At 47.0% G+C, this 576,716-nt stretch overlaps 7 protein-coding genes, 1 long non-coding RNA gene, 3 other non-coding genes and 11 pseudogenes across 20 annotated transcripts; 13 read left to right on the forward strand and 9 right to left on the reverse strand.

The window, feature by feature from the left end:
• Nucleotides 1-26,539: 26,539 nt before the first annotated feature.
• LINGO1 (leucine rich repeat and Ig domain containing 1) lies at nucleotides 26,540-247,272 on the reverse strand. 5 transcript variants are annotated; one of them, XM_087824098.1, is made up of 5 exons: nucleotides 247,243-247,270; nucleotides 233,489-233,600; nucleotides 223,453-223,568; nucleotides 108,713-108,893; nucleotides 26,540-29,258 (listed from the first exon to the last, which is right to left on the reverse strand). In XM_087824098.1, the coding sequence occupies exons 4-5, from the start codon at nucleotides 108,713-108,715 to the stop codon at nucleotides 27,402-27,404; spliced, it is 1,860 nt and encodes a 619-aa protein (XP_087680224.1). In that variant the 5' UTR covers nucleotides 108,716-108,893; nucleotides 223,453-223,568; nucleotides 233,489-233,600; nucleotides 247,243-247,270; the 3' UTR covers nucleotides 26,540-27,401. The 5 variants fall into 5 exon arrangements, with proteins under 5 accessions (XP_087680224.1, XP_087680230.1, XP_016069686.2 ...); XM_087824104.1 differs by lacking the exon at nucleotides 233,489-233,600 and having other exon boundaries at nucleotides 247,243-247,272; XM_016214200.2 differs by lacking the exons at nucleotides 233,489-233,600; nucleotides 247,243-247,270 and having other exon boundaries at nucleotides 223,453-223,598.
• LOC107538055 (ubiquitin recognition factor in ER-associated degradation protein 1 pseudogene) lies at nucleotides 114,232-115,342 on the forward strand (annotated as a pseudogene).
• On the forward strand, nucleotides 231,630-232,399 carry LOC107535211 (nmrA-like family domain-containing protein 1 pseudogene; annotated as a pseudogene).
• Nucleotides 247,273-271,789: 24,517 nt separating the features above from the next.
• Nucleotides 271,790-272,757, reverse strand: LOC107535218 (uncharacterized). Its single transcript, XR_001603009.2, has 2 exons — nucleotides 272,490-272,757; nucleotides 271,790-272,185 (listed from the first exon to the last, which is right to left on the reverse strand). It is a non-coding gene; the product is annotated as an uncharacterized LOC107535218 (long non-coding RNA).
• Nucleotides 272,758-286,110: 13,353 nt separating this feature from the next.
• Nucleotides 286,111-286,762, forward strand: LOC107535210 (growth factor receptor-bound protein 2 pseudogene; annotated as a pseudogene).
• A 3,908-nt stretch (nucleotides 286,763-290,670) lies between these two features.
• Nucleotides 290,671-291,279, forward strand: LOC107535209 (mitotic spindle assembly checkpoint protein MAD2A pseudogene; annotated as a pseudogene).
• A 17,632-nt stretch (nucleotides 291,280-308,911) lies between these two features.
• On the reverse strand, nucleotides 308,912-312,262 carry CIMAP1C (ciliary microtubule associated protein 1C). Its single transcript, XM_016210576.2, has 4 exons — nucleotides 312,142-312,262; nucleotides 311,222-311,332; nucleotides 310,032-310,145; nucleotides 308,912-309,483 (listed from the first exon to the last, which is right to left on the reverse strand). The coding sequence occupies exons 1-4, from the start codon at nucleotides 312,260-312,262 to the stop codon at nucleotides 309,002-309,004; spliced, it is 828 nt and encodes a 275-aa protein (XP_016066062.2). The 3' UTR covers nucleotides 308,912-309,001.
• Nucleotides 312,263-323,164: 10,902 nt separating this feature from the next.
• Nucleotides 323,165-361,292, forward strand: CSPG4 (chondroitin sulfate proteoglycan 4). Of its 2 annotated transcripts, XM_016210567.2 has the most exons (10): nucleotides 323,165-323,320; nucleotides 342,287-342,450; nucleotides 346,669-350,196; nucleotides 351,333-351,812; nucleotides 352,149-352,325; nucleotides 353,864-354,062; nucleotides 354,142-354,276; nucleotides 354,389-354,555; nucleotides 358,111-358,294; nucleotides 358,591-361,291. In XM_016210567.2, the coding sequence occupies exons 1-10, from the start codon at nucleotides 323,233-323,235 to the stop codon at nucleotides 360,405-360,407; spliced, it is 6,939 nt and encodes a 2,312-aa protein (XP_016066053.2). In that variant the 5' UTR covers nucleotides 323,165-323,232; the 3' UTR covers nucleotides 360,408-361,291. The 2 variants fall into 2 exon arrangements, with proteins under 2 accessions (XP_016066053.2, XP_016066054.2); XM_016210568.2 differs by lacking the exon at nucleotides 323,165-323,320 and having other exon boundaries at nucleotides 342,356-342,580; nucleotides 358,591-361,292.
• SNX33 (sorting nexin 33) lies at nucleotides 346,195-389,652 on the reverse strand. Of its 3 annotated transcripts, none has more exons than XM_087824133.1 (3): nucleotides 387,071-389,432; nucleotides 351,957-352,056; nucleotides 346,195-346,355 (listed from the first exon to the last, which is right to left on the reverse strand). In XM_087824133.1, the coding sequence occupies exons 1-2, from the start codon at nucleotides 388,536-388,538 to the stop codon at nucleotides 352,004-352,006; spliced, it is 1,521 nt and encodes a 506-aa protein (XP_087680259.1). In that variant the 5' UTR covers nucleotides 388,539-389,432; the 3' UTR covers nucleotides 346,195-346,355; nucleotides 351,957-352,003. The 3 variants fall into 3 exon arrangements, with proteins under 3 accessions (XP_087680259.1, XP_016066056.1, XP_087680252.1); XM_016210570.2 differs by lacking the exons at nucleotides 346,195-346,355; nucleotides 351,957-352,056 and adding exons at nucleotides 377,787-381,379; nucleotides 389,444-389,652 and having other exon boundaries at nucleotides 387,071-388,902; XM_087824126.1 differs by lacking the exons at nucleotides 346,195-346,355; nucleotides 351,957-352,056 and adding an exon at nucleotides 377,787-381,379 and having other exon boundaries at nucleotides 387,071-389,431.
• Nucleotides 369,909-374,296, reverse strand: LOC107535200 (proton-coupled zinc antiporter SLC30A5 pseudogene; annotated as a pseudogene).
• Nucleotides 389,653-397,861: 8,209 nt separating the features above from the next.
• IMP3 (IMP U3 small nucleolar ribonucleoprotein 3) lies at nucleotides 397,862-398,956 on the forward strand. Its single transcript, XM_016210577.2, has one exon. The coding sequence runs from the start codon at nucleotides 397,908-397,910 to the stop codon at nucleotides 398,460-398,462; it is 555 nt and encodes a 184-aa protein (XP_016066063.1). The 5' UTR covers nucleotides 397,862-397,907; the 3' UTR covers nucleotides 398,463-398,956.
• A 9,948-nt stretch (nucleotides 398,957-408,904) lies between these two features.
• Nucleotides 408,905-408,988, reverse strand: LOC148094268 (U6 spliceosomal RNA; annotated as a pseudogene).
• Nucleotides 408,989-411,934: 2,946 nt separating this feature from the next.
• On the reverse strand, nucleotides 411,935-412,627 carry LOC107535198 (gamma-aminobutyric acid receptor-associated protein-like 2 pseudogene; annotated as a pseudogene).
• A 6,911-nt stretch (nucleotides 412,628-419,538) lies between these two features.
• Nucleotides 419,539-449,912, forward strand: SNUPN (snurportin 1). Of its 3 annotated transcripts, none has more exons than XM_016210573.2 (9): nucleotides 419,539-419,632; nucleotides 422,139-422,301; nucleotides 425,236-425,380; nucleotides 427,904-428,008; nucleotides 428,248-428,344; nucleotides 430,419-430,516; nucleotides 445,911-445,988; nucleotides 447,448-447,528; nucleotides 449,442-449,911. In XM_016210573.2, the coding sequence occupies exons 2-9, from the start codon at nucleotides 422,144-422,146 to the stop codon at nucleotides 449,766-449,768; spliced, it is 1,089 nt and encodes a 362-aa protein (XP_016066059.1). In that variant the 5' UTR covers nucleotides 419,539-419,632; nucleotides 422,139-422,143; the 3' UTR covers nucleotides 449,769-449,911. The 3 variants fall into 3 exon arrangements, with proteins under 3 accessions (XP_016066059.1, XP_016066060.1, XP_016066058.1); XM_016210574.2 differs by lacking the exon at nucleotides 419,539-419,632 and adding an exon at nucleotides 419,814-419,931; XM_016210572.2 differs by lacking the exon at nucleotides 419,539-419,632 and having other exon boundaries at nucleotides 421,722-422,301; nucleotides 449,442-449,912.
• Nucleotides 430,655-430,758, reverse strand: LOC148094269 (U6 spliceosomal RNA). The gene has a single exon (XR_015716315.1). It is a non-coding gene; the product is annotated as a U6 spliceosomal RNA (small nuclear RNA).
• Nucleotides 432,671-432,773, forward strand: LOC148094270 (U6 spliceosomal RNA). Its single transcript, XR_015713698.1, has one exon. It is a non-coding gene; the product is annotated as a U6 spliceosomal RNA (small nuclear RNA).
• On the forward strand, nucleotides 437,804-437,903 carry LOC148094271 (U6 spliceosomal RNA; annotated as a pseudogene).
• A 371-nt stretch (nucleotides 449,913-450,283) lies between the features above and the next one.
• On the reverse strand, nucleotides 450,284-452,875 carry LOC107535195 (axin interactor, dorsalization-associated protein pseudogene; annotated as a pseudogene).
• A 2,609-nt stretch (nucleotides 452,876-455,484) lies between these two features.
• LOC148094272 (actin-related protein 2/3 complex subunit 3-like) lies at nucleotides 455,485-456,414 on the forward strand (annotated as a pseudogene).
• An 11,485-nt stretch (nucleotides 456,415-467,899) lies between these two features.
• Nucleotides 467,900-574,611, forward strand: PTPN9 (protein tyrosine phosphatase non-receptor type 9). The gene is made up of 13 exons (XM_016210569.2): nucleotides 467,900-468,464; nucleotides 511,928-512,071; nucleotides 515,348-515,437; nucleotides 516,121-516,245; nucleotides 520,937-521,042; nucleotides 539,801-539,911; nucleotides 542,333-542,661; nucleotides 558,386-558,479; nucleotides 561,742-561,808; nucleotides 569,111-569,189; nucleotides 570,510-570,660; nucleotides 571,059-571,266; nucleotides 572,267-574,611. The coding sequence occupies exons 1-13, from the start codon at nucleotides 468,402-468,404 to the stop codon at nucleotides 572,479-572,481; spliced, it is 1,782 nt and encodes a 593-aa protein (XP_016066055.1). The 5' UTR covers nucleotides 467,900-468,401; the 3' UTR covers nucleotides 572,482-574,611.
• LOC107535199 (ATP synthase F(0) complex subunit g, mitochondrial pseudogene) lies at nucleotides 482,109-483,056 on the forward strand (annotated as a pseudogene).
• LOC148094273 (U2 spliceosomal RNA) lies at nucleotides 500,310-500,497 on the forward strand. Its single transcript, XR_015716420.1, has one exon. It is a non-coding gene; the product is annotated as a U2 spliceosomal RNA (small nuclear RNA).
• Nucleotides 574,612-576,716: the final 2,105 nt, after the last annotated feature.

A 576,716-nucleotide genomic window follows, 5' to 3' on the forward strand; every position in this document is an offset into this window, starting at 1 on the left:
GCACTACCCGGCACCTCCCCAGATACTGATACTGATTCTGATTCTGATACTGATACTGATACTGATACTGATACTGATACTGATACTGATACGCTAAGGCCCTATGGCTCTGAGCAACGCCTCCACTGACCAACCCTGCTCTCTTGACCCTCCCCCTATTCTGTTCTGGTGAGGGGAGGTAAACCAAGGGGTAAGGGCTGGGAGATGGGGTGCCATGCAGGGTAGAGCTGAATCAGGAAGCAGGTGTTGAATCTTCCCACTGCCCCTTTGCTACAGAGGGACAATAGATTTTGCCACCTCTTCTAAGGTGAGGATCCTGAGAGTGGGGGAGAAAGTTTTGGTATGAGGCTTGCAGGACTTGAGGGGGGAGGCTAAGAAATACTTTAATAATCATGATGGTCACCACCACCTCCACCCCCTACCCCCACAGCCAGCCTCCTGTCACATTTTCTTAGCCTTTTCTCTTTTTTTAAAAAAAAAAAAAAATATATATATATATATATATATATATATATATGTCTTTATTGATTTTTTTTTTAGAGAGAGAGGAAGGGAGAGGAAGAGAAAGATAGAAACATCAACACTGATAGGCTGCCTCCCTCATGCCCCTTACTGAGGATGGAGCTTGCAACCTGGGCATGTGCCCTGACCTCCAGGCTGGGCTCTTAGCCTTCTTTTTCATCTCAATTCACTCTTTCTCTAATAGTGGATCACCCTTAAATGTTGGCACAAACTAGAAGGGAGGTAGGCACAGAGGGGAGTGCCCTATAGGGATGTATCTAGGAAAAAGGTTTGTTTTGGCCCCAGTGCAGTTGTCTTGTGGTCCAATCAAGAAAGGTGGGCCTGCCCAGAACAACTGTGGTCCAGGCTAGGCCAGTTTAAGCTGGACTGGTCATTTTGAGCAGGGTCATTGTCACAGCTGGGCTTCTATTCTAGCCATTCTCCAGCTCATGTACTTGTACTTCGTCCCTGTGGCAAAGATTAGGATTCAGAATGAGCATGCTGAGCACCTCCTACGCCCCAAGCAAGATGATATCACCCTTTTTGAAACATTATTCCAGGGTTCGAAAGCTGTTCTGGCATCTCCAATGGAGTTTTGACTAGAGAAGATCAACGTGGTCAGGCCAGACCACTGCTGCCTGCCTACCCTTGCTGTCTTAGTTGTTTTCCCTGGGCCCAGGCCCCTCCCTCATGGTCAGAGTCCCAATGTGGTGTGCAGGCTCTGCTCCTGGATTCCTGACTGGTGTCACCCAGGATGTCCACATCCAGGAAGGACCAGAAGGACAGAGGACATCCAGGGTGTACATCTGCCTCTACTTGGCACTTAGGCCACTCAGTCTCCTGCCCAGGTTGATCCCTTTTGGCTCCTATCCAGCTGTGTGAGTTCCCCCTACATCTCTTGCCCTTCTGATGTCCTGCCATCTCTCCCAGTAAGCTAAGTGGGAGATGGGAGTCCCACTCTGGTCTGGCTGGTTGAGAAAGGTGACCTTGAGGCCAAGGAGGGTGGGGCAGTCTAGGCTGGTGAGGGGTTAATAGCTGGCAGACCCAGGAGCCTCCACTCTGCCGGCTCCTCAGAAAGCCTGGCCTCAATACCACTGGAAATTCTTAAGCCGAGATTTCAATTTAATTGCATATTGATTAAATAAAACAAAGGCATGGGGGCTCCAAGGAGCAGGTTCTGGGAACACCTGATGAAATTTCAATCCTGCTTTTTTTCCTGCCTCACACTCTCATAGAGGCTAGGATCTCTCCCTACTGCCTGAAAGAGAAGGGCAGCAGACAGCCTTTAAACACACAGTGCTTGACTCAGTTCCCTGCTACATGTGCCAGCATTCCTCCCATTTACCCACCACTCTAAAACTCTGGTCAGGTACAGAGAAGTCCCATGACCTTTTCAAGGTCACACCCAAAGTCAGAGGCAGATTTGTCACTTGAACATGGATCTCCTGATCTGGCATCTCCCTGCATAGGGTACTACTTTATGGAAGGCCCTGGGTGGAATGGAAACCTACTCTGCTTTGTCTGCCAGGCTCACTACAACTTCACATTGAGAAGTGCCCAAAGATAATACTATTCAACAAGTGGCCAGCTTCAGACCACACCACAGTACCTCCTCATTAGCTCCACAAATGACACACCCAAAGGAGGTACTCAAGAGGTAACAGAGCCCCACTACAGTGAATCTCACTCCATGAGGTTTGCATCTACACAACAGCTTGTCTGCTGTAGTAACAGCCAGTCCTCACAGTCAGGCAGCCTGAGCTTCAATCCCACCCACTGATGTGCCAACAGCAGTCAAGGATCAACTACAAAGGGAGGGCACACACAACCCACACAAGGGACACCTCTAGAGTACACAGCTCAGGGGACTAAGGAGTCTGCACCACTGGACTCCACAGGACACCAACTATATAAAGCCACTCTGCTAAAACTGTGAAATGTAGCACATCTACTTAATACATAGAAACAAACAAACACAGGAAGGCAGCCAAAATGAGGATACAAAGAAGCATGTCTCAAATGAAAGAACAGGACAAAACTCCAGAAAAAGAACTAAAAAACAGAGGCAAGCAATTTATCAGATACAGAATTCAAAACACTGTATCTGGTTATAAGGATATTCAATGAACAGTAAAAATCTCCAGAAAAGAAATAAAGAAAATGGAGACAACCAAGCTACCAGATACATAGTTCAAAACAATGGTTATAAGGATGCTCAAGAAACTTGGTGAGAACTCAACAGCATAAAAAAAGACATAGAAACCATAAAAAGGGCTAGTCGGAAATGAAGAATACAATATCTGAAATGAAGAATACACTGGAAGGAATAAAAAAATTAAATGAAGCAGAGGATTAAATCACTGATTTGGAAGACAAGTTAGCAGAAAACACCCAATCAGAGCAGCAAAAAGAAAATAATTTTTAAAAATGAGAATAGTTTAAAGGACCTCTGGAATATCAAGCATATCAACACCCACATCATAGGGTTACCAGAAAGAGAAGAGAGAGAGTAAGGAATTGAGAACCTATTTGAAGAAATGAGGAAGGGATTCCAAGATGGCTGCAGAGTAGGTGGAAGCTACACTCACCTGCTCCAGGCCCCTAACCAGATTTACAGCTAAATTAGAAAGCAATCAACCTGAATAACCAACTGAAGGCTAGCTGAAGTGAAATATTATATCAAGGATTTACAGAAGAAGCCACATAAAGACTGGTAAGAAGGGCAGAGGCACAGAAAGGGCTAGCCCCTGAACCCAGGTGTGGTGGCTAAAAAGTTGGAGGGATATCATGGTTGCAAAGCTCCCTTTCCCAAGAAGCATGAGGCCTCAGCCCCGTTCAGGGATCCCCATCCCAGAACAACAGAGGCAGGAAGAAGAGCCTGCATAGCATCTGGTGGATTTGGTCTGTCTGGATGAGCCAGACACCACCTTCCCAGGGACCAGCACTCTTATTGTTACAGCACCAGCCTGGGGAGTGCACTGCTGGTTAGAACATTCTGTCATACTTGGGTCCTGTGGAGGGGGTCTGCTGGCTACACCCAGCAGTGACTTTGGGACCCCTCTTTTTCTAGAGAGGTTCTTGATGAATACTCAGTGACTAAACTGTGTGGCTTTGGAAAAAGGGCTGGTCTCCCTCACCTCAAGCACACAGCTGGCACCCATCCTCCTACCACTGAACTACTTGGCAGGCCCCCATCTTGCTTAGTTCAACCAGCAGAGGGACTCAAGTGCTGCACAGAGCTGGGACTCTTCAAACATGTCTCCCAAGGAAGCTTTTGTTCAGGAGCAAGGTGGGCAGGTGCTGGGGTGTATGGTTACATCACAGGGGAAAGGGTACTTTTATCTCCCCTGCCAGCTCAGCCTGCGCTCCCCCAGGAAAGGATAGGAGTGCCTGTTCCTCTCCTATGGGCTTGCAAGCACCACCCGCAATGGGAGACTTTGGATCAGCCCATCCAAGTCCTGGATACCCTTCCGTCCTGGGCTCAGTTCCACAGGGAGAATGAAAAACAGCCCAGAGCTGGGACATTCAAAGTGTGAGTCCCTTGGAGGCTATTGTCTGGGACAGGGATGAAGTGCTTAGCTCCCTCCTGTGAGTTGGGCCAGCATCACCTCCAATGGGAGACTTTGATTTGTCCCCATGAGCACTGGGCTTCTGAACTTGCTCCTCAGAGGGGATGGCTGGCTCACCCAACTGAAACTGCAGCACACCCCTCCTGGGGGAACTAGAGTTAGAGAATATAGCAGAGACTGAGGGGTTTGGCTCTTAAAGTAGGGGCCACTTTCTTCTCATTGAGCACCTGACTGAGTGACCACCAAGTAGGGGACCCACTAGCCCTATCCTCCCAACCCCAGTTGCCCTGCCTTACTGAGCTCACAACCTGTGGAATACTCTGTGGTTTGTGGCCAGCCTGGGCCCATTCTACAGTCTTTCTTTGAAAGACTCTGGAGAAAGACCAGGCAACCTCAGGGGAGGCAGAGTAGCTGGTCCACCTGAAGGCAGACCACAGGGAGCCTCCGTCCTTTTACAGATCTGCCCTCAGCTCTAAGCTGGAAGAAACCAACCCTTATTGACCCTTCCCACACACATGCAGGCCCAGTAGACACAGCCACAAACAGTGAACAGTGTGGTAGGTACAGACAGGTAGCCCAAGGCAGATTACACTTAACTTCTGACATCGACTTATACCTAGACCTTGCCCAAGTGGACCCAGAACCAACACAACCAGTGGTGGGCTTCAGACCACACTAGAGCTCGACCCAACTAGACACACAGGCAGCACACCCAAAGGGGGATTCCTGCAGGCACCAGACCCTGCTGGGAACAACTCTGCCTCAGTGACAGCCCCAGCACAGTGTCTCATACACAATGATCAAGTTTTACCCTTATAGTCAACCAGCCTGAAGGGATAACTTCACCCATGAAAGGGCCAGCAGCATTGAAGACTCAGCTACAATAGGAGGGTGCACATAACCCACAAGAAACATTTCTGGAGCATGGAGCTTAGGTGATCTGGAATATTGAGCCATTGAGCCCAACAAGACACCTTCATCATAAAGCAATCACAACGACTTCGGGAGTCATAGCAGATCTACCTAATACACAGATAAAATGAAGAGACAAAGAAATATGCCCCAAATGAAAGAATAAGAGAAATCCCCAGAAAAACAATTCAATAAAATGGAAGCTACCAAAATACCAGATGCAGAGTTTAAAACAATGGTTATAAGGATGCTCGAGGACCTTAGGGGAAGAATGAATGATCTCAGTGAGAACTTAAATAAAGAGATATTAAGCATTAAAAAGGACATAGAAACCATAAAAAATAACCAGTCAAAAGTGAAGAATACAGTATCTGAAATGATGAATACACTAGAAGGAATCAACAGCAGGTTAGATGAAGCAGAGGACTGAATCAGTAATTAGAGAATAAAATAACAATAAACACCCAAGCAGAGTATCAAAAAGAAAATTTAAAAAAATAAGGACAGTCTAAGGGACCTCTGGGATAACATCAAGCATAGAAACATCCACATTATAGAGATACCAGAAGGAGAAGACAGTGAGCAAAGGTTAGAGAACCTCTTTGAAGAAATAATGGCTCAAAAATTTCCTAACCTGGTGAATGAAAAAGTTACACAAGTTCAGGAAGAACAGAGAATTCCAAACAAGATGAATCCAAAGAGACCCACACCAAGACACATCATAATTAAAATGCCAAAGATTGACAATGAAGAGAAAATCTTAAAATCGGCAACAGAAAAGCAATTAGTTACCTACAAAAAAACTCCCATAAGGCTGTCAGCTGACATCTCTACAGAAAAACTTCAGGCCAGAAGGGATTGGCATAAAATAGTTAAAGTGATGAAAGTGATGAAAAGCAAAGACCTACAACCAAGACTATTCTGTCTAGCAAGGCTATCATTTAAAATAGAAGACAAAATAAAGAGCTTCCCAGACCAAAAAAAAAGAAAGAAAGAAAAAAGCTGAAGGAGTTCATTACCACCAAATCAACATAGCAAGAAATGTTAAAGAAAGAAAAAAGAAATCAAGAGAGAAGGAAATATAAATATAAAGAATAAAATGGTAATAAATAAATACCTATCAATAATAACCTAAAATATAAATGGATTAAATATTCCAATCAAAAGACATAGGGTAGCTGAACGGAGAAGAAAACGAGACCCGTGTGTGTGTGTGTGTGTGTGTGTGTGTGTGTGTGTGTGTGTGTGTATATATATACTATCTATAAGAGACTCACCTCAAAACAGAAGATACACACAGAATGAAAATAAAGGGATGAAAAAATGTATTTCAAGCAAATGGAAATTGTAAAAAAGCTGCCAATAGCAATACTTATATCAGACAACTTAGACTTCAAAACAAAGGCCATAAAAGAGATAAAGATGGTCACTACATAATACTAAAGGAATTGATCCTACAAGAATATATAACCCTTGTAAACATATGTGTACCCAATACAGAAGCACCTAAATATATAAAGAAAATATTGGTGGACATTAAGGGAGAGATCGACAGCAATACAGTTGTAGTAAGGGATTTTAACACCCCACTGACATCAAGGATAACTCTTCCAGACAGAAAATCCACAAGGCAACAGAAAATTTAACACACTAGATCGTTTGGATTTAATTGATATTTACATCCCATTTCATCCCATATCAGCAGAATATACATTCTTCTCAAGTGTACATGGAACATTCTCAAAGACAGAGCACATATTAGGACACAAAAGAAGTCTTAATAAATTCAAAAAGAGTGAAATCATATCAAGCATCATCTCTGACCAAAATAGTATGAAACTAGAAATCAACTATAATAAAAAACTGAAAAACATTCAAACACCCGGAGGCCAAACAACATGTTACTAAACAATGAATGAGTTACCAAAGAGATTAAGGAAGAAATAAAAAATTACCATGAGCCCGGCCAGCATAGCTCAGCAGTTGAGCATCGACCCATGATCCAGGAGACCGTGGTTCGATTCCTGGATTATGGGCTTGATCCCCAGCAAGGGGCATGCAGGAGGTAGTCGATCAATGATTCCCTCATCATTGATGTTTCTATTTCTTTCTCTCCCTCTTTCTCTCTCTCTCTAAAATCAATTAAAAAAAAATTTTTTTAATTACCATGAGACAAATGAAAATGAGAACACAACCACCCAAAATCTATGAAACACAGCAAAAACAGTCCTAAGAGGGAAATTCATAGCAATACAGGTCTATGTCAAGAAACAAGAAATATCTCAAATAAACAACCTAACCTTATATCTGAAGGAACTAGAAAATAACAACCAACAAAGCCCAAAATTAGTAGAAGGGAAAAAATTAATAAAGATCATAGCAGAAATAAACAAAAGAGACTATAAAAATTACAAAGAATCAATAAAATCAAGAGAAAGTTCTTTGCAAAGATAAACAAGACTGATAAAGCTTTAACTAGACTCATCAAAAAAAAAAGAGTGAACAAACCAAAATAAATAAAATCAGATATGAAAGGGAAGAAGTAACAACTATACCATAGAAATATAAAGGATTATAAGAAAATACTAAAAACAATTATATTACAACAAATTAGATGATCTGGAAGAAATGGATAAATTCCTAAAAAACACAATCTTCTAAGACTGAGTCAAGAAGAAATAGAAAATTTGAACAGGCTGATTACAACTAACAAAATCAAAGCAGTAATAAAAAAAAAATTCAGCATACAGAAGTGCTGGACCAGATGGCTTCACAGGTGAACTTTACCAAACATTCAAAGAAGGATTAACACCTGCCTTTCTCAAACTATTTCAAAAATTTCAAGAGAAGGGAAGACTCTCAAGCTCATTTCACAAGGTCAGCATTATCCTGATTCCAAAACCAGATAAAGACACTACAAAGAAAGGAAATTATAAGCCAATATCCCTGATGGACATAGATGCAAAAATCTTCAACAAAAATTAGCGAACCAAGTTCAGCATTACATTAAAAAGGTCAGACATCATGATTAAGTGGGATTTAGTCCTGCAAATCAATTAACGTGATACACCACATAAACAAATAAAGGATAAAAATCATATGATTATTAACAGATGCAGGAAAAAAGCATTTGACAATATCTAACATTCATTTATGATAAAAACTCTCAGTAAAGTAATAGAAGGAACATATTTCAACATAATAAAGGCCATATATGACAAACCCATCAGTCAACATCATACTCAATAGGGAAAAGCTAAAAGCATTTTCCTTAAGATCAGGAACAAGATAGGGATGTCTACTTTCACCACTCTTATTCAACATAGTACTGGAAGTCCTAGCCACAGCAGTCAGATAAGAAGAAGAAATAAAAGGCATCCAAATTGAAAAGGAAGCAGTAAAACTACCATTATTTGTAGATGACGTGATACTATATAGAGAAAACCCTAAGGATTCCACCAAAAAACTACTAGAACTGGTCAATGAATTCAGTAAAATAGCAGGATATAAAAAAAAGTTCAGAAATTGGTGGTTGTACTTTTATACATCAATAATGAACTAACAGAAGGAGAAACTAAGAAAACAAACCAATTTACCATTGCATAAAACACACACACACCAAAAACAACAACAAACAACCACGGGAATAAATCTTGCCAAGAAGGTAAAAGACCTATATTTGAAAAATTGTAAGACACTGAAGAAAGAAATTTAAAAAGATACAAATAAATGGAGGCATATATTGTGCTCATAGATATGAAGGATTAACATTGTTAAAAATGTTCATACTACGCAAAGCAATCTATAGATTCAGTGAAATTCTTATCAAAATACAAATGGTGTTTTTCACAGAACTAGAACAAATAATCCTAAAATTTATATGGAACCACAAAAGACCCCAAATAGCCACAGCAATTTTTAGAAAGAAGAACAAAGTTGAAGGTATCATGCTACCTGATATCAAGCTATACTACAAGGCTATTGTAATCAAAACATCATGGTACTAGCATGAAAACAGACACAGGTCAATGGAACAGAATAGAAAGCCCAGAAATAAACCCACGCTTATATGGTCAATTAATATATGACAAAGGAAGGAAGAACATACAATGAGGTAAAGACAGTCTATTCAATAAATTGTGTTAGGAAAATTGGACAGATACATGCAAAAAAATGAAACTAGACCACCTTCTTACACCATACATAAGAATAAACTCAAAATAAATTAAAGACTTAAATATAAGACTCAAAACCATAAAACTCCTAGAAGAAAACATAGGCAGTAAAACCTCGGACATTTTTCTTAGAAATGTTTTTTTCTAACATATTTTCTCAGGCAAGAGAAACGAAAGAAAAGATAAACAAATGTGACTACATCAAACTAAAAAAGGTTTGCACAGCAAGTGAAATCATCAACAAAAGAAAAAGACAACCTACTGAATGGAAGAAAATATTCACCAAAGACACATTTGATAAGGGGTTAATATTCAAAATGTATAAAGAATCCACGTAACTCAAAACCAAAACCCTCCCAAACAATCCAATTAAAAAGTGGGCAGAGGATCTACTTCAAAGAGGACATACAGATGGCCAATAGACATATGAAAAGATGCTCAATTTTACTAATCATCAGAGAAATGCAAATTAAAACCACATGAGATATCACCTCACACCTGTCAGAATGGCTATCACCAATAATTACAAATTGTTGGTGATGTGGAGAAAAGGGAATCCTCATGCACTGTTGGTGAGAATGAATGGTACAGCCACTATGGAAAACAGTACGGAAGTTCCTAAAAAAATTAAAAATGGAACTGCCTTATGACCTAGCAATTCCATTTCTGAGTATATATTTGAAGAAACCCAAAACACTAATTTGAAAGAATACAGGGGTGGACAAAAGTAGGTTCACAGTTGTTTGTAATGAAAAAGAAATGCAGGTTATGATTATTAAAATAGCTTTATTAACTCTAAAGAATGTCACAATAGCACTGTGCTATTGTAATAATCATAACCTGCATGTCTTTTTCCAGATGAACAGTTATAAACCTACTTTTGCCCATTCCTGTATATGTACTCCTATGTTCATTGCAGCATTATTTACAATAGCCAGGATACGGAAGCAACCCAAGTGCCCATCAATAGGTGATTGGATAAAATATATTACTTGGCCATAAAAAAGAATGAAATCTTACCATTTGCGACAGCATGGATGGACCTAGAGGGGATTATGCTAAGTGAAATAAGTCAGAGAAAGACAAGTACTATGTGATTTCACTTATATGTGGGATATAAAATACAAAATAGCCCTGCCGGAGGTGGCTCAGCGGTTGAGCATTGACCTAGGATCCAGGAAATCGAGGTTCGATTCCCGGTCAGGGCACGTGCCAGGGGTTGCAGGCTTGATCCACAGTAGGGGGCGTGCAGGAGGCAGCAGATCAATGACTCTCTCATCATTAATGTTTCTATTTCTCTCTCTCCCTCTCCCTTTCTCTCTGAAATCAATAAAGATATAAAATTTTAAAAAATAAAATAAAAAAATAAAAAAAATACAAAATAAATCAACAAAAAATAGAAACAAACTCATAGATACAGAAAACAGACTGATGGTTGCCAGAAGGGAGGGTTTGAGGATGGGTGGGTGAAATAGATGAAGGGATTAAGAAGTATAAATTGGTTGTTACAGAATAGTCACGGGGATGTAAAGTACAGCATATGGAACAGAGTCAATAATATTGTACTAACTACGTACAATGTCAGATGGATACTAGACTTATCGGGGGATCACTTTGTAAGCCATATGAATGTCTAACCACTATTCTATACACCTGAAACTAATATAATATTAAATGTCAACTGTAATTTTAAAAAAATTTAAGGAAAAAAATATCACTGAGGGTGCAAAGTCAGGAAGGAACGTAGAGTGAAATCAAAGACCCTGCTAGGAGAAACAGGCTGTTTGGACAGGCAGTGAACTCCCCATTACGGTAGTGAGTAAGTACCAGCTGAACTGCCATCTGCCAAGGGGCATCCGCTGCCCTGGGTAAGAGTTGCACATGATGACCTTCCTCAGTTCTTGTGCACTGATAAGCAGACTGCCTCCTGGGACTCCTAACCAACATCCCCTATACCCCCTCCCTGCTTTATTTTCCTCCGCAGCACTATCACCTTAAAATATTTAGCATATTTTACTTACTTACCTTGTTTATCGTCTGTTTCTCCCACCAGACCTGTGCTGTTCAATATGGTGGCCACTAGTCACATGTGGCTGTTTGGCCACTTTAAATGTTGCTAGCCTGAATTGAGATCTGCTGTAAATATAAAATACCCATCAGATTTTGAAAACTTACTATGAAAAAAGGAAAGTAAAATAGCTCATTAATTTAAAAATGTTGCTTATAGCCCTGGCCATAGCTCAGTTGGTTGGAGAGCCCTCCTATACACCAAAAGATTGCGGGTTCAATCCCCTGTTGGGGTAAGGGAGGCAACCGATCAATGTTTCTCTCTCTCACTTCCTCTCTCTCTAAAAATCAATAAAACATATCCTCAGGTTAGGATTTTAAAATACATTTATTGATTATATGTTGAGGTGATTATTTTATGGCTATATTGGCTTAAATAAACTATATTATTAAAATTAATTTCACCCATTTCAATTTACTTTCTAAATGTAACTACTAAAATTTTTAAATTACTCCTGTGACTCACATTAAATTTCTATTGGACAGTGATGCTCTACACCTAGTATTGGCAAATTGTGGCCAGCAGCCTGTTTTTGTGCAGCTCATGAACTAAGAATTAAGTTCTTAAGGGGTTGTAACAAAATAAAGACAAATAGGCAACAGAGGTTGTGTGTGGCCCACAAAGCATAAAATATTAACTTCTAGCCCTTTACAAAAAATGTTTACACTGTACTATAAGACTGACAAAGGAAGGAACTTTTGTCAGTTTTGTTCTTCACTTTGTCCCCAATGCCTACAACAGTAGGAGCACTGCCAGGCATACAGTAGGTATTCAATAGATATTCGAAAAATGAATGAATGAATGAACGAACGAACGAATGAACGAATGAATGGTGTTGCCAAATCTTACATGACTGACTGCCTTTTGTTTCTACCCTGGATGCTGTCCCTCAGCTGGCCTGGCTGCTACCAAGAGCAGAAATGTATCTTTTCCTATGTACCTCACTGCACAACTAAACATGGGGCCCATGGGTTGGGGATGGGGACAGGAATGACACAGTATGCTGCCTCCTCCTACCTTTTCAGAGGTCAAAGCCACCATTGTCCATTTCTGCTGCCAAAAGCCTTGGATGCAAGGAAGGTAGGCAGAATTCACCCACCTTGGTGGGCTTGTTCATGTGGGAGGCGGTATGTTTTCAGGAAAGTACAGACTGAAATCCAACCCAAATTCTAGCAAGGAAACATTTCATCTTCCTGGGCCTCAGTTTTCCCCTCTGAAGGGTAGCTTAGGGTAAGGGCTGCTGTAGCATAGGAGCAGTGGTGGAGGAGAGTGCCTGGCACACAGAGGGCCTTTAATAAAGGGCAGCTTTAATTGATTATCTTCGTTTAGGAGACAATCCTCTCACTAGGTACCAGAGAGCAGAGTGGTCCAGATAGCCTCTGCTTGTTTCATGTGTCCAAGGTCTCTGGCCTGAAGAGACCCCAGTGCAGCACATCTTAGAGCTAGGGAAATGGGGGATCACTGAGTACCAGTGTGAGAGCCATACTCCAGCCTGAGACCTCCTTCCCCTTTCTCTGCCCGTCTACCTGACCACCTTTGTCCTGGCTCAAAGTTCTTGGGATGTAGCAGCAAGAGACTGGCAGCTTTCAAGCCCTCCCTCCCTCTTTCGTTCCCTCATTTACTTGTTATTTGTTACATGAGTTGTACGTAAGGAGGAAAAATCTATAAAAATTAAGTGATTCTGAAGGTGCTGATCAGAGACTGCAGAGTGGTTGGGGAAGGGGCTGGAGGAAGCATGTGTCCTTGCTGCTTGCTGAAGTCCACTGGAGGAAGCACCTGGAACTACTCCCTGACTGCCTGGTCTGGAAACCCACCTGGGGGAAGCATCTGCTGTGTGCCAAGCCCTGGGAGAGACAGACACACCTTAAATAGACAACTACACTGCTGTTGAAGGTGGGACACTGTATCCCTGACCCAGACCTCTGTTTCTTCTTGACTTGCTGAAAAACAGCACTCCTGGGCAATTTCTCATGGGGAAAGTGAGGTTTCTTTTAAATTTATCCAAAACATAACCTCCCTTATGGTTGATTCCCTTATGGATCATTCCCTTAGGTGGCCCCAGAAAAAGAGACCACCTCACCCAGCCTGGGGAGGGGGATGGATAGGGAAGCCCTTGGACACATGAAACAAGTAGAAGCTTTCTAGACCTCTCCCTTCTCTGGTACACAGCCTAGGGAGGGGGATGGATAGGGAAGCCTTCCCGGAGGTGGTAACTGGTACTGGGTTTTGAAGGCTGCTCAGGAGTTTAGCAGTCTGGAGCAGGACTAGGGAGAAAGCAGAGTTGGGTTTCTAGTCAGAAGGAATAGCACGTGCAAGGCTGGAGACAATCTGGTGCTTTGTGTGTAAGGGAATAGCGCGTTCTGCTGTGTGTGAGTACATGAATCTGTGGGGGGGATACATGAATCTGTGTGTGTGTGAGTACTTGAATCTGTGTGTGTGAGTACATGAATCTGTGTGTGTGTCAGTACTTGAATCTGTGTGTATGTGTGTGTACATGAATCTTTGTGTGTGTGTGTGAGTATATGAATCTGTGTGTGTGTGCATGAGTACCTGAATCTCTGTGTGTGTGTGTGTGTGTGTGTGAGTACATGAATCGGTGTGTGTGTGTGAGTACGTGAATCTGTGTGTATGTGTGTGTGTGTTGGTGGGGGGGTGCTGTGGAACTAGAGAGGTGCCAGGTCAGGTGGCCTTAAATACTGGCCTCAGGAGCTTGGGCATTTGGTCAAGCCATCTAAGAGGGGGCGCATTTTACAGGTGAGTCCCTGAGGCTCAGAGGTGTCAAGGCCTTGCCCAAGTTCCCCAGACAGAGGGCTAGGCCTGAGGGCAGGTGGCAACATCTGCCTGACTCTAATAACAGCATTAGTGACTTTAATTCATTTTACTCCATTAACAAGTCTTTATTGAGCAGAAACAGGTATGTGAGCTGCCATGTGGGGACTCCAGAGCCCTGCCTCCAGAGAAGATGGCCATTTGAGTCTCCCTGGACAACCTCCTGCCCCCGTCACACCTTTGGGCTGCAGTGCCTGCCAGATGTCCTTCCCAGCTAGCAAAGCCTTCATTCACAGAATAGATAGCAGACAAGGAGATGGGCGATCACTGCAGTCAGTTGTTACCTAACCTCAGCCCAGTTCCTCTTGGGGTCCAACCTAGGCTTTGGGGATGCAGTGGGGTTGTGTGTGGCAATACCAGCCCAGCTGATTCAAGTTTTTCTTCCCACCTGGAGGAAAGGTGCAGATGTAGCAACAGCAGCAGCTGGAGAAAGAAGAAAGTCAGCCTGGTAACCAGAAGGGGGTCCCCCTTTAACTCTGAGTATGGGCCGGTGTGGGGTAAGGTGGGGCATTGGTGGGCTGCCCATAAGAGGCATAGGAACACAGGCTGACAGGGAGGGTCCTAGAGCACAGGAAGACCCTAGCCTGGAAGTGCTGCCTCAACTCAACCTGTGATAGGAATTATCATGCATATGCATGAACCTTATGACTATGCATATCCAAAAGAAGCCCAAATGCTCCAAGGGTCTGGGCTTGGGACAAGGCAGGGATCTCTGGCCCTGCCATCTCTGTGGTCCTAGGGCCCTAGCTTATGTGGATGACAGCTGTCAAAGCAGCCAGAGCCAGAACCCGAGTTCTTGACTTGTTTCTGCTTCTGTCCCCCACTGACACTGAGCTCATCACTGCCCTGCCTTAGACCTCAGCTTTCCCATGTGCACAATGGGCACAAGTTTGTGCTTGAATGTCTCTAGAGTTATGCTGAAGGTCAAAGCCAGGCAACAGCCATCACTTGGATTGGAGCTCCCTGAGTTGATCCAAATTCTTAATGTAGGTTCCCAAGAAACAATGCTGAATATTAACTCCACTTCACAAATGTTCTATTCCACACTTTACAACTGTGGCCCAGAAAGGTAGAAAGGCCTGACTAAGGTTCCACTAGTGGATACTAAGCCCTGTGGCTGGTCTTTGCCCTGGTTGACTTTAGGATCCTGAAGAGAGTTGTTTTTCCCCAACAGAGGCATCCATGCTGTTCCCTGTCACTTCACCAGGGCTTTTTGAGCCATTTGTTTTTGCCTGTAGTCAGGAAGCCTGAGAGTATAAAACAGACAAGAAGCATTGGCAGAGTGTGGAAACTGTCAGCAGAGCAGCTGCCTGTGAAATTAACATGATATCGAAATGTCAATGTTTATTTACTGGAAATATCTGGACAGAATGCAAAGGAGTTCTACAGCTGCTGCCTCAGCAGCGGGGCGGGGGGGACAGGGGACGCGACGGGGTTAGGGTGAAGGCACTCTGCCTGTTCCTTCTTATCAGCTACTAGGCCCTGCTAACAGAATCAGCCAATCCCCTGGTTAAGATTCCCACTTTCCCTTCTTGACTGGCTGAGGAACAAGCCCTTATGGAGAACATGCAGCTTCAGTTGAGTTTATCCAAAAGTAATCTCCTTCCTGTCCCTGAGTTCCAATGATGGTGTCCAGAATCTGGTAAACAATGGTGGGTCCTCGAGCCCCAGCTGATTAGGCCAGGTTGAGGTCACCTGATTAAAACTTGGCCAATCAGTGTGTCTCACGGGAATTTGAAATCAGGGCACAGAGATTAGGGTTGGTGCAGAGAACTGAGATTCATGGTTATGCTGGCCTGGGCAGGGGCTGCCACCTTGGGGTGGTCAAGCTCAGCTAAGTGCATATTGATAGGTGAGGGAGAACCTTGGTTGGCAGAGGTGAGAAGGAGAATGAAACAGATATGCAGAGGAGAGCAAAGATGAGAGACATTCTAGCTCCTGGTAGAGACAGACATTGACAGATAGTTTTCAGTTTGGGACAGGAAAGCCTGGCAGTTCATTTTGCAATTGTGTTTCTTCAAATTTCTCTGTAACCTTACATTCAAAGGATACTTTTTTGGAAAAAGGCAGAAATTCACTGACACTGGCCTAAGACAGAAACTGACCCTAAGGCTGAGGTAATAAGAAAAGACCCTCAGATAAAGTATGGAATTAGTGTCCCATGGTATATGGAGCCAAAGTTGCTCACTATGCTGTGCTCTTAGTTGTTGGGACCCAGACCTGAGGCTCACTGAGAGCCAGGCTCAGGAACCAGAAAAAAAAGCAGAATCAGGAACACTTCCCATAGCTCACCTATGCCCTTCCCTGCATCCTCTGCAAACTAGAAACATGGCTCCTGGGAACTCCCAGGTTGACTTTTCAAGCCCCAACTGCAGAGAAAAACTGATGTTGATATTCTCTGGTTTCATGTTCAGACATACTAGGAAGGGTACTGATTAGCTGCCCTTGGGCAGGTGCCAATTTCTTGTTCACTCACAGCAGCAAGGATATGTGGGTATGGATTGGCCTAACTTGGGTCAGGTGCCCTCCCCTAGAATGGACTGTCTAGGGTGGTGGGTTCCATAAGAAGACAGCATCCCTAGTCATACCACATGGTTGGGGGTGGGCAACACCTCACACAAAGCAAACAGAGCAACTGATGTCTACTCTGTTCTTTAAGCACAAAGATCAGGGGTGTCAGAACTGTTCCTATTGCCTACTTCTCTCCAAAGGGACCACTTGGCCTTTACTAATAACAGTTGTGCAGTGCTGGGCTGAAAGCTTATTTCTACTTTTCCCTTTGTTACATGGAAGTGTCCATTGCACTTGGGCTGATTTCCCCCATGATTGTATGTTAGGTGCATGGATAGTGGGTAAAATTATCATTTATCCCAATGTCCCCAGCTTTCTCAGTGATAAGAGTCAGCAGAGCTCTGCCCCAGACACTCAGATTCAGTATGGCTGCACCAAGCCTGGGAGTCACTATTCTGACCTTATCTTATCTTGGAGTTGGCTAGGAAATCACCCCCATGGAGGGTGAATGCTTCACCTGGCCTGAAATGAGACTAATCTAGAGGGATGAATGACACCTGCAGCATGGACTCAGTCACCAGGAAGCCAGGTATCTTGGCTGCATATTTGAATCACCTCGGGGACTCTTGAAAATCCCATTACCCAGGCAGCACCCCACACTGTTGAAATCAAGTGGAGAGCTTTGGTTACTCTCCTCACCCTCACTGTTGTTATATAGGCTACAGAGTGCTTTGTGGGTCACAGAGCCCGCTCTACCTATCCCATGTAATTTCTCAAAATGCCTGGTCCTCACCTCTGATCACAATTTTAAATGTGTATGATTTGAGCGATTGGCTGCTTAGAGTCTGTCTCCCCCACCAGATTCTAAGCTCTGAGAGGGCAGGAACTTTGCTACTCTTGTTCCTTGTAATTCCCTGGTGCCTGGCCCAGTGCCTACTGAGGGTGAATGAATATGTGGGCAGGAGGGAGCCAGGAAGGGAGGGAGTGTTCCAGAGCAAGAACTATTATTCCATTTTATAGATTGGGAAAGTGAAACTCAGGGACAGGAAACTGATTGGCCAGTACCAAAGAGTAATAGCTGACCTGGGCTAGGCTCTGAACCAGAAGACAAAGCAGAAGTAAGATTTCAGAATGGCTGCAGGCATAAGTGACTGGAGAAATGTAAACCTACAAACTGAGTGTGGATGAGAATAGCAAGAAGACCCTGAGCAAAGTCCCTTGCTGTGGTTGAGACCCTGCTGTCTGGCAGTGAACAACCCCCTCTTCTAGCAGGAGCAGGTGAAATGAATGGTGGTGGCTGTCTCCAAGGCTGAGAACCATAGGCTCCACCCAGAGTTGGCAGTAGGTGGGCCATGAGCCAGAGAATGAGAAAGGCCTGCAGAACCTCACTGCAGGGCCCGTTAGAAATCAGGCCCTGCTTGCTTTTAATGTTCCTAAAGAAAGAGACAGATAAGCTTGTCCATTCAATAGAATAAGACAATTATAATTGGTTGTCACCATGGGCTCTTAATTTCTGATGGGACAAGTCTACTTCTTGGACAGGGTATCTGGTATTGGAACGGGTTTAGCTGTGTGTCAGGGACAAACCCTCTGTTGCTGACTACCTGTGTGTCACCTGGTCCAGGGCCCCATGATTGTTCTGAATGAAGACTGGGGGCTGGAAACTGTGTGAGGAAAGTGGTGTTATATACATATAATGGAGAGGCCATAATAATAATAATAGTAGAAGCAAACATTTATTCGTTACTTGCTTCATACCAGACACTGTTCCAAATCTTTGCAGGCATGATCTAATTTAATCTTCGCATATTACATGGGCAAGTTACCCAAAATCATACAGCTGGTACATAGCAGAGACAGGATTTAGACCCCAGTCATCTAGTTCCAGATCCCATGCTCTTAAACCCCTACACTTGGCCCCTTTGACCAGTCTCACCTGTTGGCATGTTTTGTCTTTCAATGTGATTCAAATACTAAAGGTATGGTCTTGCATAGTAGCCCCATTCTTGGCAGTCCCTAAACCAAGGGATTGATTCAGAATTGGGGGGTGGGGAGAGGGGCAGTGGTGATGAGGAAAAGACTATTTGGAGAAGTGACATATATCATGAGCTGAAGGTTGCCAGAAGAAAAGAAGTGAGCATGTGTGTGTGTGTGTGAGTGTGAATGGTAGGGAAAGAGGAGAGTAGGGGGCGTTCAAAGCAGAGGGAAGAACATGTGGGGAAGTCTGGAGGGAAAGGATCTTCCATTTAAGGAAAAGAAAGGAGGTCAATGCAAGCTCTTCAGAATCCTCTGGAGAAAGGGGACCAGGTTGATTATAGAGGGAACCTTTGAGTCAGGTTTCTTCACATACCTGTCAGGTAGGTCACACAGGCATCTTTGGTTGAGGTGTTCACCTGTTGTCTCTGGGTCACACTTACCACTCCTGCCCTGAGCCTAGCTCTGCCTTCTGACCCTGTAAGGACTAAGGAAGGGCCCAGGGGGACACAAGTGTGGGAGGCGGGAAGGTCTTCTTGGCCACTCCCCTCTTCCGCCCCTCCCTGCCAGTAGCTTGATTGATCACTGGGTCACCTAGGAGACATCACTGGGAAGCCTGCTCTCATTGGCCAGTGTGGGCAGGAGCAAGGCTGTTGTCAGTGTGTGCACTCGAGCGCTGGGCTCATGTGTGTGTGTGCCCAGGGTGAGTGAGCACTGCGCACAGGGCTGGCCTGGTCATGCTGTAAACCCAGGAAGGAGGCCACAGGATGGGAGGGGTCATGAACCTCTGGGAGGACCCACATGGCAGGAGCTTGGTTGTGAGTGGATGTATCCTTAACTCTGTGTGCTGTGGAGGGTGGGATGGCATGGGGGGCTGTTCTGGGCTCTGTGTTTTAGTGTGTATGCATGGGTGAGAGCGTGGTGTACCAATATGAACAGCTGGGTGTACGCTGATAGAGTTTGCTTGCATGGGTGCATGAAAAGGCTGTGTATTGACACATGAATTGTTGCATGTTTGTGGGAGAATGTGTAAGGCTGTACAAATGTGAGCTCTTCCATGTGCACATGTGTGCCCACTGGAGTAGGTGTGCATGTGTAAGCAGAGAGGTGTACATATTCAGCCTTTGCCTCCTCTGCTCCCACACCTCAAACCTTTCCTCCTTAGAGTCTGAGATGTGTCCCTCTCATGCTCAGGCGCTCACCATAGCTCTGCATTGGCTGGATAGTGCTCTACAGAACACCTGCTTTAGCTTCCCCAGCTCCCCACATGTACAATAGCCCTCCCTCCCACAGGAACACTGAGAGCCAACAGGGAGGGAATTCTGTCCCTGACACAGGGGAGATTTCAAGGACAGGGATTCAAAGTAGATTTTCCTCATCCTAAGCCAGGGGAACTGGAGCTGAGGGCCTAAGGACCCTTGAAAAACCTTTGATCTCTTCTCTCTACGTGAATGGTAACCTTCCTTTAGCTTCCAACTGCCTGTGGGACACTGGGCTCCACAGCTATGGGATTATTCCCTTATGGACATCCCCACCCCATGCTCCCCTTCCTACAATGTGTTTGGAAAACTCTTTTTCATGGGGGAGAGCTGGAGGCCAGCTGGAAGGCCCAGCTGGGACCTGGGAACCTGGCCTCTATAGCTCTTTGCCACACCACAGAACAATTCTCCCATTCACCCAGACTTCGAGCAGCCCCTTCTGCCTCTGGGCAACTACAGGGGCCTATCAACCTTGCAGTATCCCTGTCCCTTCCAGCTACCCTGCAGGAGAAAGGGAACAACTGTTCTCTTGGCTCCTGGCCATCCAGGTGCTAGCCCACAGTCAGGCAGTCCTGCTCTGCGCCTCTGGCTGTAGGGCCTTCCACCAGTCCTCTTTCCCTGCCAGTGCCCCCCTTCCCCCGGACCCACCACAAGGCAGTGGTTCGTGTCCCACTCTTCATGGGCTACCTTGCCTAGCTGAGCTCTTTGAGCCAATGTGATCCTACCCCAGCTGTACAGAGAGGAAACATGAAGCAGAGGGGCAGGGATTCATGCCAAGTGGTAAAAGACTGGCAGGCTCCCCAAGGAAGACAGAAGAAGACGTCAGAAAGGGGAACTCCAGGATGTGTGTGTGGGGAGGGGGCTGCTCTGCTGGCTGGGTCTCTGGGGGCTTTGGCTGTCCTGGCTCCAGATTGAGCAGCACCTGCGAAAGGTGGAGGTAGATAGGCAAAAGGTGGTCTGGTGAGGCCAGGGCTGAGGGAAGACAGATAGGCCTCTGTTCCAGGTGACAGCACAGTCAGTACCAAGCACGGTGAGGGCATTTATAGGCCCAAGTAAAAGGCAGGCAGTAAATCTCATCTGCTGGAGAGGCCATAACTCTGCTTCACTTCAGCAACAGTGTGGGGGCAGGGAAGTGAGACAGAAGACACCAATGAAGTCTGGGTGAACCCTGAAGCCGAATGGGAATGGAGAGACTCAGTTGGTACAAACTTCTCTCAAGCCCTTGGGAAGAGTCAGCCTGGAAATGTTCAGGGACTGGTGCAAGGTCACACAATGAAGTGTCCCCACCTCCTGGGGCTGGGCACTGAACAGAGGCCAGCAGAGACAGATACTTGGAAAGCTTCACTCCACCCAGGCTCTGGATATTGCTGAGGGGCTTCCATAACCCCTTCCCACCCATGTCTGCTCCCTGTGCCCTTGGAGTGTCCTGAAAGAGGCTCTGGGGCTCGCAGCCAGTGGAGAGGACAAGGCTTTACTGTGCCTGTGTCTCTTCTTTTTATGATGCCATATTTTTTAAGAAGCTACGTAAATGTCTGCTAGTCAGAGAGCAAAGTTAGGGCCTCCAGTGGGTCCCTCCTCTGGGGTTTGAAAAGTTTTCTGGACACCACAGCGGTTACCTCCCTGTCACCACCCCACAGTTTAGCTGAGGCAGAGCTGGGGTTACCACTGACTCACTCATTTTGTGACCTTGGACCTGCCACTTCCTCTCTCTGAATCTGTTTCCTCATCTGCAAAGTGGGAGCATAAATTGAGCATTCTGTGCTTTCCAAGGTGTTGCAACTCTGCTGTGCAACCTTGCACAATGGCTTAGCTTCTCTGAGATTTGTGTTCTTCATCATCAAAACAGAGACAGTCATGCTGTGAACACTGGGAACTGTGAAGGGTGGGTCAAGGAGGGTGCCCACCAGTCCTTTTGTTTGCTTTCTCTTTCCCCAGCTTGCTCCTCCTCCACTTCTGAACAACCTGCTGTTCCATCACCAGGATTTAAGTCAGTGTCTCAGCCCAGAGAGGAAGTGGGGGTTTGGGGGTGGAGCTGGTAGGAAGTACCAGGAGAGCCAGGCCCTGGTCTCTGTTGGAGTTATATCCAGGGCATAAGCTGGCATGAGGGCTGGGGTGTGAAGGAACTGGGAGAGGAGTGGGGTTGAGGCTGAGACCTTGAGGCATCCCTCAGTCTCCACAGCCCCCTAAAGCCCCAGCCTAGCCTTCCCAGACACCAGCAGTCACCTGGCATGATGACAGGGCCTGGGCTGAGGGTACAGGGTGAGCCATAATAGGTTTATGGGGAAGCTGTACATCTCGTTACTGGCTGAGCAGTCATCTCCCTCAGGCAATCAGAGTCAGGGTCACATTCTGTGGCTACTTTTCTCAGATTCCTGCCCAGTAGTCCCCAGTTGCCCAGCAGATACCAGGGCCAGACTGCCAGGTCCTCAGAACAGGCAGCTGGGCCTTGTGTATCGCACTCCAATCCCAGGGTCCCACAGGGATGCCAGATAGATTGGGAACTAGGAGCAGGGAGCTGACTGGCAGAAGCTTTGATCATGACCCCAACCCACCCTGACCCAAGTGTTCACTCACCCCTGCCACAGCACACTCTCCACCACCAGCTCATTCCATTCCACAAAGGAAGGAGGTCACAGGAGGTAATGAGACTGTGTCCACTTTACAGACGGGAAGCCTGAATCTGGAGTGGCTTAGAGTGAGGGGACAAATCTGGTGCTCTTTCTGCCATGAAATACTGGTGTTCTGAGTGTGAATTCAGACTTCATCACTACCTGGTGGTGAACCCAAGGCAGTTACTTCTTCCTGAATCTCGGTGTTCTCACCCAAAAGGGAGCATGAGAACCTCCTTGTAGTAGGATTCAGTAAGAGAACATAGGTAAAGTGTCTGGCCTCATGCCTGGCTCAGCCCTTGAAAGGCAATAGCTATTATTATTTTTGCTATATTACCCCTGGTGCCCCCCCCCCCCACACACACACACACAGAACTCCTGTTTCTGCTCGAAAGGACACTGTACCAGGGGCAGCAAACTTGGTTTCAAGTCCTGGCTCTTTACTTGGTAGCTGTAGATCCATCCTTAAGCCAGCCACTGTCACTTTCAAGTCCCCTACTCCTGAGTAAACTATGGAGGCCTATGCACCAGTGAGTGGTTCTGAAAGGACCAGGCAACATAGGAGTCCCTGTGGAGGGTGGTTGCAATGGCCCTTACATCCTGCAAGCCCTTTGCCCATGTAACTTCGTAGCTCCTCTCCCTAGGAGCTGGTCTGTCCCCCTCTTGAATCTAGATGGGTGACTATGACTTGCCTTGACCAATTGAATGCAGTGAATATGAAGCTAAGGGACTTCCTGGCCTAGGCTTAAGACCTGGCACTTACATTTTGCTATCTTGGAGTGCAGAGCCACCATAAAGAAGTCCAGCTATCCTGCTGGGGAGACCATGTGGACAATAGAAAAGCCAGCTGGCCTCCAGCCCTTCTAGCCTCCCCAGCTGAGGTGACAGACGTGACCAGAAGACCTGGATCTTTCAGCCCCAGTCAAATCTCCTTAATTAACACCATGCAGAGCAGAGATTAGCTGTCTTTACCAAGCCCTGCCCAGATGGTAAAACTGAGAATAAATAAATGATTGCTGTTGTTTTAAACCATTAAATTTGGGGTGGTTGCCATGCAGCAACAGATAACTATAATAGTCCTTTTGTCCTTTCTGCCCCATTTTCGCCCAAACTTGGCTTGGATAATGTCACGTTCCTTGGCCTCAGCTGATTGGACAAGGGAATGAGCACCTGTCTTTGAGATAACCGATATCCATTGGCTGACAGGTGGCCAGATTTTTTTTTCCCCTCTGGAGAATAGGAATAAAGAGATCAGAGATTTTAGCAAGCCCAACAGTGAAGAAGGCTGGAGCTGGGCTTTTGGAATGGGAGCCGGGGGTGACTTTCAGCCAGGCTGTCATGTCATCAAAGGACACCAATTGGGGATAGAAGCAGGAAAAGTGATAGATCATGGAAGCAAGTTCTGTGGGGGCCCCAATAAATCACTTAACTCTAGCTGGTCTTTGCTGCCCTGTTCCTTGTACCCCGTGAGCCCTGACTTCAGACTCTAAAAGGCTCAAGGTCCCCTAAACTCCTAATACCAACAAGAGGTCTACACTGCTCCTCTCACCCTTTCTCCCTTACTCTCCAAGACCTCCATCCCTCCAAACACACACAGAGCCACAGGGCATGGCCATCTCTCTGTCCTGGGCAGGAGTAATGGCCTAGTCAGCTCCCATCTTTCCCTCAGCCCCAAGGCTTTTAGTGGCAAAATAGGGGGCACGACCTGGTTTGGTTCCTACCTCACCCCATTCCAGCTCTTTGGGATCACCCACTGTGTTCCCCATACAGTCCCTTACCCTGCCAGTTCCTGAAATTAACCACCACTCCCTTGCTTGTCCAGAATAATGGCATGCTGATAGCAGTGGTCACTACTGCACAGCAAACAGGTGCCACACCCAAGGTAGGATTTGAACCAAGTTCTGTCTAACTCCCTATTCACTATGCTGTGTGACGCTAGGCAGGTTATTCCCTTTCTCTGAGTCTCAGAGTCTCCTTTTGAGGAGATAAACCAAGGATTATGCTGGTACTTGCTACTGCCTCTAATACTCACCCTGTTGGATGACATCCTTAGCCAGGTCCACTTGCTTGTCCAGGGTAGGATCCCAGCCTTATCATCTTTTCTCTTAAAGGCATGCTGTCTCATGGAAGAACGGGCCTGGAGGCTGCCTCTGGTCTTGATCTCCTGGAAAGCAGGCTAAACTGTCAGGATTTGGTATCTTGCCTTTCCTCCAGTAACATAGACCCAGGCTGAAAGGCAAGCAGAGCAGGAGCTCCCTAAAGATCTTGAAGTTTGCAGGACATGCTGACTCCACAACCCTACTGGGTCTGAGGCAGACTGAGGCCACTGGGACTGTGTGGAATGTGGGTGGCCCAGGAAGGCTTTGCCCTCCCTTCCCAATCACCTCTGGGTTCAGACTCCCAGCTGTGTGTGTGCCAGGGCAGGGGCAGGCGTGGGATGGTTTCTGCTCCTCCTTTCCCCTTCAGAGGCTGTCAGGCCATGGAGAAAGTAACCTCTCCAGCCTGACTTTCCAGGCTATTCCCCCTTATCTATCTGGCAGGGCTTTTAGCATGTGAGTTCATTACCCTCTGCTATGGACGAAGGTCCCACAGCTAGGAAAGGTCAGTACTGAAACCCAGGCCACCTAGCTCCCAGCTTGGGCTCTGCCCAATCCCCAGGCTCTCTTGCTTCAGCCAACCCAGCACTCTGACCCTAGACACTCATGTCCCCCCAAACCGACTCTCTCCCCTATCTGAAAACCTCACAATTCTTAGTCCCAGATTATCCTCAGGGGTCCAATTCCCTCAGGAGGCAGGAATAATTTGGTGCCACAAATCACCTGCTCTTACCAGAACCCTGTGAAGTCACACAGACCCAGGCATCCCAGAGGGCTAAGGAACAAACCACGGCTGCCTCTTGATGACCAGTGTGTCCAGGGCTGGCAATGGAAAGACTATGCTCTGGTCTCTCCAGAGGTGGACAGGTCTGTTGGGTTCTTGAGCTTTGCATTCCACTGGCCTCTTTACATACAGACCACCCCCCATGCCCAAGGAATCCTCTCCCAGTCCCTGTGCTTCCGAAAGTGGTCTCCTGCCAGGTGGGGTTCACCAGGCTTGGCTCTGAGAAGCCTCAAGCCAGGCTTAGAAGTCTGCATCTCTGGGAGTCTGGAATTCCAGGCTCTGGTCCTGCCACTTAGTAGCTGTTTAACTGTATACACTATTAGCCTCTCTGATCCTTAGTCTTCACATCTGTACCAGGATTGGACACAACAGCAATCATCAGCACCACTTTGGTCGAAGGCTTCCTGAATGCAAGGCACCCCACCAACCAACAAATGTGCCTGGGCTCCCTCGTTTAACCTCCTAACTATCCAAAGTAGCAAGACCACCTTTATATGTTACAGATGGGAAGACTGAGGTCCAAGAGGGTAAATAACAACCCCAAACAGCTAGTAAGTGTTAGAACAGAAAGTCAGGCAGGGCTTTTAGCATGACCTCAAACTTCAAAGATGTATAATCATGTGACAAGGTGATCTGTCTGGCTCTTTGCACGTCTATCATCCAGAGCATCCCTTTTCAGAGCTGAGTTTGGAGTGTCTAGGTTTGGTGTGAGCGGGCAGGGCCACATCTGACCTTCCTGGTCAGCTCATGTGCTGGTGGATCCCAATCCAGAATACTTCACAGCCCAGGATAGGGCCCTGCGGAAGATGGAGCAAAGCTGGGATGGTGACTTGGGTCTGAGCAATCCAAAAGTGAGCCCCAGAACTGCCTTCCCCAGCCCTCAAAACTGGGCACTCTACATGGGAAGTGACATACAGCAGGCACTCGATAAATGCTTGTGCCAAGAGCTGATGTTCCCAATCCCTGGATAGGTCTAAACCAAAGCTACAGGGGTATTCTGCCTGGGAGGATCCCAGAACAGAGGTGGCTGAAGCCATGATGCTCATGGGCCTTGGGACATCCCTGTGGGTCTAAAGCCTAGTTCATCTAGCTGATGTTTTTGGCCACTGCCCTGGCAGGCGCTTCTGGAAGTCCCTGAGCATGAGCAGGCCCTCTCCCCGCTCAACCCCAACCTAACCCCACGGAGATCCCTTCAGGAAGCCCACCCCCCACCATGAGATAATAATGACTAGAATGAGAACAGTCACCCACGTGTGTGCACAGCACTTTACAGGTTACAAAATGTTTCACATACAGCTCATCAATTCCTCACAACAGCCCTGTGAGGTAGGCAGGACAGGGAGCAACTCTTCCATCTGTACAGACGTGGAGACTGAGGCCCAGAGAGGGTCAGTGACCTGTTTGTGGCCCCATGGCAAGTCAGTGGCACAGCTGGGACCAGAAGTTAGGCCTCGTCCCTGCCTCCAGTCCCTGGCTCTCTCAGCTGACTATGCTGTCCTCCAGGAGGACAACCCCTGTCCACAGTATCAGCCACACCCAACCAGGCCCCTGACCCTTGGCAGCTCAGCACAGGCCCGCCCTCATGGGGCGGCCCTGTCCCCTCCACCTGCTCCCAGCAAACAGCCAGCCCTCTGCCTGCTCCTTTAGGCTGACGAGGCAGGGTGGGCAGGTGGGGCTGGAACCTCTTTTCCTGTTTTCCTGAGTGATCCCTCCCCACAGGGGAAGAGAAGAGAAAGGAGGAAGAGGGGAAAAACAAGAAACTGAGTTGGAAGAAGGCCCTGGAGCAATCAGGACGTCAAAAGTCTGCATTCCGACTAGCTATAGGAAATAGTTTTTTTCTCTTTTTATTATTTCAAGTTTTCATAAAAATCCATAATTATTGAAACCCAAGTTACAGAAGTTCGTAACTTTTTAAACTGAATTATTGACTGCTGTGTGTCTGTCTGTCAGCTTCCAACTCCAGTCTGTCTGTATGTGCCCCTGTGCAGCGGATTCCCCAGACTTCTGAGGTCCTGGTAGAGAGAGGGGAGGTGGTGAGGGCCAGTGGGGCAGCCAGACACAGGAGTAGGGGCAGAGAGGGGTGGCAAAGGACCTGGGAGGGAGCCTGCCCATGCTCATATCATCTTCATGTTGAACTTCCGGGGCGCATCGGTGGAGCTGATGCCTGTGTCTGACTTGCGCGGCACGTACTCAATCTCTATGTTATGCTTTGTGTTGCCCTTACCCCGGCTCCAGAGGAACAGAAGCACCAGGCAGAAAAGTACAACACCCAGGAAGGAGATGAAGCCCATGGTGGTGGCAATAATGAGGGTCTTGATGTCGAAGGGGAAAGGCACAGTGGCTCGGGTGCTGTTGGCCTCCCCCTCACCTGGCTGGTTGGAGATGAAGGCGAAGGTCTTGTTGGGGTGATGGGGCCAGTCAGGTGAGTAGCTGCGCACATGCAGGTGGGCGGGCATGGAGTCATTGCCACCTGCATTGGCTGCAATGCACAGGTACGTGCCGTTGTCCTGTACCTGGGCGTAGCGCACCTCCAGTGTGCCATCAGGGAAGACTGTGAGCCGCCCATTGCTCTTGGCAGAGACCAGGTGCTTGCGGGGTGATAGCCAGAGGATGGCGGGTGGCGGGTCACCATCCGCCCGGCACACAAACTGGACCGTGTGGCCCTCATCCACAAACACCTGTTGGGCCTTGCGGTCCCGGATGCGGGCACGGCGGCAAGTGAAGTAGTTGGGCAGGAGCACGTCGGGGAAGTCCTTGAACTCCTTGCCCTGGACAAACTCAGGTGTGGCACACGTGGGTTGCTGCCGGTTGAAGTTGAGCCGCCAGCGGCGCCGGAATACCCATAGGAGACGGCAGTCGCAGGCCAGTGGGTTGGAGTCCAGGATGAGCGTCTCCAGGTTGCCCACTGAGTGGAAGGCGGACTCCTCCAGTGTGGTCAGCTGGTTGCTAGAGACGTTGAGCACACGCAGGTAGTTGAGGCCACGAAAGGCATAGGGCTCCACCACAGCCAGCTGCCCACCCACCAGCTGGATCTCCTGCAGTCGTAGCAGCTCATGCAACATGGAACCCTCGATGGTGCTGATGGGGTTGTAGGAGAGATTGAGGAAGCGTAGATAGACCAGGTGGCGCACAGCCAGGTAGGGCACAGCAGTCAGATTGCAGTGCGTGATGGATAGGGATGTCAGATTGAGACCATAGAGGCAGTTGGGTGTCATGGTGTCCAAGTACGGCCAGTGGGAGATCTCCAAGACCTTGAGCCTGTACAACCTCTTGAAGGAATAGTCCCGGATGGCATTGATGTTGAGGTGCCGGAGCCTCAGGACGATGAGACCATGCAGGTGGGACAGTGCCTCCGTGGGGATGGAAGTCAGATTGCATTTCTCCAGTGTCAGCTGCTCCAGGCTGTTGAGGCCGCTGAAGGCTCGGTGGGAGATGTAGACGAGGTCGTTGTCGCCCACTTCCAGCGACTTTAGGTTGTACAGGTCCTGGAACATGTAGTCCAGCAGGATGACAATCTTATTCTCGCTGATGTCCAGCTTGGTTAGGTTGCTGAGGCCAGTGAAGACGCCCAGGGGGATGAGCTTCAGACGGTTGCTGCGGAGCCCCAGCGTTCGGAGGTTGAAGAGGTTATTGAAGGTGCCAGGCTCCACAGTGCTCACAATGTTCTCATTGAGCTCCAGCTCCTCCAGGTGCGGGAAACTGGCAAACTCATCCTGGTTGAGCGTTTTGATGCGGTTCTTGCCCAGGTCCAGCAGGCGGGTCTCAGTGGGGATGCCTTCGGGCACAGCCACAAAGCGCTTGCGGTGGCAGAGCACCGCACGGTCCTGTGCAGAGCACTCGCAGCGGGGTGGGCAGCCTGTGGCTGAGCCTGACAGCACCGACCCCAGCACCAGCAGGAGGATGGGCTGCCAGCAGGTCAGGAGGGGGCTGGGCATGCTCCTCTCACCCCCTGTCAGCATCCTCTTGCTTACCTAGAGCCAGGAACAAGCACAGGACAGAGGGGGTGGTTAGAGGTAACATGTGGCCGGACCCCACCCTCAGCCCTCTGGGTGCCCCCTGCCCTCCTGCCCCATCAGAATGTCCTTGATACAGGCCTGGCCGGTTTTCTCAGTGGTTAGTGTGGCAGCCTACACACCAAGGGGTCACAGGTTTGATTCCCAGCCCTGGTGGGAGCACATGCGGAAGGAGCCAATCGATGTGTCTCTCTCACATTGATGTTTCTCTCTCCCTCCCACTCCCTTCCTTTCACTCTAAAATGAATGGAAAGAATATCCTCAGAAAAAAAGAAAAAGAAAAGGAATGTCCCTGACACAGACAGAAAGGTGAGGGGCCAGAGTGGTATATGACACCTGCCTGGGACTCCACAGTGAGGTGCAGATGCCCAGCAGGAGGGTGGGGGGGTCATGCCACCCTATGCTGCTTCCTCCTTGCTGCTTACTCTGCCCAGAATCCTCCTGAAGGACCCTTCCCAGCATCTCTAGGGTCGAGGGGGTTCATGGGAAGGAAAAGGCCACCTCAGAGCAGCCTGGTATTGGCCCCCCCAGATTACACCCACCTCCTTTATGTTTTATAGGCAGTGTGACTCTAGGTGTGCACCATGCAGCCCCTGCCCCCTGCATCCTGAGCCACTGCTTCCCCTGGTGCTCATTAGGCATAAAGTTAGACCTGCTGAGTTATCCTTGGGGCTCTCAGAGGGGCAAAAGGGGCTCAAGGCTGAGGCCTCTGGGAACAGTCTGCAGAGGAACATATCTGGTCCCTAGCTTGCAGGCAAGGGCTTCTGAGGCTACTGGGGACCCACCTCACAGCCTGTAGCCTCAGCTACCCTAGGTGCAGACACCATGGCCCCCTTCTCATAGAAATGCAGCTGAGCCAACAGCCTGAGTCCGTGCAATCAGCAAACCCAGTGGTACCTGTCAGTGTTCACAAACCTGCTCCCCAGTGGGGTTTCTAGATCAGTGGAGGGCACTTCCACCCAGAAAACCAGGACCCTCATGCCTCCCAGTAATGTCTCTCCAACTTTCCCATTCTTCTGGGTCCCCACAGTAACCCACTCGGGCTCCTAAGTGCAGAACACAAGGACTGAGTTTTCCTGGCTTTGGCTCAAGCAGTTCTGTCCTCCTGGAATATCATTCCCCTGCCTGTTTGAAACCTCACCTTCTCGGCCTAATTTCACATCCACTGCCCTGAGAAGCTTTTTCTGATCCCAAGTAGGAAGTATGCTCCCCTCTAAAGACTCCCATAGCCTTCATTGCTCTGCCTCTTGGGATTCCAATCACCTTCATCCTAGTGTCAAGTTTTGTGCAGCTGCTAGTCTGAGGGAGGCAGTCAGATCCCCAAAGCCCAGGATGGCATGGGCAGCCTGGAGGGGCCGGTCCACACTGCAGCTCTGACGATGTGAGGCTTGTCATATCTGGGCCCTGAGGAACATGCAGAAGTTAGGTGATGGTGACACAGGCGATAGTGCCAGGGCCTAGCTTGAGCACCGGCTACAGGTGGAGTGAGCAAGGGGTGTGTGAAGCTAGCCCTCCGTTACTGTTTCCCAGTCTGTGTTCAGAGGCCGTTTGCTCACATTTGTACCCAGAAGGTCTCCCCATTTCCTCCTTCCCTCCTCTGTTCCACAACATGAAAAATTGGCCCAGCAAGGTAAGGAGGGGACTGGGAGGGCTAGTCTGGACTTCTCCAAACTCCAGGGGGTAGACAAGATGGCTTCTGGGAGCCAAGCTGCAGCCCTCCCACTGCTGGTGGGGTAAAGATCCATCCCACCCCAACCTGGCACCCTGGGGCTCTGCTGCCTGTCCACATACCCCACATCATGGCCCTGACGGGTACTCACAACAGGAACGGGAAGCCCAGTCTGGGAAGGCCCACCTCCCTGCCCCAGCTCAGGCCCTTCTCCCACCCCTTCCAGCTTCTCCCGACACCTGTGCACAGTCTCCACTTTGAAGGCCACAGTTCTTGTCATCCACACTTCAACCCTTAAGGCAAGTGGGGCTTGGTAAGGGCGAGGCGGGGGTTGTCCAAAGATACCCAGCCCGTAAAGAGGGATGTCAGATCAGAACTCTGGTCTGTAAGGCTCCAATGGAGCCACATACTTTCCAATGCTCCAGTTGTCTCCCAGGACTGACAGGTGCTCCCTGGTTGTAGATCAACTAAATGACTGATTAACCAGAAAGGGCTCTAGCTGTCACTGGCATGTTATAGAATTGCAAGGTTTTGTTATCCCCAAGGGCTTTGTCCACCCTCTTCCCTTCAGCCCCTCTCATACTCTCTCTAGATTCTTCTGTGGTTTGTCCTTTCCCACCCACAGTCACACGCACTCCAATGACCCAGCAGAAAAGCAAACATCCTGGCAGGCGATCAATAAGTAATTGGGCAGGCAGCTGAGGCCAGCACTGATGTGAGGCTGGGGACCTAGAGAGGTAAAGAGGACTTTTAGCACCCAGCCAGGGGCTGGGTTGGTGGGCAAGATGGGGGCTGTTGTAGAGGGGGCTGAAGAATAAGAGAGGGTTAGCAAGGGCACAGGCCACCTGAGATGTTGGTAAGCCCCTCACACAGGCAGGAATCTCGTATTTGAAGCCTTTACCACCTTGCCTCAACTTATCCATCACCTCCTTTCCCAACACTCTGTCCAATGATGTCACCCAGGAATTCCGGCCTTGTTCTCACATTTCTGCCTTGAAGCCATCTTTGTTTGGAGAACTCTCCCAGCCTCCTGCCCAGCAGCCTTTGTGATCTTCCACCCCAAAGGCCATCTCCTCCATGAAGCATCCTTGACCTACCCAGTCAGAAATCATTTCTTGCCAACACCTTACATTTATTAGTAGTGATATTATGTAACTGATGTATAGCACACATTATTCTAAAAATTACTTGAGCCAATCAAAAGAAAAGTTAGGCAATGAAATGATAAAAAGATAGAACTAAAAAAGGCATGTCAGTCAGGAAAGAATGTCACAAAATCCTGAATAATTACTAAAGGTGAGAGCTCTCTGGTGATGTGAGCAAAGAAAGAAACTATGCTCCAAAGCCTTAGCACTTGGCCCTTCACCTGTTCCATGTGTTTAATTCTGGGTCCAAGAGTCATGGGTCATCTCAGCTGCTAGAGGTTGAGGTGCCTATGGGCCAATGTAGTGGCACATACAGACTCCAGTTGAACGGAAGTGTGTATACCTGAGTTTTACAGGGGTTGAAGTTCCTTTGATGAGGCTGACTCTGAAGCAGGCAGCTGAGTAATGAGAGACCTGGGGAATCCAAATATGTTGATAGAAAAGCTGGTCAGGATTGCCATGTGACTGCCACCCTCGGGCCTGGCAGTTAGACCCACAGAGCAACAGGCCATGCTCCACAGGACCAGGACAGCTCCAGAAGGGCAAATTCCCTGAACTGCCTCACCCCTCACCTTTTACATGTGGCTGTCTTGAAAGGTGGGGAAACTGAGGCCTGGAGAGGCTAAGGTACTTGCCAGAGCTGACAGAGCAGGAGCACAGCATACCCATGAGGTCCCTGTCACCTAAGGATGCTGGCAGGGTCATGTCTGAGGGGCCACCAAAACTGGCACCATTAATCCTCCTGCAGGTTACTCCTGCAATTCCCAAGGTGAAGTGTTTTATGCATTTTAATCAGTGTTTTATTTTGGATCCTTGTCCCCTGAAGGGCTTCCCACAGGGCAAGAGTTTAAAGATTGGACCAATAAATACAAAGGAAATAAACACTGAAGGCATGCAGGTAGGCAGGCAGAGGAGCCATGCTAGGACACAATGCTCAGACCCCACAGCAGCCTGAGTCCTCCCAGTCCCACAGCACCAGGGCTGCCTATCACCCCCAATAGACTTGTGCTGCCCCCATCGCACCCCCACTCATGTCCCAGGGAAGATATGGCTTGGCTCAGCTGTTCCCCACACCAGCCACTCCACTGTGTGGCCAGGGGCATTGTCTGTCCTCCCTGACATATTTCCCCCGCTGTGCACTGAGAGGCTGGATTCCAGGGTCCCAGAGAAAGCCCACAATAGCAACTGTACTTTCTTCAGCTGGAAAGTCAACATCCTTAAATATGGCTGGGGGATTAAGATGAGCAGGGGCTCAGGCCAACTGCAGTTCAACTGGGGCTTGAAGGATCTGTTTGAGGGCACTCACATTGTGGCTATCTCCTCTAGGGTTCAGGGTGGGAAAGGGCAACTGGTGGAGACAAAAGGGGCACGGGATCACCTGTGGGTGGGCTTGGACCTCATTTGGCAGCATCTAGAGGCCCAGCCCTCACAAGCCAGTCAGACACCTGCTCTTATAAAATGGACTAACATCTGCAGAGCACATGCTACAGGTCAGGTTTGGGGCTTTATACACTGTCTCAGAAATACTCACACCAGCATTCAAAAGAAGTATTTCTTATCCATTTTACAGATGAGAATAAATGATGCTTCCAAAAGGGAATTCATTTGCTTTAGGTCTAGGCCACAAAGTTAGTGAGGCAGTACAACTCTGCTCTTTCTGGCCCGGTTGCCTGCCCCAAGAGCTGCCTGGTGTAAAGTGGGGATTCTTTCTGACACACAAGCCAGACCAGGTGGGCAGGCATGTCAGGGGGGCATAGGGGCTGAAGAAAGGCACTAGTCCTTAGGTAGCTGCAAGTAAACACCCTGGCTCCCTCAAACCTGACAAAAGCCTTTCCCCAACTATCCAAAAGTGGTATGCTGAACACAGAATTTTTTCAGTGTTTTCCCACCATACCCTTCTCCCATGCCTGGGGCATTGTCTATGCTAGAATCTCACCTAATTTGGGGTCAGCTGCAGCGTGGGGTAGAAGGTTTAGTTATTTTAGGTTTCCAGTATAAATATTTCATGATGTTCCCACTCAGTGTCACTCAGGAACCATAGGGATCCCCAGCACACACAGACATGAAAGGTGCTATTGCCATCACTGGGGCCTTGGGGATGCCAGGACCTCTGGATGTTCAGCGTGGAAAATAAGGCAGGTATGCAAGATATCATCTTGACCCAAAACCCTAAGTTCCTATGACTGGGTCTGCAAGAGGAAGGAGTGACAATTGATGAGAAGGATGGCAGACCTGGCAAGGGAGGCTGAAGGCTCCTAAAAGACAGCCTAGGGCCCTGTCCAGCTCTGCCACCAAGAAATGACCAGGATGCAGGAGAGGGGGAAGGTGACAGAAAGAGAAAGACACACAGTAGGCAAACAGGAGAGAAAGGGAGAGGAAGAGAGAGGCAGAGAAAGCAGAGGAGAAAGATGGGTAGCTGGGGCTGGGGGCGGGTGGCAGGAGTGGGGGAAAGACAGAGTGAGAGCTTGTCCTGCCAACTCAACTACCATTTTCTGAGCTCCTGCTCATATTGCCTATAGAAAGCCCTGGCCTATTGACACACCCCGTCCTCACTATCACCCCAAAAAGCAGGTTTGATTACTCAGAAGGGTGAAGGGACTCAGCTGGGTCACCAAAGAATGGAGGCAGAGTCCTAGTGACTTGCTCTGTCCCCAACTCCCTGCCTGTCTGAAGTCCCTTCTTTGCCTCCAGCTCCAGAGCACAAAGCAGCTGGATCCATTTCATGAAATGATGAAGTGTGTTAGTAGAAAGTGTACCCGCTCACAGGCAGCCGTGGCCATGGGGCCAGGAATGGGGTGGAGGAAGGGTGGGGCGAAGCCTGTTTTAAAAAAAACCTCAATGGGCCTTTCTCCCACTGTAGTGGTCACACCTGTGCCTGGAGATCTCCCACCTGGCCTTCAGAGTCCAGCTCACAGGTCTCTTCCCCCACACAGCTCTTCTCAAGCCCCCAGGAAGATGTCCCCTCTGCGGAGCACTGCTGGCGTGTTTACCTCTCTCCCTTCTTCCTTTGTTTGGAGCTTCAGCAGCCTCCTACTCCCACTGTGTTCCCCAGGGCAGGGCTAGGGCTTACACAGCTCAGCACCCCTAGGCCATCTTAATAACCCATCAAACTGCTGAGACAGCTTCCAGAGCAGCCCTGGCCCTAGCTGAGGCTCTTTACAGAGGCTTCATGGAGGAGGTGTCATGTGAGCTCACACTGAACTACAAACACATTTCCAAAGGCCAAGTAAGGGGTAACAATAGGGTATTTCTACAGAGGAACAGTGAGAACAAAGGTGTGTGAAGTGGACTGACTGACCTGGTCCTATGACAGCAGCCAGAGACTCCTTGATCTCTCCCACCCCAAATCCTGAGAGGGCCAGAACATTCCATACTGGCTTTCTAGGGCTAATCCCTGCTGAGGTATGAATGGCTAATAATGGTCTAAGGTGTGAGCTGCTCAGTCCTGGGGAGGGGATGTGTGCACAGGGGACCATGAGAGAGGTCAGCTTCCAGGTTAGACTCCAGCAAAAGAACAGTCAGGCTGGCAGCGTCACTTGTCTTCTGGTCTGCCTGCCTCAGCCATCCCTCTTTCTCTTCCTTCCTTTTCTTCCTCCTCCAGCTATCCCCCACAAGGAGACCACCCACCTGGGAGAGAATTGAGGTCATGTATAATTCCTTTTCTTTTTTTAAGTTTATCTTTATTGTTGAAAGTATTACAGATACCCCTTTTTTCCCCATTGATCCCTTCCACCCGCCCACCCCCCCTCACCACACTATTGTCTGTGTCCCTGGGTAATGTGTATATGTATATAAATTCTTTGATTAATCTCTCCCCACCCAATCCCCCACCCCTGCCTTCCCACTGAGATTCATCAGTCTATTCCATACTTCTGTCTCTGGATCTACTTTGTTACCCAGTCTATTTTGTTTACTAGATTCCACATGAGTGAGACCATATAAAACTGAATAAGGAAGAATCAGAAAACCTGAATAGGCTAATAACAACTGATGAAATCAAAGTAGCAATAAAAATACTACCAGCAAAAAGCCCTGGTCAGGATGACCTCATAGGAGAGCTTTCTAATTCTTTAAGTTGTGGGGTTAGATAGTTTACTAAAATTTTTTTTTTGCTTTTTGAGGTAGGCTTGTAGTGCTATAAACTTCCCTCTTAAGACTGCTTTCGCTGTGTCCCACAGATTTGGGGTTGTTGTGTGTTCACTTTCATTTGTTTCCAAGAAGTTTTTTATTTCTTTCTTGTTCTTATTGGTAAACCATCCATTGTTTAATAACATGTTACTCAGTCTCCATGTGTTTGAATGTTTTTGAGTGTTTTTACTGTAGTTGATTTTTAATTTCATGCCATTATGATCTCAGATGCTTGATCATCTTCTTGAACTTGTAGAGACTTGTTTTACATTTAAGGTTATTATTGATAGATACTTATCTATTGCCATTTTAATTCTTTATCCCTATGTTTCTCTCTCTCTATTTCTGCTTCTAATTACAGCAGTTCCTTTAACATTTCCTGCAATGCTGGTTTGGTGGTGATAAATTCCTTTACCTTTTTTTTGCCTGGGTCACTTTTTATTTCACCGTCTATTTTGAATGAAAGCCTTGTTGGAGAGAGTAGTCTTGGTTTCAGATTCTTGTTTTGCGTTACCTTGAATACTTCATGCCGTTCCCTTCTGGCCTGTAGAGTTTCTGATGAGAAGTCAGCTGACAGCCTTATGGGAGCTCCTTTGTAGGTAACAGATTGCTTTTCTCTTGCTGCCTTTAAGATTCTTTGTCTTGAATTTTTGGCATTTTAATTATGATGTGTCTGGGTGTGGGCCTCTTCGGATTCTTCTTGCTTGGGACTCTCTGTGCCTCTTGGACTTGTGTGACTTTTTCCTTGACCAGGTTGGGGAAGTTTTCTGCCATTATTTCTTCAAACAAATTCTCTATCCCTTACTTTTTCTCTTTTCCTTTTGGAATTCCTATAATATGAATATTGTTATGTTTCATGTTGTCCCATAGCTCCCTTAAACTGTCCTCCTGTTTAATTGTCTTTTCTTTTTGGATCTGATTTTTTCTACCTGTTTTCTAATTTGCTGATTCGATCCTCAGCTTTCTCTAATCTGCTGTTTATCACTTGCAATGTATTCTTTATTTCTGCTATGTTATTCTTCATTTCCTTTATAGTTTCTCTATCTTTTTTCATGCTGTTGAACATCCTTACAATCAGTATCCTGAACTCTATATCTGATAGATTGCTTATCTCCATTTCATTTAACTCTTTTTCTGGAGGCTTCTCTTGTTTTTGCATTTGGGGCTTGTTTTTTTGTCTCCCCATTTTGGCTGCCTGTTCAGGTTTGTTTCTATGTATTAGGTAGATCTGCTAGGACTCTCAGTCTTTTTGGAGGGTCTCTGGTACACGCCAATGTCAGATGCAATTTGTGACTGGCCCTGAGTACCCTGTTTGGAACTATCAACAACCCTCAGCTTGAGGTCTCCTCTGCTGGGGCTGGGTGAAGTTGGACAGGACCAAGATGCACACCAAAGTCTGCTTTTCCAAGGCCTGGTCTCCAGAAGCAGATCAGGCAAAGATTCAAAGCACTCTGAAGTCTGCATCTGCCTATAGGCTGATTAACCTGCTTCTCTTAATGAGTCCCACACTGTAGAAACACCACAGGGTGGGGCTGCTGATTGTCATCAGTCTCTTAAGGAGCCTCAGGCTGTAGAAACTTCACCCGGTATAGCGAGAGGTTTTCCAGCAGGGTGGGGCAATTGCTTCCCACCCCACCCCCCAAGGTAAAAGCAGCATAACGTCTGCTTGAGAAAGATGTCCTCTGCAGTATGGGGTAATGACTCAGCACAGGAATCCAGAGGGGTACCCTCTGAGCTCTATCTCCAGAGCCCACAAACTAGATTCTCCTCACACAGCTCTAGTCCACTCTGCCCTCCCTCTGCTAGAGCTCAAGGTGTGTAGTTGCACACTAAACTTTGTGCATTGGCTCTTTAAGAGGGTGCCTGCATTTCCAGCCATCTCTCCTTGGCTGATAGAAACCCAGCTGTTTTTCACGGCCAGATGTTATGTGGGCACCTTTTTCAGTTCTGGTGCTCTTGGCTGGGAAGCCCAGCCTGGGGTTTAGACCCCAGAGTCCTCAGTGGGAATCCTCCACAGCTGAGATATCCATCTAGACCTTCAGTGGCTGCTGTGGGAGCCCAGCCAGCCCTCTCGCATCTCCACACTTCCTACCAGTCTCTCTGCGGTCTCTGCTTTTCCTCCTTGGTTATGAGGATGCTCTCCAGCTTGTCTTCAGTTGCAGTTGATTATTCAGAATGGTTTTTCTATATTTTAGTTGTAATTCCAGTTTGGTCCCAGGAGAGTGTCAGTGTATTTTCCACTTAGTCTGCCGCCATCTTTAATCCCAATTCCTTATTTCTTTTTTCTCTTGGTTCTGGCAGAGTTGGTCCCCCCAGGGTGTGTGTGTGAGTGTGGCTAGTGTGTGTATGCCTGCTGCCCCTCCTCCCGATATTCCCTATCCTCCCTGGCCCAGAGTAACCAGCTCCATCTCTTAGGTGCACTTGGAAAGTCAATCCTTTCCCAAAGGTGCTCATCCGGTCTCTTAGCTCGGGCTGGGCTGGAGGGTGCTGACTGAGCCACCAGGCTCCCCTGGCTGCTACAGCTGCTCCTGTGTGGCCCTGGGCATCACCTGGTCCCCTGTACTTAAGAAATACCCCTGCCTGCCACATGGATCATCCCACCAGAGCACAGCCCATCTTAGGAGGTACCAGCCTTCCAGCCAGGCCATTTGTGAGATAAATTATGAATTTTATTTGTCAAAGTATTAGTGTTTAAAGGCTTCTATATATAGGCTCTGCCCTCGAGGAATGGCTGGCTTGGTGAGAAGCAGGAATGTGGCAAGGCCTAGAAGAGGTCACTTCTGGGTGAGCAAAGGGTTCTAGGCTTATAAGTCCCAGGCCTTGGCTACAGCCAGCGCACCCCTGCCCTGCTATGTAACCTTGAATGAGTCCTGGACCATTCTGGGCCTTGCCTGCCGCTTCCCAAGGTGGTTCTGAGGTGACAGACCAGCCAGGAAGCTGGGAGCCAGCCTGGGGAAGATAGGAGGGGCCACTGGTTCTAGGAGGGCTTCCTTGCTGTCTGTGGGACACACCTGAGTGAATGGCACCCCTACTTGGATTGGAGATGTCCCAGAATTGAAGAGGGATATAAAAGTGCCCATGTGGTGACTTACAAGGGCTCAAGGAAAACCCAGGTCCTGCATCCCCATATTTCCCTTCCCATCTCTCTCCAGGTCTGAGATCTCAATCCAGGCTCTAAGGGGCAGAAAGTGCCCTTGCAGCCTCCGGCCCCACCCCCTGCGTAGGTCAGTGACCCCTTGCTTGGGAGGTGCCTGGTAGAAACCCCTACCCCAGCTCCAATCATCCACTGATCCCCTCACATGTTCCTGGGGCCTTCTGGAACCCCCTCCCAGCTGGCCCAGCCCTCAGGGCTCCTTCACCTGGAAACAACTCTGGCTTTGGAGTCCTGGAACTGCCAATCCCACCTGGAAGGGCCATAAGGCCTTGAACTTGGGAGAGGGGAGAGGTCATAGCCTCAGAGACCCAGCACAAGGAAGAGGAAGCTGAGGGAGGGGTCTGAAGGGATAGTGAAATTAGCATGAGATTTGAAGGCCAGAGACTGAATAAATACAGTGAAGATGATGACTGGAAAGCCCTGGTGTGCCAGACATAATTCTAAGTACTTTACATATAAAATTCACTTAATCCTATCACAACGCATTGAGATAGGTCCTGTTATTACCCCCCACTTTGCAGATGGTAAAAAACAGAAGCACAAAGCAGTTCTGTAACTTGCTTAAGGTCGCAGATGTAGCATGATACAAACTCAAACATGAACATGTTTATAATCCTATTAGGTTGGTACATTATCCCCATTTTTACAGATTAGAGAACTGAGGCACAGAATACAATTTGTCCCGAATTACACAGTGATAAGTGGCAGAGCTGGGATTAGGCCTGAGGCAGTTTGACCCAAGGTTTCCCTGACCACTCTTGCATACTGCCTCTCCCAGATTCAGGTTCAAGGGCCTGCTGTACTGCATAATCATGAGCAAATGCTTTTATATCTTGGGCCCTAAACTACTCATTCAGAAGAGGAAGTGGCAGAGTTCCCACTGCCTTCACAGGCTGGCAGCAGAGTTCAAGGAGAGGGGAGGAAAGATACTTTTATATGGAGCACATACACTCAGTGCTTTGTAGAGTGACCCCACCAACCCTCACCACATACCCTGTCAGGGAGGTACCATTAATCCCATTTTACTGATGAGAAAACTGAGGTTCCGAGCTGTTAGCTCACCTGCCCAAGGTCACTGGGCTTGTCTGACTCAGAGGTATAACTCTAGAGACCATCATCACACAGGTGAGGAAATGGAGCACCACAAGCATCAGGGACCTGTCCAAGGTCCCACAGCATCTCAGGGCTGGGGCCTAGGAAGAACCTCTGCCTCCTGACTACAGCTACCTTCTCTCCCCAATGTCATGGGTTATTTCTGCCTCAAAAAGGGAAAAAGATTTAAAAACAATCCCCCAATACATCACAGACCAAGACCCAGTGACTTATTTATAGCACGGACAGGCTAACTATAAATAAAATCTCTTGCCCTTCTCCTGGCACTGACTGTTCAAAGCCCTCTCTGTTCAACTGAATCTTGGCCAACCCCTTGCCTAAGTCCATTTTTCCAACCTGGTATACTGAACTCAGTACCAAGAGGCAATTAACCCCTCTGGGCAGATACATATAGGTGCTGTGTTCTGCTCAGATACAATCAGTGTCATCACCCAGCTATCTGTTTCTGAGAAGCCCAGATTTGGGGGAGGGCAACAGCACATCTGCAGATCTCTAAGGAGTGTCCCAAGGCAGAGGATGTAAAGAGTCCAGTGCAGGCCCAAAGAGCAGAGCCAAGACCCATGGGCAAAGTCACAGGGGAGGCCCATTCTGTTTGGTGTGAGGAATCAAATGGAAGATCAGATGGCTCAAGGTGGAAGATCTGCCTTGGTAAACAGTGACTGAGCAGCCTGTCATAAGAGGTATACAAGCAGAGACCATGGATCAAGGACACTGCAGGAAGACTGTTCTGCCGGGATCTATACTTCAGCACCCCTCTTAGCTCTGAGATACCCTCATCTTGCATCAAAGTAAAGGGATTTGAGATGGTCAGCCCCTCAAGTGCACTTGCAGCCCCTGTGCTGGGCCAGGCAGGGGAAGGCTGCTGGCCAGGTTTCCTGGAGCGACCAGCAGGTTCTCTGCAGGCGGAAGCAGAGGAGGTGGCAGAGAGATTAATTCCTTGAAATGGGAAAAAATAGAAAAACACACATACTGTACAAGCTAATAACATGTAATAAGAGGTTGGAGACGAGGAACAATGCCCTGGTAATGTCACCCTGGCAGCAATCAATTTGGGTGTCACATGAAATAGGCATAATTATTCTACCAACCCTACCACCCCTCTCTAACCAGATCCCGGGGCCCCTGTCCAGGCAGGGAAAGGCACCAGGCTGGCAGAGGAAGCCACTCCAAATTACCTTGCCAGCACTGGGCTTCTCAGCCCCTGAGAGTTGGCAGGGGACTTGAGGGCCTCATGGAAAGCCTTGAAAATGCCCAGGAGCCAGCTTGCTCAACCACCCCTCAGTCACTCAATGTTAAGAGCAATCAAGGAGGACTCCCCAAGGAAGTGGGGATGAAGGAAGAAGAAAATATATGTTTGTCCCATCCTATTCGTTCCCCAAGTCACCAAATTCTTATTGAGCACTCACCAATGTGAAGCCCTATGCTGTGCCTGGGTGTAGAGGCCTGGTTTTCAGGGCCCTTTGCATTATTGAAATAATGAAGCACAGGCTCCCTCTACCTCCCAAGCTAGGACCACCCCTGCCCATCCTGGGGTAAACACAGAATCACGGGGTTCCTTTTACTCTAAATGCACAGGGACTCAGGCTCTCCTTGCCCCTCCACCATTCCCACTTCACCAGGGAATCCTCCCTGACTGTTCTTGCCCATCCTCCAGAGCAAGGGTTGTACAGATAACATGCCCACAACAGGGAAAACTGAGGTGCAAAGGGGACAATCACGTAGTGAACACGTGTTATACACTGGCTACTGCCCATCTCAACCCCATAGACCAGAAACCTTGAATTCCAGAAACGCAAATCAAGGCCATAGTGTTTACTGTTTTACACTCATCCAATCAGTAACAATGGAGACACCTGAGCATAGGAGTACTGGTGAGGGTGCAGAGCAACAGGACATCACCTCCTGCTGGGGATGCATAAAGGGTCCAATCAATTTTGGCATGTTTTCTAATAAAGGTAACTGCAAATGTGCCCCCCAGCCCAGCAATTCTGCTCCTAGCTCTGTGGCCCAGAGATGCTATTCCTTAGGAGACAGGACAGGCAGGTTCACAGCAGCACTGTTTGTAAGAGCAAAAAAGGAAAACAACCCAAATGCCCATCAACAGAAAATACACTGTCTTGTGTCCAAATGACAGACCACTGTGCATCAGTGGAAATGAATGAACATCTACTACTATTTGCAACAATAGAGATGAAGCTTAAGAATATGATGTTGAAGAAAAAAGCAAATTCCAGAGGACTGTGTATAGTTTCATGTGCTTTTTACAAAGTTCAAAAATAACTAAAACTGAACAATTTCTATGTATCAAAAGATATGATTTTAAAAAGGCAAGGAAATGCTAAATAGATAATGTAGGGTAGTGGTTGCTTCAGAGAAAGAGGCCAATAGATGAGGTGAGAAGAAGCACATGGGAAGACGTACCTTGTTACTGAAGTGCTAGCATTCAGATTGGAGAGTAGGGTCACAGTGTTCATTGCACTGTTATTACTAATACCACATACACTGGTTAATTAGCAGGCCACACCCAGAACAGTGCACAAGAGCCCCAGAGCAGAGGCTATTCTAGCCTGAGCATGGCCCATGCTTGTTAGCAGGGACTTAAAGCAAGGTATTCCACCCCTGTGGCTTTGTTTTCTAGCTATACAATCAAATCTCTGTACCACTTGCAAGGCTAAGACTGAGAGCACCTCACTGATAGAAACTGTGAGTAGCCAGTACTTCTTGAGAGCTTGCTGTGTACCAGGTATTGTTCTAAATGTCTCGCATATATTAACATACTTAATCCTCATGATGATCCTAGAGGTAAACACTGCTAATATCCTCACTTTATCAATAAGGAAATTGAAGTCTAGAGAGATGAAGTAACTTGCCCAAAGTCACAGAGCCAGGCAGTATGGAGATGAGATTTAAACTTGGGCATCTGGCTCCAGGGTCGACCCTCAGCAACTTCACTATAAAGTAACCTGGAAAGAACTGAACACACATGAGGAGGAGACTGTTGTCAGCACAGCTCTACCAGGCCCATAGCACCTGAGGATACTCATTCACTCATTAATTCAACACAGAAACAAAGGTCAGCATCAAGAATGCCTCGATTGCATTTGGAAATGAACTTGCCCTCCCACACACTTTCTCCAAGGAACTGTCTCTGATTCTGGAATACTTTGCTTTTTGTGTCTCTGCAATGTCTGCTACAACCTCAGGACCCACCCAGTCTCTCTTCCTGACTGTCTCTGTCCCCAGGAACAAATCTCATCCTTCTCTAGTGTCTTTGTGAGAGCACCCTGCCTTGGTTCATCTCAATCCCTGCCTGGCGCATCCTTGATGTTACCCAGCTCTGTCCATCTATACAGGCTGAGGACACTATGTCCCCTCCACGTAGTCTCTGCCAGCAGCCAACAGCTGTTCCTTGGTGCCTCCCAGTGTCCTCCTTATTTCAGAGGCCAGGCAGGAGAGCTCAAGGGACAGGCACAGGATTGCCCAGGAAATCCACAGGAGCCATGGGAGGGCCTAACCTGGAATCAAGCAGGCAGCTCACCCAGGATGTGTAGAATAAATGCATGCATGAATGGGCTAGTATGATACTAGGTGCAATCTAATGTGGTTCTATGCTGTGGGTGCCTGAAGGAGGATCGGTGACTTGGAGCAGCTGGGGAGGTTTCCTAGAGGAGAGGCCAGGAGAAAGAAAGGAAAGGAGAGAGCCTCTGGGTATGGATGCTGGATCAAGCCAGGTGATGGGGGGATATGCAGAGGGACTTACTGGTGGGAACAGAACAGAGAGACATAGAGAGGTGGAGGACCTTGGGGCTGGAAGGCCACCATCCTTCCACAGATGTGCCACATACAGGACAGAGACCAAGAGACCTTGGCCAGGAAACCGGCTCTGACTGAAACCACCATCTCCTCCTGAATCCCCTTCCACACCCTTCCCTAGCCCCACATGACCCACTTCCTCACTCTCCATCTGACACTGCCTGATGCCTTCACAGGACCTCTGCACAAATCTCCACACAACTTCACTTCTCAACAGCTTTTAACTGTCATCTTCCAGCCATTTGCTTGGGTAGGCGCCTGGAAAGCAGCACCATCACTGGTACCAGGGATCCTATCTGATTTTATGGCGAACACCCACCTTCATGAGAGGGTGTGTGTGTCCCTCTGGAATTCTAGGTTTTAGAAAACAGTATCTAGGTTTTAGAAAAATGAGTATTCAGAGGCAGGGGATGGAGGAGCTGAGCATTGATCAAAGAGGACTAGTACAAGGGGTAGAGTGGTCTCTCTAACCTCCCTCCAGCCACACAGGGACCCGCAGCCCACAAGCCATGCATGATACCTGGGCCCCTCAGATTCAGGACGGGCTCTAACTCTAGGCCCTAGGTGCACTGCAGCCTTGACCAAGCCCACCTCATACTTAAATAGGCAGAGGGTGGGGGAGGGGGGGCCAAGACAAGAAGAACACAACAGAGGGCTGCCCTGGCATTTGCTAAAACTCCCTCCAGGAGGGGCAGCTGGGTGCTGCCTGAAGTTTCTATCTGGATTCCAAGGAGTTTTTGGCCTATCCCTTCTGCCACCTTTTTCTCTCTCCTGCCTCAGGCCATGGGGAGAAAGCAGGAAAGCTAAGCAAGCTGCCCCAGCAGACCAGGTGCTGGCATCTTCCCAGAGGTGTGAGGACTCTGAGAGCCATCTGGCCCACAAAGGAACAAAGGGCAGCTAACCCTTTCTTCCCTCACCAGCACTTCGCACTGGATGAGGGGAAGCCCCAGGCTCATAGCTCCCTGGGCATGGGAGGCACCAGTGCTGGAGCCGTTAGCATAATAACCAGTAGGGCTGAGGGCTGAGCCCTGAGCCCTGAGCCCAGAGCCCAGAGCCCAAAGCCCAGGGGCCATGCTGGGCTGCATGCCCTCTGGCAATCCAAGCCAAGCAGAGAACTGAGGGAGGGCTGGGTTGGCAGGGAAACGGCTTGTCCCCCATTTCAGGGCCTCCTGCCTTCCCAGCGCACCAGGGCAGAGCTGTTTCTATCCTCCAAGATATTCCTTCTTCCCCACCCCCACCCCAGGAGCTCTGAGAACAAAGAGGAGATGCTGCTGGCTGGATGGGGACGGGTTTAGGGACCCAGAGCAAGAACTGGGAAGGACTGCCCACTGAGCCTGGCCCCGCCCTTCCTCAAAATGGGAGCCACCTAGGTACATCTCCTGGGGTCCCTTGGCCACCCTTGGGGGCAGGGGAGGAAAAAGAGTTGGAGACTCCCTTCTTACCTCCTCCTTCTCACCTGGTTCCCACATCCACCCACTCTGCCTCAGAATAAAAAGTGGGGCAGGAGGAGGTGAGAAACCAGGGCTAAACGCAGACAAAAGGGAGGACCCTAATGGGTTCTTGGGTTCTCCACAGACCCAACTCCCTCTCCTCCACTCCCCCTACCCACCATTTCCCCTTTCCTGCTCACCACTGGGGTTGCCTCCAGTGAGGGGAGGGAGCTGGCCCCTAGGTTGAAGCTAGTGGAGAAAACTGGTCCCTGATTTGCATCCACCAGCCTGGGATTGCTTGGTGCTGGCTCTGGTGCCTGGGGGCATCTGGGGTCTATGGAGAAAGGCAGCCACCCAGCCCTCTGAGCAGGGATGTACCCTTTAGGGTGAAAGGTGCTCAGAATGAGAAGGGGGAAGGAGGATGAGCAGGACTGGGACGCTGGTGAGGATCCCTCCCCAGCTCCGGGGTCCCAGCCAGCCAACTTGGAATTTGTTGGGGTGGAGGAATGGGGAAGGAAGAATCTTCATTTCTGAGGCTTGAAGAGGGTCAGATCTGTGACTCCCAAAGGGGGGGTTCTGGGTAGCACTGGGGTGCTCCGCAGCCCCCGGGGCGCCCAGGGCGGCCCGCAGGGGGCATTTGCCGCGAGGCTGCCAGCATGGAGCATCCCGCATGGGGCTGGGCTGTGGCCGCCGGGCTCACCTGCAGCTGGCACGCTATCCGTCCGCTCAGTTCGGTCACCAATGGCATGTCTCCCAGGTCGGACCACAGCCCCTGCCCAGCCCCCTCCTCTGTCTCCTCCTCCTCGGCCCATACCTCTGCAGGTCCGTTCGTGCGCCTTCGCGGAGCTGCCCGTCGGTCTCTCCGCCCCACCCGGGCAGGAGCCCCGCCGGAGCCAAAGACAGGGCCGGGCCGGCCCCGTAGTGGGTAGGCAGGAGGCCGCAGACCCGGCCGGCGGAGGGGCGGGCAAGCTCAGGATGTGCTATACCGATTCTACGAACCTGGTTTTGCGTCCGGAGCCGGCCTGGCGCCACCGTTGCCACTGCCGCTGGGGCCGGGGTCGAGGCTGGGAGCGCTCCGTCGCAGGGCCAGAGCCAGGGCTGAGGCCCCCGGGCAGCGGCCGCGCATGCTGCTCGGAGCCCTGCGTCAGGAGAGGCACCAGAGCGGCGCGGGTGGGGACTCCGCACGCTCCCGGGCCGGGACCCGCCGCCGCCGCCGCCAGCCCGCTCCGGCTCCCGCGCCGGCTCCCGTCCCGGATCCGCGCTCTGCCGCGGCGCGGGGAGGGAACGCGAGGAGCGAGCTTGCGAGGGAGGGGGCTGCCGAGGGAGGGAGGCAGCGAGCGAGCGGCAGGAGCCGGGAGGGGGAGGAGAAGGCGCGGCCGCACAACCAAGGAAGGGGGAGGTGAGGTGGGGGGCTCGTCTCCTTTGCCGAAGGGGGCGGGGAAGGGACAGCGCCCCAACCACCGCTCTGCACCCATGGAACGGCGAAACTGGCGAGGGGCGCGCCCGTCTCGCGCGGGAACTGGCGCCCAGGTGTCCAGCCCTGCACATGGCGAGTCCCTTCGAGTCCGGGCTCCGAGCGAATCACTGGCCAACACGACCCTCTTGTGTGTGCACACCCTCTTCGGTGGCCATAGGCGTGTGCATGTGAACCTGAGTGTGCTCACACGTGTTAACTAGGATCACTGCACACTGCCGCGTGAACGGACATTCGCTCCCGGGTTCCAGCTAGCCAAGTAGACAAAGCTCCCCCACCTGGTCAAGGTGGTTTGGATGACAGGGTGGGAAGGGTCAGCCCCAGAGCCCTCTGTCCTGAGCCTTTGCCTCCTTCTCAGAAATGTCTGCGAAACGCTGGAAGCCCCACAGGCTGGCGGCCTAGGTGGTCAGGCAGGTAGACCAGGAAGCTCCGTGGGAGGGCGAAGAATGCGCATCGGCTCAGTGGCTTTACCCCAAACCAGGTCTTGGTCGTCCGTGCCCCCCCCTCCGCCATTTGCAAAACCGGGTCCCAGCCCAGCCTGGCTTCCTGTCCAGCAGAGGGCAGCAGCCCCCTCCGTCCGACTCTGGCCACGGATACTGCATCCAGCAACCAGCAGAGGACAGCGTAGAGCCTCGGTCTGGGCTTGGTGGCCCCTTTTCTTGCACCCCAAAGGTCCAGGGGCTACTGGCTGGGGCCACATACTCAGATGGGACCAAGGAATGGGACCTCTCCTCAGACATACAGATCCTCCTTGACCAGTAGATACAGAGAATCGGCTGGTGGGGGTGTTTTGGCAAAGCATGCAGAGTGGGCTAAGACCCTTGGGACCTTACCTCCTTCCACTGTACACTGCCTTGCATCTCCTTGAAGCCAGAAGCACTTTAACACTAAGCTAGTTTGATTAGGATAACCACTAACGCTGGCACTCGTCCCTTCTCCACAGCTGAGAGTGCATTCCTTTAGCACACTAGTGCTCCTGACACCTTGGGCCCACAGGAGTAGGGGTTCTGGCAGGCAGAAAAGAAGCTGAGGCTGGGGGGAGCAGATTGGCCCAAGGCCTCTGTCTCAAGACAGACCCTGGGATTCTGCTCCCAGTGTCTCCCTGTCACCCCTTCCCAAGAAGCATGCCTGACATTCATTGCAGATAACCTGGCTGGCAGGATGAAGCCACCAGTCTCCCCCCAGCCCCAGCACAATCTTGCTTCTCCACTGGTTCAGCCTCACACACGCAGCCCAAAAGGTGTGCTGCACAGACCTTTTGTTTCAGATAAACAGATTCTGGGTACCTCTCAGTCTCACTGCCACACCACAGGTAGGGCCAGCCCTGCTTGGAGAACCATCTCCTGTCTTCTATGTCTGTGTCCATCCTCATCCTAAGCTGGCTGGAGCCCCCCTCCTAGCAGAAGCCAATGCTGTGCCCTCTACATTCACCCTCCATCAATCCTGGGAGGAGACGCTGTTCTTGTGACACAGACAAGGAATCCCAAACTCAGATCACTTGACTTGCCAGTGTTCACACAGCTGGTAATACGCCTGGAAAGGGAATTTGAATCTCCTTCCAGAGCTGAGAAAACCCTTAGGGGGCAGGCTTGGCAGGGGGACTTAGAGGTGGGAGGGGAAGAGAAGTGGCACTTGAGTCCTCCTCCCTTCAAGAGCCCAGCAACGGCGCCTCCCTGGTCCCTCAACTATGTGCTGCCTGAACCCCAAACCAGGCTCCTGGCTCGCCCGCCCTGGCTATTTGTGAGTTACCCGCCTTCCACGCCGCCGCCTCCCACCAGCGGGCAGGAATAGACCCGCTCTAGCTCCACAGTGAAGGCGTGAGCACAGCAGACTCGCCGGGGTGGGGGTGGGGCCGGGGGCGGGGGTTATTTCTGGTGTAGCGTCTGACGCAGGCACAGCTCGGCCTTGGACTATCTCCGCCCCCGACTCACCTGTTCCCTGCCTCAGTAATCTAGGCAGAGAAATGTGGGAGTGACCAATGCCCCCACCCAGCCCCCGATGCAAGCTGAAGAAGTTGGCGTCCCGGGTGAGGGTCTTCTGGGGCCCAAAATGATCCTTTCAGGGGTGATATCAGAGCTGTGTCTGGGAGGAACGGCCCTGCAGCCTTAGTTCTACATTCCTAGTTTCTCCAAAAGAAATGACCTATCCCAGCATCCCCCATCTTAAGTGAAATAATGGGAAGGGGAAGGCTTTGGGGGAAGAACTTGGAGAAAAGGCCTTTTTGAGGGTCCAGCCTCCTGGTAAGAGTGCAGGCTCCTGGCCTTGTCATCAGAGATGCCGTAAAAGGGAGGCCTGTTACTGTGCCCTCACCCAGTGAGAGCCTCTGTATGAGCTGCGGAACAGGTATCTCTCCACTCCTGTCCTGAGGGTGGTCCCCAACCTCTCAGGGGGCCCAGGGCCATGGGGACACATGGGAGTGGCCCAGTCGAGGTCTTAACTGACATTAACCAAGGAAGGATACTCATGAGCTGCAATTGAAGAATGTTTACCCACACTCCCGGCCTTTGTCCTTACTGGTCCACCTGTTTGGCATGCCCTCTCAGTGTCCCCACCAGTGCTTCAAGACCAAAACTAAGACTGTTCTCTTCTATTTCTGTCTCTTCTCTCCAGACTGAAATGGCCTTAGAGACAAGGCTCCAGCCTCCTCCCTCTCTGTCCTTAGACTAGGAGCTCCCAATGATAGGCCTGAGACAACATATTATATGGGTGGGCATAAAGCAGATCCTGGCTTTGGGGTGCAAACTCAGCAACTCCCAATCAAGAGCTGATGGCTGGGAGAAAGAGCCAGCCCACTGCAGTCTGAATGCTCACAGTAGAGCAGAGAAGCTAGAATGGGTTTGCCAGGGAACTCTGGAGGAGGGAATAGGGCCCTCTAACATTTACTCCACCCCTGTGGTAAACTAGGCTCTGAACTATACCTTATATACTTTTTGTCACTTCAAGATTGGTACTGCTATCCCCATTGTACAGATGAAAAAACTGAGGCTCTGAGAGGATTGCTGACTTGCTCAGGTTCACTCTCTGTGCAAGAGGAGATCTGGGTTTTGAAGCTCTGTGTGCCTCACAGCCCAAGCCCTGCACTCCCCTACTCTGGGGGAGCTGAGGATGCAGGTGAGGCCGGGTCCACTGAGAGCACAGGAGGGAATGAGTGGCACACACAGGCCTGACTGTATGCCTGTTCTTTGCTGGCCTTGCCTGCTTGCATCCCAGCAGCTTGTGGGATTTTTAAATAATTATTATTTCTGAAGGCACTTGAAATTAATGACAGCTCTAAAATGGCTGGGGCAGTGGAGTCACTGCAGAGACTTCTAATTAGCAAGAAAAATGAAGACCAGGAGTCCAGGAGATGGGTGGGGACTGGGCAAGCAGCACTGGGCATGGAGCAAGATTGGGGGAATGGGTTGGATCCTGCATCAGGCTGGAAGTGCCCATGTCCCACTCTATGTCATAAATTTGATTCTGAGCTCTCTTATTAACTTGCTGTGTGACCTTGAGAGGGTCATTGCCTATGCTCAAAGTTTCCCCAGCCATGCAATGAGGTGTTGGCTTGGGAGTCTCTAATCACAGGTCTCTGTGGCCCTGCTTAGACACTGGGGAGAGTGGGATGAGGCCTCAAGTGGAGGCTCCTTGAATGACCCTGAGTGGCTTCTGGAGTTTCAGACCTAGGGACTCATGGTCATTCCTGGGCTCCTGGCTGTTTTTCTTGCTAATTAGAGGTCTCAGCAATGACTTCACTGCCCCAGCCATTTAAAAAAAAAAAGTTTTTGTTGATTTCAGAGAGAGGAAGGGAGAGGGAGAGATAGAAACATCAATGGTGAGTCATTGATTGGCTGGCTCCTGCACACCCCCTAAAATAATTATTGTTTCTGAAGGCACTTGAAATTAATGACAGCTCTAAAATCTGGGCATGTACCCTGACTGGGAATCACACGGTGACCTCCTGGTTCATAGGTCAAAGCTCAATCACTGAGCTATGCTGATAGGGCTGCCCCAGCCATTTTAGAGAGGTGTCCAAGGACACAAAGGCCAGCTCAGAGCAGGAGACTGAGGTGCTCAGAACAGGCTCCTGGAAGCCACAGCAGAAGTCCTGTACTCACCCACAGCTCTTGCAGCCCTCCATGCTAGGGTGTCTGAGGCCACTGGTATAATGAAGTCTCAGAGACTCAGGCTAGAGTCAAGTGGATCAGGAAATGGCAGAAAATCCATAGGCCAGAGCCCCGTGCTGGTGCAGCTATGGAGGGGGCAAGGGATGGGGGACACCTGAGGGGGTGGCAGGAAAGTCCCCTCTAGGAGGTGGGTCTGGAGCTGTGGCTAGGGTTAGGGCCATCCTGCCCCTTCTTAACCCCCTCCCCAAGAGACAAAAGGGACTCAGAAATACCAGGGTCCCACCATGCACATTACAGAGGGTCGGGCCAAGGAACCTAAAAGGGAGAAGGTCTTATTCAAGGTCACTCATCTAGGTACACCTCAGTTCCTTGTCCTCCACATCCTGCATGGGGCACAGGGAGGACCACTGGGGTTCAGCTAAAGGGGACATCTTTGCACAGTGGCTGGTCCAACTGGATGTGGCAATGTGCTGGTCGACATGAACGGACATCCATATAGGTATAGGCTGAGGCCAAGACTCCAAGGGCAGGGTGTGGAAAGCCCACCCTTACTTCCTTGGGGCACCCTCTTTCCTGGCAGTTTCCACTACTGGCATGTCTTGACATGGACAGCTTTCTCAGACCCTAGACCCACTATCTCACATCCTTTCCCTTCCTCCTCTTCAAAATCAGGGTTCTATGTGGCCCTCTTTTTCCTGAAGCCTGCTCTAAGCACCTCAGTCTCCTGCTCTGAGCTGGCCTTTGTGTCCTTGGGCACTCTCAGAGCCTCAGTTTCCTCCTCTGTAAGACGAGAATATTAGTAGAACCCATTTCACAGGGTTGGCGTGAGCATCTCATGACTTAATATATATCCAGTACTTGATGCTGGGCCTGGCACACAGTAAGTTCTGGAAAAATGCAGGTATTTTCATGGTTGTTATACTTATTGTTATGGTTGCTGTCTGCCCCTGAGCCTGCAGGCCCTCCTCATAAAGGCCCCGCAGCATTCCCACTAGGAGAGGCCTCGACCAAGTTCTTCATCCTTTGAGAATCAGGAAAACCCTGAAGGCAGGGACTGATCTTGTGTTGCCTCCTGTTTCCACAGACAGCTCAGAGCCCTGATTCCAGAGGGTATGATGTGTACAAATTAAAGTCGACTGAAATCCATTAATCAGAAAAGATCAATGGATTTCCCTGTGGAAGGGGCCAGGACATGGGGTCCAGGGGTACTCGTGAATCTTCAAGTCCCACTTCCCCTCATCTCAGGGCCTTGGTCACCCACGTCTCCATTGGAAATATCCCAGCCATCAGTGACATTCACTTATCTAGAAGCAATGTAGGCAGCAGCCCCCACTACTTGGAATTGCACTAAGAACCAGGGGAGGTCAAAAGGCTCTGGGAGCCCCAAGGCAGAATCCCTGTTAAGAGACAAGGTGCCAGGGTTGGCCCCTGCTCAGCCTGTCCACACAGCCCTACTGAGCCTGGTTGCTGCATCCATAGTAGCTGAGAAGCAGGAAATTTGTCTGGGACCAGTCAGTGAAGGGGCTTGTTAGCCCTGCCCACCCTGAAGTCCCTCTGGGAAATACCTGAAATTCCTGACCTTGCAGTTAGCTCTCCTTAGAACACAGGGAAGTGTGCATTCCATTACATACACACCACCCAAATAATTAAATTGAGAGCAAAACAAAAAAGCAAACACAAAGGACAGTTTTTGTGAAGGGACTCCTCCCTAGCTCTTTGAGAATCTGGGCTCCAGGCTTGGCAGAGCAACTTCTCCTAAGAGCCTGGGCTCAGCTGTCCCCATGGATCATGTCAGGGGAACTTGAGCTAATGTTTGCAAACAGGCAGCACGATTAGCAAATCCATTTATTAAGTGCTCATCCTGAGTTCTGTTGTGCAGGAGACTTGTTCATTAACTTAAGTCAGAACCTATTATTCACTTAAGTCAAAGGCAGTGTGGCAGCTCAGAAGGTGTCCAGCCTCAGGGCCAAGCAGTCTTGAGTTCCAGTCCTGGCTCTCTCTCTAACCTGTGTGACCCTAGGCAAGTCACTTCACCTCTCTGAGCCTCTGCTGCCCTGTGATAGGCAGCCTCTAAGATGGCCCTGGATAGTCCCTGCCTTCTTGTATTCACCCCTTCCACCCCCCTGCATGCAATCACCAACCCTTCCTTGAGTGTGGGTTGGACCAATTGACTCATTTATGGCACAAGTGATACGATGCCACTTCTGAGATCAGGTTACAAAAAGACTGTGGCTTCCATCTTGGGTGCCCTCTCTCTGTTACTTGCTTGTTCACTATGACAGAGGCCAGCTGCCATGTTCATAGCTGCTCTGTTAAGAAGCCTGCATGCAAAGGAACTGATGTCTCTAACTAACACCTCACAAGGAACTGAGACTTTCCAATAGCCACATGAGAAGCTTGGATGCAGACCCTCCCCAAGTCCAGCCTTGAAATTGCAACCTGGTGAGAGACCTTGAGCCAGAGGCACCCAGCTAAGCCTCACCTGGGTTCCTGACCTACAGAAACTGTAAGATAATAAATATTTGTTCTTTTAAGCCCCTGAGTTTTGGGGTGATTTGTTATGAAGAAATCAATAACTAATACCTGCTCCATCTGTAAAATGGGCATAAAAACTCCTTTCTTCCAATAGGACTGGGGCATCAAGACAATGCAGGCCAACTACCTGCTTCCAACCAGGGTGAGAAATGACACAGCAACTGGGTACTTATCCAGTAAAGTTGAAGATATACATACTATGACCCAACAACTCCCTCCTAGGTATACAACCAGGAGAGATACGTCTATGGAAGACAAGTACAGGAACACTCACAGGGACAGTGTTTGTCATAGTGAGGAACTGGAAGCCATGAACAGAGTGTGGCACAAACACACAGTGGAATACTATGCAGCACTGAAAACAGATATGCTGGAGCTACCTGCATCAGTGTGGGTGACCCCACAAACACAATATTGATGAAAAAAACCAAGACATGTATAAGATGGTACCAATTACATAGGTTTAAAAACAAACCCTAGACTGTGTATGGATACCTACATATGTAGAAAAAGTATAAAAACATGCATGACAATGACCAGCATTAGTATTACCTCTGGGGATAGACGAAGGGGAGGTAGTAGAGTTGGGCCTATTCCAAACCCTACGCTCTGAAGTGCTCACCATGAACAGGCATAGTAGTTCTTACTCATTTAATCCTTTCAGCAACTGCATGGGGTCCATTCAATTATTATATTTTCTTACAGAGGAAGAAATAGAAGCACAGGTCTACAGGGAGATATTCCTGGGCTTTCAAGCCCAGTGGGAGGCCAGGGCTTGATTCCTCAATTTGCCACTAACTCAGGGAGGCCACATTACCTCCCTGGCCTCGGTATACTCTTCTGTAGAACAGGAGAGACTTGCCCCCTCCCCCCTTCATAGGTGTGGATCCAGATGCTGGGAAAGTCTGTATAAATCAATCTGAAATATTTGCAGAGGCCCCCCATGAGCCAAGCCTGGAGCAAGCTACATAGTAGGGGAGACTAAAAACAAAAAGGTATGGACAAGAGAAGGCATGAACTAAAAGGTTATTCAATTCAACACAATTCAGTTCAATTTTACCTTGATTCAGTTCACAGACAATGGTTAAGGTAAAGGAATATTGCTGGAGCACCCACAACATACTGGACCCTGTATTAGGTGCTTTTATAAATTATCTCAAATAAGCCTCAACCACAACCCAGTAAAGTAGGAACTGTTATTATCCCCTTATAACCAATGAGGAAAAAGGATCAGGGAGGGTGAGCAACTTCCCCAGGTCACACAGCAGAGCTGAGATTGTTAGTATTTTTCCCTCCCTCTATCTTGACCTGCCCTCTGTTTTGTGTTGGGGGCACAGATGGAGGGTCCAGGCCTTGCTGCACTCTGGGGACGCCAGCCCAGAGCAAGAGGGTCTGGAGTAGTTGGGAGGAAAGGGAGATGTGTGTGGCTACAGCAGTCAGGAACGGTTTCCTGGAGGAGGGGGTGGGGACTGGGGCTTCAGTGGGCTCGCTAGTGATGAGGCAGGTGGAGGCATTCCTCCATCCCCGTTTACCCATTCATTCACTCAGTGAACACTACAGTTTTCTCTGTGCCCTTGATAGCCATGGTCTAGCGTGAAGGTTCAATGCAGCATGATCCAGGCTGAGGTGAGAAAAGCATTGAGGGTCATGCACACATAGGGCAGGCACTGGGGAGTCATGATAGATAACCAGGATGTGGAAAAAGGTGACAATGGCTGAGCTGAAGTCCAAACAGTGAGTAGGAGTCAACCAGCTGTATGGTCGGGCATGGTGCTCTGAGCAGAGAAAACAGCAGGTGCAAAGGCCTGTCCCAGGGTTGGTGGGGAGAGGCAACTGGCCCGAGGGTGGTTCCAGCTCAGCTGACTGGGGTGGGGCCGAGGCTGCCAGCATCTTTCTCCCTGGTAGAATGTCTGCGTGCTGTGTTCTCTAGCAAGCTAGGTCCCCAGGCCAGCGCAGCCCTATTAGGCAGGCTGGGATATCTCCAAAGGGATTAAGAGCAGGGGAATTTGAAACATAATAGTGCATGTAATTATGTACAAAAACGAAGGAGAGCTCCTTAATAACTGATGGTGGGAGAAAGTAAATGTCAGCAGAGGCGCCCAGCTGCATCACCCTTCTGTCTGGCTGGGACCCAGGGCAGCTGCCTGTTCACTAATATGACTATAAATTATAGGAGTTATAAAGAAGAAAGGTGTGATGTCACAACCCATACACAACTTACTAGCCCATGACTAACGAAGGAGCAGTCAGCACCTGGTATTGCATGGGCTCACCCACACCCTCCATGATTGCAGAGGGAGATGGATGAGGGGTGGGTGTGGAGAGAGGCTGAGCTCTGGCTGCCCCACTCCCTGCCCACTCTCCTGACCCACTGTGGAGTCAGGGAGTGGTGGGAGAGAGAGGAGGTCCACAGACATAAAGAGCAAACCAGGCTGTGAGCTCATCACTATGATGTGCAAACACTGTGATGCTGGACAGACCTGCTGCAGAGGACACTAGGGGGGCCTGAAGAACTCTGAGGTCCTGTCCAGTTTGACGTGCTGAGGCAGGCTGGGGTGCTGGAAAGAACTGGACACTGCAGCCAGATACACAGGAGGCACATCCCAGGGAAGCCTCTTGCTGGCCATGTGACCTTGGGCATGCCACTCACCCTCTCTCAGTTGCTTTCCATTCATACTACCTGGGGCTAGTCATGCCTGCTGGAAGGAGTGTGGAGAGGGCCCAAGGAGCACATGGAGGTGATATTCCTGGTGTACAGACGGGCACTCCCTCTCCTTCTTTCATCTACCCCAATCTCACAGGGCTCCAAAGTAGATCAGGCCTAATGAGACTTCCCTCTGCCAAGCCCTGTTTATGCTCCATTAAGGCCTGAGTACAGGACATTAGTAGGAAGGGAAGAACAGCTGAGGAAGGGAAGGTCTCCACCTGCCAGTGCTTGGCCCAGCCCAGGCTCCAACATACACATAGTGCCCCCACCCCCAGGGAGCAGAGAAGAAAGATGAAGGCAGGGCTCTAGGGCCAGAGCTGCCAACACAGAGAGGCTTATGGGGAGTGGGGAGAGGTAGGAATGATGGCTGGGAATGCTGGCATTTTGGCTCCTTGACAGTGAAGAGCTTGAATCCCACGGTCTCTAAAACTGGGGGTCTGTAGTCTCTCAGATGGAGCCTGATTTGGGCATTTGGGTGCCCCTGCTGTGCTCAGCTCTGGCAAGGACCCTCACCTCAACCTGGCCCTGGAAAAGCAATCGGATCACCCTCCATAACCCTCCAAAGGGCACACAGGGAGCAGGGCTGGGCCCATCACTTGGGCTTTGGGTAGCAGACAGGCTCCTCTCCCCTGTCCTAAAATACCCTCAGGAGAGCATTAGGTTCTGTCAGTGGTTTCCTTCTCCCAGAAGAAAGAAGAGCATCCTGAAAGTTCTTACCAGCTACACTTTGGTCTGGGGCTCTCCTCCGGGGTTTTTCTCTGCACCCCTTTATCTTATCTGTGCAGCCTTGGTCTGTCCCACTATGGCCTGTTTTGCAGATGCACAGAGAGGCACTGCAGTTGCCCAAGGCCACATAGCAAGTCAGAGCTGAGGCCTGTAGCCTACGCCTCCTACCTTTCCCCATACCAGCTGAACTCAGCCCCAGGAGGAGGTGGGGGAGATTATAACATTAGGATTGATGCTCAGCATCATGTTGTGACAGCCAGTGTAGTGTGGTGTTCTCAGGAGTTCTCTTGCTGCATGAGAACTCCCAGCCATTGGCACATGCCTATCTGGCATCTGCCCAGTGGGTGAGGGGCAGCTGGCAGCAGGTGCTGCAGTGACATCCAGGTAGCCTGATCAGAGAGGGATGGTGGCATCTTCAAGGGACAGCTCTTGGGACTGGGTGCTCATTTTGAGCCCTAAGGCCATCTTTGCCCAGGATCACATAGGTCATATGTAGGGGAGCTGAAAGGTGTCTGTTTGGTTTCAAAGTCTGCACCAAACTGAATGGGGGAGCAGAAGGTGCAGTGGTATGGCCCCTGGCTGCTACAGAGAACTGGGAGGGGTGCTCACTTTTGGGGGTGGGCTGGTCAGGTCAGGACACAGCCCCCAATGGCTCTCACAAATCAGCATCAGCCCCTCCCTGTCCCCTCAATGGTCTCTCTCTCTCTCCCCCTCTCTCCCTCTCCCTCTCCCTCTCCCTCTCCCTCTCCCTCTCCCTCTCCCCTCCATCTCTCTGGCTGACTTTCCTTCTCTCAAAGGGTCAGGGGAGAGAGAGGTGGACCTGACCAGGTCCCCTGAATGGTGCTGGTGGCTAAGAAAGAATAGGGTGCAGGAAGGCTACCTGGGTTGAACCAGGTAGAAGAGCAGGGCCCTGGGGGTAGGACTGGGGGTTGTGGCAACCCTCAAAGGTAAGGAAGGCCCTCTTTCCCCCTTCACTAAGTCAGGTCTTGATAAGGACTACTGGGAACATCAGCAATAGTCAGGATGCACCAAGGGAAGAGAGGCTGGTGAGGCGTATGGAAAGTGGCACACAGGGAAGGAAGGCCAGGAGCTTCTGCAGGGCCTCTTCTGGCTATGTGGTCCTAGATCCCCTTTCCTGCCATTCTTGGGTGTGCCACCCCAAGCATGGCAGTCAGGAAGGAGGAGGTACAGAAGATAACCCACCCAAAGCTCCATGGTTTAGTGTTTACATTCAGAGAGGAGCCACGACTCTGGCCCAGAGACAGCAAGCCAAGAGGAAATCTCAGGTAGGGATACAGGAAACCAGGGCATCCTTCCTGAGAGTCTGGTGCCACCCCCAGGCAGGATGCTTGGGCTTTTTGCCCTCCTACCTCATCTCCCTCTACTGTGGGACTGGATAGAGGGACGATATAGCTGCAAACAGGAAAATGGGTGGGTGTGATGAGTGGGAGAACCTTCTGGAATATGGACCCCTCTGGGCAGAGCACTTGGGCAAGTCCCTTCCCTACTCTAAAAGGTCATGAGGATTAAGTGACATAATCCATTCAGGAGACTGGGTCAAGGGCCCAGCACATGGTCAGCCCTCAAGACAGTGACCTCTGTGGAAGAGTCTAGTTAGTACAGCAGTGTCTGTTTTGTGTATGTATCCAGTTTGTTGTGTTAGTGTTTTTTAAAATATAATTGTGTTGTATGGCATATGTGTGGCATGCGTATTACTGTTAAACACGAGGTGTCATCTCTGTTGTGTGTGTCAGAGTTAAGCTTCCTGAGCAGGATTTTTCTGCATCTCCCCCATTCTCCAAGGCTTCTCACCACAGTCAGAAAACCGAAGGCCCCATTTAGGACTTCCTGGCTGTACTGGACAAGAGCAGCATCTGTGGTATGTATCTGGGCAGTGCCATTCCTCTCTGCCCCTTCTCTGCCCACATTCTTCTGGAAGCCTAGCCCCATAACTGGCTGACCAGAACCTGGAGGGCAGTTAGGTGAGGAGGTGCCCTCATTCCAGGGGCCCCAAGGGCAGACCTAAGCATCTACCTGCTCCTTCTGGGCCCCCCACCTGCTTGAGGCATTTCTGTTACTTGGGAAATGAGGCTGGTGTTGGTGGAAGTGTGAGTGACACCAGGAGGGTAAGAGAGAACCAGCACATGAACCTGAGATGAGAGGAAATAAGCCCCAGAACCGGGCTGAGCCGGGGCAGGCTGAGCCCTAGCTGACTTCCCAGTGGCCACTCCTAAAGCTGATGAATATAGCGCTGGGCTGGCTCCCTCAATCCCTCCAGCAACATGTGCAGTAGGGGCTGCTGTGCCCATTTCACAGGTGAAAAAACTAAAGCTCAGAAAGGGGAGGTGACTTGTCCTGGTAAAGCTAGGACCAGCAGCCAGGTCTGGCTCTGGTTACAGTCACAGGGGTTTAGGGTTGGATAGAGGATTCCTCTCCATTGGATAAATGATATGGCTCAGGCTGGCAACCCAGTGTGGAGAGATTTGGAAGGTGCCGGACAATGGGAAGGCCCCACACTCTCGAACCAAAACATGGACACATACACTCCAGTGTTCACATCACCTGCTGGGGCATGAAAACAAGCCATAACACCTACACTACCATGATGGCTCATCAGGCAAGTAGGGAGAGGGCCTGGTGTGCCCTCCAGAAATTTCCTAGTGACTCACAAACTCATGGACCCCTCTGCACATGCAGACACTACACACACACACACACACACACACACCCCGGGACTGGCTTATCCAGGAGCCTTCATCCTTCCCCAAAGAGAGCAGGGTCAAGACCACCCAGTCACTCCCCAAATCAGAGAGCAGAGGGGGGTCTGGGAGGAGGCAGCCCTGGCCAGCCATCTTGCAAAGATTTCATACACCACAGCTCAGGAAGCAGAGGTCAGGAGGACCCCTAGGGCACACAGTGGGGTGGGGAGAATAAGGGGAAATGGAAGGCTGACCTTGAGGCCCACTTATCACCATTTCTCCCTAGAACAGCCCAAGTAGCAGGCTGAGGGGTAGATGTCATCACCACTCCTCCCAGTGCCCAGCTTTCTCTCCACCTTGGAACTTGGCAGCGCCAGTCTCACATTAGTTAACAAGCTGGGGGAGGGGGGTTCCTGCACATCTCATGGCTAAGATAAATGCCAGCGACATCTAAAGTGTGAGAAGCGTCATGAACAAACGCAGGCAGGTTGGTCTGTAACACAAGCAGCCCTTAGTTACAGGCCTGCACTCACTTTGTACTCACACACATCTTACTGGTCCCACTAAAGAGCTGACTCCAGACTCACTTTAGAAAGGCTGGCAGCCTTTCCTTAAGTCAGCAGTTAGTTCTGAACTGAAGAATATAGAAGCAGTTAAACACCTTACCGATAATTCTTCCTTTGTGGTGGACATTAGCCAGCTTTGCTCAGGCGTGGAAAAGGAGACAGCCCAGGAGCATAAGATCCCAGATGGTCCTCAGACACTTACACTGCCCAGGGGTGCCAGGAGGCCCCAGAAGAGCCTCAGCCTAGGTGGCCGTCCAGGGCGCGTCCCGCGAATGGCAGGTGTATGAGCAGGCCCGCTTCCCTGCCTACAGGCTGGAACAGCACTGCCTATGCTGCCTGCTGCATGTGCGGGCCAGCGACACGAGAAGGGTGGTAAAGGGTCTTCTGCAGCCCGGCCGGGCGCGGCTCAGCGGTTGAGCGTCGACCTAGGATCCAGGCGATCGGGGTTCGATTCCCGGTCAGGGCACATGCCCGGGTTGCGGGCTCGATCCCCAGTCTGGGGCGTGCAGGAGGCAGCCGATCAATGACTCTCTCATCATTGATGTTTCTGTCTCTCTCTCTCTCCCTCTCCTTTCCTCTCTCTGGAATCAATAAAGACATATTAAAAGAAAAAGAAAAAAGGGTCTTCTGCATAAGCCAGGTGTGGGTGTGATGGGGGCAGACACAGCTACAGCTTCCAGTCAGCACAGGGGCTGATTGTTCCTGCTTGTGCTGGAGCTGCATGTCAGGGGAGTGTGCCCCCACCCAAACACAGCTCCCACCCCCACTCCACCACACGGCAGCCTGCAGGAAGACCTGGGTATGCACTGCCCACCATGGGCACACATGCTGGCACTCTATGGTCTGTCCCCAGAAGGAGTTCTGCTTCCCAGCTCCCTGCTGTCATGGCAACTGAGAGAGCTGACTGGGGTGGGGGAGAAACGGGGGGGAGACCAGGCTGTGGCTCACAATTCATCTGAAGAGCCAAGTTTTTCTTCCTTCCTCTTTGTGCCCCAAATATAGGTCACAAATCTATGAGCAGGAGCAGCATGGCAGGAACCTGGGGTTTCTCCACTTCCAAGAGAGCTGAAGTAGATGCTAGCCAGTCCTCCCTCCTGGGAGCAGCAGTGGCAAAGCATAAAGCCACATTCGGGGAGAAGTGGTAGGGCCAGGCCCTGGCCCAGACATATCTCCCCAGGCTGAGCCTGGGTGATATTCTCCCATCTCCATTCTCATGGCCTGAAATGACAGCATGAAAGATTTCCTCCACTGGGCCTCTGAGGCACCTCTGTCCCCATAAGTGACTGGGCTGGGATTAGCTGACAGCCAGGGACGGTATGCTCCTCTAAACTGGGCCCAGAAGAAGGCAGGCCCTGCCACAGATCCTGGGAAAAAATTAAAATGTCTAACTCTTGCTGAGCATTTACTCTGAGCCAGGCACCAGGACTTTCTATAATCTAGGCCGAAAACTTGTTTCATACTCAAGAACTCCTATGATGAAGGTTCTGTTAGTATCCCTATTTTACAGGTGACAAAACAGGGACAGAGAAGCACAGCACCTTACCCAAGGTCATAAAGAAGTAAGTGACAAAGCTGGGACCAGCCTCCAGGGTACACTCTAGCTGAAGAGTGCAGAGGCACGAGGAGGGCTCCAGGCTAGGTGGCTATATGGTCTGGGACTTAGAACTCGCTGCTCTATTTGACAGGCACTGATTCTGAAGCAGGGAGGGCAGCTTCCCTAGTGGCCTCCCTAGTAGGAATCTAGAGATGGTGGGTGGACTGCTGAGAACCTGAGGCCCCCAGAGGATCTCAAACTTGACCCTGCGATGGCCCCTGAGATGTCCTGCCCCTGACAGAAGGCACTAGGAAGCCAGATCTGACATGACTCTGGCCCATCTGCCAGGGCACAGGCCAGGGGGAGAAGCAGGCCCAGATCAAAAGAGGGTCTGACACCAGGTAGTGATCAGAGCAGGAAGAAGAGAGATGAACCCCAGAGGTTGGGAGGGAATCCCAGGCATCTCCCTGGAAGAGGCAATCTTGTAGGAATGGTAGGATCCTACCATACAGAGAGGGGGACAGACATTCTAGGAGGAAGGAACAGCAGGTGCAAAGGTGCAGAGGCTGGACAGAGTGGGGTCTATACAAGGCCCATGGAGTGGCCACAACTGCCCATCGTGGGGACAGAGTCAGAATATGGTCAGAGGCCAAGCAGGAGCCTGGAAATTCCTCTTCAAGGTCTCCCTCCCCAACTGAAATGCTACCATTTCTAAAAGGCCAAGGGCCAGGGGGCCTCCCTGATATTGAGCAGGAAGATTCACAGATACAACAGCAACTTTAACAATCACAGATGGCGCTGCCTTTAAACCTGGGTTCAAGTGGACATGCAGTGGCTGGCAACTCAGAGAAGGTGCTGGTCAAGGGCAGCCTTGCTGAATGCTATACCAGGAAGCTGGAAAGGCCCTGACAAAACCTTGGCCCACTCTCTGCTGCTCTGCCCCATGCCTGTCTGTCTCTCTCTCTTCCTTGTCTGGTTTGCTCTTCCCTTCCTCCCCTCTCTTCCTTCTTTCCTTGTGTCTTTATATCATTGTTCCTTTATTTTATTTTCAGCCCTCAGCACTTTTCCTGAAAGAGAACAGCTGGGCTGCTGGAGTCACAGAGGAATATTTTTTGACTACTTTGCAGATTCCCCACCTCGATGAAACCTGACACCACTTTTGCTAACAGATGGACAGTGAGATATTTATTTCCCTGCCTCCTTTTTTCCTCGCTGTCTCTGGGGTATCTAGGAAGACAGGGCAGTGGGATGGCAGCTGGGGGAGAGGGTGGGAAGGGGAGAACTTCAGTTCCCTCAGTAGCATCATAACCCCATTTTACAGAAGAGGAAACTGAGCCCCAAGATCACCCAGATACAATTATAGTTACAATATTAACATTAACCATACCGCTAGCATTTAAGGAACACTTGGCTGCATGCTAGCCACTGGGCCAGACACTTCAAACACAATGAACCTACAAGCAGATGCATTATTTTAGAGGGAAAAACTGAGGCTCAAAGAAGGGAAGTCACTAGCCCAAGGCCACATAGCTGATCACATAGAGCTGCAATGTCCATGCAACCATGCACACGACCACTCTAGCAGCAGCCCACCTCCCCACCTTCAGCTCTGTAAAGTGGGAGAACCAAGATTTGAACCCACATTTGTCTACATTCTCATTATCAGGCTGTTGGCTGCAGTTCTAACATAGGCCTGAACCTGACCTCAACCTAACTCCAAGGCCAATGGCTATACAGAGACCCTGCTAAGAAAGGAAAAGACTGGGCAGGCCAAGCCCTGGATAGGAACAAATGAAGTGGGGTCAAGGCCCTCCCCAGGACCATGCTGAGTCACCCATGCCCCCTTCCTAAGGACCACTCCTTGCTCACCCCTTTCTCCAGAGCTGGAGACTTCAGGCAGGCCCCGTCTGGGACCCCCTTCTGCTCCCTGATGTCAGAGGACTCAAGGCGGGAACAATAGGAACCCAAGCCTAGGCCTCAAACCTGCTGTTACACATGCCAGTGGCCCCAGAAATCCTGCACACACACACTCCCTGTGAGGCTGGGAGGCTCTCAGCTCTGCATGTGTTATTGCAGATCTTCATCTGTGTGCCCCCAAGTCCAAACTTCAATAAGTGCCTCTAAGATACATCCAAAGAATGAGCTTCAAACCTGCGAGCTGAGGGCGGTCAGCTGGATGGGATGGGGTTGCACTACAGGACAGCCCTTGTAATATCTGCAAACCCAGAGTCCTCCTTGGCTGACATTGTAAAAATGTGTTTTAATAGCAGCACACAAGTTCAGGTCAGTGGGACGTTCCAAGCTAATTTGTAGCCTGTGTAAATGTTCATAAATTCAAAGTAAACATGGTGGGTGGTGATGCCTGTGCTGTGTTTGGTGAGACAGAGGACTTTATAAAAAATATGTCTGGTTGATGGAAATGCAAGTGTGTGGTCAGTGGCAATGCACGTGTTTACTATAAATGTAGGGTTTGAGGCAAATACTCATAGGAATCTGTAATATGGAGCTGACCATCAGAAATGGAAGAAACCACAATGGAGAAGGAATAAGGCCAGTTCTACTCAAGCACAGGGAGGGCAAAGGCCAAGGGGCACATGGGGGAAGGAGAGAAGGACTGTGAATGGACAGAGTATAGAAAGCAGCTGGGAGTAGGGAATTGTGGCTGCTGGTTCAGGGCAGAGAAGCTGGTCAGCTGGGGTCCAGAGGTAGCTGGGGAAGGCTCTAGCTAGAGGAAAGAAACCAAGGGACTCCTGAGGAGAATTAGATTTGGACATCCAGTGTGGCCAGCTGGACCTTCTACCCAGCTGGACTCCCACAGGCTGCCCCTCTGAGTCAGCAGTTCCCAACACTGCTATGATTGGGCGAGTAATGCGCTGCCAGGGGGAAAATGGGGAGGAGGAAAGACTGGGGATCCTATCATCTCAAGGGGTCAACCGTGGAAAAATAGAACTAAAGTCATGAAGCCTTTGTTCCAGCCCCAGACACCAGGAGACACAGGTCAATGCACCTAAAATCCCAAGCTTGTCTTACGTGAAAAACGGAAGGGTTGGCAATACCACCATGTGGTTCCCACATGAGATTGGACATCAAAAGGCTTTGCAAACTGCAAAGTATGGTGCAATGGGGGGGGGGGGGAGGAGGAGGACTGGTCCCTGCGGCTTTGCTGTCTATTGACAAGCACCAAGGAGGCCAATCTGATGTTCCTGTGGTGTGTAAGCAAGTGCACAGCATGTGCATGCATGTGCATGTATGTTTTTAAGACTCAAGGCTCTCAGCGACTCTGCCATAGAGGTTTGTATTGAGAGAGAAGAGGAGGAAGTTAAATTTCAGGATAATCTTAAAGTGAAAAAAATTATTACATGTCAAAAGGAGTGGAGAGGCTTAAATGGCTCCCAGGTGGGACACAGAATAAAACAGTCTTTGCTGTTATTTTTCAATTGTCTCCATGCAGAGAAAACAGGCAGAGGGTCACCATAGCAACCCTGGGCATCCAGCAGAGGGCAGACTAGACCCCAAAGTTTTGTCTGGGCTGAGAAGGGTGAGTCACCCAGCAGACTCCAGAGGCCAGGGCTGGGCCCAGTCTAGTACCCTTGTCCTGGGCATCCAGTGCCTCCTATTCTGGGAGCCACCACAATGGGAGGAGGACAGACTGGAGTTTCTTAGTGGTGGGGCCAAGACAAGTTGGGATTGGGAGCTACATCTGAAGATGGAGAAGTCTCAAGACAGGGATAGGGTGAGGGTGGGGGGGGCAGGGGCAAAGGGCTGTCTGAGGCAGCAAGGGAGTCCTGCAGGGTGGTCACAGAATGAGGAGGCCATGCATGGCTAACACAGGATTGGGAGAGGGGGTAAGCAGTGGGAGGATATGGGTGCTGGAGTAAACAGGGCATGGTATGGAAGCTGGTGGCTCTCCTCAGCCAATCCTGAGCTTGTGCTAATGGGGGGCAAGCAGGTGTTTTAGAGGCTGAGTCAAAGGCAGGGGTCAAGCAGGAGAGGCATGTGGAGAAGGAAAAACCTAACTGGAAAAAGGAGTCACGGCAGATTCATGCATCTGGGTACATACAGAGAGGCCACTTTTGATGGAAAATTAAATTGGGGGGAAGAGAGAGTCCTCCATTTGTGAGAGGGGAGTTGGGAGCTCACTGCCTCCTTCACTGCATGTCCCTAGTGCCTGATGTTCGGGAAATATTTTTTGAGTAAATGAAAGAGGCCTGAATAAATGAAGCTCTAAGAAGGCAGCTGATAATTTGTAGGCTGTACTGAAAGAGCTAAGTTGCTGAAGAAACCAACATGACCTAAAATTGCTAATGAGAAAGTCGCTCTCTTTTCACAGAGGAATCTTAGCATCCTGTGGCCCAGGGCACACCCAGAGCTTCTGGAAACCCAAACATGGAAAAAGTGGTAAACCTAAACCTGGTAAAATTATATATATATATATAGTTTTTTAATTGGATTTATCGGGGCGACATTGGTTAATAAAATTATATAGGTTCGGGTGTACAATCCTATAATACGGTCATCTATATATTTCTGTTTACCACCTCAAGTCAAGTCTCTTTCCATCACCATTTATCCCCCCTTTACCCTCTTCTACCTCCTCCACCTGCCCCCCTCCCCCTCTGGTCATTACCATGCTGTTGTCTGTGTCTATGAGTGTCTTTTTTTTTTTCTTAATCCTTTTACCTTTTTGGCCCAGCCCTACAACCTCCCTCCCTTCTGGCAGCTATCAATTTGTTCTCTGAGTCTGTTTATATTTTGTTATTTTATTTTGTTTGTTAGATTCCACATATGAGTGAAATTATATGGTACTTGTCTTTCTCTAACTGGCTTATTTTACTCAGCATAATGTTCTCCAGGTCCATCCATGCTGTTGCAAAGGTAAGATTTCCTTCTTTTTTTACAGCCAAGTAGTATTCCATTGTGTAAATGTACCACAGCTTTTTTACCCACTCATCTACTTGGGCTGCTTCTAAATCTTGGCTATTGTAAATAACACTGCAATGAACATAGTGGTGCATATATTCTTCTGAATTTGTATTTCGGGTTTCTTTGGATATACTCCCAGAAGTAGAATCGCTGGGTCTTAAGGCAGTTCCATTTTTGATTTTTGGAGGTAACTCCATGCTGCTTTCTACAGTGGCTGCACCAATCTGCATTCCCACCAACAGTGCACAAGGGTGGAGAAAAGGGAACCTTATTCACTGTCTTGGTGGGAATAGTTCCTTCTTAAGGCCAATGACAAAAGCTCAAATTTGTATCAAGTAGTGACTGATAACCATCCATTTTTACCTAGAAAGTACCACACTGTTCCTAGGTGTTTAGGCTTTAAGTCATGGTCTGATTTCATAAGCAATTGAGCGAGCCTCACAGTTTCAAGTGCTGGAAGTCACATCCAAACAGCTTCACGTAGCAAACTGGTACTTTTACCATAGTCTTATTTCAAGGGAGAGAGGCTCTGCAGTAATTTGGGGCTTGGGAGATTGGGGTCTCTGGGGTTGACCAGGCCCTCCAACACTCTGGGCTCAGTAAGGGTGGCCTTGGAAGACCTTTCAAACATGAGAAGTCAAGGAAAGCCACAGAACGAAAACCTAGAATTCATTTCCCAATTATGTCAGAACCCTGCCCCATCTATGCACCAGGGAAATGTCCCTGATGAAGGTCCCTGTGACTCCCAAAAAGTGGGTACAAATACACCATGGAATCAAACAGTGTAAGCACATGTCATAAACCCACCAGCTTTGGGCAAATCTTTTGCCTTCTCTGTGAATCAGGGAATCAATGGGACAGAGTACCACTCACAGGGCCATTGTGAAGATTGATGACAAATCCAAAGTGATCCATTAATGGTAAAGAGTCAAAAAGAGTTACTACTATTCTTATTGCTATTATCAATTAACTGGGTATAAGGGGGTCCCTTACCACAGTCCTAGGGGACTCAGAGCCTCCCTGGGCCTTGCAGCAGCAGCCTTTCTCTGCATTATACAATTTTGGCTGACACATCTTCTGTATTCCTGAAAACCTCCAACATCTCTTACCTGTGGCTGCAGCTGGGGAGGGGGAGAGAGGGAGAGGGAGGGAGAGATTTGCTAGAACATGAAAATCATGCTTCCCCCTGTCAATACATACATCCTCCAGGTGACATTTGTCACTCACTTCACTCCAGAGGCACGCTGCCTCCAAGCCATTGCTCCTGCTGTTCTCAACCTGGAAACCGCTCCCGTTCCTTGCCCAGCTAAGTGGTTTAGGGTCCAGCTCTAATTCCTCCTTCACCAGGAAGTCCTCCTGGATTTCTCTAGTCCAGTGGTGGTCAAAGGATCAGGAAGGACAGGGCAGGAAATTAGGCTCAGTCTGTCTGGTTTGTTCCATGGCTGATAATCAAAGAGCCTCCTTGAAGAGAGTGCCTCTGTCACACCACTGGGTCTTTTCTGGTACCTGTCTCTTCCTCTGACTGTGAGCTATTTTGGGGGAGGGCAGAGTCTGATCAGCCTAGTGAGTGCACTGAGGGACAGGGAAATGCTGGTTGGTAAAGAAGCTCTCAGAACCCTGATGTCAGAAACGAGGATGAGAACCTAGGCCAATCCCTTAATTGGGGGAGACTGAGGGCAAAAGAGGGAAAGAGACTTGTTCAAGGTGACACAGCCTTTTGTATCTGTGAACTCAAGCTTAAGTTGCTTTCCCTGCCCACTGTCCCATCCCCCGACAGGACTTGGAACTCATCTTGGACTCTAGGGCAGACCTGTGGCCTACAGCCAGGGAGCACTGCATCTTCCTGAGGGATGGGGGAAGATGCTAAGAGGAGGGTCCCCGGCCTGGTGGGCCACCCACACTCACCTAGGCCTTCTTGGTGTCCAGTGGAACATTTGTGGAACAGAACTGAATTTCCTGGTTGATTGCAGGAGATGAAATTTGATCTGGGTCTTATGAAACCCTTAATAAAGTGAAGGTACTACTATTGGTCTCTGCTCCTTTTTTTTCATTTGTTAAAAGAGGCACTGGGTTGGAGGGTGCTCATCTGGGAGTGAGGATGTCTGTCTGTTTTTTCTGGCTCTGCTGCCACCATGCTGTGTGCCCCTGGGGAAGATACAACCTCTATCTGTCCCAGAAGCAAAGGCCTTAATCTTCAAGGTGAGGATTGTCTCACCAAGGTGATGACCCATTGGGGGAGATAGCCAGAAAGGAAAGGGGGACTGGATCTCCTAGGAGCTGGGAGTGAAGGGGATGAGAGCTAAGATTTACTGGGTATCTTCTGTGTGCCAGGGCCCCCATTCCCTTTAGCACATGGTAAGCTTGTGGGCAGGTGCCTGCTAAGATCCCAATGTTTGGTTTGCTAAGATCCCAGTTTTCTTCCTTTCAGGCACATGGTGAGGAAATGCACTTCCCTTTCCCCTTTGAAGTTGGGCATGGCCATGTGACTTGCTTTGGCCAATGAACTATTAGTGAAAGTTACCTGTGTCACTTACATGAGGGAGCTTTATTATGGCTACATATATTGAGATGGTGGCGGCTCCTTCAGCCTGGGGTTCTGAGTGACAATAAGGAACAGACCCTCATTTTTTACCTCTCCCTTTGCATCAAGGCCAGACAAATGCACCTAAGCAGTTTTAAATCTCTGAGACGTTTAAGGTAGTTTGTTATTGCAGCAAAACCTATCTAGTCTGACTGATACAGGGCCACTCCATTCCCTGTTTTCTGAGGAAATGGAGGCTCAGAGAGGTTCAGGCTGAAACCAGAGTGAATAATTAGCAAAGTTCAAAGTCTCACACAACCTGATTCCTAAGCTGGGGTCCTGTGTCTCTGGGCTGGCTGGGTATGGGCCATTGCAGCCAGTGGGGATTAGAGCCTGGTGCTCAGCATCTATTTCTCCCTGTTCTCCACTCTTTGCTGAGCACAGAGTCTCTGCAACACCCCCCCCCCACACACACACACACACACACAATGGCTCACTGAAGAGGCTGGACTGAGGCCTTCAGTCTGTGGGAGCTGGAGGAAGTCAGAGAGAGGCCTTAGAGGGGTTATGAAACAAGGTTCCAGAGCTAGGCAGACCCATGTTCTAGTCCTGCCTCTGTTCCTCTAGCAGGGCAAGTTACTCTTTTTCTCTGAGCCTGTCTTCTCAGGTGTAAGTGGGAATGATACTACTTCCCTAGTTATTGTAAGAGTGAAGCAAGATATGAAGATCTTGACACATAGGACTTGACACATGGCCTCCATTATCATTGGAGGCGACAACCAGAGTGAAATAGCCCCACTCTCCACCCCTGCCTCCCTACCTGCTCACTGGGAATAGAGTCAGCCTTCCCTCCTCTGTTTTCTCTAGACACATGCTAAAGGAAGCTTGCTCCACTGTTTGCCGGACTCTCCTCAGCCCCAAAGGAGGGAAGGACAGTCTAAAACCCCGTTTACAGTCAGGAAATGGCACTCCAGAGAGCAGGGCTTTCCCAGGATCACATGTCAGGAAGTGCTGGTAGAATTGGTGTCACAGTGCAAGTCTCCTTGCTTAGTAGCCCTATTTTCCAAGGATCTGGAGGAGATTTCCCAAGAAGAACAGGCAAAGCTTCTGGGATGAGTGAAATTCAATGGAGATGGCAGTTCTGCCTTAGAGCTGCCCACATGGCCTTGGCCTGCCTAAAGCCTGAATGGGCCAGGATTAATTCTGCCCCCAGACCCAAGCTCACTAGTTGCCACCACTGCCTTCTTCCTGCCATCCTACTCTCTTTCCTTGTCAGGATAGCTCCTCCCTACAATGCTGCTTACCCAGAACATGGCTGTGCTGGGTTCCTCCACACCTTTGCTCAGGTGGACACTCCAGGCTCAGGACCACATAAACTCATCCCTATGTCCCCAGCTAATGCTGGGGACCATGTCCTGAACATCACACCAGTGGTAGCTCTAGCCCCTCCACAGTGTGCATAACAGGAAACCTGCAAGGGAGGTGCTGTCAATCCCACTTACAGAAGAGGAAACTGGGATTCAAGGAGGTTCATTTGCCAGAGGTACCAAAGATGAAGCTGGATTCACACCAGGCCTATCCACCCTAAAGCCTGTATTCTCAGCATATTCACCCCCCACTCCCTCTCCAAATGGATGGGTGAAAATAGTCCTTCCATTTCAGTTCCCCCACATCCTCCCAAGCTCACCTCCCACCTCCCACCCCTGTGCTGTTCCCTCTTCTCCCTCAACACAGCCTTCCACATCTGCTCCGGCTATGGGTTGGTCTGCTGCCAGGCTACTAAAGGACTCTGTGATACACTCAGATAAGAATGGACATGTGCCCCTGACTGAGGCCCTAGGACTCAGGGCCTGAGTCTTCTGCTTTCTCTGCCCCAATGTCTCTCCTCAGGGTGGACACTAAAGGAAGGAACTAAAGAGTTGACCTGAAAACTCAGGCAGGGCACAGGGTTGTGTATTTTAAGAAAAGGTTTACCCAAGTTCTGGACAAGGGTGAGAGGGGACATCAGGCCCTGCTTTGACCCTGCTCTAAGCTCTGGGGCACACAGACCCCTGATCAACAGAGAGCTACCACTGCTACTGCGGCTCCCTGTCTTTCTCTCCTTCCTTGTGTTTTTCCACCCCCTTCCCCTGTCCTTTTCCTTCCCTAAAAAACACAGAGAAATGGGACTTAGAAGTCTACACCACCTGTGAAGTATGGTTCAGCCTCCCCAAAAGAGGAAATGCCAGCATTCCAGTTCTCATGGCAACCCCAGCCCCCCTACCACCGCCCATCACAGACACCCTGCACCCATATGGTGAGATTCCCATGGCACTGACTCGGCTGTGCCCTGGGGTCCTAGGCCCAGGCTGCAACAGGTGATGTTGGTTTATTTGGCTTCCCCAGCCAAGAGCTCACCCTCCTGAGCAAATGAGACCACCTCCTGCAGGGATTTTTTGGAGGGGGCAGCTGTCCTAAGTCCTACCCAGGGTGCAGGGAGGTGGGGGTGATATCTAGGAGTTGCCTCAGCACTGAGTAGGAGACTTTCTGTGGTGAGCAGTGATCTGGTACAGTTTTTGAACTGTTTTCAACTCCTGAAGGCAGAACAGAGTGAGCTGGTCAAATCAGGAAGGGGGCTCCTTCTGCCTGCTCCTTCCCTCTGCCTTTGCCCCCCCCCCCCCCCCCCCCCGCCAAAGCATGACCTGAATGTTGGGAGTTCTGTTAAGTGTGGAGGGATGCAGGCAACAGAATAGACCTGGGGTTGGTTCCTTTGCCCCTGGCAGCAGAGCACCAACTATCTGCCCCACTCCATCCCAAACCACAGCACTGGTACCCGGCAGCCCTGGTCTCTGAGCTGTGGAATGAGGAAGCAAGGCTTGGGCCCTTGTCACAGCTGAGCCGCCCCAGGGCACTGCCCCTTCATGTCCCTAACTGCTCCCCATGCCCAGGGCAGCTCATACCAGACTGCTGTGTGGACTCCTGGTTTTCCAGACCAGTTGGCATTGCCAAGACTAATGAAATGGAAGCTAGTGCCAAGCAGACCTGGGAACAGCAGGTCTGGTAGGTGATAAGCAAATCTCCTAAGGCCTGGCACCCACTCTGCTTCCTCTCCCAGGGCCCTGCAGGACTGACAAGCACAGCAGGGCAGTGGAGAAACATCTAGGTACCTGGTCTTGCCTGGCTCCTCCTCACCCCACCTGAGCCTGGAGCAGCTGTCCCGGACCTCAGCCAGCCCTGGATCACCTTCAAAGAACTACCCAGGTAGGCTAGGTACAGTGGGAGCTGAGTATGGAGGGGTGGGGAGTGTAACCCAAGCTGCAAACCTGATGGGAATGAAGGTTGGGACCCACTTAGTCTGGCTTCATGAATGTGGATCTCTCAGACACACTGGGGTCGTTCCCCCTGGATACTCTGAACCCCAAACTTTCCTATTTAATCCCTCCTGTATTCTCCCCATTTCTAGTCCCTCTTCGCAGACATTTCTATAAGCGTTAGAGTCAGGGAACTCCTAAGGGGTGGGCCTTAGGAGCACATGGATGAGGCCCAAAGAGGGTCAGTAACTGCACAAGGTCACATAGCAAGTCTAGGGTCAAGTTAAGCCCAGAAACAGGCGACTTGCCTCCCTGCCCAGGGTCCTCTTACAGTCTTGAGCTGCTTCCCCTGATTCTTTCTCCTCTCAGCTGACTAGAAGGAAGGATGGATGGAAAGTAGGATGGGTGGATGGATGGATGGATGGATGGATGGATGGATGGATGGATGGATGGAGGGATGTGGGGTGGGAGGTGGGGAGCAAGGATTCAGGAAGAGATAGGCTTTGAGGTTCCTCCCAAGAGTCTTGAGGGAGGGGGAGGAGGCCCAGAGAAACTGGAACTGTTACAAAGTTGCAAGTTAAAACGTTCTTCACACTCCCGCCTCCTTTACTGTTCTGACGCATCAAGATGTGACAAAAATGTGTCAGATTTTTTAAAAACCACACACATACACAAATGCCAGTCCCCATCTCTACCGCCCGCCCAAGCTTGGGCCATCTGTTTCTCAGGCGTGGGAGAGGAGTGGGGCTTGGCAGTTGGTGCCATCATTCTGAATACCCCCAACTCTGGGTCTGGCCCAATAATGGCTGTGATATGATAGTGGGGTGTCTAGGAAGGTGAGGGCTATGACATTGCTCTCCCCTAGCCATGCTTCCCCCTCCTTGTTGCCAGGCCACCTCACTAAGCTGGGGTCCCTCCTCTCCAACTTGCTGCATTTGGGGATACTGGGGCTGGGAGAGCCTTCCCTGGACACCCAGAGCCCACCTCATGGTATAGATGGGCAACTGAAGCCAGAGAGGAGAGGCTTGCACAGGTCTGAGTCCCTGCCCCTCATTCACTCATTCAACAAACACTGACTGAGCATGTTCTGGTGCCAACACTGCCTCTGGGCATGCAGGATTCAGAGCTGAACAGGCAGTACAGGCCCTGCTGTCTGGCAGCTGGAGGCTGGTAGTGGAGACAGCCAATCAACAGGAAAAAACACGGACAAACTGGTCTTCTAATAGTGTGGTGAAGACAAGAAAACAGGCAGGCCTCGCTATAGGGGCTGGGGGGAAATTAGGTTGACCAATCACCCTGATGTGTCTGGGATTATCCTGATTTGAGCACTCAAATGTCTGCACCCTGGAAATTACCTGGACTTCAATTTGGGTACATTTTGGCTGAGTCCCAAACATGAAGATTTAATGCGCAGGTCTGGGACCCTGAGAGAGGGGTGGCCTGTGAGGGGAGGTGGGAGGCACATCACATAGGGTCTGGTGGGCCCTGAACGGGAGTAGGAGTTTTATTTGGCCACAGAGTCAAATTTTATTGTGGTCAGAGCAAATTAGGAAGTGCAAATGTTACAGCCTGTAGAGAATTTAGAAAATTCATCAAGGTTGGAGGCCTAGAGTAGGGCAGTGGCTCGGGTGCTTGGAGAAGGTGGAAAGGACTAGATCTTGCCAGGCCTCCAAAGCTTCCCAGGGAGTGGGGACTTTAGCCCAAGGGCATCAAGGAGACACTGCCGGGAATAAGCAGGGGCTTAGTGTAGTCAGATGGGTAAGCAAGAAACCCTAAGGCCCCCAGCTTGTCATGCCTCCATGTGGGGTCCCTTCTTGCCATTCCCAGAATGCCATCCACCACTGTCCTCACCCCCAAATGTGAGTAACTCTGGTCATCCCACAGGGCCCAGCATAAATGCCACCTCCTCTGAGAAGTCTTCCCTGACTTGCTAAGAAAGGCAGGTAATCATGCCCTACCCTGGGCTCCTCCACCCTGAGGACCCCCAAGCATGTGTCTCATAGGAGCCCTCATCACAGTGGGCACCCTGCCAGTTCCCATACTTTGTCACACCGTATCCTCAAGGCCCTCTGATTAGATCCACTTCCCAGGTGTGGAGACAGAGGCTCAGAGAGGGAAGTGGTTTGCTTGAGACCACACAGCAGTTGGTGGTTGAGGTCAGTTCAGAACCATGTTACTTCTGAGTTAGAGTCACTGGGGCTCTGCTAGGGGGTGGGGGAAGAAATAGGGAGTGGCCAATACCTTCCCAGGAGGGATGGGTGAGAGGTCATTACCAGGGTAGGCTGGATGAAATGGGCTGTGGGGTGTGGTGACTGGCTCTATGGGAAAAGCTGGCCACGGTTAGGAGATTTATAAAAGAATTCTCCTAGATCAATTACTCAGTTACCAGGCAGCCAGACCTTGAAAGCTGGCAGGTTAGGAGAGGCTGGGGTGGGTTTGTGGGACCACCTAGGAGCAGCTGCTCAGCCTCCTCCAACAGGGAGTGCCTGGGGCAACCAGGAGACTGCCTAGGGGAGAGAGAATGGGGTGGGATCTGAAATGCCACCATTATCTCATATTTGTGTGCTTAAAGTGGTGAGAGTCCCTGTCAGAAAGCAATAAGCCCTTCCTCACCCCTCACTCAGGAGTTCATTAGGCCATCCTTCTAAACAGGAGGGCTCGGCACAGTAATTTTCCTCCTCTCTGAGCCTCCTGGTTTCATCTCCACTCACCCTATAAGGTTCATCTGAGACTCACATTAAATCAAACTCACAGACAAGGGTCTGGAGTATGTCCAGCCTGTAGTAGAGTCAGGGGTATGCCAGAGGGCCAGGCAGCTGCTCAGCCACAGGAGACTTGGACAGATTCAGAGACCATGGAAGATGCTGGCTTTGACTCCTTAGGGGGCCTGTGTAATAACCCTCTGCACCAACAGACTTTCTAAGGGGTGCTCTGAGATCCTGGGGGGAGGCTGCCTAGCCTGGAACAGTACGCTCTCAGGCATCTCATGGGAGAGCTAACTGTGAGCCCCCAGGGAAAAGCAGAGCTTCCCTTGCCCTCTCCAAGCAAATGCCTGACATGGTTTGCTGTGCAAACAATTTGAACTCTGTCCCAAGTGGGAGCTGGGATGGAGGGAGAGGTTTGCCTCCTGCTCCCTCACTCTCCTCCTGCTCCTCAACATTCTTCTCTTATCTTCCTACCAATTAGAAACTCATTTGGGGTAGTGTATTAATTAAATAACTTAATATATGTACAGTGTTAATAGTGCCTGACACACAGTAAAAACTGAGGTAGTAATTATTATTGTTATTATTATTAATATTATTGCTATAATGCCCCTCTGTTCAAATCCAAATACCATAGTCAGGATAAATTGCTACCAATCACTCATACCTTACTATGAATTAGTTAAAAAAAACCACCCTGCTTTTCTGGTCATCCTGATCTGAGGTCAGCTTCTCTTGAGATGAAGATAAATTTGGAGCTTGTTGTGTGGGGTGTGATAAGCAAGACCTGGGCTTCTGAGCATTGAATTTCAGGGTGATACCCAGGTCTTCCTAGCCTGGGTGGAGAAGGTGGAGAGGGAGGGGTGAAAAGCCTTCAAGGGCTTGAGAGTCTGCCCTAGTTCTCAACCGCAGGGAGGAAGGAAATGACCTGAGCTGTCCCTGAGCCTGAATGCCCACTCACCGCCATGCTGAGCACTGCAGGGAGAGACTACAGAGATAGGGACGGGGGGGGGGGGGGGTCGTAATGGGCAAAGAGTGGAAAATGAAGCCCTTCAGATGGCAATGCTGGGCAAAGGTGGGCTGTAGTTGGGGGCCTTTGGACTGATAAGATCCCACAAGAATGGTGGGAAAGTTAAAGCATGTGGGTCAGTGGTCAGACTTGCAGAAGAAATTCTTGGCTAGCACAGGGAACAAACAAGGAAGTCTGAAGTCCTAAAGATAAGCATCAGCCTCTCTCAGAGGCGTTAGTCCCAGCTCTGCCTTGCTGAGAGTGTTGAGTTGTGGGGAGACCACCCTCACCAGGAGCAGGTATGTGTCCCCTATGGGCAGGCACTGTCCTGCCCTATCCATATGCCTTGGAAAAGCCTCCCTTTGGGACTCGGTTTGCACATCTATGAAATGGGGATAAAAGTGTCTACCTTGCCAGGCCATATGAGATTCCAAATGAGACATAGTCTATTCCCCCCTGAGCCACATCTCTGAGGGCAGGGCTAAAACAGGACCTTCTCTGGCCTAGGGACTTAGACACTGTTTGCTGGGTGAACAGTTGGTCACATTCTCACACCACCTAGGTCCCTCACTACTTGGCCCACTGACTTCCCCACCCTCTGCTCCCTTTTTCATCCTGCCCTTCCCAGAGGAGGCTGTGCAAGCTGGGACACGGTGGCCCTCACCACACAGCACAGGCCTCTGTTTCACTGGGCTTTGGTTTCCTGTCTGCACAATGGCTATGCTGGCCCAGAGGATCTTGCAGATCATCAAGGGCAAGTGGCTCTTGGCGGGGAGAGGTCATCTCAGATTCTTCCCCAATCTTTTTTTTTAAATCCTCACCTAAGGGCATTTTCTTTTTTTTTTGGGGGGGGGGTACAGAAAGAGAGAGAGAAACATCAATATGAGAAACATTGACCAGTTGCCTCCTGCACAGACCCCAACAGAGGCTGGAGATTGAACCCACAACCCAGCTGGAAATAGAACCCAGTGCCCTGACTGGAAATAGAACCTGTGACCTTTCAGCGTGTGGGATAATGCTCAAACTAACTGAGCCACACTCACCAGGGCTGCCCCAATCTTCATGGTCCATTCCTGCCCTGGACACTGCCCAGTGTACCGGGCTCAGCTCTCCTTCCAGCCAGGGATCCTGCATGGCCCTCTGAAAGGAGGTCAGAGAAGGTTGGAGGGGAGGGAGAGTGGAGCAAGAGCTACTTCTAGCACAATAACTAATAACTAGCTGACAGACTGAATTATATCTTTTCTAGTTCCTTGACTATTGATCACGGAGAATGTGTAAGTGTGAGTGTGCATGTGCTCCTAGCCTTTGGAGTCTGTGTGCTGAGTCAGTCAGGTTAGCAGAGGGATGGCATGCGGGCAGCTCTGCTCCTCCCAGCAGGAGCTCCAGCTGCCCCAGTTCCTGCCCAAGGGGCCTAAGTATGGGGTTGCAGCTTCCTGGCTGAGGCTGGAGCAAGTGGGGGAAGGATGTACCAGGTTGGTCAGAATGGAGGGTGGATGGGGCTGGCTCGCGACCTTGAGAAAAAGGAGGCAGGAAACTCCTTTCCACAGGTTGTCAAGGAGGAAGTGGGTTGTCCAGGAGTCACAAGAACCCCAGTCTGAGAAGGGAGACTCAGCCCAGCTCTGCGGCCAATCTGAAGAGACCATGACCCTGCCTCACCTCCACCCCCTCTTCAAGGCCTTCCCTGACCCTCCTTCATCCCTCTCACAGCCAGGCCTCAAGATCGAGGACCAGCTCTCCTCACCAATGTTTCCCTGAATGCCCAGCCACGGAGTTTCCGCTCCATAAATGGCTGCTCCTCCAGCCACCCTCTCCATGGCCTAAAAAAATATCCCTTTAACCTCTTCTAAGTAGCACAGGTATGTCAAACACATACACACAAGTGACACCAATATTTCAAAAGCCAACCCCACATAGGACACACACACTCTATGCTTGAAAAAGACAGGCATCCCAGCGGGCTCTGGGGATAGAGCACAGATCAGCCTAGATAAGACTGAAATCCCAGTAGGCAGGCAACCAGTGCCTCCCCACACTTGGCAGAAAGGAACTGGCCTCTGGGGAAAGCTGGGGATGCCTGGGGTCACCCCACTCTACCTGATAGCCCTTTTGACAATCTGTCTCACCTCCATGTGTACCAAGTCCTGAGGCTAAGGCTGCCCCTCTGGCATCAGGGAGTCCTTCCTTATACCTAGCTTAAAGTAAATCAGTTTTCTATCTTTTCACTCAATAGACATTCTTAGGCAGACACTGAGGACCCTGGGTCATGCCCTGGTGGAAGGAAGGAGAGATTTCCTGGGTGACCTGAGAACTATGTGCTGAGGGCACTAAAAGAAGTGGCTTTGGTGTCACCCTGGGTGGAGGTAGGAGGAGGCTTCCAGTGTCTCTGAGTGACTTAAATCATGGTAATTCCCCAGTTTTCCCAGCTAAATAGGAAACCTTATCACTTCCCTGTCACCCAATCCAGTGAATGTCTCCCTAAGGGGAGGCTCCCGCCGTGGACTTGGGTCCTGTCTGAACATGGGGTTAACTTAGTTGAGTCCCTACTGCCAGCTCCACCCTGAAATGGCAGTAATATCTTGAGCTTCTTCTCTGCCCACCTTATCTCAAAACCCCTTCCCACTCCTGAGGCCTCCTATCCAGCCCCCAGCCCCTGCCATATTGCCTAAAATTCCACCACGAGGGGTCCATCCTATGTGTCTGCATTCTCTGCATGGGGTTGCTATTACATGGCCCCAGCTCCCCAAAAAACTCCTTCCCTCATCTCCAAAGCCCAGGGGATAAAGCTGGAGGATTCAGCGGGAGATGAGGGAACTTCTGCCACCTCCCATGCAATCAGCAGAGTATGGCAAAAATGACCTGTGGTTCCAGGGGCCTGGTCTGAAGTTTGCTGGACAGAGAGGCCCAGGGAGGGACCAGGTCGCACTGCAGGGCACCTCCAGCAGACTGAAGCTGGCCTTGGCCTTCAGACCACAGCCCAAGTTTGCAACACTGAGCATCTGGTAGGGAAGGTGGGGAGATGCCATGGAGCCCTCCCTGGGTGACTGCCCCTGATTTCTCTCCCTCTCTATCAGCCACACAGGAACTGTGTGTGTGTGTGTGTGTGTGTGTGTGTGTGTGTGTGTCCAGCCCTGGCAAGGAGGAGGCTTGCTGAAAGCTTTGGGAAATGAGAGAAATCCTCTCCAATTCCTTGCTGCTGTCACTAATAGCTGAAATATATTCTTGACAACAGGGTGAACCCTCTGGCTTGACCTTGCTGCCAGGATCTAAAGCCCCAGGCCCTGAGTGTTCAGGGCTAAGCCCAGATCCCACTCTTTGCCTTCCTGAGCTCTCCTTTCTGGGTAGCTTCCCACAGGTCCCCCTGCTGCTTCTCTGGGAGACAGTGAGCTCCCGATCATAGGGGTTGTACAAACAGCAGAGGGAGGGTATCTACCTGTCAGGATCCCATGGCAGGCACTTAGGGATGGGTGGGGAGGGAGTGAGCACAAAAAAGAGCTGGATGGCACTTCTTGGCCCAAGCTGCCCGCTTGATGTCTACCTCCATCCACAGTGCCTGTCCTCAGGAGGCCAGAGCTCAGGACTCAGAGGAAGGCCTTGTGAGGGGCAAGGCATAGATGCGCTCAGGCTGGGCAGAGGCAAATTTGGGAGTTTTCTGGCTCTGGTAGGAGAAAAAGGTTGTGTCCTGTGGGGCTGCCAGCATAACCAGCACATATATGAATGCATAATTGTACTCCCAGGTACATGTTCTTTCAGACACATGGAGAAACAGCTGGACACATATGACACACGCACAGAAACCTGTAAGTATGGGAGCTCTGATGGCTGGGGGCATGACACAGGTGGATGCAGCTTCAGTCACAGGTGCCCTCCAGGCTAGCGCAGCCCAGAGCATCTAGTTCCTAAGCCCAAAGAGCCTTCCGGCATAGTCAGGGTATCTTTGCCCTCACACACTGCTTCACAGCTGGCTCAGTCCCTGTGCTGGAGATCAACCCCCTGCCCCACAGACACTGACCTGCCCACACCTCACCCTACACTGGGAAGGAAAGAAGTGTGAGCCTTCCTGCCACATGCCTTGGACTGTGGCCATTTGTAGAAGCCTGGACTTTAGGGATTGTCCTCATAGACCCCTCCAGTGGTTCTCAGTATCTGCAGAAGGTGGGGCACCTATCCTCTTAAAAACTCCCACAGCTACCCTGCCCCTGTCTCTGAAACTGAGCCCACCCACCTGGGTATTTCATAATTGAGCTCTGCCTCTTCCTGACTCTGACCTGCCCTCTCAGACTCAGAGCCTTTGAACAGGCTGTTCCCTTTGCCTGTGGTGCCCTTCCTCTCTGTCAGCCTAAAAATGCCTCCTTCTCCTTAATGAACAATTCACATTTCCTCCTCTGTGCCACCTTCCTCCCCCACCCGCCCACACACATGTGATGCTTTGGTACTGCCACTGGGCCTGTTTTATTCTGCACTGCTCAGATCTGGTTATGCTGTTGTCCAGATAAGGCTGTGGGCTCTCTCAGGGCATGGCTGATCAGCTCAGCATGTTTAAGACCCTCCACAGGGCCTGGCACTGAGCACACAGCATCCATCAGGTGTTTGTTGAATGGACGAACAAATAAATGAATGAATGAATGAATAAGTGATGTGAATGTGTGGACATCCTTGCCAAATCCCAGCACAAGTGAAGACTCAAGTTTCGAAGGTCTCCTTGGAGGGGCAGCTCTGCAGGCAAGGCTGTGTCTCTCTGTCTCAGGGAGCCCTGCAGGCAGATGCTGCTCCCTCATTCAGCAAACACCACCAGAGAGGCATAGAGTGGGTGAGACTCCTGTCAGCAGAGGGTGGGCAGTGCTCTGGTGATAACAGGAATACACTGAGAACCACAGCAGGGGACCACCTGCGGGATGCAGAGCTCAGACAGTGTGTGGCTGCCCCCACTCCCTCAGTTCCTGATTATGAGCACCTGCTATGGGGCCAGCCCTGGGCTGGGGCTAGGGGACCCAGAAAAACATGGCCCCTACCTGCCCTGGGAGCTCACAGAAGAGAGAAGTAGGTGCAAAAAATGACTTGATGGACTACAGCTAGAGACAGATGAGGGTGGCAGCTCAGCAGAGTTACATGCCCTGGTTCACATGGCCACCACTTAGCAGCCTTGTGACCTTGGGCAGCCAAATTAATTTTCTTGCATCTCAGTTTTCCTCATCTATAAAATGAGTATAAGTGTATTTACCCCGTAGTGTTGCTGAGTATCAAATGCTTGTAAGGTCCTTTTATCAGAAACTGGCACAGAAAAATGACTCAAGAAACAAGAGCTGCCACTATTGTTTGTTTTATCAGTAGTTTGGAGCAGCCCTCAACCAGGCATGCAGCAACAGACAGGCTGGCAACAAGGGCTGGGTAACTCAGCCCCTCCAGATGATGGTTGACTTGGCTTCCTCTGCTCAGGGAACCAAAGGAGCTAGACATTTGGGCAGAGGAACACCAAGGTAAGCAATACGGTTGCAATGGGGATGGGGAAATACAAACCCAAGAACTCCCTTGGAGGGGAGGGAAGGGGGAAGCCTGAAGCAGATGGTAAGGATGTTCCCAGGGGTCTGGGAGTGCTTGTCTTAGCCCTTCTGTTTGAACCAGTACATGGATGAGGGGACATGTGCAGTGACCTGTGGAGGCCAGCAGCAGCAGAGGTGTTCAGATCTGAATGTGGCAGAGCTCGGGGTGGAGGCATTCTTCCAGCTGGAGAAGAAGGGCAGGGGGCTAAGGAGCTTCTCTCCTACCTCTGGCTACCTGATGGTAGGGCCTCAGGCTGATGCCTGTAGGCTTTCCCAGGGGTATGGAGGCCGCTCTTTAATCCAAGCTATTGTGGAAGAACAAGGAGGAGCAAGGGCCCGTAGGGTAAAGGAGGCCACCTGGGAAGTGAAGTCTCTTGGAATATATGGGATAAGGAGCACTCAGTGGGCTGTGCTCAGGGAAAGCAAGTGCCTGGTGCAGGAGTGGAGGCTGTGGACCTTCTGCTCAGCCCCCACCCCGGCATCTCCTTCTCCCTACCTAAAGTCACCCCCCATCAGCCTTGTCAGTGTGACATTAATGGTCTGACATTAATAAGCCAGAGCTCCTCCATTTGACTGCCATATCAAGCCTCAGCTGTGGAAGAACTGCTCATTAGAGCCACAGTAAGGAAATATCAGTGATGGACATCAATATTATTGCCTCCTGTAAATTCTCTGACTGTTGATTTGGCGACATCTCTCCAGAACAATGAATAGTGACTACATGGGAGAAACACTCCATTTGGAGAAGGGAGCACCTCCAGCAGGATTCATTCTTGAAACCGCGGCTTGTTCCCTCTGAGCAGGGTCTCCTCCTCCCAGTGTCCAGGGTGGGGCTGAGCGCAAGGTGTCCATGCTCCAGGAGGGGGAGCTGGTGATCTTGTGGAAAGCCCTGGCTCACTAAGTGACTTCAAGCTTGTCTCTGCCTCTCTAGACTTCAGTTTCCTCAATTGCCAAATGTGTACAATAATTCCAGCCTTGCCTACCTTGCACAATGTGGAGGAGTGGGTGAAGTACAAAAGCAAGCTTTAGGAGAGTGATCTCAGTGCAAATATAGGGGCTTTGTGGGCTAGAGGAGACAGGTGGGGCAGCTGAGGGGCTAGGTGGCACTAACAAAGGGACTCACATGTCCCAGCTCAATCAACTCTCAGAAGCAAATACCCTCCCCACCCTCCTGGCCCCCACCAAGCACTCAGAACTTGGTGGGACTCAAACAAACACTAAAGTCAGACAGAAGAAAGGCAAAGCTTGACTCAAATGTGCAGCTGCCATCTGGTATCCCTGGGACTTGGGATTCAAGGCCTTCAACCCACATCCAAAATCCTGCATGCTGTGCTAGTCACAGGTGGAACTCACACACAGGGTGGCCCTTTAGCCACTGAGAGGGTCTCATAGGCAACACCCCAGAATCAGAGAAACAGAGCACAGTGGAGAAGCACAGTGAGAAACAGCCCAGACAGCTGTGTGAGCTGCTGGGAATATCACAGTCACAGTAACATAGAACACACATAGTGAGATCACACACACAGCCAAGTCCATAAATGAATGTGTACAGGCTGGAAACAGGCCAGCACACATGCATGCACAAACACAGCACCTGAGGACAAAAGCCAAGCATGGACCATGGAAACCTCTCCTTGTTGAGAAGGAACTAAAGCCCATGTGGCCTCCCAGGCACATGTGGCCTCTGAAGCCATAACTAAGCCAAGTAGCACCAATGAGGAGGCTAGAAAGTGGAGCCCTGGGGGGCTTGAATATTTCACAGGAGATTTTTCTTCACAGAAAATCCCTTCTTCTCCTGTGTGCATGTCAGGGTTTAATTACCCATTAGATTGTGGAGCAGAAAGCAGGAGGCTGTGTGCAGCTCCTGGTCTGGGTCCTCCTTCTGCCTCTGCCACGGGCCTGGTCCAACCTAGTGGGGCCCGTCTACCTCTCACCTGCCCCTGAGAGAGGGAAAATCAGATGCCATTTTGGGACACAGAGTGTCCTGGCTCAGGGTCACTTCTGCCTTAGATCCTCGGACTGTCCCCAGCTGAGGAAGGGCCAAAGTCACCCACCCTTTTGTCCACTCACCTCGGGTTCTCTCTGCAGGGGCTTAAAACCACTGGCTATCTCACTCCCTCATATTCCCTCTCTCCAAACCATCAAGCTGTTTACAGTTCTCTGAGGAAAAAACAAAGGAGACCAAGATAGAGAGAAGGCAAGCACCAGAGGAAGGGACAGAGGCCATCTCGGCTGGTCCCTGGAGCCCCATCCCCTCATAGGGCTTGCCCACCAGAGTGGAGAAAGGGGAGGGGGTTCATACCTCCCTGTTTTGCCTCCCACCAGGAGCACTCTCCCTCATTCCTTTTGCCCTAGAAAATGTCCATTGGGCATAAGCTAAGCTCAGATGGTATCTCCTTCAATAAGCCCTCCAGAACAACCTCCCTAGGTCAGGAGCCTTCCCTGGCTCTGACAGCCCTTTATGCTTCCCTCCATCACTGGTCCACAATCAAGGGCTGAAAACTTAGATGCCTATAGGGGCAAGAGAGGAAATGACAGTGAGTGAATGGGGGCAACTTGAGAAGGGGAGAACATATGCCCTAAAGTGTTAACACCAAGTCACTTTATGGCCTAGTGATCCCACTCCTGGGATAAACCACAAAGACCACTACACAAATGTTTATAGTGGTATTATTCATAATTGCCACAAAATATAAAGTCCACATGTTCATGAATGAACGGATAAACAAAACGTGGCATATCAATAAAATGGAATATTATTAGGCCATAACAAAGAATGAAATACTGATCCATGGTATAACATGGATAAATACCAAACATATTATGCTAAAGTAAAGAAGCCAGACACAAAGGCCACATATTGTATGATTCAATTTACATAAACTGTCCAGAAAGGTAAATCCATAGAGAAAGGAAGATTAGTGATTGCCAGGGGCTAGGAGATGGAGAAAGAGGAGTGACTGCTAATAAGAATAGGGTTTCCTTTAAAAGTGATCTAGTATTCTGGAATTAGTGATGATGGTTGTACAATCTTGTGAATACACTAAAGAAGACTGAATTGTACACTTTAAAACGGTGAGTTTTATAGTATGTGAATTATATCTCAATTTATAAAAACACAAATTGTTTTAAATGAAACAAAACACACTCACAAGCCACATTCCTGGTCGGAGTCACCAGTTTTCAATGTCTAGCTCATACATACATCTACCTCCAAGAATGTAGAGTCAGCCCTACCTGAGGGCCCTCCATGGTCCCCAGAGTTGGCACCCCAAGGTCACATACCTGAACCATAGCAGTGACCACCACAGCATATTACCCCAGGCCACATTTCCTGCTTTGCAAAACCTCCCTCAGAAGGCTCTGGTCCAGAGTCACAGCCGTATCTCAAGCAAGGCCACTGAGGCCCAGGTTCAAGGTCGCATGTCCAAGGGTCACCTGGCAAGCTAGAGGCAGAGCTGAGACGAGCTCGGAGTCCAGCCTCTGCTGGACAAAGGCAGGTGGACACAAAAGTGCAGGCACCTCTGCTGCTGCTTCCTGCCTCAAGGTCCTTCAGATCCCCTGGCAGCCCTCAGAATCAAGTCCACCTGATGGATCTGACCTCAGTCCCCTTGGGGCTCTGAAGGCAGCTCACCCACAGCAGCACGGCCCATGCCCCTCACTCCTTATTCAGCACAACCCCAGGGAATCACAGTGGCTTCCCACAATCCCCAGACATGGCTAGCACCAAAAAAACATCCAGTTTCTCAGGCCCAGAACACTTGAATGGATGCTCTGGGTTGGCCGAGGCAGAAGCTGATCAGGGAGCCTCAGGTACAGAAAAGACTTTTAGGTAGAGTGACCAACCATCCTGGAACTGAGAGCTGCTGAAACTGGGACAGTTCTGGGCAAGATGGGACAGTTGGCCACTATGCCTGGGAGGACCCCATCCCCTTCCTCTGCCCTACTGGGTGAGCCATAGGGTGGGGGGGGGGTCTCCTGAGAGGCCTTCTGTCTCTTCCTTTGTCTCCACCTTCCTCCGTCCCAGAACCTTTCATCAGCAGAAAGGAATCCTTTCTTTCAGCTTCTCCTTCAGGTCCCTCAAGGAAAGCAGGTTTCTGGAACCAGACCCTTGAGTCCCTGTGTGTGTTGAGATTCCCTGGGAGCCATCAGACAGAAGAAGCAGATGGCATGGTAAGGCCCTTTACTTCTTCAGCCATGGCCTCCCTGGCTGTCAGCTTCCAAAGGGCAGGGAACTAGTTTCTATTTGGTTATCAGCTGTGCCTCTGGTCTAGAAGGCTAGGTGCCCAGTAAGTATTTGCTGAATAAGTGACTGAGTCCATTTTCCACTATGATAGTCTGAACTGAAGAAAAAAAAGAATTTGGAAACTACTAGGAATAAATTCTAAAGTCTTCAGCTGGCCATGGAGGTCTCCTCCATATGACCCTTCACACCTCCCAGCCTATCTCCAACACTGACAGGCCTCACCCCCAGCACCTCCAGAGACCCAGGCCTTTGCTCATGTAGGTCCCCTTCCTGGAGCACTCTCAGATTGATCCTGTGCACCAGCTCAGCTCCTCCCCTCCCAGAATTTTCACTTGGTCACTACCTGCCCCTTCCCTCACGCTCCCTTCCCAGCTGAGCCCTGGCAGTGCATTTGGGAGGATGTGCTGGTGAGAATGAGGGAAGAGCTGAAGGGTGTGCTTGATTGCAGGTCACTCAGAACCTGGGCCAGCACTGAGCTGAAGGGGTGTCTGGGTGTCTCAGGGTCTGACTGCCAGCAGCTGGGTGCAAGGCCAGGGTTGGCTGATGGGAGGGGAGGGGAAGAGAGAGGTGGGGGGAGAAGGAAAGGAGGATAGGGAAGAGGAGGGGAAAGATAGGGAGAAAGGGGAGATGAAGGAGAGGCTGCTTTTAGCCCCAGGGTCCCAGGAAGGCTAAGTCGGAGTCCAACACAGTGATGAAGCGATTGGACAGTCGGTTACCTTTTTAGACACATGATATCCCCCAAATATACAAAGTAGTCCCCCTGTACAGACTGAAGGAGGAAGGCCCTCTTGGAGAAAAATGTCAGCTTTGGACAAGCAGTCACATCTCCTTTCTACTGCCTTGTCCTTATGAACCAATGGGGTAGGAAGTAGCCTGGTACTATCTTGGCCTCTTGCTATGTCTTCCTTCAGCCTAAGAAGTTCAACCACCCATTTAGGTGACTTCTAGGGTCAGGCCCTCCTGATCCTGGTTACAGAATGGGCCCTGACCCTTGTCCTACAGCAAGCCCAGATCCTATTCAAACATTGAACCTTGAACCTGGCCACACATTGAGCCCTGACCCTACTCACACAGTAAGCCCTGACCTGCTTGCACACTGAACCCATGCCCCTGCTCACACACTGAGCCCTGACCCTGTTCACATGCTGAGCCCTGGCCCTGCTCACACGCTGAGCCCTGGACCTGACAGAGTATACCAGCCCTCTAAGAACTAAAGGAGGTTCTAGGGACAACTTAGTCTCTGCTCCTACTAATCCTCAGAGCTGGTGACAGATCCAGTCTGTGGGTGTCAGAGATAGGTTCCAGCACTGAGTGACTGCTGACAGCTGTCCCAAGGTGGCTCATGGGTGACTGATTTCTGATCTTCTCAAGACCAAGACTAGGAATGTGATAAGCCTCCTCATACCAGGCCCCAGCAGTGTCTATGAGCCCAGCCATTGGTTTCTGCAGAGAAGCTGCTGCCCCTCACCCCTCCCAATACACACACACACACACACACACACACACACACAAACACACAAACAGAACCAGTTCCACCTACCTCACTTTCTTAAGTGTCCCAAAAATGCAGTGAATTGCTGGAAACCTGCTCTTCCCCTTCATATCACGCTGGTCCCCATTCAGTGTCCTCAGCTGGCTGTCAACTAAGCCCTACAGAGATGTTAACTGATAATTAAGATGTTAGCTATAAACTTAAAAGTATGATTCCCTACCACTAGGAGCATTTTGGTTTTAACAGGTTGCTTTTAGAAATGGGATAACCTTCAAGGCCCAGTCAAATGGCAGAGTAGGGTTTGGGGGTATTTTGTCCTGGAGCCCTTCTGGCCTTCCTGGAACCCCCCTCCCCCTTTCCCTCCCCCTTCACCTGGGGTCAACAGAATGCAGGTTCTGGAGCCCAGAGAGCTGCCTTCCAGTCTCAGCTCCACCTACCTCTCTAAACCTCAGTTCTTTTGTCTGCAAATGGGTATATAGAATACCGACCTTGCAGAATTGTAACAAAGCCCTCCATACTCGGAGAGCTCCCAAAGTCCCTAACCTCTTCCCTGTCCCTCATTGAAGGTAACTATGTCAGCTTTCCCACCTCCTCACACTCTACCCTCAATCAATCACCAAGTCTGTCCATTCTCTCCACTTCTGAAATCTCTCCCAAGGCAAAGATCAATGGAATCAATCGCCAAGGCCTGGACAGATAAGGGACTATGGGGACGCTGAGTAGGTGATGGAAATGAAGCTTCAGAGAAGCAGGGGAAAAATGGCTTACTCAATAAACAGGGTCAAAACAGCTGGTCATTTGGGGTAAAAACACTTAGATCCCTGCCTCAAACCACACACATAAAAACATTCTGGATGAACAGAGATTCAAAGATTATTAAATATCATAAACAACTAGAAAACAATGTAAGACAACATTTTCAGAACTTTGCAGTGGAAAAGAGTGACAGACCTGACCACAGGACAATTTTAAACTTTAAAGGGGCTAAAAAACACACACACAAAAAAACGCCATAAACTTAAATGTAAAAAAACACATCAACAACCATAAAACTATGAAAAAATATTTGCAACATATGACAGACAAAGGGTTAAATCCCTTACCCTCTTATAAATCAATTTTCTCTTGCAAGTCAATAAGATGCACTTCACATACATACCACTCCCCATCACTGAAACCAAGGTAGCCTATGATTTCCTCAGGGCTAATGCATGATCAATGCTCAGTCTACATCTTAACTTGACCTCACACTTGAAACACATCCTGCCATTGGCTTCCAGGACACCACACTTGTTTGGTTCTCCTCTACCTCACTGGTTGCTCCTACTCAGTCACCTTTTCGATTCCTCCTCAGCTCCCCAACTTATACCTGAAGGAGGCCCCAGGCCTGAATCTTTGATCCTTCTTTTCTTTTCTCTCTATTCTTACTACTTTGATGCTCATCCAATCTCACAGTTTTAAATACTATCTTTATATTAATGACCCCAAATTTATATCTCTAGCCCAGACCTATCCCCTAGAGTCCAGCCTTATTTATTCAACTGTCAACTCTACATTTGTCTGTGGATGCCTACTGGCAGGTCAACCTTACAGTCCACAGCCAGGGCGGTCACACAGGGGCCTCACAGTCAGGAGGGCCTCAGGCTTGGTATAATGCACTACTGTCACCACTTGGAAATTCTTTTTTTTAAATCCTTACCCAAGGACATGTTTTTATTGATTTTTAGAGACAGAGGGAGAGGGAGAGGGAGAGGGAGAGGGAGAGGGAGAGGGAGAGGGAGAGGGAGAGGGAGAGGGAGAGGGAGAGGGAGAGGGAGAGGGAGAGGGAGAGGGAGAGGGAGAGGGAGAGGGAGAGGGAGAGGGAGAGGGAGAGGGAGAGGGAGAGGGAGAGGGAGAGGGAGAGGGAGAGGGAGAGGGAGAGGGAGAGGGAGAGGGAGAGAAGGCGAGAAAAAGATCGATGTGAGAGAGAAACACCAATTGGCTGCCTCCTGTACCCACCCTGACTGGGGATCAAACCAGCACCCTTTTGGTGTGTGGGATGATGCTCCAACCAACCAAGCCACCCGGCCAGAGCACCACTTGGAAATTGTTAATAATTTTTTTAAATGGAGGGCCACCCATTGTCATTTTGCTCTGGGCCCCACACATTCTGTAGCCAGCCCTGTCCGCAGTGCAGTTTCCCCACTCCAAACATACTACTTCCTATTCTCTGCTCTGTCTCTGTTGTTGGCAACCCCATCCTTCTAGCTATTTGGGCCAAAACCACTGGAATCATTGTTATGGACTGAATGTTTGTTTCCCCAAAATTTGTATGTTAAAGTCCTCACTGTAATATAATGGTATTTGGAGGTGAGGACTTTGAGAAGTAATTAGGGTTAGAAGAGATCATGATGTGGGGTCCTTGTGATGGGATGAGTATCCTTTAAGAAGGAGAGATACCAGAGCTCTCTTTCTACCTGCACACAAAGAAGAGATCTTGTGAGAACAAGCAAGCCAAACAGAGGGTCCTCGCCAAAAATTGAATCTACCAGCACCTTGATCTTGGACTTCCCAGTGTCCAGAAGTGTGAGAAATAAAAGTGTGTTGTTTAAGCCAATCACAGTCTATGGTATTTGGTTATGGCAGCCCAAGATAACTAAGACATTTAGTTCCCTCTCTCTCACACTTACCACCTCATGCAATTTGTCAGCTAATCCTATTAGCTCTACCGTGAACATGCACCTAGAATCTATCCACTTCTCCCTCCCTCCATTAAGACCCCCTAGTCCAAGCCCCCACCATCCCTTCCCTGGATCATTGCAACTGCCTACTGATTGATCTCCCTTTTTCCACTCTGGCCCCCTTCACAGCAGCCAGAATGACGTGGCTAAAATGAAATTCAGATCATGTCATGTCACTAATCAGAAACTTCCATGGCTCCCTGTTTCATCCTAAGGAAAAGCCAAGTCCTTAGGTGACCCACAAGGCCCTGCATACCTGACTCTTGATTCCTCCCTGGCTGTACCTACCATTCTCTCCTCACTCACCCTGTTTTAGCCTTCTCACTGAGCCCTGAACAGACCAGGCCTGCTCCTGACTCAGGGTCTCAGATATCCACATAACTCATTCTTTCACTTCCCACAGGTCTTTATTTCCTGAAGGGCCCAGAACACAAGTGCACTCATATATACGAACTGCCACCTCCTAGTAAGGCCTGGCTGACAACCATATCCAAGTTGCCTAACACTTCTAATCTCTCCCCTGCTTTATTTTTTTCTCCTCAGTACTTAACTAACACTCATACACACACTATATTTCACTTATCTGTTTTTCCTTGGCTGTCTCTCCTCCACTACACTATAAGTTCCATGGAGCAGGTATTTTTTGTCAGTTTTGTTCACTGTTAGGTCCCTAACCAAAAGTAGTGCCCAACATATAATAGGTGCTCAATAAATGCTTACTGAATGAATAGACAGATGAATAGAAAAATAAGCTGAGGACATGACATGAACTGGCAAAATTCACAAATGAAGAAAGTAAATGGCCAGTAAGCACACGCAAATATGTTCAAGCTCATTAGTAGTCAAAGGAATGGAAAATAAAATCAGTTTACCTATCAGATTGGCAGGGATTTCAGTGACTGATAATGCCCATGGTTGGTGAGGGTAAGGGGAAGAGGTCTCTTGTGCATGGTAAATTGGCACAGCCTTCTGGAGGCTGATCTGGCCACACAGATTAAATCTTGTAATGTGCATGCTCTCTGACCCAGGCAGTCCACTACCAGAAACATTCCTGAAGGGCCCAGAACAGAAGTGCACTCATATATACGAACTGGGAGATTCCCTGAGTGAGTTTTCTAAATAGCCAAACACCAGAAACCATCTAAACAGCAATCAACAGGATTAATAATTGATACATATTTTAAAGGCCATCCAATCAATGGGCGTAAAAAGATAGTGAAGAACTCTGGAATGAGCCACACAATATTAGAAAGTAAAAAAATCAAGTGACAGAGCAGTATAACTAGCATGAGACCATGCTTTTCCTTTTTAAATATGTTTATAAGTGCATAGAAAAAAGTCTGGAAGGGTATCTATCAAACTAGTTAGCAATGTTAGCCCTGGGAAGGAAGAGATTATGAGAAGAGCTGGAGCTGCATGCTTGAAATATTCCCGGCTTGTTAGGTAAGTAGAGAATAACATATAGAGAAAATGTTACCTTAACAGTCAGAAACGTAACTCAGCTTACCGAGAAAACACTTCACATGTCTCTCCAATGTTGAGGATGCAGAAGCAGGACACTAAGCCTTCCATTATCCAACCCTGCCTGGTCCCTGTTACCTCCATTGCTACCTCCATACCCCTAATCACTCTGGGTTCTAATCTCATGAAACAATTTTCTATACCTGAGTCCTTTCACAGCTCCAAGCCTGTCTCACAACTCTGTTCACAGGTACAAACTCCCAGCTGACCCTGTTCCATAACCTCCTCAGCCTGGACTCTGCTGATAGAGCCAGACAGGGGAAGATAGGACTCTGAGAGCACTCTCAACAGCCAGGACTACTGCCCCAGCCTCTAGCAGAAATGGCTTGTGGGACCTGGGAGATCAGGAAATGGCCACTCATTGCGGCCTGAGCAACCTTGGCCACCCCTGGCTGCAGGATACCTGTCATAGGCACTGGAGGCCACTGATCTGAGGGGGCCAAGGTGGGCCCAGCAGGGAGGACTGACCAAAGGAGGAGAGGACTGGGGCATCAACCCCCACTAGAGTTGCAAGATTTAGCAAATAAAATTGTATGTCCCTGTGCAGTATTTGGGGTATACTTGTACTAAAAAAATGATTTGTTATCTGTCTGAATTTCCAATTTAACTGGAGATTCTGTATTTTTTCTCACAAACCTAGCCCACAGCCCATCCCAGCCCTTGGGGCACTTGGCCCTAAGCAAAAAGCATTATCTGAGGTGTCCAGGAGCAGCAGAGAAACACCAAGTGGAAAGGTGAGCTGGGCCGTGCCTGGCATTGGAAGGAGAACCTCTGCCCTGGGGGGGTGTCCCCCAGAGAGTAGGACCTTCCATAGTCAAAGAGCCATCACTTATGGAAACATCCACACAAGGTGAGTACAGTGACTCTGGCAGAAAAAAGCCAGAGTGATCGCAAGGGGAACCCCACAGATACAACACCTCCCAGCCAAAGTACTTAGCAGGTATGTGTATAAAAGTCCTGAACAAATTGCAGAGAGTGAACATGTGAGAGCAAACAGACGCTAGAGGAATTATGTGTCCTAGGGCTGGCCTCTCAGGGCCTTGGGAGGTAGCCTGGTGAGGACAGATAGCTGCTAAGGTGGCCCACTTTCTCAGAGGTCCAGGAGCTCCTCTCCAGGAGACTCTACTGTGTCCCACACACTATTGCCCCTGGCAAGGGCTCATTCCATTCTCACTCCCAGGGCTCTCCCACCTGGCACAGAGGCATGAGGCAGGTGAGCCCACCCTGCTCTCCCCCTACCTGAGTCAGATGCTGCCAGAAGGCAAACACACCAGCCTCTGGGGGCCCAGGGAGCAGCAGCCTGTCCATTGTGGTCCAAGCATGCACTGTGGGGAAGGAGCAGGAAGATTAGTGTGGGCAAAAATGGGGCTTCTACTATTCCAGGTGGGCTCACCTCAGCACGGGTTCCCCAAGACAGATCCCAGTTTCCCAGCCCAGCGGGGCTCCACATTGCCTCCCATCTTGGAGATGGGCCTCGTGGAGCTATCCTCCCTGCCCTCCCCAAGCCCCTTGAGTGAGCTCTCTGGCCAGGCATTCAAGGCCCTGTCCAAGATCCCACTTCTTCCCATATTGCACTGTCTTCCATAGGTCAAGCCCATTCTGTAAGTTGTGTTCACAATGTGTACACACATGCATATACACACATACACACATGCACACACATATACACATACACATATACACACATATACAATGCCTAAACACATGCATATATACATACTGACACATGCATGCACACATGCACACACATATACATACATATATACACACATAACACACACACACACAAATGAGCAGCTCCATCCCATTCTCTCTGAGATTCCCACTGCTTCCCACCAAGTCTGTCCCCTGTAAGCTTCACTTATATGTCCTCATCTCCAGCACCCCTCAACCCAGGATGTCTGGCTTATGCCCCACCACCAGCAGCAATAGTCTCAGCAAGGTCCCGAAGGACCCCACTACCCTGTGCGAGTCCTCCTGCCCCAGCCTCTCCTTGGGATATTGCACCCCTCCATCACTCCTACACATGGTCACAAGCTGCCATTTTCTGTCCTGCCCTGCTCCCTCCTCCCTAGGGCATCACACCCACATCAGTGTTTCCTTTATATATGCCCAGAGGAGAGTAAAAGCCCCTGAGCTGTCTCCCACCCTCTCCTCCTAACCCACCCAGCTCTAGCCACATGGGCCACCTTGCTGCTCGCTCTCTGCCTGATATACCCTCCTCTGGATCCTCATAGGCCTGGCTCCTTCTCCTCACCAAGGTTCAGCTCAAGGCACCTCCTCAGAAAGCCTTCTCTGACTACTATACTGTGTGTAGGAGCCCCTCCTTAGCTGTGCCACACACCCTGACTGACTGATTCATTTGGTTTTCCCTGTCTCAACAATCCCACAGTGAGTTTTTTACCCAGTCAGATTAATTGAGCATAATTTACCTACAGTAAAAATTTACCCTTTTTTGTGCAGTTCTATTAGTTTTGATAGCTGCATACAGCCATGTAACCACTATCATGATCAAGATATAGAACAATTCTATCACCATAAAAAATCTCCATGTGCTGTCCCTTTGCAGCCAACTCCCCACACCCCTAGCCCCTAACAACCACTCATCTGTTTTCTTCGCTATAGTTTTGCCTTTTCCAGAATGTGATATAAATGGAATCATCTATACGTGGCTTTTTGATATGGCTTTGTTTACTTAGCATATTATGCATTTGAGATTTACTTGTGTTGTTTACGTATCAGAATTTCATTCTTCTTTTTATTGTTGAGTGGTATTCAGTTGTTTATCCGTTCACTAGCTGAAGAACACTTGGGCTGTTTGCTGTTCGGGGAGGTTATGAATAAAGCCACCATAAATATTCACATACAGGTTTTTGTCTGAACATAAGTTATTTCTCTAGGGTACCTAAGTAGGATTGCTGGGTTACATAGTATGCATCTTTGTAACTTTATAAGAAACTGCCAAACTGTTTTCCAAAATGACCCTACCATTTTGCGTTCCCACCAGCAACATATGAGAGGTCCATTTGCTCTGTATCCTCACCAGCACTTGATATTGTCAATTCTGTAAAAGTCAATGTAATAGCTATGAAGTGGTATCCATTGTGGTATTAATTTGCATTTCCCTACTGACTAATGGATGAATGATTTTTCATGAGCCTGATTTATTGTTTTAGTAGCATCACTATCTGAAATTGTCATCTTAATTGAATTATTTATCTGTTTATTTTCCATCCCCCCCATCATAAGCGAGAGCAGGGACCTTGAGATCTAAAACATTATCTGGATGGTGATGACAATGATGATGATGATGATGACAATGACGATGATAGTGGTAGTTGTGACAGCTAACATTCATAGAGCCCTTATCATGTGCCCAGCACTGTTCTGAGTGCTTTATAAATATTAACTCAATCTTCACAACTACCCTAAGAGACAGATGTTAATCCCCATTTTAAAGAGGAGAAAACCAAGGCAGAAAGAAGTAACTTGACTCAAGGTCACATAACTAATAAGGGGCCAAGCCAAGCTTCAATCCCACTGTTCTGGAGTCAGACTCTGCAGTTGTAATCAGTACATGACATGGTCCATAGCAACCACATTTGCTGAGGAATAAAAACATGGAAGAAAGCCAACAATTTACAGCTCTTTATCTCCTGGAGAAGGTGCTCTCTTGTGCTTGAGGCTATCATATTCAGCATGCCACAGGCTGAATGTTTGTGTCCCCCCAAATTCATAGGTTGAAACCTAATCACCAATGTAGTAGTACTTGGAGATGGACTTTGGGAAGGTGATTAGGACATGAGGCTGGAGACCTCAAGAATGGGATAGGTGACCTTATAAAAGAGACCCCAGAGAGATTACTTTGCCCTTGCACCCTGTGAGGATATCATGAAAAGACAGCCATCTACAAACCAGAAAGTAGGCCCTCACTAGACACCAAACCTTCCGGAACCTTGATCTTGGGCTTCCAGCCTCCAGAATTGTAAGAAACAAACCTCTGTTGTTTATAAGCCACCCAGTCTTTGGGATTTTGTTATAGCACCAGAATGGAATAAAGACACAGTGGCTTCTGGATGTCTCCTCTGGATTTTCTCCCTTCAAAACTGAATTCATTCTCCCTCTCAATCCAGCTTCTCCTGAAAAATTCAATTATAAGATGGTGTTGAAATTTAAAGAGATCAATGGGATAAGAGGGGAGGGGTTTAGTCAAACTTCGAGCCCAGTGAGTGGAGGGTCTGGGTCTTCCATGGGCCTTGCTTGTTTATAGGCACTTCCTCAGAGCTTTTCCCACCATACCCTCCCAGGCACTCTGGGCCTCTCTGGCCTCAGGCACCCCAGGTGGAGACAATGAACAAGAAGTCATAGCCTTGGCTCTTCTGAAACCGTTGCTTGAGTTTCATCCCCCATATCAAGGAGAATTTTATTACTCATTGAATATCTGGGCACATTTCCTCCACACCCTCCTTACTTAGCACAATGTCCCCCACATTTCCTCAGCCCCCTTACAGTTAGTTGAGGCCATATGGTCAATGAGCTGTGAACAAAAATGATGTGTGTCATTGCTTGGCCAAAGCATTTAAGGGCCAGTGTGTGATTCTACCATTTCCTCTTCTTTGCAACAGTGACTGAAGGAGGCCACATGTTCCAGATGGGGCGGCTACAGGATGATGAAGCGTCTGTCAATCCCCTGACCAGAGTCAGCCACGCTCCGCACTTCCCACATTGGATATGTAATGTGAATTCATGTGCTAAAGGAAGAAAGAAGGGGGTCTTTGTTTCTTTAAATCACTGAGTTCAAAGAGATCTCAGCGTAGCACAAACTTACTACCCTACTACACACATACTTGCCATTTGGGAGCATATGACCTTGCTATAACATGTCAGATGACTTTCTGTGTACAAGAACTAAGCTCCATTTGGGAGCTCCTAAATAACTAGGATTCAAGAGGTGATGGAATAATCTCAATCCCCAAGATGAAGAATTCACTATTTTCAAGGAAAAGGGAAGGTTCCAGGCCCTGCAGCAGGATCCACTAGCAACACAATCCCAACCTGGAGAAGGGAGGTTTTAGCTGAGGCAAGTGGAAGCATCTCCATGACAGTTGGGCCTTGACCCACATTCAAGAGCTTGAACTTGACTTTAGAACCAAGGCTGGGGTGTCTTCAGAACTTTATCCCTAAACCAGGTCTGGGGCCAGTTCTCAGGAAGGCCCTGAGATCCCCCAATTCATCAGACCTGGGTGGATACCTGGTGGGGTAGGGCAGGAAAACTGACAGAGCTTTGGAGCCACAAATGACCACAAGCTGCAAGCTTAATTATGGGTTTATATTGTGAACTTATTGACACTTTACTGTGGCAATTATCACCTTGAATGTTGTGTGCTCCTGTGGGACAATACAGGAAACAGGGAGAAGAGGCAGCCCCTCAAGATAAGAACGAGTGCTGGCAGGCAGGCAACTTATAGGGAAAGCTTTCACGTCTATTAACGCCCCTGCCACTTCTCCCTTTATCCATGAAGTAAAATTCGGCTGCCCTGGAATACATTCCTCCCCCTAAATCCAAAATGGGTGCAGTGCAGCTTCTTTGAGGCCATTAGAAAGGCTCTTCTACTGTGAGGGCAAACCAGAGGAGTTCCTTGTATATGAGCATGGGATGCTGATGTCAATACTTCTACGTTTTGAGCGTTGGCCAGGGTAGCTGGAAACTGTGGCACTGCAAGGCACCCTGTAGGCGTACTGGGTATGCTGGGGGAGGGAACTTGGGTTGAAAGCAGGGGTGGAGGTTGTTTAAATTAAAGAAGACCCTAAGACAAAGGCTAGCTTGGTGGGACATGCAGACCTGGGGACCAGGGCTTCCAAAAGAGCAGTCATAAAGAATCCTCTCTCAGAGGCTTTGGGGTAGGTTGCCTACAATTCCCTGGGAAGGACTGAAGCAAGTTCTGCTATCCTTTTGGTTAAAAATAAAAGGGTGTGGCTCAGTAGTTGAGCGTTGGCTCTGAACCTGGAGATCATGGTTCAATTCCTGGTCAAAGCACATGCTTGGGTTGAAGGCTCGACACCCAGAGAGGGCTTGTGCAGGAGGCAGCCAATTGATGATTCTCTCTCATCATTGATGTTTCTCTCTCTCTCTCTCCTTCTCCCTTCCTCTCTCTGAAATCAATAAAAGAAAAATGTATTTAAAAAATAAATAAATAAATAAATAAATAAATAAATAAATAAATGGGTGTGATTGATACAGTGCAACTGTAAATAAAATACTACAAAGAAACTGGCAAAAACTGCTCCATTTTTTGCCACAAGAATTTATTTACTTGGGAGTTTAATGATGAGAATTCCATATGGTGAGTTTAGTGATTTCAGTGAGATTTATTTGGCATAAGAGAAAATGTAAACTGGGTGCAGACCTGAAGCTTTAACCCAGTTTGGACACCTTGCACCCACCTTCATGACCAGAGGATTTGCTTAGATGTGCCTTCCACTTTTATTTTCTATGGGAAAGTTTCCAGCCAATGATGCAGAGAATTACCCGTCCTGGGGTTAGGGATCTAGTGCTGGCTTATGGCTAAAGTACACTTGAGCATCCCCACTCAGGGAGGAAGGGGTTTTAGATTTGAACATTATGGTCTGGTTCTCAGAGGCCTGAGCAATGTCAGGATGAACATGCCAGCTCGTGGAAAATTCTGACTAGAAATGCTGGGGGGGGAGGTGTGCGGGGGGGGGGGGGGGGGAGAGTAGAGATTCCTGAGAGCAAGGTGGATCATTTCCCCTGAATGGATTTTGCTGACTGATTGGGCTTTAATTCACTGTCTGTTGTGGGTTTGGGGGCTGAAAACATACGACATAGGTCCAAATGCAAATGTTGAAATAAGTTACTACAGGGACTTGAGAAAGAGTTGGCATAGGAGTGAGGTGACAAGTGGAGAGAGAATGGGGGGGGACAGGAAAGGCAAAGAGACACAGATAGGTGGCGGCGTCATCATCACAATCACCATAGACACTTGGACCTCACTGGGTAAGCACTTCACATGCACTAACACAATGAATTCCCACCAAAGTCCTATGAGGTGGGTACTGTTATTGTCTCCATTTTCAAGATGAACAAACTGAGGCACTGGGTGGTGGAAAACTTGCCTTGTAAGGAATGGGCTGCATTTCAAACCCGGGCAGTCTGGCTCCAGCACTCATTCTAAGAGTCCCTGATAAAACTGGGTTGGTCAGGTTAGAAATGAATGAAGGGCTCCTCAGTGCCATTGGTGGGAATTCTGTCTGTAGGTGGTCAGATCCAACTTGGTGAAAAAAGTGCTTTCTGTCATTTAATAGTTCTGTGACTTTGAGCAAGTTACTTCACCTGAGTCTGGTTCCTTACCTGTAAAACATACTTCATGTGATAGTAGAGATTGTAGTGTGTACATGCATTAGTTCAGTACTTGGTAGAGAACAGAAACTCCACAAAAAGTAGACCTTCACCCATCACGGAGCCAGAGAATAGACATGCCAATCTCCAGAACTTCTAAGCATGTACATGTCTGCATGCATATGCCCATGTGTACACATATCCCTGACAAAGCACTCATGTGCAACTCCATGCATTTCCCTCCCTAGTCCTGCACCCAACTCAGGGTGGTGATGGCATCAGCTCCGCTGTCCCCATCCAAACACCCAGGCATCACTTCAGAGTCCTTTCTCTTTCCTTCTCTTACCCTCACATCCCATCACCATGGACAGCCAATTCCTAACTATTTCTCAAACTCACCTCCCAAATTCTCCCCCAAGCCACCCCAGAACAAAGCTCTCAGCTGCCTCCTGTCCTCTGGCTTGCAGTCACCCCCTCCCCTCACCCTCCACACAGTGGGAATCAGATGACCTTTTCCAGTTGCAAATCTGACCTCATTCCTTTTCTGCTTAAAATCCTTCCAGGAAGCCTGGGAGATCGAGATGTGAAATTCAGAAGCCCCGAGGAAAAGACTGACAGATTTCACTGAATAAAAACCTAAAGCTTCTATATGGCCAAAGATTCCATAAACATAGTTAAAAAGACATGGCAGACTAGGGAAAATACTTCCAACATACATAACAGACAGAAGTTTTAAAATTCCTAATACACTAAAAGCTCCTTTATAACAATAAGAAAAAGGCAAAAATAAAAGAAAAATAGGATATGAACAGTCGATTCACAAAAGAGGAAATACTAGTGGCCAGTAGCTGCATGAAAAAATGCTCAGCCTCGCTGGGGAAAAGGAAAGTGAGGGATGAAACCACAGTGAGATGCTTTCCTGGACAGTCAAAAATTAAAAAGTGTTTAGGAGACAACAAGATGGCAGCAAAGAGAACTGTGGTACCCGCCGCCTCCCACAGCCACATCAAAATTACAACTTAAATATAGAAAAACCATCATTCAGAACCACCTGATATCTAGCTGGACAGAAGTTCTACAACTAGGGAATTAAAGAAGAAACACAGCAAGACTGGTAGGAGGGGCAGAGACACAGGGCAGATTGGTGCCAGAATCTTGGAACGAGCTGGTCCCACACCCAGAAGCCGCGGTTTAAAATCGGGAGGAATATCTTGGCTGTGGAGGTTCCCCAGAGGAGCGAGGGGTCCCAGCATCACATCAGGACCCCCAGCCCAGGGTTCCAGGGCCGGGAAGAGAAGTCCCCACAACCTCGAGCTGTAAAAACCAGCAGGGTTTGTGCCTGAGTGAAATAGAGGTTACTGGAGTCCCAGGCAGTTCCTCTTAAGGGGCCAGTGCACGGACTTACTCAGACTCACTCCCTCTAGCTCCAGCACTGGGCAGCAGCTTGAAAGGAACCTGGGACATTCATGGAGGATCTAACTTGCCTAGAATCAGCTTCCTCCCAGATAGAATAGCTCGCAGAGGCTATTGCTCCTTTGATGAGGCCTCCCACTACAGAGCCAGCAGGCAGGCACCATATCTGAATCTCCATCAACACCTTTCACCCACCCTGGCGATTCCTAGAGACCCTGCCCCTCCCGACTGGCAGGCTCATCCAAGCCATTTCCAGTGGCTTTTCTATGCAAGCGGCTCTCTTGTCTCAGGCTTAGGGCTTTCCTAAATTTTCTCAAACAAGCAGCACATGGCCTCAGCTTGCCCCTATATCTCTCAATAAGTGTCCCCAGGCCTGACACTAGTGGCAGCCTGCATTTGGTTCATAGATTGGCCTCTCCTGGACACCTCCAAGCCCAACACAAGTAGAAGCCATCTACAGATTGCTGTGTAGCTCATGCTGGGTGGCCCTGGGCAAGGCACTGGCAGAGGCTGACTTTGCACCTCCCGGGAGGCCCCAGAAACAGTGCACCTGGTGATCAGCTTTGACCAAGTCGGTTTACAACCCTACCATATCCATGAGTGACACACTTAAGGGGCGGACTTGATGAACAGCAAAGCCCCACTGAAGTAAATCCTGATCCATAAGTGTGTCTCCAGCACTGCAACTCTTTGGCTGTAGTTGCAGCTGGTCCTCAGAGCCCACTGGCCTGGGGGTCAATTCCTTCCAGTGATGCCAACAGCAACCAAGGCTCAGCTATAACAGGACAGTGCACACAGCCCACACAGGGGAGCACCTAGAAGGCCCAGCTCAGGTGACTGGGGAGGCTGAGCCACTGGACCCTACAGGACATCTACTACACAAAGTCACTACAAATCCCAGGAGATATAGCAGTTCTACCCAATACATAGAAACAAACACCAGGAAACAGCCAAAATGTGGAGGCAAAGAAACATGTCACAAAGGAAAGAACAGAAGAAATTTTCAGAAAAAGAACTAAATGAAATGGAAGCAAGAAAACTACTAGGTACAGAGTTCAAAACAATGATTATAAGGATGCTCAAAAAACTTAATGAGAAGTTTTAGGATTTTAGTGAGAATTTTAAGGAAATTAGGGAGATCATTAACTACATAAAAAAAGGACCAGTCAGAAATGAAGCATACACTAACTGAAATGAAGAATAATTTACAGGGAATAAACAGTAGAGTAGAGGACGCCAAGAATCAAATCAGCAATTTGGAACATGAGGAAGCAAAAAACACCCAATCTAAACAGCAAAAAGAAAAAACAACCCAAAAATATGAAGATAGTGTAAGGAGTCTCTGGGACAACTTCAAGCATATACCAACATTCGCATCATATGGATGCCAGAAGGAGAAGAGAGAGAGAAAGAAATTGAAAACCTATTTGGAAAAATAATTACAGAAAACTTCCCCTACCTTTGGAAAGAAATAGACTTATAAATCCAGGAAGCACAGACAGTCCCAAACAAGGTGAACTCAAACAGAGCCACACCAAGACACATCATAATTAAAATGCCAAAGGTTAAAGATAAAAAGAAAATCTTAAAAGCAGCAAGAGAAAACAGTTAGTTACCTGCAAGGGAGCACTCATACGACTGTCAGCTGATTTCTCAAAAGAAACCTTGCAGGTCAGAAGGGAGTGGCAAGAAATATCCAAAGTGATGAAAAGCAAGGACCTACAACCAAGATTACTCTATCCAGCAAAGCTATCATTTAGAACTGAAGGTCAGATAAAGAGCTTCACAGATAAGAAAAAGCTAAAGAAGTTCATCACCACTAAACCAGTATTACATGAAATGTTGAAGGGTCTTCTTTAAGAAGAAGCTAATGAAAAAAATAAAATGACAAAACAAAATAGACCCAGAGACATTGAAGCATGTAACAGACTGCCATATTTCAGAGGGAAGAGGGAAGGGGGGTGGAGGGTGGGAGAAGATTAATCAAAGAACTTATATGCATATATGCATAACCTATGGACACAGACAATAATGGGGTGAAGGCCTGGGGAGGGGGCGGGAGTAGGGTGGAGGGGGCCAAGGGGGGGGGGGAATGGGACACCTGTAATACTTTGAATAATAAAGAAAAAAATTTTTTTTAAGTATGATAATGTTCACTGAAGGGTGGGAGCCTCAAATAGCCCAGCCTTTTGGAAGAGCAATGTGGCAGTACCTACCAAAATTTAATAAGCAAACCCTCGCCCTGGCAATCCCACATCTAGAAATCTCTCCCATAGGAAGAGATATCAGCAAGACAAACATACAAGGCCATTTACTGAAGCATTATTTGCAAAAGTGAAAAATAGAAGACAACCTAAATATCCATCAACCCAGGACTAGTTACATAAATTACACTACATCTAAACAATGGAATATTAGGCAACAATTTTTAAAAAGTACAGTAGATCTATATGCCATGACACTGGCAGATGCCCACAAATACAATGCCAAGTGAAAAATGGAAGTTGTGGGACAATGTGCATAATATAATTCCATTTCTTTTTTTAAATAAAATACAATAAATATGCTTCTAAAGGCAAAGACAAAGTTCTGGAAGGAGGTACACCTGACTAACAACAGTGGGACCTTGGCAGAACGAGATTTAAGGGCAAAGAGAGAACTTTTTTACTTAATAAGACACATTTCTATATATATAGTTTCAATATTTTCTCATGAGCAAATATTGCTTTTATAGCAAAAAAATAAAAAAAGAAAGAAATACCCCATCCTATGGCCCCTTGCAGGCCACAGAACCAAGTCCAAACTCCTCAGTGTGGCACCCAAGGTCCCTCAGGACCGAGCTCTGTGTGCCACCAGCCTGTGGTCACCCCTCATTCCATTCTTACCCTAAGTCTACACATGTCCAGCTCCCTTGCCTGTCCCCCAAACTGCCCCTGGGCCTTTGTCTACGTGGTCCCCTCTTCCCAGATGTCCTTTCCTATCTTCTGTGCCTTGTATTTCAAGTTGTTGCTGATGTGTCCTCACCTTCTAAAAAGTCTCCATGAACATCTCCCACACACTGCCTTCACACTCCCTCCTGCAGCAATGATAACAGCCAACATTCAGAGAGCACACCATGTGTATGTGTATTGACTTATTCAATCCTCATAGCAACCCTAGGAAGGTTTGTTATCACCTCATTTAACAGATGAGTAAACTGAGGCACAGAGAGGTTACATGACTTGGTCAAAGTCACATAGTCAGTAATCTGCAGAGCCGGTAAGTGAAGTCAGGCAGAGTGCCCATGAAGCCCTCCATCAGTGCTCAGCACACCGGGCTGGATTGCCCTGACACCTGTACTTGCCAAGCTTCAAGACCTGTCTGTAAGTTCAAAGGGGTTTGCCTTGTTTCTGCCCCTAGAACCTGAGCAGGTGGGGAGCATGCACAGGGTGCTCTGCTGGGACCAGAAGCCAGCCCTCACCTCTATCTAGCAAGGATTTAAAGTAAGAGGCTGGTCTCCTCAGAGGACTGTGGTGGAGGAAAGGGTAGGGCCAGCTGACCCAGGACTGCTGAGGAAAAGGATGGGTTTGTGGGGGTGCAGCCCTTCCAAAGGCAAGGACCCTAAGAGATCTTCTGCATACCTACTGTGTGCTAGGCCCTAGGGTTAACTGGCCAGGAAGTCAGGGGCCAGGAGATGACTCTGCCCCCCAGGCAGCTGCAAAGTCAAAGGGAGGACAGGAGCCTAAGAGAGGGGACAGGCAAAGAGCTGTAGGATGGTGCTCAGGAGGCATGGCTCCCAATCGGAGGGCAGATAGGGTCTCCATGAAGGAACTGGCATTTGACTATTGGTGGGAATGCAAATTGGTGCCACTACTATGGAAAACAGTATGAAGGTTCCTCAAAAAAATTAAAAATGGAATTGCCTTATGACCCAGAGATTCCACTTCTGGCAATATATTCAAAAAAAACCTAAAACACTAATTTGAAAGAATATATGCACCCCTGTGTTCACTGTAGCATTATTTACAATAGCCAAGATATGGAAGCAACCCAAGTGCCACTCAATAGATGAGTGGATAAAAAAGCTGTGGTACATATATACAATGGAATAACTACTCAGCCGTAAAAAAAAAAAGGAAATCTTATCTTTTGTGACAGCATGGATGGACCTAGAGGGTCTTATGCTAAGTGAAATAAGGAAGACATAGAAAGATTTCACTTACATGTGAAAAAAGAATAAAATATCTAAAGAATGAAATAAACCAACAAAATAGAAACAGACTCATAGATACAGAGAACAGGCTGACAGTTGTCAGAGGCGAAGGGCACTGGGGTCTGGGTGAAACAGGTAAAGGGATTAAGAAGTACAAATTGATAGTAAAAGAATGATCACAGAGATATAGATTACAGCATAGGGAATATAGTCGATAATATCGTAATAACTATGTGTGGGGCGAGGTGGGTACTTGAAACATTTTGTGAAGTACATGATTTTCTAACCACTATGCTATACATCTGAAACTAATAGAATAATATTAAATGTGAACTGTAATTGAAAAATTTTTAAGAAATGGAAGTGACATTTGGGCCAGCCTAGAAAGATGAGGAGGATGCTGGCAGATGGAGTTGGGAAAGGGAGCTCCAGAGAGCTGGAACAGCTTGAGCAAAGGCCTGGAAGTGGAATGTGTGGGGAGTGTTGGGGAGGAGTCACTGGTTTTGGCTGGAGCACAAGGCAAGTAGGGAAGCAGCAGTGGACTGGGGGAGGTTGCTGGAAGCCCTTGGAGGGGGAACTGCTCGCAGGCAAGGAGGAGGCAATCCGGACAATCTCAGCTTGTCAGGCAGCCCCTCTTAGCAATTAGCTATGTGACTGTGGCCTAGTTCCTGACCTTGGTTCCCTCAATTGCAGAAAATAATGTGCCTTCTCAGACTTTTGAGAAGACTGAATGAGACAGTGGTTTGCAGCCCCTGGAACCCAGGGATGGGGGATGGACACATCTGGGGGCACACCTGAGGAGACAGGGGTGGCTCCCTGAAAAACATGCTCCACCAGGTTGCTACAGGCGAGTAGCGTCAGGCAAGTCCCTCACATCTCCATTTCCTCTTCTATGAAATGGAGAAAAAAACACCTTTCTTATAAGGTAATATTTTCAGCCCAGTGCTGGCATACCATCAAACCACATAGGTGAGTCTTTAGGTTGACCAGGAGCTGAGGGTGACTTGGGGGAGTCACGGCCAGTACTTGGGGGGAAAATCATTTACCCTAGACCCCCACCCCTCCATGGGTGCCATCCACCTCATCTGTCACCTCATTGAGACCCAGAGACCCACTCTCAACCTCCTCATTGGACTGCCTCCAGCACCTCCCCTCCCACCTGGTGCCAGAGGAAGGCCCTAAATGCAAGCCCACAGTCTCTCAGCCCTCTGGGTCTCCTGCACCTCAACTCTGATCACTAGGCTGACATTCCCTATTTGCTTATCACCTCCCCCACCAGCCCTGTGGGCAGCGACAATGTCTGATTCATCTCACCCATTCCAGAGTTTGGGGGCCTGGCACAGGAGTCCTGACCACACGCAGTAGAGCTGGCAGTGGGAATGGAAAAAGAGGGCCATCCACCCCTCCTACCCAGACACCTGTTTCTCTGTTGACATATCCGTGACAATGCTAGACTCAGGGTGGAACTGAGATTAGGCCTCAGTGAAGGAAGTTTTCTGCTCCCCTTTTCCCCAAAGCTCAGGAATCTCTCCAGTCTTACCCATTGCTTTGAAAACAATATATCCTGCCTCTGGGGTATCAGGGCCTGTCTTTGGGGTCACCACTATACTCACCCTGACAAGGCCTATCCTGTGTTCCACTCCAGATAACTATGCTGGGAGCCTCACATTCACTTTGCCCCAATCACAGCAGAGGTGGCTCAGGTGGGAAGTGCATTCCTGCATTCCTAACTGGCCTTCAGAATCACAGGAAGGGGTCAGCCTTGTGGCATGGATGCATTCCCAAGACAAGGAGAAGTAGTTTGTGGGTTACCTCAGGTTTTTCTATTATCTACTCCATTGCCTCCACTCCATTAGCCCAGCTAATCTAGTATCAATGGAAGTAAACCCAGGTCTAGCTGAGCATGCAGGTGAAGGTGTCAGCTGGCATATGGCAATGAGATGTGCCACCCAATTGCCTCCTCCTGTCACAGTGCCTGAAATCCTTTCTTAGTGCTCTTTGCTTTAAGCCACCCTTACCTGACCCTGCTCTGAAACCTCCATCCTGGGTCTAGCTCAGGCCTGGCACTCACAGGGCTCAGAAATGGGAGCCGAATCAGAGATTGGCCTGAGTGGGCATCAGATCTGGGCTTAATTCTGAGAATGGCAGTGCCAGGGCAAAAGGCTGTACCACGCCTCAGCCTCCACCCACCCAGACAAGCTCCCCACTGTCTCTGCCTGCTACTCTCAAGCACAGAGTTAAGGTAATGCTGGCAAGACACATGATTCTTATTTTAATTAATTAAAGAAAAATCTAATTACTGCATTAAACTTCTCATTACTCCACTTGAATATCCATTAAGAAAATTTAATTATCAGAGGACTGGGTTTCCCAGCCTCTTCTATTAGCTCCTGATAAGATGGGGAGGGGAGGGGAGAGAAAAGCAGGTAGCAAGCAGAACAATGCCATTCACTACCTGTGGAGGACAGGGTGGCCACTGTCTTGGGGCCACCATGATCAGGCTTTGGTGTCTCCCTGGGGAAAGATTTGACCCTGGGCTTGGGGGAGAGCCCCCAGCTCAGCTGCCCCTAGGAAGGGGAAGGCCTAGCATTTGGCTATAGTTGGTACTGAATGCTTCATTTACAACCACTCTTGGTTATTTATACCTACCTTTTTCTAAAAGAGTTTGATGTTGCTGAGAACAGCACAAGCCAAAAAGTAAGAGAAGAAAATGGAACAAGAAAAAAAATGAGCGAGCAGACGATAAAGCCAGAGGCAAGATTATTGAGCAACTGCATGTCAGAGCATCCTCAGTACTTATCAGAAATTGGCCACAAGCCAGCTGAGTTTCCTAGCCGCCAAGGCAAAGAAAGCAGTTCACTTTGGCACTGATGCAATAACCAATAGAGTATTCACGAGAAAATGAGCACTGAGCTTTGGTCTTTCCATCTGTAAAAAGGGTGGAGCTAAAGGATAGACTAAAGGAGATAATCACTGGCTGAAGCAGTCAGCAGAAGCTTCCTGGAGGAGAATCCTAAACTGGGCATTGAAATAGAGCATGAGGCGGACTCTATCTATAACGATTATTTATTTGCCTCCCCCAGTTGGAGGCATCTCCTCCCTGCCAGTAGGACCATAAACTTCCTTTAGGAAACACCTTCCCCTCATTCCTGGTCATACAGTTGGGGGAGGATGGCCCCCAGTCCATAGTGTTTCCAAGCCCTGTGGACCCAGTTAAAGGATTAAGATGATCCAAATCTTTCCAGTAGGGCACAAGAGATCAACTCCAGGTTTAAATCTGGGGTTTGGGTTGAGACAAAATCAGGAAAGCAGATTTTGTCTCTGCCCCAACCCCCAGATTTAAACCTGGAAACAAGTTGCCTCAGAAATTGCTGGCAGACATCTTGTGCCATATCTTGTTAAATGTCACTAGGAGCAGAGCCATCACCAAGGAAGAAGAGCAGAGGAATACAGAGACCAGATGCTGGTCGCATTGTCTGAGCCACTGGATCAAACCCCGCCTGAAGTCCTGCCTCTGGACACTGGTTACATGAGCTGACTATTTTATTGAAATAGTTTTTTTATTATTTGCAACCAAGGGGATCCTGACAGACAGTGTTCATAAAGATATCCTTCTTGTTCCAGGGACCAAGAAGGCTCAGGTATCCCAAGGAACCAGGGAGTGGGCAGAATACAGATGCCACCTACCATGACTGCTACTGTGCCCTACTGAGTCCTGAAGCTTGAGGAGTCCCCTTGACCCAGGCTGGGATGAGAAGGAAGCTTGGGAGGTGGTCCAGGGGCTGAACAGGGCCAGAGTGCTGGAATACTGGTGGGAGGCTGTGTGGCCCCACAGGCTCAGGGAAGACAGAACATGACCTTTGGATCCCTAGAAAACAGAAGCAAGAGTGAACAGTATGATTCATTTGGAGGAAAGAGGGGCGTTTGGGCACGGGGTAGGGCAGATGGTGGCCACACCTTGACAAAGGAGAGACCATAGTCAGTCAAGTTTGTCTTCATTTCCTCACACCTCACATCTTATTTTCCTATTTACTGCCCCTTCCCCCAGGCCCCTCCCCCTCCCCCTCTCCAGGCTGCAGAAGAGCATTGGCAAACGTCTGCCCTCTAAAGAGAAGAGAAGGTTGGGGGCAGGTACAGCTGGAATCCATGTGCTATTGCCAGAGTGTGTGTGTTTGGTGGCGGGGAAGGGGTGGAAAAGCTTCACCCTCAAGTGCTATAGACTCATTTCTCACAGTTCCTCTCTCAGTGAGTGCGCAGAACTAGGCCAAGGGCCTGAGGCAGCCAGAGTGGGGCAAGGTGAGTGAGGCAGCCATCTTCTTTGATCTCTAGTCTAGACTTCTAAAAGAATCCTAGAGAGGATAATGTTTAACCCAAGGAAACAGATAGTGGTGTTTCAGGCATGAGCAGAGAGCCATGTAGCACCTCCAAGGACCTTCCCATCTGAGGAAACAGGAGACCACCTACTCTGCCTTCAGGCCATCTTCCTTGGGCACCATCCCTGGGTGGTGGCCACCCCTAGCAGGGCCCAACCTCTTCCCCAGTTTCTCTCTGAGGCCAAGCTGGAAACTTTGCAGAGAGAAACAGTGTGTAGCTTTTTTAGACTCAGGATACTTCCAGAGTCCTGGCATTTGAAAAGTCACTTAGCCTCTTTAGGTCCTTAGAGTCCTCTGAGCTAAGGGCTGTTCACCTTTTTCTTGGCCATATGAAGTATGATGACAGATCACGAATCACAACACAGTAAGGCTGACTGGCTTTCCAGAAATGTCTCTAGACAGGCCCAGTCAAATAGAGCGTTCTGCAATGATGGAATGTTCTATGCCTGTGCTGCTCAATGTGGTAGCCACTAGCTACAACTGGATATTAAAATGTGGATAGCGCCCAGCTGGGTGTGGCTCAGCAGTTGAGCTTCGACCTAGGATCCAGGCGATTGGGGTTCAATTCCTGGTCAGGGCACATGCCCGGGTTTGCAGGCTCGGTCCCCAGTCAGGGGCGTGCAGGAGGCGGCCGATCAATGACTCTCTCATCATTGATGTTTCTATCTATCTCTCTCCCCCTCCTTTCCTCTCTCTGAAATCAATAAAGATATATTTAAAAACTAAATAAAATGTAGATAGCGTGACCAAAAAAATTATTTTATTTTATTAATTTACTTTTAAATCAAAATAGCCACATGTGACTAGTGGCTACCATAATGGATAGCACAGCTCTGGAACAACTCTTGCCCAGTCCCTGGCCACAATATGTGGAGAAAACAGATCTAGAGAGGGGAAGGAATTTGCCCAAGGTCACGTAGCAAGTACGTGGTAAAGACGAACCTAGAACCTAGTTATTCTACCTCCTAGCCCCAACTCTCCACAGCACCAACTCTGTACTTCCCATAGTGGCCTCATGTTCTCCCATCATGCACAGCACTGTCACACCAAAGCCCTCCTCCTCCCATCATGCTCAGCACTGTCACACTAGATGCCCTGCTCTTCCCATCATGCTCAGCACTGTCACACTAGATGCCCTGCTCTTCTCATCATGCACAGCACTACCATGCCAGATGCTCTACTTTTCCCATCATGCTTAGCACTGTCACGCTGAGGGTCTTGCTGCCCCTCTACCCGTGCTGCTGCTTCTGTGACAGTGTATCCGACTACCTCTGAAGGGACCTCCTTCTCCCAGCCACTGCTGCTGGCCTTTCCCTTATCCACCCAGCAAAGCACCCTCAATGAATGCCCCTGAGGTTGCCTACAGAAATCATCCATTTGAGGGGAAGTGCTCCTGAGGCACAGAGCTGTTCACTGCAGGGTTAGTTATAATAGCAAGATGCTGGAAGCTGTCTAAACATTCCACAATAGAGATGACAAAGTGCATCATGACAGTTCTGCTTGATGGCATGTTACACAGCCATTAAAAATGATAAAGGTGGAGATAGGTAAGCAACATGTAGCAATGTTTACCTAACAATATTGAGGGAGAAAACTGAGAAAACAGATGAGGGTGGGGGCTGCGTTGCCATGGTGTACAGGGCTCCATGCTCATTGAGCCCACTCACATCCGTTACCACTGGATGCACTGCAGTATCATGGGGTTCAGATTATATAATCATTCTACAGATGGAGGAGCTGAGGCTCAGGGAAGCCACATACCTACCCCTGGTTACATGGGTAGTAAGGACAGAGCTGGGGCTTGAAATCTTGCTTGCTAACTCTAAGGACAGATCTCACAGCAGCCTCTTTGTACCAGAATGAGGGCATTATGGATGCCCTGTCCTTTCTACCCATTTACTCATCTTATTTAACAAATACATACTAAGTGTCAGGTACCTTTCTAAGTGCTTTATGTTATCTCATAATCTACACAACAGAAAGAGGGTGCAATTATTAGATCCTTATTTTTTTGGTAACTTGCCTGAGGTCCAGGGCCACTTGTACTTCCCACATGTTGTGCAAGGTTCTAGAGTCGTTCTCACAGGAAAAGATCAAGGGTTAGGGAGGGAACAGTTGTTGCCTTGGGGTGGTGGAAACACAGATGTGTGTGTTTCCCCTTTTTAATTTCATGGAAATTCTTTTTGTAGCAATTGAAAGAAAAAAGTTCAAAAAATAAAATAAATGTACTGAAGATTTTTTTAAAAACCAAGCACACACAAAAATAAAAACATTAAATTAAAGCTACAGATGCATCCAACAGGCCACTTACTGCAATGGTAATCTACCTCCCAGCAGCAAATCACATGTCTCCAGGCTTTTCTATCAATTTCCTGCCCCCCTCCCCCACTACCCCCTGCCTGGGTGAGGTCCTCATCTCAGAGGACAGGGTGGGGTAGTCCTGTGTGGAGGTGGACTTCAATAAACAGCTCCTGCCTCCTTCAGCACAACGCAATAAGACAGTTGTCTGTGTACTCCTCCCACCGGCAAGGGCTAACCGCAAGAGGCCATGGCATCCAGGCCTCTGCCTCCAGTCCAGGCTGTTCCATTCCACAGGTGGAACAAATGAGGCCCAAAAAGATAAAAGGCCTCACCAGAGGTCACACTGCCATTGAATAAGGAAAAGTGTGTGTACACATGCATGTGTGTGTACACATGCATATGTGTGCATATGACCACATGTGTGTGTCTCCCATGCATCCAGTGCTTCAGGCCCGGGCACCCCAAGCCTATCATTAAAAGGACAGGTGATTCCCAGCTTACACACACACACACACAGACACACACAGACACTGCATTATTAACTGCTACTATATCCACAATTGTATGATGCTGTATTTCTCCTTTACATGTTTCTGTGTTATTTTTCATTGTCATCAAATACTTATTGAGCAATATATGCTAGGTGTATTACGGGTAATGAAGATTCAGTGGAGTACAAGACAGACAAATGTGGTGTTCTCATGGGGAGAGAGATACAGATAATAAGCAAATGAATAACAAAGATAATTCCAGACAGTGATAAGTACAATTAAAGCTGTAAAAAAGAAGGGACTCTTACCCTCAGCGACAGCATGGATGGACATGGAGATTATTATGCTAAGCAAAATAAGCCAGTCAGAGCAAGCCAAATACCATATGATCTCACTTATATGTGGAATCTAATGAACAAAATAACTGATAATCAAAATAGAACCAGAGGCATGGATACAAGGAACAGACTGACAGATGTCAGAGAGGAGCGGGATGGGGGGGACTGAATAAAGGGAGGTGAAGGAATGCATAGCCCATAGACAGACAATAGTGTGGTGAGGGCCAAGGGAGGGGGGTTGGGGGCTGGGTGGAGGTGGACAAATGGGGTACATCTGCAATAGTGCCAACAATAAAAAATTTAAATAAATTTTAAAAATCAATTCTTACAAGAAAAAAAAATCATTAAACCTTGTAATGTGACACACTGAGTACTTAGGCAGGGCTAGGGGGTTACTCCAGCTGGGGGATCAGAGAAGGCCTTTCTGTAGAGGTCACATTTGAAATGATACCTATACGGTAAGAAATTTCATCATGCCTAGAGTGGAAGAAGTGGGTAAAGAGCAGAGGTAGGAAAGAGCTGGTGTTTCTGAGGTGGGCAGAGATGGGGGCAACTGTGGCAAATGAAGCTGCAGAGAGAGGTTGGGCCCTGAGGGCAAAGGGCTTTGGATTTCATCCCAAGTGCAATGAAAAGACACTAGAGGGTTTTAACATGGACCTGCTATGATTTCTTCATTGTGAAGTTCCTTGGGGCTGCTGAGTAGAGCCTGGATTGAAAGGGAGCTGGGGACCAGTGGGTTGGCTATTGCAGTTGCTCAAGGACAAGGAGATGAGGCTTGGCCAGGGTGAGGGAGGGACTAGCCAGATTCAGCATGTAAGTTGTAGCAGAAGTAACAGCAGTTGGCTGATGTGCTGGATGTGAGGGTGGGGTAAGTTAAAGACATTGAGGGTGACTCCTAGATTTTCTACCGCAGATATGCACTGCTTTTACACCAGACCCCCCAAATCAAACACAACTACTAAATATTATATAACTACTAAAATATCACAGCAGATGAGCTACCCATGAAGACTGTCACTCCCCCCTCAAAGTCTCTCATCCCCTGGGGGGCATCTTTCTTCCCCCAAGCCCATGCTCTGTTCCCTGCCCCAGTGTGTGGTTTTAGGGAGGAGCAAAGATTGAGCACCAAACTCTAGCTGGCAGGAAACAAGATTGTCCAAAAGACAGAGCAGGGCTGGACAGGAAGGCAGCAGAAGGGCTGGCACAGAGCATGGCCCAGCATATGCTGGCTGAACCTGTGAGAAATTATAGGAGGAAGCATGGGGGCTGGGGTGAGGGGTAGCATCTGGGAAAAGCATGAGATTGAGGATAAGACCATCCAAGGTTTGAGTCCTGGCTCTGTCCCTTGCTAGCTCTGGGACCCTGGGTAAGTTATTTCACCTCCCAAAGCTCAGTCCCCTCATCTGCAGAGTGGTAACCACAATCCTCCCACACAAAGTTGTGATGAAGATCCAGTGAGATTATATATGTGAAGAACTGGCATTTACAAATATTGGCATCCTTCCCCTTTTGTTTTAAAAAGAGGAAGTCAATTTGGGCTTAGACTAGTGAGTTTCATGTCCATTCTACATAGAATACCAGGAAAGACAATAGGGAGTTTGAGGAGTTCATGCCAGATAACCACACCTCCCCTCTTGGCTGCTCAAAAAGGATGACATGTCATTCCCTAGACCTAATGGCATCTGTGAGGCAGAGGTGCCATCATGTTCTCTTTCAACATGTTTGACAGCCCGATTCCCTGGGTCTTCCAGAAATGCTTCTCCATGTAGTAGAGCTGCATCTCCATGTCCATGCTCATGGGGCCTAATGGCAGGTCAGATGTGAAGAAAGGCAGGAAGGTAATTATGCCACCCTCAGCCCTCAATCAACTCAGCCAACTCAACAGTACCCCATGCTGTTTAAACTAACCAAGAACTCAGACAGCAAGACGCACTGCGGTGTACTAGAATTTGTGACTAAAGAAGGTATCTATTACCTTCCACACTGGATGATACAGGATTTGCTGATGAAAGAGGGGGCCTGGTTCAGGTGGAGAGTATCAATCTTCAAGTGGCCATGAACTCCAAATTTCAGCCTCAGAGCCCTGACTTCCTGGACATAACCAACCCCAAAGCAGTATTAGAAAATGCATTGAGAAACTTTGCCTGTCTGACTACTGGGGAAAGGCAAACTACAACAAGAAGATCTATGAACTGTGAATGATGAGACCAAGCCTGACAAGGCCATGTCCATCATCAAGTGTGACATGAATGTAGACTCTGATGCTCCAGTGGGCTACAAAGAACCCTAAAGACAAGTTCAGCATGAGGAGTCAACTGAAGGTGAAACTGACTACAGCAGCTATGCTAGAGAGCTGGGCTTCTGTGCCTTCTCTGGCTATGGGAATAGACTGGAAGGGAAGAAGAAAGGTGTAGCTTCCAACCCCTCCCCCAATCAAGCCTGGAGACATTAAAAGAAGAATTTCCAATTATGAATTTAAACTTAGTAAGATCACTTTCCTTTTTTTTTATTATTTTTTAATCCTCACCCAAGGATATGCTTTTTATAGAGAGAGGAAGAGAGAGAGAGAGATTGAGAAAGAGAGACAGAGAGAGGAACACTGATATGAAAGAAACATCAATTGGTTGCTTTCTGTACGTACCACACAACCCAACCAGGGATCAAACTTGCAAACTAGGTATGTGCCCTGACTGGGAATCAAACCTGCAACCTTTTGGTGTGTGGGACAATGCTCCAACCGAGCCACCTGGCCAGGGCAGACTTGTTGCTTTTTCTGGAGGACAGTTGTTGCATAAAAAAGGAAGAAAGCCATAAGTTGGGACTGTTTGCTGATTGGAAAATAATCAATTGCAAAAAAAGAAAAAAGGATGACCATGCACTCATGACATCCTATGGATGAGACAGAAAACTGGGCTGGATTGCTCAGTGGTTAGCTAAATAACCATGTCCAGAGTGGGTCAGACCGGCTCCCTGGGTGGGTTCTCACTGTCAGTGGCAGGGCTGAGCCAATGCCAGTGATAATCAACTTTTTTAGCAAAGACTAGGGTGGAACCTTGAAGGTAGGTCCGGCCTGGCGAGGGGTCAATTAAGGAGGCAGACTCTGCTGTACAAAGCCCTCTACTTGCTCTAGGAATGGGCCAAAGTGGACAAGAGAGAGTAAAACATGGGTGAAAGTAGTTCCCAGAGCCAGCTGCACAAAGTGGCAAGGGAGCCTGGTGGCCAGGAGACCCTGGGGCTGGGTGAGCCACTTCAGCTCTGGAGGTGGTACAACCACCTCCAGACAGCCATGCCCAGTCATTAGTGTATCTGTCCAAAAGGTCTTTGATAAAATGAGTCTGCTCACAGGGGCCTTGTCAGGAAGAGGTAGGCCTGGAACTCATGTCCCCTGGGGAGTTCAGATCCTTGGCAAAGACACTTGGCATTTATGGGCCCAGAAAGCAGAGTCAGGCCCAGTGAGAAAAGACTTTAGGAAAACAAATCTTTTTTTTAGCATTAGGAGTAGTGAGCTCATTGTCCCTGGGAGTATTCAAGCAGAGGTGTGGGGACCATGTTTGCAATGTATATTGGGTGGTGTCTGCATTAAATACAAAGGGAAATTGCTTTCAGCTGTGAGTTTCTTCAATTTTGTCAACATGTGAATTAGAGCTAGATTTCGTGGATCAAAGTGGGTGTTACAAAGAGTGAAGGGAAAGCAAGGTAATGCTCAGGATGATAGTTACTATTATTACACTATGATAGATCACAGGACATTCCCATCTATTCTCTAACTAGATCTTCTGCCCAACCCATGAGGCAGATAGGGCAGGATAATTAACTCCATTTAGCAGATGAAGAAACTGAGGACCAGCGAGGGAATGGGATCAGCCCAAGGTCCCACAGCTCATCAGCCCCAGATTCTCTCTATATTCCCACACCTAGGGACCTTCCCCTCCTGTATTCCCAATGGTCATCCTGCTATTCCCTGCCCTGGAAGGAGCAGGAATCTCCCCCACTCCAACCTAGGCTTCCATCCAGCTTCCAAGACTCCCCATCCCTCCCATCCATAAAGGTTAGAGGCTCTTTGCCCATCCTTCAGAAACCTGGGAGTAGAGTCCTAGCCTGGAAGTCTCCTCCTCTCAGGTTACAAAGGCACTGCTTCTCTACCCACTCTCCTTTTTTCCCTGGTAGTCTTGCCTCAGCCCTTTAAAAGCTGGTTCCTTCAAGCCAGACCTAGAACCAGACACTAAGCTTTATCCAGGGAATGAACTCAAGGAGAAGGGTCCCTCCCACTTAGCCTCATTCTTTCCCTCACACCTACACAGGCAGCTTGTGACCAGGGGGATCCAGAGCCCACCTTGCCAAGCACCCCTCCTGACCTCCCTTCCCTTTCCAGGCCAGAGGAGCAGAGAGAAGGCAGGAGAGGTTGGAGCATTAGATGGTAGGGTCTCCCCAGGGGACACTGGGTTCACCAAGGCAGGGCAAGCTGCCACTCCCAGCACCATTCTTCACCACATTAGACACTGAACCCACAGGATGCAGCATCTTATTTTACAGGTGAGGGAATGAAGTCTCAGAGAGATTAAGGAACTTGCCCAAATTCAAAATATTAAACAGAAACAGCTTATAAGTCCTGGAGTCAGGATTTGAACCCAGGATTGGCTGATTCCAAATACCCATTGTTTTCCCATGTTCCCTGCTGTCTGCCCAGAAGTACAAAGCAGTTCAAATAGGCAGCCTGGTGAGCAGATGAAAGGAGGGCAAAGAAGGGGAGCAGAGAAAGGGTTGAGAAGGCAAGACAAAGATAAGACAGAGAGCAGCAGAAACAGATGAACTGACAAGTGTACCCTCCAGGGGCCAGGAGGAAGCAGCTCCAGAAGCTGCTCTCTTGATCAATGAAAGGTCATCAAAGTGCTACCTCTGCTGCCATCTGTCCAGCCTCTATCTGCCCATGCCTGGTTAGAAGGTCTAGCCGCCCAGATTGCTCACCAGGTGCAGCAAACCGCCCAGCCATGTGGCTGAGAGAGTGTTTGGGGCCAGCCAGGTGTTCAATGCCTGCTGGCAGCGAGCACAATGGGCCTGTTCCCGGGGTTTAAGCAACAGCCTCTCAACTGAATATTTAAGAAGACTTTTTTTTTTTTTTTTTAAGAAAGAGAGAGAAAGGAGGGAGGAGGAACCCACAAATGAAGGGTTGAGAAGGAGAGAGGGGGAAATCTACTCCATCTTTGCAGGCATGGTTACAGGCAGGGAGGGCACAGGCAAGGCACTGGCAGGGAGCATTTAATTTGGAAGTTCAGGCCATGAAAACTAAACACCTGAAGCTGGAGTACATTACTGCCCTGAATGATCTGTCGGCTTCTATTAGACTAAATCTCTCTGTATAATGGGGAATTATCCTCTGAAAAGGCAAACTGCCGGCCTTTCCAAGGAAGGGGCGAAGGACAGGAACCTCTCATAGTGAGGGCTCTCCCACAGGGGGAGGAAACAACAGGAGAGCCTAAGGAGGGGACAGGATCAACTCAGAAAGCCACCCCTCATCTTCCCACACCCTCTCCCTGAAAGCCAGTTAGAAGCTTTTTGATGCTTGGTTTGTGGCAGATGCCAGCCTCCAGCCCTCTTCCCCAGAGTCTTCCTCACTCCCTCCACCTAGGAGCCTATGGAGAGGCCAGACCTGAGGTGGAGGCCTGACAATGCCTCTGTGACAGTGGGTGAGCATGGGTGAGTCCCTGAGCCTCTTTGAACCTCCATTTCCCTGTCTGTTAGATGGAGCTGATAACACCCACCCGAGTGCTGTTCTGTGGGAGGGAATGAAGCTGGTCCAGAGGCCAGCAGAGTGGGCACTCTGGACAATTTTGCTTGTGCTGCTCTCCCTTCTGATAAGGACTTCATCCTCTTTGTCCCCTCCTCCTCGTCCTCACTGTCCCCCATGGGACACCACCATCTCCGCCAGGAATCTCTCCCTGACTACCACCCATGGGTATCTCCTACAGCAGAACCCCACCTTCCCGGCTCTCCCAGTCTCTGGTGGCTGTGTGCAGGTAGGTACTTCAGGCTTAGAGGTTCCCTCTGAACAGGGCAGCATTTCCTTCTTTCCATCCTCCCTAAGCCTCTCCCACACTCAGGACTGATACACAGAGATGCCCAGAGCTGCAGGCTTGGAGGCAGGGGCTGGTGGAAACCAGGAGCAGGTATGAGCTTGGTTCACTGAAGGGTAACACTCATGGGAAGTTGGTCAGCACCAGTGAAGCTGGACCAGAAAGCTAGAAATCTCAGAACAGAGAGCAGGTGGTACCCAGAACATCTGCAGGACTGCCAGGGCACAGGGCAGGGCTGAGGTCAAGTCAAGTCAGAGTGTAGAGGTGGACTCAGTGCTGGGTTCCTGGCTCAGTGCTGAGGCACTGGAGGTGTTCAGGCCAGGCTAGGACAAGAGGGGCAGGGTGGACCTGTTGGGAGGGGGGCCATGGGCCAAAACGCTGTAGCGGGGGGAGGGGGGGGACTGACCGGGAATGGCTAGGTGGGGAGGTTCTGCAGACCCTAGTCTCTGCCTCTCAGACTCCTGTGACACCCTCGGCCTATAGTAAAGCCCTGGGACAGCTCAGGATCCCCCACTGCAGGTGCAGCCACTGATACTGCAGGCATGAGGCTGGGCCAGGGAGTCTGTGCTGGGGACAATTCCAGGACAGTGCCTACAGTCCAGCAGGACACTCAGAAAGGAAGGCCACCCAGGGCAGGTGGAGGCATGCTGTGCTGCCCACTCCTCAATGTCAGTCCAAAGGTCTAGCCCAGAGTCTCCACAGCCTGGGAGAGGGGGGTAGATTGTTTTTTGATTGACTCACTCAGTCATTCAGTAAATGCTCTGTATCGCTTTTTGTGAACTAAAGGAACAAAAATGCCCAAGATTCTGCATCAGGGTGTTCACAGTCTAGTTACTAGTAGGACAAGGGGTGGGGGGGAGGCACAGAGGGAGATAAGAGATCACCACTCAGGGACTGTGTGAGGGAAGCCCAAGGAGCTGTGAGAATAGGGTGGGGGCATCCAATACAAAGTTTGGGGTCAAGGAGGGCTTCCAGGGAAGGGATCTTTGAGAGAGTCTCAAACGAAAAGGGAGTTGGGTTTGAAAGCACTGGAGAGGGGGCAGGAGGTCTCAAGGCCCAGGGACATGAAAAATGGGCTGAAGAGGAGGGCCTGTATGCTGGGCTGAGGTGTCTGTTCTTATCAGCCATGGGAGGCTGAAGGGTTTTAAATGGGACAGGGTCCCATTCATTCTGGCTGCCACCAGTGGAGAATGGGTACACAGGAAAAGACCTAAGATGGTGAACCAAGTGAGGACTGAGGCAGTGGCCAGCAGAGAGCTGATGGGGCCTGAGGTGGGTAAAGGGATGGTGAGGAGGGGCAGATGCAAGAGGTATTTAGGAGGCAGAATCTGCAGTGAGGGCAGTGATTATAACACCGATAGCAGCAATATACAGCTGAGCACTAAGGATGCTCATGGCTGAACAGCACTGTCAAACTTTGCAAAGCCCTTTAAAATCCATTTTGAGCCCGGCCGGCATGGCTCAGTGATTGAGCGTTGATCGATGAACCAGGAGGTCACAGTTCAATCCTGGTCAGGGTACATGCACGGGTTGTGGGCTCGATCCCTAGTGGGGGACCGTGCAGGAGGCAGCCAATCGATGACTCTCTCTCATCATTGATGTTTCTATCTCTCCCTCTCCCTCTCTCTGAAATCACTAAAAACATATTTTAAAATCCACTTTGATCTGCATAATGCTCAGGTGTGGTGAGCAGACCAAGAATTTGCTGAATGCCCACTATATTCCAGGCATTGTTCTGGCCCACTCAACAGAAAGGGAAACTGAGACCCAAAAAGTTTCACAGCCACTTGGGGCTATACCCGGTGGGAGTCCAGGGCTGCTGTCAATCAGTCTCTATTAGTGAGAGGTGGAGTGGGGCCTCTGCTGTAGTCTAAAAGACTGCAGGGATGACCAGAAATGGCCACTGGCTTGGGAGACCCAGATATTCTCCAGAAAAGGGGAGCGGTGGGTGCAGAAGCCAAATAAGAGCTGTGGAAAGGGAATGCCTGAGACTAGGGCTGGGTCATAGTGGGGACAGGGGTGATATGACTGGAGTGAAAGCACCTCTTCCCCCCAAGACAGATGGAAAGCCAGAGAGGAAGTGTGAGGTGGAGGGAGGCAAGTTGATGGTGAAGGGTTGGGTATCCTCTGTGGGCAGACAGAACCATCAGGCCCATCTGAGGAAAGGGGGAGGCATGCAGCAGGCTCAGAGCGTGACAGAAGTCAGTGTGGGCACAGTAGGAGGACCCAGAGCTAGGCTGGGGCCCCTAAGGTGGCTGGAGGAACAGGAGAATAGCAGGGCTGAGCTAGGGGAGAGGCAGAGGGCAGGGACACCCAGCAGAGAGGAGCAGGCCCCATGACCTAGCAGGTGCCCCATGCAGTGGCCTGAGGCTGCCCTTCATACTCTCACTGCTACTGACAAGAGCCTCCTGGGCCAGCTCTCCTCCACTGGCTCCCCTACAGTTCCCTGTCTGAAAGGCAAGCCTCAAGGCCATTGGCCCATACCCACCATTCACCAGCAGGCTCCTCACTTCCCTGGACTCTACTCTTCCCATCAGTAAACTGGGGAGGCCCCCATCTTTCAGGAGGTCAGGTTGGGAAAGCATTACCAGTGCTTGACACACAGTAGGTGCACACAGATGACTGTCCCTGCCCCTCCCTGGTGGCAGAGCCTCTTGGGAGTCCCCAGTGCCTCGCACACACTTTTGCTCAATTTACTTTTACTGACCTAAGTTTAAATGCTAACCAGCTAGTAGCAATGTGAGGCAGTTAGAATTCTGCCCACTGGACCCAGTGGGGAAGGGGCTATAAGAAAGGAGGACAAAGCAGACACCCCAGGGAGCAGGCATGAGAACGAAAAAGAGGCCAAGGTCATCAGGGCAGGTGGCAGAGGCCCTGCTCCCAGCACACACATTAGCACTCCTCAATAATTTAGCAGACCAGCAGGGAAGCCAGTGGAGGGGAATGAGGGCTGGGGGTGGGGTGCACCCACATGGAGGGTCCCTGGGCAGAGAGGCCTCCCTAGGTCCCCAAAGAGCACTCACAGTCATGTGAGCTGCCTCTCCAACCCACACCCATCCCACCTCAGAATTCACCCCACTATATGCCAGGCCCTGACTAAGCTACAGCATTGGAGAGACACTGAAATAAGTCAAAAAGAAGGAACAGCCACTCTGGGAGAAGAGGCAGAGCCTGGGTAGCTTCATGGAGGTGGTGGCTTTTCAACTCCTCACCTTGCTGTACTGTAAAACAGATCTGTACTCCTCCTCCTCCTCCTTTTTCTCTTTCTTTTATGACTATTACCATTAACAATAATATCTAAAGCATTTGGGGCACTTGCTCTGTGGTAGGCTCTGTGGGAGCTCTTTGTGCCAAGATAGACAAGGCTGAGGCTGAGCCTTCCTGCTCCTCTAGACTCTCTTCTGCTAGACTGGCTAGGGCAGGTTTGACTGGGGTCTGTGCCTTGGGCCAGCTGCAGGCAGGGTGGTAGGGGAGGTGGGTGTGGCCAATGGCCAAGGTCTGCAAGTTGCTCAGTGTTTTAGCATCACTCCAAGTGGCCACTCTTGAGCCTCGGTGAGTGGAACAAACATGGGGTTGGATAAGGGAATCTTCCAGAGCCAGATCAGAGGCAGCAACGTCAGAGGTTACACAGTGGCTGTAGTGGCAGCTCTGTTTAGCCCTCCTAGTGTTTAAAACACTGATGTTGAGTGTGGCTATAGCTGAAGTTTCCCCCTTTCTGTCTTTCAGAGGGCCACCTTCACCCACACGCAAGGCTCACTCACTGGCCCTTGACCCTGCTCACACTGAGCCCTGACTAGTCACACACTGAGCCCCAAACCTACTCACACACTGAGTCCTGTTTCTGGAGCACTTGCCCTGGTCACATAAGGAACTCTGATCCCTGTTACACATGCTTGACCCTGGTGACACACTGAGCCATGACCCAGTCCACCAGCCACTGTAGCCAGTCTCCACCAGAGACAGTGTTGTAGTTGGCTCTAAGAAGAGCTCCCACCTCTTTGTAGAATAGCTGCTGGGCTCATTTTCCATCACATGAACTGGCTTGTCCCTGGCAGCGAAGGTGTGGGAGTCTGTGAACTCAGCGTGTGGCCCCCAGCCCCTCGCTCCTCCTACTCATACCCTCTCTGCACCTTCATGCTATGCCACTGCTTCTGCCTGAAAATGCCCATATACATTCCAGCCCTGGTTCCATCACTCTGGCCACGTTTCTAGGTCCTCTGACCATAACTCTACAACCCAAGCCCTTGTGTGTTTTTCCCTTCTGACCTTGGAAGGTGGAGATTCTGGACTGCCTGAGGGAAAGGGCTTCAGGCCTCACTCATTCACTGAGCTCATTGTTTCAGGTCAGGACACTGAGGTCACTAGGGGTGAATGGCAGCCCCAGAACTCACATCCTGGTCCTGTGCTTTTTCTACCCAGACCTCTAACTGCCAGAAGGTTTCCTCCTCTCAGTGCCCCACCCAGTCAGCAGTGGATGGGGGGTCAGACAAGCCCCAAGGTTCCTCCCACATCCAGGAAGGCAGCAGAAGGTGGCAGAGTCTCAGGAAGCCATACTGCCCTGGCTCCTCTGCCCTCAAAAAGTCCCAAATCGTGGTTAATTTTAGATCTCTTCTCAGGGTGAACAATTGAAGAACTTTTCTAGATCTTCCCTGGCATAATGGGGCCACACAGAGCTGAGCTGCCCCACCCTCCCCAGTGTAGCTGAGGCCTCATGGCCAAGGCCAATGGAGATGATACTGAGAGGTACTCTGCAACTGAATGAAGACGTTGCCCTGGGAGAAGGCCTGTCGCTCATGATTCATCCTTTCAGGTAAAGCCCTGATCTTCTCAAACACAAGACTAGACAAATGTAGGGTTCACCTTTAGAGGTGATGGTTCTGTGTTCATATCCTGGCTCTGAGTACTACCAGTGTGGTCTTTCAGATTCTTAATCTGTACAATGGGGATAATAACATGTCAGTCATCTAACTGTGACCATTAAGGTTCTGACATCCTTGCCATCTCCCCTGGGATGACCTGAAAACACCTTACAGGGCCCTAGTCTTCCCCCAAGCCTTCTCCTCTCCTCTAGTACTCTGCCTCTGTGAAGGTCTCCACCACTGGCCCAGCTGTGCAGGACAAAAACCTGGGAGCCCTGTTATTCTTCCTCCACTCTGTTCCCCATCCAACTCAGCACTGTATTCCCAGTTCCTGGAACATAGTAGGTGCTCAATAAATAGGAATCCTCCCTGAAGTTGACCACTTAGGAGCAAAACAAAGAATCTACCCTCCCTGCTTCCCCAGCCAGTCCCAGAAGCCATATCTGGAGTTTCAGAAGAGGCCTTGCTGGGCACAGACAGCCAAATAAGCACAGCTGTGCTTGCCTGGCCAGTGCCCATGCCTGCAGCACCCCTTCTGATGCTCCAGAAAAGAGAGAAGAAAACTCCTAGCTTACCCCTCTGACTGTGCCCAACTCAGTCCTGGGCTCTGGCAGGTCAGGCTTTTGTTGGGTATACCCCCTGCAGTGGGCCACAGTCAGGACAATTTGACCTCAGGAGTGGGGAGTGGCTGGGAAGGGTTAGGTCTCATACACAGGGTTCATGGATTCGAATCTTGGAACTGAACCACTATGACTTCTCCTAGAAGTGCTACAGGGAGCCAGATGGCATCCATCCCCTGGCATTTATGGTCCTCAGCATCTACCAGCTTGACTGCTCCCCGCTGAACTTTCTCCCATATGGGTCTCTCCCAGAAACCCAGATTCTCATGTTCCTGACAGCAGGCTACAGACATCCAATCACACCTTTACATCTCTGCCAAAGCTGTTTCCTCTGTTCCTCAACACCTCTATCCAAATTTCACCCTGATCTAGTTCCACCTCTTATGCGAAGCATTCCCAGTCAATGGAGCTCTTATAGAAGCAGGACTCTGTTCCCATCACAGTTTCCTCAGATGAAGGCGAGTACCTCTGGAACAAAGGATGGAGACCTGGTGATTGGAGTGCTGGTGGCAAACCATGGCCATGTGTGTAGTGAGAGCCTAGGACCTCCAACTTTTTATCCAGCCTGTGGCTATCCCCTGCCAGGCCAGGGGGGCAGACTTCATGGAGGAGGAGGAGACACCTTGTACCCTCAGATGAGCCTCAGTCTTCGAGGCATACAAGGTCCCTGCCTCTAGGAGTCATGGTCTGATGAAGGAGATCTAGCCATGAGGTCCAATCCTTCTATCATTCAATCACTGAACAAATCTGCACCAGGCACTGTTTGCACAATGCGGGCACCAGGGTGACAGCCCAGCACAGTTTCCTGTGTGATTCCTGGGAGAGATGACCCAGGAGGGAGGAGAATTCTGTGATGCCAGTCCAGGGGCTGGGGAACACACAGTAGGGGCACCTGAACCAAACAAGGAGGGCTCAAGGATGTTGGAGACAGACATCCCAAAGAGTGTTGCACTGAGATACAGTGTGCTGACAAAGGCCAGAGGAGGCTATGGTGGCAGGGACGGTCTGGGAGGAACCTCAGTTGCCCTGTCTACTCTGGGGCTTCCTCAGACACTCCCAACTTCTGTCACCAGGCCTGTGGGAGAGGGAACTGGTCTATCCCCATAGCTGTCTTATTACTGTCTCAGCAGCCCCATCTCCTGAGGGAGCCACTTTGCCATGCTCTGAGGATGTCACTGACATTTCCACATGCCATCATCCCCTAATCGTGGCCTACCTAACTAGCCAGTAGGGAAAAAAGGCGTGCTGGGAGCCCATCAGAACACTGAAAACTAAAAAGGTCAGGGTGGCAAAAAATGTAGCATAGGGGGGTATTTCCAGTAAGGGATACCCTGATGGTCTCTCTCCCCCTCCCACCACAGCTCCCCCATATGTTGGTGACCTCAGGGGAGGGCAAGACTTGAGGAGTGGCCCCAGCAGTGCCCATGGCTGGGACAGGGACCAAAAAAAGGGAAGCAGTGATCCCTGTTACTACCTCACACATACACATACACATACACATACACATACACATACACATACACATACACATACACATACACATACACATACACATACACATACACATACACATACACACACACAACCCCTTGGGCTCTGGATGTGGGGAGGGGAGCCACACCCACTCAGGGTCACTAAGGGATACTGGGGAACCATTCTTCACATCACCCAAGTGGCCATTTGGTCCAGCACTATGCAGAGAGAGGAGAGAAAGAAGCCCCCAGGGGCAGCCACTCCAAGGGAAAGGGAAGAAGTACTCACTTCCCAGTATACACCCAAGGCCAGGCATCCGACACTTGTGGCCACAGCCCATGCTCACCATGACCCTTGAAGCAGAAACAATCCTGACCATTCTGCAGGTGAGAAAGCTTAGCTCAGAAAGATCACATGACCTGCCCAAGGTTGCAAAGCCAGGAAAAGGGGAGCTTAAGATCAGGTCAGGCCTGGAGCAGCCCAGGTTTTTGCCACATACAAAGGAAACATTCTGAAAGGTTGGAGAGAAACCTTGATCCCAGGAAGCTGGGCTGGGGTCCCTTCTCAGGAGGCTGCTGAGGAGGAGGACAGGGCAAGTGACTGAAGGCAGAAGCTGGACCTATTGACCTCCAGGGTCCCACAAGCTATGATTTTTCTGGGACCACTGGGCAAGCTCCACCAGCCTCCAGGAGGACAAGCTTGGGCTGGACAGTCCCTGAGAATGGTTGGGGGAGGCTCTGGCCATCAGAGCCCAGTGCTTGGCTGCTCTCCTCTGTGGAGGGTCTGACCTCCTGGGTCTACCAACAGAGACAAGAGTGCCCAGATCCCAGAAGGAAAGGGGCCAGAGATAATTAAATGGGGGAAAGGAGGAGCTCAGCCATACTGGGCAAACCAGCCAAGGTGAACCCTGTCCCGTCGTCTTTAGAGTGCTAGGCACCAGCTCATCCAGAACCTCCTTCTTGTGCAAGATAATTACAGTTCTTCCTGTGTAATGAGATGGTTTTTAAAAGCCATTCAAAAGAAATTTCCTATAATGAGTTGAAGGGGTTTATAGTGTTCTACATTAAGATGGCTGGTAATCGGTGGGACCTAGGTTGAGTACTGGAGTGAAGTAATGGGAGTTCCATGTCTAAAGGGAAGAAGAGCAGGAGGACGGACACCAAACCCTGGGAGGTAGAAAAATTTCTGCAAAACTAGCAGGCATCCCTGAAAAGGACATGAGGGCAAGAGGACGCTGGAACCCTTTGGGGCATCAGAGGCTGACAGAGATGGCGCTGGCCGGGAGGACCCATGGGGACAAAGACACAGGGTGGAAGTCTGGTCTCAGGAGGAGGAAAATGAATGTACCGAGTTGAACTGTGTCCCCCAAATTCATGTCCACCTGGAACCTCAGAATGTGACTTTATTTGGAAACAGGGTGATTAGTACTTGCAGATGTAATTAGTTAGCCTAAGGTCATACTGGATTAGGGTGAGTTTTAATCCAATGACTGGTGTCTTTATAAGAAAAGGGAAATGTGGACAAACATGGAAGAACGCCCTGTGACAATGAAGGTAGAGATTGGAGTGACGCATACAAGGTAAGGAGTGCAAAAGAATCACCAGAACCACCAGAAGTGGGAAGATAAAAAGTTCCTCCCTCAGAACTTCAGAGAGAGCACAGCCCTACCAATACCTAGATTTCAGGCTTCCAGCCTCTAGAACTGTGATAAAACAAATTGCTGTTGTTTTATTCTGCCAGGTTTGTGGTAATTTGTTATGGAAACCTAAGAAATTAATACAATGACCATTCAAACAACTGCAACTATTCAGCAATAAAAAACAGCAGTCTCTACAATTGGTGAGCACTCCACCTACGGAGGTATGCATGCAAAGCCAGGAGTGTCCCCTTCCCCCCAGGACTCTCAACAGCTGCCAATACAGGTTCACACTTAAGTCTTCCACCTGACCTCGCTATATGCAGTCCAGAGAGCTGGAGAGGACAGGCTTGTCATTCAGCACAAGTCAGTGCCAGTGGCAGGCCTGGAATCCTGGAATCCCAACCACTAGTCTGGGGCTCTTTCAGGCTCACTCTCGTGAGTCTTACCGCTGTGTCTTCCCTGTCTCTAGACTCAACTGCAGTTCAATGTCCTGAAAGGCAAAAAAAAACCCCAACAGTCCACAGACCCAGCTATTCCAGGCTGAAAGTGACATCATTGCCTAAAGGCTTCCCAACTCTAACCTAAAGCTTCCAAGCAGCAACGATGGCCTCTGTTATTTGTGTCCTGGTGCAGTCACCAGCCTCTCAGACAGCATTCAGCTAAGAGAGATAAATGCTACTGTGTGCAGAGTGCTTAGCACAGTGGGAAGTGGGGGGGAAAAACAGGAGATGGCAGGCCCCTTATCTTGGGGACCCAGAGTCCATGCAATGAGATGCCAGACCAAGTGTGACCTCTGGTTGGGGATTCTGGGCCCTCTCCTGGGGCCCCCTCAAGAGCAGCTTGACCTGGAAGGAAAGGAAGGGATGAGAGAGTGTGGATGAGGGAGAGAGGAAGTTCCTCCGCCTCCTCCAGCTCCTTCCAGGCATCTGGGCCTGGGAGGCTGTCCCTCATCCCCACCTGAGCCTGGCACTCAACTCTACCCATCTGCCCCACGAACTGGAGAACTGTTCAGAGGCCCCAGTCGGGCAGCCTGACCCTAAACACTGATTAATTGGTACCATGAAACCCAGGCATGAGAGAGGAGCAGACTTTGAAGTCACCTGGTGTGACTTGCCCGGCTGCCCAGCCTGTAGAGTCGCTGTTCCTTCTAATTAGGTGCCACTTTGAACACAGAAGCATCGGATTAATGAGGTTTACAGCACTCAGTTTCATGGCCTGGGAGGCTGCCTGTTCTCTGATCTCAGCTTGATGCCAAAACCTTGTTCTCTAAATCAAATGTTTTCCCAAAATTCTGCCTTCTGATGCACCTTGGGTTTTTGCTGGGCATCTCTGCCAGGGAGCTAAAGCCTTCACCATCATTCTGGTGCTGACTCCTGTTTCACTGAAGAAGACAGGGCTGTGACACCTCACACAGCCCACCTGGGAGGGAGCAAGGGGTGGCTGGGGTAGCTCCATTTTGCAGAGCTGACTTACTCAAGGTCACAGGTGAACTGGTCAATCACACCCTGTGGCCAATACCCTACCCCCAAAACAGCTTGCAGGCCCCTTTGCCTCAGCAATTGGCAGCTTTAGCACACTGGGGGACAGGGAATCCACTGGCCAATTTCCCATTGTTGGTGTCTGTTCACAAGCCTTAGGGGTATCTGGTTCACCTCTCAAAGAGAAGACTGAAACATCTCAGGAACTAGCCTGCACACCTGGCCTTCCCACCTCTGTTGGTCTAGTGGACACCCCAATAACCCCTCTCTGGGACTTCGCTCACATGGCTCTGCACCCTTCTCCCGGAATGGCCCTCTACCCTCCCTTCAATAAACACATCACCCTTCAAAACAAATCTCCAACCTTGTTCCTCCTTCGCCACCACAGTTACCGGACCTTCTTTTCCTCCTTTGAGATCTTCCAGCCCCAAATCCCTGTTGCCTTCAGCAGTTGTTCCTTGACCTATATTCCACTGTTTAATGTTACCACCTTTGCACATCATTTTGTCCTGTCTCCTATGAGACTGTGGTATAGGGATAGGAACAGTGTCTGTGTGACCTATGTGTCAGTCTAGTAAAGACTGTCTGATAGATTCTGGCCTCCCTCAGCACTCTGGGAGGCACAGGGAGAGCATCTCTTCCTCGTCACTTCCCCTTGCCCACATATGACTCACGGCTCCCTCTGCACATCAGCCCTTGTCATCCTCTAGGTGACTTCACCATGCTAGGGATGACCAGCACTGGGGCTCTCCATTCCCTGACCTTCAGACTCCAGTGACCTGTGGTTCCCATTCCCCCCGGCCTCTATCCCAGGCCCCCCGGCCTGGCTCTCATCTCTACCACAGTTCCAGGTCAGGCCCCCCAGCCCAGTCCAGCCCTCTGGTGCCACACCTCAGCCCTCTTGCCACAATTCTTTCACCTAAATGAAGACTTCACACCTTTCTCTCTCCATTACTTCTCCCTTTTCCTAGCTTGGGCTCCACAGCCCATCAGTGTAATTAACCCCTCAAATGCCTTGACTCCCCCTCTCCATTGGCAATACTTTCATGAAACCCCAACATAGATGAACCCAACCAGCACCCTCTTGATACCCAACTGGGAAGTCAAATATTGTTGGAGAAAATGAGCCTGCCAGGGCAGCTGTGTCCTCCGTGAGCTTAAGGCATGAGCAGTCCCAGTTCATGTCACCAGCCAGCTCACTTTCCTGATCTCCCAAGATGACAATGTCTCCCCTTATCTGCTCTCCTCATACCTCCCATTTCCGAGTCATCACTCTCAACTAAGACCTCCATCCATTCTCAATGAGGAATGTCAACCTCCGCATCTGCCCCCTGCATATTCTAGAAGCCCACTTGCTCTGCCCATGTCCCCGCTTCCTCCCTAAGAAGGGGTCACGCTGCATGTCAAAGGTTAGGTGTGACTCTTGGACTCTGAACCCATCTCCCCTGGTCCAGGAGTTGGCTCCCACCACTATGCTGACTTTCAGCATCACCCCTCTTGCCCTCTCTACTGGATCCCTTAGCCTTCCCACCAACAAACAATCATGTCCTGGCATCTCCTGTCCTTTAAAAATCTTCTCCCTTAATTATGCTGCATTAAAAAATGTTCAATCTCAGAAGGTTGTACACTGTATGATTCCACTTATATAACACTCACTAAATAACAAAACTAGAGATATAGGACAAAGGGGTGGTAGCTGGAGGGAGGGCCAATGTGGGAGGGGTACATGGTAGCACAGGGAACCTCATGGTGATGGAACAGTTCTGTGCCTTGTTTGTGGTGGTGGTTACATAAAACTACATATGTGACACAATTAATTACACAGAACTGCACAAGCACATGCACACACGCACACACGCACACATACATACACATGAGTGCATGTATAACTGGGAAATCTGAATAAGGTCTGTGGATTATATCTATGTGGATTGTGACCTGGTCTGATCTTGTCCTAAAGTTACATAAGACATTCCCACTGAGGACAGCTGGGTAGGGGTCCAGGACATGCCTATACATCCCTCAGAAATTTCCTGTGACTCTCCCCCTCCGGCCACCACTTCATTTCTCTTCTCCTCTACACAGAATTCCCAGGAAGAGTGAATGATACCCTTTCTCTATTTCCTCTCCTCAGCCCATTTTAAACTGGATTCTGTCCACCCCTTCACAACACTTTCTCTCATCCCAGCCCCCATGACCTCCATGTTGTCAAATGCAATGGACATCTCCCCACCCCCTCACAGCAGTGACTATGGTAACTTGGCCCTTCCTTTTGGAACCCTCTCTCTGCTTCTGAGATGCCACACCATCCTGGCTTTCCTCGCTCTCCTTGAATGTGCCCTGTTAGCCTCCTGTGCTGGCTTTTCTCCCCCATCAGCTCTCCATGTTGGTGAGCCCAGGGTCCAGGCCTTGGTCCTCTCTCTCCTCTATCCATACCTCTTCCTGGGCAATCTGCATGATGTCTACAAACACCACCTACAGCTTCTGGCTCCTGCGTCTCCATCTCTTGCTCAGTCCCCTCCCTGAGCTCCAGGCTTGTAAACCCAACTTATAATGGACCTCTCTGCTCCAGGAGGCAGTCAAGAACAAACTCCTGTCTGATCCCCATCCTCAGCCTCCATGGTCTTCCATCTCAAGTCAGGAAATGAGCAGTCCTCCTTGCTTACTTCGTGTCCCACACCCACCTCCAGTTTCAGCCTCCATGGCAGGTCTGCAGTCATCTGCCTCTCTCCATACTCATGGTTACCATTCTGGCCCAAGCCTCCATCACTTCTGCCTTATCTCCAGCACCATCCAGAGAGATCTTTAAAAAGCACAAAGTAGACCAGACACCCTCCTATTTAACCCATCAGTAGCTGGTCACTGCCACCTGAGAAACATCTCAGCTCCCCTACCACAGCCCCAGAATTTCATGCAAATCTCCTCACATAGGGCTTCCTACCCTGTTACACAGCCTCCTCCTCCCCACACAGGGCCCTCCCACAGGTGCTTCCTCACCTGAAAGAGGCCTGGGCTTCATCTCATAGGCGTCCCCATTCCTCCCCATCACTACATCATTAGCAATTTCAAATTCTTTGTTAGCCTTTATTTTGTCAGTGTCTGTCTTACCCACCAGTCAGCACCTGGTGCGTAGCAGGCGCTCAATAATGCTTGCTGAGTGAATGGGCGAGCCCCCCCTTATCTCCTCGCCCAGCAGTGTGTTCTCTGCCACCTGACAAGGCTGGCTCACCTGTGCACGAGGGAGGGTGCACATGTTTATAAGCCCACACACTGCACTTTCCCCCAAACAGTAACTGATACCCAGATGACTTAGACAACATAATAGTTTTCCTCCATCTTGCTGGGAGCTGCTTCCAACGGTAAAAGTTTGCTGTTTTATGGCCCCAAGAAGACATCAACCATAATGTGGTCAAATTATAACCTAGGAGAGTCATCTGTTTAAATACCCCGCCCTGGCCGGGTTGCTCAGTTGATTGGAGTGTGGTCCCATACACCAAAAGATTGCAGGTTCGATCCCTGGTCAGGGAGAGTATGGGAGGCAACCAATGTTTCTCTCTCTCTCTCAAAATCAATGCACATATTTCTCTAAAAATCAATACACATATCCTTGGATGAGAATTAATAAATAAATAAATACTCTGGAAGCCAAATACTTGGGGCAGAGTACTATTACAGATTATCTTGGGTGCCAGTGAATGACCTGGCTGACAGGACCCTGCACTTCAGGGCTAGGCACTAGAGTTTGGCCCAGCCTGTTCTATAGGGTGACCGTGGTCACATGTGGGAAATAGTATGCTACACCTTGTGTCCAGCACACTGCAGGTGCTCAGTGTGAGGTACTTTCCATTCCTTTCATACATCAGTGGGGCACTAAGAAGAAATAGTGTAGCTTACTCAGTGTGGGCCCAGCAGGAAGCCGGTGGACCCACATGGACAGGGTGTATCTAAGGGGGTATGGAGTAGATGAGGGGGGAGTTATGGAAACCAGATTTGGGCTTACTCTGAATATCACTGTTAGAATGAGTGGAATCATACAAAAATGTCATGAACTGTCCTGAAAGGTAATCAGCTCCATCACCAGAGTTGTCCGGGCAGAGTAGGGCATTGTGGGGAAGGGGTTGAACTGGCTGCCCTTCTCCAGCTTTGCAGTGCTTGGACTTGAGCCATGAGTGGAATAGAGCTTCAGTGTGAAACACACACAAGTTCAAATCCCACCTCTGCTATTGACAGCTTGGGTGACACTGAGCAAGTCACATATGTGTTCAGATGCAGATTCCACATCTCCACAGAGAGATAACATATACAAGATGTCTGCATGCAGTAGGTGCCTACTAAACATTACCCTCTCTGCTTCCTTCTGAATCAATGTAAACACTTCCATCTGGGCCTTGGCACACTCCAAATATCCTTTCTGTCCTTCCCCAGTAGGTTCCCAGGTCCACCCTCCTCTCTATCTGACGCCACCTCCTCCAGGAAGCTACCCCTGGCTGCTCTAATGGACACTAGGCTCCTCCTCACTTGAAAGTTATGGAACACACCAGGTGCATCTCTGGTATCTCATGGTCAAGTGAGTTCGGGCAGGAGATCATGCTGTGCATGACTGTGTGTGTCTTATAATAATGACAGCAAACATTCACACTGCATTTACATGTACCAGGCAACTTATAGGCAACTAACTCATCTAGTCTGTACAACAAAGTTAGGAGGGAGGCACTATTCTCATCTCTATTTTACAGGTGGGAAACTGAGGCTCAAAGAGGTTAAGTGACTTATCCAAGGTCACACGCAGTAAACGGCAAAGCCAGATTTGCCACTCACCGAAGCAAGTGGTCCCAGAGTCTGTGCTCCTAACCTCAACCTGCACCACTCAGCCTCTCAATGCAGATGTGGTTCGCCACTGTGGGCCCTTTCACAGTCCTACAGAGGGTCAGGAGCCATCCTAAGTTAACAGTAGTGGTGCTTCATGACCCTGGAGGCTAAGACACATGCAGAAATACACACACACACACATGCACACACACACAGGCATTAGTTAACACATGCAGACTTATGCATACAAAGGAAAGAAGAGATATTGAGCTATCACCACCAGTCCCATGGCCTGTAAGTCTCTCATCTCTCCCCTCCCCAAGCCACCATGGGCAGGGAGGAAGTGGGAAAACTCAAGCACTGCCCACTTCTGCTGTCAAGTCCATGCCAGATGTAAAAATCAAATCCAGGTCTGCCCATGTGGTAAGACCCCTTTGCATAGGTGGTGATGTGGAGGTTCAGAGAAGATTGGACATTCTCCTTCAGTCACATAGAAAGGCAGGGCAGAACTAGGCCAGCACCCAGGAGTAGGAAGTTCCCAGCAAATGTTTTCTCACACTATCCCAGGGTCCCCTCCACAACCCCCAATTCTAGACATCTCCTCTATTCCTACTTGCTTTGAGCAGGACATAAATAAATAGAGATGAAGAGAAAAAAAGAAGGAAAAAAGGGAAACAAAGGCATGGAGGAGAAGAACCCAGGAGAAGAGAGAAGCAACAGGAAAAGTCTGAGCAGAGAGCAGCAGGGCCCTGGCTCAGCTACCAGCTCACCGGGCCCCCTCACTGACACCCTGCGCCAGAGGAATGCAGCAAGGCAAGGGTTAACTCTCTGCTATGGAGCAGAAAACGAGGTTCCAGTTATTAGTTGATTTATTGCTCTGTCCTCAATCTGTGCTCAGGTCCTGGAAGGAAATGTTCCACTCGAAAGCATTAAGTGTCTTCAAAGAGCATAGGCATTAAAAATTGAAGTCATAAAACAGACACGTAAATATAGTGGAAGTGAGAGGAGGCAGCCCCCTCAGCAGGCTGAGGTGGGGGTGGCAGGCCCAGGTCCCAGCTGGCCTATCTAGGAGCAAACTGTGTCTACTGAAGTGAGGGGGTGTTCCTGCCCAGAAGTGGTGCCCAGTATCACTCACAGTGCCTGAAACCCCTCCATTAGCACTCCATGTCTTAGCAGTGGGAATTGCCCTGTCTTTGAAAACTCTATTCCCTCTTGGCAGAGGGTCATAAGCTCAGCCCAAGAGCCTGTCAGATAATGGGGGAGAGGGGTAGGAGGGGAGGGAGATGGGGGGCTTAGCTGACTTCTACCTTAGCAGCTGTGTTGGTGGGGAGACGAAGGGGCAGGCCTGGGATCAGGCCAGGGCAGCTCCTTCTGGGCAGGCCCAGACTGCTGCTTCACAGAGGAGGAAGTCCCAGTAGACAGGCCCCTCGTCCAAGGCCCTCCTCAGCATTGCTCAGACCCCACTGTACATCTGGAATTTGGTTCTGCCACATGAGGATGGGCTCGCCCCCAGCTGGGCCGCAGAGGGGAGTGGACAACGATGTCCCTGCCCTGTCCTTGACACATCTGGGCAGTGGAGTCACAGGGAAGGTTATACAGCTCATGCTCTCTCCATACAAGGGCTGAGAGCCCAGTGTGCTGGGAGTAGGATCTGAGGCCTGCTTCTTAAAGGATACTGGCTGGCATCTAGAGAGACAGTGCCATCCCTCCCAAAAGACGGCCGGCTCCCAGCATGGGCCAGAGCTCACATTTCTGACTTGTCACCATCGGCCTAGAGAGCTACCCTGTTCCAGGGCCTAAGGAAGGGCCTTGCCAGCTCCCTCAGCAGCACACACAGACCTACATGGGAAGACACACATGTGAACATGCAGGGGTAGAAGTACTGGGGTGCAGCATCCCAGACACACGTGTTAAACAGCCACATGTACATACACCCATGCCCATGATGTGTATACATAGGAGCACTCCACATATACATGTACACATGTGCAACCACATGTATGCATATACCTATGTATGCATGTACATGTGTCAACATTTGTACACATGTACAGGCACATCCCACATGAGCACACGTCTACACATGTATATGTACACCTGGTAACATATGAGTGTATACATTGTCACACACACACATGTGTGAGTGCCCAGGCACATGTGCACAAGCAAGCCTCTGGACTCCAAAATCAGGCCCCAAAGATGGAGGCCAGAAGTTAGTGTGCAGGGTTCTCACAAGAGGTCCAGGGGTCTAGAGAGCCTCTAGCATTTTTCTTCTTCTGGCAATGGGAACCCCTCAGACTTAGTCCAGTCCCTTGGCCATGGCCACCCTTATAACCCCCTTGAGTCGTGGGGCCTGGGCTCTGTCCCTTCCCCAGACCATGGCTTCAGGCTATATGACCTTGGACAAGCCCCTGACCCTCTTGCTCCACATACTCTGTGGACTATTGGGGCCTCCCAGATTGCAACAGCCTCTTTTACAACCAGGCAGCGTATTAAAAAAAAACTCCTCAGCTTATTTCTTTTTTGGGCAGCAAGAGAGGCCAGGACTGGGCTGCAATTAGAGGGGATAGGGAAGATAGACAAGGCTCCAGACTGTGTTTGGCAGGTGGGATGTGGGTTGGCATGAGCAGAATTGGAGCCAAAGCTCTCAGTACATGGGAGTATAGCCAGAGGGGAGCAGTGACAATGACCAGGGGAGAGGGTGTATGGCAGATTGCTGTGGTCTCAAAGAGGAGGTAGCAGTCAGCTCTCCATGCTAGGGTCTCACTGCTGTGCCATCTCCTGTAACCCTGTCCTCACAGCCTCCTTGAGAGAGTCAGCCCCCAGCTTTGATCCCCTTGGGCTGTGACCATGACTGGGCTGAGCAGCTCCTAGGACTGGGATGGCAGAATGTGAATGGAGTGAGGAAGCCCACAAAGTGTCCCTCCAGCACCTGGGACACTTGTACTTGAGGCCTCTGTGACCTCATCTACACTCAATCCTCTCAGGAGAAAAGCATGGTGATCAGCTGAGATATTTCCCCCTTTTGGGGGACCTAAACACCCATCTCCATACAAGACCACCCCCTCAACCCTCACAGGCCTTAGCTGACCACAGAGTCACAGGGTGCAAGAACGCCATCAGTTCTTTCTGAGATGAAGGCTTGACACCTCCAGGTGAGGCTGTACTGGAGATGGGGAAGGGAGGGGGTTTGGTGAGAGCAGCTGCCGTTCTGCCCACCCAGGGCTCCTGGCAGGTGGAGGGTCCTGGGCTTCTGATTTTTCAAAATACATCAGAAAGCCTGATTTTGATGGGAAACACCCAATATTTCCAAAATCTGTGGGCTGAGATTTTTACCACATTCTGTGGTTAGAATATACACACTCTCACACACATACATGATCCACACACTCAGGCTGAAACACATACACATTCATGTTCACACATTCACAGGCACACATAAATGCACAAATACACTCATATCACACATAAACACACTCACAAACACATAATCAGCCAATAAACACTCTTATACACACATGTACTTACACGTACTTGCCCACATACTCACTCTCACCCGTACAGACACATACCCTCTCTCTCACACACACACACACAATCACACACAAACACCTCCATGGGGCAGATTCTACCTCTGAGCCACTGTTCGGGATCTCTGACCCAGACAGAGACGAGGAATCGAGGCTGAGACCACGAGGCTGTGTCAGTAACAAAGGGCATCAGGTGTGGAGGAGCCAGGCCCAGACTCATATTCCTGCCATCAAGGCCCCACTCTCACTCCTCCCAGCTCAGTTTCCCTGGGAGTGGGAGACAGGAATCACCCCTTCCTCCCCTTCCTACCTGCCTTCCCCTACCCAGTCCCTCCCTCACTCCATCTCTCATCCAGGCATATCAACAACCACCTCCACTTTATTAAGCCCCCCACTTTTTACCCCCTAGCAATGCCCTCCTTCCCACTGTCCCCACCTAGCCCACCAAGGCCAGGGTGGGGAGTCCTCCAGCTTGCTTCATTCTAGAACCACTCTGGTCCAGGCACCTCTTTCTCCCACATGCAATTTTCTTAATTGGGAGCTCATTAATTATCCCCATGTTTTCCAGGGGAAGTAAACAGCAATTAGAAAAAGAAGTGGTATTTTTATTCTCCAGAAGACTCAGCAGCACTGCAGCGCCCCATTCCATCCCCACTGTGACGGCCTGTCCAGTCATCTGCCAGGCCCACTCACCTGTCCCCTCTCCCTGTGTCCATCCCCACGTGTGTAAGCAAACTGCCTGCCACCAGGCCAACCGACAGCAGGTCGCCTCTTGAAATCTGCATGAAGAGCCATAAATTGCTGAGAAGAGGCTTCCTTACCCATGCAACAGAAGGTTAGAGTGTTTAAAGAGAGCAATGAAACTGTTTTTATTAATCAGAACTGCTATAAAGAAAGCATTTTAATTAACATAATTATCTCGATTGAGAAAAGCAGTCCTTACCCCATAGATACTTTTCAGGCTAAAGATGCAAGCTGTCATCATCAATCATAATTAAGCAAAGCAAGCCTTTTTTTCTTTCTCACTCCTTCCCCTCTCAGGGCACCAGGATCCTCCCTGAGTTAGATCTCAGAGTGTGACAAGGTAGATGGGGTATGCTCATGCTCTCACACCCGAGATGCTTCTTGAGTTGCACTTCAGAGAAGGAACGACCATGCCTGGCTTCCCTGCCTCCTAAAGAAGGAAGGGCACCCATCTCACAAAGACACCCCCCTCATCCCCTTAGCCCTCCACCTCTCACAGGATAATGAGTCCCAGAGTGCTGTCCCTCCTGGACACCTGCGAGACTTTCCTGGGTCAGCAGACCCAGGGGGAATAATGATGGCAGACAGCTAGCCAGTTTGCACCTGGATCAGCACCCTGGTTCAGCACACCAGCCATTTCCACCAGGATGCTCACATTCACCCCTAACTACCACCCCACTCCACTCCTGACTCAACTTCAGACCATCCTCCCACGTAACAGCCAGAAGTCTATCCATACCACAAATCTAAGTGTATGACCCTCCCCATCCCAGCTTAAAGCCCTCATGGCCTGCATGGAGGCCTGGCCCAGCCCACTTCACCTCCCACTACACCTCCCTAAGCATGCTCCACTCCAGCCACACCGGGTTTTCTTTATGTTCTGAGCTCTGTCACAGAGCAGTTGTACATGCCATTCCCTCTGTCTGCTGTCCCATCCCTCCAGCTACCACCTCCCACCCTCTCAGCCCATCCATTTATCCTGCAGCACTCAGCTCAGGTGTCACCTCCTCAGGGAAGCCCTCCTCAAACTCCCTGACCTAGCTGATCCCCTCTCAGGAAATGGATAGCCACCAGGGCGGTATGTACACAGGAGCCTTTTACGGCATGGCTGCCTTCTTTATGGAGCTTCAGTCTCTTCTAATCAACTGTAAGCTCCATGAAGCAGCCAGAGATTTCATTTTTGTTGGTTTGTTTCATCATTAGACTGTAATTTTTGTTTGTTCACCGATGTATCCCCAGTGCCCATCACAGTGTTTGGCTGGAGGTAAGTACTTAAGAAATATTTGTGGAAGGAAAGAAGGAAGAGAGAAAAGAGGGAGGCCCAGCCCTGCACCCTCCAGGAGACTGCCATAGCTCGTGTGTGCTGGGGCCTTCCAAGGAGGAAGTGAGGGAACATCCAACAAGCACTGAAATACTCCACTCCCCTAGTCCCATCTGGGCATCATGACTCTCCCCACTAAGGCCCAGAAATAAGCAGGAGATGCCTAAGGGTCCAGTGAACCAGCGCAGACTCTGGGACTGCCCAGGTCCTAACTATGTCTGCCTTAAGGTGGAGTGAGGAGGGAGAAGAGAAATATAGGAGTGCCCCCTGTGGGTACAGTGTCCCCTTGGACTGCGGGGGACAGGTCTCTGGATGTGTGACCTTGGGCCTTTCATTCTCCTTCTGGGCCTCAGTGTCTCCACCTGTGAAACGGGCAGCCTGGAGCAGATAACTACATGCTCCACTCCACTCCACCCTGAAATCTAACCCCCCCCCCCCCAAAGCTTCAGGCATGCCTTCTCCTTCCCCTGCAGGGCTTGAGATGCTGACCTGCTCACCAAGTACCTGCTTCTCTCAAGATCACCCAGGGAGGGTGAAGCTGGGCACTCACTGCTCCCCTCACCAGGGCTTTTAGGATGATTCATGTGCATAGGTGACACTGTAGGCATATTTCACCCCAACAGGCTTCAGTTTCCTCCCTGAGAAGGTGCTTATTTTTTAGTACATCTTAACTAGGAGCCGCAAAGTGTCTTGTCAGCGCTTTTTAAATGGCTTGTTAATGCCCGGTAAAACTCAGAGCTGGCCAGAGGAGACAGCTCATTCCTGGGCCCAGTGCAGCCTGTCTCTAATCACACACTTGTGTTGAGCCTCTGGCTGTACCCCAGAAACTTCCCAATAAAAGATGTCCAGAGCCCTGCTGAGGCCACAAGACTTGGCAACCCTTAGGGAGTGGCAAAGGAAAGAGGAAAGTGGCAGAGGTTCAAATCCCTTCTCGGCCACTTATTAGCTGTGTGACCTCAGGCCAGTGACTAAACTCTGGGCTTCCAATTTCCTCATCTATAAAATGGCAATGCTAACTCCCACCTGAGGTCTATTTTTTTTTTTTAAAATATATTTTTTTATTCATTTCAGAGAGAGGAAAGGAGAGGGAGAGAGATAGAAACATCAATGATGAGAGAGTCATTGATCGGCTGCAGCCCACAACCCGGGCATGTGCCATGACCGGGAATCGAACCCCGATCTCTTGGATCCTAGGTCGACGCTCAACCGCTGAGCCACGCCCGGCTAGGCCTGAGGTCTATTTTGAAGAGTGAATCAGGTAATAAATACCAAGTGCCAAGTAACATTTGACTTTTAAGGTGTGGTAATGGCATCATGGTTATTTTTTTTAAAGGGTTCTTACCTTTTAGACAAACATTTATGGATAAAAGTATACAGTGTCAAAATACCATTAGTGTGGGGTGTGGGTGGGTATGGAGGAAACAAGTCTGGTCATGAGTTGATGTTCACTGATGGAAATGTAGGCTTCAATAAACTAGTCTCCCCACTCTGGTGTAGGTTGACATTTTCATACTGAACCATCACACAGGCACCCACTGGGTGCTTACTAAATCCAGGGGCACACACCCCCAGCCTCAGAAGGCTTGGACCCCTCAGATCCCTTGCATGGCCAGGTTCAGAGACAGGTGGCAGCAAGACACCAAAAAGCACCAGGAAGGAGCATTTGGTGAGGAGGCCCTGAGAGGTTCCTGTAGTCCACAGAAGGGGAGGCAGGCAGTTGAGGGGTTCCTGTAACCCAGAGACTTGGGAGTCCAGAGAATTCAGGTGACCTCTGTTCCAGGTCCACCATTCTAGCTGTGTGACTCAGGGACCATGGCTTTCCCTCTCTGCTCTCCAGGAACCCAGTGTTAAAGTGGGGATGGCAATAGCCCATTCCACTCCACCTTCCCGTATAGTGGAAGCCTGGCCTGAAGTAGGTGCTCACTCACCCTTAGATTGGACCTGCCTTCCTCAGCAAAGTTTTTACCTCCTGAAGGCTGTGGTGGGCAGGCTGCCCTCATACTGGGTACCAGGATTCAGACCTGTTCTCAGGAAGCTCCCAGGGGAAAATTCGTTTTTTAAACAACACTGTACTGAGCAAAGCCTCAGGAAATGGGGCTTAGAGGACCCTGGCCTCAGGGACTCACTGCCAGGACAAAGATGAAGATAATAATAACAACAGTGATAGGGACTGACTTACTGAGTGTTTTTGAAGTGCCTGGCCCCATGTCACCAGCTTTACCTGCACCTCATCTTCCACCCTCATCACCACCTACCAGGTAATGGTTTCATTTATCCTGTGTAGCTGAGGAAACTAAGGCTCAGAAGGAAGATACTGCAGCAAGTGAGTGCAGCGCCAAGCCCTAAACCCACCTGAGTCCAAGGCCCAGTGTGGCAGGGAGGCTCTGAGCATACAGAGGGGCAATGCCAGAAGTCCAGGAGCCTACGGGCCCACTGAGGCAGGCCCTCTCCAGGCTTCAGTTTCCTCACCTGTGAAATGGGGGCAGGAAGATGCCAGCCCCATGAAAAGGGCACCAGGGGAAGGTGGTACAAGTGGGGGAGGAGGCAACATCCAGAAGATTCCAAAAGGAGTGGAGGCGGCTGTGAGGTAAGTCAGGGTACAGAGGCGGGAGGCGAGAAAACGAGACAGATCATTCGGGCTGAGGCTCAGGCACTGGGATATTTTCCCAGGCTATATTTTTAGATGGACTACTTTCTTTCCCCTCTCCCGCCCCAGTAGGAGGAAGAACACAGAAATAGCTGGGTGTGTCTGTCTGAGTCACTATATATAGTGGGCACAAACCCCTCACCTGGGCTCCTCCCCTTCACTGCCCCTGGAGCCCGAGCTGAGAGAGGCAGGGCTCTTCCTCTTGCCCAATTGCCACAGTGTCTGCTCAGCTCCAGCAGCTTCCCCTAGGCACCCCCTCACTCCAGCACACATATGTGTGCACATAGAGCCAGACACATGTTGCTGATGACTACCTGCCCTGACCCAAGTTTCAGGGGTGTTTGAGGGGTCCTAGAGCAACCAATAAGCCCTGCCCAGAATGGTAATAATAACAGCATGACTGACTCCCCAGAGAGGGACTCAGACCCATCATCTTGTTTAACCCTCAAAATTCCCCCACAAGAAGGAAATAACAGTTATTTTACAGATGGAGAAACTGAGGCCCAGGGAGGGGAAACGCCTTCTTGAGTAACAAAGAAACCTAGTGGCAGAGGCTGTTAACCCCCTGGCTTCACAGGCAGCCCCATCGGAGGTGAAGCCTGCATCTGCCAGACCTGGAAAAGATAGGATATCTGAGACACCTGTATTGAACAAGCAGCTCAAAAATTTCCTGAACATGAGCCAATGGACTCAAGAGAGAGAGGTATATGAGCTGGCTCCAGCTCAGCACTGCCAGGGGTTGGGGGGGTGGCAGAAGCTGCCCAGTCCTCCTACTATGCCCATCCCCTGGCCACTGACCTTCAGTTTTCCAGGTATAAAATTCCAGGTGGTGGTGGGTTTTAGCCAAGGAATTCCATTAGCTGACCACCCAAGGTGAGAACTGCCTCTCACTGGCAAATGTGGACTCTGCATCATCATCTAAGTCACTAGAAGAAAACTGGGGCAGGATATGGCCAGAGGCTTAGGGGTGCCTCACTGGTGACCTTCCTCCCACAGACCGATGACCAGTCTTGACTCTTTGGTCCTGCCTGAGACCTGTTCAGTAGACTAACACTAGACACACATGTCTACTCCATCAAAGAGCTCCTCGCCCCACCCAGAAGCCCTGGAGACAGGTGGGGCAGAAGCCTGCAACCCTGAAGTTGGTTCACAAGACCCAAGTGGGAATGCAGGCCCTGCCCTGGGGGCAGCAGCACCCAAAGGGAGAAAAAGGACTTGGCACCAGGGCAACAGCCATCCCCCAGGAGGAAAGGATGTGGGTCCTACTCTCAGTGGACCTGGATATATAGACATTGCCCAAGAACGAATAAGCTTGCAGTTGCTATAGCCTATGTTCAGTTTCTGAATATCCACATGCAAATGAATGAAGCTGGACCCTTATCTTACACCACACAAAAAAGTTAAAGACCCGAAACTATAAAACTCCTCAAAGAAAATGGGGAAAACTTCATGACAATGGATTTGGCAGTGGTTTCTTGGATATGACACCAAAAGCAGAGGCAACAAAAGCAAAAATCTATGAATGGTAATATATCAAACTGAAACATTAACAGAGTGAAAAGGCAGCTTATGGAATGGTAGAAAATATTTGCAAACCATATATCTGATAAGGGACTAATATCCAGAATATATAAAGAATTCCTACAACTCAATACCAAAAAACAAATAATCTAGTCAAAAAAATGAGCAAAGGACTTGAATAGACATTTCTCCAAAGAAGACATACAGATGGGGCAAAAAGAGGGGACCCTTCAAACTAAGCTTCAGGTAGGATCCCAGGTCAAGCCATATCTCCTTCAGACTGGGCTCCCACTCCAACCAACTGCCAGCTGCCTCCTCACCTCCCTGTCCAGCCCCAGTGCAGGCATTTCAGGCAGCTGCCTCTCCCAAAACCTGGCAATGTGATTAATACTCAGCCTACCAGGAGCCCATTTTTCACAGCCATACCATGTGTCCACGAGCCCAGGGCAGATGGGCTGCACCAGGGTCTGTTTGAGTCCCAGGCCGCAGAACGTGCCCTGTTCCTGCTGAGGGCTGGGCCCCAAGTGATGACCACACCTGGGACAGAGGTCTCATCACCTCACTCCTGCCCCTCCTCCAGCATCTAAGGCAGCTGGAGTCAGATGGAACTAATGGGAAGCCCACCTCGTCCACCTCCTCCCAGATGTATGACCTTGGACAGGCCTCCTCCTCTTTGAGCCCCTATTTCTTCATCTATAATATAGGTGTCACACTACTCCCTCACGAGCCAAAGAGACAGCATATGCCTAATGCTTGCAAAGTGATGGAGATATAATAGGTGGGCCCCTTTTCTTTCTATTGAATCCAGACTGCCTGGCTTCAAATCTCGACTTGGCTACTTATGGACTGTGTTACTTTGGGCAAGTTACTTGACGTCTCTGCTTCAACGTTTTCTTCTGTAGGAACTACCTCATAGGCTGTGGTGAGGATTAAAAAAAGATTTGTAAAATGCCTGAAATAGTACCTGGCATGCAGTAGACACTATGGAAGCATCAGCCGAGTTTGCTGTTGGTATGTTGTTGGTGTCCTACTTCACGTGGCTGTTCTGAGGTTTGGACCTGGCAAGGTTCTAAGGGAGACCCATCCCCTGCTATTGCTGAATGTCCATTCTCTTTTATCCTCCTTACCTGCAAGGCTTTACAGAGCCCCCACATCCCCAAGAGTTCAGGAGGCACTGGGAGAGGTAGGTCACTCTATACTGCCCCGAGTAGCTCAGGAACCAGTGGGGAGGGGTGGGGAGGGCTAAGGTTGGTACCTGCAGAGTTAGGTCATGAGAAGGGGTGCAGGGGAGTCCCAAGGACTGAGCTAGGCTCTGGGTTGAGAGCTGGAAGGCCAGGCACAGGGAGCTGGAGCCAGGGCTCAGGCAGTGAGAAAACATTGAGAGTTCTTGAGGAGAGAAGCAGACTGGGCAGAGCTGACCTCAGACCCTGCCCTGCAGGCGTGCAGGCCCAGACGGACAAGAGAAACCAGAGCTGGGGGTGGGGACACAAACATCAGGGGTTGTGGCCCAGAGCCCACCCCACACATGCTAGCCAAACAGTCCTTGCCCTGTGCCCCAGCATCACCCTGTGCAGAGAGGGTCTTCCTTCCTGAAGTTGGCCAGCCTCCCTTACCCAGATCTGACCTCCATTCCCCAAATCCTGAGCTTCTGTGGGGTGCAGGAATTGGACAGATACAGCCCCCACTTTAGCCAGTCAAGATCTTGAGGAGGGAGAACCACACATCTCCTCCTGTTTCCTGAGGCTAGACAGGCCTGGGTTCAAGCTTGGCTCCTCAACTTCCCAGCCATGCAGCTCTGAGCAAGTTACTCAGCCCTGCTGAGCTCAGCTTCCTCTTGTACACCCACATGGCATAGTAAGAAAGAAGTGGGTGATGGCTTTAAAATACCTGGCACACAGTAGGTACTCAAATTTCCCCCAGGCCTCAGTTTCCTCACCTGTAAAATGAAAGGGCTGAGAGATGGTATATGAGGAGCCTTTTGAACCAGACTCTACCTCTGGGGGGTGGTCCTAGAAGGATCAGCCCAGCTCTGGTACCCACTTCACTACTCACCAATCTCTGCCTCCCTGAGCCCAGGTGCCAAATGAAAACAATGGGATGACACTGAACCATCTGCAGGGTTCCCATCCAGCTCTAACCAAGGACTCCAGGTATCTGTCCCCACTACCAGGCTACAGTGTGAATCCAGTGAACCCACTGTCCTGACTGGCAAGGGGTGGGTGGGGCAGGAGAGCAGGAGTTGCTCTGATCCAACCTGACAAGAGTGGAAGCCTTCATATCCTATTCCCCTAAGACCCCTGCTCCTGGGGAACCACTCCTTGGGGCCCTCATGCTGTTCTGCTCCTGAGGACTGTGTGAATCTCATAACTGATGTTTCCCTCTTCATTCTGACCACCAGGAAGAACAGGCGCAAATATTGAGCCCAACATCAAGTCCTGTGTTGGTCAAGGCCCTGAGCTTTTTCTTCCATTGCATCCTATTTCCCAGCCCTGAACTAAGTCTATCTCAGTATTACACGTATGCTTGAAGCCCTCATGAATACTTGATGGAATATGGTGGGTATAAATAGTTAACATTTAAAATGGAACAAAAATAAAGCCAAAAAATAAAATCCCCACACATGGCTCCTCCCCAGGTAATGAAAAACTCAGGGTCTGGGGTCTGGAGAAGGGGAGTAGGGGCAGGCAGGGGGCAGGTTGAAAAAGGCTCCAGTCCTGTCCACTTGACTCTGGCCTCTACTTATACTCAGGAGCTGGAAGGGTCCTGCTCTCATTCTAGAACATTCCACAGTCCTGCTAATAACAACCCTAGCAACTGTGTCTGGAATTTATTGAGTACCTACTATGTGCCAGGCATCACTCTTGGTGCAGTACATGAGCATTCCAGTTACTCCTCTAACAGCACTGCGAGTAGGTTCTACTGTCCTTCTTCCTTTTCCAGGTGAGAAAACAGACACAGAGAGTTAAGTAATATGTCTAAGGTCATACAGCTGATAAGTACTAGAACTGGGATTCACACCAGGCTGTCTGATGCCAGTGCGAAGGTTCTTAACAACTATTCATACTGCCTCAGGTGGAGGAGAGGACATGAAGGTGGGAGGCTCAACATGACATCCCAGTCATGAGACGCAGTCATGAGACTAGAGCCCAGTCCCTACACCCACCCACCTGTGCAGGGGCTAATCCTGCCTCTCTGTTATTTGATGTCTGGACTGACCCAGGCTCTCCCCAACCCTCCAGCTGCATGAGCAGGCATCAGGCCTGCAGGGTAGAGCAAGGTACATTTATTCCCCAAGTAGCAATGGGGGAATGAGCAGGCAAAGGAAGTCAGCAAACATTCTGAGGTAACAGGGTGCAGGATAAAAGCCAGGCTTTGGCACCAGGATGGCCTGAGCCCCTTCTGAGCCTTGGCTTCCACATCCATAACATAGGACAGTAAGAAATTGCCTGGCCCAACAGAAGGGCTTAGGCAGGATCCTGACTCCTCAGCCCCTGAGGGGCTCTCCAGGGATTGCCCACTGAGCAAATCAGAGCTGGACCCATCAGCCCTCCACACCACCAGGGTCAGAATCCTGCCCTTCAACTGCCTAACGGTGTGGCCTTGGGCAGGTCACCACACCCCTCTGGCCTCAATTTCCTCAGCAGCAGAATGGGAATAATAGAAGAACTGTCACTTACCCATGCTTGGCATACAATGTCTTAGCCACTAATTATTTTTATTATCCTGGGGCACTTTCCAGCCCTGGGGACTCCTCTTTCCTGGCAGGCAGGCTGGAGGAAGGGCTAGGCAGAGTCATGAGAGGCATGTGCAGAAGAACAGGCTCCAACGTGGGAGCTACCCTCAGGTGCCAGGACTATAGGAGGTGGTAAAGAGCTGTTCCACCATCCTAGTTGCCCAGAGGGCTTTCTGCTGAAGTGGGGAGGGGGCATCAGCACATAGTCACACATGGACATGCACACACATCCTGGACCATGCATGACTAATGCCTCAAACAGCTAGAGCCCAGAGCTAGAGCCCTACCGGTTCCTGGTGCCCTCCACTGTCACCATCCTCCAGCAGGCTAGAGGACATGTGCATTCAATCCCAGCTCTGCCTCTTCTGTGACGGGTCAACTCACCTTCTCTTATATTGGCCTCCATTTTTAATGTGGAAACAGGGCTAGTTAACACCCCTCTCCTATATGAGGAACAAATGATGTTACCTATATGAAGAACACATGCTGGGCCCCTGGCATGTGACACATGCCAGTTCCTTCTCCTGCCCTCTCTCCTCCCTTCCCCTCACCTCTGCCTGTCAGGCCTTTAGACCCAGACCCAGCATTACCACTGCTGCCTCCCTGCGCCTCATTAAAGCAACCACCCTGTTTGCTCCCAACTCAGAGATTTCACCTCTGTGCCCACCTCCACCCTGGTAGCTGAGAGCACCAGTCACCAAGACAAAGACAAGCTCTTTCCAGTCTGAGGCCCCACAGTGCCCCTGGCAGCCCTCCATAACTGACCCCCTGAGGAAGGCAGCAAAAAGGAAGCTGGAGCTGTCTCCCTCACTACAACTATAGGCTAGAGTACAGAGATTCAAATAGCCCTGGCTTTGGCCTGCCCTGCTCTGCTACCCACCCCATCCATGAGAGTACCCAGCAACCAACCCTGGCAACCCTCGACAGGTCTCTCTGGCCAGGGCACATTTAAAGGTTTCTTGTGTATCATCTCATCTAATCTCTGCATCCCCATGATGAAGTCCCAGCTTGGGTAAGCATCTCAGACCCCAGGGAAAGTCAGTGAACTCTGGCAGTGATGATAGAAAGGGGGTGTATGGCAAACCCACCAACCCAGGCAAGCCTTTCTCCGGCCTCCTTGGTTGTGCTGGGTGATGCCCTCAGATGAGTGTCAACCCCTTGGTGCCCACATATGGCTTCACCTAAGGCAGAAGGCTGATATGACCCAGGCATGCCCAACTGCACACAGAGCCCTGGTGCAACCTGAGGCTCCTCGTTCTGCCCTCCATGATGGTGTTGCTATAACAGGGTCTCCTAGATTTGCATAGTGCCTCCCCACAAGTTCCCTAACCCCCAACACACAAGGCTCTGATCCAGCACAGGTTTCTTCTATTCCAAAGATGGCAGCTTTGTCCCATGAGTCATAAGTAATCAACATCATCAGGTGCTGTATGCAAGTGTGCTGGGTGACATCCTTTCAGGCTGCTACAGCCAGCCTCGTGGATTTGAACCTGCCCCTTCCCAGTTCTGCCAGGGAACAGCATCCCTGCTGCTAAATCCTACATCTTTCGGCTCCCTGAGTTGCCTGCCCATCCTCTGGACTGTTTCCAAGACTTCCCGGAGTGCAGCAGACACCCCACACTTCTTAGCCCCACAGAGTCTGGGACAGCACCTGGAGCTTTTCCTTGCTGAACCAAATGGGTCTGGGGCACATTCAGTCAACCAAGGGATGGTAGTAAGCTAGGAAGGGCAGCTGAGGACAGTTACTGTGGATTAGCTTCTACAAGGGAACAAACTCTGAGCAGAGGGGCTGTCAGTATGCAGCAGGAAGAGAGGGAAATGGGTCATGTCAAGAAGGATCAATGTGTCCCAGAGAAAGAACCTAGCAGTGGCTTCATTTCACAGCCCTGTGGCCTGGTCCAGACCGGTATTCCCACTGACTTGATGCAGCCTCCAGCTCCCACTCCACATACAATGGCTTCTTGGAGGACAGAACCCAGGTCCTGGGTGCCTCACCAGGGGCCAAGGGAATGGCCTCCAACTGTGTCCCTCTCCATGGGTGGCCCCAAACTGAGAAGCAATGTGCAGGGTAGTGGGGAGTGATTTGTAGACTGTGGGGCCTGGAGAGGGGACCTGGGCTGAATCCTACCTCAGCCACCAGGGTCTGTCCCCACCTCTAGGAAGGAAACAAACTGCTCTCTTTCATGGGCTGTTGTTAAAATTAATGAGCTAATTAAACTGTGAAAAAGGTTTCCTGTGCACTTAAAAGAGATGACCAACCACATCCAATTAATAATTATTAACAATCTTCCTCTAGGCAGTCTACCTGGATTGAGTCTACTGGGCACAGTTTCTCCTAGCTAGAATGGCAGGAAGGCTGTGATGGCCTGTGCAAAAACGTCTGAGCTGCTGAGGGCTGCTCCTCTCTGTTCCTGAGAATCTGGCATACACTTCGTAGTAACCAGTCCTAACCCACGCCTGGCCCAGGGCTTTGCACATGTAGAACTCAGTCCATGCAGCAAAATAACTGATGTGCAGTTTAACATTCATTGAGCACCAACTGTGTGCCAGGGTCTATACTAGGCCTTCTCCATACAACACAACATCCAGAAGGATGCCCTCTGAGGAGTCCCTTTTACAAAGAAGGAGATGCAGGCAAGTGGGTCATGCAGACAGGGGTGAAGCAAGAACTCCAGCTCCATCTCAGTTACTTCCTGCTTTGCAGTTTGAGGGTGGAGGAGGGTAGCCCCACCCTCACCCCTCCCACCAGCTGCTGCTATGGAAGGCCTAGGGGAAACTAGCCACCTTCTGATGTCACACCCCTATGCTCGCTCAGCAGGCTGACTCAGCAGACACACTTGGGCCCCCTGACACCAAGTTAAAGCTGAAGCCCTCCCAGAAATCATCCACTCAGCAAATCTGCCTTAGAACTGAAGTCTGAGGAGACTCAGGAAGCTGGGGGATGGAAAAGTGTCCGCTCCCAAGACCTGCTGGGGTTTATCCCTGCAGGCCCTCATTGAACCATGTTCCCAGGCACAGGAATCATGTCTCCCAAATTCTTAGTCATCACAGTGCACAACCAGGACCCTTTGGCCAAAGCCTGACCACCCAAAGCACCTGCAGCTTCAACCATGTACTGGCCTACCTCCACAGGCAGGGCCACCTTACCTAAGTGACCCACAGCCATTCCCCCTCCTTAATGAGAGACCTCCAGGATGCCCAAGCCTCATTCCTGGCCGGTGCTTGAGCCAGGTACCTCCAGGACCCCAACAGCCAGAGGCCCCAAGCACCCTGAACCTATCACAGCAAAAAGCTACCCTCCTTCTTTGCTCCTGAAAGCTGTCCCCAAACCTTACCCCCTTCTTTGCCCTGCAACACAACAGAGCCTCTCCTCCCCTATACACACAGGTCCTTGGCTGAGGGAGAGCAAAGGTGGGCTCCAGGAGATGGAAGAGGCAAACGGAGCAGCAGAGAGAGCACCGAGCAGAGGAAAACAGCACATAGATTCCCAGTCCCTACTTCATCCATTAATCCAGACAGTGAGAAAGTGGTAGAGTGACAGATGGGGCCTGCAGACTCCTGGCCCACAGGACCTGTCCTGCAATCAACCTCACCCAAGCCTCTACCTACCTATAGCCCTGGGACAGATAGAGCAAGAGGAAACCTGGGCCCTATCCTCTGCAAGCTCCTGGGCAGCCCAAGAATGCCAGACTCACTCCACAGTGTCAAGAATGCACTTTCTGTAAAACTGGGCAAGGGCCACACAGGAGGGACAGTTACCTGGTAGTCTCCCTGCCACAAGCTCACAGCTCCATGTGGCCCCTGAAGGGATACACACCGGAGAGGGCAGTAGCCCCACCTATCCACACCTTCAGGCTCTCCAGCCTGGGACATACAGCAATGAACCTCGGATCCTCCCTTCCAGGGTCAGATGTGGTGGCCCTCTCCTTCACTTCTGACTGGGACCTTGACCTGAATCATCTCAGCTTTGTCAAGCACTCTCCCCATAATCCTGAACCTGCCCTTCCCCTCACTGCACCTTGATTTCCCATTAGTACCTGTGGAATATCAGAGTCAATGAGGGCTTGTGAAAACACAGCTTGCCAGGCCCACACCCAGAGTTTCTGATTCAGCAGGACCAGGTTGGGGCCTGAGAACCTAATTTCCAACAAGCTCCCAAGTGGTGCTGATGCTGCCATTTGAAGGCCACACTTTGAAAACTGCTGGCCTAGATGTGTCCAGCCTGAAAAGTGCATAGCCTACACCCTCAAGAAATTCATACGCTGGCCCTGGCCAGGTAGCTCAGTTGGTTATAGAGCAAGGTCCTGATAAGCCAAGGTTGTGGGTTTGATTCCCTAGTCAGGGCATATACAAGAATCAACCAATGAATGCATAAATAAGCGAAACAACAAGTCAATGTTTCTCTCTTTCTCTCTCTCTCTCTCTCTCTCTCAAATCAATTTTTAAAAAAGGAGTCCATAGGCTAACTGAGGAGACCACACACACACACACACACACACACACACACACAGACAAGCACATTTGACTCAAAGCTGCCACAGTACAAAATGTGGCTTCTAACCACTAAGGAGATCTGACAGAAGTGGGTTTGGACTGGTGCAATCATGGAAGGCTTCCTGGAAGAAATGAGGACATAAATTACCATTTTATATATTAAACTCATTATTATACAAGTAAAACATGAAAGCTTTCTCTAAGAGCTGCAAATACAGATATGTTTAATGTAGCATAAACAGTCACTCCCTACATCTCCAGAGGTCCTCACTGCCTGTTTGGTGTGAAACTTTCACTGTGCATTTGCACACACATGCAGAGAAGTGCACATATGTGTACATATAAACACACATAGGGTTATACACGAGGGAGCATAGCCTCTGTGCTTGTACATAACTGCGTTCCTCACTTAGCAAGAGATTTTGGAGACCTTTCCCTGTCTGTACATAAAGATAACAATAATCGCTGCTTGTAGTCACTGAGCACCTACTATGTGCCAGATACTAGGTTGAATGCTTTATGTATTACTCCAATTAATTTGCACAAGTTCCTATTGTTCACTTAATTTTGTAGATGAGAAAACTGAAGTGCAGAGTAGTGGTCAGTAACATGTCCAAGAATACCCAGCCAGGGAGTGGTTGGGCCACTGGTGTGACAGTGTCTGTGTGCTCAGCAGAGTGCCACCCTGAGGAACTCCATGCAAGCTGCAGCCTGACCCTACTTAACCAGACCCTTGAGGATGGTGCTTAGGGGTTTCCAATTTTTATTTCAAACACTGCTGGGAATAAAGACCCTGCCTCTTTGCGCACATGTACAAGTGTTTCTGAAGGGTAGTTGATACTACCAAATTGTTCTCCAATAGTATCTGTGCCAATGCCTGGCTGCTCATTTCCCCAAGGAACACCTACTTAAGAAAAACTCCCATTTACTGAGCATGTACTATGTGCCAGATCCAAAAACATCTCCATTTTGCAGATGTGGAACTAAGGCTCAGCGAGGTTAAACTACTTGCCCAAGTTCACACAGCTACTAAAATACATATCAATATGCCTCAATATTGGGGGAGGGGAGAGGGAGATTCCTCCATCCCACAAGCCCTTCTTCCATGTTTCTGCTCCCTTTTACAAAAAAACTCAAGAGACTAAGCATCTCAGTCTCCCTACCCTCACCTTCCATTCTCCCACACTCTCTCTCCAGTTGGGCTTCCATTCCCACCAGCCCACTATACTGCTTTTATCAAGGTTCCCAGAAACCACAGTTTTGTCAAAATCAGTGGTCATTCTCTGACTTTCCCTTTATCTCTGGATTACTAGTATTCAGCCTCTCCTAGTTTTCCTCCCATGCCTTCCTCCACTTTTACTCCACCTCTTCCTCAGGGCTCCCCAGAATCTCTTTTCTCTCCCATCTGCACAGTCCTTGGCTTGGTCTCCCAGCTGCATGTGTCCAGGAGGCCTATCTTTCATCTCCACTAGCTCATCTAACAGACCCGTCCAAAATAGAACTCTTCATTTTTATACCCAAAATTATATCTCCCTTGGCCTTGACTCCTCTCTTTCACAACCCACACCTAAGCAAGCCATCAGCAAAATCTGACGGTTCTCCCCACAAACCCCCAACCAACCACCCAGCACCTGCCTGCTCCCCCACAAGGCTTCTCGCTCCCTCCTTCATCAGTGCTGGCCTGGATTACTATAGCAGCAGCCTACTGCCTCACAGGCTCCCTGCTCCCACCTGGCCCCAAACTACCACAACAGCCAGCCAGTGGTACAGTCAGATCCTGTAACTACCCTGCCATAAGCAAGGGGTTCCCATGTATAGAAAATTAAGTCCAGACTCTTCAAGCCTGCTCACTGCTCAGAAATCACCTTGTACCGCATGCTGGCCAGTCTCAGGGTCTCTGTCCTTGCTGCTCCTTCTGCTCCCAATGCTCTTCCCCAACTTTCCTACCATTCTGTTCAAATGGGACCTCCTTCATCTGCCCTGGTCACCCTAGGTGAAAAGCCCCCATGCACCACAATCTCCTCCATTTTTCACAGTATTTACCCCCCCCGACATTATCTTCTTATTTATTTTTGTCTTCCTCTCCTATGTGTCTCCTCATCTTAACAGAAACTGTAGAAGATAGGGAGGAACGATATCCACCTTGTTGACTCCATGTCCACCCCTATACCATACGCAGTGCTCAGCACATAGGAAATGCTCAGTAAATATTTGTTGAATGAGTGAATGCATGCATGAATAAATGTGCGAATGCGTGAATGAATGAACAAACGAACGAACGAACGAACAGGCAGAGCCATTTCTCTCTGGCTCCAAAGTGCTCCTGTTCCCTGCACAAACTATTTCCCATATGAAGAAGTGGGAGGTAGCCAGAGGCACACACAGCAGGGCAGGACCCTCTGAGCAAAGGCAGGGAGGTGGGCATAAGGCTGAGACAAGGCCAGCTGGAGCACAGGCTGCACCTTGAAGTACAGTGGGGCACAAGGCTTCCCAGGATGCCAGGCCCAGCAGCCCCGCCTCGGGGGGTTTGGAGCTCTCACACCTGCCAACCTATTATAATCAGGAGAGGGCTTGCGGGGCAGCCAGCAACTGAGCATAACTGGAAGGGGACCAGGATGCCTGCCAGCAGCTGACGCTGCTGCCAGACAGCCAAGTAATCATGTTAGCCACGGAAATTGGTCAGGGAGTTTTTTCCTTCACCTCCCATTTTCTTTCTTTCCCTCCCCACATGGAGCTGCAAGACTCAGAAGATTGATCTTTGCCTGAAATGGAGGAGATAACTCGATATGATGAACTCCACTGTCCCTCTCGCTATTTGGAGCTTTTAAAAAATTTAAAAGGGCTGGGGACAAAAGAGCTTGTCCTCAGGGCTCTCTGAGGCTGCTCCTCCTCCCCTGGAAGCCTTGCCCTGCTCACACACCTCTCCCAACTCTCCATTTGCCTCCTTCTCCCTTCTTTTTCCCTTGGGATGCTCTGATAGAACAAAGGTTAAAAATACCCCCTTTCTCTTGCAGGTTTTAAAAATAATTCCACTGAGGACAGGGCTGGATCCGCAACAGCCCTGCCTCCCATGGCCCCTGTGGCTGCCCCCACTCCCCAGAGTCACCAGCCAGCCTGGGGGTGACAAGCTGGCTCAGTCCAACTGTTCAAAGCATTTCTGAAGGGAGCAACGGAGGCAGCCCACCCTCTAAGGCACTGCCAGAGATGGCTTTTGTTCCAGCAAAAGGCTCTTTAAAGAGCAGCCTAATGACACACAAAGGGAGCACAGCTCTAACTGAGACCCAGGCTTTGCCCTCACCTCACTGGAAGTCCATGCCTCCCAATTCCTCCCCCTCCCCCATCCTGGCAGACCCTCCAGCCTGGTACTCATGGACTTTGTGCCCTCACATGCACACCATCAACATTATTAAGCAGCTACTCTGTACAAGGAACTGGGCTGGGAGATGAAGGGGACAACCAAACCCTTCTGATTCCTACCTCAGTGGCCTTAAAACCTGGTTAGCATCAATGATCACACGGGGGGGGGGGGGGGGGGGAGGCACACTGAGATGATGGTCAGGGTGCCCTGAGAGCATAGACAGTGGTTAAGGAGTGTCCTTGGAACAGAGATCAGAGGACAAGGAGAAGGTAACAGGGAATAAGGTATGGGTAGAAGTCTCCAGGTATTATGGGAAGGTCTACTCTCAGGATCATGCCACCCAATTGGGGGCTCTCCTCAGTGTTTTCTGCCTGCCAAGGGAGGCCAGACCTCATGGTTCCTTACCTGGCATTCAAGGCCCTTCCTAGCCTGGTCTCTGTCCCCAAAGAACCCCTCATCCCCAGCCTCTCCTACAAGGTGCAACACAAATCTCTCTTAATGGCCCTGGGGCAGGGGGTGCTGCTCCCTCTGGGCTCCCATATCACTGCGCTCCTCCCCACCACACAATGGACCACTCGGACTACCGCTGGGTATTACAGGTCCCTTGCCCACACAGGTCATGCTGAGCGATCTCTGTATAGCTGAAGCCCCATACAGAGCCAGGAGTGTGTGCAAAGAAGGAAGCAACTGGGGACACCATCAGAAGGTTTAGACTCAGTTCTGTGAGGACTGAGGCATCAGGGCGGGCTTCCTGAAGAGGTGGATCAGGACTCTGAATAAATAAGGATTTGGAGAAAGTGGGGGAGGGGGCCAGAGCAGCAGAGAGAGAGGCCCAGAAAAGGCCTGAGGAGGTCAGCACCCAAAGACTGAGGCCTGCCTAGGCTGATCTCTGACCTGCAGCCCCCAGGAAGTCCAGTGGGAGAGGGGTAAACTGAGGATCACAGAGAGCAGCTGCTTCCACTAGGCTATGCAGCCAGACAACAGTGACAGGAAGGATATGGTCCAAAAGTGGCAGCAGCCTCCCTCATGCCCTTAAGCAGTCATTATCCATCAGAACCCTCCCATGCCCCCAAGAAAAGCTCATGGACCAGGAATCAGGCAGCTACCATACCATGTGACCAGTGGAGAGGTCGGAGCCTGGAGCAAAAGCACAAACCTGGGCTAGGAGGCCAGAGACACCTGAAGTGGTTTTCCAAAAAGGAGAGGTTGTTGGGCCAGGAATCACATTCAGGCAGGGCAAGTTCCAGGCAAGGCCCAGAAGTGTCTCCCCAGATTTGCTTCTGTGGCCCCCAGGGCTTCTGACCTGGCTGGGCTCCTGGGAACATAAGTCAGCTCACTCAAGCCTGAGCTTTGAAAGAACCAACCCCTTCCCCACCCACTGTATTGTCCTGAGAGGTTGTGCTGGGAAACTTCTGGAACCTGCCCTAACCAGTCTCAGGTTTTCAGTCCTCCACTTTTGGGTCCTGGGGACCTATCCCAGCCCAGCCCCTTGGGTTGAAGACACAGCAGAGGCTAAGGGCTCTTGCCTAGGAAGGCCTTCCTGGAGTCCTCAGCCTAGACCCCAGCAGCCCCCATCCCAGACATGGGGCATGGCCACCAAGGTGGCCCTACAGACTATACTATGGCCAGCTGCTCTCTCCAGGTTCCACCACTGCCATTAAGAAACAGAAAGACCCAGCCTAACTTTGTGATTCTGCAGTCAAGTGGTTTCCAGCCTCAGCTTCCCTGCTGTGGCCCCTGGGGCTGCGGGTTGTGTAACGTCCGGGACAGTTCGAGGTATAGGAGGCTCAGCGTAACCAGCCCTGCCCCACTGCTGTGGGCCTAAGCCCTAGTCCCCATACAAACCAGGGACCCAGCCCGGCCGGGCGTGGCTCAGCGGTTGAGCATCGACCTAGGATCCAGGCAATCGGGGTTCGATTCCCGGTCAGGGCACATACCCGGGTTGTGGGCTGCAGCCGATCAATGACCCTCTCATCATTGATGTTTCTACCTCTCTCTCTCTCCCTCTCCTTTCCTCTCTCTGAAATCAATAAAGATATATTTTAAAACAAAAAACAAAAAAAAAACCAGGGACCCAGAATGTCCCAACACAAGGCTCCCCAAGACCTCTGCTGAACAAGAGAGAAGTGGGGGAAGAAATCGACGCTCAGAGGAGGGGAGAGAGTCTGCTAGGGTAGAGGGGCAGAAGGGAGCTTGGGCTACACCCAGTGGGTAGAGCTTTGAATGTGAGGCAGATGGAAATGCTGGGTAGCCCTCTCTGTGCCCAGGAGCTCATGGGCAGATCCAAGCACAGGAGTGGGGCCTTCAGTCAGTTACTGGCAAAATAAGGGGCTGGGCAGAGGAGCTGCTCCACGGGAACTAACTGACCCTTCTACTAAGCCCCCCAAGCCCAGCTTAGACCATGCTAGAGAAACTGCCATGGGCATGGGTGGAGCCTCTGAGGGTGAGAAGATACCTCCACCCCTCACCCCAAACAAACCACACCAGCGGAGTCAGAACGGCCCCACCCTGTCAATGCACTTCCTCCCCAGGCCTCTGGGGGCAGTCAAGGCATACAGAGCCTAGCTGAGCCACCACCTGGGGGAGGGGGGGGATGCAGCTCACCTATCATCCTAGTAGCTCCCTGAGAGGGGATCAGCATCCCCCTTTACAGAGAGGAAACCAAGACTTGGAAGAAGCCACAGAGAGCATTGCTCCTGGCCTAACAGTGATAAAGCTGGATGATCTGCAAAATCATAAATTTTATTTAGCCCATCAGAGAGCTGAACTCATGAGGCACCAATCAGGAGAACAAAATTCCAAATTCCAACGCTGCTTGGAGGTAAGTGGACACACAGTTGGTTTACCTGTGGCAGACTGGAGGAAAGGGCAAGGCCAAACTGCAGGTGAGCAGAGAGTAGCTGTGGGTATAAGAAATCTGGGGCTGAGTGTAGTCCCAGACACAGGGTTCTGCCCTCCTCAACAGCTCATTTCCACAGGACCCCAGGATGTTCACAAGAAAGCATGAGGCCGTGGTACACAAACACCCTGCCTACTGCCTAAGGGGGTAGAGAGATGAGCAGTTGGCTGAAAGGGCAAAGAAGGATGGGGGCAAGCTCTCCAGCCTCCTTGCTGCCTTGGCCCTCCTAACTAACCTCCGTCCTCCCATCCCCCCTGCCAGCCTCCCCTGTTGGGGGGGTTCTTGCTGGGGGATTTGTGCAACCCCCTTCTCTCTTGGCTCCTTCCCTCCATCAGTCACATCTACCTTTAGCACACCTTCACACAGGGCCCACAGGATAGTGCAAGTGGGCCTGTGGGGAGCCCAGGGGCAGAGGTGGGGGAGAGCACCAGGGCCCCACAACCTCCTCAGTGAAAGACAACTGAGGGGCTGAGAGGGCAAAGATTCCTGGGGGTAAGGCTTCCTGGCCTCAGGCCTGTGCCCATGCCCTTCCTATGGAACTCTAGTCTAAATAGGGTTGGTGGGGTTGGTCCTGTTCTCTCTGAAAACAGAATCAACTCTGGGCACAGAGTGAGGGTGATTCTCCTTTCTCTCTCCTCTAAGACCTTTATGTTATAGCATAGTAAAAGCTAGGAAAATTCCAGGACAAGTGGAATAGGGAAACTAAGACAGTTAAACAGCAGTTTGCAGCCACCTAGTAAATTCTATCTTCCCTAAACCAAGGACACTTAAGAGTAAAAGGCTTGCATTTCTCTTCCCCAACCTGAGGGTAAATAGCTTAAATCACTCTACTCATGGAGAAATATAATTAGAGCCATTGGCCAACCACACCCAAGGACAGACAACTTAAGAACAAATCTCATTTTTGGTACTTCAGCATAAAGCTCATGAATATTCTACTAATCTGCCCCTAATATCTCCCCTAAATGCCTAGACTTTAAAACCCCTGAAAATGAATGTCCAGATGTGCTCTCTCCCACCCAGGGGAGCACCCCAGCACCATCTCCTTCCTCCTTCCCTCTGAAGAGACCCCAAGAGACTTGCACCAAGGGAGCAATGGGCAGTGGCAGCTCATCCCAGGCTTACCCCCTGAGCCTGTCTCCAAGGTCCCCGAACCTGTCTCCAAGGCCCCTTTTTCCTCCTTTTCTTTGACTTCCCAGTGAACCAAAGCAGCCTAGCCTAGGTTCTCCTGCTGCTGCTTCTATTCCCTTCCTTGTTTCACTGTCCTAAGTATATTTTTGTTGCAGTCAATAAATTCTTGCTTTCTTTTCTACACTTTGTCTCTTGATTGAAATCTTTACCTCAAGAAGATAAGAACCAAGGTCTCCTCATCGTCTTCCCATCTCGTCTCCCCAGTAACATATATTTGGTGCCATAAAGGCTCCTTTACTTTCCCTTCTTGTCCAGGATCAGAGGGCGAGGCAATAATTCTAGCTGGAAAGGGGATGACTGCCTGCAAGCGGAAAACTAAAATAACTATGAGCACCTGGCACCGAAGATACAAGGCACATCTTCCCTCCAGTCTGTGCAAACAGAGACTCTCAGGTGACTGAGGATCATTGTGGAGATGTCAGAGGTTTCCCTTGTGAAGTGCAAGAGCCTCACAGGGACTCCAGAATACAACTGTAAATAAACTTTGACTCATCTAGGGGGGTGCATATAAGGTTTGGCTGCCCAACACTCGGGGTCCTCATGGTTGTCTTAGACAGCCAGTCAGAGAAACCAAGACATGTAAAGGGAGCGAGGATGACCATGAGGCTTCACTGCCTCTGGGAGTCTCCTCCACAAGTAGCACACTCTGACCCACCACATTGATCCCCAAGAATTCTGCTCCCAGTCATGACTCCCCTGCACCTTCATTCTTGGCACAAAATCCTAGCATCCATGCATTGTTACACCTCACCTGCCCAACTGGATAGCTTGACCTACTTACCTCTTTGCTACTATTGTATCCAGGGACATTGTTGCATTTGTCCCTGGGTTCAAAACTGTACAGGAACTCAATTAGACAGGAATTGTTTTCTAGGACAGAAAACAGAACCTCCTCTCCTTACCTGTGCCTTTCTACATTGTAGGGACCATCACTGGCCTAACTCTTTAAATTGGCACCTGATACCCTATACTGGAGATGGTTTATGCCCAACTCTTTGCAGGAAAGAACTGAGGATTTAATACTAAAGCTCTCCATCTGGCTTTTTAGATCCTCCTAGTGGAGCCCACTAAAGAACATCCAGTAGATACAGGCTACCTGGGAAATTGGAACCTTTTACTCCACCTTTACTAGATTACTAATTTCTGACCTCATAATTTTAAAATCCTTTTCTCAATATTCGGAACAAGCTGACTATAGAAGGAGTAGGAGAGATGCCTAATTTGTAACTATCAGGCATATTTTGGAATAACCCCAGGGTCCTTATTACCTACTTTTCTACTCAGCCCTGGAGGCCTTCCACACCTATTTAGGCATTTATGTTGTATGGAACCCCAAAGGGTCTGGGCAGATAATATTCATGGGCCAACTCTAAAATGGGAAATCTATCTGTCTTCTTCCAGCCAGACCTACTGGGTAAATCTTTTTGTCTATCACCTACAAAATCTCTCAGGGTTTAACAGAGTCAAGCCTCTACAGCACTTAGAGGGTAGTACCCTGGTAGAATTTCTACAGTATCATGGATTATAGCAGGCATAGCATTCCCACAATCTGGACAGTGTAAGAACTCTCAGAGCAGGGGTCAACCTTGTCCAAGTGGATCCTAGAGGGGTTCAGCAGAAATAGCATAGACATCATCAAAGGAACAAGAGACACAGACCACAAGATATTATGCAGAAGTCCAAGATACAAGACACCTAGGAGGTAAAGGGCACCCTAAATTTACCTGAAACCACTAATCCTTCCATTTACAGACTACCACCTTATTTACATTAAGAACCTTTTAGCAAAACTCTCTATCTATAAAACCCCTTTACCCTGTTATATCCTTTGGACTCACTAGCTGTATTTTCCTTTCCTGCTCCTTTGCCCTGGTCAAGCAGACTTGCTTGCTCCCAGATTCCTACGCATATCTCACCCTAACCAAGTCTGCGGAGACACCCATCACCCGGTAAGGTTTCACTTCCCATCCTCTGAGATTATAGTCAGATTACATGGTTTCATCCCTGCTAGACCCCTGAGATGTCAGATTCCAACCCTTGAGTGCTGGGACCCCAGGCTCCAGAACTGACACTGGGATGCTGAGCTCTCTAATTCCTAACCTCCAGATGGAGGAATCAACCTTTTATGCCAGATGGGAGTTCCTGGCCTGTATCTTGGCTAACTGGGCACAATTTGACCCCAGACCTTAAAAAACAAAAGACTTATTTTCTATTGTAATTTGGCCTGGCCACAATATAAGCTCTTCAATGGGGAGTCATGGCCTCAAAACGGGAGAATTAATCACAATACCATCCTTCAATTGGATCTTTCTGCAAGCAACAGGGAAAATGGTCAGAAATTCCTTATGTCCATTTTCCTATTACGAGAACAGGAGGATCTCCTCCAGAAATGTAAATTGACTACCTTGGCAAATTGACTACCTTGGCTGCATTATAGCCAAACAAAACCCTATCTCATAACACTGCCTAAAGGCCAACAAAATCCGCGCCCCCTCCCCATACACACACCTACTGGTTTCTGAGAGCAAGGCAACAGAATTGCTAAATACGGTGTGCTAGGAAACCATAAAGGAGTCTGTTTCTATTGTAGAAAGCCAGGTCACCTTAAAAAGAATTGTAAACAGAAATGGGATTTAAAGAAACCAGAACAAGCACAGAATTGCTCTAAGGGTGTTTCCCCTCCTCAACAGTTTGAGAGAAGTTAAAATTATTATAAGAAGGGAAGCGACTAAGGCCTTTGTAGATACTGGGGCTACTTTATTTGTTCCTAACTACACCCAACTTAAGTTGCCTCCTCCTTCAGAGTAAAGCTTCTGTACAAGTGGCAGAAATGTTTAATCAATATCTGACTTTAAATCAGAGCCCGTTCTCTTCCAACTAGGAAAGGTTATGGAACAATACTATCTTGCAGCTAGGACAGAGGTTCCATATATCCAAGTCTTTATGGCTCTCAGAGGCTACCCTAAGCTATCTGCTGTCTATAAACTAGAAAATGTATCCAAATGGAAAGAAACATTCTAAAAATGACTAAGTGAATTTGTAAGTCTGTTACCAACATTTGGGTGGCAAGCCAATTGCTGAGGTATTAGAAAACTGTCCTTGTTTCACAAATGAAGTCTTCATAAGGCCAGAGGAGTGGCTCCAGAAAGAATTCAAAGCCCACTAAATCCTTTTACCTTCGCCAAAACCTCCCCTGTTCGGCTAAAAATGCTTATAGGTAACTGGCTTTATTAAACCAAGGTCCTTCTAGGAGAAGCTTGCATTTCTTTCCTTGTACCTTTGAGATACAAATACCTGGTGTTCTTAAAAAAAACTCTTATCTGGGCGATCTTTTAAAATGCAAGTTTCTGTAAGGTAATCCTTATTAAAAGAAAAAAAAAAACCTTAGCCATTTGAGTAGATCAATTAACTCATTTCAACTGTTAAACACTGATTCCTAGACAAGTCTTAAGTTCACCTGCTTTTGGCTTTTTCTGCAAAAAGTCTGTATAGTGAATTTGGAGCTGATGAATGTCTTGTGCTTTTTGGAGGCTGTTTCTTGAAAGTGAGAGTGTGTTTAAAATGTGTTCGTGAATTAAAGGACAGAGGGAGAAACAAGATGACAGCGTAGGTAGCAGCTGTACCTGTCTCCTCCCACAACCACATCAAAACTACAACTAAAATACAGAATCACCATCACTCAGAGCTTCCTGAAATCTGGCTGAACAGAAGCCCTACAACCAAGGAACTGAAGAAGCACCGAGACCGGTAGGAGGGGCGGAGACGCGGGTGGATCGGGGCTAAATCCTGGAGACACAGCCACGGGCCTATGCCTGGTGCCACGGTTTAAAGCCGGGAGGGAATCTCGGCGGCGGGGGTTTCCTGGAGGAGTGAGGGGTCCCAGACCCACAGTAGGCCCCCAGCCCAGGGCTCCAGGGCCAGGAAGAGAAGTCCCCACAACTCCAGGCTGTGAAACCAGTGGGGACTGTCTCTGAAGGTCACTGAGGCTGCGGGAGCCCCAGCAGCTCCTCTTAAAGGGCCTGAGTATGACTCACTCAGACACGATCTCTCTGAGCCCAGCGCCGGGCAGCAGCTTGAAAGGAACCTGGGACACTTGGGGAGGAACTAACTTGCCTGAAATCAGGGTATGAGGTGGAGGGGCAGCTTCCTCCCAGGCAGAAGGGCTGGCAGAGGCCCTTGCTCCTTTGGTGAGCCTTCCCCGCACACGGCCAGCAGGCAGGAGCCATATTTGAATCACCAGCACCTGACTTACACCTTTGGCCCCGCCATGTGATTCCCGAAGGCCCTGCCCCTCCCTATCTGCAGGCTCATCCAGGCCTTTTCCAGTGGCTTTTCTATGCAAGTGGCCTCTCGAGCCTCATACTTAGGACTTTCCTAAAATCTCTCAAACAAGCAACAGCGGGCCCCGTAGGGCTTGATAAGTGGCCCCAGGCCTGGCACTAGAGGCAGTCTGCACTGGGTCATAGCTTGGCCTCTCCTGGACACCTCCAAGCCCAGCACAAGTAGCAGCCAACAACGGTTTGCTGTGTAGCTCATGCTGGGTGGCCCTGGGCAAGGCACTGGCAGAGGCTGACTTTGCACCTCCCGGGAGGCCCCAGAGACAGTGCACCTGGTGCTCAGACTTGACCACGCTGGATTACAACCTTAACACATCCACGAGTGACACACTCAAGGGGCGCAGTTGGTGAACACCAAAGCTCCACTGAGGTAAATCTTGCTCCATAGGGGTGTCTCCAGCACAGCAGCTCCTTGGCTGTAGCTGCAGCTGGTCCTCACAGGTGATTGGCCGGGGGGTGAATTCCTCCCAGTGATGCCAAGAGCAACCAAGGCTCAACTACAACAGGACAGTGGACACAGTTCACACAGGGGAGCACCTAGAAGGCCCAGCTCAGGTGACTGGGGAGGCTGAGCCACTGGTCCCTACAGGACACCTACTACACAAAGCCACTCTATAAATTCCAGGAGACATAGCAGCTCTACCTAATACATAGAAATAAACACCTGGAAGCAGCCAAAATGTGGAGGCAAAGAAAGATGTCACAAAGGAAAGAATAGAAGAAATCACTAGAAGAGGAACTAAATGAAAGAGATCCAAGCAAGCTAACAGATACAGACTTCAGAATTTTGTTTATAAGGATGTTTAGGCAGACTATTAGGGAAATAACTGAGAAAATCGATAATATAATAAAGTACCAATTTGAAATGAAGGCTACAGGAACTGAAATGAAGAATAATTTACAGGGAATCAACAGCAGAGTAGAGGACACTGAGAATCAAATCAGCAATTTGGAACATGAGGAAACAAAAAACACCCAACCAGAAGAGCAAAAAGAAAAAAGAATCCAGAAATATGAAGACAGTGTAAGGAGCCTCTGGGACAACTTCAAAAGGCCCAACATTCGTATTATTGGGATGCCAGAAGGGGAAGAAAGAGACCAAGAAATTGAAAACCTATTTGAAAAAAATAATCACAGAAAACTTCCCCTACCTGGGGAAAGAAATACACTTACAAGTCCAGGAAGCACAGAGGGTCCCAAACAAGAGGAACCCAAAGAGGCCCACAGCAATACACATCATAATTAAAATGCCAAAGGTTAAAGACAAAGAGAGAATCTTAAAAGTAGCAAGAGAAAAGCAGTTAGTTACCTACAAGGGAGCACTCATACGACTGTCAGCTGATTTCTCAACAGAAATGTTGCAGGCCAGAAGGGAGTGTCAAGAAATATTCAAAGTGATGAAAAACATGGAACTATAACCAAGATTGCTCTACCCAGCAAAGCTAGCATTTAGAATTGAAGGTCAGATAAAAAGCTTCACAGATAAGAAAAAGCTAAAGGAGTTCTTCACCACCAGACGAGCACTACAGGAAAAGTTGAAGGGTCTTCTTTAAGAAGAAGCTAATGAACAAAAGAATCTGATGAACTAAATAGATCCAGAGACATTCACTCATGCAACAGATGATCATATCTCAGAGGAAAGAAGGAAGGGTGGTGAAGGGTGGGAAGAGATTAACCAAAGAAGTTATATGCATATATGCATAACCCATGGACACAGTCAATAATGGGGTGAAGGCCTGGGGAGGGGGTGGGAGCGAAGTAGAGGAGGTCAATTGGGGGGAAAAATGGGAGACCTGTAATACTCTCAACAATAAAGATAAATTTAAAAAACTAAAATAAAGCCCAGCCAGGCCTGGCTCAGCGGTTGAGTGTCGACTGGGATCCAGTCAATCCGGGTTCGATTCCCAGTCAGGGCACATGCCCAGGTTGTGGGCTCGATCAATGATTCTCTCATCATTGATGTTTCTGTCTCTCTCTCCCCCTCTTCTTTCCTCTCTCTGAAATCAATAAAGATATATTTTTAAAAATTAAAATTAAAATAAAATAATAAATAATAAAATAAAATATAAAATAAAATAACAAAATAAAATAAAATATAAAATAAAATAAAATAAATAAAATAAAATAATAAAATAATAAAATAAAATAAAATAAATAAAATAAAATAAAATAAAATAAAATAAAATAAAATAAAATAAAATAAAATAAAATAAAATAAAATAAAATAAAATAAAATAAAAAAGTGTTTGTGAATGTCAATCTAAGGAATGCCGGTTACTTACTTTTTGGTTAAGCTTGTTTTTATTTCCCTAAAGCAATTTAGTAAATTATATCCTCATAAACAATATTGAGGCATTTATATTTTTCTCCCTACCTAATCCCTCCAGAATTTGCCAACTCTCAATGAGTGAATATTTTCATTACAATATATTTGTTTTCATAAATCCAATAAGAACCTGTTCTCTACACATAAAAATCAGGTTCCAATTGTGGTTTTATTAACCAAGTCTATGACTGGAATGCCATAATCAAGAGAGACATGCCAAAAAGCCTTCTCAAAACTAATTGAAGACAATCAAAAGCCACTTGCAAAAAATAGCCTGGTACCTTGCTTGGTCAGTGGTTCATGGCAGTCTTTCCAGCTAAGGGACGAAGGCTGCTTTCCTGAAAGATGGCAAGGAAAGAAACTCAAGACATTTTGGGGACCTCAAGAATTTGAGGAATTCACCCAAGTCTATAGTTATTGCAGGCAGAGCCAAATAGCAACTGTGTGGCTCAGCTTCTTTGCCCTGAGAGGCTAATTAAAGCTCAATCATGAGATTCCAGCAAAGCAGATTTTGAAAAGCCTATATGATCAATTGCTATTCCTGTTGTATTCATGCAAATAATTAGGCCAAACTGAAACTAAACCTAATAAAGTAAATAAATTGGTCTTAATGTGGCCCTTTGATAAAAATGAGGGTGATTTTAGGGGGAAAATTGTGTTTCAATATATTCCATATACACAATTGTAAATGTCAGTCTATTTCAGTTCATTATCTTCAAAGTCTTATTTTTCACCCATGAGCTAAACTACATCCTGAATTTTTCTAGTTTTCTTACATATTTGACTATAGCCCTCCAAACCAATGTTTCATTTTTCTGTCAATGTTTGATTTGAATTTTTAAGAACTGGAACTTTTTCCTTTTATCAGACCATTTGTCATAATTCTTGTCATTCTAGCTTTTGCCTCAATAATACTGAGATTTGTAACACAGTTTGTCTCCACCAGGTTACAAGCCCTACTTATACTCAGAAAATACCACCCTTAGACACCATAACAACCTTTTTTTGTGCCCAGGTCTCATCGTCCCTCTGACAGAGCACAAGGATCTCTTGGCTCTGAAGGAAAATGTCACCCCTTTCAGCAGAAAGAAGCTACAGAAGAGACCCTGTGCCTCTTCTCTCTGAAAGAATTCAGAGCCAAAATCCTTCTAGGGGAATGTTATATAAGTAGTTAGGAAGACATGAGCAGAGCAAAAACAATGAACCAGGTACAGCAATTCAGCAGGGTAGAAAGCCCCAGATGCCTAGCAAGGGGCAAAACTGAAAAAACAAGAACTTCAACCCCCAGGGTAACCTATTCTCCCCTAGCATATCACTGGTCATGCTGTTGGGACCTCCTAACTTTTCATATAGCTAGTAGTCATCTGGTTTAGACCCCCTGAGCATTTCCTGCCTAAAGATAATATGTAGGCCTCAGTTATATTTCAGCTCCAGGCACAGAAAAGCAGCAAAACTAGACAAGTGATGCCATGCTGCCTCAGGACCAGCTACATTGACGAATGACCCCCTGTCCTGGCACTGACCAATCAGTGGAGACCATGACCCTGAAAGAGCACACGTGGAAAACTGATGAATATTCTATTGAGACACTCCCCTGAGACCTCCCCTAAGATTTCCACCTGCAAGAAAGAGATAAATACCCTCAGGACAAAGGACCTAGTGCTCACACTCTCTCCCCAACCCTAAAGGAGCATGCCAGCACCATCTTCATCCCTCCAAGAAGACCCCAAGAGACATGCAACCAGGTAAGCAATGGGCAGTGTCAGCTAGTCCCAGGCTTACCCCCTGAGCCTGTCTCCAAGGTCCCCAAACCTGTCTCCAAGCCTCCCTTTTCTCTGACTTCCCAGTGAACCAAAGCAGCCCAGCCTAGGTTCTCCTGCTGCTGCTTCTAATCTCTTCCTTGTTTCATTGTCCTAAGTATATTTTTGCTGTGGTCAATAAATTCTTGCTTTCTTTTCTACACTTTGTCTCTTGATTGAAATCTTTCCCTCAAGAAGACAAGAACCAAGTCTCCCCATCTCCCTGGTAACATTTAGACAGTCACATTATAGTTCAATATAAAAACAGATATAAAGGCATTAATTTCAGGAGTCATTCTCATCTTACTGAGCAAGTGGGGAGGACGGAGGAATGAAGGGAGGCTGAAGATTTGCTGTAATTCGGGGTGGGGGATAGAGCAGAACAAAATCCCCCACACTGAGGCCTGCTCCTGGGGAGAGGAGCATGGAAATAGGGGGCTGGGAGGTGAAAGGGGCTCATGCAGGGAGTGCAGGAAATCCCTGGGAGCAGCTGGGTGGCCCCCCAGTGAGATAATCAACAAGTATCTCTTGAGCACCTCTGTAAGCCAGGCCCTGGCTTTCCTCCATGAGTGAGCGGGACAAAGTTCTGCCCACAGAAAGGATAGGAAAAGAACACATGGTGAGCAGAACCTGATCCGGCACCTCCTCAGGGGGCTTCCATTTTGGTTGGGCATCAAGTTCCTCTGTCCGACACTGGAAATCCCCGAACAGAGTTAAGAACAGAGTTTTGGAATTAAACAGGCATTGGCCTAGATCCTGAACCTTCATCACAAGTTGTGTATCCACAGGCAAGTCTCTTAGTATCTCTGAGCCTTAGTCAGAGTAACAATAGCAGCTGACTTTTATGAAACAATGACTATGTATTCAGCATTGATCTAGAACTTTACATGTATAAACTCATTTAATCAATACAATAATACTATGAGGAAGATACTATCTGTATCCTTTTCTTGGAGACAGAGAGGGTTAGTGCACTGCACAAGATCATGCAGCTTGTAAATGGTGCAGCCAGGATTCACAACAGGGCAGCCCGGCTCCGCAGCCTGAGCCCTTAACTGCTACGTTGTGGTCAAGAAGCACAGACGGACCACTACAATCTAGAATCACTACCACCCTACCTGTCTCTGCTCACTGAATTCCTACTCTCTCTCTGGAGGCCACGTCAGATGCTCTCTCTGCAGTGAAACCTGAAGATCCCTCTAAGGATTAAGGCTCAGAAAGACGAAGTGGCTTGTTCAAGGTCACTCGGCTGACTGGGGAAAGAACTTGCCATACACTACAGCCTGTAACAGGGATGGATATGGGGGTAATATAGGCATGGAGGTCAATGTGGGGGTCACCTTATGGTTCCTGAACCACCTAAGAAGGATGTAGAGCATCTAAGCCTGAAAGAACAGGAGAGTATAAGAAGTAGGGACAGGATCTGTCACTTGGTTGACAAGCACTGCTTGTATGCCCTCCATAAGAAATGTGGGTGTGAGTGAGGCGCCTCCTCCACTTTGTTCCATGGTCTCACATCCTCCCCATAACCTCAATGCTGAAAGCACCTACTCTTCTCAACATACGTCTAATTCCTGCCCAGCTAATTTTTCAGGTCCAAACCAGTACTGCCACCTCCTCCAAGAAGTCAGCCCCGTTTGCCCCAGCACTCCTTAGAGCACTCTGAAACTGCAGTCTGGCTGAGACCTGACTGAGGACTAGAAGGCAGAACTGCCCTATGCCACATGGATAAAGGACAGTCAGGTGCATGAATACGGCTAGAGGGAGGGGAGCCCTGCCTGGAGAATAACAAGGCACCCCATCCTGTAGGAGACTCAGGCAAGAGCCTGGCACAACTGCTGGAAGCAAAGCTAATATGAGGGATGACGCCATTAGGAAGAAATAAATTCCGAGGCTCAAGGGCCAGGTAAACTGGGGGTGGGGTGGGATGGGTTGGTGGATCCATCTTAGAGATACTTAATAAATGTGCCAACTGCAGCGGTGACAACACATACATCTGCCTCCCATCTCTCTCCAGCTCCTTGTGCTCTGGGACCACCACAGCCCCCCCCCCTCAGGCTCAGCCCCTTCCCCAAACTTTCTTAGGATCAGGGAAGGAGGGTACAGAGAGGTCAAGAAATTAGCTGTTCTAGACCAAAATTTCCATTGTACAGGTGGGAAAACTGAGGTCCAGAAAGAGCAGGGACTTACCCAAGATCATACAGGGAGCCAACTGGAAATCCTGGACTTAGAGCCGGGGCCTCCAGCCTCAGCCCACGTGGCTCTCCCTCAGGTGGAACACTCTCCAGAGACCTTTCCAAATCCTCCCTGCCTTCAAGCTCTGCTGAGTCCTCAAGAAGAGTTGCTGACCACCCTCATCCCCAGGCCAGGATTGCTCTTCCAAAGCACCAATCCCAGATCCTTCTGTCCCTCTGTACCCCTCTTTACTCCTGACAACATGGCCACGCCATGGCAGGTACCCCAAGCTCAGGGGCACTTCTGGTAGGACAAAGTGGATGAGGGGACATGACAAGTCAGAGTGGGAACACAGACAGGTCCTGGGGTCTGCGTTAATAACTAGGTAAGACCCATCCCTGGGCACTCCTCCCAAAAACCGGACCCCGATGTCCCCTCCCTCTGGTTAATTGCTCCCTCTGTGTGCCTGTTAATTACTCTCTGCCCAGGGACCCCTAACTTCCTAGAAGAGTGGTCAGGCTGGTCCTGCCTGCACCAGAGCTCTGGCCAATTCCCAGGCCCAGCTTTTTACCAAGCTGATGAGTGAGGAAGCTCAAAACAAATCCCTCAAATTGATGAGATGCTGACCTCCCATGAACAGAGCAGAGGGAGCCTTGGGGGAGGTGGGTGGGAGAAGGGCCAGAGAACAGGGCTGCACACAACACAGGAACCAGGCAAGCCCCCACCCCAGCATCTCCTCACAGCTGCCACTATGCCTGAAATGTCACCATTAGAGGGAAACATTGATCATTTGGGGTTCAGAGGTATTAAAGTCTCCTAATAAAGTGAAAATATCCCAGAGAGAAATCTACCCTCAGTCATTATCCACCTCCATACATCAGCAGAGAAAGTGGGAGGAGGGAGGAGGAAAGTGGGTGGGGGGAGGAGGAAAGTGGGTAACACTGAGCACCTACTATGTGCCAGATTTTGGTAGTGACACTGAGGCTCAGAGGCCAAGTGGCTGGCCAGAGATCACTCAGCCAATGGGAGGCAGAGGCAGGATTTGAACCAAGGTGCAGCTGTGCCCAGAGCCAAGCTCTCTCCTTCCACATATCCAGACAGGGGCTGCAGCTGCCTCCTTGAGCCTTGCTCTGACAGGATGAGTGGCTGGCCACCACCATCAGCCCTGCAGGGTCTCAGGGCAAAGCTTTCCTGGGCCTCAGGCATATGAAAACCAGGACTCAGGAACCCTCCTCAGACTAGATACCCTAGCTTTCCTAATGAGGCAGGCCTTTGCACACAATCCTACCCTCTGGACACACACCCCCACCCCCATCGTTATGGAGTAAGATGACCCAAATTCTAATCATGTCCCCTAACCTTTCTGAGCCTCATCTGTCAAATGGCAAAAGTAACACCACTTTGCAACATCACTGCAGAAGTGAAGAGAGAAGGTCTGGAAGAAATCCAGCAGAGCCCAGCTCAGGGGCATCTGCCTCTGGATGCAGCCATCCACCGTGACTTCCTGCAGAGTCAAAGCCCTAAGGTGGCTGCCACCAAGGAGAGCTCAGGCACAGGGAGCAGAATCAGGAGAGCACAGGAGAAGCAATGGATGAAGAAAGACTGAGTCCCTGCTCCAGTACACAGTCATGTCCCCTTCGTGGTCCTGGCGGGAGGTCTGGGCGCAGCATCAACTGCCTGACCACTCCAGGACTACTCTAAGGCCCCTGCATTCAGCCTGACCACAGGAAGCACTGCCAGGAAACAAGCACAATGCCACCTCCCTCGGCAGGGCCCCAGTGAGCACCCCTCCACAGCCAGAGCTCCTCATTGCTCACACTCAGTCTCCCACACTCTCGTCTGAAAGCCCAGATGAGAAAGCAGAGGCGCTGCTGGCTTGCCCAGAGTCTCCACAGCAGAGCAGAGTCTGGAACAGGGGTCTCTAACTCCTGAACTTCCTCCTGCAAAGCTACCATTTACAATGCACCTATGCCAGAAAGGGTCTGGGGTCCCTACTTAGGAATATCTCTTCTTCACCCCTCCCATAGTTGCTCTGTAGGACTCCTCAGTGCTGCCCAGAGAGGCTGTTCCAGCACTTCTGGGGTCCTGGTACAAGACTACCGTCAACCCACCTCGTACCCCCAAGTCCCCAGCCATTATCAAGGGGTCAACTGAAAAAAGGGGCAGGACCCCAGTCACTTAATTGCCATTGAGTTAATCAATCACCTTCTCTCTGAGGGCTATCTGGGAGCATCTAGAAGTAGCCAGCTTGGGGGCAGTTGGGGAGGAACATGCATTTAATAAGCACCAGCTATGGACAGGCTCACTCTCTATAATTTAATCCTCCCCAAAACCCTGGGGAGGGTTATATTATGCCTACTTAACAGATGGAGAGAGTGAACCTCTCTGAGGTTAAGGCACTGGCTTAACTTGGATTTGAAACTGGATGTGCCTGATTCAGGCTGAGCTGTCTCCAAGCACTGAGTAACCACCAGCAGATGAACTGCCCTGTAGACAGAGCTGGGGCCATTCTCAGATCCCCTTGAGACAGCCTTGCCAATAGCACCTTCCTTGCTGCCCTTAGGATCAACAGCTGGCTTAGGCCAACCCCAGGATGGGAGGTGCTTTTCACTTCCTATGGGGCTGTCTCCATCTCCTCTCTCCACTCTCACTAGCAAGTGAGTGAAAAGAACAGAATTACAGTTTGGCTACACAAGACACAGAATTAGCAGGATTAAATATAAATAGCTATTAAAAGTGCCTTATAATTAAATTCATTTTCCAGTTATTTGTTTTACACACACACCCGCCCACATGTGTGCACACACGCGCTCCCATCCTCAGCTCCACACAGAGTGGGTGTCAGGGCCCCAGCTGCTAACCCGCCTCCTCCCAGCTGCCACCTCTTCTTCAGAGTTCCAGTGCCTGCCCCTCTCTCACCTCTCCCCTGACTCACTGGCCCTGCTTCCAGTTCATCCACGCATCCCTTCCCAGAAGAACAGAATCTGCTGCTGCTGCTGCTATTCCCACGTGCTGAGCCAGCTACAAGCCAGGCACTTGACACCATCACCTCCTTTATTCCACCCAGAGAACATTTTTAAACAATAAGTATTTTTTGAGTGTCAGGTACTTAACATACATGGTCTCATTTAATCCATTAAACAAGCATTAGTTGAACACCTACTATATGCCAGGGCTGGGTAAGTGCTAGCAATACATCAGCCAACGTGCCTCGAGCCTCTCTCCTTCTGGAGCCCACTCCAGAGAAGAAAGCTCGAAGCCAGAGTTTGGGGCAGGTGACAGGAAAGACGCAGATGCCACCTGTCAGGCCAGGAGGAGATCAGGTGGGACAGGGATGCGTGGAGAGGGCATATGGGGGAGATTCTTCAAATTGTGAGCTCCTCAAGGGTGCAAACACATCCCACCACCTCTCTGTGTGCAGGGGAAGAGGCAGGTGCAGAGTGGCAAGTCATTCATGATGGTCAGCCTACACTGGCTTGAGCTGGTGTGAGCCAGGCTCTGCCACTTCTCATGCTATGCCCACGAGACATCCCTTCTCCCCTCAGGCCTCAACTTCCTTCTCTGTAAAATGGAACACCTAACCCTGTCTACATACAGCACAGGAGTGAATACATGTACAGTGCTTTGAAATGTGCCTACAAATAGTAAGTATTCAATAAGGGTCAGCTGTCTTATGATTACCATTAATACTACAACTACTGCTACTGCGATTATCCACCTCACCTGTGGAGTCAGAGTTATGGCTATGAGAGAAGTTAGAAGAAGCCTCAGAGGAATAGGAAGGATTATAAGACCTGTAATAATAGAGTGTAGGGGGTGCCTGCGAGGAGCACAGTGAGAGTCTATGAGGAGGGGGCCACATAGCGAAGGAATGTCTCCAGCTGATCCTTGGAGGGCTTCCTGAAAGGGGGCAATGCTTTGGGCCTCTCCACCCCAGCTCCCTCTCTGCTCACTTGGCCTATCTTCAGCCCCTTCCCATGGGGCCCTGGGAAGACCCTAGCCCCAGACCCTGAGCTATAAGGGAGCAGGGCTCAAAAGCCCTAGCCTTTGACTCCAGCCATTCAACTGGACCTACTGCCTCCTGAACCCTGGGAGAGGTGGAACAAAAAAACTACATCTTTCTAAGGGGTCAGATGGCCATTAGGCAAGGCACATGTACCCAAGATGAACAAGGTCTGAGACAATACCAAGGTAAGAGCATGGCCCCAACTGGTGAATCTCGAAGCCACCAACCTTTCCTAAGTCCTTTTTGGGCATCAAGACTCTACTCCATTATGTCACTCAAGCTGAACAGCCACCCTCTCACATGCCAGATGTGACCATGCCCCATTCTTCATAGGGATGAAACCCAGAGAGGTCAGAAGCAACTTGCTCAAGGTCACAAAACCTGCTAGCGGCAGAACTGAAGACAGAACCCAAATCTGTCTTATCTAAGGCCTTTCCTTGCTCCATGCTTTTCCTGAACCATGAAGGCCCTTCTGCAGGGCACGGGGCCAAGAAGATGGTCCCTGGAAAGCTTCCTCTGAAGGCCGTGACTGACTGCTCAGCCCCTCTCATCCTCCCACTGCTGCCTTCAAGGTGGGCTGCCTACCTCACTGGCTCCCCGCAGAGCTCCCACACTCAGCCAGCCCCCGGAGCCCATCAGGAAAGTTTTTTGTCCTCAAAGTAGGCAGCTAATTAGCAGGTACTTCATCCTTTCCTCAACAAGGACATTACTTCATTATCTGAAGCCAAAAACAGCCGCACGGTGTTCAGCAAACCAGTTCAGGCAGCTGCCAAAAGCAGCACAATTCTGTGGGCAGCAAGAGGCCTGTTCTAACCCAGAGCTTTAGGGCTCTGCCCCGTCTTTCTGACAAAGGCAGGGGGAGAGAAAGGAGCCATGTTGGATGGCACAAAAGACCCAGAGACAACCTATGCTTATTATCACTTTCAGATGAAATCAGCTAACCCCAGGCAAAGAAAGGAGGGCAGGAGAGGCAGGGAGTGGGATCCCGGTAGCAGACCAAGCTACAGCACTGGAGAGCTGAATGGAAATCCTGCCCTGTCCACGGTAACAGTCAGCCTTCCTTTGTAACCTCCCCAGAGACCAGACCCTCAGCAGGAGTACTGCCTACCTTCCCAGACTCATCAGCTACCCTAAGCTTATTGGATGGGCTCATGCCAGCCTCATCTTCAGTGACCATGCTGTTTCCCCACCTTGCTGCTTCTCCAGGCTTCGTGCCACTTCTTTCAAGGAGCCTTCCTGATTGTTCCATACTACAGGGACCTGCTCTGCCTCATTTCTCTGGAGCACTTCTCATAGGCCCCACAAAATCAAGCATATGGTTCTGTTGTGACTGCCATGCCAGGCAGAACAGGTATCTGGCTCCTCCATCAATGAGCTTAATATAGAGACAGACACATAGTAGGTGCTTGAAAAATGTTGACTGAGCATTAGAAAGTCCTTCTAAAGCCTCTGTGTGTTGCAATGGAGAACACACTAGCCTGGGGAGACCTGGGTTGTAGTCAGCTATAAAGCTAAGCTTGTGTGTGCTCTTGGATAAATAATTGGCATTGTCTTGGCCATTTGACAAGACAGGGCTTGAGTAAGAATGACCTCTGAGGCTGTGTTCAGCTGGGAGGAGACAGTGGCTCAAAGCTGAGCTAGGCGCTGTTCATGGTGCTGAACCTAGGAGTGACTTTCTGGGGCTGGTGGGCACAAAAAATGAACAAAGCAGTGGAGACATAGGACTGGAGGCTGAGGCAGAGAAGGAAGGTACAGCTGAGAGAGGCAATTTATTTGAATTTCTTGTTCTGAGTACTGCTGGGGACTGTTGCTGTGGGACCCGTGTGCTCAGACTGGTGGAGAAGGTTCAGCCTCAGTCACTGGGGAACCAAGAGTCTGGCCAAGAACCAAGAGCCACACTGAGAACACAGTCTAATGGAGGTGGGGGCTGGAAGCACAGACACACCAAGCATGCACACACAAGTACACACAATGCAATGTTTGTGTAAACAATGCATACCTGAGCCTCACAGGCATAGAGTCTCCCTGCCCAGATTGCCTCCCAGACTGCCACACTTGGTCCTCCCCACACCTGAGGAGGCACAGGAACCCTTTATGGACCCATTTAAAGGAAGAGGAAAATAAGACTGAGTTCCTGGATCCTTCTCATTTCCAGAGTGTGAGAAGCTACTGCCTAATCACATCCTTCTTCAAACTGTGCCAGGTGCCTGTCTTCATGAGATGAAACAAAGAAGGCATTTGCTGTGGAAGTACAGGCAACAAGCCCAGAGCCAGGAGAAAAAGTAGGAGCAGGGAGGGATGGGGGGAAGGAGGAAGGCAAAGAGAGATGAAAGAGAGGCCAGAGAAAAGGAGGAAGGGAGGGAAGGAAGATAGGTTCCACTGCTATTGAGAAGCAGATCTTGGCAGGGCTCTGTGCTGGCCCAGCCACCATTTACTTCTGAATAATTTCTCCAGCAGAAACTCTGTAATTATGGGTAATAATAACCACTCTGATTTGCATGTATTGAGCACCTCTCAGCCTGAGATCTCCAAGTGCTGTGCCAACATTAATTAATTCATTAGGCATGCCCACCTCTTTAGAACAGCGCTGCACAATGTTCTGCCCAGCACAGCACAGCTGGTTCCAGGGTGCTTGAAGGGTGGCAGTCCCTGCATGGGCACCTGTTGGGTGTCCTGGGGGAAAGTCTCTGGGGAGAAAGAGGCTACAGAGGGGTCCCTTTGGACCCAGACCCTGCATCAGGCAACCCCCCTCAGAGGTCAGGGCTGCCCTCTCAGTCCCTCTATTAGAGGGCCAGGTCAGGGGCAGTCAGGTGCACAGAGACAGCCTAGCCCCAACTCTGCCCTCAGTCACTGGGGATCTTAGGAAACTCTCAAACTTCCATGAAACAGTTTCTTTACCTGTAAAAAGGTGCCTGTGGTCTCCAGCTCCCAACGTGGCTGTGAAGCTCAAGGCAGGCAGTATGGGTGAGAAGCATTCAGATCTGGCCAGGGCTGTGCACACGTAGGGTGTAGCTTCTCCCTCTGCCAGCCAAGACTGTAGGAAAGGAGACCAGATGGCCACAAACAAACACAAATGCTCCCTCTGGGCCAGGACCCTCCTAGGACCTTACTTGGCCACTCAATCCCCTTCAAGAACATGGAGACACCCCTCCTCCCAAGGGCTTTTAGTCTGGCCCTATTCCCCGCACCAAGTCAGATCCCATGCTGGCTTTGGTGCCAGAGGCCCAAGGAATCTAAATGGGAAGGAGGAGGTTTTCTAAAGACCTGGCTCAGAATTATGGTCAAGAGGGATCAACAGGCTCTAGCTCCAAAGCAAAGCACTCTTCAAACTCACAGAGATTGGCCAAATCTGAGGTCCTCTCCTCTAGGCACTCATAGTATAGATGGGGAAACTGAAGCACAGAAGTAAGGAGAGGAATACAGGCTTTGAGGCCCAACCTGGAATCAAATCGTAGTACCACATTTATTTGTGCTGTCACCTTGAGCAAGTCACTACTTCCCTGAGCCTCCATTTCCTTATCTGGAAGGTGAAATAGTAAAACCCTTGGAAAATGTGAAACAGTAATATGCTTGGTTAACAGTGCTGCCTACACTGTAGGTGCTCAACAAATGGAGCTGTTCTCATTAACTATGCTATAGTTAGACTTTCCATTTAACACCTTCCCCAAGGACACACAGAAAACTCCATAACTGGACCCCTGGTTTCATGTCATAAATATTCACCAAGCATCTACTATGTGCCAGGCATCTGCTGCCTACTTCTCTAGCTCTTCTTTGTAAGTACCCTGTGCCCAACTTGCTGGCTTCCTCCCTATCTCCTCCACCACATTCCTGCCTCTTTCCTGATGCCAAACATTTTTGCCCTTGATGTTTCCTCCACCTAGACTGCCCTCCTTCCTCGCCTATGCAAAGCTAAATTCCCTTTCAATCTGCCAAAGCCTGCCAGCCCTGTCTCCTCCAGGAAGCCTTCTCTGATTGTCCCAAAGTGGTATATGGTTTAACACTACTGTTGCCAAGTTCCTCATCCTGTCTAATGGGTGAGACTGGGGCCTTTTCCAGGGCTAGGAGCAGGTCTCGTCCGCATCCTGTTTCCACAGTGTGGCCGAGTAAAGGCTTGCAGGAGGGTTCTGAACCAGTCTGGGCCAGGGTTGGGAAGGCAAAGACTCAACTACAAGGGGCATACAAGTCCATGTACATGAAGAAGGGACGGGGCAAGCCCCAGGCAGACACTGTCCAACTGAGCTGACTTTCTTCCCTGAAGGGTCCTGATCTCTGTGTAGAGATCTTGTGTGGTGACAGTGTTTTACAGTCACGGAGTCCACGGTCTCATGGAATCCATGAGGAACAACACGGGGCCGAAAGGGCTCAGAAACTTTGACACCCACACTTGCAAAGACAGTCACACACATATACGGCACTAACACAATGACACAGTCATGTGCATTTTCACAAACATAATCACATGAAATACATAGTGACACACACTCGTAGTTACACAATGACAACCACGCATCCATAAACAGACACACATGCCATGAAGGGAAGGCTAAACCGAGGTGGTGGCCAGGGTCAGCACCCTGGTTGGGACTATTTCCCTTCATCGGGGTGCCTAACTGTCCAGCTTTCTTGTATACCTTCTACACATTTTCTCCATATTCTTAAGAACACTTATGTCAGCACACTAACTTGAAAGACAGCTGCAAAAGTGCTACTTTAAAGGAATGACCCTGTACTCTCCTATTCCAACCTATACGTCCAACTTGGCACTAGATACCTCCATGTTTGTGCAGCACACCCAGCACTCCACTGCTCACACATATTCATCATGCACATACACCCAGCCCTCAGGGACACCTTGGAGAACACCTGTGGGGAATGGGCCCCACTTCTGCTGTGCCTGCCTCCCCATCCATACCAGAGCCCCTACAGTCTAGGGCAGCGGGTTAGGAACCCAAGCCTGAGGCGGAGTCCTACCATCCTTGGGCAAGGTTTAATGCTCAGGGCTCTGCTGCCTTCCTCCTCGGCCAAGCCACCCCCCTCTCTTCCTCCTCCACAAATGTCCCTGTCTCAGGGTCACCTCTTCCAGGAGGTCTCCCTGATTCCCAGGAATCATCTTGGTTTGATGTTTGAGACTATGTCTTTGACACAAGTCATCTTGGGCAGTCCTTCTAGCGGTGCTAACTGGTCTGACAGGATAGGAGGTTTGAACCCCCAGAACAAGAATGGTTATGAAACAGCCTTGTGAGACAATGGGACTCCTTCCCAGGCTTAGATTCTAGCTCCACTCTCCCAAGCTGGGAAGAGGGTTGAATAATGCATGGGGGTTGACTCCAGGGGAGAGGGGTCCAGTCAGCCAGACCAAAACTGAGGTGGGGGTAGGAATACCACAAAAGTGAAGGGTCCGCCCAATGGGCCTTATGGGAGTCACTTTCCATCTTTGTGTCTGTTTCCTCATCAGTCAATGGGGATACTGTGAAGACCAAATAAAGATGCTTTTGATCAAATAATGCCATGTAAGTATTAGGGTCTCATGGTGTTTTCCTGCAGGGTGTCCTCAGTGAGGTCTTCCATTCCTCTAAGAACAAAGGGTCTTCAGGGGACCCTGAGCTGCAGAGATGTCAAGTCCCCAGAGGAGAGAACAGAGGGTGTAGAGACAGTAAAGAGAGGCAGCGAGGAGCAGGAGGCTACCCTTAGGGACAGATAGAAGGGTGAAGAGGAGAAGGACAGCTATAGGCCTCCCATGAGCAAGGACTGGCTGGAATTGCCCAGAACCTGCAGCTCAGCCCTCACCCTGGCTCAGGCCCCCACAGGGCCCTTGGTAAGAAGCCCAACCTTCAGCTTGTTAGCCAAGACCTGCTTATTAATCACTGTGGGTCACCTCTCCCTGCCCTGGCTATCAAGCCATAATAATATATGAAGAACCTTCATTTATTTACCAACTTCTCACTCAGGAAAAAGTACACAATGCTGTAAGGATGGATTTATCCTGACACCCAGCTTTGCTCAAAGTGAGGCTAATTTAAATATTCAAGTCAACAGTTTGCTCCTCCCGACTCCCAATTTTTTTATTTATTTTTAATGGTGGGAAGGTGAAGCATGGGAGGGAAGTTGAAAACGTACATGCCTGCAGGATGTCAGGGGCAGAGGCAACGAAGAGGAAAAGGGATCCAGGCTGGGGTTCCTTCTGGCCTCCCCCTTACCATTCATCCTGGCCCCGGCTCTAAAATAAAACCAGTGCAACAGGTGGGTGGAGAAAAGCAAGCACTGGACCAGAGAGCAGAATCCTGCTTCACAGCTACCTGCACACCTGCGAAGCCCTTCCTGTCCAGTCTCCATTCCCTGGTCTGTAGAGCAGAGGCTTAAGCAAACTAGACACTGCTCAGGTCCTGCCAGCTCCCAGAACTGGATTCTTTTTTCCTCTTCTGGGTATATCCTCACCCCTGTGGTCCATCCATCTGATCTGGGGAAACTGGGGAGAAGCAGGGCTGGGCCCTGCTGCAGAGAGTCTTCAAGAATGGCCAAGACAGCCACCTTTGAGGGAGAGACAGCTATACCTGGGGGAGGTCAGAGCAGACTAGACAGTCAGGGTGTGCTTCACAAAGGAGGCAAGGCTGAAATTCAGGCCAGGGGAGCAGCCAAGCTTAGAGCTCTGTAAGAGCATAGCCTCTGGGGCTAGATGCCAGGACTCAAATCCCTGCTTTCCCACTTGCTCTGTAGCCTTGGCAGGTTGCTTACCCACTCTGCACCTCAGTTTCCTCATCTGAAAAATGGTGATGAGAGTACCTACCCATAGGGTTCTTGGGAGGATCAGATGGGACCGCTGACCATGAAAAAGCCCCTAGCACTGCACTTGGCACAGAAAAAGTGCCCAGGCAATGGCAGTGTGACTGTCATCAGGAATGCCAGGAGGAGAGGGAAGGAGTACTTGGGTGAGGCCAGTCTGATCCAAAGCTCCCGACTGCTCATCGCCATTTCAGCCTAGGCCTGTCTGAAGTGTCCCAAGGTGGGTTATGCTGTGCTCAGCTCATAGAAAACCCACAAGGCTCTGACCGTGGCAGCAAGATTTCTCTTTGCTGTAGGCTGAAACCAAACCACCACACCCTCCATGAGTAAGAAATAAAATCAGGGCCTTCTCTGAGGCACTGAAAAGTATATGACAGCAGGGCAGAAAAGTAGCAGGCACCCCTGGGTGGGCATGTGACCTGTGTAAGCAAAATGTCCCCACACATGCACACATCATGTTTCCCACAGCTCCCCTCCCTTCATGGGCCCGCTTCTGAGCTGAAGTTACAAGCCCCTGGATGCTCCCAGTACCCTTGCGTTCAGAAGTAGGGTGGTGTGAAGGTGAAGTACAGGCTGGAAGGGCCCTGCCCAGATCGAAGACTGGAGGGCAACTGCGAGGATGGAAAGGGTCTTGAAAGGCTTGCTAATCCCCACCCTGGCAGAGCCAACTCAGTCCAGGCGGACCTGGGCAGCAGCTATGACCAAGTTGCTCTCAGATCTGAAAAAAAGGAGACACCAACTTCAGCTCACATGGTGGTTGTGAAAATTGAGTGAGGCCATATATGGAAACACTAAGCCCAGTGCCTGACACATAGTAAATGCTCAACAAGCATCCCTCGGTACCTCTCCCCTAATTTCAGAGGCACTGGGAAGCTGAGAACAGCTTTCATCTCACACCCAGTTAGAACAGAAGACCCCACTAACCAATGATGGTTGAAGCAGTGACTGAGACAAAAGGTGCCAACTTATGAGGGGGCACCTGCATCTCTGTAAATCTTGCTCTAATTGAGTGTCCTATTAAAATGTCTTGATTGGTAATGTAGCCATTTTACTAAAAAGTTCCTGTGTTATTTTTTAAAGTCATAACTGAACAAATTCTCTCCCCGGCCACACCGTTAGGAAGGCTGGCATCAGAGTCACACTCCGTAACCAGGATGCCACCTGGTGCCAGCTAATACCCATCCCCAATGAGGCCTGGAGTGCAGCCACATCCCAGAAAGGGACTGCCAAGTCTCAGAGGCCCCCTCTCTCCCCAAGCGAGCCTGGGTGACAATTCTAAGGAGGCAGTTATTTTTCCTCCTCAAATGGGAGCGTGGAGGTGACTCACACCTGTTTCACTGTGACTCATTTGCTTCCCTGTAGCAGCCTGTTTCCGTGCTGTCACTCAAGCACACTGAAGACTCCTTTCCCATGGGGGTGGAGGGCACCGCTAGGGCAGAGGAGGGGAACAGTGAATAGCCCAGGTTGGATACGGAGAAGGTCAAAGAGGCAAGTGAGCCAGCCACAAGAGGGTGTCCCAGGCCCACTTTGTGACCCCAACCCCCACTGGGCCTCAGGCCTATCTGTAACCGGGGTTGCAAACTGGGCAACAGAATGTTTTGTTTGGCCTGCTCAGTGGTTTTTAAAAGATAAGAATTGGCCCAGCAGGGCATGGCTCAGCGGTTGAGCGTCGCAACCTAGGATCCAGGCGATCTGGGTTCGATTCCCGGTCAGGGCACATGCCCGGGTTGTGGGCTGCAGCTGATCAATGACTCTCTCATCATTGATGTTTCTATCTCTCTCTCCCTCTCCTTTCCTCTCTCTGAGATCAATAAAGATTTTTTTTTTTAATAAATAAATAAATAAATAAAAGATAAGAATTGGTTGCCAACATATGTGAATCACACAGAAATCTGGATTTCTGCTTTCTCTTTGAAAAATGGGATCCAGTCACACAAGGTCGGCATTTCCAAGTGATGATAATCAGCTGGAGCTGACAGTGGCCCTCCAGGTCCCCAGAGTCCCCACCCAGTCTGCTTCACTCATTCCTACTCCAAGCCTGGTCCCTGGGGCATTTGAGTTGGAGACCCAAGGGCTTTCAGTGCTGAGGTTCCAAATTTCTCAGTCTGTCTCTAGCTCCTTATGCCCTGCCTGGAGCACAGGAAAAAATGGGGGTAACAGGATTCACAGCTAGACCCATTCTGGGAATGCAATCCAGGACCATACAAAACACAGAATTTATTGTAAAAGGTTGTATTTTGCTGCTGTTATTAACATATACCTATTTTTAGTTCACACCACACTATTAAACCAAACATTTGCTCCAGTATATGGGGTGGGACAGTGCTGGGAACCTACCACCCAACTGTGAGGGACCAGGCCACAGCAGCCTAGTCCAAACACAACACCACACACGATTAAAGATTGTCCTATCATTCTTGCCAATAGCGCAGGAACTGGGACAGACGTTCTCTGTTATCATATGTGGGGATGTAATAACCAGTTTAAAAGGTTGAGTTGTAATTGTGCAAATAGACACAATGAGCAAAAGCTTTTTCCACTATGATTGTGCTCTTTGCAGTTAAGATATCTAGACTCTAAAAATGCCATTTATGTAGCCCAGGCCAGGTATAGGACAGTCCAGGTAAATAATCTCCCACCACAACTAAGTGCTGGAAGGAGAGATTTTGGCTGAAGGAAGGGCACGAAGGGCTGGGGGAGCCTGGGCAATTTCCTGGCCCCAGAGGCATGAAGCCAAGCCCCCTCACTAGCTACCTGTAGCCCCTATGCCCAAGAATTCCCTCCAGGGGGGTGGTACCAAAGGAGATGACATAAAGGAGCTCACTGAGTCCCTGCCACATGCTCAATCCCTAAAGTTCCATCCCTGGCACATGGCCTCTTTAAGCCTCAGGTTTCCCATCTATAAGTGGATGTGAGTGATATAGTGAGACCTGGCTATGCATTGTTCAGGGAGCAGGCCCCTGCTTCCATTTCCCTTATTCCCCCAAGAAAAGGCCCATGGGCTACCTGAGACCTGGTCCTAGGCTGTGCTGTGCTACTAACTGCTGGCTATGTGACCCTAGACCTTGACCCTCCTTGGTCTCAAATCCCCCATCTGTAAAATGGGGCTTTACACTCTGTTGGGTCTTTTGAGTCCTAGAACTTGATGATCCAGCCTTGAAGTCACCTGGACAGGCTTGGCTATGCCAGAACATCCAGAGGCTTCCTGGTACTGGGGGTAGAAGACCTCAAGGAGAGGGCTAAGGTGGCACTGGGTGGCCCTTGCTGGCTGGGTGAAGGCAGAGCAGGCTGAAGGGTATGTAGAGGGCAGTGACATGAAGACAGTAGATGTAGGCTAGTCTTTAGGACCTTGGCTTGTTGGTCAGGACTGGATGGAATGTAGGGCCATGGCGCACACCAGCCAAGCACATCTTATGCCCAAGACCCAAGTGCAAGGGCAAGATACATTCTCATAGCTCCAGAGAAGCAGGCCTTGGGCAAGCCTTCTCCAGGAAGCCTACCCTGAACACCTTCTTCTCTGAGTTAGGACCCCACTCACCACAGGCCCACATCAATTCCTGACCAGGCCCTCAGGATACAGATGGAGTGAGTGAGACCCTGATAGGAGCAGATACCTGCTCAAGGTTTCCCTGCATGGAGCCTCCCAACCCCCTATGCTTCATAACCAGGAGGTCTGCATTGGAGACTGGGAAAACAGGACTAGAGTGGGAGAGCCACATGAGGGAAGCTACACATGAGAGAAGCTACACAATGGACAAGGCTCCAACCACCAGGTCTTTGCCAAGCAGGTCCCCCCACTCAAACTTGGGTCTCTTCCCTGTCTCATGAATACCTTTCTACTTCTGGCACTCAGTCCATAGGCCCCCCTCTTCTAAAAAGCCTTCCCTGACCCACCGCTCAAGAGATGCACCAATTCCTCAACTGGACCACTGATCCTGCCAAGCAGCCCTGGACACCTCTACCTCTGCCCCAGGGGCCTTCACTATATCATCTACTTACAAAGCTACCTCCTCACAGGGCTGGGAGCTCCCTGAGAGATGCACCTGGGTCTCACTGTTCTCTGTTACCTTAATACCAGCTTCAACACCTTGCCTGGCACATATTAGGTACTTAACAGGTGTCTATGGAACAAATGGAGGACCAAAGGTGATGGGGCATGGAAGAACACCCAGAAAGGGAGGTGCCCACCCATCCCCACCTGCCAGGCAGGCAGCCTCACTCCATCCTGCCTTGGCCTGGTTGGCAAAAGCTGCAGGATTAAGCACAAGTTATAATTAAGACAGGATGTTGGAAGAGACACATAATCTCCGTTTCTATGGGATACGTAGGCACAACAGTAATTAACGTCTCACTAACATTCACCTAATTAAGCAGTTTATAAAAGTGTATGGATTTGCATGCAGTCACGCCAGCCTTGGTCAGGTGGCAAATTAACCCCTCAGGCCCAGCCAGGCCAGGAGGTGGGAGGGTTGGGTGAGGTGTGGGGAAGAGGAGAGGCAGGCGACACAGGTCAGCAGAGGCTGGAAGAGGGATGGTCCTTAACGTGCCCAACTTTAGCATCTCCCGCACCCCCACTTCCCTACCCACTCTCCAGGCAGAGAGTGGACAGTTCACTCTTCCCACTCACTGGGTCAAGTCAGGATTTCTCAACTAAGACCTTTTACAAGAAAATAAAGGTGAAAGGTCCCAGCCCCACCCCACCCCCAGGCTTTTTCTGCCCCTCATTGAACCAACCCTGAGGGTCTACCTGTGCAGCCTACACCTAGGCCATGCACCTGGGTGCTTAGCCCACCCCCTCCCCCATGGTAGGAAACAGGCCTTCCACCTAAGAAAACCTTTTCAGCTTCAGGTACATTTTACCTGCATCATCTCACTCACCCTCCTAGTTCCCTAAGGGCAGGATTAGCAAGCATCATTCCCATTCTGTCCTGGAGGATAGAGAGGCTCAGGGAGGTCTAAACCCTGCTCAAGATCATTGAGCTGGTAAGCAGCAGAATCCCTGCTCTGTGACCCCCAAGCTCCCCCCCACTTCCCCAAGCAGCAAACTTTTAGAGGCACAAACACTCCATTGCCAGCAACGACACCACGAGTGGCCCCACCATGGGAAAAAGTGGCTTGATCCTTCTCACCTCCCCTGGACACTAATTAACCACCTCCCTGGAGACTTCTCAACTCACAGGCCAGTGGCCAAGGAGGGAGCTGAGCTGGAATCAGTCACCTGTGGTGACAGGTCCACATCAAGAGACCTCCATTCCCCAAAGGAGAATAAAGAAAGGGGCCTTTTCAATGGCATACAGCATTTTCCCCTAAAGTACTCTGAAACCTTGAGCACTGTCTGCATTTCAGTTCTTCATTAATTGCCTTACTCCCTTATTGATCCCTGCTCCCACTGCAGGCATGCCCACCATTTGTGCACCTGGATGGCTGTCAACTCGCTGCCCATTCCAAGGGCAAATAAGGACAACTTTTCTAAGTGAAGAGATCATTCCCAACAAACTATAAAAAGCACCAGTCATAAAAGAGAAAAATTTGACTTTGTTACAATTTAAAATCATCAATTTGTTACAATTTAAAATAAAGCCATCACAAAGGGAAAACAGAAGCCATAGACAGATCAGAAGAATATACCTGCAGTATATGTAGCTGACAAAAAAATTGTTTCCAGGCTATGTAAAGAATTCTGCAAATCAATAATAAAAAACTCATCCACATTTTGTAAAAAGCAAAGAATAAGAACAGGCAACTGGCGGATGAGGAGTCCTGAAGAGCCACAAACACATGATAAGACTTGCCTCAGTGCAGCAGAGTTCTTGGATACGCCAAGTAAAACTATGAGATACAATTCTGTGCCCATTAAGACAGCAGACATGTAAAAAGTCATCATGCCAGTGTTGGTGGTGGAAGTAGAACTTGCTGGTGGAAGTAGAACTTGCCACAAGCATTTAGAGAAACAATTTGGCCTGTAAAGCTGAAGATACACATACCCTACTACCACCATTCCAAGCCAAGAGACCCTCTCCCCACCTATACACACAGAGGATAGATAAGGCTGGCAGCACCCTTGTTTGTAAGAGTGAAAGGCGAAACACTGCAAGTGTCCACCAGCAGGAGAATGGATCAACACAGATGGACAGATTAACCTCAGCACTCACCTTCACTCTTTTCTATAAATCCACAAAGTCAAAGAATGGAAGAAAAGGAAACAGCAATATTATTTTGGAAGTTGGAAAGCAGACAGGTGAGTCGTAATTGATTTGGCAGAGCTAAGAAAGCAGAGTCCCAAGTCCAGTTTCTATTGCGTGGAAGAACCCACCAAATGCTCAGTACCTGATGGCAACAGGTATCCCTGGACATGGGAATAAAGGGCTTGTTGAAATGCTGTGTAAGAAGCAGATAGACCCCAAGGAGCTTCCATCTTCAGCTATGCCCAAAGAAGACTGGAGTTTTGTGGGATTTCCTCTGGGGAGGATCAAGCAGATCGGTAGACACCAGACCTGATGGAGAGTGAGGACTATACTGAAAATGGAAGAAGCAGGAGAAAGTTTATATGTTGGATTTGAGGTCTTGACCCAGCCTTCCTCTCCTGCTCAGCTCCAGAAGGCTCTGCCATCAGGGCTCCCCAGTGAACCAGCGCAGGCAGACCACCAACAGGAAAGTTGAGGAGTTGAAGAAAGAGAGGATGGGGCACCAAGTAATGGAAGGGGGCCATCCTTGAGAGCCTCTGGACAGCAGGCCTTTAAAGAAACAGAACTGGGACAATCTCCCAGGACCAAACTGGAATTACAACTAAAATATAGAAAAGCCATCCTAAATAATCAACTGCAACTTAAGACTAGCTGGAGAGCATCCTCATATCCAAGGACGAAAAGTGGAGACTGCATAGAGACTGGTAGGAGGTGCCGAGGCTCAACAGGGCTGGCTGGGCTCCCAGAGGCAGCAGCTGAAGGTCCAGAGAGATATCTCAGATGTGGGGGGTTCCCACTGAGAACTCTGGGGCCTAAATACAAGCTGGGCTTCCCAGCCACGAGCATCAGAACTGAGAAAGGTGCTCACATAAGATCTGGCTGTGAAAAACACTGGGGTTTCTGTCTGCCAGGGAGAGATGGCTGGAAATGCAAGCACCCTCTTAAAAGGCCAACACACAAAGATTCATGTGCAGCCACCCACTTTGGGTTCTGACAGAGGGAGGGCAGAGTGGACTAGAGCTGTGTGAGGAGAATTTAGGATTGTGGGCACTGGAGACAGTGCTCAGAGGGCACTCATCTGGATTCCTGTGCTGAGTCATTCTCCCACATGGCAGAGGACATCTTTCTAAGGCAGACATTTATCTTCTAAGCAGCTTTTCCAGGGAGGGGGGGATTGCCCCACCCTATTAGAAAACCTCTCACCCTACACCATGGAGTTCCTATAGCCTGAGGCTCATTAGGAGAATCAAATTAATCAGCCTGCAGGAAGAGGAGGACCTCAAGTGCTTTTAAGTCTTTGCCTGATCTGCTTCTGGACCAGGGCCTTGGAAAAGCAGACTGTGTGTGCATCTTGGTTCTGTCCAAATGCACCTGGACCCAGGAGAGGGAACTTCAAGCCCTAGGTTGCAGATAGCTCCAAACAGGGTACTCAAGGCCAGTCACAAACAACATCTGATATTGGCCAGCACCAGAGACCCTCCAAAAAGGCTGAAAAGCCAAGCAATCTACCTAATACAGAGAAACAAACCCAAACAGGCAGCCAAAATGGGGAAACAAAAAACAAGACGCAAATGAAAGAACAAGAGAAGTCTCCAGAAAAGAAGCTAAATGAAATATAGATAATCAATCTATCAGATATAGAATTCAGAATACTGATTGTAAGGATGCTTAACAGCATGAAAAAGACATGGAAACTATGAAAGATGACAGCAAAAATAAAGAATACAAAGGAAGGAATAAACAGATTAGAGGAAGCTGAGGATCGGATCAGTGAACTACAAGACAGAGTAAAAAAAAAAAAAATCACTCAATCAGAGATCCAAAAAGAAAAAACAATTAAAGGACAGGACAGCCCAGCCGGGCGTGGCTCAGCAGCTGAGCATTGACCTAGGATCCAGGTGATCGAGGTTCAATTCCTAGTCAGGGCACATGCCCGGGTTGCAGGCTAGGCAGCCGATCAATGACTCTCTCATCATTGATGTTTCTCTCTCTCTCTCTCCCTCTCCTTTCCTCTCTTTGAAATCAATAAAGATATGTTTAAAAAACAAAACCAAAAAAAAAAAAAACAGGACAGTCTAAGGGAGCTGTGGGACAACAAGAAACGTAACAATATTCACATCATAGGAATGACAGAAGGGAAAGAGAAAAAGAAATGGATAGAGAATTTGTTTGAAGAAATAATGGCAGAAAAACTTCCCTAACCTGGTCAAGGAAAAAGTCACACATGTTCAAGAGGCATAGAGAGGCCCAAGCAAGAAGAATCCAAAGAGGCCCACACCCAGACACATCATAAATAAAGTGCCAAAAATTCAAGACAAAGAGAGAATCTTAAAGGCAGCAGGAGAAAAGCAATCTGTTACCTACAAAGGAGCTCCCATAAGGCTCTCGGATGACTTCTCATCAGAAACTCTACAGGCTAGAAGGCTATCATTCAAAATAGATAGTGAAATAAAGAGCTTCCCAGACAAAAAATAAAGGCTAACGGAACTGATCACCACCAAACCATCATTGCAGGTAATGTTAAAGTCACTCCTGTAAGTAGAAGTAGAAATATATATACAGAGAAACATAGGCATAAAAATTAAAATGGCAAAACGTAAGTATCTATCAATAATAATCTAAAATGTAGATGGATTAAATATTCCAATAAAAAGACACAGGGTGGCTGAATGAATAAGAAAATATGACCCAAATATATGCTGTCTACAAGAGACCCACCTCAAAACAAAAGACTCACATAGGATGAGAGTGAAGGGATGGAAAAAAATTTTCCATGCAAAAGGAAATGAAAAAAAAACCTGCAGTAGCAACTCATATCTGACAAAATAGACTTCCAAATGAAAGCCATAATAAAAGACAAGAAAGGTCACTACATAATACTAAAGGGATTGACCCAACACAAAGATATAACCCTGATAAACATATGTGCACCCAATATAGGAGCACCTAAATTTATAAAAAAACTTCTGCAGGACTTTAAGGGAGAGATCGACAGCAATACAGTCATAGTAGGGGACATAAACACCCCACTAACTTCAATGGATGGGTCTTCCAGACAAAGAATCAACAAGGAAACAGTGACCCTAAGTGACACACTAGATCAGATGGATTTATTTGACATTTACAGAACATTCCACACCAAAGATACAGAATATACATTCTTCTCAAGTGCCCATGAAACATTCTCAAAGACAGACCACATGTTGGGCCACAAAACAAGTCTCTACAAGTTCAAGAAGACTGAAATCATATCAAGTATCTTCTCAGACCACAATGGCATGAAATTAGGAATCAACTACAATAAAAACACTAAAAAACATTAAAACACATGGAGGCTAAATAGTATGTTATCAAACAATGAATGGGTTACCAAAGAGATCAAGAGAGAAAGAAAAATCTTCTGGGAAACAAATGTAAATGAACTCACAACAACCCCAAATTTATGGGACACAATGAAAGCAGTCCTGAAAGGGAAATTCATAGCACTACAGGCCTACCTTAAAAAACAGGAAAAACTTCTAATAAACTCTCTAACCCTATAACTCAAAGAATTAGGAAGAGAACAAGAAGAAAAGCCCACGAGTAAGTACAAGGAAGGGAATAGTAAAGATCAGAGTGGAAATATATGACATGGATACTAAAAATACAATAAAAAAGATCAATGAAACCAAGAGCTGGTTCTTTGAAAAGATAAACAAGATTGATGAACCTTTAGCCAGACTCATCAAGAAACAAAGAGAGAGACCCAAATAAAATGAGAAATGAAAGAGGTGAAGTAACAACTGACGCAACAGAAATACGAATTGTAAGAAAATACTATGAACAAATGTATGCCACCAAGCTGGACAACCTGGATGAAACGGACAAATTCCTACAAAACTACAACCTTCCAAAACTCAATCAGGAAGAGTGAGAAAACCTGAATAGGCCGATAACTACTGATGACGCTGAAGCAGTAGTCAAAAAAATTTCAGCACACAAAAGCCCTGGTCTGGACTGTTTCACAGGGGAGTTTTACAAAACATTCAAAAAAGAACTAACACCTATCCTCCTCAAACTATTCCAAAAAATCCAACAGGAAGGAACACTTCTAAGCTCTTTTTATAAGGCCAACATTATCCTAATTCCAAAACCAGATAAAGACACTACAAAGAAAGAGAATTACAGGCCAATATCTCTGATGAACATAGATGATAAAATCCTCAACAAAATATTAAATCCAACAATACTTTAAAAATATCATACACCGTGACCAAGTGGGATTTATTCCAAGGATGCAAGGCTGGTACAATATTCCCAAATCAATAAACGTGATACATCACACAAACAAACTGAAAAACAAAAATCACATGACCATATCAATAGTCACAGAAAAAGGATTCCACAAAATTCAACACCCATTTTTTATAAAAACTCTCAGCAGAGTGGAAATAGAGGGATCATACCTCAACATAATAAAGGCCACATGACAAACCTACAGCCAACATCATACTCAGTGGGCAAAAACTAAAACCATTTCCTCTAAGAACAGGAGCAAGACAAGGGTATCTACTTTCATCACTCTTATTCAACATAGTACTAGAAGTCCTCACCACAGCAATCAGACAGGAAGAAAACATAAAAGGCATCCAAATTTGAGAGGATATAAAACTGTCATTATTTGCAGATGACATGATATTGTACATAGAAAACCCAAAAGACTCCATCAAAGTACTACTAGATTTAATCAATGAATTTGGCAGGGTAGCAGGATACAAAATTACCACCCAGAAATCAACGGCATTTTTATACGCCAATAATGAACTCTCAGAAAGAGGAACTAAGAAAACAATCCCATTTACCACTGTGACAAAACAATTAAGATACTTAGGAATAAACTTAACCAAGGAGGTAAAAGACCTATAATCTGAAAACTATAGGACAGTGAAAAAAGAAATAGAGGAAGATATAAACAAGTGGAAGAATATGCTGTGTTCATGGATTGGAAGAATTAACAGCATTAAAATGTCCATACTACCCAAAGCAATCTATAACTTCAATGCAATTCCTATTAAAATACCAAGAGCATATTTCACAGATCTAGTACAAACACTTCAAAAATTTATATGGAACCAAAAAAGACCCTGAATAGTCATGGCAATCTTGAGAAAGAAGAACAAAGTTGAAAGGATCACAATACCAGATATCGAGTTATACTACAAAGCCACTGTAATCAAAACAGCCTGGTACTAGCAGAAGAACAGACATATACATCAGTGGAACAGAACAGGGAACCCAGAAATTGACCCATGCCATGATGCTCAATTAATATTTGACAAACGAGGTAAGAACATACAATGGAGTAAAGACAGTCTCTTCAATAAATGGTGCTAGGAAAACTGAACAGGTACATGCAAAAAAAATGAAACTAGACCACCAACTTACACCATACACAAGAATAAACTCAAAATGGATGCAAGACTTAAATGTAAGACATGAAACCATAAAAATCCTAGAAGAAAACGTAGGCAGCAAAATCTCAGACATCTCGTAGCAATATGTTTTCCGATACATCTCCTAGGGCAAGAAAAACAAAAGAGTAAATAAACAAATGGTACTACATCAAAATAAAAAGCTTCTGCACAGCAAAAGAAACCATCAACAAAACAAAAAGGGAGCTCACTGTATGCGAGAACATATTTTCCAATGACACATCTGATAAGGGGTTAATATCCAAAATATATAAAGAACTCATACAACTTAACAAAAGGAAGACAAGCAATACAATTTAAAAATGGGCAAAGGACCTAAACAGACACTTCTCCAAAGAGGACATACGGATGGCCAAGAGACATGTGAAAAAATGCTCAAAGTCACCAATCATCAGAGAGATGCAAATTAAAACCACAACGATATTGATTCACACCTGTCAGTACGGCTACCACCAACAAATCAACAAATGACAAGTGCTGGCAAGGATGTATTGAAAAGGGAACCCTAGTACACTGCTGGTGGGAATGCAGACTGGTGCAGCCACTGTGGAAAATAGTCTGGAGATTCCTCAAAAAATTAAAAATAGAACTGCCATTTGACCCACTGATCCCACTCCTAGGAATATATCTTAAGAATCCTGAAACACCAATCACTAAGAACTTATGCACCCCTATGTTCATAGCAGCACAGTTTACAATAGCTAAGATCTGGAAACAGCCCAAGTGCCCATCAGTAGATGAGTGGATTAAAAAGCTGTGGGACATTTACACCATGGAATACTATGCAGCTATAAAAAATATCTCTTACCCTTTGGGACAGCATGGGTGGAACTGGAGAGTATTATGCTAAGTGAAATAAGCATCAGAGAAAGATAAATACCACATGATCTCACTCATATGTGGAATATAATGAGCAAAATAAACTGATGATCAAAATAGATCCAGAGATATAGAAGGATAGATCAGACTGAGGAATCTCAGAGGGAAGGCAAGGGAGGGGAAGTGGGTGGGGAGAAATTAATCAAAGAATTTATATGTTTATATGCATAACCTATGGACACAGACATTGGTATGGGGAAGCTTGGGGGTGGGGTGGATGCGGGGTGGAGGGGATCAATGGGGGGAAAAAGAAGACATCTGTAATACTTTCCACAATAAAGATAAATTTAAAAAAGAAAGAAAGAAACCAAAATGAGCAGGTTGGAAAGCTCAGGGAGAGAGTTCTTCCAGAAGACTGAAGAGAAGCTCTTCCAGTTGATAGATATGTCCAGAGAAGATTCATCCAACTAGGCGAGGGTTAGGAACTGAATTAGTGATAGGTATTTAAAAAAAACAGCTAACCCCCATCCCCAACCCCACACCTGAAAAAGACAATTAGTAACTCCAGAGAAAACAGAGCTGTCAAGAAAGGAAAAGTAGTCAGAGTATTCTACCTGGCTCAGCTGGGAGGCTCAGCTAAGGAAAAATGTGGTGAGTGGGGTGAAAGAAGGGGATGGTGGTCCAAATGGAGCTAAATCCTCAGCTTCTATAGTAAAAGTCACTAGGTAATACCTGAAACTGAAAAATCAAGGAGTAACCGTATAAGCCAGTTACTGTATTAGAAGTAGGAAAGTAAACACAGAAACAATCCACAAAAAAGAGTATGCTCCAAAGGAGTGGCAAAAGGCCCAGGTAAGGACAGAAGACTAGGGTTTGTGACAAAGCAACACCAGTGCCTGCCCACGCCATCCCATCCCCACCCCACTGTGGCCATTTCTAGCCCTAAATACCCTCCTCCCCTGCCGTAACCTGTAAATGTTCATTGTCCCATGCACCCTTACCCACCAGCACCCCAGCCTCCTGACCAGCTCCCACCTCCACTCCTGCTAGGTTTCCACACCTGGGCCCCTTCCCCTCCCTCCAAGGGACAGAAGCAGCTCCTCTGGGCAGGCAGGGAGGCACTCAGCTTCCTCTTCCTCTTCCTCTGCTCCCTGGTCGGGGGCTTCCCAGGGATGGGGGTCTGCCCAAGCCAGCAGCCTACTGAGTTTTTTTTGCTTTCATTTAACAAATAGTTATTGAGTCCCTCCTCTGTCCTGGGCACTGGGGACAGGGCTGTGAACAAGGCAGCTGCATATTAAGCAAATAAAGCAACAAATACAAATTGTGGGAAGAGCCCTGAGGAAAGGGAACCAGGTCTGTGGAAGCAGAGCTCTGATTTCTTCACAGGGACACTAAGGGGTGAGTGGGCTGGGACACTGACAGTGACACAAGTGTCTGAATGTCTGGGCTGGGAGAGGGAGGAGAGGACCAGGTGGTGGGGAGCAGGAACATAAAGGTCTCTCCCCCCAGCTCTGTCCTGCCTCACCTTCTTTGTTCCCCACCTATCACATCTGGGGCCAGGCTTGTCAGGGGACAGCAGGAGAGAGAAATTCACAGTTCAACCTTTAATGGACACTGATGCCCACCTTGCCAGGGTGATCTACACTCTCTCAATTCATTCCTCACTCAGATCGGATGAGGTTCTGCAGCCATGGGAGGAAGGGTGGGGCAACAGGGTATAAGTGCAGGGTCCCTCTGCCAGGGATTTATTTCTCTCTGCTTGCTGTAGTCCTGTCACTGCAGGTGTCTTCCTGCCCTGTCCTTCCTCCATAAACCCTGCTTTCATTCAGGCCTCCCTTCTCCAGAGCCTTCCATTGTTCCCACTGTTTTCGGGGACAATTTATGGGCCTTAGCATGTAGTCCTGGCTGCAGCGAGACCCAGACCAGGCTCAGGGTCTCAGAGCTGAATCAGAAGCCGATGACCACTTAGCACTATTCTGACTGGAAGAGAGGAAGCTGTCCATGGCAGGGAGGAGCCCAGAGAGGAAAGCCCCCATCAGCTGCCACTAAATCAGCAAAGACGTCCAGGGGGACCATGCGGAAGCCCAGTCTTGGGGTGAGTAGAAATCTGCCAAGCGCTCATGGACAGGAGAAAACCCCACTTGGCCCATTCCTACCTCCAGGCCTTTGCTCTTGCTGGGCCTCCTGCCTAGAGGGTTCTTCTTTCTCCTACCCAGGTAACCCATTTCAAGTCCTCCTGAGGCTGCTCTTTCAAGGATCCTTCCATGACCTCTCAGTCACCCATGATTTGGGCCTCTCTCTTTCCTCCCCTAGCACAAAGCAGGTGCTCTAGGAGATTTGTTTGTTGGCGAGGGGGCAAAGAGGCAAATTCCCATGGAAAGAATCTCTCACACACACTGCTATACCCCAGGTTGGGCTGGGCAATGTCAAAGCCAACTAGATCCCAGGATGGAGGCCAGGGGGTTGCCATAGAGAGAGAATGAGGGAAGAAAGCCAGCTCCTCGGTCACCCACCCACTCCTGGTAGATGATGATGCATACCCGACAGTGCTAGACAATTCTCATCCACTCCCCTTGTGCCCTACCCCCAATCCACACCATGAGCAAAAACTATCCCTGAGAAGAAGGGGCACGGAGGCCTGAAATAGCTACCATCACCCAACACCTCCTACGTGCCAGGCACCTCACATGCGACCTGCCTTTCCTTAGCTACTTACTGTGTTAAATGTGTTATGCATATGCTTGTTAAATTCTGAGGCCCTGATCTGCCCCATTTTCCAGATGGAGAAACTGAGGCCCAGAGAGATTTAGTGATTTTCTTGCAGTCACACTGTGGTAGATGGTGGGGCTAGGATGTAGGTCAAGTAGGCCAGGCTGGGAAGCTGGGTTCTTCCCAGAGGCCACCTGAGATGGGTGTTCCCAGGATGGGAGGAACATACAACTTGGGGCCTGAGTCCCAAGAAACAAATAACCTATGGTGCTTTCAACTGGAGTAGGAGACCCCATGGGGCCTCTTCCCAGGCTCACCCCCAGAGAGGCAGGCCCAAAACCAATGTTTTCCCTCCAGGGAGAGAACCTACTAAGTGCTGCCATTTATAGACAGGAAAAGCGAGGCTCTGAGAGGCAAAGGGACTCACCCACACACTAGGAAGGGTAGATTCCAACACCAGACCCAGGGGCCCTTTTCCAAGAACAATTCATCCTTCTCAACTCAGCAGAGTTAGCAGGCCCTTCCTTAGCCCTGGACCAGCCAGAGTGGGGCTTAGCCATTCAGGGCCAGGGACACAGGAGGCTGGAACTCCCAGCATGGCCTGGCAAGCTGCCTTCCAGGGCCAAATAGAGTGCCCAGACACCTGTCACTTTCCACCCCTGCCTGGGCAAGTCAGGGGCTGGGCCCCAAAGGGGTGAGCGGGTCCCCATCTTCAGGCCCTCAAAAGATGACTTCGACCTTCTCTGGGCTCGTCACACAGAAAACTGAACCCCACTCCACCCCAGACACATCTCTTCACCCACAGGCACCCAGTATGATGAGACAGGGCCAGAGAAAGGATGAGGCCAAACAGAGGAGAGATGAGAGCATCACAGCCCTGGGGGGAAGAGCAATCTCCCTCTAGAGTGGGGGCTGGGTCAAGGGCTCAGGGGTTCCTTCCAACCTCCGTGACATTAGAGAACCTGGACCTCCAAAAGTCTATGATTCTAAAATCCCACAATTCTGGGAATTTTGCACCTGCAACCATTTTGGGGAACCAACTCCATGTGCAACATCACCCAGCATGGGATTCACACCCTCCACCACCCCAGCAGGACCTGCCCAAGGTCTCAGTGATGCGAAATAGGCTGGGGTCTGATGCCGGTGCACGAACTCAAGTTACTGTGTCCTGAGCCCACAGCCCTCATGTCCTCACATTTCACACTGCCCCAGGCTGGAGGTATGTAATAGATGCCACTGATCTAGAAAACCAAAGGTCTGAGAGCCATGATTTTTCAGTCCTAGGATTCTCCACAGAGTTTTCAGAGGGTAGGGAGGAAGCCCCTACTCTGGTCCTGCCCTCCCAGACCTCTCCAAGCTCTGCAAACAAGAGCTCCAAGTGTTCATGGAGATCCCTGAGGAGGGACAGATAGGGCTTGGTCTCAGGGTCCCAGAAGCTAGGCCAGAAGACTGGGGTGTGGCCAAGAGAGGAAAGGGGCTGGCAGGGACCCCAGAAGCCACTGCCAGCCATCTGCTTGCAAGGGAACAGGGTGCTATTGGGGCCATTCCACAGATGTAATGAAAATTCTGGGCTCGGCTCAGCATCCTGGGGACATTGCACCTGCTCCCATCTCAGCCCTGGCCCCGAAAAGCTGTGGGGGATTGGGCAGGCCACCTGCCCTCTGTGGCCTTGAGTTTCTCTCTGTTCCATGAATTGAATCATCCTCCTCCAGCCAGGCTCCAAGTCTGATGTTAGAATCCTCAGAGTAGCCACCCTCCAAGTCAGAGGCCACTAGAAAAGTAGGACACCTACCACCCCTGTGGACCCCACCTCCAAGCCTGAAACAAACACCACTTAAATAGCATCCCACATGCAGAAAGAGAAACCCTGCAGCCCTCCTCCTGGGTCAGTGTGACTACAGATGCTCTGGGACCAGGGCTGGTCAGTGGCTAGGAAACTCTGCCGGGCTTCTCTAACCTGCTGTGCCTGGGAGTGACCTGAGTAAACAGTCCCACTCTGGCTTGACTCTGGTACCCTGTGGGTCAGGCAGTGAAATAGAGTAGTGAGAGCATGGAGTCTGGTGTCAGGAGTTCAGGTTCAAATGTCTCTCACCAACCCCTAAAATTCCAGAGCAGTTTGGGACAAGCCTTTTAACTCTCTTGACCTCATTTCTTCATCCATAAATGGAGGCCATATGTACTCCCCTAAAAGGCGAAATGGTGGGGCTGAGGGAAGGTCTCTATCCAGGCCTCCCTGAGCAGTCCATCTGCCCCTAGATGCTCCCCACTTGACACTTCAATTTCCACTTTCAATGCCCAAAATCCAGAGACCAGGAGGGAAAATCTGTAGTTTAAAGTAAAGTGAGATTTGCTTCTCATTAAAATGAAGTTTGTCATCTATCATAAATTGTCCTCCTCAGCTGCAGAAAAGGGTCCATTAACACATTTTCTTCCTTCTCCAAATGAGGCAAGAGTGAGCAGGTCTGAAAATCCTTGTGGACAGAAAAAGAGCCTAAAAAGTATCTCAAACTCCAGCTGCCCCCAGAAGCCAAAAAATCACTGTAATGATGTTTCTAAGAGCAGACTGGGAAGAGTGCCTTAGCCTGGCTCCTTGCAGTGCTAATCAGCAGGATCCAGCCTTGGTTCTGGGGGCTGGAGGCGAGACAGTGGGCTTCAGTCTCTCCCTCCTACCATCCCCCAGTCTACCACCTCTGAACATTTGCTTTCAGAGCCTCAGTGTCTGCACTTGCGCTCTCCCTCAAAGCCTCAGCCTCTAATCTGAGCCATGGAGCTACCTGTGTGACTGCTGAGGACACTGGAGACCTGGATGCTCTGTCCCTGGGAGGACAGGCTAGTGGGAAAGGGGGAAGCCTGGAGTTCTAAGCACTTTCAATTCTGATATTATAACAATGACCAACATTTAATGAGCTCCTACTATGTACAGGGCTTGACTGAACTGACTCTATCTTGACACAGAGCCCCACAAGGTCATTCCTCTCTGTGTTCCTTACAGATGAGGAGGCTAATCACAGTAATGTTAAGTGACAGATAGTAGGTAAGATCTGAACAGAGATAGGCCAAACCGAGCCCCATCCCCACCAACACAGCACCCTGGAAGCCCACGTGGCCCAGCCAGACTCCAGCCCCAGATCTGCGCAGGAAGAAACAGGTGACTGTCTAGCCTTCAGCACTTTTCAGCACAGTGGCCCAATGAGATGGGAGCTATTACTGTACAATGATACCCGAGATAAAGGCTCTCACCTGGGGTCACACAGCTGGGAAGAGGTGGGGTTTTAAAAATATGGGCTCTTGGCCCCACTTCACAGCCCTGGAAACTCACTTGGGCCCAGCCAGCCTCAAAAAGGAGCCGCCTGGAGTAGAGCTCTCCTCCAAAGCCCTCGTCCTGGGAACCTACCCAAGAGCAGCTACCCTTCCCTGAACTCAGAGGTCTCCATCTGTCCTGCAAACTCAGGGGTCTCTGCCTAACCCACCCCCTTTAAAATCCTGAGAGCACCCCTCAGGCTCCTGCCAGCCCTCACAAACAATACCCATCCTTAATCCCACACTTTCATGCTACAAAGGGGTCATGAGTTCTGGGAGGGCTCCCAACCCTCCTGAGCTCTGACCACCAGAACAACAGTGGGGAGCCTCACCCTACCTGCCACCTTCCTAAGCTGCTCCGAAGGTGGGAGGCTCACGCTCTGATCCCTGCCTGGCCAGACCCTCTGGGGGCTGCAGGCCAGCCTAAGTTCTCTCTGGGGAGAATGGGTAAGGGAGTTGGAGGCTACAAAGTATCAGTTTAGGGGGGTAGCGAGAGTGTACAGGGAGGAGGTCTCACTTTCCCATAAAGTTTTCTTGGCTCCTCAAGTGAGCAGGGAAGTGTGGGCCTTTACTCACGTGCAATGCTGATCTGGCACTGACCGTGCCTGACAGGACTTTATCCCCTTCCCGATGCCCACTGTCCCCAGACCAGCCCTCCAGCCCCTTGCTCACCTCACTCAGGGCCCATTGCCCCTCAAGTACCTTCTAGTTTAGATTCCACCTCAGAATCAAGGAACAGCCCCCATCCAATTCCACCCACATACCCCTGGACACCACAGGTTGCGAGGCATCCTTCCCTGCTCCAACCCCCAACATTCAATGCACACACGTCCACACACTTGCTCACATATGCAATCTGGCCATTCTGCATGTGTGAGCATGGCATAAGTGCCTATCACACACACAGTTCCCCTGCCCACCTGGTTCAGGCAAGTGACAACGACAGCAGCAGGCCAATAGGTCACAGGGCTGACTGCCACTCACAGCAGATGAAAAGAAGCTTCCTGACCCCAAGCTGAGCCCTGATCCTGGTCACAGGGATCATCAATGGGTATTCCCAGATTTCTAGCCTCCCCCTTTACTTGAGTCCAATTGTCTGCAGAGGAAAGCGGTCAAGAGGAGCTGGAGTTGCCACCCGGCATCAGGCCCTAAGGTTCTGTCACAGAAGCTCCCTACCTACAACCACCGTGTTCCTTACTTCCACCTCAGAGAGGCCAAGGGCTCCAGCTAGAGTCACACAGCAAGTCAGGCCAAGCTGGCACTAGAACCCAGGTCTCTCATCTCCTGGGCCTGAGGCTCAGGGGCAGTGAGTGTTGTGAGAGGAACAAAGCCACACAGCTCATGTCATGGTCCGCCTTAGCTCCTAGAACTCAAGCCTAGAAGGACAGGCCCCAAACCCACCCCTCTCTCCATCAGGAATTCCCTCTCCAGTCTCCTTGGCCACCAAGCCCCTACTTGCATACTTCTGATGACAGCAAGCTCACCACCAAAGCAGCCTCTCCATCTGAGCTCTAATTGGGATCTCCCTTCCTTGACTTGGTTCTGTCCCAGGGTAATTAGTACCCATTGTAAACCAGGGCTTGGGGCAAGGGAGGATCTGGCCCCTCAGAGATTTCTGGACAGCAAGTACAGCCCCCGAGCCTGCCATTTTCCTGGTTGTAGATTCCAGTCCCTTCTTGCCTTCCACTTCCCATTAGTGTCCCTGTGGACCTAGGTAGGGGCACAAGCTGGGGGCCCAAACTGTCTGGATGGCTTAAGGATAGTTCCTCATGCTCTCTGAAATGAGACAATTTAAGTAAAGCCCTTGCCCCAGAGGCTCATGTGGGCTCATCATACTCAGCCCTGGATAGGACCCTGCACACTAGGCATAACTGAGCCTCCCCAGTCATCTCCTCCTTCACACGAGACTCTGTTCCTTGTGATATAGCCTCCACAGCCTGAGCCAAGGCTCTGCAGCACTCTGCCCTATGTCTGTGCCTCTCTAGCCTGGAACAACATTGTGCGAGTAGGCTTCAACTCTGAAAATATCTCCTTACCAGCTTGTTCTGTCTTTGAAGTTGTCTCTGGGCCAGAGGCCAGAGGGCCTCCCCAAAACCCTGGCCAGCAGGCACCCCACTGTCCCCCAACATGTCCTGTTCTAAGCCCTCATCACTCCATCAGCATCCCAGCCATTCCCTCATTAGCATAGCCAGCTGTCCCAAGACCCAGGCTTGGTGAGTTACAGCCCATCCATCCCTCCCATGTCCTCACTACCGCCACCATGGGCCCATATTACAATGTACACATCTGTCAGCCTGTGGTGGCCACCATCACTGCGGTCCCAGGCAGACACACTCATTCATGACAGATACACTCATTTATGACATTATCAAAAAGTCTAGTTTCTCCCCCCTTTCCTTTCCCTCCCCATACTTCCCTTTATGAGAACAGAGATTTGGGCTGTAAATATCACTTCTTCCCTGTAGATTCCAACAGGCCTGAATAAATTGCTGCTGCTGAAGCCAACGAAACCACAGACACAAAGCCACAGTGTGTTAATGGTGCCTTAAGAGTGCACTCTGGCTGCCCTGATCACCCTCCCTGGCATTCCCAGAGCCACTGGAGAGTCCCCAGCCCAACCCTCGCCCACGCACCCACTGCTGCCCTTCAGACCCTAAGATAGAATCTGCCTACAGTAGAGGTGGCTGCCCAGGGCTTTGACAGGAAGAACAGGGAGCTGACCCTCGCTGAGCCCCCAACTTGGGGGGCCCAACATAACAGGCTCTTTACATATCAGATATCAAATCCTCCCTACAGCCTGCAGGCGTCTGGTGTTAAAAGGAGAAAACCCAGCCTCTAAGATGGCACAGCTCATCTGTTGGGGAGCTGGGATTCAAACCAATAACCATGGACTGCAAAGTTCCTTCCACCACATCCTGGCCCCCAATGGCCTGAGGGTTAAGATGTGTTCTGATGTGTTCTAAGCATTTTATATGTAATAATTTAAACTCTGTGATGACTCCATGAGGACAGCACTACTACTACTAATATACCCACTTTACAGACAAGACACTGAGGCATAGCCAGGGCCACACAGCTTGAAAATGGAAAAGCCAGGATCAAAGCCAGGCAGGCTAGCGCAGAGCCCAGCTCTTAAGGGCTCTGCTCAAAGCAACCTTCTAGCCTGGTCAGACGAGATGTTCCCACTGCCTTGGAAGACTCAGCCCATGCATAGATGGCCTTTATCACTGAGCTAACTAGAGGCAAAAAGCCCAGGCGCTGGGCCTGACTCATTGCAGGTGTTCACCCCAGCCTTCCCCGACTGGCAGGCTTAATCATAGGGGGATTATAAGGAGCAAACAGTCAAGACTGAGTCAACTATCAAGTACCAGGCAAGTGGATATGGGGCATCGTTATTACTGGTATTGCTATCATCATAGTGGAGGTTTGATCCCATCATTGGGAGCATTCTGACCTCATACCCCATGGCCCCATGACATTGAAGGTGCTTCACTCACTCTCTTACCAGGCCTGTTACAATTGTATTAGTTTTCTGTGGCTACCGCAACAAATTATCACAAACTTGGTGACTTAAAACAACAGAAATTTATTCTCTCACTGTTCTGGGGGCCAGAACTCTGAAATTGGTTTCACTAGGCCAAAATCAAGGTACTAGAAGAGCTGGTTCCCTTTGGAGGCTCTAAGGGACAATGTCTCCCTTGCCTCTTCCAGCTTCTGGTGACTGCCGGCATTCCTTGGCTTGTGGCCCCATCACTCTCATTTCTGCCTCTCTGGTCTCATCACCTTCTCTTCTCTGTAGTTAAATCTCCCTTTGCCCCCCCCTTACAACAACACTAGTGATGGCATTTGGGGCCTACGCAGACCATCCAGAATAATCACCCCAAGATCCTTGACTTCATCATATCTGCAAAGATATATTCCATGAAAGGTAACTTTCACAGGTTTCAGGGATTAGAACATGGACATCTTTGGGAGCCATTACTAACCCTGACACAGTCACCAACTACCCCCTCCTGGACAACACAGGCACATCAAACTTCACTTGTTCACAGCTGAGTGCCTCATTTTACCTCAAGCCTAACCCTGGTGGCTTCCCTATTTCAGGTGGTGGAACCCCCATCAGCCCAATTGCCAAAAACACTGTGGGATCAACTCTGACCTCCTCTCTTTCTCCCACTCTCACAGCAGACCCACCATCATCATGCCTTGTTGGTTTAATCTTCATAATCTATCTAGAATCTTATCACTTCTTGCCACCAGGTATGTCTCCTCATCTAGCCAGTGAACACCTACTTATCCTGAAAAGCCCTCTTCAGCATGGCCTTCCCCAACTCCTTAGGCTGAATTGGTCCCTCCCTTCTTTGAATGCGAATGGCACTCTGGGTTTCCCTGCCACAGTGCTTAACACTTGGATGGTCCTTGTCGGTGGCTGTTATCCTGTTCAAGCCATCACCCTCTCTCCTAGATTATGGCAACAGCCTCCTCCCTAGACTTCCAGTTTCTGCTCCTGCCTCCCAGTCTCCTCAATACCACAGCCAGTGGGACCCTTAAAACCCAAGTCATATATGTCACTCTGTCAAAACCCTGCAGTGACTCCCGTCTCACTCAAAGCAAAAGCCAAAGTCTTTACAATGGTCTGCAAGTTCTGGCCTCATTTACTCTCTGACATCAATTTCCACCACCACCCCACATCTCCTCCTGCCCTCTGGCCTCCCTGTTCTTCACACAGGCAAGGCATGCTCCCACCTGAGGGCCCTCTCCCCAGGTATCCACATGGCTTCCTCACCTCCTCCAGGTCTTTACCTAAAAGTTACCTTCTCACCCGGCCGGGCATGGCTCAGCAGTTGAGCATCAACCTAGGATCCAGGCAATTGGGGTTCGATTCCCAGTCAGGGCACATGCCTGGTTTGCGGGCTCAATCCTCGGTTAGGGGTGTGCAGGAGGCAGCTGATCCATGATTCTTTCATCATTGATGTTTCTATTTCTCTCTCTCTCTCTCTCCTTTCCTCTCTCTGAAATCAATAAAGATATATTTTAAAAATTTAAAAAAAAAGTTACCTTCTCAGTAAGACACCCCTACCCAACATTTCCTTTCCCACTTCCTTGATATTTTTCCCCTTGATATTATCACTACACAGTACATATTTTGCTAATGCATCTCATTTAAGTCTGTCTCCTCTACCAGAATGTAAGCTCCATAATGACAGCCTCCCAGGTACAAAAACTGTGCCTGGACTAGTAGGTGCTCAATAAATACTCATCCATCCTATTCACTCTACAGATAATTATGGAGCCAGGCATTGAGGAAGTACCTGAACCCAGCGGTAAACCAGACACAGCCCCTGACAAGGACCATCCAGGGTATTAAGTACTGCGGCAGGGAAGCCCAGAGTGCCACTGGCATTCAAAGAAGGGAGGGACCAACTCAGCCCAAAGAGTTGGGGAAGGCCATGCTGAGGAGGACTTTGCAGGGTAAGTAAGAGTTCAATGGCTGGGTGAGGAGACAACTTCATACTTGGCAGAAGAAACAATAAGTACAAAAACAGGAAACAAAATAGTAAGACATGTTCTTGGGACAATGGAGGGGGCAGGAGGTGAGAATGAATAGGTTGAGCAGGGGCTAAGGTTCAAAGGGCCTTAGAGAGCATACCAAGGGGGTTGGACTTTTCCCCATGGGCAATGGTGGGCCACTGGAGAGGATGTGACAGGTGTATGTGTCTGGAGGCTCCCCCACCTCAGACACCAACAAGCAGACTAGACCTGGGGAGAGGTTAGGGTATGTGGCCCACCTACCACATGCCGAGAAAAGGACTTGGAAATTCCCTCAAATTGTGGCCTCAGCCAGGAAGCAGTTCAAGCCAGGGTGTCATTTTAGAGCCCCCAGTATACCCAGGACTGCGCTGGGAGGAGACTTGGGGAAAATTAAAGCCAATGGTTTTAGCCAGGGGACAGGAGCGTAGTATGGCACTATGGACCAAACTGGGTCTCCCAAAGTCCATGTATTGAAGCCCTATCCTCCAATATGACTGTATTTTAAGGAAATAATTAAGATTAGATGAAGTCATAGGGGTGAAGTCCTAATCTGATACGATTAGTGCTCTTTTAAAAAGAGACACCAGAAATCTCTGTCATATGAGCACACAGCAAGAAGGTGGCCATCTGCAAGCCAGGAAGAGAGTTGTCACCAGAACCCAACCATGCTGGCACCCTGATCTCAGACTTCCAGCCTCTAGAACTGCTGTTGATTAAGCCAACCAGTCTATGGGTTTTTGTTATGGCAGCCAAGTGAACTAAGAAAATGACAAGTCAAGGAGAGCTTCCTGGAGGAGAAAAGATGTTGGGCAGTCCTAAGGCTGAAGACAGGCCAGATCTTGGCTGGCTGGACCTGTAACCACACAGTCGGCCCCAGCCAAGGTCTACCCTTAATGCAGTCTACAAAGCCTCAGCAGTTTCTTTGGGGTTTGTCTCCTCTGTGAGGAGCAGAGAGGCAGTTGCAGGGTTGATGGTTAGATCTTCCACAAAGTACAACAGACCCCTCGGACAGGGGAAAAGGTTAGAATTTTATGGCTCCTTAGCACCAGATTCCAGCTTCCCTCTTCTGCCTTCACTAAAGGTAACAACCTGCCGGCCAGGCGTGGCTCAGAGGTTGAGCATTGACCTAGGATCCAGGAGATCGGGGTTCGATTCCCAGTCAGGGCACATGCCCGGGTTGCGGGCTGCAGCTGATCAGTGACTCTCTCATCATTAATGTTTCTATCTCTCTCTCTCCCTCTCCTTTCCTCTCTCTGAAGTCAATAAAGATATGTTAAGAAAAAAAAAAAAAAGGTAACAGCCTGGCCCGAGCCAGCCAGAGTCAATGTGCAAAGGCCTCCCCCCAACCCAAGATACCACCCCTAAGAGGGCTGCCTGCAAGTGGAAACCTGGGCTCTGAGTGACAGAAATGATCAGAATATGAAGAGAGAGAAAAGGTCTATAAATAAATATACATTTTAATGACATGTTTAATTAAAGTGAATTTAAATTAATTTGCTTTAAGAAAATTAGACATGCCCTAGAGGATTTAGAAGAAAGGCCATAGTCCCTGAGTCCAAAGGCTCCACAGAAAAGCCTATGGTGAGGTAAGGGAGGTACCCCATTCCCTGTACACAGTGTCCTCAAAAGGAGGTGGTTCACACTTACACAGTACTCTGTGTACTACAAGGTGCATTCACATGGGATGGTGGGCATGGTCGGCCCTACTTTGCCAGGGGTATACTAAAGCCCAGAAGGGGCAGTGACTTGCCTGAGGTCACAGAGCATGTCTGTGGCAGCCTCCATGGGAAGCCATAGGTCCATTCTGTCAATCCTGGGCATTTAATTCATGCTCAGCACACCAAAAGCCCCTTACCCTCTGTACCCCTAGTCTGAGTTGCTGCCTCCCAGATCCCTCCCCTTTCTCTGTGACAATCTGGCTCCTCTGAGACCAAGCACAGGAAAGGCAGAGGGAAGCAGCCTGGGGTTTGGGGACAGGAGGCAGAAAGGGAAAGGACCCGAAATCAACAAACTTTCCAGAATTTCAAGCAGTTTTTGGAGGAGCAGGTTTAGCTGTAGCAATTTGCTCCAGGGGAAAATCATGTTCCTATGCTCTATTATACAGAACAGAAGGAACATGTGGTGGGTTGAATACTTATTAATTTATTTCTCTGTTAATGGGCTTGAGGCCAAGGATGGGGGGGCAGCACACATATACCAGGTGTCAGCAGGAGATGGTACCTGAGCTCTCCAAGTTTTTCTGCCACCACCTTATCAAGTGCCACTCAAGTTCTTGCTCCCTGCTCCAGATGCTAAAGGTCAGAGAGAGACTGTATGCAGTTTGGGGATGGAAGTGAGGCCCTAGTTTCCTCACATGAAAAATGAACTTAGCAATGAGATGAGCCAACACGTTAGGGTAAAGCCTTTGACCTTGGAGGCAGTGTGACCAGATGTGAGAAGACGTCTTGAAAATATCTACAGATACATAGGAGGTCCAGAATGAATGGTTCCTTGACACCTCACACTGAGCAAGTCTAAACAAGGATTGTCACACTTCTACCTGGCCCAGATTCCCATTTCAGACAACAGTGCCACCATGTATCTTGTAGCTCAAGCCAAAATGACCTTCCTGACCTGGACTCTCAGCCTTCCCACTCCAAAGCCAATCTCCAGCATCTCTCCATCATTCATTTCTCACCATCCCACAGCCACCCCAGCCATGACCTCTCTCCTCCAGGCCCTGCACCCCCTCCCACCAGGCTCCCTACTTCCCCTACCACCAACTCTAATCCAATTCTCTCCCCTTGATGGCCTCCCCAAGAAAGACAAAGCCAAGGAAGACTGCATATTTGGGTGTCCCTCTACTGAGGAGACCATGGAATTCTGTGAGGTCATCACCTCTAAAAACCACAGCCCTGGAAAAAGTTTATTTGAGGAAGGGAGAAGATGACTGCAGAACAGGCAGACCTTTCCTGCACCTCCTCCAAGGGCCAACTGGAAATAAAACTAAATTGGAGAACATTCACCCAGTATTACCAACTGAGGTCCAGCTGAGGAGGAGACATATCAAGGAAGGACAGAAAACACCTGGAGACTGGTAGAAAAGGAGAGGTTGCAAGAAGGTCTGACCCAACTTCCACGGGCCCACAGGCCCAAAGTGAAGAGAGATCTCTCAGCTACAGGAGGGCTATTCTCCTGAGAAGACCGATGCCCGGAACCCAGGCTGCGCTCCACAGTCCAGAGCGCCAGAGCAGAGCCCAAAAAAGTGGCCCATGTAACATCCTGCAGTGAAAGGCAATAGGGGTACTGACCACTGGGAAGACTGGAGCCAGTCAGAGGTAAGGCCTCAGTTTTTTTGTTTTGTTTTCATATATCTTTATTGATTTCAGAGAGAAGAGAGAGAGAGAGGGAGAGAAACATCAATGATGAGAGAGTCATCGTTGATTTGCTGCCCCCTGCATGTGAGCCTGCAACCCGGGTATGTGCCTTGACCAGGAACTGAACAGCGATCTCCTGGAACCTAGGTCAATGCTCAACTGCTGAGCCACGCCCAGCTGGGCAAGCCTCAGTTGTGGGTGTTTTTTTGTTGTTTTTTTAAATCCAGAGCACAGGATTTTTTTTTAAATATATCTTTATTGATTTCAGAGAGAGGAAAGGAGAGGGAGAGAGAGAGATAGAAACATCAATGATGAGAGAGTCACTGATCAGCTGCAGCCCGCAACCCGGGCATGTGCCCTGACCGGGAATCGAACCCTGATCACCTAAATCCTAGCTCTACGCTTAACCGCTGAGCCATGCCCGGCCGGGCCAGAGCACAGGATTTTTGTTTGCAGCTACTCACCCGAGGCTTTGATGGAGGGCAGTGCAGACTCGAGGTGCCTAAGGAGAAGCTGGGGTGGGAAGCATTGGGGAGAGATGTGGAATAGCAGCAGCTGGGAGTCTTGCATTCGGTTGTACCCCCACAAACCGAAATAGCCATTTTTCCTGAGAGTCTCTATCCCCTCCCAGAAGCCACAGCTCAGGAAAAGGAAAAACCCGCCCTAGGTGATACAACTCACCCCAGCCTCAGGAGCCCTGCCTGCCACACCCTGCATCTCAACCTTTGCAGAGGAGACAAAGCCTAAGGGTTGGAACAGTCACAGGGAGCATGTCAGTGACTGGCTTGGGGGTGAGGCTGTACATCCCATTATCCTGGGAAGCTGACTGGTGCTTCCCCCCCTCAAAGGAGAGCTGATAGAAACTCCTGGTATCCAGCTGATCCCACTGGACAGCATACGAGAATCTGTGCCCAGCCGAGAGCAGGGAAATATTCTGAGATACTCTCAGAGGAGTAGCTCTGGGACCCGGAAACACACCCATAACTTTCCCTGAAATCTGAACAGCACCTCCCCCTCACAGGAAACTCAGAGGTCTATACTCGGGGTTCAGCCTAAAGCCCTTCCAGACACAGACTTTTGAGTGATTAATATTGACAGCTGACTGGCAGGAGAAGGGGCAGGGGAGGCAGAACCCAGGAAGCCTGGGGAAGTTTGCTCACCTCTCCCTGGGCCCCCTGCTACTAACAAACCTGCCTTTGAGTGCAGCTTGGCCTCTCCTGCGCACAGCCAAGTCCTGTGGAGATAGACACAAACTGGATCGCTTAAAGCTTCAAACAGGTTGCTGAGAACCAAAGGAGAACAGTTTCTGACAGCAGTTAGCACATATGTACCTCCAGGGAAGCCCAGAATTGACAGACAAAACAGTCAACCGCAGTCATCAGAAAAGCAGGATCCAAAGGGAGCTCCCAGGAGGCACTAAACTGCTGAGATGAATGCCACTTCACGCCCTCCACCCCTTTTTTTTCTTTACCTTCTTTAAATTTCTTTATTGACTTATTATTTTAGTCTCTATTTTTCCTTTCATGTATGTACTTTATCTCTTCCCTTTGCTTACTCTATTTTTTTCCCTTTTCTTCTTTCACCTGTTTCCTCATTTCCTTTTCTTATTTTGGGTCTCTTTGCTTTTGCCTCTATTTTCCTTTTAAATTGTTTTCTTCCTCTTTTCTTTTATACTGTTTTCCTTCCCCTATTTTTTTATCCTTATTTTCTTTCTTTTTTTTTTTTTTTTTTTAATATACCTTCATTGATTTCAAAGAGAAGAAAGGAGAGGGAGAGAGAGAAAGAGAAACATCAATAATGGGCGTCATTGATCAGCTGCCTCCTACAGGCCCCTGACTGGGGATCAAGCCAGCAACCCGGGCATGTGCCCTGACCGGGAATCGAACCCCAATTGCCTGGATCCTAGATCGATGCTCAACCGCTGAGCCATGCCTGGCCAGGCTATCCTTATTTTCTTTATTTCATCTCTGCCCTGTCATATTCCTTTTTCTTCCCCTTTTTTTCTCCTCATATTTTTTTCTCTTTCTTTTTTCCATCATTCTTATTCTCTTGTTTCTTTCCTAATTCTCTCTTTTTTGTGGTTGCTTTTGTTGTTGCTGTAGGGGTCTTGTATATGTTTTTGTTTTGTTTCATTTTGTTGTATTTTGTTCTATTATGTCAGCACCTGCACAACAGCTCACACGACGTGGTCGGAGGTGAGCCTCACAGTCAGCCAGCCTGAGAGACACCATCCACAAATGGGACAACAAAATTCAAGAATCAATTAAAACAGGAGAGCCCAAATAACTCCCACAAGGGACATTCCTAAATCACGCAGCTCAGGAGAGCTAAGAGACTGTATCAGTGGGTCCCAAAAAACACTTACTACATAAGGGTACCCCACAAAGGCTGGGAATCTTATCAGTTTGATCTAATACATAGAAACAAATACAAAGGAATGGTGAAAATGGGAAGACAAATAAACAACCCCCAAATGAAAGAAAAGGAGGAATCACCAGAAAAGAAAGTAAATGAAATGGACTCAAGCATTTGTCAGATAAATCATGCAAAGTAATGGTTATAACGGTGCTCAAACAACTTAGTGAGAACTACAAGTAACTTAATGAGAACTATATGCAACTTAATGAGAACTACACCAGCATGAAAAAAAAGGTAGAAACCATGAATAAGAATCAATCAGAAATGAAGAATGAAATAGCTGAAATGAAGAACACCCTGAAAGCAATCAACAGTAGACTAGAAGAAGCAGAAGGTTGAATCAGCATATTAGAAGACAAGGTAGGATAAAACACCCATTCAGAACAGAAATTGGAAAAAATAATTTAAAGCAGGAGGAGAGTTTAAGGGAGCTTTGGGACAACATGAAACATAACAACATCCACATGATATGGGTAACAGAAGGAGAAGAATCTGAGCAAGGAATATTAAACCTGTTTGAAGAAATGATGACAGAAGACTTCCCTGACCTGGTGAAGAAGAAAGTCACACAAGTCCAAGTAACACAGAGAGTCCCAATCAAGATGAACCTAAAAAGACCCACACTAAGATACATCCTAATTAAAATGGCAAAAGTTAAAGACAAAGAAAGAATCTTAAAGGCTGCAAGAGAGAACAGAAAGTTACTTATAAGGGAGCTTCCATTAGACTGTCAGCTGATTTATCAATAGAAACACTTCAGGCCAGAAGGGAGTGACATGAAGTACAAAGTAATGAAAAGCAAGGGACTGAATCCAAGACTACACTATCCAGCAAGACTATCATTCAAAATGGAAGGTGAAATAAAGAGCTTCACAGACAAAAAAGGCTAAAGGAGTTGACTACCACCAAACCAGCCTTGGAAGAAATGCTAAATGTACTGTTGTAAGAAGAAATATATACACAGAGAAGAACACATGCATAAAGAATAAAAATGGTAACAAATAAGTACCTATCGATAATAACCTTAAATATAAATGGCTTAAATACTCCAATCAAAAGACATAGGGTAGCTGAATGGATAAGAAAACATGACCCAAATATATGCTGTCTACAAGAGACCCACCTCAGAACAAAAGACTCACACAGGATGAAAGTGAAAGGATGGAAATAATTTTCCATGCAACTGCTAATGAAAAAAAAACTAGGGTAGTAATACTCATATCTGACAAAACAGACTTCAAAACAAAGGCCATAACAAGAGACAATGAAGGCCACTTCACATTACTAAAGGGATCCATACAACAAGAGGATATAACCCTGGTAAACATATATACACCCAATATAGGAGCACCAAAATATATAAAAATACTTCTGGAGGACTTTAAAGTAGAGATTGACAGCAGTACATTCAGAGTAGGGGATCTCAACACACCACTGATATCACTGGATAGATCTTCTAAACAAAAAATCAACAAGGAAATAGCAACCCTAAATGACACACTAGATCAAATGGATTTCATTGACACTTAAGAACATTCCACCCCAAAGCTGCAGAATATATATTCTTCTCAAGTGCACATGAAACATTCTGAAAGATAGACTACATGTTAGGATACAAACTAAGTTTCTACACATTCAAGAAGACTGAAATCATATCAGGCATCTTCCCAGATCACAATGGCTTGAAACTAGAAATCAGCTACAATAAAAATGCTAAAAAACATCCAAACACATGAAGGCTAAATAACTTGTTATTGAACAATGAATGGGTTACCAATGAGATCAAGGAAAAAATTTAAAACTTCCTGGAAACAAATGAAAATGAACACACAACAACCCAAAATCTATGATACACAGCAAAGGTAGTCCTGAGAGGGAAGTTCATAGCACTACAGGCCTACCTCAAAAAACAAGAAAAATTTGCCCTAGACAGTTTTGCTCAGTGGTTAGAGTGTTGGCCCGCAGACTTGAAGGGTCTCAGGTTCAATTCCAGTCAAGGGCATGTACCTCAGTTGCAGGCTCAATTCTTGGCCCAGGTCAGGGCACAAGCAGGAGACAACTAATCTATGTGTCTCTCTCACATTTCCCTCTCTCTCTCTCCCTCCCTCCCTCCTCCTCTCTGAAAACGCAATGGAAAAAATATCCTCAGGTGAGGATTAAAAAAAAACTTCTAATAAACTACCTAACCCTACAACTTAAAGAATTAGAAAGAGAACAACAAGAAAGGACAGGAGTAAGTAGAATGAAAGAAATAATAAAAATCAGAGTGGAAATATATGACACAGAGACTAAAAATACAATAAAAAAGACCAATGAAACCAAGAGCTGGTTCTTTGAAAAGATAAACAAGATTGATAAACCTTTAGCCAGACTCATCAAGAAACAAAGAGAGAGGACCCAAATAAACAAAATTAGAAACGAAAGAGAAAGTAACAACTGACCCAACAGAAATATGAAGGATTGTAAGAAAATACTATGAAGAACTATATGCCAATAAGCTGGACAACCTGAACAAAGCATTTCCCCTAAGAACAGGAACAAGACAGGGTTATCCACTTTCACCACTCTTATTCAAAATAGTACTGGAATTCCTAGCCACAGCCATCAAACAAGAAGAAAAAATAGAAGGCATCCAAATTGGAAAGGAGGATGTAAAACTGTCAATTATTTGCAGATGCCATGATATTGTACATAAAAAACCTTAAAGAATCCACCAAAAAATTTCTAGATTTAATCAATGAATTCGGTAAGGTAGTAGGATACAAAATTACCACCCAGAAATCGACTGCATTTTTACACACCAATAATGAACTCTCAGAAGGAGAAACTAAGAGAACAATTCCATTTACCATTGTAACAAAAAACTAAGATACTTAGGAATAAACTTAACCAAGGAGGTAAAAGACCTGTACTTGGAAAAACTACAGATGACTGAAAAAAGAGATAGAGATATGAAGTAATGGCACAAGAACAGGCATATAGATCAATGGAACAGAACAGAGAACCGAGAAATCGACTCAAGCCATTACGCTCAATTAATATTTAATAAAGGAGGCAAGAGCATACAATGGAGTAAAGACAGTCTCTTCAATAAATGGTGTTGGGATAATTGAATAGGTACATGAAAAAAAAGTGAAACTAGACCACCAACTTACACCATACACAAGAATAAACTCAAAATGGATAAAAGATTTAAATGTAAGTCATGAAAAAATAAAAATCCTTGAAGAAAACATAGGCAGCAAAATATCAGACATCTCATGTAGCAGAAGTTTCACGGATATGCCTAGAGCAAGAAAAACAAAGGAAAAAAATTTTTAAATGGTACTACATAAAAAGCTTCTACACAGCAAAAGGAGACAGCATCAACATAAAAGGGAATCCACTGTATGGGAGAACATATTTGCCAATAATACATCTGGGTTAATTTCCAAAATATATAAAGTACTCATACAACTCAACAAAAGGAAGACAAACAATCCAATCAAAAAATGGGCAGAGGACCTAAATAGACACTTCTCCACAGAGGACATACAGGTGGCCTAGAGACATATGAAAAAAATACTCAAAGTCACTAATCATCAGAGAGACATAAATTAAAACAACAATGAGGTACCACCTCACACCTGCCAGAATGGCTACCATCAGTAAATGAACAAACAAGTGCTGGCGAGAATGTAGAGAATAAGGAACCCTAGTACACTGCTGGTGGGAATACAACCACTATACAAAAGAGTGTTGAGTTTCCTCAAAAAATTAAAAATGGAACTGCCATTTAACCTAGTCATTCCACTTCTAGAAATATATTCTAAGAAGCTTGAAGCACCAATCAGAAAGAAAATATGTACCAATCAGAAAGAAAATACGCACCCCTATGTTCATAGCAGCATTATTTACAATAACTAAGATCTGGACACAGTCCAAGTGCCCATCAGTAGATGAGTGGATCAAAAACCTGTGGTACATTTACACAATGGAATACTATGCAGCTGTAAAAAAGGATCTCTTGCCCTTTGAGACAACATGGAGGGACCTGGAGAGTATTGTGCTAAGTGAAATAAGCCAGTAAGAGAGAGACAAATATCACATGATCTCACTTATATGTGGAATCTAATAAACAAAAGGAACTGACAAACAAAATAGATCCAGAGGGAAGGAGGGGGGAGAAACTAACCAAAGAACTTATATGCATATATGCATAACCCATGGTCACAGACAATAGAGCAGTGAAAGCCTGGGGAGGGGGAGGAGTGGGGAAGAGGGAGTCAATGGAAGGAAAAAGGGAAACATCTGTAATACTTTCAATGATAAAGATAAAATTTAAAAAATAAATAAAAACCACAGCCTTGGGGAATAATGTGGGGCCCCCATAAAGGCAAGAAGCTTCAAGTTCAGGTTTGGAATATGACCCACAGAGAGTGAATGATTAGCCTCTCTGAGCCTAATTTTTAACTTCTTAGGTTGAGACTAAGTGCTGCCCCCATTTGGGGCTGCTGTGCAAGCCAAGTTATAGCAAGTTTGAGTCAGGGCCTCAAACGGTGGGTATTGCGTGAGCATGAGCCTCCCAGCCCTCCCAATCCACCACAGATCCTTCCTACTTCTCTGTCTCTTGGCCCTTGAGAAGCTAGACCGCCTGGATCCTTAATCCAGGCTTAGAGACTACTCTCAGGTTGACCCCCAACTCCAGCCAAAGCCTCCACACAGGCCCTTCTTGCCAGTTTGGAGAGCTGCCACCAGTCTCCTCCCAGGCCTTGCATCAGGCCTTCATACCTCCTACCCAAGGCCCCAGGGCCTGGGGAGTCCTGTCCATGGACCCTACACTAAACCCCCACCCCTCCTCACAGGCCCCATATCAGGCTCTGTGCTGGGATCCAGGCTACATGTTTGCTGTCCCCTGTCCTGCTGTTAGGGGAGGGAGGGAGAAATAGAATAGTGGGAACTATATTTCTACAGTTATAAGAAATATTAATCATGCTCTGTTAACCATGATTGTTTTGTTCTGATTAAAGAAAGCACATTCTGACCTCGCTGGGAGTTGTATGCCCCAGAACCTAGGAGTTAACATCGAAATCTGGTCTATTCTCCTTATGGGAGAACTGCCTATCGGAGAACTGCCTATCATCGTGGAAAGATTAACAACCTTGTTGCCAAAACAATGGAGTCCCAGAGGCACTGGCCATTAGCAACCCCCAGCCCACATTGCCTGTAATCTGTAACCATTTTTCCCATTCTTATTGCTTTTGCTACTTCCCCATGTAACCTTTGTACTACTACCCAATGTAAGCAGCTGGTTTATGCGGAGGCAGAGCAGATTTTTGTGGATGACCTGCTGCTTTCCCATACTTCCAGCAATATTGGAAAAGAAAAATGCTCATATGCAATTCAACCCTGTCCCTGCTTAATTAGATCAAGTAGTGACTGGCAGCCAGGACCCATTCATTGTCCCATTTCACTATGTCAGGAGACCGCTGTCTGCTCCCAACTCTTAGTCCCCCACCCCCACCAGGGCTCCAAGGCTGGGACCTCACTGGGCTCTGACTGCACCTGCTCTCCCACACCCAACTCACCCACTGCCTATTCTCAGGAGCTCACACCCTACGCTGTGCTTGATCCTTCTGCCTGGTCTTTGCTCACACGATTCCCAACCAGGCTTGCCCTCTCCACACTCCAACCTGCCCTACCCTCTTCCTGATCTTCCTGAACACTAAAGTCCAGCCTCCTCCAGAAAGCCCTCCCTAACATCACCAGCCCTTATATCCTTCCTTTTCTGGGGCTCACAACATTTCTCATTGGCCCCTCTAACTTCAGGTTGCTACCCAGAGGCAGGGACCATATCACCTACTCATTTTGTGGCCACCAAGCCCAGGCAAAGTCCACTGGGTATTCAGGAAGGATGGGCTCATTAAATGATTCAGGGGAATGAGCATAGAGGTCTCCCACTGACTGAGTACACACCACTGGAGTGCACACCTCCGTGAGATAGGTATCACTATGATCATTGTGCAAGATGGGAATAAAGAAGTTGTAAAGACAGGAAAAGGGCTCTGTTTTTCCTTGCTGTGGCCTTCCACAATTTATGAGAAGCATCTGGAAATTAAACCCCAAGATTGCTAGCTTCTCTGTTCAAATTGTGGACAAGATAAGCTACATTTTTGCATCCCCTTCCTACCTGCTGTTTTCACAACTCAGGGATAATTCATACCAAGGAGTCTTTAATTAGTAGAAAGTTCCCTTCCCTGCTCCCCTTCAAACAAGCCTCCTTTGAACTCTTCATCACTTTTGCTCTAAAAGCATGTTTTACAGGCTTGGGAAAAATACTGATAAGACACCTCCCTGGGCCATCTGCCCAACTGTTTCCAGGAAAGCAAACAAACTGTAACTTTTCAAGAGATCCCCTGGTATCTGCTCAGCTTCACCCCAAAATCCCCCTCCCATCCTTGTTACTTAGCAAAAGCCACAGCTTAAAAGGGGAAGCTGCCCTTTGTTTCTTGCCGTTGTATTGATTAGCAATGCACCGGCCCTTTCCAATCTTGGAAAGTAAAATAAACTTCGTCTCTGTATCTCTTCTTTTAGTTGTGAATTCTTTGGCAGCCTGCATCACCAGCCAAATCCTAACAGTGGTTAAGAGAAGTGAAGTACTTGCCCAGTGGCAGTGCTAGGATGTGAGCCATCCCTACCAAATCCACAGTCCTCATGCATGAGCCACCAGCCCTGCAGTCCACACACTATTCCATGTGACCACCTCAGCTCCACTGCTGTCTGTACCCCACAGAAGTAAACTGAGGTCCCGAGAGATAAGGTCAGTTGCCACAGACAGTAAGTGGCAAGACTGGAACTTAAATACCAAGTCTCTCAGCTCCCGGCCTGGTCAGTACACATGTTCAGGACACCTGCCTCACAGGGTCTGCAGGACCCACCTTGCCCTCCCCGGTGGCCCACCCTCCACCTGCACAGCAGAGCCACTGATAGGGGAAAACTCGGTCTAAAATGGCCAACAGTTCCCCTCCGGGGATTCCCCTATTGCCATCCTGCTAAGTTCCCACGCGCGCCAAACCAGAAAGGGCTTTTCCCCACCCTAAGCAAGGTCTAGCTGCCACATAGGCAGAAGCAAGTACAGTATATAACTCCTTCCCCGATTGTGCTCTGGGCTCAGACTTTGGACTTGGACTCCTCTGGGCCCGCCAGTGTAAAATAAACCTCCTGAACCCCAAGCCTCTGAGTACCGCGTGCTCTTTCCGTAAGGTGAACATCTCAGGTTCCTCAACACCACAGCCTGGAATGTGGCAAGGTCTCCTCAAATGACCTTGGCAATTCCTCAGGGCAGACCCTGTGGGGCCTAGGGTAAAGGCTGGACTGCACACTGAGTGGAAGGCATTGGTCAATGTCCCCTCCTGCTCCTCTCTGCTAGGTTAACAGGAAGGCTTCGGGGGACATGACATGGGAAGAGACATACCTTTTAGCAAAAACCCTCTGTGTTCAGGGATCACTTCACTGAGCCTCTCTCTGCCCCTCATCTGTAAGTAGGGTTCAGGTAATAACTACCTCCACATTCTAGGCACTCAGCTACACTAGGCTGGTTTACCCCAGCAAGATCTGAGGATATACCTCTCTTGGGACACGCAGCCCCAAGCAGAAAAGACCTGGTCTCCCAGGAAAATAGCTTGGCAGCACTGAGTGGGGATACCAGGCTAAAATGCAAATGGACACCCCACCAAACATCAACAGTATCACACCCAGGATGTCACCTGGACAGCTGGGTCAGAGCAGCAGCCATGGCATGGGTACCAGGGAGCCTAAGGTTTCAGAAGCCAAGAGGACACTACTCCACATCCAAACTGGCTGCTCCTGAGCCCAAAGTCCAGGCCACATCTATCATACGGACTGTCATCAGCCTCCTCCCAACTCTGTCCAGGCCTGAATGGAAATGCAGAGGGTGGGCTGTGGAAGACAATGGGTTCCTGGTGAAGGGCACCTGTGTATGCAATTCAGGCTGGGGCCAAAAGAAACTAAGGGCTGTGGGGAGTGGGGGTGAGAACACTCACCTCTCTTTGCCCTCCCCATGACAGTGTCCACCTCCTCACCCTCACTGCTGTGCAGAAAGGAGCTGCAGCTTTGCCCCATCCCACCACACAGCTGTAGTTCTCAAGGCCCTGGGGACATCTTCAGCGCCCCACCCCCTTTGACTGCAGCTCAGGCTCCAATCCCCAGCTCAAGCCCTGTTATTATTCACAAGAGCCTCTTGAATAGAAAAGGCCTCTAAGGCATCTCACAAATAAGAATCCTTTAATTGGGAAGTTGTCAACTTCTCAAAGAGATATTTTAATTTTGCCTCCTCACCATCTCCTCTCCCCCCAAACCTGCCAACTAAACACAAAGGTTAACAAAGCAAAACACCTGGCAACTAGGCACCCCTTCCCCAGGGGGCAGAGGCATGAGTGGCAGGTACCCCGCCCCACCCCACCTGCACAGACCCCCAAACTCCTACCCATGACTGTGAGAAGGCCTCTAACCTCTCCCTTTGGGTCGCCTGTTCCATATCTCCCTTACCAGCCCATACCCAAAGTGCCCTAGGAGCAAAGGCTGGCAGATGGCTAAAAGGTTAATAGGATGGCAGGGCACCCAGACAGGGTAGGGACTGTACAGCCTACTTAACACTATGCACAGCTTCACACTCTGCCCTCTTTCATACCGTCCTATAGCTGATAACTTAGAATTATATTTATTTGTTCGGGGCAGAGATGTTGATCATACTCTGTTAACTGTGATTATGAAAGGGGGAGGGCATCTAATAGGAATAGGACCATAGTTGTTTAATGACTATTTACCTTACTAACTATAGATAAGAAGTTTTCCTACAGTTCCCAGGAAACTGGAAGATGTGCTACAAGAAGAAAACCAGTGCTGTAAAGATGAGACACCTTGGGGCCTGGATGGGTCCATTGCTCAGAAAAGAAAATGCATCTCAAGAACAGACAAAGTACAGGATGCGCTTTGATTTGATTGCTGTTCCTGGAGCCTGACCCCCTCTGGGAGTTTACCTCAGGAATGCTGACTATCCTCAGGTCTCAGGAACTGGCAGAACTGGGTTTTAACACCACTGAAAATTAACTACCTTGTTACTGGACTTCAAGATCCTGGAAGGAGACACAAGGACCACAGATCCTGCAGCCACCCCCCCCCCCACCCCCCCACTTCTCTCTTGCATGCAGCCCTATATAAGCAGCCAGGTAATAAGGGAAGGACAGGTAATAAGGGAAGCAGATTTTATGTGGGCAAATCCCACTGCTCTCCCATTTTCCGGCAAAAATGGAATAAATGCTCATATTTGATTCAACCTTGTCTCTGCTTAATTGGCTGAAGTAGTGACAGGCAGCCCAGACCCATTGTGTCCAGTTTCAAATTAAGCATTTACTATGTACCCAACACTGCTATAAGCCTTTTACATGCACCAACCTACTTAATTCACACAAGGTAGATGCTATTTTTATTCACAATTTACTGATGAAGAGACTGAGGTCCAGTGAGCTTAAGGAAATGGCCTAAATTCACATCACTAGCAAGAGGCAGAGCTAGGACTGAATCCACGTAGTCTGGCCCTAGAACAGGCATAACCTTGAGTGCTGCCTTCATCTTCCTGTCCCACCCATGGCCTATACATGTCTTGCGGGGCAGGGCCATGAGTATCTCATCTCTGTGTCCCTGGGAATAGCACAGGGCCCAGCAGACAGCCACACTGAATAAATGTGTGCAGGCTGAATATATGAAAATAAACAAAAGCAAAACCTTCCTATTCATTCTCTCACAGGCAGGCAGGATGCTCCCAAATTCACAGTTAGGTAGACTGAGGTCCAGGATTGAAAGCAATTGCCCCAGGTCACCCAGCTGAGGGTACAGAGCCCCGGAAATTCCTCCTCCCAGACTGATCATCCATACCTGCCTTCCACTAGTGTACAAGAATGAGACTGTTCCTGGGCCTGGACTAACATCCTGGCTGAAACAGACCTCCGAGAGCCCTAGTCATGGCCCTGACATAGTAATCTCCTCTAGATCCCTGACAAGTTAGGCAGCCTCACCTTCCCCCTTGCACACCTTGAGACATGAGATGCTCCCCACCACCAGTGCACAGCTGTGGAAATCCCAAGTCTAGCTATGAGGAGTTGAATTGCGTGCCCCCCTACCCAAAATTTATATGTTGAAGTTCTAACCCCTGTTGCCTCAGAATGTGAGCTTATCTGGAAATTGGGCCATTGCAGATATGATTAGTTAATTAGGATGATGTCATATTGGTGTAGGGTGGGCCCTTAATCCAATATGGCTTGTCTTTATAGAAGAGGAAATTTGGACACAGACTAGCACACAGGGAGAACATCTTGGGGGGCACAGAGGAAGATGGCCATCTACAAGCTCAAGAGAGAAACCTGGCACAGATCCTCTTTCACAGCCTTCAGAAGGAACCAGAGGACACCTTGATCTCAGATTTCAAGCCTCTAGAACTATAAGACAATAGGTTTCTGTTTAAGCCATCCAGTTTATAATACTTTGTTACATCAGACCTAGCAAACTAATACACCTGCAGACTTAGGTTTCAGCGCTAACTCAGGCCTTCAGTGGTCATGTGACACTGGACAAGCCCCTGCTCCTCTCTAAACCTTGACTTGTTCCCATCATCCCACTGCTTGGCACACAGTAGATGCTCAATAAATGCTTGCTGGAAGAATGAATAGGACAACAGCATCCACCTTTCACATGGCTGTGATAAGGATGAAGTGAGACAATGGATGAGATATGCTCTGACAAGGCCACAGCCCTCAACACACATGGTGATGGCTGGATTGACACACAGAGGGCTGGCTGATGTGGCCACAGCCACACCCTTAGCATAGAGAGTTGCTCCAGGCAGGCAGAGGTGGAAGGAGGCAAATCCTCCATCCGTCAAGCCACAGACATTGCCTGAGTTCTCACCACCTGCCAGCCCCCAACCCCCCACTGGTCCCTGGGAGTAAGAAAGGAGAGTTCCCAAGTGCCAAGTATGGTCTCTGTCCCATGTGGAGCCTAGACCTCCATGGAGGTGGCAGGCAGGCAGGTTCAGCTCAGTCAGCACAAGTCATGCATGGCTTTATCCAAATCAGAGCTACCTCCAGGGTCTGGGCTACCCTGGAGAGTGTGAGGTCCCCATCCCTTCAGGTGTGCAAGTACAGCTGTACTCTCCAAGTGTGAGTCTGGGTTGGCCCAGCAGATGATCAGAACTGTGGAGCTTGTGAATCATCCAGATTTCTGGGTTCCCACAGTGACTCTGAATCAGAAGATCCTGATGGACCCAGGCAGTATTTATAATGATACACCATTGGAAACGATCAAAATATACAACAGAGAATTGGTTAAACATGCTGTGGCTCACACAGGCTGAAACATTACACTGCCATTTAAAAATCACATTACAGAAGAGTATTTAATGATGGGAAAATGATCTTGCTATAGTATTAAGTGCAAAAGGCAGGTTAGAAAACAGTAAGTACAGTTTGATCCCAATTATGTTATAAAAATATATTTTGTAAAAGAATGACGGGAAAGCACCCAAGCACTCACATTTTCTACACAGAACACACACTTCTTTAATAGTCAGAAAAACAGAACATTTTAAAATAATCCTACAGCCTTTAAGTCTCAGCCCAGGCATCCCTTCATCCACTCCCCTGCCCCTCTCATTTCCCAGCTGAGAACAGCCTCCATTCTGAGTTAGCTTCCCCTCTGGCTCCCTGCCCGCTGAGCTTCCACAGTGCCATCCTCCTGGGTAGTGGGGAGGCTGCTGTGGCTCCTGTTGAGGGTGGGGGCAGGGCCAGGCCGCCCTGTCTCCCTGACTCCCCCGCCCCAGGTCCTCACATCACCCTGGCCACCTTAGAAACAAACTTGACGGCATCCTCTCTCTATCTCCCAGCAGCAATTACAGGTTAAAATGGAGAGGCTAATTAGTTGCTCCTTCCACCCAGGACTGACTGATTAGCAGGAATATTCTGTTGAAGATAACTGGACTTCAAAGCAAGGCCTAATGCCTAGGAAGGAAACCCCCTGCCACACCCCCACCAGCTTCCTGGTTGACAGGACAGTGTCAGCTGAGCCTCAGCCACACCTACTGAAACTGTCACCCCATCCTTGAGGAAGAGGGTTGGAGGCCTGCTGCTCTGCTGAGCTGCTGGGTCTTCTTTACCTGAAAAACGGGGAGCACATTCCTGTCCAGCCTGCTCCCCAAGCCTTTCCCCAGCATTCCTTCTATTTAGCAAATTTCTCTGTAGCCCTCTCATGGGTCACAGAGGTCTGTCAGGACAGGGGATTGCCCTGGATAAAGGGTAGAGGTCACTTGTCCAAGGTCACAAGCAAGCCAGGGGTCAAGCCAGGCAGCAACCCGGTTCCCATTCCTTCCCCACTTCCCACCTCTTTGGGACTTGATGCAGTTTCTCCACATTCTCTCACATGGGACATGGAGTGGGAGGGCCTGTCACTTCCCACATTCTGGTTGTCCTGCTCCTCATGATACAGTCCAAGAGGCCATTTGCTCTACTCACACATAGCCAAAGTCACCTGGCTGCCAGTGCTTGTCACTCATACACACATGGGGCTGTGCTTCATCTTACCTGGACAGTGTCTGGACCCACACACTGAGAATTGCTAGGAACCTCGTTAAACCCCACACATCAGAGCCAACTTCTTTTTTTTATTTTATTTTAATATATCTTTATTGATTTCAGAGAGAGCAAAGGGGAGGGAGAGAGAGAGATAGAAACATCAATGATGAGAGAGTCGTTGATTGGCTGCCTCCTGCACGCCCCCAACTGGGCATTGAACCCGCAACCCGGGCATGTGCCCTGACCGGGAATCAAACCCCGATGGCTCAACCGCTGAGCCACGTCCGGCCGGGCCAGAGCTAGCTTAACAGTTTCTTAGACCCTGATTGTCTCAGTTCACCTGTTTCCACCTCCTCCTAACCTGGAGTCATGCACACATTTTGTGAACAATGTTACACAACCAAGGACAGAGTCCTTCAGCTCACCATTAGAGACCTCCCACACCGCACAGGAACCCATTAGCTGACATGTCCATGAAACCTTATTACTCAGAAGAATGTTCCAGGCTTCTGAGCTGGCTTCCAGAGCCCTCCTATAGCAAGGGCTAGTGGGAAGTGGCACTATACCATCAAACCTCCTAGACTGGACTTCGTGGGGAGGGAGAGAGGTAGGCATCCCCAGAAAGACATCCCCTGAATGGCTTCCCTACACCTCTCCCTTTGGGACCCCACTCTGCAGAGTGTCCCAGAGTGGTTTCTTACCTCAGGTCGGGCAGGCATTTGGGGAGTGCAACTGGGCTGAGGGTTAGCCTGGGCTTTACTCAGTTGCCCTCTTTGCCCATGGGCACCAGAGTCTCAGGGCCTGTGGGCACAGGAAGCTGTGGGAGAAAGAGATGAGTTGTCAGCTGAAACAGGGCAGCAGGGGGCAATTCTGGGGAACACTGGGTGCCATGCATACAGTTGGTCTGATCCCACCCGGATGAGCAATAAACACTCATCTCTCTCTCTCACACACACACACACACACACACAAAACACACATCTTTCCCTCACACACACATACACATACACAAAACACTCTTACACACACTAAACATTCATACATCTCTCTCACACACACAATAAACACTCATACATCTTTCTCACACACATACACATATACACAAAACATTCATACATCCCACACACACACAATAAACACTCATACATCTCTCTCACAGACACACACAATAAACACTCATACATCTCTCTCACAGACACACACAATAAACACTCATACATCTCTCTCATACACATACAATAAACACTCATACATCTCTCTCACACACACACACATACAATGAACACTCATACATCTCTCTCACACATACATACAATAATCACTCATACATCTCTCTCTCAAACATACACACACATGCTCCCTCTTGCTGACACACTCACACTTTTGCACCAACACGTATCACATGTGCTCTCACTCACTGACACTCACATACACACACACACACTAATGCCACCAGCTGGGGAAGGTAGGGCTCTGGGAATGCTGGATTTCTGACCCCAGGCCAAGGGGATTTGAATATGCTTCCCCACCCACTGGCTCTGTGACCTTGGGAAAGTCAAGTCTCTGAGCCTCACTTATTCATAAAATGGGGATATCATTCTTCCTGCCAGGGCTGCTAGGAAGATAAAAAGAGAGAAGGGACTTGTGACCTGGCACACAGGAGGTATCCAACCACCACCAGGGCCCACCTTCCTTCCCAGCCCTGCCTCAGGAAGCAGACCCTCAGGGACTGGCCCTTGAGAGGGAGCAGATAGAGCACCGGGGATGCCTACCAGGTGCCTGAGCCTCAGCCTCCCAGTTCCCAAGGATGCCTGCAGCTCCCACCCCCACCCTCACCTCTTCCTTCTCAAGCCTCTTCCAATTTATGGTTTATTCCTTCACCACACATTCTACAAGGGTAACTAGGGACACACCCCCACCCCCACCCACTCCCACCCCCCTATGAATGGAGAGGACACTAGGGAGTCCTGTCTCCTTGGCAACATCCCAGGCTGAAAGGCCACAGGCATCAGGCTGAAAGTCTCCCACTTGCTGGCTGTGCAGCCCTGGGCAAAACTTCCCCATCTGAGCCTCAGTTTCTTCAACCTCTGACAATCTTTGTAAACCTTTGACAAAGACCCAAATCCCCTTCTGAGTTATTGCCAAGAAGTTCCAATCCAATCAGGATTTCTCAAAGTGTGGGCACATGCCAGTGGGATTGTGTAAACTTTTAGTTCCACATGTATGTGTTTATTTTTCTGTGTAATAAAAAAAAAAAAAATTTGACAGGCACATCACAGCTGTGATTTCATGGATATATGTCTTGGGGAGTGCCAAGTAATCCACCTTTAAGTGGCAGTCACTGCACAGACAAGAACTAAGCAGAGACGAGTGCGGGTGGTGCCCAGATGAGGTGAAAGGCAACCACGGAAAGATGACATCTAACCCAAGCCTGGCTCCCAGCAGCCCTCAAGAGAATGAGCAGCTCCCTCTCTCCCCAGAAGCCCAGGCCAGCCTCATTCACCACATGGCACATCCAGCACAGGTCTAGGTCCCCAGGGGGATTTGCAAGGCCTTCCAGATAGGATGGATGGAGCTCGGAGACAGTTGCCATAATGTGGGCAGAAGATAGCAATGGCCTCTGACTCCCTTCCAAAATCAGCATTCTATAATGACTAATGTGCAAATGGTGGAATTTCTAGGTACATGATAGGTGAAGATGGAGGGATTCTTCGGAGGCAAGGGTCTCTGTGTTTCACGAACTGCAATCTTCTCCTCCAAGAAGGAAGTAGAGACATAGGCACTGAGCAGGTTCTAGGGCCTCCCTTGGCCTTCCCAACCTGACAACAGAGCCACAAAGCAGTGTGGACCCAGTATAAGAGGGCCTGCCTAGCCCACAGTTCACAGCCCCAAACTATTCCCCCCGCTGCCAGCAGGCCACAGGGGTGCCTCCTAATGGCTACTGATTCTGGAGTACAGGACAGGACTCAATGGTACCAACCTAGGACAGAAGGGTAGCTAGAGCCTGGGCAGTTCCTCAGGCCTGGGTCCTCCAGACCAGCCTAGCTAGGCAGTGTCCTTGGTGATAGCCCAAGTTGGCTCCTGGTAGACAGGCACAAGCTAACCAGGCCCAGGCCAACCAGGCAGCCCTGTCCTGGCAGGATTGCCAACCACTTGGCTGGCGAGTCTAGTTCTACCTGAGCCAGCAGAGGAAGCCATCCCCACAGCACCACTCCAAGCCCCCAGCTGCCATATTGCAAGATAATGAATGGATTTCCTACTCCCTTCTCCTCAGATTTTCCTGGAGTTCCCACTTCCTCAACAGCATCAAAAGGAATTGCTATAGAAATGGGACCCCAGGCAGAGCATAACAATGATTTTGAGCAAGGGAGACACAAATAGAGCCAGGAGCTCTCCTGGACACGAGGCCTTCTAGTGTGCCAAGTTCCAGGAAGGACATGAAGTCCCAGCTACAGGCCTCAGAGTCCAGGGCGTGAAGAAAACCACAGCAGAGGTGAGAGCTTTCTACTTGCCCTCCTGGCTCCTTCCCCCTGAGTGGAATCCAGGGAGATCTAGAAAGCAGATGCCTGTGTGTTCAACAGAACTACTACGTGCCCTGAAGAGTGTGGGACTTCCAGGGACACGGCTACAACACGACCAGAGTGGTTTTATTGTGTGGAGCTGGCACCCAGTAGGCATTCAGTGACACTGTGATCAAAGGGGATGGTACTGGAATGTTAGTGTGTGTGTATGTGTGAGAGAGAGGAAGAAAGAGAGAAGCGCACGTGCCTACTCTGCTCAACACAGTCACAGTATCATAAAGCTTGAGAGGTCCATGCCCATTGTACAGATGTGGAAACTGGGGCCCAATGAGGGCTGGGGACACTCCAACAAGTCAACCAAAAAGTCAAGCCCAGCACCCAGGTCTTCTTTTGCCCAGATCTGAACTCTTGGCCCAACACCCTCAGCTTCCCATACATTCATCCCTTCCTTCCTTTATTCCATTTTGTACTTGATGATTAGGATAAAGAGATGTAGAGATATCACTCTGCCTGCCTAAAGCTCAGAGAGAAGAAAGGCCATCATGGTCAGAGGGAGGGTGCTGGGACAGAAGTCCAGGGGGCTGCAGGAGCCCAGGGAAGTTTACTTCAAAAATAGTAGTTATGTGTTTCTGAGCCATGCTTCAAAGAGACTTCCAGGTTTTCCTGGCTTGTCTCCCAACTGCTCTCTCAGCCCGCACAAGGAGGCCTCACCTCCAGGAGGTAATGGAGGTATCCCCCATTAGCACCTCCAGTCCCTAGAAATGAGGAACCATGAGGAAAGTGCCCGTGACTGCCCTCCCCTCCCCCAGGCTCAGCACCTTCCTGCATCGTTCATTCTTTCCTCCCGTGAGTCAGACATTGTCCTCAGCCTGGGGCAGGGCAGAGAACAATGGAGCCCTAGTCATCAGTCTTCACGCTACAGAACTCAAGTCCCCATTTCTTTGTCAGCTGCTTGCAAATTCTTTCCTGCAGTGTTTTTTTAATTGCTTTTTTTTGGGGGGGGGGGGTTAGTACTGAGAGGGCAAAAGAGGACACCTTCCAGAGCCTGGCTTGGAAGACCCACCAGCTCTGCTCTATCCCACATGGGCCGTGGCTCCCAGCAGCTGGTACAGACTCTCAGGACCTATTTTGCACAGGTGGAAGATGAGACCCTGAGAGGTAGCAGGTGGACCCCAGGTTGCTCAGTGCTGAGGAGACAGGACTAGAGGGAGGCAGGGAAGTGAGGACCAAAGGGGAGGGCCAGGGCCAGGGCTGTGGAAGTGGTAGAAACAGCTGTCTGGGAAGACTTCCTGGTGGGGGAGCTTGGATTGGCTCAGATCATGTTCTCAGACTCCTGGCGGGAAATGTTTCTGTGAGAAAACTGGGCCAGGGCCTGCCTGGGCAGCCCACGTAACTTGGGGCTAGGGTGGCAGGTGGAAGGTGACGGGGGGACGCTCCCTGACAACCACCATCCCATCCCAACCCACTGAGGGCTGCCACAGCTGCCATCTCACATTTGTAAGTACCACTGCCCAGTGGGAAACCACCTGGGGATGGAAAACAGTAGAGACATAGAAAGGAGGGGCAAAACACAAAGGACAGACAGAGGCCCAAAGAAAGACAGAGCAACTGCGACCCCAAGCCAGAAGAGGGGGAGATGCAGAGATGAAAATGGATTAGCAGATGGGGCATCCCTCCTCCCCCAGAGTTAGTGCTGCAGCTGCCAGGAGAAGCCTACAAACCCAGGCTTTGCAAACCCAGGCTCAGCAATAAAATTCTTATTTGAAATGAAATTGTATGCAGGGGGAGGAGCCTTTCTATGCCAGACATTAAATACAGAAGGCATAAAGTGAGAATCTGATAAATCAGACCACATAAATGCATATAACACCTGTATAGCAAAAAGACACTATAGACGAAGTTAAAGGGCAAGTGAGACACTGAAAGAAAATGTCACTAATATACAAAGATCCCCTACAAATCAATAAGAAAAAAGACAAAAGAAGAGAAAAATTGGCAGCAAATTAGAAACCCACAGAGGAAGAACTAAATTGGCCAGTAAGTGTATGAAAAGATGTTCTACCTCACTAGCAATAAGGGAAATAAAATGAAAATGACACAATACCATTTTTTGCCCATCAAACTGGGAAAAATTAAATTGATTAATAATAACCAGTGCTGACAAGGATGTGGGGAAATGAGGACTCAGACCATTGGAGGGAGGAAGAATTGGCTCAACCTTTGGGAGGATAATTTGGCAATACTGAATAACACTCTAAACCCACACACCCTACAACCTAGTAATCCCACTTCTAGGAGCTTCTCCTACAGAAATGGCAGCACAGGCACTCACACATAAACATTCAAGAATGTTCATAGCAGCATTACTGGTAAGAGTAAAAAAGAAATTGGAAATGGCCTAAATATTTGTCAGTAAGAGACTGTTCAAATAAAATACAGCACATCCATGCTATGGAACACTCTGCAGCCACTTGACAGAAGGAGGCACCTCTATGTATAACAATATGAAAAAAATCAAGCTCTACAATACTATTTCAGAATAAGCCCATCTTTATAAATAACAGTTTGTTGGTATATGCCCCAAAAGGCAATATCCAGATGTTACAGTGATCACCTCCTAGGAGAGGGGCAAGGGGGCTTTCATGGTCTCCATTACCTACAAATATGTTTTTGGATTTTCTTTTGTAATCATTCAAAATCAATAAAGAGTTAATGGGTTTTTTTCCTTTAAATCCTGCCCAGACCCTAATATAAATGCAGACGTAAGGAGCCCTGTTATGGTTGAAAGGGGAGAGGCCTGTCCAGCCCTACCCCCAACCTCATAGCCCCAGGCCCCCTCAAGGACACCAGGGCTCTAACACCAGTTGAAGAACCTCCTTATGTGAGTGAATGTGGAGCTGCACTGCAGCTCCCCCAAACCAAGGCCATGGCAGGAGGTTGCCCAGGTCACATAGGCAGTCTAGACTGGCTGAAACTAAAGCCAGGGCTCCCCTGGCAGGGTTCTGGCTCTCCAGGACTGGGATGGAAGGTTTCCTTAGGTGTCCAGAAAACACTGGAATATCACAGTCTTGGGGAACCCTAGGCTGAGGCTCAGGGGTGAGTATAACATGGAAGGGGGCTTTGAGGCTCAGCTCTGAACTCTTACAGGGCTCTGGTGCTAGAAAAGTGGGAGAGAGAGGAGAAAAAAGTAACAGAGAAGTTGGGGATGTATTTCTCTCTGCAAAGAGAGAGGGTAGGTACCAGAAAATGGGACTGGTGTATGCCCGTCAGTGTTCACAGAGAGAGGGGGTTCATGTAGGTCTGTGGAGGTGACCTGTGGAGGTGGAGTGTGGAAGTGTGTCTGTATCCAGGGGAGAGAATGTGTGAGTATGTTGTCATTTCTAGGAAGGACAGTAAAGAGGTAGTATGTGTGTGTTGAGGGACAGGAGACTCAGGAGGGGAGAGGTATGTCTGTGTGTATTAGGGCATATGGGCAGCCAGCAGACTTGAAGACAGGCAAGGAACGGTGGCAAATCCCAACAGGTCCTTAGCCTCATGCTTGACCCACTACTTCCTAATACTACCCTCCAGTTAGACAAGGTGCCTGCCCTCCTTGACAGAGACAGGCCTCCAAGCCTTTGCACTTGCTGTTCCTTCTGTGAGGATGCTCTCCCTCCCTGTCCAGTCCCCAGTGTCCTTCAAGAAGTTTCTTCTGACCACCTCCCACTTCTCTGTCCAGGCTGGGTCAGGAACCCCTCTGCTATCCCTACCCTTTGTCATCTCTTGTCCTGCCCTGACCCTGAAGCTCTGAGTGCCTACAGGTGTGACTTCCCAAGGGAAGGGGTCTTGTTCTTGTTTTTTTCTGCACTCAGAGCCTGGCACAGAGGAGACATCAAAAACTAAAGTTTGTGGAAAGAATGGGTGGATTATCATAGCACTTGACCCCCAGCCAGGTGCACAGTGGGACCTTCATAAGGCAACAGAGTAAAGCAGGAAGAACATGGCCTGGGGACTGAGACGCTTAGCTTCCAGTCCTAGGTCAGCACAACAGGTAACATTAACCATGTCACCTGGGAAATGATTAAAGCAGGAGTTCCTAACCCAGGTCTCCAGTGAGGGGGGCTTAGGAAGTCTCTGAGCACTGATGTAAATTTATGCACGTGGTGGGGAGGGCATGTACCTGTTTCAGGTACACTCTGTGGCTTTCATTCCCCAAGGGTCCTACAGACCAAAAAGATTCAGAACAACAGTGTGGGAAAGAACAGGGCTATCCCCCCGGAGAGAAAATTCTGCCTGCACATCAGGGGACTACTGGGGAGCAGGAGTCAGTACAGGCTCTGCAGCCCCAAGCCCCAGCCAGTATTCCTGTGGAATAACAGGGACTAGACACTGGCCTTGAGAAGGGAAGAGAGCTGTCCAAGATGGTGGGCCATCTTGGTGGGGATAAGTAAGAGCAAAGCTCGATGGGGCAGAAGTCAGGGTGAATGAGTGGCAACCCTGAGTCTCACTCTCAGACTCTCTGGGTCTCAGTTTCCCCATCATACAGGCCAGGGCTACACAAAGTGATCCCTGTGAACCCATTCTGAGTGTGCAAAAGGAAGCGCTGGGACATGCAGCGGTGAGGTTCTGGACTGTAGGGCTGAGTGCACAGTCCTTACATTTGGGCAGTCCTACCTGGTGGTAACCTGCGGCCCTCTTCCCTCCTGGGGTAGAGGACAGGCTTCCCTGGCTGCCCCACACTGCCAACTGGGCCTGCTTGGGTGCTGCAGTCACCAACTCCCACGTGACCATGACTCCCGGGAGCACAGGAGCAAGAGGTTTCATTATGAGCCTGGACTAGGATCAAGGGAGCCCAGGGACTGGAGAGAAGCACTGAGCAGGGCTGGCAGCCAGGCCAAGGCCACATGAGCTCAGTGAATTCCCCAAAGTCTCAACCCCTCCAGAGCCTCTCCCCGTTTGGCCTGGAGAAACCGAGGTACAGAGAGAGCCCTATGCCCTGGGTCACACTGAGAGTTAGTAGCAGATCTGGGCCAAGATCCCAGGCCTCCTGCCCCTGGCTGGGCTTATACTCTGGGCACCAATGTGCCTCACCCCCTCAGGTGATGCTGCATGCCTCTGCAGCCCCCTAATCCTGCCAGAAAGAGGTGGCTGGCACTGGGGTTCCAACAGACTGATTCAAACACAGGCTTGCTGTGTCCCCCAGGATCCAGCCACCCTGAGCCTCAGTGTCCTCCTCTCTAAAACAGAGGTAAAAAACCGCACTCCTATGCCTGTGTGGGGATTATAAGAGCACAGATGTATAGTATGCTTAGAGCAAAACAGGGGGCCTCAGGTAGTCAAACTTCGCTTATAACTCCCATGCTTGAGGAGGAACTATTATAGCTGCTGTTGCTGCTCTGAGGAAAGTTCAGCTACTCCACTGTTTCTTTGTCCAGTAACATGACCAGCAAGAAAGTAACTGCAGTGTTTGGAGCAACAGGAGCCCAGGGTGGCTCTGTGGCCAGGGCCATTTTGGAGAGCAAAAAGTTTGCTGTGAGAGCAATGACCAGGAATGTGACTCGATCAAACGCACTGGTGCTCCGGGACCTTGGCGCTGAGGTGGGAAAAGGGGACCTGAATGACGCAGCATCAGTGGAGGCCGCCTTAAAAGATGCCTATGGGGCCTTTGTGGTGACCAACTTCTGGGACCATCTCAGCAAAGAGAAAGAAGTGTGTCAGGGAAAGCTGGTGGCCGATATTGCCAAGCCCCTGGGTCTGAAGCACGTGGTGTAGAGCGGCCTGGAGGACGCCAAGCGCCTGGCTGGTGGGAAGCTGGAAGTTGAGCACTTTGATGGGAAGGGAGAGGTGGAGGAGTATTTCTGGTCCATTGGTGTTCCCATGACTAGTGTCCGCTTGGCAGCTTACTTTGAAAACTTTTTCACCTTATGGAAGGCAGTGAAAGCCTCTGATGGAGATTACTACACCTTGGATCACCATGGAAGCTTACGAGAAGCTGGGATTTCCTGGAGCAGCGGAAACAGCGAACATGTTCCGTTTCTATTGCATGAAGCCAGACCATGATGTCAAGCTCACCCACTGACTGAACCCCAAAGTCAGAAGCTTCAGCCAGTTTATCTCAGAGAATCAGGGAGCTTTGAAAGGCATTTAAGCTGTTCAAATATGCCCCTGACAACTTTCTTCCTCCCGATTCTGGTCCTGTTTACAGCACATCTCCATTTACAGAACAGGCATGTTAGAATGCAATTGTTTGCGACACCAAAGGCTTCCCTGAAGTTCTCTTTTAAGTAGGAAACATGGAAATGTTGATTCACATATAACTTTCCAGCTAGTGATAAGGATTGTACATCTGTTTGGTTAAGTAAGAAGCCCCAAACCTGGCACCTTCTGTAGCTCTGTCTCCCCAACAGTCAAGTTGCCTCACAAGGCTCTGGCCTGGAACTTGGAGCTTCCTCCCTAACACCAGTGGGGGTGGCCACTGACTTTCTCCTGCCTAAATGACCTAGAGCCCTGGCTCTGAAACTCCCCTCAGCAGCTCTAGTTTTTTTATTCAAGTGCATTGTTACATTCTTAGTGAACTTTTAAGTAATTTTAATTTCTTAAAATAAAAATCTTTGTAGAGCCCGGCCGGGCATGGCTCAGCGGTTGAGCGTCGACCTAGGATCCAGGCGATCAGGGTTCGATTCCCGGTCAGGGCACATGCCCGGGGTTGTTGGCTCGATCAATGACTTTCTCATCATTGATGTTTCTGTCTCTCTCTCTTCCTCTCCTTTCCTCTCTCTGAAATCAATAAAGATATATATATATATATATATAGTCTTTGTAGAGGACTTTCTGGGGAATAAGCGCAAGTATTAGAAACTCTAAATTTCAGTTTTGCTTCAAGGTTGAAAGTTGACATTCAATTACTTATCTATTCATTCTATCCTTCATTTAGGCATTCCACAAACCTTACTTTTAGCACCAGTACTGATGGTGCATTTGTGAACTTCTCTCCCCTCCTATGTGCTTTCTTATTAGAGTGGTCCATGCTCCAGAGGCTGCCATGGCTCCTTTTCAGTTTATGGTTGGCTTGTGTCATGCTAGGACAAGGGGGGCATCTATTTAGCTACAGTGAAACCCAGAGGCTCTGCAGTAGGTGAAGGCAGGAGCTTGAGGCCAGAGCTGGAGAAAGGTAGGGAAATGGGAAGAGGAGGTGATAGAAGGGCCCCCATAATATCTTTGTATATCTCTGGCTTACCATTTTCTATACCATATTGTATTTGCTTCATTTACTAGCCTTCCTCTTGGCTGTGGGTGACTCTTTATCCTGGTGCTTGGCACATGATGGGTGATCAATAAATGCTGGTTGTCTAAAAAAAAACACACACACAAAAAAAACAGGGGGCCTCAGTTTTCCCATCTCTAAGTGAAAAGATTGCCCTGAGTGATTCCTCAGGCCCCCAGAGCCTCTGAAGCTTTATGAGAAGCCTATTTGGTGCCCAGCCCATGCCCATGTCTTTGGGAGACAAGTTGCAGGGGCAGAGAGCAGGGCCTGCCCTCAGGGAGCACCCTGTTGGTTTACAGATAGGAATGGTGGCCCTGGAGCAAAGGCTACTTAGCAGAGCTGGGAGTGAAAGTGTCCATGGCAGGGCTCCCAAACTGGTACCCTGTGCCTCCACATTGCCAGTCCCCACCGGTCCCTACTACATCACACCCAGCCTGCTCCACTCATTACCCACCCTTTAGGCGATAGGTTTGTTGTACCCCAGTTCCAGGAGGCACAAGAGGCTTAACTATGGAAAACCCAGTATGAGCTGAGCAGTGATAAAGGAAGGCATCCTGGAAGAGATAGGACAAAGAGGGTCAAGTTCATACAGGTGCTTCAATACCCACTTGAGGAATTCAGACCCTGAGAAACCACTGGCAGTTTCATATGTGCTCCTTCCCCATTGGGCAGGGATGCATGACCCCACCCGGCGCTAGCCTCAGAGCTGTGTCCCCAGCAGAGGGCTTGAGATGGAGAGGGACCTGGGCGCAAGGCCCCATCCACCCCCCCTCCATCCTCAGCCATGGACTGTGCCTCCACCCTAGAGAACTCAGTCCTGGTCAGTGATGCCTAGCACTGCTGAGCCCTCATTGCAAAACAGCTTTGCTGCTGGTGAGTGCTGTCTCACCAGGGAGGGCTTCCTGACAGATTAAGGGCAATGCTAGCCCAGATACATTTGTATTCTGGTCTGGCTGCCAGCTTCAATATGGCCGAGAGATACAAGGGCAGAGGAGCCCCTCTGAGAATGCCCAGCAATGATTCCTCTCGGATTCTAATTTATTTTCTATCATTAATGTTTCTGAAAAGTCCCACACACTCTACAAACAGGGCTCCAAAGGGGAGGTAAAGGGAAGAGACGGCTGGGAGTGGAAGGGGCACAGCAGATGTGATGGGGGCAGCTGGTTAGAGGCCCTGAGTCCTGTATTCAAATCCCACCCCACCTCCACCTGCCTGCGGGACCCTGGGGCAAACTTGGCCTATACCTGTCATTGGGGAATGGTCCCCTGCTGTGTCTTCTCTTCCCCCACCTCTTGTTTCCAAGATCTACTAAGGGTCGGAGGTGAGCAAACTTTACACACTGTAAAGTTCTATACACCTTAAGAGGATCCCCACCCCAGGGTCCAGGGAAGGCCTGGAGCCACAGTGCAAGATGAGATAAGCACCAGGATTTGGGTCATTCACCCACTCCCATCTTGTCTGTCCCAACTCACATCCTCCCTTACCCCACAAGCTTACCTGAGACCAGCCTCCAAGACAGCATGCCCCCTCCCACACCCTCTACTATGGAGACAGAGGGATCATTCCCACATGTCCTCTACTTAGAAACCTTTCAGGGCTCCCTGTTATCTTTGGAATAAGTCTAAACTCCCCACCTCAATGCAAAGCTCTCCTAGGCAACTCAGGCCCATCTGAGCAGCCTTACCTCCTCCCCTCTCTGGCCTGACCCCACCCACAGCTCTCCTGATATTTGCACATGCTACTTTCTATCTGGAATTCCTTCCTCCTTGGCCCCATTTCACCTGTTAAACTCCTACCCCCTCTTCATTAAGCAGTCCAAGCTCTCCTCTGAAGCTTTTCCGACTCCCCTGGCCCTCCCTGCTCTGTGCGCCTAAGTACCAAGTACCCACCTGTATTATGACTCAGTAACACAGTAATTATGTTTGTGTAGTGGCTCCCCTCCCATCACTGAGCTGTCGTGGCCAGGGGCTGATCTGATTCATTCTGTGCATTCCCAGTGCTTGGCTCACAGTAAAGCTAACGATTCAGTCATCTGACCTTAACTGAGCACCTACTCTGTGTCAGGCTCTGTGCTGGGTGCTTGAGGATGCAGCAGCAAAGATGGAGACAGTCCTCACCCTCAAGTTGCTTGATGTACTTGGGGAATGTCTGTTGAATGAAGGAATGGACACACAACCACCTTGTAAATGGGGAAACTGAGGCCCAAAAAGGCAAAATGCCCTGTCCAAGAGTGCCCTACCTCCTTGCCCACATGTCTTTCTGCTTCATTTCTCTTCCAGAAACTTAGAAGAAATGAGGAGGAACTCAAAATGAAAGAGTCAAAAAAATACAAAGAAGAAGAAAATTACTTATGCCAACTATCATAGCTTAAAAGCAATTAGAGGTTTTGGAGGGGTCTCTGAGCACAAGCAGAAGCAGCAGAGTTAGTGCCCAGCACAGAATTTTTCCAGCATTTGTTTGTACCAAGCAAAAGGAAAAAAGGATGTAAAAAGTAGCAATTCTCAGCAGCAGACACAGCAGAGATAAAATATTTACAGCCTCCAAGGAAGGGACCTGGGAGGGGCCAGAGATCCCCCCCTGCTCCTCACTCTCACTCCATGTTCCGAAGGCAGGAAAAGGGAGAGAGGAGAATGGGAGACAAGGAAAATGAGCTGCCCCTCTCAGCCTGCAGGGATATGAGCTCTGGGCAAGGAGGGGAAAAGCCCCCAGATGCCCCCTGCTCTCTCACCCCTTCCCCACTATCCATGGCCCACTAAGCAGCCCCCAGCTACTAGCAAGCCATTCTTCCCAACTGCAGACTGGCCCTGCTCAAAATGTGGAGAGCATCCACCCTACAGGCTGGCAGTTGAGGCCTGTACAGCCAAGACCTCTCTCCAGACTCATCTCCTGATGCTCACCATGTGGCACACTGCCCTGACTGTGCTCACTCATTACCACATCCAGGCCTTTGCCCTATCAGGGACCAGGAGGAAGGTGCACCACTCCTCTGAGCGGGGAATAAGGCAGGCTTGAGGAGACAGATCCAGAGCAGACGACAGAGCCAAGGACACATAGCTCTAGGCCAGACACTGACTTCCAGCCAGGCCTCTCCTGCTGAACCACCCTCCTTCACCTAGACCTTTCACCTGACCCTTGGCCTCTTCTCTCCAAATACAGAGCAGCTACCATTGGCACTTTCTTGAAACCTAACTTTCTTTTTCCTACCTGCAGCAGACTCCCGCGCTGTCTGGGGCACAAAAGACACAGCCTCCTTTAGAAGCAGACATTCCTAAGTTGGAATGCCAGCTTCTCCATTCACTAGCTATGTGATCTCAAAAGTCCTTCAATCTGTCTGAGCCTCAGTTTCCTCATCTGTTAAATGGGAATAGTAATAGTACATATCATGGGGTTGTTTTTAGAATTAAATGAGGTAATGCATGTAAAGCACCTGGCACTGTGACTAACACTTAATAGGTGTTCAATAAACTTACCTCTGCCCTACTTCATATTCAATCCTCAAATGTGACTCTCAGGATGACCCATATACATGCACACAGGTTCCCACACCACCTTGCAGTCACAGGATAAATGCACAGAGGACACACACTAGCTGAAAGCAAGGAGAGTAGGAGGCTCTGAAGGGCTTTGCACACACACACAGAAGCCCAATCCCTCAGCACCGCTCCAGGGAGCCTCTCACTTTGCATGACTTATGAGGGATTCCTCCAAGAACAGCCATACTCAGAACCTTTAGATCCTGCCAGTCCAGGTAGAGGAGGTGACTGAAGGCTCAGTCTCCCCTCCAGCCTGTGGCAGCAGCCCAACCCTAAGCAGCCAACCCCCATCCCCACCCCTGGTCCCATTGAACAAAGGCAAACCCCAAGGCTCAGGGAATGGCAGTTAGTGGGACAGCTGAGAGCAGACACCAGGTCTGGAAAGCAAAGGAGGCAGTTCTGATATCAAATCCCACTCCCACCACCAACCAGCTGCATGGCCTTTCTGAGCCTGCTTCCTCATCTGTCCACTGAGGGTAATCTTCTTCTAGCACCCTGCCTGGGTTCCAGCACACAGCCAGAGCACTTCTGTCCCACCTGGCCCCTCAACTTCAAGCACAGTGCTCTCTCCCTCTCCCAGCAGCATTGAGGGCCTGCCTTCTTTCCTGTGACCCTTCCCAACCCACTTCCCACTGGGCAGGGAGCTGAAGGACCAGCCAACAGATGGGCTAACAGCCCATGGCCTGCCAGGTTCTCCCTGCCTCACTTGAGAGTAGAAGAGGCTTGTTCCTTGCCTCATTTTACCAGGAGCCGTAGTGACATGCTCCAAGTCACACAGTGCCATGGAGTCACTCATTTGAGGTTGGGTGTTTTCTTCTCCTTTCCCAACTGTGGAGAATACACGGGCTTGGTGTAGGGTCTGGCAGAGCCACAGACAAGGGCATAGACTGGGGATCAAAAGGTGTTTGATGTCTGTCTCCTGTTTTCCTCTGGTTGCCTTTCTCACAGAGGACTCTCCCGCCCACTGTGCTCCCATCCTGTCCTAGAGAGACAAGCCCAACCATAAGCCTGGCACTAATCAAGGCTCCCTTTGTTGTGGGGGCAGAGATGGGAGCACAGGAGGCCAGTCCCAGCCCTGGAGGGCAGACCATCCACACACACAGGGAGAGGGAGGGGGGACATCAATGGGGTTTGCCCTCAGGGATAACTGACAGCACTTCCCCAGCTGGGCTCACTCTCCCCTTTACATCTGGGGGAGCCCAGGTGGTTCAGAAGCAGGGGATCCTAGGACTGAGAAGCCAGACGCTTGACTTATTGCCAAGGCTCTGCAATGCTTTTCATGTGAGACCTGACACAGGGTTGGCCACTCCGTATGCCTTGGTTTCCCTATCTTGAAACTACAAGAAGAATAAGATCATTTCTGAGGCCACCTTCTAGTTCCAACATTCTCCAATTCTATACCCATGACCTCTGTGACCCCCAGAGTCAACAGGTACTCTCAAGTCAACAAGGGCAGAATAAGAAGTCTCAAGCATGTGTGGGTGCTGGGGCGCAGGATCACCCGGATCCCAAGGAGACAAGGAAGCACCAGGGAGACCCTAGGCTGGCAGAGGACACCGTCCTGTGAAGCCTCCCCGGGGAGGAGATGGTGGGGCAGGAGAGTAAAAGACCACTCCCTAGGAAGGCTAGAGGCAGCCATGGAGCTCCCCCCTTTCTGCACAGGCCCAAGAGTTCTCCATGCCTCACTTCCCACCAATTGTTCTGGCTATCATTGTTCTGGCCACCGTGGCCAGAAGAACACCTAAGGAACTAACAGTAAAAGTAGAAAAAGATCCCTATTGTACAGGACAAGGCCCAACAAGCTAGCCCAAAAATTACTGCTCCCCCTGAGTTCCTATAGAAAACAAAAAACAAAAAACAAAACAAACCTGTCATGCTCAGGTCAAGCATACCCCATTACTCATTGTAAGACATTGTGTTCAAATCATCCCTTTTATGTTACTAAAGGTCCCCCCCTTGTTTCATGTTACAAAAGCTGACAACCTAACAAATTATCAAACTATTAGAAGCCCCTTTACCGTAGTTGCCTTTGTAGTTACTGAGTATAAAATGTGGGAAGAACTGAGGGTCGGGGCTGCAGTTCGGCTCTTACATGGGTGAGACGCTGCAATTGTAGCCGCTGGCCAGCTAATAAAGGCTCCAAAAATTCAAACACAAACTCTGGTGGTCGTGTCACGGGTCACCCCAGAACACAATGAGGCTACAGTCTCTGGCCCAGCCCTAAACTCCTAACACCCCCAGTTCCCTCAAACCCTGTGGGTGTCCAGACTGGGATACTAAGCCCTCCCACCAGGCGAGCCCTCCCTTGCCTTCCTGGATACCACAAGAAGCCATTTTAGGTTTTCCTGACACTGCAGTTACTGATTAATCCCCAAAGCAAATAAAAGAAAGGCCGATTAACTTAAAAGACAGACAATAGTGTGGTGAAGGCCTGGGGGGACGGGGAGGGGCAGGTGCAGGGTGGAGGGGGGTCAATGGGGAAAGAAAAAGGGGGACATCTGTAATACTTTCAACAATAAAGATAAATTTTTTATTATTATTAATTATATCTTTATTGATTTCAGAAAGAGGAACGGAGAGGGAGAGATAGAAACATCAACAATGAGAGAGTCATTGATCGGCTGCCTCCTGCACGCCCCCCACTGGGGATTGAGCCCGAAACTCTGGCATGTGCCTTCACCGGAATCCAAGCACAATCTCCTGGTTGATGCTCAACTGTTGAACCACGTTGGCTGGGCATAAATCCTGGGTTGACACCTGTAGCCCACCTCCTAGATTGTACCTCTCCTCCCCGAGCCCTCCGCTACATGACCTTGGACAGGACAGGCCAACTCTCAAGCCTCAGTCTCCTCATCTGTCATCATTTTCAATCTCTCAAAGATAAAATGAAAAGAAATATGTGATCACTAAAGATTAGACAGACATTTTCTCTTATTTTTTACAGATGGATGCTGAAATATTTAGGGGTGAAATGCCATGATGTCTATAATGTACTTTAAAATAGATCAAGAAAAAAAGATATAGCAAAATGTCAACAATTGTTAAATCTAGGTGAGGGGTATATGGGAGTTTCCTATACAATTCTCTCTACCTTTCCGTATGTTCAAAAATTTTCCTAACAAAAGAAAATTTTTTTAATAAACTAACTCTGTTTCTGGAGCCAGGAGCCCCACAAACAATGTCCCATGCTCCTGGTGGGCCTGAAAGGCAGCTGTGTCTCTTAAGTAGGTTAAACATCCTCCCTGCCATCTCCTTTATGTGGTTTCCCTAGAAATCGTTTTTTCATAGATTCCACTGAGTCCTAGCTCCATATTTAGAAGCCTTAGCACTACTCGCCCGCTTGCCCACCATCTCCCTGTCCTGCAGAGCAGCCCTGGGCTGGGGACTGCAATGCTGGCTCCATCCTCATTCGGCCACCATTTTCTCTGAGCCTCAGAATGCCCCTACCCATTAAGCAGAAACGATGACAAGTCAGTGACTGCCTGGCCATCTCACTCAAAGGCATTTCCCCCACAAAGAGGCTGAAATCCCCATTTAACAAATGGGAAAGCTGAGACCCAGGACCAAGAGAGACTAGATGCAGAACAAGGAAGGTGAGAACAGAAGGAGGTGAGAGTGAGCAAAAGCTCCCTACCTACCCCAATTCCCCCTCCTCCCGATCCCTCAGTCCCAACCCTGGCAGTGCATCTGAAGAGAGGGTGGACTGCACCTCCTTTTCTCTGGCTCCTATTTATTGGCTTTCTGGTCAGCAATAAACAGCCAAGATTGCAACGGCCCAGCTAGGTCTAGCTGACCCACACAAACACTGCCAGGCCTGCCTCTGCTGGTTGATAATGGAAGAGTTATCAGTACCCCAAGTAATCAGTTGCTAACTGCTGAATGCCATGCAGTTCATAAGGGAGAGTTATGTGTGGCCAGAGACTGGGCCCTGCCCTGGACTGATGGAGCCTCCAGGGGTGGGGAAGGCCATATCTCAGGTGAGCACCTCAGCACAAAAGCCTGAGATGTCCTGGGCCTAGCCTACAGTCCTGGCCCAAGGGGAAAGAGGAAGTGGCAGTAGCCACAAGAGCCCTTAGGTACACGCCACATGCTCCTGCTCAGTCCATCTGGCCCCAGGTCCATGGATGGACCAAGTACCTGAGGTGGATAAGCCTGGTCACTGACACCAAGATACTCCCAGGCCTTATGTCACAAGCCTTGCATACAGTAGGACTTGAACGGTGTAGGTACAGAGCTAATGTTCGCTAAATGTAAAGCAGATATGCCGCTCTCAGAGTTCTAAGAGCAGGTACTTCCAGCTAGAGGTACAGGGGAGGGGTGTTTAAATATGGCATTTGGGCTGAATGTTGAAAAGTGGGTGGGGTCTACACCTACAGAAATGGAGGAAGGGATCAGGTGAAGGGGAGAGCAGAGACAAGCCCTGGAGGGTGAAAGCCACAGTGTGTGTGGAGAGGGTGACTGGTGTTTGGCTGGAGCCTGGGGGCACAGAGGAGCATGGAGGGAGACTGCTGGGGGCAGAGGGGCTGAGGGTTGGACTTATTTGTCTCTGTCCAGCAAAGCCAGCCCAGAGGAAGTGCCCAACAAGTGAATCACTGAATGATTATAGGATCACCAGATGGAGGACTGGGAACTCCTGGACTCAGAGCTATAGAATATCATGTTTGTATAAAAATATATATTTATAGTAGAGCCTCAAGAACAGCCTTGGGAGGTAGACAGGGAGATAATTATCTCAAATTTACAAAGGAAGCTAAGGCTCAAAGAGGAACAGTGGCATGGCCAAGGTCACCCGGCTGGTCAGCGGTGGCGCACAGTGCTCTCCCCACCCTGCCCAGAAGGCTAAGCCCTGCTTGCCTTGGCATGGCCCAGGGCTGCCCAGGAGGTAAAGGCCCACCCCCCCTGTACTCCTTGGCACCACCCCCTCCACCTCTATCCAGTGCTGGGCAGCCAGACAAATGCAGCAAATGCTGCCTCACTGAGAGTTCCCCATACCACCCCAGCTGGGATTGGCTGCTTGTCACGGTGACAGCTTGTCCCTGCACCTGTGATGGAGACAGAGCTGTTCAGGGAATCTCTGGAATTCCCAAGCCTGGTCTAGATAGGCCTCCACCCCCGAAGTTTGGGAAGCATACCCATGGAGCAAGAGTCCTGGGCTAGGAGTCGAGAGACAGTTGCCCAACTCACTGTGCAACTCTGGAGAGTCAAATCCCAGTTTCAGCGCCTGTGAAATGAAGTGGTGGCTCTCTGCCTACTTTATAGAACTGCCATGAGGACTACACGAGGGAAGGAGTGTAAAAACTTAAGAAAAGTTATAAAACAAATTTTGTCCTGGAAAATAATAATAATAAGGCTTCTCTCTACTTCAATCTGTACATTGAAACTTCAAGAGGACTCACCTCCCTCTCCTAGCAGAGATCAAACCAAGCTAACATTTACTGAGGTTCTTCAGTGTATCAGGCTAGTGCATGCTTTCCATGTATTATTTCAAAGCATGCTAATGACACGCCTATAAGGTAGGTACCATTCTTCCAGATACAGAGGAGGAAACAGCTCAGAAAATTGAAATGACTTGCCTGAGCTCACCTAGCTTAGAAGTAGCTGAGCCAGTATTCAAATCCAGTTCCAGATGGCATCCAAGCTCAGGTCCTTTTGATCACAGCAGACTGTTTCAAAGGGCCCATTTCCATACCCCCAAATCTCAGAGCTACAGAATCAGTGCTCAGGGTGAGACTACATGTCATATACACATACTCCACTGAGGCCCAGGACCCCAGCATCAGATGTGCTGTGCCACCCCAAGGATTGTAGACCCAACAGGGCCATGAGAGCTGAGTGAGGTATGGGAGGGTGGCTGGCACAGCTGGTATTGAGCTAACTGGATCAGTCCTGGGCACGGAGACACCTGTCTGGCTGCCCTGGCAGATGGGTGCTAGAACTGGGCCACTTGCCAAGGTCTGCCCTCCATGTCCAAACCAACCTGGACACCAAGGTTCCATTTTAGCTTCTTCCCACCCTGACCCTTGGTGGCTAGTAGTGCCTACGTAGAGCCAGACAGCTAGGGATTCTCTTTCAGTGGCTTGCGCCTCCCCTAATGTGACCATGTGGCCTCATATGCTCCCTGACAGCTGGACTGCCAAGGCAACTGCCTGAGGATGTCCTCTGCAGAGGCCCCAGCCACTGCCCCATCCCTACCCAGCAGGCTACAGTAACAGCTAGAAAAACCCAGGCTGGAATGCCCTGCCCCCAATTTGCTTTAAGACTTTGTGCCACTCACTGCCACTCTCTGAGTCTCAAACTCTTCCTCTGTCAAATAGCAGTGCTGACCCGCTACCCCTTTCCTTTGTATTCTACTTCTGAGGTCCCAAACTTCCACCAATAGTCACTCCAGGTCTCCAGAGAAACAAATAAACTTATCCTTTTTACAGACATAGAAACTGAAGCCCAAGGGACCACAGGGACTTGTTCAACTGTGCCACTGGGAGGCCCATACTAAAGGTCCATATTGATGACTTCAGGACACCTGCCACCTCTGTATACCCAGGTGGTGGGAATAGTGATGCCCCAGACCCTGCTCAATTCTGATGGCCTACATCACCCCACCTGGCTTCCCACCCAGGCCAAATCTCTCCATCCTCCATCAGGTGGGGAACCATGCACAGTCCCTTAGTGATTATGGTGAAGGTAGGCAAGGCACCTGTCCTGTTGTTGCCCTCACCACCACTAGATTCCCATAGCAGCCTCAGAACCACCTCCCTGTCTCCTCCCCCTTCCATGACCACCAGAGGGAGCAGTTTAAATTGCAAATGTGATGGAATCCCTCTAGAACTTCACCCTGCAACCCCTGAAAACAGAATCAGCCCACACTACTCAGTCAGGCACTCAAGGTCCTCCTCTGTCTTGTGCCAACCTGCTCTGCACCTGCTGAGCCCCTGCATGAACTACTCCATTGCAAACACCTTCACCCATGCCTACTGTTTCCCACCTCTGTGCCTTTACTAGTGTTGTGCCACCTGCCTGGAAAGCCCTCATTCATTCACATTCAACATTCATTCATTTATTCAATATATTTACTGAACATCTAGCAAGTGACAGAAACATCTGAGCAGGTCAAAATGCACCAGTCCTTCCAATCCATCTGAAATAGTCCCTTGCCCACTCCCTCCCTCAAGGTGTGGTTCTTGGGGGCAGATGTCTGGGCCCTGGAAGCCCATATGAGACTGTGATTGGTCAGGGTGGCCTGTCCCCATTTCCCTCAAAAGGAGGCTGGAGTGGTCAGTTACCTTTCCTCTCTCAAGTCACCCAAAGGCCCAGCCCACCCAATAACTTCTTATCATTGAATTTGTTAGAATGTAATATTTTTATAATTTAAAACATAAACATAGCAGGGTCAGGGCCCAGCTGGAGAGGGAAATTAAAGGGGCTACCCCTTACCAGTCAAAATGTTTGAGGGGCAAGTGGCTATCTTCCTAAAGGGGGAGCAAGTGGGGGCTGGGAGCACCTGGCTGGGATTTTTACTCTTGACAGCAGAGGCCAGAGATCAAAGAGATACCCTGCTCTCTCCCTCCCCAAGGCTTAAGACTCCAAGTGGAGGGCTCATCCTGTTGGAGTTGGTTGGGGGCTAGGGGAGGGGGGGACAGAAGAATTAAGGCAGGGGATCAAACAGGCCTTGATGGCAGGGGTGGGGCCAAGCAGGTATCTGGCATGCTCCAGCCACTGGGTGTCAACCAGAGGTCAAGACTTAGGAGGCTCAGGTACCCATAGAGGATGGGAGGGCAGGGATAGAGAGGAGGGAGGGAGGGAGGGAGGGAGGGAGGGAGGGAGGGAGGGAGGGAGGGAGGGAGGGAGGGAGGGAGGGAGGGAGGGAGGAAACAGCTAAGAAAGACAGAGCCAGCAAGAGGATGCCTAAGAGTGAAGCTAGCAGAAGTTGAGGGAGCTACACCAGGTCCAGCAGGTCCACCCCACTCCCAGTCCCAGGGAGAATTCTGGTCACTCCTGGGTAACAGCTCTCCCCACCTCTCCACAGGAGGCCTCCAAGGGCCTAAATGGCCCTAGAGATGAGTCTGGGCTGCCATCAGGACTGGAGAATCACAGAGGCCTGACTGGGGCTGACAGCTACTCTGGCCTCCTATGCCTCAGGTGGACCACCTGGAAAGGAGGTGGTCTCAATAGCCACCAGGCCCCCATCCCCCCAATGCACATTCAGACCTCTGTGGGGAAACCATTCCCTTGAGGGAGAGCTCTGTAGCTACAGAATGGAGATCTCAGGAGAGTGGGAAGGGTTCCGGGTCCAAGGACAATGCCAGGGCCTAGCCTAGAGGGCCAGGCTGGGGGTGGGGAAACTCCTCTGATCACCAGAATGATACTGACATCCCAGTGTTGAGGATTTGCAAACCATTATGTACAGCCCTGGCAGATTCTGACCCCAAATCTAAGAAGGTTAATGAGGGTGGGGTCCAAAAGTATCAGATGTCAAGCCAGGGAGAATCAGGCTGAGAGTGGCTGTGCCCACCTCCTTGCCCATCAGGGGAGGCTGTTGGTCACAGACAGCAGAATAGCTGCCATGGGGAGAACTCCAGCAGCAAGCCCCCAGAGCCCTGACGCTAAGTCAGTAAAGAGAGCCATGTGCCTTCCTTGCCTCCTCCCTACCTCACCAAAGACAAGGGTTAAAGAATACCTTCAAAGGAAGGGTTGCCCTGAAACTGGAGTTCTCCTAGCTCCATCTTTGCCTCAAAATCCCTCTGTGAAATGGAGTGGAAGTGTGCCCATGGACCCTGCCTTCTCAAAAGGTGGCTGAGAGATTCCAGAGAAAAAATGGAAGTGGAAGTAAGGTTTAAGCCTGAAAGCTGATCACACAATATATTAAGATACTCCAGAGACCCAGGTAGATACTGACTGGTCTAGCAGCACACCCCTCCAGGCAGCATCTAGGCTGAGAATAGGACTTCTGACCCCACAGGCTCATACACTAAGCGGCAGGAAAGAGGGCATAGGGACAAGGACTACTGGCGAAACCAACTGCTCCAACCCAGAACCCAAGCTAGACAGAAGGATCCAGGAGAAGGCTTCCTAGAGGAGAAGGAACCTGCCCTGAAAGCAGGGATTTGGTAAAGGGAGATGGCCTTCAGAGGGGCCGACCTCTCACTCTTCCTTGAGTTTCTCACTCCTGGGAATACAGGGTTCCCTCCATCTCAGGGGCACCATCCTGGACCATATCTCCCCATCCCATCTTCTATTGCTGGAGGAGAGCTGGCATTTGTAAGGGAAGGGTCTAGGAAGTTCCCTGAGGCAGCCAGCACAGGACAGGAGTGTGGGAAGAGACTGGAGAATGGGGATGGGGGCACAACACAACCACGACCTCATCACACAGAGTGAGGCACGCTGGAGCATGGCTCAAAGCAAATCAGGGATGGCAGGGAACCAGGCTAGACGGCCTAGAGGTATCCCTTCCAAACCCCAGCCTCTAGGGAGCTCTGCACCCTTCGGCAGTTCCATTCTTCCAGCCGCCTATCCTGAGCAGAAGGCGCGGAGACACACACATAAACACACTGGGCAATCTCCCCACTCCCCCACCTCAAGCCCAGCGTCCTTAGCCTGACAGGAAAGACGACCCCACCCCACCCCACCCCCCCACCCCCGACTTGGAAGCTGTAGTCTCGCAGTCCCGCGGGACCCTAGCAGGGTCACAGGAGTCTGGCGACCAGAGAGGCTCCAGTGTGGATCCGCGGGACTGGACGTATGTCCCCTAGAGCAGGAGGCTGTGTTGAATGGGTGGTGGAGAGGCATCCCACTGCCCAGCAGGCAGCACAGCCCGCGCCCCGCCCCATTCCTCCCGCGCGCTCTCTCCTTAGAAAAGAAAGGCTTGAGTGCTACCATTAAAGCGTCTCCATCCTCTCTCCGCATACACAAAGTTGCTCCAAGTCTCGGGGGTTCTTGGTTACAAGCCAGGGTTAGGTGGGGCAGCGCAGCAGGAGGGTGCGCAGTCTCGAACTGGAGCGCGGTGGGTGCCCCACTCCGGCTCCGCGCGTGCACGCACCCACGGGCGCGCACAAAACACCCTGTTCGCACCAGCGCCCCAAGGCTCCCACCCAATGAGAGGCCGCGCACGCGGCGCCACCGGCGGGTAGATACCCCACCTCCTGGCCGGTGCCCGGGGATCCCGGCCTCCCCTCAGCGTCCTGGCTTGGCCACACTCACCGTCGCGGGCTTGCAGTCCACGCTCTGCACCCCTCCGGGGCCGCATCCCCAGCCCGCCTCCGCTCCGCTTCCCGCTCCGGCTCGGTTCCCGCTCCGCAGGGTTCAGCTCCGAGATTGTGGCAAAGGCAACGAGCGATCAGAGAGGGCGTGCGCGCGGCGTGTGTGTGCGCGTGCCCAGCCTGTGTGTGCGCGCCCGGCGTGTGCTTGTGCGTGTGCGCGGGAAGGCCCATGCGCTCCCCAGCGCGCCCGCTCCTGCCTCCTGCTCTCCGCGCAATGATGCCCGTAGAATCCCTAACGCGCACTCCCTCCCGCTGGGCGCTCACGAGCGCGCGCACCCCCCAGCCGCACCCAAGGGCCCGGTGCCCGGGCCCTCCGGATCCCGAAGCGCTGCCCGCGGCCCCGCAGAGTGAACCTCCCTCCCCTTCCGTGCTGGCCCCACTTCAGATCCCCTACAGCTTCCTGAGGTAGCCCCTCTGGCGTCCCTGCTTCGTTACCACGCCCCGCCAAGTCATGGCTGCGCTTCCAGCCGGGGCTCCCAACTCGGGCTGCGCGGCTCGTTCCGAGATGCTCCGGTTCCCCCTTAGTGGCCTGCGCCGCCCGCAGCCCGGTGCTCTCCCGCTCCTTCTCGCATCCTCTTCTGTCGCCGCCCCTTCTTTGCCTCCTCTCCCTTCTCCTACCTGCCCCGCCCTACCACCAGCCCATCCCAGTCCGTTCTCTCCTATCTACCTTGCTGCCGGCCTCTCCGGCGCCCCCAGCTCCCCGCAGCCCTACGCCTCTCACATTCTCCGCATTACATTGGGCGTCGCCTGCCGCTCGCCGGGCCCAGGGTTTGAGCGCGCACTGGGCGGCGAGAGGACCCGGAGGCGCTGGATTTCGGTGCCCCGGGCCCGCCACCCGCTCAGCTCTCCTCTCCCTCCGCCACTCCTAGCTCCTGCGACGTACAGTGGTAGCCTCAGCTATCTCTAACTACCCCCATCTCGCTCGAGCTTAAAGGGATAGCGCACCAGTTCGACCTTCCCCACCTGGGGCACCAAGAAGGAAGGCCTCCCCGCCGCCAGGGTGGTGACGCAGCCCGGGCCGTGGTGCGCAGCCGTTGAGCCCGGCCTTCCCCGCTTGGAGGTGAGTCAAGGAGAGCGGCGGTCAGAAGCTGCCCAGACCACCCCATCCAGGGGGCGCTCAGTGCTTGGTGGCTAAGCCTAGGAGATGGCTGGTGGTGTGGGAGACTTGCAGGATGGGCGATGGGGCTGCGTGGCTCTGGGAGGAGGGATCAGGGAAACATGTCTGAATCTGAGACCAGGGTGAAGACACCTGTCATGATGGGAGGACAGAGCTCATAAGGTGGTTTCCTGCTCCTGCTGTGTGACCTTGGGGAAATGCCTGGCTCTCTCTGGGCCTCAGTTTACACTTCCTTGAAGGACATTGGCTTCTATCATCTCTGAGACCATGCCCACCTCTGATACAGTATTAGATCCCATAGGAGAGGGAGACCCAAGGCAGGCCCTCAGCACCCAGAATTCTACCCACTCCTTGCTTCTGAGAGCTGGGCCACCATCACCCCACCCTCACCAGGCTTGGTCTGCCCCTTCCCTCATTCTTTAACCTTCCTTCTCCATCCTCCTCCTCAGTGGAACAAGGCAAAGAGTTACAGGGACCTACCCGGGATAGAACACTACAGTTTGCAGAGCTCTTTCACATCCGAGATCTCCCTGGGCCCTCGTAACACCCCTAAGAACTAAAGTGCACCCCTAGACTCCTGATCCTGAATAGGGCAAGTGCATGAGCATTTCATCTTCCTCATTCACCACCCCCATTTGTTTACTAAGCATCTATTATGTGCCCCACCCTGTGCTAGGTACTGGGGAGACACAGGTGATTTAGACACATTCCTGCCCTCAAAAAATGAGACAGCAAGAGGTATGATGGAACTTTTGGGAATGGAGGAGGTCCAGGAGAGCTTCTGCAGGAGGTGACATTGAAGCTAGGAATTGAAGGATGAGTAAGAGTTGACCAGGCAGAAAGGAACATAAAGGGCATTTCATGCCAAGTGAAGAGCATGTGCAAAGGTCTGAAAGTAGGAAATAAGGAAGGTGGGGTGTATTGGGGGGAAGAGAAGCTATAAGAGCCTTGAGTTGAGGAGATTCAACTTTGTTTGGGGCAGCAGCAGGACTACCACTTAGCAGATCTAGGCAGAAGCCCTCCCCATCATTCAGCCATTACAGAGGTATAGCTAAGGGCTTCCCAAATCCAGGAGCTTTTGAAAGAGACCTCCTCTTCTCTCCATCTGCTCCCCATTTCTGCAGCCAGATGCAGAACAGCCTCCCCCTGCTGACCAGAGCTGGAAGTGGGAGAAACCCAGACTCCACTGTGACCAGGGTATGAGTCCAAGGAGGGCCAGACTTGGGCACCCACATACCCAAGGTGCTCTGTAAAAACTCCAGACTTTGGTGTCAGGCATACCCCATGTCAATTCCAGCTTTAGTGTCCTCCTCTGTACAGTGGAAATAAAAACACTCAGCCACCAATGGGGTTGGTGAAGGATTCATGAGGAATGATGCACAGGAATGACCCAGCACACAGTAGGTATTTAGCAAATGGCCTTTTCCTTCCCCACACTTGAGTTTGGCTTTGTGGCCCATCCCAAAGTCCCTTACTGTTTTTCAGTTCCTTCCTTGCCTGATCATTTTCCTTCTGCCTTCCTACCAGACTTTCTGGGGGCCTCTAGGGAGATGAGCTCATGGCTGTTGACTGTTCTGGCTCAACACACCTGAGGAGTCTTCCCAGGGCTCCCAGGTGGACCCTAGGAAAGCGAAACAGCGACAAACAGCCTTTCCCTAGAGTCCTTGACATCCAAGCAGTCCACAACCCCAGTCTATGCTCCATCCATTTCTCTCACTCTTCTGTTCTGGGAGTCACACAGCCTTTGTGCCTGTGCTTGAGAATGTATGCCCCCAGCTTTGCTTTGCAACCTTAGGTAAATGGCATGCCCTCTCTGAGCCTTATGTTCCTCCCCAAGTATGGGGGCAAGCTTGTGTGCCACACAGAGGCAATGACCATAAGTCTAAGTCATTTATTTCCCCTCAGCAGGCCCAGGCCTTGACATTCTATCCAGCAGTTCTGCACAGAGCCAGGCAGGTATGGAGGTCCCATTTGTAGCCCCTTGTGTCCTGCCCTTGTGCTAATGACCAGTAGCTATTGCCACCTCTGCCTTCCAGCAGGCTTTACAGAGAAGCAAGGCATGAATAATGAACAGGCCCACTTGGAGGAACTGCTCTCTCCTGCCAGAGCAGTGTAAGCTGGGGGCCTGAGGCCAGGAGCAAGGCCAGTGTGGGCAGCTCCAGGAAGGAGCTCCTTCACCACAAGCTGGGAGCTTGCTGTTTCCTGCCACAAGGGCTGGGTCAATGTCCTTGCAGATGCCCACCCAGGGCCCCTGTGCTATTTTCAGCCATCTCCACAGGCCAGTGGGGAAAACCTTGGCAGTGTCCCAGATCCAGTCACCAAGCCAGGTCTAGCCCAGGCTGAGTTCCCCACATGGAGTCCCAGGAGGCAGTAGGCATTTCCTTCCTGCCATCATACAAAGAAATGTAAAATTACAGCTGGGACAAGTACTGTGAAGAGCTATAGAGCTATTAGGTCGAGGCCTGGTCTGTTCTTGGGCAAACCTCTAGCTTCCTGGGTCAGACTGAAAAGGTTCAGAAAAAATTCCCCCACCCAGCCAGGCTATCTCCTTGCTGTCTTTCATCCCATCTCCCCACCTCTAAGCCTTTCTCCACCTGTCCCCACCACTACTTGGCTTCCACGCAATCTATTCACCTCTTAAATCCTTTCATCCTTAAAAAGCCTTCCTTGACTACCCTCTGCCCACTCCAATCTCCCTCTTCCTCTCTACTCTTAACTGACTATGTGTCAGGAGTTTTCACTCATTGAATCATCCTCATACCAATCCTGGTATTATCATTCCCATTTCAGAGAGGGAGAACCAAGGTTCAGTGTGGAGTTCCAGGATTTGAACTAAGAGCCATTGTTCTTCATTCTTTCCATGAAGAGTTATTGAGGGCTTAGTCCATGCCAGGCAGTGTGCCAGGTGAGGAGAACACATATCAGAAGTCTGGAGAAAGAAACAGACAGAAATCAAACCATCATACAAAGAAATGTAAATTACAGCTGGGACAAGTACTGTGAAGAGCTATAGGGCTGTTAGGTCGAGGCCTGGTCTGTTCTTGGGAGTCAGGAAAGGCTTCCTACAGAATGTGACATTTGGCCTAGCACGAAAAAGTTGGGGGCTCCAGAGAGAAGGCCTAGCACATGCAAAGGACTTGCGGTGAGAGATGGGAGAAAAAGGAAATTGGAGATGGGGTTACAGGTGGCATGGGGCCAGAACAACAGGTCCTTGTGGGCACCACAAGGAGTTAGGGATTTAGTTTGGTGGCTCTGAGCTGACCCTGGAAGTTTGAAGCAGAAGATGGTGACCCGTTGTTCCTCTAACTGCTTCCCAGACTGCCACGTGGCACCCTACACCCAGGAACCACTTCGATCCCCTTCTCCTGATGCCCATGCCCTAGCACACGATAGAGCATGCTGGGGATTCCGACTTGGCTGGTTTGGCAGCATGGTGCTGGGATCAGGAGACATTGACTCAGCCTCCACTCAGACTCTAGCTGAACAACTCTGAACAGCATCTGTCTCTTCCTCCCTCGATCTCCCACCCCCTTTCCCCATAACTGTAAGCAAAGATTGGACTAATCCTCTCTGCCATTTCTGGTTGGTCCAGGACCAGAGCTTGTAACAAGGGAATGGAGAAGATTCAACAGTCAAAATTATGCCCCCACCCCTTTCCCAGCTGGATTCAAGGGCCTAGAGCCCTGCAGGTGGGGAGAGGGGCTGCTTGGGACCTACTGCAGGCCTAGTGCTTTCCCATCCCTCCTCCATGCCTGAGCTTACTTTTCTCAGACCTCTCCATCCCCCACCCCAACCTGGCCTGTGCCCTTACTCACCACTCTCCCCATCAGATGTCTGGGGGTCCCTGCTGGCCTATAAGAGCTGAATTGGATCCTTGGGGCTTTGGTTTTCCCATCTGTAAAGGAGAATAATTTTTTGCTCCTTCCATCTCCCTGGGCAAAAGAAAGGATGAAAGAAACTGGAATTCTAGGTTTAACCTCAAGCTACTCTATCAGGGACACTGCTCCCTTGTCAAGCTTCCTTCTGGGACCCTGAAGTCAACACGGCTGGGGAAAATAAACATACCAGCTGACCTTATAAAACCTCCTCCTGGAAAATCTAAGTCAGTTGCTCCTCCTCAAGGACACAGCACACCTCCCCAATAGGACTACATTGCCCTTGACCGTGCCACCAGGCAGAGACAACCTTATGAGCCCCATTTACAGGGGGGAAATAGACTCCAGAGAAAAGGGGCTGGCCTGATTCACCACAAGTCCCCTTACTTCATCTGAGGCTGCCTGGGGAAAGTCCAGGGAAGGGGAACTCTGTAAGGTGCCACTTCCCCTCCCCTCAGGGCTCCCTAGTGGGTCCGGTGGGGCAGGAGGTGGGGCTGCTACAGAAAAAAGCTCGCTCCCTCCCTGGCAGCACTGCACTCTTCTTGTGGGAGGCTTTCTTCTGACCTCTGAGTTGCAATTGCTGCCTTTGAGCATGCCTTATCTTTTTTTAAAATATGTTTTTATTGATTTTAGAGAGGGGGGGAGGGGGAGAGAGAGAAACATCTATGTGAGAGAGATGCATCAATCAGTTGCCTCCGGTTGAAACCACAACCCGGGCATTGGGAATTGAACTGGCTACCTTTTGGTGCATGGGACAATGCTCAGCCAACTGAGGCACACTGGCCAGGACCTGTACTATCTTTTCAAGGACCTGTACTATCTGTTCTATCCATCCTAAGAATGCTGGGAGGACACTGAAGGAGTTGTCCCCAGGCTAGCCAGGGTCCTTCAGCTCATGGAGCAGGGGCCAGGCCAGCTTGTTGAGAGGGCCTGGGTCAATCCACAGTCCTTCCACATCAGCTTTCTCTACAGTAATCACACCTGCCTATAACACGGGGAAGTGCTTTCCTGTCCACAAGCCTATCACAAGTACCTTCTTAGTGAAGGCTCTCTACAACCCAGGGAAGTAGGAACAAGGATGATCTTCATTTACAGATAAGGAAACTGAGGCACAGATTTATGGCCAGTATGGACACTGGGGATCTACAGTCCAGCAGAGTCACACAACAGGGGCTCAGGAAGAGGTGGTGCCAGGGGCAGCAGGAGTGGTGGGTGTTGGGGGTCTGGGCAGAAAGGTTACCCTGCCTATTACTGGGAGGAAGGACTGGACTTATAGTTTGGGAGGCCAGTGGGGCAGGGGAAGTTTGTACACCTGGAAGTGTGTACAGCTCAGGGGAAAGACCTACCATTCAGCTCCCACTCAGAGGGTGTGCCCTGTGCCATGCTCCTCGGGGAACTCACAGGCTGTGAGCACACAGGCACATGGTCAGATCCATAGAGAAATGCCAAGATTCCAGGTCCTGGAGTGGACACTGTGTCAGGGTTGGGGGATGGAAGCTGGCAGGGTCACAGAGCTAATTATCAGTAGCCCAAGGAGCCTGGCCCTGGCCTCAGAGGAGAGGAGGGGGCCTGCTGCAGTCACCTGGGCTGGCATCAGATGGATGGAGCTCTCCAAAAAAAGGTGATGGAATGGCTGCTGCCCTTAGAGGATACATAGGAATTCACTGGGCACAGGAGGGGGGCCTAGGGAGTAGGAAGTGCACTGGTAGGGGCAAATTGGGTCTGAGTCACCTCTGGGTCCTCAGCACCCACCAGCCCAGGCCTGGCCATGGCAGGGATTCAGGGACTATGTGCTGATCACATGGATGATGTTTGAATGCAAGAGGGAGGGAAGAGAGGGGAAGGGAGGGGAAAGAAGATAGGAAAGGAGGGGGAGGAATAAAGGAAAGAGGGAGGGAGGGAGGGAGGGAGGGAGGGAGGGAGGGAGGGAGGGAGGGAGGGAGGGAGGGAGGGAGGACTACATGAGCACAGACAGAAAAATAACAAAGCACCCACACTGTTGAGGGAGTAGCAGGATGGTGAGCAGGGTGTACTGGGGACAGTTGGCAGGGCAGGGTGTCAAGGCTAAGTACCCAAGACCTTTGAATGCCATGGAGGATGACTGGACTTCAAAGGGTTTTAAGGGGAGGTAGATAGTCAGATCTGAATTTGTGGACACTCCCTCTGGCCCCTGTGGGAAGGATGGATTGGAGGGGAGTGAAACTGGGAGTGGAGCCTACAGGGAAGGCTGTTGAGGTCATTCAGGTGAGAGGATGCAGTGGGATGGAGGGGTCCAAAGGTAGATACTTAAGAATTAAGAGGCAGGACTTTGGGAGTGTCTTGGTGTAAAGGTAGGAAAGAAAGAGTCCCCAAGGCCTTTGAACCGAGTAACTGCTGTTTGCAGGGAGCTGCTCCCCACCAGGCTTCATGACCTTGTTCCAGGGAACCCTCACACCAGCCTCCCTCGATTGCAGTGTGTAGAAGGCACCCTGAGCAGGCCCCCTTCAGGGTGGGACACTCCCCTCTGGTGGGGATGTTAAGACTGCCAGGCTACAAGTGAGTACCTTCCCTCACTGAAGAGAGGTGTGCCTTGCCCAAGACCTTGCCCTTCTATGGGGAGCTGCATTCAGTGGCTAGTCAAAGCAGGGGATAAAGGCCTAACCCTCTTGCTCCAACTCAGGACAACACTGCAAAGAACACTAAAGTCCCAACCCATCACAGCCCACCTTCTCCCTTGCCCCATCTTGCTTCTCCCTCTGTCCCTCCCCTTATGGCTTTTGATCCCAGTAAACCTCTTGCATGCTAATCGCTCTTCATGCACTGGTATTATCATTCTAATCTTACCTGTAAGAAAATTGAGGCTCAGAGATGTTAAGTGTCTTGCCCACCACCACTGCACAGCTGATGAGTGGCAGTTCAGGGCCTCTGGCTGGCTGGGGCAGGGGTGTGGGGAGGTGGTCAGACCCCAGAGAAGGCCAGTCCAGCCAAAGGCCAGCGCTAGAACCAGGAGGGACTTATTCCATCTGCCTCTCCCCATTCCACAGATAGGGAAACTGAGTTCAGAGAATGGAAAAAATGTATCCAGGTTCGTAATGTCATTTAATGATGGTCCCAGGTGTGTTCCCTAGGGTTATGCCTCTCAGCTCAGCACAGGTGTTTCCTTTGGACCAGAGTGATGTCTCTTCCTGCCTGTCCCATTTCCAAGCCCAGCACTGAGTCTCAGGCTCAGAGACCTGGCTGGGTCCACCCTTCCCAATTTCCCAAGGCTGAAACGAGGCACCTGTGGCTCCCCAGGCCTATCGCAGAGACCCATGCAGCAGGCTAAGCTGCCCAGCCCTGGCATGAAGCTGATGTACTGGGCTGGGTGGGGAGGCAGGCATTTGACTTGCACAGCAGAGCAAACAGACTGGAAGAAAATCAATTTGAGTATTCGATTAATTTTATTTTTTTTTTAATCCTTACCCAAGAACCTGTTCATTTTATTTTTAGAGAGGGGAAGAGAGAGAGAGAAACATTGATGTGAGAGACACACATTGATTGGTTGCCTCCAATACACACCCTGACTGGGGCCAGGGATTGAACCTGCAACCCAGGTACATGCCCTTGACCAGGAATCGAACCTGAGACCCTTAGGGGTGCAGGCCAATGCTCTAACCACTGAACCAAACCAGCCAGGGCCCATGTGGTGTTTTTTGTTGTTGTTTTGTTAATACTTTTCAGACAGAGTGGAAAGGAGAGAAAGAGAGAAACATTGATATGAGAGAGACACATCGATTGGTTGCCTCCTGCACGCACCCTGACTGGGTACAGCGAGTGAACTCGAAACCCAGGTACATGCCCTTGACTGAGAACCGAACCCACAACCCTTTGGCGTGCAGACCAGTGCTCTAACCATTGAGCAAAACCAGCCAGGGTGCATGTGGTGTTTTAATATAACAATTATGAAGGGACTAAAAAGTATAAAGGAGCAGTTATTAATAATGCATACCATGTACCACATTTAAATTCATTTAAACATAAATTAGTCATTTAACAATAAAAACAAAATCCTCTTTAATCCTTAAAATTAATTTTTCCAACAGACCCACTGATGGCTGCCCTGCTGTGGTGCTTTACTACCCCCAAGACAGCCCCCTCCATGCCTCTCTTCTTCATTAAGCCCGGAAGAGGTGTTGGTCCTGGTGAGAGCAGCCCCCTCCCCTAAACAAAGCTTCCTGTCCTTCTAGCTAAAGCCTCCCCCTCTCTGGTCTCCTATAAGGTAAGTGGATGAATTGCAAAATTACAGGTGAGAATGGCAGATACAGAGCTCAAACATTGGGGTCAGACAAACATGAGTTCTTACTCAGTTACTCGGGACATGTGGGAGCTGGCCAACTTCCTGGCACGCTCATTCTCAAGTGAGGTCTTTGGACCAGCAGCATCGACATCACCTCATCATCTGTTAGAAACCAGAAATCTTGTACCCCACCCTAAATCACTTGAATCTGAATCTGTGTTTCAATAAGACCCCAATAACTTATATGCACATTACATTTTAAGAAGCACTACCCTAGTGTCTCTGAGCCTCAGCCATCTCCTCTGAAAAATGTAGATAATAATGATATCTGGCTTGCAGTTTAGTTTATAAAGGATTATGAAGATGTACATGAAAACAGTTCAGCAAACTGTAAAGCAAGAACCTACAAAAATGTTCACTACTTATCACCCTGAGCCATTTTGTTATGTTTGTCAAACCTCACGTCTGATAGCATTTCAGGAACTTGACCTAACAAGTCAGAAGCCTTCTAGTTTCTCAACATTTTGCTGCCTGTATCTGGGGCCCAACCAGGAGTTTCCTAAAGGAACCAAAGAGTTTGTAACCAAGGAACTCTTGACTAGAGGAAATAAAGTCACTTGCTGTCTAAAACATCATTGGGGTCCTCCCCTGCTCACAACATACTAGGAGCTGCTGGTGGTGGGTGGGGCCGGGAGTGAGGGCTATATACTCCCACCGTCGTCGGGGTGCAAGTGGCTGATCTAGATAGATATCAGCAGCCAAGGGCTCCAGTTTTTACCTTGTCATTATTTTGTAGGATCTTTCCTAAAGATACAATCTAAGAGTTGTGAAAATGGGCATCCCTGTCTTGTTCTTGTTTTTAAGGAAAATGGTTTTAGTTTTTGCCCATTGAGTATGATGTTGACAGTAGGTTTGTCATATATGGCCTTTATTATGTTGAGGTATGATCCCTCTATTCCCACTTTGCTGAGAGTTTTTATCAGAAATGGGTGCTGGATTTTGTCAAATGCTTTTTCTGCATCTATTGATATGATCATATGATTTTTGTCCTTCATTTTATTCATGTGATGTATCACATTTATTGATTTGCAGATGTTATACCAGCCTTGCATCCTCAGAATAAATCCCACTTGGTTGTGGTGTATGATCTTTTTAATGTATTGCTGGATCCAGTTTGCTAGTATTTTAGTGAGGATTTTAGCATCTATCTTCCTTGCCACAGCCATCAGACAGGAAGAAAACATTAAAGGTATCCAAATTGGAAAGGAGGAAGTAAAACTGTCATTATTTGCAGATGACATGATATTGTACATAGAAAACCCTAAAGACTCCATCAGAGTACTACTAGATTTGATAAATGAATTCAGCAAGGTAGCTGGATATAAAATCAACATCCAGAAATTGGTGGCATCATTATACACCAACAATGAACTTTCAGAAAGAGAAACTAAAAAAACAATACCATTTACCATGGCAATTAAAAAAATAAGGTACCTGGAATAAACTTAACCAAGGATGTAAAAGACTTGTAATCAGAAAACTACAAGATACTGAAAAAAGAAATAGAGGAAGATGTAAACAAGTGGAAGAATATACTATGCTCATGGACTGGAAGAATTAATATCATTAAAATGTCCATACTACCCAAAGCAATGTATAGATTCAATGCAATTCCTATTAAAATAACAACAGCATATTTCACAGATCTAGAATAAGCATTTTGAAAACTTATATGGAACCAAACAAGACCCCAAATAGCTGCAGCTATCTTGAGAAGAAAGAACAGGGTGGGAGGGATCACTTTACCGGATATCAAACTGTACTACAAAGCCATTGTTATCAAAACAGCCTGGTATTGGTACAACACCAGACATATAGACCAGTGGAACAGAACAGAGACCCCAGAAATAGACCCAAGCCATTATGGTCAGTTAATATTTGACAAAGAAGGCAAGAGCATACAATGGAGAAAAGACAGCCCCTTCAATAAATGGTGCTGGGAAAATTGGACGAGTAGGTGCAAAAAAATGAAACTAGACCACCAACTTTCATCATACACAAAAATAAACTCAAAATGGATAAAAGACTTAAATGTAAGTCGCAAAACTATAAAAATCCTGGAAGAAAACATAGGCAGTAAAGTCACAGACATCCCACATAGTGGAATTTTCACTGATACATCTCCTAGGGCAAGAGAAACAAAAGAAAAAATAAACATATGGGACTACATCAAACTGAAAAGCTTCTGCACAGTAAAAGAAAACAGCCTCAAAATACAAAAGAACCCCACAGTATGGAAACATATTTGCCAAGGATGTATCTGATAAGGGGCTAATTTCCAAAGTGTACAAAGAACTCATACTACTCAGCAAGAGGAAGACAAACAATCCAACTAAAAAATGGGCAAAGGACCTGAATAAACACTTCTCCAAAGAAGACATACAGATGCCAAGAGACATATGAGAGAATGCTCAACGTCACTAATCATCAGAGAGATGCAAATTAAAACCACAATGAGGTATCACTTCACACTTGTAGGAATGGCTGCCATCAACAAATCAACAAACGACATGTGCTGGTGAAGATGTGGAGAAAGGGGAACCCTAGTTCACTGCTGGTGGGAATGCAGACTGGGGCAACCACTATGGAAAACAGTATGGAGGTTCCTCAAAAAATTAAAAATGGAACTACCTTTTGACCCAGTGATCCCACTTCTAGGAATATATCCTAAGAATCCTGAAACACCAATCAGGAAGAATATATGCACCCCTATGTTCATAGCAGCACAATTTACAATAACTAAGATCTGGAAACAGCCCAAGTGCCCATCAGGAGATGAGTGGGTTAAAAAGCTGTGGGACATTTATACCATGGAATACTATGCAGCTATAAAGAAGAAAGATATTGTACTATTTGGGACAGTATGGAAGAACCTGGAGAATATTATGCTAAGCGAAATAAGCCAGGCAGAGAAAGACAAACATCACATGATCTCACTTATATGTGGAATCTAAAGAACTTAATAAACTGATGAACAGAAATGATTCAATGACATGGAAGCATGGATCAGACTGATGAATCTCAGAGGAATGGAGGAGGGTGGGTGGGTGGAGGGGGAGAGATTAACCAAAGAACTTATATGCATCTATGCACAACCCAAGGACACAGACAATGGTGTGGAGAGGGACTGGAGAGGGAGGTGGGGTGGGATGGAATGGGTCACTGGGGAGAAAAAGGGACATCTGTAATATTTTGAACAAAAATAAAATAAATTTTTAAAACATTTTTTTAAATAAAATTTTTTTAAAGATACAATCTAAAGTGTGGGCAAAGCTTTATGCCATCAGGCTACCTCTAATTATGAGTAACTGAAAATAACATTGAAAGACTAAGTAAATGAGAGTAAAGACCTTAAGATATTAAAGAACTTGCAATGACAAGAGGAAATGTTTATAATGTACTGTGGGATACAGAACAACTATAAATTCACCTATGTTTTTAAAAATTGTATATATAAATGATAGCGGCAGCGTGTTTCTGGCCAAGGAATGCTATTTCCTGGTTTCTAGGCTCTCTACGAACCCAAGCCCCATGGCCAGGGTACCCTGTAAGCAAAGCCCTGCTTCCGGAAAAGAGGCCTGAGGCAGGAAGGGAAGCTGATGGAGGAAAAGGGTCAGGGCAGCTGCTGACAAGAGAACTGCAGAGACCAATAGAAGGAAGACAGTGAAAGAGGCGGGCATGAACCACCTTGCAGAAGTGTGAAGGGAAAGCTATATACGATTTTTCCAAGATGGGGCTGGCCCTAAGCAATGGGGGTGCAGGACAGAGCAGCACCAGTACGCTCCAGGCTCTCGGAGATTAGACTCGAAATAGGACTGAACCTACTGAGCCCAGAACAGGCAGGAACTGACACCATGTCACAACATGCAAAGGTCTTTAGCAATGGCTGTTTGACACGGAGAGAACAAGTCACTAACATTATAGTAACATTAAAGTTCCCAAGAGCTAAAGCAGTGGACTTTCAGTCAGGATGATTCTTTAAATTCATGCTCTGTGACCAGGCCCGCACTCCGACTGATGGCTGCCTATGGTAACAGTTTCCCCCTTCAGAGCTCTGGACCCTTGCCCTGGCCTGTGCAGCTTGGTTGGCTGAGCATCACCGCATGCACTGAAAGGTTACCAGTTCAACTCCTCATCAGGTCACATGCCTAGGTTGTGGGTTTGGTCCCTGGTTGGGGTGTGTACAGGAAGCAACCTATCAATGTTTCTCTCTCACATCAATGTTTCTCCCTCTCACCTTCTCCCTTTCTCTCTCTCTAAAATCAGTAAAAACATATTTTAAAGAAAAACAAACAAAAAAACCACTCTGGACCCCTGTAATCTTACAAGGGAAAATGGATCGAGGTTCTGCAGTTTCTTCCTGCTGTTAAGGGGCCTAGTCTCACCTATCCCCGGGTCCAGAGATTCTCACTATCTACTAAAGGAAGAAGGGTTCAAGAATGGAGGGGAGCCCTTGCACCAGGGAGGAGGATTGCTGTCTTCAGAAGGCAGCAAACGTGGTGTCTAGAGGACGGCACTGCTGAACAGGCAAAGCTGGTAGACTGCTTCATATTTCAGGAGATGGTGCAGATGGGCTTCCAAAGTGAGACCTATTATGTAGACAAGTGTTTAGTGAGGGATATGCCTAGTAGTGCAGGGGAAATTGTAGTGAAATCAGAAACTGGAGAGACTAAAGGACCCCTATTATCTAATCCTGAGCAGGGCTTTGGGTGGCACACCCAACAACAGGATAAGTTTGCCAAGGAAGCCACTATCTGGGAAATGCAGACAAAGGCATTATCATTCCAAACCTGAGCATAAAGCATAGCAATTGTCAAAAAGAAATAATAAAATAAAAAGTAACATTGTCACTTAGCTTTGGGAGGTGCTGTTCTCTTCCAAAAGAGGAATTTTAAATCTTCAGGAGTGCGGGTCCAGCTTTTCCTTGCAATATCAACAGCAGCAGCAAGACCCCAGTCTTCCTCAGGCAGCACTCACTTTATCCATGTGTGGTGGATCCAAGGCCTGATTCTTATGAGCTTTAGGGAAGAGTGTATTGTCAGCAGGATGTCAAAGGGACTGGTCCATTGCTTGGCTAACTGCTGTTCAGGACCCTGAGTCTTCCAGGTCTTTAGTAAGACTCAGTCTCCCAGCTAGAATGGCATAAGGGCTGGTCAGATGGGTAGATAGACTGGCAATGAGCAAATTTGTGCAAAGTTGCTAGTGTTTGCCCTAAATGTTGTACATATTGTTTAATTTTTAATTCATATTCTAAATCTAAAGGGGGTGCTTCTAAAACAGACACTTGGAAGGGTCTCCCATAAACTACTTCAAAAGGGGCACTACCCTAATCTGAAGCAAAGCAATAAGGAGTGCCTGGTCCCATTTCAAATGTGTTTCCTGGCTTATTTTCTCCAGGGCCTTCTTTACTGCGTGGTTCATTTTCTCAGTCTTCCTGTAGATTGGAGTCTCCAAGATGCATGTAGTTTCCATGCATGTAGTGCCTGCCTATCTTCTGGGAGAGTTCTGAAGTGAACAGGGGTCATCAGAGTGAGGCCTTTTGACTGGCAAAATGAGAATGTTATAGAGAGACTGGCACTGCCAAATTAATCCTGATTTTAAGAATTTCTGCAATACTGGTTGAGTTCTTCTCTAAAGCTTGCTTTTTAAGGGGGTATTGTTCCTTTCTTGGGATCCACAACCCTTCTTTTAGGTTAATTTTTACAGGTTGGGTGTTAACCACCCTTCCCAGGGTTCCATCAGCCCAAACAGCTAGATCAACCTGCTTGTAGATCTCGGGTGGGAAGAGTTCACCTCCGGGTCCTTCTGGGCAAATCAGGAGCACCTGCAGCTGGAGGGCATGTTCCAAAGGGACTCCTAAACATAGTTGCTGCTTCTCAGGGGAAAAAGTTATTTGTGCATGCTATTTACAAAGTAAATCTCGGTCCAACAACGGAATGGGGCAGTCTGGTATAGAGAGAACTATGCGTAAGCTTTTGATCCCCAAGCTGGCATTCTAGAGTTGAGGGAACGCCTGTTTTTGTAATCGTCTGGTCACTCCAGTAACCATCACCACAGCTGAATTTTTATTGGTTAGTTTTGTACTTAGCACTGAGTATGTAGTTTCCATATCTACGAGGAAGTCAGTTAGCTTGTTCCCCACTGTCAGTTGTACCCAGGGCTCCTGTGGGGAAACAGTAATAGATCGGGAATTGTCTAGGGGAGCCCCTGGGCCTCCTCACTCGTGATCAGATTTGTCATTCCTTTCTAACATTTTTTTGGTGAGGGTTTATATCCTTCTTATTTTTAATTTTTAAGTTCCAGGCAGTCCTTTCTTCAATGGCCTTCTTCTTTGCAATAAGCATGTTGATTGAGACCTAGTGGGTCTTTCCCTTTACTTTTGGGTCCCACCTCTCCTTCTGGTTTCCCTGAACTGTTTCTTAGAAAACAGGGGCCTGCTTTAATTTCCTTGTTTCCCAGGCATGGTAAACTTTATTTTTTATTATTATTTTTTTAATCCTCACCTGAGGATATTTTTTCCATTGCTTTTCAGAGAGAGAGCAAGAGAGAGGAACACTGACGTGAGAAAGACACATTGATTGGTTGCCTCCCACATATGCCCTGACCAGGGCCAGGATGGAGCCTGGAACCCAGGTACGTGCCCTTGGCCAGAATCAAACCCGGGACCCTTCAGTCCACAGGCCGTCCGGGCATGGTAAACTTTAAAGGCTGTGTCCACCAGCTGGGAGGGATTCATTCCCAATGCCCTGTCTAAACACTGGAGCTTCAGCTGGGCACTTTGCCCAATAAAAGTCATGTTTACCACCTGAATGTGCCTGTGGGTCAGCATCGGTGTGCTTTCCATAGGTCTGGTAGAGCCTTTCTAAAAATTCAGAAGAATCTTTGTTTGTTTTTTTTTTGAATGGCCAGTATCACATTCAGGCTCTTTTGTTTAGGCATCCTTTCCTAAGTCCTTCCAATATGCACCTTTTGTAATGTTCTAGGGAGGCTAGATCCCCACTATTCAGGTCCCATTTGGGCTCTGTCAAGGGAAATGCCCTGGCTGGGTTGGGGATCCTGTTGGGATTCTCTTTTTTTTTTTAATCCTTACCTGAGGATTTTTTTTCCATCCTTAGAGAGTGGAAGGGAGAGAGAGAGAACATCAATGTGAAAGAGACACATTGATTGGTTGCCTCCCGCATGCACCCCAACTGGGTCTGGGGACCGAGCCTGCAACCAAGTTACATGCCCTTGGCCAGAATCAAACCTGGGACCCTTCAGTCCGCAAGCCAGTGCTCTAACCACTGAGCAAAACTGACCAGGGCCCATTGGGATTATCTTGATGGAGGCAGCCAGCCTCTTCACTAGCCTTGTCTATAACCAGCTGCCTTTCATCTGTCATCAGCAGAATGTTAAGGAGAACCTGTACATCTGCCCAATTTGGATAGTGAGTGGCAAAAATGGATGCGATAAGAGCTTCCATTTTCTGAGGACCCTCCCTATATGAAGGGTTGGAATTCTCCCAATTCAGTAAATCTGAGTGGAAAATGGAGTATGGGCCCATAGTAGCCAGCAGGCTGGCCTTCCTGGTTTATCCCCCCTACAGGACATTGCCTGAAAGGGAATTGTCCTGCTCGGGATAGGGATGCTCCCGGAACAGAATGGGTGCCCTGCTGGGCCTTCAAGGGGGAAACTATTCCTTCATCATATAGGGGTGGCTGTCACCCCTCTGGGCCCTGTCTCAGGAATATCTAGCAGCAGGGGTGTTGACAGAGAAAGCTTCCTGCTGCTAATCCTGGGTCCCCGGGTTCAGGGCATGAAGGACACTCATCTCCTCATTTTCTTCTCTTCCTGTCTTACCATCAGGGAGGGGTTTTGAAGCCAATTCTCTGTTCCCTTTCTTTACCAAATCCTTATTGTACAAAGACACAAACATCTGGACATAAGGGATTTTGTCCCATTTCCCTGACTGTTGGCAAAACGATTACAATTGTATGATGGTGTAGTTAGTAATTTAAGGAGCCATTTAGGGGCCATTTTCCCCATAGTCTAACAGATACATAGGCCAAGCACTGTTACAATAGAAAACCACTCGTTGGTCACTGGATCACAGCTGTACATGGACCAATCTGCTAAAATTCAGCCCAGTGGGCTTCCTTCAGGAGTCAAAACAGAACAACCCTTGATGGCATGAAAATACAAACCTTAAACCATAACCATAGAAAGACCCCAGACAAAGTGGGAACATATGAACAAAATTTGGGTCCATAATTCCGTTATTCCAAATAAGCACTCACAAGCAACTTTTAGCATCTTACTTCCTGCCAACTGATACCACGACAGTCCTGACCAGACCCAAATGGCACAAAGCCCAAAGTGGCATGAGGTCCAAGTGGCATGAAGTCCAAGAGGCAGGGATAGCCTACCAACCAGTACCACAATGGTCCTAACTGGACCCAAGTGGCACAAAGCCCAAGTGGCACAAAGCCCGAGTGTTGGGGATAGAGGACCCCCAGTGTGAATGCCAGTTTGACTTATCCAGTCTTGGAGTCTGTCTGCTCCCCAGAAACCCATTTTCTTTCACTAGCCAAGCATTTCAGTTGGCTGACACCTTGAGAAGGAGTGCAAAGAAATTCCCCTAGAAAAGTTCTCAGCAGCTGCCGGGAAATCCCCACAGTCCTGCTCTGGAGTTGGCCTGCCACAGGCAGCTGGGACCCTAGCCTGGGCCCTTTGGGACTTACCAAGGTCCACATTGTCCTGTCGTGGTCTCTAAATACTGTAACCAAAAAACGTGAGTTCAGCTGCCTGATGCAATGAAAGACAAACACGTGAGGCAGGTGCTAGTGCAAAAAGAAAGAAGTTTTATTCAAGTGCCACTTGACCTTGGAGAATGGTGGACTCCTATTTCAAAGACCATCTCCCCTTCCTGCTCAAGCTTGCAGTTCTTACAGGGATAGGGAGGGGAAGCTTTTTTTCTATCCAATTATCTTGCTACCTTTCATCACACTCAGGCCCTGTCCATTCATTTTTCTAGCTTTTGGCACATTTGGTGTAAGAACCTCCCTCTGCACCATCTTGGCCAGTGGAGGAGTCTACCCGGTGCTCCCTTACTATCTATGGTATTTGGGGGGGTGCTGCAGGACTCACCATCAGGATGCCTGGAGAAACCACATCCCTCAGCCCTCCCAGTGCTGGTTGGATATAGCGCACGTACATCCAGGCAGCCGGTTGGAGTCCGTGGGGCACCCCTGATCCCAGCATGCCCGTGTCCTCTGCACAGCCCCCAAGCAATCCACCCCTCTGAAGTGGCCAACCAGGCAGGCACTCAACTGGTGGCTGCCTATGGTAAAATTAGGAAATGAAAAGCAGCAGCCTAGCTGCACATGGCCCAGCAGTTGAGCGTCAACTTAGGATTCCAGAAGATCACGGTTCAATTCCCGGTCGGGGCACATGCCCAGGTTGCAGGCTCGATGCCCAGGTTGCGGGCTCAATCCCCAGTCGGGGGCATGCAGGAGGCAGCTGATCAATGATGACGCTATCATCATTGATGATTCTGTCTCTCTCCCTCTCCCTTCCTCTCTGAAATCAAAAAAGATGTATTTAAAAAAACAAAAAACAAAACAAAAAAAAAGCAGCAGAGAGGTGTAGCAAACCAATTATTTCATCTATCCCATTTGCTCTGCAGAACTGCATCTTTACATGTTATAAAAACTTCCTTCTAACTTTGTCTATTTTTGAAAGTTATAACTTGTATATCTGATTTTTTTTTCAGGAGGTTTGATGATGGGCTTTGGGTACAAGTTTGAATGTTTTGACCAGGGGTTGGGGGTAGAACTCTATGCCATATACTTTAGAATTCCTACTTCATTTGTATCCTCTCAACACCAGTACAGTGGGAGGGTGGGGCTATCACTGAAGAGCAGAGAGGCAGAGACTTGTCTGCAGTTGTGCAATGGTTAGTGACACAACTAGAAATAGAACCCATGTTTCTTTCCCCCATCACTCCAGTTTTCCTCATGGCACCCCAGCCCATCCTCCTTAAAGTCTCCTTCCTAGGGCCAGTTCAGATCACTCTTCTGTATGTGATATCATTGAGATGCCAGAGGTGAGAGAACCCCAGGGCCCCTGGGGCCACTGCAGAGCAGTCCAGGCTCCCCTCCCTCTTCCTTGGGGAGCATGATAGATCTTCAAACCAGGAGAACTGTGTGATGGCCAGAGCACTGTCTCCATCACCTGCTGTTTGAGGCTCATGGCGGCAGATAGAAGGGAGGAGCTGGCAAACTTATAAGACCAGAGACAGCATTTTCCAGTGGGCAGAAAAAAGTCATTGTGAAGAAAATCATTGTTCTTCGGATCTTTCTAAAATGAGGCACAGCCGCTCTCTAGTTAGTATTTTCACTGGCTTACAAGAAAGATAAATCACCGACAACTTCTCACTAGAATATGTGGTGATTATAAAACCCTAGACTGGCAAATTCCCTCATCTGTGAAATGCTCTTCCCCAGAGAGCTCTAGAGCATGGCAGAAATCCAGCAATCTGAGATGGGCTAGAAGTGACAACTAGGTTCTCTGCTCTGCCACCTTTCTCTCATGGGGAGAGCTTATTGAGTCAAAATGTCATCTGAATCGATTTTGTATCCTGCAACTTTACTGTATTTGTTTATTGTTTCTGATAATTTTTGGTGGTCTTTAGGGTTTTCTATATATAGAATCATGTCATCCACAAAAAAGTGAGTTTTACTTCTTCCTTCCCAATTTGGATGCCTTTTATTTCTTTCTCTTGCCTATTGCTCTGGCTAGGGTTTCCAGAACTATGTTGAATAAGTGTGGTGAGAGTGGACAAAGCAATCCTGAGAAAAAAGAATGAAGCTGGAGGTATCAAGCTACCTGACTTCAAATTATACTACAGAGCTACGATAATCAAAACAGCATGGTATTGGAACAGAAACAGACACACAGATCAGTGGAACAGAATAGAGAGCCCAGATATAAAACCACATGTAAATGGGCAAATAATTTTCGACACAGAAGCCAGAAACACACAATGGAGTAAAGATAACCTCTTCAATAAATGGTGCTGGGAAAACTGGAAAGCCACATGCAAAAGAATGAAACTGGTTACAGTTTGTCCCCATGTGCAAAAATTAACTCAAAATGGATCAAAGACCTAAATGTGAGACCCAAAACAATGTTACATAGAAGAAGACATAGGTACCAAACTTATGGACCTTCATTTTATGAACTTGACCCCAAAGGCAAGGGAAGCAAAGGCAAAAAATAAATGAATGGGACTATATCAAACTAAAAAGCTTCTGCACAGCAAAAGAAACTGACAGCAAAACAAAGAGTCAGCCAACCAGATGGGAGATGATATTTGCAAACAGTAGCTCCGACAAAGGTTTAATTTCCAAAATATATAAAGGACTCATAAAACTCAACACCAAACAAACAACCCAATCAAACAGTGTTCAGAGGACCTGAACAGACACCTCTCCCAAGAAGACATACAAACAGCCAATAGATATATGAAAAGATGTTCGACCTCACTAGCAATTAGGGAAATACAAATCAAAACTACAATGAGGTACCACGTCACACCTGTTAGAGTGGCTATTATCAACAAGACAAACAATAAAAAGTGTTGGAGAGTTTGTGGAGAAAAGGGAACCCTCATTCACTGCTGGTGAGAATGTAGACTTGTCACTATGGAAAGCAGTCTGGCAATTCCTCAAAAAATTAAGAATAGAGCTACCATACAACCCAGCAATCCCTCTTCTGGGTATATACCCAAAAAACTCAAAAACGTGTACTCTCAAAGATATATGCACCCCTATGTCCATTGCAACATTATTCATGGTGGCCAAGACATGGAAACAGCCAAAGTATTCTGCAATAGAGGACTGGATAAAGAAGATGTGGTACGTAGACACAATGAAATACTACTCAGCCATAAGAAAGAATGAAATACTGCCATTTATAACAACATGATGGACCTTGAGAATATTATGCTAAGTGAAATAAGTCAGTCAGAAAAAGCTAAGAACCATATGATTTCACTCACATGTAGGATATAAAACTGAAACTCATGGACACAAACAGCAGTGTTTGTGGTTGCCAGAGGAAAGGGAGTGGGGGGGGGGGGCATCTTAATATATGTTGACAGGAGAAGATATGACTTTGGGTGGTGGGCACACAGAGCAATATACAGATCATGTAACATAGAAACCCACACCTGAAACTTATATGTGCATATTAACCATTGTCACCTCAATACATTTAATCAAGTGTTTTTTAAAAAAAAAAAAAATGTCATCTGATTGCCCCACAGCTCTGACCTAATAGGTTGGACTCTTAGGCAGCTTTTGAGGAAAGTCAGCAGCCCACTGGCCTAGGGTTAGCTACATACTTCCTGGAGGAGAAAGAAGGATGCCCTTATTGCCTGAGGTTTCAGCACTTGGGGTCACCACTGTCCCCCCCAATTCCTTCACACTGTCACAATCTTGGAAGAAAATGCTATGCAATTTGCTTTGAGATCTTAAAAAAATACTAAGTCACAGAGCAGTCCGGGCCAAAAGAAAACTCAGAGCACAAGTGCTCCAGCCTCTTATTGTTCTGAGAACACTGAGACCCAAGGTTACATGATGAGGATGAAGAAGTCTTGGTCTGAAGCCCAAGTCTGCAGTCCCTTCAATCAGCATCAACTGCCTGCAGCTCACACTCCCAAGGCCCACTGAGCTATGGAGACCCAATCTCTGCTGCCAGGAGGGGAAGCCTGAGGAGCTGGAGAGGAAGAGGCTGGGGAGAACTGAGGCAGGGAACAGGAAGTAGTAGGAATTTGCTCGGCCCAATTGTAGTTTGATCAATCGCAAGCAGTTGTGTGACAGTGGGAGAGGCTGCTGGAACCACGGCTCCCCTGAGCCTCATCACTCAGCAATACGGTAATAAAGTGGCCAGGGCTAGAAAAATGCTATGAGACTCCAGAGAGCTCAGCCTCATCCCACTGGATTATAACCCTATTATCAACACCCCTGGGGCTTGTTCTGTCTCCTTCAACCCCAGCTCTGGAAATGAGACCTGCCAGGGGCATTAGGAGATGGAGGTGTAGGCTGGAGGGATGCAGCCTGACCCAGCCCAAGGACCAACAGAGAGGAGAGGCAGGATGAGAGAAATTGACTCTCCAGGACCACACCTGCCATTGATGCCTGGGGGTAACTCTTCTTCCTGAGCCCCAACTCATGTCCACTGAGGCCTTAGCCATGCACTGGCTATGCCATGGGGGAACAGAAGGAGGAGAAACTAGGGACCAGGACTGAGGGTCCTGGAGTGCTTGGGGCAAGTCCTCAACTGTCAAAAAGTTAACAGACAGCAGAGACTGTGAAATTTAGCTGTGGATACTCAGAAGACAGAAAGAGCCCTGAAGGTTTCAAAGGAAAAGAAAAGCTTCCTGGGGAAAGTGAGGCTAACAGGCTGGAAGAGTCAGAATTCCATTCCTGAACCATTGCCACAGATCTCCTGCAAGTCCCACCCTCCTCCCACACTTGGACCAGAGAGTATGCAAAGCAACAGGTACCTAATGTCATTGTATGTGACACTGCCCAGCATGCCAGTGCTTCCAGAGAAAAGTCAAAGTCCCATCACATGATAATACTATTCAGTAATAAACAGAAATGAAATTCTGATATGTGCTACAACATGGGTGAAACTTAAAATCATCATGTTATGTGAAATAAGCCAGACACAATAGGACAAATATTGTATGATTTGCAGTACCTAGAATAGGCAAAGTCATAGAGACAGAAAGCAGAATGGTGGTTGCCCGGGGCTGGGGATATAGGGATCATGGGAGAAGAGGAGTTATTAATGGGAAAGAGTTCCTGCTTGAGAAGATGAAAAACTTATTGAAATAGATAGTGATGATAGTTACACAACATTGTGAATGCACTTAGTGCCACTGAATGTACATTTTAAAAAATAGTTAAAATTCATGTTATATGTATTTTACTGCAATAAAAAAAAATCCATCATGTGCTGCCATGCAAGGTCTCTGCCACCTTCCCTAACTTCTGGAGAGCATGGACCTAGACTAAGGGGAAAACCAAAGGTATTGCTAGGTACAGGTAATGCCATCACAAGCATATATCTCATTCCCTGAATGTCCCTCTGTCCTAGCCACTGCGAACTGCCTTCTGTCTCTTATAGACACCATGTCCTGTCATGTCTCTGTGCCTTTGCACATGCTGTTCCTTTGGCCTGAAATTCCAGCTTCCCCTTCTCTTCCTGGCTAACACCACCTGGTTCTTCAACACTCTGCTGTTGTACCACCTTCCCTATGAATTCTCCCCGACAGTGCTTCCTACACAAGCAGAGTTAGATCCACCCTCCTCTGGAAATCATGCCTGCATGAAGGTGCCCATGTTGGCATGTGCTGAATTTGGGGGTGCATAAGATAATGATGCCTTCTTGATGAGGAGCTGGAGAGGGCAGCCCAAGACATCATAAAGTCATAGCAAAAACTCCAGTGTCACATCCTGTAGGCATTCTTAATTAAAGCAATAGCAACAAGCCACTTCACGGGTCAGCAACAGAATGTGGGCAACTTCCTTACATTACACATTTTCTATGTGAATGTAAACCATGGCTCAAAAACAGTGCAGGCATTGCTATAATATTAGGGTCAAGCTCAATATTAACTTCTCAAGAATGCAGTGATATTTTGGTCCACCAGCAACAGAGAGAAAAAAGATAAGGACTTGGAGAAAATCAAAAGATCAACTAAAAGCTATATCTACCCCATCTCTCTAGGGAAACTTTTAAGTGGCCACAACTAGAAGAACTGAAAACAGAATATTAGCTTAGGAACTTTATGATCTATAAAAATGTTAACCCACCAATCAAGATCTGGTTTCCTATTCTATTCCAAGATAGAGGATGCTGAATTTACATAAATTCAATCACATTTCATAAATACATACGTACATACATACATACATACAGAGACAGATAGAGATATATGACTAAAAATACTTAGATTTTTTAAATCCTTGTAAAATTACAATGAGATATGCACACCTGCAAACCTATACTTCAGCAAATACAATACTGCATCTAAGTCCCTGTTTCCCCATCTAGACCATGAGCACCTTGAGGGCAGGTCCCTTTGTGGTCCCAGCCCAACAGAGTGTGCACAGAGAAAATACAGAGCTGTCTACTTTGTAATTTATTGAGTTATTCTGTGGTTCAACAGGCAGCTGAAGCTTAATACACATTGGAAAAAAGGAAGAAAAGTCCTGACCACTGACAGGCTATCCTCAACTGTAAAATGGCCCTGCCTCCTATTGTAAGCACTTGGAGAAGCAGAGCTGCTGCACACAGAAGAGCAATATCCTTGCTCATTAGTTTACCGGCGCCAGTGGGTGAAGGGAGGGGTAAGGAGGGGGTTGTCAAATGGCAGGAAGGTTTCTTCCATTGCTGAGAAGCCGGATGCCTGGGCCCTGGGGCGGTGAATGCTGAGGCAGGAGCTGCACAGAACTCTCTGAGCAGGGAGTAGCTCAGTCTGCAGTTTGGGATGATGAAATCCAAGTGACATTTCAAGAAGAGACTGTTCACAGTGGCAGTGTTCATAATGGAAAAAAAAAAAAAAAAAAAAAAGTCAGACAATTGAAATGCCCTATGAAAAGAAAATGGGTACATGGGGAAGAGGCATTCTGTGAAGGACTAGATGGCAATGACACAGGAGAAACCACAGCTCCATGTGTGGATGAATCTTAGCAACATAATGGAAGTGAAAAAGTTAATCTCAAAAGATCACTTATAACATGATGCCCTGTCTATAAAGTTCACCAACAAGTAAAATCAAAAACACTATTTAGGCCTCTACAGATACATGGTTATGGTAACATCACCAGAGCTCAGCAAGTCCTCTCGCTCTTCATTCTTTCTAGGTATACTTCCTTCTGAAAGTCGGGAAAGCCTGAGCCAATGAACGGTCACCAAAGTGCTCAGTGTCACTCTGGGCCAGGAACATCTAAGAACGGGTGCTTGAGTCCTTCTCCTCTTCCCCTGCCAAAGCAAACCCAAGATGTTAGTGTTGAATAGCAGCATCGTAGGATGGCCACTGCAACCTGTCCGGCCGAATGTGCAGTGGGCAGGAGTGAGAGATAAATCTGTGTTGAGCTGAGCCACTGAGGTTCTTCATTGTTACTGCAGCATCTAACTAGTTTATCCTGCCTGATACAGTAATAAAATTTTATTTTAAAAGGCAAGGGGGCCCTAGCCAGTTTTTCTCAGTGGTTAGAGCATAGGCCCACAGACTGAGGGGTCTCAGGTTCGATTCTGGCCAAGGGGCACATACCTCAGTTCCAGGCTTGATCCTCAGCCCCAGTCAGGGCATGTGTGGGAGGCAACCAATCGATGTGTCTCTCTCACATCGATGTTTCTCTCTCTCCCTTCCACTCTCCCTAAAAAGCAGTGGAAAAAAAAATATCCTCTGATGAGGATTAAAAAAATAAAATAAATAAAATAAAATAATAAAAGTCAAGGGAATAATAAACACAAAATTCAGTAATTACCTCTGAGGAAAAATTAGAGAATATCATAAGGGAGAAGCACAAGATGGGTGAAGATATTGTTAAGGCTCTCGATCTCAGGTTGAGTTCTGAGTTCTGACTATTCACCATGTCATTGTAAACAAAACTATCATTGTAAACAAATTATTTAATTTATTAAAGTGGCCCTACAGAGGCCAAAAATGAGAGCATGTCATTGAGCATCGACCTATGAACCAAGAGGTCATGGCTCAATTTCGTGGTCAGGGCATATGCCCGGGCTTCAGGCTCTATCCCCAGCACAGGGTGTGCAGGAGGCAGCCTATCAATGATTCTCATCGTTGATGTTTCTATTTCTCTCCCTCTCCCTTCCTCTCTCTGAAATTAATAAAAACATTAAAAAAAAGAAAAAAAAAGAAAAAAGCATGGGTTCTTTTTCCTAATTCACTGAGATTCCATTCCTGACAGCCTCTCCTCTAGCCACCCCCCCCAAAACTATCAACAGGAGCCAGAGGGTTGGGGAGGTGGGACACAGGAGCATTTTAGAGTCTTTGTTCTTGGCAGCTTGTCAATCCTGCTCCCAAAGCCTCATTTCAATAAATTTGCATGAGCTGGCTTCACCCTAGCCATCTCCTCCTCTCTGCCTCAACCCCAGGGGCACTGCAGGCCCCTGGGCTACAGTTACCCAAGCCCCCTTTAATGATGTCATTATTTGCCAAGAAGAATTCTACTTTTTCTGTACCCAGGGCATCAAGAGTCTTACAGAACTTTTTCCCCTCAACCTTGATGCTAAAAATGAGAAGCCATTGGGGAGTTTTAAGAAGGAGAGATTTGGTGGGATTTGCAACTTGAAAGCTGCTCTGGTTACCAGTGAGGGACAAGGGTGGAAGCAGGAGGTCTGCTGAGGCAACAAATTAGGGCATCTGAACTGGGATGAGGAGGGGGGAGAATTGTTGGAGGCTCCTTGGTAGACCCAAGCGCCACTCAGAAGGTGGAATCGAGTCTGGCAGTGAGTCAGAGGGGCAAAGCCTGACCAGTCTCTGGGGAAGAAACAGGAGCAAGTCAGCCACCTCATCGCAGGCACTGAAGCTCACAGCTAAGGCTTCCACCACCCCTGTCAACACCGCTCAGGGAGCTCGAGTTTGGGTGTGGAGAAGGAGAGGAATATCAGGGGAAATGGTTGCAAATGGCCTCTGTAGGAGCTTGGGCCCAAAGGTGGGGGCAAGGCAGGGATCAGTAATTTATCTTTGAACTTTTAAAACGATTTGCATATATCAAATTGACCCCAAAATTTCAACAACAACAGCAACAACGAAGCACATTAGAGTCAGAATGCCTCAGCCATGTCTTCTTACACAAATGAGCTTCAGGGAGTTGATAACACCAAAAACTGTGCACTGAGATGGGTGTATGAGTGCAGGTTTCTTCTGAAAAAAGATCTAAAAGTTTTATTGAATTCTCAAAAGAGCCTGTGACCTGGTAATAATTAACATTTATATAACACTACACTTTAGGCTCTGTACTCATTTAATCCTCATTTAATTATATCATATACACTCATTTAATCCTCACAACAGCCCTATGAGAGACATTCTATTGTCATCCCCATTTTACAGATGTAAGGACTGAAGCATAGGAAGGTTAAGTAAGTGGTTGAAACTTGCTCAGTTAGTGAGATTTGAGTCCCCAGAGTGTCAACTACTAACCTGGACCTGGTCTGGTCCAATACTGAATTTGCCCAGAGAGATAAGTGAGGCTCCCCAGGCACCAAAGGGTTCACCCCAGGTTTTACAGACAGATAAAGCTGGTCAGCTCCGTGTTCCCAGCCCTTCTCATGCCCCTCACCTCAGGAGTAATAGAAAGACTGCTCCCTCACTGTCATCCTTACCCAGGGCAGAGAAGGTGGTTTTGTGCTGGGGACATCTCAGGAGCAAACATGGGAGAGGGAAGCCTTTCCATCCACAAGCAGCCAGCTTCCTCAACAACCAGGCCTTACTGTCTCCCTGGCCAGTCCGGAGATCATCCCCAGGGAACTGTGGCAGAGACAGGACCTTGAAGAAGATGCAGGGAAAGAGGCTGTCAGCAGGGTAGGGCTGCCTCAGGAGGCAGTGAGGGCGTGTGAACAGAGGCTGGATCCCCAGTCATCTGAGAGGGACCTGAACCAGCAGTCATGCCCAGGTCTCAGATTCTCCCTGTGTAGGACTCTGTGTGGGGCCTGGTGACACGAGACATCACAGTAGGGTGTGCAAATAATTCTAGCCAGCTCTAGACCTTGATTTCATGGAGGCCCAGAGAGGGACAAAGGCTTGTTCAAGGTACCACAGCATCTTGAGCTGCAGTAGGGAAAGGGAAGCCCAGGGGCATGGATGGCAGGGCAGGAAGGATGAGCTTGAAGGAGGGGCTGGTACTTTGAGCAGAAGGATCAGAGGGGCTTCCTGAAGGACAGAATACATACATGAGAGATCCTCCAGGGAGGGAGGGTTTGAATAGGCTGAGAAGGGGATGGGCCAAGAATAAGGACATGTTCAGGGAAAGCAGGAGATGGCTGGAGTCAGGCATCCTGATAAAGGTTCTTGGTGGGAACTTTGGGATTCCAGAGGGCTGGAATGTCCTGCTGAGCAGGAGAGGCCCCCGTAGACCTCCCTCAGCCCATCTAGACATGGGCAATTCCTGTTATCCTAACAGTGTGGGAGCAGGAGGAGGCAGATCTGGAACTCTCCCCTACCCACCCTCAGACTGGGGCCTTCAAGTCAGAGCTCTGTCTCCCCCACAGTCTGCTCAGGGCAGGGCCATGTCCCTCACCAGCCTCACCCCACCTATGGGCCCCAGCAAGCAACACCCACACAGGAGAAGTTACCCTGGCTACCCCCAAGTCATACTTTCCCAGTGTACAGAGCAAGAGCAGAAGGGACTTTTTGGACAATTTCGACAGTCCAGTATGGAGTCATTGTCAGCCATGACAGTTGTGTCAAGTGCTATGTCACGACAGGTAATGAGGTGTAACAAGAAGACCCTTAGGAGGGGTCCAGAACACTCAAAATCACAAGTCTGGACACTTGGATAAGGATTCCATGTAGATACTGAAATGAGTGGGACCTCCACCCCTTGTGGGCTATAAGAACACAGAGCTCCACCCTAGACAGTTTTGCTTAGTGGTTAGAGTGTCAGTCTTTGGACTAAAGGGTCCTGGGTTTGATTCTGGACAAGGGCACATACCTCGGTTGCAGGCTTGATCCCTAGACCCAGTCAGGGTGCGTGCAGGAGGCAAGCAATTGATATGTCTCTCTCATGTCAATGTTTCCCTCTCTCTCTCTCTCAATCTCTCTCTTTCTCCCACTCTCTGAAAAGCAATGGAAAAAATATATACTTGAGGATTAAAAAAAAAAAAAAAAGAACTCAGAGCTCCAACCACCCAACCAACCACCTAACACTCAAGCTTGGCTATACCACACTCAGAGCCCTGCCAGACTCCACTCCACCAGATGAGTGCCCTCACTGTAGCCGCCTGGCTTGAGACCGATGCCCACCCCTCTAACCTGCTGAGGCTGCCAGTAACTGGGACTTCATGCCAGTGCTCACTCTGCTTGCTTCTACCAGGTAAGCTCCCCCACTCTGTGTGTAACCTGCAAGCAACTCTATTGGTCTCCCTTAATAAACCTGGCACTGCGAAAACTTGTGTAAGTGACTCCTTTAAGGGATGTTCCTTGCTCACTACAATTGGAGTGACTCCATATTGGATTGTCAAAAGTGTCCAAAAAGTCCACTCTGCTCTTGCTCTACACACACAAGTTCCAGCATCAGCCCAGGCTATTTTTAACAGGCTCCCCACAGCAGCATACTGGCTGAAAAGTGCCAGTGTGGTTGGCCCCACACTGCTCTCAGCTTTTAGCTCTTGCAAAGAGTGATTCTCACACCCGGCATGTTCCAATTACCAGGGTGACTTGAGCAGCTGCCTCAAGTCTCCTGATCTGCTGAGACCACTGGCGGGTGACATGAAAGGATCACCCCACCTCTCTGCAAACACACTTCATTCTTCAAGAGAGCCTGGGGGCAGAGGATAGGGTGGACTAGTGGACTTCCTTGACTTGACTTACATAATGTACCTGGTGCTTCATAGGTTGTGAGGAACATTCTGGAAGCTCCACCTACCTCAGCCCTTAGTAGAAGTTAAAGCCCTGGAGAAGGGTGGGTCAAGTATAGGTCACCCCAGTGAAGAGGAACTCTGTTGAGAAGAGCCACACACTCCCCTTGACAGGGGTCAGAAACGCAAATGTTTTTAAGCAGGCACCAGGAGTATAGTGATCTGTTTTACATGTAAATGGTTCATGCTATTCTTCAATTCCACAGAGGGATATATGCATGCTGCATGTTGATAGGGCTTTTAGTTTGATAGAGAACTTTAAAATTCAAAAATCTGTTGTGGAATATCCCAAGTTTTAAATGTTCGCAACCAGGTCAAAATTTAAAAGAATGTGTGTAGTTTCAACAAACACATCCAGGAACCATGCTTGATTCAGGAGGTGGAAGCGGGCTTTAAAAGTGGGTCCCAGCTTCCCAATGCCTGGTCTGCCACATACCCATGGGAGGGCCGCCTGATGCAGGGGGAGCCAGCCTTAGAATCCCAGATCCAGAGGACAGGGCGCTACACTTTAGGGCCCATCCAACATTTTCTAAACAGTGGTCCAGGGAAACTAGTTGCTAGAGCTGTTCACAGATGTCCTTATTTATAAGCAAACACTCTGGGAATCTCTGGGTTAAATAAAGCAAAATAGACTTCTTTATTACAAGACTTGTCCCAGCCTTTGACATGTAACAAAGTGTCTTGTGAATTTCCAGGAGGTGGAGCATATGCAGTGCTTCTCAAAAGAATTCCACATGAAACCCATTTTCAGGGCATATCCGTTAACTCTGGAGAGACATTACCACTGCTCCACTGAATGTAGTTCTGGAAATGTGGCTCATCACAGTAACCTACCCATTCCACAGGCTGAACATCCCAGGGTGGCTGGAGCACAAGAATGGGGGCAGAAGAGGGGTAAAGGAGAGGCTGGGACCTACAGGCACTGGTCAGGAGCTTGGCTTCGTTCGGAGGGCAGTGGAAGCCACTGAAGGGTTTTAGGCCAGGAGGGACATAGGGGCAAAGAGCTCACTGTGTGGAGAACAGACTGAAGGAGGGGGATCAGGCCGGAGTTAGGGAAGATGGTGCAGAGTGGATGGGAGGTGGAAGGAATAATCAAGACTGGGTGGCTGGGCCTGGCCACATGGCTCAGTGGTTGAGTATTCACCTAGGATCCAGGAGATCGCGATTCCATTCCTGGCGAGGGAACATACCCAGGTTGCAGGCTTGATCCCCAGCGAGGGGCATGCAGGAGGCAGCCGATCAATGACTCTCTCATTGATGTTTCTATCTCTCTCTCTCCCTTTCCCTTCCTCTCTCTGAAATCAATAAAGACATTTTTTTTTTTTTTTTAATTTTTAGCTCTGACATCAGGTTGTACTTGGGGGTATTGGTTTGGGTAGGACTGTGTATCCATCCAGCTCTAAGTGCAGGTGGGGAGCCCAACAGGAGGGTCAGAGGGCTGGCTGTCCTTACCCACAGACACACAGAGCAGCTCAGCCAAACAGGCCCTTCTGACACTGTCACCTCCACTGCCCACCTCCTTCTGGGCCTTTCTGCTCTCACCCAGACTTCCCTCCCCGCTCAGTATCCACCCTCACTTCCTGCCAAACAAGAAGTAAACCCTTGCTCAGCCAGAGTGGCTCAGTTGGTTGAACATCATCATGTGCACCTGAATGTTGCTGGTTTGATCCCTGGTTAGGGCATGTAAGGAAAGCAAACAATCAGGAGTCGGAGGAACAACAAGATGGCAGCGTAGGTAACAGCTGCACCCTCTGCCTCCCGCAACCACATCAAAATTACAACTAAAATACAGAACCACCATCACTCTAAGCCTCCTGAAATCTCGCTGAACAGAAACCCCACAACCAAGGACCTGAAGAAGCACCGAGACCAGTAGGAGGGGCGCAGATGCGGGCGGATCAGGGCTGAATGACAAAGACGTGCTGCGGGCCCACACCCGGTGCCGCGGTTGAAACTCTCAGAGGCAGAGATTTCCCAGAGGAGGGAGGGGTCCCAGCCCCACAGCAGGCCCCCAGCCCAGGGCTCCAGGCCGGGAAGAGATGTCTCCACAACTCTGGGCTGTGAAACCAGTGGGGACTGTCCTTGAGGGTCGCGGAAGCTGCAGGAGCCCCAGCAGCTCCTCTCAAAGGGCCCGAGCATGGACTCACTCAGACCCGCTCCCTCTGAGCCCGGCGCCAGGCAGCAGCCTGAAAGGACCTGGGACACTTGGGGAGGAACTAACCTGCTTGAAGTCGGGGCGAGAGGTGGAGGGCGACTTTCTCCCAGGCAGAAGGGCTGGCAGAGGCCCTTGCTCCTTTGGAGAGTCCTCCCCCCACACAGCCAGCAGGCAGGCGCCATATTTGAATCGCCAGGGCCTGACTCCCACCATTGGCCCTGCCCTGTGATCCTGGAGGCCCTGCCCCTCCCTACCTGCAGCTCATCCAGGCCATTTCCAGTGGGTTTTCCATGCAAGTGGCCTCTCAAGCCTCATGCTTAGGACTTCCCTAAAATCCTTCAAACAAGCAGCAGCGAGCCCCATACGGCCTAATAAGTGGCCCCAGGCCTGGCACTAGGGGCAGCCTGCACTGGCTCATAGCTTGGCCTCTCCTGGACACCTCCAAGCCCCGCACAAGTAGCAGCCAGCTACGGTTTGCTGTGTAGCTCATGCTGGGTGGCCCTGGGCAAGGCACTGGCAGAGGCTGACTTTGCACCTCCTGGGAGGCCCCACAGACAGTGCACCTGGTGATCAGACTCAACCACACTGGATTACCACCCTACCACATCCACGAGTGACACTCAAGGGGTGCACTTGGTGAACACCAAAGCTCCACTGAAGTAAATGCTGATCCATAAGGGTGTCTCCAGCACAGCAGCTCTCTGACTGTAGTTGCAGCTGGTCCTCACAGATGATTGGCCTGGGGGTCAGTTCCTCCCAGGGACGCCAACAGCAACCAAGGCTCAACTACAACAGGACAGTGCACACAGCCCACACAGGGGAGCACCTAGAAGGCCCAGCTCAGGTGACTGGGGAGGCTGAGCCACTGGACCCTACAGGACACCTACTACACAAAGCCACTCTACCAATTCCAGGAGATATAGCAGCTCTACCTACTACATAGAAACAAACGCCTGAAAGCAGCCAAAATGCGGAGGCAAAGAAAGATGATACAAAGGAAAGAACAGAAGAAATCTCTAGAAGAGGAACTAAATGAAATAGATCCAAGCAAGCTAACAGATAGAGAGTTCAAAATTTTGGTTATAAGGATATTTAAGCAGACTGTTAGGGAAATAACTGAGAAAATCGATAACATAATAAAGTACCAATTTGAAATGAACTGAAACTGGAGAATAATTTACAGGGAATCAACAGCAGAGTAGAGGACACTGAGAATCAAATCAGCAATTTGGAACATGAGGAAACAAAAAACACCCAACCAGAAGAGCAAAAAGGAAAAAGAATCCAGAAATATGAAAATAGCATAAGGAGCCTCTGGGACAACTTCAAGAGGCCCAACATTTGTATTATTGGGGTGCCAGAAGGGGAAAAAAGAGACCAAGGAATTGAAAACCTATTTGAAAAAATAATGACAGAAAACTTCCCCTACCTGGGGAAAGAAATACACTTACAAGTCCAGGAAGCACAGAGGGTCCCAAACAAGAGGAACCCAAAGAGGCCCACAGCAACACACATCATAATTAAAATGCCAAAGGTTAAAGACAAAGAGAGAATCTTAAAAGTAGCAAGAGAAAAGCAGTTAGTTACTTACAAGGGAGCACCCATACGACTGTCAGCTGATTTCTCAACAGAAACCTTGCAGGCCAGAAGGGAGTGGCAAGAAATATTCAAAGTGATGAAAAACATGGAACTACAACCAAGATTGCTCTACCCAGCAAAGCTAGCATTTAGAATTGAAGGTCAAATAAAGAGCTTCTCAGACAAGGAAAAGCTAAAGGAGTTCATCACCACCAAACCAGCACTACAGGAAATATTGAAGGGTCTTCTTTAAGAAGAAGCTAATGAACAAAAGAATCTGATGAACTAAATAGATCCAGAGACATTCACTCATGCAACAGATGATCATATCTCAGAGGAAAGAAGGAAGGGTGGTGAAGGGTGGGAAGAGATTAACCAAAGAAGTTATATGTATAACCCATGGACACAGTTAATAATGGGGTGAAGACCTGGGAAGGGGGTGGGAGGGAAGTGGAGGGGATCTGTTGGGGGGGGAAATGGTATACCTGCAATACTCTCAACAATAAAGATAAATTTAAAAAAAAAAAAAAGCAAACAATCAGTGTTTCTCTCTCACATTGATCTCTCTCTCTCTCCCTCTCTCAGCATGTCCTCAAGTGAGGATTAAAGAAGAAGAAGAAAAAAAGAATAAAAAGAAGCAAACCCTTTGTCAGAGGCACTTGCCCTCCAGGAGTCGGCCCTGTCCCCCTCTTGGTTACCTCCCACTGCTCTAGGCTCTCTCACCAAGTTAGGTGGGTTAGTAGTCTGCTCCCTCTCCCCCATGCAGAGCCACTGTTCCTGTTGTACCATCTACATCTACACAGAGGGAGGTGTTTCCAGCAGCACAGAATCACATGCTAAAATCCTACTTCATGGCTCAGATCAAATATCACCCCTTCTCTTTGAAGCACTCCTAACCTCTCAGTCAGAGCTAAATTTTTCCTTCTCTGTGCATCCCAAACTTCTGATATCCTTGTATTTCCCATGTATGGACACACTGTCACCTACATGGGACTCTAATCCCCTGAGAGCAGGGACTCAGTCTTACTCATCTTTATTTCCCCCCTAAGCCCAACATGGTGCTTGGTATACAGTAGGCATTGTTGAGGCCCGGGTGGAGGGGATGGGGTGAGTGTAGCCTCTCAGCCACTAGTGACCCCCTGCCCCAATTCCCACCCTGCTCTAAAGAAGATGACCCTGAGGGAAGAGAGTTCTAATCAAGATGGTAAAGTAGGTAAATGCCACGTTCACCTCCTCCCATGACCACATCAAAATTACAACTAAATTATAGAACAAGCAACCTGGATAATCATCTGAAGACTAGCTGAACAAAAATCCTATAACTAATGATATAAAGAAGAAGCCACCTCAAGACTGGTAGGAGGGGCAGAGATGCAAAGCAGGCTGTCCTACACCCACATGTGGCAGTAGAGAATTAGAGGGATATCTCAGCTATGGAGGCCACTCCTGAAGAGCGAGGGGTCCTAGCCTCACATCAGGCTCCCCAGCACGGAGCAACAGTGCCAGGAAGAGGAGCCCCCACAACATGTGGCTGTGGAAATCAGCAGGGGTTCTTTTCATCCTGGTGAGATGCAGGTGACTAGAGTCCCAAGCATCCTCTTAAAGGACCTGCATACAAATTCACTCACTCACAGGCACTCACCCTGGGCTCTGGCAGAGGGATAGGAGCTTGGAGATGCTGGAGACATACATGGAGAAACTGAGATGTGTGGCTTCAGGGCAAGGTTGGAAGGAAAGCCATATCCCTGTGTTGAGCCCTCCTCCTGCACAGCCAGGAGGTAAGCATCATATTTCCTATGTTGTGTCCTCCCCCAACATGGCCATATCTGAATCTGCATTACCCTGGTGAATACCACTCACACCACCCTGGTGACTCCCTGATACCCTGCTTCATTCAATACATGTACTACCCAAAGCTCTTTCAGCGGCTGAGGTTTACAGGCAGCTGGTAGGCCAAGGCAGATCTCAGGTGCCCTGAGCCTTTTACTGAGCAGCCCCAGGCCCTGTACTGGTAGCTTCTGGCCATGGTTCACAGCAGTGTGACTTTTCCCACAGGCCTCCAGGCCCAGCATAGGCAGGTACCAACTGCAAATCACTTTGAAGCTCCTACTAGGAAGCACTGGCCGGTTATAAGCAGTGGCTGATCATGGTCTGCACCAGGGCCCCTCTCAAGAGGCCCCAGAACCAACACACAGTGGTCAGCTTCGGAGCAACAGGGCACCACTTGATTAGTTCCACAAGCACCACACCCAAAGGGTGGTCTTGGCAGGCACCAGAGCCTGCTGGGGCAAATTTTTCTCCATGGGGTCAGCCCACAGACAGCAGCTCATATACTGCGGTCATGGCCAATACTCATAACCATTTGGCCTGAGGATCAACTCCACCCACTGATGTGCCAACAGCAATCAAGGCTCAGCTACAACAAAAGTGCACAAACAACCCACACAAAGGATACTCCTGGAGCACCAGGAGCAGGTGATCAGGGAAACTGCGCCACTGGGCCCCCCAAGACACCTACTAGGTAAGGATACTCTGCCAAAACTGGGAGATGTAGCAGCTCTACCTAAAACTGTATATAGAAGCAAACACAGAGAGGCAGTCATAATGAGGAGACAAACATGTCCCAAATGAAAAACAGGAAAAATCTCCAAAAACAAAACTAAATGAAATGGAGGCAAGCAATCTATCAGATACAGAGTTAAAAACACAGGTTAAAAGGATGTTCAAGAAACTTAGTGAGAACTTCGACAGAGAGTAAGTATAAAAAAGCATAAAAAATGACATAGAAATCATAAAAAAGAACCAATAAGGTGGTTCTGGTCAAGATGGTAGTGTAGGTAAATGCCATACTTGGAACCTACCACAACTATATCAAAATTACAACTAAACTACAGAACAACCATCATTCAGAACTGCCTGAATTCTAGCTGAACAGAAGTCCTACAACTAAGGATATAAAGAAGAAGCGACATCAAGATTGGTAGGAGGAGCAGAGATGTGGAATAGGCTGGTCCCACACCTATATGTGGCAGATAAAAATCAAGAGGAATATCTTGGCTGTGGAGTGAGAGGTCCCAGCCCCATACCAAGACCCAAGCCCAGGGTTCCAGTGCCAGAAGAGAAGTCCCCACAACTTCTGGCTATAAAAGCTAGTGGGGATTGTGACTGAGCGAGATGGAGGGCAGCTGGAGTCCCAGCCTCTTAAAGGGCCCATGCATGAACTTACTTGAACTCACTTGCTCTAAGCTCCTGCACTGGAAGAGCAACTCAAAAGGTACCAGGAACATATGAGGAGGAACTGAGTTGTGTGACATTGAGCTGAGAGCTGGAGGGGCAGCTTTCCCCCAAACAGAAGTGCTAGCAGAAGTCACTCTTCCTTTTCTTTCTCTTTTCTTTTCTTTTCTTTTCTTTTCTTTTCTTTTCTTTTCTTTTCTTTTCTTTTCTTTTCTTTTTTTGTGTGTCAATCCTCACTCGAGGATATTTTTTCCATTGATTTTTAGAGAAAGTGGAAAAGAAAGAGGGAGGAGAGAGAGAGAAACATTGATGTAAGAGAGACACATTGATTGGTTGCCTCCCACACTCATCCTGACTGGGGCTGTGGATGGAACCTGCAACCCAGGTACATGCTCTTGACCAGGAATCAAACCCATGACCTTTTGGTGCTCAGGTTGATGCTCTAATGACTGAGCCACACCAGCGAGGGCTCTATTCCTTTCTGATCCCTCCTCACACAGAGCTGGCAAGCAGGAGCCATATCTGAGTCTCCATCAACCTGGCTAACCCTGTTTACCACCCCCCCAGTGATTCCCTGAGACCCCACCCCACCCAACTTGCAGGCCCACCAAAAGCCATTTCCAGTGGCTTTTCCATACAAATGGCCTCTGTTGCTTCATGCTTCAGACTTTCCTAAAAGCTCTCAAACAAGCAGCATCTGGCCATTGCATACCCTGTACATCTTGCATAGTGGCCCCAGGCCTAGCACTAGTGGCAACCTACCTTAGCTTGGCCTCTCCTGAGCAACTCCAGGCCCAGCATAAGTAGCGGCCATCTGCAGATTGCTCTGTAGCTCTTGCCGGGTGGCCCCAGGCAGGGCACAGGTGGTGGCTGACTTTACACCTCCTGGGAGTCCTTGGAGACAGTGCACCCCGTGGACAGCTTCAGACCACATCAGATTATAATCCTACCACCTGCATGAGCAACACACTCAATGGGTGAACTCAGGAAGCACCAAATCCACTGAAACAAGTCGTGTTCCATAGGGTCAACACCTGCACAGCAGCTCCTCTGCTATAGTTGCAACTGGTCTTCACAGCTGATCGGCCTGGACCCAATCCTTCCCAGTGACACCAACAGCAATCAAGGCTCAACTACAACAGGACAGTGCACAGTCTACACAAGGGAGCACCTGGAGTACCCAATTCAGGTGACTAGAGAGGCTGTGCCACTGGGCCCTACAGGACACCCACTACATAAGGCCACTCTACCAAGTCCAGCAAATGTAGCAGCTCTACTTAGTACAGAGAAACAAACAGAGGGAAGTAGCTAAAAGATGGAGACAAAGAAACAGGTCCCAAATGAAAGAACAGAAGAAATCTCCAATCTCCAGAAAAAGAACTAAATGAAAGAAAACTACTAGAGGCAAGCAAATTACCAGATACAGGGTTCAAAATAATGGTTATAAGTATGCTTAAGAAAGTTAGTGAGAACTTCAAGAAACTTAGTGAGAACTTCAAGAAATTTAGTGAGAACTTCAACAGCATGAAAAAGAACATAGAAATCATAAAAAAGAATCAGTCAGAAATGAAGGATAGAGCTCGGGGCGGCAGCGGCCGTGGCAGCGACAAGAGAGGTTGTGGTGGTAACAGTGCAGAAATAGGCACTGCCCTCCCGGAGCAGCTGCTGGGTTGGCGGCCACTCACGCCACTGCGGAGGGTCCCGCCGGGTGCGGAGCAGAGTAGCTGCGCCACAGATGGCATTGTGTATCCCAGAGAGCAGGAGCCAGTCCCAGAAGAGAGGCGAGGCTGAGACCAGAGTGCTGGGTTGCTTCAGCAGGGAAGTCTCCCTTCCCCCTGTTTCCGGCTGCTGAGCACTGAGCAGCGCTCAGAATGGAAACCATTGCCAAATATGACTTCAAAGCCACTGCGGATGACAAGCTGAGCTTCAAAAGGGGGGGCATCCTCAAGGTTTTGAATGAAGAACGTGATCAGAACTGGTACAAGGCAGAACTCAACGGGAAAGATGGTTTCATTCCCAAAAATTACATAGAAATGAAACCACATCTGTGGTTTTTTGGCAAAATTCCCAGAGCCAAAGCAGAAGAAATGCTTAGCAAACACCAGCATGAGGGGGCCTTCCTTATCCCACAGAGTGAGAGTGCTCCTGGGGATTTCTCCCTCTGTCAAGTTTGGGAATGACGTGCAGCACTTGAAGGTGCTCCGAGACAGAGCCAGAAAATACTTTCTCTGGGTGGTGAAGTTCAGTTCTTTGAATGACCCAGTAGCTTATCACAGGTCCACGTCTGTCTCCAGAAATCAGCAGATATCCTTCGGGTACATAGAGCAGGTGCCCCAGCAGCCGATGTCCGTCCAGTCCCTCTTTGACCCTGATCCCCAGGAGGACAGAGAGCTGCGGTTCCATCAGGAAGACTTTATCCACGCCAATGGTACCTCAGACCCCAGATGGTGGAAAGGGGCTTGCCATGGGTAGACTGGCATGTTTCCCCACAATTATGTCACCCCTGTGAACCGGAAAGTCTAAGAATCAAGAAGAGATTATTTAAAGAAAGTGAAAAATTTAAACACCTACAAAAGAATTAAACCCTCAAGCTGCCTCTAACAGCAGCCTGTGGGGGAGCTCCGAACACCTGGCTGGGTCACCCGGTGACCCTCTCACTTGGTTGGAACTTCGGGGGGTGGGAGGTGAAGTTGGATATAACAATGCCAGAACTTACTTATAAATTAAGAAAAAGAGTTTTTATTACAAATTTTCACCACTGCTCCTAGTCCTCCTTTGTCCTTTTTCATCTTTTTTCTCTTCTGTCTGTCAATGCATAACGTTTAATGCCACATATAGCTCTAGCTGATACCAATAAAAGAAATGAAACCAAGTTGGCTGATATCTTCTCTATGCAGAAATGTCTGTTGTAGCTGGAATGACTGAAAAGACAACCATTGCTGGGTTCTCCATGGACACACGAGCGTGGCGGGGGAGCCCTTTCTCTGTAGTCCGCTGGAGGGGGGAGCTGGTCAGACTCTGCCCTCTAGCCCCCACCCATGCATTTTCCCAAAGTTGGAAACGGGGGGTGAAGGGGGGGAGTGGAAGGAAGGAACGCCGCCCTCATAACTCCCTGAGAAAGCTAAACTGAAAACCTGTGTCTCTCTCCGAAGTCGTTTTCCCTCCCAAATGGTGTCACCGAGCATGTTGTTTTCATGGTGCCTTTCTTTATTTCAAGGGTTGCTTAGGAAGGGTGTTTTCTCTTTGGTTTGTTTTACAATAAGTTAAGGACAGTCCAGAGCTCTTCTGCCCATTGGCCTCCTCCTCTGTGTAATACTTCTCCTTGGTGGGGAGGGAACAAGGTAGAGAAGGTGGTGAGCAGGAGTGGGGATGGGCCTGCTGCCTGTCCTGAGCAGAAGTTGCTGTGAGCCCCCCGGAGTAGAAGGGAGCAGAAGCCCGGGTGTCTGGAATCACTGCCCAGGGAGCAGTGTGTGACCAGCAGCTGGGGCAGGAGGACTGGCTGCAGCTCTGCCCACACTGGACTGCATCTGGCTGAAGGGGTCAGCGTCCTTGGCCTTGCCAACTCAGGTGTTGTCTGCCTCCCAGAGACCCCCTGACTCAAACCCTGGAGCCAACAAGTTTCAAACAAGGAAAGCCTGGGGAATTAAAACTGTCTCGCTCTCCCTCTACCAGGATATACCGCATTCCTGCACTGTGTAGAAATGAGTCTTCCCTTCCTCTGCCTGGCTCTGAAAACCAGGATGTCTGTTCATGCCTTTTATCTTTTGTATCCCCACCTAACCTCCCAGGTGAGCCTTAGGGCAGCATTCAAGAAGCAGCCGGGCGGTTTTCATGTCTCCATTCACAGCTCACTGTGTTTATAGCTGCTCCACCCCAGCCCCCAAAAGGAAATGTCTTCATGAACAGGGAGAGCAGAGGGAAGACTGGAGATTTAGGAATCCCGAGTCCACTGAAGAGCTCTGTCCATCTCCTGTCAGCTTCTTGTCCCTCGGAGCCATGTGCCTGTGAACTCTTTCTCCACCCAGTCCCCTTCCCACAAAACAACCAGGCCAGGAGTTGGCGACGGCCTTGGGTTCTGGAGCAGTTGTTGGAGTCTCACTGGACTCTGGTTATGGAGCCGGACTCAGGGCCCAGGAGGCAGCTGCCCAGAAGACCTCGGCCTCTCCTCCCTCCCTGACAGTTTCCCCTTTCCTCACTGATGATCAAGGAAGCTGGCATTCTACACCTGGACCACATGATTGTTTTCTTTTGGAATTGGTGTATATCACGAAGCCTTGCTGAACTAAGTTTTGTGTGTATATATTTTTTAAAAATCAGTGTTTAAATAAAAATACTTATGTACTTAACCTTTAACGGTGAATAGAATTTGGTAGGTAGTGATTAACTGTGAATAATAAACATGCAATGGCTTCTTAAAAAAAAAAAAGGGAGTGAAGAATGCAATAACTGAAATGAAGAATAACATAGGGAATCAACAGTAGAGTACATGAAGAAGAGAATCAAATCAGTGCTTTGGAATATAAGAAGAAAACACCCAATCAGAAAAGAAAAAGAAAAAAAGAATCCAAAAAAATGAGGATAGTGTAAGGAGCCTCTGGGACAACTTCAAGCGTACTAACATTTACATCATGGAGGCTAGAAGGAGAAGAGGGAGAGCAAGAAATTGAAAACCTATTTGAAAAAATAATGACGAAAAACTTCCCTAACCTGGTATAGGAAATAAACATTCAAGTCCTGGAAGCATAGCATGTCCCAAACACAATGAACCCAAAGAGGCCCACGCCAAGACACATCATAATTAAAACGTCAAATGTTAGAGACAAAGAGAGAATCTTTTTTTAATCCTCATCCAAAGATATGTTTTTATTGATTTTAGAGAGAGGGGGAAGGAGGGGGGAGGGAGAGACAGAGAGAGGAAGAGGGGGAGAGAGAGAGAGAGGGAGAGAGAATATACATGTGAGAGAGAAACATCAATCACTTGCTTCACGTACCCACCCAAGGGGGGATTGAGCCTGCAAACTGGGTATGTGCCCTGACCAGGAATCAGACCCATGATCTTTTGGTATGGGACAATGCTCCAACCAACTGAGCTACACTGGCCAAGGCAAAGAGAAGATCTTAAAAGTAGCAAGAGAAAAGCAGTTAGTACCTACAAGGGAGCTCCTATAAGACTGTGAGCTGATTTCTCAACAGAAACTTTGCAGGCCGGAAGGGAGTGGCACAGAATATTCACAGTGACGAAAAGCAAGTACCTACAACCAAGATTACTCTACCCAGAAAGGATATCAATAAAATTGAAAGAGAGATAAAGAGCTCCCTGGACAAGAAAAAGCTAAAGGTGTTCATCACCACCAAGCCAGTATTACAAGAAATATTAAAGGAACTTCTTTAAGAATAAAGAAAAGAGGAGCGTAAATATGTATAATAGAATTACAATAACTATATACCTATTAATAATCACTTTAAATGTAAATGGATGAAATGCTCCAATCAAGACACATGGTGGCTGAATGGATAAGAAAACGAGACCCTTACATACGCTGCCTACAACAGACCCACCTCAGATCAAAAGACACACAGACTGAAAGTAAAGGGATGGAAAAAGAGATTTCACACAAATGAAAATGGAAAAAAAGGCTGGGGTAACAATACTTATATGAGACAAAATAGACTTTAAAACAAAGGCTATAATAAGAGACAAAGAAGGACATTTCATAATGATAAAGGGATCAATCCAACAAGAGGATATAACCCTTGTAAACACTTATGCACCCAACTTAGGAGCACCTAAATATATAAAGCAAATATTGATGAACATAAAGGGAGAGATTGACAGTAATACAATTATAGTAGGGGACTTTAACACCCCATTGTCATCAAAGAATAGATCTCCCAGACAGAAAATCAAAATGGAAACAGTGGCCTTAAATGACCCATTAAACCAGATGGATTTAATTGATATTTTTAGAGCATTTCACCCCAAAGCAGCAGAATATACATTCTTTTCAAGTGCACATGGAACATTTTCCAGGATAGACTACCTGTTAGGCCACGAAATAAGTCTCAATAAATTTAAGAAGATTCAAATCAATAAGCATCTTCTTCAACCACAATAGTATGAAACTAGAAATCAATTATAGGAAAAAAACTGAAAAACACACAAACACATGGAGGCTAACTAACATGCTACTAAACAGTTAATGGGTTAACAATGAGACCAAGGAAAAAGATCAAAAGAAAATGAAAACACAATGACCCAAAATCTATGGGACACAGCAAAAGCAGTCCTAAGAAGGAAATTCATAGCAATACAGGCCTACCTCAAGAAACAAGAAAAATTTAGATTTTTATCTTGAAACCAGCATCAGAAAACTGTTGCAGAGCCTTGTGATCTCTGTCTGCAGTAGGCATGCACCATGTCTGTGCGCTTGATGTGACAGCTCTCCTGGGAGCAAGGCATCACCCTGCATAGGAGCACTGGAATTGGCATCATTTGGCATCAACAGCATTTTATATCAGCATGGCATATATCCTTCTGAAACCTTTGCTCAGGTGCAGAAATATGGACTCACCTTGCTTGTAGTTACTGATCCTGAACTTATAAAATACCTAAATAATGCAGTGAAACAATTAAAAGATTGGTTACACAAGTGTTCAGTTCAGAAACTGGTGATAGTTATCTCAAATATTGAAAGTGGTAAGGTCCTTGAAAGATGGCAGTTGGACGTTGAGTATGACAAGACTGCCAGAGATGACAGTACACCCAGAGAAAAGTCTCAGAAAGCTATCCAAGGTGAAATCCGTTCAGTGATCAGACAGATCACAGCTACAGTGACATTTCTGCCACTGTCAGAAGTTTCTTGTTCATTTGATCTATTGATTTATACAGACAAAAATATGGTTGTACCTGAAAAGTTGGGAGAGTCGGGACCACAGTCCATTAACAATTCTGAATAAGTCCATCTGAGTTCTTTCACTACTAATATCCACAATGTAAAATAAACAGTATGATAGCTTACAAAATTCCTGTCCGTGACTAAAGATGAAACAAGAACAATAATGTAATTCTCAAATGTATGTTTCCTGAAACCATGTCAGCTATAGTTCATGTTTTATTTCATTGATTAATTTTTAGATGGGGAAATCTTAGCATTATACTTTACTGAACTGTGCATAATTGCTCCATTTTTGGTACCTGTTTGCCTTTACAAGGAGTTGACATAATTTTTTGCACACTTTTCCAAAGGGAACCAGCAGATTACATCAGCACTATACTGTCAAATCCTTTGAAGGTGGTAACTGTAGATGGAAAAACTTTTGCTATAAAGCTAAATGCCTTCCTAAATCAGAACTTTTGGTCAAGTAGCTTGACTTAGAATATAGGTAAATGTGAAACACAGGGAAAGAAGTCTGAATATTTAGAATTTTTGTTTAGGTCCTAAAGTAACTGATGATCCACAATAATAAAATATTGCTATTAGGTCCTTTTGCCATTTATTTTATTTGTATAGTTTTCATATTTTAAAAATCTCCAATTATGTTATTTTAATGTATATAACTTACACCTTACAAAGCTATCACTATTTCTACTGCTTAAATTCCAGTGATACAGAACTCTTAAAGATGTTTTTTGTCCTATAAAATCAAACTTTAAATGACAATAATAAAGTTAAATATAGGGTGTCCCCCCAAAATGTATACATACTTTGAATGATTGTAAAGTCAGTGTTTATTAGCATACAGTTCATTTTCAAAATTCAAAAAAATCTACAGAAATTAATACTTTTTTGTCAACGCCTGTTATCAAACTGATGACCATTCTGGTCCAGGCACTGCTGATAACGTGAAGCAATGGAATCACAAACATCAAGAATCGTTTCATTTGGTTGTGTGCCCTCAATTCATCAACTGTTGCCAGTTTTGTGCTGTAAACTTTATCTTTTATGTATACCCATAAAAAAGTATAGCCTATAAGTTTTCTTTGTTCAAAGCATAGTCTGGCTTCATCTATTATTTCAAATCCATTAAACTTAAAAAGGAGCCAAAGTTAAGTGAGTTATCAGCTGTTAAAGTATGTGTACATTTGGGGGGGTGGGCACCTTGTGTCCCAAAAAATGTATACACACTTTGAATAATTATAAGGCAGTGTTGGTACTTCAGCTGCTTTTTCAAACTTCCGGTAGCATTTTAGGATGAATCCCCTTTGTTCAAAATTTAGTCTGGCTAAAAAAGAAACATCAATTGAGTTATCAGCTGTTAAAGTATATATACATGTTTTGGGAATAACTTGTATGTATGTTTTAATAAAACATTTGTAATAAAAGCTCTTAGTAAAGTGGGAATAAAGGGAACATACCTCAACATAATAAAGACCATATATGACAAACCCACAGCTAACACCATATTCAAAGGGGAAAAGCTAAAAGCGTTTTCCTTAAGATCAGGAACAAAACAAGGATGCCCACTTTCATTCAACATAGTACTGAAGGTCTTAGCCACAGCAATTAAACAAGAAGAAATAAAAGGCATACAAATTAAAAAGGAAGATGTAAAACTGTCTTTATTTGTAGATGGCATGATACTATATCTAGAGAACCCTAAAGACTCCACCAAAAACTATTAGAACTGATCAATGAATTCATAAAATTAGCAAGATACAAAATTAATATTCAGAAATTGGTTGCAATTTTATATACCAATAACAAACTATCAGAAAGAAAATTAAGAAAATAATCTCGTTTATAATTGCATCAAAAAAATAAAATACCTAGGAATAAATTTAACCAAGGAAGTAAAAGACCTGCACTCAGAAAATTGTGAGACATTGAAGAAATTGAAGATACAAATAAATGGAAGAGTGCTTATGGATAGAAAGAATTAACATTGTTAAAATGTCCGTACTACCTAAAACAACCTATAGATTCTATGCAATTCTTATTGAAATACCAATGGCATTTTTCACAGAACTAGAACAAATAATTCTAAAATTTATATGGGACCACAAAAGACCCTAGGTAGCCACAGCAATCCTGAGAAAGAACAAAGGTGGAAGTATCACCTTTGATATGCTACCTTATATCAAACTATACTACTATATACTATACTAAGGTTATAGTAATCAAAACAGCATGGTAATGGTATGAAAACAAACACATAGATCAATGGAACAGAATAGAAAGCCCAGAAATACGCCCACGCCTATATGGTCAATTAATGTATAACAAAGGAGGCAAGAAAAAAAATGAAACTAGAGGACCTTCTTACACCATATACAAGAGTAAACTCAAAATGGATTAAAGACCTAAATGTAAGACCTGAAACCATAAAACTCCTAACCAAAAACATAGGCAATAAACTCTCTGACATTGCTGCTAGTAATATTTTTTCTGATGTATCTCCTTGGGGAAGGGAAACAAAAGAAAAAATTAACAAATAGGACTACATCAAACTAAAGAGGTTTTGCACAGCAAAGAAAACCAACAAAATGAAAGACGACCTACTGAATGGGAGAACATATTCACCAATAATACATCGAATGAGGAGTTAATATCCAAAATTTATAAAGAACTCATACAACTTAACACCAAAAATCGAACAATCCAATTTAAAAATGGACCTAAATAGACACGTCTCCAAAGAGGACATAGAGATGGCCAATAGACATATGAAAAGATGCTCAACATCACTAATCATCAGAGGAATGCAAATTAAAGCCACAATGAGCTATCATCTCACGCCTATCAAAATGGCTATCATCAATAAATTCTTTAAAAACAAGTGCTGGCAAGAATGTGAGGAAAAGGGAACCCTCATTCACTGTTGGTGGGATTGCAAATTGGTGCAGCCACTATGGAAAACAGTATGGAGATTCCTCAAAAAATTAAAACTAGAACTACCTTTTGAGCCAGTAATTCCACTTCTGGGTATTTATTCAAAGAAATCCAAAACACTAATTCTAAAATAACTATAAGCCCTTGTATTCATTGCAACATCATTTACAATAGCCAGGATATGGAAGCAATGCAAGTACCCATCAATAGATGAGTGGACAAAAAAGTGGTGGTTCATATATACAATGGAATATTACTTTGCCATAAAAAAAATGAAATCTTACCATTTGAGAGAACATGAATGGACCTAGAGGGTATTATGCTAAGTGAAATAACTCAGACAAAAAAAAGACAACTAGCATATGATTTCACTTGTATGTGGGATCTAAAGAAGAAAATAGACAAACAAAACAGAAACAGATTCATAGATACAGAAATCAGATTGAGGGTTGACAAGTAGGAGGGTCAGCCTGGATGAAAAAGGTAAAGAGATTAAGAAATACAAATTGATAGTTACAAAATACTCACAGGGATGTAAAGTACAGCATAGGGAATACAGTAAATAATATTGTAATAACTACATATGGGGGGAGGAATCACTTTGTAAATTATATAAATGTCTAATCATTAAGTTGTACACCTGAAACTAACATAAAATAATACTCAATGTCAACTGTAACTGAAAAATTAAAAAATGAGATAAATAAAAAGAAGTAAACGGCCCCACTCCCAGGCCCAGTGGCTCCTTTGAGTTGCCCTGGAGCAGGCATGAATGTCTGACCATCAGCCAAGACTGGTACCCTATGTAATTTGACCTTCCAAGTGATCGGTCAGTCCATGGCAGAGGCAGAAGCCCAGAGCTTGTGTCTAGTTGGGGCCATACTGGGAGCCACATACAAACCAGAGTTAAGGGTCACCAGAACTCCCAGGAAGCTGAAGAAGCCCAAGAAGGGATGGAGGAGCAGAGGAGACATTAAGAAGCAGCTACCGGTGAGGCCTCTGTTGGAACTGCAGCTGGAGGCCTGAGTGTGTCCACATTGCCCAGAGAGCTGGGATCTAGTGAGACCTGTCCATTTACAGAAAAAGCGAGGTATTTTCCAGGGAAGAGACAGAGATTTCCAAGGCCCAGTGAGGCTCTTCCCCATGAAGGAATGAAGAGCAAGGGCTTTTGGAGTTTTTTAAGGAGACTCCTGGGAGCTCCAGGGCCAGACTGCGTGGGGTGGTAAACAGGGATGGAGAGGAGGAGGCAGATCTGATCATGAGGAGGTTTCTGTGGCCCTGACCTAAGGCCACAGCCTGTGCTCTCTGCTGTGCCCTTGGAGGTTCCACCATTGCTGACACTGGAGCCAAGAGGCACCTGTTCATGTGCCAGAACCTGCTAGTGTCTCTTCTCAGAAGAGCTGAACAGAGAGAGAGCCAGCAAGCAAGGGCACCTGGAGTATGGTCTGCAGACTTCCGCCTGGCATTACAGAAGGACAGACAGGAGGTGTGTGTGGGGCTGACAGCTATCAGAAAAACCACCCAGGAACAAATCCAGAGAGTCCACTCTGGCCTATGCCCCACTCTAGTCACCAGAACCAGGACTGAGACGAGAGTGTGGTAACAGTAGACCAGGTGACTGGTCTTTGCAGCATTTCTCACTTCCCGTGGCAATGTGAGAGTAGCCAGCCAGAGTTGACATTAGCCAGTGGTTGGCCAGGCTATCAATTCAGGCACTTGGGTATCCCCTGAGCCTATTGGTATTTCTAGCAGGATGGACCTGGAAGGCACAGCCTTGAGGCCTGTGTCACCTGTCATGGTCCTCTATGGAGGTCCTCTATGACAATGATGTAAAGAGGTAAAAATGAGGGGGAGGCAAGGAACAGAAGGAAGAGTGCTGTGGTCCCAGGCTCAGCCTCAGCCCTCCTTCCACAGACCCCCACCCATTCATCTGGCCCCAGCCCCACTCTTGCTCTGTGCCTGGCAGGTTCATGATGCTGACTCAGCACCTTCAACTCCCACAAACAGACTCTCCATGCAGCCCCTATGGCAGGTGACTGTCCAGCTCTCTCTGGCACAGGGGGGTCTTCACTCTGAGCAGGGAAGCCTTATCCCACCCTCCTGGCAATTGGAGGCTTAGGGACCCCAGAAGGACTCTAGCATAAAGAACACTCTGTGCCCTCTCGTGGAGGTATGGTTTCTCTGCTGTGGGAAGGAGGCTCCCTGAACACAGCCGTGGGCTCTGTGTCCCAGCTCAGGGGTGCAGGCCGCAGGGATCAGGATGCCCCAAGCCCATGCCCCAGCTCTGGGAGGAGAGACAGGGAGTTGCCTCAAGGGCTCCACTTGCTGGCCCAGAGAGAAGGGTCAGATAAGCCAGCATGGGGCAAGCCCTGTGTCCAATCTGGGGGGTGCCATAGCTGCTGCTGCCCCATCCTCCTGCAAGAATCCTGCTGCTTAACTTCCTGGGTGGGAGGCTGTGGACATGCTGGGCTGAAGCCACTATTGGCCATGTGATTCTCCTCTCTGAGCCTCAGTTCCCCTTTTGTGGACTCCTGAGGGCACCTAGGGTTGCTTCTGTGTCCCAGTTCTGTGTCCCAGCTTACAAGAGGATTGGAGCTCCTCCGATTCTACTCAAGTGTACCTGGGCTCAGCCAGGGGATGCTGGAGGAGAGGAAGGTGGGAGAGACCCCAAAAGCTCAGAATGGAGAAGGCCCAGGAATGACCACTTTGCCCCAGGCCCAGCACAGGCAGCAATCTCCAAGGAGCCACTTCAGGAGAAGGGACTCAGGTGGCAGCTGACAGTCATAAAGCCATTTCAAAAAGTCTCCTGACAGCTAAGCATAAGTGCCCCTGCCACCACCAGCATAAGCCAGTAAATTACCACTGAAGACTCATCCCCTCACTCTGTATATCTGCCTTGGTGCCTGAAAATGAATATTTATGCATTTTCAATATTTAGGGTAAACACTCCATCTCTTAGTGCCATGTGGTCACAGAACATTACACAGGTCCACTGAGACACTCCTCTGCCGCCTGGTTTGTCAACTCCAGGGCTTCCAAGTGGGTCCCCCAGAAGAGCTCCCACTGTCATCTGCAAGTGCATGTGCCCTGGGGGAAGTAGAGGGAACAAAGGGCCAGGCCAGCTTCCCCTTGAGTCTCAGGGCCCACTAAGAAGCAGGGTCAGCCCACCCTCATTTTATAGACCAGCAGTCATGGCTCAGAGGTTAAGTGGCCCTGGAAGGGTCACACAGAATCTTCTCTGGGCCAGGGTTCCTTTCTCCATCCCCCCAAGTGGGGTAACTCGCTCCTAACCAGGGAAAGAGGCAGAGTTGGACTGTCTATCCCAGTCTCCAGATCTTTCTTTGTATCTGTTCACATAAGATCTGCTTCATCCAGGCTCTTTGGCTCTTTCTCTCTAGAGCTCCTCTGTCCCTGGGCCTGTCTGGCTCTCACCGGCTCAGTCTCAATCTCTCTCACATCTTTCTCTGACTCTTTCTTAGTGCCTCTGCATCTCTCTCATCCCTGGTCCCTGTGTCTCTCTGTATCACTCCCACGCACCCCCATCTCCCTGCTCTCCTGGCTCACATCCTTTCTCTCCCTCAGAGGCCCTGTTTTTGCCCACCCCTGTCACCCTGACTTTACCTTAGGGATGAGATCAGGGCAGGGTTGGGGGGAGTTGTCCTGGTGTCCAGGGGAGCCTCCTTGGGCAGTTGTGACTCCCCCAACCCTGGCCCTGAGAAAGGAGAGTGTCTTCAGCCCCTGAGCCAATGAACCCACATAGAAGAAGTGGAACTGAGGGTGGGAGGTTTCTGGGGGCAGATTTTTACTCAATGAAAACAACTGAAAGACAGTGAGTCCTCCATCCCCAGAGCTAGGCAGAGGGACCTCTGCACGGGGATTTCTATACCAGTTCAACCACTTGCCTTGAAGAGTCCATCTGCTACTGGGATTTGGGCTGAGTAATGGGGTCCCTGGGCCTGCCCTGAACTAAAAGGGTTAATGCTCTAGGCCCTGAGGGTTTCCCAACCTGCTCCCAACCCCTCTTCACCTTCATCCCTCCAGCTGCCTCCCTTTCTCCCTCCCTGTCTCTTGTCCCTCTCTCCCTCCATTCTTCCTTTGCTCCCTCTGACAGGAATAATAAGAATTCATTAAATGTGTCCTCAGCTCCTGTCTCCTCTCTTCCTCTAGGAATTAGCCAGTCCTTGTACCTTGAGCCCTGTGAGATTCCAGGAACATAACACTTGTGTGCACTGTTGCATGGACCTGTCCATGTAGGTGTTCCTGCACACAAAGGGCACAATGTGTACTTCTGCCTCTTTCTTCAGGTTCACCAATGTGGGCACAGCTGTGCACAATTCCACATGTGCTCCTGGGTCTGCAGACACATCAGGCTGTGTGTGTGAATGCACGCAGGAGTCTCTTGGTGTGGGTGCTTGTCTACATTCTGCATGTGCACCTATATGCATGCAACTGTATGTCTTCACATCGAAATCCAACTCTGTGTGTACATGGCTATGTATTGAATCTGTGCTTATACAGCATGTCTGGGTAGTACATGTTGCTATGCTAGTCTGTTTGGGTATAGACAAGTGTTTGTGTTCTGCATACGTGTATGTGTGTGCATGTGTATACACATAGATATGCACATCTCACAATGTGTGCACTGGTGTATGTGTGTATGTGTGCTCATGTGCCATGTGTGTGCATGGACATGGGTGTGTGTGCAGTGTACACACACTCGGTCATGACCACCTTGCACACATACACACCTCCTTCCTGGCTCCCCAGCAAGAGCCATCGTGCCTCGTTTCTGGGGTGATGATGGTGGCAGTAGTGGCAGTGCAGATGGCAGGAACTTGAAAGTGGGAAGGTGGCAGTGGTGCAGGGAAGATGCTCACTAATGAGGCCACTTGCCTCACCAGCTTGGGAGCTGGTGCCTCTAATTATCACCTCAGTAAGCAGCTCACCAAGGAAAGGCTGCTGCCTGAGCCCTTCTCTCCCCTTCACCTGGGACCCTTTTCCCTATCTCTTCCCAATCTTCAGGCCCTACAGGAGCCATGGGCACCAAGAAAGGCAGCCATAGCACAGGGCTGTGCCTAGTCCCACCAGAAGACTCAGGATACCTGCCTGCTTGCCCATAATTCTGCTGCAAGAAGCCCACTGTACTCTGTGTTAGAGCATACTCTCCAAAGGGCCTCTGTGGATCCATTGTGTTTCTGGGAGCAGAGAGGCCTGCATATCCTGACCAGTCCCTCCACAAACAATGAGCATGCTTCTGTAAAATCAGCACTAGGCTGGGAGTCGGGTCAGCTGGCTGATAATTCCAGCACTGTGTGACCTTGGGCAAGTTCCTGTGCCTCTCTGGTTTCCATGTCTGTAAAATAAAGGAAGAGGACTAAAGCCACTTTTCTTAAAGAATGACATATGCATCATTGGTGAGAAACAAGACTATTTGAGATAGTACACTGATAGCATTTGCTATTTTAACTATGTATTTATTTTCATTATCTATTCTCACGTGTGTGTTTAGCACATCAGACCCCTGATTTCACAAATATTGCTTAAGACAAGGCTAAAACATTCATTTGAATTTTAAGAGTGAGGTAGTTTAGAGAAAAATGTTAAGTAAATAAGAAAGGTTGATCATTCATGGTTCCAATCTATCTGCTCATTAATATAAAGAGAGGATGGCCAAGATGGTGGCATAAGTAAACGTAGTGTTTGTCTCCTCCCACACCACATCAAAATTACAACTAAATGACAGAACAATCATCATTCATAACCACCTGAAATCTGGCTGAACGGAAGTCCTACAGCTAGAGAATTAAAAAAGCAGCCACATTGAGACTGATAGGAGACACAGGACGGGCTGGTCCAACACCCACCTGTGGCGTTTTTTAATCAGGAGGGATATCTTGGCTGTGGAGGTGTCCATGGGAGCAAGGGGTCCCAGTCCCACACCAGACTCCTCAGCCCAGGGTCCCAGTGCCGGGAAGAGAAGTCCTTATAATTTCAGGCTGTAAAAACCAGTGGGGATTGTGGCTGAGTGACACGGAGGCTGCTGGAGTCCCAGGCAGTTCCTCTACAAGGGCCCAAGCACAGACTTACTCAGACCTACTCCCTCTGAGCTCCAGCATGAGGGAAGCAGCTTGAAAGAATCCAGGGACATACGGAGAGGAACTAAATTGTCTGGAATCAGGGCAAGAACTGGGGGGCAGCTTTTTCCCACATAAAAGTGCTGGCAGAGGTCATAGTTCCTTTGCTGAGACCTCTGAGCCACAGTGCCAATAGGCAGTCATCATATCTGAGTTTCCATCAACCTGGCTCACACTGTTTGCCTGACCCTGGTGACTCCTGAGACCTCGCCCCACCCAATTTTCAGCCCCACCCAAGCTGTTTGCAGTGGTCTTTCCATATGAATGGCATGCCCTGGCTCAGGGTACAGACTTTTCTAAAATTTCTCAAAACAAATAGCAGCTGGCCTCAGCAGGCTTTACCTCTCTGGATAAGAGGCCTCAGGCCCAGCACTAGCAGCAGCCTGCCTTGGTTCACAGCTTGGTCACTCTCGGCATCGCCAAGCCCAACATAAGTAACAGCTACCTGCAGATTGCTCTGTAGCTCGTGCAGGGTGGCCCCAGGCAGGGCACAAGAAGTAGCAGACTTTACACCTCCCAGGAGGCCCCAGAGCCAGGGCACCCTGTGGTCAGCTTCAGACCATGCCAGATTACAACCCTACCACATCCACGAACAACACACTCAGGGGCAGACTCAGTGAACACCAAAGCCTCACTAAAGTAAATCCTGCTCCATAGGGTTGACTCCTGCACATCAGCTCTTCCACTGTAGTCATAGCTGGTCTGCACAGCTGATTGGCCTGAGGGTCAATCCCTCCCAGTGATGCCAACAGCAATCAAGGCTCAATTACAATAGGACAGTGCACACAGCCCACACTGCAGTGCACCTAGAGTGGACAGAAGGGAGTACTAGAGGGCCCAGCTCAGGTGACTGAGGAGGCTGAGCCACTGGACCCTACAGGGCACCTACTATATAAGGCCACTCTACAAATTCAAGGAGACATAGCAAATCTACCTAGTACATAGAAAGAAACACTGGGAAGCAGCCAAAATGCGAAGACAGAAACGTCACAAATGTAAGAACAGAAGAAACCTCCAGAAAAAGAACTAAATGAAATGGAAGCAAACAAACTACTAGATACATAATTCAAAGCAATGGTTATAAGGATGCTCAAGTATCTTACTGAGAACTTCAAGGAATTTAGTGAGAACATCAATGACATAATAAAGAACAGTCAGAAATGAAGGCTACACGAACTGAAATGAAGAATAATTTACAAGGAATCAACAGTAGAGTAGAGGACACTGAGAATCAAATCAGCAATTTGCAATATGAGGAAGCAAAAAACACCCAATCAAAACAGCAAAAAGAAAAAGAGTCCAAAAATATGAAGACAGTGTAAGGAGCCTCTGGGACAACTTCAAGCATACCAACATTGCATCGTGGGGGTGCTGGAAGGAGAAGAGAGGGAGCAAGAAATTGAAAACCTATTTGAAAAAATAATGACAGAAAACTTCCCCTACCTGGGGAAAGAAATACACTTACAAGTCCAGGAAGCACAGAGTCCCAAACAAGAGGAACCCAAAGAGGCCCACAGCAACACACATCATAATTAAAATGCCAGAGGTTAAAGACAAAGAGAGAATCTTAAAAGTAGCAAGAGAAAAGCAATTAGTTACTTACAAGGGAGCACCCATACGACTGTCAGCTGATTTCTCAACAGAAACCTTGCAGGCCAGAAGGGAGTGGCAAGAAACATTCAAAGGGATGAAAAGCAAGAACCTACAACCAAGATTGCTCTACCCAGCAAAGCTATCATTTAGGGTTGAAGAACAAATAAAGAGCTTCACAGATAAGAAAAAGCTAAAGGAGTTCATCACCACCAGACCAGCACTACATGAAATGTTAAAGCATCATCTTTAAAAAGAAGAAAAATAGATCAAAAATATGAATAATAAAATGGCAATAAATACATATCTATCAACAATTGAATCTAAAAATCAAAATAAACATACAAAGAATCTAATGAATAAAATAAACTGATGAATAAGTAGAACCAGAGCCATGAAAACATGGAACAGACTGAAGAATCTCAGAGGGAAGGGGGGATGGGGGCAGGAAAAGGATAACCAAAGAACTTACATACATGTATGAATAATCCATGGACACAGACAATAGGATAGTGAAGGCCTAGGGGAGGGGCAGGATCTGGGTGGAGGGGGGATAATGGGGGGAGAAAAGGGAAGGACATCTGTAATACTCTCAACAATAAAGATTTTTAAAAAAAACAAAATTCTGGCATCCAAACATGACAAAAGTCCTGGTAGTAGTTGACGAATGACTGCAGCCTTGTGCCCAAGGGTCTCTGAGGCCTGCCCTGCCTGAAAGGCAGTGGGTTCAGGGCCCAGACTGGGCCTTGGTTCCCACCTTGTCCTCATCATCACCAAGATGGACTGTCACATAGAGTGGCAGAAGTTGGGGTAAGTGGGCAGTCCCTCTTGGCCACAGGCCCCATAAAATCTCAGAGGACACAGAAAGTGTCCATACAAGTGATCCTTGGGGTGATTCAGGTCAGATCAGGCAGGGACTCAGGAATGGCTGGGATTGAAAGCTGAGGTAGCCAGATCTGAGCAAAGATGGCTCAGGCTGGGCTAAGGTGTCCTAAGGGCCTCAGCAACTACACCTCCATGAAGCCTATGGAGGGGTTTGTCTGAGCCCCGCCCCCCCAGGTCCCACCAACAGGCTACTCCACCTATTCTGCCCAGGGAGAGCAGCATTTCCAGAGCCTGAATGTCTCTGTCCTCCAAGAGGCTGAGAATGAATCACAGGAATTTACAACCCAGCCACAAGTGAAAGTTATGAGTCTCCCTCAAGCCTTGCTGGCAGAGAGTGGCTGCCTTTCAGCCCCCCATTGCCACTGATTGATGAGGCTGTTTCCTTCCAAGAAAAACCCCTTTCTATGACAGGAAGCAGAGGAAAAGGCTCCCAGGCCCAAGGGCCAGCTCATCACTCCATACCTGTCCTGATCTGGACTGTGTTCCTGCCCTCACAGCCCACACCTCCCCATGATCCTCCCAGCTCCCCGCACCATGAAGCAGGAGATGCACCTGAGGGGCCCAGCTCCGTGGCCAGAGCTCAGCCCTCCCAAATCTGCCCTTCCCATTCACCTTCAGAACGATCTATTCCAGGGCTAAGCCAAGGCTGTACATGCCAAATTCCAGAGCCAGATGGATCTCTGAGGTAATCCATAACACACACGCAGATATTTCACAAATGAGGAACCAGAAGTCCAGAAAGAGGTCTTGCCCAAAGTCACACAGCAGCACAGTGGTGTGGCTGAGATCTGAGCTCACAAGACCCCTAAACCAGTCAGTTCAGTGTCTGATCATAGCTAATTGTCATATGACCATGGGAATAATTTTCATCTTCAAATGCAGGCCCCTCTCCAGAGAATGGGTAGACCTGAGTTTGAATCCCTGCTCCACCCCTTAGTGTCTAAAAAGTACAATCTCTCTGCCTATTTCCTCACCCAAAAATTTGGGGCTCAAAAATTACCCTAACCTCCTGTGGTTGTTATGAGGCTCAAGTGATATAATACAGGTAAAGTCCAGGAACAGAGTTGGGCCCCTGGCAGGTGCTCCCTGCATAGTGAAGATGATCCATCATCCCTAATATCTCAAGGGGCCCCGTTACCTGATTTGCTTAGGGGAGGGGAGGCTATTCAGGGGAGGTGGAACAGGAAGAACAGGGGCAGGATATGTGTAGGGCTTCAGGGCAAGAGTAAGGTCACTTCCTGCTGGAGGAAACCCTGGAAGACTCCCTGGAGAAGGTGGCTTCAAGCCGAGGATTCAGAGCTCCACCTCTCTTGCTCTGAGGCCCTTTGGGGGCTTCCCAAGGATGACATAGCTGAAGGGAAGCACCCTGCCCTGAAAGCGAATCCCAGTCCAAGCTTCTACTCTGAGTGACCTAAGAGTAAGTCCCTCCCCTCTCTGACCATCTGCCAAATGGGGTCAGAGAGTACCAGACAATTCTCCCTTAGAGGCATCTTCTAGCTCTGACCCTTTTGCATTTCCATCCCTACTCATCTCCTGCAGTACCCAAATGTTGCCACTGGGAGGCAGAAGAGAGTTGAGCTGGAGTCCCCTTGCTGAGGCTGGGGTTGCTACTGGACGGTCCCTCCCCCAGCACCGTGTGTTCTCTGCCCCCCATACCCTCAGTTGGTTCTCCAAGGAACCAGAGCTGGGTGAACACCAACATCCAGGCATTTGATCCTTCCTACAGCCTTACAGAGCAACCAGCATTCCCTCCACTTTTCAGATGGGGAAACTGAGGCCCAGAAAACAGAGGACTTGTTCAAGGTCACACACTAGACATGGCAGAACCGTCTCCAACCTTCTTTCCCAGCCCCAACCCCCTAGAGGAGGCAGTGTGAAAGAAAGATTGAAGTCAGATAGATTTGAGCTGGAACCCTGGTGCCCCCACCCCTGGCTGTGTATCACTGGGCGGCTCACCCACCCCCTGTGACTCTCAGCTTATGTAAGTACCTACACATGGCAAGTGCTGAACACACGAAGCCACCATTTTATTTCCAGTAGCTTTTACAGTCCACAAGAACAGACATTTGTCTATCTTACTCACCTTGGCATCCCAGGGCCTGGAGGCCCTCACCCTCCTGGGCCCTGCCTGGGACAAAGAAAAATGGTCTCCCTCCTTAGGCCCTTTCTACCATCCCAGATCAACTCTTTCATTTGTCTCCTCCCCCTCAAAGCCCTGCCTGGTGCCCACACCCACCCAGGCCCTGAGGCAGGGGCTCCTGGTCATCTGGCCCACCTTTCCCCCATCTCTCAGATCCCCTTTCTCTGTCCCTGCCACTCTCTCAGTTCCTCTCTCCTTCCAAGCCCCCACTCTACACTAACATGCTGTTTACTACAATGACAGTTTTTTCTTTCTCTTTGTCTCCCTTTCTCCACTAAAGGGTAACATGCTTCCACTCTCTTAGGAAAAAATAAAGCTCCAGAAAAGAAGAGCAAACAGTAGACAGTGAGACTGTGGGTGCCCTGAGCCACACCACCCACAGGCCACATCACCCACACAGTCCTCCTCTTGTCAGGACCTCCAAGAACAGCTCTGTTATTTGCGGAGTAATTAAATGTTGATCTTTATTCTAGAGGATAAACAAGACAGAGGGGTAAACGGGAATAAGAGGAAGAGTAAAGGAGGGGAGAAAAGAAAGCCAGAGGGAGGCAGAGAGACTTGGAGGGAGAGGAGCCAGATGGGAGACTGTGGAGAGAGAGAGAGGAGAGAGGAGAAGCCGGAAGGAACAGGACTCTCTGCCTCCAGTGAGCTTGGAGATGCAGCTGCTGACCCCAACCAGGAATCCAGGGCTACATGCCCTCCAACTAGCTACTCCACCCCCATCCCAACCAAGGATGAAAAACTGGAGGAGCAGGTGGCAGGAGCTTCTACTCTAGTCAGCTTGTCCTTGGGCATCCCCTCAGGTGGGCATCTCTGAGTGCTGGGTCTGGCTTATCTTGGTGGGCAGGGCCTCACAGCCAAGTAAGGTCCTACCTTTTCCAGAGGTAGGACCCTAGATTGGAGGGCTAGGAGCCATCCAGTGGCAACTCTAACCCCAGGCCTGGAAATCAGGCCCCAACTCCTTCCTGATCACAGGGATCCTCCTCTGACCTCCTCTCTGGCAGAGAGAGAAGAGGAGGCATTCTCTTGGTTTGTCTACTTGATTCTCCAGGGCACTGGACTGTGAATGAGCCTGGGGTGAAAGGAGTGCGTGTGTGTGTTTGTAACAGGTATGTTTAGCTGTGGTGTCTGTGTGCACATGCAGTGTGTGTGCTATATCTGTCTTTCCCTGTGAGCGTAGTATAAGGCCTGTGTTTGAGCATGTCTGGTACTGGAGGTGGGTACCTGTGCATACATGTGTGTACACACAAGCAAGCATGTGCAGTAAGGAGTGTCTGTCTTGTCTCTGTGTATATGTGGGTAAAGGACATATGTTTGTGCTCAAACCTTACTGTGTGCCTGTCTGTGGTGTGTTAGTGTTTCCCTAAAGGCAGGTCCCCACTTTTGCTCCTGGCCCAGGGCCACCATCCCCCCAGCTTCTGTGAGCCAGAGTGACAACTGGCCCTCAGTGTGTCTCCAGGAACAATAGTGTGACAGAGACCAGCCCTGCAGCTAGAGTACAGGAGGATCATGTGACTAGTTTTACCATCCAGCCCTATTAGAGGTGACCCATGGAGTGAGTCCCCTGGAAAGAAAGGAGGAAGCTCTGGTAGGCACACTGCCATACCTTGAGCTTCGCCCACTCTCCAGTGTATGCTCAGGTTTGGAGGGAGCTGCTTCTCATCCTCCCAGAAAGCCAGCCTCTGAACTCCTGAATGCCTTTATCATCCTTTGGCACACCCAGGCGCACCCAGAGCCTCGCATAGGGCAGCTCAGCTAATATTTGCTAAATGAAGAAACAATCTTGTCTGTATGATCATGTGCCAGGCTCCAGGCCTAAGGTTTAAGTCCTACAAGACCAGGCTTCCTGCCAGGTCAAGCTGGAACCCCCTCGGGTAGTTTAAAAGAGGTGGGACCCTGGCCAGTGTGGCTCAGTTGGTTGAGTGTCTTGCTAGGCATCAAAACGTCACCAGTTTGATTCCTGGTTGGGGCACATGTCCAGGTTGCAGGCTCAATCCCCAATAGGGGGCAAAATGGCATCTTTCTAATCTGCTACAAGACAGATGGGTCTCCAAGCTCACTCACTCCCTATGAAGCCTGCCTAGGCCAGGCTTGCTGAGGAGTGTGGAAGACAGGACAAACACAATACCCAGGCTTGGAGGCACGGAGCACTGGGGGAAGGCTTCAGGCCCAGAGTCAGGTATGACCTGTGTGTTTTCTTTTTCTTTTTTTCTTTTTCTTTATCCTCACCCAAGGATATTTTTTCCATTGCTTTTCCAGAGAGAGTGGAAGGGGGAGAGAGAGAGAGAGAGAGAGAGGGAGAGGGAAACATTGATGTGAGAGAGACTCACATCCTCACATCCTCACATCCTCACATCCTCACATCCTCACATCCTCACATCCTCACATCCTCACATCCTCACATCCTCACATCGAGTGGTTGCCTCCCGCTCCTGCCCCAATCGAACGTGGGACCTTCCAGTCCATGGGCTGACACTCTAACCACTGAACCAAACCGGCTAGGGCTGACCTGTGTGTTTACTACAAGCCCCTTTCAAAAATACTCTGTGTGTGTGTGTGTGTGTGTGTGTGTGTGTGTGTGTGTGTGTGTGTGTGTGTGTGTAATACTCCAAAGATATTCTGATGTTCTCTGCTCCTTTCTGGCCAAAGTTAGTTCTTCAATTCAATTTTTATTTTCAATTAAAGCTTGAATATTTTGCAGATTCACAGGGATGAGCCAGCAGACACAGAACATTCTAAGTGGTCCTTTCTCCTGCCTCTCTCAGCTCTTAGGGCAAGGGATGCAGAAGAATGTGACTCTGCCTGAGCCATGGGGTCTGGGGGACATTTTGCCTCCTCTCCTCTCCTCTTCCCCTCAGCCCCTCTCCCTCCATAGTCCACCCTCACTCCTGCAATTGGCCCCAGGCTGCAGAGCAGGGATAAAAGTCCCCAACACACCTCCTGCGTCCAGGGGAGCTGGAACAAGGGCTGGTCCCAGAGATGGGGCAAGTCAGATCAAAGATACCAAGAGTTAAGGAAGGACAAATACCAGCCCCAGAGACCCTAGCCTCCCCAGAGCTGGCACTTGTCTGCCCAAAAGCCAAGTCAGAAAGGGTGGGGCGGTGGGCGAGGCCTAGATTCAGGAGCAAAACAACACTGCCCCCTCCTGGCTGGTGTGTGGCTCCTCCTCTAACGGGCACTGCAGGGCTAAGTTGTTGAGGCTGGGGACATACAAGTGACTCTCCAAAGACAGCATGTGACATGCAGACCCTCCTCCTAGCGGTCTGCTCAGCCCCTTTGCCTCCTCCTCAGGCTGACTGCAGCCTTCAGGCTCTGCCCATCCTGCCAACCTTCTCTCTCTGCCCAAAGAATTCTGAAAATAATACATCTTATCTAGCCCCACTCCACTGAGGACAAACCCTGAGTAGACTCCAAGCTGACCACCATCTTGTCCCATTATCAGCCAGCCTCCTGTAGCCCAGGATCTTGCCTTCTGAGCCTCCCCAGGCACCCCTGAGCCTGCCCTGCACCCTTGGTCTCATCTACTTGCCTTTGCTCTTATCTTTACCTCCACCAGGCATACCCTTCCTCTTATACACTGTCTCTGTTTGTCCTCTTGGGTCCCTCCCCCAGGAAAACTCACCTCTCCCCCTTCCCAACCAGAATGACCCCTCCTTCCTCTGCCCACACCCACTTGCCCTGCTCCCCTCTAGGTACTGAGCATTGTCAGGGATCAGAGTCACACAGTTCTAGACCTAGAGGAAACTTGGACATCCTCCAGGTCTACCCCTACCCTCAGTGCACAAAGTGCAACCCCAAGGCCCAGAGATGGGTGGAAGCTGCACAAGACCACACAGCATGTTAGCGGCAGAGTTAGAACTAGAACTCAGTTCTCTGGAACCTCTGCCCAAGGCTTCTTGAGAATACATGGCCTCCCCTGGTGAGCTAGAACAGAACCCCCAGACAGGGGCCCCTGTAATGCTTCCCAATATCCCCATCCCTCATCCAGGGCAGGACCCAAAAGAAGCAGTCATAAACATTTGCAAAATGAAGAAATAAATATATAAAAATATTTATCTAATACCTTCTGTGTGCTAAACACAGCAGGCATGAGCTCTGCTACTCAAAACCTTGGTAAGTTGCTCATTTTGATACTGAAAATATCCTCTGTGGGGAGAAGTGGGTGAGTACACCAGGAGGGGTCTCAGTTGTGAATGTCAATGACCAGTGGGCATAGGTAGGGTGAGTGTTTGATGCCCATGGTGAAAGCAGGTGTGCGGGGCTTGTGTACTGTGACCTGCTGGACGTCATGAGAACCTGGGCCAGGCTGAGGTGTGCGGTCCATCGGGTAGGCAAAGCGCTTGGCCATGCTGTAGATGGGGCTGCGGTTCTGGTAGACAGACGGCTCCGGTCGGGCGTGCATGGCTGGCCCAGGACCTCCGGCCACATTCTTCTTGTAGAACCAGTTCTTGTCTGCGGATGCCAAACTATAGCAAGGAGCAGCTCGGTTAATGGGGATGTTGGGCCCCAGCAAGAGTGGCTGATGGTAGTGGTTGGGGGCTGGGTTGGGGTCCACTGCTCTGTATGGGCACCGGTAGCCGAAAGTGTACTGTGGAGCTCTGCGTTCCCCAGGAGGATGGGTCTTCTGCACGTAGTAGTGGCAGGAGGCTGGGGTGGAGCTCAGGCCTGAAAGTAGGCAAAGGTAGGAAGCTAAGGCCTTAGTTAGCCTGATGTGACTTCACTAGAGCCACCTTAGCTTTGGTCAGGGACACATCTAACCCTACATGGGACTATGGGCAAGGGAGGGGCTTAGGCAGGCCATTCTGACATCAGAACGTGACACTATTGTCATAATATAAAAACCGCAAGTGTCATCAGAATGTCACCCTTGGGCTGTCAACATTCTGACATTGTTCCTATGAGAACACCAAGAAAGCATCCTGAAGTCACTACAGTCCATGAACTCATTAAAATGGCAATATTGCTGTCCCTGTATGAGCCCCACTTTTATCATAACAATCACCCTGCAACATATATGTATAACACTGGCTTCAAGACGTTAAGTACTGTGACACAGACTTGGTGACACTGGTGTCTTGATGTGACATTGTAGGGAGATGCCAGCATCCACAGATACACCTGGAGAGGGTAGTCATGATCCTTTGCCCCTGCTCAGGTCCTAAGGGTGGATCTCCATTCTTCAACCTCCCAACCCCACCCTCATCCCATCTTACACAGATTAGAGATGCGCTCCTCCATGGGGGTCTGCGGGCAGCTGGACATTCCAAACCGAGTTATTTTAGGATTCAAGAAATAGCAAGGACCAGGGTTGCATATATCCATGATCCCTGAAAAGCAGCCAAAGAGCTCAGTCAGCCCCAGAGGCTGCCCCAGTGTGAGCCTAGGCTATCCCCAGGTGAGACCCTCCTTCCCAAGAAAGGAGCTAAGGGTTCCCTTTCAATTCCTTGGGCCCTTGGGTGTTTGGGGAACTTGTATCTCCTTATCTGTAAAACGGGGCTTTTAACATTCTCAAGAACTTGTCCAGAGGGACAGACAAAATAACAGCTGCACAGTAGCTTGGTCCACTGGTCAGGAATTGGTGCCAAGGGGTCATAATAGGCATGGTGGCTATTTTTAGTAAAAAGGGGCTCAAACTAAATAAAATGACAAACAAAATAGGTCCAGAGGCATGGATGCATGGAACAGACTGGCAGACCTCTGAGGGGAGGGGCATGGGGGATAGGAAGAGATTAATCAAAGGACGTATATGCATATATGCACAGCCCATGGACACAGACAATAGTGTGGTGAATGCCTGGAGAGCGGCGGGGGCTAGGTGCAAAGGGGCAAAGTGGGGGGAATGGTGAACATCTGTCAACAATAAAAAGGGAGCCCAGTCTTAGCCATGAGAGTCCCCAGCTGAGGTGTGTCACCCAAGGAAGGGGGGTAGCGGGAACCCTAGATCTCAGACCCCCAGATAGGCACCCCTGCCCAGCCTCTCCTCTCACTGGCCTTGGCCTGCAGTCCCAGCTCTTCTGTGACCCTCTGCTCCCACCTTCCCAGGGGGTTTTAAGTCACCTGGGAAAACTTGGAGGCTGCCATCCCAAGGCCCCAGCCAATGACCAGACGGAAAGAAGACCCTGCTCTGCCAGCTGGACAGCGAAAGCATTCCTTTAAAGCTCCCTAAGGAGGTCCAGTTGGGAGATGCCCACAGAGTTGCCTTCAGAGGGGTGGGTCGCTTGGGAATCCCTGCTGACATCCATCTGGACCTAGCAGATCACCTTGGTGTCCAGCTCAGGACAGGCCTGGGTTCCCAGGGACCTGTGACTATAGATAATGCCTCCTTTCCTCTCACTGCCACCCCCAAACATACAATAATAATAACCCTACACCCAAGGGGGTGATGGGCATGGAGGGCACTCACGTTTCTCTGAGTGCCGAGTATGCAGAGTGCAGGCTGGCTCCTGGAACATGGAGCTGTCATGGTCTAGGTAGCCTGTGCAGGATGGCCGCAGGTACTTGGCAGGCCCTGGACCTGTGGAGAGAGACAGAGCAATGCTCAGTCTGGGCGCACCAGATCAGAGGCAGGAAGCCCCAAATACAGTGTGCCATGAGAGGAATGGGGTCTTTGCTCCCACTAATGTCACACTATCACAAATCCCACCATCAAGCTGCTTCCTTGACTGAAAGGCAGTGTTCCCAGATAAAATGTAATTTCTCTTGGACAGGCAATGCATAATAAGAAAGGTAATAGCTATAATTAACTGAGAACTTACTTTGTGCCAAGTAATACACTTAGCATTTTATATGGATTATTTCAGTTAAGCCTCCCAACAACTCTATAAGATAGATACCACCATTTTTTCCATTTTACAGATGAGAAAACTGAGGCTGAAAAATATCAATTTGCCCAAAGTCACACAAGCTGGTAATATGAAAATTATGAGACAATCAGCCAACAGGGCCCAAACACTTAATCACATACTAAACCACCTCCTAAATAGAGCAATAATCAGTCATTAATAATGTAGTAAAAATTAGTATTTCTCCTTTCATTTGAGAGTAAGATTCAAGGGAAGCAAGGAAAGCTAAAGCTGGGTTAAAGGCTTCAATAAATCCCCAGCCTTTTTCCAAAACTAGCTTCACTCCATGCCTCATGCTCCCACCTCCCCCTGAAAATTCCCAGCAGCTCATCACTGCCTGCAAGGTTCAGCTCGGAGGCATACATCTTCTGTGGACTTCAAGTAGAGTCTGCAGGAGGCAGGGTGGGAAGGCTGGGACACCTTCAGCAGCCCTGCAGAGAAAGGAATGGGCCCAAGCTCAGGGTGCAGAGTCTACTCGCACCTTTGATCATCGCCATGACCACAGGGGTCTGCTTTACCTCCTGCCGTGAGGGCATCTGCACCTTCTTCTCTGGGTGCTGCCCATAGAACACAGAGTTCCTGGACCCCTTGGGCAGTTTCATGGCTGGGGCCAAGGAAGGGGCAATAGCAGCTACTGAGACTTCTAAGCAGCAGGCAAGGAGCTGGGCTTGTATGGGGCCTGTTCCAAATGCCCCGCCCAAGCCCTTGTGTCCACCACTCTCCTCCACTTCAGAGGTGGCATAGGGTCTGAGAAGGGAGACAGTAGTCCAGCTTGAGCAGCTGAGACAGTCTAGGGTACAGCCTACCACAGGGCCCAGCAGACAGGAGCTGGAGATGACATCACCGCAGAACTTAGACTCTGAAGCACAGTGTTTATTTCTGTCAGTTGCCATGGTGCCTGAACTGTGGCATAGAAATTCTACACTGGCAGCTCAGTTGTGGAACCCTGAGAACTCGACCCCACTGCACTTTACTCCCAACCAGGCTAAATGGCCTGAAGGGTCCCCAGGACACTGAGTCAGAGAAGGAAAAGGAAGAGATGGAGTGACAGAGCCAGATCTTCACTCCTGATGAGTGCCCTAGAGTTGGGAAAAGGAATAGAAAGAATGGGTAGGTCATGGGTCCAGTGTTCCTGAAGCCTGCACATACCCCTAGGGTGGCCTTTTACTTCCTGCCCCTCCTACATATCCCCCCAGGTTCCCACCTATGCCCTCCCATCTGTCAAAGTCTGTGTTTTCTTGGGAAAGGATCGAGCCAATTATTTCACAAGGTATAACTGTCTGATAGCTTCCCAGACTCCTATTCCAAGGCCAGTATCTAAGAAACCTATGTATAACTCAAGGAATACTTGCTTGCCTGCTGCTGGCGTTTCAGGCAGGAAATGAGATACAAACAAAGGAGGATGGAGGGGTGGTGCTGAGGCCTTAAGAAGCCACTTCCTGTGCCTGTGGCCAATAGCACGGGGGGGGGGGGGGGGGGGCACGTGATTGATATATGAGCCCCAGGGCCATGGAAATGCTGGAGACCTCTTCACCCCTAAAATCCCAAGAGTTTGGGGGGCCCGGAGGCCTACTTGCACCCACCAGTTCATAGCTCAGACTGGATTTGGTGGAAACCAGGTAGGAGGGGTTTCCTTTTTGGAAACAGATGGCAGCTGGCTTTAGAGAGGGTGTTGTCACAGCCCCGGTACAGGGAAACTGAGGGCCAAAAAAAAAGAAGGACTTGCCCAAATTCTCCCCTTACATCAGTAGCAAAGACAGAACCAGGACAAAACCCCAGGGCTCTCTTTGGATCATAGCCTCTGATCTAATGGAAACCAAAATATGCTGTGCACTCATTCCCACCAGCAGGCGCAGTAAAGCATTGGAGCACACCAGCCATGCATGCTGGGCATTCCAAAAGCCCGATGTTGGACCAAAAAGCTCAGCACAGACGACAGGGTCCCATCCCAACAGAAGCAGACCTGCCCATGCCCCTCACATTACCTATGGAGTAGCCAAGCCTCTGATTTCTGGAGAGGTTGAGGTTTGGCAAAGCGGGCATTGGCCCAGCCTTAGTTTGCCTGGGGCCACGGGAACTGCCGCCTCCACACCCCCATCCTAGTCAGCTTTTCCTGGAGTCAGCTGTGAGCCTGCTGGGCCAGAGCCCTGATGGTCTCCTCATGCCAATAGGGGCCAGATGTGGGGCTGGGAGCTCCACCTTCTTGGTCTAGGGAGAGTTTCCTGGTATTTCAGACCCAGGGAGCCTTCCTTACACTCCCCCCAACCCACACCACCTGCACTGCTCCTGGCTGTCATTCTTGAGCACAGCTCTCTTGGAAAAACTGAGTCACTCTACACTCCTGCTTCTGCTCTGAATGCTCCCTCCCCTCCAGCTTTCACAGAGACCTAGCTCATCCCTGGAGACAGACCTTGGTCCTCTCCAAAGCTTCTGTTCGGTCTCCCACACCCCTGCCCCTCTGAGCCCAAGATAGAGAGGGTCCCTTGTCTCCTTAGTACCCATTAAGCAGTGTCTCCTCCCTGTCAAAAGCACCACTCCTCCAGGGTTCCAGCATCCAGAGCACCTCCTCATCTCCACAGGGCTGTCATCCGTCCCAGCTTGTACACCTGGGGGACCTTCTTTGCCACCTCCCCAACTCCTGCCATTATCTTGGTGCTTAGGCCTCCCCAGGGATCTCCCACTAATCCTTTGGACTCCCAGTTCCCAGACCTCCTCATCTCCAAATACCTCCCCTCACTCCCTCTCAGCCATCCTCCCCCAGCACATCCCAGCCTTCTCCCTGCCTCCATGGCACTGACCTCCTTTTGGAACACCAGCCCACCATTCCACTTGGCTCACTCTAGTGCTCTCCTGCAAACTGTCTACTATCACTGAGACCTGTCACTGACCCTGCACTTTCCCATCCTTCAGTCCCCTCTTGCCTTCATTGCCCTCCTTGTCCAACTTTTTTCCTGGTAAATCACCAGGTCTGACTTGTCCACTTGCACCAGGCAGTTGATAGCTTATGTCCCCACCCAGCAGGGCATGGCTCAGCAGTTGGATCCAGGAGATCGCGGTTTGACTTGCTCAGGGCACATGCCTGGGTTGCGGGCTCGATCCCCAGTTGGGGGCGTGCAGGAGGCAGCCGATCAATGACAACTCTCTCATCATTGATGTTTCAACTCTCTCTCCCTCTCTCTTCCTCTCTCTGAAATCAATAAAGATATATTTTTAAAAGTAAATAAATAAAAGCTCATGGCCCCTAAACTCTGGATTTGCTTTCATGCCATCCAACTGCCCATCTCCACCCTGGTTGGCTTGCTGTCTCCCTTTTCACAGATCATTTCAAGCATGGCTCATTCCACTCTTCATGCCCGGCCCTCCCTCCAGCGCCTGATCCACCTCCTCCTCAGCTAAGAAAAGAGAGGCTGCTCCTTGCCACACCATCGGAACTACCTGCTTCCACCGTCACCTGCTCTCACTTCCCTCTGGGGCTAGGAAGGACCCTCTAAGACTTCTCCCATCTCCTCTGCCTCCTCAAGAATATTTTGCTCTCCATGGCCCCTCTCTTTGCTTTAACCCCTTATCTGGCCACTTCCTAGCTCCCTCTACATACCCTACATTCTTCTGTCTATTACATGTCCCTGGCCCCACACACCTCTCCATCACTGTCTGGATCCCGCTCCTCCAGTCTACAGACAGACTTCCTTAAAGTTGCATTTCCCTGTTGTCTGTTCTTGCCTTCCTTTCACACTTCGACTCTCCACAGGCTGGCTTCAGGCACATCGCTCTACCTCAGCTATGACCTGCATGTGGAAGCTGTGGCCAATGGACCTTTCATCCCCACCCAGTTAACCTCTTAGCAGCACTGGACCAAACTGACTGACTACACCTCCTTGCAGCACCTCCTCCTGGTTCTGAGATGTTCTGGTCTTCCTCCCATGTCCCCACTGTGCCTTCACAAGCTTTCTTCCTGGCTCTTCTTCCTCAACCTGACCTTTCAGTGTTGGCACATGCTTATTAATTGCAAAGGGAAAACAGTAGCTTTACACGGAGAATCCTGGCAGGCACCACCTCAACCAAGTGACATTAAGTTAACATTATCCACAATGGGACAGAGAGAGATGTTGTGTACCTCCAGAGAGGGTGCACTGAAAAGGACACAGCATCTCTTCTGGGCTGTTCCCACCAAAGATAATAACCTGAACCTAATTATGAAGAAACCAGATAAACTCAGATCAAGATTCACTTTACAAAATAACATTTCTGAAATGTCATGAAAGACAAAGAAACACTGAAGAACTTTTCCAGACTAATAGAAACTCCAGAGATATAACAACCAAGTGCAACATAGGAACCAGAATTTGGCTTTGCTATCAAGAATGTTATTGTGGAATGTTGGCAAAATTGGAAAAAAGTCTGTGGCTAGTTAAAAGTATTGTACCAATGTTAATTTCCTGGTTTTGATCACTGCACTCTGATTATGAAAAAGAAGGTACTTGTTCTTAGGAAATACACACTGAAGTATTTAAAGATAAAGGAGCATTATGTCTGCAACTTATTCTCAAATAGTTCAGGAAAATATATGTATATACATAGAAAAGAATTTAAAATGTGTTAAAATATTAACATTTGGGAAATCTAGGTGAAGGGTGTGTGAGAAATATTTATAATCTTGCTACTTTTCTGTAAGTCTGAAATTATATCCAAAAAAAGTGAGGAGAGAAAAATGTTGGTGTGTCAGAGTTCAGTCCTGGGACTTCCTGTCATTTTCCACCACCCTCCTCTTGCCTGAGTAGTCTCATCTTCTCTTATTGCTTCAATCCCATATCTGTACCCTGAAAATTCCCAGATATATGCCTCTGGCCCAGACCTTTTTAGGAGATTTATACCCACATATCTGTCAGCCTGCACAGTATCACTTGGGTTTCTCACAAGCATCTCTAAATCAACATGCCCAAAGCTTTTCTCATGAGATGCCCCTGCCACCCATTTATCTCAATTAATAATGTCACCATCCATTCAAGTGCCCAAGCTAGAAAACTGAGCTTGCCCTAGACATCTCACTTGTCCTTACTCCCCACATCCAACAATCACCAACTGACATTGGGGAGTTTGTTAGCTCCCAAAGGCAGGGTTTCTGTCATTTACTCTTGCATCCCCAGCCCCCAGCATAGTGCCTGACATAGAGTAAGTGCTTGAGAAATATTGTTAAATGAATGAATGAGTCGATCCATTGATTGATCAAGGAAACATCAGTCCTCCTTAAGGGAGCAGAATCTTACTTTCTGAGTCTGAGACACATTTCCAGTCTGGCTCACTGGACTACCATTTACAGTTGGGCAGGTTTGTATCAGTTATCTGTTGCTGCATAACAAACTGTCCTCAAAACCTAAGGTAATTTCTGTGGGTCAGAAATTTAGGAGTAGCTTAGCTGGATGGTTCTGGCTCCAGGTCAGTATGTGGCAGTCAAGATGAGACAAGTAGAAGCTGCAGTCATCTGAAAGTTTGATTGGGGCTGGCAGATTCATTTTCAAGATGGCACACTCACATGAATGGTGAGTTGATGCTGGATGCTGGTAAGAGGACTCAGTTCCTCTCCACATGGGTCTTCCACAGGCTGCTTAACCCTCCCCAGGTCATGGTGTCTGGCTTCCGCCAGAGCAAGCAGTCAGAAGAGAGCAAAGAAGAAGCTTCTATGTCTTTTTTCTTTTTAATGTATCTTTATTATTTTCAGAGGGAGAGAGGTAGAAACATCAATGATGAGAAGTCATTGATCAGCTGCCTCCTGCACGCCCCCTACTGGGGATTGAGCCCACAACCCGGGCATGTGCCCTAACTGGGAATCGAACCTTGATCTCCCGTATCAATGAACAACCACTGAGCCACGCCGGCCAGGCCTTCTATGTCTTTTATAATCTCTCCTTGGAAGTCATACCCCATCATTTCTGCAATGCCCTATCGACCATGCGGGTCAGCCCTATTCAATGTGGTAGGTGACTAAACAAGGGCAAGAATCCCAGAAAAGGTGAGGACCACTGAGGGCCATCTTGGAAGGTGGCTACCACAGGTTTTTTACTGTACAAGGACACTTAGCCAATAGGACTGAAATCCAAGCTCTATGTTCTTGTGTAGAGTGGCATACCCACTAAGCCCCGCACAGGCTGAAGGCAGCCCTGTCAGCTGGCTCTAGCTGGCTCTTGGTTGTCAGTCTTGCCTCTCCTTCAAGGAACTCCCAGGAGTCATGCAGAGAGCAGGACTCTGGCATCAACACTTACCATCAACATAACCACCAGGCATTGCCCTTCACAGTTTATAAAGCCCTAGCACCTGTTAAAGAGCATAATACAGGCATCATGGTGGTTCTACAATTTACAGACGAGGGGAATGGTGCCGAGAGGTGAAGTGGCTCACCTGAGGCCACACAGAAAGTCTTGGCAGAACCAGACTTCTGGCACCTAACCCCACGTTCTTTCCATTGCCCTGCCCAGCCACCAACTCAGACCCATGAACTCTAATGCCTATTGAAGCTTTATTCACAGTCCTAAGGAGTTATTTCTCATCCTTTTGGGAAGCTCTCCCCAATCCCCAAAGGTGCTTGCCCTATGTTAGGCCCTAAGCAAATATGTGTACAGATTTTCCATCCAAATGGGGACTGTTTGTTCCCCCTCCCAGAGGCTCTCTCAGAAGGTAGCCGAATGTCCACCGGTGGGTCACAGCAGGGTTAACAACATGAACCAATATATAGAAAGAGTGCAACCCCAGGGGAGTCAGCTATGGCCAGCTGGTCATAGCCACTGAAGCCACAGCCTTTGTGGACATGGTGTGGAAGATGAGTGTCTGCTCCTGGCAACAGAGGCTCTGAGAGGGTTCTCCCCTCCCAGCATGTCTGCCCAGAAGGGCTTGGGCATCGCTCAGACCCTGTCCCTGGTCAGGGCAAAGTCCTGCCACTGGTCTCCAGTCCACAGACAGCTCCCAAGGGCAGCAAACATAAGTTTTCAGCTCCTGCATTTTGTAATTGTTGGGAATAGCTGCCCCATCCCTCCTGTGCCTGGCCCCTACACTTAAGGAGTTCCATCAATGTCTTCAGCCTAGAGTAGGAGCAAGACCACTCCTAGCAGAGGACCCTGGTCATAACCTGCTCATGAGACTACAGGGGCACAGAATCAGGGCCAAAAGCCTGTGTCCCCTTGCACAGCAGTAACCTGGGTTCTGTGTCCTTCATGGCAGAAGGCCAATTCCCTGAGGGCAGGACCTGGGTAGTGGAAGCACACCCCTGCTCAGGTACCATCCCATTTAGGGCACAAACAACCCACCATTTACCAGCAAGCTGGCTTTGGCCACAGGCTCCTTGTGTGGGGCCCAGGCAATCAGGGTACAAAACATGGAGTCGTTCAGAGTGCCAGGTGGTGGCTAGGCAACAGCCACTGCCAGAGCAGGCACCCTTAGTCCCAGAGCACTGAGGCCGAGTGACCAGGAGAGCCTGACCAGCATGCTTGGCTGAATTCTGCTGGCAGGGAAGGGAGTAATGCTGGGCTCTATGTTTTTTGTTCTCCCGGAGGCAGATCTCTTGGGGAAACTGAGGCAGCACATACCACAGGTCATTGTAGCTTCAGAAAATTTGGAATCCTCCTCCACCCCTGGGCTGTGGGCAAAGTGCTTTATTCTTTGAGTGTGTTCTGAGTCTCCCTCTTCCTGCACTGGGGCACTGCCCTGGGCTTTGCTGGGAAGGAGTCAATCAAGGGGGCAGGGGACTCAGCTAGGCAAGAGGAGAGTACAGACATCACTGCTCCAGGGAGTCTGTGGAAAAGGAGGTCAGTGGTGGGAAGAGGGCTGGAAGGACTTCCTGGAGGAAGCTGAGATGTAGCCATGGAGGCTGGAGCAGTCAGAGATGATCACTGAGGACACCTGCCCAACCCAAGCCAGAGAAAGTCATGGCAAAGGTTAGAATGCAGAGGGAGAAGGCCTGAGGATGCCAGGGAGACCCTGGTCAGCTCTACTCAGGACCAGAGCTTCAGGGTCTCAGGGGGCATGCTGAGGAGGCTGGGGAGGGGACATATGAGGAACATGCAGCAGGCACTGCTCAGTCCAAGGACTTTTGCTCTGAGACAGTAGTAAGTACTCAGGGACCAGTTCAAAAGCAACCCAGGGCCCCAACTTTCTGCCAGTGTGCCTGGCATGATGCCACTCAGCACTGGTCTGGGGTTCAAATCCTGGGCTACAGGCTGAACAAAGGCCAGGCTAGTATGTGCCAGAGCCCCTGCATTACTTTTCCATTAGAGCCTCAGTTTTCTCATCAGTGAAAAGGGAACACTGTCACCCAGCACTCACACTTCCCAAGGTTGTCAAGAGACCAGGTGAATGTTTTGTAAACTGGGAGGCCCAACAGAGAAGCAAGCATGGGTTGCCATTATTTTTGCAGGCCTGTTTTTCCCCCTAGCTAGCAATAAGGCAGGGGAGACTTTGAGCTAATCTTAACTCCATCCTGAACTGTGGCTGTAGGTCTGTATGGGTAGGGATCGGGCAGAAGGCAGAACAGGGAGAGAGGGAAGAATGGGAAGATGGGCTGGGTGGAAATCTCCCCCTAAGTTTTTTATTCATAAAGAAACAAAGCCCTGCCCTGGCCGGTTTGGCTCAGTGGTTAGAGCCTCAGACTGCGGACCGAATAGTCCTGGGTTCAGTTCCGACCAAGGGCACATACCTCTGTTGCAGGCTTGATCCCCCGCCCCAGTCGAAGTGTGCATGTGTGTGTGTGTGTGTGTGTGTGTGTGTGTGTGTGTGTGTGTGTGAAGCAACCAATCAATGTGCCTCTTTCGCATCGCTATTTCTCTCTCTATCTGTCCTTTCAACTCTTTCTGAAAAGCAATGAAAAAAGTATCCTCGAGTCAGGATGAAAAAAAACAAAAGAAGCAGCAGCAAAGCAAAGCCCTTTTCCAACTTTTTTTTTTCTCTGTCCCTTATCATGGCTTTATTTTTGTTTGTTTGTTTGTTTAAAGTATTACAGATGTCCCTTTTTCTCCCCAATGACCCGTTCCCTCCCCCCCCACCCGTTCCTTCCCCCTCCCCAGTCCCTCTCCCCACCATTGTCCATGTCCTTGGGTTGTGCATATATGCACATAAATTCTTTGGTTAGTCTCTCCCCCTCCACCCACCCGCCCCCCTCCATCCCTCTGACATTAGTCAGTCTCAACTATGCTTCCATGTCATTGAATCTATTCTGCTCATCAGTTTATTAAGTTCTTTAGATTCCATGTATAAGCGAGAAAATTAAAAATGGAGCTGCCGTTTGACCCAGTGATTCCACTTCTAGGAATGTATCCTAAGAATCCTGAAACATTCATCAGAAAGGATATATGCACCCCGATGTTCATAGCAGCACAGTTTACAATAGCTAAGATCTGGAAACAGACCAAGCACCCATCAGTAGATGAGTGGATAAAAAAGCTGTGGGATATTTACACCATGGAATACTACACAGCTGTAAAGAAGAAGAATCTCATACCCTTTGGGACAATATGGATGGTCCTGGAGAATATTATGGTAAGTGAAATAAGCCAGGCAGCGAAAGAAAAATATCCAGCCTTCTTTTTTCATTCCTAAAATGAAAGCTCTATTTCTCCAAACACAGTCTTCCCAGCAGCTCCTGCCCCCTGCCCCAGGCCCACACTTGGCCAGTAATTACCCCCTAACAAGGACCAGGTGCCTTGCTACCTTGGGGAGGAGGAAAAAGAAGGAACAAGTTGTGGAATCAATGGCTTTATTGCCACTGAGACCAGCTTATCACAGCCCCACCCCAGGCCTTCTAGGATGAACTAGATAGGACTTCTTAGGTTTGCCTAAATTCCCTCAGAACAGCACCTGGCTTCCTAGTCAACCCCAGAAAGCATTTATTGAGCACCTACCATATACAGTTGCTTCTGAAAAGGAAAGTTCAGTCTTCAAAGACAGGGCTTTCCTTCAAGGGACGTAAAGAGTGTGAAGCTGTATACAAACTGAAACATGGAAGGATGTGCAGCAGGACAACAGAAAAGGAGAAAGGACAAGCATTTGTTGAGCACTTGCTATATACCAGGTCCTGGGCTAGACACTTGAGGTACATTAAAGCAATTAATCCTCAAAAACCCAATTTTAAGAATGAGGAAACAGAGCCACAGAAAGGCAAAGCAACTTGCTCAGGTTTGGATAGCTAAGTAAAAAATCTGGAATTTGAAATCTGGGCTGGGTTCAAGACCAGTGCTCACAACAACCACCTCACAGACCTGGCACCATCACACTGTACCATGGTGGAGGAGTGCTGAGCTTGGGGTCAAAGACCTGGCTCCACTTCTTCGCAGCTGTGTAGACTTGCTCACGTTCCACAAGCTCTCTAAGCCTGTTTCTTCATCTCAAATGGGGCTTAATTTTGTTGCAAACTGTGAAATGCTGTACACATGGTGAGGAATGTTACTGGTCAAGGGGAGAGGCTAGGGAGAGAGTACTTGTTGAAATGGGGTTGAGGATGCGCTTCAGCAGGCAGGTGTGACAGGATTCTGATAGAAGAAGGGAGAGCACTTCAGGGGTGCTCTTCTACCCATTCACTGGACATAAAAACTAAGGCCAGGCAATGCTGATGCTGGGACCAGCAGAGAGCAGGCAGAGCCTCTAGGCCCTGGAAGCTCTGCAATAATACTGCCTTTTCTCCTCCTGTCTGGGACAAGGATGATTATGTTGCCTGGGAGGGAGCCAAGAGGGACAGGGCCCCAGCCTGAAGCTGTTAGACAGAAGCTAAATCCAGGGCCAGATTTCCAGGAGGCAGCCCCAGGAAGATGAAAACACCCAAATTCAGGAGTCAGGGGGCCTGGAGTTTTGGTACCAAATAGTTGGGGACCTAATCTCCACCTGGGGGCCTTGAAAAAACTTCCAGCTCTGAGCCAGTTTCCTACTCCATGAAATGGGGAAAGGGGTGGTTCTACCTACCTTGCAGTGTTATTCTGAGGCAAATGATACCATGGAATTGAGAATCTCTCCTGCCTTGTCGGTAAGTGTAGGACACCCTCCTCTACAGACTGGGAAACTGAGGCCCTGCGGGCAGAGAAGGTGAAGGTTGCAATGCCAGTGGGCACAGAGCCGGAGTAGAACCTCAGGCTGATGCTTCTCCGCCCAAATGGAATCCTGAGGAAACCTCAGAGGCAGAGGCCCAAAAGCAGTATGTGGGGTGGGGTCCTTCCTCCTAGGCTTGGAGTGAGGACCCTGCCCCCAACCCTTGCAAGGGCAAAAGGGAGAGAAATAAGTGGGCTAGTCCATCTCATGTAGGTCTGATCTCCTCTGGGACTTTGTCCCAAATCTTCAGGGTGGGGTCTGGGTATGACTGAGCTGTAAGGATCCTCTCACCCCTCCATAGGAGGAGCAGCCCAGCAGGGGCCCTTTAAAAGGTTGTTGGGGGTGGGGTTCAGGCGAGGAGCCCAGGCCTGAAACCCGAGCGCCGGTTGGGCTCCCGCTCCACCCCTAGAGTTAAGTAGGCGGCTTGCACTCTGCAGCCCCAGCCCGCACCAGAAGAGCCGCGTTTTCTCAAGTGGAGACTTTGGTGTTCAAGTACTGCTGCTAGCCCGCTGCAATGCACGCAGGTCCTGGGGGCCCAACCCCAGCCCCTGCCCTGGTCCTGGCTTTGACCTTGGCTATGTTGGCAGAACCAGCATCTGCAGGTGAGTGAGGGGCCTGAGACCCCAACCCAGACTGGCAGGAGCTATGGAGGGTTCCTTAGATAGACAAAGGGACAGGAAGGTCCAGAAGTGGCCCCCAGGAAACAAGGGAGCTGCGCTCCTGCCACCACAGGCTGGCGTTTCTGGAAGCTCCACCAGGGATAGATGCTTTCCGTCTCAGGGTTATATGGGTTCTGGTTTCCTGAGCTTGGCCCCAGAGTAGGATTGCCTAGGGCATGTCTCTATGCAGGATTGTTCTCCATACCTAGAAGAGCTGCCTCAATGCTGCCTGAGCTCCCTGAGCCCAGCAGACTTTGCGTGACCATGTGGTGCCCAAAGGACACCCAGTGATGAGAAATGCCCCAGCCTCAGGGGCCCAAGCCAGGAATGGGGAGTGCTGCAAAGCAAGAAAAGGGGAGGGAGCCACCCTGCCCCACCCTGTGCTGGGGGCATGGAGCACAGGCTTCTCAGCCTTCACCTCCTCCAGCCTCCTTTGGCCTTCTCCAGCCGCCTCCCAGCTCTGCTCCTGCTTCTACTCCCCTTGTCCCCAGGTGCATTTTCTGTCTGGCTTCTTCATCACCACCTTCCTCCTGCCCTTCTCTCCCCACTGCTGTCTTTTTTTCTCTCCTCTCTCCTCACTGAGAAGACCTGATTGGTGACAGGACCACTCACCTTCAGCCTCCTAGAGGCAGGGCTGGTGCCCCTCTATATCCTGTGCTCCAGCAGGAGCTTGTCCCTCTGACACCCCTGGGCAACCCCTGGCATTGGTGGCTGACTCCAGCAGAGACTGAATGACAGTTTGCCTTCTGAAGCCTGCTAGGATATGTCCCTTCTCAGTCACAATACTAGAAATCCCACCATTGCCTCAGTCTTCCTTCAGTTAAGGCAATGGTCTAGTTATGCCATAAGAATTGTGGCCTCGGAACCCATCAGTCATTACCACCCGTATATGAATCAGTGCTTCAGCCTACAGCTTTCAGGACCATTCCCAAGAGCAACTTTGAGCAGAGGAAGGGCTTGAGTCTCCCTTATAGGGGCCCAGACCACTAGAAGGGAAGTGAGTCAGGGGAGGAGCCCACACACACTGGGGTGAGTGAGAGCTTGATCCCCAGGCTTGCTACTCCCATTCCCAAGGACCCCATCCTCCAAGGTCTCAGGACCTGGGTGATGGGCTGGGTCTCTAGAGAGATAGGAAGGGGGCATCTGACATGACTGGGGAGGTCCACTCATGTAGCCCCCCAGCCTCCAGCCAAGGGAAAATTTCCAGCACCACCACTTCCTTGGCTTCAACTGAGAGAGCCTCTCAAAACCTCCTCAGCATCAACAAAGTGCAGTTACCATGCTGGACAATGAGTGCACAGGAATTTATAAACTGAGCTTGGATTCATTCAGGAGGCACAAAAGCAAATTAAAACTCAAACAGCAATTCCTATCGTGTCTGCAAAGATCCAGGTAAAGAATATGGAGAAGAGAAATTCAGAGGCAAGCTGGGGTGGGACAGAGGGTGATGCTTGAGCCAAGGCTTGGAGGACGTGAAAGGGTCAGCACTGCAGGAAGGGGCTCTGTGAGCAAAGGCCCTGAGGCAGGTATAAGCAGAGGGATGTTGGGATAGGAAGGCCAGCAGCCTGGCTAAAAGGCACATTTTGAGCACAAGCCAGGAAAAGCGATTGCACTGGGGCACAGAAACTTTTAAATGACAAAATGCAGCTTACTGCCTATGCCCTGTTGAGGAGCCAAGAAAGATTTTAGAGAGGGCAGTGGCATGATGCCAGTGGGGCTTTATAATGTTAAGCCAACCCCTGCCTTTAGGAAGAATTTGGAATTGGGTAGGGATTGGGTGAGCTGGTGTCCTTTTCCCCTCCCAGGCAGAGCTCCCCTCCAAAAACCCATCTCTGTCACCATGCCTGGTTAACTCCCTGCCCTGGTCTCTGCAATAGGGGCAGCCCCTGCCTGAGGAGCGCATCACTCCCACCACCCCTGGATACCCCGGACCCAAAGGCCCTCAAGATCTAGGTACCAGAGTGAGGCATATCAGGCAGCCAAGAAACGGGGCCTGAGAGTCGAGCACCCTTGGACAGCATCTGGGCCAACCTTCCAATTGTACACACAGGGAAACTGAGGCCCCAGGGAGGAAGCAAAGTGTTCTAAGTTCCACAAAGAAGCCCAGCTCCTGGGGAAGAGCCTCCAGTCCTGCTCTGAGGGTGTTTCTGCCTGTGTGGGGACTAGGCTTGGGTCACTGTGACTGTGAGTGATAAGTGTGGGGTCCAGCTCTTTCAGCGCACTGTGGGAGGCCCTCAGCAGAGTGATAAGCATTGGGGAAGACTGGGTTTGAGCTGATGTGGCAAAATTGGAGGTCAGAGTGAGTACAGAGCATGCAGGGCCAGTGGCTCCTGCATCTCTTCCTTGGCCAGGTGTAGCTGACTTTGAAAGGTAGAAGGTGAGGGGCTGAAGTGGGACTGAGGCAGGAGTACCTGGCAGGAAGGGCTCCTGTGTAACCTGGATGGGGGTATCTTAGAGAGCATGGGGGATCAGGTGCAAGGAATAGAATGAGGGCAGACTCTGTTGGATGGTCTGGGGGGACCAATGATGTTAAAGACAGTCTCTGAGCCATGCACATGCTATCCTGAGCCTCTGGGGCAGGGCAGGGGCTAGGGCCCTCAGCCCAGCCCTCTGGGACTCTAGAAAAGCTGTTTCAGAACAAGTCTAACTGAGCCCTCCCTCCCAGTGTTTGCCTGCCTGCCTGGCAGTACAAGAAGGACCTTTCAGTGCAGCCGCCTAGGAGGCCCAGAAGGGGGCCAGGCCAGGTGGGCCAAGCCACTGGCGGTGGCTAGGAGGGAGTGGAGCATGTGGGGAGTTCTCAGAGGAAGTGTATAGGCTCAGTCTGGGAACTGGGCGTGCTGCCCAGGAGGGGGCAGGCAGACGAGGAAGAGTTGGAAATAACCCTGAGGTACGCACTCACTGGTGCACACAGATGTGGGCTCACACATGAGTACAGACAACCCGGCACACAGCCAGCTGCCCTCACAGACCTGGGTGCATGGCTGCTGCCAGGAACCCAGGGTGGCTGCTGCCTCCCTGCCTGGGAATCCAAGCCTCATATCTCACAGACCCCGGCTGGGTGGTGCCTGGGGGAAAGGAGGTGAGGACAAGATGGAGCCAGGGGTGCTAATGCTGAGCTATAGCTCCTATTTGGTGCCAGGAACAAATGAAAAAGGGGGCCTTTGGATCTGGGACTTGAGCTTGCTCCCTCCCTGGTCCCTCTGCTCCTTCACTGCCTGTCCCCCAATTTCTGGCCCCATCCAGCTCTCCTTTTGCTTCCAACATGCCCCCTGCCCCAGCATATATCCAGTTCTGTAGAGCCTTCTGGGCCTGCATGCTCTTTCTCCAGGTGCAAGCATCAGCTGTGTTTCAGAACTACTGTATTACCATTGTTATTGAATGTGTAAGAGTAATTTTTTAATGAACTGAATTCGTATGAACACTTTTGTACTTGGATTTTTCTCTGAGGTAGGGAGTCCTAGTTCTTCCTGATTCTCAGGAGAGTCCATAGCTCCAAACAGGGGAGAGGATGGAGCTATGTTATAATAAGGCTCCTACCTCCAGAGATACCCTGTGGGAGAGCTAATCATATTCCCATGCAGCCTCACAGCCCTACAAGTCAAGAAACATTCCCCTTTCACAGCTGAGGAAATGAATCTCAAAGAACAGGAGGGAATGGCCTCAGGTTACTCTTTAGGCACACAGGCCATGGTGTTCTCATTCACCCCAACAACAGCTGGCTCTCCCAGACAGCCACCCACCAGTGGGCTCAGGCCCCTAGCAGGGGAGAGAGAGAGGTCTTCAGGGGAGAAACATCTCCCTGAGGTCTCCAGATATCTGTTCCCGTCTCCCCACACCCCTCTGACCCCCCTACCTTTCCAAATCCTCTCCACTTTCTCACAGCATAAGCAAATCCTCTTCAAGAAAGCCTCCCACTCCTCCGCCAACAGATGGAATGGCAAAGGAAGCCACATTTGTCTCAGATGTCGGGTAGTGGCTCTGGGGCTGCCAGCAGCATGGCTTGGTGGCATGGCTCACCCATGTTCTGGACAGTGCCTATCCTGTTAACCATTCCTTCCTCCCACTCAACTCCTGCCCATGCCCTGCCGTGCTCTCAGCCTTCAAAGGAGCTGGCTCTGCCAGGCCTCCCACCACTGTTCATGCTAAATTGTTTCAGTGTGTGTCTCTCTCATAGCTTAACTATCATGGTGGGTCAGCAAGACTGCCCCCCTCCCAGACCTTACTTCAGAGACTGCCCATCTCAGGCCAGCCCCCCATGGTTCACAGGGAAACCAGGACCAAGAGAGGGGCAACTGTTTTCTCACAGTCACACAGCAAGTCCTTAGCAGAGTAGGGACTGGGCCTCTCTACTCTTTGTTCTTGTACCCTGTTTCAGGTGTGATCTTGCCCACAAAACCATCAGCTCCCCGAGAGCAGACCTCCCATCTGCTTTTCTTAGGGGTCTCCACTATCTTGCTGTGCACAGGACTGAACCCACAAAGGGGCATGGAGATCACTGAGCCAACCAGGGATTTCCAGACTGTGCCCAAGGTGTCCCAGGGCTTTACATTCAGGGCTTTATATCTGGAAATATGAGATGCATGGCCTACCCTAATTCATGCTTAGCAGCTGAACATACATTTATAAATTGGGGTTTTATTTTCGATAAAGTATTCTGTGACTAAAAAATAATAATAATAGTCAAAACTTGAAAACCAATGAATTGTTTTGAGTTAAAACATACTGAGAGCAGAGGAGATTCAGGTCAGATACAAGGAATAACTTCCTGGTTTTCAGAGAATCCAAATCATGATTGTTTTTAAGGACCCCTGGAAGCTATTCTTCCCCAGGCAGACACAGTCTGAGGGCCTGAAGGCAGGAACAGAACACAGTCCCAGCTTCCTCCCAGCCAGGCCTGGAGGCCTGGCCCCCCCTGCCCCAGCATTCCACTCCTACCCCTCCTAGAGCCAAAAGGGACATTCCTAAGCATCCAAGTAGGCAAGAGCCTTGTGATGCCACCTGCCTGTAAAGGCACCATGACTGGACTGGGCCTTTTCCCCTGCCTCAATATATCAGCCTCCACATTAAAGGTGATCCTGTGTCCCACAGCCTGCCTGATGAACTAGGACATCAGATAATAATACATAAACCCTGACACCCTCCCACCTTTGCCCAGCCTGTTCCCTACAATTGGTCTTCCCTTTTTCTCCCCATCCTTCAAGGTCCAGTTCCAGCACCACCACCTATGGGAGCCTTTCTAACCATTGATTGCTGAGGCCCACAGCCTGGTCTGCCCTCCTTCTGGGTCCCCGCCCTGCATCTCTATGAGGTTACAGGCTTTTCTTCCCCTAACTTCATCTGGCCTCTGCCTCCTGGTCCATGACCTTCATCAGTGTAACACAGTAGGAGCATGTGTGCGAGACCAGATGCGCGCTCACGTGCGCGCGCACACACACACACACACACACACACACACACACACAGTGTTGCTCAGCAGCCTGGCTCAGAGCCTAGCAAAGAGAGTGTTAAGCCCCTGTGACAGAAGTCCTGGTGGAAACCCCCAACTCAGGACACAGCCCCCAGCTCTACCACCAGAGCAGGGCCTCTGGCCTGAGCCAGACTGCTCTCTGGGGACATAAAGGGGACTGGGAGAGGAGATCAACTTCCGTTCCCACCTAAGGGCAGCTCCTCCCCCACCCACATTTCAGGAGGGGGCAACTATAAATATCAGCGGGCCCATGATGCTGATTCCCATGACACCAACCCTTCCCTGTCCCCTTCCCTCATATACAGTGGCTGGGACAAGCCTCAAGCTCCTACAGCTTTAGGCCAGCCAGGCAGGCCTCAGGCCCAAACGCACACCCACACACACATACAAGCACTTCCTACTGTGGTCAGGGAAGGAACAAATCACCCTTTTTGGGTGTTTTGAGCTCCCTTCCACCCTCAGTTCTGACTCAGGCTCCACCTCTCCCAACTGTGAGTCCTCAGCTCTGGGAACCTATACAGGGCTGGGGGAGGACAGAGGCAGGAACATGACGGTAAAGAACAGTGTTAAGAGAGTCTAGGATTTAATTCCAGCCCTACCACTGGATGCATGACCTCAGGCAAGTGACTTGGCCTTTGTAAGCCTCAGTTTTCTCCTCTCTAAAATGGATAAATAATTCCTACCTCCTCTGTTTGTCAAGGATGAAAGCCCTTTGCTTGGAGTAGGTACCTGCTCCTGCGGTTGCTGTTACTCTATTACCATCTCCTTCTGGAATGGGGACTGCCCCAGCAAAATGGGGTCTCCTGCTTAGGAATGTTTCAGAAGGTTCTCAAGGTGGAGGACTGGATGTGGTGGCCCTGTGAGGGGGTCTGTGTGGGACAAAGTGATGTAGAAAATAGTAGGTAGGCTCCCAAGGGAGCTGTCAGCCAGCCATTGACAGCCTGCCCAGGACCCTTCAGAAAACGGGAGGGGAAAAGGAGGGGGTCTGCATCTGACTGAACCCCTGGGCTGAGAAGAAGCAGGATAGCCCCTCCCGGCCCAGCACCAAATCCTAATAGTCCCTTGGATGGAGATCATTGAGCCGGAGTACAATACAATCAACGCGTACTGAACAAATGACCAAATGACACTCAGACCTGTCCTGGAAGCAGGTGAGTGGGGACAAAGAGAGGACAGGTACGAGGACCTCCTACATGACAGGGAGCCTAACCACCTGTCTTCTCCCCCTCTGCCCATCCCTTGGGGAGCTCCTCCAGAGATAAGGGCAGAAGTCCAAGGCCATGAGATGGCTCAGCTGCCAGAGTCCCCAAGGGCCGTTACCACTCATTAAGCAGCAGTGGCTCCATAGTGAGGAGCAAAATGCGGACCGAGGGAGTGGGGACCCTCTCTGGCCCGGGCTGCTTGGAGCCATTGGGATGTTGGTGATGAGTCCCAGTTTGTGTGAGATCAGAGTTGGTAGAGGGGAGAGGAAGTGAATTTCAGGAAATGAGCAGCCTGGGGAATGCCACTGGAGGGACACTCTGGATAAGAATTTAGCCACAGCCTGGACCCCCAACTTGAAATCGCAGTGTGTGGGCATCTTCTGCCTTCACCCTCATAGGGGTAACTCTTCTCAACAGACCTGTGGGCAGAGTCCAGCTATCTCCCCGGATGTGTGCTAATAAAATCCAGGCACCAGCTGCTGGCTGAGGCTCTATTTCTGGGCCTCTGGTGCCCACATGCTTCCAGCCACCCATCTGAAACCCAGCTGAGTCCCCCCACGGACAGGTACAGTTATTCCCCCTTATCCATGGGGGATACATTCCAAGACCCCCAGTGGATGCCTGAAACCACAGATAGTACCAAGCCCTATATATACTATGTTCTTTCCTAAACAGGCACACCTAGTTTTATTGTGCTTCACAGATAATTGCATTTTTTTACCAAGTTAAGTTTTGTGGCAACCCTGTGTCAAACAAATCTATTGGTGCCATTTTTCATATCGTGGATAGCATTTTTAGCAATAAAGTATTTTTTAATTGATATGAGGGAGGGAGAGAGAGAGAGAAAGAGAGAAACATCGAAGTGAGAGAAATACATCAATTGGTTACCTCCCAGACCAGGAATTGAACCCAAAACCTAGGTATGTGCCCTGACCAGGGATTGAACCCATGACCTTCTGGTGCATCAGACAACACTCCAACCAACTGAGCCACACCGGTCAGGGCAGCAATAAAGTATTTTTAATTAAAGTATATATATTGGTTTTTTTAGACATAATGTTATTGTACAGTTAATACACCACAGTATAGTAAAATCATAACCGTTATATGCAATGGGAAACCAAAAAATTAATGTGCCTCACTTTATTGCAATGTTTGCTTCATTGTGATGGTATGGATTCCTCAATATCTCCGAGGTATGCTTATACATACACACATTTTCACTTAAAGGAAGCACTTCACACCTCTTTGGTATAGCCTAATTGCCAGCATCACTAGTCTTGCACTTTGGGGCCATTAAGTAAAATAAGGGTTACTTGAACACAACAGTTGATTCGATCTGATCATCAAGCCAGCTACTAAGTGATGAAGAGGTGGGGAGCATATACAGTGTGGAGATGTAGGATCTTCATTCTCCAAGGTTAACTCTGAAATTCTGAGCTCAAGCCTCTTAGGAATAGGACAGGGGATTCTGCTTCTGTCCAGAGAGAGACAGATGCTTGTTCTGGGCCACATAGCAAGGTAGGCTGGGCCTGGGATAGGGCTGAGAGGCAGCCCAGCCTGCCAGAGCTCCTGGCATTGGGAAACTGATTTCCTCTGTGGCACAGAGCCCTGGGACTCTCCCAGAATGAGAGTAGCAGTTTCTCTCCATCCCAAGTTCCCATCTTATACCCCTTGACGCAGCCCCACCCTGCCAAAAATAAACCCAGACCACCCCATCTTGTACCAGCTAGACCCACCCAGCCCCTTGGAGCCAGCTGAGTCACCGCTTGGAGCTATTTCTTTTTTTAACTGTCTGAGTCACCAGTGTGGTTATGGCTCCACGACACACACCCCAGGCTGAAGCCCCCAGTGATCCAACTGAGGGAGGGGTCAGAATAGAGGCTGGCAGGTGTGAGCTCAGGCTAGCGCCTCAGCTTGTAACACCTACAAGCCTGGGGAACTCACCCACTAGCAATCCAGAGCCCAAACCCGTCCCCAGTGGTCCTGACATTACTCTGCCCAATTTGCCCAGAATAGTCCTTCAGGGATCTTGGTGACAAATCCCATATGCATTAGCTCTGTTGCCACAGCATTTCTTTGCTTCCAAATTGGTCTGGGCTTCCCACCCTGAGATTGCCAGGAACAGAGGGTTTCCAGGCCCTGGACCCTGTGGGGTAGGAGTGAGCATGGCCTGGCTTTCTGAGGTAACGGCCACAGAGATGCCTAATTCCTGCCTTTCTTCACTGAATCCAACTCAGACTTTGACCACTCTGCCCAGAGCACCAGGAAGACTTTCTGTCAGACAGAAACCCCCACTTCAAACCTTTCCTTGCTCTATGTCCCTTCAACATACAGGAACAACCGGGCCGCAGAACTCTCTCCCCTCCCTGTCTCTCTCTTTCTGTCAACCCCATCTCTCTGGCCCTCCTCTGTTCTTCCTTTACCCAGTCCTGGTGAAGTCCTTAGTGCTCCCTCTGCAGCTGGCACCTCCACAGATCCTTCTCTGCCTGCCCAGTAGACATGACACACCTACCTCTACCCATTTCCATAGGGACTCTGGGCCCCAGGGACCAGTCCAGAGAGAAAGTTTCCATTTCGCTCACCCAAGTCCCCTCCTTCCTATGTCCCAAAGCACAGCTACATCCTGTCCCAGGGAGTGTCAAGATCCCACAGGCACTTCCTTGGCAGCTGAGAAAGGGGGGAGGGGGCCTGGGAGGCCCCACCTCCCAGCCCGATTGGAGCCTGCAGAGCCTCAAATCCCATCCATCTCCTGTCTGTGCTATAGCCTTCAGCTATAAATAGGGGCTCTGATTCTATTTTCTTTTTAAAAAAAAACAAAACAGCAGACTGTTACCACAGGCCCAGAAAAGCACTCCCTGGCTGGGGCAAGGTGGGGACATTGTGTCCAGGCCCCTGCCTCTGGGCACTGACTGGGGCCCTGTCAGGCAGAGGGGAACTTGAAAGAAGCCTGGAGATGAGACAAGGCTGGGGAGAGCTAGTCAGTCCCCCAGGTGCAGCCCTTGCCAGCAGTCCACTAGGGAATGTCACTGCCCTTCTGGCCCTGCTGGGCCCTCCCTCCGTTCTTCCCATCTCCCTTCACCAAGTAGCCAGTCTTGTCCCAAAACTCACAGTGTTAATGGAAAGAGGTGGCAGTGACACAACTCCCCAAGCCACAGTTGAGTATCTTTGCACCCCCAATACAAAGAAAGATGAACTCACCAGGTAGAAGGCCCTGAGCAGAGGCTGGGAGTAGGGACCTGACAGGTATGGATGGAAAACAGCCCAAGGTCTGGTGAGGGTGGCACGTATGGTGTTCAAGGAAGGTGCACAGGAGAGCCTGTGGAGCAGGGGCAAGGTCACCCAGTACCCACATCAGTGCTGCACTAGGGAGTTGGGGTTTGATCATGGGGCAATAGGTAGCCATCAAAGGCTTCCAGGCAAAGAACCGTGATGGAGTGACTTTCATTTTAGGTTAACTATGGCTGCTATTAGCAGAAAGAGGCAGGAAATTCATTAAGCCAGGCAAGGGATGGTGGCCATCTGCCTTGTGGGATAGTACAGAGGAGCAAGAGGGGAAGATGAATTTGAAGAATTTAAGGGTAGGATGGATGTCCATGAGGAGGTAGGAGAGAGAATGTCAGAAGCAACTTTTAGATTTATGCCCAGCAGTGGGTGGGTGGTGGGGCCTTCACTGGATAGGGAGCATGTTAGGGTAGAGATAACAGTGACTCTGGCTCGAGACTGGTGGGCTTGGGTTTGGGGGGCCCTAGGGGGTTCCTGGTATAGTTGTCTAGGGGGCATTGGCTGGTGCCAGAGACAGAGACATGGGTACCACAGCAAAGAGGTGGTGCCAGAGGCCAGGAAAGAGAAATGGACTAGGGAGTGTGGCAGGGTGGGCACAGCTTGTAGTTACTGACAGGCTAGAAGGGTCTATAGAGTTAGTGGGCATGCTAGGCAGGGACCTATGCCAAGAGAATTCAGACCTGTTGGGGAGAAACTCAGTCTGAGGATCTCTGGGGCACCTGGTTAGCACAGAGACCACTAGCAAGGACTCTGAGGTTACCTGGTCTACTCTCCTGTCAGCATGCCACCAAGGAGCTTGCTGTTCTGTCTTCTGTCAGCTCTGCCAATAGGAAATCCCTCACATGGGCCAAATGCCACCTCCATTTAATCTCTGTATTCCCTTAGATGCTGATGCTTCCTCTGTCAGCACATGTGTATGGTCCTCCTGGATGATAGGTGCCCTGGGCACTAGACACAGGCTCCTGGCCCGGTCCTAAAGAGCTTCCCGTCTGGCCAGGCCTGTGGTCCTTTAGGCCAGAGGTGTATTCTGCTGTACCCACTGTAGTGACCACACCTCTCTACCAGCAGTTCCTGCTGGGCCGGGCTGGGCTGAGCTGGCCAGGGCCCAGGTGTATGTGTCAGTCTCCCCACCCAGGTCCCTTTTCACAGGCGGGAAAACTGAGGCCAGAGAGAGTATGGCAGCATGTGGCTCTGAGTGTAGTGTGTGTGTGTGTTGGTGGGGGGTGTCCTTGACCCAAGCCTCTGCTTCCCCCAGGACATGGGACCTCTGTCTGTGGGGTCATCCTACCTCCCTTCCCTATATTTCAGATGGGAAAATTAAGGCAGAGATAGTGGTATCTTCTCCAAAGCACACAGCCTATTAAGCACAAGCCAGGCCAAATTGGTCCAGACCTCTGTCCAGACCAAGAGTCATGGCTTCCACTGTCCCCCCATCCCAGCTCACATACTCACTGTCTCCAAGCCCAGCCTGCCAGGCTCAGGGAAACGCTGAGGCACCACTCCAGCAGCCTGCCCTCAGCAGTTTCTCATCCCAGAGCAGAAGGGATTCTGCCATAGAGGGGATGGCCCCTCAGATTCCTGGCTGCAGGCTTCTCACCCTGGGTGGAACCCAACCTTCCCACCTCTCCAGCCTTTTCCCTGACCTCTAAAACCTCAATGCGCTGGTGGATCAGGGAGGAACCTTCTTCAGGGCTGTCTCATTTATCACTATTTTCTGAAATGTGCCATCCTCAGCCAGCCCAAATAAGGCCCCTCCTTGATCCATTAGCCTCAAAGCCAGAACCTATCCAGCAATGCTGGGAGAGGCCAGCTGCCAAATGCATGGAAAACAAATGCTCTCCCCCCTTCCTCACTCTCTCCCCTCACAACCACCCCCAACCTTGAAAGAGGGAATCTTGAGGACAGAAAGGGAAAAAGTGTGTCTCCCCCAGGCAGGGGGCCAGTTCTCACACCCAGGCAGATGCTCCACTTCCAAGTCACACATAGCGACCCACACTCCCCTTCTGTGTGCATACCCCACCCTGATACCCACAGCACCAGGCTCAGGAACCACACCAACGGGATGATTAATCCCACTCCACAGCTGCTCTTTAGGCCCCAGCACAGGTAACTGCTCTCCTTGCCTCATTTTCCTCACCCGTAAAATGGGAGCTCTCTCACCTGTTGGGAGTGAGGGGCTGGGCAGGCCTGATGCCAGGCAAGCTCTCTCGCTCTTTCTTCTCTCCAGAACCCCTACCTCAGCCTGGTCAACTGAGATGAGAGATCCATATTCCCTCCAGGGCCAGGAAAGCCAGGGGAAAGGGAATGTGGAAGAGGGCCTAGAAATCCTCACTGTATAAGGAGGAGAATCACAAGGCAAGGAAAAGCCTCTCAGAATTGCTCCAAGTCACAGAAGCTCCACCCCTCCATGCCTCCGGGTTGGAGAACAGCAGGCTTCCACAAAGACAGCAATGAGGGCCCTGCTTCCTCCTGCCCCAGCCTTCCAGCCTGGGTGGACTCTGGGTTGCTTCTTCCAGCAAAGCCTCTCATTTTCTCTCCCACTTCCTCTGTGTCCCATGTGGCCCCAGGGTAGAGACACATGGCTAGGAGCCCAGGGCACCAGCCCTGCCCCATCAGTGTCTGTGGACCAAGCTCAGCATCTTACCCCACTGGTCCCCTGCTTCCTCTCCAGGGGCACTCACCTTCCAGAGGGGGTCCCTAAATTGGGCATGTTCCTCAGTGTATGCCCCTTGGTATGGATGGCCTCCAGGTGCTTGGTTAGAAGACCATTAGCTGAGGCCAGTGACCAGGGTGAGGGCCCAGCCAACAGCTGAGGAAGCCCGTTGTCCTGCCCTGCCCTCCTTGGCCTGGCAGCCAAACACAAGGTCAAATACCCTGAGAGTGAGTCTTATGGTGAAGGGTTCTCAAAGTGAGGAGGGATGGTGACCACAGCTGAGGTCTCGGCAGTGTTGAGATGTAAAGACGGGGGTTTGCCCACAAGCACAGGAGCTTGGTGTTCCTACACTCTACTAGGACAAGCTGTTGTCTCCTGAGAAGAACAGGAATGGCTGCTGTTTTAAGTTCCCTGTGACTTTGAGCTAATCTACTGTTATTCCTATGGGCATGCTTTGAGGGAGCTGGGATGGCCCTGGCTTATAGACTCAATTTGGAATCAAGGACACAGGTAGTGAGCACTGAGGGTCTGCAGGTGTGTGAGCATCTTTCAGGCAGCCAGCCCTGGCACGTAGTGAGCCATCTCAAACTTGGATCTTGCAACCCCAATGTCACCACCACAGGCAGGTTATGTCATATCTTTGGTCTGCCTGAAATCTGTCCCTGTAACTTTGCCCCTTGTTACCTTTGGAGGTAACAGGCATGGGGGAAGTGAAAGTTTGGGAGGGTAGAGGTTTGAAGCTTGTGGGGATGGGAGGGACTCTGGGACATGCTGAGGGAGGAGCTGACATCTGAATAGACACAGTGACAGCTTCTCCCTTGCCCAGGAGCCCAGGTAGACAGATATGGCTGGCCAGGAAACTCATGGTCTAGTACTCAGAGCTGGGCTGGGCCTACCACACCGAATCCTCCTTTGTCCCACACTCATTCCCACCGCTACCCACTGTGCAAGGGCTAGGATCGGTGCTGCTCTGTGGGACTGAGTCCTCATACCAGTACATTTGCTCTCCCAGTTCTGCAATAGGAGGGGGCAGCATAGGGAGCATCAGCCCCACCAGGTTCTAAATCAGGAGGAATTTTCCACCCTACCCCAGTCTCCTTAGAGGTTCCCTGGCTTGGGCAGCAGAGTGCTGGGGATCTGGCCTGAGGTCCAGAGGGCCTGGTGACCTCAGGGAGGGTCCAGCTGCAGAGAAAGGGCACCTGGCCCATCCTTGCTCTCACACAGGGCCATTCACACACTCATCCATGAGGGAAAACAAAGGACCCTTCACACTGCAGAGAACCTTGCCTTGGCCTTCCCAGAACACCCCACCCGCAGTTCCTCAGACTCCCCAGGGGGACTGTCTCAGCCTCACCCCTGCCTACCCTGATCTGGAACCAGGATTTGTCACCCCTAGTGACAAGGGGCTACGGTGGAAGAGTCCAGCTGCAACTAGAGCAGGAACCCCTCCCTCCCCAACTGTCCCCTCCTCACCCTCCTCGCTCTTGTCCACAGCAGTAGGCTCACTGCCGATATCCTGCCTTCATCTCTCTTGGGTATTTCCTCCTCCATCTCCCTTCAGCCTCAGTCTGATCCCTGAGTTCAGTCTTTGTGGAGGAAGAGTCTTTATTTTCCATCCTCAGTTTTAATATCTTTTTCAGGCTTTCTGTCTTTCCCAGGTTGGCTCTCCTTCTATATCCTCATCACTCCAGTGTTGTATTTGTGAATGAATGAATCAAAGAATGAGGCTCTCCCTTCTCTCACCATCCATCTCTCAGCTCCTGCTATGTCTCAGTACCAATAAGTCCCTCCTCGACAACATGCCCAGGTCTCCCACCATTCACACTTGACCGTGGGCTCAGGCACTCCCCACCGGCCATCCTGCCCAGCGATCTCAGCTCCCAAACTTTCTCCCTTATAAAGTCAGGCAGCAGCAGACACCCAGGAATGCTGCTGCTGCCCATGACGCATGCTGGCTGTGGGGCCGCCTGGCTGCCCCCAGGAGACCAGGAATGTGGCAGGAGCATGAACATAAGGATCAATGACCAGGGAGGGGTGGGGTGAGGGTGGGGGTGCCTGGACAGGTGGCAGGGCCGGGACTACAGGCTTTCTGCTTCTCTCTGTCAAATTGCTTCTCCTCTGGGGCCTCGGGTTTTCTAAGAAGTAGAAGCCAAGTCCCCCTATTACAGGCAGAGCTGCAGAGAACTTTGATATTGTGGAACTCATTGCCCAGGAAGTGGGGACCCAGGGCTAAGGAGGCAAGAGGCCCCATGCCAGGCTCTCTAGACTGCGACTGTTCTGGAGCAAGAGTGATGCTCCCAGTTACAGCCAGGATGGGACAGAGGGAAGACGGAAGGCAAAGACAAAAACAGGGAGAGGCGAGGAAAAGCAGAGGCAGAGACAGGCAGCAGGGTGGCTGAAGAGCCAAGACAGAGACAAGGAGAGATGAAACAGAGCTAGGGAGAGACAGTCTGGCTAGCTCCAGGGTTTCTAAAGACTCAGAAGGAGCAGGATCTGCAGCAGCCCCTAGCCTGGAAAGGCACCCATGCTTTAGACCTGCTCCTAGCCTGGGAATGGGTCTACAGCCTGATTATGCATACATTGCCCCTTGTCCCAAGAGCCTGTTGACAGGCAGATACTTGGGCATCATGATGGAAGTAAGCCTCATGTTTGGGGTCCCCCAGGGGCGGGGACCAAGTTCCCATTCACAAACATCCTAGGAGTCTGCCCAGGGAGCCAGAAGATGCCCACATAACCTGTGCCCTGCCAGAGGGTGGCTTGTCAGGGGCCCTTGGTCTAGGCTTCACCTCCCCATGTGAGAAGGGGCTTGGTAGGGAAAGACACAAGCTCTTTCTGTGATCCCAGCCCTTGTCTCAGGAAGAGGGATGGAGCTGCCCAGTCCTGGACCCAGACAGCAGTGCCCTGTTCATGGGCAGGAAGGGTGGGATGCTATGGGCCTTATCCACCTTCAGTAAACCTCTTGGATGGATGAGTGCCGAGCAGGAGGGGCAGGAACCCTCCAGGAACACAAGGTTCCTTTCATGGAGCCAGACCCAGCCAAGTCATGGCAGGTGGGCACTGAGAGGCAAGACAGGCTTGGGCAAAATTGCTGCTCTGTCCTGGCAGCTCTGTGCCCCCCCCCCCCCCACACACACACACACGTACAAATAGCCTTATGTAAATCCAAAACACACCCCCAGCAACCACCCACACCCTTGCACACACATGCAAATGCACATCTATATAGCCCTGTACACTCACCTACATGCCTTCATCCAGGCAGAGAAACCCATACATGTAGGACTCTTCTTGCTCCTTTACTTATCCCCCAGACCCTGTGGGGCATCCTGTTCCCACCATTCTGAAGGCTTGGTACCATCCTAGCAGCCCACAATATGAACCCTCTGCACACCCATATTAGAGAACAGACCTCTGGATTGGGAGAGGAACCTCCAGGACTAATACCCACAGGAAGGAGGAGGAAGGATTGGAAAGAAATGCTCATTTTACAAAATGGTGGCCCAGAGGCCTACACTGAGCTCTTCTCCAGCTACTGCAGGCCTGAGCTGGTGTTTTGATGAATCATGGGTCTTCTTGACTCAAGAGATTTAAGGGAAGGTCTCTAGGCAGTTCTAATGCCTCCTCTCCTCCCTCACCACCCAACACCCCATCAGGTCACTAAGCCCAGCTTAGGCGTATTACCTTTCCCTCTATCTACTCCTCTGTCTTCAACTTTCCAGAGCCTATATATTCCTGCCAGTCTCTCACTTGTCCTTGCTGCCCATTCCCCTCCCTCTCTGCTCCTCTACACCACCTTTATCCCCCCCAGGAAGCCCTTAGGGATTGACTTCTAGCTCATTACTTCTTTATCCGGTACCTCCTATCCATTCAAAGCCCCTCTCCAATGCCCACCCCCACCTCCCAGGACAGAGATTCTAAGTTCTTGCAACTAAAGCCCATCAGAGACAGTAAGAGGGGCAGAAGACCGAGAACAGAAAGTAGGGGTGGCGAGGTGGGGAGGACTGTCATAGTTTCCAAAACCCTGGCCAGCAAGGCCTCAGAAGCCTCTGTTGGGGAAGGGTGGAGGGTCTGCCTGGCCTGCACACACCCAGCACAGCACAAGGCTGCTTGTGTGAGCCCTTCCCTCCTGGCCCCACTGGAAATAGCAGTGCCCAGCCCCTCAATGAGCCCATTCAGAATCCAGCCCTCTGGAAAGTACCCCTACATCCTGCTGCCCTCCCACTTGGGCCTGGAGAATCAGGCCAAACTGGCTGTTGCTCTCCCCTGCTGGGACAGCAGTGCAGACAAGTTGGTTAGAGCTGGCCATCTACTTCCTGCTTAGTCCAAAGCCCTGACCTTGATCATGCCCCAGCAGGTTTATATCCACCTTTAGCAAAAGAGAATGTGGATGGGTATGCGGGCTCTTTCCCACACAGGGGAGAGAGATGGGCCTTCTGTGGGTGGTAGGCAGATAAATGTTTAGCAATGGGCTCTCTGGGAGACAGGGAGCCCTGATTTGTGGTATTGGCCTCTTTCCATGGTATAAATATTATCACTGGGCAACATCACCTGGCTCACAAAATCCCTAAAAATTTGCAATCAGCTCTTGCCAGTTGCTGAGCTCTAGCCCACCATGGTGGTGGCCCTGTTCTTCAGGGACCCTGTGCTCCACTCTCTCTGCTGTAGTGCCCTCAGTGTAGTATGCTGCATTTTGTTCTTAAGAATCAATGTCCTTGCAGATAAGTCTCTCCATAGGTGCCTGCCACCTGCCAGTCCCCTGACCTGTACCTTACCAGCACTGAGGTCCACTAGGCTTGCTGGGCCATGTTGCTCAGATGGTTTTGCAGTTCTTATTTGATTCCTTTAGCTTCCCAAACAAAGGCTCTGATGTTTCCAATGAGTTCCAGCAAAGGAGATGACTAGGGGGGATTTAAGTTCAGCCCAAGGGGAAAAGCATTATCTGTCTTGGACATCCCTTGAGTGGTTCTGGCTGCCCATAGGGCATACATGCCTCAGACTCCTCCAGTGGCTATTTTTTCAGGCACCTGTTGGCTGGCTCAGGTTGGCCAAGGACCAGCAGGTATGTAGCTGGTGCCAGGTCATCCCTATCAAGGCCATCAGCCTTTATTCACTCACATGGGGTTTAAGGGAAGCCAAACAGGGATGAATCATCTTTTTCACCCTTTACTGTCTGCTTCTCCTAGCCTTGGACATCTGGGGGACAGACTCAGAGTTATTTTTGGCCCTAATCTCCACAAAGGAACAGACTAGAAATTGCGGCAGCAAGTTGGAGGTCAAGGGAGGCTAATTTGAGGAAACTGCCTGGAAGGAGATGGCAACTTAAAAAAGAAGGTGTCCCAGTATGGGACAAAAGGGACCCTGAACAGTGACCACTAACCCTGTGAAACCCCTACTGCTTTGGGAGGTCCACTGGCCTGTCCAGCAGACTCTCAACTCCTCCCAGGCCTTGTCTTCAGCCTCAGACCCTTCCTTGGAGAAGTCAACTGTTCTCATCCTGGGCTCCCTGGCCATGGTGAAAACAATGGGACCAGATCTGATTGCTCACCAGGGACCATTAATAGCTCTACAGCAGGTGCAACATGCGGTGATGCAGGAAGTTTTGGCCCATTTGGGGTCCCGCACTGCATGTGGCCTCCATCTGGCCTTAGAACCTTTGCTCCTCTGTAGACTCAGGCCAAACAAGCTGCTTCTGCCACCCCCAAAGGTAGTTGGGAGCATGGCCCACGAGAAAAGCAAAGATGAGTGGGCTGTCTGTCAATAACACCACCAGGCCCTAGCCATGGCCCCAGCCAACTCACAGAGGTGGGGCATAGCATGGAAAATGTGGCCAAAGTATAAGGGCACTTAGGAAAAGGATTTGGTCAAGGATCAGTTGGGTGTAAAGGTGGCTCTTCTGGAACTCCAGTCCTGGGATTTGTAACCAGCAGGCAGGTGATCCTGCCAGTAATGGTTTCCCTTTAGGCCAAGGAGGGTCTAGACCCAGGATGGAGATTCTGCTGGGGCCTAGGGGAGCAGAGCCATTGCTGGCAGAGGCCCCTGACCCCAGAGACCTCTGAGGAAGAGGCCTGAGTTGCTTGAAATTGCAGGGTTGGGCCTTCTTCAAAGGCAAAATCTAGGCTGGATACCTTCTGGTGCCTGCAGGTGCTGGGATACAGCTGAGGCCCATGGGACAGCCACATGGAAGAACCATTAGGGTGCGCCAGCATGAAATCCTTCCCCGCAGCCCACACATTCGCTCTGTAGCACCTGTCCTCCTCCAGGCAAGGGTCTGAGACTTGACCAAAACTCCTTCTCTCACACAGCCTCCTTCTTCGGTGAGAACCACCTGGAGGTGCTTGTGGCCACAATTCTAAAGAACATAGACCTACGGCTACAGTTCTCCACATCCCAGAGTGAAGCCCTACTTCTTCTGGCAGCAGGCCCAGCTGACCATCTTCTCCTGCAGCTCTATTCTGGACACCTGGAGGTCAGTGACATCTCCCTGCTGAACTCTAGCTTTCAATGGCCCCTAACCAGCTGTGTGAACTTGTCAAGTCATTTTCACCTTGGCGTCTCAAGTTCTCCACTGTGAGATGGACAACAGCATCCCAGAAGCTGTGAGTCCCTCATGAACTGGCTCTGCCCTCCTGCTCTCCAACCTCACTTCTTACCACAACTCTAGCTGGCCTTTGGGTGCTGATCACACTGATGGTTTTCAGTTCCCTGGTTATCTATGATCTCTTGCTGCCAGGTCTTCTCTCACTCCATGCCTTATACCTGCCTCATCCACTCCCTGCACCTGCCCAACTCTAGCTTCACCTTGAAGTCTCAGCATGGACATCCCTCCCACCCCCACTGCTCACCTGGGCTCTGCATAGCACCAATCATATCTGTCGATGATGGTAACAACAATACTGCCACAGCTTCCTCACTTTTCCATTTCATTCTTCAAATCACCACAAGCTAAATTAGCAAGGATTCCTCCGGCTCTCTCCCTTGAGGCTTCTCCCTAACCATGAAGAGTTCGAGAACCCAAGGTCTTAGTCTAAATGAAAGCCATCTGATTCCATACCACACTGAGAAGACTATGACCTAATCATCCATCAGCCCATCTGCTACTCACTGCCATAAAGTGTCACTGTTGAACACAGCCTGTTACAGCTTGGTCCTGATACCCTTCCTCTCTGCGAGATGCAATAAGGCCACACCCCTACAAAGGTGCTTCATACTTGGACTCCTAAGGTCTGGGTTCTTAGTGCTCTGCTCTTTCAGTTGCCCTACTCTGCCAAGACCATTTTACCATCTGGTTATGAAAGCACTGCACTAGAGTCAGTTCTGGTGTCAATGCCCTGGAGACAGACCATGTCCTTCTCTCCCAAGGATCTCCCCTCCCTTTAGGTCAGGGAGCTTTTCTTACTAAACCTTCACAACACAGAGCCTCTGATTGGGCTCCCCGTCCCTAAACATTGAGCCTAGCTGCCCCACTCAGGGCCCTCAGCAGGGAGTTCCCAGGTGCCCATGATGGAATCTTTTGTATTCCAAGGTAATTTTTATGGCACCTCTTAACCAAGGAAAGAGGGGGGGATTTTATTTTTATTTTTTAAAATATATCTTTATTTATTATTATTTTTTTTTAATATGTCTTTATTGATTTCAAAGCGGAAGGGAGAGGGAGATAGAGATAGAAACGTCAATGATGAGAGAGTCATCATTGGTTGGCTGCCTCCTGCACACCCTCGACTAGGAATCAAGCCCACAACCCAGGCATGTGCCCTAACCGAGAATCAAACCAAGATCTTCTGGATCCTAGGTTGATGCTCAACTGCTGAGCCATGCCTGGCCAGATGATGTGGAGAATTTTTTTTTTTAATTTATCTTCATTGTTGAAAGTATTACAGATATCCCCCCTTTTTTCCCCATTGATCTCCTCCCCTCCTGTATCCAATCCACTCCCCCAGGTCTTCACCACACTATTGTCTGTGACCATGGGTTATGCATATATGCATATAAGTTCTTTGATTAATTGCTCCCCACCCATTCCCCCACCCCTGCCTTCCCACTGAGATTCATCAGCCTGTTCTATGCTTCTATATCTCTGGAACTATTTTGTTCCTCAGTCTATTTTGTTTATTAGATTCCACATATGAGTGAAATCATGTAAAACTGAATCAGGAAGAACCAGAAAACCTGAATAGGCTAATAACAACTGATTAAATCGAAGCAGTAATAAAATAAAAAAAACTCCCAGCAAACAAAAGCCCTTGTCCAGATGCCTTCATAGGGGAGCTTTCTAATTCTTTAAGTTGTAGGGTTAGATAGTGTTGACTTTTTATCTGGCAGATCTATTCAGTGAAGTCAGTGGGGAGTTAAAGTCCACGACTATAACTGTATTGCTGTTGCTCTCTCCCTTAAAGTCCTTAAGGTTATTATTGATAGGTCCTCATTTATTGCCATTTTAATTCTTTATTTCTATGTTTCTCTCTCTCTTTCTTCTTATTATTACATCAGTCCCTTTAACATTTCTTACAATGCTTCTATTTCTACTTCTAATTACAGCAGTCCCTTTAACATTTCCTGGAATGCTGGTTTGGTGGTGATAAACTCCTTTAGCCTTTTTTTGTCTGGGAAGATCTTTATTTCACCACCTATTTTGAATGATAGCCTTGCTGGATAGAGTAGTCTTGGTTTCAGATCCTTGCTTTTCATTACCTTGAATACTTCATGCCATTCCCTTCTGGCCTGTAGAGTTTCTGATGAGAAATCAGCTAACAGCCTTATGGGAGCTCCCTTATAGGTGAAAGATTGCTTTTCTCTTGCTGCCTTTAAGATTCTTTGTCTTGAATTTTTGGCATTTTAATTATGATGTGTCTGGTGTGGGCCTCTTTGGATTCTTCTTGCTTGGGACTCTCTGTGCCTCCTGAACTTGTGTGACTTTTTCCTTGACCAGGTTAAGGAAGTTTTCTGCCATTATTTCTTCAAACAGTTTCTCTAACCCTTGCTTACTTTCAACCTTTTCTGATACTCTAATGATGCGAATATTGTTACATTTCATGTTGTCCCACAGCTCCCTTATACTGTCCTCCTGTTTTTTGTTTTTTCTTTTTGGTTCTCAGACTGAGTGATTTTTTCTGCCCTCTTTTATTTCACTGATCCAATCCTCAGCTTCCTCTAATCTGCCGTTTATTCCTTCCAATGTATTCTTTATTTCTGCTTTGTCATTCTCAATTTCCTTCATAGTTTCCATATCTTTTTTCATGCTGTTGAGCATTCTTACAATCAGTATCCCGAACTCTATATCTGCTAGATTGCTATCTCCATTTCATTTAGTTCTTGTTCTGAAGACTTCTCTTGATCTTGCATTTGGGGCCTGTTTTTTGTCTCCTCATTTCGGCTGCATATTTTGGGTTGCTTCTGTGTATTAGGTAGGCCTGCTAGGACTCTCAGTCTTTTTGGAAGGTCTCTGGTGCAGGCCAATGTCAGACACTGTTTGTGACTGACCTTGAGTACCCTGTTTGGAGCTACCAACAACCCATGGCTTGAGGTCCCCTCTGTTGGGGCTTGGTGCATTTGGGCACAACCAAGATGCCTACCAAAGTCTGCTTTTCCAATGCCTGGGTCCAGAAGCAGATCAGGCAAAGATTTCAAAGCACTCTGAAGTCTGTCTCTGCCTGCAGGCTGATTAATCTGATTCTATTAATGAGCTTCAGGCTGTAGAAACTCTACGAGGTAGGGTGAGAGGGTTTCCAGCAGGGTGGGGCAATTGCTTCCCCCTCAGGCAAAAGATACTTGGAAGGTAAATGTCTGCCTCTGCAGTATGGTGGAATGACTCAGCACAGGAGTCCAGAAAGGTACCCTCTGAGCTCTATCTCTAGAGCCCACAACCCTAGATTCTCCTCACACAGCTCCAGTCCACTCTGCCCTCCCTCGGCTGACGCCCAAGGTGAGTGGCTCACACGAAACTTTGTGTATTGGCTCTTTAAGATGGTGCCTGCAGTTACAGCCATCTCGCAGATAGAAACCCAGCTGCTTTTCACAGCCAGATGTTATGTGGGCACCTTTCTCAGTTCTGGTGCTTTTGGTTGGGAAGCCCAGGCTGGGGTTTAGGCCCCAGATTCCTCAGTGGGATCCCCTCCCCCCATAGTTGAAATATCCCTCCAGACCTTCAGCTGCTGCCTGTGGGAGCCCAGTCAGCCCTCTTGTGCCTCTGCACTTCCTAACAGTCTTTATGTGGTCTCCACTTTTCCTCCTTGGTTATGAGGGTACTCTCCAGCTTGTCTTCAGTTGAAGTTGACTATTCAGGATGGTTTTTCTATATTTTAGTTGTAATTCCAGTTTGGTCCCATGAGAATGTCAGTGTAGCTTCCACTCAGTCCGCTGCCATCTTTAATCTCCCTGGGAAAGAATTTTTAAAATCTAGGTTGAATGTGTAGGAGAGCATCCTCTAGATGTCAGTTATTTGTAGAAAGGGACAACATCTGACTCATATCAGAGCCCAGAGCCTGTCCTGACCTCATAGGAATCACTCTCATGAGTGTATGGAAAATGAATAAAGATATGGAAGGAAGGAGAGAGGGGTGGCATAAGAAGACTTTGTCCTAGGCCCTCTACTCTGAGGACCCCAAGTGATCCTTGGGACCAATTATGCTTTTCCAGCAAAAGTGACAGATTCACAGGGCTGCCTCCTCTACTCCCCGTCTCTCCTCAGGTCAGACTTGTCCTAGGCCAAGAGGAGCTGAGGCTGCAGACCCCGTCTGACATCATGTTGAGTGACTCCATCCTCCACACGGTAGGGCTGACAATGTCAGGTGGCTGGGCCTGGTTGTCAGTCGATGGGCTCCTCAACACCTCAGCCCCAGTCCCAGGGGCCCCTCTGGAGGTCCCCTATGGGCTCTTTGTGGGGGGCACTGGAAGCCTGGGCCTGCCCTACCTGAAGGGAACCAGCCGACCTCTGAGAGGTTGCCTCCATGCAGCCACCCTCAATGGCCACAGCCTCCTTCAGCCACTGACCTCAGACGTCCATGAGGGCTGTGCTGAAGAGTTTTCTGCTGGTGACGATGTGGCCCTGGGCTTCTCTGGGCCCCACTCACTGGCTGCCTTCCCTCCCTGGAGCACTAAGGATAAAGGTACCCTGGAGTTTACACTCATCACAAGGAGCCAGCAGGCACCCCTGGCCTTCCAAGCAGGGGGTCAGCATGGGGACTTCATCTACTTGGATATCTTTGAGGGCCACCTGCGGGCTGTGGTTGAGAAAGGACAGGGCACTGTGTTGCTCCACAACAGTATGCCTGTGGCCAATGGGCAGCCCCACGAGGTCAGTGTCCACATGGATGCTCACCAGCTGGAAATTTCCGTGGACCAGTACCCAACACGTACTTCCAACCGTGGGGTCCTCAGCTACCTGGAGCCAAGCGGCAGTCTCCTCCTTGGGGGGCTAGATGCAGAGGCCTCTCATCATCTTCGGGAACACCGCCTGGGCCTGGCAGCAGGGGCTGTCAGTGTCTCCCTGCTGGGCTGCATGGAGGACCTCAGTATCAATGGCCAGAGGTGGGGGCTCCGGGAAGCCTTGCTGACTCGAAATATGGTGGCTGGCTGCAGGCCTGAGGAAGATGAATATGAGGAGGAGGATTATGGCCCCTATGAAGTTTTTTCCACCCTGGCACCTGAAGTTTGGCCAGCCATTGAGCTGCCTGAGCCCTGTGTGCCTGAACCCGGACTGCCTCCTATCTTTGACAACTTCACCCAACTGCTGACCATCAGCCCCCTGGTGGTGGCAGAGGGTGGCACAGCCTGGCTTGAGTGGCGGCATGTGCAGCCCACCCTGGACCTGAGGGAGGCTGAGCTACGCAAATCCCAGGTGCTGTTCAGTGTGAGCCAGGGGCCGCGCCACGGCACGCTGGAGCTGGACATTCCGGGTGCGAAGACTCGGAAAATGTTCACCCTCCTAGATGTGGTGAATCGCAAGGCCCGCTTTGTCCACAATGGCTCTGAGGACACCTTCGACCAGCTGGTGCTAGAAGTGTCAGTGACGGCTCAGGGTCCCATGCCCTCCTGCCTTCGGAGGGGCCAAACTTACATTCTGCCCATCCAGATAAACCCTGTCAATGACCCACCCCGCATCATCTTCCCTCAAGGCAGTCTCATGGTGATCCTGGAACACACACAGAAGCCACTGGGGCCTGAGGTTTTCCAGGCCTATGACCCAGACTCCACTTGCGAGGGCCTTACCTTCCAGCTCCTAGTCAGTGGCCCCGTGGAACGTCGAGACCAGCCTGGGGAGCCAGCAACTGAGTTCTCCTGCCGGGAGCTGGAGGCAGGCAGCCTTGTCTACGTCCACAGTGGCGGGCCTGCCCAGGATCTCATCTTCAGGGTCAGCGATGGGCTGCAGGCCAGCTCTCTGGCCACACTGAAGGTGGTGGCTGTCCGGCCAGCCATTCAGATCCGCCACAACACGGGGCTGCACCTGGCCCAGGGCTCTGCTGCACTGGTCTTGCCTGCCAACTTGTCAGTGGAAACAAATGCTGTAGGGCAGGATGTGAGCGTACTATTCCGAGTGACTGGGGCCCTGCAGTTCGGGGAGCTGCAGAAGCAGGGGTCAGGTGGGGCAGAGGGTGCGGAATGGCGGGCCACACAGGCCTTCCACCAGCGGGATATGGAACAGGGCCGAGTGCGATACCTAAGCACTGACCCAGAACACCGTGCTGAGGACACAGTGGAGAAACTGGCCCTGGAGGTGCAAGTAGGCCAGGAGACCCTGAGCAATCTGTCCTTCCCAGTGACAGTCCAGAGAGCCACCGTGTGGCTGCTACGGCTGGAACCACTGCACACTCAAAACACCCGGCAGGAGGCCCTTACCACAGACCATCTGGAGGCCGCCCTGGAGGAGGCAGGCCCAAGCCCCACTACTTTCCACTATGAAGTGGTTCAGGCCCCTAGAAAGGGTAATCTACGGCTCCAGGGCACGAGGCTGTCAGAAGGTCAGGGCTTCACCCAGGATGACCTGAAAGCTGGTCGGGTGACCTATGGGGCCACAGCACGTGCCTCAGAGGTGGTCAAGGATGGCTTCCATTTCCGTGTCACAGCTCCACCACACTTCTCCCCACTCTTCACTTTCCCCATCCATATTGGTGGTGACCCAGATGCTCCCGTCCTCACCAACATTCTCCTCTCAGTCCCTGAAGGTGGTGAGGCTATCCTCTCTGCTGATCACCTCTTCGTTAAGAGTCTCAACAGTGCCAGCTATCTCTATGAGGTCATGGAGCAGCCCCGCCATGGGAGGTTGGCATGGCAGGGGGCACAAGACAAGAGCACTATGGTGACATCCTTTACCAATGAGGACCTGCTACATGGCCGGCTGGTGTACCAGCATGATGACTCTGAGACCACGGAAGATGACATCCCATTTATGGCTACCCGCCAGGGGGAGGGCAGCGGTGGCATGACCTGGGAGGAGGTACGTGGTGTCTTCCGAGTGGCCATCCAGCCCGTGAACGACCATGCCCCCGTGCAGACCATCAGCCGCATCTTCCATGTAGCTCGGGGTGGGCGGCGACTACTCACTACAGATGACGTGGCCTTCAGTGATGCCGACTCTGGCTTTACTGATGCCCAGTTGGTGCTGACCCGCAAGGACCTCCTCTTTGGCAGTATTGTGGCTGTGGATGAGCCCATGCGGCCCATCTACCGCTTCACCCAGGAGGACCTCAGGAAGAAGCGAGTACTATTCGTGCACTCAGGGGCTGACAGAGGCTGGATCCAACTGCAGGTGTCTGATGGGCAGCACCAGGCCACCGCACTGCTTGAAGTGCAGGCTTCAGAGCCCTTCCTCCGTGTAGCAAATGCCTCTAGCCTTGTGGTCCCTCAAGGAGGCCAGGGCACCATTGACACAACTGTGCTCCACCTAGACACCAACCTAGACATCCGCAGTGGGGATGAGGTCCACTATCATGTCACAGCTGGCCCACACTGGGGGCAGCTGCTCCGGGCAGGCCAGCCAGCCAAAGCCTTTTTTCAGCAGGACCTGCTGAATGGGGACATCATCTACAGGCACAATGGCAGCCTCAGCCCCCGTGACACCATGGCCTTCTCTGTGGATGCAGGACCTGTGCACACAGATGCCACCCTACAAGTGACCATTGCCCTAGAGGGGCCACTGGGCCCACTGCACCTGGTCCAGCACAAGAAAGTCTACGTCTTCCAGGGGGAGATGGCTGAGATCAGAAGGGATCAGCTGGAGGTAAAGGGCTGGGGGATGAGCAGAATATGGGCCTTCATGCTGTGCATGCTTGGATGTTTTGGGTATGCCTGTGGTATCTTCTGGGTCAGGTATGTGTACATGCCTTGAGTATGCTCCTGTGTACATGCATGTTGTGTGCCCAAGAGTTTCTGAGGAATTTGTTGTACATACAGCTGCCTATGCATTGTGTGTGCCTCCACATGTCATGTGCATATGTGTGCATGCTCTGGCAAACCATGCAGATTCCCAGGCCCCACCCAGGTCCTGAAATCTCTGAAGTTGAGCCTAAGAATCTGTATTCTAGTAACAAGTTGTCTGGAGGATTTTCATGGACACAAACTTTGAGGACTAGCTGCCCCCCAGCCTCCCATGTCCTCAGCTCTTTTCCCATACCTCAGGCCAGGATTCATGGCTTGAAGAGAGCTGCTGACCCCCCCAGGAACCTCACAGGGCAATCACAGGATTCCCAGCAGGCCTACCGACTTGCTTTGTGATCTCAGGCCAGTCTCTTGCCCTCTCTGGTTCTTATTCTCCTACACTGCCAATTTCTGAGCCCCTTGGGGTTCTGGCTGCCTGGACTTTGGGGTAGGATGTGACTGCGCATGTCTGGCATCAGGCTGTCTTTGCCCTGAGGAGGCAGCATTTGAGCCAGGCTTTGAAGAGTCTAGGTTTCAATAGCAGGAAATGAGGGGAACCATATTACAGGTAGAGGGAACAGTCCAGGCAAAGGCACAGAATCAGGAATGTGAATTTGGGGGTGGACGATCAGGTGAGGGAGCACCCAGCAGCCCTTGGTTTGGGTGGGTCTGCAGGCTCCACGGAGCCTATGGTGTCTTTGAGTCTGTGCCTTTAAGAAGGATGGAGCGCCCTCTGGTGGTGAAAAGTGGCAATAGTGGGGGCAGGGCAGCCTGTGCGTGCGTGTGCGTGCGTGCATGCGTGTGCGTGTGTGTGCGTGCGTGCGCGTGCGCGTGTGAGAAGATTCTAAGTGTCTGCTTAGACCTCAATGTTTGGTAAAATTATATGTCTGTGTCACTGAATCTGGGGATGTGTGATTGTGTACATCTCTGAGAGTGTGTCTCAGAGGCCATGACGGTCTCCGTGTGCCTGTGGTGAGTCCGTGACCCTCTGTTAACCAGGCAGCCCAGGAGGCAGTGCCGCCCGCAGACATTGTGTTCTCAGTGACGAACCCCCCCAGCGCTGGCTACCTGGTGATGTCTCGCTCCACCGCTGCAGCTGAGCCGCCCAGCCTGGACCCCGTGCAGAGCTTCTCTCAGGAGGCAGTGAATGCGGGCAGAGTCCTGTACCTGCATTCCCACCCTGAGTTCTGGAGTGATACCTTCTCCCTGAATGTGGCCTCGGGCGTGGGTGCTCCCCTCGAGGGTATCCACATGGAGCTGGAGGTGCTGCCGACCACCATTCCACTGGAGGCACAGAACTTCAGTGTCCCTGAGGGTGGCACCTGCACCCTGGCCCCTCCTCTGCTCCGCATCACTGGGCCCTACTTCCCCAGGCTTCCAGGCCTTGACCTGCAGGTGTTAGAGTCACCCCGGCACGGGGTCCTGCGGAGAGTGGAAGACCCTCAAAACAGGACCCTCACCACCTTCTCCTGGAGAGAGGTACGCTATCAGGGAGGTGCCAGGGGTACAGGCCAGTTCTGGGGGCAGAATGGGGTAGCCCTAGAGGTGCCCAGACTGGGGATGTGTGCAGAGAGGAGACGTGGAGCCCACCTTTAAGGAGTATTTTTGCTTCAGATACTTTACCTCATTCCTTCTTCACCAGGCAGATATAAAGGACTGTCCCATTTCCTTCACTCCTTCATTCCTTTACTCTGGGAGAAAGGGTTGTCCCCACCTGCAGAAACTGAAGCACAGAGGGACTCAGTATCCCTCCCCACCCAAGGGCAGGGCATGAAGGGTGTTGAGCCTGACCTGCAGCTCTGGGCTGGCCCACAGGTGGAAGAACAGATGATCCACTATGTTCATGATGGGAGTGAGACACGGACGGACAGCCTCATCCTAGTGGCTAATGCCTCAGAGATGGACCGCCAGAGCCATCCTGTAGCCTTCACCATCACCATCCTGCCTGTCAATGACCAACCCCCTGCCCTCACCACAAACACAGGCCTGCAGGTGAGAGCATTCTAGGACCACCTCCTACTCCCACTCCCAGAGAAAGGCCAAACACATAGCTTCCCCCTCTCTAAGCCTCACTTTTCTCCTTAAAATAGGGACACTGCCACATTGCCTCACCAGGTTGTTGGGAAGAGGGAAGAGCTATTGCACTGAAAATAGAACACAGGTGTGAGGCTTTGTACTTGGACACTTATAAGCATGGTAGGCAGCCTTGTGAATGGCCACACTTGGCCCTGCTCTTTCCTGGACTCACTCGCAACAGAGGGTTTTTCTGTGGCTTAGGACCAGAACTCATGAAGAAAGTTTCTTTCAAGCCCTTGAGGGTGGACTCCAGATGGGGAGCCATTAAGCTCCCCACTTCCATACCCAGCAAGTAAAACTCAAAGCTTGTCTCCCCAAGCCCCTGCCCCAATACACAGGCCACAGCAATGTTCCCCCATTCAGCAGAGGTGGAATTTGAGGCCCAGACAGGTGACAGAACTTCTCTGCTGTCTCAAAAGTAGTTATTGGTGGAACAGAAAGGTGTGGCTTGACCAAGGCCACCCAGCAAAACAGCACACGGACAGGGTATAGACTCCAGGTCAGCAGGAGCCATGGGAGGCTTCAAAGGAGGTTTGACAGGCTGTTATGACAGGAGCACTGGGCATTTTTGTTGATTAGGATATGTCTGTGGGAAGCAGCTCAGTGGTAGGGAGGCCAGCAAAAGGTAGGGTATAGGCTAAGGGCTGTCAGGGGGAAGCTCAGCTACCAGGTGGTGCTATCCACCGTGTTTATGTCAGGAGCCTCCATTCATAGGGGCCCTCCTAGAGCTCTGGAAGAGGCAGCCTGGGGCTAGGGGAGGGAGCCCAGGTATCCCAGAGGGTTTAGTTCTCCAGGTATGGAAGCCTCTCCCCAATACTGCTCACAAGTTACTGACTCAGCAAGACGTGTAACAGGACTCTGGGAATGGGATCCTGCCCTGCTGGCAAGTGGGAGGGCTGAGAGAGGTTCCCCTTCACTCTGAGCATAGGGAGGGGCAGTCTGCATCCAGGCACACCTCACCCACCCACTGGGGCTTGTGAACTGCCCTAATCCCAGTGCTGCTTCAGTGCTTCAGGATGGTGGCCAGCCATCAGCCTCTCCAGCTCTCCCTGCCTCCCACCCCCTCCCTCACCTGGAAGGGGGGCCCATTTCTAAGTATCCTGGGCAGGCAAAAATCACTATTTCTATAGTGTATACAGCCCCTGCCTAGACTCACTATGGAGAGTCTGAGGGAGACCCCTGCCCTGCCAGTGAGACAACCAGATTAAGCAGTGCTGTCAGTCAGGTTTGGGGGTGGGGGTTCTTAGGGTGGGGATAAGAGCTAGGAGCTTCCTGAGGTAGAGGGACATGAGCTGTCCTTGAGGGATAGTAAGAATTAGGGCAGATGGGAGCAGGGAGCCTGGGGTAGGGGCCCTGGGGTAACAGGGAAAGGTGAATGGGGTAGGACCCTTTGTACAGAGGAGCCCAGAATGGCCATTGGTGGGGGCAGAACATTCACAGGCCTGTGTCCTCAGATGTGGGAGGGGGCCACTGTGCCCATCCCTGTGGCAGCCCTTAGGGGCACAGACGGCGACTCAGAGCCCAAGGACCTGGTCTACACCATCGAGCAGCCCAGCAATGGACGGGTAGTGCTGCAGGCGGCCCTGGGCACCGAGGTCCACAGCTTCACACAGGCCCAGCTGGACAGTGGGCTTGTGCTATTCTCACACAGAGGTGGGTGCTTTGAAGTGGGGATACCCTAGGACCGGGTACCAGCATGGGCCAGTGATACCAACTCCACATCTGCCCTCAGGAGCCTTGGATGGAGGCTTCCGCTTCAGCCTCTCTGATGGCAAGCACACTTCCCCTGGACACTTCTTCCACGTGATGGCCCAGAAGCAGCTGCTCCTTTCACTGGAGGGCAGCCGGACGCTAACTGTCTGCCCAGGTGGGTCTGCCAAGTGTGGGTGGCACACCAGGGTCATGCTGCCTCTCCAGCAGTTACAAGTCTTGCCCTGGCCCATGGTCTAAGTCTGACAGGCCCTTTTTGCTTCTCACAGGGTCTGTCCAGCCACTCAGCAGCCAGAGCCTGAGTGCCAGCTCCAACACAGGCACCGACCCCCATCACCTGCTCTATTGGGTGGTACAGGGCCCCCAGCTTGGCCGGCTGTTCCACACACAGCAGGGCAGCACTGGGGAGGCCCTGGTGAACTTCACTCAGGCTGAGGTAAGGGCCCAACTCTACAGCCACAGCTCAGGTGGCCCACTCTGCCATGGACACACATGGACATGGGTACCAGGTCCAGCATAGTTGGCAGCACATTCCCTGGGCCTCTTATGGTCCAGGCCATGCATGCCTTGCCCTCCAAGAGCCACTAGGCCCATACAGCAAATGGGACTTAGTGTTCCATGGTAAGAGAGAAGGATGCAGGAGGTCAGGGCAACAGGGGCTCAGAACAGGGATCAGTTCCTAGGACTTGGCTTCCAGAAGGAAGATGCAGTTGGACCCTAGAGGCTAGAAAGTGTACAATGAATGGGGGAAACTAATACACCCCAGTGTTTGGTGAGGGGCAGTGTGTGGTTCAAGGGATGGAGTTTGAGATGAAGGCAGCTATTGGACCTGTGGACAGAGGTAGGAGCCAGCAAGAAGCAGAACAGGTCCCGGGAGCCAGTGAGTGGACAGAAGGCAGCTGAGTAGGTCCAGCAGGGAGTGGAGCTGCCATCTGTCCATCACTGCAGTTTCAGGGCTTGGCTGTCCCGGAATACAGCAGAGGCTACTATCAGTTAATACGTAGACTCCAAGGCTACTAAAATCACAGAGCTCTGTGCTAACTGTACCCGTACTAGCAGCCATCACTTAGCACCCCTTCTAAGCGCAGGAGGTGCCGGGGCAGCCTTGGTTCTCCCAAAGACAGAGCAAGTGGGGAGCTTTCAGACCTCAGGAAAGGAGGGGCTTTAATGGTGGTGGGAAAGGTTTCTTGGGTCTTTCGTATCAACCAACATCCACTAGGCCTGGGTTCTCTGTTCTCTTGGAGCCCTGGCTTCTGCTATGGCACCCTTCCTGCCCCTCCCTATAATGAAATATTCAGCAGGCTGGAGGCTGCAGCAGTTATGCACCCTGAGTCCCTGAGAACCTTTGTCATCAGATGCCCAGAAAGTGGGAGGGAATGGACCAGGCCTTCAGAGCCCTGCCCCCACCCTACAGTGCTTCTCCCCACATCTCAGTAACCTGAAGGACCAGGTTGAATGGCCACCAGGGGGGTGGGCTGGCAGCTCCATGCAGAGAAGCTGGGAGTAGGCTGCATAGAGAGACTCATCCACCCTTGGGGAAGGGGGTTGGGCAGGACTTGGTGGTATCTGACATCACCACTGCCCCACAATACTCTGAGTTAGGTGGGACAGGGAACAGGTGTCCCCATTTTGCAGATAAGGAAACTGAGGCTCACAGAAGTCAGGTTACTTCATTCAGAGCACATGGCTACTAAGAGGCAAAGCCAGGATTGTGCTTTTTTGTTAGTCCAAGGTTTCTTTCCCTGGAGGACATTTCTTGCTCCTAGAGCTCAGGGACCCTCTCTACCCTGCCTGTGATTTGCCCTACCCTCAACCAGACCCCTCCCACCCAAGATGCTCCTGTACCCAGGCATTCAGCCTCCCACCCCCACTTCCAGGGGTCTTCAATTCCTTCCTGCCCACCCTTCAGCCTGGGCCAAAGGTTACAGCTGTCTGTCCTTGCAGGCCACTCCTGGCCAACAGATGTGTTTTAACTGATCTGCACAATGCATTCAATATTTTTAAATTAATGGTCAACATACAACCTTTGGGAGATTTCAACAACAACAAAATAATTTCCAGTTTTTTAAAAGGCCTGTGTTCCATCTTAGGGCAATCAGCTGAGAAGCCACCACCCCTTTAACTGGGCTGTGCTCCCCAGTCACCACAACCCTACTCTCCTAAAGTCTCCTGCACCAATCAGTTTCCAATAGGACTATTGCACAAGTCCTATTTTTCTGAGAGGAGGAATAGTTCTGTGTCTTCTAAAAGGAAAAAACAGCCCGGCTGGGTATGGCTCAGCAGTTGAGCATCGACCTAGGATCCAGGAGATAGGGGTTTGATTCCCAGTCAGGGCACAGGCCCAGGCTGCGGGCTAGGCAGCTGATCAATGACTCTCTCATCATTGATGTTTCTATCTCTCTCTCTGCCCCTCCTTTCCTCTCTCTGAAATCAATAAAGATATGTTTAAAAAATAATAAAAAATAAAAATAAAAGGAGAAAACAAAAGATAAGCCAAGAAGACACATTAGGATCAGAACAAGGAAGAAACTTATTTCTCTATGGAAATGAAGGCTGTGCCTGGTGTTTAACATGCAGGCAGCCCTAGCAAGCAGTAGGTTGGCTGGACTGGACTTGCTGAGGGCAAGTGGTCAGAGGTGAGGTAGAAGGGGTAATGGGGTCTCCATAGTCAAATGGCAAGCTATTGCATTATCTGAGCAAGAGTGACAAAACCTTACTTTTAAAAGTCTCATCTGGCTTTTGTATTAAGAACAAACTATAGGGGTAGGGGAGCAGGGGCCAAAACTGGGCCACAGTTAGGAGGGCTACTGTCATAATCCAGGCCAGCTATGACGGGGCATGGGAAAAGAAGGGAAATCTGAGATGATGCCAGAGTTTGGCCTGAGCCACTGGAAGAACAGAGCTGCTGTCTTCGCAGTGCGAGGACGAAAAGGAGTCCGCATGGTGGATGTGGAGTTTGAGATGCCCACTAGACATCCCCAAGGAGCTGCCAAGGACACAGGTATATGAGAGGCTGGGGTTCCAGAGAGAGCACTCCAGGTGGGAGATACACATAAGGAGGTTGTCACATAACTGGCATTGAGGACTGAGTAAAGAGCACATGGCGCCTGCCTGCAGATGGAGAAGAATTTCAAGGCTGAGTCATAGATGTTGGGGAGAAGAAGAGGGACCAAGAGAGTCTGTGAAGAAGCAACTACTGAGATAGGAAGAAAACCAAGACAGCAGGCCATCCTGGAAGCAAGGGTGCATTAAAGGAAGGGGTGCTCACATGTGGCATACACTGCTGAACAGGTAAGATGAGTCCTGACAACCCACCATTGGATCTAACAACACGAAGGCCACTGGTGCCCCAGGCCAGAACAGGAGCAAAGCCCAGGTGGAGTACATTTAAGACAGCATCGGGAGAGTGTGGGTTATTCTTTTTGCAGTTTTGCTATAAAGAACAGCAAGGGAGAGGTGGCAAATGTTTGTGGAAAAAGTGAAGTCAAGCTTTTCTTTAAGATGGAAGAAAGAATAACATGGTTGCATAATGATGGGAATGATCCATTTGGGGGGAAATTGATGCCATAGGAAAAAGAAGGGAGATGGTAGAAGTGGTATCTTCAGTAGGCAAGGCGCAGGGATCAGTGCAAAGAGAAAGGACTTCTGTCGAGAGAGAAACAGGTAGAGTATTGCTTTCCCCAGAGGCTCAAAGAAGAGATTAGCCCAAGTTGGCAAAGACCTGATTTGACACAAGCCTCTGGCTGTAGAGCCTGGGTCTTCATTGCCACGTGACTGCCTAGTGGTGACACACTAAGCCAGTAAGGGAGAGTACAGGTTACAGATACAGAGGCAGGCAGAAATGGGAGAGCCTAGAGTGAGGCTGGGAGGCTACCACCATAATCCAGGGGTGGTCTGGGGTGGGGAGGAGTGCCCAGTGCCAACCTGGGAGGGGGCTGCTGGGCACACAGGCTGGACTGTGCCTCGTCCCAACCATGGGGGTCTCCCACAGGTGAATGCCGGGAATGTTCTATACGAGCACAAGATGCCTGCTGAGCCCTTCTGGGAGGCCCATGACACCCTGAAACTCCGTCTGGCCTCACCTCCTGCTCCCGATGTGGCCACCACCCTTGCTGTGACTGTATCTTTTGAGGCTGCCTGTCCCCAACGCCCCAGCCGCCTCTGGAGGAACAAAGGTAAACAGCATGATAGGCTGGCAAAGTTAGAGGGACACTGGGAAAGGCCCAGAGAGGAGTGGACACAAGGCCAGGGTCAGCCCCCAGGGCCTGGAATATTATAGGGAAGATGGGCAGATAGAGAGGCTTTGAAGTTAGAGGGGAGACATGATCCTTGTTTCTCCTGGGAACTATGAACCCCATCCTGGGGTATCTGGTCTGAGTGGGGAGGCAAACCTTGCCTTGGGGCCCTGGTCTGAGGGTCCACTGCTCTCCCCTAGTGGACTGGACCTTCATAGCCTGTGTTTTACCCCCAGGTCTCTGGGTCCCCAAAGGCCAGCGGGCCAAGATCACCAGAGCTGATCTTGACGCTTCCAACCTCCTGGCAAGCGTTTCATCGTCCCAGCGCCTAGAGCACGATGTGCTGTTCCGGATCACACAGTTTCCTGCCTGGGGCCAGCTGCTGCTGTCCGAGGAGCCCCTCCATGCTGGGCAGCCCCACTTCCTGCAGTCCCAGCTGGCCTCGGGGCAGCTGGTGTACGCCCATGGTGGTGGGGGTACCCAGCCGGATGGCTTCCACTTCCGTGCCCACCTCCAGGGACCAGCGAGGGCCTCCTTGGTGAGACCCCAAACGTCAGAGGCCTTCACCATCACAGTGCGAGATGTGAATGAGCAGCCACTTCGGCCACAGGCTTCCATCCCACTGCGGCTCACCCGCGGCTCCCGGGCCTCAATCTCCCGGGCCCAGCTGAGCGTGGTGGACCCAGACTTGGCTCCTGAGCAGATCGAGTTCAAGGTGCAACGAGCACCCCACAATGGCTTCCTGAGCCTGGCAGGGGCCAGTACGGAGCCTGTGAGTCGCTTCACGCAAGCCGATGTAGATGCAGGGCGGCTGGCCTTCGTGGCCAATGGGAGCAGTGTGGCAGGCATCTTCCAGCTGAGCGTGTCTGATGGGGCCAGTCCACCCCTGTCCATGTCCCTGGCCGTGGACGTCTTGCCATCCACCATTGAGGTGCAGCTGCGGGCACCCCTAGAGGTGCCCCAAGCCTTAGGGCACTCCTCACTGAGCCGGCAGCAGCTCCAGGTGGTTTCAGACAGGGAGGAGCCAGACGCCACATACCAGCTCATCCAGGGGCCCCAGTACGGGCATCTCCTAGTGGGTGGGCAGCCAGCTGCAGCCTTCAGTCAGCGCCAGGTAGACCAGGGTGAGGTGGTCTTTGCTTTCACCAATTTCTCCTCTTCTCACGACCACTTCAATATCCTGGCACTGGCCAGGGGTGCCAATACATCAGCCACAGTGAACATCACTGTGAGGGCTCTGTTGCATGTGTGGGCAGGTGGGCCATGGCCCCAGGGTGCCACCTTGCGCCTGGACTCCACCATCCTAGATGCAGGTGAGTTGGCCAACCACACAGGCAGTGTGCCCTATTTCAGGCTCCTGGTGGGACCCCGGCATGGCCGCGTGATCCGTGTGCCCAGGGACGGCCAGCCTGTGGAGCAGTTCACACAGCAGGACCTTGAGGATGGAAGGCTTGGGCTGGAGGTAGACAGGCCAGAGGGTAGGTCCCCTGGCCCCGCAGGTGACAGTCTCACTCTGGAGCTGTGGGCAAGAGGTGTCCCACCTGCTGTGGCCTCACTGGACTTTGCCACTGAGCCTTATAATGCGGCCCAGCCCTACAGTGTGGCCCTGCTCAGTCTCCCTGAGGCTACTCAGACAGAAGCAGGGAGGCCAGAGAGCAGCCCCTCAACTGGCGAGCCGGCACCAGCAGCCTCCAGCCCTGTGCCCACTGTGGCCAGAGGGGGCTTCCTGGGCTTCCTCGAGGACAACATGTTCAGCGTTATCATCCCTGTGTGCCTGGTCCTCCTGCTTCTGGCACTCATCTTGCCCCTTCTCTTCTACCTCCGCAAACGCAATAAGACAGGCAAGCACCATGTCCAGGTGCTGGCAGCCAAGCCCCGCAACAGCCTGGCTGGTGACACGGAGACCTTCCGCAAGGTGGAGCCTGGCCAGGCCATCCCACTCACAGCTGTGCCTGGCCAGAGGCCCCCACCAGGGGGCCATCCCGACCCAGAGCTGCTGCAATTCTGCCGGACATCCAACCCCGCCCTCAAAAATGGCCAGTACTGGGTATAAGGCCTGTCTTGGGCCCACACACTGATGGGCCAGGGACAGGGACAGGCTTGCTCAGGTCCAGGCCCCATTGCTCCCATGCCCTGGTGCTGTCTGAGTGTCCCCAGAGCCAGAGAGACTTGAGGACAGCAAGGGCGGAGGGTGCTGGAAGGAAGTTCCAGGGGTCCAGGACAGAGTAGAGTCAAGAACTGGGATCTCCCCAGCTCACTCCATGCATGGAGAACTATAAGGGGCCAAGGACAGAAGCAGGCTCGGGGAGTCAGTCCCCTGTCCTGGAGCTAGCTTAGGCTGTCAAAACCAGAGTAACCTCCTATATGGGTCAGGACTCTGGGTCCTGGGTCTGTGACCTTGGGTAAGTCACCCCTAACCCTCTTAAAGGCAAGGAAAAGGAAACGGAAGAGCAGACAGGGGTTCCTGGGGGTTCCCTCCAAGTCAGGCCTCCCCTTGTCTCTACCCCTGCTCTTGTTGAGAGAAAAACTTTACCCCTCCTCTTTTAGGAAGATGGTATTCCCTGGAGCAGAGAGCAGGAAGTGAGAGCCCCTCCACCCTCTGGAAGGCATAAGCCAGTAGAATATGTTCAGAGTGCAAGGTGGGTGGGTCGCTCTGGGGATGTGTTTATTTAAGGGAGATTGCAAGGGAAGTTAATGTGGTCCTAAACTAGCCCAGATTGATGGAGCCCCTGGCAGTGCGGGATGGAGGAGTGTCTGAGGCCAGTTCATTCCCACCTCCGCAGAATGAGGGCTAAGCAAGCAAGGGTCTGTGGCCTTGCAGCAGGTTGGGCTGGGAGCATGCAGGGTCTGAGGCCATGGGCACTATAATGCCTGTGCTCCCTTGACAACTGGAGGGCAGGCAGTTGGGGACACTTGGCTCCATGGGGCCTGGATAAACAGTACTTCAGAGATTCTGGATAGCTGTGTGTTATTTGTCTGACTGAAATGGGCCCTTGTCCACACCAGCCTGCACTCCCCTGGGCCTCAGCCAGCAGGGCGGCCAAGGCCACAGGATCCCTGGACCTCCACTCCTGAGGCCTTCCAGATCTCTGCCTCTTCTTTGTGGGATGGGACCAAAGTCGTTTGGTTTAGTAGACATAGGCTAGGCCCTCTCCAAAGAGCTTAAAGCAAAAAAGGAAACCAAGAGATGTTCAGTGTCCAGCCCTAGATTTCTTAGCCTGAGTTTTGGCTTCCACAGCCCTATTCCTCCCCACCCACCTCTCAAAAGGTTGGAGCAGCAAAGTGAGGAGAGTGAAGGGGACATGGGGACCCCAAGGCTGGGCCCTGGTACTGATGGGGAGGCTGAGAGAGTGTCACCCGCAGGCACCTGATCTCAGCTCTGAGACTTTCCAAAGGAAGATTTCTGCTGGCCTCCAACCTTCCAACAAGAGAACCAAGGGTGCTCCTCAAGCACAGAGTAAGAGGCAAATATTCTGAAAGCTGTTCCTGTGTGTGGCCTCAGAGGTTGTTATTTGGTTAGGGATGGGTTTGGAGACAGGGTCTCCAGAAGGCCCCTTATGAGTTGCTGAGGAGCCACCACGCTCTGGCCCTTTCCCTATGGAGGGTTTCCCAGGGTTGGGGGCAATGGAGACAGAATCTAGGTCCCAGGTGATACCCCAGGTTGAAGTCCTCAGAAGAAGCATGAGTGGTATCTAAGCTCTGGGGGGGGGGGGGGGGGGAATGAGCACAGGCAGATTGGGAGTGGAGAGCCCCAGCCAGCCTTTGGCAGCTAACCTGTATTTGGGGACCAGAGTCACATCTTTTCTGTGCCTCAGCATCTGTAACATCTAAACTAGAAACCAGGGCAAGAGAGGAGATCCTGTCCCTACCACTGGCTGCCCCTGGACCACCCTTCCCTCTGATGCCCTTTATATCCCAGCATCCAGCCGCCTAGATACTCTTCACTCTCTCAGAAGGCTCAGTAGGGCACCTGGAATCCTGGTGTGTTACTGCTAAAAGGAACCCAGAGGACCACAGGGAGACTGAGAGAGAGGGGAAGAGTCACACAGCAAGGCATCAGTAGAGTAGGCCAGACTCCTAGGCTCAGCCAGCTCTTATTGCCACAGAGAAAAGCCTGTCCTAGAGGGTGGCCAGGGCCCATAGGTGAGGACCCCCACAGAGATCCCTTCATACCCAGAGCTCTAATCCTGGCCCAACTTCTAGGTTTCTTCAGCACCCTCCAGGCCAGCCTCACACAGGGCTCTACCAAGGGTGTCTCCATGCCACACCCCATGCTTTGCCCTGCCTCTCCAGAAGCCTAGGGCTGCATCCTCAAGGCCCCAATATCAGGCTAGTCTCCACCCAGAGTAACTAGTTTCCCTGGAACTGTAATCCCTCCAGGCAGGATCTGGCCTCAGCTTGGAATTCCCCCAGAAGACTGACCCAACCCTCTCTGTTGCAGGCTGGCCTGCTCTGCCCCCAGTGTCTACTCTGGCTCCTCTAAGCCTCTGTTGGACAGTGGGCTGGCACCCAAGGAATTGTGCCAGCAGCTCTGTCAGGATCTTGCAGATTTCAGATATGCCCCTGAGGCTTATGCCCTCCTTCTGTTAAGGAGCCAGCTATTCCTAGTCATTGTGGATAGAAGTCAACCTGTATACAAGTGATCAGGAATGTCTGGGAGCCTCTGACCCTCTTTCTCATACATACACACAATGTGCACTTATACAAACAGCTTGCACCTTCATATCTTCAGACACACAACACAGAAATAAATACCTGCCTACATCATACATACATACACACACAAACTTTGGAGATATGTGCTCTTACCTATGGCCTTCCCACAGTCCCAGGAGCTGGCCACATTGAGCCAAGAGCCAAGATGCCTTGCCCATCCAGAGACCCAAGCTGACATCAGCACAACTGGGAAGTGCTCCACAGTGGGAGGCGTGGTGGTGGAGGGGACGTGGGGAGCAGAGTAGGGAGTTCCAGAAAAGCACAGATCTCTGGGTGGGCTTGGAAGCCCCGCCCACCACACTAAATGGTGTAATCTCTCAGGTGCCAAAGAAGGGGCTCTTTTTGAGCCCCTCTCCTCATTCTGTAAGCAGGCCCTTTATTATTTTTTTTATTACTTGCATTCTTTTATATATACCTGAATTGATAAAATTTATTTCAGAGAGAGGGAGGGTGCGGGAGAGAGAGAGGCATCAATGATGAGTCATTGATTGGCTGCCTACAGCACACCCCCCACTGGGGATCAAGCCTGGGCATGTGCCCTGACTGGGAATCGAACCTCCATCTCCTGAGCCACGTCAGCTGGGCTAGAAGCTGGCCCTTTAAATGGAGTTGCTATGGCAGCTGTGGAACTCCCAGAGCTAGAACCATCACCCTCCAATAGAAAGCAGGAGAAATGTTCCCCCACCACCACCTCTGCTGACAATGGGAACTGCCAGGGTTGCTGACATCTTCCTCTGGGCCCTGAATATTCCAGACTTCAAAGGGGTGAAGGTACCTGGGTAGCCCTCCAGAATTCTCTGGTTGGCATCCTGTTCCTAGTCATACATATGAGTAAGCCCTGACAAGTAGGTGGAGCAGGAATGGGAACCAGACCTACAGGACCCCTCTCTCCAAAGCTCCTGGCCAGTTAACATCACCCTGTGTAGTCAGGTTTTGGAAAGGATATTTTGTGCCAAAACTGCTATGGGAAATGCAAATAGGAATCCACCCAGTCCTTCCTGAAGATCCCCACACCTGCCAATGAGTAACTACCACACCATGATGTGTGACCTAACTCAGTGGTGTGAGCTGACTAATGAGGGAAATCCCAGAGTGAGAGGGCAACTGGCTCTATCTGCCCTTCTCTTTTTAGAGTGTTGGGCCTTTCCCAGGAAGGGGCAGCCATGTAGCCGTTAAAGCCGAGCACACCCAACTTACCTTCTGATCATATTTCCATTCTCAGTGCAATGAGGTGCAGTATTTAACCGATAGCAGCTGTCCTCATAAAGGGTGCCAGCTCCTCAGAGGGCCCCGTGGACACTAGGATAACTGGTATATTGTACAGTGTTTTTTCACATTTCATTGGTCCTAAGAGCTCCTAAAGACAGAAGCAGCCCTTGGTTAAATCAACCAGTGGCCAAAAAGGGACTTTTGTACCTGAACACAGCCTTGCTTAGGGCTGAAGGAGCTCCCCTGCTCCCAACCTGGGGACTGCCAACTCTATGAGCCTGGAAGTGGGAGCTAATCCCAAGGCTTCCTTCTGATGCCTGGTGAGGTCACAAAGAGCTGAAGCGACCAGTCCTGAAGGCCCAAATTCACTGAGTTGTCTAAGTCTTTGCTGCTCAAAGTAGGGTCCATGGACCAGCAACACCACCTGGGAGCTTGTTGGAAACAAGGAATCTCAGGCACACCTCAGAGCTCTGCATTTGAACAAGGTCCCAGGTACTTGAAACACAACCAAACAGCAAAGTTGAAAAGACACTAAGTCCTCCCCCTCAACCTCTGGGGAAACTGAGCCAGGAGAGGGAGAGGCCAAGCCAACATCACACAAAGGCAGCCATTTTCAAACCTTTTCATCTCATGGCACACATAAACTAAAATTCTGTGCAACACCAAAAATATTTTTTGTCGATCTGACAAAAACCGGTATAACTTTTTTTTTCTTAATATGTCTTTATTGATTTCAGAGAGAGGAAGGGAGAGGGAGAGAGACAGAAATGTCAATGATGAGAGTCATTGATCGGCTGTCTCCTACACGCCCCACACTGGGGATCAAGCCTGCAGCCCAGGGCATGTGCCCTGACCGGGAATTGAATTGAGATCTCCTGGGTCATAGGTCGATGCTCAACCACAGAGCCATGCTGGCCGGGTACTAGGTATAACTGATTAATTCACATCGGACAGCTATTGTTGTGTTAGCTGTTGTCATTTTTTAAACTGACAATCTAAGGGAAAAGAGGTCAGTGTCCCTGACTAAATAGTCAGGTATTGCATGTTTTTAAAAATTCTTGCAGCGCACTAGTGTGTCATGGCACACCGGTTGAAAACCCCTGCACTAAGGCAATGACCCAGCTGGAAGGAGGTCAGACCTTGTGACTCTGTTCCAGGGTTTTGTCTTTCGCTCCAATGGCAATAGATGTTTACTGAACATTTACTAAGCACCTAACTCTGGGCTGTCTTTCTTTCCTACACTCTTTCGAAGTCCCCATATATCCCATACATTTGGGGGGATAAGGTTCTGATGTGGGGGTTCCTGCTGCAGGGGCCTCCAGTGAGGCAGAGGGAAGCAGAGGAGAGCAAGGCTGACAGGTCTGATCCAGTAGGGAGGGTCTCCAGGAAGCAGCCCACTCCCACACTTAACCTCCCAAAGACTGGTCCTTGGGAAGTACAGCAGCCCCTGTACCCTGCCTTCTGCAACCCGCTGGTCTTTTCCTCCCTGGCCCCTTCTCACCTATCTGGGTCCCACATGCAGAGTGAGGGATAAAGGGAGGTATTTAGCCAAAGTCACTAGTCAGTGCATCGGTCTCACCCATGGGGGAACAGCAGGGGCCAGCAGAGAAGGGTGAAGAAGCTGCCTATCAGGCTACCACCCAGGCCTGGTCAGGAAGGAGGGGTTAGGCCTCCCAGAGCTCTCTGTCCCACAGAGGGTGGAAGCAAGAGAGGCTGCCACACTAACTGTCCCTTCTGCCCCCCAGAACAGATATCAGCCATGGCTCCCAGCCTGGTTCTGGCACCAACTCCCCTCCCCTTCCAAGTTGCTGAGGCCCTGGTATGAGCGAAGGTACTCAATACCTTATAGCAAACATAGTTCAATGCTGTGTTCTCCTTCAGGGCAGTGTTCAGCTTGACCCAGGGTTAAGTGCATAGTAGATGTTCAGTAAACATCTTTTGCTATATATTCCCTTCCCACAGGCCAAGAGGTCTCTAACCACCAATCCCATCCAGACCTCTTAAGTTGCTACTGGTTCCTCTGGTTTCCCTCATTCCCACGGGTGCTGGCTGACCTTCCAATTGCTGCTCTGGCTCCCAGATCCCTTTCAGGGCTCAGGCAGACCTGACCCCAGGCCATAAGTTTCTAAGGAGCAGACTTAATCTGTCCCTCCCAGACTCTCAGAGCTCACTCCTCTGCCCCTCCATACTCACCCATGACTCCCTCCCACCCAGACAACCCAGGTCTAATTACTCAGAAGCCATGGGCTCCTGATACATCAAAACATGCATGAGAGCCCACCACAGATAGAATAAAAGTTCACTAAATGGGGCAGGAGGAGAAGACAATCCACAGCCCCCTCCCACTTAGCCTCCTCCTGCCCTATAGCCCCTACTCAGAACTCCTGTGCCAGCTGACCTAACCACTACAGGGCTCACCTGACCCAACCTTCATGAGCAAGGAGCACAGTAGAGCCAAAGGTGCCCCCACTGCTACCCCACCCAGAGGACCCTGAATGCAACTGGAGGGCTCAGAGGCCTAACCTTAGAGGAGTGACTGTCACAGCTCAGTGTACTTCCCAAAGGCTCAGAGCCCCTCCAGATAGATACCAAGGACACATCTCTCAGCAGTGGGATTCCAGGCACCTAGAGAAGCATTGGAGTGAGAGACTTCCAAGAACCAGACATGTGGGGGAGTCCTTTCGAGTCTTGTTGGGGAAGATGGAGCCTGTTCTAAAGGGCCATTGAGCAAGCAGGCGTATGCGTGAAGCTGGCAGTGCCTGGACGCTCCTGGAAGGTAATGACTTGGGGCAGAAAGTCCCCTTCTGAGTCACCCCTGCTGAGGTTGCCTTGTGGGCATGGCATCTAGACAGGCAGCTGGGGCAGGACCCGTGAACCCCAAGAAGATTCCAGACCACAGGACTTCAGCCTTCTGCCCCATGATCTGCCCTGAGAACCTCAGAGTCTAGGGAAAGAACCCATGAACTGAAGGAGGGGGAGGGCAGACGGGGTAACTGTCTGCCCAATGAACTTGTGCAAGTCCACCTACCTGTTCTAACTCAGGTGGGATCATTGACCCCAGAGAGTATGGATCTAGGCCTGGGGAGCTTGATGCCTGCTTTCTGCCTAGAGCCCCATCTCCTGACTTCATTTCTGCCCCATTTCCCACCCCTACCAGCATCCATGAGATGTGGCTAGCTGGAGGCCCAGTCCAGCTCCGACTTCTCTGCCTGAGTTAGGACTTATCAAAACAGAGCAACTGGTCAAAGGGTTATTGTTGTGGCAAAGTTCTTAGAATAGCACCAGGCACATAGGAAATGCTCATTAAATGTTGACCATATAATTAGTGCTGTTATAATGGTGGTTTTGAATTGCCTAGCATATGGGTCTGGGATATTGTGCTTAACAAATGTTCAAAGTTGATGTTGTAATTATTATAATTTATTACAGCCATCACAGTGCCTGGCACACAGAAGGTGTTCAACAAATTCTGTCCTCCTGGAAAGCCAAATGCACGCATTCCCCATCTGGAAAAGAGGGCATTGAAGCACTCTCCTTTGGTGGGTTCTAGAAGGGAGAATGAGGTATGCAGCAAGGATTCAAGCTCTAGGCAGAAGCTGGCAGCTCCTTTCTGACTTCCCCTTCCCCACCTCCACCCCATTTAGAGGACTCTCCCTGAGGTTGGGGGTGGGGTGGGCTGGGACCATCTGGCCTATCTTGTAGGAAGAGGGGACGATGGGACAGATGGGCTCGGGGAGGGCCAGAACACAGGCTTCCTGGAGGAGACGGGCTCTGAGGATCAGGCTGAAAGAAGCTGTTGAACGCTTGATCTGATAGGGAGTCGCCTCCAGGGGTAAACCTGGTGCTGGGCTGGAGGCATGTTCTTCCACTACTGCCCACCTTCCAGGGCTAGCTCTTTTAAGATGCAGAAATGGGGGTGGGGGTACTGCTGAGACCTTGGGCCAGAACTCTGTACCCAGTTGCCCCAATTTGAGTGGACTCAATTGTTCACCTACCCAGGGGTCATTCTAGGAGCCTTAAGAGTTGGTCACCCTTCATACATGCATACCCCAAACCCACCCAGCTGATGCCAGCAATGCTGGGCTAAACTTTAGTGCCAGGGAGGAAGGAGGCTGCCCACTCTGCCAGCTAGGATGGCATAGCCGGAGGACAGGGAAAAGCTCTCCAGGCCACCCTGGCCTCAAGCCCAGCCCTCCAGAGGGTGGCACAGGGACTGGTGCATACCCCCTCACCCTTTCACACCCACGCCTTGCTGAGAAAAAGAGAGCAAGTCCTAGGTCCTGGGGGGTGGGAGATGACGTCAGGGCAGAAGCATGCATCCAGATACCAGCTGCTGTAGCAGCGCACATGCACATGCACACATGCTCATTGGACTCCCACATGCAGCTGTGCACACAGTTATGTGCAGATGTAACTCATTGACAGCAGCGGGCCTGTGCAAACCAGAACCTGCACCTGAGACATGGCCTAGTAGACATCCCAAGTCACCTGTGATGAGCCAGGCACTGTGCAGGCACTAGGGACACAGTTGTGAGAAGGACAGACAAACACCAACTGCCCTGAAGGCTGCCTCCTAACAAACAGATACACGTAAAATCTCGCTTTTGTACTGAAGTGTTTACATATGAGATTGTGTGATATGTGGAGTCTGTGGGAAGCAAGGGATGTGGGGGAGTAAACTATCGGCCCAGGGTTGATAACTGTTGAAGCTGAAGTATGACACATGGGGAACCACTGTACTGAATTAATTTCTCTATTGCTATATATGTTTGAAACTTTCCATAATAAAAGGCTAAATACATATGTGTATATAATTGTGAGTTGGTAATAAGTAAAATGAGGAGAAATAAGGCAGGGTACAGGGGCAGAAGACTAAGACTAGAAAAACTCTTTGTTGTTTTTTAAATATTTTTATTTTTAGAGAGAAGGGAGGGAGAGAGAGAGAGAGACATCAATACAAGAGCACAACATCGATCAGCTGCCTCCTACATGACCTTCTACCAGGGATGAGCCCGCAACCTGAACTCTTTGCTTTTAGAAAAAAATTTTTATTGGTACTGATATTGGGGGGGGGAGAGACATCAATTTGTTGTTCCACTTATCCATGCATTCATTGGTTGATTCTTTTTTTTTATCAAAAGTTTAAAAAATTATTTTAGAGTGGTTGGTTTTTGTAATACATCAAAAACTGTAATGTTATATTTCCCTGTTCTCACTGCTTGTCTCCTATCAGTGGTTGAAGTTTCTCTCAAGTAATTTCCTTACATTTAAAGTGTGAATACAGGTTTTACTTAATGGATTTAAGTTATAATTAGAAACTACTTTTATATACAGAAAATCCATAAATATAGAACTTTCATTCTTTTTTTATCCTAGGCCTATGCAAAAAAATTGACTAAAATATTTCATTTGAGTCTGTAATAAACATGTAGATACATTATTTACAATGGAGATGTTTTCTAACAGAAAGTAAACAGAAGTAATGTTGGTCTTCACTCAATTCCATCATTATATATGTTCATTTTCAAAGATGATGTGATACACCGTGTTCACTAAAATGTCAAGATTCTTGTTATACACATAATTCAAATGATGATTTTACTTGAACAATGAATGGTTCATTCTATGCTTAAATTTCCTTTAAGAAAGATTCCTTGATCTAATAGGGAACTTTAAACTTTGTTTCAAATATGAGCAAACGTTTCTTCCTTCTGGCAATACTCTAACTATGCAGCCATTTAATCTTCATTGTTCATATTCCAGGAGTAATTCCCAGTTATCTCACATGATGTAAGTACTATCCTAATCCTATTTCATGGACTCCATTTGTTTTGTCATAGCCAGGACATCATGGAATCTAGTACTTAGGCCAGACATATGTTGAAAGTATGCCTCTTTTTCCACTTGAATTGTTAAATTGTTTACTGCAGCATTTTTAAGTATTCCTGTAACCTGCTGTACCAGCACATCAGATGTCACCTGTATATGAATTGTTCCTGCCACAATACTGGTAGAATGATGCCAAAAATGAGCGTCCTGGTATGATATTAACTCTTCAATTTTCTGTATCATTTCTAAAGCAAGATGTAATTCTTTTTCATATTCTGGTGGCAGTCTCAGGTGCAGGGTGGAAGGGGTCAGTGGGGGGGGGGGAAGATCTGTAATACTTTCAACAATAAAGATAAATTTTTTAAAAAAGTAGTAAAACCTATCAGGCATTTAATCAGTGAAACCACACTGAGAAATATTAATGTAGCAAAAAAAAAATAGAACAGAGAGGATCAGCAGTGAACCATCCAAACTGCTCTATAAGAATTGTGGATACAATCACATCAATACTGTCAAGTGTGTATCTCATTGTTAGCATTCATGCCTCCACTTGCAGATACATGGCTGTAACAGTGCCCATGGTCACTGTGTCCATGCATATAGTGTGAATGGATGTAATCAGTTGAGTGACAACTTCCTTGAGAAGCTGGGTATGGTTAAGGGCATGGCTAAAGGCACAGATACCAATAAGGTTTACTATCAGTCCCCCAACTGAGACTGGTGTTAACATGTGTGTGTCTAATTCTGGAGGATCAATTAATCTAGCCAGTGACTCCATAAACACAAAGAAAGCTATTCACATTAGAAAAAGGCCATTAATAAATCCAGAGAGAATTTCTATTCCGCCATACCCATAAGAAAAAATCTGGTGCTTTCCATCTAATCATTAGGGAAGCAAAGTCCCATGACCAAAGCAGAGCGGTCAAAAAGCATGTGAAATCCATCTGAAATCAGAGCCAGACTATTGGTAAACACACCATAAATAATTCTACAAAGGTAAAAAGCAGATTCAAACACAAGAAGTAAAAGATCTGCCTAGAGTCATTCTCAAGAATTTTTTTAGTGATTCCTTAATAAACCTAGGGATCAATTGGGAGCTATGCTGAAAAGCATCACCCATGAAGTTATAAAGAGGTGTTCCTTCAGGAGAATATCCAATTAGGTACCTTTCTGTCCTCTCCTAGAGGGAGATGATAAAATGTTAGCAGACAAAATGAAGAACATAGAGCTCACTATCACTCCTCCAGACAGGACACGTTCATTGCTCTCCTGGTGTGCTGCTCCATTTACAGCCCAAAGCTGGTCTGTTATTGGATGCATCCAAAAAATTTCCAAAAAGTAGAGCACTAATAAAAATGGCGAAGGGTCCCTAGCAGGCACATTTGGAAATTTCCATCTTGACTGAACAAATGGTATCGACATAGAAATCCAGGATCATGACAAAAAAGATAACCATTGTGAAAGGTATAATGAGAGAAAACCAAGACTCGATTTTACTCTCAGTTATCACAGAACGAACAATGATCCATGAGCACAAGAGAAGCACAGAAATAACATGGGATAAAGCTTGAAGACATTTGGCTCCACCAACATCTATAGAGAGCTTTCTGGAAGCTGTATGAAAACCAACTTTTTGACACAAAGCCAGTACTAGTAACAATACTCCACCCTTGTGATCTGCTACACCTAAGAAGGCAATGGCTGTGTAAGCCACTCTAGCCATCAAATCATCATTGTCGAAAAGCAATAGGCAGATCACAATAATAATTTTAAAAAGCAGCCTTCCTCATCTCTGCTGGTGCTCCTCCAGAACTAGTGAACAAAACACTGAGTAGTGAGATGACAACAATATCACTGTGTTCAAATAGCAGCAAAGTCCTTAGTGGTCCACAAAGAGGCCAAAAAAACCACAAGAATGAAATGATACACCCAGCAACTGCCTGTTTAAATATTTTGATCCACTGGTGTTTGGTAATACTTTTTCCAGAAGAAAATGGCTTTTAAAACAAAACCATAAGAAATGCAGTCCCAAGTTTTAATACAAAAATGAACTGAACAATGTGAACTGCTTTTAGGAGATCATATGATCAAAAATTTAGTGAAACATAGTAGGGACACTGGTGGGAGGGTAAAAAGGAATTTTCTCTTTTTACTCTGAATTTCTATACTGTTTGAATTTTTTGACAATGAGCACACATTTCTTATTTAATAATAAAATAAATCGAGAAAGGAAAAGAAAACTAGATGACAGGCTGGATTCTTGATGTGTGGTGTTAACCTGAACATCGAAGTTCAGCTGTTTGTAATTTGGTTTCTTCACCTGAAGATACAACAGTGATACCTTCCCCTAATTTACATAGGAAGATGTCAGAAAGGTTAAGTAGTCACTAAATTACCATTTTAGAGAGAAACCACCAACAGAAATATCCTCTTCTATCTGAAAAAGCAGTTCTAAGGTTAACCATCTGCCCTGAAAACCACAGGTTCAAGCAGAACCTTCCTGATTTTAAAGCATTCACTCTGCAGCAGGAAACAGATGAGCCAACGAAAGCTAGAAGCAGCCTGGAAGCACAGAGAGGTCAGAGGGCTCCAGGACACGCACTGAACCAAGGAGGATGTTCAGGGCTATCAGGGGGTTGAGGAGGACACTGGTCCTGTGGACACCCCAGTGGAGTCCAGGGCAGTGGCCCAGGAAAGTGTGTCCAGAGCAGCAAACCTGGAGTCCAGGTTGGCAAGTGAGCGAGCCCACAGGCACATGGAGAGAGAGGCTCTGGAGGCTGGTGCCGGAGAACTAGGCACGTCCACTGGTTGGAGGGCACCACCAACACCAGCGCCCAGGCAGGCTAGCATGTCCCCATCGTATTTCTCCCCCATCCAGGAGCTCAGGAGCTGCCGCTGCTGCCCCTAGGGCGAGGTTTCTTCATGTGTCACCTCTGCCACAGAACAGCAGGCGCAGGCACGCCAATCTCCCATGGCAGCAGACCTGGCCACTCCCACCCGGGGGGTTGGTTGATTCTTGTATGTGCCCTGACCTGGATCCAACAGCAACCTAGTCGTATCAGGATGATGCTCTACCAAACTAAGCTACCCAGCCAGGGCTAGAAAGACTCTTTGGTCAGAGAAGGCTTCTCCAAGGAGGTAACATGTAAACAAAGACTTAAATTAACTGAGGTGTGAACCACACAGACATCTGGGAAGAAAAACATTCTAGACAGAGGGGACAGCAAGTACAGAGGCCCTGAGGTACAGAAAGCTTGGCCTATGTGAGAAATAGCCAGCAGTTCAGTGGGCCTGGAGCTGTGTGTCCAAGCTGAGATCACAGAGGCCTTGTCTGTAGTAGGAGTTTGGAATCTATCCTACAAATGGCAGGAACCCCTGCAGATGGAAAGCGGGGAAGGGGTACAATTTGATTTAGTGTGGTTTTAAAAGATCACTCTGGCTCCTGTTAGACTGTCACAGAGCAGGAGAGAGAGCAGAAGGGCAACTTGGGGGCTGCTGTAATAGTCTAGGCATGTGTGGTTGTGGCTTGGGCCAAGCAGGGAGATGATGAAATGGGTCACATTTGGGATCTCTTTTTGAGGATCTAACAAAGGTTTGCTCATGGATGAGATGTGGTGTGTGAGAAAAAGAGAGGAGCTGAGCATGAGCTCTGGGGTTCCAAGGCTGGGCTTGAGCTCTGGGGTGACAGGTAGCTCTTCCAGGCTGGGGAACACAGGAATGCAAGCATAGAGCACCGCCATGGGGACCTATACACTCAGGCACAGGTGCACACAGACACACTCAGCCACCACACAGCTGGATGCATACATTCCAGGGTACCAGGGGCGGGCAAAGACCTTACCACCACCTGACCTCTGCCTGCCCCAACCCTCTTCTATATCAAAGCCCCAGGGTCAGAGCCTCGGCCTCAGCCCTCACAGGACACCTCCACCCCAATGTTTCCCTAGCAACTCTCCTTCCTATACTGGTTCCTTTAGCAAAGAGGCTCCTGACAGATTCTTCTCAGAGACCAGAGCCTGGCCCCTGACTCCAGCTCCCTGACTTGGTCTCACCTGTCCAGTCTCCTCCTCCATAACCAGATCTTGCTCCTACACTCCAGCCTGAGGCCCTACAGAAAATTATCACCCAACAAATATTTGCTCAATGCTCTCTGCAGACCAAGCTCTCTGCTCTTTCACCTTGACTTAAAGGCCCATGACCATGTTCACCTAATATCCACCACTTGCCCTGTTCCCAGCACCCCTGCATTCACTCTGCAGGATGACTGCCCTTTCTCTTCCCCCACCCCCAGCCCAGCCTGCCAGCCATGGACAGGCAGCCTCGTGCAGCAGGAAAGGCAGTGCTTCACACTCAGGCAGACCTCAGCCTCATCCACCATCGAGCATCTGCACAACCTCACACAGGTGACTCAGTGCCTCTGAGTCTTCATCTGCTGGAAAAGGTTGGCAATAGTTCTCACCTGTTGTGGGCAATAATTCACGAAAGACCCTTAGCCCAATACCCAGCACATAGTAGCTACTCAATGGTAGCTATTGTGCACTCAGGTCCACCCTTGCCTTACTGACCTCTGTGACTGAGGACAAAGTACACCTGGGACAGTGGCAATGCCCACACTCGTGATCTCATGCCCCTGTGTAATCATGATAACCATCACTTGAATGATGTTGGGGGAAACTGAGACTGAGTGGTGATCTTGCCTGAGGTCCTCCAGTGAATCTGTCAAGGGAGTTCTGAAGTGTGAGCCTGCCTCATAAGTATTGGGCTATGCTATCTTGTGTGCAATGGAATATGTAACAGCCAGTGGCCCAGTGGATGCCTCCTGCCCTGGACTGACAAATACTATGACAGCCAGGAAGCCCCAAAGAGTCCTCCCCCAAGGAGACAAGGTGGCAACATGGGGCAAGGCTGAAAGTCTGGGAGTGGTTGGGGGCCTGGTCCCAGGCGCAGACCTGCCATCTACCCAGTATGTGGCCTTGAAGGGCACACTGAGTCAGTTTTCTCACCGATGAAATGAAGCACCCATATTCTTGGCTTGAGACCTGCTCTAAGTTTCTGCTCAGAGGGTGACAATCTCTGTGGCTCCTTACTGAGCACTTGCGTAAGCACTGTCCAGCTAACTAGTTTTGCCCATATATAACCCTCCTAAAAACCATCTGAAACTCCTGTTATAAATGGACACATGGAAGCATGGAGCAGTTAAGAAACATCCCTGAAACAAGTACATGCAAGGGAGGATTTACACTCAGGCTCAGCCTTTGGATAGAGGAGGGAAAGAAGCCAGGGACTTGTTGCCATCTGTGGGGCACCAGGATTGCCTAGTGGAGCTTCCTACTCCCCCTACCCAGAGCCCTCCTGCCACAATGGCAACTAGGGGGTTCAGGTCAGCTCAGAAGAGACTCCAGATACCTACAGGCTCTAGCCAAACTCCAGGTCCTACCTCAAGCATCAGCCATTTGCCTCCCAGCACAGGTGGCCCAGGCGTGGGTACTCTCACACCAGCCTTGGCTGCTCTAGCGCCTGCCTCACTGGGCCTCATTTCCTGGTCCCTTGCACATAGGGTGGTTATGAAATACTGGCCACCCAGTGTCCACCATGGTGCTGCTTACACTGAGAGACAGTAGAAGCCCCAGATCTCAGATAACAGAGGATTGCACAGTACCTCTAAGCAGGCCCCAGAGCTCCTTGTGCTTGAGTGTGAGGTGGGACCTGTGGATTGATGACCATAGCCCCAGAGAGGACCACAAGTCACAGAAGGAACAATGTCACCCCCCTGAGGTTCCTTGAGGCCCACAAGGTACAGGGGCAACTGAGGGGGCCAAGTGCCAAAACAGAGAAAAGTCCAAACCCAAAGGCCTAAGGAATGGGGATCAAAGGAGCAAGGGGTGGGAAGGCAGGAAGTAGGGGAAGATGACTAGAGAAAAGGCAAAAGAAAGAAAAGAAAAAGGCAAAAATCAAAATTAATAAAGTTTAATTAAACATCTATAAGACAACAGATTAAGTAGTAATGAACCTAACCCAAATAGGTATATATTAATGACTTTTTTCAGTCCTCACCTGAGGATATTTTTTCTATTGCTTTTTAGAGAGTAGGAGAGAGACAGAGACACATTGATGTGAGAGAGAGACATTGATTGGTTGCCTCCCGCACATGCCCTGACCAGAGCGGGAGATCGAGCCTGCAACCAAGGTATGTGTCCTTGACTGAAATCGAACTCAAGACCCTTCAGTACACGTGCCAATGCTCTAACTACTGAGCCAAACCAAGTAGGGCTATTAATGACTTTTAATGTGGAATGCAGGCAAAATTTACTGTGTGACAGGGTGTGGGATTCAACCTTTAAAATTCAAAGTGCCCAGAGCCTGCCTATGGTATTCAAGTGTGCCACCTCCAAAACATAGATGCATCCCTCAGGAAAGAAAGGGTCCCCATATTGATTTGAGATTAATTTTCTACCATGTGGGGGAATGAAAAAGCAAGAGAGGAATTCAGGTCAGTTATAGAAAACTGAAGTGATGCTCCTCACACATTCATCTGTTATGCAGTCCCCGAGTCACCTCAGATGCTGCAGTGCCATGCCCTCATCAGCCTCTTCATCCTTGGGGACTGTAGGGACCCACCCACCCTCAACCCCCTTCACATTTCAGCAGCTGGGTTCACCATCTCCCATTCTTTCCCATTTCTGGAGTGGAAATCTGCCACCTCCTCTTCCTTTGAACCTAAGTGAGTTAATTCATGTGACTTTAAGGAATAAAGCCAGAGAGCTGGGTTCAAGTCCAGAGGCCTCAGACTCATCCTGTGATCCTAGGCAGGCAGGTCCTAGCCTCCCTCTGGCCAAGTCTTGGTCTCTTGCCCATGAAATGGAATAATGTTGCCTAGCAAGGCTGCTGTACGGACCAAGGAGGCCTCAGCTGCGTGAGACACTGCTTTTTAAACAGACTGGGCTGCATTAGGCTTTGACAAAACAAAACCCAAGGAAAAAAGATTTGTGTTAAGCTACATAGAGCTCCGAAGAGGCATTTCAAAATCAGCCTTTCTGAGCTCTCTCTGGTGAGGTGAATTTTTATTGTTCCCCATGGTCTTTTTGCTATGGCTAACTGACTCTTTCTGCCCTGGCCAGTGGAGAGAGGTACAGGGGCCGAATTGGTGGGGAAGCAGGTTTGCAGAGGGGTGGCAGGGAGCCAAGCAGGCTTGGCTCCTGGAGGTCTGAGTCAGCGGCAGACAGCAGGGCGGGCCCAGTTCTCACTTGTTTGGGGAGATGGTGCAGGAATGTTCCTCCAGCCCAAGGCCTGGGCTCTACCCACTGCATACTGGCTCTTGTGGATGCAGCAGCCTCAGCTCTGGCTCAAGAGATGGGAGATGCCTGGAGCTTTGTTTGGTGGCTTTAGCCAGAGGCCTTCAAAGGCAGCCTAGAGACTGGGCCAGGTGTGTACAAGGCCAGGCCACAGAGCATACCAGGAGCTGAACTCTGGCCCAAAGCATCCCCTGGCACACTGGGTGATACAGCCAGCTGCCACCCCTCACTAGACCTCAAGTTCCTTGTCTGTGCAATCAAGAACTGAATGTGGTGGTGTTGGGCGATGGATGATCCCAGCTGACTCCTCCAGAAGGTAGTACAGGTGCAGCTACTTGTGTGTGACACCTTTGTTATGTTCACATGTGACTTTGTGGCAGTATGTGTGTATCACTGTGTGAGGGTGACTGTGCGTATGAGACTGTGGTATGGTTCTGAGTGATGACATAGCTGAGACTGACGCTGTGAACAGATGACATATGTGGACAAGGCTAATTGTGGACATGGCCATGAATGTGTGACAGTGTGTGGTACCATGGATAGAAGTGCAATTGTGGGAGCACATGACCATGCATACATGTGTATGTGACCAGGAGTGGCATACATGCCTGTGGGGAAGTTGCGTGGCTGTGTGGTTATATCTGCTTTGGATTGGGTAACAGTGTCTGGGACCAAGTGGATGTGTGGATGACTGTATGGCTGTGCCATAGGATGGAGGGGTGGTGGGAAACTGGGCTTAGGACCACCTGTCTCCCCCAGGCCTGGCTCTGCTCCAGCCATGGCACAGTGGTTCACATTCCTCCTCTGTCCAAGAGGCAGCAAGATGCAGGATTCTCAAGAGAACCACCTACCTCCCCAACACCCCACATGTGGCCACAAAATAGACTCCTTTCCTGGTCTGGGCCAAGACTGGGTATCAGGGGTCCCCCACCCACAGGTCCTTATAGTTGCCCAGGGCAGAAAGAGAAGCCTTGTTTCTCATCTCCCTCAGAGCAAAATGAAGGAGGGAACTGGAGACAGCTGGGCCCAGCTCAGTCTGGAACATGTGCCTGGCATGTGACTGAGGTCAGGTACCAGGATATTCCCCCACACCATTCCTCCAGTCCCCTGCAGAAAAGGGTTCTGGCTAGCCCCAACAGATCTCAAATTCCAACACCCCATCCCACACATAGATAGAAAAAAAGAGAAAAAAAAGAAAAAACCGGGGAGAGGGGCTATGACATTCTCAGTCCCACCACAGACACGCTATCTCAGCCTAGAGACCTCAGGATGCCTGGAGTAGGCCTAGTCCATCCCAAGACTTCATATTTCGGGTTCTTCTCCTAGGTCCAAGCTGACCTGGTGTCAGGCCAACTCCCTTACCCTGAGAATAGGAGGTACAGGGACACAAGGAAATGACACAAGAGGGCAGACCCAGGGTAAGAAGCATGAATGGGGACTTTCCAGGCACTGTGGGTTAAGAAGAGCATTCCTACCCTACCCAGACTGGCCTCAAGAAGTTGCCACCCACCCCCAACCCACTCCTAGCCCCCTTGCTGTGGTCAGATTGCTCTCTGCAGGAGGCTATCTAGAGGTCAAAGCTGAGAAGAAATTAAGGGGGAAGGTCCTCAGAAGGGCTGGATATGAAGGAAGGAGAGCAGGGAGGAGGGAGGGAAAAATTCCACAGGAAGTCCCAAATATGACCTAATTTTGACTCAGGGTCAAGGGCCCATTCCAGAAGTTCCTCTGAGGACATTCTGCCCTGAATGGGGAGCCCTTGCTGCCCCCTCCCCCACTGCACCTGCCATCCCTTTTCTCATCTCACTTACCCTAGCCCCTGGCCCGGCCAAAGCCTCCCTGGATGCCTGGACCAGGGCACTCCTCCCTCCACCAAGTCCCCATTGCCCTGAAAGAACACAGTGGTTTCACCACACTTCTCTTTTTCATCCTGTTCAAGATTCCTGTTCATCCTGCCTAGGGCACCCCCAAGGGCAGGGCTGAGGCATCCTCCTCAGTTTTCAACATGGAAGCCACCATATGGCTGGGAACCCAGGACTGCCTAAGAAAGGACACAGTTTCTGAGCTCTACCCCCTTCCCCTGGACTGGGGCCGCCCTAAGGAGAGGAACCCCATCAGTCAGACTGTCCTGGAACATGGTCTCCTATCCCTTTCTCATGCAACCCTCAGCCCTAGATCAGAGCAGCACAGCCAAACCCCTGGCAGTTCTCCACTGCTTATGAAATGAGATTGAGAACCGTCTGGGAAGGATGTGCATCCAGCTGGGGTTCTTGGCCACCTCTAGATCCCTAGATAGCACCTCCCACCAGCACAGCCCTCCCCAACTACTGAGGTTCTAGGGCAAATTTTGTACCTACCATGACCGCAGGGACAACTAGGGTTCTATCCTTCCCCCACCCTTATCCCTTCTCAGATCTAAATTAAAAAGTCATGTTTTTGTTATCTTAATTATAAAAAGTTTATCAAGAAAACAAGAAAAAATACTCAAGCAGCAGCAGCCAGGAATGGCCATGACCTCCTGGAAGGGGCTAGCAGTGGCACCTGGCAGTTCCACCCAACCTGCTGCTGGACCATGCCCTGGCCTGGGAGGAATGAGTAGCCCCCTTGAGGACATAAACATGGGTGGGAGACAGCACAACTGGCCAGGACCCAGGTGGGCATCAAAGTGAGGCTGGCCATGGCGGGTGGGCCCAGGGTCCCTGGGGCGGTGGGTAAGCCAATCTCTCTTTTCCCCCTGGGTTTCCCACTGTGCACCAGGAAGGATTCTGGGATTCATATTGCCAAAGACCTTAGGAGACTGGGGTCTAAGCCTGCTGAAGTGTAAGGAGCTATTGCTGGTGAACTCAAATATCTGGTACCTTTTGGGTGGCCCCTCCAGAAAGATAGAACCAGGACCCTGGAGTTGGTGACTTGTCTTAGCACCTTGAGCCCAAGGAAAAGATGCTGCATGGTCCCCTAACCAAGGGGTGTTGGGGGTTTAGCAGGTGAAGGGAGTCAGGAGGCTGTTGGCCTGCAACACCCTGCGGTGGGACAGAGACTTGGGAGCAAGGAAGATCCTTCCCCACAAAGGTAGGGTAGCAAACTTGCTTGGGGAAAAGGTGAAGGAGAGATGCCGCCACACCTTTGCCCATGCTGTCCCTCTCTTCCAAATGTCCTCCCCATCTACTTTCCTCCTTTACTATCTGGCAGGTCCTTGTCATTCTTCAAAACACCACTGGAATGTCAGCTACTCTATGGAGTCTTTCCTGACCTGCAGAATGAGTGGTCCTCTCTATGAGCTTTCAGGAAACCCTTGTTTACCATGGGTCATTCTGCATTACCCCATCTATTTCTGTCTGATCCCCACCTTGACTGGGGACACCCTGAGGGCAGGTGTGTCACAAGCCTGGGTATTCAGCATCTGACCCAGGGCCCCAGAAGGCCCCAGTATCTGCTGAGAGAATGAGGGGGCGGTGGCCAGGTGCACAAGCGCTAGAGGCTCTACAGTTGGCTAAGACTCTGGCCTGGCCTCAAGTGACTGCCCGACCTGTGGCCCAGGCCTCAGCCGGCAGGATTCCTGGTCTCATTCTCGTCCCTGCTGTGCCCCACCTCTTAAGGGGTGGACTTCCCCAGGCGTACCCATGACTGTTCCAGAGCCCACCCCCAGCTACTGCTGGTGCAGGAGGTCTATAAACCAGAGTATACTGCAGTGACCAGGCCAAAGGTGGGGTGGGGCCAGGTACTCAAGGTCAGAGGTTGTCGTACATGCGCAGCGTCTTCTCCAGCTGCTGGCCTACCCGCTGGTAGAAGAGGATCTGCTGGCGCAGGTAGCTCTGCATCATGTGCTTGAAGTCGAGTTCACGGCGCTGGTGGAAGTGGTTCATTTCAGCCTGCAGGGCGAAGCCCACCACACGGCAGCGCCTGCGAATGCCATCTGCTTCATCCTGAGCCATGCGGCCCTCATCACTCATGCGTTGGCTCTCCTTGACCTTGGCAAAAGCGCCTGGCATAGGCAGAGCAGAAGACAAGGGAGGTTAGGGCTCTGGTTTCCCCAGTTTGTTCCCTAAACCCTCCAGTAGTACCCTCAAGGGCAGAGAGTACCCTCATCAGCTCGACTCAGGCCTTGCTTGTGGAACTCCAGACCCCTGGTCGAGGTACTGGGTCCTCCACCAGCATGTCCCCAACCCTCACCTAAACCAGATACACCATTTTCCCTCCAAACCTATGGCACCATGAGCAACCCACGCCCAAGCAGTCACAGTTCTGCTAGCTACATTCCAGAGCCAGGATATCCTAATTCAGCTCAGACATTACCTCCTCCAGAAAGCTTCCTCTGCACCCCCCACTGCATTAGGTGCCTCCCAATGCTCTCAGGTACCCTGGGTTTCCCTCTCCCACAGCTCTTACCACCCTGCAGTTTCTCTGACTGTCTCCCTATGGGCTGTGAGTTCAATATTTCTAGCACACAGAACAAAGCCTAGCCGACAGCAGATCCTGATACATGTCCAGTGAGCTGATTCAACCTGTTCCTCACTGGACAACTACAACAGGCCCCCAAGGGCCTCCCACCTCAGTCCCAGCCTCTGAGAGGTTCTCCATAGCACCTGAAGAGCAGCCAAGCTGGGCTCCCAGAGTTCCAAGCTTTCCCTGGCTCCCTTCTGTCTTCAGATCAAGATCCACACCCATTCATTCATGAGGCTCTCTGAGAGCTGGTCACTGCACCCATTCCACACTGACTTCATGTTCATCAGACTCACTCTGCTCTTTCCTAACTTCGCCTCTCTGTCCCCTAGAACCCTATGCATAATTCAATGCCTCCTATCAGGTACACCAGGAGCCTCCCTCAGTGCTCCCAGGAACAATGCTTCCCACCCCCATCACACGGTTGATTCTAAAACAAGGGCCTCAAAGGCCACCTGGAGTTTTCTTTTGTGTGTGTCTCCCCCACAGACAGACCCTGGCCCCTCCTCACTCTAGCTCCCAGGGGACCAGAGGAGGCGATTGTAATAACCAGATGACAGATGGAGGGCAGGAGATGAACCTGGCAGGTGACTCAATTTGGAAGAATCTGAATGAATCAACAAAAAATTTGGTGAATGGATTCCAGTTCTGAATTAATAGGTACTTGACTAATTCTGCATTGAAGCCAGCAGGGGCAGTTGCTGAGTGGGGGAGGCAGTTTGCCAGTGCCTGGTACTCACTCCTACAGAGCTGTAGGGAATCCACTGTACAAAGAAGAATAAGGAGATGGGAAGGGTTGGCATCGAGGAAAGCACACTCCTGAGTACTTCAAAAGGATCCACTACACACAAATAACAGGCTTATTATCCATACTTCCCATTTCTTTTTTAAGGAAGCTTCTCAAGGGCCTTCAAAATGTATTCTTTTTACCCTCAAATTGTTTGATGCATTCAATATACATTTATTGAGCATTTACTATATGCCAGGCCCAGGGCTCCATATCCTGGAAATAACTCTGGGGCCCTTTAGCACCCATATAAGTAAACAAATGCATAGCTTATTGGCTAATACTGGTATTTGGGGCACACAGACTCAAGCTTGGACAGTCTCCAGGGCTACTCACACAGCACTCAAAAGAACTCTGAAGTCACCAGCTCCCAGCCCACTCAGTCCTTCTGCCACATTCCTGTTCTATCCCAACTACTCAAAAGGGCACTTCTTGCCCATTAGCCTTGGAGAAAGAAAAGGCCCCTTTTGTTGATGAGAGTGAGGCCCAAATAATAGAAATGAATCTATTGCAATTGCTAGGTATCCAAAAACAAAGAGACAGGCAAGGAGCCAGGGATGGGGGACAAAGGCCACAGGGGCAAGAGGGAGCTAGAGGCCCCACCCTGTTCTCCGTCACCTGTCCACTCTATGACTCAGATCTGGGGCCTGGACCAGCTAATACTGAAGTGCCCAGAGACCAGCAGGGAGTCAGGGCCCAGGCCTGTCCAGCATTCCCCCTACATTCCACTCTGGACTCAACCTGAGAGCTGAAGACCCAGGGGAGCCTCCTGCCTTGGTAATTGTCCTGCAGGCTGGATCCTAGGAATAGGGAAAGGAGGGTTGTGGTTTCAGAGCTCCATGGTCCCAGGCATAATCCTTAATCAGTCTTATCCCCACTTCTTGGAGGTTGTTATCATCTGCCCCAGGTTGGGGACAGGAGGTCTGAGTCCTGGTCCCAACTGTGTCACCTCCAGCAAGCCACTGCCCTTGCCTAGTCTGCAGGTCTCCTCACATCAAAGGGGGCAGGTTGGACTAGATACAATGCTGCTGACAATTGCTCATAGCTTTATTTTCCACATCTGTAAAATAGGATAAGAAGAGTATCTACCCTCTACTGTAGTTGAGGTTTGGTTGAACTAATATGTATAAAGTATTTAGGACCACACCTGACCAAGTAAGAGTTAAAGATACTATGTGCAATTGTGTGCAAACTGCTTTTTAGTCACAGCAAGAACCAGCTAGTGGTGGCTCATGGCAATGATTCTCTTTGTTTATGGAAGCCTAGGAGGGGTGGTAGAGAGAAGGCCCAGAACAGAGGACCCACCTGTTCCCCAGGCAGGTGCCTGGCCTGCAAAGACCAGTTGGCCTTGGCCAATCTAGGAGCCCCTCTGTGCATGCTCTGTGGTCCTGAGCCTGCCTCTAGCACATCAGGGATTGCAGCTAAGTTAGCACTAGAACATCAAGCCTCCTTCCTTTTTCCTTCCCCTCCTAACTCATCTAGGACAAGCAGCCATCCCTCCTTCCCCCATCTGTCAGGCACAGTGGACACTGCCTGGGCAATGAAGTCAGACACACTTGGGCTCCAATTCCTGCTCTGCTGACCATCCCACTGCACCTCATCTGTAAAATAGAGGGGACCAGACCAACCTTCCTGGCTTGGGTGTGATGAGTCTTAGGACAGAGCCCTGGCTCTCAGGTAAGGGCAGTCACTGTTTCCCCTTGTTGTCCCTGGGTAACTATTATTAGGGCCCTCTTAACTCTCCCCAAGACTGCCCTGGTTTGGACTGAGGTCCAGAGGCTGGGCTAGTGGGCAGACAGGCTAGTGATCCTCATTTCAGTACCAACCAGACTCCATCTCCCATTTTACTAAAGTAAACACTGAGGGGAGAAAACTCTCTCAAGATCACCTCAGAGACAATATCTGTCTAAATCCTGGTGTCCTGATTCCATCTAGGCCTCCCACTTCCTTCCTTCCATGGCCCCTCCCACAGGCTCATCATCTTTCAGATGTCCAGACAAGCTGGACAGAACCCTGGGGGACGCAATTTTCCTGCTCCTTCTTCTGAGAAAAGGCTCTACTGCAGGGCAAACATGGAACCCCTCCTCCTTCCAACAGGCTATGGGCCCCCGAAGCCTGCCCAATTCTGTGTCAGCTGGATTCCAAGCCCCCTCCCTAACTCATTGGAACACAGGCCTAGGAATGGCAGTAGAGTCCAGAAGGAGGAAGAATAAGCCCCAATGGGCTTTGCTTATTGGGGAGAGGATTCTCCAGGTGAGGTGAGGTGGGTTGGCCTCTGCCTAAGCTTGAATACATCACCCCAGAGAACTGTTGGCCCCTCGCACTTAGAAATACCTCAAAAAAAAAGAAATACCTCAAGTGGAAAATCAGAAATGACCTCTCTCAGCTCTGTTTCCCTGCCCCAGGGTCAGAAAGGTTAGTCTGGCTTCATTCCCTTCTACTTCAGCGCAAGCCAGGGAGCCCTGGGTATGGAGCTGCCTTCCTGCCCTAGCTCTGCCCTGGGTGAAAGTCCCCAGCCACTGCATTGGAGGGGTGGGGGGCACAGCTATTTAATCACTGTGCTCCTGCTTCCCCCTCCCACCACTGCCCACACTGCTGCCCAGTAGAAACACCCATACAAAGAACTGGTTAAACCAGATTTCCCAGGCCCTAAAGCAGCAGTGGGTGTGGCTCCATTCCAAACCAGGGCCAGTAGCCAGCCAGGCCACCTCCCCTGCCCTATCCCTGTTCGGGAGCTCAGAGCTAGATCTCGGGCATCACTCTGTCCTCAACCAGACCCTCCCCATAAGTCTCCCTCCCCCACCTTGAAGGCCTAAGAGCTCACTGAGTCCACCCTCCCTTTTTTATAGATCAGAAACTAAGGCCCAAGAGACAGGAAGGCACTTTCCAGGGACACAGAGCAAATTGGGGGGAAAGCTAAGACTAGAACTCAGGCCTCATGTCTCCTAAAGCTGAAAGAAGAGGGAAGAAGGAGAGAAATGGGGAGGTGAGAGAAAAGCACAGAGAACAGAAAAGAGAAAGTGAAGGGAAAAAGGAAGCTGGGAGCTAGAGAAGCTCTAGAAGTCAACCTCCTGGTAAGGAGAGCGGGGGAGGGGGGGGCTTGTTTACCTCTGACTCTCCAGGGTACTGAGGTAGGGGGGAGGATGGCATTTGTTGACCCCCAGGCTCAATCCAGAGGCCTGACTCCTGACCCCACCCAGAAGATAACTCCCAACCAAGCCAGGCCTTACCTCAGGGCCTAAGGGCCAAGGAGCCAGCCCCACGCCCTATAGACGTTCTTCCTGAGTTACCAAGCAGCCCCAGGGAGGACCACACCTCTCTCTTGATATCCGCCCTGCCTGATGTCCCCAGGATTCAGTCACCCCGATAGGTCAGGTCAGGACTCACTGCTCAGGCAAGAAGACAAGCCAGCTTGGGAAGGGGTAGTTAGATGGGCCATGTGCCCCTGGACCTCTGGTTCCTCCCCAGCCCAGCCCAGGTACTCCTGGGTGACCAGAGATGAGTCAATTACAGTAACAGAGGGACCCATCTTCTTTTTTTTTTTTTTTTTTTTTTTGAGGGAGAGAAACATCAATGATGGGAGAGTGATTATTAGCTGCCTCCTGCAGCCCCCACTAGCGATTGAGCCCGCAACCCAGGCATGTGCCCTGACCAGGAATCAAACAGAGATCTCTTAGATCACAGGTCAATGCTCAACTGCTGAGCCACGCTGGCTGGGCAGAGATGGGCCCATCTCTCGTTCCTCCCCGAGGAGGGGCTGTGAGAAATAAAAACAGCCAGGTTTCAAAGGTGATCAACATAGATGTGTGCTTGGGGAGGCACAGGAGGAAGAGACAGTCCCAGCTGGGCCATGGACTCCCTGTGCAACCACTCTTCTGTGGATACTACCTTCTATATCTGCAGAATGGAGGCAACAACCCTCCCCTACACAGATTGGGAGCTCACAGATAGGATATGCAGTGGTGAGAACAGTGTCTGAAGGATGGTGAGCTTGTGAGGCAGTGGGAAGATGGGACACACTGTGCTTGTTATCTGAGTCTGGTTATTTGAGTCTGTATCCGTAGGGGCTCCTCAAGGGCAAGGCCTAGGTCCTGGTCATCTCTGTGTTCCCAGAACCCAGTCTGATACCTTGAAGGGCTCAGTGTATAATGTGTAAATGAGAAAATGAGACAGAAACAGGGGGTGAAATGACTGAAGAAAGGAAAAAACAAGAAGGTAAACAGTGAGCTCCATGAGGACAGGGACCAGACCTATTCACAATAATATCCCTACACCTAGGATAGCAGCTGCCACTTAGTAGGTGCTCAACACGCTTGTTGAATGAATAAGACAGAGACAGAAAGACCAGATGAGCTATTCCATTCAGTGCAGGCCATGCTAACATCCCCAAGTCCGGGAGAGTGCAGACTCAGTGAGGGTCTCCCTAGGTGCTGCACTGGCTCTTACCTTTCTGTAGGTGGATGATGTCGGGGAAGTTGGAGAGCAAACCCTGGTAGAGAGACAGTGTGTCGAGCATCTGGAAGAGGTCATTCTTGGGCTGCTCAGCAAACATCTCACCAACAGCTTCATAAGTACGGCCCGTGTGAGAAATGGCACTGTTGAGAGCCTCAGAGCTAAAGGGGGGGTCCATCTGGAAGGCATGACTGATGGCTTGGAAGGCATTGCCCAGCTTCTGGAATTCTTTGCGGAAGCCCCCCACATGCTTGCGCACCAGCTCCAATGCTACAGTGCTGAGCTGCAAGACGCTGTCGTCCATCTTCTTGCTGAAGGCCTTGAAAGTGTCCACACGGTCCTCCACATCCTGCAGGTCCTGGTGCTCTGTGGGGATCTGGAAGGTGAGGAGGAAGCTGGCACCAACCATCTCATCCTTCTCTGCCCGGCGTTTGCCCATCTTCCACTGCTTGTCATCCAGGCAGCTGAGGAAATGCTGGAAGCCCTCATACTGGGACAACACGGGGTGGCTGGTCATGTGGTCCATCCAGAGGATGAGCCGCCGCTTCCGCTTCTCAATAAAATCCTCCTCGAAGCGTCCTGTGGCCTGCTTCTCTGGCAGGTGGGGCACAGAGATGACAGTGAATTTGTGAAGCAGTCGGTTATAGAGCCAGTCAAAGTGCTTGTAGCGTCGGTAGACAGGGGAGCCAGCATGGGTGGGTGTGAGCTTGTAGGAGATGTAGCTTTTGATGCCCTTGAATTTGGTCTGTTTAGTGGGGTCTTCCACAGAGCAGGCAAATGGGTGGGGGTTGGCCTTCCACTGAGGGCCACGAGGGCCCATTTCAATGGAGTATGTCTCAGCGATCTTGGCCATCATGGGCACATCACCCAGGATGAAGGCTTCCACTCCAGAGCGCACAAAGCACGAGAAACGGTTGAGGTTGCGCCCCACCACACTGCCTCGCTTGGCAGATGCCAGGCTGTCCTGCCGCTCCAGGGGTGGCTTGGGTCGGAAGGCCATGTGCTGGCTGGGGTAGGCACCAGGGTAGGAGAGGTTGAGTGGGGGGTGCCCATTGGTGCCCAGCCCACCAGCCCGTGGCTCCTCTACCACTGTGCATCCATCGTCCCAGTCATCCCAGTCATCATCATCATCATCCTCGAAGCTGCCGTGGTTTGAGAGGAAGCCACTGCCCCCACCACTCCCAGGATTGGGCACACTGGGGCTGTTGTACAAGCTCACCTGGGTGCCTGGAGAGCCCGCAGGGCTGCTGGAGTAGTCAGCATGGTTGAAGCTGGTACCAGAGCCGATGATCTCCACATAAGAGGCGGGGAAGAGCCCTGTCTCACCGCGGCTGTTCTGGCCCTGCAGCCAACCATCCAGCGAGGTCTCGCTGAAGATGATCAAGTTCTCACCCTGCTGGATGTTGATTTCCTCCTTGTTCTCACTGTGGAAGTCATAGAGGGCTCGGCCTTTCAGTGCCATGGCTGGGCCAGTGGTAGAGAAAGAGGAGAGGGTCCTGCCCAGGACTGGGATGTCCAACAACGTACTAGCAAACAAAGGCCTGACCCAGCAGCTCAGTTTCTCAGCCCCTAGGGCAAGTCTCAGCACCCAGAGATGCTGTCCAGCCCTCTCTTCAAAGCTGTGCCCATGGCCCCAAAATTTCTCTATCACAACTCCCCGCACATGTCTGGGGGCAGGGGGGCCTCATATCCATAGTCTTTTCCCTACCTTTGGCAGCCCCTGAAGGGGAGTCTCTCCCTCCTCCCACTCTCAGGAGAAAAGTCAAGTGACTCAGAGAAATCACATCTGAGAAGGCAAGAATTCCACTTTCCACTGGAACAAGGTTCTAAAACAAAAGAGTATCACTCAGAAACCACCATTCCAGAACCCTGGCAGCTCTGGCTCCCAGCTCCTTCTGGTTCCTCAGGCCTAGGAAGCCTCTCTCACATTCCTCAGCAGATCTGCTCCTTCCTCCTTCCTCCTGGGCCACTGGGTTTTCAAAAATCCAGAAAATCCAAAAGGAGCAAGGAAAAAAGCAGCAGCCTCCTGAATCGAGTCCAAGAGTGGATGTGTCCAGCTTCCCAACCAGTCAGGCCGGGAAAACACGTACTGAGGCTTACACAACAGGCCACCAACTCTCCGACCCGTGCCGTCCAGGGGGCCACCAACTAGGTTCGGCAGCCCGCTCCCCACCCAAGTGGCCAGCCCCCACCCCAAGGAGGGAAGGGAGCGAATTGGCTCTCAGCGACTTCTGGCCAATAGCTGAGTGGCCTCTTTTGTTTGCCTAATTCCTCAGCAGTTTCTGAGCCTGAAGCTGACCCGATTGCGTCCGAGAACCCAATCCAAAGGTAAGCCGCCCCGCGCCAGCGTACAGACCCCCGCCCCACCTGCACGCACACGCTCAACAGGAGTTTGCAGAGTGAGCTCCAGCGAGCAGATGGCGCCCGACCGGCCTCCGTGCTTCCAGCCCGCCTCCTCCAGCACTCGCAGCCCCTCCACACCCCGTCAGCAAGAAGCCAGCTCAAAAAAAAAGAAAGCTATTCCGGGAGGTGGCGTCCGTCTGGGGGAAGGAGGGAACAGCGCGGGGGAGGGAGGGAAAGCAGGCAAACTCTACCGCCTGCACTTCCGCGCTGCCCGGGCTCCAACGCCGACTCCGCCCTCCCGGCCCGCCAGCCCCTGGATAGCTCCGCCGCCGAGACGGGGCTGCTTGAGAAAGGGGACGCCCCTGGAACCTTGAGCCTCCAGGGATGGTCTGACTTCGAGGGGAGGCACCTCTCGCCCGGAGAGCCTTGAGCGCCGCGCTCTCCCTGGCCAGCCGCCGCTGCCTTCTTGTCTCCTAGGCCCCGGTCACCCTCCTGCCTTTTCCGTGACGCCAGTGGAGGAAAACTCCAAAAGTTTGCAAAGAGAGGGGCTGCAAGGAAGGCGCGAGAGCCGAGACCGAGGAAGGAGATTGAGGAAGGGGGCTTGGAGAACCGCAGATACTCCCGCCACCCCTGCCCCAGCGGGACTGGGCTGGGTGCAGCCGGGGACTGTTCTCTGGAGGAGCCCCCAGAGCCAGCAGCGCCCTCCAGGAAGAAGCCTGAGCCGCCTGGGACACTGGCCGCTGCGGGCTCTAGTACCTTAGCCAGGCAGAGCCAGGAGCACCCCTGCCTTGGGAAACTTCCTTCATGGAAAAAGACAAGCCCCTACACCTTGTAGCGACAAAAACAAGGCCAGACACCACCGGGTTCCGTGTTGCTTTGTGCAGCGGTGGGAACCGGGTGTTCAGTCTTTGGCGGCAGCGGCACCGAGGAGAGAGGGGTGGTCTGGGGTAGGCTTCCAGGAAGAGGTAAGGAGCATTTGACCCTTGGTCAGCCCACTTTGGGCACTGACTGCCAGGCACTGTGCCCCCAGCACAAGGCATTCCGGTCTCCTGCTCTGGAAGGTGTACAGTTGACCCTCTTGTCAATTCATCCATTCTGTCTCTGTCTCATTCACTCAATCATGCACTCAAGGAAACATTAACTAAGTAATTATTCCGTACCAGGTCCTTGGGCTACAAAGATGAATAAGACATTGTCCTGACCTTCCAGGGGCTCAGATGTGTCTGGACAAGTAGGCAGATGCTCCTTGCCCAATAAGACCAGTACCATGAAATGTGCTTGGGAGGGCACAGATCCCAGCCTGTATGGAACAAGGATCAAGGAAGGCTTCCTGGAGGAGGTGTGAGGCAAAGGTTTCAGCTCCTACTCCCTTTCCTGGGTATTCCCTGGAGCCATGCCTACCCCTCAAGCTAGGATTTACTTCCCTCTCATTCTCACTCTTCCCACTTGATGCAGATTAACTGGCAGAAGGCAGTACTGCTAAAGATGGACACCTTTGGCTGTTTTCAGGGTGATTTGCAGGCCTCTAAGTCCAAAACTCAAATTCACTGGTGCAGTGAGTAGATCCAATTCCCCGTACAGGGTTGGTATTTGACCCAAAAAAGGCTTTTGTACAAACCCCAAAAGCCCAAGTATTAATTTGCAGAGAAACAGAACTGTCAGGCAAACCTGAATTTTTGCATATATAGAATAAAGCAGTTTGGGTTGCTCCTTGGGAAGCCCAGTTACCAGAAGGTTAGCACAGTGAATCTGGAACCCCCAGAGTTGGAAAAGGGGATGGTATGGCAAGTCTCTTAACCAAGTAACCTTGAAATCCTATCCCCCTCTACATGGGAGGCCTTGATTCTAAGGAACAGTTTAGCCTAGTATCTCTATGAACCAGAGCCTAAATACATGCTTCTTCCAGCTGCTTTGGGATGCCTCTTTTCTGTGATCTCTCTTCTGTTCACAAAGCCTCTCTCCAAGCTGGTTTTAACAATAGCAACTACTTCCTTAAAGACACTGTTGTAAACATTTTACCTTTATTAGCTCATTTAATGCAATTGGTACTTCTGCTCACACAACTAGGGTCCTAGTCCAGCCCCAGCCCCTTGATGGGTCCCCAGCCACCACCCTGATGGCCTGATTCCCAAACACTTCAGTCACACATTTACAGACCAACCATCTTTGATTTACTCTCATATTTGTTCTGAGTGGGTTTTTCTAACTTTCAGGAGCCACCCTTATTTCCAGGTTTAGAGAAAACTCACTCTTCAGCCTCCCAGACGTTTCCAGAACTTGTATCTTCCATTTCCTTCCTACCATGGACTCTTTTCAAGCCTAGGAGTTACAGAGCCTCTGGTCACACATCTCAGGAAACCACTAACCTTTGTGGTTTCCCTATACTCTGCCCATTCCTTTGGGAAAAGTTCCTTTATTAAGTTCTCTTCACATTATTTTAAGTGGAGTATGTTCTCTCCTGCTGAGACCCTGAATCCTGCACAGGAAACAGCATCCATTTCCCCATCCAGGCATTCAACTTTTTTCCTTTAGGAAAGGAGTCCGCAAGGGAGAACCCTCGCCAGTGGTTTCCAGGCTGACCTGGTCAGTGGCAGCATGGCAGACACACTGGACATTACTACAGTAATGCACACAGGAGATGATGAGGGCCTAAGACAGGGCAGGGGTAATGGGCTGTAGAGAAGTAAATCTGGGATTCTGTGGCGGTAGAACAGACAGGAACAATTGTTGGCAATCAACAATTTGTGGATATTGAGGGGAAAATCAGCCCACATCTTTTTTTTAAATATATTTTTATTGATTTCAGAGAGAGGAAGGGAGAGGGAGAGAAACATCAATGATGAGTCATTGATTGGCTGCCTCCTACTGGGGATTAAGCCCACAACCCCGACATGTGCCCTGACCCGGAACTGAACCCTGACCATCGATGCTCAACCACTGAGCCACGCAGGCCGGGCAGCCCACATCTTTACTAAAAAATAGATTCTTGACTCCTCTTTCCCCACAGGCTACTGCCCCATTTCTCTGCTTTCCTTTGCAGCAAAACTCATCAAAACAGCATCTACACCAGTTGCCTACAATTAAACCCTTTCTCTTTTTAAACCTCTCTAGTCAGTCTTTCACCTTCACACTCCACTGAAACTAATCAAGGTCATCAGTGACTTAATGGTTATTACTCAACCTATCAGTAGCATTTGACCCAGTTGGTCATTCCTTCCCCTTGCATACTTTCTTCACTTGCCTTAAGGAGACCATATTCTCCTGGTTTCCTTCTACTCCACCGATTCATCCTCTTCTTTCCAATAATTAACACTAGAGTGACTACAGTATTGTGGTCCTCTTGTCTTTTCTATCCATGTTCATTCCTTTGTCTCACCCAGACTCATGGCTTCAAACACCATCCATCTTCAATAACACCAAAAAAATTTTTTTATCTCCAGTCCAGCCCTTTCTCTAAAACTCCAAATTCACATATCTTTCTCCTTGACTTCTACCCTTCAATCTCTAGTGGACATCTCCAACCCAGCATGGCCAACATTGAATTTCTGATCTTATCCCCCAAACCTGTTCTACTTGGCATCCTTCCTTATCTCAAGTGATCAGTACTTTTTTCTAGTTGCTCAGGCCAAAAACTGGGGCCATCCTTGACTCTCCTCATTATCCTGGGACTCCTCTCATCAGCATCTCACTGCTGCTCTGCTGGTCCTAGCCACTATCTTTCTCACCTGGATCACTGCAACAGTTTCCTAATGGTCTCTGGTTCCACCTCTGCCTCCAGATAGTCTGTTCTCAACACAGCATCAGGGTGATCCTTTTAAGTTAAATGTCAGTCCTCTGCTCAAAACCCTGCAGTGTCCTTATCTCACTCGGCATAAAAAATTCTTACAAGGGCCAAAAAGCTTCTTTATCTGAGTCCCCTTTCCTCCCTGCCTAGAGCACTCTGCTCCAGCCAAAACGGCTATTACTCCTCTGACATGCCAGGCACATTCCTGTCTTAAGGTATTTGCACTGACTGTTTCCTCTTCCTGAAATGCTGTTCCCCAAGATATATACAAGGCTAAACTCCTATAAAATATCACTCCAATAAGACTTACCCTGATATGCCCTATTTAAAATTACAGCCCATCCTCATCCCAAGCCCTCCTAAATCCTGCTAAGTTTTGTTTCATAACACCACCTGCTGACATATATAATTTACTTATTTATCATGTTTGGGGAGAAGGAAGTTAGCCAAGAGTCCTGCTGCAGACATACTGAGCAAGAGGTGGAAGGGAATGAGGCTAGGGAAATATAAAAAGAGGAGATAAAGTGCAAACTGGGAGAAGATATTTGTACCATATATAACTGGTTAAGAATTAATATCCAGAATATATAAAGAACACCTTCAAATCAATTAGAAAAAAAGCAAGCAATCTATATGTTTTTTTTTTGTTTTTTTTTTTATTGCAGCTGTTGTAACAAATTAGCACAAACTTAGTGACTTAAAACAACAAAAATTTATTATCTTACAGTACTGGAGATCAAAAATCCAAACTGGGTCTCACAGGGCTTAAATCAAGGTGTCATGAGAGCAGTGTTTTTTCCGGAGGCTCTAGAGAAAAATCTATTTTCTTGCTTTTTTGGGCTTACTAGAGGCTGACCATATTCCTCTGCTCCTGGCCCTTTCATCTTCAAAGCCAGTAATCACATCACTTAGACTTCTGCTTCCATTATCGTATCTCTTCTGGCTCTTCTGCCTCCTTTCACTAATAAGGACCCTTGTGATTACAGGGGACCCACCCAGATAACCCAGGATAATCTCACCATTTTAAGATTGTTAATTTAGTCATGTCTGCAAAATCCCCTTTGTCACATAAGGTAACATATTCACAGGTTCTGGGTGGACATCTTTGGGGGGGTCATTATTCTACTTACCACAGAATCCAATAGAAAAATATATAACATGCCCAGCTGGAGTGGCTTAGTAGTTGAGCAGGAGATGGTGGTTCAATTCCCAGTCAGGGCATATGCCCAGGTTGCAGGCTCGATCCCCAGTAGGAGGTGTGCAGGAGGCAGCCGATCAATGATTTTCTCATCATTGATGTTTCTATCTCTCTCTCTCCCTTCCTCTCTCCGAAATCAATAAAGATATATTTTTAAGCCCGGCCGGGCGTGGCTCAGCGGTTGAGCGTTGACCTAGGACCCAGGCGATCGGGGTTCGATTCCTGGTCAGGGCACATGCCTGGGTTTTGGGCTCGATCCCCAGCAGGGGGCGTGCAGGAGGCAGCCAATCAATGACTCTCTCATCACTGATGTTTCTCTCCCTCTCCCTTCCTCTCTCTGAAATCAATAAAGATATATTAAAAAAAAAAAAGATATATTTTTAAGAAAAAAGAAAAATGTAAGACTTGAAGAGGCATTTCCAAAAGGAGGAAACACATATGAAACCATTATTCATCAGGGAAGTGAAAAATTTAAATCACAATGAAATACTATCACACACTCCCCAAACTGGCAAAAAAATTTAAAAACTAACAATCGAGAATAAAGAGGAAAGTGAGCTCCCATGCATTACCAAAGGACTATAAGTTGGTGCAACCCTTTTGTTAAACAATTTGGCAATATAGGTGTGCTCTCCCTATGGGGAGCATGCCCCTGACATTCCTTCCCCCTCTCCTTCCCTCACTTCTTCCCCTATAGGCACTCATCTCCTAAATTCTAAGGGTCCCCAGGGGCAGCTCATCCCAGGCTAACCCCCTGAAGCTGAATCTAAGGCCCCCTTTTCTGACTTCCCAATGAACTAAGGAAGGACAGCCTAGACTCTCCTGTTCCCTTGTCTATGCTAAGCCCTTCCTTGTTTTACTGTCCCCAGCTTTAATAAACATACCCCCATAGTCAAAATAAACAAATAATAAAATAAGTAACAAAAAATAAAACAATTTGGCAATATCTAGTAAGGTTGAACATGCACATACTTTAAAACTCAGCAATTCTGCTCCAAGATGCATACTAGAAGTTATTGCATATGTGCAACAGAAGACATATAAGAATGTTACTTGCAGCACTGCTAAAAAATAGTTCCTCCAAAAATATCCAACAGCCCGGCCAGGCGTGGCTCAGCGGTTGAGCATTGACCTAGGATCCAGGCGATTGGGGTTCGATTCTGGGTCAGGGCACATGCCCAGGTTGCGGGCTGCAGCTGATCAATGACTCTCTCATCATTGATGTTTCTCGCTCTCTCTCCCTCTCCCTCTCCTTTCCTCTCTCTGAAATCAATAAAGATATATTTAAAAAAAAAAAAAACACACACAAAAAAACAAAACTGTCAAACAGAAAAAAGATTAACAAGTTGGATAGAACCAAACAATGGAATCTTATGTAGCAGTAAAAAAAACACAAAAAACTACAGCTACATATAATAAACTCCATATGGTGTGATTTCTTCCAAGCAACACTTCTCAAATGTTGGTGTATGTACAAATTACCTGGGGATCTTGTTAAATGCAGATTCTGATTCTGTAGGTCAGGAATGCGGCATAAAATTCTGCATTTTCAATGACCTCCCTTGCTGGTCCGCAGACTACACTTTATATAAGAAGGATGCATATATAGCAATGCATGTATAATGATAAAACTGTTTTTCTGTTTTTTAAACTAAAGATTCAGGAGACTAGATACCTTTACCTCTGTTGGGAGAGTAGGTAGATGAAATGATCTGGGTGACATTTTCTTAAACTGGCTGTTGGGTTTATAAGTATTCATTGTACTTTATAACTTGTGACATGTATAACATTATTTTTCATGTATCAAGTATTATACCTTAAAAGACAATGAAAAGGGTACACCAAAACAAAACAAACAAAAAAACACACATCAAAATGATCAGGGAAGAAGCTAGGTGGCTTCAAGGCTTGGGCAAATGTAGAGGTTAGTCCTGCAGGTTACACTCAGATACAACTTACAGATATAACTAGCTGAAACAGGGTTAACTTTGTTAACTCAATACTAGGTGACCAACTTAGCCGGTTTGCTTAGTGGTTAGAACATTGGCCAGCGAAATGTATGGTCTCCGGTTGGATTCTGGCTAAGGGCACTTACCTCCTGCAGGCTCCATCCCCAGCCCCAGTTGGGGCAGGTGCCTGAGGCAACCAAAGGATGTGAGAGATGTTTCTCTCTCTCTCTCTCTCTCTCTCTCTCTCTTTCTCTCTCTCTCTCTCTGTCTCTCTCTGTCTCTCTCTCTGTCTCTCTGTCTCTCTCTCTCTCTGTCTCTCTCTCTGTCTCTCTCTCTCTCTCTCTCTCTCTCCTTTCCACTCTGAAAAGCAATGGAAAAAATATCTTGGGGTGAGATTTAAAATTTCTAAAAAATACTAGGTGACCAGATATCCACCCTGTCAAGCAAATTCATTTGCGTCCACACTGATGGTTCGGCGCTTGTACGTACAATCCAAATTTCTCAAACTTGTTTGGTTTTATGAATCCAGTGGCATTCCTGTCAACAGTGCAGATTACCAGGCGGCTCCCGTGTAGATCCCGATTCTGTGCGTACAGGAAGCGGCCGGAGAATCTGTATTTCAGAGGTTCCCTGCAGCCCAGCCCCATTTAGCAGGGAAAAACCTTTCCGCCCGCCCAGTGAAGAACCTGGCTCTGGAGATCCGTGGGGACTACCAGGTCAGCCCACGGGTCGGCCGACTCCGGAAGGCCCCCTACAAAGTGGAATGAACCCAACGGTCAGTTAGCACTAGTAAACCCAACCACACAAGCACCGTCTTCCCTCTTCCTCGCAACTCACCTCTTTAGCTCTTGTAGGGGAGACTATCCTGGGAGTCACGAAAACGCAGGCTCTAAAGCGAGGAAACGATTATGATACCAGAGGACTAGTTCCCGGCAATTTAACACAGCCCCGCGCGCCCGCCCAACCCCACAGCCCCGCGCGGCCGCCCAACCCCACAGCCCCGCGCGCCCCGCGCGGCCGCCCAACCCCACAGCCCCGCGCGCCCCGCGCGCCCGCCCAACCCCACAGCCCCGCGCGCCCCGCGCGCCCGCCCAACCCCACAGCCCCGCGCGCCCCGCGCGCCCGCCCAACCCCACAGCCCCGCGCGCCCGCCCAACCCCACAGCCCCGCCCAACCCCACAGCCCCGCCCTCCCCCTCCAGCCCCGCCCTCCCCCTCCAGCCCCGCCCTCCCCCTCCAGCCCCGCCCTCCCCCTCCAGCCCCGCCCTCCCCCTCCAGCCCCGCCCTCCCCCTCCAGCCCCGCCCTCCCCCTCCAGCCCCGCCCTCCCCCTCCAGCCCCGGGCACTCGGCTCTCGCGTGAGGGGAAGAGAAGAAAAGCTATATAAACTTGGGGGCGTGGCCCCATTCTGACCAGTGGGAATCAGGGGCGTGGCCATGAGCCTCTCTTTCATTGGCCCAGTTGCCCTAGGGCGGCCAGGTCTTTGCGCGCGGAGGCGGAAGTCGCAAAGAACCCGGAACTCACTCAGCCTTGGGTCCTAGAGAGTTGGCACCCGCCATCATGGTGCGGAAGCTTAAGTTCCACGAGCAGAAGCTGTTGAAACAGGTAGACTTTCTGAACTGGGAGGTCACTGACCAAAACCTGCACGAACTGCGCGTGTTGCGGCGTTATCGGTTGCAGCGGCGCGAGGACTACACGCGCTACAACCAGTTGAGCCGTTCTGTGCGCGAGCTGGCGCGGCGCCTGCGCGACCTGCCGGAGCGCGACCCGTTTCGCGTGCGCGCCTCCTCCGCTCTGCTGGACAAGCTGTATGCCCTGGGCCTTGTGCCCACGCGCAGCTCTCTCGAACTCTGCGACTCCGTCACGGCCTCGTCCTTCTGCCGCCGCCGCCTGCCCACTGTGCTCCTTAAACTGCGCATGGCGCAGCACCTCCAGGCCGCCGTGGCCTTCGTGGAGCAGGGGCACGTGCGCGTGGGCCCCGACGTCGTCACCGACCCCGCCTTCCTTGTCACACGCAGCATGGAGGACTTTGTCACCTGGGTTGACTCGTCCAAGATCAAACGGCACGTGCTGGATTACAACGAGGAGCGAGATGACTTCGATCTGGAAGCGTAGCTGTCTTTCCTCCCCAGCTCCTCCCTGCCGCCTTCGCCAGTGCTGCATTTCATAGATTGGGAAGCTGAGACTTGATACTGGAGATTCTGTAAAGGCGCTTTTCCCCAAGAGTGTGTCAGGCAGTCGTCGGTTCTTAAGAACTTGACTCCTCAGGTGCAGACCACGCTCACAGCCTTTCCACGAAATTGACTTAGCCCTTGGACTATAGATAATTAAATGGCTGCCTTGAAACAATGGGAAGCGGTTTTGTGCTGCTCTGGGAATTGTTAGATTCTTGTACCTTTAACATTGTAGTGTGAAAGCAAGAACTTAGCGCCCATTCCCACCCTCCACCTAACTCGAATTCTTGCTCCTGTTGGTGATTAAGCTGTGTACAACCATGGAAAGTTTGGTCTTAAGTTTTCATAAAATGAGGTGAGACTTTAGTGTTCAGGATCCCGCCCCTAGTTTAAAAGAATGCTTTTTAAATGCCAATAAATGGTCCAACTGCTAAGTGCAAATTTTTGTCTGTCTGGTTTTCTCACATAGGGTCATATCTGTAGGTCTCGGCTCAGGAACCCAAAGAAAAGAAACAGGGTCAGGGATCAGCAGCTGCCTGCCTCTAGGTGAGTCCTGCAACAGTGATAACGTGAAGATTGCAGGGTGTTGTACAGGGCTTTACCAAACCCTTCCTCAGAAGGAGTGTGTATGCAGAGCTCTTTCCTGTTGATATTCCAGCCCCAGGAAATGCTATATTAGAGGGCTGAGATGTTTGCCTAAGGAAATTAACACGGGTAGCTTGGCCATCTAGAAGTTAGAAGTGGCCAAGGAGGTTCCTGAAGACATAGATGTTCTTAGGAATGGGAGTGAATTGGAAGTTAGAGTAGAGAGACACCTGGTTTTACACAAGACTTCTACCAGGACAATAATAGAATGCCAAGACTTCCCCAGGTGTGAGGCACCACTCGTTGAAGATAAATGAAGGGAAGAAGGCACTGGGGATCACAATAGCAAATGCTTTACTATATGCCAAGCATGGTTTTAAGCACATTACATATCTTAACCATTTAATCCAATACTCCTGTGAAGTAGGGAATCCAGTTACTGTATTCTCTACTTTTCAAGTCATGTAACTGAGGCAGAAATGGGTCAAATTACCGCAAATTGCACAGCCAGTAAGTGGTGGAGTTGGAATCATACTCCATTTAAGAAAGTCAGCATTAGCACAGCTGACACTTAGGATGTGTCAGGGTTTTTATTTTTTAAAGGGCTCAAATATGCCTCAAGTTTTAATAAGATGCCTTATACACACATTTATTTACTACTAAAAATTGAAATAGCACATCAAAAAATTTGTTACAATTCAGATTTTTGTAAATCAGAATTAATGCACCCTGCACTAATCATGCTGTAGCCAAACCACCCAGTGTTTCCTTTTTTGCATTGCTTCCACACAAGTTACTTGCTTCTAATTCTTGATGTTGTGTTTCGTCTTACTGACTTCAGGTTTCTAAAACACAGCGACAACATTCAAGACCTATTAGTGCTTCTTTGGGCCAAATAGAAAAGGAAGTAAAGTATATTGAAGTCATTCAAATGCAAACTATGTAAATTCCTTATAAGTTAAAGACATTACAGAACTAAGTTATGAAAATACTGTTATACAGTCTATCCTAGCATAGAGTAGCTTTCCAAAGCTGCTGTATAATGACCTTAAAATTACTAGCAAGGGCCTAGCCAGTTTGGCTCTGTGGTTAGTGAAAGGTTAAGATGGTGTGCAGGCAGGCTAAATAGCCATCTCGAATGGGTGAATAAAGACTAATTAAATTTATTAAAAGGGGATGGGGATATCCAAAGGGAAGGGCTACACAGCACTGAGCCAAAGGGTATTGGGTCCATGATGGCAGCAAAAATATACTTGGGACAGTGAAACAAGAAAGCACAGAGCCCTAGCCAGTTTTGCTCAGTGGTTAGGGTATCATCCCACAGACAGGAGTCCCTGGTTTGATTCCAGCCAAGGGCATGTGCTTGGGTTGCAAGCTCCATCCCCAGCTCAGGTCAGCCTGTGAGGGAGGCAACCAATTGACACTGATGTTTCTCTCCCCCTTCCACTCTGAAAAAAAGCAATGGAAAAAATAGCCTCAGGTGAGGAATAAAAAAGAAAGCATAGAGAAAGCAATAAAAGAACCTAGGCTGGGCTGCTTTGGCTCACTGAGAAATCCAAGAGAGAGAAGGGGACCTTGCATACAGCCCAGGGGTAATCCCAGGACAAGCTGCTGCCCATTGCTCTCCTTTTGCATTCTCAGAGGGATGGAGGTCGCTCTGGGTCCTTTGTCCTGACCATATTGATCTGTTTCTTGCAGGCAGGAATCTGAGGGAAGTTCTCCGCAGTGTCTCAATAGAATATTCATCAGCTTTCCAGGTGTGCTCTTTCAGGGTCCTGGTCTCCACTGATTGGTTTGTGCCAGGGCAGGGGGTCATTAGCTAGTCCTGAGTCAGTCACTGGGCACCACTTGTCTGGTTTTGCTGCTTATCTGGGCCTGGAGCTGAAATACAAGTGAGGCCTAGATGTTATCTTTAGGGAGGAATGCTCAGGGGTCTAAACCTCATATGCTAGGGGAGGATAGGTTACCCTGGGGACAAAGTTCTTGTTTTCCCAGGTTTGCCCCTTGCTAGGCATCTGGGGCTTCCTGCCCTGGTGAGTTTCTGTATTCTAGTTTCTGTACCTGGCCCACCTAACAAATATAAAGTGGGGAGTGGAGAAATTTGGCCAGCCAATGGCACCATTAATTTTATTATTTATTATTAATCCTCACCTGAGGATATTTTTTCTATTGCTCTTTTCAGGGAGAGAAACATCCATGTGAGAGAGACATATCAACTGGTTGCCTTCCTCACAAGCCCTGATCAGGGCTGGGGATTGAGCCTGCAAATGAGATACGTGCCCTTGGCTGGAATCGAACCCAGGACCCTTCAGTTCTCAGGCTGACGCTCTAACCACTGAGCCAAACTGGCCAGGGAGGCACCATTTATTTTATTTTATTTATTTCTTTGTTTAAAATATATCTTTATTGACTTCAGAGAGAGGAAGGGAGAGGGAGAGAGAGAGAGAGGAACATCAATGATGAGAGAGTCATTGATCAGCTGCCTCCTGCACTCCCTGGACTGGGGATCGAGCCCGCAACCCCGGACTTGTGCTCTAACCGGGAATCGAACTGAGATCTCCTGGACCCTAGGTCAATGCTCAACCAATGAGCCATGCCCAGGTGGGCAGAGGCACCATTAATTTTAATACTATCTTGCAGCTAGACCTGTTTTACCATTCCCAAGGGAAATGGACAGAGGTCTCATATATCCAAGCCTTTATGACTCTCTGGCCACCTAAGCTATGTGCTGCCTATAAACTAGAAAAAAGTGCCCAAATAGAAAAAACATTCCAAAAATGGATGAATAAATTAGTCAGTTCTTTGCCAACATTTGGGCGACAACCCAATTATTGTGACATTAAAAACTGCCCTTGTTTCACAAATTAAGTCCTCACAGGGCCAGAGGTGTGGCTCCAGAAGCAATTCAAGCCCACCAAATCCTTTTACCTTTTCCCAAACCTCCCCTATTCAGCTCTGGCAGCCTAAAGATAATTGGCTTTATGAAACCAAAGTCCCAGGACCTTTGAAATGCAAATATCTGGTCTTTACCAAGAACTCTTGTCTGGGCCATTTTTTAAAACAAAAATTTTTGGCCCGGCCAGGCGTAGCTCAGCGGTTAAGCATGGACCCAGGATCCAGGGGATCGGGGTTCGATTCCCAGTCAGGGCACATGCCCGGGTTGCAGGCTCAATCCCGTCGGGGGTGTGCAGGAGGCAGCCGATCAATGACTCTCATCATTGATGTTTCTATCTCTCTATACCTCTCCTTTCCTTTCTATGAAGTCAATAAAGATATATTTAAATAAATAAATAAAGTACAAATTTTTGGAAGGTGATTCTTATCAAAAGGGGAAAAACTCTAGTCATCTGAGCAGAACAATCTAACTTATTTCAGCCATTCCTTAAATTAGTGATTTTTTTTTTTAATCAAGGATTTTTTTTTTTCATTGCTTTTTAGAGAGAGTAGAAGGGAGAGAGAAAGAGAAACATCGGTTGATTGCCTCCCACACAATCCCCCACCAGGGCAGGGGATCAATCCTGCAACCAAGGTATGTGCCCTTTGGCTGGAATCGAACCTGGGACTCAAGTCCATGGGCCGGGCCAACACTCTAACCACTGAGCAAACCAGCTAGGGCTTAAGTTAGTGAATTTTAATTAAAACTATTGAATATATAGATATTTTGAAATAACGTGAAATACTGAAACATTGATTGCTGGACAAGTCTTGGGTTCGCCTGCTTTTGACTTTATTGCTGAAAGTCTGTAAAGTGGATTTGAACCTGTTGATGAATGTCTTGTGCTTTGTTGAAGGTGTGTTTCTTGAAAGAGAGTGTGTTTATAATGTATTAATAGCCCTGGCGGGTGTGGCTCAGTGGTCGAGCAGCAACCTAGGATCCAGGCGATCGGGGTTCAATTCCTGGTCAGGGCACATGCCCAGTTGCGGGCTTGACCAAAGACTCTCTCATCATTAATGTTTCTATCTCTCTCTGTCCCTCCTCTTTCCTTTCTCTGAAATCAATAAAGATATGTTTAAAAATAAAATAATAAAATAAAATAAAATAAAATAAAATAAAATAAAATAAAATAAAATAAAATAAAATGTATTAAAAGTCAATCTAAGGAATGCTGGTTGTTTACTTTTTTGGTTCTCATTGGAAACTAAGGTTTCTAAGAGTTAAAATTTCAAATTAAGTTGGGAATAAATTGTGTGGTTTTAATAGCAGAAGGCATAAGCTATAGAGATACATTTTTACAAGATTGAAGCAGAGCTATTTTAATGATGGTTATTTCAAAATGGGTAAAAAGGTTTGTGAAAGTTTTAAGTTTGTAAAGAAAAAACCCTAGTCAAGCTCTAGCCCCCGCTTCCCCAACTTGATATGTCTCTGGTGACATTATTTGATGACTCTAGAACTTGGAGTTGTTTCACTTGTTGTACCTGACCTTCGAGAGATCAATTCACACAGAGACCAAATTGACCATTTGGAAATTTATTAGCCGGTGACTGCGAGCAGACTCCTGTCCTAAATAAACTCACGGCCCCAAACAGTCTTCACAGGGAGAATATAAAGGCAAAAACTACATTCTATTTGGCTAAGGGGGGCAGGTGGGGGACTAGCGAAGCAGCAGACAGAAACTAAGATAAGCGTTAACTAACCTTCTTGGTTAACTATTCCCTGGAATTTTTACGGGTGGAAACCTTTTACAAAGTTTACAAAGAGCCAGGGGAGGGGAACAGGTCATTGTTTCTACCAAATTTTGTTGCTCCTGCTTATCTTCAAAGTAGCGATTGTAAGGGTAGAAGATGGGAGAGTGCTATAAGTGCTATACTTCACTCTTACCCTTGTCGATGTGGGGGAAACCTACCTGTCAGCTGCGAACTAAATCTTTTGTTAAAACGCATCTCATCAATGCTGACATGGAAGGTAAACCTGTCCTCTGGACACAGTCACCTGCCCACAGGATTGTCCCCTGGGTGAGTCAGGACCCAATTATCCCAACGTCCAAAGGGACCCTTTCTCTCCTGCTTGTTTGACTGGCAAGGAGTTGAGTCCCCTATCTGAGCAGGGTAAGTTTATTCCTAGGGCATCTGGCTAATGTCCTGGTCATTGGTAAGGCCATCCTCAGGGCACTGGGTAAACAGGTCCACAGGTCAAACTAGCTTTCTCTCTCTCAAATGGGCTTTCTGATTAAGTCTCCTGTGTGACTTCTGTGCCCTGAGGGGCTGTCTAAAGCTCAATCCAAAGATTCTTTGTGAGAGAAATTCCAGGAAAGCAGATTTGAAAAAGCCTATATAATCGTTATTCTTGTTGTGTTTCTGCAAATAATCGGGCCAAATTAAAACAGGACTTAATAGTCTCTTTAATGAAAGTGACTGTAATTTTAGGGAGAAAAAAATGTGTTTCAGTGGAAATCACAATGTCCAATTATAGATATTGGACTCTAGCACAGTTAGCCGTCTTCAAAGTTTTGTTTTTACCTGTGAACTGAACTGGTTCCTGAATTCTTCTGGTAGTCTTCAACCCTCCAAGCTAATGTTTTATTTTTCTCCAATCCTTTGACTTGGAGTTATTGAGAACTACTGATGCTGTGTCAACCATACAGAATTTACCTGAGCATCTGATGACATCACCAGAGATATTTAAACTGCAGATAAAGAGGATCTGTCAGATTGCCACTGCTGGCTTTTATTCCAGCAAAATAAACTACGCCTTGTCGACTGACAGTCTTACAGACTCAGAAACTAATTTATAATTTGCTGTGATCATAGCCTTTGTTTTTTCTTCTGTTTTCATAAGCATACTCCTTATTAAATACCTATTTACACAATATAGTTCTCACTTTAGAAGCCCATCTGGCCATAGCCTGTTTGGCTCAGTGATTAGAGTGATGGCCTACAGACTAAAGGGTCCCAGGTTTGACTCCCGCCACTTGCCATACCTTGGTTGCAGGCTTGATCCCCAGCCCTGGGTGGGGCGCATGCGGAAGGCAACCAGTCCAACCAGTCGATGTGTCTCTCTCACATGGATGTTTCTCTCCCTCTCTCCCAGTCTCTGAGAGAGAAAAAGCAATGGAAAAAAAGCAATCTACCAACTTCTGCTTCTGGAATGATACAATTTTATATCAAGATGATGATGCTTTGGGGATTTCAGCGTATCACTTTGGATGAATTCACCAATAGTCTTTCTGTTCCAATCTCTGATCCCATTCCCTTGTCCCTCTGAGGTCAGGCACAGAGAGACTTTCTTACCCAATGTAGGTAGAGACTATAGCCCTTGTCAGCAGGAATCAATTACTGAAGACAGACCATCCTCCTTCATCACCCCTAAAAGATTTTAGGGATGGAAGTCTCTGAGGGAGGAATGAGACAGGCCAGTAAGCCAGGACAAGTGGAATAGGGAAACCGAGACAGTTAAATAGAAGTGGGTAGTCATCTAGTAAATCCTATCTTTCCTAAACCAGGGCAGCAATAGGCAGCAGCAGTTTGTCCCAGGCAAACCCCCTGAACCTGTCCCCAAGGCCCCCTTTTCTCTGACTTCTTAGTGAGCCAAAGCAGACCAGCTTAGGCTCATTTCCCCAGCCTTTTGTTTCATTGTTCCGTGCTTTAATAAAGGTCCCCTAAAATTCACCTGGACTCATGTTGTGAAACTTTTCCTGCATGAAATCAAAAACCCACACACTACCACCCGGCCCTAGGCATACATACTCAGGGCCAGGTACCCTTTCCAGTAACGTGAGAGTGACTGAATAAGACTAATAAGTTTTGAGGACCACATTGGCTGTTCTGTAAAGACTGTACTAGAGGTGGACCTGACTGCATAGATGTGTAGGGGGTGGTGAGAGGCTTTTGAGTATGAAAAAATGACATTGATTAGGGTGGTGGCAGTAGTGCTGGAGAGAAGTAATTGGATTTGCAATCTGTTTTGGAGACTATTTGATGCTCTTGGCACCCTACCCAAATACTTTTTACTAGCCAGGGTATCCATCCACCAGGTGCTGTGAGTGTTGGCTGTTTCCCTTCTCTGAGAAATTGCCTCTGCTGATTTGAGCCTCTTCACCTGAGAGGTTATCCCCATCACTACCACTACTCACCACAGCCAATGACTGCTTGGTTCAAGGAACAAAAGGCTGAGCTCCTCAGCTTCAGGATACAGAGTCCCCTTGGGTCAAGCAGAGCCCAGACCTTATTGGAGGCCACACCCTAGCTCTGTTCTTCCCTCTTCCCTCTTCTGCTTCCTCTTCTCTTTGGAGGTTTTTCCTGAAGGGCATCTCCTTGATAAACCACTTGCCAGCCTCTGGGAACATCACCTAATACTGAGGAGGAGGTGAGTTCTGAGGCAAGTGACAAGGATGTCTCTCTCCCTCCCTCTGTCTTTTGTTCAAGACATAGCACATGCTCAGCAAAAGTGAAGGTGCCCACACTGATAATTAGGAAGCCCTTTAATGAGCATATATAACCTAATGGATTCATTGTCTAGTGAAGTCCAAGCGACTCTGGCTGGATTTAGAGAATCAAAATTACAGAACCAAACAGACCTGGGAGCCTTGTGGATGAAAGTGAGCCTGCCTGAGGCCTGCTGCTTCCCTCCTTGACCTCCAAAGGATTTTTCATGTGAGCTATGTATAGGTAAAAATCTCTGTGACCATAGTAGTTACCAGCAGCTGAGCATTTGGGGCTAAGCAAGCCAGAGGAGTAGCCAGCAGAAGGAGAAGAGCTCAGGCCTCACCTCCGCCTATAGTGTTAAAGAGAAAACCGCAGGCCCAAAATATGGTGTCCCTTGTGCTAAAGCCCATGGTACTAAACCTATATACTTTTTTTCTAATTTACTTTTTATTTATTTAAGTGAGGGGAAATATCCATATCTGTAACACATACTCTTCTTCAGATGAAAGTTCTAGTAAAAAAAATAACAAAAAAAGACTAAAATTCTCTTATCTAGTTGTTTAGTAATAACACATAATTTATAAGTAGAAACCTTACCAAACTTAGATTTACTACCTGACTTAATTGTTCTTTCAATGTCTCCCAGAAATATAATCTTAATCAACCAGTCTGGAATTTTCTGGTCAACACAAATTAGGTCATCTGTTACATGTGGCCTCTTTATCCTCCAACCCCCATAGAAAGAAAAGGCAATCTACATGATAAAAACCCTTACCATTGCCTTGCTACAAAAGATGTCCTGGTCTAAAAATTATCCTTTTGCCCTGCTGGGCATGGCTCAGCAATTGAGTGTCAACATAGGATCCAGGAGATCTCTGTTCAGTTCCCACTCAGGGCACATGCCTGGGGTGTGGGCTTGATCCCCAGTCAGGGGCATAGAGGAGGCAGCTGATCAACGACTCTCTCTTATCATTGTTTCTATCTCTCTCTCTCCCTCTCCCTTCCTCTCTCTGAAATCAAAAAAGACACATACATAAAAAAAGATGCATCTTAAAAAAAAATTTATCCTTTCTTTTGTTAATAGCTCCTTTGCCCCACTCTTCTGCCTATAAAAACTTTCCATGGCCCGGCCGGGCGTGGCTCAGCGGTTGAGCGCCGACCTAGGATCCAGCAGATCGCAGTTCGATTCCCGGTCAGGGCACATGCCCAGGCTACAGGCTCGATTCCCATCTTATCATTGATGCTTCTCTCTCTCTCCCTCTCCCTTCCTCTCTCTAAAGTCAATAAAGACATATTTAAAAAAAAAAAAAAAAACTTACCATGTGTACAACCTCTCCAGTGCCTTTCCAGTTGCTAGATGGGATGCTGCCATATTCATGAATCTCTTAGTAAAGCCAATTAGATCTTCAAATTTACTAAGATGAAAAAGGGGTGCTATAATAAATCATTAACTCCTAACTGGGCAGGTCCTGGTGGTTAGTCATACCTCAGGCCTATGAGAAAGATTTTTTAAAATATGTCTTTATTGATTTCAAAGAGAAGAAAGGGGAGGGAGAGAGAGAGAGAGAAACATCAATGGTGAGAGAGTCATTGATTGGCTGCCTCCTGCACACCCCCAACTGGGGATCAAGCCTGCAACCCAGGCATGTACCCTGACCGGGAATCAAACCCCAATCGCCTGGATGCTCGATCGATGCTCAACTGCTGAGCCATGCCTGGCCGGGCTATGTGAAAGATTTTTAAGCCAGCCCAGTCCATTGTTTTTGTGCATCTAGGTTAACACACTTTTGAAATAACAGAATACTCTTCCAGGCATGACTACTGAAGAGAGAACACATAATCTTGTTAACTATTAGGTAATCCTATCCCCACCTTGCTTTTTCCCACTAATCTTCCTTATGGTCCCGCCTTAATCTCAAATGCATGAAAGAAACTGCAAAATTGTCCTTCTCTAGAGCTTTTGAGATTTTTTTTTAATTTTTTATTGATTTTTAGAGAGAGAGGAAGGGGGAGAGAGAGAAAAAACCCACACAAACATCAGTTCATTGCACCACCCATTCATGCAGGCATTGGTTGATTCCTGAATGAGGATCGAACCTGAAACCTTGGGGTATCAGGATGATGCTCTAATCAACTGAGCTATGCAGCCAGGGCTGGAGCATTTGAGATCTTATTGCCCCAGCATATGTCTCAATTTTGGCTCAAATACACTCTTTTTCTAAAAAATAATTTATTTCTCAATTATAGTTGACATATTAGCTTCAGGTGTACAACCCCAAGATTAGGTATTTATATAACTTATTAAGTGATTACCCTAATAAATCTAATACCTACCTGTTTTGACAATATTACACCATACATAGTTTTAACAATATTATTGACTATATTCCCTATGCTGTACTTTACATCCCCGTGACTATTTTGTAACTATCAATTTTTTTTTTTTAATGCTTCATGAATTTGTGTGTCATCCTTGCACAGGGGTGATGCTAATCTTTTTTTTTTTTTTAAGCAAAAGACTATAAAGGTTTATTGTGTAAAGAAAGCAAAGCTCTCAGCGTGCGCACGGGGTCCCAAAAAGGGTTGCCCCATGCTAATCTTCTCGGTATCGTTCCAACCTTAGTATATGTGCTGCCGAGCTGAGGACTGTAACTATCAATTTATATATATATGGTTTTTTTAATTTTCACCTAAGGATATTTTTTCCATTGCTTTTCAGAAAGAGTGGAAGGGGGAGAGAGAGAGAGAGAGAGAGAGAGAGAGAGAGAGAGATGTGAGAGAGACACATGGACCAATTGTCTCCTGCATGAGACCCCACCAGGGCCGAGGATTGAGCTCCCAACCGAGGTATGTGCCCTTGGCTGGAATCGAACTTGGGACCCTTCAGTCTGTGAGCCGATACTCTAACCACTGAGAAAAACCACCTAGTGCTCAACTTGTACTTCTTAATTTCTTTCCTTTTTCTTCCATCCTCCAACTCCTACCTCTCTGGCAACTTTCAAAATGTTCTCTATATTAAGAGTCTGTTTCTGTTTTGTTTGTTCATTTATTTTGTTTTTTTTAGATTCCACATATAAGGGAAATCATATGGTATATGTTTTTCTCTGTCTGACTTATTTCACTTAGCATAATTCCCACTAGGTCTATCTATGTTGTTGCACATGGCAAGATTTTATTACTTTTTGTGGCTGCATCATATCCCATTGTATATGTGTACCACTTCTTTATCCATTCATCTATTAATAGACAGGTTGCTTCCATATCCTGGCTATTGGAACCAATGCTATGGCACGAATATATGGATGCATGTTTTTTCAATTTAGTGTTTTGGGTTTCTTTTGATAAAAACCCAGAAGTGGAGTTGATGGTTTCTTCCCTGTCTCTTGTTATTATAGCCTTTGTTTTGAAGTCTTTTTTGTCTGGTATAAGTCATGCTACCCCAGCTTATTTCCCCATGTCTATTTTCATGAAATACCTTTTACCATCCCTTTACTTTCAGTCTGTGTGTGTCTTTTCATATGAATTGAGTCTCTTGTAGACAGCATATGTAAGGGGCTTGTTTTATGCATTCAGCCACCTACATCTTTTTTTTTCTTTTTTTTTTCCCCATCATCATTTATCCTTCCTATCTATATCTTCTTGGACCTCAACCCACCCCTCCCCCAACAACACCCTATGTCGTCTTTTTTTTTAAACTTCAATTCTTTTTTTTTTTTTTTAAATATATCTTTATTGATTTCAGAGAGAGGAAGGGAGAGGGAGAGAGAGAGATAGAAACATCAATGATGAGAGAGTCATTGATCGGCTGCAGCCCGCAACCCGGACATGTGCCCTGACCAGGAATCGAACCCTGATCGCCTGGAACCTAGGTCAACGCTTAACCACTGAGCCACGCCAGGCCGGGCCCCTATGTCTTTTAATGCATTATTTACATTTAAAGTAATTGTTGATAGACATGTATTTATTGCCATTTTATTATTTATATTATTTATTCTTTTTTCTTTTCTTAAAGAAGACCCTTTAACATTTTTTTGTAATATTGGTTTGGCAGTGATGAACTATTTTAGCTTTTTCTTTCTTTTTTTTTTTCTTAATATGTTTTATTGCTTTCAGAAAAAGGAGGGAAAGGGAGAGAGAGATAGAAACCTCAGTGATGAGAGGGTCATTGATTGGCTGTCCCCTGCTGGGGATCCATCCGGTAACCAGGGCGTGTGCCCTGACGGGGGATTGAACTGCGATCTCCTGGATCATAGGTTGATGCTCAACTGCTGAGTCATGCCGGCTGGGCAGCTCTTTCTTGTCTGGGAAGCTCTTTATCTCTCAATTTTAAATGATAGCCTTTCCGGGTACAGTAGTATTGGTTGTAGGTCCGTGCTTTTCATCACTGAATGTTTCATGCTAATCTCTTCTGGCCAGCAAAAACTGTTGAGAAATCAGCTGACAGTCTTATGGGAGCTTCCCTGTAGGTAACTAACTGCTTTTCTCTTGCTGCTTTTAAGATTCTCTCTTTGTCTTTAAACTTTGCCATTTTAATTATGGTATGTCTTGGTATAGGCCTTTTTGAGATCATTTTGTCTGGGACTCTGCACTTCCTGAACTTGTACGTCTATTTCCTTTGCCAGATTAGGGAAGTTTTCATCATTATTTCTTCAAATAGGTTCTCAGTTCTTTGATCTCTTGCTTCTCTTTCTGGTATCCCCGTGATGCAAATTTTGTTACATTTGATAGTTCCCTTAAACTATCCTTATTTTATTTTTATTTTTATTAATATGTCTTTACTGATTTCAGAGAGGGGAAGGGAGAGGGAGAGAGAGAGATAGAAACATCAATGATGAGAGAGTCTTTGATTGGCTGCCTCCTGCACGCCCCCCACTGGGAATCAAACCCACAACCCCGGTATGTGCCCTGATGGGGAAGTGAACTGAGATCTCCTGGATCATAGGTTGATGCTCAGTCACTGAGCCACACTGTCTGGGCTTGTGTTCTTCCTTTTTATGATTTCTATGCCCCTTTTTTATGCCATTGAAGTTCTCACTAAGTTTCTTGAGAATCTTTATAACCAATGTTTTGATCTCTGCATCTGGTAGATTGCTTGTCTCCATTTTGTTTAGTTATTTTCCTAGAGATTTCTCCTGTTCTTTCATTTGGGCCATGTTTCTTTGTCTCCTCATTATGGCTGCCTCTCTGTGTTTGTTTCTTTGCATTAGGTAGAGCTGTTATGTCTCTCAGTCTTAGTAGGGTGACCTTATGTAGTGTGTTCTGTAGGGCCCAGTGGCACAGCTACCCTAGTCACCTGAGCTGGGCACTCCAGCTGCACCCCCTCCCCTAGGTGTGGACTATGTGCACCCTCCTGTTGTAGCTGAGCCTTTGATTGCTGTTGGCAGGTCAATTGGAAGGAGGGTGGGCTGCAAAGGACTGGCTCTGAGCACAGAGGAGGATCTGCTGGAGGACCCCTTGGAGCAGAACTCACTTTAGTGGTTCTCTTTTTTTCTTTTTTTTAACTGTATAATGTACTAGTCTAAGGAAACAAAATCTTCCAGTATATTAAGAAATCAATCCAGTTACAAATGCACCAATAGGTCTATGTGAAGAGATTCTGGTATAATAACTGAAAACGGCCTACTATTTATAAGATACACAAGCAGGTACAGTGCACCTAGCCAAGCACTGGCCCTCAGAAGCCAAATGTGTTCTCTCCACTATAGGCCACATACAAGAATCCATCTTCATCTTTTTCCTTCTTGGAAAATTGTCCCATAGTTAGGCTGGACTGTGGGACTGTCTTATCCACAAACAGGAAGACTGCCTTTTCAGAAGGAAGCTGGATTCTTTTCCTGATGATCCACATGAACTGAGCCACAGTGATGTCAGATGGAACCAGATACTTCCATTTGTCAGTGTCAACAATCTGAGAGCTTGAGACTTTTTCCACAATCACTGGCACCCGGTCGAGATATTTTGCTTGTGTCTTCGCGGATTCCAGGCATCTGTGTTCCAGCAAGTGGTCCTCCTTAAACATCCAGCAGGGGAAAGGATGCAGCTGGCTCTCAGAGCTGTGGAGCTCAGAGCCACTTTAGCACGTCTCTTATATACTAAGGGCACCCCTTGAGTATCACTCATGGAGATGGTTGCATGGTGCTCCGGTGTGTTCTAAGTTAGCCACTGGGTGAACTGCCTCTGGGACCTCTCAGGAGGTGCAGGCCAAGGTCAACTGCCAACTCTTCCCTGCTGGGGGGTCACCTGACATCAGCTACAAAGAGATTTGTAGATGGCTGCTACTTATGCTGGGCTTGGAGTTCCCTGAGAGAGGACAAGCTGTGAACCAAGGCCAAATGCCAATTGTGCCAGGCCTGGGGCCACTTAGCAAGAGCTATGAAGTAACACTGAGGCCAGATGCTGCTTGTTTTGGGTTTTTTAACCTTTGAGAGATTTTAGGAAAGTCTACAGCATGCCCAAGACAAGCCATTAGTGTGGAAAAACCGCTGACTGCTGCTGGGTGGGCCCGAAAATTGGTTGTAGTCAGGTTTCAGGGAATCACCAGGGTTGGGTGAACAGTGTTAGCCAGGTTGATTGAGACTCAGATATGGCCTCTGGCTGGGCAGGGTGGGGTGCTCAGCATAAGAACAATGGCCTCTGCCAGCACTTCAGTCTGGGAGAAAGTTGCCCCTCCAGCCCTCACCCTGAAGCTAGATAATTCAGTTCCTTCCATATGTCCTTGGCACCTTTTGAGCTGCCACCTCAGCACTGGAGCTCAGATCAAGTGAGTCCAAGTAAGTCCATGTGTGGGTCCTTTAAGAGTAATGCCTAGGACTCTAGCAGCTCTCTGTCTCACTCAGCCATATAATTTCCTCTGGTTTTCATAGCCAGAAGTTATGGAGAGTTCTTTTCTCTGCACTAGAACCCTGGGCTGGGGGGCTTGGTGTGGGGCTAGGACAACTCACTCCTGATTTTTAACTGTCACGCATGCCTGTGGGACCAGCCTATTACGTGTCTTTGATACTCCTACCAGTCTCAACATGGATTCTTCTATATATCCTTAGTTATAGGACTTCTGTTCAGCTAGATTTCAGGTGATTCTGAATGATGGTGGTTGTATAGTCAGTTGTAATTTTGATGTGGTCCTAGGAGGATGCCAGTACTGTGTTTAACTACTTTGCCGTTTGATTGGAAGCTACCCTCAAACTCTTATAAAAATTACCTGCCCTGGTTGGTGTGGCTTAGTTGGTTGGGTGTCATCCTATGCACTGAAGGGTTGCTGGTTCGATTCCCAGTCAGGGCACATGTCTGGGTTGGGGGCTCAATCCCCAGTGAGGGGCATGCAAGAGGTGACCAATTGGTGTTCCACTCTCACATTGATGTTTTTCTTTCTCTCCCTCTCCCTTCCTCTCTAAAAATGTTTAAAAAATTTTTTCTCTGCAAGTTTGGACATTCTTATCTCCACAGGAATTAGGTTAGAGCCTTTGGCAATGCCCAGCTCCATACCTACTCAGTCATATGTACCTCTGGTCTTATAATTTCTGTTTCAGTTATCTATTGCATCAATAATGGTGCATAAAAAATCGATCCTAAAACTCAGGGCTAAAACAGTAAGCACATATTTAGCTCATGAGTTTGTAAGTCGGCTGGGCACATCAGGTTTTTACTGGGCTCACTTCAGATTTTGTGATTAAATGTGTTGGATTATTAGCTCTGTTGACCTTGACTGAGGTTTCTTAAATCTGAGGGTAGGCTGATTGGTCTAGGATGCCTCAGCTGGGATAACTATGACAACTTGGCTAGACTGTATTTGTCTCAACCTCCAGCAACAATTAATTTGCATGTTATTTTAATATTACTCTCAAGGTGCCTGACATGAGTATGATTACCCAAGAGGGTGTCTCAGGGAAGATGGGAACCAAGCTATGTCCCCACTGGTAAAGAGAAAACCACAGGCCCAAAATGGTGTCACTTGTGCTAAAAGCCCAAGATAACAAACCTAGATTTAATAACTGATCTAATTGCAGTTTCAACCTCTCCCAGAAATTAAATTTTAATCAACTAATCTGGTCAAGCACTATTAAGGTGATCTGTCACATGGGCCCTCTCCATGCCCCATAGAAAGAAAAGGCAACCTGCATGATTAAACACACATATCACACACACACACACACACACACACACACACACACACACACACACACACGTCCTAACCCGTGTGCTCAGTGATTAGAGCATCATCATGCATACCATAGGGTCATGGCTTTATTTCCCAGTCAAGGGCATGTACCTGGTTGCAGGCTCCATCCCTGTGTTTGGGAGGCAACCAGTTGATGCGTCCCTTTCACGTCAATGTTTTTTTTTCTCTCTCTCCCTCTGTCCCTTTCTCCCTCCCTTCCACTCTCTCTAAAAATCAAAGGGAAAAATACCCTTAGGTGAAGGTTAACAAAAACACATATAGAGGAAACAAGAGAAAACCCCTGGCCACAAAAAGTCCTTTTTTTTTCTTTTGCTGATAGCTCCCTTGCCCCATCTTCTTCCTATAAAAAAAGCCTTCCATTTTGTACAACCCCCAGGAGTGCCCTTCTAGTGCTAGATGGAATGCCACTGGTTTTTATTATTTACTAAAGCAAAACCCATTAGATCTTCAAATTTACTCAGTTAATTTTGTCTTTTAACATCACCATGTGCCCCAGGATGAGGTCTTACATATAGTGGGTGCTTAATAACTGCTTCAGCCCTGGCTGGTGTGGCTCAGTGGTCGAGCATTGACCCATGTACTAAGAGGTCATGGGTTTAATTTCTGGTCAGGACATGCCAGGGGATTCAGGCCCCCTCCCCAGGAGGGGGCTTGCAGGAGGCAGCCAATTGATGTTTCTCTCTCATCTTTGTTTCTAGCTCTCTAAAAAACATATATATATATAATTGGCCCTTCATATTCCTGGGTTTCACATCCAGGATTCAACCAACTGTGGGTTTAAAAATACTTATTTTTGTTTTTATTTATTGATTTTAGAGAGAGAGAAAAACATCAACTTGTTCTTGCATTCACTGGTTGATTCTTGTATGTGCCAATGAGAGAATAGTAAGAAGCTAGGAAAATTCCTTGGCAAATGGAATAAGGAAACTGAGACAAATAGTTAAACTACATTTTTAAACTGCTTGTTTAAAGCAGTTTGCAGGCATCTAGTAAATCTTATCTTCCCTAAACCAAAGACACTTAAGAGTAAATAGGCCCAGCGGGGCGTGGCTCAGCGGTTGAATATCGACCGAGGATCCAGGCAATTGGGGTCCGATTCCCGGTCAGGGCACATGCCTGGGTTGCGGGCTCTATCAATGACTCTCATCGTTGATATTTCTATTTCTCCCTCTCGCTCTTCTTTCCTCTCTCTGAAATCAATAAAGATATATTTTATTTAAAAAAAAAAAAAAAAAAGTAAATAGTTTGCACTTTTCCTCCTTTTCCTCCCCAACCAGAGGGTAAGTAGCTTAAATCACCCTACTCAGGGAGATAAGACAGCAGAAATCCAATTAATGCCATTTGTCAACCACACCAAGGACAGGTGAAGTTAAGGGAATAAATTTCATTTTGGCAAATCAGCATAAAACTGATGAATATTCTATTGAGATTCTACTCTAAGGCCTTCCCTAAATGCCCAGCCTTTAAAACCCCTAAAATGGAGGTCCCAGAGTGTGATCTTCCTCCCAGGAGCACTACTGTGCCCCCCCCCTTTTATTGCACAGGCATGCATCTCCTAAATTCTAAGGGACCCCACAAGGCTTGCAACCAGAGCAGCAATGGGCAGCTGCAGTTCATCCCTGGCTAAACCTCAGAACTTATCCCCAAGATCCTCTTTACTGTGACTTCTTAGTGAGGCAATACAGCCCAGCCTAGGCTCATTTTCCCACCTAGTCCCTCTCTTCTTATCCTAGACCCGTGTTTCACTATACCCAGCTTTAATAAATGTACTCTAGCCTGGTTGGCATGGCTCAGCAGTTGAGCATCCACCTACGATCCAGATCTCAGTTTGATTCCTGATCTGGCACATGCCCAGGTTTTGGGCTCCCCTGTAGGGGGTGTACGGGGGAGAGGGGCAGCCAATTAATGACTCTCATCATCGAGGTTTCTCTCTCCCTCTCCCTTCCTTTCTCTGAAATCAATAAAGATATATTTAAATAAATAAATAAATAAATAAATAAATAAATATACATCCTCTAATGTTTATTTATTAGACTGTGCCCTGGCTGGTGTGGCTCAGTTGGTTAGGCATTGTCCAATGCACCAGTGGGTTGCCAGTTCCATTTCTGGTCTGGGCGTGCAGGAGTCTGCCTATCAATGTTTTGTTCCTATATCAATATTTCTCTCTCTCCTTCTTCTCTCTCTAAAATCAATAGAATTCTTAAAAAAATAAAATTCACTTGGACTACGGTTGTGAAATTTTTCCTGCATGAAGTCAAGAACCCACACACTATGGGTCGGCTCTAGGGAGACCCGCTAAGAGACAGGTCCTCTTTCCCATAACATCCTGATCAGGGATCAAACCTGCAACCCTGGTGCATTGGGATGATGCTCTAGTCAACTGAGCTACCAGCCAGGGTGAAAAAATATTTTGATTCTCGGTTTGGAGGCTTACAGGAAGTGGGGGTGAAATGGAGTGGGCTTCGGTGTCCCTAAAACCTGCATTGTTTATAACCTATTGTATAAATTAAGTGAGGACTTAGTGTGTTAACACAGGAAACCTCCAAATCTATAGAGAATTTTTACAAGAGTTTATTTGAGCCAAAAGATCTCAAACACTCCCGAGAATGCGATTGGAAATGTGACTACCTACTCTTTCTTACCTATCCAGTTAGAAATTTGTGATCAGATCACTCTGTGAGGTTACTTTCCCTTAACAGACTTGTCAGTGTTATTACAGAACCCCTTTTTCATCCATAACTGTATACTCAGAAGTGATATTGCTGGATCATATGGTAATTTTATGTTTAATTTTTTGAGGAACCACCATACTGTTTTCTATAGTGGCTGAACTGTTTTATATTTCCACCAATAATGCATGAGCGTTCCAATTTCTGCACATCCTCACCAACATGTTATTTTTTTAAAATAATAGCCATCCTAATGGTGTGAAGTGGTATCTTATTGTGATTTTGGTTTGCATTTCCCTAATGATTAGTGATGTTGAACATCTTTTCATGTGCTATTGGCCATTTGTACATCTTAGGGTAAATATCTGTTCAAGTCCTGTGCCCATTTTGTTATACTATTTTTTGTTATTGAGTTGTAGTCCTTTATATATCCTGGATATTAGTCCTTTATTAGATATTTGATTTGCAAATATTTTCTTCTATTCTCTGTGTATTAACTCTTGATAATGTACTTTGGTGTAAAGGAGTCTTTAATTTCATGAAGCTCACTTTATTTTTAATTTTGTTGCTTGTGCTTTTGTTGCCATACCTGTCCACGTATGAAATATACAAACCTGCAGAGAATTTTTATGAGTTTATTTTTTAAATTTTTTAATCCTCACCCGAGGATATTTTTTCCATTGCTTTTAAGAAAGTGGAAGGGGAAGAGAGAGAGAAACATCGATGTGAGAGAGGCATCGATTGGTTGCCTCCTACACACCCCTGGACTGGGGCCTGGGATCAAGTCTGCAACCAAGGTATGTACCCTTGACCTGAATCAAACAGAGACCCTGCAGTCCACAGGCCGCTGCTCTAACCACTGAGCAAACCTGCTAGGGCAAGAGTTTATTCTAGCCAAACTGGTCACGTATGCAGGGAGAAAGATCTCAACTGCTACTGAAAATAACAATTTGCATCTTCTTTTATGCATTTGAAATTAAGGAGATGTAAGGAAGATTGGAGAACAAGGCTGGGATTGGATTATAGGATAGTTAATAAGATTATGTCTTCAGGGAACACCCCCCCTTTAAGGGATATGACTTCTGTCATTTCAAAGGGGTGTTAACCTAGATGCATAAGAACAATGGACAGGGTTGGTTTAAAACCTTTCACTAAAGAAGTTATATGCCTGGGGCGTAACTACCCACAATGACCTGCCCAGTTAGGAATTTATTATCAGATCACCCTGTGAGGTTACTTTCCATAGAACTCCCTTTTTTTGTGCATACCTTGGACTCAAAATGTGCCAACTTTGTATATTTCCTTTCTGTAGGATAGTAATATTTAATTTCTTGGTCAAATATTCAGCAAATTCAAATATTTGGCTCAAAAGTTGTGACAGGAAAGTTACTTAACGTCTCTGAGCTTCAGTTTCTACCTGTTTTTTGCAGATTAAATTATGAGGCAGTGTCTGATCAATATAAGCATTCAATAAATGGTATTCCTAATTTTTTAATGTTTTATTTTTTAGTAAGAAAGCGAGAGGGATAGAGAGAAATATCGATGAGCGAGGAACATGATTGATGGGCTGCCTCCTGCACACCCCCACTAGGGATGAGCTTGCAACCTGGGCAGGTGCAGTGTCCCGGAATCAAACCGTGACCGCTTGGTTCCTGGACCCACACGGAACTGCAGCTTGATTAGCTCTCCTATCTGGGGTGCTTCCCCTACCCCCTGAAGGCAGTCATTCTTCAGAGACGTCTACTGAGTGCTTTGTACTTGATGCTTACTACTTAAACCACTCACCAGCCGTCCCCGCTTTTGCCGAGTCCACCACCGAGTAGGAAAAAGAGCCTCCCAAACGGAGCAAAGATGATGTAATGAAGTCCAGTTCCGGCGTAGCGCCGTAAACCGAGAGTGGGTGTGAGCGGAGCCGGGAGCCATTCAGCGACCGAGCACGGAGAGGGGCGGGCTATGGGAGTGCCGTGAGCGCTCTGAGCGGGGCCGAAGCGCAACCCAAGGCAGGAGGGCCCAGAACGCCGAGGAACAGGTCGGGGCCCTTCACTTGGGGGCGAGGAGCCCAGGACCTTGTGCTCCGGGCGAAGGCACTGCCAGGCCCGATCACCTCAAGGAGTAGCCGGAGCTGACCGGAAAAACGCCAACAGCTGGGAGCGGAAGTAGCGTCGTGCGGAGACAGCGCTGCGGCTGGAGGGCCGGAAACCGCAAGCAGGGCGAGTGGGCCGGCCGGTGGGGGCCGCGGGGCGGGCCGGCTATCCTGGGGCAACTGATTGGCTGGCCCGTGGCGGCGGCAGCGCCGCGTGGAAGTGTTACCGCGGCCGGGTGAGTCTTGGGTCCGAGACTTCGCCTCGCTGGCTTCAGCTGCCCCTCAGTGCCGGTACCTTCTTCCCGTGACCGTCTCCGCCTCCCGGGTCCCCGGAGGCCTCCCCTGCAGGGGCGGGGCCAGCCAGGCTATCCCTGTTGGCGTGCTTCCGGTCCTCCTGTCCCGGTGGTCCGGCCCAGACCCTCAGGGACTTGTGGGGGAGGGAGGGATTTTGCAAGACTTAACCGCTCGTTGACTAGGGAAGGGCTGTGTGTGGTTGTGTCGGGGAGAACGGTCGCCTGGGGCGGATAGAAGCTCGGTAAGAGATGCCCAGAAGGCCTCGACCCCGTCGGGCCTGGGATGCATGGCTTGGGTCTCGGAGGATGAGGACGAGGATGGGGAGGCTGGAGACGCAAGGGGCACTGGAGCGCGGGGTAGGGTCCTGAATGAGTCGGAAATTTGGGAGTTAGTAGGAGGCAGACGCAGCTGGACCATGAGACCACCGGGCTAAGGTGAGAACCACTTAAGACTGCACCGTTGGAGAAATGGGTCCAAAGAGCAGAAGCCAGCCAAGAACAGTACAGCGAGCCTCCCCAGTATCCAAAGCTGCAATTAAGAATTTTTGTGCTTCTCAGAATAGCAGAAACCCACAAATTTTATCATGGAAGTGTTCAGACTTATACAAAAGTGCAGAAAATAGCACACTGTTATGGATTCCAAGTAATCTCACCTAGCCTCAACCACAAATGGCCACCACAAGTGTTAAGACAAGCCTCAAGTCAACAGTGGTAATATGTTAATCTTAAGTAAAAATGAGTTCCTTTCCTGTTTAATGGTATAGAGGCTACATTTTGCAAGATGAAAAGAGGTCTGGAAATTGTACAACAATGTGAATGTACTTAACACTACTGAGCTGTATACACTTATAAATGGTTAAAGTGGTAAATTTTACATCATGAGTTTTTAACCACAATTTTTTATAGTTCCTTTCAAATTAAAATTAATGCTGTAAATTAAGAAAAAAAAATCTGACTTCAAGTATGCAATGGAAAGTAGCTCATTGCCAAGTACAGGCCCATAAAGTTGTATTTTTAATTACAGAGGCTCTGGAATGAACCTATTGGTTTTGGTGCTCAGAGCAGTGGCATCTGGCCTGAGGTGAACTTTAAGCACTTTAAGCACTGTGGTGGCCACTAGAACTGAAGGGTTAGGCCAGTCCAGCTGTGTGAGTCAGATTTCTCTCGAATGTTTCTGTTTTCTTACCTTCTTAGGCACACCTTTAACTCTTGAATAAGCTCCTGTGCCACCTCATGCCTTTATTCACAGGCGAGTGAAGTATGAATTCACCTCTTTCTACTTTCTTTTTTTTTTTCTTTTTTTCTTTTTTTAATATTTTTTTATTGATTTCAGAGAGAGGAAAGGAGAGGGAGAGAGAGAGAGAGATAGAAACATCAATGATGAGAGAGTCATTGATTGGCTGCCTCCTGCACTCCCCTGACCGGGAATCGGACTGTGATCTGGATCCGAGGCCCACGCTCAACCACTGAGCCATAGTCGGCCGGGCTCATTCTTTTTTTTTCAGATCCTCACCCGAGGATATTTTTTCCATTGCTTTTCAGAGAGTGGAAGGGAGAGAGAGAAACATTGATGTGAGAGAGACATATCAATTGGTTGCCTCCCGCATGCGCCCTGAACTGGGCTGGGGCTGGAACCTGCAAATAATGTACATGCCCTTGGCTGGAATCAAACCCAGGACCCTTCACTCCTTGGGCCAACACTCCAACCACTGAGCCAAACAGGCTAGGGCAGTCCCTCACATTTCTAAAACACATGGTATTAGCTGGTAGATAGCCTTTCACATTCTAGCTTTTTTTTTTTTTTTGCTTTTGCTTTTTCTTAGCTATCATTTTTCAAGTGAGTCCTAAACAGGTAGTTCTGAAAACTTTCTTATGCCCACCCCAAACAAAACAAAGTATAAAATGAGAAAATAACTGCCAGGTTTGGGTTTTTGGCTTTTCTCTTCCTCTAGGGCCCCAGAACCAGTATTTCTCCTGGAGCTAAATTTTCTTAATGTGAGTTGGCATTTATTAGAGAATTAAACAACCAATTGGGTAAAATTTGCATCAGAAAGTTAATGACTATTTAGAACTATTGAGGGGAAAATTAGGTACTTGATCACATCATTGGTTATCTGTGATAGTAAGAAGAAATTAATGACAGGATCCCTGGTAATGGATGACAAAGAACAAAGGTTAGATTCAATCGCAAGGTAAAATTGCTTAGTGACTAATGTTTAAGTTTATATCTATACACTCAGAGCTATCAGAAGGATCATTATTGAAATATCTGCAGGAAATAATTGCTCACCTGTAACTCATTTACCATTTAACTAATTTTTCCCATGGAAACCATTATGATTTTGGATTAAGTAAGGTTTTTTAGGAATGTAGTCATCATATTATAACTGCCTGTATACAGGAGGTAATATGAAATGAATCAACCATTTTCTTATGTTTTCCTTTGTAGGGAAAATGGAAGAGCTGAGTCAAGCCCTGGCTACTAGCTTTTCTGTGTCTCAAGATCTGAATAGCACAGCTGCCCCACACCCCCGCCTGTCCCAGTACAAGTCCAAGTACAGTTCTTTGGAGCAGAGTGAGCGACGCCAGCAGTTACTGGAACGGCAGAAATTGTAAGGGATGCTTTTACTCCCTGTTTTTTTCTCTAGACTGGGCATCATGTACTGTTCAGGAACCTCTAGGCTTGCCTCTACAGAACCCCCTTCAAAGTAGACCCTTTGCAGGTTGATCATCTTGCTGAGGAGGTTGGGAGGAATAAATCCTGACAGAGGTAAACATCCTCTACATCCAGAGCTTAGGAAAAGATGGGGAAGTTTGAAAGTAAAAGTTCAGTTATTTGGTTAAATTTTTCTTTTTTTCCTGGCAGCAGTACTGAGGTTTGTAATTTATGGACTTGTGAAAGTCACGCCCAGATTTCCACTCCCCATATTCCCTGTGTAACTTCTCTTACACTCTGAATCCTGGCATTGGTGTGGTCTTCCTGTCTGCCTGCAGCCCAAATGTTTCTGTGGAGCCCTTGGGAGTTCCAGACAAATAATTCCACTGAGGACCTGAGGAAATGCCTTCCTTACACCTAATTCTCAATGCCAAGATGAGCACACAGGGAAAGAGAGCAGGATAGGAATGTTTGAGCCTGGGCTATTCTGAAGGCAGGGCCTGTCCTTTTATTCTCAGTGCAACATGGACCTCTTCTGGGTAATAAATTAAGGAATTGAAAATCAAGAGGAGCTATTAACTGCTACACAGTTTCTGTACCATCTACATTTTGCCCAGTGCTGCATCACTGTGTGTATTTAGCAGATATGGTTCCCAGTGGCCTCTGGGTTGCTTGCAGATTACCTTCTCAGATCATGTACATGTAATGAATATATTACCTATTGCAAAATAATTGGTGAAAAGTCTTCCTCCTAATTCTGTCCCCTCCCCATTCACTTCCTCTCTCATATTAATAGTTTCTTGTGTATCCTTCCAAAGATATTCTATGCAATATGAGCAAGTGTGTGATCACCTGAGGTTATGTGATCACCTGAGGTTATGTGTTTTATTGATTTTAGAGAGATGAAGAGAGAGAGAAATTTTGATGTGAGGAGAAACATCAACCGGTTGCCTCCCAAACCTGCCCTGACCAGAGATTGAACCCTTAACCTAGGTATGTGCCCTGACTGGGAGTCAAACCCATAACCTTTTGGTGTATGGTGATGCTCCAACCAACAGAGCCAGCTGGCCAGGGCGACCTTTTTTTTCTTCTTAAATATATCTTTATTGATTTCAGGGAGAGAGAAAGAAACATCAATGATGAGAGAGTCATTGATGGGCTGCCTCCTGCATGTCCCACTGGGGATCGAGTCTGCAACCTAGGTATGTGCCTTGACCAGGAATCGAACCACAAACCGTGATCTCCTGGATCATAGGTCAGTTGATGCTCAACCGCTGAGCCACATGGGCAGTTGACTTTTTTTTTCTTTCTTCAACAGAATACAGTAAGTACACTGTTCTGCACATTTAGTTAACTGGTTTTTTGTAGAGATTCTGTATCAGTTCATAAAGTGCCAGGTATTCCATTGAATGGACAGTTCATGATATAAGCAGTCCCCTACTGATTGGTATCTGAGTAGTTTCCTTCTCTTGTGCTTAAAACAGTGCTCTGGAAATAACCACAGAAATGCATCCTTTGGCACATGTACAGGTACACTAGTTCTTCCTTATTCTTTTTTTTTTTTTTTTTTTTTTTTTAATTTTCATACAAGGATATTTTTCCATTGCTTTTCAGAGAGCATGGTGGGGGGTGGCGGGGGGAGAGAGAGACAGAGAGAAATGTTGATGTGAGAGACACATCAATTGGTTGCCTCCCACAGATGCTTGACCGAGGATAGAGCCTACAACCAAGGTATGTGCCCTTGGCTGGAATCGAATCCGGGACCCTTCAGTCCATGGGCTGACACTCCAACCACTGAGCCAAACCAGCTAGGGTTTCTTCCTTATTCTTGAAGTAAAAGACCATTGTGCTTGCATATGCTCTCTCTCCTATGCACCTTCATGTGCATGAACACATGTGTTTGAGAAGAAACCACCTGAGTTGGTATCACTGCCTCAGGGTTTGATCTCTTGTTTGATTCTTGTATGTGCCCTGACCGAGAATCAAACCTGCAATCTTGTTGTGTCTAACCAACTTGGTGACATTCTAACCAACTGAGCAATTAGGCTGGGGCTGCTCTGTAAATCACTTTGGGACAATTAGGTTCCAAAGGTAATTTTTCTTCCTTCTCATTTCCCAAACTTTCTACGATATGTAGTTTTTTAAAAAGAGGAAGGTAAAGATAAAGGGAAACGAAGTAAAAGATACTAAATTGTAAACTAAGTGATTGGGGATTTTTGTTTCATTAATCCTCACCCAAGGATATTTTTCTTTTTTTAGAGAGAGTGGAAAGGCAGGAGAGAGACAGAGAGAGAAACATCCATGTAAGAGAGACACATTGATTTGTTGCCTCCCGCACAAGCCTGACCTGGGCTGGGGATCTAGCCTGCAACTGAGTTACATGCCCTTGACTTGTTTTTGAGTATTAGACTAGAGCTGGAGAAAGGCCTGGCTGCTCCTCAGAAAACTGTTTAAAGCGAAAAGCCCCAGAAGCTGTCCTTGTTTTATATTTTCACTGCATCTAAATGATTCTTCTCTTCAGTCCCTGGGGACCTTTGGACTAGATACCTGCCAGGCAGAGAAGTCTTAGCTCTCACCTGGGGTAGAGGTGGGAGTAAGGTCAGCCTTTCTAGCTGGTGAACCTTGAAAATTCCTTTAAATATTTTACTTTTCTCAGTCTTAGGAAACTCTGAGGAAGGCTATATTTGTTCAGAGTGGGTTTCCTATTTAGGATTTGTGAGGAGGTGGTCACTAGTTCAGCCTTATAGAGGAAATTCTGTCATCTCTTACTCCCATCAGAATCCCCAAGTGCTTCTGAATTTGGAGTCTTTGAATTGAATCCATCTGTCACATTGTAGGGTGTCTTCCTACAAGACATAAAGACCTGTCTCTATGCCTTTTCTTTCTCCAGCAAGCGGCTGGATTATGTGAATCATGCCAGAAGACTGGCTGAAGATGACTGGACAGGGATGGAGAGTGAGGAAGAAGAAGATAAGAAAGATGAAGAAATGGACATTGACACTGGCAAGAAGTTACCAAAGCGCTATGCTAATCAAGTGAGTATGCCAGAGATTAGGCCCAGCTAGTCCCATTCCCTTTAGTATACATTCAAACCCCACTGGAATATATGTTGCCATAAAGAGGAGGAGGAGGAGGCAGAAAAAAGGAATGAGAACTACAAAGAAAATGCTGATGTTCAGAAAGTTTACAGATGAAGAGATGGCTTACAGTGCCGTTTGCTAACCAGGGATCACTGCTGGATACTGAATAGTGGGTTTGGGAACCATTACCCCATGCTCACTACTGATGTACTAGTAGTCTCCATGTACTTGTCACTTCTTTAATAGTCATTGCATAGCTATTCTGGATCAGACCTCTTCAGCCCAGCACTACCCCACCACACCTCCCAGACTGGTAGTCTAGTCTTCCCCAAGCAGAGGACTAAGATGTCAGTCTTGAATCTTCACATTCAGTTGGTAGAAGATGGGAAGTATAGCTGCCCTTGAATATAAGGAGCCTGCGCAGCCATGCCATGCCACCCAGTTGGCCTATGTGGGGCTGAAGGCATGAAATCACAGGTCATTGTAACAAATTTAGCTAAGTGCCCTGTTGATTCCAGAGAGAAAACCAATGTGGCTTGTGGCACCATAGGGGAAGCAGGCATGGAGACTGTCCAGTGCTCTAGGCAGTCCAGGTATTCCAGAAGGCAAGGTATGGGTCCTAGTGGGGGTCCTACCTTTCTGTTGTATACTTCTTTCCATAACCTAAGTATCTTGTCACTTCAGAATCTTCTTCCACCTTTAGAATATGGTTCCGGGGTGCACACACTCCCATCTTTCTTCTCTGCCCCAAATACAGCACAGGTAACATCCCCTATGACAGTATAATTTAGTTCTGTTCAACAAGCAGCACTGAAGGGCCTGTGTTACAGTAGGCTATGCTGTGGGGAAGGTAGCCATGGGTCAGAAATAACCCCTGTACTCCTGGAATAACTAGAATATGTTTTTTGCTGTAAGAAAGTGAGATTAACTTCCAATATGTAGGTAGACGAGCTTCTGGGAAGGGAACTTCTCTCTGCACAGGGCACATTCTGTCTTGGTGTCATACCACTGGGTTCTTTTCACTTTCTTGATGGTATTGTTGGCAGCACAGAAGTTTTGAATTTTGTGTAGTCTAATTTACCTATTTTTTGTTTTGTCACTTGTCTTTTTAGTGTCATATTACTACTCTTTTAAGGGAATGTTGATTATGCCTTGGGTTTAAGATTCAGTAGCAGAGATAGTGATGATGCAGTTAACAGGATTACAGAATGCAGAAGGGGAAGAGTGCGTGTTTCAGGGTTGGGAAGTACTTGGGCAACAGAAGGCAGTGAATTCCATTTTGTATATACTGAGCTTAAGGTACAGAGAGGACAAACAAATATCAAATGGCCAGCTTGAAATATATGTCTGGAGGAAAGGAAGGAAATCTGGACATGAAAAAGAAGGCAGTTGGGAGGCATCCTCTTTGAATGACAAAGCTACAGAAGTAGATGAGATCCATCCCCAAGGGGGCAGTGTCTAAGAGAAAAGAAAAGGAGGACCTAAAACAGACTTCTAAAGATTATTTACATGTTTTGGGGGAGTATGTGAAGGAATATTTGAAGGGAAAAACAGTACCACTGTGTCACAGGGACAAGGGAACATGTATCAAGGAGGAGGATGTGATTGGCAGCATTGAACAGGGAGTGGAAGCGGGAGGATGAAATAAGGGAAGAGTCACTTGGTAACATAGAGGCCACTGATGGCCTTTAGCAGGACTGTGGGGTAGCATATTTGGACTGAGGGTGTCAGTAGGTGGGAAGGAAGCAACCATATGAAGTAGTTTGAAAAAAAGGAGAAAGTAGAGTAGCTTAACAAATGTAAAGTGATACAAGGTTTTCATTTTTGTTTTGTTTATGTAAATTAGGGGTTAAGTGTTTTGTGGGCTAAGGGGAAGGAGAGAGGAAAGATTCAGTGGCAAGGATTAATTGATAGACCTAAGTCTATATAGATGTGATGGACTATGAGTGATGAGAGGAAGAGTTGACCTTTTCAAATTCATTTTCCCACAACGCCCCCCTTTCTTGGGGTAGATTTCTTAACATCCTTTAGTATAGTATTTGTGTCACCAGTCTGGGAAAGAATGACCTAGTTTAAGAGCATCTCAATTTCAGGGTCCTTATTTCTCTCTAAGGTATAGCCCCTGGAACATAATAATTATGGTAATGGTAGGTGGGTAGACAAAGTAAGGAAAGGAAGAGGGTCCCATCACCCAGGTACGGGGGGTGAGGTAGTAAGAATGGGTGTGAATACAGGTAATGAAGGTGAGGAGAGAAATTGAGGTTCACGGTGAGTGGCCTCCATCCCATCAGTTGAGCAGGAGACAAGTTGACTGCTAAGAGTAAGTGGGGTGGAGGTCCCACTGTCAGTGTTTTCTCCCCTCATTCTTTAACTTGTGTTTTCATTATAGATATAATACAGTACGTGGATTCTTTGTCATTGTAAACAGTGGAGCAGGACACCCCTATTGATATTTAACACCGTATTTTGTGTTCCCAGTTGATGCTTTCTGAGTGGTTAATTGACGTCCCTTCAGATTTGGGGCAGGAATGGATTGTGGTCGTGTGCCCTGTTGGAAAAAGAGCACTTATTGTGGCCTCTAGGGTGAGTAGCTGCCTCCTCTTCTTACGACACCATGCCTTGTCTGTAGCAAGAGGGATTCTTTGCACTTCATATTCCTTTTGTGCCGCAGCAGCTATGCCTGGCATGGGGATTGAAACACTTTCCTGTAGGAAGATGTTTTGAGAGCCATCTTTGGGCTGATGATACCCCTGCAGAATGTGGAGGCAAGAGGGTGAGGAGAGCTGATGCCTAATGAGAATGGTACATTTCTTTCCAAACAGGGTTCTACCAGTGCCTACACCAAGAGTGGTTACTGTGTCAACAGGTTTTCCTCGCTTCTGCCAGGGGGCAATAGGCAAAACTCAACAACAGCAAAAGGTACCTACATAAAACTGTCTGTTTTTTAAGTTTATAATTATTAAGTTTTATAATCAGTAAAAGGTAGTATATATTTCTTGGTCAGTTGTTTTAAAGATCCACTTTGAAAGCATACCTTTAAAAGTGCACAGACAGCGTCCTGCCCACTGAATTCAGGCCATCTCCTTCATTGTCAGCCCTCTGCAGCTGCAGAGTAGACGCAGCCCAACGAGGCCTGCTGGGCAAAAAATCCTTGAATTAAAATCAACATGTTTTCCCATGAACTGCCATTACATGGTGACAGCTGCAGTTTGTTGGAGAAAGTTCCCTCAGAATGCCTAGTGTAATGTACAGTAAGATGCTGCTGGGACTTCCCTGCCAAATTCCCTTTTCTCCTTTATCATTATCCTAACCTTAGCTTCTCTCTCGCACCTGAGCCTAGCTAGGGATATTAAGATCTTGGAGGTTAAATAACTTGCCCATGGTAATTCAGTGACGAAGTGGCAGAGTTGGGCTGAACTCTGCTATTGTCTCTGCCTGCTCAGCCTCCCTTGGTGGCTCCTCATGTCCTCAGTACTGAGCCCACACTTCTCTATTGGTTTTTAGAATAGCCACCTGTCCTTGTATCTTTCCCCTACTTTCCATATCCACCTTTAGCTCTGTCCAGCTGGCTTGCCATCTTGCTTTCCTCATGTACCAAATTTATTCTACCTCTGAGCCTTTTCTCAAGCCATGTCAGTAATCTGGAATGCCCTCCCACCTCCCCTCTGCCCTGTTTTAATTCTCTTATCCCAGAAAACTCTTCATATCACATGTCTTCTAGGAAGCATTTTATGCTGCTCCAATCCCTTTTTTCCTGGGATTCCTATTCTTAGTTTGTACTATATAGTTCAGCTCTTGGTTCTTTTCCTTGTGATCACGTGGGGTTTGTTTTGTTTTGTTTGTTAATCCTCACTTGAGAATATTTTTTTCCATTGATTTTATTTTTAGAGAGAGAGGAAGGGGAGGGAGGGAGGAAAGGAGAGAGGGAGAGACAGACAGACAGACATCGATGTGAGAGAGACACATCAATTGGTTGCCCCCTGCATGTGCCCCACCTTCAAGAGCTGGGATCGAACCTGCAACCGAGGTACCTGCCCTTGGCCAGGAATGGAACCCAAGACCTGATGCTCTAACCACTGAGAAAACTGGCCAGGGCTCCTCTGTGATCATTTTATCTCCTTAACTATATTGTAACTTTACTGTACTTATTTATTTTTGTTAATCCTCACCCAAGGATATTTTCTCCAATGATTTTTTTCTTTTTTTAGAGAGAATGGAAGGGAGGGGTTGGGGGGGAGAGAGAGAGAAAAATTGATGTGAGAGAGACACATTGATTGTTTGCTGCCCACATGCATCCAGACCTGGGCTGGGGATTGAACCTGCAACCCTCTGGTGGGCAGGCTGATGCTCTAACCATAGAGCAGTGCTGGCCAGGGCAGATTGTAACATTTTTAAAGGCAGGGACTACTTACTGTTAATGTTTCCTGCAGAACACAGTGCCCATGATAGGAACTCAAAAAGTAGTTGTAGCCATGCTCAGCGGTTGAGCATCAACCTAGGATCCAGGAGATGGGGGTTTGATTCCTGGTCAGGGCACATGCCCGGGTTGCGGGCTCCATCTCCAGTCGGGAGTGCAGGAGGCAGCCGATCAATGATTGATGTTTCTATCTCTCTCTCCCTCTCCTTGCCTCTCTCTGAAATCAATAAAGATATATTAAAAAAAAAAAAAAAAAGTAGTTGTAAACTAAAATGGATCATTACTTGCTTTCAAACTTGAGCTTCTCTGAGGTAGGTAAATGTCCCAATTTATCTAAAAGTTCAGAATTTCCACTTGGCTTAAGGGTTGCCTTGACCTACCTCAGTTTACCCCTTTAGCTGCTTCATGAAGAATGCTTTCCTCACTGAATTCTCATACCTCAGTGCTGGTGCTTGCTGCAAGTACCAGGGATTTTGGGACTCAGTTCCCAAGCCCTAAGATGGGCTTCCTAGATTGTGTTGGATGGAACCCTGATTGGAGGGGCTCCCTGTACCAACTTTCTGCATTGTGTCCTAGACTACACCATTTTGGACTGCATTTACAGTGAGGCAAAGCAGACCTACTACATTCTGGATGTGATGTGCTGGCGGGGACACCCTTTTTATGACTGTCAGGTAAGGAACAATAATCCCCTTGTGTCTTCTGTTTTCTCTGTTCCTTGTATCTTTGAGTGTGTTTAAATTAGTGGGTTTTTTTGTGTGTGTGTTTTTAAAGTAGGAGGAACTAAGGGAAGTGTGGAATATTATTATTTTTTAAATATGGAATGCTTCACAAACTTGCATGTCATCCTTGCATAGGGGCCATGCTAATCTCTGTATCGTTCCAGTTTTAGCATATATGATGCTGAAGAGAGCACAGTATAGCAAACTCTTGAGGCGGGGGAAGAGAGAAACAGGACAGACGGGTAGGCTGAGACTTTGTAGAACCTGCAGCTGCCCCCTGCCCTCAGAGTGTGGGAGGATTAATGTCAGAGAAGATTGTGGGTGAAGGGGATGCCTTTGAGCAAGAAAGAGAAGGTGAAATGTAAGACATCGTTCAGTGGACTTTTGCCATCTGCACTCCTTCACAAACCACATCCTGACCCTGAAAATGGCAGGGCCTCCTTGCTATAACACAAAGCCTCAAATTTCTGAGGGGAATAACTAGAAGGAGATTTTCCAGGTGAGGAGAGGCCCCAGTATTCTCCCCTCAAGTTTCTGTTTCCCCCAGTATTTTTCTCAGCTTGGTACTTCTTTTTTTTTTTTTTTTAAGACTTTTTAAAATTTGATTATTAGAGAAGAAGGGAAAGGGAAAGAGAGAGAAGAAACATTGATGGGAGAGTGAAACACCAATTGGCTGCCTCCTGCACACTCCCTACCAGGGATCGAGCCTGCAACCCGGGCATGTGCCCTGACTAGGAATTGAACCAGGAATCAAACTAGCAACATTTTGGTGCACAGGACAACGCCCAGCCTACTGTGCCACACTAGTCAGGGCTCAGATTGGTGATTCTTATAAGTGATTATAGTAGTCATCATGGTGAGGTGAGATTAGCCCCTCAGGTTCTATTTTTGTTCCCAGTATGCCACCAGCATTGTTCCACTTTTATAGTTGTGATTTTTTATACTTCTTTTCAGAAGTTCATCATAATGGTGCTCAATGTTAGAAATGCAAATTCTCAAGGAGTTACCTTCAAGATGGTGAAGTAGGTAAACGCTGTGCTTGCCTCCTCCCATGACCACACCAAAATTGCAACTAAATTATAGAATAGTCAACCTGGAGAACCAACAGAAAATGAGCTGAATCGAAGTCCTATAACTAAGGATATAAAGAAGCAGCTACCTTGAGACTGTTAGGAGTGCAAAGATGCAAAGCAGGCTAGTCCTATACCCACATGTGGCAGTTGAGAATTGGGAGGGATATCTCAGCTATGGAGGCCACCTCTGATAAGTTGATAAGTGAGGGGTCCCAGCCTCATACTGTTAAGAGGGGCAGAGACTAAAAAAGGCTGGCTCCACAGCCGTGAATTGGGAGACATATCTCAGCTACCCCCCTTAAGAATGAGGGGTCGCAGCTCCACACTGGTCACACCAGCCCTAGGTACCAGTGCCAAGAAGGGGAGTCCATATAACATCTGGCTGTACAAATCAGTGAGGATTCTGTCCAGTCCATTGAATGAGATTGTAGGCTGCTGGAAACCCGGATGTCCTCTTTTATTCTCTTTTTAAAATTGATCTCAGAGAGGGAGGGAGAGAGAAACATCGATGTAAGAGAGAAATACTGAATGTAAGGAAGAAATATTGATCTGTTGCCTCCCACATTTAATCCCTGACTGGGGATTGAACCCACAACCTGGGTATGTACCCAGACTGAGAATCCAACCCACAACCTTCTGGTGTACAGGATGATGCTCCACCCAACTGAGCCAACTCAGTCAGGGTCCCAGGTGTCCTCTTAAAGGGACCATACACAGACCCTTGTTTTCAAGCACTCACCCTGGGCACTAGTGAAGTGACAGCGGCTCAGGGGGGTGCCAGAGACATACGGGGAGAAACTTTGTTGTGTGACTTCAGGGTGAGGGCTGAAGAGACAGCTGCATTGTACCTGTATTGAGTGCGTAGCCCACAGGGCCAAATCTGAATCAGCATTAACTTGGTAACCTCCACTCACTCTACCCTGATGACTCCCTGGACCCTGCCTGACCCAGTTCTCCTACTGCCAGAGGCTTTTCCAGTAACAGGCAGCTGGTCTTGGCCCAGGCTTCAGCCTTTCTTTAAAAACTCTCCAACTTGCTTCAGCACCACATACACTAAAATTGGAATGATACAGAGAAGATTAGCATGGACCCTGTGCAAGGATGACACGCAAATTCATGAAGCATTCCATATTTTTTTTAAAAACCTGAAAAGTCTGCTGGCCCCAGGTGTGTGGTGGCTGGCATCAGTGTACCCTCTTCCTTTTGCTGACTGGTTCCAGGCTCAGCACTGACACAAAGTTTGAATCTGCATTAACCTGAACACCACTTGCACTACCCTGGTAACTCCCTGAGACCCTGCCTCACCTAACTGGTGTACTACTTGAGACTCTCTTTTTTTTCTTTCTTTAGTTTTGTTAATCCTCATGTGAGGATATTTTTTTCATTGATTTTTTTTTTAAATATATCTTTATTGATTTCAGAGAGAGGAAAGGAGGGGGAGAGAGAGAGAGAGATAGAAACATCAATGATGAGAGAGTCATTGATTGGCTGCCTAGCCTGCAACCTGGGCATGTGTCCTGACTGGGAATTGAACCCCTGTCTCCTGGGTCCTAGGTCGATGCTCAACTGCTGAGCCACACCCGGCCAGGCTTTTCATTGATTTTTAAAGAAAGTGGAAGGGAGGGTGGGGGGAGAGAGGGGAGAGAGAGAGAGAAACATTGATGTGAGAGAGACACATGGATTGTTTGCCTCCTGCCTGAGCCCTGACCAAGGTCAGGGATCGAACCTGTAACTAAGGTACGTGCCCTTGACTGGAAATCTAACGTGCGACCCTTCGGTTCACGGCCTGCACTCTAACCACTGAGTCACACTGGCCAGGGCCCACTGGAAACTCAGCAGCTGACCCTTGCCATCAGCCAGCAGGCAGAAGTAGACCTTAGGCCTCTGGATGCCCAGAGTCTTTAGCTGAGTGGCCCTAGGCTTGGTACTGGTAGCAGCAATGGCCTCACAGTGTGGCCTCTTCCATGTGTCTCCAGGCACACCACAGGTAGTTAGCAACTGTGGATGACTTTGTAGGTGCTACCGGTAGCACTGGGTTGGTCACAGGCAGAGGCTGAACTTGTCCTGAACAGTAAGCCCTCCCAAGAGGCCCTAGAACCAACACACTTTGTGGATGGCTTCAGACCACAACATAGCATCACCTAATTAGGTCTACAAGAAGCACACCCAAAGGATGGTCTTGGCACACACCAGACCCTGCTCGGTAGAATCCTACTCTGTGGGGTTAGCCCCTACACAGCAGGTTGTACACTGTGGTCATGGCCAGTACTCGCAGGCAGTGAGCTTGAGGGTTAACCCTACCCTCCGACATGCCAACAGCAATCAAGGCTCAATTAAAAAAGGAGGGCACACACAACGCACACAGAGGATACTCCTCTAGCACCCACCTCAAGTGATCAGGGAGACTGAGCCACTGGGTGCCAGGGACACCTACTACATAAGGCCATTCTGCCAAGAATGAGAGATGTAGCAGATCTATTTAATACATAGAAACAGACAAACACCCCTAGCCAGTTTGGGTCAGGGGTTAGAGTGTCGGCCTGTGGACTGCAGGGTCCCAGGTTCGATTCAGCCAAGGGCATGTACCACAGCTGCAGGCTTGATCCCCAGCCCTGGTCAGGGAGCATGCGAGAGGCAACCAATTGATGTGTCTTTCTCACATCGATGTTTTTCTCTGTCTCTCCGTCTGTCTCTCTCTCTCTCCCCTGCACCACTCTCTCTGAAAACCAATGGAAAAAATATCCGTGAGTGAGGATTTAAAAAAAAACAGCCAAATGAGGAGACAAAGAATCATGTTCCAAATGGAAGAACAGGAGAAAAGTGAGAGACAAGTAAACAAAATGGAGGTAAGCAGTCTACCAGATAACAGTTCAAAACACTGGATATAAGGATGATCGAGGAACTTAGAACATCAGTAAAGAGATAGTAAGCATAAAAAAGGACATAGAAATCATAAAAAAAAGAACCAGTCAGAAATAAGGAATGCAATAACTGAAATGAAGAATACACTACAAGGAATCAGTAGCAGATAGGTGAAGCCGAGGATCGAATCAATGATTGGAAGACAAGGTAGCAGAAAACACCCAATTGGAATATCAAAAAGAAAATAGAATTTTAAAAATGAGAATTGTTTTAAAATCTTCATTTTAAAAAATGATACTGTCTTTGGGACAATATCAAGAATAATGTTCGCATCATAGGAGTATCGGAAGGAGGAGAGAGAGAGCAAGGGATTGCAAACCTATTCGAAGAAATAATGACCGAAAACTTCCCTCAGCTGGTGAAGTAAATAAACGTACAAGTCCAGGAGGCGCAGAGAGTCCCAAACAAGATGAACCCAAAGAAGCCAACACCAAGACACATTATACTTAAAATGGCAAAGGTTAAAGACAACGAATATTAAAATCAGCAAGAGAAAAGCAGTTACCTACAAGGGAGCTCCAGCCTGTAAAGCGTCAGCCTGCAGACTGAAGGGTCCTGGGTTTTATTCCAGCCAGGGGCACACACCTGGGTTGCAGGCTCGATACCCAGCCGCAGTCAGGGCACGTGTGAGAGGCAACTAGTCGATGTGTCTCTCTCACATCAATGCTTCTCTCTCTGCCTTTCTCTCCCTTCCACTGTCTGAAGAGCAATGGAAAAAATATCCTCAGGTGAAGATTTAAAAAGAAAGACATAAGGTATATGAATGGACAATAAAATAATCCAATACGTATGCTCTCTACAAGAGACCTATTTCAGATTGAAAGACACAATGAAAGTAAAGGAATGGAAAAAGATATTTTTTTGTAAATGCAAAAAAAAAAAAGCTGAGGTAGCAATAATTACATCAAGACAAAATAGATTTTAAAACAAACGCTGTAATAAGATACAAAGAAGGACATTTTATAATGATAAAGCAACAAGATACAATCCTTGTAAACATTTATGCACCCAATATAGAAGCACCTATGCTGCTTTATAATATAAAGCAAATATGGAGAGACATAAAGGGAGAGATCTACAGAATTATAATCATAGTAGGGGACTTTAACAATCCATCTTTATCCAAAGCAATCTATAGATTGATTTTCCAAAAAAGAAAATTAACAAGGAAACAGTGACACTTCATACTAGATGGATTTAATTGATATTTTTAAAGCATTTCACCTAAAGCAGCAGAATATACATTCTTTTTAAGTGCACATTCATTAGGCCAGAAAACAGGTCTTATTGAATTTAAGAAGATTGAAATCATACCAAGCATCTTTTCCGACCACAATGGTATGAAATTACAAATGTCTTACAAGAAAAAAGCAAAAACACAGACACACACAGAGGCTAAATAACATGTAACTAAACAGTGAATGTGTTAGCAGTAAGCTCAAGGAAAAAATCAAAAGATATCTTGAGAAAAATGAAAACACAACAAACCAAAGTGAGACACAGTGAAAGCAGTCCTAACAAGAAATTCGTTGCAATATAGCATACCTCAGGAAACAAGAAAAATCTCAGACAATCTAACTTTGCAATTAAAGAAGCTAGAAAAAACAACAAACAGCCCAAATTGAGTAGACGGAAGTTAATAAAGATGAAAGTGGAAATAAAAAAGCCTTAAAAAAAAAAAAAAAAGGAAATCCAAAGGCTGGTTCTTTGAAAAGATAAAAAAGATGGATAATCCTTTAACCAGGCTTATCAACAGTAGGAGAGCCCTGGCTCAGTTGGTTGGAGCATCATCCCATACACCAAAAGGTTACAGGTTTGATTCCCTGTCAGGGGACATACCTAGGTTGCAGGTTCAGTCTCAGGGAGTGTAAGGGAGGCAACCGATCGATGTTTCTCTAAGCTTGATGTTTCTCCCCATCCCTTGTATCAAAAATAACATGTCCCTGGGTGAGGATAAAAAGATAAATAAAAGAAAGGACCCAAATAAAATCAAATGAAAGAGAAGTGACAACTGACACCATGGAAATACAAAGGATTACAAGAAAATACTACAGCCTGGCTGGTGTGGCTCAGTGGTTGAGCATTGACCCATGCACCAAGAGGCCCCTTGTTTGATCTCCAGTCAGGACACATGCCTGAGTTTTGGGTTCAATCCCAGTAGGAGGGCATGCAGGAGGCATCTGATGTCTCTCTCATCAGTTTCTCTCTCTGTTTCCTTCTCCTTTCCTCTCTAAAATTGATTAACAAAACATTTAAAAAAAAAGAAAATATACAAACAATTCTATTCCAACAAATTAGCCAATCTAGAAGAAATGAATAAAGTTCTAGAAACATACAATCTCCTAAGACTTAATCAAGAAAAAACAATATCTGAACAGACCAATTACTACCAACTGAAATCGAATCAGTAATCAAAATCTCTCAACAGACATAAGCTCTGGACTGGATGTCACACAAGTGAATTTTTAATGACCAAGTGGGCTTTATTCCTAGGAAACAAAGTTGGTTCAATATCTCCAAAACAATTAACAAGACATAACCACATAAACAAAATGAAGGATAAAAATACGATCATATTAGTAGATGCAAGAAAAGCATTTGAGCCCTGGCTGGGTAGCTCAGTTAATTTGTATTGGCCTGATACCCCAATGTTGCAGATTCAATCTCTGGTTAGGGGATATACTAGAATTCAGTCAGTGAATGCATAAATAAGTGGAATGACAATCTGTGTCTTTCTCCCTTCCTCTCTCTATAAAAGCAATCAGTAAATAAAAAGAAAAGACATTTGACAAAATTCAGCAGCCTTTTATGATAAAAAGTCTCAGCAAAGTGGGAATAGAAGGAACATACCTCAACACAATAAAGGCCATGTATGACAAACCCACAACTAACATTATACCCAATGGGGAAAAGCTCTAAGTGTTTTCTTTAAGATTAGGAACAATACAAAGATGTTTATTTGCACCACTTTTATTCAACATAATACTGGAGCTCCTAGCCCCAGCAATCAGACAAGAAAATGAAATAAAAGGTATGCAAATTGGAAAAGGAGAAGTAAAGCTTTTGCACCTGCCGGGTAGGTCTGTTGGAGTACGGTCTAGATACACCAAGGTTGTGGGTTTGGTCCCTGGTCAGGTCACATACAAGAATCAACCAATTAATGCATAAGTCTATGTTTCTCTCTCTCTGTCCCTCTCAAAAATCAATTTGAAAAATTTTTAAACTTTATAGACAAGACGTACAGTTGCTTACTTCAGCAGCACACATACTAAAATGAAATGATACAGAGATTAGCATGGCCTGTGAGCAAGGATGACATGCAAATTCATGAAGCATTAATATTTGGGGGATTAAGAAGTAAAAACTGGCACTTACAAAATAGTCACAGGGATGTGGAGTACAACATAAGGAATCTAGTTGATAATATTGAAATAACTGGTATCGGATGGATACTAAACATATCAGGGTGACCACTTCATAAGTTATATAGATAATCACTGTGGTCCATCTGAAACTAATATAATATTGTATGTCAACTATAGTTGAGAAATACAATTTAAAAAAAATTTTTTTTTTGGTTTTTAGAGAGGGAGGGAAAGGGAGAGAGAAACATTGATGTGAGAGTGAGACATTGATCTGCTGCCTCCTGGGCACCCCCTACCAGGGATTGAGCCTGCAACCTTTCAGTGCACAGGACAATATCCAACAGCCCCACCGGACAGGACAAAAATTTATTTTAAAAATGAAGTAAATTCACTATTTGTAGATGGCATGCTACTATAGAGAGAACTCTAATGATTCCAACAAAAATCTATAGAAGAAATAAATTGAAGAAGGTACAAATGAAGCATATACTATGCTTATGGATAGGAAGAATTAACATCGTTAAAATGTCTGTACTGTCTAAAGCAATCAATAGGTTCTGTGCAATCCGTATCAAAATGACAGTGGCGCTTTTTACAGAAGTAGAGCAAATAATTCTAAATGTATTTATTTATTATTTATTTACTTATTTATTTATTTATTTAAATATGTATTGATTTCAGAGAGAGGAAGGGAGAGGGAGAGAAACATCAATGATGAGTCACTGATTGGCTGCCTCCTGCATTCCCCTTACTAGGGATCAAGACTGCAACCTGGGCATGTGCCCTGACTGGGAATCAAACAGTGACCTCCTGGATCATAGGTCATGCTGGCTGGGCAATAATTTTAAATTTATGTGGAACCACAAAAGGCCACAAATAGCCACAGCATTCTTGAGAAGGAATAACAGAGTTGGAAGTATCATGCTACCTGATAAGAAACTATACTACAAGGTTATAGTAATCAAAATGCCATGGTACTGGCAGAAAAACAGACTCATAGATCAATGGAACAGAATAGAAAGCGCAGAAGTAAACCTAACTTGTATAGTCAGTTAATTTATGATAAAGGAGGCAAGAATATCAAATGGGATAAAGACACACTGTATTCACTAAATGGTACTGGGTAAACTGGACAGATATGTGCAAAAAAATGAAACTATACCACTTAAAGCATAGACAAGAATAAACTCAAAATGGATTAAGAACTTAAATGCAAGACCCAAAAACCATAAAACTCCTAAAAGGAAACATAGGCAGTAAACACTCTGACATTGCTCGTAGTAATATTTTTCCTGATGTATCTCCTTGGGCAAGGTAAACAAGAAAAAATAAACAAATGCAACTACATCAAACTAAACAGTTTTTGCACAGCAAAGGAAACCATCAACAAAACAAAAGGACAACCTACTGAATGAGAGAATGTATTCACCCGTGATACATCCAATTAAGGGGTTAATATCCCAAATTTATAAAGAACTCATACACCTTAACACCAAAAGTCAAACAACCAATTAAAAAATGGGGAGAGGACCTAAATAGACATATCTTCAAAGAGGACATATGGGATTCCAAGATGACAGAGGATTAAGTGGAAGCTACACTGACATTCTCCCAGGACCAAACTGGAATTACAACTAAAATAAAGAGAAGTCATCCTGGATAATCAACTGAAGACTAGCTGGAGAGCACCCTCATAACCAAGGACATAAAGCAGACATAAAGTCATAGGGACTGGTAGGAAGTGTAGAGGCTCAAGAGAGTTGGCCAGGCTCCCACAGACAGGAGCTGAAAGTCCAGAGGGATATCTCAGCTGTGGGGGATTCCCACTGAGAATTCTGAGGTCTAAACCACAAGCTGGGTTCCCCAACCAAGATACCAGAACTGAAAAAGGTGTTCACATAACATCTTGTGAAAGCAGCAGGGTTTCTGTCTGCCAGGAAGAGATGGCTAGAAATTCAGGCACCCTCTTAAAGGGCCAACACACAAAATTTCATGTGCAGCTGCTCACCTTGGGCTCCAGCAGAGAAAGGGCAGAGTGAAATCAAGCTATGTGAGGAGAATCCAGGGTTGTTGACTATGGAGACAGACCTTGGGTCGCAGCCACCTGGATTCCTGTACTGAGTAATTCCTTCATAGTGCAGAGGACATATTTCTCAGGCATATGTTTACCATCACCACCCAGGCAGCTTTTGCCTGCAGGGGAAGCAATTGCACCACCCTGTTGTAAAAGCCCTCGCCCCCAGCATGTGGAGTTTCTACAGCCTGAGGTTCGTTAAGAGACTGAAAAACAATCAGCTTCTGGGTGCTTTGAGTTTGCCTGATTTGCTTCTGGACCTAGGGCTTGGAAAAGCAGACCTTGGTCCTTTCCAAACCCACTGAACCCCAGCAGAGGGAGCCACAAGATGTCGAGTGATGATAGCTCCAAAAAGGGTACTCAGGGCCAGTCACAAACAGTATCTGACATTGGTCCTGCACCAGAGTCCCTCCAAATGCTTGGGAGTCCTAATATATAGATACAAACCCAAACAGGGAGCCCAAATGGGGAGACAAAATAACAAGCCCCAAATGAAAGAACAAGAGAAGTCTCCAAAACAAGAGCTAAATGAAATAGAGATAAGCAGTTTATCAGATAATAGAGTTCAGAATACTGTTTGTAAGGATGCTGAGGAAAGATGGAAACTATTAAGGAAATTTAGAATGGCCTAGCAGAAATAAAGAATACTTTGGAAGGAATAAACAGCAGATTAGTGGATGCTGAGGATCGAATCAGAGAATTAGAACACAGGATAGAAAAAAATCATTCAATCAGAGAACCAAAAAGAAAAACAACAGGAGAACAGTCTAAGGGGTCTGTGGGACAACATGAAATGTAACAATATTCACATGGGAATACCCAAAGGGGAAGAAAGTATCCAAGGGGTAGAAAACCTGTTTGAAGAAATAATGGCAGAAAACTTCCCTAACCTGGCCAAGGAAAAAGTCATACAAGTTCAGGAGGCACAGTCTCCCAAGCAAAAAGAACCCAAAGAGGCCCACACCCAGACACAAATTAAAATGCTAAGAATTCAAGACAAAAAGAGACTCTTAAAGGCAGCAAGAGAAAAGTAATCTATTACCTACAAGGAGCTCACATAAGGCTGTCAGCTGACTTCTCATCAGAAACTCTACAGGCCAGAAAGGAATGGCATGAAGTATTCAAGGTAATGAAAAGCAAGGATCTGAAACCAAGACTACTCTATCCAGCAGGCCTATCATTCAGAATAGGTGGTGAAATAAAGAGCTTCCCAGACAAAAAAAGGCTAAAGGGAGTGAGTTTCTTACCTCCAAATCAGCATTGAAAAAATAGTAAAGGCACTGCTGTAATAAGAAGTAGAAATAGAGAGAACATAGGCATAAAGAATTAACATCGCAATAGATAAGTACCTATTAATAATAACCTTCAATGTAAGTGCTTCAAATGCTCCAAGCAGACATAGGGTAGCTGAATGGATAAGAAAACCTGATCCAAATATGTGCTATCTACAAGAGACCCACCTCAGAACAAAAGACTCACACTGCCTGAAAAAAAAACCTCAAACACTTCTGGAGGACTTTAAGGGAGAGATCAACAGCAATACAGTCAGAATGGAGGGCTTTAACACTGCACTGACTTCACTGGAGAGAACTTCCAGACAAAAAATCAACAAGGAAACAGTAACTCTAAATAATGCTAGACCAGATGGACTTAATGGACATTTACAGAACTTTTAACCCCAGAGCTGCAGAATATATATTCTTAAGTGCACATGGAACATTCTCGAATGTAAACTACATGTTAGGACACAAATCAAGTCTCTACAAGTCAAGAAGATTTAAATCATATCAAGTATCTTCTCAGATACACTGCTGGTGGGAATGCTGGTATACAGCTATTATGGAAAACAGTATGGAGTTTCCTCAAAAAATTAAAAATGGAACTGCCATTTGACCTAGTATTCCCACTTCTAGGACTAGATCCTAAGAAACCCGAAACACTAGAAAGAATTTATGCACCCCTATATTCATAGCAGCACAATTTACAATAGCTAAGCTCTGGAAACAGCCCAAGTGCCCATCAGTAGATGAGTGGATAAAAAAGCTGTGGTACATCTTCACCATGGAATATGATGCAGCTGTGAAAAAGGAGGATATCTTATCCTTTGAGACAGCATGGAGGTACTTGAAGAGTATTATGCTAAGTGAAATAAGCCAGTCAGAGAAAGACAAGTATTACATGATTTCACTCATATGTGGATCCCTAATGAGCAAAACAAACCAATGAATAAAATAGATCTAGAGACATAGAAGCATGGGACAGACTGAGGACTCTCAGAGAGAAGGGGAGGGGAGGGAGAAGGTGGGTAGAGATTAACCTAAGAACTTTCATGCATATATGCATAACCCGTGGACACATAACAATAGTGTGGTGAAAGCCTGGAAGGGGGGTGATGCAGGATGGAGAGGATTGGTGGGGGAAAAAAGGGGACATCTGTAATACTTTCAAAGTAAAGATACATTAAAAGGAAAAGAAAGAGAGCATGTGGACGACCAGTAGAAATATTAAAAGATGTTCAATGTTATTAATCATCAGGGAAATGCTAATTAAAACCACAATGATATAACCACATGCCTGTCAGAATGGCTATCATCAATAAATCAGCAAACAACAAGTGTTGATAAGGATGTGGAGGAGAAAGGCACACTTGTGAACTTTTTGTTGTATTGCAAATTGATGCAGCCTCTATAGAAAACAGCATGGAGATTACTCAGATAATTTAAACTGGACCTATTTTATTATACAGCAGTTCTGTCTCTGGGTATTTATTGGTAGAACTCCAAAATACTAATTCTAAAAGATATATACACTCCTACTTACAATAGCCAAGATACCAAGCAACCCAAGTAGAGTATTGGATAAAGAAGATGTGAGACATGTACTAGGCAATATTACTTGGTCATGAAAAAGAATGAATTCTTAGTATTTGTGACAACGTGGATTGACCTGGGAAGTAACATGCTAAGTGAAATAAGTCAGATAGGGAAAGATAAATAATATATGGTTTCATTTACATGTGGAATCTAAAGAACAATATAAGTTATCAAAGAGCACAGAAACAGATGCAGATACAGAGAACAAAGTGATGGTTGCCAGATTGAAGGGAGCTGTGGGACTGGCTTAAAAACGTGAAGGGATTAAGAAGTACAAATTGGTCGTTACAAAATAGTCACAGGGATGGAAAGTATAGCAGAGGGAATATAGTCAATAATTTTGTAATAACTACATATGGTGTCAGGTGGGTACTAGACATCAAGGGGATCACTTTGTAAATTATATAAATGTCTAAACACTATGCTCTACACCAAAACTAAGATAAAATAATATGGAGTTTCAACTCTAGTTGAATAAAAAGTAAAGAAATGCAAGTTCTCAGACCTACTGAATTAGAAACTATGGGGTTGGTTTATGTTTTAACAAACCTGCAGGTGATTCTCATGCAGGCCAAGTGTGAGAATCATGAGTTATCACCATAGACTGTTTCTTTTCATAGTCATTCCTCAAAGCTAGGTTTCTTTATCTGCTCAGTGGTGGTACTTTGAAACTCTTAACATGCTCCTCATTTTAGCAGTATTCTCCATGATGTGCATTGCTAGGCAATTTTGAGCATTATGTCATTGAATTCCTTACAACATCCCTATAAGGTAAGTACTTTTATTTCTAATCTTACAGATATGGAATTTGAGAGCCACAGATATTAAGTACCTTGCTCCAGTGCAGAGCCAAACCTAAAATTCGGTAGTCATAAATTCAGTCTAGAACATATTTTCCTGTAATTCTGTTTAAGGATATTTTCTAACATGCATTTACAATACATGAATTTGGTAACTAAAACCACCTATGTTCTTATAAAGAAAAGACTGTTGTTTTTTAATTTCTGAAAGCTAAAGTAGGGCAAGAAAACGACATAAGTACAGTAAGGTACATATCAGTGATTCAGAGAATCAAGTAGTTTATGGGAAGTTATAACTATATAATAGTTCCTAATCCTTAGGATTAAAATAAAACAAGGTTGACCTAATGTGATTTGGAGTTGTAGAGCCCTGGTCCCTTTGTATTTTTTTTTAAATATGTTTTTATTGATTTAAGAGAGAGGAAGGGAGAGGGAGAGAGAGAGAGAAAGAGACATCAGTGATAAAGGAGAGAATCATCCATCGGCTGCCTCCTGCCCACCCCCTACTGAGGATCAAGCTCGTGGCTCTGGCATGTGCCCTGACTGGGAATGGAAACGTCACCTCCTGGTTCATGGATTGATGCTCAACCACCAAGCCACACCAGCCAGGCAGTCCCTTATTATTTTCTGTGTTCACTTGGCCAAGTGACATGTCTCTGAGCCTCAGACCTCTCACGTGTAAAATGGAGATAATGGTAATACATCTCACAGGATGGTTGAGCATTAATAAGATTATGTTTGTAAAGTTCTTAGCTTGGAGCTGGACACATAGTAGTTCTTCCATAATAAATACTGGGTCTACTGCTATTAATAATAATACTGGATTAAAAAAAAAAATCATCTGCCTGGCCGGCATAGCTCAGTGGTTGAGCATCAACCTATGATCCAGGAGATCTCAATTCGATTCCCAGTCATGGCACATGCCTGGTTGCAGGCTCGATCTCCAGTCGGGGGCATGCAGGAGGCAGCATATCAGTGCCTCTCATCATTGATGTTTCTATCTCTCTTCCTCTCCCTTCCTCTCTGAAATCAATAAAGATATATATTTAAAAAAAAATCTTCAGGTCTTCTTCCTTGCTGAACCCCACCAACATGGTGTTCAGGCTCTTCATGGAGGTTGGCTGGGTGGCCTACATTTCCTTTGGGGTGCATGCGGGAGGGAGCCAATCGATGTCTCACTGTCTCTCTCTTTCTCTTTGTCTTTCCCCCGCCTCCCTTCCACTCTAAAAATCAATGGGAAAAATATTCTCAGGTGAGGATTAGAAAAAGAAAAAGGCAGCTCTCCTGTAAGCTCCTGAAAAAGCACCTGCTGCTAAAGGTGCAGCTACAGCAGCTTCTGCAAAAGTTTCACTGGCACTGGCTGGTGAGATGTATTACCATTATCTCCATTTTACACGTGAGAGGTCTGAGGCTCAGAGACATGTCACTTGGCCAAGTGAACACAGAAAATAAAATAAAAACGTGATAACTGGCACTGGCTGGCATTGCTCAGTTGGTTGGGTGTCCTCAGCTGCTGGTAAAGGTTGCCGCTTCTATTTCCAGTCAGGGCACATGCCCAGGTTGCAGGCTCCATCCCTGGTGGGGTGTGCAGGAGGCAGCCGATTGATGTTGTGCTCTCACATCAATGTTTCTCTCCCTGTCTCTCTAAAAATCAGTAAACTATTCTTTTTTTTTAAAAAAAGTGACTATTGTAGGCAAGAAGGCCCCTGCCCGAAGGGTTCCTGCCTAGAAAGCTGCAGGCCAGAAAGCAGCACCTTTAAAAGCTCAAGTGTCTGCCCAGCTGGGAGTGGCTCAGCGATTGAGCATGGATCTGGGATCCAGGCGATCGGGGTTCGATTTCTGGTCAGGGCACATGCCCGGGTTGCGGGCTCGATCAATGACTCTCTCATCATTGATGTTTCTATCTCTCTCTCTCCCTCTCCTTTACTCTCTCTGAAATCAATAAAGATATATTTAAAAAATATAAAAATAAAAATAACTCAGGTGTCTGAAAGCTCCTCCAAATGCATCTGACAAGAAAGAATGAAAGCATAAGAGGCTATTACAAAAGTAATAAGATCTTCAAAGATTTTATAAATTCTTCCTGACAGTAATGGCAGTAATTTAAGGGAAATGAGGGTAATGATAGAAGGGCTTAGGTCTTCATAAATCAGGTGTCTATTTAGAATGGGGCTTTTTGTTCCTATTATAGTTTGAGATGAGCTGTATTTTATCTTTCTCTTTTCCTTCACTGTGACAGACTGATTTCCGATTCTACTGGATGCATTCAAAGTTACCAGAAGAAGAAGGACTGGGAGAGAACACCAAGCTCAATCCCGTAAGACCTGGGGTTAGGGTTGCAGGATTCTTTACGTGGATTGGTTTGGGTTGGTTTAGTTTGGTCTATTAAATATAATCATTATGAATGAAATTATTATTTTTGGGACAGTACAGCATAATGGGAAGATTACAGACTTAACAGTTATCCAGATCTGAATTCCAGTTTTGGCTTTAACAATTACTAGGATAAGTTAAAAACATCACTTGGCCTTAGTTTCTTCATCTGAATAATAGGATTAATACATATTTTACAGGGCTGTTCTAAGAACCAAATGATAAAAATATGCACGTCTTCCTAGCATGGTACTTATGGTAGGCTCTCAATAAATAGTGGTTGGTGTAAAATGCTAATAACTGCTTTTGTTAATAAGGTATTTAGAATTCTAGTACCATGTTTAACAAATTGTAGCATGCATCAGCAGCAATGGGAGGCCTGGTAAAACAGACTCCTAGGCTTCCGCCCCAGAATTTCTGATTCAGTAGGTCTAAGGTAAAGCCTGAGAATTTGCATTTCTAAGTTCCCCCAGTGATGTTGATAATCATGGTTCATGAACATTTTCATAACCTCTGCTCTTATATCTGGGCTGAGAGTGACCTCATCTAGTCAGTTCCCTCATTTTACAGATGAGATATAGGCTCAGAGAGGGGACTGCCTTCCCCAAGATCCCACAGTACAGGATGATAGTCCAAGTGTGTTTCTTATCCATTCAATGATTAAATATATGACAGCTATTCTGAGGACATTTTATTAGTTAATCCCTGCAGATTGGTGGTTGACTGGATTGCTTACAATATTTTTAAAGGCAATTGGATAACAGTTATAGGACAATAAACGGGGTCAGTACTTCCAGTGATGTTATCAATAAGGTCCTGGAAAAATGTGCTTTGAGAAAAGGGAACATGGGAGCTGTTCTAAGTGTTCTACATGTATTATCTCATTGAATCCACACAACAACCCTATGAAGTAGATACTTTTATTATCCTATTTTACAGATGGGAGAATGGAGGCATATAGAGATGAAATGATTAGCAGAGCTGGGAGTCAGAGCACTTTGTTACACTGCTTCAGTCTAAAAATCCTTTGCTGGTGTGAAAGAAGTTTAACTAGTCCTTCATTAGAGGCAATTGTCAGAGGACTGGGAGGATAACAGACAATCCCTAAACCTAGCACAGGTTCTCAATCCTGACTACATGTTAAAATCAATGCCTGGGCCTCTCCCAGATCATTTCAGTCAGAATCTCAGGGTGGGGCCTGGGCATCGGTAATTTTTAAGAGTTCGCCAAATGATTCTCTTGTATAAAGCTAGGTTGAGAATCACCGACCTAGTAATTTAGCAGGTAGGTGGAGGGGAGATGAGATGGTTGGGAAAGAAGAGACTGAAAACTTTTCTTCTTTGATTACTGGAACAATATTATTTGTAATATGTACTAATTCTTTTTTCTAATTTATATTTTAGTTTAAATTTGTGGGGCTAAAGAATTTTCCTTGTACCCCTGAGAGCCTGTGTAAGGTGCTATCTATGGATTTCCCTTTTGAGGTAACAAAACCATTGTCTTTATTGTTCTGATGTGATTGCAGGACACAGGAGAACTTGGTTAAGATATGTTCTGACTTTGCTGTGTTAAAGCATCAGAAAAGGGCTGAGCCCTGGCCAGTGTGGCTCAGTTGGTTGGTTGGAATGTCGTCCTGTACACCAAAAGGTGGCGGGTTCAATTCCTGTTCAGGGCATGTGCCAGAGGCAACCTATCGATGTTTTTCTCTCTCTTCCTGTCTCTCTCCCCCTCTCCCTACCTTCCTCCCTCCCTGCTCTCTAAAATCAATTTTTTTAAAAAGAAAAGGGCTGAAAGCTGATTGCTGGGAAGGGATGTACTCACTGTCCTTCAGAGCCTCAGCTCCACCGTACTACATAAGTCAAAATGCCAGAGCTGGGAGGGCCCAGAAAGGACAGCTCATCTAACTCCCCCATTTTACAGATGGAGAAACTGAGGCCCAGATCAGGGTGAGGCTTTCACTCCTTCTTTCTTTTCATTTCATTCTTTCATTTCGTTCTTTGTCCCTTCCTGCTGTAAGCTTGAGAATCAGGCCCTTTGTGTGACTGCCATGGCTGGTTATAAAGTAAAGGGGCTTCTGTGACTAACAGACCACAGGGGTGTGAACTCCTAATCCTTCCTTCCTGGGAAGAGCAAACAATCCCTGAGTATGTTGGTGCTTGCTGAGCAGTGAAATAGGGCAGGTGACCAACTCGTTCCAGTTTGTTTCCTGGACTTTCCCAGTCTTAGTGTTGAAAGTCTCACAGCTCCAGCAGCTCCTTGGTCTTGGGCACTGTTTTGTCATCCTTAAATCCTGCAGTTATCCTCTCCAGGCTCAACAAGCAAACTTTCCTTTGCCCATCATACCCTTTAAAATTCTGCCTAGTTACCCACAAGTCTTTGTTTGAACTAGATATAATTTTGCAGAAAGGATAATAGCGTCCCACATGAGAAAATGGCAAAGGCTGTTGCCTTCATTACTGGGAGTCAGTTAAGAAGGTGGTGGCCAGCCAGCATGGCTCAGTGGTTGAACATCAACCTATGATCCAGGAGATAGAGGTTCAATTCCCAGTGCCCGGGTTTCGGGGTTGATCTCCAGTATGGGGCATACAGGAGGCAACTGATCAATGACTCTCTCATCATTGATGTTTCTATCTCTCTCTCCCTCTCCTTTCCTCTCTCTGGAATCAATATAGACTTTTTTTTTTTAAAGAAAAATGAAGGTGGTAAGAACACTATTTATAGCCCTTATACTGTAAGTAAAGTTATAGTAAATGCTTTTTAGAGATGAGTCACTGACTGCCAGGAAAGAAAATTTGGCAGTCTTTTCATTGAGGAAAACTGAGTTTCCTAGAACATACCTTGCAACAATTTAGGGGGAGGGTTAGGCAGCCAACAATGGCTTGGTGAGCTTGGCTTCTTGATAGTCAGTTTTCCCTGTGCTCAGCAGTCCAGCATCTCATAGGGGCATGTCTAATTCCCCTGCTTTGTTCCTTGTGCAGAACACATACCCCACTGTGAGACTTCTGGATGGTAGAAGTGCATGGGATTTGGGGAGAGAAGACCTGGGTTCAAGTCGAATTTCTGTTTCATACTCACTGTGTGTCTTTAGGGAAGCCCCCAGAACTTTGAACCAGCCCCATCTTGAAAATACCCTCGTGGTGGGTAAGAGGGTGAAGTAGTGGGTAGGCAAGCACCCTGTAAACAGGAAAGTGCTATTTACATTTTTATTTTCTAAAATTTAGTTTTATAGGCCATTTCTTCATTTAGAAAAATTGCATGTGTGAGAAATGAGAACTCTTTCCTCGGCCAGTGATCCAGAAAAAGGATTTGGACCACTAGAGCGACCCTGTTTGTATAGGCTCTCCTGAAAACCTGTGGCCCCAGAAGTAATTTTGATCCTTGATCTCCCTTCTTATAGGTGGATGGACTTCTCTTCTACCACAGGCAGACCCACTACAGCCCTGGAAGCACTCCTCTGGTGGGCTGGCTGCGCCCATACATGGTGTCAGATATTCTTGGTGTGGCTGTGCCAGCTGGGGGCCCGCTGACCACCAAGCCAGAGTATGCTGGGCACCAGCTCCAGCAGATTATTGAGCACAAGAGGAGCCAGAAGGAGGGCATGAAAGAGAAACTCAAACACAAGGCCTTTGACAACGGGCACTATGAGCTGGAGCACCTGTCTACCCCTAAGCTGAAAAGCAATCCCTACAGCCCGGACCAGCCTGGAAGCCTCATGGAAAACTAAAGAAGGCAGCCTCCTTTGGTAGTCACAGGAAGGGACTTGGTCCCAGAATGAAGGTTGGGGAGGAAAACAGTGACAACAGGTGACTTCATTTTAGAGTGGACTTTCCAAAGCCACTCTAGCTGGAAACAGCTTAACTCCTATAAAAAGTGTATCCTGGATCCACAATGTAAATATATGTGATTCTTAAAAAAAAACTTGTGATTCTTTTTTCTTTCTTTTTTTTTAAGGGACTTTTTATTAACAGGTGTACAGGTATATCTTTCCCCAGGTACCCATGTAAACGTATCATTCATTAAGGTTGCTTTCATGGTTTAAAAGCCAAGAACTTGTGATTCTTAAATGTTAAGACAATCCTGAAGCTTCCTCAGCTCCAACCACCCCCCAAAGCTGGCTACCTAAATCATGACTGTTCAAGTCTTGGCCCATTTCACTCTCCAGTTGCTACTGTTGCTAACATCATTTTCTAAAAGGTCTTACCAGGAACTGCAGTTCCTAGTATTTGAATATCTTCCCTCTTCTTTTTTTTTTTTTTTTTTTCAGTTTTGCTACATTTTAATATTAGGTTTTTGAGGGATAATTTTTTTAGGTTTTGTCTGCGACATCAAACAAAAGGTAGTGAGTGCTCTGCAGGGTAGAGTGCTACCAAGCACCTCAGAGTTTACATGACATAAGAAAACATGGTTCTCGCCCCTTGAGGAGCTTACAGTCTGGGGGGCTGACAACTCACAGTCTAAGTAAGAGTTGAGTGAACAACAGTTATTTAAGGCAATTCCTCATCCCCTCCAGCTACTGTGGACTGCAGTGTTTCCGAATTAATCTAATCAAGACAAGAGACAAGACTAGATCTGGTTGAGAATTTAGGCTCAAAGTTTCTGACACCCATCTCAGTAAACAGAATGACCTAACAGCTGAAAGACTAGGTCTCATGAAGTACAAGGGCAGGACAACTTAATTGTGGTTATTTTAAGAAGCAAACATTGAACAGTATGACGAGTTATTACACTAGTTAAAAAGTAGGCCAAGTGCTGGCCCTGCATTCCCCTCATGCTAGCACTGGTCACTGAAAGTGATATCAAATATGTGGACTGCACGTCTAACCCGCAGAGAGCCCACACCGGATCTTAACGTTCTGTGTATCAACAGCCCCCTCACCTGTACCATGAAAGTTTTATGCCCCATTAAGTCAAAAGTAATGTAAATAGTCAAATTATAACAAGCAAATGACCTGCGTATTTCCATATGGGTGAATGTTGATATATCTAAATAGAAATAAATGGCAATCCTATCTACCTTTGTAAAAAATAAAAGTATCTCCAAATTTTGCATACTCGTTGTTGTAAGAAGAAGGATGCAGATTTTCAGGTTTCACAATCAGTTTTCAGAAAAACAGCAGTATTCCTGCCATATCATGTTGGCATTGGACTCAAATTATTTTTAGGTTACATGATTTAAGAGACATTACTAACCCATCTAAATATTGTAATTATTCTGGATGGTTCTGCACTAACCCTAGAATCACGACATCACTACCGGAAGAATAACATGACTAACAACATACTCCCATTCAGAACAATCTGGTCATTCTGGAAAAATCACAGCTACAACCTGGGAACACTCCCATATGGGTACTGATCTGGCAAAGGCACACTCTAGGCAGGAAAAGGAGGAGATGGGGGTGAACTTAGGCCATTTCAGAGGAGCAGCCTAGAAATTTCCTTCTTGGACAGCACAACTGGTCCAAACCCTCCAAAGCAGTTTCATATGATCCTACCCACATTGGCCCAAAGTTTGATATTAACTTAAAAAACCAAAAGAGCATAGTGGAGCAGAAGTGAACAGACATGTAAACTCTAGTACATTCTTATTGCTGTAAGAAGTTTGAAGATGAGCACGTCCTACCCACGACAAGTGTTCCAGGAAGCAGGGCAGTAGTGGTAAATTAGAAAAGACACTATTCATTGCACAATCGATAGAAAAGTAAAAACATGTTTCAAAACCTACAATAAACCTGTATCTGAAGGAGTCTCACATGTCAGTGATGTGCTGGACATGGAATTCTGTTCTGTGCCAGAGTTTCACAATGGACTCCCTCCGGCCCACTGGCACGGGTACGGCTGGCTTCCTGCCTGTTGAAGGGTGAGTATTCTACACAGAGCTACGATGGTTTCTAGTGAGCGGTAACATTTACAGAAGTTCCAGGTTACTCATGTCAGGGTCATTCCTTGTGCAAAGTTTGATGTAGATGGAGATAAAGTAGTTTCTTGGACAGTAATTGCAATTTCCTTTAAAGTCAGTGGATTTCTTGTATAGCTATAGCTCTTACAATGGGCCCAGGTTTGATTTCATCCATCTCCATGAAAGTGAAACACTTGGTACTGGTAAATCTTTTTGGGGGCTGTAGTGTTCAAATTCAAAGAAGATAGCTGCACCTTTGGTTAATTTTTCAGCATGCTTCTGGAACTCAATGTCCACATTAAAATGAACATACATATCTTCTTTCCTTGAAGCCACAGCAGTGTCTTGCACAGGAGTTAAATCTATGCCATTCAGATGCTTCACACTAACTGTGATGTAGGGATCAATGCACTGCCCAGCATCCTTCAGGCTGATTTTCTCAATTCTGATGGTGAGTGACGTCATTCCTGGTTCTGACGGCAACCTTGGTAATAAAGTACCGGGCACTCTAGCAGGAATCAGGAGAACCTGCTCCGCACCACCTTCTTGTTCATCTTTGTCAAATTCTAAATTCTCTTCTTCGCCAGGTTCTAAAATTCTTCTTAAGGGGACAAGCTGAACGTCAAACGGGAATTCTTTACTATAGGTAAGAATATTCTTTAGGATTGGGACTGTGTGGACTGTAAAGCTGCACTTCATAATTCCAAGCATGTTGCAATTTTGCCTATGGTTTTCTTATTCTTCTGTGAATTCAGAATTATTGTGTTGAGCTTGGGCCTCTTTTTGTAGATGTCTTGCTAATATCTGATACTCGTCTATCGCGTCCACCAGCTGGCCCCAGGAGTCGAAGTCGGCACCTCTTCTAAAATTGGCATCCCAGCGCTGCAGCAGACTCCAGGTCACCTCCGACATGGCCGATCCCCACCCCATCCCCTCCTGCCCCTATCCCGGTGAGGCCAGGCTCTAGAGTGCCATCCTCCCCGGGCCTGGCCCTGACATTAACAGGGCCAGGAGGAACCGCTATGGCCACCACCCCCACCCGCTGAGGAGCCGCCTAAGCTCATTTCTTCCCTCTTCTGAGAAGACAAATGTGATTTTCTTTGGTTTAGACATTGCCAGAGATAAAATGCACATAGTGTTAATTTGCTACTTCAACAAACATTTGAGCACCTTCCAGAAGATAAGCCTTGTGCTGGGCCTCTGTGATATAGAGTAGGTTATGTAGATAGATAGGACCAGTGAGAAAATAAATACACCTGCATATAGAGTGAGTCAAGATGGTGAAATCACTGCTGTAGTGCAGAAAGGCCCATAGAGCCTCGGGGGCTGGAAAAGTAGAGGAAGGTTTCACAGAGAAGGTCAGAGCTGGGCAGAGGCTCAGAGGAGGGACAGAAATGTGCTCTGCGGACAGGGAGGTTAGGAGTTCTTCACAGAGGCAGGGGGGTACACAGTTGTACCCTGCAGGGCAGAGCAGGACTTACTCTGGACCTGAAGTCGGTTCAGCATGGCTGAAGCATAATGTAGGATTGGTGGGGGAGGAAGCTAGAGAGAGATGGACCTGATTGTATTATGCAGAAGTTTTGGAGCCAATAAAGAGCTTTGAACAAGCAAGATCCATTCAGACTTGTGAACTAGAGCTCTTTGGCAGCTGTGGGAATGGAAGGAAGATGGTGTCTGCTCTGTGTTCAGGAAATGTGTCTCATTTCCCATGGCTGTAATCTCCCCACACTGCTTTTCACCTTTCTAGGATTTATTGGACAGAAGAATTTACTATTCCACTCCAGCAGCACTAAGCATCCTGTGGACAAAATTTCAGAGGGATCCAGGTCAGATGTGTGAGCACATCAGATGCAATTTTTTCCTTTGTGTTGATTAATTCTGGGAACAAATCCTAGCAGGAGTTGTGGTTGAGCAGAGCCTGATGCCACAGATTCAGCACACCAGTGGACCTGGCCTTTCTGCTGGGCTCTTAGAGAGCCATTCAAGCAGACCATCAAATCTGAGAAGAATCCTCCTCCCCCACACCCAGTGATGTTCCTGCTGGCTGCAGATTTCAGCATGTCTACAGCAATAAGCTCTTTCCTGAATTCCAGTAGGGTCAATTCTGCAATAGGAGCCTCGTGTTCCTCTTGCCAAGAATCATGTTTTTGGCTGCCTAGATGTTTCATGTCTTGTTTGATCACCTTCTGAATGCTGTAGTCTGTATTCTTGGCAGTCAGCTGTGACATTTCAGGAGCAGCACATGCTAGTATCAGTGAGACTTGGCTGGACTGTGCCCAGAAATAATCAGGTCTGGAAGGACTATTTCCCCAAAGGACACTCTCTTGAGGACAAATGCAAGAGTCAAAGAACATATCAGCCGAATGTATCACCATATGCAACTTGATACTGTTGAATGGTAGCTGGCAGGATTTATCTCAGAGGACTGCCACTTTTGTTTTTAACTGAGGAGCCAGTATTATCAATTACTGAATAGAATGTATGTCCTGCTCATATTTATTTGTGAAATGCCACCTGTTGCAAGATGGTTTTGTTATAGGTTACTGTGATTGGATATTAGTTTTCTGGCCATCCTTATGAATAGCTCACAGGTGTGTTTTTTTGTGGAATTATCTCTTCCCCAGGTAATATAGTATGGGTTGGACTATAATTTGGGGAAATATCTCCCTTAGCCAAGCATTAGGCTCAAGACTAATTTGGGCCAATCACATGCTTCTCACCAAGAATTTGTGTCTTGAGCAGAGGAATGAAAGGAGTGATCAGTAATTCATTCATTCATTTTGCCCAATGGAGGGGAAGGGGGTATTTCTTGCTATGAAACCTGTGAACATCTAGTAAATTCTATCTTGTTTAAAGTAGCAGAGCTAATTTCTGAGCTTGCAACCAAAGAATCCTGATACCACTGCCCAGTGTGGCCCTGCCCTGCTTGCCTTGACTGGAAGACCAGCTTGGCATGAGTTAGCAAGGGACTACTAGTTGAGATCACCTATTTCATCTCAAGTGCCACTGGAACCTAAGTACCTAGAAAAGACCAGGCAAAATAAGTAGTCTTGGTTATTTTAATGTTAGCTCCGAAAAGCCATGCTGGGTTCTTATGCCTGCATGGAAGAGTTGGTGTCAAATCTACTTGTATTTGGCAATGGTTTAGCAGGATAGTAAGAAGCTAGGAAAATTCCTGGACAAGTGGAATGGGGAAACTGAGACAAGAATATTAAACAAGGCCAAACACTTTAAGCAGCTTGCAGCCAGCTTGTGACTTGCAAGAGCTTATCTTCCCCAACCAAGGACATGAGAGCAAATGGTTTATACCCTCCTTAGCTTAAATCACCCTGGCCTGGGAAAATAGAAAACAAAGATCCAATTAGTGCCATTTGTGCTAGCTAAACCCAAGGACAGATAAAGTCTGGGGGACAAACAACAAAACCCCAAAAGCATTTGGATGGTGTTGCTTAGAAAGACAGCTGCTAGAGCATGAGGAGGGGAAGGGAAGAAAAAAGGGAGTTTATGCTTCTCATTGGGTTGAAACTTGGGAGCCATCAAGATGCAGGCTTACTACTCTTCTCTCATGGACCCTGACACCAAACTCCTCGGAAAAATGGCACTGTTGCCCATCAGAAGTCAGTTCAAAGGATCCATCCCTAGAAGACAAAAGATACAGATATTGTGGATGAAGCCATCTATTATTTCAAGGCCAAATGTCTTCTTCAAAATCTATGAAATTAAGAATGAAGCTGGTAGCTGTAAAGAAGGATCTCGTACTCTTTGGGACAGTATGGACGGACCTGGAGAATGTTATGCTAAGCGAAATAAGCCAGGCAGAGAAAGACAAACACATGATCTCACTTATACGTGGAATCTAAAGAACTTAATAAACTGATGAACAGAATAGGTTCAATGACATGGAAGCATGGATCGGACTGATGAATGTCAGAGGGATGGAGGAGGGTGGGTAGGTGGAGCGGGGAGATTAACAAAATAATTTATATGCATATATGCACAACCCAAGAACATGGACAATGGTGTGGTGAGGGACTGGGGAGGAGGGTGGGACGGGGTGGAATGGGTCATTGGGGAGAAAAAGGGACATCTGTAATATTTTAAACAAAAATAAAAACAAAAAAAGAATGAAGCTGATAGAAACTTGATATACATAATTCTACATTTCTGAGTGTCTAAAGGAAACTCCAAAAGTGCAATTCCAAAAGCCAAGGTGAGAAAGAAATGTATACACTGGGAATCACTAACTTCCCCACTCAGAGAGCCTGATTTTCCACTTAACCCAATTTATGCCAAACCTGCACACAGACAGGAAAATGAGGTGATGAGGGTCTATTTACAGCAGCTGAGGCAAGAAACTGGCCTGAGACTTTTTGAGAAAGTTTTTGACCCTCAGAATGATAAACCCAGCAAGTGAACTTGCTTTGTGAAGAGACAGTTCATGAACAAAAGTCTTTCAGGACCTGGACAGTAAAGAGAGCTGGGTAGACACTGTCTTCACAGCCATGGGTAGCATTTTACAGCAAAATGTACACAGTTCTTTGCCTTTAATTCATAAAGTTTTATAAAGAAGAAAGAAGAGAACGTATCTTTACTTGAAAAGTTCATTATCAAGAATTGTGGCAGGGGGAGAATGAGTTGTCAAAGGGTGATTTGAAATTTTCTGCAGTATTAAGCTGGTGCTTAATAAGTAATAATAAAGAAATTCCAACATTTTGTCAGGAAAGCATTGTTCTTTATCTTTGGCATTTAAAATTTTTTGTGCGCCCAGCTGGGCGTGGCTCAGCAGTTGAGCGTCGACCTAGGATCCAGGCGGTCAGGGTTCAATTCCCAATCAGGGCACATGCCTGGGTTGTGGGCTGCAGCCCATCAATGGCTCTCTCATCATTGATGTTTCTATCTCTCTCTCTCCCTCTCCTTTCCTCTCTCTGAAATCAATAAAGATATATTTAAAAAAATAAAAAAATAAAATATTTTGCAAGATAGCATTTACCCTCTTAAAGTGTACAATTAAGTAGTTTTGAGTATATACACAAAGTTTTGCAATCATTGCCACTAATTCCAGAACATTTTCACCACCCCAAAAAGATGTACCTGTACACTTTAGCAGTCACACCTTACCCCCCTGTCCCTTCCTCTCCAACCCCCTCCTCTTAGTCCTGACCTACTTTCTGTCTTTATGGATTTGCCTATTCTGGACATTTCACATAAACAGGATTATAACAACAACAACAAAATGGGTAGGAGGGAGTTTATGTCACCCACTATACAAAGAAGTCAGCCATCCTAGGACTTGCCAAACAAGATGACCAGATACATGTATAAACATTCTGAGATAAGCCACAACTATGTAGAAGGGGATTTTGAAACCTATAGGGGGGAGGATATAAAACTCCTGGAGCCCTCACCAGGTGGTAGGCTCAGACTAACTGAGTTGCCCACTTGTGCTTTATGCCACATGTATTTTTTCTTAAATATTTTAATTGATTATTTATTATTTTTAATCCTCACCAGAGGATACTTTTACCATTTTCAGAGAGTGTGGAAGGGGGAGAGAGAGAAGAGAGAGGGAGAGAGAGGAACAATGTGAGAGACACATTGATTGGCTGCCTCCCACACGCACCCACTGGGATTGACCCTGCAACCCAGGTACACGCCCTTGGCTGAAATCAAACCTGGGACCCTGCAATCCAAGGGCTGATGCTCTAACCACTGAGCCAAATCAGCTAGGGCATCTTTATTGATTTTTAGGCGGGCGGGGTAGGGGGGGAGAAATATAAATTAGCAAAACATCGATCTGCTGCCTCCTGTATGCCCCCCCACTAGGAATCAAGTCCACAACCTGGGCATGTGCCCTGACTAGGAATTGAATTGGCAATCTTTTGGTGCACAGGATGACATCCAATCAACAGCAACACCAGCCAGGGCTGCCACATATTTTAATAAATTCACTTGCTTTGCTTCCTTAATAAATTTGCTTGCTTTGCTTCAACACTGCTGTCACTTGTCTGAATTCCTCTGAGGAGAGGATAACTAACCCCCTCTCACTCAGGGGCTCTCTAGTAACAGTTAATCTCCACTATTTCTCTACTAGTTAACTTCTCACTTATGTCTCAACCAAAATCTGATTTGTGTTCATACCACTTCAAGTGCTCTCATCAAGGGACCAGTGGTCTCCTGTTTTCCAAATTTAAGGGACATTTCCCAGGCTTTCTCTTACCTGACTTTACCTGCAGTGTACATGCTGATGCTTCTCTTTTTGTCAGCCATGTATATATGTCTAACTACTTACCAGTCATCTCCCAGTCACCTCAAACTTAGCATGTCCCAAACTGAACTCATTATCTTTCTCCTTCAGGTCATGCTCTTTCTGGGATCCTGTCCTTGCTAATAGCAATTAGTCATCTTGGCTAGGAAACTTCCTTGTGACCTGGCCTTAGTGTATCTGTCTGGCCTCATAAATTACCTTGTCTCCTCTGCTGCCTCCTGTCCAGTGATGCTGCTTTATTGTTCTCATACACATCTGTTTCATACACTCCACCCTCTGTGGGGAGCCGCTGTGGCCCCAGGCACAGAGGAGCTGCCTGGGTGAGCTGCAGATGTGCTCTCCTGCTCCCTGACCCAGTCCTTGAGGCACCAAAGCAATACTAATTTAGCTTGCAGCCATAAATTCTAGAAAGGCTAATTAGGAAGCTGGCCCCCGGCCTGAGAGGGTTAAGGGATAGTTAAGCCACATACCAAGCCAAGGACTCAATCCTCCCCAAAAGTTCCCATTAGAAGCTGAGATAAAGATAGTTACCAAGGTCTGAGCTCCTGCAGGAGGCAGGGTGTTTACTGTGAAAAAGCATTCCTAAGGGCCTTGGAGGAATTACTTTGTATCGGGCAAGAGGAAGAAATGCGGGGCAGGGTGCTATTCAGCACAATCAACAGTGCCTGTATATATTGAGCTGAGAAAATAAAGTCAGGGCTGCGGCAGTTACGAGCTGCAGTCCTCCTGATTCCATCTTTTTTGTGTCTGTCTTTTCTCCATCCTCACCCCTTCCTCAGGACAGTTCGACTCTGCCGGCGGGCTCCGGCAACCCTCCCATAAACCAACCCTCCATATTCTGATTGCATTCACCTGATGAATATACCTACTCAACTTCGAAAAAATCCATTCAACAGATAACTTTTTTCCCCCTAATATATATATTTTTATTGATTTCAGAGAGAGGAAAAGAGAGGGAAAGACAGAAACATCAGTGATGAGAGAGAGTCATTGATCTGCTGCCTCCTGCACACCCCCGACTGGGGATTGAGCCCACAACTCGGGCATGTGCCAGGGCCGGGAATCGAACCAGCATCTCCTGGATCCTAGGTCAATGCTCAACCGCTGAGCCACACTAGGCCGGGCAACAGATAACTTTTTTAAAAAATATTTTTTATTGATTCTTAGAGAAAGAGGAAGGGAGAGGGAGAGAAACATTGGTGATGTGAGAAGGAAACATTGGTTCGCCATCTCCCGCACACCCCCTATTGAGGATCAAGCCTGCAACCCGAGCATATGCCCCAACTGGGAATTGAACCGGCAACCTTTCAGTGCATGGATGACATCCAACCAACTGAGCCACACCAGCCAGGGCCAACAGATACCTATTTGAACCTTTACTTCTGCAGGCAGAATTAGCCATTCTCATCTTTGTGCCCTCTCCATGTTACTACATATCTATTAACCAAAGTTAGGGATGATCCACAAGACCACCCTCACTCTGACACTAATTGAAAATTAGGGATAACCCCCAAAACCACCCTTAAGTGTGATAATTCACCAGAAGGATTCATAGAACTCACTGAAAGCCATTATACTCACGGTTACAGTTTATCACAGTGAAAGGAAACAGGCAAGGGAAGAAATGGGGCAGAATCCAGGAAAGTTACAAATGTGAATTTTCCAGTTGTCCTCTCCCAGTGGAGTCATGGACAGCATTACACTTTCTTGGTTACTATGTGTGACAATACAGAGTATTGGAACTCTCACTTGAGCCTTGGTGTCAACATTTTTATTGGGGCCTTATCGTAGACCTAATCTATAGCCCCTCCAGGGGTCAAGCTGATAACATGTGATCCAAAGTCCCCTTCCCCTCCAATCACATTGTTGGACTTCTTGCGAGGCCAAAGACCCCTAGGTAAACAAAAACACTACTATTAGGCTAGTTGTTCTAATGTAACCATTATAGAGGTTACTTTCCAGGAGCCAAGGGCAAAGGCCAACATTTCTTTGGGCAAGGTTAAAAAAAAAAAAATCAATTAAAAAAACCAAATCAGCCTGGCTGGGCGTGGCTCATCGTTTGAGCATCAACTTAGGATCCAAGTGATCAGGGTTCGATTCCCGGTCAGGGCACATGCCCGGGTTGTGGGCTCGATCAATGACTCTCTCATCATTGATGTTTCTATCTCTCTCTCTCCCTCTCCTTTCCTCTCTCTGAAATCAATATTTAAACAAAACAAAACAAAACAAAAACAAAAAAAAACCCAAATCAAAACAAAAGGTTAAATTGTTTACTATACACTCTATTAGGTTGTAAGTTCCTTCAGGTCAAGGACCTGGTCTTATTCATTTTTAGATCCCCAGTGCCTGGCACTTGCATTAATAAATGTTGATTAAATAAAATGAAAAGCTGGAATGAGAAGGCAGTTTGGAGTAGAGCCCCTCCCCTCTCTGGCTGCACAGAGGGGTGACATTGGAGAGAGAAGGCTGATTGGAGGTGCGTGGCTAGTTGCTTAACAGGTGGTTGGATATGCTGCAGACTTCTAATAACAAGAACTATATTTAGTTCTTTGGATGTGATTAAAGTATAGCCTGAAAACTTCTCACTGTGTACATTGGAGGAGGGAAAGAAATAATCTTAGCTACAGACTTCCTTTCTAATAAGGGGATGAGTAAAAACCCCACAATATATTTTTTAAGCAAATGTATCTTTTGTTTTATGCCTTCTGATATGTAGGGCAGGAAAAGCGGACAGAGCCTTGCACTTTTAACTGGAGTGTGATTGACTGCTTGCTTTGATAAGATGAGGGGGTATTTGAGTCTCATACTATCTTGGGATTCTATGATTATACCCAATCTTTACATCAAAGAAGAACCAAAAATTTTTTTCAAATAAAATTTTTAAGGATTTATTTTTTCCATTACCATTTATTCCCTCTATGCCCTCTTCCACCTCCACCCACCACCCTCTTTCAAATAATTTTTTTTTTTCTTCTTTTCAAATAATTTTTAAAGTTTGTTTCTTCACTAAGTGCTGAGAGATTTGGTTTGGGGCCATGATTTGATTGTGACTCACCTCCTCCCAACTACTCAGAGGTCCACCACCCAATGAAAAGGCAGAGGCAGGTGGAAAGGACCTGGGAGAGCTAGGAGGCTTGCAGTAGAGAAGGTGAATTAAGAATGGCCTTAGGCCCAGCCGGGCGTGGCTCAGCGGTTGAGCATCGATCGACCTGGAATCCAGGTGATCAGCTGTTTGATTCCTGGTCAGGGCACATGCGCCGGTTGCAGGCTCAATCAATGACTCTCTCATCATTGAAGTTTCTGTCTCTCTGTCTCCGTCTCCTTTCCTCTCTCTGAAATCAATAAAGATATATTTAAAAAAAAAAAAAAAAAAAAGGCCTTAGGCAGCAAATATGGGGGAAGGGACAAGTGCATATTTGTTCCTCTCATCCATTCCAAGTGATGGTGATTCTTTTGAAACGTTTAATTTTGTGTCTTTTGTGGAGGCAGAAAAATGGCCAGAGGCAGTGTGGGAAACTGGAAGGTGAGCCTCACTATTAGGCCCAGCCCAGAGGCATTCTCCTGACATCTTGAAGGACAGTGGGGCCGGAAGAGGCAAATTCTGAAACCTAGAGCTCTCTTCTGACCAGGACTTGACACAGACCATTAGCATTTGTAGCAAACTTCCTCCCTTCCTCCTTGCCAGTGGGCTTGAGCCCTTCGTCTCTCCCTCTGCTTTTTGCCCTTCAGGTTTTATCTGTTGTCAGGTTGGGGAAATAAAAGATGGAACTCAAATCTGTCACTTCTGCTTCTCATTGGCAACTTTAGCAAAAGCTTTTATAAGGGAGGAAACTGAAACTGGCTCAAATAAGGTTCTGTCGGCTCTGGCCTCCCCCTTAACACACACAAGTCAAAGTGAATGAAAGCAATACAATGTAATTTAGATGGTACCTCCCTCTTACATTGAATGTTTCTCACAACTAGTTAAGTATCCAAGGTAACCAAACCTGTTTGGTATTCTTTGGTAAGAACTGGACTTTGTCGATGCTAGAAAAGGACAAACCCATTCTTTCATCACTGATTGAGCACCTCCTACTGTGTACTGTATATTGTGTTGGTTCTGAAGAAAGTAATGAATAAGACATGGTCCCTGCCCTCAAAGAGTGCATGATCTAATGGGAGAGACTAACAAGGAAGCAAATAATTATAATTCAGAGTGTTGGGTAAACTCTAGACACAACTATCAGGTATAAAAGTAACACAGTATAGTAATTAACCTGTGATATGGGAGTGGTAAGGAGGTCGGCTAGATGAGAAAATTATGTGAGAAAAGAGGCAGATCACATTTTAATTAAAAAAAAAAAAAGCAGACGATAACTATGGTAAGGACCAGTCCCTATAGTATTGGGTAATGGGGCAAAATTTAATCTACACCAAGTAAGATTTTTCACCTTCCTTACAGAGCTCAGCTTCAGCCATCCTAGTGATTACAGATGTGGTCTATATGTAAACAAGAAAATAATTCTAAAACATTGATTAGCAGTATGACTTTTTTACTCTGTATCTGTTTGTCTTTTGGGAAAAATGACAGTAAGAACTTTTTTGGATTTTTTATAGCCAAAGCATGCTATAACACAACACAAGTCTCTTTCAGAGGCAGTAGATATTTAGGAGCAATGTTTTGAGAGGAGCTTTGGATTTTAGAAGTTGTAAGACTAGAGGGGAGAAACAAGATGGTGGCGTAGGTAACAGCTGTACCTGCCGCCTCCCACAACCACATCAAAATTACAAGTAAAATACAGAACAACCATCACTCAGAGCCTCCTGAAATCTAGCTGAACAGAAGTCCTACAACCAGGGAATTGAAGCAGCACCCAGACGGGTAGGAGGGGTGGAGATGCGGACGGATTGCGGCTGAATTCTGGAGACTCGGCCGCGGGCCCACACTCCATGATGCGGTTTAAACCCGGGAGGGACATCTTGGTGGTGGAGGTTTCCCAGAGGAGTGAGGGGTCCCAGCCCCACATCAGGCCCCCTAGACCAGGGTTCCAGGGATGAGAAGAGAAGTCTCCACAACTTTGGGCTATAAAAACCAGTAAGAACTGTTGCTGAGGAGCACAGAGGCTGCGGGAGCCCCAGGCAGCTCCTCTTAAAGGGCCCGCGCACGGACTCACTCAGACGCGCTCCCTCTGAGCCCCAGCACCGGGCAGCAGCTTGAAAGGAACTTGGGACATTTGGGGAGGAACTAACCTGCCTGAAATTGGGGCGAGAGGTGCAGGGGCAGCTTTCTCCCAGACAGAAGAGCTAACAGAGGCCATTGCTCCTTTGGCGAGCCCTCCCCCCACACAGCTGGCAGGCAGGCGCCATATTTGAATCTCCGGCAGCTGACTCTCACCGTTGGCCCCGCCCCATGATCCTGGAGACCCTGCCCCTCCCTACCCACAGGCTCATCCAAGCCATTTCCAGTGACTTTTCTATGCAAGTGGCCTCTCTAGCCTCATGCTTAGAACTTCCCTAAAATCTCTCAAACAAGCAGCAGCATGCCCCTAGGGCTTGGTAAGTGGCCCCAGGCCTGGCACTAGTGGCAGCCTGCATTGGTTCATAGCTTGGCCTCTCCTGGACACCTCAAGCCCAGCACAAGTAGCAGCCAACTATGGTTTGCTGTGTAGCTCATGCTAGGTCGCCCTGGGCAAGGCACTGGCAGAGGCTGACTTTGCACCTCCTGGGAGGCCCCAGAGACAGTGCACCTGGTGGTCAGACTTGACCATGCTGGATTACAACCCTACCACATCCACGAGTGACACACTCAAGGGGCGCACTTGGTGAACACCAAAGCTCCACTGAAGTAAATCCTGCTCCGTAGGGGTGTCTCCAGTACAGCAGCTCTTTGGCTGTAGTTGCAGCTGGTCCTCGCTGCCAATTGGCCTGGGCGTCAATTCCTCCCAGTGACGCCAACAGCAACCAAGGCTCAACTATAACAGGCTAGTGCACACAACCCACACAGGGGAGCACCTAGAAGGCCCAGCTCAGGTAACTGGGTAGGCTGAGCCACTGGACCCTACAGGACATCTACTACACAAAGCCACTCTACAAATTCCAGGAGACATAGCAGCTCTACCTAACACACAGAAACAAACACCTGGGAGCAGCCAAAATGTGGAGGCAAAGAAACATGCTGCAAAGGAAAGAACAGAAGAAATATCCAAAAAAGGAACTAAATGAAATAGAACCAAGCAAGCTAACAGATACAGAGTTCAGAATTATGGTTATAATGATGCTCAAGGAGATTGGTAAGACTATTACGAAAACAAGTGATAGGCATAATAAAATACCTATCAGAAATGAAGGCTACATGAACTGAAATGAAGAATAATTTACAGGGAATCAACAGCAGAGTAGAGGACGCTAAGAATCATATCAGCAATTTGGAACATGAGGAAGCAAAAAACACCCAATCAAAACAGCAAAAAGAAATAAGAATCCAGAAATATGAAGACAGTGTAAGGAGTCTCTTGGGACAACTTCAAGAGGCCCAACATTCGTACTATTGGGGTGCCAGAAGAGGCAGAAAGAGACCAAGGAATTGAAAACCTATTTGAAAAAATAATGACAGAAAACTTCCCCTACCTGGGGAAAGAAAGAGACTTACAAGTCCAGGAAGCACAGAGAGTCCCAAACAAGAGGAACCCAAAGAGACCTACACCAAGACACATCATAATTAAAATGCCAAAGGTTAAAGACAAAGAGAGAATCTTAAAAGTAGCAAGAGAAAAGCAGTTAGTTACCTACAAGGAAGCACCCATATGACTGTCAGCTGATTTCTCAGCAGAAACTTTGCAGGCCAGAAGGGAGTGGCAAGAAATATCCAAAGTGATGAAAAGCAAGAACCTACAACCAAGATTACTCTACCCAGCAAAGCTATCATTTAGAACTGAAGGTCAGATAAAGAGCTTCACAGATAAGGCAAAGCTAAAGGAGTTCATCACCACCAGACCAGTACTACATGAAATGTTGAAGGGTCTTCTTTAAGAAGAAGCTAATGAACAAAAGAACCTGACAAACTAAATAGATCCAGAGATATTGATGCATGCAACAGACAATCATATTTCAGAGGGACGAGGGAAGGGGGTGGAGGGTGGGAAGAGATTAACCAAAGAGGTTATATACATATATGCATAACCCATCCACACAGACAATAACGGGGTGAAGGCCTGGGGAGGGGGTGCGAGTGAGGTGGAAGGGGTCAATTGGGGGGAAAAATGGGACACCCGTAGTGCATTCAACAATAAAGATAAATTTTTTAAAAAAAGAAGTAAAGTTGTTTTTGGAAAAAGGTTATAAAATTCCAGGCCCTGGCTGGTGTCAATCAGGTGTTAGAGCATCAGCTAGTGCACCGAAGGGTTGAGGGTTTGATTCCCGGTCAAGGGCATGTACCTGGGTTGAAGGTTCTATCCCTTGGCCTTGATTGGTATGCGTGCCAGGGGCAACCAATCCATGTGTCTCTCCCACATGATGTTTCTCTCTCTCCCTGCCTCCCTTCCACTATCTGTAAAAATCAATGGAAAAAGTATCCTTGGGTGAGGATTAACAACAAAAAATTCCAATCACAGCTTTGGAAGTTTCTCTATTCTTAGACAAGAGCAGATATAAAGAAGGCAGGAGAAAAATTGTAAGATACAGGCCTCTGAGTTAAGATGACTGTCTTCATTGATTTAGTCACTTAACACACATTTATACAGGGCCTGCCTACTAGATACTAGGCTTTGAGCACTGATGGTAGAGGGGCCAACAGGATAGATGTGGTTCCCACCTTTCTGGAGCTTACAGTCTCAGAAAGCAGGCAGACACTAGGCTAATAAACAAGTACAAAATTGCAAATTATGATCAGCTCCCTCTGCCTTGCACTTGGTTTTGTTACCCACATTTCTGCTCAGAAACTTCCAAACATTGTCCTTTGAGGACTGTGATAGGCAATAGTTCTGAGAACTGTTCTCGTACACACTGACAGGCCCCTACAAGCAGCTGAGTCTCTAAAAACACCGCTGAATTCTCTCTCCAGGGTCCACTCTGTTAAACTTCTCCCTTTATTAATTATCCTTGCCCAATGCCTGCACTAGGAGTTAGAATGCCTGGGTTCAAGTTTTAGCTCAATACTAATTAATTAGCTGCGTGACTTTGGATAAATCTTGGTATACCGAAGATCACTGGGCAAAACAACTATAAAACTGTAAATAGTGGGTTGAGAGACTCCATCCTCTCCTGTGTCTGTCTACTCAGTGCACTACTCAGGTCCTGCCATTTCTTCCTCCAGCTTAGTCCTACAGCCATTTGCTTGCTTAGGGAGAAAAACTCTGCAGTATTTTCCACATGTAAGTGGACCTGTGCACTTCAAAACCAACTTATTCAAGGGTCAACTGTATTTGTTTAAGTTACTATTTTAAATTTTTTTGTAAAAGGTTATACATCCACATGGGAAACTTACACACACAACCAAGATAGTGGTTACTCTTGAGGAGAGTAGTTTCTTGGGGGTAGTGACTAATGGGGGTTTTGGCAAGTTGGGAATGTTCTAACTTATTGATCTGTGTGCTGGTTACATGGGTATGTTGAGTTTATGAAAGTTCATCATGCTGTATACTTACATTTTCACCTTTTGTGTATGTGTATTTCAATAAAAAGTTAAAAAAACTTAAAATGTACAAAAGACCATATAGGGAAAAGTCTCCCTATCCCTTTTGTTCCTGATTCCCAGTTCCCTCCTGAGAGACAACCACTGAACCTTTCTTGTGTGTCCTCCCAAAGCTTTTATTATGTATAAGTTTACAAATGTATGTTCATTTTTTTCTTTATACATGTGACAGCATAAAATGCACACTATTTGAGCCTTGTTTTTTTCACTTCATAATAATAGCTTAGGGAATCATTCCAAATTCGAATGTGAAAGTAACCCCAGGGCCCGGCATATAAATATTTTTGCTAAATATTCCAGAGGAGCGCCAGGTTGTAATACTGAAACTATAACTCCTGCAAGTGGTTAAGAAGTCAACTCAGAGTCAGCCTTATTGGTGCAAAGGGTAAAATAGCCTCCCTGAGTACCAGGGGCTTCTTCTCTAACCAAGGGCAGGCAACAGAAGTTCCTGTTGCAATGATGCAAAAATGAGGTGAGATCAGACGCTGCTTTTAAAGTCCTCGACGGAACATTTCCTCAGCTGTCTAAAGACCGTCCGCTGGGTCTCTCCCAAGCTCTCCACGGCTTCAGCCCTTTTATATTACCTATTTTTGTCTGGAATGCCCTGCCTTCCTGTGACTCCCGAATTGGCCCAAACCGCGCATTAAGACCCCCACTCGTAGTACTGCCTGCGGGAAAATCAAAGGTATGCAGAAGCTGAGGCGTTCTGGATGCGGTTCCCAAATCCGACGCCGTTGTTGCGAGGGCCTTGCGAAGAGTTTTCGGATACGGCGGCGAAGCCAGAGCCAGGGCGCAGGTGATGCGGCTGTTCTCCACCTGAGCGTGCGGGCCCTCGCAGGGGCTTGCAGTCTGGAAGCGACGGGAACAGGTGTGTTCCTCACTTGGTCATAGCGGCCAGTGACCGCGGAGACGTGCAAGTCAGCTGCTCGTTTTTAAAAGACTGTATTCTCCGTCCATGGAACTTAAACCTCCTCACACACACCCCGCCCCCCTTTTTCTCCTTCCGCCCGGCTTCCCTCAGCTAGAACTCCGCCCCGGGCTCCTCTCTGTCGCCCCCTCCTGGACTGCGTCCCCGCTCGGCTGACCCTGCTCGCAGCCCGCCCATGAGTGAACGACACGCGCAGTTTCTCAATGGAGCCGCAGGGGGCTCGGGCAGCCGCGGGGGTGGCCGTGAGTCGCAAAGGGGGCGCGACATCTTGTCTCTTACCCTGTCCCTCGCTGTGGCTTGAGCGGCGCTGAGGCGGCCGGGTGGGTGGCCAGGACCCGTCACGCTCGGAAGGAGCGGGGCGCCGCCGACCAGGCCGAACGTTCGTTTCCTCTTCCCTCCCAATCGACTTTCAGCTCTTCGCCTGCACCGTTTTCCGGGAGAGGAGAAAACACACAAGGATTTCGGCCTAGGAGACAGCGACACTTGGGAGTCTTTCGGTGAGGAAACAGCGGTGTCGGGCGCAGCATGCACAAGCCGGCCCCGGGCTGCTGAGCGGGCGTCGCGCTCCCGAGCGGGCTCTTTCGCCGCGGCGGCGGGATGGAGCCGACGACCGCGCCCCAGGCCGACATGGCGCCAGAGCTGACCCTGGAGGAGGAGCAGGTAAGCGGGCCCGGGGCGGGGGGCGTGTCAGCCCTGGGGCCTGCGCGGCGAGACTCCGCAGCTGCGCCCACGTAGCCCTCTCTCGAAATGGCCCGCCCTCCCCCCAGGCCGCCCCTGTCCCCCCAAGTTTGCAGAACTCCTTGCCTCTGGCCTTTCCTTCCTCTACAGGTTTTGCTTCTTTTCTGTGCGGGTTTGTGTGTTTTAGGGCAGGAAAAGCCACAGTTGGGGGCCAGGGCTCCTACGGAGACCATCTGCCCTTCGGAGGATGCCCTAGGTTTCCAGACGAGCCCTGCGGGCTTCGTGCGGCGCCGTGGCAGCCTACGGGCACATTCTGGAAGGTCCGGGCTTCCCACGCTTTCGAAGTCTCGGGCCTGGACCTTCCCTTTCTGCACGCCCACTGCCCTACTCCATTTGATTCCGGGCTCCATCTTTCCGGAGCCTACTTTGAGCTCCATTGTCCTTTAACGCTTATGACCGTCATTTCCCAGAAGGAAGTGGCTTTCGGTGTCATTTTGAGGGCTTGGGCGAGGGAAGACCGGGCCTTTTAACCCCCTCTCACATTTTTGCGGGGCAGACGGACCACACCTTCTGAGGAAGATGGGAGCCCTACGGATTTTTCCCCTGCCTCTTTCTTGGCTCTGCTCATACCCTGCCTTCGCTATGTTCAGACAGAGCCATGTGGTCTGATTCCATGTTTTAATAAAAATCTGAAATAAGATGGTCACCCATTTCAAGCTCCCCAGCCCTTGTTCCCAAGAACCTCATTTGATAGTACAGTCTTTAGTGTGGAGACAGTCCGGTTTTACAAACCAGTATTGGTTAATGGGTTTGTTTAAGATCTGATTGTTTAAAAGCCTTTTTCTCATTTGTGGAGATGACATTTTTCATATTGGCGTTTTGATATTTTGAGATAAAATCAGCATGGGGGAAAAAAAGAATTTTGCTGCTTTGTATAAGCCATGGTAACACTCTGGTAACTGCAGTTGAGCATTAATAAAATGCTAGTCAGGGCCTAGTGCAAGAAGGAGGCCAAGGAGCCCATCCTGCCCGAATTAGAGAAATACTTTGGTACTAAGGTGTGATGTATTAAGTTGATTTTAAAGGGGCAAAACTCTTTCATTCACTTCTTTTTGGGGGGCTTTGTCAGATTTGAAGTTTCTGTGTTTCTAAGACTTAATGGCATCAGTATTCCACTATAAAGATAGCATTAGGTTGCAAATTAAAAAATTAAAACCAAGGAAAGCAAATATTAAAGTGTTGGTAGTATTGATAAAGTAGGTTAGTAAAAATTGTTTATATCCAATGAATGTGAAGGGTATTAACAAGGACTGAATGGAAACAACTGCTTTCTACTGGCATTTCAAAATGTTGAAACACAAACATAAATGCAGCATAGTTCCAATTATTGTAATGCCTGGTGAAATTTCATATTTTACTTTAATATCATGTAGGAGTACTCTTAACTGTTAAGATTTCTTTAAAATATTTCAGCAGCAAATGAGTGTTAGTCTTATAAAAGTAATCATCATAGGAAATGACACATTCATTCCATAATGCTAGCCCATTGCTCAAACCAATTTTAGAACTCATTTGGAATTGATTTCAAAGCTGTGGCAGAATCTTTGAAATATTTTCAGTGTTGGAAAAATCTTGTACTTTTGAGTCAGTTTGATTTTTGGAAGTAGCAAAAAATCTTTTGGAACCCTGTTTCAAAAGTAAAGTAGAGGGAGGATCAAACCTGGGCTAAGGCAAAATTGAAATGCCTTTTTTGGGGTGTGGAAATTGCTGTACAGATGCTTCTGGAGCAGATCCCTCCTGAATGGTGTCTATCTCCCATAAAGTCACATCAGTTGGAAACCCAGAGGTTTTCTTGGGCACTACTCTCTCTCACCCTCTGTATATTATACATCATCAGGTTTTTCTGAATATGTCTTGAATTCTTTGACTTCTTCCACCACCACCTCCATCATCCAAGTCCCCAAGCTACTGTCATATCCTGACAGAATTTCTGCTTTCTACCCGACCCATCTACATTCCTTAGCTCTTATTCCAGAAGCCAAAGGCAAACTGCAGATCTGATTGCATCTTCCCTTCAGCCTACCCGCCCCCCAAATAATATTTATAAAACCCTTCAGTGGCTTTTTCATTGCTCTTGGGGTCATTACAACTCTTGAATATGATCTGCAGTGCATAAGCCCTTGAGTGAACTAGAGCCCTCGCTAATTCTCACACCTCATCTTTGCTCCGGGCACACTGGTCTTTTGATCCTGCCTCTTGCCCATTTCCAGCTTTCCTCTGTCTGGAAATACCCTCCACTGCTAACTCCCTCTTCATCCTTCAGCTCTCAGCTTTCACTTTCTCTGGAAGGCCTTCCTTGATGTCCCCAGTTTGGTTAGATCTCTGTTACTGGCTTTCAGAGTATCATGTATTCTTTATATCGCTTATCACAAGTTTACACTCTGAACTTGTGATCAGAAGCTCCATGAGGATTGGAACTGTGTCTGCTTTTGCTCACCATCATAGGCACATTGCCTAGCATAATGACTGGCCCCTAATGGATATTCAAGAAGTATTTGTGGAATGAATTAAAGTAATCCTGTAAGTGATTTGTACACAGACAGCATTCATCTCCTTTTAGAATGGCTTATAAAAGTAAAGACAGTGTTCACTTTTTTGTTTGTTTGTTAATCCTCACATGAGGTTATATTTTCCATTGCTTTTCAGAGAGAATGGAAGGGAGGGAAGAAGGAGTGGGGAGAGAGAGAGAGACTGAGAGAAAGAGAGAGAGAAACGTCCATGTGAGAGAGACACATCACATCGACTGGTTGCTTCCTGCATGTGCCTTGATGGGGGGTGGGGAGTGAACCCAAAACCCAGGTATGTGTCCTTGACCAGGAATCGAACCCAAGACCTTTCAGTGTGCAGGCCGATGCTCTAACCACTGAGTCACAGGCCAGGGCAGGACATTGTTCATTTTGATATGCGTTGAAGGTCATCATTATTACTTCATAGTCTCATGTCCAATCGAGGCATGTGTTGAACTGATATTACACCGGATCCTCGTTTATAACTTTGATGTTTATTGCCTTTACTTTTTCAGTTCTCAATTATACAGGCTGCAGTTGAATTACAGGAAGAAGTATGCTTTGCCTTTAAGAAGCTTACATGAATAACAACGAGTAATAATAGTAACTGATTCCTGAGCTCCTGCTTTGAGTCAGGCTCTGTGCTGGGCATTTCACATACAGTTAATCCTCATAAGATTGGAATTACCTCATTTCGCAAATGAGAAAACGGACTGAGAAAAGGAAATTGCCCAAGGTCACATAGCTAACAAGTAATGGAGCCATGATTTCCACCCAGATCTAGGTTATCCTGCCTCCACTGCAAATGTTTCCTCTGTTATATCCTACATAATTTCTCATGAAGCAATTAGGTACTTTACTAAGATGCCTATATAGGTATGTAATAGCTAATTTTGTGGGTTTTAATATTGACGTATATGTTTGGTTTTGATGATGCTTTTAAAATATAATTTAAAAGCTTGACCTGTGTGGCTCATTGGTTGAGCATCAACCCATGAACTGAGAGGTCACCCGTTTGATTCCTGGTCAGGGCACATGCCCAGGTTGCGGGCTCCATCCCCAGTATGGGGGTGGTATTACTCTCTCATCTCATTGATGTTTCTCTCTCTATCCCTCTTCCTTCCTCTCTCTCTAAAATCAATAAAATATTTTTAAAAAATGATTTAAAAAATGCAGAGGAAAAAAATGTGGAAAACCTTTAGTGAGAACTATATATTGTCAGCAGAAACAAGCAGTCTATGCAAGAAATTGTGATGAAATTTCTGTTGCAGGAAAATTTGTTCCTTAAGATAGAGTTGGCAGCTCTCCTTTTTGAGGTGTAGTCACAAGAAAAATTTTAATTAAAAATTGTTTACTTAATTTTTAAATCCTCACCGGAGGATATATTTTTATTGATTTTTAGAGAGAGAGGAGGGGAGAGAGAGAGCAAGAGAGAAACATTGATTGTTACCTCCTCTAAGCATCCTGACCGGGGGTCGAACCTGCAGTCTTTTGGTGTATAGGATGAAGCTCCAACCAACTGAGCCACCAGGCCAGGGCTATTACTTATTTTTAGTGAGGTGTATATATATATCTTGGGTCAGGATATATATCTCTAAAGAGATTTTTTTCTATTATAGTTGATATTCATTATTATATTAGTTTCATGTATACAGCATAATGATTAGACATTATACCAGCACCATGTATAGTTAATACAATATCATCAACTATATTCCCTATACAGTACTGTGTACATCCCCATGACTTTTTTTTTTTTTAATACATTTTTATTGATTTCAGAGAGAGGAAGAGAGAGGGAGAGAGATAGAAACATCAGTAATGAGAGTCACTGATTGGCTGCCTCCTGCACGCCCCCAACTGGGGATCCAGCCCTCAACTCGAACATGTGCCCTGACCAGGAATCGAACTTTGATCTCCCGGATCATAGGTCAATGCTCAACTGCTGAGCGTTGCCAGCTGGGCCCCATGACTTTTTTTTTTAAGTGAGGCATTGTTTTACTTTTTATTGAATTTATTGGGGTGACACTGATTAACAAAATTATACAGGTTTCAGGTGCACAATTCCACAACACATCATCTTTCCTGTGACTATTTTGTAACTGCCAATTTGTACTTTTTAATCCCCTCACCTGTTTTATCCGTCCTCCCAATTCCCCTCTTCTCTGGCAACCATCAGTGTGTTCTCTATATCTGTGAGTCAGTTTCTGTTTTATTTGTTTATTTTGTTTTTTAGATTCCACATATAAGTAAAATCATATGGTATTTGTCTTTCCCTGTCTGACTTATTTATTTTTTATTTTTTAAAAATTTATTTATTTATTTTGTTAATCCTCACCCAACGATATTTTTTCCATTGCTTTTTTAGAGAGAGTGGAAGGGGGAGGGGGGAGAAAGAAACATCGATGTGAAAGAGACACAGCAATTGGTTGCCTCCTACACACAACCCAACCAGGGTCAGGGATCTAACCTGCAACCCAGGTATGTCCCCTTGATCAGGAATCAAACCTCAACCCCTCAGTGCGTAGGGCAGACACTGCAACCACTGAGCCACACCAGCCAGGGCTAGGTTTTTATTTCACTTTTTTATTGAGTTTTAAAGAGAGAGGGGAAGAGAGAGAAACATCAATGTGCAAAACATCACTAGGCTGCCTCCTGCACGCCCCCTACTGGGGATTGAGCCTGCAAGCGGGGCATGTGCCTTGGCCAGGAATTGAACTGTCAAGCTTTGGCCCAACCAACTGAGCCGCAACAGCCAGGGCTGTCTGACTTATTTTGCTTAGCATAATACCCTGTAGGTCCATCCATGTTGTGCATATGGTAAAATTTCATTCTTTTTTATGGCTGAGTATATATGTACCACATCTTTATCCAGTCATTTGTCAGTGAAAGCTTAGATTGCTTTCATATCTTGGCTATTGTAAAGAATGCTGCAGTGAACATGGGCATGCATATATTTTTTCAAATTACTGTTTTAGATTTTTTCAGATAAATACCCAGCAGTGGAATTGCTGGGTCATAAGGTAGTTCAATTTTTAATTTTTTAAAACTAATTATTTTTATTTTTAAAATATTTATTGATTGATTTTTAGAGAGAGGAAGTTGAGAGAGAGAAACATTGCCTTGCTGTTCCACTTACTTATACATTCATTGGTTAATTCTTGTATGTGTCCCAATTGGGATTGAACCCATAACCCTGGCACACTGGGACAGTGCTCCAACCAACTGAGTTACCCAGCTAGGGCTATTTTTAATTTTTTGAGGAACCTTTATACTCTTTTCTATAGTGGCTTCACCAATTTGTAATCCCACTAGCAGTGCAAAATTTAATTTTTTATATCTTTTTTTCTTTTGTACAGGAGAAATAACTATTCTTGGAGCCAAATATGAGGAATATTATCTCTCCAAACTGTAAAAACCAGGATGTTTTAGTGTCAGGAATACATTCTTTTTTGATGTGTAATGTGCTGGCAAAATTGTAAATTTGGCAGTGTGATGGGTAATTTTTCATATTAGTACTAATCTTTATTCTTACAATGTTACTAATTATCCTAATTTTACTTTTCCAAAGCATATACTCACATTTGTAACTTGATCTGAACTTTTATTGAATTTGCTAATTATAATTAACTTGAACACCAAAGATAGTTAAATATGTTTTGTTATATGCCTATGTTCTTAAGCTCTATGTCTGCGTAACCTATGGAAAGTGAGGCTCCTTGGGTTACATCTATTTGGGCATAAGTTGTGAGGAGAACTCTCTGTAATAAACTATAAAACAAAGACACTTTACTAGGATTCTGAGGATATTTGAATTCAGCATTTATAATCTTTTAGGGTCTTTTGGTTTTACATGGATTTCCCAAGTAGTAATTGATTGGATAGAATTATAGTTTTCATATTTTTATTTTAGACCAAAGATAGGTTTAATAACTCACATAGTGCTTCTCTCACATTAAAAATAATTCATGAGTTCTCTAAAGTTTTTATAACAAAAAATCTAATATTTATTTTCAAAGGCTTTAAAAATTCCTATTTTAGAGTTCATATTATTTAAAGCTTATAGCATTGTTGGAAGGATTAATAAGCTAATGCATGTAGAGCTCTCAGCCTGATGCTTACAGAGTAAGCACTTTGTAAAGTTAGCCATTGTCATGATATTCTCTGTCTTCGAATAGTGAAAGATTTTAGAGCCAAGTTAGCTTAAACCAATCCCAAGGGGGGAAAATATTCATATTCACACTGGGGACCAGAGTGTAGCATGGATTTTTAAGAATGCCAACAAAGCCCGGTGGACGTGGCTCAGCGGTTGAGCATCAACCGAGGATCCAGAAGATCATGGTTCGATTCCCAGTCAGGGCACATGCCCGGGTTGTGGGCTCGATCCCCAGTCGGGGACGTGCAGGAGGCAGCCCATCAATAAAACCATAAAAAAAAAAAAAAAAAAAGGAATGCCAACAAATAGTTATCTTGCAACTTTATAGTGTAGTTTTCAAAAACCTAATTCCCTCCTCTGGTTTGTGTTCTTATATCAGAACCTTCTAAAGTTAAAAGTTTCTGTCTTACAGGAGACTTAAGAGATTTTTGGCAGTTTTTCCAAGGGCAGGGGTTTTGTCCTAGCTCTTGTGGCCAAAAATTTACCCTTCCCCATAGCCTCACATGTCCTATGTTAAATGTCAGATGACTCTCCGGAGGTAGCCATATGTTAAGGACCAAGTGGTTTATAATGTTAAGGCCTTCCAGAGAGGCAAGGGAGAGGAGGCAGAGGTGAAGAATCCTCCTTATTTTCATTATTGCCAGTAACTATTGATATTGTAATTAGCAGTTAGGTAAAAGTCTCATTTGGATGTGAGAATTTTATTCTTAAAATTTCTGAGCATTTCAAGGTTCTTGGACTTTAGTTTGTGAATACTAAGGTACCTGGTGGTTTTCTTGCAGGAACCTGACCGTAGATACTTATTAATCAATTGAAAAGTAAGACAGACCCTGCTTTAGAACAGAGCTGAACTGTTTTACAGAGGTAACAGTTAAAACTCGTTGTAGGCCTGTAGTTTTAAGTCTCTTATTTTCTGATTTGGATACCTTTATTGTATTGGAATATACAATATAGTAATGTTGGGATACTTCAAGTTTGTTTTCTAAATATTAAGCCCCATTTTACAGCAGGATGGCTGGTTCACTGCAGTGTCAAAATTAGACATCACTGCCCCTCTGATTATTTTTTTCTGGTATTAAAACCCTCCATTGCAATTTCAGCCACTTCACACCTGTTCTACCATCTGCCTTGATGTCACAGACAACTGGGGGTACCTTCTTTCTCCAAACCAGTCACTATTACATTTCCCCCTTTACACACCTCCACTCAAGAGCTCCTTGGTTGCTCTTTCTGGCACTGAAATAGTTACTGTTTTTTATTGCTCTTCTTCTGGAGTAGGGGCAGATGTTCCTAGAACAGGTAGTTTAGCCTCCACTCTTCAGTGCTGGAGGGCCTGTACCTACTGGAAAGAACATTTTTATATTTGATTTTGAAAAAGAATCTTGAGAACCTAACTGAGATGTCATGGGGATTGGAACAGTTACATTAAGTTCCTACTTTAAAAAAGATATGTTTTTCTTGATTTTTTTTAGATAGAGGAGGAGAAAGGGGGAGAGAGAGAGAAACATCAATTGGCTGCCTCCTGCATGCTGCTCACCTGGGATTGAGCCCGAAACCTGGGCATGTGCCCTGACCGGGAATTGAACCGGTGACCTCTTGGTGCATGGGCCGATGCTCAACTACTGAGCCACACTGGGCAGGCCCTACTTTTTAGTTAAAGATAGGTCTTTGGTTAACACATTTACTATTCAAATATGTGCCTCTGATACTGGTTTCTTGTCTTCTTTTAAAATTATTTTTAAGTTGATTTTAGAGAGAGAGAAAGGAAGGGGGAGATAGAGAGAAAGAAACGTCGATTTGTTGATTCACTTATATATACATTCATTGGTTGATTCTTGTATGTGTCCTGACTGGAGATTGAACCCACAACCTTGGTGTATCAGAACAGTGCTCTAACCAACTGAGCTACCCGGCCAGGGCCTCAGATAGTGGTTTCAGTGATTGACTTTACATACTGAAAACTCTAGTCTCAAATTTTATTATTTTGCAGCATAACCATTACAGAAGATAAAAGGAGCCATTTCCACAGCCTTTGAAGGGTTTTTCAGAAATGGGGGTATTTTATATGACAAGCAGAACACTGCAGAGCCCTGCCATGGAATGATAATAATGGGAAGTGTCACTTTTGCTTTCCCCTTCAAATGTTTCCGACTGTTGCTATGAAGTGTCTCTGTTCCTCCAGTGAGTGAGGTGGTTATTATGTATCAATCCCTTTTCCTTTTCAGGTTAATGTGGACCAAAAGGAAGGTTTTACAGGCCATAAACAGAAAGACAATTTGTTCATTCATTCAGCAATCACTTACTGACTGTTGCTGTGTGCCAGGTCCTTTTTCAGCATGAGTTGGGGGTTCTCTCACCTTGTGGAATTTCCCTCTAGTTCGCTCTAAGCAGTTCTTGAATTGCGGGGTATCCATCAAGGAGGAAGACCTTTTATGCACAGTGAGGACAGAGACTCAATCTTCTCTGTATCTTTAGTGCACGTTGTGAAACTTCAAAAATGTTTGCTAAAGAATGAGTGAAACTATTAAAATTATTTATTCCTCACTCAGAACATGAAGTGGACATCGTTTTGCTTAGGATGGTTGGTTATCTTTATGATTTAAGGATGATGTTCAGAGGCTTTCAGTAATTTGCCAAGGAATGCAACATTGGGACTCAAACTCTTCTGATTAAATGTAGTGCTTTCTCTAGTAAGCTTCATCTGTCTTAACCATGTATTTCTATGTATGACATACCTATATACATATAAACCAGGAACAGCTCTCTCTTGCCATTTGTGGGTTGAACAATCCTGGTTTCAGGCATTCACAAGTTTCCTTAAAGTGATATATGGCTCCATTGTTCTAAGTTCCTTATTGTACATTTATTTATGAAAGAAATTATATGCCTTAATGGGGTTAGTGAACTAGAGGGTTCATATAAGTCTCTGGCTGTACTTCTCAAAATGTCAGGTGTTTTTTTTTAATGTCTTAATTTATCTTTATAGATGAAAGTTTTACAGACGTCCTGCACCCTACGCCCCTCCATATCTTCACCACATTATCGTCTGTGTCCATGGGTTATGCATATATGCATATAAGTTGTTAGGTTAATCTCTCTTCACCCACCTACCCACCCCTGCCTTCACTCTGAGATTTGTCAGTTTGTTCCATGCTTTTCTGCCCATGGACCAAGGATGCCCATGGACCAAGATACTTTATCTCCCTATTTCCTTCCCCTTACACAGTGTTTTGTAAAAAGATGTTTTTAAACTTAACTTTTTATTAGGAAATAATTATAGATTCACATGCAATTGCAAGAAATAATATAGAAAGATCACGTGTACCCTTTCCACAGTTTTTCCATGGTAACATCTTCCAATAGTATAGCTAGAATATTAGAACCAGATCTTGACATTGACATAGTCCATAAATCTTAATTTAGATCTTCCCAGGTTTTGTGTTTTTGTGTCAATGTGTGTGTGTTCTATGTAATTTTAAAAAATGTTTTAATTTACCTTTATTGTTGAAAGTATTACAGATGTCCCTTTTTTGCACCCATTGATCCCCTCTACCAGGCACCCCACCTCCAGGTCTTCACCACACTATTGTCTGTGTCCATGGGTCATGCATATATGGACATAAGTTCTTAGTAATCTCTCTCCATGCATCCCTGCCGTCCCTCTGAGATTCATCAGTCTGTTCCATGCTTCTGTGTCTCTGGATCTATTTTGTTCATTGGTTTATTTTGTTCATTAGATTCCACTTATGAGTGAGATCATGTGATATTTGTCTTTCTCTGACTGGCCTATTTCGCTTAGCATAATACTCTCCAGGTCCCACCATGTTGTCTCAAAGGGTAAGGGATCCTTCTTTTTTACAGCTGCATAGTATCCTATGGGATAAATGTCCCAGAAGATGCTTGATATGATTTCAGTCTTCTTGAACTTGTAGAGACTTGTTTTGTGTCCTAACATGTGGTCTGTCTTTGAGAATGTTCCATGTGCACTTGAGAAGAATGTGTATTCTGCTGCTTGGGGTGAAATGTTCTGTAAATGTCAATTAAATCCATCTGATCTAGTGTGTCATTTAGAGTCACTGTTTCCTTGTTGATTTTTTGTCTGGAAGATCTATCCAGTGAAGTCAGTGGGGTGTTAAAGTCTTGTACTATGACTGTATTGCTGTCAATCTTTCCCTTAAAGTCCTCCAGAAGTTTTTTTCTCAGTCTGCGTGAGTCTTTTGTTCTGAGGTGTGTCTCTGGTAGACAGCACATATTTGGGTCATATTTTCTTATCCATTCAGCTATCCCATGTCTATTGATTAGAGCATTTAATCCATTTACATTTAAGGTTATTATTGATAGGTACTTATTTTTTGCCATTTTAATTCTTTATACCTATGTTTCTCTTTCTCTCTATTGCTACTTCTTATTACAGCAGTCCCTTTAACATTTGTTGCAATGCTGGCTTGGTGGTGATCAACTCCTTTAGCCTTTTTTTTGTCTGGGAAGCTCTTTATTTCACTATCTATTTTGAATGATAGCCTTGCTGGATAGAGTAGTCTTGGTTTCAGATCCTTGCTTTTCATTACCTTAGTACTTCATGCCATTCCCTTCTGGCCTGTAGAGTTTCTGATGAGAAATCAGCTGACAACCTTATGTGAGCTCCTTTGTAGCTAACAGATTGCTTATCTCTTGCTGCCTTTAAGATTCTCTCTTTGTCTTGAATTTTTGACATTTTAATTATGATGTGTCTGTGCGTGGGCCTCTTTGGGTTCTTCTTGCTTGGGACTCTTTGTGCCTCCTGAACTTGTATGACTTTTTCCTTGACCAGGTTAGGGAAGTTTTCTGCCATTATTTCTTCAAACAGGTTCTCTAAGCCTTGCTTACTTTCTAGATCTCCTGGCAGTCCTATGGTGCGAATATTGTTACATTTCATGTTGTCCTACAGTTCCCTGAAACAGTCCTCTTGTTTTTTAATTGTTATTTTCTTTTTGGTTCTCTGATTGAGTGATTTTTTCTTTTTTTTTTTTCCTTTTTTCTCTTTTATCTTTATTGACTTTAGAGAGAAGGCAGCAGAGGGAGAGAGAGATAGAAAGACCAATGATGAGAGAGTCATTGGGGATCGAGCCCGCAACCTGGGCATGTGCCCCGACCGGGAATCAAACCCCAATCGCCTGGATCCTAGGTCGATGCTCAGCCGCTGAGCCACGCCCGGCCGGGCATGAGTGATTTTTTCTACCATGTCTTCTGATTCTCTGATTTGATCCTCAGCTTCCACTGATCTGTTTATTCCTTCCAACGTATTCTTTATTTTTGCAGTCATTCTTGATTTCCTTTATAGTTTCCATGTCTTTTCTTATGCTGTTGAGTTTGAACCCTATATCTGATAGATTGCTTATCTACATTTCATTTATCTCTTCTTCTGGATAAATCTCTTGTTCTTTTGGGTCTTTTTTTTGTCTCCCCATTTTAACTGCCTGTTTGGGTTTTTTTTCTATATATTAGGTAGACCTGCTAGGACTCCCAGTCTTTTTGGAGGTCTCAGGTGCAGGCCAGTGTCAGACACTGTTTGTGACTGGTCTTGAGTACCCTGTTTGGAGCTGTGAGCAATCCACAGCTTGTGGTTCCCTCTGTTTGGGCTTTGAGCATTTGGACAGGACCAGGATGCACACCAGGGTCTGCTTTTCCAAGCCCTGTGTCCAGAAGCAAATCAGACAAAGACTCAAAGCACCCAGAGGCTGATTGTTATTCAGAGTCTCTTAATGAGCTCAGGCTGTAGAAACTCCACAGGGTGGGCTGAGAGCTTTTACAGCTGCATGGGTCAAGAGCTGCTGAATAGTGTCTGCCTAAGAAAGATGTCCTCTGCAGTATGGGGGAATGACTGAGCACAAGAGTCCAGGCAGGTGCCCTCTGAGCTCTATCCCCAGAACCCACAGTCCTGGATTCCCCTCACACAACTCTAGTCCACTCTGCCCTCTCTCTGCCTAGCCCAAGGTGAGTGGCTGCACACGAAACTTTGTGCATTGGCCCTTTAAGAGGAATCTTGTATTTTCAGCCATTTCTCCCTGGCAGACAGAAACCCCACTGCTTTTCACAACCAGATGTTATGTGGGCACCTTTATCAGTTCTAGTTCTCTGGGCTGGGGAGCCCAGCTTGTGATTTAGATCCTAGAGTTATCAGTGGGAACTCCCCCCAGATGAGGTATCCCTCCAGACCTTTAGCTCCTGCCTGTGGGAGCCCAGCCAACTCTCTTGCACCTCTGCACTTCCTACCAGTCTCTATGAGGTCTCTGCTTTATATCCTCGGTTTTGAGGGTTCTCTCTAGCTAGTCTTCAGTTCATTATTTAGGATGGTTTTTCTATATTTTAGTTGTAATTCTAGCTTTGTCCGGGGAGAGTGTCAGTGTAGCTTCTACTTAAACCACTGCTATCTTGGAATCTTAAAATGTCAATTAAAAAATATCTCTTATAATTTTGTGGTTTTTTTTGCCAACATAAAACCAGTCTTGGTAGAGTTTAATTTTTTAAACATATTTTTATTGATTTTTAGAGAGAGAAACATTGATCAACTGCCTCCTGCACACCCCCTGTTGGGGATCAAGCCCCCAACCTGGGCATATGTCCTGACCAGGAATTGAACTGGCAACCTTTTAGTGCATGGGATGATGCCCAACCAGTCAAGGCACGCCAGCCAGGGCGTTAGAGTTTAATCTTTAAAATACTGTCATCATCATAATGGGGAAATATATATGGTATACCTCTCTACCAATAACTAGGATGAAACTGCAGCTTTTTAAATTGTTTTTTCCTACGAAACCTTCACTTTGCCCATGTTTAATTGTTTTTTATTCATGATACCTTCACTTTTCTCATGTTTTTGTCTGTACTTAAGCTACTGTTAGATTTTTTTTCCTCAACTCTTGCCAAGTGTAAAAGTTGAGGGAGAAAACATGTATAATAACAAGATTTTTCCCCCTCCTTTTTACTTTACTTCCAGATTTTCTCTTTCTTATATTGATAAAAGAAGAAAAAGAGTTACTGAGAGAAAGGCCTGGAACCTTGAACATAATACATGAACACAAGAAAACAGTTTTATTTGGGAATGGCCATTTGTCTCCCTGAGACTTTAGCTCTTCCATATTGGGCAAATCCATGTAAAGTGAAAGTGGTATTTCTGGCTAGATAAGAGACTTAAAAGTGATATAGCTAGCAAGGTTAAAGTATATAGGGTTTTCTAATATACTTTTGTTCCACTTATTTTTATGTATTCATTGGTTCCCTCCTGTTTATGTGCCCTGACCTGGGGGTGGAACCCGCAACCTTGGTGTATGGGGATGACGCTCTAACCAACTGAGCTACCCAGCCACGGCCTTCCAGTATACTTTTCTTTTGAAAAATAAATTCTTTTAGGAGGAGCCGTAGAATTTCCATTGTAGCACCATGGTCCAGTTTGTCCGAGACCTCATGGATAAGGCCCCCAAGCCAGTAAACACTGCTGTGACTTACTGGAAGCCTCTATTGGCCACATTTTCTCACTATGCCAAGGTTGAGCTCATTCCTCCAACCCCTGCTGAGATTCCTACATGTATTCAGAGCTTGAAAAAAATAGTCCATCGTGCTCAAATTGGTAACTTCAAACAGCTCACAGTTAAGGAAGGGCTGCTGAATGGTTTGGTGGCCACTGAGGTGTGGTTATGGTTTTATGTTGGGTAGGTCATAGGCATGTGTGGCATCTTTGGCTGTGATGTTTGAAGACTAGTCTTTAACATCTGCTTCTTTTTGGTTTATTATTTGAATGTTCTTGGACCATGAGTAATCAGAATGGTACTTGAATTTAAAAAGATATGTCACCTGGCTGGAGTGGCTCAGCAGTTGAGCATTGACCTATGATCCAGGAGATGGCGGTGTGATTCTCCATGAGGGCACATGCTAGGGTGTGGGCTCGATTCCCAGTAGGGGGTGTGCAGGAGGCAGCCGATCAATGACTCTCTCATCATGGGTGTTTCTCTCTCTCTTGCTCTCTCCGTCTGCCTTCCTTTATTGAAATCAATAAAGACATATAAAAAAATTTTTTTTTAAATGTCAAAATCACTGTTTTCTATATCAAACACTACTGCATGGAAAGGTCATAATTTCTCTTGAATATTCAGTTGGATTGTCTTTTGCTTTAATGATGTTAATACAGCTCTAAATGCATGTCTTTGCTTAGCCTGAAAATGGAAAGTATATATGTGAGTATACCAACCTGGTACATAAATTTATGAGGATAGTATTTTAACTTGAAAGTTGGAAACACGATATTTTATTTCCAGAAAAGTTGGGGGAAAGGCCTTGAGAAAACTAGAACTTGATGCAGTAGGAGAAATAGTATTACCATGTACTAGAGTTAAATCATATCAGTAGTTAAAGAATAAAGTTTGAATGGTTTCTCATTACTAAAATCGGAGAAATACCTTTTTTTTTTTAAAAATATATCTTTATTGACTTCAGAGAGAGGAAGGGAGAAGGAGAGTGAGTTGAAACGTCAATGATGGGCTGCCTCCTGCATGCCCCAAACTGGGGATCGAGCCCGCAACCCAGGCATGTGCCCTGACCGGGAATAGAACTGCAGTTTCCAGGATCCTAGGTTGATGCTCAACCACTGAGCCATGCCCAGCCGGGCAGAGAAAGACTTTTTTGTCAACACTTATATCTATAAAGGTTGGGATATTTGGTAGGTTTTATTTTCTTTATAACATCTTTAATGCCAAGACAGTGAATGAGAGCCATGATCTACATTTTAACCTAATTTCAATATGTATATAATTATTAATCTGTCTGGTTTTATGATTTTTAGACCCTATTTTTGCTAAAATAAAATACCCTATGATATTAAAAAAATAAATTATTTTAGATTAGAATTCTAAGTGTCTTAGAAAAACCATTTAACATTTCTTGAACTGAATGCCAGGGCACCATTTTGTTTATGGGTAAAACTCAGCATTATTTGGAATTAAGTTATAAGATATATATATATTTTTTAATTGAAAACTATTCATCTTTTCTTCTTTAGCCACCCAAGGAATTATTTTCTTTCCTAGTTGATATCAAGCTAGAGAAATGCTAGCCTGGAAGATGGTTTTGTAAGAAAATTACAAGCAACTGGAAACATGTCTTTAATGAAACTGCTAAGACCACTTGAACTTGAAAACTAGTTAGAACCTCTGATGGTTGTCATACTGCCCTTATAGTGCTACAAGTATTGGTAAAAAGCCCATATCAAAACTTGTGATTGCCCAGCTGGCATGACTTAGTGGTTGAATGTTGACCCATGAACCAGGAGACTGAGGTTCGATTTTCTGTTCAGGGCACATGCCCAGGTTTTGGACTTGATCCCCAGTAGGGGGTGTGCAGGAGGCAGCCGATCAGTGACTCTTATTATTGATGTTTCTATCTCTCTCTCCCTCTCCCTTCCTCTCTCTGAAATCAGTTAAAAAATAAAACATTAAAAAATCCCAAAACTTTCAGTGATAATAGTGGCTTAACACTACCTACCAGGATGGCTATAATTAAAAGAAGAAAAAGTGTTGGCATTGCTGATGGCAGTGGGAATGTAAAATAGTGCAGCCACTCTGGGAAACTGTTTAACAGGCCTTAAAAGATTAGACATAGAATTTCCATATGACACAGCAATTGCACTTCTAGGTGTATATTCAAAATATTTGAAAGCAGGCACTGGAATAGATATTTGTAGGTTCATGTCATAGCAACATTATTCACAATAGCTGAAAGGTAGAAGCAATCCAAGTGCCCATGGACAGATGAATAAATAAACAAAATGTCGTGTAGATTATTCGGCCTTAAAAAGGAATGAAATGTTGGTATATGTTGTAATATGGATGGTCCTTGAAAACATTATGTTTACTGAAATAAGACAGACACAGAAAGTGTGTGATTCCACTTATATGAGGTACCTTGAGTGGGCGAATTCATAGAGACAGAAGGTAGAATACCAAGGGCTAGGAGAACATGGCAAGGGGGAGTTATTGTTTAATGGGTACAGTTTCTTTTGAAGGTAATAAAAAAGTTTTGGGTAGAGATAGTGGTGACAGTTACCCAACATTGTGAATTATTTAATACCACTGAATTGTATACTTATGAATTTTTAAAAAAATGTTTTTATTGATTTTTTAGAGAGAGGAAGGGAGAGGGAGAGAGAGAGAAACGTCAATGAGAGAAATATCCATCGGCTGTCTCCTGCATACCTCCAGCTAGGGATTGAACCTGCAACCTGGTCATGTGCCCTGACTGGGAATCGAAGCAGCAACCTCTTAGTGCATGGGACACTGCTCAACCAACTGAGCCACACTGACTGGGCTATACTTATGAATTTAAAAAATGATAAATATTATGAATATTTTACCATAGTAAAAAAATAATGGCTAGTATATATATATTTTTTTACCCTCATATGAGGATATTTTTTTCCATTGCTTTTTGAGAGAGAATGGGAGGGGGAGAGGGAGAGAGAGAGTGAAAAACATTGATGTAAGAGAGACACATTAACTGGTTGCCTCCCACATGTACCAGGATGGAGCCTGCAACCGAGGTACTTGCCCTTGACTGGAATCGAACCCCGGGCCCTTCAGTCCACAGGCCGACACTCTAAAACACTGAGCCAGACCAGCTAGGGCATGGCTATTATTCTAAGACTTTACAGGTTTTAATTCTCTTAGTGAATAATGCAGCTGGTGAGGCAAAGGTAAGAGAGTGTTACTTCCACTTCTAGTTTGACTGCTGATCTGATCTTGAGCCTAGAATCTCTTACGTAAGTACCATTTCTTTTTTTTCTTTTTTAAAAAAATATATCTTTATTCATTTCAGAGAGAGGGAGAGAGAAACATCAATGATGAGAGAGTTGTCACTGATTGGCTGCCTCCTGCACGCCCCCTACTGGGGATCGAGCCCACAACCCAGGCATGTGCCCTGACCGGGAATAGAACTGCGATCTCCTGGATCCTAGATCAATGCTCAACCGCTGAGCCACACCCGGCCGGCCGGGCAGTAAGGACCATTTCTTGGTTACAGATGTATCTATTTTAAAAATTTGTTAGAATATGAATTGTCATCTGTTTTAAAGTCCTGAGTATTTCACCTGTGAGATCCAGTTGAGGCCTACTCTGTAGGAATTAAGAGTTTTCTGTGTAGGACAAAGCACTGAATATTATGATGCAAAAGAACCCATGTATACAGCACCCCTCCAATGTAGTTCTGGGAATGACTTGAAACATTGTTGATCTAGAGTAGTGGTTCTCAAAGTGTGTAGTCTCCATACCAACAACAGCAATAGGAACATGCACTGGAAGCATGTTAAAAACACAGATATTCAAGTCCCACCCCAGACCTACTGAATCAGAAACTCTAGGGTTGAAGCCCAATAATCTGTATTTTAACAAGCCTCCAAATACATGCTCAAGTTGGAGAACTAGTGATCCAGAGAATAACTAGGGTGGTGTGTTGTGTTGGTCAGGAAATTTTCTAGAAGTGAGTTTAGACATTTAGGCTTACTTCAGGAAGGGAAGGCCTGGATTTACAAATTGGCTTGAGAACTCTAAGTATAGAGCTAGTCAGAAATGGATTAAAGCTCCAACATCTGATTCTGGGCTAGAATTGTGCTGTCCCAAAGAATAGGAACAGTAAGGCAAAGTTCTTAAAGACTAGAACTTAACATAGTTTTTCTCATTCAAAGAAATAGCAGAGCCTTTATCTACTTGAGAAATATAAGTGGAACCAAGATGTTAGTATGGTTGAAAACAGGGTATTGAGACACCTGATGTCCACTGCAGATGGCATTCCCTAGGGAGATGCTTGGCTTCCAAGGGAGTATTGAATGAAAGGAGGCAGGCTGTTCTGATTCAGCTAGGAAAAACTGCCAACTTTGACAAGGCTATTCCATAGGGAAGCTCGTGTTACTCCAGTGTCAGTTGCCCTGAGAATCTGGACCTAGGAATTACCAGATACCTAGGAGTTATCAGATTTTAATCTCTAGATCCTGCCAGGGAGAAGAACCCAATTCTAATTGGAATTGAAAATGGGGCACTGCTGTGAGGATGACCAGATTACAGGTAGCTTTTCCAGGCTTCATTCTGGTAGGTCTGCAAATGGCCTGTTAGGTACAATATGCTGATCTACTTGAACTATTTTATGAGCTTGAATAGGTTTGGCCCTAAATTTATCTGATTTGAAACAGCTGAGGTCTGAGATGACTGACATTGGCTAATTGCACGCTCCTGGCCAGTGTATCCCTCTGAAGGCATAATGGAGTTGTGGGTCATGGAGACATTTAGGGAGAGTCCCAGTTTCTTGAGTATGTAACAGAGACTCAGGATTCAGTTACCTAAGGCACAAGTTGTGGGGCTCAGTCTCTGGAAGAAAGCAGGGGGCAAGTTAAATTTTGTGTAGATTAGATTAGCAAGAGCGGGTCTCATTTGCGGGCCAGATTAGGAACAGGTCTAACATGCTAAGTCTTAGAGTTGTGGACTAGAAGTCATTAAGTCACTCCAGTTAACATTGGCAAAATTGAATTTGAGGGGTGTGTATGGAGAGGGAGGGAGAAAGGAGGAGGGGAAGGAGAAGGGGAGATAAAGATGGGAGGGTTGTTAGTGTTTAGGGAATGGAAGCAATATTCAGGTAGCTTCAGTTGTGTGAAATAGAGGGAGTATAGAACCTGGAAGGAGGAGCTAGTTACTGTGTTTGCATAGCTTCTCACCTGACAGCTCTCTCTATGGGGCATACCTGTGCTTTTCTCCCTCCTCTCACCCCCAGGCTCGTTTTCCTTGCCTCTCCTAACCTACAAGGGCCCTTCTTTTGTTTCTGTAACTTGTTTCCTGAGCCCATTTCTTCTACCACTCACTTCTACCTCTGTGACTTTCTAAATAAACTTTCTCGTAAAGTTTGGGGGGGAGGGAGGGGAAGTTTCTCACCTTCTGATATTTTCCTGGACTGATTCCAATTTGCCAGTGACTATCTTAAAGTTAGTACTCAGAACTGAAGACAGTTACAAATGAAATCTGATAGGCCTCCTTGTTTTGAGCTTACTTGTTTTGGACACTGGCTTCTGTAATGTGCTCCAAATGCACAATAATTTTGGCAGTTTTAGCCAACTGTTGACTCAGATTCAGGTCAACTGAGATCCGTAAGTTTTTCCTTATGTGCTTCTGTTAAATTTCATCTGGTTCTTCTAAGATTGGTTTTCTCTCATATATATATCTAGCTCATTGTTACATTTTGTTCTGATCTTTTAGATCCCTGTTCTGTTTTATAATATATTTGTTCTCTTAGCTAAAGGTCCTCCTTTGATATGGTCAGCATCACCCAATGCCCTTATCTAAGTCAGTTATAGCAGTAGGACCAGGCCAGGGATGGGTGCAGAGCAAATCAAGGGAAAGAATGTGGGCTTTAGAGTTAGACTTGGTTTTGGAATCTTGGTTGTGTCATCACAAGTATTGTGTCTTGGCAAGGTCATTAACTTGTCTATGTCTTTATTTCCTCATCTATAAAATGTTGTAATACCCTCAAATGGGCCAGTTGAAAAGGTTGAATAAAACGCAGATGCAAAGTGCTTGACTCGTGGCCTCATACTGTAGGCTCTCACTAAACATTAGTCTATTTATCTTCTTCCTTTCAGGGAATGCCTTTAAAATCCATTTATTTTTTTATATCTTTTAAAACCCTCCCCTGCAAGTCCTTATTGATTTTATTTTTTTTAAAATATGTTTTTATTTATTTTAGAGGGAGAGGGAGAGAGAGAAACATTGATGGACTGGGCCTGCACGCCCCCTACTGGGGATCGAGCCCGCAACCTGGGCATGTGCCCTGACCGGGAATCAAAAAGGCAACCTTTTGGTGCACAGGACAATGCTGAACCAACTGAGCCACACTGGCCAGGGAGGTCCTACTGATTTAAAAAAAATTTGACTAGTGGGGTATGATTGTTTGTTGTATCCCACAGGGCTCTCATGTGCCCCCCACTATGGTAGTGTACTTGTGGTTAAGAACTGCACCACAGATTTCTGTGTGATTATGATCTAATTGCTTATCCTCTTTTTGACTCGATTTCATCATATGTAAAATGTAGGTAGTAATAGTACCTATCATAAAGAGTTGTTATAAGGATTAAATAAGTTAATATATATGAAGCCCTTGGGAACAGTGCTTGGTAGACGGTGCTGTTTAATACTTGCTAATATTAATATTTATAAATTACAGATAATGCCTACTTTGTAGGGTTATTTTGAGAATTAAATGAGTTAAGTGTGTCAACTGCTTAACATTTTATCTGGCAAATATGTGTAACAAATTAATAGAAGGAAATATTGTCTACAAAGATATCATGAAACACTTATCAAATAAATGCCTTGCTAAAATGTAAATCTGTTATATGTATCATTGATTTTCAAACTTCATCATGCACAAGAATCACCTGGGGATCTCATTAAAACGCAGATTCTGATTTGGCAGGTTTGTGCTGGGACCTGAGAGTCTGCATTTCTGACAAACTCCTAGGTGGTGCCAGTGCTATAGTCTGCAGACTTCACTTTGAGCAGCACTGCTCTGTATCACATTCCTTTGATTTTCAGTCTAGTTGTATTCTTTCTTTTCTTTTTTTAAATATATTTTATTGATTTCAGAGAGAGGAAGGAAGAGAGAGAGAGATAGAAACACCAATGATAAGAGAGTCATTGATCGGCTGCCTCCTGCACACCCCCTGCTGGAGATTGAGCCCGCAATCTGGGCATGTGCCCTGACTGGGAATCAAACTGCGATCTCCTGGATCATAGGTCCATGTTTAACTGCTGAACCACGGCTGGCTGGGCTAGTTGTATTCTTCCTTGAAAGACTTTTCAGTAAATCACTTCTGGTCATCAGTATGCACACTTCTTTCTAGAAGCTCAAAGCCCACCTTTTAAAAAAAAGAATCCAGCCCGGCCAGGCGTGGCTCAGCGGTTGAGCGTCGACCTAGGATCCCGGCGATCGGGGTTTGATTCCTGGTCGGGGCACATGCCCGGGTTGTGGGCTCGATCAATGACTCTCTCATCATTGATGTTTCTTTTTTTTTTTTTTTTTTAATTCTTTTTTTTATATCTTTATTGATTTCAGAGAGAGGAAGAGAGAGAGACAGGAACATCAATGATGAGAGAGTCATTGATCGAGCCCACAACCCAGGCATGTGCCCTGACTGGGAATTGAACCCTGATCGCCTGGATCCTAGGTCGATGCTCAACCTCTGAGCCACGCCCGGCCGGACTCATCATTGATGTTTCTATCTCTCTCCTTTCCTCTCTCTGAAATCAATAAAGATTTATTTAAAAACAAAAAAGAATCCATTGGTCAGGGCTAGGTGTGTATGTATGTGAAAGAATGATCAGTTGCACATTTTACCCAGGATTCAGGTCAAGGTTGCCTGGGACTGGGAACTTTTTTTTTTCCTCTTCACCCAAGGATACTCTTTTTTTCCCCATTGCTTTTTTTCAGAGAGAGAGTGGAAGGGGAGAGAGAGAGAGAAAAAAAAAAGTCAATGTGAGAGAGAGACATTGATTGATTGCCTCCCACACACTTCCCTACCAGGGCTGGGGATCGAGCCTGCACCTGAGGTATGTGCCCCTGGCTAGAATTGAATCCAGGACCCTTCAGTCCAAAGGCGGACACTCTAACCACTGAGCCAAACTGGCCAGGGTGGGACTGAGAACTTTTGTAACCCTTAGTAGATGCCTCCTCAGGCTTTGACAGCTTGCTTATTTATTTATTTTTAAATATATCTTTATTGATTTCAGAGAGAGGAAAGGAGAGAGAGAGATAGAAACATCAATGATGAGAGAGTCATTGATTGAGCCCGCAAACCGGGCATGTGCCCTGACTGGGAATCGAACCCTGATCGCCTGGATCCTAGGTCAACCCTCAACCGCTGAGCCACGCCGGGCCAGGCAGCTTGCTTATTCTTAAAGTCCTACAGTAGATGCTCATCAGGCTCCCCTGGTGCTCTTAGGACTGTCAAATTTTGCAAACCTGGAGGCTTGAATAGGGTTGGAATACTTAGGAGCTGTACTGTTTTGAGCTTCAGTTCTTGCTTTCCACAAGGCTTGTTTTTTTCCCCTCTTCAAGTTGAACTACTTGTTGATAGAGAAATGGAAGAAGTAGGAGTTGATCTAGACGTTCCTCACAAAGCCCGTTCTGTTCTCCTTAGCTTTATTAACAGACCTTGGCTCATTCTGGGGTATGACTTTCCTGGCTCTTTTTCTTTAAGTCAGAACCACCACCACTCTATTATCTTTCTTACTGTGATTTCTTCCTTTGTACGTGTGTGGGGGGGTGTTTTTAAAAACATCTATCTCTTTGAAGAATGCTATGCAACCATACTAGTCTCTTCAGATTGTTCCCTTTTAAAACTTCAATTGGTATAATTTAAAATTAAGTGCATACTTGATTGTCAGAATTTCACTTTTTGAGGATTTCTTTTAAAAAAAAGCAGCATCTGTTTTTACATATTTAGATTATAAGATTTTAATTCTGTGAAATCTACTTTTTTAAAAAAATTTATCTTTATTGTTTAAAGTGTTACAAATGTCCCCTTTTTCCCCCCACACTGGTCCCCTCCCCCTGCACCCCTCCTCCTGGGCTTTCACTCCACTGTTGTCTGTGTCCATGGGTTATGCATATAAATTCTTAGGTTACTCTTTCCCCACCCACCCACCCCTGCTGTCCCTCTGAGATTCATCAGTTTGTTCCATGCTTCTTTGTCTCTGGATCTATTTTGTTCATTGGTTTATTTTGTTCATTAGATTCCACATATGAGTAAGATTGTGCGATAGTTCTCTTTCTCTGACTGGCTTATTTCGCGTAGCACAATACTCTCCAGGTCCCACCATGCTGTCTCAAAGGTTAAGGGATCCTTCTTTTTCACAGATACATAGTATTCCATGGTATAAATATCTGAGGAGATACTTGATATGATTTCAATCATCTTGAACTTGTAGAGACTTGTTTTGTGTCCTAACATGAGGTCTGTATTTGAGAATGTCCCATGTGCACTTGAGGAGAATGCATATTCTGCAGCTTTAGGACAAAAGTTCTATAAATGTCAATTAAATCCATCTGATCTAATGTGTCATTTAGAATCACTGTTTCCTTGTTGAGTTTTGTCTGGAATATCTATCCAGTGAATTCAGTGGGGTATTAAAGTCCCCTACAGTGACTGTATTGTTGTTGATCTCTCCCTTAAAGTCCTCCAGAAGTGTTTTTTTGTTTGTTTTTTCAGTCTGTGTGAGTCTTTTGTTCTGAAGTGTGTCTCTGGTAGACAACATATATTTGGGTCTACCCTATGTCCTGTGATTGGAGTGTTTAATTCATTTATATTTAAGGTTATTATTGATAGGTACTTATCTTTTGCCATTTTATTTCTTTATGCTATGTTCCTTTCTCTAGTTCTACTTCTTATTTCAGCAATCCCTTTAACATTTTTTTTTTTTTAACATATCTTTATTGATTTCAGAGAGAGGAAAGGAGGGGGAGAGAGATAGAAATATCAATGATGAGAGAGTCATTGATAGACTGCCTGGCCCACAACCTGGGCATGTGCCCTGACCGGGAATCGAACCCCAATCTCCTGGATCCTAGGTCAGTGCTCAACTGCTGAGCCACGCCTGGCCAAGCCCTTTAACATTTCTTGCAATGCTGGTTTGGTGGTGATAAACTCCTTTAGCCTTTTTTTTGTCTGGGAAGCTCTTTATTTCACTATCTATTTTGAATGATAGCCTTGCTGGATAGAGTAGTCATGGTTTTAGATCCTTGCTTTTCATTACCTTAGTACTTCATGCCATTCCCTTCTGGCCTGTAGAGTTTTTGATGAGAAATCAGCTGACAACCTTATATGAGCTCCTTTGTAGGTAACAGATTGCTTATCTCTTGCTGCCTTTAAGATTCTCTCTTTGTCTTGAATTTTTGACATTTTAATTATGATGTGTCTGTGCGTGGGCCTCTTTGGGTTCTTCTTGCTTGGGACTCTTTGTGCCTCCTGAACTTGTATGACTTTTTCCTTGACCAGGTTAGGGAAGTTTTCTGCCATTATTTCTTCAAACAGGTTCTCTAAGCCTTGCTTACTTTTCTAGATCTCCTGGCAGTCCTATGATGCAAATATTGTTACATTTCATGTTGTCCTACAGTTCCCTTAAACGGTCCTCCTGTTTTTTAATTGTTATTTTCTTTTTGGTTCTCTGATTGAGTGATTTTTTCTACCCTGTCTTCTAACTCTCTGATTTGATCCTCAGCTTCCTCTAATCTGCTATTTATTTATTTCTGTTTTTTAATTTTATTTCTACTGTGTCATTCTTAATTTCCTTTATAGTTTCCATGTCTTTTCTCATGCTGTTGAGCATTCTTATGATCAGTATTCTGAACTCTATATCTGGTATTTTGCTTATTTCCATTTCATTTAGCTCTTCTTCTGGAGAATTCTTTTGTTCTTTCATTTGGTGCTTTTTTTTGTCTCCTCATTTTGGCTGCCTGTTTGGGTTTGTTTCTATGTATTAGTTAGATCTGCTAGAACTCCCAGTCTTTTGTATAGTCTCTGGTGCAGGCCAGTGTCAGACACTGTTTGTGACTGGCCTTGAGTACCCTAATTGGAGCTATGAACAATCCACAGCTTGTGGTTCCCTCTGCTGGGGCTGTGTGTATTTGGACAGAACCAAGATGCACACCAGGGTCCGCTTTTCCAAGCGCTGTGTCCAGAAGCAAATCAAGCAAAGACTCAAAGCACCTGGAGGCTGTTATTCAGTCTCTTAATGAACTCAGGCTGTAGAAACTCCACAGGATGGGGGGAGAGGTTTTCCAGCAGTATGGGGCAATTGTTTCCTCCCCTAGGCAAAAGCTGTTTGGGGATTGAACCTGGGATCCTTCACTCCTCGGCAGATGCTCTAACCACTGAGACAAACCAGCTAGGGCCAGAACTTGATCTTTAATCCAGGATTATGGTGCCACATCTAGGACTTGCTCTCTAAACGACCTCCTTCTCACAGCACTCAGCTGTTGCCTATCAAACTGTCAAAGATGACATGGTTACTTTTCTTTGAGACCCTTTCTGTTTTTCAACTAGTCTATCTCTTTGGTCTGGATTAAGTCCAGTATAGGAGTTCCCTCATCCTTTTAGAATGAAACTGTCAGCAAGAATTTATCAGGTTTTTCTCCCCCACTGCCTTTTAAGATAAATGTGGTATCCAGCAAATGATGAGGTACTTGAAGCTCCTTGTCTCTAATATCTTTATCACTAGGCCAATATTGGGATCTGAGTCAAGAAAACAATCCATCCTTCATTTTTGAGCAGGGTGAGGGTACTCCAAAAGCCGTATCATGTATCACTACTCTGAGAAAATCATCTAATGCGGTCTGTGGATTTATACTGGGGAATATCATTTTGAGTCACACTGCCATCCTACTTCCCCTTTTAAGATTTGAATGAGATTTGCCCATCCTTTGGCATAGTGTACTGCTCTCACAAATCCACTAAACTCAGATTTTCATGGGTAGGGGTCATGTCTTTTTTATTTTATAAAATTCATAAATTTTATTTTAGTTTAGTTTTTAAGAAATATTTTTATTGATTTCAGAGAGAGGAAGGGAGAGGGAGAGATAGAAACATCAACAATGAGAGTGTCATTGATTGGCTGCCTCCTCCGTGCCCCCTGCTGGGGATTGAGTTTGAAACCCCTGCCTGTGCCCTGACGGAGAATCGAACTGCAGTCTTCTGGATCATAGGTCGATGCTCAACCGCTGAGCTATGCCGGCTGGGCAAAATTCATAAATTTTAAATTAATTTATCTTGGGTATCTCTATTATAGTAGATATTGAAGTTAAGATATTGGCAACTTCTCAGGTATTTTCTTTTGTGACTTAATTGTCATCTTTCCCATTCTTCTTATGTCATTTCTGATATTGTTTCCCAGTTTTATCTAGGAATTTTTCTGTCTCTTACTCTATTTTCAGTTTTAAGCTCTTATAATCAATCAGATTATAAATGTTCAGACAATTATGTTCTTCCTACTTCCTGTGAATAGCACTTTTAGCAGGTTGAGAGTCCATTATCGTTCATATATTTATCAGAATTCTTGCTGCCAGGCACTGTACTTGGTGTTGAGTATGCAGTCATGAGCATGGAAGTCTCTGCCTCTGCACCTCCCCAAGCTTATAGTCTAATGGAAGCAGATAGACCTAAACTTTTCTAATACTGTGTGCCTGGCTGGAAGGCAGTAAACATTTCCGGGATGAATTCACTATAGGATAACTTAGGAGTAAGGCAGGTTTGAGAGTAGGGGGAAAGAGAAGAATGTTCCAGCATGATCTGGAAAGTTAACTCCAGTTTATTGACAGCCATTCACATCCCTCCTTTTCTAAAGTCTCAGCTATCAATTGGAAGAAGAGATCAATATTGTTATTAAAGGCTTCCCCCACCCCCTAGGTTCTTCAAGTCCTTTAGATTTTTTCTCCCTAGAAAGACTTTCCAAGCCTCTTCTGATGGTGTGGTTCAACCCTCATTTAACCAGCTGGAATGGATAACAGTTGGCAAAGCTGCCTTCAGGTTCTTATGGAGAGTGATCAACTACCCCCCCGTCTCCTGGGAACCTGAAGGACTTTGCTCTTGCTGATGGTGAGGAGCTTCCTGTTTATCATCCACATTTCTGGGTTGTTTTTTTCTTTGTGTTTCTATTCTGTTATATTCTTCTGCCCCTCACCCTCTTGACATGAATTTTTTCCTATGACAATTTAAAAATGTTACTTCCTTGTTTTCTTGTTGAATTATTTCCTTCCTTGTCTCTGGGAATTCCTCATCCTCTTTGATAACCTTGTCTGGAGAGTGGGGTTTTTTTTCTTTTATATATCTTTATTGATTTCAGAGAGAGGAAAGGAGAGGGAGGGAGAGAGATAGAAACATCAATGATGAGAGAGTCATTGATCTAGCCCGCAACCCGGGCATGTTCCCTGACCAGGAATCGAACCCCGATCGCCTGGATCCTAGGTCGACGCTCAATCGCTGAGCCACGCCCGGCCGGGCTGGAGAGTGGTTTTAAGTCTGAGAGGAGAGGTGCCAACCTGAGTTTAGTAAACATGCTATTGTGTAATGTCTCCAGCAGGAAAGGAAGTGTGACATAATTCCTACAGTGCCTGGGAGCACCCCTGTTTAGGGCTGGGGGTTCCTAAAAGCAGCTATAACCCTTTACCTCTTTGTAGAGGTCTCTAACTTGTTTCCTCTGACCGTGATGTGAAGGCTGGCAACAAACATCATTTGGTGGCTTTGTTTAAAATACTACTTTTAAAGCATTATGTTCAGATATCCCTATTATTTGTATATATAAGGCTATTTAAAATCAAAACATTTTATTTTTTAAGTAGATAATACAGTTGCATGATTTAAACTGGAAAAAGTACAGAAGAGCCCTGGTCGGTGTGTCTCAGTTGGTTGAGCGTCATTCAGTACACCAAGAGGTCACAGGTTTGATTCCTGGTCAGGGCACATGCCCTGGTTGTGGGCTGGATCCCCAGTAGGGGGTGTGCAGGAGGCAGCCGATTGATGTTTCTCTCTCATCGATGTTTCTCCCTTTCCCTTCCTCTCTCTCTCAAATCAATAAAAACATATTTTTAAAAAAGCACAGAAGAGAATCTGATAAATATTCTCCCTCTTGCCATTCATCTGTTAAGATGAGTGATATGTATCTTGTGTTTCTCAAAACCACTCAATGAAGTGAAAAGACTAGGATTTGAAAAGACTTGGGTTCAAACCTTGAAACCTCAGGGCTGCCATTTATTAGTTGAGTGACCTTGGGCAACTTGTTTATTAGGCTTTGTGTGCTTTGATTTATGTGGTTAATAATACTTTGCCTCTGAAGGCTGTTGAGTATGATGTATGTACAGTTCCTTCTTTGGCACATGTTAAATGCTTCGCAAATGCTTGCTAACCATTGTTATTTCTTGCTAGACCACACTCTTTGGCCTGTGTGTACTGTGAGGGGCAAAGCCTTGCTGTAACAAGTGATTGGATTGAATTGCCTTCTTTACTGTAATAGGTGCCAGTGCTCTCTTACATATGGAAGAAAACCATGAGTCGAGGGAGACAGAAATAGCATTTTGAAAGGAATAGAACATTTTTTGTTGGTCAGGTATTGGAGACTGGCTATTTCTGGCTTGGGGCTTTCACACTTGCCTGGTGAGTGCTGATAAACCCTATTCTTCACTTCCCCAGGTAGGAAGTCATTAACTCTGAGGAGCTTTTCATGTTTAATAGCTCAGTTAATGCTGGCCTTTCAGTATTGAGCTATGTTGGACACATAAGGGAAGCTTCATCTGGTCAGCCCTACTTTGAGTTTCCTGCTGTTCAGTTCCCAATGTGATGTTAATCCTATAATAACAGCTTTTTTTTAATTTCTAAAGTAGCTAGGTAGCTACTTCAGAATGAATGGTGAGGGATGATGTCTTAGTCCTGCTGTCACATTGTTAATATAATAGATGAAAGAATCTGGAATTTCAAAACCATTCCCATAGATGAAAGAATCTGGAATTTCAAAACCATTCCCATTTGGTTTCATCAGGAGGATGGTGTTAGGCTCTTCTTCCTGGTTATTGGCCTTAGCTTTTTTTTAATCCTCACCTGAAGAGTGAGGATATAATTTTCCCATTGATTCTTAGAAAGTGGAAGGGAGGGTGGAGGGGAGAGAGAGAAGAGAGAGAAACGTGGATGTGGCAGAGACACACTGATTGGTTGCCTCTGGCATGCACCCCGACTAGGAGTGGAGATTTGACCTGCAACCCAGGTACATGCCCTTGACTGGGAATTGAACCTGTGACCCTTCTGTGCACGGGCCAGTGCTCTAACCACTGAACAACACAGGCCAGAGCTTATTGTTTTACTATGTTTTTTATTGATTTTAGAGAAAGAGGAAAGGAGAGGGAGAAATAGAGAAAGAGAAACATGGATCGGCTGCTTCCCATACATACCCTAAACTGGGGCTGGAACCTGCAAACTGGGTATGTGCCTGGACCGGGAATTGAACCAGTGATGTTTGGGTGCACTAGACAATGCTCAACCAACTAAGCCACACTGTCTAGGGCTAGGTAGCTACTTTAGAATGAATGATGAGGCATGATGTCTTAGTCCTGCTATAACAAAATACTGAGTGGCTTATAAACAATGAAAATTTATTTCTCACAGTCCGGAGGCTGGGAAGTTCAAAATCAAGGCTCTGGCAGATTTGGTATCTAGTAAGGACTTCTTGGCATGTAACCCCACATGGCAGGAGGGGGGAGTAGTACTATTAATGATTTACCTTTCATTAACAAATTATACCTACTGTGTCCTCTCTGAAGGGACTTATTCTTTAGTATATTGGTAGTGAAGACTTAATGAGTGTAGAGGAAAAGGGGCCACATGCTAACCTGACAAGCTCAGGGAAGGCCTGCATAGAGGCTTTGCAAACTCAGAGACTTAAAATAACCACAAAGGATGGTCTGGAATGAAAACTTTTTAACAGCAGTTTATGGTGGATAGTCTTGTCCTAGGCTGGTATCTTCCTTGACAAAGGTCAATCTTTACCTTAACTAAGCCTGTCTATTGTCTTTTTGCATCTATGATAACGTATCTTTGGAACATCAAAGTAATTTTCTTTTTTCCGGACCTCTCAAAACATAGGCACCGGTTTGTGGAGACCACAAATCCCCTCATTGTTACTGAGTTAGTTGTTCCTGTTAACTATCCTGCACCCACTAATATAAAAGATGTATGCGTCTATCATTTTACTTTTCATCCAATCCCAGGGGTTTCCCGGCTTTGCTTTCTCCCACCTCTATAATCTATCACCAGTGGATTTCATGTAACCCACTTGTATCTGCTCGTTTGATTATAATGTATAAAATAAGATGCAAAATTGCCATTTTCTGGAGCATTATCTCAATCCGGTGAGATTTTGCTTCCCGGCAATTGTCGACAGTTTGGCTCAAATAAACTCAAAAATTCTCTATAGGTTTGAATGTTTCTTATGTTGACATGAGGGAACTACTGAAAAGTAGAAATGTCTTACTCATATGAATATGTGGACTTAGGGATTGTATGTCATGTTTTACTTATTAGGAAGTGTGAAATATAGAATTTCTTACAGCTAAGGCCTGCACAAGGAATCAGAAAAAAATTTTAGAGATATTAAAATACTCTATAGTTTAGCTGACTTTTTGAAGGAAAGTATTAGAAATAAAAAACAAGTGAAAGTAACCCTGGCTAGCATGGTTCAGCAGTTAGAGCATCCACCCGTGCACTGAGGGGATCTTGGGTTTGATTTCCAGGCAAGGGTATGTCCCTGGGTTGAAGGTTTGTTCCTGAGCCTGGTCTGGGAATGCGGGAGGCAACCAATTGATGTGTCTCTCTCACATCAATGTTTCTCTCTCTCTCTCTTTCTCTCTTTCTCTCTCTCTCTCTCCCTCCTTCCCTCCCTCCCGTCCACTCTCTCTAAAAGCAATGGAAAAAAATATCCTTAGGTGAGGATTAACAAAACAAAAAAAAGTAAAACTAATTTTTAAAAAAGTTTGGTCCATGGAAATAGAGCAGATAGAGACAATGAAGAAAAGTGAGTGGTAATCAATTAGACTTAAGTGTACTGTAAATACCTTTTTTAAAAATATATATATCTTTATTGCTTTCAGAGAGAGGAAGGGAGAGGGAGAGAGAGAGATAGAAACGTCAATGATGAGAGAGTCATTGATTGGCTGCCTCCTGCACGCCCCCGACGGGATCGAGCCTGCAACCCGGGCATGTGCCCTGACGGGGAATCGAACCTCGATCTCCTGGATCCAAGGTTGATGCTCAACCACTGAGCCACGCCTGGCTGGGCACCTTTTTAAAAATAAAGTGAAGCAGGTCTGATTGCAAGCATTTACCTCCATTGTCTTCCTGTGTTTATTTTCAGCTGCTGTAAGAATGATCCAGAAACTGACCCCAGCTGGAGGTAGACTAGGAATGCAAATGATAAATCACTGAAATGTTCACAGTTTTTTATTAGGTTAACCTGTGTTTTTTTATGGAAAAAAAGTTTTTTCTTTATTAAAAATAAATGAAATATCTCTTCTCGACCTTTTGGCTAAGATCAACTTAGTAGCTGTTCTTATTAGTTTTATATCTGATACATCCTCTATCCAAGGACAATATATTAAATGGATTTTTGGAACAGAGAGATGGAATAGGAGCTTGCTCCATCTCTTCTGTGCATTGACCCGGTATTGCAGTACCTCCGGGAACTGCAACCAAAAAAAAAAAATTAATGATAAAGCCAGTTATTTCCTTTAAAATGAGAACCATTTACAGGTAGAAATGGCTGCCCAGATTTGGTTTTCACTTCCAGCTTTTTTGTCGGGGGTTGGAAATTTGGAGGGATGCGCATTGGAGGAACTTATTTCCCTCCATTTTTAGGAAGTTTTTAGTGGCAGTAGTAATTATAGTATAATTTAAGTAACATTGGCAGTGATTTAAGAAAGCAAATAGAACTATTTTGGATTTAATTTGAAGTTCATGTATATTTTTTCATTTTATTTTTTTTTAGAAGAAAAGTGATAATAAAACGTACATACAAAAGCATAATAGGCTTGCACTAGCCAGGTAGTTAAGTTGGTTAGAGCATTGACCCGATGTGCCAAGGTTGTGGGTTTGATCCTAGGTCAGGGCACATGCAAGAATTAACCCTCTTACCATTGATGTTTCTATCTCTCTCTCTCTCCTTCTCCTTTCCTCTCTCTGAAATCAATAAAGATTAAAAAAAAAAAGGCCTGACCAGGCGTGGCTCAGCGGTTGAGCTTCGACCTAGGATCCAGGTGATCGGGGATCGATTCCCGGTCAGGGCACATGCCCGGGTTGTGGGCTCAATCCCCAGTTGGGGGCGTGCAGGAGGCAGCCAATCAATGACTCTCTCATCATTGATGTTTCTCTCTCTCTCTCTCCCCCTCTCCCTTCCTCTCTCTGAAATCAATAAAAATATATTTAAAAAAAAACAAAAAACCAGTGAGTGCGTAAATAAGTGGAACAACAAATGTCTCTCTCTCTCCCCCCCACCCCCTTTCTCTCACTGTCTAAAAATCAATAAATTTTAAAAAATGAATAAAAATTTTTTGGTTCAATGTTTTAGATTGTCATGTTTGAGGTGCCTTACATTTTTGTTGTTTTTAACAGAAAACAGCGATATACTTTGATGGCTGCACAGTGGTCCATTATATGGACATTCATAATTTTTTAATTTCCCTACATATTTTTGGTGATTTAGGCTATTTCTAATATTTTGCCACTGGAAACTGAAATTAATAAACGGAAACCTCATTTAAATTGAAGTTGGGAGTGCCTGTGGGGTTGCTCTCAGGCTTACTACTTATTGTCAATTACCCCAAACAGGAAGAGCCCATACTGTCCATCTCCAACAGTAAGATGTTTTTGTACCTTACCACTCTCTTCTGGTTGTCCAGTTACTCCTCAGCCAGTGGAAGATTGTTACAACTCACCCAATGAAAAGCCACTTTGAACTACCAGACTCCTCCAATGTGCTCTTTACAACAGCCCCTCTGAACATCCTCTTTATAAAACAGCTTTCCTCTCCTTTGTTTTCTGCACTTGTATGTCGTTCACCATTAGACTGCATGTCCTGAATTGCAATTTTTTTTGTTCCTAAATAAACCCATTTAGCTAGAGAAATATCTGGCTATTTGTTTAAGGTTAACAAAACCATGCTTCAGTGAATAGCCTGTATTTATTGCAGCATTATTTCTAATAGCAAAATATTAGGAACAACATATATAATCAATATTTATATATATAATCTGTCTGTCTTTGTACCATCATGCTTATATTTTTGTATAATAGATTCCTAGAAGTGGTGGTGTGGGTCCTAGGGCTTGCACATTTAAAACTGCTAGATTAATGCCATACTGATACAAAGAAGTGGTGTGAATTATATAGGTGTCACATTGTGAGAAAGCCTCCATGTCCCATATTATTGCCAGTACTGTATGTTAACAATCATTTTAATTTTTGTCAATTGAGAGAAATGGTATCCCTTTTTAAAATTTATCTATTTTTATACATTTTATTTAGCTTTTTACTACATAGTACATGGACCTGGTTTAAAAAATATGAAAGTTTATCGTTTATCTTCCCACCATGTTTCCCCACCCCAATTCAGTTCCTCTCCCCAGAGATGACCAATATTACCAGTATTTATTTATTTATTTATTTATTTATTTATTTATTTATTTATTTATTTTATTTTTTAAATATACATTGGGGAAAGGACAGTCTTTTCCTTTTTCTTTTTTTCTTAAATATATCTCTATTGATTTCAGAGAGAGGAAAGGAGAGGGAGAGAGAGATAGAAACATCGATGATGAGAGAGTCATTGATTGAGCCCGCAACCAGGGCATGTGCCCTGACCGGGAATTGAACCCCGATTGCCTGGATCCTAGGTCGACGCTCAACTGCTGAGCCATGCCCAGCTGGGCTATATTACCAGTTTTTAAATACATCCTCCTACAAGTATTTTATGCATATAGAACAAATTCATATAAAACACTTATTAATTGGCATGTCTCTTGAATCACATATATATACAAAGGATTGCATGAAAAATGTCTATATATACATAGGCTTATTTCTGGGTTCTTTCTTTAAAATTCCTGTCTTTATGTATCAGGTTTCTTTTTGTCTTGCTGCATTACAGGTTACATAGTGGTGGTAATAGAAGGCCTCCTGGCCTTCCCATCTTTAATAGAAAAAAATACTTTTCAGCTCCAGGGTCAGAAAAGCAGCAAAACCTGGATGAGGAGGTAGAGGTGAGTGATACCAAGACCAGTTGCATTGACTAATGACACCTCCCCACCTCACCGACCAATTAGTGGAGACCACAACCCTGAAAGGACACACCTGGAAAGTTGATGAATATTTTGTTGAGATCCTCCCCTGGGACTTCCCCTAACAGCTCCACTCTTAAAAGCCCTTAGGCAGGAGGACCCAGGGTGCACTTTGGCTCCTTTCCCTCCCCTTCCTTACTCCCTCCGGAGCACATTATCTTTACCTTTCTCTCTATGCTCCAGGGGCCCCTTCTTTTGCATCTGTAACTTCTTTTCTGAGCTATTTCTTCTACTACTCACTTCTTGTACCTCTGTGACTTTCTAAATAAATTTTCCCTTACAAGAAAAAAAACCTTTCAATGTTTCACCATTTAGTATGATGATTGCTTGCTTAGGTTTCTATTAGGTAATCCTTACCAAATTAAGGTAGTTCCTTCTGTACCTAGTTTTCTAATTTAAAAAAAAAATCAAGATGGGTGCTGAATTTTTTTTCAATGCATTTTCTGTTTCTACTGAGAAGGTTGTATTGGGGTGGTGGGAAGAGCACCAGGTGTTCGACCTGTGGGGTCAGGCCAGACCTGGGTTCAGCAACCTTGGTATTTGAGTTCTGGCTAGTAAAGAATTCAGAGCCAAGACTCAAAGTATAAGAGAACATGTATTTGCAAAATCACAGATGTAAAAGAAGTAATTCGTAGGAGTGTTACCACCGAGACTTGTAGATTTTGTAAATCTCGGTCCTTGTGTTCTTGAAGGAAAGATTCCAATCAAGAGACAAAGTGTAGCAAAGTAAGTAAGTAAGAATTTATTGGCAGCAGCAAAAATATACTTGAGTGAAACAAGGAAGGTGCATAGAAGAAGTAACAGGAGAGCCTAGGCTGGGCTGCTTTGGCTCACTGAGAAGTCAGAGAAAAGGGGGGTCTTGTGTTACCAGATAAATCAGGGGGTCCAATTTCCCCAACACTAGTGATATCTTCAGAAAAAGATTTTTCTAAGATTCACACGGGAGAATGGATGGTTTTCATTGGCTTGGAGTTACATTTCTCAGGTTGTAAAGTCCCATGTCCTGTAAGCCAGTACTAAAAGAGGGGCAGCTGTTGGTTCAGCAAAGCCAAAAGCAAAGCCAGTTTCCAGAGCTTCCACTGCATGTTGCTGCCGGATCCAGTCCAGCATCTGGATAATTAAACTCCATTAGCCCATTGTGTGGAGCCCACATGGCCGGGGGCCACATGGGCAAATGCAGGGGAATTCGTCCCTTGCAACAGGAGTCAGGTGCAAACAGCAAGCAAGCAAGCAAGCCAAGAGTGTGTGCTCCTTTGTCTAGGAGTTTAAATATTCAGGTTTCTCACGTTTGCAGTGGCCATGCCTATTCTGGCCACTAATTTGTTCCCAGGTGTGACCAACAGGTAAGCACCTTCTCACATCCCCCAGACCTTGCTGGGCATGTGTCCAAACTGCCTTTGTCCAGTCCCTTTCTCCATCGATCAATTGGAAACAGACTTGGAGAGTGTTAAATTAGCAGAGCTGTATAAATGGCATGCCTGTATTATCTAGTCTTTCCGTTAATCCTTTCCTGTTAAATAATAACCAGTTTATTATAATGGTATCACTTGGAGACAGGTCCAGGGGGTTAGCACAGGATGAGCTGCAGCTCCCCATTGCTCCCCAGGTTGTACCTTAAAGGGAAGAATTGGGAAGGGAATGGCTTGGGTGTGCTCCCCTGGGGGAGAGCAAGAGCTGGGTCCTTTATCCTGAGCATATTTATCTCTCTCTTGCAGGTGGAAATCATAGGGGAGGGTCCCAACAGAACATTCATTAGCTTTCTAGGTGTCTTCTCTCAGGGTCGGTGATCTCCATTATTGGTCTAATTGCCTATAACGGAAGAAATGGGCTTAGGAAACAAGATACAGAGGTAAAGGAAGGGTCCTTGGAGCTTAGAAGTGAGGAAGGTAAAGGCGACACCCCAGGGGATATGGGAAAGGGAGCTGGCTGGGTCCTCCCTCCACCCTAACGGTTTTAAGGGTGGAGATTTTAGGGGAAGTCCCAGGAGAGGATCTCAATAGAATATTCATCAGCTTTCCAGGTATGACCTTTCCTGGCCTGGGTCTCCACTGATTCATTGGTCAGTTCCAGGGCAGGGGGTCATTATCCAATGCAGCTAGTCCTGAGGTCACTTGTCTGGTTTTGCTGCTTTTTTGGGCCTGGAGCTGAAACACAACTGAGGCCTAGATGTTACTTCTAGGAAGGAAAGGTCAGGGTCCAAACCAAATGACCAGTAATATGCTAGGGGAGGTAAGGTCACCCTGGGGGCGAGGTCACACCCTATAATTGTCCTTTGCTAGGCACCTGGGGCTTTCCACCCTGGTGGCCTTCTGTACATAACCCATCAGTAGCTTATCCTCCTTGCTCTGCTCTAACTGCCTACATCTGTATATACTTTTTCTCCCTTGATACCTGTTAATATAGAAAATACTTTGTTAGATCTCTTAATAGTAAACCATCTTTTCATTTCTGGGATAAGCCCTCTTTGGTTATGCTGTATATTTTCTCTATTATATTGCTCTTTTTTTTTTTTTTTTAATTCTCACCCGAGGATATTTTTTCTATTGCTTTTTAGAGAGAGTGGAAGGGGGGAGAGAGAGAGACAGAGAGGAAGAGAGACACATCAATTGGTTGCCTCCCACTCGGATGGAGCCTGCAACCGAGGTACTTGCCCTTGTCCAGAATTGAACCCAGGACCCTTCAGTTTGCAGTCCAACTCTAACCACTAAGCCAAACAGGCTAGGCTATATTGCTCTTTCTATAATGTAAGAGTTACCTGTACAATGAAAGTTTAATAGAATATGATGTAAAAATCATCTGAGCCTGTTTGTATTATTTTTTTGTAGGGGATATTTGACAGCTCTTGATTTTTAATTTACATTTCTTTGATACTAGTATTTCTAAAAGTAAATCTTAAAAGTTCCTTGGTTATTCCCCTCTGCCTACCCTCTAAATGTTAATTTACTTCACAGTTTATTATTCACTCATCATGCATATTTATTAGGAAATACTACATACGTATATATTTTTTTCTTTTTTTTCTTTTTTGCTAGGCAAAGTGCTAGCAACTAAGTGAATAAAATAGACATCCCTACCTTCAGGCAACTTCCCTTTTTGCTGCTAGATTTTTTCCCTTCCAGTCTGGCTTTCCCACCGCTAACGAAGTCATTTTTAGGGGGAAGAGGAGAACCAAACTTACATCCCTTTGCTTAAAGATGATCTGTGTTGACTCCTTCAAGCCTATAGGATTGTGTCTGGAAATGGAGCTCAGCATATAAAGGCCTTCCCACTGTGGCTCAGCCTTCATCTCAGCTCATCTCCCACCATTCTCTGTCACATACTGCTGGACACAGAAGCTACACTAGATCCCCAGTAATCTCTATTTCATGACTCTGCCTTTACACATTTTGTTTTGTCTAACTAGAATGCTGTTTCTGCCTGGAAAATTTTTGTCCTTTTCAGGAACGCCTCTAAAAAGATTAAAAAAAAAATTCTCCTAGAGAAAGTTTAAGTCCCATAGTACTCTGTTCATAGATCTGCCCTAGAACTTATCAAATAATATGGTAGTTGCCCTGGTCAGTGTGGCTCAGATGGTTGAGCGTCGTCCCATGCACCAAAAGATCTCCGGTTCAATTCCCAGCCAGGGCACATGCTCAGGTTGCGGGCTCGATCCCTAGTAGGGGGTGTGCAGCAGGCAGCTGATCCATATTTCTCTTTCACATCAGTGTTTCTCTCTCTCTTCCTTTCCCTTCCTCTCTAAAATTAATAAAAACATTAAAAATTATATGATAATGACCTGTTAATATATCTGTCTCCATATTTAAATGACTGTCAACTGCTCAGAATAGAGTCTAGCTCTCTAAATTGTGTCTCCTCAGCAGGTAATATATGCTTATCACCAAAGTAGGTCCTCAACAGGTACTTGTGAATGCTTCACTGACAATATGACTGGATTCCTGAAAGAGCTCTACTGTTCTGTTGCCTTGAAGGGGAATACTACTGCTGCTGGACATGGAAAGTTGCCAGAGTGGAAATGATTCTCTGAACTAGAACAATATATACTTGAACATCTTCTTTTTCTTCCCTCTGCTTCCCCAGATTTTTTTTTTTGGTGGTGGTGGTTGTGGGGAAATATACTTAGAAATTATATATTTATTAGTATTTTTCTGTTGACTTTTAATTTTTTAATTATTTAAAACATAAAAATAGGTGTGTTACGGGTAACCTTTTTTTGTTGCAAGATTCCTTTATTACATTGTTTCATAACATAGTAAAATTAGAAATTTCTCTTAAAAGCTTTTTCTTCCCAGATACTATAAAACCCTATTTGAGAAAGCATTAGCTCTTTTAAGATCACATCTTCAGAAAAGAAAATTTTTCTGGTAAGATGAAAACATTAGCTATAAGCCAGTAAATAGTAATTCAGAGTGACTAGGTTTATTTCCATATTTGGCACAACAACAAAGGACTAGTGGAAAGACTGTAGTTTTTAGTTCAAAAATTCAACAAACGTCACCTTGTCATTTATAGCAAGCTAATGTGTTTTAGCTCACCTTCTGTTTCCTAGCATATAGATAGAGACTAAAGGGTTTAATAGACAAGCCAACAATTCACAAAGGAAAGATGGGAAATAGGCATAAGCAGAAGATAATTTACTAATGCATTTCTCTCTGAAATTAATGGGAAAATGGCATATTTGCTGAAATACAGAGGTAACCTCAAATTTGATAAAAGGCAGCCACTAAGTCTTATATTGAATAACTTTACTTAGGTATTCAGTGCAGGGTGACTGCATTTTTTGCAGGGTGTTGGTCCTCTACAAAGTTATGTATTATAGTGAAAAACAGTCTCTAGTCAGTTTGATGTTGTTAGAAAGCACTTGTGCTCAGGATGGCAGTGTTAATCCCCAGAGCTTCCAGTGTATTCTGAAAGTTGGGACAAAGGATTTAGAGACTGGAGCAGGGATATAAATACTTCTGGAGCCAGCTTCTTCTATATTTCAACAGAACCCTGACTGAAGAAGCATTGTTTCTTTAGAGACCTTTATTTTGCAGTTTAACACATATTGGAAATTTCTAATTTAAATTTATGCTTTTGGATAAGGTGGATTAGAGAGAATGAATTGCTATAGACTAATGAGAAGGTCACTTGATTCTGAGGAACTCTCTTTCGAAAGAAGTTTTAGTGTGAAATGAATGGAGTAAAGAAAAAAGGAAAATCATCCACTCAGAAACTACCTCTACATGCCATACTGTGGTGGATGCTCTTCTATCTTTTTTTTTTTTTTTTAATTTTATTTTTGTTTAAAATATTACAGATGTCCCTTTTTCTCCCCAAGCTCTTCTATCTTTTATCTCTTATAAGCCTTGTCTTTTCAGATGAGGAAACTGAGGTTTAGAGAGGTTAAATGACTTGCCCAAATATCACATAGCAGTGATAGGTTTTTTCTGACTCCCAAACCAATTAGTCTACTATACTTGTTCCTTGGTGGTTAGGTGGCTGATACCCAGGAGTTTATTTTAAGAACAGGTTTCTTTTAGGTCTGGCTCTTCTCCTTTCTCCCACATTGTCTTGGAATACAGGATTTAAGATACTAATTGTGGAACTGAGTGTGCCAGCACATGTTTCTTGACCTTTTTGGGATTTTGATGTAACATGAAGACTATTATGTTGTTGGTTTTATTTCTCCTACACCTTATTTCAACACCAGTGGATGGTGTCCAGGGTATAATCCACTTCACAGATTTCTCAGTCATTTAAGAGCAGGTTCTCTAGTATCTTTTTCCTTATGGCCATAGTAAAAAAACTTGTTTTATCTATGTAAACATGATTGTGGGAGAAGTATATAATTACAGTAAGCTTTTGACTAAGCTGAAACAAATCTTGCCTGTATCTGAAAAGCTGGTTGAGGAGGGTTGTAAGTAGTAATGTTAGTTTTTCTGTACATCAATTCAGACCTTGTCCCAAAGGAAGAACAAAGCTGTTTGAACTGTGACCACTCCTTAGCTGCAAGTGTTAACCACTGTAGTTACTCAGAAGCCTAGGTAGATTCAAACCATTGACCTTGAGTTGAATTATTTTGTAAGCTGTGAATTATCTTTTGGCTCATTCTTTCTTTAACCAGGAAATACACTGAATGTTGATTTCAGGAGTTTCAATTATCCCTTCCAAAGAGTGTCCTGCTCACTAAAATATCTGGGACTTGTTTTTTGGTAATCAACAGGACCACAACTTGGTCTGTACTCACTGGTTGTGTCAAATCCATGTGTAAACAGAAGGAGAGATCTGAATAACTGTCTAGAGAAAGGCTGTTTAAGATGAGACCATCTTTTCTGACTCAGAGGAATGGGGAGGTATAGGAGAGTGAATCTGAGGGTGAGTATAGCAGGTGGTGGGTGTATTTGTATCTGTAAATATCACATTGCTGTTTACCATACACTGGACTCTCTTCATGCAAGACCTTCTCAGGCCAAATTAGGAGGAATTGTTCCCTTATTTAAAGCCAAGAATAACATGCTGACCAGCAGGGGACAGAGGTCAGCTCAAGGCAACAGCTCTTGGGAGCTATAGGACATTAAGAACCTTGAAGGAACTGAGTTTAATAGAAGGAAGCCAATATGTACATTGAAGGAAGTGTTTGAAACCTGTGTGTTTCTTCTTTGGGGCATAGCTTATTTATAAAAAATGAAAAATTGTCATAATAGTTGGATATGTGATGGGTTCATATCACCTCCTGGTCATTTAACTATATATTTTTCCCCCTCCTGCCTGCATATTGATTCATCTGTTGTTCTTAATTAGCAAAAGAGGAAAAGAATGTTCTACTGATACTCTGGTGTTTTATTCTACAAGCAGCTTCAGAAACACCCAGGAGAGGGCTATATTTGAAAGAAACGTTATTTAAAAAACATATACCCTTTACAAAATCTCCTGGGGACCTTCTGAACTGGCTGAAGTTTTGTTTCTGGGATCGTTCTGTGCTACTCTCTTCTTTTTCCATTCAGTGTTTCCTCATTCTGATGCTGGCCACTCACCCCACCAAGGCTACTCAAACTGTTTTCTGAGTTCTGTTTTCTTCTCTGGGACTCATTTCTCTGGTCTAACTTGAACTGATTCTGGGCCGAAGTGATCATCTGAAAGCTTTTCTTCATGGCCTTTATTTCTTGGCTCATTTTATGCACTTTGCCTGATTCGTTTTGCTGCTTCTCTCTTTTTCCAGTATTGTAAGTTATGTTGCCTCAGTTGGAAGGTTCTAAAGCTCAGATGTAGCCTCTGGCCTCTTAGATTTTACTCTGGTTTGTAAAGTGCCTTTTTCCTTTCCTAGAAATTGGGGGATGAGTAAATCAAGTGCTCTTTAGTGAGGGATTGCTAACTCTCCTGGGTCTCTAGTTTGCTACTTGTTTAAACACACATGTAGCTATTTGGATTGTATTTTCAATGTAGGACTTGTTGCCAAGACTCTCAAATAGGTCATTGCTGTTACCCTTTTTCCCCTTGTTTTTAATAGAAAATTTAGGGGTACAAAGAGAACTACCTTGTCCATGATCAAATAGTACGTTGGTCTACACTTTTTGAAGCAAACCTCATTTTTGTATTCCTTATGTTTCTTAGCACAGCTATTAACAAATAGTTAATAAATAACAGTAGTTTAATAGATACATTTTAACTATGGGTTCATTGATCAACTAAATTTCAGAATTCTCATCAAGTCATTCACCTTTTAGACAAATATGTGAGAAAAGTTTTTGGATGGAAGGGACTGAATAGTTATGCAGAAAGGGTTAGCAATTTAGAATATTCGTGCAAAAAATTCCCATGTAAATCCTATTCTTTTTATTTTTTAATTTTTATCCTTACCCGAGGTTATTTTTTCAGAGTGGAACGGGGGGGGGGGGGGGAGAGACACACACACACACATCAATGTGAGAGTGACACATCAATTGGTCGCCTCCCACACACGGCCGAACCAGGGTGGGGGATCCAGTCTGCAACCCAGGTGCGTGCCTATGACCGGAATCAAACCCAAGACTCTTCAGTCCCAGGGCCTACGCTCTAACTACTGAGCTGAACCAGCTAGGGCTAGGGTGTAAATCCTATTCTTAATGAAGAAACAGAAGGGTAGTATGGCTAGAGGGGAAACTGGTTAAAAATGCAAGAAATAGCGTGGGGGAGGATTAAACAACATGGGCTATCAAGAGATGCGAACAAACAGGCATCTTGCCAGCTTGGTATCAGACAGTGAAAATGAAAAATGTTCACCCTTCCCCCAATATTAGGCTCTCCACCACTGCCCTTCCCCCAAACCGCTGTCCAGAGAGGCTGTTAATGACTCTGGGCACTAGCATCTGGTTTTGGGCCGCCATGTGAAGCATGAAGAGGTCCTGTGGGTTCAGTCAGCTGCAAAGATTTATTAAATTTTCCTAATTGTTTTGCTGTTCTCAAATACTACTGCTAATTTCAGTGTACACTGTACATTGTGCAATAACCTTTCATAGGATCCATCTACCTTTTTTTAATGTCCAAAAAACAACGAAAAACAAACTGCTGTTTTTTTGCTTTGGGGCCAGTAGTTTGCATCTCATTTGGGATCCTTGTTCCCTCATCTGGCCTCATTGAGTTGTACAAGTAAATTTTCACTATTTCTTGTTTCAGACATGTTTCCAACTTTTGTCTTTACCAGCTCCCTGTAGTAAACTTTGGTTTCAGACTTGCTTCAGGGGAAGGGTGATTGATTTTTTTTTTCTTGCTTGTTTTTTGTTTCAGTAAATATGTTCTCTACTTACTCATTATTGTTTATCTTCTTTGTCAAACAGGCCACCAAGCAGTTTCTTGAAGAGATTAACAAGTGGACAGTTCAGTACAACGTTTCCCCACTCTCTTGGAATGTGGCTGTAAAGTTCCTCATGGCTCGAAAGTTTGATGTGCTCCGTGCCATAGAGTTGTTCCACTCCTACAGGGTATGTAGCTCAGGGTAGACCAGACCTGTGGCAGCTGGGCTCTCTATGTTGCTATAAAACCACACTTTATACACAGTGGTTCTGAGTGTTCTCATCACTCTCAAAAAAGAAAAAAAAGTGGGTTGGTATTCAAGAGCCCTACCTTGGGGTCAGAGAATCCTTCTGAAGAGACAGCTCCCTAAATTTTTTAAAAAAGAAAGGGAAGTAAGAAGCACTAGGATTGGTTTAAAACTGATGCTCACGTAGGCTTATCTTGTGGTCATCTTGTTCAATATTCATTCATTTATTCAACAGAAATTTACTGTATACCTGCTATGTTCTAGGTGTAGAGATTATTGTTGAGAAAGAGTAAGCAATTGTAGAAATGTTATGATAGGGCAGTACTGGTTTCTGTGGAAGCCTTCCTGAAGGAAATGACTTCTAAATTATGATATAAAGAATGAATATGAATCAGACAGGTAGGGGAAAAAAGCTCGAAAAAGTATGGCAGAAGTAACAGCAAGTTTCAGATACCTAGAGAGAATTGAGCTGAGCAGAAATACTGAGTGGGAGTAGGGGCATGGCAAGAATTTGAGCAGCAGAGGAAAACAAGGTCAGATAAGAGTATCTATCTGCTTTTCTTAAGGGCAGAGAAATTCATTGACAGTATAAACAGCAGAATGATATGATCAGATTTGCATTCTGGAAAGGGTTTTCTTACTGTACTTTAGAGGATGGATATACTAAAGACAGAGACCAATTAAAAGGCTCTTGTACTTATGAGGAAAGAGATGATTTTGGTGTCTTTAGGCATAGTGTCAAGTGGAGATAGATAAAAAATGGGCAGATTCTAGAAGTAAAATTGGTAGGACAGGGTTGCTTAAACTGGTGTGTGAGGCAAGAGGAGATCAGGGTTCTAGGTATCTGCCTTGGATGACAGGGTACAAGGTGACATTCACTAGTATAGGAGACAGTGAAGGGTGCAGGTATATGGACAGAGAAGGTCATGAGTTCAGTTTGGCCATGTTAAGTTTGAAGTGTCATTGGGATATCTAAATAGAAATGTCCTCTAAGCAGTTGGAATGTGAGTCTAGGGTTCAGAAAAGAAATCTGGATGCAATTAGAGATTTTTGAGTAACCAAAGTAGAGCTGAACATTGGAGCCATGAGAATGGGTAAGATCATCCTGGGAGAGTGTGAGGAATAGGAAGATGTGTAAGGCATAGTCTCACCTCAGACATTTTGCTTTTTTGGTTGGAAAGTTGTTTTAAAAGTTGAATTTGAATGCTTTTTGTAGGATATGCACTCTCCTGTGATCCCAGCACTGACACTCTCTTCATTTGCTACTGAAGGCATTTGAATTTGATTTTAAAGAAGGACTGGGGAAACCTGGTTTGTTTTATTCATTGGCATGTTCCTAGCACTTAATTCAGTGCCAGGTACATAGTAATTGCTCTACAAATATTTGCAGAATAAATGAATGAATCAGTGAGTGAGCAAATGAATGGGGGGAAAAAAACAGCCTGCAAGAGAGATTTAGAAGGAATAATCAAAGAAATAAAACCCAGAAATCATTATCTGTGAAAGATAGAGAATGTCTCAGGAAGAAGGGAATGTGAGTGGTCAGCCTGGTCACATAAAGGAAGACTGCAAATGCCCAATGGATTCAGTGACAGGAAGGTCCTTCTGTAGTTAAAGGAAATGAGAATGCAGTAGACCGAGCATGAGAGAGCTGAGGGTGAGCTTAAAGAATATGTCTGTGGCTCTTCCCAAAAGCAGCCAGAGGTGACCTCTGAAAATGGTTCACTATTCACTTGACCCAGAAAACCTCACAAAATCGTGCAAATCAAGATGATCTTCGTGTTCACTTTAAGAATACTCGAGAAACTGCCAAGGCCATCAAGGCTTTGCATATTCAAAAAGCCACCAAGTATCTAAAGGATGCCACTTAACAGAAGCAATGTGTTCCATTTTGTCGTTACAGTGATGGAGTTGGTAGGTTTGCCCAGGCCAAACAGTGGGGTGGACACAAGGTCGGTGGCTCAAAAATAGTGCTGAATTCTTGCTGCACAGGCTTAAAAATACAGAGAGTAATGCTGAACTTCAGGGTTTGGATATAGAGTCTCTGGTCATTGAGCACATCCAGGTGAACAAAGCCCCCAGGATGTGGCATGGAACTTACAGAGCTCATGGGCAGATGAACCCATACATGAGATTTCTCTGTCACATTGAGATGATCCTCACTGCAAAGGAACAGATTGTTCCTAAGCAGAAGAGGAGGTTGCACGGAAGTAAAAGATCCCAGAGGAACTGAAGAAACAAAAACTTATGGCCCATGAGTAAATTCAGCATAAAATAAATACTAATAAAAGTTAAAAAAAAGAAAAGAAAAGAATCTGGCCATGGAGATGAGGAAAATGAGGTCATGGTAGCTGCTTTTGGAGAGGATATAGAGGGTAGGGGTGACTTTTAAAAAAATTGATAGGAAGGGGAAGGGAGAGAGAAAGAGAAAGAAACATTGATTTGTTATTCCACTTATTCATCCATTGGTTGATTCTCATATGTGCCCTGACTAGGGATCTAACTTGCAACTTTGGCGTATCGGGATGACACTCTAACCAACTGAGCTACCTGGCCAGGGCGAGGGGTGACTCTTATTTATGATAGGAGAGGCCTGTGCCTGGAAGATGTATGAGGATGTCTGTTTCCAGACGGTTTTGGGTACATATTTTAATATCCTGGTCCAGTATCTGTGCTGCTGCATGTTTAAGAACTTTGACCCTGCATGCTGGTGATACATATTGGTTGGTCTTCAAGATTAGGATTCTCACTGATTCAAAAGAAACTATTCTACCTAAGGGGCTTATAAGGTGGCATTGGAAAGGAAATTCTGATAACACTCAGAAGGGGGTTACAAAGGAATTTATGATTTAGTTAGTTGACTTGTAAAGTCCCTTATCTTTGAAATTTGGCGATTACATAAAGCTATCCTGGAAATATAGTATATATTTTTTTAACATTTTATTTAAAAAAAATTTTTTTAAAGATTTTTCTTGATTTTTTTTTTAGAGAGAGAGGAAGGGAGAGGCAGAGAGCGAAACATCGATGTGAGAGTGAAACACTGATCAGCTGCCTCTTGCAAGACCCCTACTGGGGATTGAGCCACAACCTGGACATATGCCCTGACTGGGAATCAAACTGGCAACCTCTTGATGCATGGGATGACACCCAACCAACTGAGCCACACTGGCCAGGGTGTATAGTATTTTCATATTCATCTTGTGTGCTTTATTTTTAGGAAACACGAAGGAAGGAAGGCATAGTGAAGCTGAAACCTCACGAAGAACCTCTCCGTTCTGAGATCCTTAGTGGAAAATTTACCATCTTAGTGAGTCTTCATGGACCCCTCTTGTAATGTCTCATTATTTCCTTTTGTAGCTGTTGTCCTCTTTGGACTTTGTTGTTGCTGCATACTTTATCCTGAATCTAGAGAGTCTCAACAGTCAGGAGCAGATGTGAAGCAGTTGTGCAGTTTGGCATAAAATTATTCTAGTAATAATTGAAATTATTGGGAATCAGTTGGACTGTAGATTTAGAAAAGTTTCTTCATTGGTCCATAACAGTCAAGGCTTTTGGGATGGGTTTATAATGTGTCAGAGGCCCATCCTACCTTATTGAATGCAAGCTCTCTCCAATTGGAAACCACAACCTTGCAGGTAAATATACAGTGGGTGGATTTTATAGTTTTCCTCTGCTGTTTGTTTCTTTTGGCATCCTGCCTGGGAAATTAATCAGCCAGAGTACACCGTTTTTTAATCTCTGTAATTGAGGAGATAATGTGTGTTTTTCCTATCATTGAAATATGGTTGGGGGGATGAGGGCTTGCTGAGAATCAGGCATGGGATGGCATAAACTTTCTTCCCTTTCTGGAGCAATTGATGCAAGTCAGCGAAGCAGTTCCAGTATCTGTTCTCTTCATGTTGAAAAGCTGTGTCCAGGATATGAGAAGCCTTAGTGATTATTGGGATTTTCTATTTGATTTCTAAATGTTTCTTGTTTTATTTGCTTTAGAATGTTCGGGACCCAACAGGAGCCTCCATCGCCCTCTTCACTGCCAGACTGCATCATCCCCACAAGTCAGTCCAACATGTGGTACTTCAGGCTCTGTTTTACTTGCTAGACAGAGCTGTGGATAGGTGAGCATGGAGATTGGTGTAGGTGGTTTATATCTAGATGGGAAAGTGACAGTTCTTGATTTGATAAAACTTAGGAGTGCCTTCCCTGTGCTTCTCAGATGTGTCTTGGGCAGTGAGTGCTATGTATAGAAAATGTCCAATGTCCTTAAAGGCTTGGAATGTTTCCAGGTACTGTCAAGCTGGTGGATTTCCCATATCTTTACCTGCTTGGCTCTTTTCAGAATAACAGAAGCTGAGAAAGCCAATTAAATACTAATTTAAAAAATGTATTCATTGATTTTAGAGAGAAAGAGAGAGAGAGAGAAACATCAGTTTGTTGTTCCACTTATCTATGCATTCATTGGTTGCTTCTTGTATGTGCCCTGACCAGGGATCAAACCTACAATCTTGGTGTATCAGGATGATGCCCTAACCAACTGGGCTACCTGGTCAGCAGCCCTGTGCTGGCTCTTTTTGTTCATTCTTCCCTGAATGTTAATTTTCAAAACCCTCTGGGGCCTCAGTTTCTTTGTAAAATGGAATAATGGTATTTAGCTCAGAGGATTTTGAGAATCAATATTCAGGAGAGAAGAGTCCAAAAGTATAAAGTTAAGTAAAATCAATAGGTACATAAGCAAAAGGAACCAGCTCAGGTCATATCTCTCCCCCTTTAAGGTAAATCATATTGTTACTATTCTATAGACAAAGAAACTGAAGTCCCAAGAAGTTATGTGACTCTTTTACAGTAATCACATACTGGTCCAAGTTGTTCTAAGATCCTGGTGTTCTTTTCTTGTCTAGAGCTATAGTTACCTTACTATGTTGTTTTTGTGCCATACTTTTTACCTTAGTGCTTGCCTTTACAGTTTCTTATTGCTCTGGATGTTATTGGCTGGTCCTCTGAGTTAGGAGTGATATACGTAGGGCTGCTACCTGATAGAGTGAGACAGCTGTGCACAGCTTTAGTCATACTATGGACTTTAGGGGATGGGAATAGCCAAAGTACTGTCTCAGTTTAAGTTCTCAGTTCATCTGTTACTGTCTTGTTAATGTTATTTTCATAGTACTTAGCTTCTGCTTTTGATGCTTAGCGGGAGATAGATCTAAACTACACATAGCATTGTTCTGAAAAAGAGAAGTTACTGAGGAGAGAGGATCAGTGGTCTCAGGGCCCCAGTACTGCACAATCAGAAGTGTGGAGTGTATCAGTTCTTTTCTGTGATTGGCCTTCAGGCATGATTTCCAGAATATAGGTTCCTTTGAAAGGTTAGTTTAGCTCAGGGGAATGAATGAGAGATTCCTTCACCAAAAAATTCAGTATTGGTCTTCCTCCTTGGGCAGCTTAGAGAGTCAGAGCTCTCATATACGTATGGCAGTAACCAAAGCTTGCTCTTTCCAGTGTGAGTATTAGATCCCACAGGAGTACCAAACAGGTAAATAGAATTAAAATTTTTCATGATGTCCATTTCTTTCTTAAAATCCCTCATTGACTCCTCATTATTGAGAGGATGCATATAAGATAAATGTGAACCCTTTTCTTTAAGCAAAATATTCTCAGTAGTGAGAAGAAATTCTTGTTTCCCTATTTTACCTTGAATCAGAATGGAAGGGGAGGAAAGCCCTCCTCTTCACTATATCTTACCCTTTTTTAAGGCCCAACTTCTATGACTGGCCCTGTCACTGCTCCAACCTGTCACAAATAAAATTCTTTTTACTCTGACTTTAATAGCAGTTATTACTAGTACTGATCATTTTGTGTTTAATTATGCATGGCCTTATGATGTCATTTATCTTATACTGTTGTTTTTTCATCTACCACTAGATTATAAGCTCCATAAGGACAGGGTACCTTCTTTTTAACATTATATAATGGAAAATTCCAAAATCTCCCTAGGTGGAGAGGAAATGCTATCGTAAATTTCCACATACCCATCATCTGTTGTCTTCAAAGTGATCTGTAACCAATCTTGTTTCATTGATAATCCCTCACCCACCCCCTACCCTTGGCTATTTTAAAACATGCGAGGGACTGTGTTTTAAACTTCTTGGTGTTCCCAGTAGCATCCAGCTCAGGAATCAGATTCAGGAGGGAAGCAATTATTCTGAGTACGGAATTAGCTGTTTGTAAACCTCATATTCTATACCCAGAAAAGTGAAAATCCTATTGCATTTTTATGTATTTCATGTGCCTTTAGAGGATGAGCTGTTTTGGGGACTGTAGAACCTGCATCGTTATGCCAGGTTGCTTTTTAAAAATTAAATTCTTTTTCCCCTGGCACTATCTTCCCTTTGTTTCAGTTCCCTACCACAAGCTGGAGCTGTGAGGGAAAAATATATAATTCTTTGAATTTGGCCTTTGATGAACTTGTGGAGAAATGGGAAGTCTCTAGACTTGGATAGTAATTGTGTCATTTGATTAACAGCATCTTTGCTCTTGGTGAATCATAATCTCTCTGGGGTTGTAAAAAGAGTCAAGATTTAGCACTGATGGTATCATGTTATGGGTCATTTGAACCTAAGAGAAATTTGGGCCTACTGCACAATTAGAGATTTTTGAAATGCTACTTAATGAGTTGGTACTTCTCTCTTGGATTTTATTGAAAGGATAGAGGTATAGAGGCTTCCAGGAGGTCATACTAAAAAAGTAGTGTAACCCTGGCCAGTGTTGCTAAATGGTTAGAGGAACAGACTGCACACGGAAGGATCATGGGTTCAATTGACGGTCAAAGGCACGTGCCTGGGTTGTGGGTTTGCTTCCTGCCAGGGTCGGCGCACATGCGGGAGGCAACCAATTGACGTGTCTCTTTCATATCTATGTTTCTCTCTCTTCCTCCCTCCCTTCCTTCCATTCTCTCTGAAAAGCAATGGAAAAAAATATCCTCAAGTGAGGATAACAACAACAACAACAAAATTAGTGTACAAAATAACATGAGACTCTGATTTCAGGATTGTGTTTTGAGCCAAATTTTTTTCTCAATTTAAAATAAATGTGAAACCTGTTTCAGTTACCTGTGAATAGTCTGAATAATTTATTCTGTGTATAGAATAAAGCAAGTAAGGCTTTGGCTAGGTGGAAGAGTCAACTTTGAAAAGTCCTTAGGCATTAAGGAGATTGCACTGAGGAATACTTTTCATATCTTCATGTGTTCCTAACTTCAATCTGGGCATAGGTTTACCACCTTTCAATTTACTTTTGAGGATATTTTCCAGAGACCATTTGTGCGTTCTCTTCCTCCAAGTCAAAAGAGACAAATTCACAACTATTAAGCTTAGAGTTTTGTTATACGGTTTTTTACAAGTCTAAAGTATTTTTTTTTAGTGATGGCTTCCAGTCCACTGGATTACAGTTCAGTTACAAGTCATTATGGATTTGTGTTGCAAGGACTGTGCTAGGGACTGTTGGGGATAATGAGTGAAAAAAAAACACTCTAGAAGAGAATCAGCTACACAAAGTTGGCATACTTTAAGAGCCACAATAAAGATCCACAGGAAGATTTGTGGGGCTTCAAGAAGGTGAAGGGTGGTGGTACATTTGATTACAGTTATCAGGGAGATCTTCAAGGAAGAGGAAACTTTTGAGCTGAACATGGAATATTATAGAATTTGGATAGGCAGATTCAGAGACATGCGAGAAAACAGTTCAAATTTTGATAACCTAGATACTCTGGAACATTCTCAACTTAGGACTTTCTCACTTGATAAATCTGGTTAAATATGCATCAATAAGTATAATTCCAATTCCAGTTCCAACATGTGAGGCTTTTCCGTACACCACCAAGCAGTTCTTCAACACCAGCTCAGAGTTCCACAATTCACCTCATTTTTTACACTGTCTACCTGTAGATAGTGTAGGTCCCACAGGTTAAGGGTTTTCAGTCCTGCAAGACTGTCCCCTTCTACTCCCTTCAGATACCAATGGCAAGTCCAGGTTGTCACCTCTGCTTCTTACCAACAGGCTCTGTAGATCAGAGGTTCCAACCACCCTCTCCTTGGATTTGATGGATTTGCTAGATTGGCTCACAGAACTCAGAGAAACATTTTACTTACTAGATTACTGGTTTATGATAAAATGATATAACCCAGGAACAGCCAGATGGAAGGGATGCATAGGGCAAGGTATGGGGCGAGAGCACGGAGTTTCTGTGCCCTCTCTGAGAGAGCCATTCTCCCAACACCTCAACATGTTCACCAACCTGGCAGCTCTCTGAACCCCATCCTTCTGAGTTTTTAGGGAGACCTCATTACTTAGGCACGATTGATTAAATCATTCGCCATTCATGATTGAACTCAGTCTCTAGCCCCTCCCCACTCTTCCTTCCCTGGTAGGGCTTGCGCTGAAAATGCCAACACTCTGATCATGGTGTTTGGTTTCCCTGGCAACCATCGCCCACCCTTGGTGACTTAGGGACATTTTAGCAGTCACCTCAATAACATAACAGACACCTTTATTGAGCACTTTGCTTAGGAAATTTCAAGACTTTTCAGAATTCAGGGTTGAAGACCAAGTATATAGTTCTTATTAGAAATCACGATATCACAATAAGCATAGCAGATACCAAAGGTAAATTATCTTTTTGTAAGACTAGTGTTCAGGGAGGCAGTTATTTTGGTCCCAAATGTGTCCGTCCCATACTTTTGTTTTTGCCTCTGGCTTTCAACCTTCCTCATTCATCTGATTACTTAAATGTTTTTGTTCAATGGTTGGTTTACAGCTTTGAAACTCAGAGGAATGGACTGGTGTTTATCTATGACATGTGCGGTTCTAATTATACCAACTTTGAGCTGGATCTTGGCAAGAAAGTCCTAAACCTGCTGAAGGTAAGGCTGTGGCAGAGCCCTCTTAATTCTCCTATAATGGTTAGGATACTTTTTTCTATTCTTTGGATTTAAGAATGATGTAAACTTCAGACATTGTGTTCCATTTAAAGATCACCTGTAAATGATGAGTAATAACTGCTTCCTCAGAATAAGAAATGGTCTTAAAAGTAAAATGGGAAGAATTTAAATAAGAAATGCACAAGAACATTCTTAATCATAAAGGTGTGGGATATCCCTTTCCTGGAGTTTTGTAGAATAAGAATTAATGAAGGCCTAGGCATGGCCAGTGTCCATGAAAAATGTCACCTAGCCAGTGTCTTTCAAACTTTGTTTTGCCCGGCCAGGCGTGGCTCAGCGGTTGAGCATCGACTTAGGATCCAGGCGATTGGGGTTTGATTCCCGGCCAGGGCACATGTCCAGGTTGCAGGCTCGATCCCCAGTTGGGGGCGTGCAGGAGGCAGCCGATCAATGACTCTCTCATCATTGATGTTTCTATCTCTCTCTCCCTCTCCTTTCCTCTCTCTGAACTCAATAAAGATATATTTTTTAAAAAAACACACTTTTTTTTCAACTATATCTAGTCAGAAGTACATTTTTTTAATTAAAAATATTTTTTTAAATCCTCACCTGAGGGGCCCGGCCGGGCGTGGCTCAGCGTTTGAGCGTCGACCTGGAATCCAGGCGATCGGGGTTCGATTCCCTGTCAGGGCACATGCCCGGGTTGCGGGCTTGATCAATGACTCTCTCATCGTTGATGTTTCTATCTCTCTGTCTCCCTCGCCTTCCCTCTCTCTGAAATGAATAAAGATATATTTAAAAATAATAATAATAAAAATATAAATCCTCACCTGAGGGTATGTTTTTATTTTAAAGAGAGAGGAAGGGAGAGAGAGAAAAACATCGATGTAAGATAAAAACATAGATCCGTTGCCTCCCTCCGTACACTCCCCAACTGGGGATCAAACCCACAACCTAGGTATGTGCCCTGAGTGGGAATCGAACCCACAACCTTTTGGTGCCCGGGACAACATTCCAAGCAACTGAGCCACCCAGCCAGGGCCAGAAACATGTTTTACATTATGACTTAGTACTCAAAAGTATATGTATACTTACACATATATGTAGAGTTACATACATAGATAAGGTTCTTAATCTCTTATCACAAATGCTTAGATCCAGAGGTGTTTTTTTAATATTTTGAACTTTAAAAGATAATATGTGTGCCACCCTATAATCAAACATTAATATTTCTGCAATGGAATGTATTATAATGAGTGGAGAAGAATAAATGCTATGAATAGCCTAGGGCATTTCAGGTTAGCTTTTGCTGCCCTCTTAATTTTTGCACCAAACTTATGAAATAAATTTAAGATTTTCAGAGTTATTTAGATTTCAGAATCTGTGGATGGGGGCGTGTGTATCTGTGTGTACATATTTATAAAACAAAACAAAAAAGTTGCACAAAACAAGCTTTACCTTACTGTGTGCAATCACTTTGATTATTCTCTTCTATTTCATATTTTTTAAATGTTAGTCATGATCTATTAAATTAACTTCAGGACCCACTTAGTGACAACCTGCAGTTTGAAAAACATTCGTTTAGGAGTCTATGCAGTCTTGGTTCTGGGACCTCACTTGGGAGTACTGTGGAACTAGATTTCTATAGGTGCTTATGTACTATTACAGCTTTATAATAGAAAGTGTATAAATAGGGTATTATGCTGCATGTTGTTTTCTGGGATTTGAATTTTTCACTTATCATTATTTTACTGAAATTCCTCTTGTGGTATGTAGCTGTAATTTATTCCTTTTTATTGATGGTTGGAGGATTGTTACCTTTTTTTTTTTAAACATATCTTTATTGATTTCAGAGAGAGGAAGGGAGAGGGAGAGAGAGAGAGATAGAAACATCAATGATGAGAGAGTCATTGATTGGCTGCAGCCCGCAATGTGGGCATGTGCCCTGACTGGGAATCGAACCCCGATCTCCTGGATCCTAGGTCGATGCTCAACTGCTGAGCCAGGCCTGGCTGGGTGGATTGTTACTTTTTTTTTTTTAATATATCTTTATTGTTTTCAGAGAGAGGAAAGGAGAGGGAGAGAGAGATAGAAACATCAATGATGAGAGAGTCATTGATCGGCTGCAGCCCGCAACCTGGGCATGTGCCCTGACCGGAAATCGAACCCTGATCGCCTGGATCCTAGGTTGACGTTTAACCGCAGAGCCACGCCCGGCCAGGCTGGATTGTTACTTTTTAATTCCTCCTCCACTGGTGAATATATCAGTTTATTCATCCACTTTTCTACTGATTGCTCCTTGGATTATGTACTGATTTTTGTGTCTATGGACAGTGCTGCTATGAATACTTTTATACTTGTCTTCTGGTGCATGTGTGCAGGAGCATCTCTAGGGCAGTGTTTCTCGGCCCTTTTTTCCTTACTGCCTCACTGAGGAGCCTTTCATAGACATTCCCCTCCCCCCAAGTTGTTGTTCTAATGAAATTCTAATACCACCGATGTACTATATGTATCATTATGTACTGAATGCATATCTGTGCTTTATGCATAAAAAGAGTATGATTTTTTGCCTATGCCCCACTCCTCAAAACTGATTTCATCCACTTGAGGGTGATATGTATGCTCTAGAGTATACACCTAGGAGAATTACTGAGTCATAAGGTCTTTGAAGATTCAACTTCATAAAATAGTGTCAAATTGTTTTCCTAAGTGGTTTTACCCACCTGCTATGTGTAAAATTTCCATTGGTCCACATCCTCTCCAACACTTGGTGATATCAGACTTCTTTTTTTTTATTTAAATTTTTTATTGCCTGGCCGGGCGTGGCTCAGCGGTTGAGCGTCGGTAGACCTAGGATCCAGGCAAATGGGGTTCGATTCCCGGTCAGGGCACATGCCCGGGTTGTAGGCTCGATCAGTGACTCATCATTGATGTTTCTCTCTCTCTCTCTCCCTCTCCCTTCCTCTCTCTGAAATCAATAAAGATATATTTTAAAAAAAAAAATTATTGTTACACTATTGCAAATGTCCCAAATTTCTCTCCCTTTGCCCACCTCCACCCAGCCCCTGCCCCCATAGCCCTCACCACACTATTGTTTATGTCCATATATGCATATATGTTCTTTTTTTTTTCTTTTAAATATATCTTTATTGACCTCAGGGAGAGGAAGGGAGAAGGAGAGAGAGAGATAGAAACATCGATGATGAGAGAGTTGTCATTGATTGACTGCCTCCTGCACGCCCCTGACTGGGGATTGAGCCTACAACTCAGACATGTGCCCTAACCAGGAATCAAACCTTGATCTCCTAGATCCTAGGTCAGTGCTCAACCGCTGAACCATCCCCAGCCAGGCCACATATGTTCTTTAGCTAATTCCTTCCTTTATCCAGTCCCTCCCACCCTCTCCCCCTCTGACATTTGTCAGTCTGTTCTGTGTATCCATGCCTCTGGTTCTATGTCATCAGTTTATTTTGTTCATTAGACTCCACATATTAATGAGATCATATGGTACTTGTCTTCTTCCATTGTCTTATTTCACTTAGCATAATAATCTCCAGGTCTGTCCATGCTGTCAAAAAGGGTAAAGCGTTCTTTTCATTTTTACAGCCCCATAGTATTCCATGGTGTAAATGCACTACAGCTTTTTTATCCACTCATTTACTGATGGGCACTTGGGCTGTTTATAGATCTTGGCTACTGTAAATAACGCTACTATGAACATAAGGGTGCATATATTCTTTCTTTTTCTAAAATTTATTGTTGACAGTGTTACAGATATCCCCCATCTTCCCCTTCCCCCTTAGCCACCCTCCACCCAGCCCCCACCTCAACCCAGGCCATCCCCATACTATTGTCTGTGACTATGTGTTATGTACATATGCATATATGTTCTTTGGTTAATCTCTTCCTGTCCCCACCGCCCTCCCCACTGAGATCTGTCACTCTGTTTCATGCATCCATACCTCTGGACCTATTTTGTTCATCAGTTTATTTTGTTCATTAGATTCCATATATAAGTGAGATCATGTGATACTTGTCTTTCTCTGACTGGCTTATTTCACTTAACATAATGATCTCCAGGTCTATCTGTGCTGTTGCAAAGGGTAAGATCTCCCTTTTTACAGCTGCATAGTGTTCCATTGTGTAAATTTACCACAGCTCTTTTTCTTTTCTTTTTTTTTTTTTAATACATTTTTTGTTGATTTCAGAGAGAGGAAGGGAGAGGGAGAGAGAGAGAAAACAACATCAATGATGAGAGAGAATCATTGATTGGCTGCCTCCTGCACGCCCCCTGCTGGGGATTGAGCCTGCATCCCAGACATGTGCCCTGATCGGGAATCTAACCATAATCTCCTCGTTCATGGGTCTACACTCAACCAATGAGCAACACTGGCTGGGCTACCACAGCTTTTTTATCCACTCATCTACTGATGGGCACTAGGGCTGTTTTCAGATCTTAGCTATTGTAAATAACAGTGCTATGAACATAGGGGTTCATATATTCTATCTGATTGGTGTTTCAGGATTCTCTTAGGATACATTCCCAGAAGTGAGATCGCTGGATCAAAAGGCAGTTCCATTTTTAATTTTTTGAGGAACCTCCATAATGTTTTCCACAGTGGCTGCACCAGTCTGCATTCCTACCGGCAGTGTACTAAGGTTCCCTTTTTTCCACATCCTTGTCAATACTTGTTGTTTGTTGATTTATTGATGGTAGCCATTCTGGCAGGTGTGAGGCGATACCTCATTGTTGTTTTAATTTGTATCTCCCCGAAAATTAGTGATATAGAGCACTTTTTTCATATGTCTACTGGCTATCTGTATGTCCTCTTTGGAGAAGTATCTACTCAGGTCCTTTGCCCATTTTTTTATTGGATTGTTTGTTTTCCTGGTGTTGAGTTGTATAATTTCTCTATATATTTTGGATATTAACCCCTTATCAGATGAATCATTGGCAAATATGTTCTCCCATATGATGGGTTCCCTTTTCATTTTGTTGATGGTTTCTCTGGCTGTGCAGAAGCTTTTTAGTTTTATGTAGTCAATTTGTTTATTTTTTCCTGTGTTTCCCTTGCCCTCAGAGACACAATGGCAAAAATATTGCTCTGAGAGATTTTATTGCCTATGTTTTCTTCTAGAACTTTTATGATTTCATAACTTAACATTTAAGTCTTTTATCCATTTTGACTTTATTCTTTTGTATGGTGTAAGTTGATGGTCTAGTTTCATTGTTTTTGCATGCACGTGTCCAATTTTCCCAGCACCATTTATTGAAGGGACTTTTTTACTCCACAGTATACTCTTACCTCCTTTGTCAAATATTAATTGACCATATGGCTCTCTGTTTTGTTCCATTGATCTATAAGCCTGTTCTTGTGCCAGTTTTGATTACGGTGACTTTGTAGTATACTTTGATATCCGGTATTGTAATTCTCTCCAACTTTGTTCTTTTTTCTCAAGATTGCTGAGGCTATTCAAGGTCTTTTTTGGTTCCATATAAATTTTTGAAATATTTGTTCTAAATCTGTGAAATATGCCATTGGTATTTTAATAGGAATTGGATTGAATCGATACATTGCTTTGGGTAGTATGGAAATTTTAATGATGTTAATTCTTCCAATCTATGAACATGGTATATGCTTCCATTTGTTTGCATTTTCCTCTATTTCTTTCTTCAATCTACTATAGTTTTCTGAGTACAGATCTTTTACCTCCTTGGTTAAATTTATCCCTAGGTACCTTTGTTTGTTGTTGCAATAGTAAATGTGATTGTTTTCTTAGTTTCTCTTTATGAGAGTTTATTGGTATATAAAAATGCCACTGATTTCTGGATATTAATTTTGTATCCTGCTATTTTGCTGAATTCATTTATTAAATCTAGTAGTTTTTTGGTGGAGTCTTCAGGGTTTTCTATGTACAATATTGTGTTTTTTGCAAATAATGACAGTTTTAGTTCCTCCTTTACAATTTGGATGCCTTTTATTCTTCTTGTCTGATCGCTGTGGCTAGGAGTCAGCACTATGTTGAATAAGAGTGGTGAAAGTGGACATCTCTGTCCTATTCTTGATCTTAAGGGAGATGGCTTTAGTTTTTGCCCATTGAGTATGATATTCACTTTCATATATGGCCTTTATTATGTTGAGGTATGATCCCTTTATTCCCACCTTGCTGGGGGTTTTTATCATAAATGGGTGCTGGATTTTGTCAAATGCTTTTTCTGCATCTATTGATATGATTGTGTGATTTTTGTCCTTCATTTTGTTTATGTGATGTATCACATTTACTGATTTGTGGATATTGTACCAGCCATGCATCCCCGGAATAAATCCCACTTGGTCATGTTATATGGTATTTTTAATGTATTCCTGGGTTCTGTTTGCTAATATTTTGTTGAGGATTTTAGCGTTAATGTTCATCAGGGATAATGGCCTATAATTTTCTTTCTTTGTAGTGTCTTTATCTGGTTTTGGAATTAGGATAATGCTGGCCTCGTAAAAAGAATTTGTAAGTCTTCCCTCTTGAATTTTTTGGAATAGTTTGAGAATGATAGGTGTTAGCCCTTGTTTGAATGTTTGGTAAAATTCAGCTGTGAAGCCATCCAGTCTAGGACTTTTTTTTTTTAATCTTCACCCCAGAATATTTTTCCATTGCTTTTAGAGAGAGTGGAAAGGAGAGAGAGGGGGCAAGAGAGAGGAAAAGAAACATTGATGTGAGAGAGATACATCAACTGGTTGCCTCCAGCACCCACCCCCGACTGGGGTTGGGGATCAAGCCTGCAGCCAAGGTATGTGCCCCTGGTAGAATCAAACCCTTCAGTCAGTGGGCTGATGCTCTAACCACTGAGCCAAACTGGCTAGGGTGGGTCCAGGACTTTTGCTTGCTGGCACGTCTATGATTGCTGCTTCAATTTCATTAGTTGTTATTGGTCTATTCAGGTTTTCTGATTCTTTCTGATTTTGGAAAATGGTATTTTTCTAGGAATTTGTCCATTTCACCCAAGTTGTCCAATTTGTTGGCATATAGTTGTTTATAATATTTGTCTTAAAATTGATTGTATTTCTGTGATGTCAGTTGTTACTTGGCCCTTTTCGCTTCTAATTTTATCTATATGGATCCTCTCTCTTTGTTTCTTGGTGAGTCTGGCTAAAGGTTCATCAATCTTGTTTACCTTTTCAAAGAACCAATTCTTGGTTTCATTGATCTTTTTTTAGACTATGCCATTTATTTCCACTCTGATCTTTATTATTTCCTTCTTTGTGCTTACTCTGGGCTTTTCTTTTTTAAAGTATGTTTTTAGCCCAGCCGGGCATGGCTCAGCAGTTGAGCATCGACCTAGGATCTAGGAGTTGGCGGTTTGATTTCTGGTCAGGGCACATGCCAGGGTTGCTGCCTCAATCCCCAGTTGGGGGCATGCAGGCAGCAGCCAGTCAATGACGACTCTCATCATTGATGCCTCTATCTCTCTCCCTTCTCTCTCTGAAATCAATAAAGACATATTTTTTTAAAAATTAAAATGTTTTTAATGATTTTAGAGAGAGAGGAAGGGAAGGAGGAAGAGAGAGAGAGACAGAGAGAGAGAAGCATCAATTCGCTGCCTCCTACACACTCCATCCTGGGTTTGAGTCTGCAACCTGGGCATGTGCCTATACCAGGAATCGAACCAGCAACCAGGACTGGACTTTTCTTGTTTTCTATCTAGTTCTTTTAGGTGTAGGGTTTGATTTTTTATTTGAGATTTTTGTTGTTTCTTGAGGTAGGCCTGTAATGCTATGAACTTCTCTCTCAGGAATGGTTTCACTGTGTCCCATAGATTTTGGGTTGCTGTTTGTTGTATTTTAATTTTTAAAATTTTTTATTTTTAAAAAATATATCTTTATTGATTTCTGAGAGGGAGGGAGAGGTGGGGGGGGAGAGAGAGAGAGAGAGAGAGAGAGAAACATCAATGATGAGAGAATCATTGATCAGCCACGTCCTGCACACCTCCTACGGGGAATCGAGCTCACAACTTGGACATGTGCCCTGACCGGGAATCAAACTGCTATCCCCTGACCATAGGTCGATGTTCAACCACTGAGCCATGTCAGTTGAGCTTTTTGTTCTGTTTTTTTTAAAAATTCCTTTTGCTGTTGTTGCTCTGGCTGTGTTTTTCTACTTTGTCTTCTACTTTGTCCTCCCAATCACTGATTTGATCCTCTGCTTCATCCTGTCTACTTTTATTTCCTTCTAGTGTATTCTTGATGTTCAGTATGGTATTCTTCATTTCCAATTGGTTCTTATTCATGGTTTCTATGTCCTTTTTCATGCCGATGTTGTTGCCACTAAGTTCCTTTTAGTTCCCATTAAGTTACTTGTAGTTTTCACTAAGTTTCTTGAGCATCCTTATTACCATTACTCTGAACTCTATTTCTGATCAGTTGCTTGCTTCCATTTCATTTAGCTCTTTTTCTGGAGATCCCTCCTTTTCTTTCATTTGGGGGCTCTTTGTCTCCCCATTTTAGCTGTCTTCTTTGTGTTTGTTTCTATGTATTAGATAGAATTGCTATGACTCCCACACTATGTATTAGATAGAACTGCTATGACTCCCACACTTTGGGGGTGACCTTATAAGTGTCCTGTGGAACCCAGTGGTGTACTCTTCTTGATCTTCTGAGCTGGATGCTCTAGAAATGTCCCTTGTTTGGGTTATTTGGGCTCTCCTGTTGTAATTGGATCTTGATTGTTGTTGTGCCATTGGTGGGTGGGATCTTCCCTCAGGCTGGCTGACCATGAGGCTCAACCCTGACCATGTTGTGCGAGCTGTTGTACAGGTGCTGACAGAATAAAACAAAACAAAACAAAAACATACAAAAGAACCCAACAACAGCAGCCTAACAACCACAAGAGAAAAGAGAATTAGGAAAGAAAAAACAAGAATAATAGAATAAAATAAAGAATATGAGATGTATAAGGGGAAGAAAAAAGAATATGAGAGGAAAGAAGGGAGAATAAAAAAATAGTAATAAAGAATAGGTAAAAGAAAGTTGTAAAAAAGAAAAGAAGAAAAAAATTGTGAGAGGGAAAAAATAAGTGAAAGAAGAAAAAAATTTAGAAAAGGAAAAAAGGAGAAAGGAAAAAATAGAGTAAGAAAAGGAAAGAGAAAAATAATACATATGAAAGAAGAAAAGAAAAATCAATAAAGCAATAAAAAAGACAAAATAAAATAAAAAAGAAAAAGAAAAACAACATAGTAGAGTAGAGTTTAGTGTGTGGTGGGATCCTCCTTCATATCCTCCTCTCGTGTTGTCTGAGGCTGCCTGTTTTGTATTCTGGTTCCAGGCAGATACTTTAGTGCTAGCGAATGTCAGAAGCTGTCCCTGTTTGCCTCTTGCCAACCTGTTCGAAGCTCCTAGTGATCCACAGTTTGTTGCTGTCTCCGCTGGGTTTGGCTGCACACAGGAGGGGCCAAGTGTGCTGCTTTAAGGCCAACTTTTTGGCAGCATGGGGTCCACGGCTGGGTCTTCAAACGACTCAAAGGACCTCGTGATCCCCCTCCTCCGCCTGCTGTCCAGCTGTCATACTTAGTCATTGGAAAGGCAGTTTCTGAAAGGGCTTTTGGTGGAATCAGGAGGATAGGACCTCTGGATCTCCTGTGAGCGGGAGTTGCCGGTCAAACTTCTGGCAAGATGGTGAATGTGTTCCTCTGTCCCAGAGCCACATGCCTGTGTCTGTCCTGGAATATCTCCCTGACCTTGGCAGCGCAGATCCACTCCTAGGCAAGCTGATGGGGTCTGCCAGAGGCCAGGAGTTTCCATCAGCCCTCCCACTTGGGGGAAGCGCGAATTAGGTTCCCAGGTAAGTGGGGGAATAGCCCTGCCCCAAAGCCAGTCACTGATGACCCCTTAGACTGCTCAGGTCCCTAGGCTTGGCCTGTGCTGCTGCCTCCTCAGCAGGGGTTGAGATGCAGGGTAGGACAAGCAGGATTCCAGAGGGTGGGATCAGCTGTATCCCAGAGTGCGGGGTCATTGCCTTTCCCCAGTGTGCTGCTGGGAGGGGCTTATGCCTCTCAGGACAAATGGCTGCTGCAGTATGCAGGAGAGGTGGTGGAGGCTGGAGACTGAGCACATTGACCCCATAGCTGCTCTCCCACCTCACTCCCCAATGCCTCCCACCTCAGACTCTCCTCAGGTGACTATAGCCCACACCACCCTCCCTCTGAAGCCCAGAGTGAGTGGTTGGGAACAAAAATCCTGTGCTTTGGCTCTTAAAAAAAACCCAAAGCTGCCTGGCCGGGCGTGGCTCAGTGGTTGAGCATCAACCTAGGATCCAGTAGATCAGGGTTCGATTCCCGGTCAGGGGACATGCCCGGGTTGCAGGCTAGGCAGTTGGTCAATGACTCTCTCATCATTGATGTTTCTATCTCTCTCTCTTTCCCTCTTCTTTCCTCTCTCTGAAATCAATAAAGATATATTAAAGAAAAAAAAAAAAAAGCCAAAGTGGCTTTGTCTCCTGCAGGCTCAGTTTCTCCCTGGTGAATAGAAGCCCCACCGCCTGTCACTGCTGGATATTACGTGGGCAGATATCCTGGGCTGCGAGTCCCGCCAGGGATCCGGGCCTCACTCCTCTCAGGGGAAGCAAACCCTCCACACCCCCAGCCCCACAGGCAAGCTGTCTCTCCACGCCCTTGACCTTCTGCCTGTGGGAGTGGGTGGGGCCAGCCCTCTTGCCACCCCACCCTTCCTACCAATCTCGAGATTGTTTCTGCCCTTCCTTGTTTAAAAGTATCCTTTTCAGCTAGTCTTCAGTTGGTAATTCAGGGTGAATGTTTTCCATATTTAGTTTTATTTCCAGTTTGGTTCTGGGAGGAAGTGGGAGAAAGATCCATCTACTCTGCCGCCATCTTAAAACCTCTCATGTCAGACTTCTTAATGTTTCCCCAATCAAGTGGGATAAAATGGTTTCTTGTGGTATAATTTGCATTTCTCTTGTTGGTGAGATTATCTTTTCATATATTTATTGGCCACATATGTTTTTTCTTATACAAAATGGTTTATTATGGCTTTTACCCATTTTCGTATTTGTCCATTTATGTAGTTTTTCATATATTATTGATATGAATTCATTTATATATATGTATTAACATATACTCTTAGTTTATAGCTTGTTTTCTCACTTTTTATAAAGTCCTTTTTTTTTTTTAATCCTCACCCATGGATATTTTTTCCATTGATTTTTAGAGAGAGTGGAAGGGAGGGGGAGAGAGATTGAGAAACATCCATGGGGGAGAGACACATCGATTGGTTGCTTCTCCCACCGCCCAGACGAGGGCGGGGATTGAATCTGCAAGCCAGTTTCATACCCTTGACTGGGAATCAAACCTTCGACCCTTTGGTGTGTGGGTGGATGCTCTAACCCTGGGCCTAATCGGCTAGCACTTTATAAAGTCCTTTTGACTAATAGGAGTTCTCAACTTTAATGTGGTTAAATGTGTCTGAATTTTCTATTCTGTTTGATGTGTTTACATCTTAAATCCTTCCGTATTCCAGAGTCCGAAAAAAATATAACTATTTTCTTTTTCTCTACTGCTCTGTCACTGATTCCATGTGTATTACTTTTTTAGTTGATTTTTTTTATTGTGGTAAAAACATACATAACAAAATTGATGATTTTAAAAGTTTTTATTGTATTTTTTTTCAATGTCTATTGAGCCTGGCCGGGCGTGGCTCAGCAGTTGAGCATCGACCTAGGATCTAGGAGATCAGGGTTTGATTCCCAGTCAGGGCACATGCCGGGGTTGCGGGCTCAATCCCCAGTCGGTGGCGTGCGGGAGGCAGCCAATCAATAACTCTCATCATTGGTGTTTCTCTCTCTCTCTCTCCCTCTCCTTTTCTCTCTCTGAAATCAATAAAGATATATTTAAAAAATAAAAAAATTAAAATGTCCATTGTTTTCAGAGAAAGGAAGGGAGAGAGAGAGGTAAAAGCATCAATGATGAGAGAGTCATCGATCAGCTGCCACGTGCATGCCCCCGACTGGGCATCTAGCCTGCAACCAGGGCATGTGCCCTGACCCGGAATCGTGCAGAGATCTCCTGGATCATAGGTCAATGCTCAACCACTGAACCATGCCAGAAGGCCGATTTTAACAATTTTTAAGTGTACAGTTCTGTGGCATTAAGTACATTCACAATGCAACCATCACCACCATTTTCAGATCTATTTTGTCATCCTAAACAGAAATTCTGTGCCCATTAAACAATATCTCCAAATACTCTCCTCCCCACAGCCTATGGTAATTTCCCTATTCTGGATCCTTATTGAAGTGGAATCACACAATATTTATTCTTTTTTGTGTGTGTTTTATTTTAGTTAGCATAATTCTTTTCAAGATTCATTTACATTGTTGCATATATCACAATTTCATTCCTTTTTAAGGCTTAATAATATTCTATCGTATGTATGTACAACATTTTGTTTATCCAGTTACCTGTTGATGGACATTTGGGTTATTTCAACCTTTTGGTTCTTGTGAATAATGCTGCTGTGAACATTGGTGTACAAAGTATCTGTTTGAGTCCCTGATTTCATTTATTTTGTACATATACTAGAATTGGAATTGTTGGATCATGTGGTAATTCTATATTTAACTTTTTGAGGAGCTATTTTAAAAGTTTAAAATTCTGTTTTTGTTGTTTATGACCTTAATACATCTAGAGTTGATTATTTTGGTGGGGGATTTGTTTCCAGTTTATGGAGTTGATTTTTGAGTATGATATGTGGGAATCTTTTTTACCTATGTGGATAGCAATTTTTTTCCAGTTTTACATATTAAATAGTCCCTTCTTTTCACAACTTAGACTACAGGGTGTCCCAAAAAAATGTATACTTTTTTTTTAACAGCTGATAGCTCAATTTTGAAAATGAAATATATTTTAATAAACACTGCCTTTATAATTATTCAAAGTGTGTGTATAAATTTTTGGGAGGATACCATGTATTTGTCAGTTTTAACAAAGTCACAATAACCTGGTAAATTAACACCTTGCTGACCGGTCATGAGTATACATGTGTTTCTGTGTCCAAATGTTGCTGACCCGTCACGAGATAACTCATGCACTTACATTCATTTAAGTAATTTTAAACACCTTGCTGACCAGTCACAACGGAAGAGTAGCCGGCTGCACGGGTGAGTTCTGGCTCGAAATAGCTGGTCAGAAAGGTGTTTAACATACTATAGACAATTTAATCATCTAACTGGCTTTCTGTGTTTTTCAAGTTGTTTAAATAATGCTGTTGAGATCATATTGCTTTTCTTTTTAAATTATTTTAAGAAGATACTTCTAAGATTTGGATTATTTGGCTAATGATTGTGAATATTCTTGTATCTCTCATATACTTTACTAGGTTACCCTCCATAAAAGTAGAAAAAACTTACATTTGTCACCAACAAGTATGGAGTATCTATTTCCTTGACCCATTCCATGACTGCACTCTAATGTTTCTATTTTTTTAAATTTAGAATTTCTAAAATGACACCTCCTTTTTTTGTTTGTGTGAAATCCATTAATTAATAACAAAGTCATATCTTTTGTTTCAAATGTTCTATGCTGTTTGTGTGTCCTCCTTTATTTGGTGCAAAATAATGTACTATAGATGTTTTGCTGTTTTTGCTATATAAAGTTAAAGATACTGAAATAAAGTCCTGTTGCTTTAGAACCTATATAATGTTCTTATTAGTGACGTAGTTGCTCTGTCATTGGGAACAGATACAGTTTTAAATATAATCCCCTACCATCCTTATTCTTAATAAAGTTGTAAGTAGAAGTTTATCTTTAATGAACAGTCTCACACTTCAGATTTCTATTTAGTATGAATTAATTTCCAGTGGTTACTGTGATGACGATTTGAATCAAAATATGACACTGAAATAAAAATAATAATCTTTGACTTCTTAAATTACTCTGAGTAGATTTTCTCCATCTTGGTAAACTTCTTAGGATTAATTCTCATTTTAAATTTTAAAATGTTATAAACCTCTATTTTAGTTGCTATTATATGGATTCTTAACTTTTAATTATTGTTTTAGATGAATCATTTAAACGAAATAATATAGGTTTCACCCCTGAAGGATAAAACTTCTTTTTCTGATTGTGAAATGCATGGTTGAAACACATGGCTAAAATATATAGGTTTAAAAAATTCATTAATGCAGCTATTTATAAAGTAATAATTACTAATACTTGCTGAATGCTTTCCATGCTCTTCTAAGTTCTTTTCATGCTTTAAAACTCATCCAATCCTGACATCACTACTATGAGGTGTGATGGCTGTTACTATTACTATCCCCATTTTACAGATCTAGAAACTTAGACTCGGAGAATTTAAGAACTTCACGAAGGTAATATAACCTATTAAGTGACAGAGCTAAGATATTACAATCCTACACCTTATATGTTATTGGTGTAAAGAGCTTGGGATATATATGTCCAGGCTTTTAAACTATGTTTGTGTGGCCCAGCTGGCATGGCTCAGTGGTTGAGCATCGACTTATGATCCAGGTGATCAAGGTTTGATTCCTGGTCAGGGCACATGCCCAGGTTTCGGGCTCAATCAATAGAGGGCATGCAGGAGGCAGCCAATTGATGATTCTCTCACATCATTGATGTTTCTATCTCTCTCTGTCCCTCTCTCTGAAATAAATAAAAACATATTTAAAAAATCAAAAAATAGAGTATGTGTGTACATACACACAGAGGATAAGGATAATTTATGATTTTTTCCTTACAAATATGGATTGGTATTATATCCAGTGGTTGTAACTTGCCGTTTTTTACTTAACAGTGTATCTTCATCATCTTTCTATGTCAGTATATATAGCTCTTACTCATTTTTTCCTTCACTTTTTTAAATGGCTGCAGTTATTCCAAGCAGAAAAAATGAGGTGCTTACCTATTTGTGTGTTATTTCTAAAGGCTTCAGTGAGCATCATTTGCATATTTTTGTATATTTGACCAAACATTTCCTCAGAGTAAATTGCTGTAAGTAAATTTGTAGAGTCAAAGAGTATATATATCTGAAATTTTGATAAATATTGCCAAATAACTCTCTAAAAGCATATTTCACATGTACACTTCTATCAACACTTTTTTCACTAGTCTCATCAACATTGATATATTATTCAGGTTTTATTCATATTCATGTTTTTATTTGGTGTTTTTCTTATTACTGATGAGCTTCAACATATTTTGATATTTATTGTCAATAATTATTTATTTAAAAATTTTTTTCTCATATGCTGTACCCATTTTTCTATTGAAGTATTTCTTATTGATTTGTAAAACTTGTTATTAAAAATATTATTAAGTATGTGTTTCCAGCATTTTTGCAGTTTATAATTTGTTCAACTTACGGTGTCTATTGTCATACTACTGTTTACTTTTCGTTGTAATTTTTATATGCTATACTATCTATAGTATATGTAATAATACAGATCATATTACATATGATACATAATATTGTAGGTAAAATAGTTTGCTATCAAATAGCTGTCATGGCAACACTTATTAATAAATACATTTTTTCCTACTCATTTGGGATAATGCTTTTATGTTATGCTAAATTCCCATATGGTCGGTGTGTCTATTTCTGAACTCCCTATTCTGTTCTATTTATCTAGCCATGTAGACTAATATATGCACTGTTTTATTTATTGTAGCCTTATGATAAAGTTTAATATCTTGTAGGATAAGCTTCCTCATAATCTTTTCTTTCTAAAAGTTGTTTTGACTGTTTTTACAGATATTCTGCATATGCACTTGCATGTGCTTTTATTTAAGATTTTATTGATACACATATAATCAATCATACATACTTAAAGTGAACTTTATAACTAGTTATTTTAATTATAAAAGCAATTCAAGGAAAAGCCTCTGATCCCCTCCCTCAGCCACCCCAGTGCCATTCCCCAGAGGATATGTTTTCCATTGCTTTTCAGAGAGACTGGAAGGGAGGGAGAGGGGAGAAAGGGAGAGGGAGAGGAGGGGGGGGGAGAAACATCGATGTGAAAGGGACCCATCAGTTGGTTGCCTCCTGAATGCACCTGCCCGGGGTCGAGGGGATTGAGCCTGCAACCGAAGTACTTGCTCTTGGCCAGAATTGAATCTGGGACCCTTCAGTCCCAGGACCAGTGCTCTAACCATGGAGCAAACTGGCTAGGGCTTACCATTATACTTTTATGCTTATAACTATTTATAAAGTGGCTAATTTTCTTCATATTTATCTTTTATACTTTAAAATACCATTGTAATTAGAAAAATTTTATTGTAGAAAATTTTGGACAACTCAGAATAATATACATTAAGAAAAAATATTATCTTTGATACTATCATGCAGAAATAACGACTGTTGACATTTTGGTGTTCGGCACTTTTTTCTAGAAGTTTTTCAGTATAGTCTAATTATGTTTATACAATTTTTTTATACAGTAACCTTCATCAGCTTTATTTTATGAACATTTATAAATTGCCGAATAATAGTGTAAACTGTGTTTACTATAAATTACTTAACCATTTCTATATTGTTGAATTAAAATTTTTTTTTAATAATAAACAGTTTTTCAACAAACATTTTTATATCCATATTTTTGTTTGCACATTAAGTAATTTGCTTGAAGTGAATTTCTAGAAGTAGAATTACTGGAACGAAGACTAAACATTTTAAATAAGGTTGTAAAAAATAAAAGTAATACAAAATATTATAGAAAATAAAATAAAAAGAATTAAAATTACTCATGATCCCACTTATCAGAGACAAACTGTATTTAGCTTCTATATAATTCTTCAGAATTTTTTTTCTGTGAAAGTATGTGTGTAATTTTTTTAAAAATATGTTTTTATTGATTTCAGAGAGAGGAAGGAAGAGGGAGAGATAGAAACATCAATGATGAGAGAAAGTCATTGATAGGCTCTCCTGCATGCCCTCCACTGGGGATTAAATCTGAAACCCGGGCATGTGCCCTGACCAGGAATTGAACTGTGACCTCCTGATTCATAGGTTGACTCTCAACCACTGAGTCACGCTGGCCGGGCTGTGTGCATAATTTTTTAAACAAAATTGAGATTATAGTTTTGATCTTGTTTAACATTATATTGTGAACATTTTCCAAAGTTGTAAAAAATCTTTGAAATCTTCATTTTCGTGGTTACATAACAGTCTTATTAAAAAATAAACCGTTTTTGTTAACCACTACCCATTTTCAGACATACGTTCTTTACAGTTTTAAAGTATTATTTTTAACTATCAAAAACGAAAGTATAGCATGGCTGGCATGGCTGAGCGGTTGAGCATTTACCCTTGAACCTGGAGATCGTGGTTTGATTCCTGGTTAGGGCACATGCCTGGATTATGGGCTTGATCCCCAGTGGGGGTTGTGCAGGAGGCAGCCAACTGATGGTTCTTTCTCATCATTGATGTTTCTATGTCTCTATCTTTCTCCCTCCCTCTGTCAGAAATCAATAAGAGAAAAACATAAAAAATAAATAAATAAATGTATAGTAAACATTTTTTTTTTTTTATAAATCTTTGTGTTTCTCATTATTTCCTTAGAATAGAGTCTCAGAAATGGAAATACCTGATCAAAGGATATACACATTTTTGAGGACATATATAATGCCAGATGCCTTCTAGAAGGTGTTACTAATTTACTGTCCCACCAGCAGTATATTTGGGTGCCAAAAAGTCATTTACTGAACTAAGTCTGAGTCTGTAGCACTTTGCTTTGAGGAAGCAGAGGTAATGGCTTCTACTTTCTACTTATCATTTTGTAGAAATATAGATGTTTCTTGAGACTGGTTTTTGATCTGGCAGTTAAAGGGGCCTTGAAATAAGTTGTTGCATCTTTGAGAGAAGAGATGAAAGGTAATTTCTCAAACTTTAGTGAAGAGGCCTTTGGAGAATTTTGTTCTGGATGCTGTATATCGTCTTTCAGGAATGTTTGCAGACCCCAAAATTAGTAGAACTGAAGAGCAGCCAGAGAGCGATGTCAAACTGAGACTCAGTCTTTTGAAAAAGAATAGGGAGAAAGTGGTAGAAGATATTTAGCTACAGTTTCCTCTTGTTTTTGATTAGACTGCTAATATTACATGGTACCCTTCCAATGAGAAGGGCTGGAATATTGAGAAACTAAAAGAAGTTGAGAGATATGGGATTAGGAATTCACTGTTTTTCTTTCTTATGCTTTGCGCAGATCAGGGTGTCTCCTTTCCTTTTAGACCTCATTTGCTCTGGGGCCCCTCAATCATATTTATTGATTAAGTAAATGAATACATAAACATATGAAGAGTCGAGTAAAAAATAAATTATTATAAGTACACTGACACCAGAATAAAATAAAAATTATGAGAGAAATGTTTCTTTTATATTCAATTTATTCATGATCTAATATTTCCTTAAAATTTTAATAAGCAGAACTTAAGGATGCACACATATATGCTGATAAGAAAAGTCAGGATAGTTTTTGATCCACAGAGTTTATGTGTTTAAGAACATAACATCATTACTTTTAAAGGTAAATCAGCTTTTAATTTCTTTTAAACCACTTTTTCTTCAGCTACTCAAATGAAACTTGAATTTAGCTGTAGACTCCCTCCGCTGGGTAAGAACGGGGAGAAGAGCAGAAAACCTGGGTTTGAATAGTCACATGTTCCATTTGCCTCTGTTGCAGTGCCCTGATTGGTATCTTGAAATCCTTATATGTGTTCTCCACAGGGAGCATTTCCAGCTCGCTTGAAGAAAGTGCTGATTGTGGGAGCACCCCTATGGTTCCGAGTGCCGTATTCCATCATCAGCCTCCTCCTGAAGGACAAAGTCCGGGAGAGGGTAAGGCAAGCTAGCTTTATTTTATTTGGGGATGGATAGACAGATTCCCATCTCTGCTCTTGATACCTGCCAATTTTCTGCTGTCTTGTTTCTTAGAGTGCTTTCTGCTTCTGTCAGTGTATTCATGTGTATTCTCTGCGTTACTCTTTCTCAGCTTAGTACAGGTTGGCTCTCCTACTGCACTACAAGTTCCTTGAAGTTAGGAACTAGACAGAGTTTATGTCGAGCACTGTCTCATCATAGCATTTTGCATAAAAATAGTACTGAAGGAATGTGTCCCATGGGTAACTTAGATATAGCTAGTACCAAAATTTAGCCTAGTGCTATACAGGCCTTTAATATTTAACAACGTCTAACATAATTGCATTAGCTGAACTGGTGTTTGAATTTGTTCAACTGGAAATACCATTTAGTCCTTTGATCACCGGGGAGCAGAGGAGAGTCTCTCACTATGTCTCTTTCTAAAATTCCTGTTATTTTCTCTTAAAACAGCTTGTTGCTTTCTAATTTCAAAAGTGGTATCTAAAATTATCTAAATTCACCCTAGCTGGTTTGGTTCAGTCCTTAGAGCGAAGGCCCTCGGACTGAAGGGTCCCGGGTTTGATTCTGGCCAAGGGCATGTACCTGGGTTGCAGGCTCAATCCCTGGCCCAGTCAGGGTGGGTGCTGGAGGCAACCAGTCAATGTATCTCTCTCACATCTATGTTTCTCTCTCTCTCTCTCCCCCCCACCTCTACTCTCTCTGAAAAACAATGTAAAAAATATCCTCAGGTGAGGATTAAAAAATAAATAAAAAATAAAATTATCTTAATTCTATTATCATTCCCTGAGTGTTCCAAGACTGAAAGATTATGGTTTTATTCATTCACCCATTCATTTCTACCCTTGAAAGAAAGGGCGTATGAAACATTGACACAATTGGATTTAAGATAATATAGTTGTGAAATATTATCATATTTTTGTAGTATAGGATTATGAGCTTATAAGAATAATAACAATGCAGATCTTTATAGCTGAGGTGACTTGAGTTGGCGTGGGGAAACTAATTTGGTTCTGTGGAACTACTTGGGGCCCTAGTGACTCAGAGCAGGGGAGATCTTGCCTAAGGTAACTCTGAGAAGACTGCTTAGGCAAGTTCTTGCACTTTTATATACAAGCATAAATGCATGTATAAACTCAAAATATATTGAGCACCTTTATAGTCCAGGCTCTGGGCCCTGGGAATGAAAAATTGATCAAGATGGTCCTTAACCTGGAGGAGTTCATGGTCCCGGTAGGGGACACAGAGAGAGACAAGTGCAGAGAGAGGACTGTGGCTCTGAAGGAGCATGGAGGAGAACATTGCCTGGACAGATGGGATTCACGAGATATAATCTGTCTTTGAAGAGGCTAAGGAGGGAAAGGGGGCATTCCAGGAAGAGGCAACAGCAAGAGAGAACAGCACCTTCATTCCACACGAGTTTCAAGAACAACCAACTAGGCTAATATGGTCCAATATGGCTGTGTCCCAAGCAGAGAGCAGAATTAGGAATTATGATGACTTCTCTAGCATTTTTCCTGGGCTACCCTGCATTTGGGTAGCTTGTCTTGTTTTTCATAGAAACCTATCTTTGAGAACATACATACCAAGCTATGACTAAAGCAAATGATAACAGGCTTAGTATAAAGTTTACATTCTTCATACTCAAAAGACAAATACCCACAGCAGATGTTACTGGGAAGCCCTGTTAATAGTACAAAATAACGCCTTTGTTCACTATACCTTCCTTTTATTTTTTAAAATTTATTATTATTTTTAATATCTTTTTATTGACTTCAGAGAGAGGAAGGAGAGGGAGGGAGAGAGAGATAGAAACATCGATGATGAGGGAATCATTGATTTGCTGCCTCCTGCATGCTCCCGACTGGGGATCAAGCCTGCAACTTGGGCATGTGCCCTGACAGGGAATCAAACCATGATCTCCTGGATCCTAGGTCGATGCTCAACTGCTGGGCCACACCTGGCTGGGCTGTACCTTCCTTTTAAAAGGTATATAATAGAGCCCCTAATTTCAGGAGTGAATTTGATACATATTTTGGGAATTTGCTGTGCATTGGGAAATTCATAGGACTTCAATTCCAGCAGATGAAGCATAGTCTACTTTTACAAGTATACCAAGTATTGCAAGTAAATCTCCTGTTCTCCAAACCTAATATTACTTTATATTAGTTTTAGGTGTAGAGCATAGTGGTTAGACAATCATATAATTTACAGTGTGATCCCTCCAATATTTCAAGTACTGACCTGGCACCATACATAATTACAATATTATTGACTGTATTCCCTGTGCTGTACTTTACGTCCCCAAAGCACATTTGTTCTGTATCTTCACTATTTGTCTCCCCACCCCACAAACTCACATGGTTCTTTCTGGGCTTCCAGATTCAGATATTGAAGACATCTGAGGTCATCCAGCACCTGCCCAGAGAGTGCCTTCCAGAAAACCTGGGTGGGTACATCAAAATGGACCTCACCACTTGGAATTTCCAGTTCCTACCCCAGATGAATGGCCACCCGGATCCCTTCGATGAGATCATCCTGTTCTCCCTCCCTCCTGCTTTAGACTGGGACTCAGTGCATGTTCCAGGTCCCCACGCCATGACTATCCAAGAGCTGATGAATTATGTTAGCACCAGGCAAAAGCAGGGAATATATGAAGAGTATGAAGACATTCGTCGTGAGAACCCTGTTGGCACTTTCCACTGTTCTATGTAAGTAGGAATAAGATTTGGGCCAATCAGGATGCTCTAGCATGGGCTGGCAACAGCTCCTTCCATACCTCACTTCCTTAACCGAGATTTCCGGAGTTAGGGAGCATCAGTCTCACTTAGATGATGATTTCTCTCCTCCAGAAAGCGGCACCTCCTGCTTTGGTACTTGTTGCCAGTATCCTATGCTCTGAAATTTCTGATGGTCATTGGTACCAAAAGGGGAACCCTGTAATAATGGACACATTTTTAAAGTATTTTCCTGAAATGCAGGCATTTTTAGGAAAAAAACAAAAGGACTCTCTATTCTTGTCCTCAGAGTGAGCTCTGGTCCTTTCATTTAGGCAGTTTCTCTCTAGAGCATTTATAGTATAACATTACTCTCCGAGGGAGGGATGCAGGTGCCTTTAAAATAATTCACGGGCCCTGGTCAGTTTGGCTCAGTGGTTAGAGTGTTGGACCTCAGACTGAAGGGTCCCAGGTTCAGTTCCAGCCAAGGGCACGTACCTCAGTTGCAGGCTTGATCCCTGGCCTGGGTTGAGGCTCCAGTGGAAGGCAACCAGTCAATGTGTCTCTCTCACATCAATGTTTCAATCTCTCTCTCTCCCTTCTTCTCCCTGAAAAGCAATAGAAAAAATATCCTTGGGTGAGGATTCAAAACAAAACAAAATAATTCACAGGGACATTTAAGATATTGCTTCCCAACAATTGTCAGTTTTGGCTCAAATAAATTTTTTTTAGCAAAACTGGCTAGGGCTCAAATAACTCTTACAAAAATTCTGTACAGGGTTAGACATTCTTAAGTCAACATGTATTATGGCTTCCTGGCAAGAAGGGGGAGGGGACTAGGAGTTTGAATAATAATTAACTGAGTTCAAGGAAACAACTAGCTGAACCTATTTCCACATGAGTCACTCTTCTAAATATGCTCAAAAGGAAAGCTGTTTGGAGTTTTCCCTCAGAAAGCAGTAGCTACATCTCTAGATGCCATATTAAGTCAAAGTAAGTTTATATAATCGTGTTGCAACGAAATGTTCCCCACTCTTTTTTACCAAAGAACAGGTTTTATAAAATTCATAGCTTTATGTATTTTCTATTTGAAATTCTAAATTTCCATTTCTCTCATACACATGTACCTTTGTCTAACAAGTCATAACTGGACATTTTTGGTTTCTACACACCTACAAAGGATTAACGTAGTCTCAGAGCTTCCTCTCATTCGTGCTATTTCTTTTCTTCCTTGTGCCTGATTTCTAGTTACCTTAAGAATAGCCTCATAGTGTACGTCATGGACACCAAGCCTACACAGCCAATGCTCAGTTTTCCATTCTCTCTTATTCTTTGCTTTCAAGCAGCATAAATTCTGATGCACTGACTGATATGCTGGCAGAGCGCAGTACCTAGTATTTTCCACTTCCATGTGAGAATTCAAAGATTCAGTTTTAAAAATCTTCCTCTGTCTTGAGAGTATCTCTAGTAACTCCAGATCTAAAGCCAGGCAGATGTTCTACATTGTTTTGTGAAGGCGGAGAAATAATCCCTACTTTGTGAGGAGGAAATGCCTGTTGTTATGACAGAAACACTTCCAATCACCACAAGTTGTGTTTCAGGGAGCCCAGCCTCAGAAATCCTTTACAATTGTAACTCTAAGGATACCAGCTACTGGCCTTACAGTTAAGCTGTTTCTCTAAGCATCTGTATTCCAGAGTAATACAAATTAGTTGAACTATCTCCCAGCAAAATATATTTTAACAATAGTAAGAAAGAAACACAGGAAATACAGAAAACTGCAATGCTGTATTTTCTTTGATCTCTTTGTATTTTCTTTCATACACTTACTCTGGGATACCTTCAGTTGTACTTTGCAAATTTGAGATTTAGAATCTTGAAAGAACTTAGTTTGTATTGGTGTCAAGGTTGGCAAGAGCAGCAAGAAGAAAGGGGCTGTAAATGGCATCAGAAAAGAGAAAACAAAACAAAATAATTCACAGTAATCAAGAAGAGTTGCCTATGGATTTTTCCTTCAACCCAAACTGTACCACAAAACCTCCAGGTTAGTTTATAACTGGTTCATAGCTACTTGATAACTGTTGTTGGCAATATAGCATAGACCATTTCTCTTACTATTCCTCTCATTAATATTACCATGTTTTCATTGGCTGCAGCAGAAATTTTTTTTCTCCAGGCTGAGCTTCTGTCTGTTGAAAACTGAAGAACTTATCCCAGTAGGTCCCAGGTTTAAATTCTAGCCTAGGCAAAAATCCCCTCAGTGACTTACACAAGTTATTTTCCTTCTCTGTACTTCACCTTTCCTGTGATGTTAGACTCTGATATCCACCTACTTGTCTAGCGTAAATGTTTTAGGCATCCATGATTCTATGAGTACCTCTTCCCCTTTGTAATTTCTGTCCAGCTTAGTTAGCGTAATGTAAAGAAGATGCAGGGAGAGAGCCTTTTAGCAAGAGGAAGGATGGAAATAATGAGTTAGGAAACAGGTAAACAAGTAAGAGAGAAGCAATTGAGAAAAAAGTCAATAAGCAGATTAAGAATGCAAAGGAAAGTAAGAGAAGAAACAGATAGCACACATATCAAGTGTGTGTGGGGGGATAGTATTCTTTTCTCCCACACAGCCCATGTTTCTTCCCTAACAGTACAAGATCCCTATATGTATCCAGCATTTTTCCCAACCAGTTTTTTCCCTCTGGTTTTGAATCGGGGATGTATTGTGGATCAGGGAGGAGCTCTGGGCTACTCCAACAGGATGCACACTTGCTGTGGATTCTTGACTTTCTCTGGGTGCTTCTACTATAGGGTCCTTGAGATGCCATTTTTACCATGGCCCTTTCCCCCACCCTTTAAAAAAGCAGGTTTGGTCGGCCAGAATGGCTTTGTTGGTTAAGTGTCATGCACCAAAGAGTGCTGGGTTTGAGTCCCAGTCAGAGCACATGCCTGGGTTGCAGGTTCGATCCACGTACATTGATGTCTCTCTCTTTTTCTCACCCTCCCTCCTTCCTCCTTCCTTTCCTCTCTCTAAGCATGTCCTCACCGGATAAAAAAAGAAAAAGACAAAAAGCACGTTTGAATTGTTCTCTTGACATCACCCAAAACAGCTGTTATGATTAGAGAACACATACCAATCCTATGGAAGGACATCCTAATCTCGCCTCTTTTTGTTGTTGTTGTTAATCCTCACCTGAGGATTTTTTTTTTTCTCATTGATTTTTTTAGAGAGAGAGAAAGGGAAAGAAGGAAGAGGGGGAAGGAGAAAGAGAGGAAGAGACATCAATGTGAGAGAGACACATCAATTGGTTGCCTCCCTCACGTGCTGCGACCTTGGCCGGGGATTGAACCTGCAACCCGGGTACATGCCCCTGACTGGGAATTGAACCTGTGACCCTTTGGTGCACAGGCCAATGCTCTAACCACTGAGATACACCAGCCAGGGCCTAATCTCACCTCTTTATTGAATGAATGAGCCCCCTGCTTTAGGAGCTAGAACACAGAATCCTTATCAGCTCCAGGCCTCTATTTTACATCAATTTCCAGTTAGGGCTACTCACAAAACAGACTCTACCTTGGAATTCTAGCTTATGAAGTAGATATCCAGGTACTCGCTGTCATCCAGGATGCCCATGGACCAAGAGGCTTTATCTCCCTTTTTCCTTCCCCTTACACATTATTTTGTAAAAAGATATTTTTAAGATCTTTATTATAAAATAATTATAGATTCACATGCAGTTGCAAGAAATAATATAGAAAGACCACATGTACCGTTTCCATAGTTTTTCCATGGTAACATCTTCCGATAGAATAGCTAGATTATTAGAACCAGATCTTGAAATTGACATAGTCCATAAGTCTTACTTAGATCTCCCCAGGTTTTGTGTTTTTGTGTCAATGTGTGTGTGTGTTTGTTCTGTGTAATTTTAAAAAATGTTTTAATTTATCTTTATTGTTGAAAGTATTACAGATGTCCCTTTTTTGCACTCATTGATCACCTCCACCATGCACCCCACCTCCAGGTCTTCACCACACTATTGTCTGTGTCCATGGGTTATGCGTATATGCATGTAAGTTCTTAGGTTAATCTCTCCCCACCCATCCCTGCCGTCCCTCTGAGATTCATCAGTCTGTTCCATGCTTCTGTGTCTCTGGATCTATTTTGTTCCTTGGTTTATTTTGTTCATTAGATTCCACATATGAGTGAGATCATGTGATATTTGTCTTTCTCTGACTGGCTTATTTCAGTTAGCGTAATACTCTCCAGGTCCCACCATGTTGTCTTAAAGGATAAGGGATCCTTCTTTTTTACAGTTGCATAGTATTCTATGGGATAAATGTCCCAGAAGATGCTTGTATGATTTCAATCTTCTTGAACTTGTAGAGACTTGTTTTGTGTCCTAACATGTGGTCTGTCTTTGAGAGTGTCTCATGTGCACTTGAAGAGAATGTAAATTTTGCAGCATTGGGGTGAAATGATCTGTAAATGTCAACTAAATCCATCTGATCTAGTGTGTCATTTAGAGTCACTGTTTCCTTGTTGATTTTTTGTCTGGAAGATCTATCCAGTGAAGTCAGTGGGGTGTTAAAGTCTTGTACTATGACTGTATTGCTGTCAATCTTTCCCTTAAAGTCCTCCAGAAGTTTTTTTCTCAGTCTGCGTGAGTCTTTTGTTCTGAGGTGTGTCTCTGGTAGACAGCACATATTTGGGTCATATTTTCTTATCCATTCAGCTATCCCATGTCTATTGATTAGAGCATTTAATCCATTTACATTTAAGGTTATTATTGATAGGTACTTATCTTTTGCCATTTTAATTCTTTATACCTATGTTTCTCTTTCTCTATTGCTACTTATTACAGCAGTCCCTTTAACATTTGTTGCAATGCTGGCTTGGTGGTGATCAACTCCTTTAGCCTTTTTTTTGTCTGGGAAGCTCTTTATTTCACTATCTATTTTGAATGATAGCCTTGCTGGATAGAGTAGTCTTGGTTTCAGATCCTTGCTTTTCATTACCTTAGTACTTCATGCCATTCCCTTCTGGCCTGTAGAGTTTCTGATGAGAAATCAGCTGACAACCTTATGTGCGCTCATTTGTAGGTAACAGATTGCTTATCTCTTACTGCCTTTAAGATTCTCTCTTTGTTTTGAAATTTTGGCATTTTAATTATGATGTGTCTGAGCATGGGCCTCTTTGGGTTCTTCTTGCTTGGGACTCTGTGCCTCCTGAACTTGTATGACTTTTTCCTTGACCAGGTTAGGGAAGTTTTCTGCCATTATTTCTTCAAACAGGTTCTCTAGCCCCTGCTTACTTTCTAGATCTCCTGGCAGTCCTATGATGCGAATATTGTTACATTTCATGTTGTCCCACAGTTCCCTTAAACGGTCCTCTGATTTTTTAATGGTTTTTTCTTTTTGGTTCTCTGGTTGAGTGATTTTTTTCCTCCCATGTCTTTTAGTTCTCTGATTTGATTCTCAGTTTCCACTGTTCTGCTGTTTATCCCTTCCAATGTATTCTTTACTTTTGCTGTCATTCTTAATTTCTTTGATAGTTTCCATGTCTTTTCTTATGCTATTGAGCATCATTACAATCAGTAGTCTGAACTCTATATCTGATAGATTGCCTATCTCCATTTCATTTATCTCTTCTGGAGAATTCTCTTGTTCTTTCTTTTGGGGCTTTTTTTTTGGTATTCCTGTTTTAGCTGCCTGTTTGTGTTTGTTTCTATATATTAGGTAGATCTGCTAGGACTTGCAGTCTTTTTGGAGGTGTCAGGTGCAGGCCAATGTCAGACGCTGTTTGTAACTAGTCGTGAGTACTCTGTTTGGAGCTATAACAATCCACAGCTGTTGTTCCCTCTGCTGAGGCTGCGTGCATTTGGACAGGACCAGGATGCACACCAAGGTCTGCTTTTCCAAGCCCTGGTCCAGAAGCAAATCAGACAAAGACTCAAAGCACCCAGAGGGTGATTGTTATTCAGAATCTCTTAATGAGCCTCAGGCTGTAGAAACTCCACAGGGTGGGGTGAGAGGTTTTACAGCTGAGCGAGGCAAAAGCTGCTGAATAGTCAGTATCTGCCTGAGAACGATGTCCTCTGCAGTGTGGGGAAATGACTGAGCACAGGAGTCCAAATGGGTGCCCTCTGAACTTTGTCCCCAGAGCCCACCACCCTGGATTCTCCTCACACAGCTCTAGTCCACTCTGCCCTCTCTCTCCTGGAGCCCAAGGTGAGTGGGTGCACACAAAACTTTGTGTGTTCGCCCTTTAAGAGGGAGCTTGTATTTCCAGCCGTCTCTTCTTGGCATCTGAAACCCCACTGCTTTTTGCAACCAGATGTTATGTGGGCATCTTTCTCAGTTTTGGTGCTCTGGGCTGGGGAGCCCAGCTTGGGCTTTAGACCCCAGAGTTATCAGTGGAATCCTCCTACAGCTGAGTTATCCCTCTGGACCTTCAGCTGCTGCTTGTGGAAGCCCAGCCAACTGTCTTGTGCCTCTGTACTTCCTACCAGTCTCTATGTGGTCTCCACTTCTCGTCCTTGGTTATAAGGGTTCTCTCCAGTTACTCTTTAGTTAATTATTCATTATGGTTTTTTCTATGTTTTAGTTGTAATTCCAGTTTGGTTCTGGGAGAGTGTCATTGTAGCTTCCACTTAATCCATCACCATTTTGTAATCCGATCTCTACTTAGTTTTTGTTATACACATAGGTTTATGTATCCATCACCACTGGAAAAGATACAGACGAATCCCATTACTGCATACCTCTGTCCCACTCCTCCCCATTCCAGATCACTGCAACTAGTAATCTATTACTGTAATTTCAAGACTGTTATTTTATAAATGGAATCATATTATGTAATCTTTTGGGATTACCTTTTTTCATTTAGTACAGTTCACTGGTGATTCTCCTAAATTGTCACGTATTTTAATAGTTTGTTCATTTTTATTGCTGAGTAGTATTTTTTTGATTTAACCATTCACCTGTTGAATGACATCTGGGTTGTTTCCATTTTCTGGCTATTAAGCTAAAGCGGTTATGGCCCTGGCTGGTGTGGCTCAATGGTTGGAGCATCAGCCTGCGCACTGAAGGGTCTTGAGTGATTCCCATTCAAGGGAATGTACCTGGATTGCAGGTTCGATCCTCAGGCCCGGCCGGTTGGTGTTTCTCTTTCATATCGATATTTGTCTCTCTTTCTCTCCCTCTCCCCCACACTCCTCTCTCCTTCCCTTCCACTCTCTCTAGAAATCAATGGAAAAAATATCCTCAAATATGGATTAATTAAAAAATGAAAATAAAACTTTTAGGAATGTTTGTGTCTGGGTTTTGTGTAAACATAAATTTCCATTTCTCTGAAATAAATGTCCAAGAGTGCGATTGTTAGTCAGATGGTAATTGTATATTTAGTTTGATGAGAAACTGCCCAGCTGTTTTCCAGAGTGGCTATACCATTCTGCATAGCCACCAGCAATGTATGAGTGATCCATTTTTTTTGCATCCTCACCAGCATTCAGGGTCACAGTTTTTAATTTTTGCTCTTCTGATAGGTGTGTAATGAGGTCCCATTGTGGTGGGTTTTTTTTTTTTTAATATATCTTTATTGATTTCAGAGAGAAGAAGGGAGAGGGGGAGAGAGAGATAGAAACATCAGTGATGAGAGAGTCATCATTGATCGACTGCTTCCTGCGTGCCCCCTGCTGGGGATCGAGCCCCACAACCCGGGCATGTGCCCTGACTAGAAATGGAACCCGTATCTTTTGGATCCTAGGTCAGTGCTCAACCACTGAGCCACGGCCAGCTGGAACTAGTGTGGTTTTAATTTACATTTCCCTAATAGCTAATGAAAATCTCTCCATGTGCTTATTTGCCATCTATATATCCTTTTTGTAAAATGTCCTTTCATGTCTTTTGCCTGTTTTCCATTTGCATTTTTAAAAAACTATTGAGAGCCCTGGCAGGTGTAGCTCAGTTGGTTGGAGTGTTGTCCTGTACACTGGAAGGTGGAAGGTTTGATTCCAGTTGGGGCATATACCTGGGTTATGGGGTTCAGTCCCCAATCAGGCACATACAAAAGGCAACCAATCAATGTTTCTCTCTCATGTCGACTTTTCTCTCTCTGTCTCTCTATCCCTTCCTCTCTCTAAAAAACAATGAAAAACATATCCTCGAGTGAGGATTTAAAAAACTATTGAAATTTGCATTCTTTATTCCAGAAATTGATTTTTTGTTGGAAACATGGTTTGGGAGTATTTTCTTTCATTCTATAGCTTGTCTTTTCATCTTCTTATTAGGCTCTTGCAAAGCAAAAGTTTTTTATTTTGATGAAGTCCTTTTACTGAGTTTTTCTTTTTATGGATTATGCTCTTGGTACTAAGTCTAAGAACACTTAGTCCTAGATTCCAAAGGTTTTCTTTTGTTTGTTTTTTTAACATCCTCACCCGAGGATATGGGATATGTTTTCATCTGTTTTTAGAGAGATAGGAAGGGGGAGAGAGAGAGAGAGAGAGAAAAAACAGACACATTGATGTGAGAGAGAAACCTCAATCAGTTGCCTTCTGTTCGAACCCCGACTGGGAATCACACCCGCAACTTTTTGGTGTATAGGACAAGGCTATTACCAACTGAGCCACCTGTCTAGGGTTCTCCTGTTTTTCTTTTCTAAATGTTATATAGTTTTATGTTTTACAGTTCCATCTTCAATCCATTAATTTCTGTATGAAGTATAAGGTTAAGGTTGATTTAGGGCGGGGGGAACTATGTACTTACAATTGCTCTAGTACTGTTTGTTGAAAAGAGTATTCTTCCTCTATTGGATTTTCTTTGGAACTTTGTAAAATGTTAGCTGGGCTTATTTTTGTGGAACAGGGAATTTTTTAAAATATGGGAAAGTACAGTATAACATGACAAACAGCTATGTTCCCATCACCAGAATTGATACAATTTTTAATATTTTGTCATATTTATTTTGTCATTTTTATTATATGAAAGAAAGTGTTGTAAAGTTGAAATGCCTTCTAATCCTCACCATAAGTTCTTACTATCAGGAGCAGCCACTAGTATGAATATGGCAGGTTTTTTCCAGTCCATTTTGTTTATACTGTACATATACATTTGTACCCATGACAAATATAGAATATTATTTTATATTGGTGGTCTTTGTTATTAATTTTTTGCTTTTAATCAACATATGTACAAATAATATTTTTCAAAACTAAATACTACCAAAGAAAAAAAGTAGTGACAAAATAAACAGCCATCTTAGCCCTGGCCGGTACGTCATTTGGTTATAGTATTGTCCCGATACATCAAGGTTGCAGGTTTGATCTCCTGTCAGGACACATACAAGAATCAACCAATGAATGCATAAGTAAGTGGAACAACAAATCAGTATTTCTCTCTCTCAAATCAATAAAACAAAACAAAAACAAAAGACAGCGGTCCCCTTCCTTAACCTCAGTTCCACTCTCCTAGTCATCCATTTTCAACTCTTGTAGCTGTTTCTTCTGGTATTTCTTTCATAAGTCTAAATAAAATACTTATATAACTTTTTTTGTAATCATTTTTTATTTTTCAATTCCAATTGACAAACAATATATTAGTTTCAGGTGTACTCTCCAGTGATTAGATATTATAAAACTTAGTAAGTGATCATCCCAAAAAATTTCATACCCATTTGACACCATACCTAGTTATTAGAATATTATTGACTATATTACCTGTGCTGTGGTTTACACCTCCATGACTATTCTGTTACTAACAATTTGTACTTCTTAATCCCTTCACCTTTTTCACCCATTCCCCCAACCATCAAAATATTCTCTGTATCTGTGAGTCTGTTTCTGTTCTGCTTGTTCGTTTATTTTGATTTTTAGATTCAGTTGTTGGTATATATATATTTATTGCCATTTATTTTTCATATTTTTTATCCTTTTTTCTTCTTCTTCTTAAAGAAGACCTTTTAACATTTCATGTAATACTGGTCTGGTGGTGATAAACTCCTTTAGCTTTTTCTTATCTGTGAAGCTCTTTATCTTACCTTCAATTCTAAGTGATAGCTTTGTTGGGTAGAGTAATCTTGGTTGTAGGTGCTTTCTTTTCATCACTTTGAATATTTCTTGCCACTCCCTTCTGGCCTGCAAAAGCTCTGTTGAGAAATCAGCTGATAGTCTTACAGGCATTGCCTTGTAGGTTACTAATTGCTTTTCTCTTGCTGCTTTTAAGATTCTCTATTTGTCTTTAACCTTTGGCATTTTAATTATGATGTGTCTTGGTGTGTCCTCTTTGAGTTCCTCTTGTTTGGGACTCTCTGTGCTTCCTGGACTTGTCTGTTTTATTCCATCAGGTAAGGGAAGTTTTCTGACATTTTTTCAAAAAGATCTTCAATTTCTTGCTCCCTCTCTTCTCTTGGCACTCCCATGCTGTGAATGTGGGTAAGCATTAAGTTGTTCCAGAGGCTTCCTACACTTGTCTTCATATTTTTGGATTTCTTTTTCTTTTTGCTATTCTGAATGGGTGTTTTTTGCTTCCTCATATTCTAAATCACGGATTTGATTTTCTGTGCCTGCTACTCAACTGTTGACTCCCTGTAAATTTTTCTCAATTTCAGTTAGAGTACCTGTTCTTCATTTCTGATTGGTTCTTTTTTATGGTTTCTAAGTCTTTTTCATGTTGTTGAAGTTCTCGCTAAGTTTCTTGAGCATCCTTATAACCATTGTTTTGAGGCCTGTATCTGGTAGTTTGCTTGCTTCCATTTCATTTAGTTCTTTTTTTGGAGATTTTTTCTTTTCTTTCCTTTGTGACATGTTTCTTTGCCTCCACATTTTGGCTGCTCCCAGGTGTTTGTTTCTGTGTATTAGGTAGAGCTGCTATGTCTCCTGGTATTTGTAGAGTGGCTTTGTGTAGTAGGTGTCCTGTAAGGTCCAGTGGCTCAACCTCCCCAGTCACCTGAGCTGGGCCTTCTAGGTACTCCCTTGTGTGGGCTGTGTGCACTGTCCTATTGTAGTTGAGCTTTGGTTGCTATTGGTGTCACTGGGAAGGATTGATTCCCCAGGGCAATTGGCTCTGAGGACCAGTTGCAACTACAGCAGAGGAGCTGCTATGCAGGTGTTGATGCTGTGGAGCAGAACTTGCTTCAGTGGGGCTTTGGTGCTTACTGAGTCTGCCCCTTGAGAGTGTTGCTCATGGAGGTGATAGGGTTGTAATATGACATGGTCTGAAGCTGTTCACCAGGCGCACTGGCTCTGGGGCCTTCTGGGAGGTGCAAAGTTAGCCACTGCCTGTGCCCTGGCTGGTGCCACCTGGCACAAACTATTGAGCGATCTGCCGATGGCTGCTACTTGTCATGGTTTTGGAGGTCAAAACCTCCTCCCAGGAGAGGCCAAGGTGTGAACCAAGGTGGGCTGCGGCTAGTGCTGGGCCTGGGGCCACGTAGCGAGAGGTATGGAGCAAGCTGAGGCCAGCTGCTGCTTGTTTGAGAGATTTTAGGAAAGTCTGAAGCATGAGGCAAGAAAGGCCAGTTGTATGGAAAAACCACTGGAAATGGCTTGGATGTTCCTGCAAGTTGGTGATCTGGGATCTCAGGAAGTTACCAGGGTGGGGCGAATAATGTGAGCCAGGTTGATGGAGACTCAGATATGGCACTTCCCTGTTGGTGCTGTGGTGAGGAGGACTCAAGGAACAATGGCTTCTGCCAGCACTTTTGTTTGGGAGAAAGCTGTCCTCCACCCCCCACCAGCTCTTGCCCTGATGCCAGACGATTTAGTTCCTTCCTGTATGTCCCTGGTTCCTTTCAGGCTGCTGTCCTAATACTGGAGCTCAGTGGGAGTGAGTCCAAGTAAGTCTGTGATTGGGCCCTTGTAGATAACTGCTTGGGCCTCCAGCATCCTCCGTGTCTCTTAGCCACAATCCCCACTTTTTTTACAGCCTAAAGTTATGGAGACTTCTCTTCCCTGCCCTGGAACCCTGAGCTCAGGGGTCTGGTTTGGGGCTGGGACCCTCGCTTCTCGGGGGCTGGGACCTCTGCAACCAAGATATCCCTCCCGATTTAGAACTGCCACACATGGGTGTGGGACCAACTCGTTCCACACCTCTGCACCTCTGCCCCTACTACCAGCCTTGATGTGACTTCTTTAATTTTCTAGTTGTAGGACTTCCATTCAGCTAGATTTCAGGTGATTCTGAATTATGGTTGTTCTGAAGATTAGTTGTATTTTTGATGTGTTTGTGGGAGGATTCTAGTACCATGTTTACCTACGCGTCACCTTGACCAGAAGCCTATTCTAAGTCCTTATATAACTTTTATTAATTTCTGTGGTAGATAAGCGTTTAGCTCTTATACTCAGTCTCCAGTTCCCTTTTGACTGTTTTTCCAATATAATTATTTCACATTTTTTATTAAGTCAGTGTTTATATTATTATGACTGTAATTTTTTTTCCTCTTTACTGCAGGGTTAAGTAGGCTTCTATGAAATGATCAAATATATTAAATCTTACTAATTCCAGTTTTTGTTCTGGAGTTAGTGACCTAAGTTTTTTGCTTTTACTTTTCTGTGTACCTATTCTTATTTTTTTCTATGCTTAGTTGGATTTATTTTATACTTTCATTTTAAAAGTGGTCAAATATATCAAATAATTAGCTGCTTTTATTTTTTTTTCTATGGAGACTTCACTTCCAGAACTTTTTGTGTGTGTGATTTTTTTTGTTTTTTTACTCCAGTCTAAACTGTGGTTGGTTGATGTCTAGACTTGCTCCTTTGCTTTCATCTTGCTTTTTCCCCATACCCACTTTTCTTTATTGGCTCTTCTTTCCTGAGATAACTGTCTAAGAGTATAATTGCTAGGTCATATGGTGATTGTATATTGTTGTTTTTTTAATTCTCACCTGAGGATGTTTTTATTGATTTTAGAGAAGGGGGGGGCGGGGAGAGAGAGAGAGAGAGAGAGAGACAAACATTAATGGGAGAGAAACATCTATTGACTCCTGTATGTGCCCCAAGCGAGGATCGAACCGTTAACATGGATATGTGCCCTGACTGGGAATTGAAACCGGGACACTTCGGTATACAGGACACTACAACCATTTGAGCAACACTGGCCAGGGCTGGTGACTGTATGTATAGTTTCTTCTTCCTTATATTCTATTTTGTTAGAGCAGTGATTTTTAACCCATGTGCCACAAGAATTTTTAAAACATGCAGTACCTGACTCTTTAGTCAGAGGAACTGACTATTCTTTTCTCTTAGATTGTCAAATTAAAAAAATGACAGCAGCACATAACAATAGCCATCTGGTGTGAATGCATCAAAATTATACCTATCTTTTTTGGTGTGTCATAGAATTTTAGTAATTACTTTGTGTGTGTCATGAGATGAAAAGGGTTGAAAGTTGTGATAGAGCATAGAATTCTAAGTTGGAAATAATTTTACCTTAGAATTTTTAATGCAATGTCTTTCTGATTACTAGAAATGCTACTAAGTAGTTTGATATTCTTACTCCTTTCAGTTATTGCTAAATAATATTTTTCTTTGGACATTTTTAGATATCTTTATCTTTCTGTTTAAAAATGTAACAATGATTTGCCTTGGTATGGATCCTCTCTTTCATTCATTTTCTTAGATACTCGATAGGTTCTTTTACTTTGAAGGCTTGTGTTCTTTAATTCTAGGGCTTTTTAAAAACTTTTTTGTCTTTATTCTTTCTTTCCTTGTGTTATGTCATTTTTTCTCTCTAGGATGGTCTTGTCAGTCTGGTTGCATTTCCTAGAGCAGAAATTGACAAACCTTTTCTTAAAGGGCAAGATGGTCAATATTTTAGGCTTGTGGGCCTTCACAGTTATTGTTGCAAGTATGCAGCTCTGCCATTGTAGTGTGAAAGTAGCCACAGACAGTATTAAACTGATGGGCCAGGCTGTGTTCCAGTAAAACTTTTATTTCTAAAAATAGGTAGCCAGGCCAAAGTTTGCCAAGTCCTATCTTGAATGATTCTCTTATTTTCTTAAATTTTTCATATTGTTACATCACTTTGACTTTTTGTTCCCTATTCTGGAAAATTTCCTCTACTTTCTCTTTTGTCTTTTCTAGTAAAATTCTTATCTTGGATATAATTTTTAATTTCTAGGAGCTTTTCTTTGTTCCTTATTCATAGCGTCCCATTCTTATTTTATGTATGCCATACCTTTTTCCTTATTAATTATACCCTTTTAGGACTCATTTTCTCATATTAACAATGTTTTGTGCTTTTTCACCCCCGGAGTATTAGAATTGGTCTCTTTTGTGTTATGGGCTTTCCTTAATTATCGGTAGGTCCTTGGCTGTTAGTTCACTTAGGAGTGGGGTCCTTAAAAGCTGCTTGGAAGCACTGTTAGTATGAATGACCTTCAAATTCAAATGATCAGCTAGCTTGGTGTTGATGTATTCCAATTGACAGAATTCTTTTATGTAGGGCTATTCACTTTCTCCACTCTCTTGCCTGGTAGCGTCCCAGCCTGGATATGAGTGTAAGACGGGATAGGACAGGGAGAATGGGGCAGGGTATTTTCATTGTCTGTCATTCAGATTTTTATTTATTTATTCTCTGTTTTTAGTCCTGTGCCTTACCTTGCCTTCCAGGGTGTGGGATTTCTAAGGGTGAGTCACTGTGTCTCTCTATAGATATTTCTGTGGGTCCTAGCTTCTCTAATTGGCCGAGTCAACCAAAACCCTTCTGTTTTTCTCTCTGCCAAAATGGGTTCAATTCTCTCTGTCCACTTATGTCTCTGCTGTCACTTTTGGGTTTGTACCGATTAGTTTCTTTTTTTATTTTAATGAGGCTGTTGGATGGAGTGGCATCAAACATGTTTTATCAACCTACCATGTTAAACTGGAACTTAAGAGATTTATTTTGAACATCTTTTGGGAAGTGAGTAGTAGAAAATTTCATTTATAGCTAGATTTTTTTGGTGCTGTACTTTTGTTTCTCTTTTTTGAATGGAAATATTTCCATAGTAACACATACTTATTATTAAAAATATTATATGATATGGTGCCGGAGCCTGCCGGCAGTCGAGCAGTAACCTGATTGAGGGGGTGAGGATTGGAAAAGAAAGACAAGAGACAGGATGGGATCGGGAGGGCTTCAGTACGTGACTGAGCCCCGAGTTTATTTTTCAGCTTGTAATTATAGCACACTTAATGCGGAAGCACATAAACTTAGTGACCCTTGTCCCAATTCCTACTTTTCACCCTGTTCCTTGTTCTCGTACATACATCATTGGTAGCTGGGACATGCTGCACTTCTGACCCAGCCACGGTTCCTGGACCAAGGTACTTTCTCATACAAGCATTGTTAATATTGGCCTCATGCTGAGCTACTCCTCATACAAGCATTGTTAATATCACGCTAAGCTAAGCCCTTCAGGAGGGGGAGCGGGGGGAGCAGGGCGAGTGCTCGCACCGCTGCCCACCACTCAGGTCAATGCCTCAGAGATTTCTCTCTCGATGACACTAGGGCAAGCGGGCCTCCCGGGTCTTTTTCCCAGGGCAGCACCTCGCCCGGCGGGCCCTCCCCGGGGGGGAGTCCCGCCGGCTCCCCACAATATGGAATTATGTGGACTAGATAATGAAAAGCTCGATGTACCTCCCCCCGGACAGTAACTGACACCCACCTTCTGACTGCCAGGCTTTGTACATACACATAAACACTGCCCTCACTTTTTCTTTTTCTTTATTTTACTTTTTTGTTTAATTTTCTTCAGGTCACCAGGAAACCTAGAGAAGAACCGCTATGGGGATGTACCCTGCCTGGACCAAACAAGAGTGAAGCTGATAAAACGAAGTGGCCACACTCAGGTAGACAGATAAATTCCATCTTTCCAGGAGCACTGAAGGAAATTTATGCCTTACGAAGTGAAGTTCACTAATACCATAGTTGAAAGAACATGGATTCTAAGCTAGAGACATACTGTTTGAGTTTTAATGTTGCCACATACTAGTCTATTGTTACCATAGGCAAGTCCTTATATGCCCATCTTGTAGTTTTAAGTGGCAATTAAATGAAATACTTTATACTGATAGCACAAGGTCTGGTATATTGTAGGTGCCTGATAAATGTTCATTTATTGCCCTGGCTGGTGTAACTCAGTTGAGCGCCATCCCATGTACCAGACGGTCACCAGTTCCTAGTCAGGGTACATCGAGGTGCTCTATCCCCAGAGGAGGAGTGCAGGAGGCAGCCAATGGAAATTTCTCTGTCATCGATGTTTCTCTCCCTCTCTCTCTCTCTTTCTCTCTCTCTCAATTCCTCTCTCTGAATCAATAAAAACATTTAAAAAAAAAAAAAAAAATCACATATATTAATAAAGATATTTAGTGAAAATGTTGTTCAAACATTTAACATCAGTGTTTTTGTCCTCATTTGGATCTACTTTTTGAGTCAATATAACAGTTTTACAGAGTACGTCGTTTTTATTTCCTTTTAAGTACATGGTGGTGTCACCGGAAAGCTTATTCTAAACCAGAAAAATCTATTAGCATAACATTAGCACAGTTTTTTCTTTTCATTCATCCTCAACCTCATGCATCATCTGTAGTATAATCATTCACTTACTCCTTTTTAAAGTCGTCCTTAATATGACTTGTTTACAGCAACATCCAAACACTTAGAATTTTGAGGTCAGTGACTAAAAAAGTATCACTTTTTTTCTTTTTCCTTCTGTTATATCAGTTCTGTCTGATAACTTCTATACATATAAAAAAACAGCATTGATTGAGGTTCAAAGTAAAGGAATTTAAATAATACCCTTAACTTTAACATGATATACATGGAATTATTATCTCCCCTCTCCTCTTTCTAGAGTATAAGTTTTTGGAAAATCATTGCCTTGTATATAGTGCATGGATCCTGACCCTAAGTTTCATTCTCTTTTGACTCTAATGTTTCAAGCACATAAATTGAATTCCTTTCTAGGACCCTTACAAAGGGTTTTCTTGCAGGAGCATTAATTAAGAGCCTGGCTAACTGAGGGCAAATTCATCAGTATTTTTGAAATTGTCATAGTATAGGCTATGAACAAGCGGAGTGTAATGGCTTAAGTTGGGGCTCTGGAGTCAGAGATACCTGTATTTATCTGTCTTGAGTGCTCTGTCTCCAATACTTAGAACAGTGCTTGGTACACACCAGACATTCATTAAATTATTTGCGAAGGAATGGGTGAATCCCAGTGTACCAGGCGACTTCTAGTTGTCCTATAATTAATCTGAAGATCATCACTTGAGCTATAATCCCTCTCATTACATAAACATTGGCAGAGGCTTTATTTCCATAGTAAATGGAGGATTCAGGTGAATTGTTCACCAGATTTGCTCCTGGGATTATAAAGCTATTATTCATAGTTTCTATTGGATATTCAGGTAGTAATGGAAGCCTGGGTGTGTAGCCCATGCTATTGATGGTCCTAGATATGAGGTATAGCTTTCTTCCTTTTTCAGTCACACTTTGCCTTTTATGTGTGGCAGTATTGATGGGATGTCTTGCTCAGTTTGCTTGGCTTGCCTCCCATTTGTTTCTGAGCTGTAGTTCTGCAAGTTCCCCCCTTTTTTGGTAAATAACAGCTTTATTGATACATAATTGAAATACCATACACATTACTCATTTAAAGTGTATAATTCAATCTTTGTTTGTCGTTTTTTTAAATGTATTCGCAGAGTTGTGCAGCCAACACTACAATCAACTTTTTTATCACATGAAAAAGAAACTTCATTTTCCTAAGTAGGATTGCTGGGTCATGTATTAACTGTGTTTAACATTTTGAGGAACTACCAGACTCTTTTCCAAAGTGACTAAAACATTTTACATTTACACTAGCAATGAATGAGGTTTTCAATTTTTCCATATCTTTACCAACATTTGTTATCTATCTCTTACCTATATCCATCCTAATGGGTGTGAAATGGTATCTCACTGTGGTTTTATTTATTTATTAAAATATATTTTTATTGATTTCAGAGCGAGAGGAAGGGAGAGGAAGAGAGAGACAGAAACATCAATGATGAGAAAGTCATTGATCGGCCGCCTCCTGCACGCCCCACACTGGGGATCGATCATGCAACCCAGGCATGTACCCTTGGTCTTTTCAGGCAGATGATTTAGCAGGAGTGTTCTCTTTGGCTCCTGAATTGATCCAGCACCTGACCAGGAATTGAACTGCAATCTCCTGGATCATAGGTTCATGCTCAATTGCTGAGCGACGCCCGGCTGGGCTCACCGTAGTTTTAACTTGTACATCTTCCTAGGAGAAATAGTTTTTTTGGCCATTTTAAAATTGGGTCTTTACCCTGGTGGTGTGGCTCGGTTGGTTGGATCGTCGTCCGTGCATTGGAAGGGCGAGGGTTCAATTCCCAGTCAGGACACATGCCTGGGTTTTGGGTTTGATCCCCAGTTGGGGCACATGCAGGAGGCTACCGATCAATGTGTCTCTTGCATCGATGTTTCTCTCTCTTTCTGTCTATATCTCTCCACCCCCCTCCCTCTCTAAAATCAGTATAAAAAAATTAAAATAAAATTGAGTTGTCTTTTTACTATTGAGTTGTGAGAGTTCTTTTATATTCTAGGTACAGGTCTCTTATCAAATATATGCATCCTGTGGGTTGTTTTTTCACTTTCTTAGTGGTATCATTTGAAGCGTCAAAGTTTTCAATTTTAATGCAGTTGAATTTATGTTTTTTTTCTTCTGTTGCTTCTGCTTTCGGTGTCATATCTAAGAAGGCCATGCCTAACCCAATGTCAAAAAGATTTAATCCTATATATTCTTCTAGTTTTATAGTTTTAGCTCTTATATTAGGTCTGTGATCCATTTTGAGTTAGCTTTTGTGTATGGTGTAAGGAAGGGTTCAGCTTGATTTTTTTCTTTTTCTGCATGTGGATATACAGTTGTTCCAGCAACATTTGTGGAAGTGCCATTTTGAATTGAATTAGCCTTTTTGCTTCTCTCTCTTTTTTTCCCTGACAAGAAAATATCCATACCCTGGGTTTTATTTACCTACTAGTATATCATTTTCCCACCTAAATACTGTATTCCACACAGCTGCAATGATATTTCCTTTTTGTCATTAGACAGATTACATCAATGCCAGTTTCATGGATGGCTATAAGCAGAAGAATGCTTACATTGGCACACAAGGTAAGTTACTCCGCCCCTCACAAGATGGTTTTGAGTCATCTACCTGTGATTCTTTGCACCAGACGATAGCATAATTCTTAAAGGAAATGGGCACTTGATGTGATGTTGTGGCCACTAGATCTTGCCCTTTCATGAAGATTGGGGGTTATTGAGGAAGGCAGATAAGAAGTGTAGGGTTTCTGTATCAATGTGCCTGGAAACTCACTGCATAGAGATAAATTGGAGATTTCAACACACAACACTAGTACAAGTTTTTGGACTGTGTCTTAGTATTGCCAACCCAAGGGGATGGGACATCAGAAGGACTCATTGGCCAATTAAATGCTCTTTATGGCCAGTAGAAGGCCAGGAGTGGCAATGTGACTTCCCAGAAATTGAGTCCAATCTATGAATGGGTGTTGATGTCCTGAGAAGCTTTGCTGATCCCTGTACCATTACAGAGCACCTCAGCAGTCTTCTGACAGCTCTAATGGGATTTCAGATGGAGTTTTTATAAATGCTGCTGCATGCCCAGTAATTCTTCTGACCTGGCCTCTGCCATCTCAAGGAGAATAGGTTGCCTTCTAAGAGGGTAGAAAGAAATCACAACACAGGAGGACATAGTAGACCCCTATATAGGCTTAAGGTCCTTTCACCATTGCAGAACATTGCGAGCAAAAGATCTGGTGGACACTTCCTTCACCAAGTAATCAACCTTAGTAGCACCAATAATGGACAGATATAATATGCCTCCAGTTGTGAAACAGTGAGAACTTTACCATATAACCTATGTCGTATGTTGCCAGTTTTTAAGTCTGAATCTAGTCACAAGAAACAACCCAGACAAATCTAGACTCTGGGACATACAATAAGAAAACTGGCTTAGACTCTTCAAAGTTAGTGCAAAAAAAAAAAAAAAAAGCAGACTATTACGGAAATAACTGAGAAAATCAATAACATAATAAAGTACCAATTTGAAATGAAGGCTACATGAGCTGAAATGAAGAATAATTTACAGGGAATCAACAGTAGAGTAGAGGATGCTGATAATCAAACCAGCAATTTGGAATATGAGGAAACAAAAAATACCCAACCAGAAGAGCAAAAAGAAAAAAGAATCCAGAAATATGAAAATAGTAGAATTGACCTCCAGGCCAATCAGCTATGAGGACCAGCTGCAACTATAGCCAAAGAGCTGCTGTACTGGAGACACCCCTATGGAGCAGGATTTACTTCAGTGGAGCTTTGGTGTGCCCCTTGAGTGTGTCACTCGTGGATGTGGTAGGGTTGTAATCCAGCGTGGTCGAGTCTGACCACCAGGTGCGCTGTCTCGGGCCTCCTGGGAGGTGCAAAGTCAGCCTCTGCCAGTGCCTTGCCCAGGGCCACCCAGCATGAGCTACACAACAAACTGTAGTTGGCTGCTACTTCTGCTGGGCTTGGAGGTGTCCAGGAGAGGCCAAGCTATGAGCCAGTGCAGACTGCCTCTAGTGCCAGGCCTGGGGCCACTTATCAAGCCATAGGGGGCACTCTGCTGCTTGTTTGAGAGATTTTAGGAAAGTCCTAAGCATGAGGCTCGAGAGGCCACTTGAATAGCAAAGCTGCTGGAAATGGCTTGGATGAGCCTACAAGTAGGGATGGGCGAGGTGTCTGGGAATCACCTGGGTGGGACCAAAGGTGTGAGTCAGGTGCTGGCGATTCAAATATGGTGCCTGCCTGCCAGCTGTGTGGGGGGAGGGCTCTCCACAGGTGCAGTGGCCTCTGCCAGCTCTTCTGTCTGGGAGAAAGCTACCCCTCCACCTTTTCCCCCAATTTCAGGCAGGTTAGTTCCTCTTCAAATGTCCCAGGTTCTTTTCAAGCTGCTGCCCGGCGCTGGAGCTCAGAGGGAGCGCATCTGAGTGAGTCCGTGTGTGGGCCCTTTAAGAGGAGCTGCTTGGGGCTCCCGCAGCCTCTGTGTTCCTCAGCAACAGTCCCCACTGGTTTTTACAGCCCGAAGTTGTGAGGACTTCTCTTCCCGGCCCTGGAACCCTGGGCTGGGGGCCTGATGTGGGGCTGGGGGGCCCGATGTGGGGCTGGGACATCTCACTCTTCTGGAAACCTCCACCCCCGAGATGTCCCTCCCGGGTTTAAACCGTGGCATCGGGTCTGGGACTCCGGTGGAGTCTCCGGGATTCAGCCCCGATCTGCCCGCGTCTCCGCTCCTCCTACCCGTCTGGATGCTTGTTCAGTTCCCTGGTTGCAGGGCTTCTGTTCAGCCAGATTTCAGGAGGTTCTGAGTGATGGTGGTTCTGTATTTTAGTTGTAATTTTGATGTGGTTGTGGGAGGCGGCGGGTACAGTGGTTACCAATGCTGCCATCTTGTTCAAGCACTCCCAATAAAGATATTTTGTTAAAAAAAAGAAAAAAAAAGTCAGCCCTGCCTGGTTTTGCTCAGTGGTTAGAGTGTTGGCCCACAGACTGAAGGGTCCAGGGTTCGATTCCGGCCAAGGGCACGTAACTCAGTTGCAGGCTCCATCCCTGGCTCCAGTCAGGGCCCATGTGGGGAGGCAACCAATTGATGTGTCTCTCTCTTACATTGATGTTTCTCTCTTTCTCTCTCCCTTCTACTCTCTCTGAAAAGCAATGGAAAAAATACCCTCTGGTTAGAATTAAAAAAAAAAAAAAAGTCAGAGAACTGTTCTAGGTTAAAGGAGACTAAAGAGACATGATAACCAAAGATAATGTGTGATCCATGATTGAAACCTGTGTTTGGAGAATAAAACTGTTGACAAACTACTGGGACAGTTGGAGACTATGTATTAGATAATATTGTATCAGTGTTTAATTGCTTAAGTATGATAATGGTATGGTTCTGTAATTTAATGTCCTTGTTCTTCTAAATATGTGTTCAAGTATGTAGGAGTGAAATGTCATAATGTCTAAAACTTAGTTTTGTGGGGTTTTTTTCAAATTATAAGAGAAAGCTTATTTAGAAAGTTACAGCCCAGCCGGGCATGGCTCAGCGGTTGAGTGTCGACCTAGGATCCAGGCAATCAGGGTTTGATTCCCGGTCAGGGCACATGCCCGGGTTGCGGGCTCGATCCCTAGTCGGGGGGCGTGCAGATGGCAGCCAATCAGTGTGACTCTCTCATCATTGATGTTTCTCTCTCTCTCTCTCCCCCTCTCCTTTCCTCTCTCTGAAAGCAATAAAGATATATTAAAAAAAAAAAAAAAGTTACAGAGGTAGTAGAAGTGAGCCAGCTGGGCTGCATAGGCTAAGGAAACAAGCTACAGAGGCAGAAGAAGGGCCATTGGTGCTTAGGAAAGAGAAAGGCAAAGGAAACTAACTTGCATAGGGGGGTGAAGAGGGGGAAGGGAAAGGCGCAGGTGTGCTCCTGAGAGGGAAAGTGTGCAGAAACTTTTTAAAATTTTTTGACTAAAACTTAACAGTGTTTATTTCTAGGAGTTACAATTACATTTTTAAAAATTGTTTTTCTTTATTCTTTATTATATTTTCCAAATAATTGAAACTTTTAAATAGTTCAGTAAAAAAAGAAAATATGTGTATACAGTAGGTCTCCCCTTATCTGTGGTTCTGCTTTCTGCAGTTTCAGTTACCCATGGTCAATTGTGGTCTGAAAATATTAAATGGAAAGTTCCAGAAATAAACATTTCATAAGTTTTAAATTGCATGATTTTCTGAGTAGCATGATGAAATCTCGAGCTGTTCCATTCTTTCCCACCTGGGACATGAACCAACCCTTTGTGCAGTGTATCCACTTTGAGTATGCTACCTGCCTGTTAGTCACTTAGCAGCCATCTCAGTTATTAGATTGATTGCCACAGTATCACAGTGCTTGTGTTTAAGTCACCCTTATAGTAGCCTATTGCTATGTCACAGTGCCTAAGTCATTCACCTCATTTCATCCTATCACGTAGGCATTGTATCATCTCACATCATCACATCATCACAAGAAAAGGATGAGTAGAATACAATAAGGTATTTGAGACAGAGAGACCATATTTACACAACTTTTGTTACAGTATATTATTAAAATTGTTATTGTTAATCTCTTACTGTGCCTAATTTGTAAGTTATGTATCATATGTATGTATAGGGAAAATATATACATATATATAGGGTTTGGTACTATGTATGGTTTCAGGCATCCACTGGGAGTCTTAGAACATATCCCACCCCCCCCCCCAGATAAGGGGGGACTGCTGTATAGAGGAAAGCAAACATTGCAAAATGGTAGCTAAAAATGACAGCTTTTGAACTAAAGAATGTCTGAGTACAATGTACTAAGGTTTCAAATTTTTCAAAATAAAAGGTGAGGGAGAACAAAAGGGAAAAGGGCCCTTGGATTTTTGGTACATTGTTAATTGGTCTTATGGTCACAGGTTTATATTTTTCCCGTAGGAGGGACTACTCCCTCCAAAAGGAGTCTTTTCAAGATCCTAAGAAGAAATGAGAACAATCAGGGAAGATTTTTGGCAGGTATAGGATATGATGTGATGCCTGAGAGAGTAGGGCCTTTGTTGAGGAGGATTGTCTTGGTATGATCGGGTTTATACAGGGTAAGGATTGGCTTTAGGGGGTCTCAGAATGCTCCTTCCTCCAGGTTTAGAAGGCAAGGTTACTGCTTAGCATTGCTAATTATGCAAGGATTGGGTCTTTTAGGCCCTGTCCAGAAGAAGAAACTCCTCCATGAATATAGGACAGGATTTCATGAGTCAAACATTGATCACCTGTAGATGTTAGCACCAGAAGATGGGGGCCCTATGATGTTGAGAAGGCTGGTTTGATTTGCCTGGCTACCATTCTTGGCTATATTTATAGTATTCTGATTTTTAATCATCATAACATTTCTAATAACAATATCTGTCTCTATTGAAGTATGTATTATATATCAGGTACATGATCTCCATCTAATTATCATAGAGACTTTGCAAGGAAGGTTTGTTAATCCATGAAGAAACTGAAGCCCCAAAAGCTTAGGTGACCTTGTATTACACAGCTAATCAGTGGTAGAGCTAGGATTTGAACATATGTCTGTTTGGTTCAAAAGTCCTAGCAATCCAAGTCAATGGATTGTTTTACCCATGTCAGCATGAACTGGTGACTTTATTTCTTCAGAAAAGTCTACTGTTAAATAGTCTAATCTGGGTAGTACAACTTTTCCTTCCAAATCTCTCTCATGCCTTTGAAGAAATTGTGACTTTCTCTGCCCTGCTTGAGTTTGAGTGGTATCTGGGTTATCAGATGCTTTGATAGGCAATACCAAGTTGTCAGCGGTTTGAATGTGGAAAGTAAAGTATCTGAGAGCTGCTGTGGTGCAGGGTAGTGAAATATGGATAAGCTGGGAGTCAGAGATGGGGTAAGGGTATTCTTATTATCTCCTTGATGTGCATACTACAGTAATGCATATCTGTTACAGAAAATTGAGAAAATGAAGATGAAAATCACTCATAACCCTGAGACCCAGTGATAATGTTAACATTTTGCAACATCTTCTAAACCTTTCTCTATGCTTATAAATAGGTACAGACATACAAAATATCTAACAAAATGGGCTCTTTCTATACATTATCTCTTTTTTCACTTGATGGTATCTTGTGCATACCTTTCCACAGCAAAAAACACAGATCTTATAACCTTATGGATTGTTTAAATTGAGTGTACATGATAATTTAATCCTCTTTTGTTAGACATTTAGTTTGTTTTCAAGAACTTACATGCTTTTGTTAGTGTCCACTTCTGTACAGAGGAAATTCTAGTGTCATAAAATGTTGGTGCTTGTTAAAAAGGCTTTAGCAAAAATGGTAGTGAAATCAGCAAACTTCCAGAATCAAATCAAACCTTGGTGCTTCCTTGAAACCAGAGGAGGAAAAACCATTGGGAAAGTACAAGGAACTATCCTAAGTTGTTGCCTCTTTGATTGAAAGGGAATTGTTGGCCCACAAGTATCTTCAAAGTTCCTTCTGAGTGCCAACCCTGTGCAGGCTGTAATACAGAAGGAGAACTTGACACCATGGCGCTTGCCCTCAGCTCCATGTTTGTTGAGATGTGTTTAATTCTCATGAAGTAAAATGACTGATGTAAGACCATATACATTAAATGGTTAAGCTGTTTTGATCCAGCTGTGCCATCAAGATCTGAGAGGAGAGGAAGCCCTACAAGGAGTGTGGTGTTCAGAGAAAGCTTCAAGGAGGAGGCAGCACTTGAAAATGGGTAGAAAGTGCCTTGGAGGTGAGAGAGACAGCTTGAGCAAAGGAATAGAGGCAGAAGTGAGCATAATGTGTCTATATTATGATGAAGCAATTTTTTTAGAAAGATTAAACTGGCAGGGGTATCCAGAATAGAATGGAAGAGAGAGTCCTGTTCAGAAAAGTAAACCAAGGTGGGAGTATGGTAACTCAGACAAAAGATGATATGGTTGGTTCTCATAGCAGTGAAATTGAGCAGGGAGACAGGATGGGGGCAAAAGGACAAAAACCAAAAGCAATTCAAAGGCAAAGAATCTCAAGGACTTGGTAGATAAAGAAAGTGGGTAAAGGCCCTGGCTGGGTAGCTCAGTTGGTTAAAGTTTCATCCGATATGCTAAGGTTGCAGGTTTGAACCCCAGTCAGGGCACATACAAGAATCAACCAATGAATGCATAAATAAGTGGAACAACAAATCAATGTGTGTTTTTTGTTCTCTCTCTCTCTTTCTCCCTTCCTCTCCCTCCCTCTCTCTTTCTCTCTCTCTCTCTCAAATCAATTAAAAAAAATTTTTTTTTAAAGAGAAAATGGGTTAGAGTCGACTGAGACCCATTAAGACTGAGTGATCGAAGAATGCCAGTACTGTGAACAGAGATGAGAAAGTGGAGAGAGAAAGCTAGTTTTGAAGAAGGAAGCTGAATTGCAAATATGTAGGGTCTGAGGAGATGATGGGACACAGAAGGGGAACAATTCAGTCAGCAACTGGTTATTGATTGTAAGGTGTAGATGAGATGAAAACAGCTAGAGACTTGTGCTCAGTTGACACTTTCAGTCTGGATATGAGAGCTGAAGCCCTGGTAATAAGTCCCTGAGAGGGTCTGTAACAGTGCTTCTCAGACTGTAACCTACCTACAGTTTCACCTGGAGACCTTGTTAACCTGAGGATGTGATTTCTAACACTCCCATACTGTGCTTGTGCTGGTGGTCCAGGGGGCCACTCTGAAGAGCAGGGATATAGCTAGAAGAGCAGGGAGCCAGTATCTGTGCTTTGGAGTTAGTAGTTGGGAGAAAAACAGAAGAGCTCAAGAAGGAAAAGAAGTGCTTCAGAGTCATGTACCTTGTCTCCTCCTTTCATTCCAGGTCCTTTGGAGAATACCTATCGTGATTTCTGGCTCATGGTATGGGAGCAAAAAGTCTTGGTGATTGTCATGACCACTCGGTGAGTTCATCCCTTTTCTTCCCACTGCTCTCTCCCCCTACCCTCTTCCCAAGCATGGGTGATTGAAACGAGGAATTTAGCTCTTAGACACAATGAGGATTACCAAAGCCATGGCTAACGGTTTAAGATGTTACAGCTTTTTTTTTTTTTTTTTTAAACCGCCCTAAAGTTAACACAGCCAGTCCGGCTAGGCATGGCTCAGCAGTTGAGCTTCGACCTGGGATCCAGGTGATCGGGGTTTGATTTTGGTCAGGGCACATGCCCAGTTACGGGCTCGATCAATGACTCTCTCATCGTTGATGTTTCTCTCTCTCTCCCTCTCCTTTCCTCTCTCTGAAATCAATAAAGATATATTTAAAAATAAAAAAAGTTAACACAGCCAGGGTATGGTGATTGATAGATCTAACTTCTCAAAGCTTTAATCCATGGCTCTGGTGACCCTGTGCCAGTTAGAGCCTATTCTGAGGTCCTGGCCTTATCCACTAAAGGAAGTATTAGGAAACATGGGACAGTTCACTTTTAATCTCCATACTGGCTTCTGAATTACCAGTTTCCCTTTGTTCTCCCTTTCCTTGCTACTTTTATCATTTTCTGCTCAGTTAGGCAGGAAGCTCTTGAAAAGAATATTTTTGAAAGTTTGGTGTACATATCTGCCAAACCTTCAGGACTTACTATTTCATTAGTATTACCGCTATCATTATGATAATTATAACCTATTTCAGATGAGGAGAAAAGAATTAATGAGAGTGTTAGCTCATTTCCCTTTCTCATGTCACTGGTTACAACCACCTTTGATTTGGAGAGGAGGTTGTGGACGAAGTACCACCTTGGAGTACCTTGGAGCCACTGAAGTATAGTGAGGTGGACTTCAGGCCTTTATACAAACCTCGGGCTGGCATCTCAGGAGCTGTGCCTTTCCTACCCTTCTATCACCCATGGGCCCTCATTGGGGAAGAAAATGAACAGTGACTGAGATACAAGGCAGAGAGGTCAATCCGGCCTACTACACTTTCTCTACTGTCTTTCTTTGTCCACCCAGTATTTATCTCAGATATGTGAGGAGTACCCAGAGGAAAGGGGCCAAATGATATAGTAAGTGCTCAATAAAAGTCTGCTAAAAGAGTATATGCAGAAATTTTTGCTGTTTCATCTGTTTAGAATGAAGATTTTCTTCCTTTACTGCCAAAAAGCAAGGGTATAAGTTAAAAGCAGTGCAATAAATGATACTGCTGCCTAGGGGTAGAGCAGGTCCTAGGGTGGGCATGGTTAGTGCTGTGGAGAGGAAGGGCAGAAGGCTTACCTTGCTCTGTGTGTCTTCAGCTTTGAGGAGGGCGGCAGGAGGAAGTGTGGCCAGTACTGGCCTTTAGAAAAAGACTCTCGGATCCGATTTGGCTTCCTCGCAGTGACCAATCTAGGCGTGGAGAACATGAACCATTATAAGAAAACAACGCTAGAAATTCATAACACAGAGGTAAATCCAGGTTTCTGTTTTCTCACTTTTTTGAAGCTAAGGGAGAACCATTACTGTAAAGAAAATATCCAAAGGGAACAGGCAGGATTTCAGGGGCATAAGTTACTTCATTTTTCTGGAAATAGGATGAGGATATTCAGTTCAGAGCTAATATAATCATATTATCTCAAGACAACAGTGGCATTACTTAGGAATAAAACTTAGAAGAAGTCTGGATCCTATAAATACGAACTCTGCCCTTTCCAGACATTAAACCTTCCCTTTGCGTTTGTAGAGGAATAGTTGTGGAGAAAGTTGAGGGTGGTAGGGATCCCAGGGCATCAAGAATTAGAAAAGCTGAAGTCAGTCAGGGCAAGCAGAAGTGACCTCACTAACTTTTTCTTCTTTTTCTATTCAAGGAGCGACAGAAACGCCAGGTGACTCACTTTCAGTTCCTGAGCTGGCCTGATTATGGTGTCCCCTCTTCAGCAGCTTCCCTCATTGACTTCTTGAGAGCAGTCAGGAGCCAGCAGAGGCTTGCTGTCAGCAGCATGGGAGCACACTCCAAAGGGCAGTGCCCTGAGCCACCCATTGTGGTCCACTGCAGTGCAGGCATTGGCAGGACAGGTAATAATGCACCTGAAGCAGCTGTCAGAGTCTCTGGAGGCAGTAAAGGTCGGGGAGGAATAACCAAACTCTTCATTGCCAGATTGAGAGAATTTGTCCATTGATGGTGAATTGCCATGAAAAATTCTTCTTTAATGTCCTTTTGGTATCCCTAGTGCTAAGTGTATGTCCAGAATATACACTTCACAAACCAAGTTCTCTGGGGGCTGATGCTTTATAAATTCCATTGGCATGATTATCATCTGACTCTATCACTGTCACCTGGGTGTCCCAGAGAGCTCAGCTGGGCTATTGCTTCCTTCCCATCTCTCTCCCTGGGGAGGTCCCCACCTTGTTTGTGTCTCCATTCTGGATCCAGTTAGCAACTTAGCCTTAAGGGGATGGGCATTGCAGGGACTGCTAGCATTTCTCATCAGAGATCCCTTTGGGAGAAGGTCAGGAAGAATAGGTTTGTGGTAGGCTTTTGTGGAAAAAGTGTAGACTCTGAAAATTAGGGCCCAGGTGTAGGAATGCTGTTGTTTTATTTGGGATTGTCACTTTCCTATCTATTTTTCCTGCTATCTCCATATATGTGCTGAGAGACAAGAGGCCTTCTCATTTCTCTGGCCTCCAACACTCACAGTGCCCCCCTCCTCGACTCCTTTCAGGCCTGAGGCCCCTTGCCTTAAATTCAGTCATCCTGCCCGGCTGGGCGTGGCTCAGCGGTTGAGGGTTGACCTAGGATCCAGGTGATCGGGGTTTGATTCCCAGTCAGGGCACATGCCCGGGTTGTAGGCTCGATCCCTGATTGGGGGCATGCAGGAGGCAGCCCATCAATGACTCTCTCATCATTGATATTTCTATCTCTCTATCCCTCTCCTTTCCTCTCTCTGAAATCAATAAAGATATATTTAAAAATAATAATAATAAATTCAGTTATCCAGTCCTGCCTGGGTTATTTGGAAGAGGGAGGGGGAGAGAAAAGGTAGACCAGGTATGACCACTTCCTTTCTTCCTTCAGGTACCTTCTGCTCACTGGACATCTGCCTGGCACAATTGGAGGAGCTTGGTACTCTTAATGTGTTCCAGACGGTGTCCCGCATGAGGACCCAGAGGGCCTTCAGCATCCAGACCCCTGAGCAATACTACTTTTGCTACAAGGCAATCCTGGAGTTTGCAGAAAGGGAGGGCATGGTGCCATCCAGCCACAACCTCCTGGCCATGGAGAGTCAGTAACTGTCCCATGAGCCTCCCACCTGCTAGCCAGCCTTCTTCCTTAAACTACCCTGGACACCGCTGAGCCTATAGGTTGCCATCAGTTACACTGAAGCCATGGACCAACCTCTTTCTTGTGTCTCCTGGTGCACGGAAGGCAGCCTTTTCCTTTGGCTAGATAGAAGTGGTGAAAATGTTATTAGAAAGGGCCAGCAGCAATGTGTTCTTAATTCCTAGCACCTGCCATTGAACTGTGCCTTATTAAAACCAAATTGTGGCTGTTGATTTTTGCCAGGGGCTCCAAGCAAGGTAAGTGGGAAAGGAAACTCTCTCTTCCCTTTCCCAATGCCTTCTCCTTCTGGAGGTCTCTTTCCCATTCCTTCCCTTTGCTAGGATTTTATGGGGAGGTTTGGTGAGCATCCACCTTCCTTCCCAGAAAGCTTGACCAAGTTATATGTTCTAGAGAACGTCCTGAGTGCCAAGCACGTTTATACCTAGAGCATATATTCTAGTCTTTTCTGTTATTCTGTATGTGTGTGTGTGTGTATGTGCACTTATGTGTATGGGTCCATCTGTATGTGTGTATATAATATATACTGTATGTGATAATATGGTGGTATTCTATAAATACATATACACAGAGTTACTCCTTTGTAGAAGTTCCTGGGGCCCCATGTTGCAGTTCAGGACCCATTGCTTCTTGTGCCCTACTGTTTATCCTGGGCTAGCTGGGGTGGGGATCATGCTTCCTGTTGTCAGACTGCAGAGTGGTGGAAAAGGACACAGGCACATCTACTCTTCATGTTCCTTCCACAGGCCTTCATCTTTACATAAAGGCTTATCTCTCTTCAGGATACTATCTGTTGGAGCCGAAAATACTGGTTTGTGGTGACACTGGTTTAATTCAACATGGATTGCCCTTACCAAATTATTTTCCTCCATTTGTTTTGATGATTTTGGTAATAGAACTCCACTGTGATTTTCTTTCCTCTTCTTATCACTTGGGGATTGGAGACTGGGAGTAGAGATAAACCCACTGAGCAGCCAGAGCCAAAAGCAATTGATTCAGTGTCTTGGAAAGAGAAGGAGCTCAGGTATGAGAAAGGAAACTACTTTGAGAATCTTTCCCTGGGAGAATGAGCTAGGGGCCCTTTTTCTTTTGTCAAAAGGTTCCTTTCCTTATGCAGCTTGGCCCTGTCCACTCAGATGCCTATTTCTTTCTGCCTAGCAGCCTGCCAGACCCTGGAACTCAAGCTGGGTGAGATCTGTGTCAGTAAAAATCTTAACTCCTGGCTGGATGAGGCAGTTCCCTGCAATTACTATTTCCCTTCCAGTCACTCAACCTGTCCCTCTCTACTCCCAGCTTACCCAGCCTGATGTGCCAGGGATGGAATCGAGTCCCCAGTCTACATTCCCAAGAAAATCCCAGGAACTCCTAAAGCTTCCCCCATCACAGATGAGGTTAGCAGCTGATCAGACCTCAATACTTTTATACTGTAATAAGCTCTTGAATGTATAGGTTCCTATTTTACAGTCTTTTCATTTTATATTTAATATCTGTGGACTGAGTCAGATTCAGAAAATAATTGTAAATGTTCATATTCAGTATCTTACACTGATAGTTTTGTATTTACATATAAATATACTGACATGATCAAATCCTTATAGCTTCATCAATTTAGTAGCAGTGTGGGGCTGGGAAGGTGAGGAGGGGGTCTAAAAACTGGTCTGGGAGGGATGGGGAGGCAGGGAGGGACCCAAGGCCTCGGTATCAGACTTTTAGTTCTGAAAGCCATCTACCTTGCCCGTAGGCCAATACCTTAGCTCTGGGCAGAAATAGGGAACCAGCACCAGTTGAGTGCTTATTGGGTGCCAATCTCTGTGCTTGGTGCTTTTCCTCTCATTACCTCATTCAAACCTTACAACAATCCAATGAGAGATTATTCTCCCTCCATTCTGTTTCTATATAGATGAGGAAGGTAAGGTCCAGAGGATTACAGTGATTTGCTCTAGAACTAGAGCCAAAGTTGGCCTGCTTATAAAGGCTGTGGTCTCTTCACTTCATTGCTGTCTCAAAGATTATTGTTGTCTTTTGAAACTACTTGATTTTTTTGTAGTTCTCTTTCAGAGCATAAACAGTTCTTAAAATTCCAGGTAATTGATCTTGAGCTCGTGTTGCATGTGGTAGACAAGAAGGGTGACAGAATTGGTGACTAATTCTCCCAAATAGGACCTCCTTGTGTAGGGTCTTCAAGTCTGTAGAGTACCAAAGGGGTCCTTCTTCCAGAGACACTCAATGCTTTATGGGTACACTGGTGTTTGTGGGACGATCTTGAGTCATTTGCATCTCTCTCTTAGGATGCAACTAGAGGCTTTATCCATGTAGGACCACTCCCGAGGCCATATAGCTACTCCCGTTGACAGTCTGCCCAGCTGGGACAGTTCTGGCGTGGAGTGTGAAAATATTGGGGTGTTTTTAAACTGTTTAAAGTGCTTTCTAGGTACTATTTCATTCACCCTCAAAACAACCTTTTGAGGTAAGTATTGACAGAAGAAAAAAACTGAATCACAGAAAAATTAATTTGCCACTAAGAACCTGGACCATCTGACGCCAAAGTACCTGCTGTTGATGTTAACTTTTACACTATATTCCCTCTAGGGATTCATATACTGATTTGCCAACAAATTTTTCTTGAGTTTCTGACTTAAGAACTGAACTGTAGAGAAAATGATTAAGCTAGTCCTTTTTTGGATGACCCTTTTATTCTCTTGGGGGCAAGCAAGCATAAGAGGTGAACAGAGATACCTGAAATCTGGGAGATCAGAGAGGGTAGGGGTTTGGTGAAGTGTATAGGAAACAGGATTAAATGATAAAGGATCTGGAAGAGGTAGACTTGAACTGTCATTTATTTGAAGAGGCTATAGCACGTTGCTTTGTAAATTCAGAAGTAACACATGAGCTCCCCCTTGCATGTCTGAGGGTTGGTGAGGTTATCACTTTTAGAGCTCCATAAAGATGCAGATTGCTGGATCCTGCCCAGTACATGATTAAGTGACTGACAGAATGAACCAGGTATTGGAAGCACTGTCTTTGTCCATGTTCCTGACTCTGAGGAAGGACAGCAAATTGATGTCTTACAAATCTGAAAGAAAGGGCTCAACAGCCTCATTGCCATGGTTTACTTGTAGCATTTTACCATTGGGAAGATAATCAATACTCAGTGTGAGCCTATCTGTTTTAGATATTAAAGGAGGTAAAGAAAGAGTAAGACAGAGAAGCAGCCCTGAATCTGTTCAGGAAGTTAAACCTTTCACAAGGGATTTGGTGAACAAAGCAAGAGAACCCACAATCAACTGCTGGATTGTACAATTGAGAACACAAGATGAAAAAGTGTACAGGAGACATCAGAGCAGTGGCAGCATAAAAGATACCCTTGGCCTCTCCCCCTGAAATTTCAACAAATGAACCAACTGTAATTCAACAAAGAGGCACACAGAGGCACGCCTGAGAAACCTGCACATTGAAACATCTCAAGGTGGGAAACTGGAAATAAATTGGGAGATAAGAGGGGAGAAGAGCTCAGACAGCCCTCAGACACAGCCCTGTAGCTGGGAGAGAAGAGGGAGCCGGTGGCAGCAGGAACTTCCTTTGGCTGGGAGGAAAAGAGCGCTGTGGGGGGTAGTCCAGCAGGACAAGTAGAGTGAACAGTTACTGAGCCAGCAGATTCCTGACAGAGTGTGGGGTTCTGCCTGCAGATACTCACTGTCCGCGGTGATGTTTCTGACAAAGAAAAAGAATCACAGAGCCCTGCCACCCTTTGGATTCCCAAAACTTGCCTCCCGTTGCCCTCTGTGTTGGGTCAAGGCACATTTTATGTTTAAACCAAGAGTTATTGCAGTGGAACTGCTGTTTCTGTCTAACTGATCCCGGGTTTTGGTGCTTGGGGTGGGACTCCATGGAGGTCTAGGGCTGCCATTATGTTGATGGGAAAACAGACCCCACCCCCCAGCAGCATAGCTGTACTGCGTTACGGAAGCTGTGGAGGTCAAGTATGGGAAATCACAGAGAAAAAATTTTGCAATTCAATGCTATCTACTAGACAATAGTAGAAAGATCTCGTCAGAGAAAGCTGCTAGAAAAGGGATATTTATGCGTAGACAGAGGAGAGGAGCAAATAACATGAATAACCATGGTAACAAGGATGACCAGAAAGAAGATGAAAAATCCCCAGAAAGCAAGCTGGAACACATGGAAA

This window comes from Miniopterus natalensis, chromosome 1 (assembly GCF_054644295.1).
Source record: "Miniopterus natalensis isolate mMinNat1 chromosome 1, mMinNat1.hap1, whole genome shotgun sequence".
Lineage (NCBI taxonomy): Eukaryota > Metazoa > Chordata > Mammalia > Chiroptera > Miniopteridae > Miniopterus > Miniopterus natalensis.

Coding starts and splice junctions, on each gene's coding strand:
- CIMAP1C (XM_016210576.2), bottom strand. CDS start 312,262: ATGAAACTGCCCAAGGGGTCCAGGAACTCTGTGTTCTATGGGCAGCAC. Junction 311,333..312,141: donor GGTCATGGCGATGATCAAAG/GTGCGAGTAGAC, acceptor CTCTCTCCACAG/GTCCAGGGCCTGCCAAGTAC. Junction 310,146..311,221: donor TACTCGGCACTCAGAGAAAC/GTGAGTGCCCTC, acceptor GCTGCTTTTCAG/GGATCATGGATATATGCAAC.
- CSPG4 (XM_016210567.2), top strand. CDS start 323,233: ATGCACGCAGGTCCTGGGGGCCCAACCCCAGCCCCTGCCCTGGTCCTG. Junction 323,321..342,286: donor GGCAGAACCAGCATCTGCAG/GTGAGTGAGGGG, acceptor TCTCTCACACAG/CCTCCTTCTTCGGTGAGAAC. Junction 342,451..346,668: donor TCTATTCTGGACACCTGGAG/GTCAGTGACATC, acceptor GTCTCTCCTCAG/GTCAGACTTGTCCTAGGCCA.
- SNX33 (XM_016210570.2), bottom strand. CDS start 388,538: ATGGCACTGAAAGGCCGAGCCCTCTATGACTTCCACAGTGAGAACAAG. Junction 381,380..387,070: donor CATCATCCACCTACAGAAAG/GTAAGAGCCAGT, acceptor TGCCTATGCCAG/GCGCTTTTGCCAAGGTCAAG.
- IMP3 (XM_016210577.2), top strand. CDS start 397,908: ATGGTGCGGAAGCTTAAGTTCCACGAGCAGAAGCTGTTGAAACAGGTA.
- SNUPN (XM_016210572.2), top strand. CDS start 422,123: ATGTTTTCCTTTGTAGGGAAAATGGAAGAGCTGAGTCAAGCCCTGGCT. Junction 428,009..428,247: donor CACTTATTGTGGCCTCTAGG/GTGAGTAGCTGC, acceptor CTTTCCAAACAG/GGTTCTACCAGTGCCTACAC. Junction 430,517..445,910: donor ACCCTTTTTATGACTGTCAG/GTAAGGAACAAT, acceptor TCACTGTGACAG/ACTGATTTCCGATTCTACTG.
- PTPN9 (XM_016210569.2), top strand. CDS start 468,402: ATGGAGCCGACGACCGCGCCCCAGGCCGACATGGCGCCAGAGCTGACC. Junction 516,246..520,936: donor CTAGACAGAGCTGTGGATAG/GTGAGCATGGAG, acceptor GTTGGTTTACAG/CTTTGAAACTCAGAGGAATG. Junction 521,043..539,800: donor AAGTCCTAAACCTGCTGAAG/GTAAGGCTGTGG, acceptor TGTTCTCCACAG/GGAGCATTTCCAGCTCGCTT.